The sequence below is a fragment of the Homo sapiens genome, chromosome 12 (genome assembly GCF_000001405.40).
Source record: "Homo sapiens chromosome 12, GRCh38.p14 Primary Assembly".
NCBI classification, from domain to species: domain Eukaryota; kingdom Metazoa; phylum Chordata; class Mammalia; order Primates; family Hominidae; genus Homo; species Homo sapiens.
In genome coordinates, this window is record NC_000012.12 from 21,128,281 (window position 1) to 21,634,434 (window position 506,154).

The 506,154-nt window shown below is 36.6% G+C and overlaps 8 protein-coding genes, 2 long non-coding RNA genes and 2 pseudogenes across 69 annotated transcripts, besides 23 other annotated features; 7 read left to right on the top strand and 5 right to left on the bottom strand.

The window, feature by feature from the left end:
• On the top strand, positions 2,914–111,516 carry SLCO1B1 (solute carrier organic anion transporter family member 1B1). The gene is made up of 15 exons (NM_006446.5): positions 2,914–2,956; positions 13,234–13,378; positions 44,370–44,511; positions 46,297–46,429; positions 48,496–48,617; positions 50,296–50,442; positions 50,642–50,740; positions 68,666–68,908; positions 72,228–72,392; positions 74,211–74,406; positions 77,588–77,753; positions 88,839–89,023; positions 94,020–94,084; positions 96,442–96,559; positions 110,699–111,516. The coding sequence occupies exons 2-15, from the start codon at positions 13,295–13,297 to the stop codon at positions 110,907–110,909; spliced, it is 2,076 nt and encodes a 691-aa protein (NP_006437.3). The 5' UTR covers positions 2,914–2,956; positions 13,234–13,294; the 3' UTR covers positions 110,910–111,516.
• Positions 53,817–54,318: an enhancer, noted in NCBI's record as "H3K27ac hESC enhancer chr12:21335031-21335532 (GRCh37/hg19 assembly coordinates)". NCBI's record gives its function as "activates a minimal SCP1, AML or CMV promoter by ChIP-STARR-seq in primed H9 embryonic stem cells {active_cell/tissue: H9 hESC(primed)}" and the evidence as "EXISTENCE:reporter gene assay evidence [ECO:0000049][PMID:30033119]".
• Positions 86,511–87,108: an enhancer, noted in NCBI's record as "H3K27ac-H3K4me1 hESC enhancer chr12:21367725-21368322 (GRCh37/hg19 assembly coordinates)". NCBI's record gives its function as "activates a minimal SCP1, AML or CMV promoter by ChIP-STARR-seq in primed H9 embryonic stem cells {active_cell/tissue: H9 hESC(primed)}" and the evidence as "EXISTENCE:reporter gene assay evidence [ECO:0000049][PMID:30033119]".
• LOC124903123 (uncharacterized) lies at positions 103,001–103,176 on the top strand (annotated as a pseudogene).
• Positions 105,253–106,452: an enhancer, noted in NCBI's record as "CDK7 strongly-dependent group 2 enhancer chr12:21386467-21387666 (GRCh37/hg19 assembly coordinates)". NCBI's record gives its function as "activates an origin of replication core promoter dependent on BRD2, BRD4, P300/CBP, MED14 and CDK7 cofactors, with strong dependence on CDK7, by STARR-seq in HCT116 cells {active_cell/tissue: HCT116}" and the evidence as "EXISTENCE:reporter gene assay evidence [ECO:0000049][PMID:35650434]".
• On the bottom strand, positions 105,769–122,283 carry LOC124902895 (uncharacterized). Its single transcript, XR_007063239.1, has 2 exons — positions 122,198–122,283; positions 105,769–106,019 (listed from the first exon to the last, which is right to left on the bottom strand). It is a non-coding gene; the product is annotated as an uncharacterized LOC124902895 (long non-coding RNA).
• Positions 121,280–121,780: an enhancer, noted in NCBI's record as "H3K4me1 hESC enhancer chr12:21402494-21402994 (GRCh37/hg19 assembly coordinates)". NCBI's record gives its function as "activates a minimal SCP1, AML or CMV promoter by ChIP-STARR-seq in naive H9 embryonic stem cells {active_cell/tissue: H9 hESC(naive)}" and the evidence as "EXISTENCE:reporter gene assay evidence [ECO:0000049][PMID:30033119]".
• A 14,036-nt stretch (positions 122,284–136,319) lies between the features above and the next one.
• SLCO1A2 (solute carrier organic anion transporter family member 1A2) lies at positions 136,320–291,354 on the bottom strand. 42 transcript variants are annotated; one of them, NM_001386881.1, is made up of 17 exons: positions 291,272–291,354; positions 290,897–291,040; positions 289,602–289,665; positions 206,308–206,424; positions 190,502–190,643; positions 186,269–186,401; positions 178,602–178,708; positions 176,147–176,293; positions 172,891–172,989; positions 172,068–172,289; positions 169,124–169,288; positions 167,317–167,512; positions 165,665–165,830; positions 163,884–164,056; positions 147,080–147,144; positions 146,189–146,306; positions 136,320–141,487 (listed from the first exon to the last, which is right to left on the bottom strand). In NM_001386881.1, exons 4-17 carry the CDS (start codon positions 206,365–206,367, stop codon positions 141,268–141,270), a joined length of 2,013 nt encoding a protein of 670 aa, NP_001373810.1. In that variant the 5' UTR covers positions 206,368–206,424; positions 289,602–289,665; positions 290,897–291,040; positions 291,272–291,354; the 3' UTR covers positions 136,320–141,267. The 42 variants fall into 42 exon arrangements, 39 of the variants coding, with proteins under 39 accessions (NP_001373810.1, NP_001373878.1, XP_024304906.1 ...); NM_001386949.1 differs by lacking the exons at positions 206,308–206,424; positions 289,602–289,665; positions 290,897–291,040; positions 291,272–291,354 and adding exons at positions 191,092–191,299; positions 191,383–191,576; positions 194,998–195,109; positions 196,314–196,479; XM_024449138.2 differs by lacking the exons at positions 289,602–289,665; positions 290,897–291,040; positions 291,272–291,354 and adding exons at positions 246,119–246,245; positions 275,139–275,371 and having other exon boundaries at positions 206,308–206,429.
• Positions 196,173–196,690: an enhancer, noted in NCBI's record as "NANOG hESC enhancer chr12:21477387-21477904 (GRCh37/hg19 assembly coordinates)". NCBI's record gives its function as "activates a minimal SCP1, AML or CMV promoter by ChIP-STARR-seq in naive and primed H9 embryonic stem cells {active_cell/tissue: H9 hESC(naive and primed)}" and the evidence as "EXISTENCE:reporter gene assay evidence [ECO:0000049][PMID:30033119]".
• Positions 210,626–211,132: an enhancer, noted in NCBI's record as "NANOG hESC enhancer chr12:21491840-21492346 (GRCh37/hg19 assembly coordinates)". NCBI's record gives its function as "activates a minimal SCP1, AML or CMV promoter by ChIP-STARR-seq in naive H9 embryonic stem cells {active_cell/tissue: H9 hESC(naive)}" and the evidence as "EXISTENCE:reporter gene assay evidence [ECO:0000049][PMID:30033119]".
• Positions 226,679–251,700, top strand: IAPP (islet amyloid polypeptide). Of its 2 annotated transcripts, none has more exons than NM_001329201.2 (3): positions 226,679–226,733; positions 245,057–245,151; positions 249,957–251,700. In NM_001329201.2, the coding sequence occupies exons 2-3, from the start codon at positions 245,072–245,074 to the stop codon at positions 250,144–250,146; spliced, it is 270 nt and encodes an 89-aa protein (NP_001316130.1). In that variant the 5' UTR covers positions 226,679–226,733; positions 245,057–245,071; the 3' UTR covers positions 250,147–251,700. The 2 variants fall into 2 exon arrangements, with proteins under 2 accessions (NP_001316130.1, NP_000406.1); NM_000415.3 differs by lacking the exon at positions 226,679–226,733 and adding an exon at positions 244,622–244,724.
• Positions 265,783–266,716: an enhancer, noted in NCBI's record as "H3K27ac-H3K4me1 hESC enhancer chr12:21546997-21547930 (GRCh37/hg19 assembly coordinates)". NCBI's record gives its function as "activates a minimal SCP1, AML or CMV promoter by ChIP-STARR-seq in naive H9 embryonic stem cells {active_cell/tissue: H9 hESC(naive)}" and the evidence as "EXISTENCE:reporter gene assay evidence [ECO:0000049][PMID:30033119]".
• Positions 266,717–267,648: an enhancer, noted in NCBI's record as "OCT4-NANOG-H3K27ac-H3K4me1 hESC enhancer chr12:21547931-21548862 (GRCh37/hg19 assembly coordinates)". NCBI's record gives its function as "activates a minimal SCP1, AML or CMV promoter by ChIP-STARR-seq in naive and primed H9 embryonic stem cells {active_cell/tissue: H9 hESC(naive and primed)}" and the evidence as "EXISTENCE:reporter gene assay evidence [ECO:0000049][PMID:30033119]".
• Positions 288,452–288,953: an enhancer, noted in NCBI's record as "NANOG hESC enhancer chr12:21569666-21570167 (GRCh37/hg19 assembly coordinates)". NCBI's record gives its function as "activates a minimal SCP1, AML or CMV promoter by ChIP-STARR-seq in primed H9 embryonic stem cells {active_cell/tissue: H9 hESC(primed)}" and the evidence as "EXISTENCE:reporter gene assay evidence [ECO:0000049][PMID:30033119]".
• Positions 291,177–291,738: an enhancer, noted in NCBI's record as "NANOG-H3K27ac-H3K4me1 hESC enhancer chr12:21572391-21572952 (GRCh37/hg19 assembly coordinates)". NCBI's record gives its function as "activates a minimal SCP1, AML or CMV promoter by ChIP-STARR-seq in naive and primed H9 embryonic stem cells {active_cell/tissue: H9 hESC(naive and primed)}" and the evidence as "EXISTENCE:reporter gene assay evidence [ECO:0000049][PMID:30033119]".
• Positions 309,204–309,283: an enhancer, noted in NCBI's record as "active region_6086". NCBI's record gives its function as "activates an Ori minimal core promoter by ATAC-STARR-seq in GM12878 lymphoblastoid cells {active_cell/tissue: GM12878}" and the evidence as "EXISTENCE:reporter gene assay evidence [ECO:0000049][PMID:35858748]".
• Positions 309,334–309,523: an enhancer, noted in NCBI's record as "active region_6087". NCBI's record gives its function as "activates an Ori minimal core promoter by ATAC-STARR-seq in GM12878 lymphoblastoid cells {active_cell/tissue: GM12878}" and the evidence as "EXISTENCE:reporter gene assay evidence [ECO:0000049][PMID:35858748]".
• Positions 309,375–342,970, top strand: PYROXD1 (pyridine nucleotide-disulphide oxidoreductase domain 1). 6 transcript variants are annotated; one of them, NM_024854.5, is made up of 12 exons: positions 309,375–309,534; positions 312,088–312,168; positions 317,067–317,186; positions 321,283–321,411; positions 323,801–323,874; positions 326,852–327,012; positions 327,715–327,815; positions 332,745–332,874; positions 333,728–333,840; positions 334,460–334,582; positions 339,201–339,338; positions 340,226–342,970. In NM_024854.5, the coding sequence occupies exons 1-12, from the start codon at positions 309,451–309,453 to the stop codon at positions 340,472–340,474; spliced, it is 1,503 nt and encodes a 500-aa protein (NP_079130.2). In that variant the 5' UTR covers positions 309,375–309,450; the 3' UTR covers positions 340,475–342,970. The 6 variants fall into 6 exon arrangements, with proteins under 6 accessions (NP_079130.2, NP_001337842.1, XP_047285510.1 ...); NM_001350912.2 differs by lacking the exon at positions 309,375–309,534 and adding an exon at positions 309,635–310,258; NM_001350913.2 differs by lacking the exon at positions 323,801–323,874.
• Positions 319,276–320,035, bottom strand: ELOCP31 (elongin C pseudogene 31; annotated as a pseudogene).
• Positions 340,630–373,355, bottom strand: RECQL (RecQ like helicase). Of its 8 annotated transcripts, none has more exons than XM_047429300.1 (16): positions 373,201–373,355; positions 372,890–372,935; positions 371,275–371,335; positions 363,239–363,436; positions 361,919–362,098; positions 358,199–358,305; positions 355,096–355,294; positions 349,523–349,689; positions 348,631–348,712; positions 347,396–347,544; positions 347,188–347,305; positions 346,561–346,699; positions 345,271–345,362; positions 343,148–343,367; positions 342,689–342,818; positions 340,630–342,066 (listed from the first exon to the last, which is right to left on the bottom strand). In XM_047429300.1, the coding sequence occupies exons 3-16, from the start codon at positions 371,288–371,290 to the stop codon at positions 341,914–341,916; spliced, it is 1,950 nt and encodes a 649-aa protein (XP_047285256.1). In that variant the 5' UTR covers positions 371,291–371,335; positions 372,890–372,935; positions 373,201–373,355; the 3' UTR covers positions 340,630–341,913. The 8 variants fall into 8 exon arrangements, with proteins under 8 accessions (XP_047285256.1, XP_047285255.1, XP_005253519.1 ...); XM_047429299.1 differs by having other exon boundaries at positions 372,890–373,092; XM_005253462.6 differs by having other exon boundaries at positions 373,183–373,355.
• Positions 372,639–372,708: an enhancer, noted in NCBI's record as "active region_6088". NCBI's record gives its function as "activates an Ori minimal core promoter by ATAC-STARR-seq in GM12878 lymphoblastoid cells {active_cell/tissue: GM12878}" and the evidence as "EXISTENCE:reporter gene assay evidence [ECO:0000049][PMID:35858748]".
• Positions 372,729–372,778: an enhancer, noted in NCBI's record as "active region_6089". NCBI's record gives its function as "activates an Ori minimal core promoter by ATAC-STARR-seq in GM12878 lymphoblastoid cells {active_cell/tissue: GM12878}" and the evidence as "EXISTENCE:reporter gene assay evidence [ECO:0000049][PMID:35858748]".
• Positions 372,819–373,008: an enhancer, noted in NCBI's record as "active region_6090". NCBI's record gives its function as "activates an Ori minimal core promoter by ATAC-STARR-seq in GM12878 lymphoblastoid cells {active_cell/tissue: GM12878}" and the evidence as "EXISTENCE:reporter gene assay evidence [ECO:0000049][PMID:35858748]".
• Positions 373,149–373,208: an enhancer, noted in NCBI's record as "active region_6091". NCBI's record gives its function as "activates an Ori minimal core promoter by ATAC-STARR-seq in GM12878 lymphoblastoid cells {active_cell/tissue: GM12878}" and the evidence as "EXISTENCE:reporter gene assay evidence [ECO:0000049][PMID:35858748]".
• Positions 373,149–373,866: a biological region, named in NCBI's record as "NANOG-H3K27ac-H3K4me1 hESC enhancer GRCh37_chr12:21654373-21655080".
• Positions 373,159–373,866: an enhancer, noted in NCBI's record as "NANOG-H3K27ac-H3K4me1 hESC enhancer chr12:21654373-21655080 (GRCh37/hg19 assembly coordinates)". NCBI's record gives its function as "activates a minimal SCP1, AML or CMV promoter by ChIP-STARR-seq in primed H9 embryonic stem cells {active_cell/tissue: H9 hESC(primed)}" and the evidence as "EXISTENCE:reporter gene assay evidence [ECO:0000049][PMID:30033119]".
• GOLT1B (golgi transport 1B) lies at positions 373,509–390,128 on the top strand. The gene is made up of 5 exons (NM_016072.5): positions 373,509–373,668; positions 378,605–378,696; positions 380,103–380,281; positions 384,015–384,096; positions 387,389–390,128. The coding sequence occupies exons 1-5, from the start codon at positions 373,644–373,646 to the stop codon at positions 387,425–387,427; spliced, it is 417 nt and encodes a 138-aa protein (NP_057156.1). The 5' UTR covers positions 373,509–373,643; the 3' UTR covers positions 387,428–390,128.
• Positions 373,867–374,574: an enhancer, noted in NCBI's record as "NANOG-H3K27ac-H3K4me1 hESC enhancer chr12:21655081-21655788 (GRCh37/hg19 assembly coordinates)". NCBI's record gives its function as "activates a minimal SCP1, AML or CMV promoter by ChIP-STARR-seq in primed H9 embryonic stem cells {active_cell/tissue: H9 hESC(primed)}" and the evidence as "EXISTENCE:reporter gene assay evidence [ECO:0000049][PMID:30033119]".
• Positions 374,808–374,857: an enhancer, noted in NCBI's record as "active region_6092". NCBI's record gives its function as "activates an Ori minimal core promoter by ATAC-STARR-seq in GM12878 lymphoblastoid cells {active_cell/tissue: GM12878}" and the evidence as "EXISTENCE:reporter gene assay evidence [ECO:0000049][PMID:35858748]".
• Positions 382,775–382,972: a silencer, noted in NCBI's record as "fragment chr12:21663989-21664186 (GRCh37/hg19 assembly coordinates)". NCBI's record gives its function as "represses an EF-1alpha promoter that drives an FKBP-Casp9 reporter gene in an ReSE screen in HepG2 liver carcinoma cells {active_cell/tissue: HepG2}" and the evidence as "EXISTENCE:reporter gene assay evidence [ECO:0000049][PMID:32094911]".
• A 7,887-nt stretch (positions 390,129–398,015) lies between the features above and the next one.
• On the top strand, positions 398,016–404,667 carry SPX (spexin hormone). Of its 3 annotated transcripts, NM_030572.4 has the most exons (6): positions 398,016–398,198; positions 398,606–398,686; positions 398,855–398,912; positions 399,447–399,509; positions 400,721–400,804; positions 402,857–404,667. In NM_030572.4, exons 1-6 carry the CDS (start codon positions 398,193–398,195, stop codon positions 402,913–402,915), a joined length of 351 nt encoding a protein of 116 aa, NP_085049.1. In that variant the 5' UTR covers positions 398,016–398,192; the 3' UTR covers positions 402,916–404,667. The 3 variants fall into 3 exon arrangements, 1 of the variants encoding a protein (NP_085049.1); NR_135187.2 differs by lacking the exons at positions 398,016–398,198; positions 398,606–398,686; positions 398,855–398,912 and having other exon boundaries at positions 399,251–399,509; NR_135188.2 differs by lacking the exons at positions 398,016–398,198; positions 398,606–398,686; positions 398,855–398,912; positions 399,447–399,509 and adding an exon at positions 399,672–399,871.
• GYS2 (glycogen synthase 2) lies at positions 404,297–476,567 on the bottom strand. Of its 4 annotated transcripts, XM_024448960.2 has the most exons (17): positions 476,192–476,567; positions 452,062–452,243; positions 447,586–447,777; positions 445,864–446,046; positions 440,585–440,729; positions 434,948–435,065; positions 434,638–434,758; positions 432,106–432,212; positions 431,371–431,430; positions 430,811–430,889; positions 429,920–430,033; positions 418,064–418,190; positions 414,216–414,311; positions 412,130–412,293; positions 410,978–411,058; positions 408,632–408,895; positions 404,297–405,006 (listed from the first exon to the last, which is right to left on the bottom strand). In XM_024448960.2, exons 1-16 carry the CDS (start codon positions 476,310–476,312, stop codon positions 408,674–408,676), a joined length of 2,112 nt encoding a protein of 703 aa, XP_024304728.1. In that variant the 5' UTR covers positions 476,313–476,567; the 3' UTR covers positions 404,297–405,006; positions 408,632–408,673. The 4 variants fall into 4 exon arrangements, with proteins under 4 accessions (XP_024304728.1, NP_068776.2, XP_006719126.1 ...); NM_021957.4 differs by lacking the exon at positions 404,297–405,006 and having other exon boundaries at positions 407,827–408,895; XM_006719063.4 differs by lacking the exons at positions 404,297–405,006; positions 452,062–452,243; positions 476,192–476,567 and adding an exon at positions 451,948–452,036 and having other exon boundaries at positions 407,827–408,895.
• Positions 406,314–409,053, top strand: LOC124902896 (uncharacterized). Its single transcript, XR_007063240.1, has 2 exons — positions 406,314–406,831; positions 408,766–409,053. It is a non-coding gene; the product is annotated as an uncharacterized LOC124902896 (long non-coding RNA).
• Positions 429,644–430,843: an enhancer, noted in NCBI's record as "CDK7 strongly-dependent group 2 enhancer chr12:21710858-21712057 (GRCh37/hg19 assembly coordinates)". NCBI's record gives its function as "activates an origin of replication core promoter dependent on BRD2, BRD4, P300/CBP, MED14 and CDK7 cofactors, with strong dependence on CDK7, by STARR-seq in HCT116 cells {active_cell/tissue: HCT116}" and the evidence as "EXISTENCE:reporter gene assay evidence [ECO:0000049][PMID:35650434]".
• Positions 467,072–467,675: an enhancer, noted in NCBI's record as "OCT4-NANOG hESC enhancer chr12:21748286-21748889 (GRCh37/hg19 assembly coordinates)". NCBI's record gives its function as "activates a minimal SCP1, AML or CMV promoter by ChIP-STARR-seq in naive H9 embryonic stem cells {active_cell/tissue: H9 hESC(naive)}" and the evidence as "EXISTENCE:reporter gene assay evidence [ECO:0000049][PMID:30033119]".

Consider the following 506,154-nt stretch of genomic DNA (forward strand, 5'->3'; position numbering starts at 1 on the left):
GAGGAGAAGGCTAAAAAATAAAAAGAAAATAAAAAGAAAACAGAGAATTAAAAAGATTCTCTTCATGGTCATTACCATCATGAATAATTAAAATAGTAGTAGCATTTTGAGAGAATGGCTTTGGATCGAGAGCTAAAATTGTCATGAAATGAGTGGGAGTGACTGAGCGTTGATAGATGATTTCAACAAGAGGAATAAGTGATAGAGTCTTTCAATATGAGATCCAAAACTATGGATTATGAGTGTAAAGGGTGGGGAAATGTAAAGAAACTAGCAAAGTGAGGCACATTGGAAACCAGCCCATCTGGTTTGCAGCAATATGGGGGATAAGGCAACCCCTATGTATCACTGCTGCAGGAGAGGGAGTGTCTCAGGGAAGACCAATTTTTAAGTTCAAGGCAGAAGTGAAGCAGAATAACTCAGAGAAGAGGTAAAGGTAAGGGGAGTTTCAGTCATGACTAGTGATGGGTTCCAGAAAACTCAAGAGAAGAATTTCAGTCCAGGATTGGGAGAAAGAGAGAAGATGGGGGCAAACATAGGAATGTGCAGAGCCCTGTGGGGATTAGAGAAGAGGTGATGAGTCATCAGGGAATCCCTACCTTCTTATGGTGGTCACTACCATAAGAGCGATAATTGCCATGGTAATATTAGTCTTGATGATGCCAGAGCTTTGATCATTGGTGGGTATAGAAACATGTTTGGAGAATAATATGTAGAATAGGAGTTCTTTCCAGGAGAGTGTAGCTTTCTGGAGCTGTCTCTTAATCAGCACCAACAGAAGTGAAATGTTCGGGTAAGGGCGGATCTGCTTGGAGCCTGACGGTTCCCTCTTGAGGTGTGCCTGTGGTACACACCTGAGAACTCTGGGGCTAAAACCTATTGGACATAGGTTTTACAGATCTACAGGATACAGATCTCAGAGATTTTATTTGTATTCATTTAATATAAATTAACTGCTCTAAAATTTATAATATGCAAATATCATACAATTAATCTAATTAGGTGTTGAATCTATAATGTGCCAGGCATTATGTAAGGCACTTTACATACACTAAATCTTTATTCCAAATATAGACTTCTTACTTTATAGATGAGTGCACTGATGCTCAGAAATGGTAAATAACCTACTGATGTTTATACTGCTGGCAGGTAGCAGAGACATATCGGCATTTAAGTCTTTCAGACTTCAAAGGCCATGATATTTCATCAGAGCTGTGATAGCCGTTCCTGAAAAAAATATCAGCTGATTCTTTAAATCAATTTTTGTCATCTAACTGATGCGTGGCTGTTAGCATAATATTGATCTTGAAAGATGTTTTGCAACATCTTTCCCCTGGTGTACTCTTGTTTTTCCATGATCCCACAAAATGAGCAGTCTAATTATTTACACAATTAGGAAGAGAAAAGGGGCACAGAGAATGCTCTTTGACCTCTGAAAATATTGGAGAATTTTACAACTGGCACCTTTAGCTCAGGATTATAAAGGTTGTTAGTTAGTTTGTACTGTTTTATCTTCATTGTATATAATATATATATTAGTCTCCAAACATGTTGATGTGTTTTCAATGAAATGGATGTCTGAGGAGAAAACCATTAGCCTGAGAAAACCCAAACTGTATTCCCATTGTGAATAAAAGGAAGTCCATAAAAATGATGGAAAATGTTCTGCATTCCTGTTATGATATCAAAATCTGGCAGTACATGAAAATTTTTCAAAGTGCTTATTTAACAGGCATAATCTTTGGTCTCCTGAGCCAGAATCTGCTGGGTATGGGACTGGATTGCTATTTTGACAACTCGCCAGTAGATTCTTACTCAGCAGAGTATTTGGAAGCCTTACTCTAATATTTTGGCCTTGGGTCTACATTTCTCAGTTCTGCACAGTCATTCTTCCCCTCTACACTACTCTTTAGTTTGTCTCATGATTCCAATACTCTCAATAATTAACCAAGAATAGAACTAATCAATCAGATAACTGTGGCACAGACATCAAATACATTTTGCTGCAACCATATCAACAAATGTCCCATGAATGATAAGGGGTAACCATATTCTCATATATGCATCCTCACATTACCACATATATATATGTGCATATGTGTATACAGGTAAAAGTGTGTATATATGTATACATGTATGTTTGTGTGTATATACATACATATATCTTCACACTTTTCTGAAATATATATATTTATGTGAGAGAAGGGTCTGTACTTTATTTCAGAAGAGAGCTTAATGTCCAAGGTATAATTGAGAGTCTAAAATGTTTGAGTTATTGAATTAATTAAACTTCATCTCTACTCAAGAAAACTTTTAACTGAGTTAAGCTCTTCCTTTCTCCACAAGTCAAGTCAATAAAAGGAAACTGTGATATTAATAATTCTTTCCTGTTTTGATGTAAAGAATCTATCGCATAAAGCAGTCTTAATTTTCATCATTCAGAAAAATGGTCTTGCAGTTAATTGGGACTCTCTTATTCCAGGTGGTATCTCCAGTCTCCATACATACCACGTTAGAACCATACTTATGTACCAAGCAAAGAGGGTATATTTTAATTTTTAAATGCCAATGTAACCTGTAGGCATATTTTTTATTTGTCTTAAATTATTTCCTATTTGGAAGTTTTAAATACCTGGAATAATTTATTGTACTCATATTTTTAAAGAAAAAAATCTTATGCCACCAACTTAATTGAATAAACAAGTAAAAGCCATTCCCAAAAGTAAGGTTTACTTGTTAAGATTAACAAAAAATAATGTGAGAATTCTGAGAAATATAATCTTTAAATATTGGCAACTGGAGTGAACTCTTAAAACTAACTAGGTTTTATATGTTTGACTAGAGCAATGACATAATAAGGTGGTTAATCATCACTGGACTTGTTTTCAAAAAGCCAACTACTTTAAGAGGAATAAAGGGTGGACTTGTTGCAGTTGCTGTAGGATTCTAAATCCAGGTAAGAACCATTGAGATTCTCTAATTTTTACATATATTTTATGTAAGAAATTTTCACGGAAGAAGATTTTGATGGTCTTGAAAAATATTACGAATTTTATGCTCTGTGTCTTCCACACGCTTACATTCTGAGCCCTTAAAACATAGTAAATATTCCTTCTGGGAGTAGAAGAGCCTCAGGTTTATATACTGTTAAAAATAAAGTAGAGAAAATAATACCTTTATATATTTAAATATAAAGTTTCAAATCTTGGTCTTATTAATTTCCAAACAAATAAAAATCAAGTCTCAAAAATGAAGCTCTAGTTACCTTCTTAAAATATGCTACAGGATAATTATTTTTGTCAACTACATTGACTGATCACACTAGACTCCTTATTTCTTTGATGTCTTCTTAACTGGATGAAGGCAGCCAAGGGTGGGAGTAGAGGGAAGAGTTAATTGGCAAACATAAAAAACAGGTGTCTCAAAGTCACATAACCACCTCAGTTTCCTTGTTTCAACTCAAGTTTGATACAGGGTGAAGGGAAATATATTTTCTAGATAATTTATCTCCAATTAAATAAGCAAAAAGTCTTCTCAGTACAGTTTTTTTCTTTTTTTATTTCATTATTATTATACTTTAAGTTTTAGGGTACATGTGCACAACATGCAGGTTTGTTACATATGTATACATGTGCCATGTTGGTGTGCTGCACCCATTAACTCATCATTTAACATTGGGCATATCTCCTAATGCTATCCCTCCCCTCTCCCCCACCCCACAACAGTCCCCGGTGTGTGATGTTCCCTTTCCTGTGTCCATGTGTTCTCATTGTTCAGTTCCCACCTATGAGTGAGAACATGCGGTGTTTGGTTTTTTGTCCTTGCGATAGTTTGTTGAGAATGATGGTTTCCAGTTTCATCCATGTCCCTACAAAGGACATAAACTCATCATTTTTATGGCTGCATAGTATTCCATGGTGTATGTGTGCCACATTTTCTTAATCCACTCTATCGTTGTTGGACATTTAGGTTGGTTCCAAGTCTTTGCTACTGTGAATAGTGCCGCTATAAACATACGTGTGCATGTGTCTTTATAGCAGCATGATTTATAATCCCTTGGGTATATATCCACTTATGGGATGGCTGGGTCAAATGGTATTTCCAGTTCTAGATCCCTGAGGAATCGCCACACTGTCTTCCACAATGGTTGAACTAGTTTACAGTCCCACCAACAGTGTAAAAGTGTTCCTATTTCTCCACATCCTCTCCAGCACCTGTTGTTTCCTGACTTTTTAATGATCGCTATTCTAACTGGTGTGAGATAGTATCTCATTGTGGTTTTGATTTGCATTTCTCTGATGGCCAGTGATGATGAGCATTTTTTCACGTGTTTTTTGGCTGCATAAATGTCTTCTGTTGAGAAGTGTCTGTTCATGTCCTTCACCCACTTCTTGATGGGGTCGTTTGTCTTTTGTAAATTTGTTTGAGTTCATTGTAGATTTTGGGTATTAGCCTTTTGTCAGATGAGTAGGTTGCAAAAATTTTCTCCCATTCTGTAGGTTGCCTGTTCACTCTGATGGTAGTTTCTTTTGCTGTGCAGAAGCTCTTTAGTTTAATTATATCTCATTTGTCATTTTTGGCTTTTGTTGCCATTGCTTTTGGTGTTTTAGACATGAAGTCCTTGCCCATGCCTATGTCCTGAATGGTATTGCCTAGGTTTTCTTCTAGGGTTTTTATGGTTTTAGGTCTAACATTTAAGTCTTTAATCCATCTTGAATTAATTTTTGTGTAAGGTGTAAGGAAGGGATCCAGTTTCAGCTTTCTACATATGGCTTGCCAGTTTTCCCAGCATCATTTATTAAATAGGGAATCCTTTCCCCATTGCTTGTTTTTCTCAGGTTTGTCAAAGATCAGATAGTTGTAGATATGCGGCACTATTTCTGAGGGCTCTGTTCTGTTCCATTGGTCTATATCTCTGTTTTGGTACCAGTACCATGCTGTTTTGGTTACTGTAGCCTTGTAGTATAGTTTGAAGTCAGGTAGGGTGATGCCTCCAGCTTTGTTCTTTTCGCTTAGGATTGACTTGGTATGCGGGCTCTTTTTTGGTTCCATATGAACTTTAAAGTAGTTTTTTCCAATTCTGTGAAGAAAGTCATTGGTAGCTTGATGGGGATGGCATTGAATCTATAAATTACCTTGGACAGTATGGCCATTTTCATGATATTGATTCTTCCTGCCCATGAGCATGGAATGTTCTTCTATTTGTTCGTATCCTCTTTTATTTCATTGAGCAGTGGTTTGTAGTTCTCCTTGAAGAGGTCCTTCACATCCCTTGTAAGTTGGATTCCTAGGTATTTTATTCTCTTTGAAGCAATTGTGAATGGGAGTTCACTCATGATTTGGCTCTCTGTTTGTCTGTTATTGGTGTATAAGAATGCTTGTGATTTTTATACATTGATTTTGTATTCTGAGACTTTGCTGAAGTTGCTTATCAACTTGAGGAAATTTTGGGCTGAGATGATGGGGTTTTCTAGATATACAATCATGTGATCTGCAAACAGGGACAATTTGACTTCCTCTTTTCCTAATTGAATACCCTTTATTTTCTTCTCCTGCCTGATTGCCCTGGCCAGAACTTCCAACATTATGTTGAATAGGAGCAGTGAGAGAGGGCATCCCTGTCTTGTGCCCGTTTTCAAAGGGAATGCTTCCAGTTTTTGCCCATTCAGTATCATATTGGCTGCAGGTTTGTCATAGATAGCTCTTATTATTTTGAGATACATCCCATCAATACCTAATTTATTGAGAGTTTTTAGCATGAAGGGTTGTTGAATTTTGTCAAAGGCCTTTTCTGCATCTATTGAGATGATCATGTAGTTTTTGTCTTTGGTTCTGTTTATATGCTGGATTACATTTATTGATTTGCGTATGTTGAACCAGCCTTGCATCCCAGGGATGAATCCCACTTGGTCATGTTGGATAAGCTTTTTGATGTGCTGTTGGATTTGGTTTGCCAGTATTTTATTGAGGATTTTTGCATCAATGTTCATCAAGGATATTGGTCTAAAATTCTCTTTTTTTGTTGTTTCTCTGCCAGGCTTTGGTATCAGGATGATGCTGGCCTCATAAAATGAGTTAGGGAGGATTCCCTCTTTTTCTATTGATTGGAATAGTTTCAGAAGTATTGGTACCAGTTCCTCCTTGTACCTCTGGTAGAATTCGGCTGTGAATCCATCTGGTCCTGGACTTTTTTTTGTTGGTAAGCTATTGAGTATTGCCTCAATTTCAGAGCCTGTTATTGGTCTATTCAGAGATGCAACTTCTTCCTGGTTTAGTCTTGGGAGGATGTATGTGTCAAGGAATTTATCCATTTCTGCTAGATTTTCTAGTTTATTTGCCTAGAGGTGTTTATAGTATTCTCTGATGGTAGTTTGTATTTCTGTGGGATCGGTGGTTATATCCTCTTTATCATTTTTTATTGCATCTATTTGATTCTTCTCTGTTTTCTTCTTTATTAGTCTTGCTAGTGGTCTATCAATTTTGTTGATGCTTTCAAAAAACCAGCTCCTGGATTCATTAATTTTTTGAAGGGTTTTTTGTGTCTCTATTTCCTTCAGTTCTGCTCTGATGGTAGTTATTTCTTGCCTTCTGCTAGCTTTTGAATGTGTTTGCTCTTGCTTTTCTAGTTCTTTTAATTGTGATGTTGGGGTGTCAATTTTGGATCTTTCCTGCTTTCTCTTGTGGGCATTTAGTGCTATAAATTTCCCTCTACACACTGCTTTAAATGTGTCCCAGAGATTCTCGTATGTTGTGTGTTTGTTCTCATTGGTTTCAAAGAACATCTTTATTTATGCCTTCATTTCATTATGTACCCAGTAGTCATTCAGTAGCAGATTGTTCAGTTTCCATGCAGTTGAGCAGTTTTGAGTGAGTTTCTTAATCCTGAGTTCTAGTTTGATTGCGCTGTGGTCTGAGAAACAGTTTGTTATAATTTCTGTTCTTTTCCATTTGCTGAGGAGAGCTTTACTTCCAACTATGTGGTCAATTTCAGAGTAGGTGTGGTGTGGTGCTGAAAAGAATGTATATTCTGTTGATTTGGGGTGGAGAGTTCTGTAGATGTCTATTAGGTCCGCTTGGTGCAGAGCTGAGTTCAATTCCTGGGTATCCTTGTTAACTTTCTGTCTCATTGATCTGTCTAATGTTGACAGTGGGGTGTTAAAGTCTCCCATTATTATTGAGTGGAATTCTAAGTCTCTTTGTAGGTCACTAAGGACTTGCTTTATGAATCTGGGTGCTCCTGTATTGGGTGCATATATATTTAGGATAGTTAGCGCTTCTTGTTGAATTGATCCCTTTACCATTAGGTAATGGCCTTCTTTGTCTCTTTTGATCTTTGTTGGTATAAAGTCTGTTTTATCAGAGACTAGGATTGCAACCCCTGCCTTTTTTTGTTTTCCATTTGCTTGGTAGATCTTCCTCCATCCCTTTATTTTGAGCCTATGTGTGTCTCTGCATGTGAGATGGATTTCCTGACTACAGTGCACTGATTGGTCTTGACTCTTTATCCAATTTGCCAGTCTGTGTCTTTTAATTGCAGCATTTAGCCCATTTACATTTAAAGTTAATATTGTTATGTGTGAATTTGATCCTGTCATTGTGATGTTAGCTGGTTATTTTGCTCATTAGTTGATGCAGTTTCTTCCTAGCCTTGATGGTCTTTACAATTTGGCATGTTTTTGCAGTGGCTGGTACCAGTTGTTCCTTTCCATGTTTAGTGCTTCCTTCAGGAGCTCTTTTAGGGCAGGCCTGGTGGTGACAAAATCAGCATTTGCTTGTCTGTGAAGGATTTTGTTTCTCCTTCACTTATGAAGCTTCGTTTGGCTGGATATGAAATTCTGGGTTGAAAATTCTTTTCTTTAAGAATGTTGAATATTGGTCCCCACTCTCTTCTGGCTTGTAGAGTTTCTGCCGAGAGATCAGCTGTTAGTCTGATGGGCTTCCCTTTGTGGGTAACCCAACCTTTCTCTCTGGCTGCCCTTAATATTTTTTCCTTCATTTCAACTTTGGTGAATCTGACAATTATGTGTCTTGGAGTTGCTCTTCTCGAGGAGTATCTTTGTGGCGTACTCTGTATTTCCTGAATCTGAACGTTGGCCTGCCTTGCTAGATTGGGGAAGTTCTCCTGGATAATATCCTGCAGAGTGTTTTCCAACTTGGTTCCCTTCTCCCCATCACTTTCAGGTACACCAATCAGACGTAGATTTGGTCTTTTCACATAGTCCCATATTTCTTGGAGGCTTTGTTCGTTTCTTTTTATTCTTTTTTCTCTAAACTTCTCTTCTCACTTCATTTCATTCATTTCGTCTTCCATCACTGATAACCTTTCTTCCAGTTGATCCTATCAGCTACTGAGGCTTCTGCATTTGTCATGTGGCTCTCTTGCCTTGGTTTTCAGCTCCATCAAGTCCTTTAAGAACTTCTCTGCATTGGTTATTCTAGTTATCCATTTGTCTGATTTTTTTTCAAAGCTTTTAACTTCTTTGCCATTGGTTTGAATTTCCACCTGTAGCTCAGAGTAGTTTGATCATCTGAAGCCTTCTTCTCTCAACTTGTCAAAGTCATTCTCCATCCAGCTTTGTTCCGTTGCTGGTGAGGAGCTGCATTCCTTTGGAGGAGGAGAGGCGCTCTGATCTTTAGAGTTTCCAGTTTTTCTGCTCTGTTTTTTTCTCATCTTTGTGGTTTCATCTATCTTTGGTCTTTGATGATGGTGACGTACAGATGGGTTTTTGGTGCGGATGTCCTTTCTGTTTGTTAGTTTTCCTTCTAACAGACAGGACCCTCAGCTGCAGGTCTGTTAGAGTTTGCTAGAGGTCCACTGCAGACCCTGTTTGCCTGGGTTTCAGCCTCAGTGGCTGTAGAAGAGCGGATATTGGTGAACCACAAATGCTGCTGCCTGATCGTTCCTCTGGAAGTTTTGTCTCAGAGGAGTACCCGACCGTGTGAGGTGTCAGTCCGCCCCTACTGGGGGGTGCCTCCCAGTTAGGCTACTCGGGGGTCAGGGACCCACTTGAGGAGGCAGTCTGCCTGTTCTCAGATCTCAAGCTGCGTGCTGGGAGAACCACTGCTCTCTTCAAAGCTGTCAGAGAGGGACATTTAAGTCTGCAGAGGTTACTGCTGTCTTTTTGTTTGTCTGTGCCCTGCCCCCAGAGATGGAGCCTACAGAGGCAGGCAGGTGTCCTTGAGCTGTGGTGGGCTCCACCCAGTTCGAGCTTCCCAGCCGCTTTGTTTACCTAATCAAACAACTAACTCAGCAATGGTGGCCGCCCCTCCCCCAGCCTCGCTGCCACCTTGCAGTTTGATCTTGGATGGCTGTGCTTGCAATGAGCGAGACTCTGTGGGCATAGGACCCTCCAAGCCAGGTGCAGGATATAATCTCCTGGTGTGCTGTTTTTTAAGCCGGTTGGAAAAGCACAGTATTAGGGTGGGAGTGACCCAATTTTCCAGGTGCCGTCTGTCACCCCTTTCTCTGACTAGGAAAGGGAATTCCCTGACCCCTTGTGCTTCCCGGGTGAGGCAATGCCTCGCCCTGCTTTGGCTTGCGCACGGTGCGCTTCACCCACTGTCCTGCACCTACTGTCTGGCACTCCCCAGTGAGATGAACCCGGTACCTCAGTTGGAAATGCAGAAATCACCAGTCTTCTGTGTTGCTCATGCTGGGAGCTGTAGACCAGAGCTGTTCCTATTTGGCCATCTTGGCTCCTCCCCTCAGCACAGTTTTTAGCATGAACTAAGGCCTCAATAAATATTAGTTCCCTTCTCCAATTCAGAAAGTTGTCTGCCTTGATAAGACAATTGTTTTTATTGTGAAAGTGAGGTGGAGATGGGGGATTGTCTCTCCTATAAAAGGTCTAAGAAGTTAGCAAATGCTGTTTTTCCTTTTTGCTCCTCAGTTGCATAAGTACATGGTAGAAATTGGGTCACTTTGCCTAAACCGGTTTTCTATAACCTATTAAGTATTAAAAGCTTGACACAGATAAGTAGAGGCTGATAAGATTCTGTCCTGCACCCCACTCCTATCAAATTTGGAAGAACTGACCTCTTCCGGGAAGAATTGCAATGCTAAATCCAAATGCCTATGGTTCTATCTTATAAACAAATGGTGTCCTCAAAATTCATTTATGTAAATCATTTGAAATTTAAGAAAAAAATATGTTCAGAGAAAAATATGTTAAATGTCAAGGTGAATTAGAAAGTGTGGCATTTAGTCAAGCATAAATTAATATTCCAACTTTCTAGTTACTTTGTAGTAACTTATTTAACATTTTGGTGAAATGAGGAACAAAGTGTCCACCTTTTTTTCCTGAATATTTTATCTGAAGATCTAGGAGAGAGATGTGAAATAGTATTTTTCTGGGGAAGTAGGGGAAATACAAAGAAAAGTAATGACTTCAGGTATATTCTCCACTGGTACAGCAGGATGGGAGATATTATCAACAGGTGGTAAGTATAAAAATATTGAAGAGGTACAATTTGGATCAGCATTACAACCAAGAATGGAGAATGACATTCAGGATTGAAAGAAACATACAAGAGGGCAGAAAGCTTTCTTCTTGGGACTGTGGTTTCATGTGTCTGCAGGTGCTATGGGTATATTGAGAATGGTTCTAAAAACAGGGGCTTGGTTTAGGTTGTGAAGACCATCAAATAGAAACTGTGAATTTTATTTTGTGTCGTTAAAGGGATCTTTGAAAGATTCTTAGGATAAATATGATATGCATAGGATAGAAAGAAAGGTGGGAGACAGGACAAACAGAAGTTAATCAATTGAAATAAACCAGGTTTGGAGTGGTGGGACAATAGCCTTCAAGACATCAAGAATATTTGTTAGTAGAAAGAAAATCGAAGCCTAAAACTAAAGGAAGACTATCCACCTTGCAAGTCATACAGAGATATTTGCTATTATATAATTTTTTTAAAAAAAGATTTCCTAATATTTAAATTATGAAGAAAGAGATAGAAACAGATATTCATGGAAAAAATGGGGTGAAATTAATCAAAGGGCAGCTTATTACCTTGAGACTAAACAGCCATTGACTTTTTTCTTACCTCACTGAACCCAGAAACCCGACATATCTAGGTACAGGCATGCATAAAACATGTACACACACAAAATGTAATAATTGGAGTTCACTTAGAGGTACACATGTATGGGTTTCTGTATTCAACCATATGTTGATATATACTCACATATATGTAAGTGATAATATCCTGTTTGTTACTTCCACATTTATGCACTATCCCTTAAATATGTATTATATATATTTATATTATTCAGAATCCATCAGCCCTTGTTGAATAAATTAGTGAATAAAATATAGAGTCGAGTCTCATTATTCACAGATTCTATATAAGAAAATTTGTCTATTCACTAAAATTCCTTTGTAACACCAAAATCAATACTGCTGGACTTTCATGGGCATTCACATGCATGTGCAAAGTGGTGAAAAATTTGAGCTGCCATGTTCCCAACTAAGGTTGAACAAAATGAAGCTCTGTCTTCTTGTTTCTGCTCACATATGATAAAGAAATATCCTTTTCACACTGTATTTATTGCCACATTTTTGGCATTTTTGTGTTTTGTGTTTCTGAGTTGAATGTTTCGAATGGGCCCCAAAGATAGTGCTGAAGTGCTCTCCGGTGCACAAGAGTATCTGAGGGAAAAGATACATATGCTGTATAAGCTTCCTCCAGGCCTGAACTACAGTGTTGTTGACAACTAATTCAATGTTAATGAATCAATAGTATGTATTAAATAAAGTGTCTTTAAACAAAACATACATAAAACACAGTTCTATATTGAACAATTTACCAAAATATTGTGACCAGAGGCAGACAGGCATATAACTAACCCCACATCTCTCCAAGGAACAATGGTTCAATATTTGCTAATTCAGTGTTCCCAGCAACTTTATAAAACATAACTACTGCAACAAGTATCAACTGTACATATAATATATATTAGACATATTGTATAATTACTGCCCTATTAAAAATCATGTATCTATGCTGTGTCTGCTTATATAGATATCTTAGATACATAAATATGTATTGTTTACATACATAGGAGCAAGAATGTATTTCTAAAACTCCATGAAGAACACATTATATTCTATATAAAAGAGTCAGTTGAAGTAAAAAGTTAACTCATTTTACTAGTCTTTAAAGTAGGACTTTAATGACTCTCAAAATAACAATTTCTCTCATACATTGACTCCAAAACTTTAGTTGTTGAATTTATTCTGCAGATATGGCCACATAAAACCAAAATGGCATATGATATATTAAGAACATCTTTAATATGAAATGATTAGATACAACCTAAAAGCTGATGAATATAGAACCAGTTGCATATATTATGGACAACTTAATACCCTGCTACCATAAGAAAAATGAGAAAGACTTATTAAGATTAAGTATATAGAGAAGATAAAAAGGTAGAGAATGATGTTTAAGGTATGCTACCATTTGCATTGAAAAGGAAAATATTATGTACTTAATGAAAAATCCATATTATATTTCTGGATAATGGGACAAGAGTTAGAGGAAGAATCTTTGTTTTATTTTTTTAATTTGCATTTTCAACTATATGCATTTTCTCTTGGAAAAGAAATGAACAAAATCAAAATAAAGTAACATCATGATGGTGGTAAGGTCAAGCAATACCAGAGTTGCTCTGAGAAGTACTTGGAGTACACTTTGCTCTTTTTAACAAATCCAAATTCTGTTTGCTTTTTGAGCCTGATTCCAGTGGTGTCTCCTTTATAAAACTGAGGCCATTCTAATTTAATTCTTTATATTATTTTTGTATCTGTTTTGAATATCTACTCTGTGCAAGGGGCTAATAGGCACATTTTAAAACTAGAAGGATAAAGAAAACATATATTTGCTTTTATAAATTTTACAATATAGGTGTGTAGAAAAGATAATAATTTAAATTTCTATAATTTAAAATGTTCATGTAATCTGGTGTGTGATTCTATATTACTTACTTGTTTCAAATTTCTCTCCACAAATTTATTTTTCTATTAAATTGTAATCTCCTTAGGCTAGAATTTGTGTCTGTCTTTCCTACTTTTGTTTCCAGCATTGACCTAGCAGAGTGGTAACGACATAGTAGACCCTGAGTGAATGTTAGTGAATGGTTGATTGATTGATGATGATCTTGTGGCTTTTCTTATTTCTAAATTATATATTGTAAAAATAAAATAAACTATACTTTTTCTTCCTTAATAGGTGATTGTTTCAAACTGAGCATCAACAACAAAAACATTTGTATGATATCTATATTTCAATCATGGACCAAAATCAACATTTGAATAAAACAGCAGAGGCACAACCTTCAGAGAATAAGAAAACAAGATACTGCAATGGATTGAAGGTAGAATAAGTTTTATGTTTTTGAGCTAAAATAAGTAAATAGGGAACTTTAATGTATAGAAAAGCAAGTTGTTAAAAAGAACATTATGTTTCAAATTATAATTTTCAATTGAAGCATATATTGAAATATTAACATAATGATTCATACCTTGATTTAAACCAGTCTTTTAATCTGATTAAGTATTTCTTTGGCGAAATTTTTGATGCTTAATAGTTTATCAATGTAGAAAATTTAGAAATATTTTGATAGCTTCTCTTTGGTTTTGGATTGATCACGACATATTTAGGAATGTGATTAAAATAAAAAATGCATAATGAATAATATTTTAAAATTCTTAGAATTGACTTATAAACTTAGAATATTAATGTCTTGAGACTCACTTTGTGATACTGACTTATTTAAAAATTCTTTTAAAAAAAAAAACAAAAAACAGGATTTAAAAAAGTTCTGATAAGTAATTTAGGCTCATGGAACGGAGGTCTATGATAGTCAAAAACTTGGCCAAAAGACCTGTTTGACGATTTAGAAAAGCCATTTAATGTTTTCATTTGCCAGCTGGTAAAAGTAATAATTCTGCTTTTTGCTTTTGGCACAAACTGTATTAAATGATACAGTTGAGGTATTAAGTGATGCTGGCATTTTTATAAACAGGAATGAGTACTCCTAAGCACAATGCTAAATGAGAAGCCAAGACTCAGAAAAGTTAAGAAATTTTCCTGAAGTCATCTACATTGTGAATTGAAAACCCTGGAACCCAAGACAAAGCCTTTAAATCCCCATATGGAAGTCTTGAGGAAATCAAGAAATAAGGGTCACCTTTTATCAATGTTTTAACTTTTTTATTTAGTCAAATTTGTAGTCTTATACAGCTGAATAAAGGCCACCAAGATTGGAGTCAATTACAATAATGTTATAAAAGGTTCCTTTTAGCTCCTTCCAGGGAACATAAAATTTGTTTGTTTTCTGAGATTACTGATAAAGCCTTCTCTGATGAAATATTTGAGTAACATTTAGGCCAAGTGGCAGTCATAAGGAAAAAGTATTGGTTAATGCAAGTGAATTATGTTCTATATTCTAAGGATAATATAATGTACTGAATTGTTTTTATTTTTAAATACTGAGTGTTACAGTAATTTCACTGACATGTGCATAGCAAAATGGCAGCAAACTGCCTGAAGCAATAAAATTTCCAGAGTGATCCCTTATAGCATATCTGGAGAAGCTGGGAGTTAGGGAATTAGCAGTGTGTGGAAAGGACATTAACTGCAGCCCAATAAAGAAGACTAGAGCTAGAGGAAGATACTGGGATAAGACTGGCATCCCTAATGCTGGTATTTCAGAAACATCGCTAAATTGGTTAATCATGTCTACAAGTGATATTTAAAATAATATTTTCACTCACTTAAATTGTTAACATTGATATGTTGTTGATAAAGAATATTAAACTCAACAATCATTTTACAATAATTCTGTAAAGACTTGCGTGCCTGTAGTTGAGGTTTGTTGCATTTCTGAGCTTACTTTTTATTCATGAGAAATGAAAACATAATGGGAGAAAATTTTTTAAATAAAGGGTATTTTAATTTTTTATGAAGTTTGGGACTTCAAAGTATTAACAAAAGTTGCTGAAAATATATTGACTTTTACTTTCATTAAATTACATTTTATCATCTAATTTCTTAATTTTCTGTATTTGAAATATTATGATTTAGAGATATCTCTGTAGATAGAAAGATAATGAAAACAATAGTAAAACAAATGTAATTCAGGAGCATAAAAAAAGATGAGAGAAACCTTAATAATAGTAGCTAACATTTATCAAGCATTTACTATATGCCAGACATTGATTTAGTGTTTTACTTTTGCTAACAGATTTTTTCCTTACCATAATTCTATCAACTGGATGGTATTATCTCCCCTTTTCAGATGAAAAAACCTAGATATAGACAGGGCAAATGTCTTCTCCTAGGTCTCAAAGTTGGTAATTGGTACACTGAAGGTCTGAACTCAGGCAATCTGATTCCAAATCCTATGCTCTCAACTGTATTCCATATTGCTAAAATAAATGTGGATTTTTGTAATATTAGTACCCTCAAGATGTTATGGCAAGCAGGCTTTTATAAGTGGTGTCTTTAATAACTTTCCTCATTCCATACTTCTAAAAAATTATCTTAAGGTTAAATTATTGAGTGTCAAGCAACTGTGGATTCTAACACTTGCTAACATGCATGCACACACCCAAATATACATGTTGTTACTGACTTACATATACAGACACAGCAGGTGGCAATATATAAGTGCAAATTGATAATATATCCGTGGAAATACAAACAAAACTTTGAGAAATCAAATACTTGAATTCTTTTCTACCCCTTCTCCTCAATTTTTGTACTGAACTAACTACATTACATAGAACCTGCTAGTATATGTTTCATCATTACACTTGTCATTTCTTCTCTTCAAATTTAAACCCAACAAGATACAGGGGAAGATTTAAATGCAATCCAAAGAAAACAGGAAAACAATTCAAGAGTTTAAAGATGACATAGTCATTTTAAGAAAGAACCAAAATTAACTTCTGAAATTAAATATTTTACTACAGGAATTTCATAATACAATTATAGTAATTAACAACAAAATAGACCAAGCTTAAGAAAGAATCTCAGAGTTTGAAGATTACCCCTTTGAATCAACACAAGCAGACAAAATTAAAGGAAAAATATTAATGAAAAAAACCTCTGAGAAATATGGGATTATGTAAAGAGACCAAGCCTGTGACTCATTGGCATTCCTGAAAGAGGAGAAAGAGTAAGCAACTTGGAAAATGTCTTTGAGGATAAAGTCCATGAAAAATTTCCCAGTCTTGCTAGAGAGGTGGATATGCAAGTTCAAAAAATTCAAAGAATCCCTTCAAGATACTATACAAGATGGTCATCCACAAGACACATAATCATCAGATTCTCCAAGGTAAACAAGAAAGAAAAAAACCTTAAAGGCAGCTAGAGAGAAGGGGCAGGTCACTTACAAAAGGAGCCCCATCAGTCTAACAATAGATCTTTCAGCAGAAAGCTTACAAGCTAGAAGAGATTGGGGACCTATTTTCACCATCCTTAAAGAAAAGAAATTGCAACTAAGAATTTTATATTCTGCCAAACTAAGCTTCATAAGTAAAGAAAAAATATTATTTTCGGTCAAGCAAATGCTAACAGAATTTGTTACCATTAGACCTGCCTTACCAGAGATGCTTAAGGGAGTCCTAAACATGGAAATGAAAGAATGATACCTGTCACCACAAAAATAGACTTAACTACAGAGCCCACAGACATTATAAAGCAATTATGCAATCAAGCCAACATAATAACCAGCTAACAACACTATGACAGAATCAAATCCTCACATATCAGTATTAATCTTGAATGTAAATGGGTTAAATGCCTACACTTAAAAGGCATAGAATAGCAAGTTGGATAAAGAAGCAAGACCCAACCGTTTTGTTGTCTTCATGACTCATGTATCATGACATCCATAAGATAGAAAATGAATAAATTGAAATAATATTTATCTCAGAGTTGTCAGGATATTTATAAGGTGCTTAGCACAGTGTTACATAGAAACTCAATAAATTGGAAAGTTCCAACATAGTAGCATTATAGTTGCTGCACTTTTTTTGAGACAGGGCCTCTGTCACCCAGGCTGGAGTGCAGTGGCATAATCTTGGCTCACTGCAAACTCCACCTCCCAGGCTCAAGTGATTCTCCCACCTCCTGAGTAGCTGGAACTACAGGCACATGCCACTTCACCCAGCATTTTTTTCATTTTTTTTTTTTTTTTTTTTTTTTTTAGTAGAGATGAGGTCTTACCTTGTTGCCAGGCTGGTCTTAAATTCCTAGGCTCAAGCAATCAGCCCGCCTTGGCCTCCTAAAGTGCTGGAATTACAGGTATGAGCCATCACATCTGGAAGCTGTTTCTTTTTAAAGTGACTACATTAATTTACTTGATCACGAGTAATACATAAATGAAAATTTGAGAATACATTCACTCCAATATTTGGAATTATGTGACTTCTAGATTTTTGCAATTTAAGTAGGCATAAAATGGTACTTTGTTTTAGTATTTGTCTGTGCTCCTTGATTCTTATAAATATTATATTTTGTGAAATCCATTGCTGAATGCAAGTGGTGCTGGTTACATTTGCCTATTTCCAAGTTTTAGTACATTTATTTTTGAAATATATTTTATCAGTTTAAGGACTTACTTGTAATATCTTTGTGTGGTCTTGGTATTAGGTTAATGTTGGCCTCAATAAATGAGATAGGAAGTATTTTTTTCTGCTTCTAACCTCTGAAAAAAACTGTAGAGAATTGATATAAATTAATTCTTAGGTATTTGGTAGAATTCAACAGTGAAACCATGTAGGCCTGTTTCTTTCTGTTTTGGAAAGTTATTAAAATCAGTTCAATTTCTTAAACAGAAATAGTCCTTTTAATATTGTCTATTTATTCTTGTACAAAATTGGGTAGATCGTGTCTTTCAATATATTGGTCTATTTTATATAGGTTATCATAGTTGTAGGCAGAGTGTTGCTTATAGTATTTCTTTATTATCCTTTTCATGTATATTGGATCTGTAGTTATGTCCCCGCCTTTATTTCTGTTATTAGTAATTTGTGCCTTCCCTCATCTTCTTAGGTAACCTGGCTGGGTCAATTTTATTAATCTTTCTAAAGAATTAACTTGTGGTTTTGTCAATTTCCTCTATTGATTTCCTGTTTATGATTTAATTGATTTCAGGTCCAATTTTTATTCTATTTTTTCTTGTGCTTACTTAAAATTTAATTTGCTTTTCTTTTTGATTTTCCCAAGGTGGAAACTTAGATATTGATTTTAGCATTTTCTTGTTTTCTAACATATGCATTCAGTGCAATAAATCTCTAAGTCTTGATTTTGCTACCTTTCACAAATTTTGATCACTTGTATGTTTAATTTTATTTTTTTCAAGATGTTTTAAAATTTTTCTTCAGATTTCTTTTGACTCATAAGTTACTTAAAAGTGTGGTAGTTAATCTCCACATATTTTGGTATTTTTCCAGTTATCTTTCTGTTATATTCTAGCTTAATTTCATTGTCATCTAAGAGAAGACATTATTAGTTTAAATGTGTTAAGGTGTGTTTTATGGCTTAGGCTGTGGTATATATTGGTGAATATTCCATGTAAGCTTAAGAAGAATGTGTATTCTGTTGTTGTTGGATGAAATAACATATAGATGTTTATTATATCCAGTTAATTGATGATGTTGTTAAGGTCAATCATGTTCTTCCTGTTTTTACCTGCTGGATCTTTCCATTTCTAGAGAGATGTAGAGTCTCCAAATACCATAGTGTATTCATTTATTTCTCCTTGTATTTCTACTGGCTTTTACTTCAGATAGTTTGCAGCTCTGTTGTTTGGTGCCTCTATGTTAAGAAGTGTTATGTTTTCTTAAGAATTGACCCCTTTAACATTTTGTAATGCCCCGTTTTTACCTCTGTTAATTTCCTTGCTTTAGAGTCTGCTGTGTCCAAAATTAATTTAGATTGTCTTGCTTTGTTTTGGTTATTGTTACCATGGAATGTTTTTCTCCACTTCTTTACTTTTTTAAAAAATTACACTTTAAGTTCTGGGATACATGTGCAGAATGTGCACATTTGTTACATAGGTAAACACATGCCATGGTGGTTTGCTGCACCCATCAACCCGTCATCTACATTAGGAATTTCTCCTAATGCTACTCCCTAGCCCCCCAACCCCCAACAGGTGCTGGTGTGTAATGTTCCCCTCCCTGTGTCCATGTGTTCTCATTGTTCAACTCCCACTTATGAGTGGGAACATGCAGTGTTTGGATTTCTGCTCCTATGTTAGTTTACTGAGAATGATGGTTTCCAGCTTCATCCATGTCCCTGCAAAGGACATAAACTCATTCTTTCTTTTGGCTGCATAGTATTCCATGGTGTATATGTGCCACATTTTATTTATCCATTCAATTATTGATGGGCATTTGGGTTGGTTCCAAGTCTTTGCTATTGTGAATAGTGCTGCAATAAACATACATGTGCATGTGTCTTTATAGTAGAATGATTTATAATCCTATGGATACATTCAACAATGGTTGAATTAATTTACACTCCCACCAACAGGGTAAAAGCATTCCTATTTCTCCACATCCTCTCCAGCATCTGTTGTTTCCTGACTTTTTAATGATCGCTTCCAACTGGCGTGAGATAGTATCTCATTGCAGTTTTGATTTGCATTCTCTAATGACCAGTGATGATGAGCTTTTTTAATATGTTTGTTGGCCACATAAATGTCTTATTTTGAGAAGTGTCTGTTCATATCCTTGGCCCACTTTTTGATGGCATTGTTTGTTTCTTTCTTGTAAATTTGTTTAAGTTCCTTGTAGATTCTGGATATTAGCTCTTTGTCAGATGGATAGATTGTAAAAATTTTCTCCCATTCTGTAGGTTGCCTGTTCACTCTGATGATAGTTTCTTTTGCTATGCAGGAGCTTTTTAGTTTAATTAGATCCCATTTGTCAATCTGGGTTTTTGTTGCCATTGCTTTTTGTGTTTTAGTCATGAAGTATTTGTCCATGCCTATGTCCTGAATGGTATTGCCTAGGTTTTGTTCTAGGGTTTTTATGGTGTTAGGTCTTACATTTAAGTCTTTAATCCATCTTGAGTTAATTTTTGAATAAGGTGTAAGAAAGGGGTCCAGTTTCAATTTTCTGCATATGGCTAGCCAGTTTTCCCAACATCATATATATTAAGAAGGGAATCCTTTTTCCATTGCTTTTTTTGGTCAGACTTGTCAAAGATCGGATGGTTGTAGATATGTGGCATTATTTCTGAGGTCTCTGTTCTGTTCCATTGGTCTATATATCTGTTTTGGTAAAAGTACCATGCTGTGTTGGTTACTGGAGGCTTGTAGTATCATTTAAAGTCAGGAAGCATGATGCCTCCAGCTTTGTTCTTTTTGCTTAGGATTGTCTTGGCTATATGGGCTTTTTTTTTTTTTTTTTTTTGGTTCCATATGAAATTTAAAGTAGTTTTTTCCAATTCTGTGATGAAAGTCAATGGTAGCTTGATGGGGATAGCATTGAATCTATAAATTACTTTGGGCAGTATGGCCATTTTTACAATATTGATTCTTCCTATCCATGAGCATAGAATGTTTTTCCATTTATTTGTGTCCTCTCTTATTTCATTGAGCAGTGGTTTGTAGTTCTCGTTGAAGAGGTCCCTCACACCCCTTGTAAGTTGTATTCCTAGGTATTTTATTCTCATTGTAGCAATTGTGAATGGAAGTTCACTCATGATTTGGCTCTCTGTTTGTCTATTATTGGTGTATAGGAATGCTTGTGATTTTTACACATTGATTTTGTATCCTGAGACTTTGCTGAAGTTGCTTATCAGCTTAAGGAGATTTTGGGCTGAGACAATGGGGTTTTCTAAATATACAATCATATCATCTGCAAACAAAGACAATTTGACTTCCTCTCTTCTTATTTGAGTATCTTTTATTTATTTCTCTTGCCTGATTGCCCTGGCCAGAACTTCCAATACTATGTTGAATAGGAGTGGTGAGAGAGGGCATCCTTGTCTTGTGCCGGTTTTCAAAGGGAATGCTTCCAGCTTTCACCCATTCAGTATGATATTGGCTGTGGGTTTGTTATAGATAGCTCTTATTATTTTGAGATATATTCCATCAATACCTAGTTTATTGAGAGATTTTAGCACAGCTCCAGTGTGCAGCTCCCAAAAAGATCAACGCAGAAGGTGGGTGATTTCTGCATTTCCAACTGAGGTACCCAGCTCATCTCTTTGAGACTGGTTAGACAGTGGGTGCAGCCAACAGGGGGCAAGCCGAAGCAGGGTAGGGTGTCACCTAACCTGGGAAGTGCAAGTTGTCAGGAAACTTCCTCCCCTAGCCAAGGGAAGCCACGAGGGACTGTGCCCTGAGGAAAAGTGCATTCTGGTCCAGATACTATGCTTTTCCCAGTCTTTGCCACTGGCAGACCAGGAGATTCCCTCGGGTGCCTACACCACCAGGGCCCTGGGTTGCAAGCACAAAACTGGGTGGCTGTTTGGGCAGACACTGAGATAGCTGCAGGATTTTCTTTTTAAACCCCAGTGGTGCCTGGGACACCAGCAAGACAGAACCCTTCACTCCCCTGGAAAAGGGGCTGAAGCTAGGGAACCAAGTGGTCTAGCTCAGTGGATCCCACCCCCATAGAGCCCAGCAAGCTGAGATCCACTGGCTTGAAATTCTCCTTGCCAGCCGAGCAGTCTGAAGTCAACCCGGGATGCTCGAGCTTGGTAGGGGGAGGGGTGTCTGCCATTACTGAGGCTTGAGTAGGTGCTTTTCCCTCACAATGCAAACAAAGCCACTAGGAACTGGGTGGAGCCCACCGCAGCTCCACAAAGCCCCTGTAGCCAGACTGCCTCTCTAGATTCCTCCTCTCTGGGCAGGGCATCTCTTAAAGAAAGGCAGCAGCCCCAGTCACGGGCTTATATATAAAATTCCCTCTATCTGGGACAGAGCACCTGGGAGAAGGGGCAGCTGTGGGCGCAGCTTCAGCAGACTTAAACTATCCTGCCTGCTGGCTCTGAAGAGGGCAGTGGATCTCCTAGCACCATTCTCAAGCTCTGCTAAGGGACAGACTGCCTCCTTAAGTGGGTCCCTGACTCCCGTGCCTCCTGACTGGGAGACACCTCACAGCAGGGTTCAACAGACACCTCATGCAGGAGAGTTCTGGCTGGCATCTGGTGGGTGCCCCTCTGGAATGAAGCTTCCAGAGGAAGGAACAGGCCGCAATCTCTGCTGTTCTGCAGCCACTGCTGGTGATACCTAGGCAAACAGGGTCTGGAGTGGACCTCCAGCAAACTCCAGCAGACCTGCAGCTGAGGGGCCTGACTGTTAGAAGAAAAACCTACAAACAGAAAGGAATAGCATCAACATCAACAAAAAGGATGTCCACACAAAAACCCCATCTGAAAGGCACCAACATCAAAGACCAAAGGTAGATAAATCCACGAAGATGAGGAAAAACAAGTGCAAAAAGGCTGAAAATTCCAAAACCCAGAATGCCTCATCTCCTCCAAAGGATCATGTTTACTTTTAATCTATATGTGTTTATATATTTAAAGTGGGTTTCATGTAGACAACATATAGTTGGTTCTTGTTACTTGATCTACTGTGTCAATTTCAATCTTTTAATTAATACATTTAGATCATTTGCGTTAAAAGTGATTACTGATATATAGTCATGTGTCATTTAACAACAGGAATGCATTATGAGAAATGCATTGTTAGATAATTTTGTCATTGTGCAAACATCTTAGCGTGTACATACATAAACCTAGATATTATAGCCTACTACACACCTAAGCTTATGGTATAGGCTATTACTTTGATGCTACCAAAACCTGTACATTATTGTAGTTTACTAAATACTAATTACAACACAGTGATATTGGTGTATCTAAACATATCTGAGCACAGAAAAGATAAAGTAAAAATATGGTATTATAATCTTATGGGACCATCATTGTATATGCTCTCCAACATTGACTTAAATGTCATTATGACATGTGTGACTGTAGTTAGATTAGTATCTACCATAGCGGTTGGGTTGCCTGGGTGTTTGCAAGATAAATTTACAAATAATTCAAGTCCACTTTCACGTGACGTCATACCACTTCATGGGTAGTATGAGTACCTGATAATAGCAAATTATTTATAATACTTTCCTTCCATTTCTTGTATCATTATTGTCATTCATTTCAATTTTGTGTCAGCATACATAATCAAATACATTATAGATATTATTTTAAAAACAGTTATGTCTTAGATTAAGAATAAGAAAAGTAATAATTTATATTTTATGCTCACTTATTTCTCCTCCAATGTTTTCCTTGCTTTAAGTAGATCTGAGTTTCTGATTTATATTATTTTATCTTTCTGTAAAGAACTCCTTTTAACACCTTGCAAGGCTGATCTAAAGGCAAAACATTTCTTTCAGTTTCATTTCTCAGAGGAAGTTTTATTTCTCCTTCATGTTAGATGGATAAATACACAGGGTATGGGGAAGGTATTTTTTCCTCTGTATTCTTTTGGGATTTTTTTCCTTTGTCTGTGATTTTCTATAGTTTTAAAATGACATGACTAGGTGTAACTTTTTGGGCATTTATACAACTTGTTATTCTATGGACTTCCAGGATCTGTGGTTTGTTGTCTGATACTAATTTGGGGAAATTCTCGGTTGTTATTGTTTCAAATATTTCTTTAGTCTCTATTTCTCCTTCTAGTGATTCCATTATGTATATGCTATACCTTTTTTAGTTGGCCCACAGTTTTTTGATACTTTGTTCTGATTTTTTTGTCTTTGTTATTTTTATTTGCTTTTTAGTTTTGCAGATTTTAATTCATATATCCTGAATCTCAGATATCCTGTTTTCAGTCTTGTGCAGTATACTGATGTGTTTACCAAAGGCATTCTTCATTTCTGCTACGATGTTGTGACATTATAATTTTTTTAATGAAATTTTTATCTGTCTGCTTACATTGCTCTGTTCTTGTGTGCTTCTTTATTTTACCACTAGAACACTTAGCATATTAATCACAGTTGTTTTAAATTCTCAGTCCAATAAATCCAACATCCTTTCTGTATCTGAGTTTGGTTCTGATTCTTGCTCTGTCTCTTCAAAATTATATATATTTTTTTTCTTTTAGATGACTGGTAATATATTCTGGATATCCAGACATAATGTATTGAGTTTTGTAAAACCTGCTATACATAGGCCTTCAATAATTGTTGCTAAGGTGTGGGAGAGGAGAGGCTTTTTTTTTTTTTTTTTTGCCTCTGGACTGTAACCTTCACAAGTGTTTTTTTAGTATTTTTTTTCCTTCTTGGTCAGAATGGGTTTGGTAGAGTGAGATGGATTTTGGTATTTTCCTTCTGTCACATGGAAGACTAGAATTGGCTGGAGCTGGGTATTTCCTTTCCCTTCGGTCAGTTAGGCTCTAATAACACACCATCTTATGAGGCTCTGATAAACTAGTTCTGCCTAAGGGCAAGCACTAAAAGTCCTATTAAAAACAGAGGGCTCTAGTCTATTTCAAAAATGAGTCTTGTCTCCTCATGCTACTGAAAGAACAAGATAATTTTTCTCCAACATTTACTATAAGAACCTGGTCAAGCTCCTGGAGGGAAAACTCAAAATGTGGAGGTCACCGACTGGGTTCCCTTGGAGTGTTTAGTGCTCAGACTTAACCACACTGAGTGAGACTCTAGCAGTTTATCAATTATAGTGAAGGTATTTCTACCTTGTCACTGGTTCCTGTGCAGTTTCTGTTCATGAGTCTCTACTGCTATAAGCTGTGACACTTTGTAATCACCTATTTGTCTCTCCAATCTTGAAGGCAGTCGATTGCCATTGGTCCTCACCTCTTTTACAGATCCAGAAAGAGTTGCTGCATTTTAAATTGGTTCAGTGTTTTTCTTGTTGTTACTATAAAATGGCAAGCTCCAAGCTCCTTGAAGGTTTCCAGAGCCTAGAAACCAGAAATACCAGCATATATTTTTTATTGTATTTTCTTATCTCATGTCTTACAGTTCTACATTTTACTTAAGAATTCATTGTGATTGCTTGATTAATATACAAGTTATTTTAAAATAACATTTTCTTCAAATATTTGGAGATTTTTCGTAATAAATTTTTTGCCAGTAATATTTGTCATAATTGCATTGTGGAAGCTATGACAACTAATTTTTGAAATTAGTTGAGACTTCTCTATGTCCTAGTACATCATTGATGTTTGTAAGTCTCCCTGATGTACTTAATAAAAATGCATATTCCATATTCTTTCAATTGTTGGATGTATAATTTTATATGTGTCTGAGAGGTCAGTCTTGTTAATTGTGTTATTCAGATCTTCTATGTCCTTGCTAATATTTTAACTATTTCACTTATCATAATTGAAAGAAAGATGTTGAATTTTTTTCTTACAAAAGCAGTTGTATTGATTTTTGCTTATATATTTTGCATCTACTAAGTGCATTATTATATAACCGTTTTATCTTTTAGGATGATATAATTCAATATATGGAGGACTTCTCTATCCTTAATGATGTTTCTATGTCTATTTGGGCTATTATTTATACACCTATAAAATTTTCTCTAAGTGGTTATATTTTCTTATCATTTTACTATCACGAAGAATTTCTTCGTGATTTAGGAATATCTCTTATAAAAAGCACAGAGGTAAATTTTGAAGAAAAATCCAAACTAAAAATTATCTATCTTTAAACTAGCAATTTTCTACACTTATGTTTATTGTATCTATTGATATAGTTAGACTTGCTTTTACTATCTTACATTATTATGGTGATTTTCCCCTTTTTTAATGCTCCCTTAAAATTCTTTCTTATACTTTTTGAATGTATATGCCTATCTCTCTCATAACAAGACAAACATTCTAGCATGATTCTATGATCTGAATGTTTGTTTCCCCCCAAATTTGTATGTCGAGTCATAATCACCAAGGTGATTCTATTAGAAGGTGGAGACTTTGGAAAGTGATTAGTTCATGAAGGTAGAGTCCTCATGAACAAAATTAGTGTCCTTATGAAAGAGACCCAATAGAGCTTCCTTGCCTCTTCTAACATGTGAGGTTACAGTGAGAAGATGGTTCTCACCAAATACCAAATATGTTGGTGTCTTGATCTCAGACTTCCCAGGCTCCAGAGCTGCAAAAAGTAAATTTCTATTGTTTATAAAGTACACAGTTTTCTTATATGCTATATTTTGCTATATTTTCTTACAGCACCCCAAACAGACTGAGACATATGTTCACATACTCTTTTATATGCCTCTTTACCCTCTATACAATATGATGCTATCTGGATTTTCAATCTAAAATTTTAAATTCTAGACACTATGACTATTTTACCTCCTTTCCTGTTTTTAGTTTTTTTTTAAGACATTGAGAAAATTTATCAAGTATTTTATTCACTTTGCTTTACAAATCTCATGCAACACCTTCAGAATTGGATTCTTCTTTTATTTAAGCAATTCTTCCAAAATTGTTTCCAGTACGTGTTTGGTTGCAGTATTTTTGAGGCCTTATATGCTTGAGCATATATCTCTTTATAGCTGAGAGGCTGTTTATCTCAATGTAAAATTATGGGTTCAATGCTCTTTTACTTCAGTACTTAAAAAATATATTTCTTTGTCTTTTGTGTACCCACTTTTGCTGTTAGAAAGTGATATACTTTCTTTCCTGAAAGGCCTCAATTTTTTTTCTTGTCTTTGATATTCATAAATTTTAATATACTTCTTCCAAATATGTCTGTGTTCTTACTTATCTCTTGTGTTGAGCATTCAATGGGCACTCTCAACCTGCATTTTTTGTTTTTTTTAATCTTAGTAAATTATTTGAAAATTTTCATTTATTATTTCTTTAAATATTTCTCCTCTTCAACTTATTTTTTCTCATTTTAAGGCATTAATAATTAAATTATTCTCAATTTTAGTTAAAAATTATGTATATCTTAACCTTTTACCTATATATGCTTTCAATGTTTTAAATGAAATAACCAATTTTATTTTCCAATTCTTTCTTGTTTTAAGCCCATATATTATTTTATACTATTTTACATCTTGTACTCCATATTTTCTACTTGTTCTTTTTTGTTATCTTATTTTGCTTTTATTTCATTTTGCTAATATTCTTTTCTTATATATTTTGTGTATTTGTAATGCTTAAACTCCTGTTAAGTGTTTTGTAAAACAATTACTCCTTATGGTGTCTTCAAACCAGTTTACTTTTTTCTTTCTCTTTTGAAATGTTTTCTCAAAGACATCACTATTTTGCCCTGAAGTCACATTTACTTAGTTATGATAGTTTCTTTTTTATAGTAATTGCACAGGGGAAGAGCTAAAGGATAGAACTCTGTCATTGTGAACCCTGAAAGCTCAGAAAAAGGGGAGGGAAATGAGCCTCAAGGTGATGACCAGTAACCAATAAATCACGTCACTCTGCCCTTTGACAAACATTTCTTTATCCATGGCTCCCTCAGTCCCCTGAATGCGAAATTGCTTTGAGGAGATTGTTAACTAGTACTGCAGAAATACTGAGGGGATTACCTGTAGAAGGGAATGCTCAAGGCTAGTCAGCCTTTCCTCCTTTGCTCAGCTGCTCTGATTCAGAGCTACTCTGATTTTACTCTGGAGGACACATGCAACCAATGTCTGAACAGTCATACTCAATCCCTGCATTGAGGTAGAAAGCACTGATTCCTAGAGGCTGATCTGAATCATGCAACTGTATTGAAGGCAACAAAAAATAATAAAATAGCCATGTATTTTAATAGGGAAAGTATATAGTAATTGAAAAGAAAAACCAAAATCAATACAAGTAGTATTGTGACCGAGAGACAAAGGTAAATTTGAAGATAGGTTTGTGATTTCATAATGGAGACCTTTGAATGCTAGAAGCTACCCCCTCCCTTTGTAAAGAACAACATTAGGTAAATGATTAAAAAATTATGTCAAAGTCTATGATTTTGAAACTCTACCATATTTGAAAATATTATATTAAAATAATGATACTAAACAAAGAATTTATGACAAATGTTCATCTTTTAAGTAAAAGAACCTTAAAATTTGTAAGCAGCTAAATCTAATGATATAGGCAACTGCTAGGATATCACAAAAGAATGGGATTTTAATAGTGAACTTATACAATTTGCCTGAAATTAATCAAATCAGCACAGAAATGCACAGATGACAAACACTGTAAGATGTAAGAGGAATTAATCATAAGAGGTTTATTTGGCTAAAGTGACAATTGTTAAAGATAGAATTGCCTAACGTTAGTTAATAACAGAAAAAATATCAGAAATTTTAAAAAATGCTGTCTTAATCTATTAAAATTATATAAAGATAAAGCAAAACAATGTAGGTTTATAAACAAGAACCTTTAAAAAAGCATAATACTGATGCTTATTACAAATTTATATCTTGAGCTGGGGTACATCATCCAATTTACGCATGAGAAAAGTGTTTTATAATTTTTCACTCTGTAATTCATATTTTAAGTTCATCTGAAATGTATTTTACAGAGGTAAGAACAAGCAACTTGGTGCTCAACTCTCTTCCTGCTCTTCGCCTAGTGCTAAAATAATTTGTGTAAATGAACTGTGAATGAATTTAAGTTTCAGAAATAAAATTTATATTAATAGAGAGAAAGAAGGATAAATCAATAGTCTTCCAAATATGATACATGTACAATGCAATGATATTCACAAACATCTTCATGAACACACGAACATAATTTCTTTTGAATCTTACCATGACCTTCTAAAATAAGTAAGCTAAATATTCTATATTATACTACTATTTATGAGGAAACTACATTTCTGTGAATTGTGTAACTTTTTCATCTTTATAAGGTTAGCAAGCAAAAACAAACAAATAACAAAATAAACAAAAAAACAAAAACTTGGCCCAGATCTGACTTTAAAGTACCTTCACTTTTATTGTATCACATACGATCTCAGTCCACAGATGGGTTCCTGATTTAGCCAAGAATATAGTAAAGTGAGTGTAAAGTAGAAGAAAAAAGAAGGAAAATATTAGGTATAGAAACCTACATGAAATAAAATGAAATAAAGAGAGCCTACTCTTTCTGAAATGCACCAGTAAAATGTACTCCTATCTTGTGTATTAAGTTTATAATCATACATTCAATTCAAAATTTAACTAAAACTATGGAAACTGAGAGCTAATAATAAAATGATATACACAGCATTCTAACCAGAAAATCTTCTAAGCAATTGTACAATTCAGATAAGAAGAAATAATTACAAATGTTCAGAAATTAAGATTAATTAAGACTGTAAAATTTTTTTTTTTTTTTTTTTGAGACAGGGTCTCACTCTGTCACCCAGGCTGGAGTGCAGTGGCGCGATCTTGGCTCACTGCAAGCTCTGCCTCCCAGGTTCACGCCATTCTCCTGCCTCAGCCTCCCAAGTAGCTGGGACTACAGGCGCCCACCACCACGCCCACTAATTTTTTGTATTTTTAGTAGAGACGGGGTTTCATCATGTTAGCCAGGATGGTCTCGATCTCCTGACCTCGTGATCTGCCCACCTCGGCCTCCCACAGTGCTGGGATTACAGGCGTGAGCCACCGTGCCCGGCCAAGACTGTATAATTTGTTCCTGAAGGGCAGGGAAAATGTAGTGGTAATTTTTCAAGATGAATTGGAAGATAAAGAAAGAGAGGTCACATTATTTGTGTTATTCAACTGAAATAGTTTTGAATTTCAATAAAACAAGCTAAGAAATGCCCTTTGTCATCAAATTGATGTGAAGAGTAAAAAAATTTTAAAAATGAAATTCTCTAAGATAATATGTGAAAATAAGACTATTTAAATTTCAACAAACATTTAACAAGTGTATACCCATCCTATGTTCGTTTTATCCAACTTCTTATCATTCCTAAGTATATTAAGTAAAGTAATAGCTATTAATATGTTGACGTCATTAGCAGAAAAATAACTTTGCAAATGATTAAGTGATGACAGTTGTATATCCATGTTATTAGATGTTTAAAATTCAAAAAATAATTAATTCAATAAATTTTTGAAACAAATCCATAGAATAAAAACATAGTTTTTCAAAATGTATTTTTCAAAGGTAAAAATTTCTCACATTAGGCTAGGTGCGTGGCTCATGCCTGTAATCCCAGCACTTTGGGAGGCCAAGGCGGGCAGATCACGAGCTCAGGAGTTCAAGATGAGCCTGGCCAACATAGTGAAACCCCATCTCTACTAAAAATACAAAAATTAGCCAGGTGTGGTGGTGCCTGCCTTTAGTCCCAGCTACTCAGGAGGCTGAGGTGAGAGAATCGCTTGAACCCAGGAGGCAGAGGTTGCAGTGAGCCAAGACCACGCCATTGCACTCCAGCCTTGGGGGAAGAGTAAGAGTCTGTCTCAAGAAAAAAAAAATTCTCACATTATTGTAAATACTATTACAATAGCTAACATAAATTCAAGATTTATAATTATTTTTTTCTGATGCTCATACAAATACACATTTTACTGGATCTTGGGTGTTGTAGTAAAAAACAATTTACTAAAACAAAAAAAAAGAATGTATACCTTAAATACATAGAATTTTATTTGTCAATCATACCTTAATATGAGAAAATAATGTTCTTCTTTTCCAAAGTAAAAAGAAATTAATAGAGCAAAGCTATATTTTACAACAATGTACATATAATCCATAATTCTGTCTAATACTTGATATTCTACTAACTGAATTGAAGCAGTACTTGCCAACATTTACATATATATGAATAATTGAATTATAAAAGTTATGAGATGCTGATCTGAATTACAAAAGTCCCTCTGTGATAGTAAACACATGCATAAATTAATTCTATAAAGTGTTATTGCATTTTCTCAAAATACATTGAAGTTCTGTAGTCAAAGTAATCAATAGAGAGCCAAAACTGTTTTTGAACAGTTTAGCATATTTTCATTATTAAAAACAAAACTTGCCAATAGATATAAGAAAAAGAGCTGACCAAATTAGAGTTTAAATAGCATAAAATAATAATTTTGAAATTCTAAAATTGTATTTTAGAAAATCATGACACGTAGAAAAATTATTTTAATACAGGTCTCATTTGAATTAGATAAACTTATATTCTATACCTGAATAAAAAGTAATTGAAAATACCTATGACTTTGCAGCAATAAAAAATGGCAAATGATAAAAAATTCAAATTTTTCTTACATAAATATTTGTGAAAAGGGGAAACTGAAGAGAGAAAATATGATAGTTTATTTAAAGTGAAACATTTACATAGTTTGATGTAGATAAAAGTAAATTGAGAAAATTCCTATTTGGCATTATTTGCTGTGAGTTTACCAAGATAATGTTTTTCTCCATTTTAAAAACAATGGTCTATGGTCAAAAAGTAAGTCAAACTATCCCTGTTTGCAGGTGACATGATTCTATATCTAGAAAACCCCAAAAGCTCCTTCAGCTGATAAACAACTTCAGCAAAGTTACAGGACACAAAATCAATGTACAAAAATCAGTAGCATTCCTATACACCAACAACAGCCAAACCGAGAGCCAAATCAGGAAGGCAATCCCATTCACAATTGACACAAAAAGAATAAAATACTTTGAAATATAGCTAACTAGGGAGGTGAAAAATCTCTACAATGAGACTTATGAAACACTGCTCAAAGAAATTAGAGATGAAACAAACAAAGAGAAAAACATGCTTATAGATAGGAAGAATCAATATAATTAAAATGGTCATACTGCCCAAAGCAATTTATAGGTTCAGTGCTATTCCTATTAAACTACCAGCAATATTCTTCACAGAACTAAAAAAAAAAAAAAAAAAAACTATTTTGAAATTCATACAGAACCAAAATGGCCAAATAGCGAAGACAATCTAAGCAAAAAGAATAAAGCTAGAGACATCATGCCGTCTGATTTCAAACTATACTACAGGACTATAGTAACCAAAACAGCATGGTACTAGTAGAAAAACAGACACATAAACCAATGGAACAAAATAGAGAGCCCAGAAATTAGGCCGCATGCCTATGAACATTTGATCTTCAACAAAGCTCACAAAAACAAGCAATGGGGAAAAAAAACCCTGTTCAATAAGTGATTCTGGGATAACTAGCTGGTCATACACAGAAAATTGAAATTGGACCCCTTCCTTACACCATACATAAAAATTCTAAAAATTCAAATTATAAAAAAGGAAAAAAAAAATCAACTCCAGGCAGACTAAAGACTTAAATCTAAAACCTCAAACTACAAAAACCCTGGAAGACAACCTAGGCAATATCATCCTGGACATAGGAATGGCAAAGATTTCATGACAAATGACACCGAAAGCAATCAAAACAAAAGCAAATATTGACAAATGAGATATAATTAAACTTAAGAGCTTCTGCACAGAAAAAGAAACTGTCAACAGCATAAACAGACATCCTACAGAATGGGAGAAAATATTTACAAATATGCATCTAACAAAGGTCTAATATCCAGCATCTATAAGAAACTTAAATTTACAAGAGAAAAACAAACGGCCTCATTAAAATGTAGGCAAAGGGTATGAACAGACACTTTTCAAAAGAAGACATACACATGGCCAACAAGCACTTGAAAAAAAGGCCAATATTACTGATCATTAGAGAAATTCAAATCAAAACCACAATGAGACATTATCTCACGCTAGTCAGATTATTATTATTAAAAAATAAAAAACTAACAGATGCCTGGCAAGGTTGTGGAGAAAAGTGAACACTTATACACTGTTGGTGGGAGTGTAAATTAGTTCAACCATGTGCAAAGCAGTGTGGCAATTCCTCAAAGAGCTAAAACCAGAACTACCATTCAACCCAGCAACCTCATCACTGTGTATATACACCCAGAGGAATATAAATCATTCTACTATAAAGACACAGGCATGTGAATGTTCATTGCAACATTATTCACAATAGCAAAGAAAGACATGGAATTAACCTATATGCCCATCAATGACAGATTGGATAAAGAAAATGTGGTACATACTATGGAATACTATGCAGCCATAAAAGAACAAGATCATGTCTTTTGTGGAAACATGGATGGAGCTGGAAGCTATCATCTTTAGCAAACTAACACAGGAAGAGAAAACCAAATACTTCATGTTCTCACTTATAAGTGGGAGCTAAATGATGAGAACTCATAAAGACAAAAAAGGGAATGACAAACACTGGGGTCTAGCTGAGGTTGGAGGGTGGAGGGTGGGAAGAGAGAGAGAAGCAGAAGAAATAACTATTGAGTACTAGGCTTAATACCTGAGTGATGAAATAATCTGTACCACAAACCCCCGTGACACGTGTTTACCTGTACAATAAACCTTCACATGTACCTCTGAACATAAAAGTTAGAAAGAAAATATTAACAACTTTAAATTTAGTAATCATAAATGTCAAATTAAAAAAAAAAGATTTTAGACTCACACTTATAATCATAGCACTTTGGGATGCCGAGGTGGGCGAATCACTTGAGGTCGGGGGTTTGAGATCAGCCTGGCCAACATGGTGAAACCCTGTCTCTACTGAAAATATAAAAATTAGCCAGGTGTGATGGCATGTGCCCATAGTCCTAGCTATTCAGGAGGCCGAGGCAGGAAAATCTCTGGAACCTGGGAGGCAGAGGTTGCAGTGAGCCGAGATCACAACAGTGCACTTTAGCCTGGGTGACAAAGTGAGACTCTGCCTCAAAAAATACATATAAAATAAAAAAGATTTTAAATAATATTATAAATAAACTAAAATTTCTAGGAACAATTTTTTAAAATCAGAAAAATAAGTCATATGATAATACAGATACTCTTAAGAAATGCATAAAATATATGAATATACATGTGTACTTATTGATGTGCATGAAGATACACTAATATATCCAACAAGAATAAGCACATCCATTATTTTATAATATTAAAGTAAGCAATAAAAGGAACACTTAAAAATATTTTCTTCAATTTAATTGACTATATTTTTTTATTTGGAAAACAATTTTAACACATATTTTAAATAGTTTAAATAGAGAAAAATGTAAATAAAGCTGTATTACAAAGATATTCATTGATAAACACTTCAAAAAATTTTTCAACTTCCTTATTTTTATCACGTATTTTGCTCTAGAAAATTTCCATTCCACATGATACATTTGTTGTATAAGAGATACAAAACAAATTCCTACTAGGGGAAATAAAGCTTCAGTAAGGAGGTGGCATTAAGCTGGGCTTTAAAATTCATGCAGAATTCCCGTTGCTTCAAATGGAGAGAAGCAGCAGTGTACCACAGATAAATGAAGTGAGACGTAATAAGGGTTTGGCTCAAGATAATAAGGAGATGTATAATACTTTTTTATGTATAATACTTTTGTTCCAATTCCCTTTATGCTTTACTTCAGTTTTGTTTCTCTAGTTAAATAACTTTGCATCTCTAAACTTTATTATTCTTATTTGTATAATGAAGAGAGTAACTTATGCCAGGCAAAGATTTTACAGACACTAGAAATAATATATACAAAATAGTTGGAATAGTTCCTGAAAAATAGTAGGTTCCACATGATAACAAGATTTATGCTTGTGCTCTTTCTGTATTATTTGGAAAGAAATATGTGAAGTGCAGGAAAGTGGTGTGAAGTTATTTTTGTGGGATATCTGGTGTAATCTTTCTCTTTTATCTATGTTATCAAATATTTTTCAAAAGCTGTATTTCTCATTAGTGCTTTTTGTGAATAAATTAACTAGGAAAATTAGAAGAATGGCAACAATATACATCATAGAAAGGCATAGATTACAAAGAGAGTATATACACAATACCTGTCCAGAAGATGTGGTATAAGCCAATATTTTAATTATACTTATTTACTTCAGATATTGCAAATTTTTCTTATTTTTATACCTTCTTTCTTTTAATGACATTTCCTATATTTTCATTCACTATGACATTGTTTTCTTTATATCAATACTTATGAAGAGAACTAACTATTCTAACTAGGGAGTAGTTAGACTAGTTATTTTAAAATACTTCATTAAAGGACTACAACGTGTGTACCATCTATGACTTAGTATTGATTGATTGTCATCTTTCATGTTCTTCATAAGTGGGTAATTTTGAACACTGTTATATTATTTCAAAGGGTGTTATTTGTTTGTTCAGATGTTTTACAAAGTAATTAACTTTGTTGGCTTGAAATTGCAAACTCTGTCTTCTTGGTGTCTTAGTCAATTCAGGCTGCTATGACAAAAATACCACAGACTGGGTAGCTTAAACAACAAACATTTATTTCTCACAGTTCAGTAGGCTGGGAGACCAAGATCAGGGTGCCAGTATGGTTAGCTTCTGGTGACAGTTCTCTTCTTGCTTTCCTGACATGGCTAAAAGAGAAAGAGAATGGAAGTGAGTTCTCTTCTTAAAAGGGTACAAATCTCATTCATGAGGGTTCCACAGCCATTATCTAATCACCCCCCAAAAGCTTCACCTCCTGATACCATCACATTGGGTTAGGATTTGACATGCGCATTTGAGAGGGACACAAACATTCATTCTATGACAGATGGTAATCGAAGCAAAGACAATGAATGGGTTTGCCCAGCAAGAGTATGTAGAGTAAAAAGAGAAGACGGTATGAAACAAATCACTGAAAAAAAAAAAATGTAACAGCCAGAATAACATGATCTAAGGATACTTGGGAGGAATTATGCAAAAAATAGGATTTGAGTCATGCAGGCAAACTCTTTAAATTTTTACTGGAAAAGACATGAGAGACAGAGTTATGGAAAAGAAAGCATTTGGTGGAGGCAGATCCATTTTTTCTAATAAAATAAATTAATATGGATGAATTGTACAATCATTCCTTAGTAAATTTCAAAACTGCATCCAGGCAAATCTCTTATGCAACAGGCCTGCCTTAGTTGTGTCTACTGGGTACTTGTTTATTTTTAGGCATGTCAAATTCGACTTGTGAAAAGATGATTATATTGTCTTTAATGCTGTCTTCTTTTTCCCACCAAATGACAGTTATTCAAACCAGAAACTATAAAACAAACATACAGTTATCCGAACTAGAAAACAAAATCAGAATTTACATTTTCTATTTTCCCCACCTCCTGTTGGTTCTCCTCTTAAACTTCTCCTTGTGTGTCTGTAAGCTTGTTATACACTTTTCATCTCTACTCTTTTTTATTTTCTGAAGTCAGCTTTCTAACAGATCTCTTTTTCCTAAGTTCTTCTTCTTCATGGCTGCCAGAATTAACCATCTAAAATTTAATTTTGTTATGTAACATTTTAAAGTGCATATTGACTCCTCAATGTTGAACATATTTCTATCCTTACACTTCACCTACACAAATAATATTTCTGTTTTTCAAATAATCCGTGTTATTTCACTTCTTAGGGGCTTTTCATGTGCTTCCTATTTTGTTTTAAGTATTTTGTGTCTTCAATATCTAAGCTTCTATAATCAACTGAAGACTTAGCCCCAATGTCAACACATCTTTAAGAACTTTAACCTGTAAGGTCAGAATAGTCCCTTTTTCCTATCTGCACATAACATTACAAACTTATGGCAATTATAAAACTCAATACATATTATACTGTCATTATTGGTTTATTGCTGCTGAAGATTATAATTTTCAGTGCATTGATTATGTCTTATTTGTTTTTACTGCCCTTGTTCCTGTTCCTCTGTACCTGCCTCAACTACATAGCTTAGCAGACTAACTGCTATATTACAGTTGCTCAATGAATGTTTCTTGAGTAAATCAGTTGAGTTCCAAAGCTAATCCAAGTTGTGCGTTTGACAAATTAGAAGCTTGGAACTGTCTTCTGACTTTAAGTTTAGAACTATTGCCATAATAAATTAATGACCGATCTGCCATGATTGCAGGCAAGTAGAGACTTTATTTCTTATCTCAATGTCAGTTGTCTCTTTCTGCCAATGCACATTTTATTTGATGATTGTGCACATTTATATCTCTGGTTTTTATTTAAATAAATTTAGAACATATAGCTGGAGACGGTAGCTCAAACTGAGGATGAAAATAGACATTTATCAAGGTTATTATGTAGCTAGCACTGCATGTACACAGAGGTATTTAGGGAGCCACACATATGTCCAAGGCAAGACATATGCTCATAAAACGTCTGAGAAGATTGTATCCTTTTACCTAATGCTAATCCCCAAGCTTAGAACAAGGCAAGTGAAAGGTCAAAGGGATAAAAAAATACAATAAACAAAATAAAAATTTACAAGAAGTTGTTATGGACTAAATATTTGTTCCCCTCTCCCCAAAATTGTGTATTGAATTTCAAAATCCAATGTGATAGTATTTGGGAGTCTTTGGGAGCTAAAGAGATCATGAGAAATTTGCTCTTATAATGTGAGTAGTGCCTTACAAGAAAATGCTGGAGAGCTCACTAGATTTTTTTCCTCCATGTGAGAATACAAAGAGAAGTTAGCTGTTTGCAGCCTAGGAGAGGGCCCTCACCAGAAATTGACCATGCTGGCACCCTTATCTCAGACTTCTCACCCTTCAGAACTGTGAGAAATAAATGTTTGTTGTTTAAGCCATCCGTTCCATCATAATTTGTGATAGCAGTCTGAACTGACTTAGACAAAAGTTCAACAGCAAATTTGAGCAGTTAGAACACAGAATCCGCAAACTTGAAGATAAGACAATTGAAATGATTAGTCTGAGAAGCAGAAAGAAAAAAAAAACGAAGAAAAATTAACAAAACATACGGAACTGTGGGACACTATCAGGTGAACCAGCATAACAATTACAGTAGTTCTAGAAAGAGAAGAGACAGAGAAAAGGGAAGAAATAATATTTGAAAAAAAAGTGGCCGAGAACGTCCCAAATTTGATAAAATATATGATCTCAATATCGTAGAAGCATAAGAAAATCCAAATAAACTCAGAGATCCACTTTGAGGCACATTATGATCAAACTGTCAAAGGCCAAAAAAATAAAAATAAATTCAGAATCTTGACAGCAACAAGAGTAGGAAATAATCATGGGCAAGAGTTCCTTAATAAGATTAACAACTGATTTCTCATCAGAGACCAGAAGACATTGAAATGATATATCCAATAAAGAACTGATATTCAAAAGTATGCAAAGAACATCTAAAACTCAATAATTAGAAAAATAACCCAATGATAAAATGAGGATGATATCTGAACAGATGCCTCACTGAAGAAGATATAGAGACAACAAATGAGCATGTGGAAAAATGCTCCACATCCCGTCATTAGGGAATTGTAAATTAAACAATAAGCTATGTCACTGTATACTTGTTAAAAGGACTAAAATTCCAAACACAAAAATATACCAAATACTGGCAAGAATGTGGAGCGACAAGAACTCTTATTTACTGCCAGTGAGAATGCAAAATAGTGCAGCCACTTTGGAAAATATTCTAATAGTTTCTTACAAATTTAAAGATAGGCTTACCATACAATCAAGCATTTGTAGTCCTTGGTATTTACTGAAATAAGTATCAAGTGGAAAGCATGTCTACACAACAGCCTACAAAGAGGTGTTTATAGCAGCCTTATTGATAATTGCCATAAGTTAGAAGCAACCAAGGTGTCCTTCAATATGAGAATAGGTAAAGCGACCTTGGTACATTCATGCAATAGAATAAGAATATTTTTAGTGATTAACAAGAAATGAGACATAACCAATGAAAAGACATGAAACATTAAAAGTATATTTATAAGTAAAAGAACGCAATATTAAAATGTTACCTACTATATGATTCCAACTATATGACAAATTTTATTTTATAAATGCTTTACCACAAAAGTTAATTCTAAAAATGTTTGCCACCAAAAAACAAACAAAAAACATGGTAGAGATCATCTTTATAGTTTTTTATAATAATCCTCTTGATAAAGATTATATCATAAGAAATCTTGACAGTTTACATTCAAGGATATGACATTTTATTTACAAATTAATGAAATCTAATAAAATGTGACAATGAAAATTTAGCTGAGTATAAAAGAACCTAAATTAGTAGACAGTGAGAGAGGAATGGGGGAGGGGATGTTTACAAGAAGTTCTACATCAGTACAGAACTTCATAAATTAGTGGATAAGAGCATGGTGAAGAGCAATTGTAAATCAAATGAAAATGTTGTGGAACTCTTATTAGTATCTGCAGCCACTCTGGCACTTTAAACATATCCAGTAGGAGAGGTTAATTCTCTCAGCAGGAGACCACTCACATTACTTTTTTCTCCCTATAAAATAATGCATCGTTTTGTCATGCTGGTAAAAAACACATAACATTAAATGTACCTTTTCAACCAATTTTTAAGTGTACAATTAAAAAGTGTAAAGTACACTCACATTGATGAACAACAGATCTCTTGAACTTTTTCATTTTCCATTGCTGAAACTTTGTATCCACTAAACTATCTTCTCCTCAGTTCTAAGTAAGTACCTTTCCACTTTCTGTTTCTAATTTTTTGACTACTTTAAATATTTCTTTCTTTTTTCTTTCTTTTCTTTTTTTTTTTTTTTTAAGATGGAGTCTCGCACTGTCACCCAGGTTGGAGTGCAGTGGTGTGATCTCGTCTCACTGCAACCGCCGCCTCCTGGGTTCAAGCGATTCTCCTGCCTCAGCCTCCCAAGTAGCTGGGATTACAGGTGACTACCACCATGCGCAGGTAATTTTTTTTTTTGTATTTTTAGTAGAGATGGGGTTTCACTATGTTGGCTAGGCTGGTCTCAAACTCCTGACCTCGTGATCCGCCCACCTTGGCCTCCAAAAGTGCTGGGATTACAAGTGTGAGCCACTATGCTTGGACTACTTTAAATATTTCATATGATAGAATCATACAGTATCTCTCCTTTCGTGACTGGCTTATTTAGCTTAGCATAATGTCCTTGAGGTTCATCCATATTGTAGCACATGATGTAATTTACTTATTTTTTAAGTCTGCATAATATTCCATTGTGTATGTATACCACATTTTCTTTATTCATTCATCAGTAGACATTTGGGTTGCTTCTACATCTTGGCCGTTGTTAATAATGCTGCATGAATATGCATGTACAAATATCTCTGCTAGATCCTGTTTTGAATTACTTTGACTATATACCCAGAAGAATAATTAATGGCTTGTATGGTGATTCTATTGTTTAGTATTTGTGGAACCTCCAAACTCTTTTTCATGAAAGCTGAACCATTTTATATTTCCATCAACAAACATGAAGTTCCTAACTTCTCTTACTCGTTATTTTCTATTCTTGAAATAGTGGCTTTTCTGATGGTTGTGGGGTGATATCTCATTGTGGTTTTAATTTGCATTTCCCTGATAAGTAGAAAGTTGAGCATCTTTTAATGTGCTTATTGGCTCTTTGTATATCTTCTTTGCAGAAATGTCTATGTAAGTCCTTGACCCATTTTTAAATTGGGTTGTTCTTTGTTGTTGTTTCCTTGGAAAAGTCCATATATTCTAGATATTAACTCCTCATCACTTATATTATTTGCATTTATTCTGTGCCATTCCATAGGTTATCTTTTCACCTGTTGTTTTCTTTTATGTGCAGATGATTTAAGTTTGATATAGTCTGATTTGTGTATTTTTAATTTTGTTGCCTGTGCTTTTTGTATCACATTTTAAAAATTGCCAAATTGAATGTCCTGAAGCTTTTCTTTTATTTTTTTCTGGAAGTTTAAGGTCTTACATTTAGGTATTTAGTTCATTTTGAGTTAATTTTTGCATATAGTATAGGGTAAGGGCCCAATTTCATTTCATTGCATGTGGGTATCCAGTTTCCCAAACATCATTTGAAGAGGCTGTCCGCTTCCTTGTACTAAATGAATGGTGTTTTGCTGCTTCTTTTAAGAGTCTCTGTTTGTGTGTAACTTTTGACAGTTTGATTATACTGTGTCTTGGTATAGAGTTTTTTAGATTTATCTTATTTGGAATTACTTGAGCTTCTTAAATGTTTAGGTTCCTTTATCTCTTAAGATTTAAAAAAATGGGGTCCATAATTTACAAGTTTTCAGACCTTTCTCATTTACTTCTCTTCTGGTATTCCCATAATGCATATGTTGCCCTGCTGGATGGAGTCCCATAATTTCTTTAGGCTCTTCTTTTCTTTTTGCTCCTGTGACTCTAATTTTAGAAGTTCTGTCTTTGATTTTCCTGATTTTTTCTTCTGCCTAGCCAAGTTACCTGTTGAGTCTTTCTAGTGAATTTTTCAGTTCAGTTACTTTATAATTCAACTCCAGAATTTCTGTTTGGTTCTTCATAGTTTATAATCTGTTAATATTGCTATTTTGTTTATTTGTTATGTTCCTCATTTCATTTAATTGTCTGTTCATATTCTCTTTTAATTCATTGCACTACTTGACTAATTTCAAGTTCTATGTCTGGCAATTCCTATATCTTCATTTGTTTTTGGTCAGTTTCTGGAGATGTAATTTTTTTTTCCTTTTAATGTGTGAGAATCCTTTCTTTCTTTTTATACTTTGTATTATTTTGTTGTTGAGATTTTAACATTTAAAAAATCAGTCAACTCTCCCAGATTTTGTGAGATGATTTTCCATAAGGAGAACTCTCCTCACTAATTCTGAATAGAGATTCTGTGGCCTACTCATGCTTTTTTTCTAGTATGTTTTCCTTTCTTTCTCCTTTAGGCTTGTGTGTGTGATCTGTTTGAAAAGGTTTGTTGGTTTCTATAGAAGACCCTCCCCTGGGGCTTGAGGTACAGTGGCCTTTCTGGGGCTGCATTAAATTGTTGTACTGGTGCTCCACCTCGTGTCTCTGTCTGGAACTGCAGTTTTTGGTGTACCTTTGCTTGCAAAGACCGCATTTTTATTAGTACTTGAATATAGGCAAGTCAGAAGCCTGTCCTTGGGCAACCTCCCTAAAAGTCAAAATATTGAACATAGGAGATTTAAATGTTTCCTTCCAATTGCATTGCACAGGGTGGAGTGAGAAAGACTCTAGTGAGAGAGACTGGAAACAATCATGATTTTTCTTGCCAGGTTGTTTTCACGATAGCCTGGAGGTACAGAAACCTTGTAATTGGTTCTGAAGTTCTCACAGAGGCATTTAGTACATATGTTGTTAATATTGTGTCTTGCTGTTGAGGTTCCAGGGCTGTTCTGCTCTCTTGCTGATGTCACTCTCTTCCACATTTCTTAGTCCTTTTTAATAAAATGATTTTTTAATGATTAGGACCTGAACAATTTTCATCACTATTCTATGGCACAAAGACTGCATACATTTTTACAAGATGTTAGAATTGACTATCTTTGAAGAAAATCTTCATAATTTTTGTCTAACTCTGTTGCCCCTTTCTCCTGTTTTATTATTCCCATCATCAACTTAATACAACTAGTTTTGATACTCTTCTACATTTTATGCTGTTTCTTAGATAACTTTTTACATTTTATTTTAAAACTTTTAGTTATCTCTATAAGTTGTATCATTTAATAAATCTTTTGAATTCCTTTTATCTTCATTGATAGCATATATCATTTGATAGTTTCTTATGCAGAAAGGAACACACCCACATTTTGTCGGCTATCAAAGAGTTTTGTTGGGCCTTTTATCTCTGTCCCCCAAACATGGCCTAGGGCCAGACACAGAGTAGGTTTTGGTTATATAAATGTTCACTCATTATTTCTTAAGCATCTTTGTGACAGACACTGTCCTAATCACTGGGGACGGAGCAATGAACAAAACAGACAAAAACCTATGACTTGATGGGGCTAATATTCTGCTGTGGCAATATAAAATAAACTCATAAAGGAATAAATGTATTGTGAGCAGAAAGGGGTGCAATTTTAAAGAGATTGATCAAGGAAAACCTCACTGTGAAAGTTCCACTGAGCAAAACTCTTAAGGGTGTGAAGGAATGAATGATAGAAATACGACTATGGGGAAGAGCCTTTCATGTCAAGTGAAAAGCAAGAACAAAAAGCCTGGAGCAATATAATGAATCTGGAATGCTCAATATACAGCAACAAGGTCTAATGTAGCTGGAGAGGAATGACCAAGGACAAGAGTAACAAAGTATAAGATTAGAAAGATAAAGAGGAATATTTGTGGGGAGGTGGGTGTAAAAAAGAGGATAGGTTGTTTATGGTCTCATAGGTTATTGGAAAAACTTGATATGACTATAAGTTACATAGGAAAACAGAGGGGCAGCATGATCTATTTCTGATTTGTAAAGGACTTCTTTAGCTACTTTGTTGAGAAGAGACTGTTAGGCAGATGTGCACAGAAGTAGAAACATGGCTCAGGAGGCTCTTGCAATAATTGAAGCTAGGCATGGTGGTGGAAACCACTGGGAAATATAGGAGGTAATTAGAAGAGGTCGTTTAGTCAGTTCAGGCTGACAGAATAGAATAGACTTGGTGACTTAAACAACAAATATTTGTCTCTCACATTTCCGGAGGCTGAGAATTCTGATATCAGGGTTCTGGCATAATTGAGTTCTGATAAGGGCCCTATTCCTGGTTTCCAGAAGGCCATATCCTCATTGTGTCATCACTTGGGGGTAGGGGAGAGAGAGAGAGAAAGAGAGAAATAGAGGGAATCCCTAATTTCTTGTCTTATAAGGGCACTGATCTTATCAAGAGGGCTCCATTCTCATGACCTAATTTCCTCAAAAAGACCCTATCACCAAACATCAACACACTGGAAATTAGAGTTTCAACATATAAATTTGAGGTAGGGGATATAAAGATGTAATACATAACAGGGTAAATATTAATAGTAGAGAGCCCAAAGAAATTTGTTTATGGATATAAATGTGAGCTGTAATAGAAATGATTAATCGATACATTTTATTAACATGAAATTGACAAATAAAACATCTATAACCACTGCATCTTACACTGGATGTCAGTCACTTGTGTTGGTCATAGAATTTTTCTTTGCCTCTGCAAAGTTCTGTTTTTCAGCTGGCTTCCTGGAAATGCTGCCTTTGAGAATGTACTGCCACTCCCCTCCCAGTTAGCCAATGCTATTCATATGGAAATAAAGAATAGCTCACCATCATGGCCATCTGAGAACATGATGTAGCTTTCTATAAATCAGTTAATGAGATTAATTTAAAAATAACAACCTTAACTGTAGTGCTCTAATATTTTGATATTATAACCAAATTAGAAATGATGCTTTATCAGTGTAGTGATAATAACATTTAAATGGCTGAGTAGTAGTACCTGGTAAAAGGGAAAACTAAGTATGGTTTTTAAGATACAAATAATGTTTTTAAGTAAAGAAGAAAGCTATTATAATTCCATGTGCCTATTGACATTATATAGTCCTTCGATTAACCATTTTCCCCCTTTCCTTCTGATTTTTCTTAGATGTTCTTGGCAGCTCTGTCACTCAGCTTTATTGCTAAGACACTAGGTGCAATTATTATGAAAAGTTCCATCATTCATATAGAACGGAGATTTGAGATATCCTCTTCTCTTGTTGGTTTTATTGACGGAAGCTTTGAAATTGGTAACATTTATTTTCTATTTTAATAACCAAACTTGCAAAGTTAAAAAATATATATGCTTTACACCACTGGTTATCAACTGGGGTAAATTTATCTCTCACAGGCAATTTGGCAATAACTAAAAACATTTGTGGTTGTCATAACTGCACAGGGGTTGGGGGCAATGGAAGTGCTACTGGTATCTAAAGGTAGAGGTCAGGGGTACTGCTAAATATTCTATAATGCACAAAGAATGATGTAACTGAAAATGTTGATAGTGAGGATGTTCAGAAACCCTGATTCTACACAAATTCATTTTTTGCAAACTAACGCCATGTCATACTTTACCTCCCCTCTCTCAAGATGAAGAAACTTTGGGAGAGGACTGTTATTCTTAAGGAGAAAGGAATCTTTTCAGAGCAACCTACGTTAGACCTCTATTGTTTCACTGAGCACACAAAAATCTTTCCTTTGAAATACTGAAGATATTTTGTTGTCTTCATTTTATGTTGGATTTCTCCAATAACAGCTCAGGGAAAACATTTTCTGGTTCATATTTGTGTTTTTCCCTATTAGTAATTTTTTTCTAGATAATTTATAAGATGAATATTAAATTTTCTGGGAATTTTTCTCTTTAAATTTTTTTCTTCTAAATTTCCATTGTTTTTCTTTATGTTTCATTAATCTTTGATGCCATCATCCATCTTACCATATTAAGTTCTAATTTGTATATTTAATCTGTATTTTATATTTACAACAGCACTTTATTATTCCCTTATTATTTTTAGGCTGCCAGTTCTGATTTCATGGATGCAATGTGCCCTTGTACCCGTAAAGGTACTAAATTTTTTATAAAGTAAAAAAAAAATTTACTCATTCATTTTGGTGCTTTTATTCCAAATTATTTTTATGCTATTTTTTTTCAGAAGTGCTCAGTTATCCTTAACTGCTATTTGTTTATTGTTATGCCTGAGGCTCCAGATGGATTAGAAGTGGTCATGACTTTTTTTTTTTTTTTTTTTGAGACGGAGTCTCGCTCTGTCGCCCAGGCTGTAGTGCAGTGGTGCGATCTCCCCTCACTGCAAGCTCTGCCTTTCTCCTGCTTCATCCTCCCGAGTAGCTGGGACTACAGGCACCCGCCACTATGCCCGGCTAATTTTTTGTATTTTTAGTAGAGACGGGATTTCACTGTGTTAGCCAAGATGGTCTCGATTTCCTGACCTCGTGATCCACCCACCTCAGCCTCCTAAAGTGCTGGGATTACAGGTGTGAGCCACCATGCCTGGCCTCTGGAAGTTCTTAATTAAGTTCCGCCTTTCTGTGGTTTAATAGCACCTCTGTCCATCTATTTTTATCGTTAGTATGAAACTTCTTGAAGACAGATGCCATGGTTTATTCTTTTTCAAGTAACTTTCTTATTTCTGGCTCTGAGCTTCATGTCAGGTTCATGTTAGAAATTTAAATAATATTAAGAATAAATAAAGAAACGCATGAAGGAGCACCTTACCCTCATCAGGAAGATTCATCTCCATTTTTCTTCATTCCAGTATAATCCAGTCAACTCCAAATTTTTCAATAAAATTTTACTTCACTAATATTGCCAAGTAATTCAAGTGCTTTTTTTTTGTATTTAAAACAACTTTTCAATGAGTGGTCTAATGTAGGTGAATTCACCTTCTCAATTAAATCACATTGTCTTTGAGGGAAGGCACTATGTCTTGGACTCTATTTGCATCCATTCTGGGGTTTTCAATTCTAGACGCAAAATTGAACTAAGCTGTATCAACATAATTTTGTTCCCTTTCTAGGAAATTTGCTTGTGATTGTATTTGTGAGTTACTTTGGATCCAAACTACATAGACCAAAGTTAATTGGAATCGGTTGTTTCATTATGGGAATTGGAGGTGTTTTGACTGCTTTGCCACATTTCTTCATGGGATAGTAAGTGTTAAAAAAAAAAAAAACCTCTGTGCCACTATCAGTACCTTGTAAATTAGGAGTAGAATTTTATTATTATCCCTTTAAATAGGCAGTTACCTTTTGAGAAGATACCCACTAAGTGTGTACAGAAATGAAATAGTGTCTATTTGTCTACATAATCATTTTATTTATCGTAGCTTTCATATACTTTGAAATAACAAAAAGACTAAACTGTAGAGTTTCAAATGAAATAAATAGGCTTTTTATGAATTTTTAGTATAACGTATATACTGTACGTCTTTGCCTATAAGATTTTGATTATTTTTTATAAGACCTCAACACTTACACCTATACCCACTGAAGTATAGTTGTTCCCATCATTTCACTGAAGCTGTTATTCCTAAGGTCACTGTGTAGTTATAATTACAGTCAGATGCTCCTGAGAGAAAAGTTAAAATGGCACATGGGGGAGAAACTTATTTTTCACATTACAGTTAATGTAGCCAGTTCAAGGATGATATGATTCTACCTCTTTCCATCATAGTGCTATGCCTTGCATGGTCTTGGCTTCATGATCCAAATTGTGGCAACGTATTTCCAGGCAACAAGATAGAAGAAGAAAAGAATAAGAAGCAACAAACAGTCCACACAGGCTGAGGCTTAAGAAGCATTTTCAGAAGCAAAATATCTCTACTGACTTTACATTTACCAGATGTTAGTTACATTTCACACATAGATATATAAATGCTGAAAAAAATAGACATTATTCCAAGTTACCAAGTTCCCGGTTAAAAATCCCAAGTATAATTACTGTGGAAGGAAAGAAGAGAGGATATTAGGAGACAATGAGCAGTTTCTGTTAGAGACACCAATTACTTACTCATTGCCAAATCCAGCAATGACATCATTTGCTCACCATATTAAATCCATTCACCCACCATATTTGGCCCTTATAGGAAGTTTCTTCTTAGTGGTACTGCTCTAGCTTGTTTTCATCATACTGCACTCTCTTGATTCATTTTCTATCTTTGTGTCTTCTTCATCATGTCCATTTTTTTTCATCTGCTTTTGGCACCATACCGTCAGAGTCCTCTAATTTCCTTTTTAATCTTTATTTATGATTCTTCATGAGTTGTATGGAAAATAAACCTTAAAGGCAAGTATCACAGCTTCATCTTCCATTCTACCCTAAAATTAAGGACCACAATCTAGATCAGCATTGCTCTAAATATGCCATAATATGTGACACTTTTGCACCTGGTATTTCTACAGCCTTGAATACCTTTGTTTCTTTGTCTACCCTTCTATTCATCTTCCAGATTCGTTTTACCTGTCATTCTCATGTTGATGTCTTCTCTGATCTATTCCCGCAACCTCCAAGCAAAGTTGATCATATCCTTTGTCTTTGTGACAACTCAGGACCTTATATATTAAACTTATAACTTTTATCATCTATGTTTATACTAGTGTGAAATTCCCTAAGTACAAAAACTGTGTGTTTTATTTCTAGCTCTTTGAAGCTTAGCATAATGCCTGGAATACAGTAGGCTGCCTTTAGAGCTCACGTGGTACCTAATTATTTATGGATATTAACATCTCTGTTATTCCTATCAAGTTTTCTCTCATCTAGTTGAAATGGATTAGATTTTATTTTTACTACATTTTGAAGAGTCATACATTAGAGCGTGTGTGTGAATATGTGTCCATGAAAGAAAATCTGACAGACTGATCATCTTTGAAGATAATTCAAAAGGATGAATGGTTACACACAATTAATAATTACTTTTTAAAAAGGTGAAACTAGGATATTTCATATCTTGACCAAGATATAACCACTCCTAGGATAATAGCAAGGTGATAACCCACTTAGCCTGGGGTGTATTGAATTATCTTTCTTGCTGGACACTTCCATTTCACTTTTACCCATCACATCTCTTAAAACACATGCTGGGAAATTGACAGAAAGTACTCTGGTAATTTGGGGAAGATAATGGTGCAAATAAAGGGGAATATTTCTCTGTATTTCTAGGAAAAGTGAAAATATTCAGTAGATAAGCAAAATGTTTAATTCAGTGATGTTCTTACAGTTACAGGTATTCTAAAGAAACTAATATCAATTCATCAGAAAATTCAACATCGACCTTATCCACTTGTTTAATTAATCAAATTTTATCACTCAATAGAGCATCACCTGAGATAGTGGGAAAAGGTAAGAATTAATATTGACAGTAAAAAGTCTTCTAAAATGTATACATTTAATTACATCTCTAAAAATTGTTGTGATATTCATTAGCAAAATTTAATTAAGAATGAATAGGAAAAACATTTGACTCTTACAGACATAATTATAGTGTTAATATACACAGTTCGCCCATTAACAACACAGGTTTAAACTACGCGTTTTCACTTCTATGCAAATTTTGTCCATCTGAACTGGATGATAAACCTGCCGGTAAGAATATCTGACATTTTCTATATTTGGATTGAACAGGGCCAACTGCAGAACTTAAGTGTGCATGAATTTGAGAACACACAGGCAGCCCTGTAACAAATTCCTTAATATACCAAGGGATGACTGTATTATATGTAAAAGCATTTAGAAGTAGATCAGAAAAGAGAATATTTTCAATAGGAAATTGACAAAGAATATATGCATTAAAGTAAAACAGAAGGAAATGGTATAAATATGTAAATAATATAACTTTGCTTTCATTGCAAAAGGCAAACTATTATATCATTTAAAGACTTTTTGCCTATTATAACACAAATTATAAATTATAATTGCAAATTGTACTGCTAAAGATTTTTTTAACCTATTAAATAGAAAAAGACTAAAAATACATAGAGACGAGGTAGAGGCAAAAAAGGATTTCACATTGTATATATTGCTGGAAGTGTATACGTTTGTAAATCTTTCTGGAGATTCATTATCAATATATGTTAAGAACAAAAATATACTTACCTACTTAGTCTGAAATTCTGCTATTATTGATTAATCTTAAGGAAATAACCAGGAAACTGCAAAAGGACTTATTTACAGTTATAGTCATGATAAACCTAATAGAATAAAACAACAAAAAAGAAATTAAAACATAAGATACTGAATAAACACATTTGGAAACTTATTCAGCACATTACTGTCCAGTCATTAAAGTTTTGATATTAAAGAAATCTTAACAACATGGAACAATTGTTATAATATGGTGTTAACTGTGTATACCATTTAACAATATGAACTAGATTTTTAAATATATAATGGATATAATGAATATAATGTATATGTTTTGTGCAAATCTAGAAGATATATAAAAAAGCTTGAGGTGATCTTCTGTGTGTAATGTGATTACAGATAATTTTTACTTGTTTGTGCTTTTCTGTATGATATGGCTTGACTGTGTCCCCACTCAAATATCACCTTGATTGTAATAATCTCCACATGCCAAGAGTGGGGCCAGGTAGAGATAATTGAATTTTGGGGGCGGTTTCCCCCATACTGTTCTCGTGGTAATGAAGAAGTCTCACAAGATCTGATGATTTTATAAATGAGAGTTCCCCTGCAAAAGCTCTCTTGCCTGCCACCATGTAAGACATGGCTTTGCTCTTCCTTCATCTTCCGCCATGATTGTGAGGCCCCCCAGCCATGAGGAACTATGAGTCCATTAGACCCTTTTCCTTTATAAATTACCCAGTCTCAGGTATGTATTTATTAGCAGCATAAGAATGGACTAATACACCATATTGTCAAAGTTTGCAAAGTGAATATAAATTACTTGTACTTGTAAATTAAAAAAAAATAAGTAGAATAATTAAGAGTTTACAAGTAGTTAAATTTGTAATAGAAATGCTAAAATTAATGTTTAAAATGAAACACTCTCTTATCTACATAGGTTGTTTAAAGGAATCTGGGTCATACATGTGGATATATGTGTTCATGGGTAATATGCTTCGTGGAATAGGGGAGACTCCCATAGTACCATTGGGGCTTTCTTACATTGATGATTTCGCTAAAGAAGGACATTCTTCTTTGTATTTAGGTAATGTACACAAAATATTAAATTGTATGATCACTTTCCCTTTGTCTACTTTTGAAATAGTAGAGTTACTAAACTTATTATTTTACCTATTAGAACATATATTTGGGTATATGTATTGTATCATATTTCTTTTAAAAACATGGTGAATAAGAACCATGCATTCTTGGCATCTAGTAAAATTGCTTTATAATATTTTCAGGTATATTGAATGCAATAGCAATGATTGGTCCAATCATTGGCTTTACCCTGGGATCTCTGTTTTCTAAAATGTACGTGGATATTGGATATGTAGATCTAAGTAAGTACAACCAGAACAAGGTACCATGATAACGTCTTTCTAAGCACACATGCGAAAAACATTTTTTCAAATAACTGAATTCACTCTTTCAATAGTCCTTTGCTTAATATAATTAGAAAGTTACAAGTAGGAAATAAATGTATTACTAATCAGAATAAATATAAAATCCAGCTCCTATTTATACTATCTTTATAACTAAGTGTAAAATGAGAGAATGTAAACAAATTTATTTTCATGAGCTTGGTCCAAAATAACCAAATGTAAAATGTCTCCCTCCCAAACTGACTGTCCAGTCAAGTAAATTTTATTTTTCAGTTGATGGTGGCTTGGATGTTGATGTGTACAACTTAAAGTTTGCTTTGCTAAAGTCTTCTTGTGGCTGCTGCATTGATTTATGGCTGGAGTCATTTGAGAGACTTCACTGTGTATTTTATGGTCATTTTCCCTGGTCCTAGCAGAGGGCTTGGCGTATGGCAATGTTCAGTAAGTACTTGTTGAACAAAGGAATAAAGCAGAGGACACATAAATAAAATCTATGATTTTCTTCTTCATTCTCAGAGCATACTTTCCTTCTTATCTCATAGATGAAAGAGATGCCATGTTATAAAAACTGTCTCAACTTCAGGCCCTTTTCCCTAAAAATATTCTTGCACCATATCTATCTTTATCTTCTTTTTCTTTTTTGCAGCTCAGTGGAAAATATATACATCTGTATCCAATGTTGATAGATCTAGCTGGAGCTTAGATTCTCCCTTCCCGCTTCTTTATCTCCATCTTCTCTTTTATTCAGCAAACACACCCAAGTATTTCCCATCTTTATATGTAGATACAGTTTTTTATACCCCCACACAACTTTCCAGCTGAATCCTTTTTTTATTCCTCTTTAGAACCAAGCACCTAGGAAAATATCAGCTAAATTAGCTAAGATATCTCACCTTCTCACCTCCCATCCACTTCTAAATCCAGTATAATCTGCTTCTGTTATTAGTGAAACACAATCAATTTCTACCTACTTTACTATAGATTTGTAAATGGGTATATTTCTATCATTTGCGTTAATTGATATTTCCAGTGCTTCTTCATCCATTTTCCCTCCTTAGATATCTTATTAGTACCTAAAGCACAATATGTCAAAATCTGATCTCATCACCTTACCTCCAACCCCACTGTATTCCCTATATTCCTCCTTTTGATGAATATCCATACCTTATTCAATTATTGACTGAGTTACTGTGCCCTGTAATCTCACATTTCTCTGCATTTACACTTGGTAAAACTTTTCCCTCTTTTTCATTTGCATAGTTCTTGAAGCCTCTTCCAAAATGTGGATCCTCTTAGAGAAGCCTTACTTCACCACTTTCCATTAGTCTCAAATTAATAGCCAAGAGCATGCCTTTATTGTAACCCTTCTCACAATGAGCTATTAATATTTGTGTGCTTACTTGCCATCTCTTTACCACATGACAGAATGGCATGTTCTTAGCAAATAATAATTAGTTAAGTTTGTGAATAAATAAATATGATTTTCCACCTCATTAGGCCTTCAATAGATCATTCCAAAGAGATCAAAGGATTCATTTCCAAGATGGGATAGACATCACAGTGGGCCAGCAACAGCCAAAAACTTGAAAGTGTTTGCTAATCTAAAACTATAAAGAAAATACTTGATAAAATGTTTTACATGTTCAATTTTAGACATATGCCTTAGAGTAGCTACACATTATGTACATTATTTCTACTCATTCAACTCCAGTTTCATCACTGCTTTATCACGAAGAGTACAGAAATACGTGGTAAATGTCCTTAGGTTAATTATTTTATAAGCTCTCTAAATAAGAAATTATTACATTATTTGAGAATTCATCACCATACAATTTCTAACATTGAATGTTCAGATATCATTATATCTTCTCTTATTCAGTGATGAGTATGAGCTTCACTTACAAAGTATACTTTGGCAAACTCCAATGCCTAAAGGAGCTGAAGACATAAAAATAAATGAGTAAAGAGTGCCAGGAACAGGAATTTAGGGTGTGATGGTTAGAATAGGAGAATTCTTTTGGTTGTGAACTGCTCTCCCCATGCATCCAAAAGCACTTGTGTTCCTCAGCTCTGGCCTATTCTTTTAATGCACAAATTTAGGCCCTGCATTGGCAAGGACTTCTGATTGGTTTCCAAGAAAATCCAAACACCAAAATTTTTGTGTAGAATTTTTCAATTTTTAAGACTGTGAGTGAGCCAAGAAAAACTTTTTCTCACGTCCTATCTAGCGCGATTATGACCCTTAGTTACTATGTGTAGAACAGTGAAAGAACAGAAAAAAAAGTCATCAAAATTACATTTGTCACAGGTGATGAATAAATACTTTGCATGTAGATGGAGTCACTGATTTAACCAATCATTTCCTGAAGTCTGAGTTGTTGATTATGACATGGTATGATCATATAAATCAAATTTAAACCCAGATCTGTGCATACTTGAAAATAATTATTTCTAGGTAGTTTGTTATCAAGTCAATGTTATCTTATATTAGTGAGTTTTCTTATAGATTAGAGTAATGGCACCATTTAATCGTGCCACAAACTTCTGTGGTGTGTGTTTCTGTATGCATATGCTTTTTTATTTCTTATTATTTTTCTTTTATTATGGTAAGAACAATTAAAATGACATCTACCTTCTTAACAGGTTTTGAAACATACAGTGGACCCATGAACAATAGGTTTAAATTATGCTCGTCCACTTATGCACAGACTTTTTTCAATAAATATATTGAAAAAATTTGGGGAGATTTGTGAAAATTTGAGAAAATTTATAGATGAATTGCATAGTGTAGAAGTAAAGGAAACCCTAAGAAAAAGGTATATCATGAGTGCATAAAGTATGTTTAGATACTCCACTATTTTATCATTTACTACCATAAAATATACACAAATCTATTATAAGAAATTAAACTTATTAGAGGGTACAAGATGGCCAACTAGACACACTCAGGAAGCACCACTTCCACTGAGGAAGCCCAAAATATTGAATAAACTAACATACTTCGAGCATATCTTTTGAGAGAAAACACTGAAAGTCAATAGAGAGGTGACACAGACACTGAGGCTGAAGAGAGAGAAAGCTGGAAACCCAGTGCAGGGTTGTTGAACACCAGAGATAGTTTCCAGCCCTGAGTGGCTCCTAGCTAAGGGGTGAGTAAAGTGGCAGTGGGACAGCCTACTCTCACTGTTGACATCTGGGATCCTACCTACAAGAGAACCCACGACCCCCAGAGACATTGGAACAGGCAGGGGCATCTGCCCAGAGAGTAGGCAGAAATAGAACTACAGCCAGCCTTGAACCCAGGGGGTTTTGCATGTTGGGTAGCTGCAGCAGAACGCAGCCATAGGCGCCCAACATCCAAGGCTCTCTTTCTTCCACCAAGTAGCTCTCAACTCACCTGACTTCTGAGCGAAGAGACAGCGGGGCCAACTTTCCTGTGAGCTGGGACACATCTGTATTGTAGGCCCTTCTGCCCGCCAGTCCCTCCCAGTACTCCTGCCTGGCCACACCTGCAAGAATATGTGCACAGCACAGCCTCCACTGCTCAGCCTGAGGGTTTTTTCAAGGACCCCCACCTGAGTACTTCCTCAGTATCCTTGGAGCACTTCAGATCCCCCAGTGTAGCTACTGCCTGAACCAGAGGGGCCAGACAGTGGAGACACAGGCTAGTCCCAAAACCCCAGGGCTGCAGTGCATAGCTTGGGAGTGTGAGCTGAGATTGGTGCCCAGCACTCAAGCAGAGGAAGAATTCTGAATCTCAGAACACTGAGAGGGGTGAGATGCACGGGTTCATGGGCCAGTGCAGAATGAGACATGCCTCATTTCATAGGCCCAGTCCAGGAAGGCTGTGTCCTGTCTGCCAGCTGCTGCCTCTGCCTAAGGGAGCTCCATGGCTCAGAACAGTTTCCTAACAAAAGAAATGCAAGTGTGGCACCAGTGACCAGAGCGGGAGATTGGGGGGGTGTCCCCTATGGCCCAGGCACAGGCCTGTTAAGGGGGTCATCTCTCTTGCCCGCTGCCACAAGCACTGTTGTAAACACACTGAAAAACAAAAGAGTTATGTCCCCGAGTAACAGCTTATCTGCCAGCCATTACTCTTAAGCACCATTTACTGGATCACAGCTCAATTTAAAACATCTGCCTATATATTTGAGACTGTACCTCACTCTGTTACCCAGGCTAGAGCGCAGAGAAGCAATCGTAGCTCACTGCAGCCTCAAGCTCCTAGGCTCAAGCCATTCTCCCACCTCAGCCTTCTGAGTAGCTGGGACTACAGGCACACACCACTACACTTGGCTAATATGTGTTATTTTCTGTAAAGACAGGGTTTTCCATGTTGCCCAGGCTGATCTCAAACTTCTGGCCTCAAGTGATCCTCCCACCTTAGCCTGGCAAAGTGCTGGAATTACAGGCTTGAGCCACTGTGCCTGACTTCAAAAATAGTTTGTCAGTATACATTGCATATGAAACTGAGAGCAAGAATCTAGCTATAAATAAAAATATTGTGCAGAGTCTTATCCCAGAAATTAAACCAACTGACCATACTCAACTTATACCACAGTTAAAGGAACACCATTCCTTCAAGATGAAAAAGAATCAACAAGAAATCTGGCAATTCAAAAAGTAAGAATGTACCTTAACCTTCAAATGGGTGCATTTGAGCTCTCCAGCGATGGTTCTTAACCACATTGGAATGACTAAAATGACAGACAGGCAATTCGGAATCTGGATGGCAAGAAAGCTCATTGAGATTCAGGAAAGTGCTGAAACACAATTTAAGGAATTCAATAATTCCAGTAGAATGATCCAAAAGCTGAAAGACATAATAGCCATTAAAAAAACACTACTTCTGGAATTAAAAAAAATACTACATGGATTTGATAATACATCCAGACCTTTAGCAACAGAACATACCAAAGAGAGAAAAGAATCTCAGAGCTTAAAAACCAGTTTTTATAATCCACTCCATCAGACAAAAAGAAAGAAAGAAAAAAAAACATAAAAATGAAGAAAACTTCTAGGAATTTGGTTTCCTTCTGTAAAGAAACCAAGCCTATGATTCATTGGAATTCCTGAGAGAGAAAAAGAGAGAGTAAACAACTTGTAAAACGTATTTGCAGATATAGTCCATGAAAATATCCTCAAACTTGCTAGAGAGATTGATATGCAAATTCCTAAATTACAGAGAACCCCTTTGAGATGCTATAAAGATGACAATCCCCAAGGCATCTACTCATTAGATTCCCCAAAGTCCACATGAAAGAAATAAATATTTTAAGATTTTTTTGGGGGGCAGCTAGAGAGATGGATCAAGTCACTGTCAAGGGGAACCCCATCAATCTTGCAGAACACCTTTGAGCAAAAACCATACAAGCCAGAAGAGATTGGGGACCTATTTTCAGCACCCTTAAAGAAAAGAAATTTCAACCAAAAATTTAATATCCCACCAAATTAATTTTGTAAGTGAAAGAGAACTAAACTCCTTCTCATACAAGCAAACATTGAGGAAATTTCTTATCACTAAACCAGCCTTATAACAGGTCTCTAGAAGAGTGCTAAACATGGAAACAAAAGATTAATACTTGCCACAACAAATACTCACTTAAATAGGTAGCCCAGACACATAAAGCAACTATACAACCAAGTCTATGAAACAACCAGCTAACAACATGATGCCATGATCAAAATCTCACGTATCAATAATAACCCTGAATGTAAACAGGCTAAATGCCCCAAGTAAAAGACACTGAGTGACAAGCTTCATAAGTAGACAAAACTTAGCCTTCTGTTGTCTTTAAAAGACACATCTTACATGTACAATACCCACAGGATCAAAGTAAAGGAACGGAAAGAGATCTATCCATGCAAACAGAAAACAAAACAGGGCAGTAATCACTATTCTTATATCAGATAAAACAGACATTAAACCAAAAACCATCAAGAAGGACAAAGAAGGGTATTACATAAGGATAAAGTGTTCCATTAAACGAGAAGACTTAACTATTCTAAATATATATGCAGTCAAAAGTGGAGGACCCAGATTTACAAAAAAGATTCTTAGAGACCTAAGGAAACTAAAAACAGACAGCCACACCATGATAGTGGAAGACTTCAACAACTCACTGACAGTGTTAGATATCGAAGCAGAAAATTAAAATGTAAATTTTGGACTTAAACTCAACTCTCAACCAACTGGATCCAAAAACATCCTACAGAATACTCCACCCAGCACTATCAGAATATGCTTTCTTCTCATCTGCATATAGATTGTATTCTAAAATCAATCATATGCTCAGTCATAAAGTCTCAATACATTCAAAAAATTAAAAGATTTTGAGTACATTCTTGAACAAAAGTGCAATAAAAATAGAAATCAATACCAAAAAGATTTCTTAAAACCACCCAAAAGTATGGTAATTCAACAACTTTTCCTGAATAATTCTTGGTTTAAGAATGAAAGTAAAACCGTTTTTGACATTAAATAAAATAGAGACACACCTCACTAAAATCTTTGGGATCTATCTAAAGCAGTGTTAAGAGGAAGTTTACAATGCTAAAGGCCTTCATCAAGAAGGCAGAGAGATTTCAAATTAACAATTTAACATTGCACTTACACTAACTAGAAAAAAAAAGGACAACCCCAAAGCAAACTGAAAATAAATAACGAAAATCAGAATGAAATTGTGATGCAAAATGTATACAAAAGATAAATAAAACCAAGAGTTTGTTATTCAAAAGAATACAAAAAGATTAATAGACTGTTAACTAGATTAACAAGGAAAAAAAGGAGACCCAATTAAGCACAATCGGAAATGACAAAGATCACATTACAACTCCCATAGAAATGCATTACAAATGCCCCTCTGCACACAAATTAGAAAATCTAGAGGAAGTAGAGTCATTCTTGGAAACAACCTCCAAAGATTAAACCAGAAAAAAAGTGAAAACCTGAACAGACCGATAACAAGTTATCAAATTGAATTAGTAATAAAAAACCTACTGACCAAAAAAAAAGCCCTGGACCAGATGGATTCTCAGCCAAATTCTACTAATTCTAATTTTATTCTAACATAAAAGTTCGCTTTTTTAAAGTTAAACTTCAAATTTAAGCACAGAAACACATATGTACCTCATATTATCTCATCTACAGTCAAGAGAAGTGAAAACAAATGTGAAGATGTACTATTAAAGCATAACTTTATACAATTGACTGTAATATATACGTTACTGCTGTAATAATTTCATAGCACCTCCTGTAATTGTAGTAATAAGGTTGTGTTGAAAGCACCTGCTTAAAACACCATGTGACACTAATTATCTCCACATGAACAGTTCCTCTCTCCAATAAATTGCGGATTGCAGCAAAATCTGATTGTGATTCTTGTGCGTTTTTATACTGTTTAGTGCAATACTGTCAACTTTGAATAACACCGTTGGAGCCATATGAATTGCCACTAGTGATGCTGAAACTGCTCCTAAGAAACTGAGAAAAGTCACGACATTACAAGAAAAAGTTGTATTGCTTGATATATAATGCAGATTGAGGTCTTCAGCTGCCCATTGTTTCAATACAAATGAATCCAGCATAAAGATCATTGTAAAAAACAAAAAAAGGGAAAAAAAAAGGAAATTCATGATGGCATTGCTGAGTCTATGCCAGCAGGCACAAAATCTTGCACTTTTAGTAATATACCGTCTTATCTCATATTGAAAATGAAATTGTTATATGGCTGCAAACTTTTATAAGAAAGGCATAACCACAGACTTTAATGTGATTTGAGAAAAAGTGAAGTTATTATATGACCATTTAAAGCAAAGGAAGGTGAGGGATCTAAAACTGGAGAAACTAATGCAAGCAAAGGATGGTTTGATAATTTTAGAAAATGATTTGGGTTTAAAAATTTTCAAAATAACAGAAGCAGCAGCTTCTGCCAAATGAGAGAAAGTGAACAAGTTTTCAGATTCCACTAAGAAAATCATTGAGAAAGCATATCTGCATGAGCAGGTTTTTAATGCAGATGAAAGTGTCCTATCCTGGGGAAAAGAAAGCCACGAAGGACGTTTATTAATAAAGAAGAGAAGTGAGCACCAGGATTTAAGGCAGGAAGGGATGAGGTAAGTCTACTATTCTGTACAAATAAGGTCAGGCTTATTATCAAAACTGCTAGTATCTACAAAGTTGATAAGTCCCAAACCTTGAAGGCAAAAGATAAAAATCAACTGCTAGTCTTCCAGTCATACAAAAGGAAGGTCTGAACAATTAGTACTCTTTTTCAGAATTGTTTCCATCAATGCCTTGTTCCTGAAGACAGGAAGTAGCTTGACAGTAAGGGACTGCCTTTACAGTTCTTTTCATATCAGTCGATGCCCCTGGTCACCTAGAAAGCCCATAAGTTCAACATCAAAGGCATTGTAGTGATCTATTTCTTCCACCACAACATCTCTAATTCAGCCTCTAGATCATGGAGTCATAAGAAACTTTAAAGGATCATTACAGATGATACTCTAACGAAAGGATTATCAGTGCTATCAAAGAAAATCCTGATAGGCAGAACATCATAAAAGACTAGAAGAATTACACCATTTAAGATGCTATTGTTATAGGGAAAAAAAAAAGTGAAAGTCATTAAGTGCAAAACAATACATTTCTACCAGAGAAAATTTTGTTCAGATGTTGTGCATAAATTCATAGGATTAACAACATGGCCAATCAAGAAAATTATGAAAGAGATTATGGATATGGAAGAAAAAGTGAGGAGTAAAGAATTTCAAGATATCGGTATTGGAGAAATTCAAGAGCTAATTCATACCTCATCAGGGAAGTTAACAGAAGATGACCTGATGGAGATGAGTGCCTGCGAACTAGTGTCAGATGATGGGGAAGGAGACATAGAAGCAGCAGTGCCAGAAACAAATTGTTATTAGGCAATCTAGCAGAAGGATTCTGATAATTCAAGACTGTTTTTGGCTTCTTTTATAACAGGGACTCTTGTCTAATGTGGGCACTGAAACTAAAGCATGTGTTGGAAGAAGGATTAGTTCCATTTAGAAAAATTTTTAGAGAAATGACAAAACCACAAAGTCAAATAGAAATTATGGCGTATTTATGAAATAGTTACTGAATGTACTTGCCTCTTTTGCCTTCCCTCTACCTCCTCCACCTCTTCCACCTCTTCTACCCTAGTGAAAGCAAGACCAGTGCCTCCCATTCCTTCTCCTCCTCAGCCTACTCAATGTGAAGAGATGAGAAAGATCTTATGATGGTCCACTTCAACTTAATAGTAAATATGTTTTATCTTCCCTGTGATTTTCTTTATAACATTTTTTCTCTAGCTTACTTTATATTAAGAATACTATATATAATACATATAACATACAAAACATGTGTTAATCAACTGTTTATGTTATTGGTAAGGATTCTGATCAACAGTAGCTGGTATGATTTGGATCTGTGTTCCCGCCAAAGTCATGTAGAATTGTAATCCCCAATGACGGAGGTGGGGCCTGGTGGGAGGTGATTGGGTGATAAAGGTAGTTTCTCATGAATAGTTTAACACCATCCCCCTTGATGCTGATCTCATGATACTGAGTGAATTCTCATGAGATTTATTTGCTCAAAAGTGTGTAATACCTCCCCCCTCTCTTCTTCCTGTAGAGACTGCAGAACTGCATAACTGAAACTTTATACCCATTGACTAACAACTCCCTGCTTCCCCTTCCCCTTAATCACTGGCAATAACCATTCTACTCTTTGCTTCTGTGAGTGTTACTGTTTTATGTTCCTCACATGAATGTAATCATGTAGTATATGTCCTTCTGTAACTGGTTCATTTTGCCTAATGTCCTCAAAGTTCATCCAAGTTATCACATATTGCAGAATATCCTTCTTTTTAAAGACTGAATAATATTCCATTGTATGTCTATACAATATTTTCTTTATCCATTTATCCCTCAGCAGACATGAGGTTGTTTTTACAGCTAGCTATTATGAATAGTGCTGCAATGAACGTGCAAATGCAAATGGTCTCTTCAAGATAATGATTTCAATTCTTTTATATATGTACCCAGAAGTGGGATTGCTGGGTCATATGAGAGTTCTGTATTTAATTTTTGAGGAATCTTTATAATACCTTTTATACTGGCTGTACCTTTTTGTATTCTACCAGCAGTGTACCGTGTTCAAATATCTCCACATTCTTGCAAACACTTTCTTTCTTAAATGATAGCCATTCTACAGGTGTAAGGTGTAGGAAAAGAGTGGAGTTGTGCTTTTGATTTGCATTTCCCTGATATGCAATGTTGAAAATCTTTTTATTGACCTGTTGTTCATTTGTGTGTCTTCTTTGGAGAAATTTCTATTCAGGTATGTAGCCTAATTGTTTTTTCAAATTAATTTTTTTTTTTTGAGTCACTCTCACTCTGTCACCCAGGCTGGAGTGCAGTTGTGTGATCTCAGCTCACTGCAATCTCTGCCTGCCAGGTTCCAGTGATTATCCAGCCTCAGCCTCCAGAGTATCTGGGATTACAGGTGCCTCCACCACACCTGGCTAATTTTTGTATTTTTAGTAGAGATGGGATTTCACCATGTTGGCCTGGCTGGTCTCAAACTCCTGACCTCAGGTGATCCAATTTGTCTTGGCCTCCCAAAGTGCTGGGATTACAGGTTATCAGCCACTGACTGACATATATAAAATTGTATTTTTATCATGTACACTCTAATGTTTTGAAATACATATATAAGTGGAATAGTTAAATTTAGCTAATTAACAAATGCATTATCTTACATAGTTACTTTTGTAGTGGAAACACTTAACATCTACTCTCTCAGCATATTTCAAAAATACAACATATTGTGGTTAAGAATAGTCACCCTGCTGCATAATAAATCTCTGCAATTTTTTCCTCCTAATTGTAATTATGTATGCTTTGACCAGTATCTCCTCATGTGGGAGATCAGTCAGAGTGGTGGAAGAAGCTATAGGGAAGGAAGCAGGCCTTTAGAAAGGTCAGAAGGCTCTGCAAAACTTCAGGGGAGACTAAGCTGAAGATAGCTGTTCTCTTACCCTGAGGCAGAGCACAAGAAATAGGTATAAGGAAGTATAGGGGAATTTATCTAAATAGGCTTGTCTACCCATGTTGTCCAGAAACTGACCTTTGACCATCCGTACACGTGACTGTTCCCAGTAAGGGGGAACAATAATGTTAATTACACACAGATTGTGTTGGCTCCAGCCTTTCGGCATTATGTCTGTACTAAATAAAAGTGAGCAGCTCCAGCTTGTTGGGACTGCTACTCACTCTTTGGCAGTCCCCTAGCCACTCTTTCACCACATACCTGTGTCTGAGTACTCCTTTCATCTGTTGGTAGGCCAGGGTCTACCAGGATGGACCAGGCATCCTCAACTCCACTGTTCTCCCAACCACCTGGCTTCTGGTAGCCACCATTCTACTCACTAATAACTAATTAATTTTTATTTCAATAGCTTTTGGGGTAGATGTTGTTTTTCGTTACATGGGTGAATTCTATAATGATAAATTTTGATATTTTACATACCTGAGTAATGTACATTGTACCCAATATGTAGTTTTTTTATCCCTCAGTCCCCTTCCATCTTTCCCCTTCTGAGCCTCCTAAATCCACCACATCAATCTGTATGTCTTTGTATCTTCATGGCTTAGCTCCCAATGATAAGTGAGAACATACAGTATTTGGTTTTCCATTCCTGAGTTACTTCACTTAGAATAATGTCCTCCAGTTCCATCCAAGTTCCTGCAAAATTTTTCATCGTTATTATTTTTTTGCTATTGAGTTGTAGGATTTCCCCGTGTGCTTTAGAAATTAACCCCTTTTCATATATAAATGATTTATAATATTTTATTTTATTCTGCATATTTCTTTTTTACCCCATTTATTGTCTCTGTTCTGTTCCATTGGTCTATATTTCTGTCTTTATGCTGGTACCATATTATATTAATTACTATAGCTTTAAAATACATTTTGTAATTAGGAAATATGAGGCAGCTTTATTCTTTCTCAATGCTTTTTTGGCTATTTGATGTCCTTCTTGGTTCCATATGTATTTTAGAATTGTTTGTTATATTTTTGTAAAAATACTATTGGGCTTTTGATAGGTATTGTATTGAATCTTTACATATATTTGGGTAGTATGGACATTTACTATTAATAAGTCCTTCAATTATTAACACAGAATGTCTTTCTAATTATTTATGGCTTCTTTATTTCCTCAGTGTCTTGAAGTATTTCATGCACAAGTCTTTCACCTTCTTAAATTTATTTTTGTGTTTTATTCTTTATGATTTTAGTGTAAATGGAATTGCTTTCCTAATGTCTTTTCAAATAGTACTTGGTTAATTCATAGAAATATAAGTAATATCTTATAATTATTTTGTATCCTGCAACTTTACAGAATGTGTTTATTCAATTCTAACAGGTGTGTGTGTGTGTGCATGTGTCATCTTTAGGGTTTTCTATATACAAAATCATGCCATCTGCAAGTAGAGGCAATTTTACTTCTTTCTTTCAAGTTTGAATGTCTTTTATTTCTTTTTCTTGGTTAATTGCTCTGGCATAAAATGGCAGGACTGTGTTGAATAGAAGTGATGAGAATGGCCATTCTTCCTTTGTTCCTGAAAGCTTTCTGTTTTTCACTCTTGAATTTAATGCTAGCTGTGAGCTTTTTAAATATGCACTTCATTTTGTTGAGGCAATTTTTATCTATTCCTAGCTTGTTGAAAGTTTTTATCACAAAACATTGTTGGATTTTATCAAATGCTGTTTAACATCTGCATATTTGATCATGTAGATTTTGTCCTTTTTTTGTTAATGTGTTACATTACGCTTGGTGATATTTGTTAAACTTAGCATTTCAGGTATAAATCCCCCTTGAATATAGTGTAGTATCCTTTTTATATGCTATTAAATTTGGTTTACTAGTATTGTTTGAGGATTTTCTCCTCTGTCTTCATCAGATATATTGGTTTGTAGTTTTCTTCCTTTTGGTGTCTTTGTCTGGCTTTGGTATCAGAATAATGCTGGCCTTATAAAATTAGTTTGAAGATGTTCTCTTCTCTTCAATTTTTGGCAAGAGATTGGAATGGATTGCCATTAATATTTTCTTTAGCTATTTAGTAACACGCACCAGTAAAGCCATCTGGTCCTAAGTTTTTTGTTGAGAAGTATTTGATTATTAATTCAATATTTTTACTGGTTGTAAATCTCTTTATATTTTCTATATTTTCTGTGTTTTATGTCTCCAGGAATTTATTTTTTCTTTCTTATCTAATTTTTGATGTATAATTTCTCATAGTAATCTCTTATGATTGTTTTATTTTTCTAGCATCAATTAAATGTCTCTACTTTCAGCTCTTATTTTGTTTGTTTGAGTCTTTTCTCTTTTGCTTAGTCTAGTTTAAAGTTTGTCAATTTTGCCTCTCTTTCAAAAAGATCAACACTTAGTTGTGTTGATATTTTTTCTAATGTTTTTTTTTCCATATTCTTTATTGTATTTATTTCTTCTCTAATCTTTTTTTCTCCTGCTAACTTTGGCCTTAGTTTGTTTTTCTTTTTATAATTTTGTGAGGTGTAAAATAGGTTGTTAGTTTAAGATAATTCTTTACTTTTTACTAGCATAATTATGTGATATTTATCAGTGTGTACTGAGAGCAAACAATGCCAGATGCTACTAGTGACCATAAATTAGAGAAATAACCTATGTTTTTTGGATATGGAAATGAAATTTACCCTACAAATGTAGATATTTTTTACTGAACACTTCCTCTTACTACTGTTCTTGCTGCATCTCACATTTTAGAATGTTTTGTTTTTGATTCTCTTCGTATCTAAATATTTTCTAATTTCCCTTTTGATTTCTTTGACAATTTAATTATTGAAAAGTTTGTTAGTATCCATATTTTTAAAATTTTCTACTTTTCTTTTTGATACTAATTTCCAGTTTTATTCCATTGTAGTTAGAAAAGATAATTGGTATGATTTTAATTTTAAATTTATCAAGACCTGTTGCATGATGTAACATGTGGTCTATCTTAGAAAATATTCCATTTCTATTTGAAAAGAATATACATTCTGTTTTTATTGAGTGAAGTATTCTCTATGTGTCTGTTACGTTCAATTGGTCTATAATGTTGTTGAAGTCCTCTGTTTCCTCATTGATTTTCTCTCTAGTCATTCTATTTATAATTGAAAGTGAGATATTATGAAGTCAGCCTACTATGGAGGGCTAACTGTAATACACTATTTTATATAAGAGACTGGAGCATCCTTGGATTTTGGTATCCATAGGGAGTCCTAGAACCATTGTTCACAGATACCAAGAGATGATTTTATTGTATTTCTCTATATTTCTCTTTTCAGTTCTGTCCATGTTTGCTTTATAGCTTTTGGGTCTTTGAGATTGGGTGAATATATTGGGTTGTATATTCTTGGTGAATTAACTTAAAAAATCATTTTATAATGTCCTTTTTGCAACTTGAGACAGTTTTTTACTTAAACTCTTTTTCTTTCTTTGACAAATAGTTAGGTTGCAAATTTTCCAAACTTGTATGCTCTGCTTCCCCTTTAAATATAACTTTCAACTTTAGGTCATTTCTTTGCTCTCATATCTGAGCATTGCATGTTAGAAGCAGCCAACCTATATCCTTAATGCTTTACTGCTTAGAAATTTCTTCCATCAGATGTTCTAAGTCATTGCTCTTTTTTTTTATTTTGGAGACAGAGTCTCACTCTGTGGCCCAGGCTGGAGTGCAGTGGTGCGATCTCGGCTCACTACAAGCTCCACCTCCCAGGTTCACACTATTCTCCTGTTTCTGCCTCCCAAGTAGCTGGGACTACAGGTGCCCACCACGATGCCTGGCTAATTTTTTTGTATTTTTAGTAGAGATGGGGTTTCACCGTGTTAGCCAGGTTGGTCTCGATCTCCTGACCTTGTGATCCACCCACCTTGGCCTCCCAAAGTGCTGGGATTACAGGCGTGAGCCACCGTGCCCGGCCAAGTCATCACCCTTTATTTCAGACTTCCACAGATCCCCTAGGGTATGAACAAAATGCAGCCAAGTACTTTGCCCGACACCATGCCCGGCTTATTTTGTACTTTATTAGTGGAGACGGGGTTTCTCCATGTTGGTCAGGCTGGTCTCAAACTCCCGACCTCAGATGATCCACCCGTCTCAGCCTCCCAAAGTGCTGGGATGACAGGCGTGAGCCACCGCGCCTGGCCTATTTTATTTTCTATAGCCTCATAACAGAGGTGAGACTAGTGATTTTAGAGCCACACTTCCTGGCTTCTGTTTTTATTATTTTAATTATTTATTATTATTATTATTAATTTTGTTTTTTTGGGGGGGTTGTTTTGTTTTGCTAAGGCATAACAAGAGTGACTTTTGCTCTAGCTCCCAATAACTGTCATTTCTATTTGAGACCTTTTCAGCATGAACTTCATTGTCCATGTCACGATCTGCATTTTGGTCATAATCATTTATCAGTTTCCAAGAAGTTTCAAACTTTCCTTCATTTTCTTATCTTCTTCTGAGTCCTCCAAGCTCTTGTAAGCTCTGCTCATTACCTAGTTCCAAAGTCAAGTCCACATTTTCAGGTATCCTTATAGCAATGTCCCACTTCTTGGTAACAATTTTCTGTGTTAGGCCATTCTGGCATTCTTACACAAGAATGCATGAGACTGGCTAATTTATCAAGTAAAGAGGTTTAATTGGCTTATGATTCTGCAAGCTGTACAGGCATGGCACTGGCATTATCTCAGATTCTGAGGAGACCCCAAGGAGCTTTTACTCCTGGCAGAAGTTAAAGCAGGAGCAGGCACATCACATGTTGAGAGAAAGAGCAAGGGGGAGGCAAGGTGCCACACACTTTTTAAGCAATCAGATCTTCTCCTGAGAACTCATACACTATTGCAAGGACAGCACCAAGCAATGAAGGATCAACCCCCATGACCCAAACACCTCCCACCAGGCCCTACCTCCAACATTGGATATTACATTTCAGCAGGAGATTTGAACAAGACAAATACCCAAACCATATCAGCCTCCAAGTCTTCATGGACTGGTATTGTATAGGAGAAAACTTTCTTCATTCAACCCCAGCAGAGCGTCTGTGGGCCTCTCAAATTTTGATTCTTTTTTAAACTGCTATCTTTTTGTTAGGAACTTTCAGAATCTAGAGTATGTAGGGTCTCATGAGCACTTTTAGACAGTGGACAGAGAAGCCCGTCACTTGGTCAACTCCCAGAAAATTTTGAATATTTCACATGCTATCCAATTTTTTCCTTCCCAAGGAGAATTTGAAAACTGAGGTGTTTTCTTTGTTTTTTGTTTGTTTGTTTGTTTTTCTTTTCTTTTTTACCTCCTCACTCTGCATAGATCTGGGAGCAGGGAGGAGCTGTAGCAAGTGCTCATGTGCTAATTTAAGCCACCATTTTTGTGCTCTTTGTAGCCCATTGGAAGCAAGCATATGCCTAGCCCCAAGATAGGCAAGACAATGACCAGCTGCTGGAGTTGGACACAGAAAAGATGAAATGTTAGGTTTGTGGTCGAAATATTTCCCTCCCCATAGAGAAGCTGGAGTTAAGTTTTTGTTTCTAATTTTTTTTAACTTGGTCATTCTGCCCTAAGCTATGGGCCAGGAGCTATGGGAATGCTTACATACTAGTTCAAGCTGCCTTCTTTATTTTCCGTAGCCTCCAAAGGTCTGGTATATGCTGAGTCCTGTCAACACTTCAAGATAGGTGATATAGAAGACAGTCGCAAGGGTAGTACCTGAAAAGTTACAGTTTTGGATGTGCAGTCTCACTCTGTCTCTCCACAGGGATAAGCTGGAGATGCAGTTTTCTTACATTCAGTCTATGTTGAGCCAGGGAATAGAGCTATTGCAAGTGTTCATAGGCACTTGCAAATTTCTAGTTCCTCTTGAATGCATGGTATTATAATGAGGAGAGGAACAGCAAAGAGGTGTCTCCAATTTTCTTAAAAGTGTCAATGTAGCTAATATTGCACTTCCCTGGGGTACAATGGCCTGTCAACTAGCTTCTGGATTTTCCACTAATGGAATTGATCGCTGTATAATTGTTGAATAAAATATTGTTGAAAGAAAAAAGGGTCCAGTCCTTCCTATTAGGCTATCTTGCTGATAACTCATATTGGCTTTTTTTATTACTTAGATTGTTTATTTTATACCTGTTAAAAGAGTGCATTTACACTTGAGATATAGCATTTACATAATACTCTTATTCATGATTTAAAGAAAAATATGACTGAAATAAAATGGTTAAATTATCCTTAACTTTTAGAGTCTAACTCTTCAGGGTTACTTTTAAACTCATATTTTCACTGTATTTTCTTATCCTCTGTGCTGTCAGGAGAGTTGGAAATGCTTATTTCAGGCATGGTGGGAAGCCCCTTTATTGACTCAGTAGATTTCTTGCAAACTGCTAAAATTTCATTGCTGACCCTTTCTTGATTTTATTAGCTTGTGCCAATAGACATTTTCAGACAACAATGAGACGTCATAGTTCTTCCACAGGTAGTAATTAAACAGTCTGCAAGCTTAAATGTCCAGTGATAGAAACTGTCCAGTCATGTAATCAGAAAAGCCATCAAGTGCACACAAGCTCAGGCAATGACAACAATATCATGACTGATTCCTAGACAGTATCTGTTGCATTATGTCATCAAATGTTAGACTGATCCTAGTCTCAGAGATGACAAAAAATTAAAAGAAAAAAATCGTGTCTTGGAATTGAGGAAATGTAGTTTACTTTCTTCATACCATTATTTCCCTGAACCTATTGTATTTCAAAATGATTTTTGACTGGCTTCTATAATTATTTATTCTAGGCACTATCAGGATAACTCCTACTGATTCTCGATGGGTTGGAGCTTGGTGGCTTAATTTCCTTGTGTCTGGACTATTCTCCATTATTTCTTCCATACCATTCTTTTTCTTGCCCCAAACTCCAAATAAACCACAAAAAGAAAGAAAAGCTTCACTGTCTTTGCATGTGCTGGAAACAAATGATGAAAAGGATCAAACAGCTAATTTGACCAATCAAGGAAAAAATATTACCAAAAATGTGACTGGTAAGTATTTAACATTCATTGTCAATTTGGAGTTGTTAATCTCAATGAAAAGGAAGAATGAGTATTCCAAAATAATAAAGCATACCCAACTCATCTGGAGTTGGCTTTCTTTTGCACTAAATTTAGATAAATTATTTTTCTAAAACTCCTATTAAAGTTAACATATATGTCTTGAGCACATAACAAGTGGAAGAGAATTAGGTTTGTACTTTTTAGCAGGGAGAAACCAACAAAAGTTTACAAACATCCATTTTTTATGAGCCAAATAGTAAATATTAATTTTAGTATTATATGGTCTAAACTGGGAGAGTTCAAAGAATTATAATATTTCATTCCTTCATTTATTCAACAAGTAGTACCAGGAACTGTACTATGCCCTGGTAATAAAACATTACCTCTATTTTTCAAGAACCTAGTGGGTGATGCTGAGAAATATATAGACAATAGCAATATAGTGCCTTAAGTATTATGGTGAAATTAAACTTAACTATTATCAGGTGTAGAGATGGATTAAGGAGAAGGAAGTCGGGAGAAGTTTCTCCCTATGTAATTAGAGTAATATTTATTTTGGTAATTATCTATCTATCTATCTTATCTAAATATTCAAAATAAAGTGGAAGCAAAGGTGGTAGTTAAGATAATTAGACTAAGTAATGTAAATTAGGATGCATCAGCATTTGACAGTGCCTCCTCTTTTGAATATAAACCCTGGGACTAATGGAGAACCATTGAGAGTCAATAAACAAAGAGAATGACTTGGCAGTAGCCAGAGCAAGATATGTGAATCAGTGAGGTGTTGACAGCAGTTTTCAGATTTGGGAGAAATGGTGAAATAGCCAAAGCAATGCAACACTTAAACCCTCAGCATCTTTTTCAAGTTTTCTTTAAAGTAAGATGACAAATTCTCCAGTGTAGCCTAGGTTCTTCCTTTCATCAGGTCTTTTACTTATTACTTTATTGCTATTTTCTCCTTTCTATCACACTAACCCAAGAGCAGTGGTGTTCTGGTACTCTTTATATTGGCTCATAGCAGAGGACTGTTAAGTTTCAGCTACATTGGTAGGTTGAAATTGTTCATGGCAAGAGAATTACCATGATTTATTACCATGGAAATTGGGATATACTACAAGTAGAAGTTTGTTTTCCTAAGAATCAGATGTTAAACATTTATGTTTTTAAAATTTAACATTCACACTAAAAGTACTATACCAATAATTTTCATTTTGTATATGATGTTTCTACTGTACCAAATCAAATCTTTAAAAAATAGTAGATTGTCTAAACCTATAAGGAGCGGGGTTGACTGTGATCCAAACAGAACAGAGAGGATAATGAAGTTGTAAAAATAGGACAATTGTAGACATAATCTCTATTATGAACAGTTTTTGTAGGTGTGACCCTAAGAAAGAGGATCTTAAGTATGTATCTATTAGGAATGGATAAAATAAGAATATATAGTCAGAAAAAATATTGAATTTATTCCATATGCTCTTGAATAGAACTAAAACTGATTAGAATGAAAAGATGATTTCAGTTCATTACAAAAACAGTGTGTAAACAATGAGAACTTTTCAAAAGTGGAGGAAATTGCTTCCTAAGGTACTTAGTTTAATGCCACTTAAGTTGTTTATTGATCCACTTATTAATGATATATAGTAGATCATGACTATACAGAAGTTTACACTGGATGACATTGAATTTCTCATCCTCAAAAATGCAACGCTTGTGTGAATGTATATACTCCATTTCTGTTGAAGAAAGGCCACAACTCACTTATAATACTTACAAATCAGGGATGGTTTTTCATGACTGGGGAGACCTGTGGAGAGAAATGTGGCACTTTTGCCCAAGAATTTTAAATGTTGTTTATTCCCACTATACATTTTCTTATCTCTTCTTTTTTTCTTTTCTGTTTCTTTTCTCTAACTCCTTCTACTCCTTATTTCAAGCAGATGCAACTGTTTCGTAGCTGACATTAAATGGATGTCTTAGTTCTGACCATATCTAATGAAAATCTTTAGAGATTTAAATAGAGAAAAATATTTCAAAGTCCGTATCATCCAACTCTCAGTAACCATATCTTGGCTCTGTCTTGATGAACTCTGATACTTCCTACTGTTTTTCTAAGTAGTTCCTTCTACTTTTAAGTCCTATTACAGCTAGTTGACCTGGTGATCACAGATCCAAATGACATAATTTCTACCATGAACAGAAGTTAGAAGTTTGTTACCACAGCTGTTTGTAGGGATAGGTGGTTGTATTATTACTATTATAATACTACTTGGGACACAATATTATCCCCTGGCTGCTTTCCTTGTATCTTAAGACAGAGGGTTAATAATATTGCCAAATTTACTGAGAAAGTATGTTATGGTAGAAGAGCTGTATACTAGAGAAACAGGAGGTCTGAGTCCTCATACTAAATTAATCTTTAAGAATTTTGAACCTCAATGGTCTTATTTCTGTGAGTTTTGAATTATGCTGTCTTTACATTTCCATTTAATAGTTATATTTTTAATATAATACTTATATCATTAAGTACTAATAAATAAGAAACATCATATGTCTTATTCACTTTTTGTTTGTTTGTTTTTGGGTTTTTTTGTTTGTTTGTTTGTTTGTTTGTTTGAGATGGAGTCTTGTTGCTCTATTGCCTAGGCTGGAGTGCAGTGTCACCATCTCAGCTCACTGCAACCTTCGCCTCCCTAATTCAAGCAATTCTCCTGCCTCAGCCTCCCAAGTAGCTAAGATTACAGGTGTGTGCCATCGTGCTGGCCAATGTTTGTATTTTTAGTAGAGTTGGGGTTTCACCATGTTGGCCAGGCTGGTCTCGAATTCCTGACCCCAGGTGATCCATCTGCCTCGGCCTCCCAAAGTGCTAGGATTACAGGAGTGAGCCACTGTGCCCGGCCTTCACTTTTGTTTTTTGAACAATTAGCATATTGTCTGGTACCCAGTTGAAAACCTAACATTTGCTGAATGAATGAATAAGTGAATTAATATGTTTGCAATAGTATTGTAAAGTACCCAGGATAACCAAATATTAAGTGAAGAAAGCAAGTTACAAAACAGCACTTACGTATGACCCTATTTGAGGGTAAAATAAACTAAACTAATAAATATTAATATTCGTATGGAAAATATTGAAAGAATATATTTAAAAGCTGTGAACAGCCTGTGGTATTGCAGGCTATTCTCACTCTTTGTGTTATGTGTTTATAGAATTTTAAATCTTACATGACTTACGTTCACAAATTTTAGATATAAATGTATATTTAAGTTGCATTCAAATATTTTCTTTATTTTTACAATTTTACAGGTTTTTTCCAGTCTTTTAAAAGCATCCTTACTAATCCCCTGTATGTTATGTTTGTGCTTTTGACGTTGTTACAAGTAAGCAGCTATATTGGTGCTTTTACTTATGTCTTCAAATACGTAGAGCAACAGTATGGTCAGCCTTCATCTAAGGCTAACATCTTATTGGGTAAGACATATTTTTTACTTGTGTGCTTAATAAGTGAAATAATACTAAATACTGTATTCCAAGTGGTATTTTATTGTGAAAGTGATTTTGTATTTTAGTAATACAGGATAAGTATAATTTTCTTGTATTCTTTCTCAAATGTTATTAAACATATAAAACTTGTGATGTCACTATTGCTCTGCATTTGAAGTTGCATCTTATTTTAGATGAGTTCCTGAAAAAAATGTTGCAAATAAATGGACAATTTAGAGGTAGTATCTGTATAATTGGATCTTATAATTTAGTGCTAAGATCTGAGACAAACCCTTTTGTAATTATAATCATTATAATTCTATAATTTATGGACTTTGAAATCAAGACTCAGTTACTTACAAAAATATGACACTAATAGTTCCAAAAAGAGTATCGATTTAAATACATCAAAATATGCATAATTCAAAACAAATATATTTTACAGAGTATTTTTTGCTACAATATCTATTTTCAATGGCACATTTAGATGTGCTTATTAAGGAAAGTTTCCTTGTATTATTCTTCCCACAACTCTAGTATTGTAGACACATTATAGAAATTCAATATAAATATATGATGAATTAAACAACTTATCATGTGGTATGTAACTAGGTCATAAGTAAACAAGAAAATGAATGTACTGAAGCAGGAGACCAAGCTTCCAGATAATCTCTTTGTTGATCTTAAGATAAAAGTTTAAAATCGAAAAATAATGTTTTGACTCCCAGTAACCTAGCCTGAGCTTTTTCCTAGAGAAGACTTCATCTTTGTTAACTCTTATTAGACAAAGATATGGAAAAGTTATAGGAGGGATTAAACATTATTAATCCTGTATGTAGAGCGATTTGTCAGTTCAGGTTCTGTATGTTTTTTAATAAATGACAAAGATATATTAATTTTTATGTTGTTAAGCTCTGGGCAGATTTAGTGTGAGTTACTGAGGGTTAGAACTCTATCTGAGAGAGGCAAAAGGCTTTAGATGAAGTTCCATAGGCAGAAAGATGGTGTTTTGTTGTTGTTTATTTCCAGAAAAACAAAATTGCCTCATAGAAATTATCTGCTCCAACAAATATCCTCAGCCACACTGCCTTTTGCTATTGAGGAAACCAAACTGTCATCATTGGCAGGAACAAATTACACAGATCCCCTACCACCATACTGCTATATCATTCTTCTTTTTAAAAAGTAATAAGATTGGCATTCTACTATAAAGATACATGCACACATATGTTTATTGCAGCACTATTTGCAATAGCAAAGACTTGGAACCAACCCAAATGACCACCAATCATAGACTGGATAAAGAAAATGTGGCACATGTGTACCATGGAATACTATGCAGCCATAAAAAAGAATGAGTTTATGTCCTTTGCAGGGACATGGATGAAGCTGGAAACCATCATTCTCAGCAAACTAACACAGGAACAGAAAACCAAACACTGCATGTTCCCACTCATAAGTGGGAGTTGAACAATGAGAACACATGGACACAGGGAGGGGAACATCACACACCGGGGACTGTTGAGGGGTGGGAAGCAAGGGGAGGAAGAACATTAGGACAAATACCTAATGCATTCAGGGGTTAAAACCTAGATGACAGTTTGATAGGTGCAGCAAACCACCATGGCACATGTATATGTATGTAACAAACATGCACATTCTGCACATGTATCCCAGAACTTAAAGTAAAATTTTAAAAAGAAGCAATAATATTGAATAAATTTGATTGACATACATTGTGTTTCATCTATAAAGACATATCAGAAAACTCATATATGATTACAACTTTTTTTCTTTTTTTTCTAGGAGTCATAACCATACCTATTTTTGCAAGTGGAATGTTTTTAGGAGGATATATCATTAAAAAATTCAAACTGAACACCGTTGGAATTGCCAAATTCTCATGTTTTACTGCTGTGATGTCATTGTCCTTTTACCTATTATATTTTTTCATACTCTGTGAAAACAAATCAGTTGCCGGACTAACCATGACCTATGATGGGTTTGTATATATCACTATATCAATTGCATAATATGTTAACCATCAAATTAAGAGTCTCTGTATAAGTAATATAAGGCAGAAAACAATTTTAACTAAACTTTCTTTAAGTTAAGAGAAATTTCAATTTTAAAATTTTTAAAATATCTGTTTCTTAAGACCTCAAACACATTCTTTTATTCCTCCACTAAAGAGAAGCAACATAGGTTGTAATAATAATAACTATTATTTATGTGGTACTTACAATTAGTAGTGGGTACTTTTATCATTATTTTATGAATGGGAAAAGTAAGGCTTAGAGAAATACATGGATTACACAGCTAGCATTATTAAGATTCTAACTCAAATTTGAGTTTTTTAAGTCCAAAACTCTTAGTCTTAACCACCACTGTAATCTTGGATGGATCATAAGAGTTACATAAATGGCATTAGCCAAAAGTGACTAAACAACTTTTATCTACAGTTCATATCGATGTTCAACAACTATCTTAACAAAAGAACACTTTTAATGTTGTACTGAATTTTCTTTTTTGCAAGCTAATATTGTTTTTTTCTGATATTATCTACATTGGAAGTAGCATTAAGAAATATTCTATATATAATTGCATATTAGACATTGAAGAATCTTTACTTTTCCATGATTACCATGTATAGCAAAGTATTTTTAGTGCAACAGTCTCCACCTCAAATCAAGGGCAAGAATCCTATGCAGTTTTCTGATAATTTCCTGAATATAGCCAACAATTTAAGCTTAGGAAGGTTCACATTCAAGCAACAAGCAGAGATGCTCAGATCACAATTCAGTAACCATGTTCTTTAGTGCTGCTTACTACTGGTGCTGAGCTTTCAAAGTCTGGATCCCATGAGGTGTTGGTTTTAACTTGTCAAATATTCCCACATTTTCTTCTATAAACATTGTGCTATTCTTGGAGGCTTGCCAAGGTTATCTGAAATTGTTTCCCTGCACACTGCTAATTCTGAACTGTTATTGGTATCTCCTATCCACCATCAACTACTGTAGTAAATTAAAATACATTGTCCTAGAATACTGAATTTTAGAGGTAAAAGAACCTTAGAGATGATGCAATCCAACCCTTGTATTATACTTTCCTTTATTATTGAAGAGTCAGAAAAAATGTAACATGTTGAAGTCACACAATGTCTTTAGACTCTAGACTGATCCTATGTCACACCCTTAGTTCAAAAGCCTTCTTGGTTGTAAGGACAGGCCAGTTTCTTGACAACAAGGTTAGTCACTGTACAAAGTATACAAAAGATGGCAGCAGAGTTAAACAGAATTTGTTTCATTTAATAAAATTTTATTAAGCCTTTCCTTAAAGGTAAATATTAAGGATATTTGTAGGATACATCAGTTCCCTCATGGGACTCATAATCTAATGATAAATAATATAATTAATGGATTCAACATTCATAAAATCCTGCGACTGGGATAAGTTTTTTTTTAAGTATGAATTATTGCAGAGGTCTCGGAATGTGTTCTGAATATCTCTAAGGATCCCTGAGACTTTATCAAGGGGTGCACAACTTCAAAACTATTTTTATAATAATACTAAGACATTATTTGCCTTTTTATTCTCATGCTATCCTGACAGTATAGTGATATTTTCTAATGCTCCAAGGTATGTTATTAATTCATTAATCTGACTGCTAAAATATGTGTGCTTATGTACTTTTGTGTATTAAAATTTTCTTAGTATTACTTTCTAATATAGTACATGTCAAGAGGTACAACTTAATTTAACAAAATCCCTTTGGAACAAGCCCTCAATCTTTTATAAGAGTGTGAAGGACTTCTGAGAACCAATTTTTTTTCCAAAAAAAAAAAAAACCCTGTGAGGTTGGCATTATTATCTATGACTTACAAATGGCAAAACTGATTTTAGAAAGAAGTGCCAGAATTAATATAAACACAGATGTGACTGATTGCAATATCTGGACTGGGTCATTGTCTTAGTCCATTCAGGCTGCAAAGTTCTAGGTAGCTTATTAATACACAGAAATTAATTTTTCAAGATTCTAAAGGCTGGAACATGTAAGACCAAGGTGATGGCACTTTTGGTGTCTAGGAAGGGCCCATTTCTTAATTTATAGACGGTACCTTCTCATTGTGTCCAGGCATGGTGGATGGGGCAGGCAAAGGGTCAGTAATTCCATTCATGAGTACTCATCCTCATGACCTTATCACTTTCTAGAGGCCTGACTTCATAAAGTCTTCATATACGAGATTAGTTTTCAATCTATGAATTTGGGGGCCACAAACATTCTGACTATAGTAGTCATAAACCATTCTACTTAACCACTCCAAGTAGTATTTCCTCAAGCAGAATATGCTTTTTAATAAAATTATTGATAATGTAGTTTCTGAAGTATGAATCTTAGTTTTTCATTTAAATTATGTGCTCATTCAAAGATAACACATCAATCCTCAATTATTATCAAATTAAACATTTGAAAGAAAATAATTTTTTAAATGTTTAAGCAGAAATGAATTATACAAAAAATATATTTTATAATTTTAGCTATGTTATAATCATATTTTATAATTTATAACCATTTCATAAAGGAAATCAGTATAAAGTATACTATAGTTTTATTTCAAAAATATACTGAGCTTTTCTAGCCTTTTTCAACTGATTCTATTCTTGATTTTTCATTTTGTAGAGGTTCTGCTTTAAGCATGTCTGTTTTTTTCTTACATATTAAAATAGAGATTTTTAAATTCAACCTAGTTAAATAGCATTCGTAGACTCACAAGACTTTACAGTGAGCTGAAAGGAATGTCAGTCTAATGTCATCACCTTACTGAAGAGAAACTCAGTCTCAGAAAAAAGATGTAACTTATCTAATGTGAAGTTTCTTCATAGAATTATAACAACTTCTTGTCTAAGTCCTACTTAACATCTTTGGTTTATTTTTACATTTTGCTTTTTCTAGGTCACAAGTCATGTATTGGCAAAGATGGAGAGCGTAAAATAAATAAGCATTAAAAAAAACTTTGCCATTTCGTCATCATCAAAGCAAATTTCTTCATATAAAGAAAAATTCTTTATCTACTTTTTTTCCCTCTTTCTCTGCTTTCACTTTACTTCTTCCTTCTCCTCCCCTTCTTTGTCTTTTTCTTCTCTCTCTCTCTTTTTGATATATGTCTATCATATATTTCCAGAAATAATCCAGTGACATCTCATAGAGATGTACCACTTTCTTATTGCAACTCAGACTGCAATTGTGATGAAAGTCAATGGGAACCAGTCTGTGGAAACAATGGAATAACTTACATCTCACCCTGTCTAGCAGGTTGCAAATCTTCAAGTGGCAATAAAAAGCCTATAGTGAGTATTAGTTTTTACTTTCCTCTCCTTATTCAAAAGCACAGATTAGATTGAACAATTTTTTACCAAATATTTCTGTAACTAAGGACTCCATTAAAAAGATAAAAGAGAAAGTTTCCAGTATTATCTGTTATTGTGATGGGTGTGATGTATAAACAAAGTTTTATATAAAAGTCTGCTTAGGGCACAATCAGGTTTTTCTGTTACTTGAATTCTAATTGGAGATCACCCCACTTTTTTCCTTTGAGATTGTAAGACTATGACCTTTTAGAATTTGAATGCATTTAGAATATCTAAGAAGCACCTCATTTGACTAAAGCCTATAATTTTCATTAAGTTGGAATTACTTTATCCCTCAGAATTCAGGAAAATGAGTTAACCCATTGTCAGCACTTCCTATCTTACTAAGACAACAGTCAATATGCAATGTTATATACAGATTCTGATCTGTTTAGCTCTGGGATCACTACCCTTTTTACTTTTTAAGAAATTAATCAAGGCTTCATGCTCACTTGACTGCCCTATTCTTGATTTTCTATTTTGATTTTTCCAAAGCTGGCACTTCTACCCAAGATAATGTAGTATCCTGCTCACCTAATGTCAATATGTCCCATAGAAATGTCATTTATTCCGTCCTGCAAAACCTTTCTTTCCATGTGAACTACAGTTTTTCTCTAATCTCCTGGGTAGCTACCTGTCACTGGGAATGGGTTATGGTGTTTCCCATACCTACAATCCACTCAACATCTCACAAAGTTGTGTAATGTTTTCCTAGGAACTTTTACTATTACCAACATTACTAAAACAGTCAACTATAATTATTGCTCTCTGCCACACCCTTCTGTGTTTGATTTTTAAACATTCTCCATCTACTCTTGCCCATGGATCTACCTACCAATTATAATAAGGAATGGCATGTAGAATTTTAAAGAATAAAGCATCCTGGACTTTTTGAAGAAAGGCCACAACTTTAATAAACTTGCACAAATATGGCCCAAAGACTACTTAAAAGCCCACATCTTAGTCATGGCAACAATGAATCTTTTGTGCAGTTGTTTCCTTTTCCTTTGCTGTTTATTTTTATTTTGCTGTTTTTTAAAAAAATAATTTAACTCTTATTTTAGGTAAAGGGGATACAAATGAATTTGTGTTAGATGGGTATATTGTGATAAGCTAAAGTTTAGGGTACAATCATTCCCATCCCCCAGGTAGTGAGCATAATACCCAATAAGTGGCTTTTTAGTACTTGCTGTTTTTTATCTCTCCACTCTAGTAGTCTGTAATATGTATTTTTCCTGTCCTTATATTCGTGTGGACCCAGTGATTAGCTTCCACTTATAAGTGAGAACATGTGGCATCTGGTTTTCTGTTCCTATGTTAATTCACTTAAGATAATGACCTCCAGCTGCATCCAGGTTGCTGCAAGGGACATTATTTCATCCTTCTTTTGGCCATGTAGTATTCCATTGTCTATATGTACCACATTTCTTTATCTAATTCACTGTTGACGGGCACCCAGGTTGAGACCGTGTCTTTGCTATTGTGAATAGAGCTGTGATGACCATAGAAGTATATAAGTAGATGTGTTTTTGGTAGAAGAATTTATTTTCCTTTGGGTATATACCCGGTAGTGGGATTGCTGAGTTGAATGGTAGTTCTGTTTAAGTTCTTTGGGAAATCTCGAAACTACTTTACACAGTGACTGAACTAATTTACATTCCTACCAACATAGGATAAGCATTCCCTTTCTTCTGCAGCCTTGCCAGCGTCTGTTTTTTTAATGTTTTGAACCAGTCAGCCCTTCTGACTGGTGTGAGATGGTATCTCCTTGGGATTTTGATTTGCATTTTTTTGATGATTAGTGATGTTAAACATTTTTATGTGTTTGTTAGCTGCTTGTATGTCTTCTTTTGAGAAGTGTCTGTTCATGTCCTTTGTCTACTTTTTAATATTGTTTTTGTTTTTTGCTTGTTGAATTGTTCAAGTTTCTTATAGATTCTGGATATTAGTCCTGTGTTAGATGCATGGTTTGCAAAGGTTTTCTCCCATTCCATAGATTGTCTTTTCACTCTGTTGATTATTTTTGTTGTGCAGAAGCTCATTAGTTTAATTATATCCCACTTGTCCATTTTTTTTGTTGCAATTGCTTTTGAGAACTTAGTCACAAATTTTTTGCCAAGGCCAATATCCAGAATCTTTTCTTGGTTTTCTTCAGTGGTTTTTATAGTTTTAGGTTTTACATTTCAGTCTGTAATACATTTTGATTAAATTTTTTATATGAAAAGAAGGGGTCCAGTTTCATTTCTCTGCATAGTTAGCCAGTTATTCCAGCACCATTTACTGAATAATGAGTACTTTCCCCATTGCATTCTTTTTGCTAACTTCATTGAAGATCAGATGGTTTTAGGTGTGTGGCTTTGCTTCTGGGTTCTCTATTCTGTTCCTTTAGTCTAGGTGTCTGTTTTTGAACCAGTACTATGCTGTTTGGTTACTGTGGCCTTGCAGTATAGTTTGATATCAGGTAATGGGATGCCTCTCACTTTGTTCTTTATGCTTAGGATTGCTTTGACTATTCAGTCTCTTTTTTCCTATGGAATTTTACAATAGTTTTATTCTAATTCAGTGAAAAATCATGCCGGTTGTTTGATAAGAATACCATTGAATCTGTAGATTGCTTTGGGCAGTATAGACAGTTTAATGATAATTTTTCTACCAATCCATGAGAGTAGAATGTTTTTCCACTTGTTTGTGTCACCTATAATTTCTTTCATCAGGGTTTGTATTTATCCTAGTAGAGATCTTTCACTTCCTTGGTTTAAATGTATTCCTAGGTATTTAATTTATTGTAGTTATTCTAAATGGAATTGCATTATTGATTTGGGTATCAGTTTAACTGTTATCGGTGTATAGAAATGCTACTAATTTTTTTCCATTGATTTTGTATTCTGAAACTTTATTAGAGTATGTTGTCAGTTCTAGGAGGCTTTTGGCAGAGTATTTAGGGTTTTTTTTTAATTAATTAATTTATTTATTTTTAATTATACTTTAAGTTTTAGGGTACATGTGCACATTGTGCAGGTTAGTTACATATGTATACATGTGCCATGCTGGTGCACTGAACCCACTAACTCGTCATCTAGCATTAGGTATATCTCCCAATGCTATCCCTCCCCCCTCCTCCCACCCCACAACAGTCCCCAGAGTGTGATATTCCCCTTCCTGTGTCCATGTGATCTCATTGTTCAATTCCCACCTATGAGTGAGAATATGCGGTGTTTGGTTTTTTGTTCTTGCAACAGTTTACTGAGAATGATGTTTTCCAGTTTCATCCATGTCCCTACAAAGGACATGAACTCATCATTTTTTATGGCTGCATAGTATTCCATGGTGTATATGTGCCACATTTTCTTAATCCAGTCTATCACTGTTGGACATTTGGGTGGGTTCCAAGTCTTTGCTATTGTGAATAATGCCACAATAAACATACGTGTGCATGTGTCTTTATAGCAGCATGATTTACAGTCATTTGGGTATATACCCAGTAATGGGATGGCTGGGTCAAATGGTATTTCCAGTTCTAGATCTCTGAGGAATCGCCACACTGACTTCCACAATGGTTAAACTAGTTTACAGTCCCACCAACAGTGTAAAAGTGTTCCTATTTCTCCACATCCTCTCCAGCACCTGTTGTTTCCTGACTTTTTAATGATTGCCATTCTAACTGGTGTGAGATGGTATCTCATTGTGGTTTTGATTTGCATTTCTCTGATGGCCAGTGATGATGAGCATTTTTTCATGTGTTTTTTGGCTGCATAAGTGTCTTCTTTTGAGAAGTGTCTGTTCATGTCCTTCGCCCACTTTTTGATGGGGTTTTTTGTTTTTTTCTTGTAAATCTGTTGGAGTTAATTGTAGATTCTGGATATTAGCCCTTTGTCAGATGAGTAGGTTGTGAAAATTTTCTCCCATTTTGTAGGTTGCCTGTTCACTCTGATGGTAGTTTTTTTTGCTGTGCAGAAGCTCTTTAGTTTAATTAGATCCCATTTGTCAATTTTGTCTTTTGTTGCCATTGCTTTTGGTGTTTTAGACATGAATTCCTTGCCCATGCCTATGTCCTGAATGGTAATGCCTAGGTTTTCTTCTAGGGTTTTTATGGTTTTAGGTCTAACGTTTAAGTCTTTAATCCATCTTGAATTGATTTTTGTATAAGGTGTAAGGAAGGGATCCAGTTTCAGCTTTCTACATATGGCTAGCCAGTTTTCCCAGCACCATTTATTAAATAGGGAATCCTTTCCCCATTGCTTGTTTTTCTCAGGTTTGTCAAAGATCAGATAGTTGTAGATATGCGGCATTATTTCTGAGGGCTCTGTTCTGTTCCATTGATCTATATCTCTGTTTTGGTACCAGTACCATGCTGTTTTGGTTACTGTAGCCTTGTAGTATAGTTTGAAGTCAGGTAGTGTGATGATGCCTCCAGCTTTGTTCTTTTGGCTTAGGATTGACTTGGCGATGTGGGCTCTTTTTTGGTTCCATATGAACTTTAAAGTATTTTCCAATTCTGTGAAGAAAGTCATTGGTAGCTTGATGGGGATGACATTGAATCTGTAAATTACCTTGGGCAGTATGGCCATTTTCACGATATTGATTCTTCCTACCCATGAGCATGGAATGTTCTTCCATTTGTTTGTATCCTCTTTTATTTCCTTGAGCAGTGGTTTGTAGTTCTCCTTGAAGAGGTCCTTCACATCGCTTGTAAGTTGGATTCCTAGGTATTTTATTCTCTTTAAAGCAATTGTGAATGGGAGTTCACTCATGATTTGGCTCTCTGTTTGTCTGTTGTTGGTGTATAGGAATGCTTGTGATTTTTGTACATTGATTTTGTATCCTGAGACTTTGCTGAAGTTGCTTATCAGTTTAAGGAGATTTTGGGCTGAGACAATGGGGTTTTCTAGATATACAATCATGTCATCTGCAAACAGGGACAATTTGACTTCCTCTTTTCCTAATTGAATACCATTTATTTCCTTCTCCTGCCTAATTGCCCTGGCCAGAACTTCCAACACTCTGTTGAATAGGAGTGGTGAGAGAGGGCATCCCTGTTTTGTGCCAGTTTTCAAACGGAATGCTTCCAGTTTTTGCCCATTCAGTATGATATTGGCTGTGGGTTTGTCATAGATAGCTCTTATTATTTTGAAATACGTCCCATCAATACCTAATTTATTGAGAGTTTTTAGCATGAAGTGTTGTTGCATTTTGTCAAAGGCTTTTTCTGCATCTATTGAGATAATCATGTGGTTTTTGTCTTTGGCTCTGTTTATATGCTGGATTACATTTATTGATTTGTGTATATTGAACCAGCCTTGCATCCCAGGGATGAAGCCCACTTGATCATGGTGGATAAGCTTTTGGATGTGCTGCTGGATTCATTTTGCCAGTATTTTATTGAGGATTTTTGCATCAATGTTCATCAAGGATATTGGTCTAAGATTCTCTTTTTTTGTTGTGTCTCTGCCTGGCTTTGGTATCAGAATGATGCTGGCCTCATAAAATGAGTTAGGGAGGATTCCCTCTTTTTCTATTGACTGGAATAGTTTCAGAAGGAATGGTACCAGTTCCTCCTTGTACCTCTGGTAGAATTCAGCTGTGAATCCATCTGGTCCTGGACTCTTTTTGGTTGGTAAGCTACTGATTATTGCCACAATTTCAGATCCTGTTATTGGTCTATTCAGAGATTCAACATCTTCCTGATTTAGTCTTCGGAGAGTGTATATGTCAAGGAATTTATCCATTTCTTCTAGATTTTCTAGTTTATTTGCGTAGAGGTGTTTGTAGTATTCTCTGATGGTAGTTTGTATTTCTGTGGGATCGGTGGTGATATCCCCTTTATCGTTTTTTATTGTGTCTATTAGATTCTTCTCTCTTTTTTTCTTTATTAGTCTTGCTAGCGGTCTATCAATTTTGTTGATCCTTTCAAAAAACCAGCTCCTGGATTCACTAATTTTTTGAAGGTTTTTTTTTGTGTCTCTATTTCCTTCAGTTCTGCTCTGATTTTAGTTATTTCTTGCCTTCTGCTAGCTTTTGAATGTGTTTGCTCTTGCTTTTCTAGTTCTTTTAATTGTGATGTTAGGGTGTCAATTTTGGATCTTTCCTGCTTTCTCTTGTGGGCATTTAGTGCTATAAATTTCCCTCTACACACTGCTTTGAATGCGTCCCAGAGATTCTGGTATGTCGTGTCTTTGTTCTCGTTGGTTTCAAAGAACATCTTTATTTCTGCCTTCATTTCGTTATGTACCCAGTAGTCATTCAGGAGCAGGTTGTTCAGTTTCCATGTAGTTGAGCGGTTTTGAGTGAGATTCTTAATCCTGAGTTCTAGTTTGATTGCACTGTGGTCTGAGAGATAGTTTGTTATAATTTCTGTTCTTTTCCATTTGCTGAGGAGAGCTTTACTTCCCAGTATGTGGTCAGTTTTGGAATAGGTGTGGTGTGGTGCTGAAAAAAATGTATATTCTGTTGATTTGGGGTGGAGAGTTCTGTAGATGTCTATTAGGTCCGCTTGGTGCAGAGCTGAGTTCAATTCCTGGGTATCCTTGTTGACTTTCTGTCTCATTGATCTGTCTAATGTTGACAGTGGGGTGTTAAAGTCTCCCATTATTAATGTGTGGGAGTCTAAGTCTCTTTGTAGGTCACTCAGGACTTGCTTTATGAATCTTGGTGCTCCTGTATTGGGTGCATATATATTTAGGATAGTTAGCTCTTCTTGTTGAATTGATCCCTTTACCATTATGTAATGGCCTTCTTTGTCTCTTTTGATCTTTGTTGTTTTAAAGTCTGTTTTATCAGAGACTAGGATTGCAACCCCTAACTTTTTTTGTTTTCCATTTGCTTGGTAGATCTTCCTCCATCCTTTTATTTTGAGCCTATGTGTGTCTCTGCACGTGAGATGGGTCTCCTGAATACAGCACACTGATGGGTCTTGACTCTTTATCCAATTTGCCAGTCTGTGTCTTTTAATTGGAGCATTTAGTCCATTTACATTTAAAGTTAATATTGTTATGTGTGAATTTGATCCTGTCTTTATGATGTTAGCTGGTTATTTTGCTCTTTAGTTGACGCAGTTTCTTCCTAGTCTTGATGGTCTTTACATTTTGCCATGATTTTGCAGTGGCTGGTACCAGTTGTTCCTTTCCATGTTTAGCGCTTCCTTCAGGAGCTCTTGTAGGGCAGGCCTGGTGGTGACAGAATCTCTCAGCATTTGCTTGTCTGTAAAGTATTTTATTTCTCCTTCGCTTATGAAGCTTAGTTTGGCTGGATATGAAATTCTGGGTTGAAAATTCTTGTCTTTAAGAATGTTGAATATTGGCCCCCACTCTCTTCTGGCTTATAGGGTTTCTGCCGAGAGATCCGCTGTTAGTCTGATGGGCTTCCCTTTGAGGGTAACCCGACCTTTCTCTCTGGCTGCCCTTAACATTTTTTCCTTCATTTCAACTTTGGTGAATCTGACAATTATGTGTCTTGGAGTTGCTCTTCTCAAGGAGTATCTTTGTGGCATTCTCTGTATTTCCTGAATCTGAACGTTGGCCTGCCTTGCTAGATTGGGGAAGTTCTCCTGGATAATATCCTGCAGAGTGTTTTCCAACTTGGTTCCATTCTCCCCATCACTTTCAGGTACACCAATCAGACGTAGATTTGGTCTTTTCACATAGTCCCATATTTCTTGGAGGCTTTGCTCGTTTCTTTTTATTCTTTTTTCTCTAAACTTCCCTTCTCACTTCATTTCATTCATTTCATCTTCCATTGCTGATACCCTTTCTTCCAGTTGATCGCATCGGCTCCTGAGGCTTCTGCATTCTCCACGTAGTTCTCGAGCCTTGGTTTTCAGCTCCATCAGCTCCTTTAAGCACTTCTCTGTATTGGTTATTCTAGTTATACATTCTTCTAAATTTTTTTCAAAGTTTTCAACTTCTTTGCCTTTGGTTTGAATGTCCTCCTGTAGCTCAGAGTAATTTGATCGTCTGAAGCCTTCTCTCAGCTCGTCAAAGTCATTCTCCATCCAGCTTTGTTCCATTGCTGGTGAGGAACTGCATTCCTTTGGAGGAGGAGAGGTGCTCTGCTTTCTATAGTTTCCAGTTTTTCTGTTCTGTTTTTTCCCCATCTTTGTGGTTTTATGTACTTTTGGTCTTTGATGATGGTGATGTACAGATGGGTTTTCGGTGTGGATGTCGTTTCTGTTTGTTAGTTTTCCTTCTAACAGACAGGACCCTCAGCTGCAGGTCTGTTGGAATACCCTGCCGTGTGAGGTGTCAGTGTGCCCCTGCTGGGGCGTGCCTCCCAGTTAGGCTGCTCAGGGGTCAGGGGTCAGGGACCCACTTGAGGAGGCAGTGTGCCCGTTCTCAGATCTCCAGCTGCGTGCCGGGAGAACCACTGCTCTCTTCAAAGCTGTCAGACAGGGACATTTAAGTCTGCAGAGGTTACTGCTGTCTTTTTGTTTGTCTGTGCCCTGCCCCCAGAGGTGGAGCCTACAGAGGCAGGCAGGCCTCCTTGAGCTGTGGTGGGCTCCGCCCACTTCGAGCTTCCAGGCCGCTTTGTTTTTCCTAATCAAGCCTGGGCAATGGCGGGCGCCCCTCCCCCAGCCTCGCTGCCGCCTTGCAGTTTGATCTCAGACTGCTGTGCTAGCAATCAGCGAGACTCCATGGGCGTAGGACCCTCCAAGACAGGTGCGGGATGTAATCTCGTGGTGCGCCGTTTTTTAAGCCCCTCGGAAAAGCGCAGTATTCGGGTGGGAGTGACCCGATTTTCCAGGTGCTGTCCGTCACCCCTTTCTTTGACTGGGAAAGGGAACTCCCTGACCCCTTGCGCTTCCCAAGCCAGGCAATGCCTCGCCCTGCTTCGGCTCACGCACGGTGCGCGCACCCACTGACCTGCGCCCACTGTCTGGCACTCCCTAGTGAGATGAACCCGGTACCTCAGATGGAAATGCAGAAATCACCCGTCTTCTGCGTCGCTCACGCTGGGAGCTGTAGACCGGAGCTGTTCCTATTCGGCCATCTTGGCTCCTCCAACCAGGGTTTTTGAGATATAGAATCATATCATAGTGCAGAGAGATAATGTGAGTTCATTTCCTATTTGTCAGTGTTTTATTTCTGTCTCTTTCCTGATTGATCTGTCTAGGATTTCCAGTACTATGTTGAATAGGAGTGGTGAGAGTGGGCATTCATGCTTTGCTCCTGTTCTTAAGAAGAATGCTTCCAGCTTTTGCACATTATATATGAAGTTGGCTGTGGTTTTATCATAGATGGCTCTTATTATTTTGAGCTATGTTCCTTCAATGCCCAGTTTGTTGAAGAACTTTATCATAAAAGGATGGTGGATTTTATTGAAAGCTTTTTCTGCATCTGGTGAAATGCTCATATACTGTTTATCCTAAATTCCATTTATGTAGTGAATCACATTTATTGATTGTGTATACTGGACCATCCTTACATCTCAAAAATAAAGCCTACTTGGTCATGATGAATTCACTTTTTGATGTGCTGCTGGATTCAGTTTGCTAGTGTTTTGTTGAGGAATTTTGCACCTATATGCATCTATATTCATCTATATTCACCAGGGATATTGGCCTGTTGGTTTGTTTTTGATGTTGTTGTTGTTTTTGTGTCTTGCTATATTTTGGTACCAGGATGATTCTGGCTTCAAAAAAATCAGTTAAGAAAGAGTCCTTCTTTCTCAATTTTTCAGAATAATTTAGTACAGTGGGTACTCACTCTTTTTTGTATTTCCAGTAGAATTTGGCTATGAATGCATTTGGTCTAGGGCTTTTATTGATAGGCAGGTTTTTTCAGTACTGATTCAAATTTGGAACTCTATATTAGTGTTCAGGGTTTCAATTACTCTTTGTTCGTCTTGGATGGTTGTTGGATGGTTCATTTTGGATGGTTGGATAAGAATGACCCAGTTAATACATGCTCCCTCTTTGCACACTAGCGAAGGCCTGAAAGTGATAGAATATTAGAACCCTAAAAAGAATTGTGTCTACCACAAGACATAATCTTCATTATACTGGCAATGACTATGCCATTTGGGGACTATTGCAAAGTTTTTATTATTTATTTATTTGTGTATTTATTTATTTATTACTAAATCCTCAATAATGAACCATCACTTCTTAAAATAGTGTTCTTTGTACCAAAGCTTAGTTTTATTGACCAATACACTTGTTCCATAAAAAATTCCTCTATATTATTCCTAGTGAAAAAAAATAGTAAGAACTGTAAGTTTGGCAGAACTGTAGATGTATAGATTTAAATTCTTCTACAATTCTTCCTTCAATAATTGATCTTTAGCATTAATAGATTCAACGTGAGGTTCCCTTAAACTTTAGCCTAGATTTAGAACAGAATTTATTAAAGCCACCTGTCTATATAAACTGTTCAACTGATTAAAAATCTGAAATCACTTGTTTCTACATTTTCCACTTCTGTGCTCTAAACACTAGTGGGGCATTCTGTTGTGTTTAACCTCTCTGGTAATAATATCATCTGTCATTGTATCCTTGGATTTTGTTTATGCCTGCTAAATTAAAATTTTAGCATCTCTACCTGTCTCTATTTTTCCTGGACTCAGTGCCATTTTCATGGGTGACTCCAGTTAAATTTTGATTACTCCCAAACTGCTAAATTATCTGAATTCTTTGGATAATTCCTCCTCAGGGCATGTCTCTGAAACTTAGAGATTGTCCAAAAGAGTATGTGCTCTGCAGAGGGTAAAAGGGAATGGAAAATAATTATTAAAGAGAATCTATAGTGATGAGAAAATTGTATACAGAGTTCTAGGCACTAATTTCTTTGTTTCTTAGTTTTAAAATTAAGAATGAACTAAATGTCAATCATGAATTACATTGTCTTATATAGAAAGAAATCCACAAAACTATTTTACCTTTTATCTCTTAAGCAACTGTATTTTTAGAATCTTCTTAAACTGTAAATATATTAGTTTGAACAAGTGAGACTTCACTAAATATAATGCAATGTATTTGCAGCACTGTTAGGTCTTGCAAATTTCTTATGTCATATTTTATACACAACGCTTAAGGTGTTTTACAACTGCAGTTGTTTGGAAGTAACTGGTCTCCAGAACAGAAATTACTCAGCCCATTTGGGTGAATGCCCAAGAGATGATGCTTGTACAAGGAAATTTTACTTTTTTGTTGCAATACAAGTCTTGAATTTATTTTTCTCTGCACTTGGAGGCACCTCACATGTCATGCTGATTGTTAAGTAAGTATGACTTTTAAAAACATTTTCATATGCATGAGACTATAAACACACCTAATGATATGCATATTTTTACATAATATACTGGGAATTCAAATTCATATTTCATCAAATTTTAATTTTCTGAGAATTCATTTTATTAAAATTACTATGAACTCTCAAGGCTGTAATTAATAATTTTGCCTCTAATTCTTCCATTAAAAGTCCAGATTCCATACGTTTCTTCTCTTACTAAGAATCTGAAGACACAGACTGACAATTCTCTCAGTTGTAAAAGAATCGCCCTAGGATCCTAAAAGAACTTGTTGAATTTTGAGTTGCCTTACATCCTAATGAGAGATGCCTTGCATCTCTCAGGGTAAATCTATTGATTTCACTAAAATAAAGCATTTGAAAACTAGATATAAAATATGCTCCATTTGATAACATTCCAAAACTTTTAATCGACTCACAGCATGACTTTTATAATACCCTTGTAGAAAAATAAAAAAATACACAGGAAGAATTAGTTCCTTTCTTGGCTCATTAGAAAAGATACAATGCTTGGTGAATATTACATGGTAAATGAAACCAATAAGATACTTGTTGTCATACAGCTTTCAAAATTACAGGAAAGACTGGTGTGAGATAAATAATCTTAAAATCAAAGCACATATTTATAAATTGTTCTGAGTCCTCATCAGGAAAAAGATTTCCCTAAAAAGAAAGATTCAAAAGGAAAGTTAATTTAGGATTGAGGTGGGGGGCTGTGAAGAAGAGGATTCAGAGTACATCTCAAAATAAGTAACATTTATTCTAAAGGTCTAAAGAAAAAGCCAAATGAAAGGGTTTCCAGGAGAGGGTCTTGGTGCTGACGCCTTAATACAGGAAAGAGCTGGTGTGTTTGAGAAATGAAAAGAAGCTGGCAGATTGAAACATACTGAATGAGAGGTTGTGACACATGATAAGATTGGAGAGTTAGGAAGGGTGCAGGTAATGCATGCCCTACTGGCCAAGTTGATTCAATCACCTAAAACTTGTAACATGTAAATAATTGCTTTTAGATCTTAAAAATATACATGTGTAAGTATAGTGACCTGGGTTAACATTCAATTGTACTTTTAAAACTTACATTGTTGATCATAAGTTCACTGTCAGCCAACAGCATGACATGGTAGAGATGAAAAAAAAAAGCATTTTTAACATTTGTTAACATTAGTATCAACCTGTAAATTGAATTTACAGTTGTTTAATTTTGACCCTGACTGCAAATCTTATCAAATTATTTATACTAAATATGCCACAGATATAGCTCCATCTTAATATAAAATGTTGTCTACTCAAAAGGAGAAGTCTTTCATATTTGCCAAATTAAATTCATTAACATATTAAAAATAACCTTAAAATTAAATAATAGTCTGCATATCAACAGGTTTTAGCTTTTTATTTTAAACTCATGAGTTTGAAAAAACACTGTTCCATCATCGATGATAACAATATCATATCTGTTTCAGAAATTGATTAAATCAGCATTACAACTTGTCAAAAATATTTAACTCTTGCTAGCCTTTGATTTTATTGAAATAAGCATTTTGTGAATATGACTACAGAATAAAAATATAAATTTCAGTTTGTTAATAGTTTTCTAATGCTTAACACTATGAAGCTATTTTTTAAACTTGATTAAGTAGGCAGAAGGACATCCATTTATTCAATATGTATTCATTTTTTATGTCAGGCATAGTTGTATGCACTGAGGATGCAACTGTGAACAAAAGTGATAGAACTTTATAAGCTTTTAGTATGGGTGGGGAATGAAGGAATGAATGTGTGTAGCAGAAAACACAGTAAACAAATAAGTGAGTAAACATCTAAAATAGAGTAAGTGTGAAGCACTAGAAAGATAAATAAATCACAGTTAAGAAAATAGAAAAAAATGAGAAAATAGGCAAGAGATACTAGTTCAGATATGGTGCTTTGGAAGTCCTTTGAGTAAAGACCTGAATGAAGAGATAGAAAATAAAGGTACAAGCCATGCTAAATGGAGACATAGGAGGAACAATCCAGGCAAGGTAGAAGAAAGGTCAGCGTCCTGGTGTGAAGTATAGTTGACATGTACAAGGTCCAAAAACGTGTGTAAGGAGGAGAGAGGTGACAAGTGCAGCAAGAGAGCTAGCCTAGTTCAGATCCTATGGGTCACAGGAAAGACTTTGAAATATATTCTAAATGTGTTGAAAGCCCAAGGGGATTTAAGCATTAGTATTTGCAAAGATGCCTTACATAACTAGAAGATCACTCTGGCTGTGGGTAGAAAGTGTGTTTTGTGAAAACAATAGTGAAGTCAGGGAAAACAGAAGGCTTGAATTGTTCTTCTCAAGATGGAAGCTTGATTGAGAATGCTGATAATAGGAAAATATGAAGTAAATGAAATGAGTAAATGAAACAAATATGAGTCTCAGTTGTTTTGCTTTATTTTATTATATTTATTTATTTATTTTTGAGAGACAGTCTTGCTCTGTCACCCAGGCTGGAGTGCAGTAGCACAACCTTGGATTGCTGCAACCCTCCGCCTCCCAGGTTCAAACGATGCTCCTGCCTCAACCTCCTAAGTAGCTGGAATTACAGGTGCACGCCACCGTGCCTGACTAATTTTTGTATTTTTAGTAGGACCTGGTTTTACCACGTTGGCCAGGCTGGTCTCAAACTCCTGACCTCAAGTGATCTGCTAGCCTCTGCCTCTCAAAGTGCTGGGATTACAGGCCTGAGCCACAGCACCTGGCCTTTGTTTTATTTTTTAATGCAAAGCCAGTAGGGTTTGCTGAGACATTGAATGTGGCATGTGAGAAAGATAATTTAAGGATAATCCCAAAGTTCTGGCTTGAGTTCTGGAAGGATGGTGGTACTATTGAACAAAATGGGAAAGACTAAGAAAGGGTAGATTGGGAAAGTGAAAAAGCAAGAATTTGTTCTATCTCTATAAAGCTGAGCAGCCTGTTCAATATCTAGCAATGTCATATATGCAATCCAACAGGAGAAACCTTGATGCCAGAGCCATAAATTTTAGAGTCAGCAACGTACAGATGGTATTTATTTTTATTTTTACTTATTTATTTATTTAGAGACAAGGTCTCATTTTGTTGTCCAGGCTGAAGTATAATGGCATGATTATAGCTCACTGTAACCTTGAATGCCTGTATTCAAGCAATCCCCCAAGGCGGTATTAAAATCCATGGAACTAATGAGATCTTCTAGGGACTGAGTACAGATAGAAACAAGATCCTAGGATCAGTTCTCAATCACTCTAATTTAAAGATCACTAATAGGAGAAACCAATAAAGAAAACTGAGGAGGTTTCATGAGAAAAACTAGGAAAGAGCGTTGTCCTCAAACTAATAAAGCATATGTCAAAAAGAGCATAAGTAACTGTGTCAAGGGCTGCTGAGAGTTCACAGGAGTTGAACCTGGGAGGCGGAGGCTGCAGTGAGCCAAGATCGCTCCACTGCACTCCAGCCTGGGAGACAGAGCAAGACTGGTCTAAAAAAAAAAAAAAAGAAAAGAAAACCACAAACCAATATCCCTGATGAACATATGAAAAAATTATCAATAAAACACTAGCAAATCAAATCCGATGGCACATAAGAAAAATTTTATAACATGATCAAGTTGTTTTTATTCTAGGGATGAAGGGTTGGTTCAACATATATAAATCAATAAATGTGATTTGCCACATAGAATAAACTAAAAACCAAAACCATTTGATAAGACAAAATTAAAAACAAAAACCATATGATCATCTCAATAGATGCAGAAAAATTATTTGATAAAATTTAACATCTTTCATGACAAAAATCCTCAACAATCTGGGCATCAAAGGAACATACCTCAAAATAATAAAAGCTATGTATGACAAACCCACTGCCAACTTCATACTGAAAGGAAAAAAGTTGAAAGCATTCTCCTGAGACCTGAAACAAGACAAGTGTGTCTATTTTCACTACTCTTACTGCACATAGTATGGGAAGTCCTAGCTAGAGCAATCAGGCAATAGAAAGAAAGAAAAGGTATCCAAATTAGAAAAGAGGAACTCAAATAAACTCTGTTCACTGATGATATGCAACAATAACAACAAAAATAGACTAATGGGACTTAAACTAAAAATTTCCTGCACAGCAATGGAAATAATCAACAGAGTAAACAGACAACCTACAGGAAGGGAAAAAATATTTACAAACAATACATCTGACAAAGGGCTAATATCCTTAATCTATAAGAAATACAAAAAAACTCATCAAGAAAAAAATTATTAAAAATAGGGTAAATGATACGACCAGCATGTTTCAAAAGACAAACAGTCAACAAACAACAAACATATGACAAAATGCTCAATATCACTAATCATCAGAGAAATGAAAATTAAAGCTACAGTGAGATTCCATTTTATACCAGTCAGAACGGCCATTACTAAAAAGTCAAAAAGCAAGATACTGGTAAGAATGTTGAGGAAAAGGAATGCTTATATACTGTTGAGAATATAAATTAGTACAACCTTTATGAAAAACAATGTGGAGATTTTTCAAGTATCTGAAAATAGAAGTACCATTTGACCCAGCAATCCAACTATTGGATATCTACCAAAAGGAAAGTAAATCATTTTATGAAAAAGACTCATGCTCTTTCACACTTATTATAACACTGACTAGACCACAAAAAATCAGTATCTTCAGAGGCATAATAAAGTCTGTTCTAACCACTTCCTCATAGGATTTTCATAAGTACCATATGAGAAAATATTTTAAGCCATCTTGAAATCATGATGCATTGAATAAATAAGGGAATAATTATTATTATTGCTCAAGTGTTTGCCTTTTAAAACAATTAAAATATAATTTTATATAATGGGGCCATTCAACTGTGAGCTTAATTCTATCATGGAGAAAAACAACACAGGAGAAGGTTTAATGTTGTTTCGTTTTGATATTTTAATGATATTTAATGTTTCTTTGCCTTTGTCTTGTTTCAGAATTGTTCAACCTGAATTGAAATCACTTGCACTGGGTTTCCACTCAATGGTTATACGAGCACTAGGTATGATGAAAAAAAAAAAAAAAAAAAAAAAAAATATATATATATATATATATATATATATATACACACACACATACATATATTAAATTTAAGTTATAAATATTAATGTCAAGGATTAAAGACTGTAATGAATCTTTAATTATGATAGTAAATAAAATTAGTATCCTTTCTATTTCTGTGATAAATAAAAACAATAAGAGACAGAGTAAAATTGAGTGATGGACCTAAAGGAGAATTCGATTGTTAATTATACATAAAGTCAATCTGTTAAGACTAAGGAATTATTGTATTTGTATTACACTCTTTCAAACACAAAGATAGATGGTCCTCCAAATTTTTCTTTTTTTTCAGAAAAATAAGAATATTTCCTCCCAGTAGGCAGAGTGAAGGGCCTAACTTCTAAACTGTGGCATGATTTAGGCAAGGCCTAAAGCTAGCTTGGGAAGCGTGGGAATCTGGTCAGAGAATCTGGCCAGGCTATGGCCAAATTACAATGAAGAAATTGTCTAAGAAGCGTATTTGATGATAAAGTCACAAATCCTCAAAGTTAAAAAAGAAGAAATATAAAGGGAATAGAAGAGAGGAAATGAGATGCTATAGTATTCTGTTGGTTTTCTTCCCTCCGTTCCGTTTTGTGTGTCTCTAATCTCCCAGACTCTGTACATTCTGGCAGGTTTCTACCTTCAGTTTCAATGGAGATACCTCTCTGCTAGAACCTGGGTGACAAAAGCTTAAAGTAACATCTGGGTTGTTAGTACTCCTTCTCATATGTAGAAATGAGACTATGAGAATGGAGTAAAATTTTTTTTAGCAATAGAAAATAGGAAAAAAAATGAGTTTCACCATTCTAATTCTGAGTATCCTATTTCGATGTATCCAATCTGTGGCACGATGGAACCTAAATGCACCTATGGAAAAAATACACATTTAGTACAAAACTTTCAATTCATAAACAATTGTCTTGAATACAATAAACGTGTAAATTGTGGAAGGCCTATATATTTACCTGAAAAAGTCATTTAGAAAATAGGTTATGAGTTTTAAAATTGTAGTGATTAGGACAAAGTTTATTACTTAAAACAATCCATTACGTTTGTTCAAATCAGTGGCATTATGTGGGGAAAATAAACTGTTAGCATATATTTTTCATTTTTCAAAGGGTGGCTGTGATTTTTGAAACCTGAAAATTTCTCACTCATTTCCTCAGTACCGGGTTTTCTCAGATACATTGGCCTCAGTCCCTTGTCATTTTAATATTTCTCACTCTCAAAAAATTGAGACTGAGGAAAACTAAATGGAATTAGTAAAATTGTGATATATCAATCACTATCATTTTATCCATGGCAAAATAAATTCTGAAAATTATTCACCACAATACAAAAAAAAACAAAGTAAAGTTATGAACACTTTAGTTGCACCATCTTAAGGACAGTTCTCTACTGGCGTGTCCCTAAAATTCTTCATCAAATTACCTTTGCCTAGAACCAGGAGTGAATCTCAGAGTTCATTAAAACAGCAGTGGAAGCAGATGGACACTTATTATATAAACAACATATCTGTCTGTGAAAAGCCTTGCATTCTGCTAAATCATGAGCTACAAATAAAAATTAACTAAGAAAAAGACCACTGAAAACTTATCATTGTGATCAGAACACTAACACAAACAAAATTCAGTACCACAAGCCCTAACTTAGCCTAAGCTGCTTCAGGAGGTATTTACAAATGCACAAAATCAATTGTAGAAAATCACTGGACTGTGAGCTCTAATGACATCAATAAGTGGGAAGTAGATGTCTGAGCCCAGAAAAAAGTACAACCTGCCAAAAGCTAAGCACTCTCTGAAGCTCAGCCTATACTTATCTGGGGAGGGAGTTCTGATGAAGCACTCACTTTTAAATTCTCTTAAAATAATGTTAAAAAAAAAAAAAGTCTGCTTTTACAGCAATTGAGCCAAGATCTTTTTCCTTTCCCCATAAAATTGTAATTCTACTCCATTTCAGGTTTCTTTGCCTAAGAAAAATCCCATATTAACCAACATAACTTCCAAGTTTTACTAACAACATTCTCCTTTTTACCATTCAGGCTTAAGTTAATTGTTATCATAAGAAGAACAGAGTATATATGCATGTATGTAGGGAGGGTACGAGTAGGTAAAAGGTGTCAATGACATTACTACATGATTTGGGTCTTTGAGATTTCTAATAATCTTTATTATTGGGTAGATGCAGAACAAAATAATAAACGAATCCTCCAAATTTTTGAACTTTTATTTAATCAAAATATATCAATGTGGAATATCATGCAGTTACATTTAAAATATGTTCCCTAAACTGACATCTTCTCTTCTCCTATTACAGGAGGAATTCTAGCTCCAATATATTTTGGGGCTCTGATTGATACAACGTGTATAAAGTGGTCCACCAACAACTGTGGCACACGTGGGTCATGTAGGACATATAATTCCACATCATTTTCGTAAGTTGTCATAAATATATTTCATTATTTTTTCTTTGACTATATTAATTCCTAAAAAATATCATTTTCATTATATAATAATATTAATAATGATAGCCACCATTTAATGAAAACTGACTTTGCATGCAGTATGGTATCAAGCAATCTCGTATCTCATTTTAGTACTCATAGAAACTATAGGAAATGGATATTTTCTTCTATTCTGTTATATACGAAGAAACTGTGATTCAAGGATAATAACCAACTTGTCAAAAATCAGAGATAATAGAAAATGGCTAGGATTTGTATGTGAATCTTTTTTGTTTCCAAAACTCTCCTCATGTCAGTATATATAAGGATAAATATACACATGTAAATATAGACACAGACATATATATATGCATGTGTGTGTATTCGATTGCCTCTGACTTCTCTAGAAAGAAACAGAATGACTAGCTGGGGCTCTGGTCATATGTCAATTAAGAAAAAACGGGAAAATATGTTTCTATATTACTCTATTCGTGGGGAGAGATATTCCGTAAGTGACATGAAGATAACTGCATGGGCATCTGGAAAAACAAAAAGCTACAATTATACTTTACCTCTTTAAAAAAAAACTAATTTCAAATTCATATATTGACAAATTATACACTTTGAAATGTGAAACTACATGTATTAAAACTCATAGTATAATTTCTTTCAATTATCTACGAAGCAGAAACTAAGTATGACCCAAATGCCCAAAACCATAATAGAAAAAAAGACAAAATATTTATAAAATCTGCATCATTAAACTTTGAAAAGGAAATTTCAAAGTGAAAGTATAAATTAGGAGAATAATTTGCAACTTGTAACACAGACACAGGCAAATATCCCGAATATATACGGAACTCTTAAACATCAGCAAAAAAACCATCCAATGCTGGCAAGGATGCAAAACAACAGGAATTTCCTTTAATTTTTCTTTCATTGCTGGTGGATATGTAAAAAATAGTACAGCCATGGTAGAAGACAGTCTGGAAGTTTCTTACAAAGAAAAACACAGGCTTATGATACTGTTAAGTAATCATGCACCTAGGTATTTACCTAAGTTAGATGAAAACATGACCCCACAAAAACCTGCACTTGCATATGAAAAAATGGAAGCAAACAAGATGTCTTTCAATAGGTGAATGGATAGCCAAACTGGGGTATATTCATACAATAGAAAATTATTCAGCAATAAAAAGAAGTGACCTATCAACTCACAAAAAGACAAGAAAGAAATTAAATGCATGTAGCTAAGTGAAAGAAGGCAGTCTAAAGAAGCTTCTGGGCCTGGTGCAGTGGCCCATGCCTGTAATCTAGGCACTTTGGGAGGCCAAGGTGGGAGGATTCATGAGGCCAGGATTTCAAGACCAGCCTGGACAACATGACAAAACCCTGTCTCTACTAAAAATACAAAAATTAGCCAGTCACGGTGGTGCACATCTGTAATTTCAGCTACTTGGGAGGCTAAAGCACAAGAATCCCTTGAACCCAGGAGGCGGAGGTTGCAGTAAGCCAAGCTCATGGCACTGCTCTCCGGCCTGGCTGACAGAGCGAGACTCTGTCTCAAAAAAAGAAAAAAAAAGAACATTAAAAAAAATTAAAGAAGCTTCTGACTGTATTATTCTAACTGTATGACCTTTTGTAAAAGGGCCAAACTATGAAGACAATGAAACATCAGTGGTTGCTAGGAGCTCAGTGGGGAGAAGATAAGGATGAGTAGGTGGAGCACAGGGCATTTTAAGGGTGGTGAAATGATTTTATATGATATTATCATGTTGGATACATGATGTTATGTATTTGTCAAACCTATGGACCCATACCCATACAACATACAAACCACATAAAAAGCAAACTCTAATCTAAAATATGAATTTAATAATAATGCATTCATATTGGTTCATCAATTGTAACAAAGTTACACACTAATACAAACTGTTAATGATAGGGGAAACTGTATGTGTGGGGCGGGGAGTATATGGGACTTCATACTTTCTGTACAGTTTTTCTGTAAATCTAAAATTTCTGTAAAAAGTATGTTCTATTAAAAAAAATCAAGTATCTCCCAAAGAAAAAATCACGAATGGCTATTAAATATATAAAAAGATGCTCAAATTAATTGATAATGACAGGATTGCAATTAAAACTCACCCAAATTGTCAACCATCAAAAATGTTAAGTAGACATTGTCTTGGCAAAAGTACAGAACTTTGAGCCAGCAGCAAACTTCTAGAAATTTATCCTACAGATAACTATACTCCCAAATAGATAAAATGGCACATATATAAGATTACATACATGTGTATGGCAACATTGTTTATGATGGCAAAATATTGGAAGCAACTTAAATATCTCTTGATAAGGGAGTAATTAGATAAATAGTTCTACCTGCAGGAAAATGAATAGTCTGATGTCTTGAAAAAAGAAGAAAAAATTATTTGTTTACTAATATGGAACCTTCTTCAAGACATATTTTTATATGAAAAAAAAGAACCATGAAGAATGTGTATGGAGCATGCTATCATTTATATGAAAGTGGAGGTTTATTAGTTCAGGATACATCTCTGGAGTAAAGACCTAGGATCAAATTTACCAAACAGACTCTCTTCCATTTAATGTGTAAATTCACTATCTAAAATCCCCAGCAGATAAAATGATCCAACTTTTTCCAGAATTGTACCCCACAGACATTCTCACAAATTTATTTAAATATTAATGACAGAAAATGTCTCACAAAATGGGAGAAAGAAATGAAAAGAAATTACAAATGAAAACTTCATAAATTTATCTTAATGACTTTATTTAAGAATGTGTTCATTTTTTATTGAAATCATCATGTATTTCCAGGACACCTGGCAAGATGCTCCTCAGAATTTCCCCAAAGCAATGACCACAACTTCAAGTATTAATGTAACATTTTGAGATGGCTTTATAATGGTTTGAGTATAAAAAGACCCTAAAACTATTTTTTAAGCCATACTAGTTCCTTTTTGTTCAGTGAAGGTTTAGTTAGAACTAAAATGGAATTTAAAAATATTTTATGTTAATTGATTTATTAATGCATTCTTCTTGTTGAACAACTGGTATAGTATCCAAATTTTTAATATACTGCAAAGACCATTGTGATAACATTATATAGTGTATATGTGTACTATATATATTTAATATGCATATATATGCATATATAAGACAGACATATTATATATATGTTATTCTTGTGTACTTTAATTTATGCTCATCCCAAGACTTTAAGATTTAAAGGGTCGGTCTTTGTACATCCCCACATATTTATCATTTTCTTTTCTCTGATTTCTTCTTGCATGTCAGATTCTATCTAGGGTCATTTTCCTTCTGATTAAAGTCGATTTTTAAAAATGTCTTTCAGTGAGCTCTTTAGTGGCAAATTGCCAATTTAAATTTCTCTGGAAGGAACTTTAGTTCAACTGTATACTTAAAAGAAATGTACAAGGTATAGAATTCTAAATTGACAACTATTTTCTCTTGTCAGATTGAAGATATTACTCTATTGTCTTCTAAGTTCCATTTTACTCTTGATAAGTAAGCTGTTGTCTGTTTTCTTGTTCCTTTAAGGTAACCTCACTCCTCTGTGGATTCTTTAAATATCTTGTCTTAATCCCTGGAATCTGTAATTACACTATGTTCAGGTTGCAGATGGAATAAGTTTGCTAATTAGCTGAACTCAAGATAAGAAAATTATTTGGTTGGGCCCAATATAACCACAAATATCCTAAAAAATAAAAAGAGGAGGTCAGAAGGATGTGATGTGAGAAAGACTCAGTCTATTGTTGCTGGGTTTGAAGATGGAAGAAAGGGGCCAGGAGCCGAGGAATGTAGGTGGCCTCTAGAAGTGAGAAAAAGCGAAGGAACAGCTTATTTCCTGGAGGTCCCAGAAAGGAATACAGCCCTGCTGATACCTTGATTTTAGCCAACTAAGACAAGTATTAGGCTTCTAACTGCCAGGAAATGCTCCGGGCTTAGCTCACACACCCTTTTCTTTCATAAAGTTCACACCATTCCAACCAGCTGGAAATGACCAACCCTCTTTGGGACTTACCACATTGTAGCTAACTCATGGCCCTTATCACTTTCCTTTTGGTCACTTGTGTTCTTTGCTTGATTGTGTAAAGTGGAATTTAAAAAAAAAAAAAGAGCAGTGCATTTACCAATGAATACATAAAAAGTTAAATTGTTACCTTAAGAATTTTTTAAATAAACTCAATTTTAGAGAGTTTTAGGATCACAGTAAAATTGAGGAGAAATTACAGAGATTTCCCACATACCACCTGCCCCACACATGCATAGCCTATCCTACCATCAATGTCTCCCAACAAAGGGTGATACAGTTGTTACAAATGATGAAACAACATTAACACATCTTTATCTCCCAGAGTCCACAGTTTACATTAGGTTTCACTCTTGACATTGTACTTTTATGGGTTTGGACAAATGCATAATGACATATATCCACCATTACAGTATTATACAAAGTAGTTTCTCTACCCTAAAAATCCTCTGCTCTGCCTATTCATTCCTTCCTCCTCTAAAACCCCTGGAGACCACTGTGCTTTTTACTGTTTTCATAGTTTTGCGTTTTCCAGAATCATACAGTATGTAGCATTTTTAGACTAGCTTATTTAACTTAATCACATGCATTTAAATTTCCTCCAGGTGTTTCAATTGCTTGATAGCTCATTTCTTTTTATTGCTGAATAATATTCCATTGTCTAGATGTATAACAGATTATTTATATATTCACCTACTGAGGGCATCTTGATGGCTTCCAAGTTTCATGTTTCTTTGATGATATATATGAAGATGTTTGATTCTGTTATATTAACCCTGGATCCTGTGTCCTGAAACCTTGCAATAATTGCTTATTAGTTCCAAGTGTGTTTTTGTCTGTTATTTTAAACTTTCTACTTAGACAATTATGTCATATTGCAAACAAAGACAATTTCTTTCTTTTCAATCTATATACATTTCATTTTCTTTTCTTTTTAAAAATTACATTAATTACGACTCCCAGTACCATGTTGAAAAACAGTGGTGAGAGGGGACGTTTTTGACTTGTTCCTGACCTTAGTGGGAAGACTTTGAGTTTCTCACTATTAAGTATGAAGTTAGATGTAGGGTTTTGGCAGATATTTTTGATCAAGTTGAGGAGGTTCTCCCCTATTCCAAGTTTAATGGGAGTTTTTATTATAAATGAGTGTTTGATTTTGCAAATTCACTTTTCTAGATCTATTGATGTGATCATGTCATTTTATTATTCTTCTTTAGCCTGTTAATGTAATGAACTGTAAGAATTCATTTTGAATGTTGAACCAGTCTTGGAAACCTGAGGGAAATCCCACTTAGTCATGATGTATACTATATTTATACATTGTTGGATTCAATCTGATATTTTTTGAGAATTTTTGCGTCTATGTTCATGAGAGAAGTTGCTCTGTAGTATTCTTTTTTTTTTTTTTTTTTTTTTTGGAGACATAGTTTTGCTCTTGTTACCCAGGCTGGAGGGCAATGGTGCGATCATGGCTCACCGCAACCTCCGCTTCCCAGGTTCAAGCGATTCTCCTGCCTCAGCCTCCCGAGTAGCTGGGATTACAGGCATGCACCACCATACCCGGCTAATTTTGTACTTTTAGTAGAGACAAGGTTTCTCCACGTTGGTCAGGCTGGTCTCGAACTCCTGACCTCAGGTGATCCGCCCACCTCGGCCTCTCAAAGTGCTGGCATTGCAGGTGTGAGTCACCATGCCCAGCCCTCTGTAGTATTCTTTTCTTGTAATGTCTTTGTCTGATTTTGTTATTAGGATAATGCTAGCCTCACAGAATGAAATAGGAAGTACTTCTGCTGCTGCTATCATCTGAAGAAGATTGTAATGATTTGGTATAATTTCTTACTTAAGTGTTTGATAGAATTCACCAATGAACCTATCTTAATTTGATGCTTTCTTTTTTATTATTATTATTATACTTTAAGTTCTAGGGTACATGTGCACAATGTGCTGGTTTGTTACATAGGTATACATGTGCCATGTTGGTGTACTGCACCCATTAACTACTCATTTACATTAGGTATATCTCTCAGTGCTATCCCTCCCCCCTCCCCCCACCCCACGACAGGCCCCAGTGTGTGATGTTCCCCTTCCTGTGTCCAAGTGTTCTCACTGTTCAATTCCCACCTATGAGTGAAAACATGTGGCATTTGGTTTTTTTGTCCTTGTGATAGTTTGCTGAGAATGATGGTTTCCAGCTTCATCCATGTCCCTACAAAGGACATGAACTCATCCTTTTTTATGGCTGCATAGTATTCCATGGTTTATATGTGCTACATTTTCTTAATCCAGTCTATCACTGATGGACATTTGGGTTGGTTCCAAGTCTTTGCTATTGTGAATAGTGCAGCAATAAACAAACTTGGCTTTTTGGCTAATATCAAGTATAGTATCTGTTCTTTTCAGTTTAGTTTGATGCTTTCTGTTTTAGAAGGTTATTAAATATGGATTCATTTTTAGAGAGTTCTATCCTCCTTCAATGCCTGGGGTTCCATGAGGAAATCAGAGCTTTTTCCCAAAAATGGTACCTCCTATTTTTCCCAAGGACTCCTCGTCTGTTAGAAATGAACTTAGTTCCTTTCATGTGGTCATCAAGAGGGGCAAAAAGACAGACTGAGGAAATAATTCACTCAAGTGAGAAAAATAAATAAATAAAAACTTCTCAAAAAAACAAGATCCAAGAAGAGAAAAAGCACAAAGGTCTTGTATATAGATATATACACACACAGACACACACACATATATATACATATATGTATATATGTGTGTATATATGTATATGCTATATATACATGTATATATGTGTATGTATATATACACACAAACGTATATGTGTGTCTGTAAAGAGAGAGGGAGAGCGAGAGAGAGTATGGGAGAGCACTTGGATATCCATTTTTAATTAAGCTGACTTTTAGCTATAGTGCCCTTTAAAAAAAATCCTTTATATCTCTTATTATCTGACTTTAGCAAGGCCAAACAGCCAGTATTTCTGGCTTTTGAACTTCTTTAGAAATAGTAATCTCCTAGGTGAAATAAATAAGCCTTAACTGAGGTTGTAACTTAACCATGAGTGTATGAGGTATTTTCAAATAGGTGGTAAGCAGTTTTTACAAGATCTAGAATCTTCAAAGGTAACTCACAGAAACGAAAATTCAAGAAGGGAAGCCAGAAGTTGGTCATGGAGGAGCAGAGAATCAACAAATGGAAAAAGCCACAAGAATATCAAATCAGAAAGCATTCATTCCCTGGGCCAAGAATTGAGTCCCAGGCCACCATTGTGAAAAGACAAACTCTTAGCTTCTGAGCTATAGCATTGGATAGTCTTCATTACCTTTCCCAGAAGGATTCCAGTGCAACCGATTTCAAGCTTGCAAAGGCTTTTAACTGCTCGAGATAATTTTTAGAGCTAACTATGACATTAACTACAAAATTCCTGTCCTCTAGATGGCAGAGACCAAGAGTAAGTACTGCCACATAGTTACAAGATCAAGCTCCCACGGACATAAAACAAGATGAGAGGGAAACCTCATCCAGTATAGGTTTCAGGAACACACAGCAAAGTTTGTAACCGACCAGCCCAAGAGGCTGGCTTAAAAAGTAGGCTTATAGGAATCCTAAGCCTACTTTCTACATTCTTTCCTATGACACCCCTCTCCATTACAGAACAACACTAAAAGACAAATTCTTAGCACAAAGTACACCAGATTTGCTAAAGCCTAAGACTAGTCTCAAAAATTCATTTTTCTATTAATCAGACCACACACACACAGAGAGAGAGAGAGAGAGACAGAAAGACAGAGAGACAGAGAGACAGAGAAAGACAGAGACAGAGACAGAGAGACAGAGACCAGAAGCTTGGCTGGTAACAAATTCTTACCCCTTTTGCCAGCATACCACGTTTCTGGGTTCCCTTTCTCTGCAGCTTCCAGAAGAATGAAGTGGCTTTTGATGACCCTGCTCATTGCACCATAGCTTTGGGGGCCAAGCCACTTTACAAAAGAAAATTATCCTTTTCTGTTTTATAAAACTATAGGCAAAAGCTTCTCATTTTTGCAAGATGCTGCCCAATGGGCTGCATGAGGAACCAAATTAACATTTTCCACCCCAGCCTAGCAAAATACACATAACAAAACAGACATTTGTCACCTCATTCAGCACCCAATATTGACCTGGCGAGGCTCAAACTTTCTTTCATTGGTCCCTATCATCTCTGATCCACTCAAGATGTGGAGGGCTAAACTCCAACTGAGAATTCAGGTCTCTGGGCAAGATGAAGAAGTGGACAGTCACCCCGACTCAGGCCTTTTTGAGCTTCCTTCAGGACTCACTGAATGTGACCAGACAAATAATGAGGGTTTTCTGAGTTAGGTGTCCTAGACTTCCATCAGTAGTTCCTTTAGAGGTCTCCTCCACATATACAAATACACACAACAAAGACAAGACAGACAGAAGGCCTTCCAAACCACGACTTCTAACCAAGAATTCCGAGTCTTCCTCCCAAACGAACCTTCTATTCTCCACCTGAGAATTCTCCCTAAAATCTTCTTGATTGAAGAGAAATCTCCTGAACCAAGACTTCCTACTAATTAGAGCTAACCAACACCTCCAAAGGAGCTGAACTGAGACCTCAAAAAAAAAACAAACAAACAAAAAAAAAAAAACAAGAGCCCCAAAGGAGCCAAACCAAGGCCCCTAAAGAAGCCAAATCATGATCCCCAAAGGAGCCAAACCAACTGGGAGAAGAAAGGAGGAGTTGGCAGTGCCTAGAATACTCACCAAATTAGTTTGGAGACAGACATCATTTCCAGGAACTATTTCTCCATTGCAATTAAATCCATGCACATTGGGTCAGCAGCACCCTGCCAGTAGAGACAGTGCCAGAGTCAGCCCACAGTCCAAGAGAACTAGGCAGCCACTTGGGCTGGCCTCTGGATCCATCACCAGAGCAGGGCTACTGAACCATGGGCAGGTAGGCACAAAGGCAATCCCAGATGAGACCCCTAGTGTGTAACCACCTAACGGGTTCACCTTGCCCACTGCCTAGACAGAGCTTATTTATCAAGAAAGATCTTACTTATCAAAACAGAGAAATTGCAATAAAGAGTAATTCATGCAGAGCCAGCTGTGCAGTACACCAGAGTTTTGTTATTATTCAAATCAGTCTCTCTGAGAATTTGAGGACTGGAGTTTTTAAAGATAATTTGGTGGGTAGGGGGGCCAGTGAGTCAAGAGTTCTGATTGGTCAGGTGAGAGATGAAATCATAGGGAGTTGATACTGTCCTCTCGTGCTGAGTCACTTCCTGGGAGGGGGCCACAGGATGAGATAGGCCAGTTTATCAATCTGGGTGGTGTGAGCTCATCTGTGAAGTTCAGGATCTGCAAAATATATCAAGTATTGATCTTAGGTTTTACAATAGTGCTGTTATCCTCAGGAGCAATTTGGTTAGAGTCAGAATCTTGTAGCCTCCAGATGCATTACTCCTAAATCATAATTTCTAATCTTTTGGCTAATTCGTTAGTCCTACAAAGGTAGTCTGTTTCCCAGGCAAGAAGCTGGTTTGTTTTGGGAAAGGACTGTTACTGTCTTGGTTTTAAACTCGAAGCTATAAACTAAATTTCTCCCAGAATTAGTTCGGCTTACACCCAGAAATCAACAAGAACAGCTTGGAGGATAGAAGCAAGATGGAGTTGGTTAGGTCAGCTCTCTTTCAGTCTCGGTTATAGTTTTGCAGTGAAAATTTCATAAGCATTTAGTGCAATAAACTTTCCACTTTATGCTGTTGAAGCTATATCCTAGAGGTTTTAAAATACTTTGTCTCGATTTTCATTTGTTTAAAACAAAAAAATTGTGTTCTGCTCTAATTTTGTTATTTACCCAAAAGTAATTCAGGACCAAGTTATACAGATTTCTTGTAATTGTGTAGTTTCAAGAGTTGCTCTTGATACTGATTTCTATTTTTATTCTGCTGTGGTTCATGAAGATGTTTGTTATAACTCTGATTTTTTAAAAAATTTATTGTGACTTATGACTTAGAATGTGGTTAGTTTTAGAGAATGTTTTATGAACAGATAAAAAATGCATTTTCTCTGATTTTTGGGTGAAGTATTCTCTAGATATCTATTAGATCCACTTGGTAAAGAGTCTACTTCAAGTCGAATTTTTTTTTTTTTTTTTTAGCTTTTGGCCTTGATGATGTGCCTGCCTAGTGCTGTCAGTCTGGTGTCGAAGCTTATTACTCATTGTATTACTTTCTATCTCTTTGCTTAGGTCTGGTAGTATTTATTTTATAAATATGATTGCTTCAGTATTGAGTGTGTATATATTTAGATTAGTTAAATCTTGTTGAATTAAATGCTTTATCATTATGTAATGCACTTACTTGGTTTTTTTTAAACTGTTGTTTGTTTAAGGTCTGTTTTATTTGATACAAAGAGAGGAATTTCAGCTTATTTTTGCTTTCCATTTGAAAGATAGATCTTTCTTCATTCTTTTACTTTAAGTCTATGGGTGTCCTTACATACGAGATGGATTCCTTAAGGGCAGCAGAAGGTTGCCTTTTTTTTTTTAATCCACTTTGCTACTCTATGTCTTTTATATGAAGCATTTAGGCAATTTACATTCAAAGTTAATATTGATATGTGAGATTTTGTACCTCTCATACTGTTGTTAGCTAGTTGCTTTATAGTTGCAATTGTGTAGTTACTTAATAGGATCTGTAGGCTTTGTAATTATGGGTGCTTTTATAGTAGCAAGTATTGGTCTGTTTTTTCCTGTTTTGAACTCCTTTGAGCATTTTTTCTAAAACTGATCTGGTGGTGACATATTTCCTTAGTGTTTACTGGTCTGGGAAATATTTTATTTCTACTTTATTCACAAATCTTCATTTGGGAAGTTATGAAGTTCTTGGCTGTCATTATTATTTTTCTTTTGTAAGTCTAACAATAGGCCCCCAGTCTCTTCTAGCTTGTAATGTATCTGCTGGGAAGTTCACCTTTAGTCTAATGGTATTTCCTTCATAAATAATTTGGCCCTTTTCTCTAGCTGCCGTTAGGATTTGTTTTTTCATGTTGAACTTAGGCAATCTGATGACTATATTCATATAGTATCTGAATGGTTGTTTTGTATAGTATCTCATACTATAGTATGTTTTGTATAGTATCTCATACACTGTTGCACCCACAACAGTGTACAGTGGAGAGAGTGGGAAATTACCCTCTATCCAGATTCATTCCTGAGTGTTGGTACTGCCTCCTTCAGTAATTGGTGCTGTGCCCATGTTCTCTTTGTCCCAGGGGAAGCTATAGTGGGCTACAGTCCCCACTCTTTTAGGGGAAGAACACATTGAGGGTTAGATCTCCAGAGGTCCTGCTGTCTCCCCAAAGTCCACTGACCCCTGTGCCTACCAAAGTCAGAGCAGTTTGTTGGACATGTTTGCCAGGAATTGGGTGGCATGGTGACTCAAAGATGGAGAATCCTCAGGCAGGGCGGTGGCATACCATAGATGCACCAACAGTATGGCACATCTTTCCTTTAGATAGAAAGGTGGTGCAGCTGTACCTGTGCAGGCTGGCCACCTAGTTGTCTATCCCTGGGGAGTTCCCAAATTGCCACCAATAGCATTACCCTGCATCAAGAGGGCAGAGGAAATTCCTAACAATTTGGTGGTCAGCAGATTATCAGAGATGTGAGGGGAGCAGAGAAGCACTTTCAGCTAAATTTTCACAGGGTTCTCTGGGGGTTGATTATTACCAGGCTTTTACCGCTTTTCTTTACTACACCACAGCTGCTTCTTATGGGCACTATAACAGTTCCTGGCTCTCTTTCTCAGTTTTTTATTTGGTACTTCTTTATTCACCAGTAACTTTGATCTTCTTTCTGAGGAGAACTGTAATTTGATGTCCCTGGTCAGCCATCTTGAAAAGAACTTGACTTATTTTTTTATCAGTGGCAGCATGATATATCTTCCTCCATCTAATTACTTTTAATCTATACATCTATAAGTAGATCTCTTAGAGACTACATATAGTTTGTTTCTTCTTTTTAATCCTTTAACAAACTCAGTCTTTTAATTGGTGGATTTAGATCATTGACATTAAAAGTGACTACTGATGTTGTGAGACCAATGTTGATTATAATTTTACTATTGTCTATTTGTTATACTTGTTCTTTGATCCTATTTTTGTCTTCTATTCTTTTTTCTTCTGTTGTGTTCTTAACTAAATAGTCTATATGACTCTGATTTTATATGACTATATAATCATAACTTTTTATGTTACCTTTCTTTATGTATATCAAGTTTCTGACCTATATGAGTCTCTCTAAAAAGCTTCTCTTAACATTTCTTACAAGGAAGATGTACTGGAAAAACATTTCTTCAATTGTTGTTTGTCTGAGAATGTGTTTATTTCTACTTTACTTTTAAAAGAATTTCACAGAGTACAGAATTTTAAGTTGGTGATTTTTTTCTCTTAAGACTTTAAATATTTCACTCCACTCTCTTCTTGCTTGCATGGTTTCTGAAGAGAAGTCTATTTTCTCCCCTATAGATAAAATTTGTTTTTCCTTCTGGTTAGTTTCAGGATAAAGTTTTCTTTATCTTTGACTTTCTGTAATTTGAAAATAACACACCTACACGTAGTTTTTCTGGTCAATAATAACTTATTTGTATATTTAAAAATAACTTAGGAAGTGTAGTTGAATTGTTTGTAACTCAAAGGACAAATCCTTAGCATTTTCTGAGTTTCCTGAATCTGTGATATAGTGTCTGACATTAATTTAAGAGAAATTCTTAGTAATTTTTTTTTTTTTGAGATGGAGTCTCACTCTGTTGCCCAGGCTGGAGTGCAATGGCATGATCTTGGCTCACTGCAACCCCCGCCTCCCGAGTTCAAGTGATTCTCCTGCCTCAGCCTCCTGAGTAGCTGGGATAACAGGCACCCGCCACCACGCCCAGCTAGTTTTTGTATTTTTGGTATAGACGGGGTTTCACCATGTTGGTCAGGCTGGTCTCTAACTCCTGACCTCGTGATCTGCCTGCCTCAGTCTCCCAAAGTGCTGGGATTACAGGCATGATCCACTGCACCTGGCCAGTAATTATTTTTTAAAAATGTTTCTTTTGCTCCTTTTCTCTTTGTTTTCCTTCTAACCTTTCCATTACACCCACTTATATAATTGTCTCAAAATTTTTATATGATTTCAATTGATTTACTTTTTAGTCTTGTTTCTCTTTGCTTTTCAGTTTTGGAGGTTTTCATTGATATATCCTCAAATTAGAGAGTCTTCATCAGTTGTGTTCTATCTACTAATAAGCCCATCAAAGGCATTCTTTATTTCTGCTACAGAATTTTTTATTTTTAGCATTTTCTTGGGTTCTTAAAATTTTTATTTTTATACTTACATTGTCCATCTGTTATTGAATGCTGTCTACCTTATTGATTAGAACACTTAACATATTAATCATAGTTGTTTTAAATTCCATTTTGAAAATTTCCACGTCCCGGACATATCTAGGTCTGGTTTAAAGCTTACTTATTCCTTTCAATCTATGTTTTTTTTTTCACTTTTGGTATGACTGGCAATTTTTTTCATTACAGTTAAGCATAATGCATTAGGTAAAAGGAACTGCTTTGATAAGCCTTTATTAATATGGTGTAAGGTGCTGGAGAAGGGGTAGCATTCTACAGGCCTACATTTAGGTTTTATTATTTTAGTTATAATCCAGTAACCTCTGGATTATAAATTTCAAACATACTTCTCAGTTTCTCCTCCCAGCTGTAGGTGGGGCAGGATGGCTTAACAGGGCTTGAGTTGTATATTTTTCTCGTTTTATGAAGAAGGCCAGAGGCAACTAGAGTATAGTTTCTATGGCTTCATAACCCTATTACAATAATAAAATATCTATCGTTATGCCCCAATAAAAAGAATTATTAGAATTATTGTCTTAATATTTTATTTATAATTTTTTTTCTTTAGGATCTGGATACTGGAGAAAATGTTTTAAGTTATTACACACAATTTAAACTGATTTATTGTTTTATTTTCTCTATTTCTACAGAAGGGTCTACTTGGGCTTGTCTTCAATGTTAAGAGTCTCATCACTTGTTTTATATATTATATTAATTTATGCCATGAAGAAAAAATATCAAGAGAAAGATATCAATGCATCAGAAAATGGAAGTGTCATGGATGAAGCAAACTTAGAATCCTTAAATAAAAATAAACATTTTGTCCCTTCTGCTGGGGCAGATAGTGAAACACATTGTTAAGGGGAGAAAAAAAGCCACTTCTGCTTCTGTGTTTCCAAACAGCATTGCATTGATTCAGTAAGATGTTATTTTTGAGGAGTTCCTGGTCCTTTCACTAAGAATTTCCACATCTTTTATGGTGGAAGTATAAATAAGCCTATGAACTTATAATAAAACAAACTGTAGGTAGAAAAAATGAGAGTACTCATTGTTACATTATAGCTACATATTTGTGGTTAAGGTTAGACTATATGATCCATACAAATTAAAGTGAGAGACATGGTTACTGTGTAATAAAAGAAAAAATACTTGTTCAGGTAATTCTAATTCTTAATAAAACAAATGAGTATCATACAGGTAGAGGTTAAAAAGGAGGAGCTAGATTCATATCCTAAGTAAAGAGAAATGCCTAGTGTCTATTTTATTAAACAAACAAACACAGAGTTTGAACTATAATACTAAGGCCTGAAGTCTAGCTTGGATATATGCTACAATAATATCTGTTACTCACATAAAATTATATATTTCACAGACTTTATCAATGTATAATTAACAATTATCTTGTTTAAGTAAATTTAGAATACATTTAAGTATTGTGGAAGAAATAAAGACATTCCAATATTTGCAAGCTGTGATTGTCAAACAACATATTACATTATGTGTTAAGTTTCCAGTGGGCCCACGGTAATGTATTAGGAAAAATTGACTTTGACTAATGTAGCCACTCTCATACTTATCTTAGCTAGATTTCCTAGATCATTTGCCGCACCTTCTACGTCAGCACTTGCTTCTTCACTTTGTACTTAGATAATGAAACCAGCTTCTTTTTTTAAACCCCGTGAAACAAATTCTACAGCTTTTTTTCTTTTGCAGCTTTCCCACGTCTCTTAGTCATCATAGAATGACAGAGAGTTATGTCCTTGCTCTAGATTAGATTTGGCCTAAGGGAACATTGTGGCTGCTTTGTTCTTCAATCCAGGCTACTGAAGTTTTCTCCATGTTAGCCATAAGTCTGTTTCACTTTGTTATTATTTGTGTGTTCACTGAAGTAGGACTCTTAATTATCTTCAAGTACTTTATTTTTGCATTCACAACTTGGCTAACTGCTGAATGCAAGATGCTTAGTTTTGACTTACCTTGGCTCTTGATATGCCTTCCTCACTAAACTTAATCATTTCTAAAATTTGACTTAAAATGAGAGATATGTGACTCTTTCTTTCACTCAAACACCTAGAGGTCATTGTAAGGTTATTATTTGGCTTAATTTCTATGTTGTTCTGTCTCAGGACATAGGAAGGCCCAAGGGGATGGAGAGAGATGTAGCAATAGCTGGTTGGTGGAGCATTCAGAACACACACAACTTTATTGATTAAGTTCCACGTATTATATGGGTATGGATAGTGGCAAGTCAAATCAATTACAATAGTAACATCAAAGATCACTAACCACAGGTCACTATCACAGATACAATAACAATGAATAAGTCTGAAATATTGTGAGAATTAGTAAAATGTGACACAGAGACATAAAGTGAGCACATATTTTTGAAAAAATGATGTCAATAGACTTGTTTGATGCAGGATTGCCACAAACTTCCAATTTGAAAACAAAAAACAAACAAAAAAAACACCAAAATATGTGAAGTGCAATAAAGTGAAGTTCAATAAAATGAAGTATGCCAGGAATAAAAACTAGCAGGATCACAGGATCAACCTCTACTTAAAAGTATTAGAAATATGGAGGTAAATAGAAGAAATAGCTAAAAAGAGTTGTAAATGCTTGCCTCTGGAAAGCAGTAATAATAAGCAGAGAAAAACTCATTTTCAATATGAGATTTTTGATATAATCTTATTTTTACAACTTTGTGCATAAATGGCTTTGGTAAAAATTAAAAATCAATCATCAGACTGGTATGTCTCTTATTAATCAACAATAAACAATAATATTGATACCCAGGTACTACACTGAGAGCCTTGGGTGAGCCTCCAAGTCTTGCTGGCTTCAGATACCAGAAAGATCACAGGGGTTAATGCACTAAGCAGACTCTTGAGGTCCCTGATTCCAGGACTTGACTCTGGGATAGCATTTCTGAACCTGCCCTCGGCCAGAGGGGAGCCCATTGTTCTGAAGTTTGAATCCCACCTCAGGCAGAATTCAATAGAAGCTGATTAAAGTGCCCTTGGGCCTTAAGGAAACATTGGCAGTAGTCTAGCAGTACTCCCTGTGGGCCTGAAGTGTTGTGGCTATGGGTTGAGGCTCCTTTGTATTTGGAAATGCGAGGGAAGAGTGGGAAAGACGGTCTTGTGGTTTGCGTGCCACCTCAGCCACAATATGATAGAACACCAGGTAGACTTTACGAGTTTTGGCTCTAGTCTCTGACTCCTGGATGGCATCTCTGGACCCACATGGGACCTGGGGGACCTCGCCACCCTGAAAGGAAGGACACAGGCCTTGCTGGCTTTTCTGCCTGCTGATTGTAGAGCCCCATGGCCTTGAGCAAACATTGGCAGTAGTCAGGGAGTAATTACAGCAGACCTTGGGCAAGACTCATAAATGTGCTGGCTTCAGGTGTAACCCAATGTAGTCATAGTTCTGGATGCCACAGAGGTGCTTACGCCACTCCAAACCTAGATTTAGTTGGCTCAGAATAGAGAGAGAGACTGTATGTTTGGGAGAAATTAAGCAAGAGAACAAGAATCTCTGCCTGGAAATCCATAGAATTCTCCTGGATGTTGTTCAAGACCATCAAGACGGTACCTCTACGAGTCTGCAAAAACCTCAGCATTACTGGGCTTGGGATGCTCCCTAAAGCAGACACAGCTTATTTCACAATAATCAAGTTATTTCAAATGCCTGGAAACCCTTCCCAAGAAGGATGGCTGCAAATAAGCCCAAACAGCCAAGGCTACAATAAGTGTTTTGCTCTTCAATGCCCAGACAGACAAATATCTACTAGCATCAACACCATCCTGGAAAACATGACCTCACCAAATGAACTAAATAAGGCACCAGGAACCATTCCTGGAGAAACAGAGATATGTGACCTTTCAGAGAGAGAATTCAAAATAGCTATTTTGAGGAAACTCATAGAAATTCAAGATAACACAAAGAAGGAATTCAGAATTTTATCAGATAAATTTAACAAGGACATTGAAATAATTGAAAAGAATGAAGCAGAAATTCTGTAGCTGAGAAATACAATTGGTATACTGAAGAATGAATAAGAATCCTTTAATAGCAGAATTTATCAAGCAAAACAAAGAATTAATGAACTTGAAGACAGGTTTTTTGAAAATACACAGTCAGAGGAGATGAAAAAAAGAATATAAAACAATAAAACAAGCCTACAGAAAGTGGAAAATAGACCCAAAAGAGCATATCTGTTATGGGCCCTAAAGAGGAGGTAGAGAAAGAGATGGGGTAGAAAGTGTATTCAAAGGGATAATACCAGAGAACTTCTCAAACTTAGAGAGAGATATATCCAAGTACAAGAAGGTTATAGAACACCAAGCAGATTTAATCCAAAGAAGACTACCTCAAAGCATTTAATAATCAAACTCTCAAAGGTCAAAATTTAAAAAATGATCCAAAAAGCAGCAAGATAATAGAAACAATTAAGATAGAGTGGTGCTCCAAAATTCTGGCAACAGAATTTTTACTGGAAACCTTACAGGCACGAATGGCATGACATATTTAAAGTGCTGAAGTAAAAAAACAAAACAAAACAAAACAAACAAACAAACAAAAACGCTTTTACCCTAGAATAGTACATCCAAGAAAAATATCCTTCAAACATGAAGAAGAAATGGAGACTCAGTGAGACAAACAAAAGCTAAGGAATTTCATCAATACCAGACCCATCCTACAAGACATGCTAAAGGAAGTGCTTCAAATGGAAAGAAAAGAACATTATTGAACAATAAATAATCACCTAAAGGTACAAGACTCACTGGTAATAGTAAGCATGCAGCATAACACAATGTCATAACCCCTTAACTGTGGTATGTGAACTATTATTCTAAGTAGAAACACTAAATGATGAACCAATCAAAAATAATAACTTCAACAACTTTTCAAGACATGGTACAGTAAGCTATAAATGGAAACAACAAAAAGTGAAAAAGCATGGAGATAAAGTTAAGGCATAGATTATTTATTACTTTGATTTTTGCTTGTTTGTTCATGTAAGTAGTGTTAAATTATTAGGTTAAAAATAATGAGCTATAAGATAGTATTTGCAAGCCTCATGGTAACCTCAAACCAAAAAGCATACAATAGATACACAAAAAATAAAAAGCAAAAAATAAGTTACATCACCAGAGAAAATCACCTTCACTTGAGAAGACCGGAAGAAAGAAAGAAGGATGAAAAGACCACAGAACAACCAGAAAACAAATAACAAAATGGTGGGAGTATGTCTCTACTAATCAATAATAGCACTAAATGTAAATGGATTAAATTGTCTTTTTTATTCAGTTATCTCACTGCTATAAAAAAGAACCAAAGATGGGGTAATTTATAAAGAAAAGAGGTTTAATTGGTTCATGGTTTCACGGGCTGTATAGGATGATCTATTGTCTTTAAGAAACACACTTCACTTATAAAGACACACATAGACTAAAAATAAAGGGATGGGAAAACATATTCCATGCAAAGGGAAACTAAAAAAGAGCAGGAGTCACTATAATTATATCAGACAAAATAGATTGTAAGACAAACACTGTAAGAAGACAAAAACAAGGTCATTGCATAATGACAAAGCGGCCAACTCAGCAAGAAGATATAAGAATTTTGAAAACATACGCACCCAACACTGGAGCACTCCAATATATAAAGGAACTATTATTAGAGCTAAAGAGAGATATAGGCCCTAATACAATAATAGTTCGAGACTTCAACACCTCACTTTCATTATGGACAAATCTTCCAGACAAAAAATCAACATCAGACTTAATCTCTACTATAGTCCAAATGAATCTAATAGATATTCACAGAAAATTTCATCCCAGAGCTGCAGGATACATTATTTTTCTCAACACATGAATTATTCTCAAGGGTAGACCATATGTTAAGTCATAAAACAAATCTTAAAACATTGAAAGAACATGAAATAATGTCAAGCATCTTCTCTGGACAAAATAAAATAACTAGAAATCAATAACAATGGAAATTTTGGAAACAATACAAATTACATGGAAATTAAACAATATGCTCCTGTATGACCAGTGGGCTTTGAAGGAATTAAAAATAATCTTGAAAAAACTCTTAAACAAATGGTAATGGAAACACAGCATACCAAAATCTATGGGATAGAGGAAAAGCAGTACTAACAGGGAAGTTTATAGTTATAAGTGCCTACGCCACAGGAGAAAAAACTTCAAAGAAACTATCTAACAATGCATCTTAAACAACTAGAAAAACAAGAGTAAACTACACCCAAAATTAGAAGAAAAAAGATAATAAAGGTCAGAGCAGAAATTAATAAAATTGAAATTATAAAAAACTATACAAAAGATAAAAAGTTAATTTTTTGAAAAGTTAAAATTGACAGATGTTCAGACAGACTAAGAGTAAAAAAGAATATCTAAATAAATATAATCAGAAATGAAAAAATATATTAAAACTGATACTGCAGGAATTCCAAGGATCATTATTTGCTACTATGAGCAACTATATGCCAATAAATTGGAAAATTTAGAAGAAATGGACAAATTCCTAGATACATACAAACTACCAAGACTGAACCAAGAAGAAATCCAAAAACTGAACAGGGCAAAAACAAGTAACAAGATCAAAGCCATAACAAAAAGGCTCCCAGTAAAGAAAAGTGCAGGATCCAATGGTTTAACGGCTGAATTCTACCAAATGTTTAAAGAAGAATTAATAGCAATCGTATTCAAATTATTTCATGTAATAGAAGAGAAGAAAATACTTCCAAGCTCACTCTACAAAGCTAGTATTACTGATGTCAAAAATGAGACAAAGACATATCAAAAACAAAAACTGCAGGCCAATATCTCTGATAAATATCAATGCAAAAATTCTCAATTAAATACTAGAACACCAAATTCAACAATAGATTTGAAATAGCCATTTATTATGACCAAGTAGAATGTATCCCTGGGATGTAAGGATGTTTAAACATACACAAATCAATCAATGTATTACATCATATCAACAGAATAAAGGATAAAAAGCATATGATTATTTCACTTGATAATTAAAAAGCATTTGGTAATATTAAACATTTCTTTTATGATTAAAAGCTCTGAAAAAAAGCTTGTTATAGAAGGAACATACTTCAACATAATAAAAGGCATATACAACAGACCCACAGCTAGTATCATACTGAATGGGGAAAACCTGAAAGTCTCTTTTCCTGAGATCTGGAACACAACAAGAACACCCACTTTCCCTTACTGTTGTTCAACATAATAATGGAAGTCCTAGCTAGAGCAATTAAACAAAAGAAAGATATAAAGAACATCCAAATTGGAAAGAAAAAAAGTCAAATTTTACTTGTTTGCAGATAACAAAATCCTATATTTTAAAAAACTTAAAGACTCCACAAGAAAATTGTTAAAAGTGATAAACAAATTCAGTAAAGTTATAGGATAACAAATCAACATATAAAAAATCACTAACATTTCCATATGTCAACAGTAAACAATGTGAAAAAAATTTAAAAAGTAATACCACTTAAAATAGCCACACATATATATAAATAAAATACTAGGAATAACTTAACCATAACAGTAAAAGATCTGTGTACCGAAAAATATAAAATACTGATGAAAGAAATTGAAGTGGATACCAAATAAAGATATTCCATGTTAATGGATTAAAAGAATCAATATTGTTAAATATTTATGCTGCTCAAAGCAATATACACATCCAATGCAATCTCTGTCAAAATCTCAACAATGTTCTTCACAGACATAGAAAAAACAACCCTATAATTTATCTGAAACCACAAAAGACTCAGAAGAGCCAAAGCCATCCTGAGCAAAAAGAACAAACTGGAGAAATCACATTACTTGACTTCAAATTATATTATAGAATGTAGCAGGCAAAACAGCAGGGCACTGGCATAACAATAGGCACATACACAAATGGAATATAAAACAGAATTCAAAAACAAATCTGCACACCTACAGTGAATTGATTTTGACAAAGATGCCAAGAACATACACTGCGGAAAAGACAGTCTCTTCAGGAATTAGGAAAACTAGATATCTATATGCAGAAGAATGAAACTAGATCCCTATTTCTCACAATATCAACTAACTAAAATCAAATCAAAATGAATTAAAGACTTAAATCTATGACATCAAACTATGAAACTTTTTATTTCATGACATGTCATGCAACTTTTTGTAGTTTCATAGTTTGAGGTTCGTAATTTCATAGTTTTGTAGATTCGTAGATTTAAAGTTTCCAGAACATTTGTCTGGGCAAAAATTTCTTGAGAAACACCACACAAGCACAGGTAACCAAAGTAATAGGGGACAAATGAGATCACATCAAGTTAAAAAGCTTCTGCACAGCAAAGGATATAATCAACAAAGCAAAAAGACAATCCACAGAATGGCAGAAAAATATTTGCAAACTACCCACTGACAAAAGATTAATAATCAGAATATATAAAGAGCTCAAACAACTGTAAGAAAAAGTGTAATAATCCAATCCAAAAATGGGCAAAATTTCTGAATAGACATTTCTCAAAAGAAGACATGAAAATGGAAAAGAGACATATGAAAAGGTGTTCAACATCATTGATCATCAGAGAAATGCAAATCAGAATTACAATATTATCTCACCCCAGTTAAAATGGCTTAAATCCAAAAGACAGGCAATAGCAAATGCAGGTGACGATGTGGAGTAAAGGGAACACTTGTACACTATTGGTGAGAAAGTAAATTAGTACCATCACTATGGAGAACAGTTTAGAGGTTCCTCAAAAAATTAAAAATTGAGCTACCATATGATCCAGCAATCTCACTGCTAGGTGTATACCCAAAAGAGTGGAAATCAGTACATCTAAGAGATATCTCCACTTTTATGTTTGTTGTGGCACTGTTTACAATAGCTAAGATTTGAAAGCAAACTAAGTATCCATCAACAGATAATGAATAAAGAAAATGTGGTACATGTACACAATGGATTACTATTTAGCCATAAACAAATGAGATTCAGTAATATGCAACAACATGGATGGAACTGGAGATTATTGTGTTATGTGAAATAGGCCAAGCATAGAAAGAGATATATCACATGTTCTTATTTATTTGTGGTATCTAAAAATCAAAACAGTCGGACACAGACAGTAGACGAATGTTTACCAGAGGCTGGGAAAGGTAGTGGGAGTAGGGGGTGGATGGGGATGGTTAATGAATACAAACAAAAACAGAAAGAATAAATAAGAACTAATATTTTATAGCACAACAGGATGATTATAGTCAATAATAACTTAATTTTACATTTTAAAACAATCGAAAGAGTGTAATTGGATTATTTATAAACCAAAGGACAAACGTTTGAGGGAATAAATAAAACATTCTCCATGATGTGCTTATTTTACATTGCATGCCTGTATCAAAATATTTCATATACCCCATTAATATATATGTCTACTATGTAACCACGAATAAAATAAAATAATTAAAAACAACACAATCTCATTGATTAAAAGTGTCTAAATAATCCTAAGAAGGAAATAATCTCAAATTTTGCCTGGTCCTGAGAATATTTACATGAGACTCAACTCCTTGGAAAGAATGTCCAAAATTCCTATTGAAAAAAATTGACAATAATGACTCTGTGAGTGGAAGTGAGAGAGCCACAAGCACAAAACAGACTGATGGAATAGAACTTGCATCTTCCCATTCCCATTACAGTTGAAATTATTCATTGAAATAACATACTTCAAGTATTAGTGTAATTGCTTTTCTATGAATAAATATCTGACACTACGTAATTTATGAAGAAAAGAGGTTTAATCGGCTCATGGTTCTGCAGACTTTACAGAAAGCATGATAGTGGCGTCTGCTCCTAATGAGGCCTCAGGAAGCTTACAATCATGGTGGAAGGTGACAGAAGAAGCCTGCATGTCACACGGTGAGAGCAGGTGCAAAAGGGAGAGAAGAGGGGAAATCCCATTCTTTTAAGCAACCAGATCTGATGTAAACTAACTGTGTGAGAATTCACTGATTACTAAGTGATGGTGCTAATCTATTTATGACGGATCAAATTCCATGATCTAATCACCTCCAACCAGTCCCTACCTGCAACATTGAAAATCACATTGTTACAGTCTCGCCAATGCACCACAATGTAGCAGTCTCTTGTTGCCTAAGGTAGTACCCAGGAGTTCTTTGTCTCACGACCAGGAAAGTTAAGGAGTGCAGACACCAAGGGTGATGTTGGAGTGCAAGCTTAATAAGCTAAAGCAGAAGGCCCTCCACTGTGGAGAGGGGGCCTGGAAGAGTGTTGCCATTTTTACAGTTGAATGCAAAGGCTTTTATTAAAAAAACAAATGAGGGGTGGGCATCTTATTTGCATAAGGCATAACTTGATGGTAGCTCCACTCCATCCTTTTAGCGTGTATGTGGGCCCTTAGCTTGAGTTGCTCCATCCCAAATCTTGGGATCTTGCTGTTCACAGAGATGTGGGTATCATGTAAGCTTATGACTAACAAAATGTTAATCTTAAATAGTCCTAAAGAGGGCAGTGTTTTAAAACTTTTAAAAATTTACATTTCAATGATCTGGGTCAGCTGTGAAATGACTTAGAGTTTTTGTCCATCTTTTGCAAACAGTAAGACAAGCATTCCCTATCTATACTGCCTATTGATAGGTTTTTATTAGATCTAACTGAAAATCATCTCAAGAAACAGCAGGTCCTGATGGCTTATTGTCATTAGTGAGAACAACAGAGTATCAATTTAAATTACATCTGTTGTATTAAGAATATATCCTTTAGTAATTAAATGAAATAGCACATTTAGCTTCACAGGGTGCTTTAGTGATGAATTCATCCTGTGAGAGTTCTATCAAAATACAGAGCTGCTCAATATCACATGTAAAGCAGGAGTCACATTACAATGATAAACATCTTACATGATAACGATGCATGGGTGTGTGCATGTGAGTGGGCATTTGAGTATTAGCATGAGGAGAATAGTGTGAGTGTACATCCATGTGAATGTAGAAGTGAGTGTGTGATTGTTATTGTATATGTATGTTACTATATCACACACATCCATCATTTCCACTGAATTGTTGAAGATTTTAAGCCAACTTTTAGGAAAATACTATCCCTACCTGCAAGTCCCCCAGTTCTCCTGCATGCTAACCTTTTCCCTGGGTAAAAATAGAAGTTGATAACAAATGTGAGCTTGCCTCTTGTGTGTGTAGTTTGCAGACAGGGTACAACCACCACTGAAAATCAATTACAATGACAAATACATGTCAGGCACTTATCAGAGAACACAACCAGGAATGAACTGCAACCTCTCCCTTCCCAAAATCTCCCTTAGATAAGTTAACTTCCCCTTCCTGATGATTTCCTCTTGACAATCTCCTTATGAAAGAATCTTCTTCCTTAAATAGCAGACATGGCTTCACTGTCCTCAGTGCCCTCTACCGGGCTAACAAATTGTTACTGTCCTTTGCAAAAGCACAGCTAAAAGAGTTTCCTTTTTTTTTTTTTTGGTCTTCTAAAAAATAACTATATGTTTAACTTTTATTATATTAAGGTTAACTTAATTTTTTGCCCCTTTTAGTCTTTTTTTTTTTTTTTTTTTTTTTTGAGACGGAGTCTCGCTCTGTCGCCCAGGCTGGAGTGCAGTGGTGGGATCTCGGCTCACTGCAAGCTCTGCCTCCTGGGTTCACACCATTCTCCTGCCTCAGCCTCCCAAGTAGCTGGGACTACAGGCGCCCACCACCATGCCCGGCTAACTTTTTGTATTTTGTTTAGTAGAAACGGGGTTTCACCGTGTTAGCCAGGATAGTCTCGATCTCCTGACCTCGCGATCTGCCCGTCTCGGCCTCCCAAAGTGCTGGGATTACAGGCGTGAGCCACTGCGCCCAGCCACCCCTTTTAATCTTATAAGTGTTCTTGAATACTTTTGAGAACCTTAATAAATGGTAACTCTCCTACAATCTTTAAAGGGAAACTACGTGTAAATAAAATTGAGGTTTACAGTGCTAGTTCATTGTGTTGAAGATTTTCATAACATATGAGATGAATATTATTATCCTCACTTAGCAAACAAGGAAACTGAGGCTAAGAAAGGTTAAATGACTTACTTCTTCTAGTCACTCAGTTGAGAGGAAGCATCATTTATCTCTTTACGCTGAAGAACATGACTAGAATAGCATCTCCTGGGAGGTGCTTAGTAACTGTTGAATGATGCCAGCTACTTAGCTCTGAAAAAAATACAGTCATCAAACAGTTCAAGGGGAAAAACACCTTTTCATCAGTTACTTCAATATTTCAGTAAAAATGGAATTTTAAATCTTGGTCATCTCCCCTACCCCAAACCATCTCCTCCACTACTGCACTATAATTTCATTTCACTTGGTAGGTGTTATACCAGGGATGGTAGCGACCTTCATTGACCACAGAAAAACAAAATTGTGGAAATAGCTTTCTAAATGCAAGAGTGAGTGAATTTCTAAGCAAGGATATAAATGTGTTCCTGGCCGGGCGCGGTGGCTCATACCTGTAATCCCAGCACTTTCGGAGGCCGAGGTGGGCAGATCACCTGAGGTCAGGAGTTTGAGACCAGCCTGGTTAACATGGTGAAACCCCCTTTCTACTAAAAATACAAAAAAAATGACCGGGTGTGGTGGCTCGTGCCTGTAATCCCAGCTACTCGGGAGGCTGCGGCAGGAGAATTGCTTGAACCCGGAAGGCGGAGGTTGTAGTGAGCCAAGATGGCGCCATTGCACTCCAGCTTGGGCAACAAGAGCGAAATTCAGTCTCAAAATAAATAAATAAATGTGTTCCTTACCTTTAAGATGGCAGTAATACACTAGACACTAGAATACAGAAAACGTTTGTGACTCCTCTGGATATATTGTGTAATTTATGAATCATATTAGTAAGCTTTTACATTAACATTGATAACAGAAATAAGGTGGCAAAAAGAGGTCTGCTGAGATCTACCCTGAGAACAAATATCTGGTCTTTTCATATGAGCTATTGGGACTGAAGAGACCATACAAAATCAGTGTTTTTAATGGACATAAGAAAGTCTGTTCTAAACTTACAGATAAGATTTTCATAAGGAAATGTGAAAATATTCATTCAACTGTCTTGAAATCATAATGCGTTCAATAAAGAAAGAAGTAATAATTGTTATTATTATCATTCTAGTGTTTGCCTTTTAAAACAACTGATAATATAACTTTATGTAATGTGGGCCATTCACTTGAAGGATTGTATTCTATCATGAAGATTAAGGATACTGAGAAATGTTTTGATGCTTAGTTTAATATTTTAATGATGTTTAATGTTTCTTTGACTTTGTATTATTTCAGGATTGTTCAACCTTAATTGAAATCACTTGCAGTGGGTTTCCATTCAATGGTAATACGATCACTAGGTATGATGAATACATAGAATATAAATTTAAGATATAAATATTCATATCAAAGAATAAAGACCAAATGTAATTAATTTTCAATTATGGGAAAGTTAAAAAAGGAATAAGTAAGGTCCATTATTTTTTGCAATCAATGAAAATAAGAAGAGACAGAGGAAAAGTGTTACCTAAAAGAGCATTTTAATTGTTATTTCTAGTTCAAATCTATCTGTTAAGAATAAGGAATTATCATATTTTTATTACAGTCTCACTAACCGAGTCTCTCTCTCTCCTATTCTATGTTAAGAATAAGGAATTATCGTATTTTGGTTACAGTCTAAACCACCGAAAGACAGGTGGTTCTCAAAGTTTCCTTCTTTCAGAAAGTTAAGAATATTTACCCCAGGTAGGCAGAGTGGAGGACCTTCCTTCTAAACTGAAACATTATTTAGGGAAGGCCTAAAGCAGCTTGGGAGGCCTGGGAATCTGGCCAGGCTAAGGTTGTGCAAAACGACAGGAGCTAACATTAACTGTGCCACTTCCCACTGCCTGGTCCTGTAAGGCTGGGCAGCTAAGCTTTAGCAGCAGTTAATGCAAAAAGGAATGAGAACTCAGACTCTAGAACTGGGGATTTTTGATTAAGAGAGGGTTCTGAATAAAGGAAAGCTAAGGAATCGTGTTTCGCTTGGCAAAGAGTAAGAATGTAGACTCCAGAGGCTAAAGGCTTGTTTATAAATATTTAAAGGTGATGAGAAAAATATTTAGGATATTACTATTTTTCTTGTTGCCATTTACCATTTTTAGCACACTGGTGCCTGTTATTGTTAAGTAATATCTAGTCTAATCTTTGTGATTGCACCTTTGTAAGAACGGTAAATGTTATGTGCTTATTCCTGGGAAGTAGAAAAAGGGCATCATTCATCTAGGGATTGGTGCAGAGGACTGATCCTGGCAACCTTTGATAGCAGAAGGAAAAGAAAATGGGAGGGGTTGATTTCTGGAACCTTTGCAAGTAAAGGAAAAAAGTATAACTCTGTGATGGCCAAATTACAAAGGATAAGTTGTCCGAGAAGTATATTTGATGAGAAGGTCACAAATCCTCAAAGGTTAGAAACAAAAAAAAGAAAGAAAGAAACATAAAGGGAATAGGAGGGAGGAGATGGAGATGCTGCAGTGTTCCATTGGTTCTCTTCCTTGTATTCTCTTTTCTGTGTCTCTAATCTAATCTAATCCAGCTTCTGTGTATCCTGGCAGTTCTCTACCTCCATATTCAATGGAAATACCTCACTCCTAGCAGCTGGGCCACAGAAGCTGAATATAGAATCTGGGTAGTTAGCACTCTTTCTGATATGTGGAAATAATAGTAGGAGCAATATTTTTAGCAATATAAAATAGAAAAAAATGAATTTTACCATTCTAATTATGAGCATCCTATTTTGATGTGCTCAGTATATGGCAGAACGGACTCTAAATGCTTCTACGGGAAAAATACACAGAGCACCAAACTTCCAATTCACAAATAATTGTCTTGAATACAATATATGTGTAAATTGTGGAAGGCCTATAGTGTATTAAACTGAAAAAGTTATTTATAAAATGGGTTATGAGAAGTTTTTAAATTGAAGTAATAAATTGTTGGCATATATTTTTCAGTTTTTAAGGATGGCTGTGATTTTTTGATAACTGCAAATTTCTCACCCATTTTCTTAGTACCAGTTTTCTTTATATTCACTGGCCTCAATTCATTGTCATTCTAAGATTTCTCACTCTCAGAAAATTAAAACCATTAAAAGTAAATGGAATTAGTAAAATTGTGATATAAGCAGAGCGATACTCCATCTCAAAAAAAATTGTGATATATGGATCACTATGATTTTTAGGTGACAAAATAAAAGTATTCATCACAACACAAAAAAAAACCAAAATAGTCATGAATACTTCAGTGACACCATCTGAAGGACAGCTCTCCACTGTCATGTCCCTAAAATTTTGGTTAAGATTACCTATGCTAGGCTGGGTGCCGTGACTCACGCCTGTAATCCCAGCACTTTGAGGGGCCAAAGTGGGTGAATCGCCTGAAGTTAGGAGTTCAAGACCCTTCCTATCCATGAGCATGGAAATGTTCTTGCATTTGTTTGTGTTCTCTTTTATTTCGTCGAGCAGTGGTTTGTAGTTCTCCTTGAAGAGGTCCTTCGCATCCCTTGTAAGTTGGATTCCTAGGTATTTTATTCTCTTTGTAGCAATTGTGAATGGGAGTTCACTCATGATTTGGCTCTCTGTTTGTCTGTTATTTGTGTATAGGAATGCTTGTGATTTTTGCATATTGATTTTGTATCCTGAGACTTTGCTAAAGTTGCTTATCAGCTTAAGGAGATTTTGAGCTGAGACAATGGGGTTTTCTAAATGTACAATCATGTCATCTGCAAACAGAGACAATTTGACTTCCTGTTTTCCTAATTTAATACTTTTATTTCTTTCTCTTGCCTGATTGCCCTGGCCAGAACTTCCAACACTATGCTGAATAGGAGTGGTAAGAGGGGGCATCCCTGTCTTGTGCCAGTTTTCAAAGGGAATGCTTCCAGTTTTTGCCCATTCAGTATGATATTGGCTGTGGGTTTGTCATAAATAGCTCTTATTATTTTGAGATATGTTCCATCATTACCTAGTTTATTGAGAATTTTTAGCATGAAAGGCTGTTGAATTTTGTCAAAGGCCTTTTCTGCATCTGTTGAGATAATCATGTGGTTTTTGTTGTTGGATCTGTTTATGTGATGGATTTCATTTATTGATTTGCATATGTTGAACCAGCCTTGCATCCCAGGGATGAAGCTGACTTGGTCGTGGTAGATAAGCTTTTTGATGTGCTTCGGGATTTCGTTTGCCAGTATTTTATTGAGGATTTTCGCATCGATGTTCATCAGGGATATTGGCCTAAAATTCTCTTTTTTTGTTGTGTCTCTGCCAGGCTTTGGTATTAGGATAATGCTGGCCTCATAAAATAAGTTAGGGAAGAATCTCTCTTTTTCTATTGATCGGAATAGTTTCAGAAGGAATGGTACCAGCTCCTCTTTGTACCTCTGGTAGAATTAGGCTGTGAATCTGTCTGGTCTGGACTTTTTTTGGTTGGTAGGCTATTAATTATTGCCTCAATTTCAGAGCCTGTTATTGGTCTATTCAGATATCCAACTTCTTCCTGCTTTAGTCTTGAGACAGTGTATGTGTCCAGGAATTTATATATCTCTTCTAGATTTCCTAGTTTATTTGTGTAGAGGTGTTTATATTCTCTGATGGTGGTTTGTATTTCTGTGCAATCGGTGGTGATATCCCCTTTATCATTTTTTATTACATCTATTTGATTCTTCTTCTCTACTAGTTGGAAGAGTTTAAATACCTTGAATAATCTGTTGTATTTGTATTTCTAAAGAAAAAAGAATCTTATGCTTAATTTAATAACAATAACAATTTAATAAACAATATAATACAAGTCATTCCCAGAAACAAAATTTATTTTTAACATTAACATAAAATGATATGTTAATTCTGAGAAATTAGTAATATAACCTTTAAAATATAGGAGCCTAGAGTGAATTCCTAGAATTAGCTAAATATTCTGTTTTCTGTTTACCTAGTACAACGACCTAATTGGGTAATCATCATTGGACTCAAAAAAAAAATGCTAACTCTTTAAAAAGAGACTTTAACAACAGAAAATGGATAGACTTGCTGCAGTTGCTGTAGGTTCTAAATCCAGGTAGGAACTATGGAGATTGTCTAATGTCAGCATGTCTACATCCAGGTAAGAACCACTGAGATTCTGTAGTATCAATATTTCTTTTATATACAAAATATTTACAAATTTCAGGGAGAAATGTTTTGATGGTCATGATAAATATATATTTTATGTTCTGTGTTTTCTATACACTTGTGTTCTGAGTCCTTAATATTTTATCCTAAGATCTAGAAGAGAGGTGTGGAATAGTTATCTAGAAGACTAGGGGAAATATAGGGAAGAGTTATCAGTTATCACTATACACATATATTCTCCAGTGGTACAGCAGGGTGGGAGAAATTATTTAAAGTGGGGGTATCTGAGAAAATATCAAAATGATATTATTTGGAATAAACCAACTCTTATGACCTAGAGATGAGAGAGAACATTCCAGCTTGAGAAAAATCATAGAGCAGGGCAGAGAGCTTTTTTCTTGGAACACTGGTTCCATAAGTCTGCAGGTACTTATGGGTGAATTGAGAAATTGACTAAAAATAAGGGCTGGGTTTGGCTTGTGAAGACCCTCAAACAGGAAGTTTTTTTTAAGGCTGAATAATATTTTATCGTGTGTGTGTGTGTGTGTGTGTGTGTGTGTGTGTGTGTATGTTGTCTCTATATATATATACACACACCATGTATATTAAAATATATATATACATACATATATATATATAATGTTTTCTTTATTCATTCATCACTAGCCATTTGGGTTTCTTCTACATCTTGCCTATTGTAAATAGTGCTGCAATGAACATGAATGTGCAAATAAATATCTCTTCAAGATCTCATTTTGAATTATTTTGAATATACACTCAGAAGAAGGATTAATGGTGCATATAATAATTCTATTTTTTACATTTTGTTGTTTTGGGATTTTTAAGTTTTATGTAGCCCCATTTGTGTATTTTTTATTTCACTGCCTGTGTTTTTGGTATCATATTTTAAAAGTTATTGCCAAATTCAATGCCCTAAAACTTTCTCCTTCATTTTATTCTGAAGTTTAAGGTCTTACATTTAGGAATTTAATACATTTTGAGTTAATTTTTGCATATAGGATAAGGTAAGGGCCCAACTTCATTGCTTTGCATGTGGGTATTCCATTTTCCTAACACCATTTGTTGAAGAGACTCTCCTTTCCCTATTGTGTAATCTTGGCACCCTTGTTGAAAATCGTTTGTATATTCAAAAGATTGTATCTGAGCTCTCTATTCTGTTTCATTGGTTTATATAAATATATATTCATGCCAGTACAACACCATCTTAATTACAGTTACTTTGCAGTATGTTTTGAAATCAGGGATGTGAAGCATCCAATTGTGTTCTTCAAGATTTTTTTTTTTTTTTTTTAGCCATTCAGGATGTATTAGGATTTTATATAAATTTTAAATGGGGTTTTCCTATCTTTATATAAAATGTCATTGAAATTTTCATAGAAATTGTGTTAAATCTACACATGACTTTGGATAGCATGGATTTTTTTTAACAATATTAAGTCTTTCAATCCATGAACACAGAATGTTTTCCCACTTACTAATGTTTTATTTCTTTTATTAGTGTTTTAAATTTTTAATTTTTATGGATACATAGTAGGTATATATATTTATGCAGTACATGACATATTTTGATACGTTCGTTATTCTTCCTGATGTTCTCACTCCTCCCACCCACAACCCTCCGACAGGCCCCAGTGTGTGTTGTTTCTCCCCATGTGTCCATGTGCTCTCATCATTTAGCTCCCACTTATAAGTGAGGACACGTGGTATTGGTTTTCTGTTCCTGCATTAGTTTGCTGAGAATAATGGGTTGCAACTCCATCCATGTCCCTGCAAAGGATATGATATCATTCCTTTTCCTGGCTGCATAGTATTCCACAGTGTATATGTACCACATTTACTTTATCCAGTCTATCACTGATGGGCATTTAGGTTGATCCCATGTCTTTGCTATTACGAATAGTGCTGCAGTAAACATACACATCTATGTATTTTACAATAGAATGATTTATATTTCTTTGGGTATTTTCCCAATAATGGGATTGCTGGGTCAAATGGTATTTCTGCCTCTAAGTCTTTGAGGAATCACCACAGTGGAACTAATTTACACTTCTGCCAACAGTGTAAAAGTCTCCCTTGTTCTGTACAACCTCACCAGCATTTGTTAGTTTTTGACTTTTTGATAATAGTTATTCTGATGGATGTGAGATGGTATCTCATTGTGGTTTTCATTTGCATTTCTCTAATGATCAGTGATGTTGGGCTTTTTTCGTATCCTTTGTTGGTTGCATGTATATATGCTTTTAAGGAGTGTCTGCTCATGTCTTTTGCTCACTTTTTAATGGTTTCTTTTTTCTTGTAAATTTAAGTTCCTTATAGATGTGGGATATTAGAACATTGTCAGATGGATAGATTGCAAATATTTTCTCCCATTCTGCAGGTTGTGTGTTTACTCTGTTGATAGTTTCTTTTGCTGTGCAGAAGCTCTTTAGTTTAATTAGATCCCATTTGTCAATTTTTGCTTCTGTTGCAATCACTTTTGGCATCTTCATTACGAAATCTTCCCCTGTGCCTATGTCTTGAATGGTATTGCCCAGGTTTTTGTTGAGGGTTTCTATGGTTTTGGGTTTTATATTTAAATATTTAATCCATCTTGACTTAATTTTTGTATAAGGTGTAAGAAAAGATCCAGGTTCAATTTTCTGCATATGGCTAGCCAGTTCTCCCAGCACCATTTATTAAATAGGAAAGCCTTTCCCCATTGCTTATTTTTGTCAGGTTTGTCAAAGATCAGATGGGTGTAGGTGTGCAGTCTTATTTCTTGGTTCTCTATTCTGTTCTGCTGTTCTATGTGCCTATTTTTGTACCAGTATTATTCTATTTTGGTTACTATAGCCTCGTAGTATAATTTGAAGTTGGGAAATGTGATGCCTCTAGCTTTGTTCTTTTTGCTTAGGATGGCCTTGGCTATTTTGGCTCCTTTTGGTTCCATATGAATTTTCCAATTTTTTTTTCTAATTCTGTAAAGAGTGTCAATGGCAGTTTAATGTGAATAGCATTGAATCTATAAATTGCTTTGGGCAGTATGGCCATTTTAACAATATTGATTCTTTCTATCTATGAGCATGGAATGCTTTTCATTAGTTTGTGTCCTCTCTGATTTCTTTGAGCAGTGGTTTGTAGTTCTCCTTGAAGACGTCCTTCACTTCCCTTGTTAGCTGTATTCTTAGGTATTTTATTGTTTTTGTGGCAATTGTGAATGGGAGTTCATTCGTGATTTGACTCTCAGCTTGCCTGTCATTCGTATGTAGGAATGCTAGTGATTTTTGCACATTGATTTTGTATCCTGAGCCTTTGCTGAAGTTGCTTATCAGTTTAAGAAGCTTTTTGGCCTAGACAATGGGGTTTTCTAGATAAAGAACCATGTCACCTGCAAGCGAAGATTATTTGACGTCCTCTCTTCCTATTTGAATACCCTTTATTTCTTTCTCTTGCTTGATTGCCCTGGCCAGAACTTCTAATACTATGTTCAATAGGAGTGGTGAGAGAGGGCATCCTTGTCTTGTGCTGGCTTTCAAGGAGAATGCTTCCAGCTTTTCCCCATTCAATATGATATTGGCTGTATGTTTGTCATAGATGGCTCTTATTATTTTGAGGTATGTTCCTTCAACACCTAGTTTATTGAGAGTTCTTAACATGAAGAGATGTTGAATTTTATCAAAGACCTTTTCTGCATCTATTGAGATAATCATGTGGTTTTTGTCTTTAGTTCTGTTTATATGATGAATCACCTTTGTTGATTTGCATATGTTGAACCAACCTTGCATCCCATGGATGAAGCCAGCTTGATTGTGGTAGATACACTTTTTGATGTGCTGCTGGATTCCGTTTGCAAGTATTTTGTTGAAGATTTTTGCATCCAGAATTCCTATGGTTTTCTACATAAAAGATAATATCATCTGTGAACAGAGATAATTTTACATCTTACTTTCCAACTTAGATGCCCTTTATTTCTTTTTGTTATTTAATTGCTCTGGCTAAAACTTTCAGCACTATGTTGAATAAATGTAGTAAAAGCAGGCATCCTTGCCATGTTCCCAACCTTAGAGAAAAGGATTTCAATATTTCACCATTGAGTATGATGATTGCTATGGGCTTTTCATATATGGCTTTTATTATGTTGAGGTAGTTTCCGTTTTCTCTAGTGTGTTGAATGTCTTTATCGTGAAAGTGTGTTGAATGTTGTCAAATATTTTCTTCTGCATCAATTAAGATGTTCATGTGGTCTTTTTTCCTTCATTCTGTTAATGTGGTGTGGTTTTTTTCCATCAGTTTTCATATGTTGAACTATCTTTGCATTCCAGGAATAACTTCCACTTGGTTATGGTTTCTAATCATTTTAATATTAAATGCTGATAAATTTTGTTCGCTAGTATTTAGTTGAAGATTTTTGCCTCAATGTTCATAAAGGCCGTTGGTCTTTAGTTTTCTTTGCTTGTAGTGTTTTTGTCTGGATTTGGTAGCAGGGTGAGGTTGGTCTCATAGAATGAGTTAGAAAGTATTCTCTCCTTCAAACTTTTTTGAAAAGTTTTGGAAGAATTAATGTTAGTTCTTTAAATGTTTGTTTGGTAAAATTCACCAGTGATGCCATCAGGTCCAGGGTTTTTCTTTATTTAAAAATTTTTGATTACTGATTTAATCTCCTTACTATTTATAGGTTGATTCACATTTTCTATTTCCTCGTAAGTTGGTCCTGATAAGTTTTGTTTTTCTAGGAATTTGTTCATTTCATCTAGAATATCCAATTTGTTGTTGTGCAACTGTTCATAGTACTCTCTTATAATCTTTTTTATTTCTGTGGAATTAGGATTAATAGTAATGTCTCCACCTTCATTTCTGATTTTAGCAATCTGAGTCTGCTCTCTGTTTTTCCTTGTCCATCTAGCTAAAGCATTATTTTTGTTGATATTCTCAAAGAATCAACTTTTGCTGTCATTGATTTTCTCTATTGTGTTTCCATTCTGTATTTCATTTATTGCTGCTCTTATTTTTATTATTTTCTTTTCTTCTAACTATGGGTTTAGTTTCTTTCCTTTTCTTATTTCTTAATTTGAAAAGTTAGATTGTTAATTTAAAATGTTTTCATGTAAGAATTTATAGCTATAAATTTTCCCCTTATCACTGCTTTCACAGCATTGCAAACATTTTTATATATTCTGTTTTTGTTTTCATTTTTCTCTAAGTATTTTCTAATTTTTGTTAAAAAATTTTAGCTTGTCTATTTGTTGTTTAAGAGTATGTTGCTTAATTTCTACAAATTTATACATTTTCCAACCTTTCCTCTGTTGTTGATTTCTAACTTCATCTTGTTTTCATTGGAGAAGATACTTCATATGATGTCAATCATTTTAAATCTGTGGAGACTTAATTTGTGGTATAACATATGTTCTGTCCTGAAAGATGTCTCATGTGCACTTAAGAAGAATATGTATGCTGTTATTAGATATATGTTAGATATAGTTGGTTTATTACATTGTTTAAGTTCTCTATTTTCTTACATAACTTTTGTCTGGTCATTCTATTTATTATTGAGAGTAGGGTATTGAAGTCTCCAACTATTATTGTAGAATAGTCTATTTCTCCATTCAATTCTATCCAAAGTTTTTGTTTCATATATATTGATGATCTGCTATTAGGTGGGTAACAGTTTAAAATTGTTATATCATCTTGCTGTATTGAGCCTTTTATTAATATGAAATGTCTTCATCTTTTTTAACCTTTTTAAAATTAAAAGTCTATTTGTTCTCATATTAGTATAGCCATTCCTGCTCTCTTTTGGTTATTGTTTACCTATCACTCACTTTCAGTCTATTTGTGTCTTTGCATCTTATGTGAGTTTTTTGTAGACAACACGGAGTTGGTTCATTTTTTTTAATCCATTCTGCCAATCTCTGTCTTTTGATTGGGGAGTTTAATCTATTTAAATTTAAAGTAATTACTGATAAGGAAAGACTTATTTCTGTCATCTTCTTACTTGTTTTATATTGTTTTCTATGTTGCTTTTTTTGTCCCTCCTTTTCTGAATTACTGTCTTCTTTTGTGTTTAATTTTTTTAGTAATTAAATATTTATATTTCTTTCTCATTTCTTTTTGTGTATACTGTATAGCTTTTTTGGTGTGGTTACTATGGGGATTACATTTAAAAATCTTAGAATTATAACAGTTTAATTTGAATTTATACCAGTTTAACTTCAATAACATACACAACTCTGCTCTTTTACATCTCCATCCCCAACTCTTTGGTTGTTGACCACAAAATTACATCCTTATTAGGCATTGTGTACACTGTGTGCCCAAAACATAAACTGATAATTTTTTTTTAAGACAAGGTCTGGCTCTATCACCCAGGCTGAAGTGCAGTGGCACAATCTCAGTTCACTGAAACCTCTGCCTCCTGGACTCAAGCCATGCTCCCACCTCAGCCTTCTGAGTAGCTGAGACCACAGGTGTGCACTGACATGCCCAGCTAATTTCTGTATTTTTTTGTAGAGACGGGGTTTTGCCATGTTTCCCAGGCTGGTCTCAAACTCATGAGCTCAAGTGATCTGCCCGCCTCAGCCTCCCAAAGTGCTGGGATTACAGGTGTTAGCCACCCCATCTAGCCAATAATTATTTTGAATACATTAATCTTTTAAATTTCATATAAAACAAAATGTGGAGTTACAAACGAAAGTGTCAATATAATTTTTGTATAATATTAGTCTCTTAAAAAATGTAGAAAGTTAAAAATAGAGTTATAAACCATTGTTATAATAATGCTAGCTTTTATGATTGCCCATATATTTACCTTTATTGAGATCTTTATTTCTTCATACAGCTTCAATTTACTGTCCAGTGTCTTTTTATTTCACCATGCAAGACTCCTGTGAACATTTCTTTCAGGGAAGGTCTAGTGTTAATGAACTTGCTCAGCTTTTGTTTATATAGGAATGTCTTAATTTCTCCTTCACTTTTGAAGGATGATTTTGCCAGATGTAGAATTATCAGTTCACAGATTGATTTTTTTCGATCTCTCAGCATTTTGAATGTACTGGCCCACTGCCTTCTTGCCTCCAAAGTTTCTGGTGAGAATTCTCCTGTTACTCTCATTGAGAATCCCTGATATGTGATGAGTCACTTCTCTCTTGCTGCTCTTAAAATGTTCTCTTTGTCTTTGTCTTTCAAAAGACAAAGTATGGATCTCTTTTAGCTCATCTTACTTGGAGTTTGTTGAGCTTGGATGTTTATATTCATATTATTAATCAAATACAGGGAGTTTTCAGCTACTGTTTCTTCGAATATTCTCTCTTCGTCTTCCTCTCATTCTTCTCCTTCTTGGACTTCCACAATGTGCATGTTGGTCTGATGAATGGTGTCCCACAAGTCCATTAGGATCTCTCTACTTTTTCTCAATCTTCTACTCTTCTGTTCCTCAGACTCAATAATTTCCATTGTCCTGTCTTTAAGTGTACTGATTCTTCTACCTACTTGAACCTGCCTTTGAATCCCTCTAGTATATTTTTCATTCCAGATGTTGTATTTTCAGCTTCAGAAATGTTTCTTTTCAAGTGTTCTATTTCTTTGTTGATATTTCCATTTTGTTTGCACATGATTTTTTTGACTTCCTCCACATCTTTCCTTAGCATATTTAAGAGAGTTGTTTTAAAGTCTTTGTCTAGTAGATCTACCATCAGGTCTTTTCTAGGAACAACTCCTGTTGATTTATTTTCTTCCTTTGAATAGGCCATGCTTTTCTGTTTCTTTATATGCCTTGTGACTTTTTGTTGGAAGCTGGACATTTGAATCTAAAAATATTGTAACTATAAATCAGTTATTTCCCCTTCCATAGGGTTTGCTGTTGTTGTTTTTAATACTTACATGCTGCCTCTGTGCCAGGGATCAGCATAAAGTGTAAACTTGATATCTCTGGTCTTTTCTGAGCTTGTGTCTTTTCCTGGCCATGTGCAGTACCTTTCTAATTTTCCCTATATATAGAGTTGCTATTAAATATCTTAGTCTTTAATGTCTGGCTCCCAAAGGGAGAAAAATTTAAAAAATGGAAGGGGGAACAGTAGTGCTGGCTCTTTAAATCCTCTGGAAATCACTTCAATTGATGAGGGAGGGGATTGCAACAACGAGGGGAGGTGCAAAAACAATGGCTGCCCATTTATGTGTTTGCATCTTTGTGGTTAGAAGCAGCAACCAGCATTCTGAGAACAGCTACCTGAAATTTGAAGAACAGGATGATTTTGCCCACCCTGGCCCCCACACACTGCATGCAAGCTGCTCCTGGAACAAGTGCTCAGCTGCCTGCCATGGAACTGACAGTGGGGGATGGGTAGTTGCTACTCTACTAATGGCTGAAATTGACCAAAATTAACCTCAATTTATGTCTAAGCCTTCCCTTGGAAGTTGTAAGCCTTCAGTAGGCTCCAGAGTTTCAAAATAGTTACATAAGACATAATCTGCCAATGAATTTGTTGTCTAAGTAGGAAGACAGATTTCTGGTGCTCCCTACTCTGCTATCCTCCCAGAATCCTCTAGGACAAATTATTTTTACATAGATAATTGTTTTTGGAAGCTTCATCTGAGTTACAATAAAAAAGAGAAACAAAACCTTGCATTTTTATAATCTTCAAAGTAGTTTATATCTTATTTTATTTTCTCCTCTCCTTTCTTTCTTCCTATATTCTCTCACTCCTCCCTTCTGTTCTTCCTTCAAAACTAATTTAGTGCTTTTCCAGTTTGGGGGCATTTTACATTTGGTGAATTAACCATTTAATTCCTCCAATTCTTTCTTCTTGTCAACCTTTGACCATTTTCCTGTTAACCCTTGCATTGGAAGAAACTGGATGATGAGATTAATTGCTGACTGAGGTTATTATCACTGGATTCATGTTTCCCATGTTCTCTCCAGCCTTTCTCCCCTTTGAAGGAGGGGAGACAACTTAGATAACTGAAAGTGGAGTATATTTTTGTGACCTCTAGGGAAGAGGAGAAAGGAAGGGACATGGAAGAGAGAAGATATGATTAAGCCAATGTAAACATTGTTAAAAAATTTATTTGCAATTTTTTTTGTTCATTTGTTAAGTAACATCATTCCTTAAATATAAAAGCAATCTTACAGGATTATGCAATAGTGTCTCACACAGAAATGACTCCAAAGCTCTCCTGGAAAGGTTGCCCCTTCTGGATTTCATGACCTTTCTTAAGGGTAAGAAGACACTGCCAAAGAGGCCTCTGACCACAGGATCATTTGATCATTACTAACTGTGCAGGAATATTTACAACAGTAAGACTGTGAAGTTGTGGCGTCTAGAGGGGAAGGGGCAGAAGTGTGCAGAGGTGTGGGGAATGGTGACAATGGAGGCACTGCCCATCTTCCCATGACTCTCTGAAACAGGCATGATGCAGATTGGTTTAGGGGCATGAAGGTGGGTCTGAGCAGGAGGACATGAGGAGAGGAGGGATGGCAGAATTTTATCTGGAGCCTTTCACATGGAAGGAAGTTTTGTGTGGTAGCTCTGGTGTATTAAAATAAAACATCAATTGTATGAGTGTAATAGACATTCTAGTTCTTCAGCAGCTGGGGATCTGTCACCTTATTTCCTAATGAATTCATGTGTTTTTCCGTAAGTTGTTTTCACCTGCTACCATTACAGACTGGTCCAGACCTGCTTATCCTTTTGTTTCCCACAGCCTATTTCAGTGCAAGGCCTTATTTCCATGAGACTCTGGGAGAACAGCATGCATTCTGGGCAGGGTGGGACACAGTGAAGGGATGGAAGGTGGTCTGGCTGGGAAGTCAAGAGATGGATTCCAGGTTTGAGGATAGATTGCAGCTGGATGCATTGATGGCATAAGGCCAGAAAGTAGAAGGTGCTCACTGTGTTTGGGTCACAGGGGATGCCTTCTGAAGGAGCCCTCTGCACAGGACTGTGTTAACAAATCATCTGCCCTTGATGCTCAAGTTTGTTCCTCCAACCTAGAAACTTTTAAACACTGGTGTAGTTTCTCCATGTTGGGAAGGCTTAGGGGTTGGGAACTTGGCACAGGACCCAGTTACTCATCCTCTTTTATGCCTCTTGGGATTCTACAGAAAAGCATTTTCTGCTCTCTTCTCTTGGCTAAGGGCTCAGGAGAATTTCCTCAAGGTGTCTTGAAACCTGCACTCTCCAGTTCCTTGGCAAGCAAACAACAGCTTACCCTACTGCCTACTTGCCTCTTTTTCCTTTTCCCCTTGGTAATAAATTTGAGGGATCTAAGAATGCCAGAACAGGAATTCTCCAGGCCCAGTAAATAAGAACCATTCTGTCAATTTCTATATTTTCTTATATAGAAATCATACTCTTTTAACATCTACAACCTCTTCTACCAGGAGCTGTCTCTGATAATCACCTTGGTTCAAGGAGCATGAGTGATTTTTAGATGGTGAACGTTCAGTCAATGTATGATTTATGCCAGGAGAAGTGGGATAGTACCCTTTTTGGAAGGGCTACAAAGCCAAATTATTTACATTCTGAAAATGGGGATGCATGAGAGGACCCACAAAGAGGACGTTCACCTATGAATCAGCCAGTATCTGATCTAACAGCTCTGGTTACATAACATTCTGGTTACATAACATTTCAAGCTTTTGGTTACAAAACATTTCGAGCTTTTCTTTAATTACTTAGTCTTTGTCTTGTCTTTCTTATTGTTAGTACAGACATAAGAGAATTTCCACGGAAAATCCCACTTCAGACTCTACTCCTTGTTGAACTGATTTGTTATTCTTAATATATTTATTCAGCTGCAATCCCTAGTGTCCTTCCAGAGACTGATTAAAAGGCTTTTCTAATATACCAGAAAGACTAAGGGTCTTTACCACTTCGTGTGCTATTACTCAAATTTCTTAAAATCATCTGAGGAAAAGTTAATGATTTTAGGAGGAGTAGTATTTTTTCAATGTAGATAAATAATATTTATTTCATAATAATAAATGATTCTGATGGCACTATTTCCACCCACAGAAGTCATTCTGGTTCTGTCTCCATGTCTATATACACAATGATCGCCCTTCTGGGAGGAGGAAAAGTTCCTTATGGAGAGCTCAACCCCAGCCCTTGAACCTTAAGGGTGTGTATATTCTGAGGTCTTCGAGCATCTCCCCAATAATGTGGAGATCTAGCAGAAACCCATTTACCTGCTGTAATGCTATCTGGCTCCACAAAGCAACATTTCATTGCTTTGCAATAAAAAATTAATTAAAATAAAACCATAGGTGGATTCACAAAGAAACTGTGTAAGCATCTGTAAATATAGGTTAATTTTTGAATTATAAGTAATATATTAAACCACTATTTCTAGTTTCATTAACTTTATGTATTAAGTAAGATCCCCACAATATTAAGTAAGAAAATTACTGACTCTCGACTTCTCACTACCTGTTCTCTTGTTTCTCTTCTCCATGTCTGTCCGCTATGCCATTATCTCTACCCTCATGAGAGTAGTACAAGTGCTCAGAATAAGAACTAAACTCCCAGGCTTCATGTATACCAACAAAAGAGGTCATGAGGGATCCCAAAGCACTCCAACACCCACTTTCTCTGACCTGCTTTCTCCCACCAAGAAGTGTCAAAGGAGAACCCTATGTTTTCAGAGTAAAATGCCATCTCCTCCATGAGGGGATAAAAGTGATGCCAAGGTACTAAGTCCATAGCCATGTCTCTCTGGGCCTATGATGCTCCATTGAGGGAGTTCAAGTGGGTGAATTGTCCACAAAGCAAGACTCAGCTTTCTCAGATCACCTCAAATCTATCAATAGGGATGATGAATGGGCCTCAGGAGCTTGAGTAAGTTTTTGCTTATTCAGTTTTGCTCCACGACAAGAGGTCATCAGGGAGCCCAGTCACCACCTCGCCTAATTTTGACACTCACTGTTTCACCAACACTATCTGCCTTGAATCCGTAAGAACTAACCTCATTATGTCCTCTGCCCCCATTTATGTCAGTCACCTAAATAGCCACAGAATTCCAAACTATCTCTCATTCCCCTTCTTCTAATTTCCATAAGTCTAACTTCCATATATATCCTATTTGCTTCTTTTTAGCTCAGATTCCAGTTCAGAAATGAGCATTCTCTTCACCATCGCACACTCAGCAAAATCTGATTCCCCTGAAACCTTCTCATGCAGTGGCTGTTTACTTTTTCTTGCTGCTCTGTGAATATAGGTAAGTCTCTTCTCCTTGTTTTAGTTTCCAGGCCATTCTCCTCACTTCCTCCCACCACAAAGGAAGTGGCTCCAAATTTCATGTCATCAGATCTTAATACGATATCTCACTGCTGCAGTCATACCTACATCAAAGTTAAACTCCCCCTTTCCAATGATTTTAGTTCCTCTCTCTTGTTTCAAAGCCAGTCTTGGTTTGAACCTTGGTTATTTTTTATATGCCCAGAGTTGAAGTCTCAAACTTCATGAAACTGAAACTTAACTTTTCATCCTTCCCCCTAAACCTGTTCTATACAGCCTTTCTCTTCTCATTTGCTTTCTTTTTTCATATGATGCATCTGATCATTTAGGAAATCATATTAACCTGTAAAGCATCTGTACAAAGTCCTTCAGTTAACTGGCCTGCTTTCTGTCCAGCTACCAACTCACACTTTGAACTGGCAACTCAGTTTCACACTTCCATTCCAGGCTCCTTCTAGGTATATTCTGTATTTCAGCTTCCTCCACTCTGTTGTATCCCTGCAGACACTCTCACTCCATTTATAGTACACATAAATAACCATAGTGTATTGACACCCACTTCTCCCACCCTTCCTTACTCCATTCTCTTCATCCATTAGGGATTTATGTCATTCTTATATATTGACTGTCATTTCAACAGGAAGGAGAGTAAGGAGTAGACAAACAGGTATTTGTCTGTTCATTCTATTCTCTTTTACCAGAAGCCCTATATTAATCAATAAGTCCTCTTCTATGTCTAAAATCCTTCAATTTTTAATTTTATCCATAATTTACAAAATAATAATATAAGTAGATTTAGCTTTTAATATGTACCTTAGCCTTTACTAACCTCTGTTTCATAACAGAAGCTATTGTCTAAGATTATTTTGGGAAAATTAGTGTTTGTGTTCTACCTTAGGACACAATGGGTGATATAAACATCGGTCTAAAGAGTCCTGAATCTTAGAAAGTGGTTCTTTGACAATATCTGACATTACAAACAGCCTTTAAGAACTGGAGTTTTTATAATATTGTCCTTTCATCCTTTGATTCAGACACTTGTTTGTAAGAAAAACTTTAGTCACTGGATTTGAATTACTGAAAAAAAATCCAACAATCTTTGCCTCATGATGTTTAATAACCTGCTTAAGTTTGTCAGTATTCTGTACAAATTGAGCAAATGTATGAGTAATAAAGAAAAGAAAAAATTGAAAGTAGGAGGGTATATTTATGAGTAATCTATTATATAGGAGTCATGCCTAGAATGAATAAGAAGAGTTAAAGAACGATTCCTAAATAGAATAAGAAGATGTAGGCTTCTCTCACATGGAAGCGATAAACTTGAATAAAATATTTAAATCTTCACATAACAGAATGAGAATTTAGGCATCTGAATAATTCCAATATCAAAGAACAAATTTAGTGGAATTAAATAGGTTTTCATAACAGAAAATTTTTAGAAGTATTAGTAGAAGGAGATGTAGGAAGTACACCCTTACTTCGATGAATTAAGGGAAATTGCTGTTTCAACATAAAAATAAAGCTGGCTCTAAGAATCTTCTTTAGGGGGCTGTTATTGATGTCCCTCCTAGGAAAACTCAAGTGTCACTGATACCTTAGAAATATCATTAGTGAACATTTTATTATTTTGAGTTAAGAGGTTTTTTAGGTTCTTAAAGACAAGAAAAAGTTATCTATTATATCTCTACTGATTTTTAAAACAATTAAGTTGTACAGCATGTTCTCTAATTCTGAAAAAAGTAATATAATAGGACAATTACAATTTAGTTTTCAATTCATCATCTTTCAAAACCGTGGACTTTTGGTATATATCTTTGCACTCATTTTCCTTCCCTTTGACTTTTGTCTCTATAAGCTCTGTTCCTGAAGAGGCATTTTCACCAGGTAGATGACACTTCCTCAAAAGAATTAAGATGATTAAGGCTGGAACAAAGCTTGATCCTCTTAGTGCTGCCGGCAATCCGAGGTAGATGTATCTATTTTTTTAAAAGTTAAAACATATTAAATATTACATAGTGTGGTTAGTGCAAACTAAATTTGTATATCTTTGTATTTTATTCTGATAAAAACAGCAGCTGATGGTTTTGCATGCTGATCTTATATAAGCAACTTTGCTAAACTCTCTTATTAATTTCAGTATTTGTTAAAATATTTTATGTTTTTTTAATTTTCCCACTGAGAAAATCCAAATTTATTTTCATCTTTTCTAATGTTTTATTATTGTTGTTATAACTAACTAGTTTTTCATTGAGTAGGATCTTCACCTCAAAATGAATACTGGTAGTGATAGCAGTTTTATTCTAGTATTTAGTAAGAATGCTTCCAAAGAATCATCATGAATTATAATATATACTCTTGTGAGAGTTTCTTTAGATGACCTTGATCAGATTAAGGAAGTTATTTTCTATTGTGAGCTTGCTCAAAGTTTTAATCATGAATGTGCATAATATAACCAAATAACTTTTCTGCTTGTAGTCGGAAGAATATGCAAAGTTTTCTACCTTTATTGTGTTAATAGCATCTATTACACCAATAGATTTTCTGATATTGACCTATCCTTGCATGCTTAAAATAAACTGTAATTTTTATACATTACTAGATTCAATTTATCAATTTTTATGTAGAATTTTTGCATGTATAAGATTAGCCTACAAATTTTTTTCTTGTACTGAACTTGTCCAGTGTGATTATTAAGATAGTACTAGCTTTGTGAAATGAATTACAAAATTTTCCCTTTTTCTGTTTCTGAGAATAACTTGCATAATTTACAAATGAATCATTGGTTCATTGTAGGTTTTTTCAGACTTTCCTGAAAAATATCTGAACTTGGTACCTTGGGAGATGAGCACTTTTGAAAGTTTTACATTTTTAAGTAACTATAAAAATATTCATGTTTCTATAGATTTATAATAAAATCTGGTAATATATAATTAATTGTCTAGAAAAATATCTATTTAATATGTTTCTAAATTGTTATATCTAAAATCCCTATGTAAGTGTTATAATATCTGTACTTATATTAGCTTTTTCATCCTTAATGATGTTTTATTTGTGCCTCCTCTCTTTATTTGCCTTTCCACAGTATTGTTATTAGTAATATCTTTGCACCTTTACAAAAACATAGCTCTTTACTTTCTTATTCCCTCTATGGTATATAGTCTATTTATTAATTTCTTCATCTATTTTTATCTTTCTACTTCTAAAATTTTCTTTTATTATGAAACAGTACTAGGATTCAGAAAAAAATGGACACCAGTGATTGGATTTAAGCCTATGGTAATCCAGTATAACCACATTTAACTTAACTACTCTACTTGTAAATGCTCTATTTGCAAATAAGGTCACATTGTGAAGTTCTGAGTGAATATCACATTTTGAGGAACACTAAATCCTGTAAAAGGTGTTTTACCTCATTAATTGGATTAAAGCATTGAATCTGAATTTAGTCGCTTGACTTAGAAGTACCTTATTCTTCCTTGGAAGCTGATATCAGAAACCACTGCTCATTTTGAGACATAGAGCCTGTGAATTCAGCTTTGTTTACTCCTTTATGTTTCTGTTTAATTTCTGAAAAACCAGATGTTTAGGATGATATTTATATTGTCTTTTAATCAAGAAAAGTCCCTTTTGAATTTTAAAAATATATTGTTTCAATTATTCTTATTTGAGATAGGAAATATATCAATATGTAAATTTTTGAGTCATTTATCAGGTCGTTCTATGTCATTTGTACATATTTCATTGTTCTTTTTCTAAATTCTGAGTTCATTAATTTTCAGCCTTTTATGTGTAAATGTATATATGTATATATTTTTATACATATTATGTTTTAAATGTATAAATATATACATCTTTATATACATATGTGTATATAAACATATATACCTATGTGTATATAAACATATATACCTATGTGTATATACATGTGAATATATGTTGCATATGTATATTTACATATGTAATATAGCTATACATATGTAAATATACATTTATATACATATGTAAATAAATATGTATATATGTACTTATATGTATATATTATATACATATTTATATACATATATTTGTACATATGCAAATATATACATATGTGTATATATATTTATACATTTAAAGCTCTAAAAATCCCTTTGATTACTGGTTGGCTTAGCTTCATCCCACAAGTTTTCTTATTCAGTGCTTTCATTGACATACAGTTCTAATTATTTATGTTTACTATAATTTATTCTTTTAACCATGAGTAATTTAAGACTGCATTCTTTTCCACTTTTCAAACATTTGGGGTTTGGGAATTTTTTATTATAGACTTTCATCTCCATTGCATTGTGAACAGAAAACAGGATTTATGTGGTATCAATACTTTTTTTTAACTTTTTAGTGGCATAGGTGCTCGTATTTTGGTTAACAATTATCCATGTATTCATGTAGAAATAGATATAGATGTATTATAGATTCATACAGATTATATATGTTTATACAGAATATACATTTATCTGTATATTCAATTACTCTTGTACAATTTGAAGTTGAAATATTCTATATTATCACTCATTTTTGTCTGTATTTAATATTCATTTGTGGGACAAGTATATTGAAATTTTCCATTCTGTAGATTTATTCTTATAATTTTATAAATTTTTGTTTTGTATATTTGAGGTTATGTTGATAGATTTACATAGCTTCATAATTTTTCTATATTTTTATAGTGTTTTCCTTTTATTATTAAGTAATATCTCTGGTTAACCCTATTAATTTTTTCCCTTTAACTTACTTATATTTTGTTGAAATCATTAATATAACTACAGAAGTTGATTTAGTATGTGTCTGGTAGATCTTTTCAAAACCTTATCTTCAATCATTTTATATTTTTGATCTATCTATCTCTTACAAACAACATTTAGTTCAAATTTTGAAAAGTCCAATATAAAAATTACTATCTTTTAACCAGCAAGTTTAACCAATTTGCAAAACCACTTAGGCTTATTTTTTAACTTATTTGTGTGGGGTTTTTTCTTATGAATTACCACTACTGCATTTTCTCCCCTTCTATTGGTTGGAATAAATCTAATTAATCATTTTCACATTTTTAGGAAAATGTAAAGGTAATCAGAAGTTTGTTCTCAAGAACTGTAAAAGAGTCTAAGATTTTACTTCATTTGTAAGCTAACAGGCTAGCCTGCCACAGTTTCAAGGATGCTAACAGAAGATACAAGACTCATAGGTCAGGGACAAAGGACTTTTTTTACTCACAACACAGCAGTCAGCACAAGCTTCATGTTCAAGTTGATTTTCCTTACCCTCCAAGTCCCAAAGTGGTGAGACAGAGGGAGAACCCAGGTAAACATTGTACACACAGTGAATTTGGGCTGCAGTTAGAAAGTCCTGAGTTTAGGAAATCCCAATCTTTCTTTTAAATGGGCTTCAAAAAAATCTGCCCAAACTTTGCCCCAAAGGGAGACATTTTCTTATCATCATGGACAACAAGCTACCTGCCCTCTGTCCTTGAGAGAGACACTATTTATATCTTCCAAGGTCATTTACTGTTCCAACATCCTTGAAAATATAGTCCAGAAAAAATGCTCTCAGTGTCCCTGCTAACAAGAAAAGCAGAAATGTAGGGATCCATGGAGAATTGTCTACCAACAATATTTACCCTTATTTCTAGAATATCTTGGCTTCTGGTAGATTTTTCTCATGGATACACCATTTCATTGACCAGTCTAATTGGTCTGACTAACAGAGAATGGAGCCAAGTCCGTTTAATGTGTCTTAAGCACCATTTAATTCAGGAGACTATCAACAAGAATCCAAGTAGCAGGATGAGGCCAACCCTCAATAGTGACCCTTGGGGTTCCTCAACTGTGGTAGAAATCCACCGCATACATAGCATGTAGCTGAGCTTCCCTCAGCATCACTCCTGGGGAGCTCTGGGGGAAAGGGGAATAGATGCAGAGATGAATCTCCTGCGTCTGCTCTCCCCATACTTCTTGATATGTGTCCTTTTGCTGATCAAGACCAATATCTTAGAATGCTTTAAACAATGGTAAATTGTTTTATATTGAATGAAGTAGCTTTATTATTGCCCCATCAAGAGAAGTTAATTCAAATTTAAACAAAACTCAAATTTCCGAATGAAAAAGAACATGAAAATAGAAATAACAAAGAGTTTTATTCAAAATTAGATTTGTATTTACCAAAGAGAAGGCATTAGGAGACATGAAGAAGATTGTTTCAGCAAAATGTAAAGAGGGAGAAAATATATGATTTTGGAGACCAGAGACTGGTGGTGAGAGGAAGTGAGGCTTCAGACTCGTGAGATGATGAAATCATGCAGGATAAAATGAGAGCCTTTAGAGAGCAATATAAATTGGATAGGTATCAGTGTACAACCATTACCTTCAATATTGTGTTGACTGCTAAGAATTTAACGAACAACACTTTGAAAGCCAAGGTTAGGGAAGCCATGTATGCTTATATTTACCAAGCACTTGAGAAATAATGGGAAAATACAATTCTAGTATGCAAATAAGGAATGGAGATATAACATCAGTATCTCTGCTGGAAATAACCACAAAAGTATTCTTTTCACTTGACAAAGAAAAAGTTACGTGTGAATGGTGCTGCGTTATGCACAGTCTATGCTTATAAAACAATTTTAAACAAATTATTATCTTTACCTGAAGGTGGTGGAATCATATATCCTGCATGCCCCTGACTCACCACATTTCAAAGTTCCCCAGTGTAAACATGTGGAATCCATTAAAGCGCCAAAATATATAGGTGCAGGAATGCCAGCTACAATTGACAGGGAAAGAAAAATCTATCAACAAGAATTAAGATACTTGATTTATTTGGAAATATTTCAATTTTCTTTATTTGTACGGCAAAGTTTATCAAAACATAAATCTAATGGTCTAAATTTTATTTTTAGAAATGATGAGTTACTTTTACTGTAAAGTTTCTAAATTATTAAAAGATAAGTAATCTTATGGTCAAATGCAACATAATTATTAGTAGAGTAAAACATTGAATTAAAGATTCTGAACTTTATATATTTTCTTAAATGTTTTGGGCCAGTTATATGTACATTTTATTTGGGCAGAGCATTTTCTTTCATTTTATTTTCAAATCTTCAAACAAAGAATAGTGTAATTAAGGTCAGACAGGGCCTTTTCAAGTAAAAGAGATTCTCTATCTCTTTGTGTGCTGCATTCTCATATTTATAACGTGCTTTTTACATACAGAAGGGACATTTGCTAGACTGCTTTTCTGAAATAATATTACCTTGTTTATCTAGTATTTAATATTGTTCTGCACATGGACACAGGAAGGGGAACATCACACACCAGGGCCTGTTGTGGGGTGGGGGAAGGGGGGAGGGATAGCATTAGGAGATTCACCTAATGTTAAATGATGAGTTAATGGGTGCAGCACACCAACATGGCACATGTATACATATGTAACAAACCTGCACGTTGTGCACATGTACCCTAAAACTTAAAGTGTAATAAAAAATAATAATAATAATATTGTTCTGATAGGATGTGGGAAAAAATAACTATTTTTACCAAATACTCTTGTGCAAAATGTATGTAATCCCACACCAAGGGACTTCTCTTCAGATTTCATACACCTGAAAAGTAAATAAGTTTGTAAATAAAAGAAAAATAAAGATTTAAAACTATCATATTGTCTTGAAAAGGCCAGTTGTAAGCTAGTCACACATAATGAACATTCAAAATTTTACTTTCATGCTCACTTATTGGTTATTCAGGGCTTTATTATCCAGCTGGCAGCCTACACAGGAGCCCATTTCTGGTCACTGGCACTTTACTCATCACTTTTTCTTATTAATACCTATTTTATTGGTCAGGCGCAGTGGCTCACCCCTGTAATCCCAGCACACTGGGAGGCCAAGGCAGACGGATCACCTGAGGTCAGGAGCTCGAGACCAGCCTGGTCAACATGGTGAAACCCTGTCTCTACTAAAAATACAAAAAATTAGCTGGGTGTGGTGGTGGGTGCCTGTAATCCCAGCTACCTGGGAGGCTGAGGCAGGAGAATCACTTGAACCTGGGAGGCAGAGGTTGCAATGAGCTGAAATTGCGCCACTGCACTCCAGCCTGGGTGATAGAGCTACACTCCATCTCAAAAAAAAAAAATTGTTTTTAATAACACAGAAACTAGATACACTAAAAATCTGCAGTAAGAATAACAATAAATAAATTTTATATAGTTCTTACTAAGATTAGAAAAGAACAAGAATACTCACTATCACAACTACAGTTAAATAAATCTTGGAGGTTTTAATTTATGCTATAAGAGAATTTTAGAAGTCTCAGATGTGTAAGGTTTGGAAGTGAAAAGACAAAACTTGTCATATTTGCACATTGAAAAACCTACATAGAAAACCTAACAAAATCAACAAATTATGAGAACAAATAAGAAAGGATGCTGTATAAAAAGTAAATTTTTAAAAACAGCAGCATTCCTCTAAACCAGCAATAACCAACTAGAAAATATAAGAGAACAGTACCACACATATACATATATACCTATCTCTACTTATGCGTAGAGATGATAGAGATAAATATGGACACACACACACACACACACACACACACACACACACAGACCTATCTGTCCAAAATAGTGCAATAATTTATAAGGGAGGGGTAGAGCAAGGAGCTAAATAGAAGTCTCCACCAATCATCCCTCCTGAAGGAACACCAAATTTAACAACTATCTACATACAAAAAAAAACCAAAAAAAACCTTTGTAAGAATGAAAAATCAGGTGAGCACTCACAATACCTGGTTTTAACTTCATATCACAGAAAGAGGCACTGAAGAGAGCAGGAAAAATGGTCTTGAATTGCCAACACCAGCCCTCCCATCCCCCAGCAGTGGCCACATGGCATGGAGAAGGAATCTGAGCACTTGGGAGAGGGAGAATGCAGTGATTCTGAGACTTTATTAAATCCTGTGCTGCCCTGTCACAGTGGAAAGCAAAACCAAGCTAAACTCAGCTGATTCTTACCCATGGAGGGAGCATTTAGACTAGCTATCACCAGAAAGTAATCACCCAGCCCCACAGTTAGAACTTGAGTTCCAGCAAGCCTCGCCACCATGGGCAAACGTGCTCTCCCTAAATAAACTTGAAAGGCAGTCTAGGTTGCAAGGACTACAACTCCTAGGCAAGTTCTAGTGCTGAGCTGGGCTCAGAGCCAATGGACTTGGGAGTCACTTCCCTACTGAGACACCAGCCAGGGAAGCTAAGGAAGTGCTTGTGCCACCCTTCACCCAAGCCCAGGCAGCACAGCTTGTGGCTCCAAAAGAGATTCCTTCCTTCTACTTGAGGAGAGGGGAGAAATGAGTAAAGAGGACTTTGTCTTGCATCTGTGATACCAGCTCAGCCACAGTAGGATAGGGCACTGGTAAGGGTCATGAGGTGCCCATTCCAGGCCCTAGCTCCTGGCTGGCATTTCTAGACATACCCTGGATCAGAAGGGAACCTGCTGTCTTGAAGAGAAGGACTCAGTACTGGCAGGATACATCACATGCTGGCTAAAGAGCCCTTGGGGCCTGAATAACCAACAGCTATACGCAGGTAGTATGTTATGGGCCCCAGGTGAGACTCAGGTGTGCTGTATTGAGATGAGACTCAGCACATTCAGAGCTGTGGCAGCTGTGGTGAGAGACTCTCTGTTTGAGAAAAGCACAGGCACAGGAAGCAAAGGGAATTCTGTCTTGCATCTTAGGTAACAGCTCAGCCACAATGGGGTAGAGCAGCGGTTCCCAAACATTTTGCACCAGGGACTGGTTTCATGGAACACAATTTTTCCACTGACCAGGCAGGAGTTGGGGATGATTTTGGATGAAAATATTCCACCTCAGATCATCAGGCATTAGTTAGATTCCCATAAGGAGTGAGCAGCCTAGATCCCTCACATGTGCAGTTCACAATAGGGTTCACGCTCCTATGAGAATCTAATGCTACAGCTGATCTGACAGGAGGCAGAACTCAGGGGGTAATGCTCGCTGCTCCCTCCTGCTGTGAGGCCAGATTCCTACCAGGCCAGGGTCTGGTAATATTCTGTGGCCCAGTGTGGGTAGGGACCCCAGGGGTAGAGCACCAAGCATGTTTTTGCAGTTCCAGATTCTGGGCCTTGGGTCTTGGATGGCATTTCTGAACCTGCCCTCCTGGGCCAGAGGAGAGCTAACTGCCCTGAAGGGTGAGTCCTGGCGTAGCAGCATTCACACAGGCTGGCTAAAGAACTCTTGTGCCTTAAGTAAACGTCAGTGGTGGCCTGGCAGTATTCCCTGTGGGCCTGTGGTGGTGGTGGTGGCCATGGGGTGGGGCTCCTCTGACTTTGGAAAGGGGAGAGAAGAGTAAAAAGGTGTTTCTCATAGTCTGAGTGCCACCTCAGCCACACTAGCATAGAGCATAAGGTAGATTTGTATGATTTTTTACCCATCCCAGGCTCCTGGATGGCATCTCTGGACCTTCCTGGGGACTGGGAAAACTCACAGCTCTGAAGGGAAAGACAAAAACATGGCTGGATTACCACTGGATGATTGTAGAGTTGGGTCTTGAACAAACATAGGTGGCAGCCAGGTAGAGGTAACAGTGGGCCTTGGGTGAGACTAGTGCTGTGCTGGATTCCAATCTAACCCAGCACAGTCCCAGTGGTGGTGGCCACAGGGGTGCATCACCCTACCCCCACTTCTGGGCAACTTAGCACAGAGAGACTCCACTTGTTTGGAAGAAATTAAGGCAAAAGAACAAGAATCTCTGCCTGGTAATCCAGAGAATTCTTTTGGATCTTATCCAAGACCTCCAAAGTGGTAACTCTGTGAGTCTACATGAACCACAGCATTATTGGGCTTGCGGGCCCAAGTCCTTTTGAATACCTGGAAAGCCTGCTCAAGAAGGATGGCACAAACAAACCCAGACTGTGAAGACTACAATAAATGCCTAACTCTTCAATGCCCAGACATCAACAAACATTGACAAGCATAAAGAACATACAGGAAAACATGACCTCACCAAAGGAACTAAACAAGGCAGCAGGGACCAATCCTGGAGAAAGAGAGATATGTGACTTTTCAGATGGAGAATTCAAAATGGCTATTTTGAGGAAACTCAAAGAAATTCAAGATAATACAGAGAAAAAATGCAGAACACTATTAGATGAATTTTACAAAGAGGTTGACATAAATAAAAAGAATCAAGCAGAAATTCTACAGTTAAAAAAATGCAATGACATACTAAAGAATGCCTCAGAATCTCTTAATAGCAGAATTTATCAAGCAGAAGAGAGATTTAGTGAGCTTGAAGATAGGCTGTTTGAAAATACACAGTAAGGGATACAAAAGAAAAAAAGAATAAAAAAAAGTGAAGTGCACCTACACGATCTACAAAATAGTCTCTAAAGGGCAAATCTAAGAGCTATTTGCCTTAAAGAAAAGGTAGAGAAAGAGATAAGAGTAGAAAGATTATTCAAAGGGATAATAGCAGAGAACTTCCCAAACCTAGAGAAAGGTATTGATTCCAAGTGCAAGAAGGTTATAGAATACCAAGCAGATTTAACCCAAAGATTACCTCAAGGAATTCAATAAACCCCGCAAGGTCATGTATAAATAAACAATTCTAAAAGCAGCAAGAGAAACGAAGTGACTAACATACAATGGAGCGCCAATACAACTGGCAGCAGACTTTTCGGTGGAAACCTTACAGGCCAAGAGAGAGTGGCATGACATACTTAAAGTGCTGAAGGAAAAAAACTTTTACCTTTATATCTGGTGAAAATATCCTCCAAACATAAAGAAGAAATAAAGATTTTCCCAGACAAGCAAACACTGAGGGATTTCATCAATACCAGCCCATGCTATAAGAAATGCTAAAGGGAGTACTTCAATCAGAAAGGAAAGGATGTTGATGAGCAATGAGAATTCATCTGAAGGTACAAAGATCACTGGAAATAGTAAGTAAGCAAAAAAATGCAGAATATTATAACACTGTAACTGTGATGTATAAACTACTCTTAACTAGGAAGACTAAAAGATGAACCAATCAAAAATATTAACAACTTTTCAAGACACAGACAGTAAAATAAAATGGAAATAGAAATAACAAAATGTTAAAAATTAGGAGGACAAAGTTAAAATGTAGAGTTTTTTTTTTAGTTTTCTTTTTGCTTATTAGTTTCTTTATGCAAGCAATTTTAACATATTATCACCTAAAAAAATGGGCTATAAGATAGCATTTGCAAGCCTCATGGTAACCTCAAATCAAAAAACATACAATGGATACACAAAAAATAAAAAAGCAAGAAATTAAAGCATACCACTAGAGATAATCACCTTCACTGAAAGGAAGAAAAAAAGGAAGAGAAAACCAGAAAACAAATAACAAAATGGCAGCAGTAAGACCTTTCTTACGAATAAGATTATTTAATGTAAATAGACTAAGCTCTCCAATACAATGACATAAAGTAGCTGAATGGATTTAAAAAAATACCCAATAATCTGTTGTCTACTAGAAACATATGTCACTCATAAAGACAGACACAGAAAATAAAGGGATGAAAAAGATATTCCATGCCAATAGAAACCAAAAAAGAGCAGGAGTAGCATTACTTATATCAGACAAAATAGATTTTAAGAAAAAAACTGTAAGAAGAGACGAAGAAGATCATTATATAAGGATAAAAGGATTAATTAAGCAAGAGGACATAAAAGTTATAAATATGTATTCACCCAACATTGAAGCACCCAGATATATAAAGCAAATATTATTATAGCTAAAGAGAGAGATAGAGCCTAATACAATAATAGCTGAAGAATTCACACCTCACTTTCAGCATTGGACAGATCTTCCAGACCAAAAAAAAAAATAAATAAATAAACAAAGAAACATTGGATTTCATCCAAATTATAAACCAAATGAACCTAATAAATACTTACAGAACATTTTATCCAATGGCTACAGAATACAAATATGAATCCAGCACATGGATCATTCTCAAGGATAGACCATATGTTAGCTCACAAACCAAGTCTTAAAACATCCAAAAAAAATTGAAATAATATCAAGTATCTTCTCTGACCATAAGGAAATAAAACTACAAATCAATAACAAGAGGAAATTTGAAAACTATACAAACACGTGGAAATTGAGCAATATGCTCCTGAATGACCAGTGGGTCAATGAGAAAATTAAGAAGAAAATTTAAAAATTTCTTAAAACAAATAATAACAGAAACACAACATACCAAAACTCATGGGATACAGTGAAAGCAGTACTAAGAAGGAAGTTTATAACTATAAATGCCTACATCAAAAAAGAAGAAAAACTTCAAATAAACAACCCAATGGGCCAGGCGTGGTGGCTCACACCTGTAATCCCAGCACTTTGGGAGGCTGAGGTGGGTGGATCACAAGGTCAGGAGATCAAGACCATCTTGGCCAACATGGTGAAATCCCGTCTCTACTAAAAATACAAAAATTAGCTGGGTGTGGTGGTGTGAGACTGTAGTCCCAACTTCTCAGGAGGCTGAGGCAGAAGAATTGCTTAAAACCAGGAGGCAGAGGTTGCAGTGAGCCAAGATCGCGCCACTGCACTCTAACTTGAGCGACAGAGTGAGACTCCGTCTCAAAAAAAAAAGAAAAGAAAAAAAACCAATAATGCATATTAAAGAATTAGAAAAGCAAGAGCAAACCAAACACAAAATTAGTAGAAGAAAAGAAATAATAAAGATCGGAGTAGAAATAAATGAAATTGAAATGAAGAAAACAATACAAAAGATCAACAAAACAAAAGAAATAGTTATTTGAAAAGAAAAACAAAACTGATGACCCTTTAGCCAAAATAACTAGGAAAAAAGAGAGAAGACTCAAATAAATAAAATCATATATGAAAAAGAAAACATTACAACTGATACCACAGACATCCAAAGGATTTTAAGACATTATTGTTAAACTATGTTAAACTCAAGGCTATTATGAACAACTATATGCCAATAACTTGGAAAACCTAGAAGAAATGGATGAAATCCTAGACACATACAACCCATCAAGATTAAACTATGAAGAAATCCAAAACCTGAACAGATCAATAAAAAGTAATGAGATTGAAGCTGTAATAAAGTCTCCAGCAAAGAAATGACCCAATGGCTTCACTGCCTAATTCTACCAAACATTTAAAAAGGAAATAATATCAATATACTCAAACTATTCTGAAAAACAGAAGAGGAGAGAAGCCTTCCAAACTCATTCTATGAGGCCAGTATTATCCTGATACCAAAACCAGAAAAAGACACATAAGAAAAAAAAAAAAAAGGAAAACTAAAGGCTAATATCACTGATGAATACTGATGCAAAAATCCTCAACAAAATACTATTAAACCAAATTCAACAACACATTAAGAAGATCATTCATCATGACCAAATGGGATTTATCCCAGAGATGCAAGAATAGTTCAACATATGCAAATCAATCTATATGATACATCATACCAAAAGAACAAACGAATAAAACCATATGATCATTTCAATTAATGTGGAAAAAACATTTGATAAGATTCAGCATCGCTTTATGGTAAAAAAAAAAACTCTCAAAAAACTGGGTATAAAAGGAACATGGCTCAACATAATAAAGGCCATATATGAGAGACCTATAGTAAGTATCATACTGAGTGGGGAAAAACTGAAAGCCCTTATTCTGTAATCTGGGACATAACAAGGATGCCCACTTTCACCATTGTTATTCAAGATACTGCTAGAAGTCTGAGCTAGAGCAATCAGACAAGAAATATAAACAAAGAGCATCCAAACTTGAAATTAAGAAGTCAAATTATCATTGTTCATAGATGATATGATCTTCTATTTTGAAAAGCCTAAAGACTCCACCAAAAAGCCATTCAAAATGATAAACAAATTCAGTAAAGTTGCAGGATACAAAATCAACATAAAAAATCAGTAGTGTTTGTATATGCCAACAGCAAACAGTCTAAAAAAAAGTAATTCTATTTACAATAGCTACAAATGCAATAAAATCACTAAGAATTACCCTAAAGAAGTGAAAGATCTCTACAATAAAAACTGTAAAACATTGGTGCAAGAAATTGAAGAGGATACAAATAAATGAAAATATATTATATGCTCATAAATTGAAAGAAACAATATTGCTAAAACCAAACAAAGGAATCTGCAATCTACAGATTTGATGCTATTTCTATCAATAAACCAATGACATTCCCCACAGAAATAGAAAAGGTAATCCTAATATGGAACCACAAAAGATCCAGGATAGCCAAAGTTATCCAAAGCAAAAAGAACAAAACTGGAGGAATCACATTACTTGACTTCAATTTATATCACAGACCTATAGTAACCAAAACAGCATGGTACTGGCATAAAAACAGACACATAGACCAATGGAGCAGAATAGAGAACTCTGAAAAAAAATCCATTCATCTATGGTGAACTCATTTTTGACAAAGATGCCAAGAATGTACATTGGGGAAAAGACAGTCTCTTCAATAAATGGTGCAGGGAAAATGGAATTTCCATAAGCAGAAGAGTGAAACTAGACCCATATTTCTTGCCATATTCAAAAATCAATCAAAATCGATGAAAGACTTAAATCTAAGACCTCCAACTAACAAACTACTGCAAGAAAACATTCAGGAAACTCTCCAGGACATTGGACTGAACAAAGATTTCTTGAGTAATACACCACAGGCACAGATAACTAATGAAAAAAAAATGGATAAATGGGATCACATCAAGTTAAGAAGCTTCTGCACAGCAAAGGAAACAACAAGATGAAGAGACAACTCACAGAATGAGAGAAATTATTTGCAAGCTACCCATCTGACAAGGGATTAATAACCAGAATATGTAAGGAGCTCAAACAACTCTATAGAAAAAAAATCTAATAATCCAATTAACAAATGAGCAAAATTTGAGACATTTCTCAGAAGAATAAATACAAATGGCAATTTTATGAAAAGGTGCTCAGCATCAATGATCAAGAGAGGAATGCAAATCAAAACTGCAATGAGATATCATCTCACCCCAGCTAAAATGACTTTTATACAAAAACAGGCAATAACAAATACTGGTGAGTATGTAGAGTAAAGGGAACCCTCCTACACTGTTGGTGGGAATGTAAATAAGTACAACTACTATGCAGAACAGTTTGGAGGTTCCTCAAAAAACTCAAAATAGAGCTACCATATGATCCAGCAATCCCACTTCTAGGTATTAATATATACCCAAAAGAAAGGAAGTCAGTGTATCGAAGAGATATCTGCACTCCCATGTTTATTGCAGCACTATTCACAATAGTCAAGATTTGGAAGCAACCTAAGTGTCCAGCAATAGATGAATGGATAAAGAAAATGTGGTACATATACAGGATGGAGTAATATTCAGCCATAAAAAAAAGAATGAGGGGGAGGAGCCAAGATGGCCAAATAGGAACAGCTCCGGTCCACAGCTCCCAGTGTGAGCGATGCAGAAGACGGGTGATTTCTGCATTTCCATCTGAGGTACCGGGTTTATCTCACTAGGGAGTGCCAGACAGTGGGCGCAGGCCAATACTGATGGGAGACTTTAACACCCCACTGTCAACATTAGACAGATCAATGAGACAGAAAGTTAACAAGGATACCCAGGAATTGAACTCAGCTCTGCACCAAGCGAACCTAATAGACATCTACAGAATTCTCCACCCCAAATCAACAGAATATACATTTTTTTCAGCACCACACCACACCTATTCCAAAATTGACCACATACTGGGAAGTAAAACTCTCCTCAGCAAATGTAAAAGAACAGAAATTATAACAAACTATCTCTCAGACCACAGTGCAATCAAACTAGAACTCAGGATTAAGAATCTCACTCAAAACCGCTCAACTACATGGAAACTGAACAACCTGCTCCTGAATGACTACTGGGTACATAACGAAATGAAGGCAGAAATAAAGATGTTCTTTGAAACCAACGAGAACAAAGACACAACATACCAGAATCTCTGGGACGCATTCAAAGCAGTGTGTAGAGGGAAATTTATAGCACTAAATGCCCACAAGAGAAAGCAGGAAAGATCCAAAATTGACACCCTAACATCACAATTAAAAGAACTAGAAAAGCAAGAGCAAACACATTCAAAAGCTAGCAGAAGGCAAGAAATAACTAAAATCAGAGCAGAACTGAAGGAAATAGAGACATAAAAAACCCTTCAAAAAATTAATGAATCCAGGAGCTGGTTTTTTGAAAGGATCAACAAAATTGATAGACCACTAGCAAGACTAATAAAGAAAAAAAGAGAGAAGAATCAAATAGACACAATAAAAAATGATAAAGGGGATATCACCACCGATCCCACAGAAATACAAACTACCATCAGAGAATACTACAAACACCTCTACACAAATAAAACTAGAAAATCTAGAAGAAATGGATACATTCCTTGACACATACACTCTCCCAAGACTAAACAAGGAAGAAGTTGAATCTCTGAATAGACCAATAACAGGAGCTGAAATTGTGGCAATAATCAATAGTTTACCAACAAAAAAGAGTCCAGGACCAGATGGATTCACAGCCGAATTCTACCAGAGGTACAAGGAGGAACTGGTACCATTCCTTCTGAAACTATTCCAATCAATAGAAAAAGAGGGAATCCTCCCTAACTCATTTTATGAGGCCAGCATCATTCTGATACCAAAGCCGGGCAGAGACACAACCAAAAAAGAGAATTTTAGACCAATATCCTTGATGAACATTGATGCAAAAATCCTCAATAAAATACTGGCAAACCGAATCCAGCAGCACATCAAAAAGCTTATCCACCATGATCAAGTGGGCTTCATCCCTGGGATGCAAGGCTGGTTCAATATACGCAAATCAATAAATGTAATCCAGCATATAAACAGAGCCAAAGACAAAAACCACATGATTATCTCAATAGATGCAGAAAAAGCCTTTGACAAAATGCACCAATCCTTCATGCTAAAAACTCTCAATAAATTAGGTATTGATGGGACGTATTTCAAAATAATAAGAGCTGTCTATGACAGACCCACAGCCAATATCATACTGAATGGGCAAAAACTGGAAGCATTCCCTTTGAAAACTGGCACAAGACAGGGATGCCCTCTCTCACCACTCCTATTCAATATAGTGTCGGAAGTTCTGGCCAGGGCAATCAGGCAGGAGAAGGAAATAAAAGGTATTCAATTAGGAAAAGAGGAAGTCAAATTGTCCCTGTTTGCAGATGACATGATTGTTTATCTAGAAAACCCCATTGTCTCAGCCCAAAATCTCCTTAAGCTGATAAGCAACTTCAGCAAAGTCTCAGGATACAAAATCAATGTACAAAAATCACAAGCATTCTTATACACCAACAACAGACAAACAGAGAGCCAAATCATGAGTGAACTCCCATTCACAATTGCTTCAAAGAGAATAAAATACCTAGGAATCCAACTTACAAGGGATGTGAAGGACCTCTTTGAGGAGAACTACAAACCACTGCTCAAGGAAATAAAAGAGGATACAAACAAATGGAAGAACATTCCATGCTCATGGGTAGGAAGAATCAATATCGTGAAAATGGCCATACTGCCCAAGGTAATTTACAGATTCAATGCCATCCCCATCAAGCTACCAATGACTTTCTTCACAGAATTGGAAAAAACTACTTTAAAGTTCATATGGAACCAAAAAAGAGCCCGCATCGCCAAGTCAATCCTAAGCCAAAAGAACAAAGCTGGAGGCATCACACTACCTGACTTCAAACTATACTACAAGGCTACAGTAACCAAAACAGCACGGTACTGGTACCAAAACAGAGATATAGATCAATGGAACAGAACAGAGCCCTCAGAAATAACGCCGCATACCTACAACTATCTGATCTTTGACAAACCTGAGAAAAACAAGCAATGGGGAAAGGATTCCCTATTTAATAAATGGTGCTGGGAAAACTGGCTAGCCATATGTAGAAAGCTGAAACTGGATCCCTTCCTTACACCTTATACAAAAATCAATTCAAGATGGATTAAAGATTTAAACATTAGACTTAAAACCATAAAAACCCTAGAAGAAAACCTAGGCATTACCATTCAGGACATAGGTGTGGGCAAGGACTTCATGTCCAAAACACCAAAAGCAATGGCAACAAAAGCCAAAATTGACAAATGGGATCTAATTAAACTAAAGAGCTTCTGCACAGCAAAAGAAACTACCATCAGAGTGAACAGGCAACCTACAAAATGGGAGAAAATTTTCACAACCTACTCATCTGACAAAGGGCTAATATCCAGAATCTACAATGAACTCAAACAAATTTACAAGAAAAAAACAAACAACCCCATCAAAAAGTGGGCAAAGGACATGAACAGACACTTCTCAAAAGAAGACATTTATGCAGCCAAAAAACACATGAAAAATTGCTCATCATCACTGGCCATCAGAGAAATGCAAATCAAAACCACTATGAGATATCATCTCACACCAGTTAGAATGGCAATCATTAAAAAGTCAGGAAACAACAGGTGCTGGAGAGGATGTGGAGAAATAGGAACACTTTTACACTGTTGGTGGGACTGTAAACTAGTTCAACCATTGTGGAAGTCAGTGTGGCGATTCCTCAGGGATCTAGAACTAGAAATACCATTTGACCCAGCCATCCCATTACTGGGTATATACCCAAACGACTATAAATCATGCTGCTATAAAGACACATGCACACGTATGTTTATTGCGGCTCTATTCACAATAGCAAAGACTTGGAACCAACCCAAATGTTCAACAATGATAGACTGGATTAAGAAAATGTGGCACATATACACCATGGAATACTATGCAGCCATAAAAAATGATGAGTTCATGTCCTTTGTAGGGACATGGATGAAACTGGAAACCATCATTCTCAGTAAACTATCGCAAGAACAAAAAACCAAACACCGCATATTCTCACTCATAGGTGGGAATTGAACAATGAGATCACATGGACACAGGAAGGGGAATATCACACTCTGGGGACTGTGGTGGGGTGGGGGGAGGGGGGAGGGATAGCATTGGGAGATATACCTAATGCTAGATGACGAGTTAGTGGGTGCAGCGCACCAGCATGGCACATGTATACATATGTAACTAACCTGCACAATGTGCACATGTACCCTAAAACTTAAAGTATAATAAAAAAAAAAAAAAAAAAAGAATGAGACCCTTTCATTTGCAACAACATGAATGGAACTGGAGGTCATAACGTTAAGTAAAGTAGGGCAGGCACCAAAAGACAAACTTTGCATGTCCTCACTTACTTGTGGGAGCTAAAAATGAGAACAGGCTGGGCACGATAGCTCATGCCTGTAATCCCAGCACTTTGGGAGGCCAAAGCAGATGGATCATCTGAGATCAGGACTTCAAGACCAGCCGGGCCAACATAATAAAACACTGTTTCTACTAAAAATACAAAAATTAGTGGGTGTGGTGGTGCATGCCTGTAGTCCCCGCTACTCAGGAGGCTGAAGCAGGAGGATCGCTTGAGCCAGGGAGGCGGAGGTTGCAGTGAGCCAAGATTGTGCCACTGCACTCCAGCCTGGACAACAGAATGAGACTCCATCTGAGAAAAAAAAGAAAAAATGAAAGCAATTGAACTCATGGAGATAGAGAGCAGAAGGGTTGTTACCAGAGGCTGGAAAGGGTAGCCTGGGTGTGGTGGGGAAGTAGAGATAGTTAATAGGTACGAAAAAATGGAAAGAATGAATTAAACCTACTATTTGATAGTGTATTAGAGTGACTATAGTGGAAAATAATTTACTCGTACATTTTAAAATAACTAAAAGAGTATAAATGAATTGCTTGTAACACAAAGGATAAATGCTTGAGGGAATGGATACCCCATCTACCCTAATATGGTTATTACACACTGCATGCCTGTATCAGAATATCTCACATAACCCATAAATATATACACCTACTATATACCCATAAAAATTTAAAATTAAAAAAACTATATTTATATATGATTAATTTTTTAAATCTAATTTTTACTTCTGATTTATTTTATGTATAATTTTAATTATATGCTATGTAATTATAATCTAGATATAAAATTTATATTTGTATATGGGGAAATGATACACATATATACATATACATACAAAATACCATGTACAATCACATTGATAATCACAATTATTTACAAGCAATACAAATATAAATTTAAATATATTTAAAATCAATACAAATATAAATCAGTTTAAAATCATATACATATTCATATCTCTATATATTTGCAATCACAAATATTTACATGTAGATGGATATATATGTATATTGTACATTTGTGATGGTAATGGTACCATTCTGTGTGTGTGTGTGTGTGTGTGTGTGTGTGTGTGTGTGTGTATGGCATCACTAGAAATATATTTGGTCTTTGTCCCTAGCTTCTGACACGTGTCCTTGGAGTTCTTAGAATTCCCTTGGAACATCCTGAGTGATAGGAATGTATTTTGTCATTCTTAAGGAGATTGTTTTGATCACACCTGAGTCTATAGTAATGAGACGACAGGGTGGCCTCCCAGACTGATGTTGGGACTGGTCACCAGAAAGACCAAGTTATTAGAAGATTGGAATTCTCAGCCCCACACTCAGACCTCCAGGAGAATGGAGTGGGATGTGTGTGCTGAAGATCAAGCTCCCTAAAAGCTCTTGAACTAGGAGATTTGATGAGCTTCTGAGTTGGTAAACATATCCACATGCCAGGAGAGTGGCACACCCCAACTCCACCCTGGTTTCCATTTGTGTCTTTTATAATAACCTTCATAATAAACCAGTAAATGTAAGAAAAGTGTTTCTTCCCTGAGTTCTGTGAACCATTCTAGAAAATGGAGGCATCAACCTTAATGCATCGTTTGTCAGTCAGAAGCCCAGGGTAAAAAAAAAAAAAAGCAGCCCAGGGTGTCTGGACTTGTGATTTTGTGATTGACATCTAAAGTGGGGGCAGTCTTGTAGGACTGAACCGTTTAACTTTTGCCATCTGATGCAAAGTCTATGCAGATAGCACTAGAATTGCATGGAACAGTAGAACACCCAGTTGGTGTTGCAGAATTGAACAGTGTAGGAAAATAATACACACATCTGGCTATCAGAAGTGTTCTGTTTGAATAGAGAAACCGTTTGTTTTTCTCAGTGTGTGTGTGTGTATGTATGCGTGTGTGTATGTATCTGTGTGGCTGTATGTACATATGTGTGTGTGCATATAGAGACATATATATGTATATATGTGCATATATAATTTATATATTTATATATAGTACTTAAGAAGCAATCTAATGGCACATCACCTTTATGAAAAATTTTTAAGAACTTTAAGGATACAAAGGAATATTTAAGCAAATGACAGGATATTACATGTTCAAAAATATTTGATGTCAGATTTTCTCCAAGTAATCTATGGAATCTACACAAACTCAGTCAAAATTCTTATGAAGATATAAAGATCCACAGACAGCAAAATAAGTTTGAGAAAGAAAGAATAAAGGAAAAGTGAAGATGGCAGGTGGGTGAGGCAAAGTTACCATATGAGATATTAACATTTGCAAGGCCAAAGTAATTAAATCAAGGTGACGCTGGTATGGGAACAGGCAAATAAATCTGTGGAGCAGAATAAGGATGAAAAATAGACTCACTAATTATAAAAACTTGAGATGGTGGCACCACAAATCAAAGGAAAAAGGACGTATTATATACACTATGATTTTGGAAAACAACTTTATTATTCGGAGAAAAATAACACTGGATATCTATGTCCCTTAAACCACATATAAAAATAGATTTGAGATGGCTTAAAAAACTATGCAAAAGGTAAAGCGGGAAAGCCAGGGGGGAATAAAATTTAAGGGAATATTTTTATAAGTTAGAAATGTGGAAGCAATTTTAAAAATGTGACTTCTCTTCCAAATACACAAACACTAAGGTAAGAAACTTGTTAGATTTTAGTACAACAAAATTTAGGATTTCATTTCATAAATGGCACTGTAAAAGTTAAAAGAAAGAAGACAGACTAAGTGAAGATAATTGTATCATATAAACAGTATTACATTAATATCTGTAATTTACATAGTAATCATCAAATTCATCAAGAAAAACATAGGATGCAGGAAATATAATGAGTAAAGTGGGTAAAATAAATTGAATAAGCATCATGAATAACTTTTAGCTACAAAGTTATTTGAAGAGATGCTTAAGCTCAGTGTATCAGGACATCACATATTGACACATCAATGAGCTATCATTAGTATTTTACACCCATTGGATTAGTCAACATCACAAAGTTAGATAATTCTAACTCTCATGCAGTGATGATATAAAAATTACTCTAAATAGGACTGGTGAATTTATCTATGCATCTACCTTATGAATCGGAACAAGACTTAACACCACACCACCATTGTTGTGAATATAAAAACAGATGCACACAAAAAATTCTAATATTTTACAAAGGAAATACATATTTAAGACATCTATCTGTCATACTTAAGTGAGCAGCTATGGTGACTGGAAGTAGGGAATTGAATAGAAATAAATAAATAAATGAAGTAAAATAAGAGAGAATCCTTGCACTGGCCTATGATGATAATGTGTTATGACTTGAGCATTGTGATTAACTGAACTCTACTTTAGAGCTCCAAAAGAAGAAGAAAAAGAGAGAAAAAATGCAAATTATGTTCAGGATTGTTTACTAGGCACAAAGACTGGTGTAGTTGAAAGAAGATTTATTTAATATACCTAAATTTGAAAACTGGCTCTGCAATTTCCTAGTTTTAGAAAGTCTTTCAGCATTGATGTCTCACAGTAGCCTTGTAAGAGAGCCAAGTATTTATTATTATGCCCATTATTATTAAAGAAAAATGGAGCTCAGAAAGATCAAGTGACCTTAGCGAGATGGGGGCTTCTGACAGCTTTGCACTGCTGTCCTATAGGTTGAACCCTAGGAAATGGCTGCTAGGCACCCACTCTTTACCTATCAAAATGGCCATTTTATACGGCCTACCCTAAGATATAAATGTGTCTCTTTTGTCACAAAATGAGAGGTCCACTCATTTAACTCTAAGAAATAAGGAAGAAAAGTAGCGAGGAATAGGAGTGAAATGCCAGCAGATGAACATGTGCATTGCTAACTTTAAAATTTTGTGAAATCCAACAATGCTTAATACAAAACCCTTAATAAATGGTACGTTAGAGCACTGAGTTCTTAGATACTGAGTCCTGAGTGACTTTCTTAGAACAAGCTACCTTAATAAATGACCCCAAAAAAATATAAATAAAGAAAATAATTTTGTACCTCAAGAGAACCATATATCCAGGTATGGCAGCCAAAGAATAAATGAAACTGCTCATCGCTGACAAGATTAGGAAGTACTGGAGCATCAAGGAACAGTCAGGTCCTTTGTCGCACAGCCCAAGAACTGCAGATGAATTTCCTGATGTTTGAATACAGCTGCAATTTTGGAACACCTGCCAAAAAATAACATATTATACTAAGAAGTAAAAATCTTGAACACAAATTTTAAACATTTTCTACACAGCCAGTTGGATCAAGATGGAGACTGCTTGTTCCCTTTACTCCATCTCCATTATGATGTCTCTCAAGATTACACCATATAACAAAACTGGAAGGGTGATTTCAGAAAAACGGTATATTTTTCTAAATATGAATAGTAAATTTGTAATAACTAATAAGTTACCCTAAAGACACACTTTTTTATTATTTTATTTATTTATTTATTTTTTTGAAACAGAGACTCACCCTGTCGCCCAGGCTGGAGTGCAGTGGTGCGATCTCGGCTCACTACAACCTCTGCCTCCCAGGTTCAAGTGATTCTCCTGCCCTAGCCTCTGGGGTAGCTGGGACTACAGGCGCCTGCCACCATTCCCAGCTACATTTTGTATTTTTAGCAGAGATGGATTTCACCATGTTGGCCAACTGGTCTCGAACTCCTGACCTCAGATGATCCACCGGTCTCTGCCTTCCAAAGTGCTGGGATTCCTAGGTGTGAGACACCGCGCCCAGCTAATACACTTTTTAAAACAGTGTTTTGATACAACACTACATTGGACAAACAAAATCTGTTTCAGAGTGCTCAACTGAAATATTTAGATGCTTACAAATAAAGCTTTGCTTCAAAGGAATAGTTTATTTCAGCAGGGCGCAGTGGCTTACGCCTGTAATCCCAGCACTTTGGGGGGCCAAGGCAGGCGGATCACAAGGTCAGGAGTTCGAGACCAGCCTGACCAACATGGTGAAATCCCGTCTCTACTAAAAATACAAAAATTACCCGGGCATGGTGGCATGTGCCTGTCATCCTAGCTACTCAGGAGGCTGAGGCAGGAGAATCGTTTATACCTGGGAGGTGGAGGTTGCAGTGAGCCGAGATCATGCCACTGCACTCCAGCTTAGGCGACAGAGTGAGACTCCATCTCAAAAAAAAGAAAAGAAAAGAAATAGTTTCTTTCAAAAAAAGAATTGTCAACCTTTTTTGAATTGTTACATGTTTCCAGGTCTTAATAAGAATCAAAATTTATAGTTTACTTTGATCACCAACCAACGTTATATTAATATTACAATTGATGTTATATTATATTGTGATATCTTAGAGGCAAGAGAACATTCCTAATTCTAAATTCTCAAAGAACTGTCAGAATGTGAAAAACACAGAAAGCACATCCATACATATACACAGAAAAATATATATATATGTGTGTATATATATATGTATATATATATAGCAAAGCAATTAGCTGGACAATTGAAATCAAAACCACCAACTTTATTTCAATGATAAAATTTTTTTAGTCCAGAGTATTTACAACCCAAATTATTTGAGTAATAATATAAACTTCTTGGAAATTTCAGATCACTGGTCAGATGCTATGGAGGTTTCACATAAGATCTGGGAAATAAAAGGTAATCAAGTGACCATCATAGAGTTATTTTTCCACATACAAAAAAAGTAATATGGTTTTGAGGAAACACTAATTTTACTTTTATTAAATATAGGCCCAGTTCATAGTTGGGAAGTACCAATGCAACTCAAAAAAGTTCTGTCAAATAGGATGTCTTACCATGTTTATTCCCGTTCCAATGGATGTCTCACAACCAGCAAGACAAGCTGACAGATATGACAAGCCATTGTTTCCACACACAGGATCCCATATTTTAGATGGACAGTTGCAATCCACATTGCAATCAGCAAAGATGTCATTTTCCACATATAAATCTTGTGGAATTCTGAAGTGATTTAAAATAATGCCATAGATATTAAAAGAGGATTCAATCCTTTTTTTCTTCTTTTCATCTCAATCCCCAGTTAGATTTCCTCTCCTCCCATGAATAGAAAGAGAAATTTTCCAGTCATCAATGTGTGACCTGTTTACTATAGCTTTGGTATAAAAGAGACCTGCTTTGATGACCACATAGCCACTCCTTCAATGATTTATCTCAGAAGAATATATAGGCAATAAACAAGCATTAATTGAGCACCTACCATGTGGAGTCATGTTTTCACATACTATTAGATCTCGAAAGATGAAGATGAACTAATCTCTGTGATTCATCCATTAGGTAGCAAATAGCAAGACAGGACTAGCATGAAGATAAAAATCTGAAAGTTCCATTTGTAATATAGATAATACATTTAGCTCCAGAAACATAGGTATTTGAATTAAAGAAGTGCATTCTACTAATATAAAAAGTGACCAGTGCTTGTAATATGATTGAAAGAGCACTTGCATAGCAGTTTAGAGACTGCATTCAGACTAGATCACAGTGCGACTTTCTACACATTCTGTCTGGGAATCAGCATCATTGGAGATGGAGGCAATCTTTAAAATTTATTCCAATTTTAAAATCCATTTCTATATTGATGTAGTTGAAGAGATTTGAAATGAACTGCTTTTATCATTAAATTTCTCTGAATCTCAATTTAATCTGTAAAGTGGAGATAATAATGCTTATCTTAGATGAAGCTCATGAGTCTCAAATCAAATAGCATATGTAAAATTATATTACTATTTTACATTTGAAATTATTTCAATCTAATAAACCTTGATAATTTTGAAAAAACATTTTAGGATGTTCTTTATTTCATTTTAACTGATAGCTTGATTGTCAAAATACGCCCTACAGGTGAATTCTTTTAATGTACATCACTATGGAAAACATTTCAGTAAAACCCAGATAACCTTTAAAATACAAAATATGAAATGATTCAATATTTTAGACATAGCAATATAAATGAAATATATGAATTATGTATTAATTAATTTATCATGTATTATGATTTAGTTATGCCAAACTTAAGCCCATTGGGGAAACATATAAAGGCCATTTTGACTGTATAATCAACTCTTAGTTTTACTCAGTTATGGGAGTATAAGATATATGGATAACATATTTTAATACAACCTGAAACTGTAGGTAGTTTCTTTCATAGGATAATGTCTACTCGGATATCACAAAGACAATCATGCACACACACCCACATGCACATACAATCATAAATTCACTCACCCTGTGATATGTTCCCAACCTCATTAATAAGCCTAGAGCTTGGATAGATTGGCTTGATTGACAGATGGAGGAAAGATACAGGAAAAGCATGGATTACTATCATTAACTCCAATAAGAAAATGATCTGATCGTGCATTGCCATTGTAAAAAATATCATATTAACCATTTGTTGAAAGATTCTCACATTCATTAGAAAACAACATACCCTTCATAAGAGGTATTTATTCCAACAACTGAAGAATTTTCACAAGTCATGAGAAAAGATAAAAAATAGAGAAGATACTCAAGTAAGGATAACCAACATCCTATGTGGGCAGCTTGTTTGACAGTAATCTTGAACTTCTTCATAATTAAACCACCAATTATATATCCAATACATATTGGAGGTAAGTTATAAATACCTATAAATGCAAATAAAATATTATTTACAAAATGACTTACCAAAGGAACAAATATGTTATCACTTTTATGTAATATGCCTTATATAAGTAACTATTTAGGTCCAACTCATAGTGAAGAAGAATGATTTAATTTTATCCCCACTTAGTTACACATTACCCACAGGGAGATTTTGAAATGCCCCCATAATGGGGAAGTATATTTTGGGAGACTCTTGTTATTATATTATCATTCATTTAACTCATTGCAGTAGCTTGTGAATTTCTTATAGGCAGAGATCATGATAAAAATCTCTTTTCTTAGGATCCAGGTAGAAGTGGCAAGTCAAAATTGGCCAGTAATTTATTCATTTATTACCCTCTATTCTGTGTAGTGAGAATATATATATACAATTTTTCAGTTACCTATCCTCACTTTGGTTGTGAAGAATTAGACTCCTCTCAAAGTGCTTTTTCTTTTCTTTTTTTAGAGACAGAATCTTGCTTTATTGCCCAGGCTGGAGTGCAGTGATATGATCATAGCTGACTGGAGCCTCAGCTTCCTGGGCTTAAGAGATGCTCCCACCTCAGCCCTCTAAGTAGCTGGGACTACAGGTGCACAACACCACACCTGGCTAATTTAAAAACAAAAATTGCAGAGACAAAGTCTTGCTATGTTGTCCAGGCTGGTCTTGAACTCCTGGCCTCAAGTGATCCTCACTCCTCAGCATCCCAAAGTGCTGGAATTAAAGGCATGAGCCACCACACCCAGTTCAAGGTACTTTAGAGAGTCACTTTGCTGAGCCTGTTGCTGTCAAGTGTATTTACATTTCATGTCTTGCTGCTACTGGCTCTTCCTCTCTGAACCCTTCCCAATAAGTGAAAAAAAAGAATAGAAAAAGGAGAAGATAGCCCTAGGTTCCATCTATACAATGTGAGCATCTGGCTCCCCGAATCATATTATTGAGAGAGCTTGTTAAAAATCCATTCCAGAGCCCCACGCCCTAGAGTCTGATTCAGTGTGTCTGAGGGGGAACCCCAGGTATTTGAAGCTTTCACAAGCACTTTAGGTAGTGTGGATACAAGTAGCCTGGGATATTGACTTTTAAAAACAGTGGAAAGATCCCAGGAAAAACCCAAGTTAGGCTAAAACCACTGAGGTTAGTGTGGTTGCAGGAAAAGCCGAATGTGTGTGGCTGCAGAGACACCTAAAACCACTAGGGGGACCAAAAAATTAAATTAGGAGGAACATAGAATCCTTGAACTGGAACCAAAAAGAGTAAAATTTGGTAGTAAAATGCACAATCCTATCTGAAAATATGTAATTTTTGCACTCCCAAATATTTGCATTCATATTATGAATTCACATTCTGACTTCAGAGAGAAGAAAATCAAGGTATTTCTGACCTCTTCCCTTCCCTACCCTTTCTTTCTTTCCTTCTTTCCTTCCTTCTTTCCTTCCTTCTTTCTTTCTTTCTTTCTCTTTCTTTCTTTCTTTCTTGAGATTAGAAGGAAGAAATCCACCAGAGTCAAAAAATATCCTAAAACACTTCAACTTAGGAGTTTGCTACACCCGCCATCACACTGTTCGTGGGGGGGAAAGTGTGCTAGTAAGGCAGAGAAAAACAAACATACCCATTAGAAAGATTGCATCTGAAGATGATATTCCATATTGCTGTTCTAGGTATTTAGGCATGAAGGAGATCATGTTAACGAATGCATTGAACTGTATCACACTTACAAGTATGAAAAGCATATAAATTGGATTGCAGGAAAGACTTTTCATGAAAGGTAGAAAATCTGAAATGAAAGAATGACAACTGTGTCAAACGAACTTGGCTTTGCATTTTGTGACTGGCTTTTCCTGAAACATCCACCTCCTCAACAAATTATGTTTTTTACTATTTTGTAATATGTATTGTTTGCTAATTCTTTTTTCCCCTTGAAAGCTGAAGTCATAGCAATGTTTTGGTGGCTTCTGGAAGTCAGTGATGTAGCTGACTGGGTAGGGATCAGAACACAACAGTTTTGCCCTCAATAAGTCACTGTTGAGTCTTAAAGATCAGTAAGCAAAACTACAAAGTGACCAAAATATTGTCTACGTCCACAGCATTTTATTACTAACCTTTTGTTCTTCTATTAATATATTCTTTTTTCTACAGCTCATTAGAATGAAAGATGCTTGTTCTGTTCTGTAAAGTCTGGAGGAAAATCGAGTTGATAAAGAAGATTTCACACAAATATTTATTTTATCACTCCCTGAACATTTGAAATAAAGATGTGTGGGAATTAATGAGATATGAATGTTCTCAAGTATCCGGAATTTTTTTTTGCTTCTTCAGAACAACAGTTTCAGTGGTTCTGCCATTGGTTCTCAGCAAGATCTACCTGGAGATATTTTTTAAAATACCAACATCCAGGTCCCATCCTCAGAGATGCTGATTCATTTGGTACATTCTAAGGACTATGTAAATGATTTAATCAAAAATGATTCCTGTTAGAAAAAGCACAGAGCCAAATGTGTGGCCTGCCTCTAGTAATGTTTGGCCTGCTTCTAGTAATGTGTGGCCTGCCTCTAGTAATGTGTGGCCTGCTTCTAGTAAATGTTCTTGGTCACACTGCTACCATTCAGGCTCAAGTTCTCACTTTTAATTTCCTTTCACTTTTCCTGTCCACATGTTCTCTGTCTTGACTTTCTTATGCACAATCTTGGTTTGCTTAATAAACTGCTCACAATTCATTCTGGAACAAAATTTCAATAAATAAACAATTTAGAAGAGGAGGACACACAGATTAATGCAAGTAAATGAGTTATAATTGTAAAATTTATATTTATGAATAGGGTACCTGACAGGAGAGAGAGTTATCTGAAGATTTTTAAGTCACCCATGTTTGTTGACATCCCTGTCCTAATAGATGAGTTTCAGTAGCACAAGTTTCTTTTCTATGTCTTGCAACAAGCTAAGCTCTTTCCTAATTTTGAAAATGGAACTGATCTTGCAGACTGCAAGAGGTCTATCAGTCCATAACAATCCTTTAAGAAGAGTTTTTAATATCATCAGAATGATTCTGAGAATTTGCAAGATTCTGAGTTGGCTCCTAATGACCAAAGATGTATTAAATTATGCTCAATTATGATTTAAGAGAATTTACAATTGTTAAGAAAAATTCTATGCAAATTGACATTGTAACTTATGGGTGATGATAGAAACAACAATGACAACATAAAAGTACTAACACTAGTATCAGTATTAATAATAATGTGTGCTAGAATGTCTTTTACCTTCACACAACAATTCTATAGTAAGTACTATTATTATCCCCATTTGACAGAAAACTGAGACCCTCACCATCCGTCAAATAAACATTTTTAAGTTCCAATAGCCAGGCTGCACATCCACACTAATTAAATCTGACCTTTTGGGAATACTACAGAACTTTCAGGCATCAATCATTTTTAAAATTTCCTAGGTGATTCCAATGTGCAGCCAAGTTTGAGCATCAGTGCTCTTGAGTACTAAATACTTAGGCTATCTTAGTTTAGTTTCCCACAGAAAAACCTTCTGTAAATTATACTTTGAGCTTTTATTGAGGTTCTGTACCAAAAAAAATGTTACATGCAATTTACCCTTTCATTTGCTGGAAAACCACTATGTGGCTCAATATTACCTGTATCATGTATCTTATGATCATTTTTAAATTTTTTTACAATTTCTTCCTTGGAGAACTGCTTCTGTTTAAAAATTATTATTCTTCCCTCTACCAAGTATAGAGAGGTGGGTCACCGATCATGTTTTTTTTTTTCTTTCTGATTTAACTTCCAGGAAGCTCTTCGTTAAACTAACACACTGGTTACAAAACTATACTACCTATTAAGATTAGAGTATACTTTTTCCTACTTTTGTTCTTAGTTTAAATTTGCTTGTTCATTTTGTTTCAATTCAACCTATGTTCTCTGTAAAATCGGTTTTTTGAGCAAATGGGACCATATATATACGTGTGTATATATATATATATATATACACACACACGTATATATATACACACACACATATACACACACATATATGTGTATATATATACGTGTATATATATATACGTGTGTGTATATATATATACGTGTATATATATATATACGTGTGTGTATATATATACATGACCCTCTCTCTCCTCTCTCTCATATATATATGTGTGTGTGTACATATATATGTGTATATATGTGTGTAGATATATGTGTGTGTACATATATATGTGTATATATGTGTGTATATATATATGTGTGTGTACATATATATGTGTGTGTATATATATATGAAAGAGAGAGAGAGAGGAGAGTGCCAAGACTGACATAAAAGTTTACACAAATGCTGATCTGAAATATTTCAGCTTCCAAATTATAATATTTATTTTCAAGTAGTACCATAGGAAGAATCGGACTAGTTAGGTATTCTTGACTGGTGACTGTTGATGACAAATTGTCTCAACACAGCATAGCATATCATAGTGTTAGACTAAAATACAGACATATCTATATGAAATAAAAGGTCAATTTCATAGTATTTAGAATATGTATATTTGCCTTTAGTGATTCCATATTTTTCCTTCTTGACCTCTTCTTTTTGTTTGTCTTCATTTTCATTTTTAATGATGTCAGCATTAGTCTCTAGTCCTTCCTTTGGAAGTGTGTTGGGCAAAAAGAAAAAAGGAATGGCAGTGAGCACGTTAACTCCTGCACAAATCAGAAAGCCAAACCACCATGCACCGACCCAACGAGTGTCAGTGGGAGTTATGATCAGATCATCTGTAAAAAAATACACACACTGTTATTAGCTTAAGTCAGTATTTTCTGTATGAACTATAGAAAATTATTAAAATTAGAATTATCGGGTCCCAACCAACTATAAAATTGGCTTATAATTCAGACACTGATAAAATTTTTCTAATAATATGTGGTGTTGTAATATTGTCTAGTAATAAATTAGGCTGGTTATCTGTCTATCATGTAAGGGATTTAAAAGCAGGTATTAACTAAACAGCTACAAGTTCTATTTCATCATCAACAAATGATTGCTTAAAGTTCTATTTCATCATCAACAAATGATTGCTTAATTGAAATAAATTCAAACCTACATGCTTAAATTTTGTAAAACCAAGAAATATAGTTGAAGTGCACTAGAAATAGCATGTGATTCTGTGTCAGATTAGCATTTTATTTTGCACTACTGCTTTCTGGTTTGGAATATTTTAAAAGTTATTTAAATTCCTCCACTAGAGTTTCTCACTTTTAAAGTAGAGATCATTTATCAAATTGAAGGTCAAGTAAGGCCATGATTATATATGATAACATACCTGAGATGCTTTGTATAGTCTAGACACTGTACAAATAGATTTTATTGAATTACCTGTGTTCACAAATCCAGTGTCAACATAAACATTTGCACAGAATGATGCCAACAAAAGTCCAATCAAAGGACCAATAATAGCTCCTGTTTCTACAAGCCCTAAAAATAAATAAAAGTATAAGGTTATAGTACAGTTATATGCCCACATAAAGAGTTCTAGGTCTATGAAAAGCCTGAAGATTGAATATTTTTGCCTTGGATACTTTTGACTAGATACACAATTTATATGAAGTTAAGCTTGATGTACATATAAATGATGGTTGTTTCTGTAAATGTTGAAAAAGAAGCCTCATAATTTAAAGCCACTTTCCCTGGCCTCCAAATTCCCTTTCATGCTGGGTCACAGGTAGAGATTTGCTGTAACAGCACAGGCAGTCCCAGCTGGGATCATGCCATTGACTAGGTCGTGATATAACCAAGGTCCTGTTAATTCATCCCACAGGCATGTTTTGGGAGGAATTCTAAAGCAATACCATCTTATAGTGGATTTCTCATGGCACATTCCTCAAAAAAGTTTCACTCTCAGATCTGCAACTTGAAACTTCCTTCTGGCTATGTCCTCATTATTATTATATGATACAAGTCTTTGATTTTATCATGTTCTCCTTCCTTTACTTCCACAGTTTTATTTTCCATGTCCATCAGTCCTATCTGTCTTCACTTGAATTCTTATCCATTAAAATTTCATCATCAGCTGTCTCATCACTTGTCTACAATTCAGAACCTATGCTGAACCCTCCCTGATCTCTGAAAATCCAGACACGAGCTTCTTCAACTTTCTTCCTGTTCACTTCAAAATTTGGCTTTGCCTATTATCTCTGCCTTCTCCATGGTTCTTGGAGAACCCGCCCTATACACACCTAACTTCTTGGTTCCAACCCCTTCTATCTTCTCTAAGGTTTTGCTCTACCAAATACTCCCTCTCTTGTGCGCGTTCAATTTCCCCGTAGCCAATGATTCTACAAAATCTCAAATCCACCCTGCTTTCTCTCCTTTCACTATACTCTCTGCCTCTACTTCCTCACCTCTCACTCACTTTACTCAAATCCTTTTACATTCTCCTCCAAATACTCTCAGGTAGCCCCAGTGATCTCTTTGTCACTAATTTAGTGTCTTTTTTTGGTCTTCATCTTCCTAGCTTTCTAGGTTATTTGACATTGCTGGCCAACTCCTCTTTTTACATTTCTTCCTGAGAGTTTCATTAAACTATACATGTATTGTTTCATTGTGTTCTTATGACTATTCCTTCTTTGATTTTCCTTTCTCCTATTCTATTTACTAAGTAAAAGTCTTTCCCAGTATTTTATCCTAATATCTCTCAGTATATATATGTTCTTCCACAGCAACCTTATTTCTCCCTCTTGATTTCATTTATTACCTCTCCATTTTTTTTTTTTTGAGATGGAGTTTCACTCTTATTGCTCAGGCTGGAGTGCTCACTGCAACCTCCACCTCCCGGGTTCAAGTGATCCACCTCCCGGGTTCAAGTGATTCTCCTGTCTCAGCCTACTGAGTAGCTGGGATTATAGGCACATGCCACCACACCTGGCCAATTTTTGTACTTTTAGTAGAGATGGGGTTTTATCATATTGGACAGGCTGGTCTCGAACTCCTGAACTCAGATGATCTGCCTGCCTCAGCCTCCTGAGTAGCTGGGATTACAGGCGCATACCACCACACTCGGCTAATTTTTGTGTTTTTAGTAGAGACGGGGTTTCATCATATTGATCAGGCTGGTCTCGAACTCCTGACTGCAGATGATTTGTCCGCCTCAGCCTCCCAAAGTGCTGGGATTACAGGCATGAGCCACCACACCTGGTCAATTTTCCAACTTTTAACCTAGCTTTTATATTCTCTTCTAAACTCCAGAGCCATATGGAACTGTTTTCTTGGTGTAGAGCTATTTGATTTATAGTTATTTGGTTATGGATACACACATGAACACACACTATATATGTATATACATATATATACACACTACATATATATAGTACTAATAATTATGTAGTTCTTTATTTACTAACCTTGTATGGACCACATCATCCTCATTTTAATATGTATAGAGATTATCACAGCTACATTTACATATAATACACCATAGTATTTGTTGAATAAAGAAACAGATGTCATAGCAAGGTGTTTGTTAATTTATTGTAGGAGAGTGTTTGCATTCTTTTAATATAAGTTTGTGAAGGAAGTTAAAAGGACTGAATAGAAAATCACTGAAAAAGATTATTGCAAAATTAATGAGTTGCCAAAATGTGTGAAAAGTCACTTGGGTTAATGATCCCTCAATATTTTCATCCATCTGGATTATGTGTAATCATTTCCATCTTCTCTCACCCTCTTTGACTTTTTTAGTTTTTAAAAGATATGCCTACATACATTAATGGCAAAATGTCCCTATACTAAACGTTATGAGTTTATGACCAACTATTGATAGAATAACAAAAAATATAAGCAAGTCGTGCATAATAAATTAAGAATATTTCAGAGATTGGAAGGCAGCACAAGAAGGTGGGTCTTAAGTTGGCTATTGTTCCAGGTGACCTACATGGATTTTAAAATGGTAATTTCAAGAAACATAAACAAAAAGATGAAGACGTATTTGTGAAAAATATGAAGAAGCCTGACTATATGGAGAGATCATTAAGAAGAGAAACTGTATAGAAACTAAGTAAGTGAATGTCATGCAGAGCCATGAGTAATAAGTGGACAGATCAGATTTAATAAATGAGGAGCTTATATGTGTCATAAATATAGTAGAGAAGACATGATTAAAACAATGCTTGAGAAAAATTATATTGCAAGAATGTTTCTTAAAAACTGAGAAAATAAAATTCTGAAGAGAAAATAATAAAGAGAAACTACAGACAAAGTAATGAGAACCTCAACAAAAACAGAGGTAGTGAAAATAGCGAGAAAGGTTTTGAATGCACAGAACATTTTAGAGAAAACATTTGCAAATCTCTTAACAGATTGGATGTAGTGTAGTGCCAAGCAGATGAAAGGGTCACCTCCAGGGGCACTAGACTTGTGGTATTTCCAATAGTAGAAAGTAGATTTATTAACCAAGTAGCTCATTGTCATTTAGCATATCTCATCTCCATTCAACAAACTTTTATGGAAGGCCAACTGTGCCAAGATACTCTACTCATCATTGTGGAAATCACTAAGACTACAAAAATATAACTAATTTCTAACCTCAAGGAACATATTGCCCTGAAAAGAAGCTAAGGTAGATTTCCATACTTACCAATATATAAAGGAGAATTTTCAAATTTGGCAAAATCTTCTATATAGGAAATACCCAAAGGCAGGATGGGAGTTTCACCCATTCCACGTACAATATTGCCTACTAGGACGTACACCCACATTAATGATTTAACTTCCTTTGTACACTCTGCATTAAAAAAAAAAGACATGACATTAGTGCTTTGACGATAAAGTGTCAGTAATATTAATTCTATGTTTTCTGTAGGCATTTCACAGTTATATGACCATGGCCCCTTGTCAATGATTTATATTACTATTCCAGCAGTGACTTCTCAGGGCACCCCTAGTGCATTTTCTGACAGTGGACTTGAGTATGGACAAGTGTAAGTGATATGCTGGAGCCAGTCCCTACTGAGTTGGGAGAGATGAGTATACACACCTCCTCCCAACTCAGTGTTCAGTGACACCTCATTGGTAGTTTCATAGCAGTGTTACACCACAGAAATTGGCAAACATTAAAAATCAAAGAGATTCAGTTTCTCCACAACTCCTGGACTCATTCAGCTGCTACAAGTGCTTCCCCATTCCTACCCAACTTTGGGGAGACAAAAATATATTTCTCTAGAATTGGTACTATATTTATAAGATTTAAACAAAAGTTCGCTAAAGTGTGAATTCTCTACAGCTCTAATTATTTCATAGAAACTAAAAATATTTAATTGGGTAATCATCATAGGTTCTCTATAGAGCATGTTGTATACTGTAACCACCAAATAACTTTCAATACAGAAATCCACTCCAATCCTTGGAGCCGCAGCTGCTTAGTAGAGTAACAAAGACTAGACCAAAGGGAATAGAAACTGAGAAAGATAGGGAGATCTCTGAAGGATTCTGTAAATCTCTTTGCCATCTATGTTCTAAGCCAAAATAGCTGGTAAGCTGTGAGGAAGCTCTGTGGAGTCCCGTTTTCAGGGATCTGAAGGACAATGCACTCTCACCTCCTATAAATTTGCCAGGTGAGACTGTGAGGTCCTGACCACAGCTGGGTCCAGGAATTTCTTGTGAGTGCTATCTCTCCATTATTTCCAGTCGGAAAATAATAGTCTCTATTTCTAGGTATTCAGATTTGTTTGTGTGATGCACAAAGTGATTTGTGTCTAGAGATCACAGGCAAACTCTAGGCCTATTCTAGGGCAAAATTGAAAGCATCAATCCACCTTCCTGGAGATGTGCCAGAATGGGAAGGTTTTGCTATATCCACAATGAAGCCGACTAGCACCTGGGTCAGTCTTTGGCAATAGCCCGCTCAGGAAGAGAACACAGGCCACTATTAATGTCATTGTTTTCCTTTGTTTCCCCCATGGGGGTTCTTTGGCTTCTTCTGAGACAGACATTTTTCAAATTTTTGAAACTGTTTTGGTTTCCTGACTCAATGATGGTCATGAAATTCCCACCCTTGTGGACTACTGCAATTTCCACAAACATGAATCCAGAATAAAAATGTCCCCATAAAAATGTTGAGTCATCAGAGTCATCTCCAGACCAAGTATAACCAGAAGATTATACAAGTCTCTTAGCAGAAGGGACAGAAGGGGCAGAAGCCAGTACATTGGTGCCTAGGGCTACCAGAAGCTGAAAGAAGCACTGCTATTGTGTAGAATTTTAAAGCACTATCTCCAGTAGAGGGGGAAAAAAAAAGAGCAGAAAGACAAGTTCCTAAGTCAATAGAAAGGGAATAGAGTAATTCAGAACTATAGCGTACTTGCCTGTTTTCCCCGCTATTAAAGATCAGTGATAGAACACAAATCTCTTGAACTTTGTTTCTGTCTCTAGTTCCTATTTACATAATCATATACACCAAATCATCAGCATAAATCCATCCTTATAAGATGTTTTCCTCTGTGGGATGAACTTAACAGTGGTCCTTGGATAGATGTCTTTGACTCTTTTTTTTTTTGAGACAGAGTCTCACTCTGTTGCCCAGGCTGGAGTGCAATGGCGCAATCTTGGATCACTGCAACCTCTGCCACCTGGGTTTAAGCGATCCTCCAGCCTCGGCCTCCTGAGTAGCTGGGATTACAGGTGCCCGCTACCATGCTTGGCTAATTTTTGTATTTTTTAATAGAGGTGGGGTTTCACCATGTTGGCCAGGCTGGTCTCGAACTCCTGACCTCAGGTGATCCATCCGTCTCAGCCTCCCAAAGTGCTGGGATTACAGGCGTGAGCCACTGCACCCGGCCCTTTGACTCATTTTTAGATAACATGTTAATAAATAAACAAGGAACTCTCAATAAATACATTCAAATATAAGAAAAATAACATTCTTTATTATTAGCTATTCTTATTGCCCATTGTAACTCCTTTGGAAGTTCCTGGAGAGAGAACATATCTTTGTTTATTTATCTAACTCAATCAATATCTCATTCAAGCCCCTCAGCAGAAAGTGTTTAGTTATAAGTTCGCTGAACAAAAATCAATACAATGAAGTAGACAACCTGATGGATCCTGCGTTGGTCTTAAAATCTGGGTTCCATTTTCCATACACAAGAAACTGTTTGAGGACAAGTTGCCTGAAACTGAAACTGTAGATTCATATTCATATCTGTATAAACACAGGGAAAATGAGTTTATTTTAAGAAAGTAATGAGGACAATGTGGGCAATGTGCAGATTGTTACCTTCTGCTTCCCATACAACACAATATCCAAATCCAGTAAAAATGGCTTTTCATCCTTGGCATCCAAGTTATCATAAGTTAATATCATCAAAAAACTTGCCACTTTCTGTAAATGAACAATCTTTTTATACTTAGCTTTCAATAATCTGCCTGTGGATGATCTACCTTTAGATTATCAAATATCAACTTTCTTTGATTTTTAGGTTATCATTTCCTGGATATAATTATTATGAGATAAGGAACACAAACTTTAAAAAATGTGACATTCAATAATGCATAATTAAGAAGATAAATGCTTTGGAAGGAATAACAACAAAACAAGCCTTCAACTTGGCATTCTCTAAAGTTTGCTCAAAAGAAGCGAAACCTCCAGTTTCTGAGAAACCGTACAATAACTCCTCCATGCGTTTCATAAACCCCTAAAAAAACCAAAATATTTGTCCATCATAATGAGAGGCCTTAAGAGAATCTCAATCACCATGACACATAATGTAATGACTTTTTCTCTTCTCATAAGAACAAATGGATTAATAAACTATGACCATTTAATTTAAGCAAATTACCACAAGATCCACATGCTTTTCCTCAGAAAGTAAATTACATGCCGTAAGATGGGAAAAAAAGTATGTTCAAAGTATGTTCAGTGAAGTCTCTGTTTGTTAGAAATAATGCTGGATTGTTTTCTGTATTTCTATTAAATAAGGTAGTCAGAAGAAAACTTGCCCTTCTGAGTTCTACAAAAGCTAGAGTGTTATGCTTGGATGCCACTGATAGTCTTAATTTCTGTGCTATAGGATATAATAAAAAGGCTCAAAATACCTTCCCCTTAGAACAATTGCTCATTGATGCCCAAAGAGTTTGGCTGTGAACTATAGACAAAGGCTTCTGTCTCCATACTCACAATCCTATGAGACATGACAACCTCAAGGAAATAACACCTTTGGCAGGTGGTAGAAAGAAATGTATACAGTGGCTGAATATTACTTGACATTGTTTTGGATAGGCTAGGAAATAAAAGAAAAGGAAAGACTCTGCTTAGAAACTCTGATCCCTTCAAAAATACTTTAAAAGAGAAAATATGTTTTGTTAATTTATCCACTAAAAATCCAGTAACTCAAAGTCTATTCATTCCCAAAGCATCAGCAAAATGACGGTAAATAGATTTTCAAACAGAATGGGGAAAGGCATGATTCCACAAGGATAAAAAAAATAGGGAATTTTACAATAAAAGAGAGCTCAACAAGATTTTCAAAATGGAAAAGCAGGTAACTGAGTGGTCACTGAAATAAAAGATATGAGAAGTGCAACTCTAAGTGCCTGCAAGGAAGCAATGCTGCAAAGCCCAGGAACATTCAGGCAAGATACTTAAATGCAAAAGTGAGTATGATCCAAAACAATAAGAGTGCAAACATTTTGGTTTAAAGTTTGTTTAAGAAACATTCAACTCCCAGAGACATCCCCTGCCACTCCAGCTGAAAATGTTCATTGACTCCAGAGTCTGGAGAGGCACACTGAGCATAGAAAGGCAATACAAAAAAAATGGGGGTATTAAGTTAAAAAAATCTACATATCTACATATTAAACAGTGAGATTCCAACTTCCATTTGGCTGGTAGCTAAGCTTCTACCTCCCAAGGAACAGATTGAAGAATTCCTGTCTAGGATAACAGGTTATCTGCAATTCTGAGCCATGTGCGAAACAGCCAGTCCCTGCGTAATGACTCTACAAAGAAGTCCTCCTTTAACCAAGTCCTACACATATTTACAGAACTTCCAGCTGGCTTCTTGTTGTTGTTATTCCTCCCTCTTAAATGTGAATAGATAACAAACAACCACCAGATATATGAGAGAAGTCTGTAACAGTAAAGACAGTTACAAACAAATAAAAAAACGGTACACTTGGAGGAGCCAGAGACCAAGAAGAAAGATGAACAAAATTTAGATGGGAAGAGATAATGCATTCTTGAAAGAATAGTATGTTCCTTAAAAAGGGACATTCAAAGAATAAGAGCCCTTGAAAATTAAAAATGTGGTAGCATAAGCTAGAAAGCCATTCAAAGGCATGGAAAATAAAGTTAAATCTCCCAGAAAGTAACAAGAAGACAAGAGGACAAAAAAGTAGGGATAAAAGATGAGAAAAACATAAGGTTAATACAGGATGTCCAATATTCAAGTAATAGAGATCTAGAAAGAGAAAACAGTGTTATGAAAGAAGGTATAGGGGAGATATTATCAAAGAAATAACAAAAGTAACTTTTCCAAATGTCCAGATTGAAGGCTCCTGGCACAATGGAGGAGACAGATTTATACCAAGACAATTATCATGAATTTTGGACTTGGAGCTTAAAAGAAAATTCCAATAGTTTCCACTGAAAGAAAACTGATCACAGAGATTAGAACGGCATAGGATTCTGAATAATAACACTTGATTACAAGTGTTAGATAGAGCTAGAAAACATTGGGGGAAATGTCTTCAAAATCCCTAGGGAAAATATTTCCAATCTAGAATTTTATCCAAGCCAAAGTAACAATCAAATATGGGAGTAAAATAGGAGTATTTTCAGATATACAAAGTCTTACATTTTATATTTCTCTTGTATACTTTCTTGGAAAGCTACTAGATTATTTCCTTCACAAAAACAAGTGAAGAGGAAAGAGGAAAGCAGGAGACATGACATCCCAGAAAATGAATAACTGAATGTATGAAACAGGTAAAAAGCAAATTCTCAAGGATAATAATGAGAGAAAATTCCAAGGAAATAGCAATGCAGCAGGCCTAGAGAATTCCAAGTTCAGATTGCAGATGGAGAATTGAAAGTGATATGTGAGGAATCTCCAAGACAAAAATAATACACTGTGATATGGATAAGAATATTGAGGAGACATTTGCCCTACCAGTGGAGAATTTGGTGATGAATTCGTGAACAATACAAAGAAAGCTAACCATATGATATAACGAGGTAATTATTAAATCTAGGGAAAATAAAAAGTTATATAAGTAAAGAATGATAAGCGCATGGTTCAGTGGTAAAAAAGATTTACATAATTATACAAATGTAAATAGTAAAAATGATTTTATAGTAGGAATTCAATACATATTGTGTAACACTAATGTATAGACATATCTCAGAGACATTGCACGTTTGGTTCCAGATTGCCACAATAAAGTGAATAACACAATAAAGCAACTCACATGAATTTTTTTAATTTTCTAATGCATATAAAAGTTATGTTTGCACTATATTGTAGCCTATTAAGTGTGCAATAGCATTATGTCTGAAACACAATGTACACACAGTAATTGAAAATGTTTTATTGCTAAAAGATGCTAACAATCATCTGAGCCTTCAGCGAGTCATCATCTTCTGCTGGTAGAGGCTTTAGCCTCCACGCTGATGGCTGCTGGCTGATCAGGGTAGCGGCTGCTGAAGGTTGTGGGGGCTGTGGAAATTTCTTAAAATAAGACAGTGATGAAGTTTCCTGTGGCAATTGACTCTTCCTTTCACAAAAGTTTTTTCTGTAGCACATAATGCTGTTGTGTTGTTGTTGTTTGTTTTTGAGACGGAGTCTCGCTATGTCGCCCAGGCTGGAGTGCAAGTGGCACGATCTCGGCGCACTGCAAGCTCTGCCTCCCGGGTTCACGCCATTCTCCTGCCTCAGCCTCCTGAGTAGCTGGGACTACAGGTGCCAACCACCACGCCTGGCTCATTTTTTTGTGTTTTTAGTAGAGACGGGGTTTCACCGTGTTAGCCAGGATGGTCTTGATCTCCTGACCTCGTGATCCGCCCGCCTTGGCCTTTCAAAGTGCTAGGATTATAGGCGTGAGCCACCGCGCCCAGCCGCACATAATGCTGTTTGATAGCATTTTACCCACAGTAGAACTTCTTCCAAAATTGGAGTCAATCCTTGCAAGCCCTACTGCTGCCTTATCACCTAACTTTGTGTAATGTTCTAAAACATTAGTTGTCATTTCAACAGTTTTCACAGGCTCTTCATCAGTAGTAGATTCCATCACAGGAAGCCACATTATTTGCTTGTCCATAAACAGAAAGTCTTCATTTATTCAAGTTTTATTATGAGATTGCAGCAATTAAGTCACATCTTCAGGTTCCATCTTAAATTCTAGTTCTCTTTCTCTTTCCACATCTGCAGTGACTTCCTCCACTAAAGTCTTGTGACTTTGTTCACTGAAATCTTGAACCCCTCAGGGTTATCTAAGAGGATTTGAGTCAACTTTTCAAAATTCCTGTTAATGTTGAGATTTTGCCCTCCTCTCCTTTTCCTAGTGGAATGTAGAATAGTGAATTCTTTCGAGAAGGTTTTCAATTTATGTTACTTAGATCCATCAGAAGAATCACTATTTATAACAGCAATATCCTTACAAACTGTGTGTCTTACATAATAAGACTTGAAAGTCCAAGTTACTCCTGATTTGTGGCCACACAATGGATGTTGTGTTAGCAGGCATGAAAACAACATTCATCTCCATGTACATCTCCATCAGAGCTCCTGGGCAACTAGATGCATTGTCAATTAGCAGTAATATTTTGAAAAGACTTCTCCTCCCTATCTCTGAAAGTCCGAGATGGCATCTTCTTTCAAAAGAAGGCTGTTTCCACTTCGGGAGGCCGAGGCAGACAGATCACCTGAGGTCTGAAGTTTGAGACCAGCCTGACCAACATGGTGAAACTCCGTCACTACAAAAAATACAAAAATTAACTGGGCGTGGTGGTAGGTGCCTGTGATCCCAGCTACTTGGGAGGCTGAGGCAGGAGAATTGCTTCAACCCAGGAGTCAAAGGTTGCAGTGAGCTGAGATCACGCCACTGCACTCGAGCCTGAGCAACAGCATGAGACTCCATCTCAAAAAGAAGAAAGAAGAAGGAGAGGGAGAATGAGAAGGAGAAGAAGAAGGAGGAGGAGGAGGAAGAGGAGGAGGAGGAGAAGAAGAGGAGGAGGGAGGAGGAGAAGAAGAAGAGGAAGAAGAAGAGGAGGAGAAGAAGAAGAGGAAGAAGAAGAGGAGGAGGAGGAAGGAGAAGAAGAAGAAGGCTGTTTCATCCACATTGAAAATCTGTTATTTAGTGTAGCCACCTTCATCAATTAACTTAGCTAGATCTTCTGGATAACTTGCTGCAGCTTCTCCATCAGCACTTGCTGCTTCACCTTGCACTTTTATGTTATAAAGACAGCTTCTTTCCTTAAACCTCATGAACCCACCTCTCTTGGCTTAAAAATTTCCTTCTGCAGCTTCCTAATCTCTCTTAACTTTCGTAGAATAGAAGAGAGAGTCTTGCTCTTCTGGCTCAAGGGAATGTTGTGGCTGGCTTAATCTTCTGTTCAGACTACTCAAACTTTCTCCATCTCAGCAATAACACTGTTTCACTTTCTAATCATTTGTGTCTTCCTTGAAATAGCACTTTTTCCTTGTGTTCACAGCTTGGCTATTTGGTGCAAGTGGCTTAGCTTTGGGCCTATTCTGAATTTCAACTTGCCCTCCTCGCTGAGCTTAATGATTTCTAGCTTTTGATTTAAAGTGAGAAATGTGCAACTCTTTCTTTCACTTCAACACCTGAAGGCCACAATAGGGTTATTATAATAATTGGCCTAATTTCAATATTTTTGTATCTAGGGGAATAAGGGGGCCCAAGGAAAGGGCAAAAAATGGGGCAATGGCTGGTCAGTGGAGCAGTCAGAACACACACAACATTTGTTGATTACATTCACCATCTTAAGACCAGCACGGTGGCTCACACCTGTAATCCCAACATTTTGAGAGTCTGAGGCAGGCGCATTGCTTGAACCCAGGAGTTCAGGACCAGCCAGGGCAATATGGTGAAATCCTGTCTCTACCAAAAAAATATATATATATACAAAAATTAGCCAGGCATAGTGGCACATGCCTGTAGTTTCAGCCACTGGAGAGGCTGAAGTGAGAGGATCACCTGAGCCTGTGGAGGTCAAAGCTACAGTGAGTGAGATCGCACCACTACACCCCACCTTGGGCGTCACTGTATCTCTAAAAAGAAATACATAAATAAATAAATCACCATCTTAAATGGGCATAAGTTAGTGGCACATCAAAACAATTACATTAGTAATATCAATGATCACTAATCACAGATCGCCATAACAGATACAAAAATAATGCAAAAGTTTGAAATATTGCAATAATTATCAAATATGACCCAGACACAAAGTGAGCACATGCTGTTGGAAAAATGATTCTAATCTTCAACGTAGGGTTGCAATAAACCTTCAATTTGTGAGAAATGTAATATCTGCAAAGTGCAATAAAGTGAAATGCAGTAAAGCAGGGTATGCCAGGATTCAAAACTAATAGAATAACATTTAGTTAGAAATACAGAGGCAAGGCTTGGCCAGGTGGCTCATGCCTGTAATCCCGCACTTTGAGAGGCCGAGGTGGGCGGATTGCTTGAACCCAGGGGTTCCAGACCAGCCTGGCCAACTTGGGGAAACCCCATCTCTACTAAAAATACAAAAATTAACTGAGTGTAGTGGCATGCACCTATAATCCCAGCTACTCGGGAGGCTGAGGCAGGAGAATCACTTGACCCAGGAGGCAGAGGTTTCAGTGAACCGGGAGATGGCGCCACTGCACTCCAGCCTGGGCGACAGAGTGAGTGAGACTGTCTCAACAAAAATAAAAACAGAGGCCGAGGCGGGCGGGTCACGAGGTTAGGAGATCGAGACCATCCTGGCTAACACAGTGAAACCCCGTCTCTACTAAAAATGCAAAAAATTAGCCAGGCATGGTACCTGTAGTCCCAGCTACTCAGGAGGCTTGAGACAGGAGAGTTGCTTGAACCTGGGAGGTGGAGGTTGCAGTGACCCGAGATCACACCACTGCACTCCAGCCTAGGTGACAGAGCAAGACTGTCTCAAAAAAATAATAATAAATAATAAAAAAAAAAAACAGAAAAAAAAGAAAGAAATTGGTGGCAAATACAAGAAAGAGCTAAAAGTTATAAGCACTTGCCTCTGGAAAGCAGTAATAAGTGACAAGGGAGACCTTTTTGTCAATGTAAGCTTTTTTGTAATAGTTTTTATTTTTATGACTTTGTACATAGTTACTTTGGTAAAAATTAAAAGAAAAATCAGCCTTCAGACTGCTCTGTCTCTTGGTGATCTGCAATTAAGCAGAATCTCATTATTAATTAGAAGTATTTACATGGTCCTGAGAAGGGAATAATCCCAAGTTTCGGCTGGTCCTGAGAATCTTTTCACCAGACTCAACTCCACAAGAAAAGGTCCCAAATCCCCATTGTGTAAATTGACAAAACTGACTGCTTAAGTGGAAGTGAGGCAGCCAAGAGCACCAAATAGACAGATGGAACAGAATGTGCATCTTCCCCTTCCCATTACAGTGCCCTATGCTGTTGGAAAGCATTGCTCCTAGAGAGGAAAGTGCAACTTCATTTCCTGCAAGTGAAATTTGACCACCCAAAATTATCAGACTGGAGTACTTACTGGTTCATGAGGAAATGAGGTAGTGATTTTAAGAAACAGCCTAAGCCCATAACCACACATCCAATGCCAATCATTATAGGTCTATGCAGTTTGGTTCCAAAATAACTCACAAATATAATCAACAAAAGATTTCCTAGGAAAAAATTGAGAATAATCATTTTAAAAAGTATGAACAAAGTCTTAATTAAGAGCCTCACCCAATCATTTACATTCTAGCATTTACTGCATAACAACTATCTTAAATACTTGGATTTGTGCTAGGGTTGCATTAAATAATAAATGAATATAACACAATCCCTGCCCCGAAGAAGGGTTCTGTTTTGCAATGTAGACAGATACAGAAACAGATATCTCTGAAACACCAACATTTACAGAGGGGAGAAGAAGAGAAGCCGGTGAAAGGGACTAAAGAATGGTTCTGGGAAATTTGGAAGGCTCTATTTGTGACTATCTAGACTTGGGAAATGAGGTTCAAAAGAAGGTGTCAGCCTGCATGTGACCTCTGGCCTCTCTCTCAATGCCTACTCCACAGAACATTATCATGTTTTCCTATGCCCAGAAAGAGAAGCAAAAGTCAAATTTAGGTAGCTGAATGTTTTGTAACTCATTGTTTAAAAATATCTTCATTTTGGTCAACATGACCAAGACAGGGATCTATTTTTTTTCTACTTCTTTCCCTAGATCAGACAATGCAGTGAAGTAAAAATTAGTAGACCCCCACTTCTACTCAGTCTTCAGTGAGTCTGGATTTGAGGAATAAAAATGGCAATGAAAAATGTATCCGCATGTCTTAGGACGAAGCTTTAGAATAAAGAAACTAATGGGGGAAGGCCCATCTGATGGACAGATCCTTGAAGAGTGTGGAATAAAGATTTGAAAAAAACAAATATACGAATAAGTTTTTTGCAAACCATACATTTTTAATTCAGTAAATAATATCTACCTTGCCCCCACTATATATAAAGAATGCCTCTGCAATGACTCAAGATTATAAAAATTTCAAAATTTTTTTTCCTCAAGGAGTTAATAATTTTCTAAGTGGTGTATATTTTGAAAAGTTTTCTTTCCACCTGTATTTTTCTCTAGTCTGCCTTGTGTGTAGAAGATATGTCCATTTGTCCATTATTTTATATGGAGAGCGCCCCACCGCAATAACTATATCAGCCACATTGACCTCTCTAGTTTTCTAAAATCTCATCACCAAGCCCATCCGTGTTACAGGTAGTGTCTCCAGAGGCCATTGTTTGAAATCCATATCTGTTTTTTGAAAGGAGAAGAAAGGAAGAACTTTCCTTCTTCACGTAAGAGTGAGTTCATGTTTTAAACTGCCTTGCTCTGTCAGGAAATAATTGCAATGAGAAAGCATGGGAAAAGGTAAGTAATTTTTTTCAAAGGTATGGAGAATGTTGCCTGTAAAACTGACTGGGGAAATATAAGCTAAGTGATATGTTTATTGCCTTTTGTAAATTTCACACTATTTCTAATCATCATTCTCCTCAAGCTACCTATCACCACCCACTAGTGGTAGAAATTGTTAATATATTCTACTTTATCAAGAAATTTGGGGCAATCAAACATGAAGGCATTTGAGTTTTCCACCTGATGGCCTTACCACGTTCCTTCAGTTTGAGAAGTTGTGGTGCCCATCTGACCACCCAACACTAAACACATCACCAGGGCACTGCCATTTTCTTCAGCCACTTACTCTAGTAATTAAAATCTCTCATATGTATTTTAAGCCTCTCTCTCTCAACTAGACTTTAGCCTACACATATTCTCTAGTTTCTCTCCAAACTTCCCAGAACATTCATCCATATTCATAGATTCCGCTTTTCCCCCCTCCCTAATCCCCTATCGTCGCTCCTACCTTCACTGCTTCCTAGCGTCTAAATTTGTTAGTGCCCTGGCAAAGATCATCAGTTATCTCCATATTATGAAACCCAGGGAATAGTTCTTCATCCTTGTCTAACTGGATATTTCTAATGCTTTTCACACTGCTGATACTTTTTTTTTTTTTCAAATTTCTACTCCTTTGTTTTTCATAATACCATTTTCTCCTAGTTCCCCCTCTTGTTTCTCTGACCATTCCTTCTCTTAACATAGACTCCTTTTCTTCTACCTGTGCCTTAAATGTTTGTGCAGCTCAAGATCTATTCTTTGTCCATTGTAATTATCACCCTATATCCTCTCCCTGAATAACCTCATAAATTCTCTCTCTAGTTTTAGCAAACGCCTACTTACTTGCTAATCAATAGCTCCAGCCCAGATAGTTCCCCAGTGCTTCAGACTCACATGACTGCAATGTGAACATATAACTTTGTCACCAATTGTCACCAATAGAAGTTACAGATATGTTCAGATGACAATATGGCTGTTGCAAACAATTCAAAACATTGACACAATAATTACTTTAAAATTAGTAACTTTTTAATTTAATGGGTTGATTAAAAGTACAAATATTACTATATAAAAATTTGTTTTAATATTTTGATAATTCTACTTCAATATAATTGGCTTCCTTTGCACCCATATAGTTTTTTTTATGCAATTAAAATTATTACTCCGGGATCATATGGTGTTAGAATGCTAAAAGGGTCCTGGGCACAGAAAGGTTAATAATCCCTTCCAATCCTCAGTGACACTCCCTCACCTAGAAAATTAAAAAGTAAATGCCATAGCAGGCACACAAAGCTCTCATTAACCCATTTCTCACCCCTGCCCATTTCTGCAGGCTCACATTCCTAATCCTTTCCAACTTTATCTTGGCTAGCCAATATTATCAAGCTGAATGTTGCTTCTCACATAGGCTATTGCACTGCATCCTTCTTAGGCTTTTTCTACTGGAATTTTCTTCACACTTGCTTAACCTCATTTCTTCTCCTAGAAAATTTTAGCTATCCTCCGAGAGTCTGGCTTCCCTAAATGAGTCTGTGTTTCTTCTGTCCCTGTAAGACCTTGTATATATCTATGCTACCAAACTTACTTCATTCAATTAATACTATTATTATCTGCATCTCTACCTTCCGTTAGATTATGAGCTGAGTCAATTCGTGGGCTATACATGGAGTTAGTTCTAACTCTCTCACTGGGATCAGCACACAGGTGATACAGGCTAAGATCTAAAGGAGTTGAACACTAGTAGACAAGATCAAGAATCACTTGTTTCAGTTTTGCTTCTCCTCAATCCTGATTTTTTAAATACATTTATATTAAAGGAAATTATCACCTTGAAGAAAGTGGAAGCTATTATAAAACTAGAAAGGAGTGACACTTATATTTCTATATAACTTTTTTCATGGAAGAAATCTTCCTTTCCCCCATTCTCCCTCTCTATGGTCACATATTCCCAGTCATCCACAAAAATCAGAATCTATGAGTAGACTTTATTTTTCTCTAGAGGCTGCCTCTGAAATGAATTCAGAGAGCTATAAAAGCAGTCTTTTCTTCTCTCTGTACTTAGAAAAAAAAATTGTCAACCTCCCAGACCAAATAGCAGAAAAATATTTGCATTTTCATTTGTAAGGCAATTTCCTTGATCTCCAACAATATCTTCTACATCTTCTAGGTCTTCTACCTTTTCTTTTTTTTTTTTGAGATGGAGTCTCACTCTCACCCAGGCTGGAGTGCAGTGGCAATCTCAGCTCACTGCAAGCTCCGCCTCTCGGGTTCACACCATTCTCCTGCTTCAGCCTCCCAAGTAGCTGGGACTACAGGCGCCCGCCACCATACCCGGCCAATTTGTTTGTATTTCTAGCAGAGACGGGGTTTCACCATGTTAGCCAGGATGGTCTCGATCTCCTGACCTCGTGATCCACCCATCTCCGCCTCCCAAAGTGCTGGGAGTACAGGCATGAGCCACCTCGCCCGGCGGTCTTCTACCTTTGTATCTTCTAAATACAAAGATGGAACCCTTAGTATCCCTTAGGGTTATCAAATGATATTTAAATATAAATACTGTAAATACTCTGCTACTCATGCTACATAACTAAGAAACTATTAGAATAAAAAGAACAATGGTAGGATATGTGGCAATATTTAGGTGTTAATATGAGGTAATATTTAAATGAATTATTTCCAAGCATATTCTAAGCTTAGCTAATCAGTTAGTTTTAGAAAACTTATAACTCGGTCAGATTAAATGACCTAAAACAGCAAATAAGGAGAATAAAATTCAGACTAGCTCCACAGATAAGACAAAATACAAAAAGAAGAAATGCAAAAATAATTCATTACCAATCTCAAAGCTTCCATTAATGAATCCAACTAGAGATGTTGGGATGTTGAATTGTCTCTCTATTTGTGTGAGCATGGAATTCATATAAGATCCAGACAGTGTTTTGGATACAAATGCACATGTTATTGCCAACAGAAACATCTAGGAAAAAAATATAAGAAAACGTAGAAAAAATTATTTTTAAATTGTATACTTGCCGTCTGTTGACAAAATGCCTTCCACCATAAGACTGATTGTCTCCAACTTAAGTAACCTTTGAATTTGCAAGAAACTGTAAAGTGTAGTCTGCTCCTTTTGTCTGTCATACTGTGATTTCTCTCTGAAAACTCAAAGTGAGACTAATTTTGTAGGCAGTTGCAGCCTCAATATTGTATAACATACTGGTACATACATAGAAACAAACAGTCATTCTAAGTAATACATAGCTGATAACTTAAACATGTCTTCAGAGCTACAATGATATCTAAAGTACAAAAGAATTCATACATGTACTGTAATGAAAAGAAAGAATGCAGAATTATACAAAGACATTATTTCGGTAGCAAATATACTTAAGTTCTCTCTGCAGGACAATAGGTCCCCAGATTACCTTGGCCGACTCCACTCTTTCCTGTTCTTGCTTGCAATTCTTGGTCAGAAACATTCTGCATTCTCAGCAATGAGGGAAATATCCAGAACAATCTGAGTTATGTCCTCATTCTTCCCATAGTAGGATGCTCTGCAACCCTTGAGCTCAGCAATCCCAGTTGTGTCTAAGGCATATAAGCCCAGGACAGAGTATTTTCAGGGTTTCTCAGCTGCAGTGTAAATGGAGGACCACACAAAAATGAGACTCCATTTATTTTGGGAAGCTTTCCTGAACCTTGGAGAATCAGCTCACCTGGACCATTGGCTTCTGTTTATCCTTACTGCTTGCCTAATATATATACTATAAATTTCCATAGGTTTTATCAATCATACTTCCTATTATTGGTATAGTTCCAGGAAACAGTGAGGTTGATGCAATCCATAACAACATCAGGGATGAGTTCACAGATAGAACCACTGTGATCACCAGGAGCTACTATGGTTTTACTGAAAATATGAAAAGTTAAAATTCATATTTTAAAATTAAATTTAAAAAGATAGCTTTTAGTAAGAGGTTTTAAAACAGGAGCACTGTATACTGGTAATAGTATAGTTAGGTAGATTAATTACTGCTTCAAAATGAACAAATTATAGATAGATTTACATCAACTTGAATGGTGGTCTTCAGTCACATGCCATAGAGATTTTTGCTTGGTCCTATTGAAGACAGTTTCTGATGACACTTGCAACCTGGGAGACCATTTGACCTACTATTTACCTAGCACACTCAAATTCTTAAAATTCTCACACCTTCCACCTTCCACACCTCCAGTCTTGAGCCAATCACACAACTTATTTTCTACCTCACATATTCCTTTCAAGTTAACTCACAACCTTTTCTGTTTCTCAGTCTCCAACCCAGCCACATTCTCTCTCTTCATGATCAGCAAATGATATCAGCAACTTCACCTGCAAACTTACCTCTATCCCTACCTTCTCTAATTTGCCTATGTCTTTAGAAAGATTGGTGTCCCTTTCCTGTACATAAAATCCCTCCAATCTTGCTCTTGAATCCATTCTTCCCATTTTCGAGATTCTAATTCATCCGTTATTGCTCTTTTCTCTCTCTCTCTTTTTTGTTTTGTTTTGTGTTGTTTTGTTTTGTTTGAGACAGAGTCTTACTCTGTCACCCAGGCTGGAGTGCAGTGGCATAATCTTGGCTCACTGCAACCTCCACCTCCTGGGTTCAAGCAATTTTCCCACCTCAGGCTCCCAAGTAGCTGGGGCTACAAGTGTGTACCACCATGACCGGTTAGCTTTTGTATTTTTAGTACAGACGGGGTTTCACCATGTTGGCCAGGCTGGTCTCGAACTCCTGACCTCAGGTGATCCGCCCACCTTGGCCTCCCAAAGTACTGGAATTAAAAGCATGAGCCACCATGCCCAGGCTTTTCTCTCTATTTTCAACCTCACACCCTTTATTGCTTGTTTCCCCACTAGCTTATTAATATATCCAAGGCATTTCTTGCCTTTTGAGAAAAAAACAAAATGAAACAAAACAAAACACCTTCCCTCAGCCTTGATGGTTAGCTACTCTAGCTACCACAAAGCTGTTTAGAAGAATGGTCTAGACTCTAGACTGTTTAACCTTCCATCCACCCTATAGTCTGCTACAGGCTGGTGTTTCTTGAAACTACCTCCATAAAAGGTCATAAACAACTTCCTGATTCCCAAATATCCCAAATCCACAAGCTATGTCTGAATTACCATCTTACTTCGTGACTCTCAGTCATTTGATACTATTGATCTCTCTTTTCTTCCTGAAATTCCCTCCCCCATGCATACCTATATCTCTGACTAACTGCTCGATTCTTTCTCTCTTCTTTGGTCAACCCTTTCAGGCCTCTGTCTTGTACTCCCTACCCTTTTGCTATGCATGCTGTCTTTAGGAAGTTCATGCTCATCCATGCTTTTAACTACCACACGTATGATGAAACCTCTCATATGTATGAACAGTTTAGCTCAGACAATTGAAATCCTGTTTACTCTCCTCTAGCCTTGTCTACCTCCAACCTCTCTTTCACACGCCACCTCCACTAATTTGGATCATAATTTTTTGTCAAATAAATTAATAAAATACATAGTTAGCAAATTTTACTTCTTAAAACTTTTCAGTAATTCCCATAAACAAAAATCTCTGATTTTTAAGATGGTAAACAAAGCCTCATCTGTATTTCAGTATCATCTCCTGTTGCTTGTCCTTAGACACAGTGTTCTACATGTAGCTGTGTTAATTAACCCTGCCATTTTATAGGTCAGTGCTTTTGTATAATATTCCTCCAGTTTTAATGCCTTTCTTCCCTTTGTTCACCTGGTCAATATATAATTCATTCTCAAGACTCAGGTATTTTATTACTTCCATTGTGAGGCCTCTTTTGCCTCTGTGCTCCCCAGGTAAGCCCTAACCATTCATTCATTCTTTATCTTCCCACCCTACTGTGTGCCTAACTTGATTACAACCTCTATTACAGTGTACTTTATTTATGGATTTAGATGTCTATAAGTTCCTCTCTCATTATTCTGAGAGCAAGTCAGATACAGGAGCCATATGTTATTTACCCCTGTGGCCCTGGTGCCTACTAAGTGCCTGACAAATAGCAGGCACCCAATACAAGTTTATTGAATTAATGACAGAATAAGTATCAAAAACATCTTGAAGAAATCAGAGCTGAAAGTAAAATAAAATCAAATAAGATTAAATATACTGTTTTCATCCATCTGGGCTGCTACAACAAAATACCCTAAGCCGAGTGGCTTATAAACAACAGAAATGTAATTCTCATAGTTCCAAAGACTGGAAAGTCCAAGAGCAAGGCACTAACAAATTTGGGTTGGCTGATGCCTGTGAACCCAAAAGTATCTGAGACAGTTCTCAATCAATTTAGAAAGTTTATTTTGCCAGGGTTAAGGATGTGGCCATAACACAGCCTCAGGAGGTCCTGACAACATGTGCCCAAGATGGTCAGGGCACAGCTTGCTTTTATACATTTTAGAGAGACATAATACGTCAGTCAGTACATGTAAGATTTACATTGGTTTAATCTGGAAGGGCAGGACAACCCGAAGCAGGGGGTTCCCAGTCATAGGTAGTTTTAAAGTTTTAAAATGTGCTGATTGGCAATTGGTTGGAAGAGTTATTATCAATAGAAAATAATATCTGGGTTATAATAAGGGCTTGTGGGGACCAAGGTTCTATCATGCGGATAAAGCCTCTAGGTAGCAGGCTTCAGAAACAACAGATGTAAATGTTTCTTGTCAGACTTAAAGTCTGTGTTGATGTTAGTTCTGGTTGGTTTTTTCCTGAATTCCAAAAGGGAAGAGGGTACAATGAGGCATGTCTGGCCCACCCCTCCTTCCCATCATGGCCTAAACTTGCTTTTCAGGTTAATTTTGGAATGCCTTTGGCTGAGAGGAAGGGTCCATTCAGATGGTTGGGGTCCTCAGAATTTTATTTTTGCTTTACATTCTCCCTCTTCCACCTAAGATTTGCCAGAGGCAACAGCAATGTCTACCAAATTTTTATTTTGTCTCATACCATTGTGGGGGTGGCATGGCTGCCTGCTTGAGATCCACCCTGTCCCTCAGTGGGACCCCCTATGGCCAAGGTACTTAGAGTCAAAAGACTTATAGCAAATTAAATGTTCTAGGCCAGATAGGAATGGACATGGACAAGTATTCATTACCCCTTAAATTTTTTTCAGTAAAAAGTCAACAAACAGAAAGCCAAAGGCCAGGTTACAAAACTGACTTATCTTTAACTTCTATGCATTGAGCTACTATAATCTTGGTTTTAGTTATGGACTTATAGCAATTAGCTACACAAAACATAAGCATTGCTCTGAAAAATAATTTTTTAATATATACTGACCAGGCACCGTGGCTCACATCTATATTCCCAGGATTTTGGAAGGCCAAGGTGTGTTCATGGCTTGAGCCCAGGAGTTTGAGACCAGCCTGGGCAATATGGCAAAACCCTGTCTCTAAAAAAATACAAAAAGACAAAAAGCTAGCCAGGTATGGTGGTGCATGCCTGTAGTGCCAGCTACCTGGGAGGCTGAGGTGTGAAGATCACCTGAGCCCAGAAGGTCAAGGCTGCAGTAAGCCTTGATGGCACCACTACACTCCAGCCTGGGTGACAGAGTAAGACCCTGAGTGAGTCTCAAAAAAAGAAATAAATAAATGAAAATAAACTTTAAAAATACATATCTATCTATCTGCACAGCTCATAACTGGGAGTCTTATATCCAGAAGGCTTTGTCACAAGGTATCTTTATCCTCTCAGTAGTTATTTTCTTTTAATTCTACAAATAGCATGACATTCTTCATGGTTGGGCTGGATGAAAAGATGCCTCATAATAGCTCAGAGGGCAAAAAACTTTGTTTTACCAGCTGTTTAGGCATCGTGTACCCATCCTTGGTTTGGATGATCTGAACTAATTCACTTCCTCAAACCTAGCCCTTACAATCTCACACACCCACCTCTTCCACAACAGTCCTTAGGCCTAGAGGGAGGGTGCTTGTATAGTCTTAACAGAAGGGCATTTGCAGTGAAAAACAGATCGGGCTCAGTGGGATGACAAATGAGAGAGATTTGCATCTCTAGTCTTGAGAATACCATCATTCCAGTTTCCTTGGAAGTAAACCAAGGAGAGATAAATAACATTAATATTTTGACAATCAAAAGAGTATTTGTGTGTCAGAATGGAAAATGGAAGCTATCTCATTAGGGATTCAACTAAAAATGTAAAGAAAAACTATAATCCGCTATCTCTTTAGAGGATTATTATAGCCAAGAAATAATTCATGATTCAATCTGCATTCAAAAACAAAAGTCAGGGCTGAAATCCAGTAACAAGTGTTAAATTTTTCCTTTGAAACAATTTTTCTCTCTCTCTAGCCCTCCTTTTCTATTAAAGAGAAATTATAGTAAGACCAGTTTGTGTGTAAAAATAAGTTTTAGGCTTATTATACTTGGCCTGATTATTTGCATAAAGTGCAGCAAGAAATTGACTGACCATATAGGCTCTTTTTAAGTTGGCTTTGCTGGAAATTTACCTGCAAATATGTTATTCTAGTCAAAGACTTGGTAAAATAATCAGTGTCTCCAATTGTCCTGTTATAAAACAAAAGACTCTTACTAAACTTATGCAAATAACTATATTGTCATAAAACCAGAATACTCACGGTTTCCAAATTTGGGAGAACTTGGAGAGAAAGGTAAATTTGCTCATAAAAACATACTTCACCCAATTGCTCTAAAGAATAAATAATTTAAAAGAAAAAGATTCTCTTGACTCTTTAACCAGAGCATCAGCCTTCCAAACAACATGTCCTTTGTTCACCTTGAATTGCCATTCACATGCTAAGCAGTTCTTGTTATATGAGAGCTGTTTACCAGGCACTGTAGAATCTAGCAGCTCCTTACAGAGTCAGAGTCAGCCCTAGGGGAAAAAGAATGCTCTCTGCTCATAAGTATCTCCTCTGCATCCTCAGGTAGCAAGATCCTATGCAAACAATTTTTACTTTATTATGGAACTCTTTGGGGTACCATTATTTCCTTTAGCAAAGGGGTAGCTTCAGTTAACATTCCATAACAAGGCAGTAAATGTCCCTCAACTGGAAATTCTCTAGTCTAGTATTTGTCATTGGGAAGTGCTCCCAGTCTTTTACCATAAGCCCTAATAAATGCTCCACAAATGGATATGAAGTGGAGAATTTGTCCCTACTAGCCCTTCAGCTTCTACCCTACATTGTGTAGGCTCAGGCAATCTTACTAGTTTCCATTTAGTGTGTCCAATTAACATTCCTCAAAGGGCACATTTACATGACTTCAGTTTCATAGTACTTGATAGGAGAAACATCCCCCAATCAGATACAATACCAATTTTCACAAGATATTTAGGTGAAGAAGTTAAAATTACCTTACATAAAGGCTGTTTAGACATCTCAAATTTCATAATCCTATCAACCTGTACATTTTTATGTTCTGGTTTGAGGAACTTTTCTTTTCTACCCCCAGACCATTTTACTTTTTCTGGTGAAAAATGATTTGAGTTCCCAGCAAGGGATTGAGCCAAGGGACTTGGGCTCTTTTTTCAATCTTCATCTTAATTTGCCTCAGATTTGCCCCAGGCAATTTCAGCTCCCTCATTATAACCTTTGCCTTTTGCTGTTTCTTCAATTTCCCCAATCTGGGGCAAATGCAGAAAACTGATATGGGGCCCTTTAATGTTGGAGGATCAGTAGGGGTTCCCTTTGGTCCACTCAACCCTTGATAGTGTTGTAAAGACCTTTGTTTCAACCCCATCAATTTTCATTTTATTTATTTCATTTCTTATAAAACGTCCAAATATTTTAATCACCCTCTGGGGTGAGTCCTCTGACTCCCTTTTGCCTTTCTCATTATTCTTTGTTAATTACCCCAGTGTTTTATTAAGCATCTGTAAGACCCATGAGGACAGCAAATTTGATCAGTCTGTGATTCTGTGGTAGTAATGTCACCTGGAGTGCCCATGTAGCACTTAACCTCCAAATTTACCATGTGATATGGTTTGGCTGTGTCCCCACCAAAATCTCATCTTGAATAGTAGCTCCCATAATCCCCACATGCTGTGAGAGGGACCCACTGGGAAGTAATTGGATCATAGGGGTGGGTTTTCCCATGCTGTTCTGTGATAGTGAATAAGTCTCACAAGATCTGATGGTTTTATAAAGGGCAGTTCCCTGGCACATGCTCTCTTGCCACCATGTAAGACATGCCTTTGCTCCTCCTGCATCTTCCATCATGACTGTGAGGCTTCCCCAGCCATGTGGAACTGTGAGTTCATTAAACCTCTTTTTCTTTATAAATTACCCAGTCTCAGGTATTTTTTCACAGCAGTATGAAATGGACTAATGCAGTAAATTGGTACAGAGAGTGGAGTGCTGCTGTAAAGATACCCAAAAATGTGGAAATGACTTTGGAACTGGGTAACAGGCAGAGGTTAGAACAGTGTGGAGGGCTCAGAAGAAAATAGGAAAATGTAGGAAAGTTTGGAGCTTCCTACAGGCTTGAAGGGCTCGGAAGACAGGAAGATGTGGGAAAGTTTGAAACTTCCTAGAGACTTGTTGAATGGCTTTGACCAAAATGCTGATAATGATATGGACAATAAAGTCCAGACTGAGGTGTTCTCAGATGGAGATGAGGAACTTATTGGGAACTGGAGCAAAGGTGATTCTTGCTATGCTTTAGTAAAAAGACTGGCAGCATTTTGCCCCTGCACTAGAGATCAGTGGAACTTTGAACTTAAGAGACATAATTTAAGGTATCTGGTGGAAGAAATTTCAAACTAAAGCTTTCAAGAAGTGACTTGGGTGCTCTTAAGAGCATTCAGTTTTATTAATTCACAAAGATATGGTTTGAAATTGGAACTTATGTTTAAAAGGGAAGCAAAGCATGAAAGTTAGGAAAATTTGGAGACTGATGATGTGATAAAAAAGGAAAAACCCATTTTCTGAGGAGAAATTCAAGATGGCTGCAGAAACTTGCGTAAGTAATGAGAAGCCAAATGTTAATCACCCAGACAATGGGGAAAATGTCTCCCGGACATGTCAGAAGTCTCCACAGTAGCCCCTCCCATCACAGGCCCAGAGGCCTAGGAGGAAAAAAAATGGTTTTCTTGTCCAGTCTTTGGACTTGGTGCTCTGGGTCCCAGCCATGGGACCCAGAAGGAGCCAATGTACACTCAGGCCACTGCTTCAGAGGGTGCAAGTCTCAAGCTTTGGTTGGGCCTGCAGGTGCATAAAAGTAAAGAATTGAGGTTTGGGAACCTCTGCCTAGATTTCAGAGGATGTATGGAAACACCTGGATGTCCAGGCAGAGGTATGCTGCAGAGGCAGGACCCTCATGGAGAACCTCTGCTAGGGCAGTGTGGAAGGGAAATGTAGGGTTGAAGCCCCCACACAGAGTCTCCACTGGGGAACTGCCTGGTGGAGCTGTGAGAAGAGGGCCACCATCCTCCAGATCCCAGAATGGTAGATCCATCAACAACTTGAACCATGCACTTGGAAAAGCCACAGAACACTCAACACCATCCCATGAAAGCAGCCAGGAGAGGGGCACTGTACCCTGCAAAGTCCCAGGGGTGGATCTTCCCAAGTCCATGGGAACCCACCTCTTGCATCAGTGTGACCTGGATGTGAGACACGCAGTCAAAGGAGATCATTTTGGAGCTTTAAGGTTTGACTGCTCACTGGATTTCAAACTTGCATGGGGCCTCCATCTTCTTCATTTTGGTTAATTTTTCACATTTGGAATGGGTTTATTTACTCAATGCCTGTATCCCCATTGTATCTAGGAAGTAACTAACTTGCTTTTGATTTTTTTTGATGGCTCCTAAGTTAGGACTTTTGGGTTAATACTGAAATGAGTTAAGACTTTGGGGGACTGTTGCGAAGGCATGATTGGTTTTGAAATGTGCGGACATGAGATTTGGCAGCAGCCATGGGCAGAATTATATGGTTGGGCTGTGTCCCCACCAAAATCTCATCTTTAATTGTAGCTCCCATAATCCCCATGTGTCATGGGAGGGAACTTGTGGGAGGTAATTGAAACATGGGGGTGAGTTTTTCTGTGTTTTTCTCATGATAGTGAATAAGTCTCACAAGCTCTAATGGTTTTATAAAAGGCAGTTCCCCTGCACATGCTCTCTTGCCTGCCACCGTGTAAGATATGCCTTTGCTCCTCCTTTACCTTCCGTCGTAATTGTGAGGCCTCCCCAACCATGTGGAACTGTGAGTCCATTAAACCCCTTTTTCTTTATAAATTACCCAGTCTCAGGGATATCTTCCTTTGAAATAGATACAAAACAGTTTGAAAGGTGGAGGAATCTATGGGAAAGAGAAGAGAAATGGGGAAAGGACTCAGTCTTTTTTTTAAATACCAAATGACTCTGGCCTGAACCAGAAATGCAGTTACAAATGAGAATAACTTAAATTATCTGATAATTATAGTATTTACAACAGAAGGGGAGGGAGTCACCTAGTGCCCCTCTTCCAGGCTGGACAGACATCAATCCTACTGCTAGGCTGGATAGATGCCTATTCACCTTACTACTTGTAGGGGTCTCAGGCCTCTAGGCAGTTATGGATTCTCCTGGCGTGAGCAGGTAGAGGTGGTGGGATTGCCTGTTTTATGCAGTGTCCTAACCTTGGCCCACCACCCTGCCCTACAATACCATGAGGTCTCTGGAGCTCTTTCTGACTTGGAGGCCTTCCCTCTTTCTGTGCTGAACTACCATTGGCCTTTGGAGTATTCTGTACAGTCCAACTGCACTTAGGGCAGGAGGGATTTCCCCCACCCAGTTTCCCCTGAACTAGTCCCAAGACCAAAAAAGAATTACTTCAGAGGCCAGTGCCACTCCAGGACAGTGAGCAAAGGGGAGGGGAGAGGTTACAGGGCACTGAACTGGATACTAGTCATATTCAATGGGAGAATATCCCAGTTATAAAGACAGTTTCACATGGCTTGCATATGAAGCATATCAACTACATTATCTGGGGTGCTCCACTTGGCATTTTATAGGGATGGTTGGGAAGTCCCATTTCCAGAGTAAACAGACCTTACAGTAGCAATTATCCAGTCAGTTAGGCAGGTTGTTCTCTTATGAATAACCTCGTATACATTTGGATCACATATACTCATCAGCAATTTAATAGTGATTTGTGAATCCTGCATCAACCCAAACAAGCTCTTTCATTTTGTAGCCTTCAAAATAAAGGATTCTTTCCTTAAAGTAGTTAAGGTTTCTCAAGAAGCTGATTATATTGATCTACAAAATGGAACAATTACTTTGCATTATACCCTCTGGTTTTAATAGTTACTTGGTTTTGCCCTTCCCACATATTGACTATCTTCTTGGTAACCACAGCTCTCAGAGGTAACTTTTGTTGCTCTGGTTTAATTTTTCTTTCTGTGGGTAGCTTGGAGTCTAGTGGCTTGAGCTGGGACAGACCCACCTCTGGGCCTGATCCAGCCTTAAGGATCAACCCAGCATTCTTGTACATTCATTTAGCAATTACAGATAACAATAACCAAGGGATTGAATATTTTTGCTTTTTTTTTTTTTATTAGTTTGCATCTCCTTATGCATTTAGAGAGCTAACTCCTCGGGAGCATAATCCATCTCTAAATTCTAATGAATTTTATCTTTTGTAATTGAATGTAGCTCAGCTGCATCTCCCTACCATAGGTAACCACATGGCCACCCTGGAGTCAAGGTTTCTCCTCACTCATCTTTTAATTTCTCTCTTTATCCATTTAGTTTTATCTATATAATATTTTTATCTTTACTTAAAATAACTCTTAGAAAAAAAAATTCTTTAGCAAAAGCTACATCATTGTATTTTTATAAATTTTACCAAAAACACTATTTACTCTCCTACTATTTTAACTCTTAGTAACCCAGATTCCCATTGAAAAAAATAGGAGTTATTTAATTTAACATAACATGACTTTAAGATGTTAAACTACTGGAGGTAATTTTGAGATTAAATTTACCAGATTAGTCTTACCCAAAACTACTAAGGTCATATGAATTAAAAGGCATCTTTGGTAGCTTCCTTCAGTCTGAAAAGCACTTATTTTTCTTTTAGCCAAGTGATTAGAGGTCTTTAATATAATTTGGTAGTGAAATATTACTTCTACATGACACATATAAACATATAGCTATAACAGACATACAGACAAAAGCAGATCCAAAATATTTTTCATTTGCCTATTTTCAAAAATTCTGTTTCTTAGTTTCAACTATTAACTTAAAAAGGCCAGACACCATGGCTCATGCCTGTAATCCTAGCACTTTGGGAGACTAAGGCAGACAGATCATTTTAGTCTAGGTGTTCGAGACCAGCCTGGGCAACATGTGACACTCCATCTCTATAAATAATACAAAATAAATAAATAAATAAATAAAAAAGCTTGGCTTTGTGGTGCACACTTGTAGTTCCAGCTACTCAGAAGGCTGAGGGGAGGATTTCTTGAGCCTGGGAGGTTGAGGGTGCAGTGAACTGAGATTGTGCCACTGCACTCCAGCCTGGGTGACAGAGTGAGGCCCTGCCTCAAAAAAAATAAAATAAAAGTAAAAAGTTACAGGAGCCAAACAAAGTTGAAGGAGAGAGTTACCATTCCAGGCCTTCTCAAAAGAGAAAAAAACTGAAGCAGTAGGGCACAGGTTCTGAGATATCAATCTAAATAATTTTAAAAAGAAAAAGATTATAGAATTCAAAAATTTTAAAGTCCTTGCATTAAGAGTAACTCAACATTTTTAATAAATCTTGTTCTAACCAGTTCTTTAGTGTTGCATGAGTGTACTTTTAATATCAAAGTTCAATTTTTAGAAAAACTATTATAATTTCCTTTAATTGTAGCCAACTGAATCACATAACATTTTAACAAATTCCTGTTTTACTAACCTTATTACAACTTACACAGACCATTTACAACATGCTTGGACTTTCTGGTTTGACATAAATATTTCTCTTTCTTGAACGAGTCATTTTATCTTAGGACAAAAATTCATCATGCAAGATTCTTTCTCATATAAAATTACTTTTCTTTTAAGCTTTCTTACCAAAAATACCTCTTTATAACTTTCTTTACATCTCTTATTTCCTGGTCCTTTTTACCTCATTTTATATATAATCCTTAAATAACCTCTGAATTAGACAAAAATAATTTACCTTTGAATAAGAACACTTTAGACCTTAAGAAGAATCTGCCCATGACTCTTGAAACTCCACAGAGAAAGAAAGGGTGAGTGATGCCTTTGTTCTGAGTGTTTTAAGGGGTTCAAGTCATTTGATGGCTTCTCTAGATTTTTTTTGGTACCAGACAGTGAAGGGGGAAGGAGAAATAGTGTGGAAGAAAAGAAAATGAAAGAACAATTGTGTTTTTAAGACAGGAAGCTGCAACAGAAACCAAGCGCATAATTTGTTTGTTTTCTTTTTTTCAGTTATGAGGAATTTTAGCAGCTTCAGAGGTCTGGCTGCTCATAATTTGGAATTCTCATTTGAATTTGGCCAAGTTGGGTACAGTTGGTCAAATCTGATGGGAGAAACACCAGAACAACAAAAAACCCCAACAATATGATTACTGAGCACTCTAATGCTAAGGAGAAATTAAGACTAGCCGGCTGTCAATTCTAATTTTTAGTCATTAAGGAGAATCGCTGAGATAAAAAAAAAAACCCAACTCAGCTACTTATCTAGGAATGAGACCCTGGCTCAAGACTGCTGTTTACCATCTTACAGGCAGGAAAAAAAAAGCTCAAACTTGCCTTCCCTGTTGGAAATTAGCTGAAACTCCAGAAAGGAGTTGCCCACGCTCCATTGTCATGGAAGCAGGAAAACTTGCCTTCTTTGTTGGACACAAGTAAAACTAAAAAATAGGAGTTGTAGAGAAAAATAAATTTTAGATCTTAACCAAATTTAGGGGATTGGGGATTCTCTGGAGTGGGTGGGGGCTCCCAGGCCTCAGCAAATTGTCCTATCAGTTTGAGCCATAAGGATAGCTCAGGCTGGTACCAAGTACCCACAGGAGATTCATCAAAGGTCAGGGGCACCTCCACTCAGAATCCTTTCATGGCTGCTAATTTGTGAACCCAAAAGTATCTGAGACAGGTCTCAATCAATTTAGAAAGTTTATTTTGCCAAAGTTAAGGCATGCCTACAGTATAGCCTCAGAGAAGTCCTAAAAACATGTGTTCAAGGTGGAGTACAGCTTGCTCTTATATATTTTAGGAAGACATAATGCATCAATCAATACATGTAAGATTTACATTGGTTCAATTGGGAAGGTCAAGATAACTCAAAGCAGGAACTTGCAGGTCACAGGTAGATTTTAAAATGTTCTGATTGGCAATTGGTTGGAAGAGTTATTATCAATAATAAAAAATTATTTCCTGTTTACAATCAGGGCTTGTGGAGACCAAGGTTTTATCATGCAGATAAAGCCTCTAGATACGCAGGCTTCATAGAGAATGGATATAAATGTTTCTTATCAGACTTAAGGTCTGTGTTGATGTTAATGATGGTTGGTTATTCCTGAATTCCAAAAGAGAGGAGGGTATAAAGAGGCATGTCCAACACCTCCTTCCCATAACAGCCTAAACTTGTTTTTTAGACTAACTTTGGAAGGCTCTTGACCAAGAGGAGGTCCATTCAGTGCTGGGAGCAGGGGGTGGGAGGGTTGAATTTTATTTGTGGCTTAGAGGCTGTATATACTGATTCATAAACTACCATCTTTCTCACTGTGTCTTCACATGGCAGAAAATGCAGTGAATCTCTCTTAGTCCTCTATTATAAAGCCACTGAACCCATTCATAAAGGCTTTACCTTTGTGACCTAATCACCTCTCGAAGGCCCCACTTCCTACTGCCATCACCTTAGAAATTAGGATTTCAACATGGGAATTTGGATGGGACACATTCACACCACACAATACATCTAAGCCAAAATTTATCAATTATTTTTGTGAGACCTAAATAGAAATTTATGTGAAAAGGACCTAGAAATTTGAATAGCATTCTTAATATGAATCAAAACTGATTGACTACAGCATAGTATGGCCATATCTCTAGCTATTTTTTATATTGAATACCATTTGTGGATATTCTCTCTTCCCACTATAAACCTTCTCAGAGTGTATTCTTAAGAGCAAACTATTTTCACCTAGTTTTATAAATCAGATTTTATATTTAAAAGCAAGTCCTACTAAATCAAGTACAAATCAAATTTGGAAAAATAATTTATTCTACTTTACATGTTAAGAAAAGAAATTAGATGGATCATGACCTCATTGCTTTTCCCCTAAAACACATGGGTTGCCTAACTAGTTTGGTTTTATTCGCAGAGTGAAAGAAATCAGTGGCTATTCTGACTCATGTCTAGTGCTAAATAATCTCTGTATTTATAAAGCTGGTCCTACTAGCTTCTAGCAATAATGCCCTTTCAACTTATTTCAACAACAAAGTTTAAAGCAAATTTGTTAAAAATAGTTCTTTCATGCTTCCTAATGAATTTTGCTTAATGAGTATATTTCTAAGTTCAGAGAAACAGAGAAACCTAACTTGCTATTAAGCAATTGCCTCTCACTTTTACCTGATAAACTTGTGCTTACAGCATTTTGTCTTAACATCCACATTAATATCTAACCTTGCTAAACTCCAAAGCAATCAAAAATTAAAGACCTCTTGTTTATAAATACCACTTGACTTTTCTCCACAAATGCTTTTAATATTAATAGCTAATATTTATTGAAAGTTTACAATATTCCAGTCATTGTTTCAAACATAAAAGAATCCTATAAGGTGGGAATGTTGCTATTACCCTTTTCAGATGAGAAAACTGAAGCACAAAAAGTTTTTCTTAATTAACATACCATTTCAGGCAAGTCTATTTTTTTTAGATTTATATCATAATTCTCCAATTTTGTATACATGTTTAAATTTCCCCAACACACATATAAATGGAAAACAAACTTCTGATAGGGAGAAAATGAGTGACAGTGTCTTAGTTTTGAAACCACTTGCAGGCACTAGCTATAGAATCAGGACAAATGTCCAGATCCCTTGGTTTATCATAAATTCAAATTTGTTTGAATATAAATGACTTTGAAGCTAGAAAACAGAATTTTCTCTGAAATAGAAAAAAAAATCAGAACAGCTGACAAAATGGCCATTTTTCTTACAGGAAATTATTGTTATGTTGCCAAAGCTTAAAGAAAACATTTGTTTTGCTGGGTAATTGCATACAAATCAACAAAGCATTTCTGTGCAATGAGCCATTTTCGGAGAGTGACTCCCACATTTCTCTGGGTTAGAAACCCTGCAAGAGTGAGCATGGCCTTTGATCCAGAAAAATAAATCCTGCCACAGTATGTGTGCCTGGAAATTTTTAGGATCCTGTCTTCCATTTAAGTCTCTCAAAGCCATTTAGGACTAACTTGCCTGAATCAATAATCCTGTGTAGACACACCCTCAGTTATAAAACCAACTTCTTTAAAGCAAGAAATTATCAATAGAACAGGCAATATGGCATTAATATTAGATCACTTCATGCAGATAGGAGCAATTTTACCAGGACTGTCGTATTTTAAAAACTAGTGTACATGCACATATATCCACATACAAAAATTCCATACCTTCAACTTGGAAAGACATCTTATTCTATGGGTTTCAATTCTTTTCTCAGTTTCTCCCATGTTGCTCTTCAGGGTGTTCCAAGCTATTTATGTTTTAAATCTTGATATGTCTTACTTCTACCCTTTCAAGCAAACAAAAAAATATGTTAAATTAACTACAAAATTGTAAAGCATCATTCTTTTGAAGTAAGTGCTGAAAATGAACAACATAATTGAAATCCATTGCATTACAAAAATACCTGGAACGCTTTAATACAGATTAGAAAATCATGGTGTTAGAGAAGATTTAGTTGTTGGTTTTCTATTTCAAAAGGTACATCAAATAACTTTAGTGACTCTTTAGTGAGATTAAAGATATTAGAATTGTTTGTTATGATCTTGCAAAATAATGGTCACATGGTTAAAAGAAAGCTTTTCACTTCTCTAGCCAAAACAAATAGTACCAAAAGACTTCCATGAAAATAGCTACTTTTAATAACACACATACTTTGAGTTGTGTTTGTACTAAAAACCTGCTTCACTAACCCTACCAAGGCTCAAAAATCTTTTTTTGGCCAGGCTCTCTTTTCAAGTTATTTGCATTCCAAGGCTTCCCTAGAGTCTCAGGAAGGGAAACACTTTCTGGGGCACTGCTGATACATGGAAACCTGGGGAGACACGGAATTTTAATCATGAAAACAACCTAGTAAAAATAACAAACAATTCTATGATCTGGAAAATAATCCCACGATTGCAAACTAAGATGTAAGACTTAGGAGATTAAACATATAAATGGGTATCTATATGTAGCTATACGTAATAGGTATAGATATATGTGGAAATATATGTACAGATGTATAACATACAGGCACACATTTTTATATGTAAAACAAAAAGTTGAATTAAACTCAAATAAATTCTACTAATCCCATCAAAGATTTTGTTTGTTTTACATCTTGAAACTAAGGCAATAATTTGTATCAAAACCAAAGTGTTTCACTTTGGCAATATTTATTCTAGTTTCTAGAATGATTTCTTAACAGTATCCCCAGCATTAATTAATTAAGTCCTTTAAACAATATCCATTTAACAAGTGATCCTGAATGGCACTAATTTTTTAAAAAACCAACTGCTTTACCTCTACAAATGTGCTGAATCCCAAACACACACACATCAAGGCATAGTCGCTGCACTATTATGTTTGAGTTTTGTTATTTTAACACATTCTCTCACAGATACAACAAATACTTATTGAACATCTACTCTGTGCCAGTCATGGTGCTACGCACCAGCATTCAGCAGTGAGCAAGAAAGCCAAGTACGTGCCTACAGAGAGTATAAACTAGCGAGAGAAGTATGTTTCTGTGGAAGATACTTGGACCCAGATTCCAAGGAACTTAAACTTTCATTGGGAAAGATAAAACTTTTAAATAAAACACATTGGAATAGAACCAGACAGTGTAGAAGGAAATGCAATTTGCTTGGTATGTAAGTGGTGAAAAAATTCACAGGTTATTGTTCTGAACTGCCCTCATTTCTTTCTTCTCGTGCATTTAGAACCCAATCTCTCTCCCCTTTTCTCTTCTCTCTCTCCTAACCATTATCTTAGCCCAATATAGTCACCGTATCAAACACTAAGGGAGAGAACTTATTCTTCTCCCACGTCAAAATTGCCTTCACTCTTCTTTGTGGCTAAAAACATTACTATATTAAATGTCTATTTTTTCATATATAGCCAGAGGGCATAAAAGCTGGAGGTAGTGCCACAGAAAATCACCATATAGGGGAATTCTATATAGTTCCCTCCATGAATTGTGACACTAAGTAACCATCTAGAGCAGGTTTTTTCACTATGTCTGGAAGATTTGCTTCAAAATGTTTTAACATATTGAAAAAAGGGGTTAAAAAACTATTATCTTAACTGAAGTAAGAGGTAATATTTAAGGCTAAGCACTTGAAAAGAATTACATGGGATTAAATTAACCCTAAACTTTCCCTAGTTTTCCAACTTATATGATGAAAATATTTTATATTTTCAGATACATTTCAAACATCTTCATGGAGGAAAATAAACAAATTAACAAAATCTATTCCATTTATTCAATAAAAATCCATAAAATCCAACGGTTAATATCATAGTCATTGTTGTCCATCTTGGCCCCAAATCAGGAAATTCCGTGTGCCGTCTTTTCATCTTCTCGAGGCTGTGCTAGTGCCAGCCATGTGAACAGTCCTCTTTTGTTAGCACAGTGTTGTTTACACAGTGACTTCTGCTCCCAGGACCACACAGTGTCACCAACAAATCCCTGTCAATCATCACTTCTAATGAAAAAGACATGCTGAAGTTTTATTAAGTGGAGAATCATGTTATTTCCCTAACTCTTTCTCAGCATTCAAATGGGAACAGGTAATGCTTCAGTATGCTTTCTCACACAAACGTTGGATTTCTTCCATGCCTGCTGGTCATAGCTCTGTGTTGTGTTGTTTTTCTGTTTGATTGGGATTTTAAAAAACACACAAATAAGAGGAACTCTACTCTCTTACATTTTTAAGTGCACAGTACAGAATTGTTAACTATATACACATTGTTATGTAGTAGATCTCTGGAACTTGTTCATCTTGCATGACTGTAATTCTATATCCATTGAACAGCAACACTGGGGCTTTTGACACCTGTTGGCTTCCAGCCCCTAATGATGTGTCTCAATCACAAGATAATACAAAGTTTTATAAAACAATAATACAAAGTTTTATGAAACAAATATAAAACAAATCTTGTTTGTGCTCTTGCAGTATTAAACAAATTAATATAGTTTGTGATTGTTAGAAATCAACTGGGAAAAAATGCTTGTGTTTAATTTTACATTATTCTCTACTCTCAAATTAATGAAATAAAGGCCTTACTTTACAGCAAAGCTAGTAGTACATACATGAAGAAGACTTAGGAGATCATCCTTTCCCTAGGGAAAAAAAAAATTTACACTAGCAAAAATCTTATGAAAATCACTTATTTCCAGGATCTTGAAATGGCTCCTAGCTCTGTGAGACAAGAACAGCCTCTTGGGTGGTATCCAGCTGAAACAATTTCAACCAATACTAATCCAAGCAAGTATGTGCCAATGAATTACATGTAGAATCAACAATGGCTTTTTGTATTTTGTCTACCAAATTATTTTACTTCTATTGGTTCATTTTCACCAGAAACTAAAGAATAAAATAATAAATTCTGCAATTCAGTCTTATAAATATAAGTATTATTTTACTTTCTAGATTCAGAGGAGGTACTAAGAATGTATTGCTTGGAAAAACTATGGCAGAAACTTAACTGAGCCATAAAATGTTATCCATACATGTGATTTCACCATGCAAAGCAAAGACTGGAACTCACAAAAACACAAGTAAACACTTTCATCAACAATCCATCAGTAAAAATACCTACCCTATCACTTTAGATAATGTACTAACTCTAGATAATAGACCAAGCAACAGAAAAGTAAAGTTGAAACCTGAATTCTGTGTTTAGGGGAATTGGTTGTAAATATCATCAATGTCACACACCATACCAAGTAATTCTAGAGAATGAGTAGATAATCATGTGGCTAACCAGCATTTTCCACACTTGATAACAGGATGAACTCCTTTACCTAAGTCTAGTTCTGACTCCTCTATGTGCTCTAGGCCTCAGTCTTGGTGTCCAACCCTCTACTGCCTAATTGTAGTGAGAATCTTGCTAAGTCTGTTTGGAGAGAATCCCTCACTCTTGATATCTGATCATCTTGATAGTTGATCAAATTCTACATCCCCCGGAACCCCCCAGGCGATATCTGATCATCCTGGCCTTCAGTCAGTAAAAATCCTGTCACATTGGTTTAGCCACAATCCCTCCTTACTCCCGATGTTTCCTCTTAGTAATTTTCCATCCCCTGGCCCCCACCCTGCTGCTTGGCTAAAAATCTCCATCTGTCCAAGCTATATTCGGAATTGAGCCCAGTACTACACTGAGGTCTCTTTTCTCCTATCGCAGTAGTCCCTTAATGAAATCTTTTACCACTTTACTGTCCAGCTCTGATTTTAGTTTGGCAGCAATATCAACTATGTCATTTCTTCAGATTATTATCCCAATTCTTATTTTCCTTTTATCTGCGTAGACTAGGTAAGTACAAACATATGTATTTCCATTACGTGCCAATATATGGCATGTAAACACTGAGCTGCTCCTTTTTCTCATAGAGACAAGACTTTATCTGTTTATAAGGCTCAAAAAAAAACCTGAAAATTCAATAAAATGATTTGAGTTTTTTCCAACACATTTATTTATGTATTTTTCACATAAATTTATGTAGGGAGGCAGCTAGACATAGTCAAAATAGCAGACCTTGTAATCCACTTAGCCTAGCATTAATAGCAGATTAATTGTGAGCTGTTTAAACTCTTTGAGCCTATTCCTCATCTCTGATATTGAAATATTTATGACTACTTTGCAAGATTGTCATGAAGATTGAGTTATAAAATTTACATAAGACTCCTTGCAGGGCTGCTGAAATAAAATAGTCACTCTGTCAATGACAGTGATTACTACTCATTTATTCTACAAATATTTATTAAGAATCCACTACATTCCAAGCACAGTAGTAGGTACTGGGGATACAAAGATGAATAAAATGTGCCTGCTCTCAAGTGACCTTATAAACAATTGGGAGAGATAGATAGTTAAGTGATGATGATAGCTAGTTAGTGCCATAATGCAGACAATTTGAGCTAAGTAATAGAAAGAGGTGATTAATGAAAACTATTCATTTGGGTATTCATTTGAACGATCACTTGATTGCAGCATAGTAGTTCAAATACTTGGGCTTTGAAATTAGGTACAACTGGTTTGAAAGCCTGTTTTTAAACTAGCCGTGTGTTTTTGTACAAGTTACTTAATATTTCTACAAAATGAAGACAGTCTCTATCTTTGTCAAGGTCCTGATAGGAAAATAGAACTCATAATAGATAATTTAATAGAGGGATATTATATGGAAAACTAGTTATAATGATATAAGAAGAGCTAAAAAAAATTGTGGGATTGTGGGCAACTCAGAGATTTACAGCAGTGGAAAGTCACTCCCACTCCAAAGGCTATATCAGAAAAGGGAAGGGCTGACATGCAGGAAGCTGTGAGAGGCAGAAATACCTTGCTTTCCCCTTCTCCACAACCCCAGTCTCACACCAGTACTTCCCACTGACATACATAAAAGGAAGTCAGGTGGCATTGGAGTGGAAAACTTAGTTTGCAGGAGTTATTCTCTTGGGATACAGAGAGGATCAGAGGATAGGAGAGAATGGGTGTGAGGCCAGATAAACAAATGACCAACACAACCATAATCATTGCAATAGAGTTAGATGAAAGATGTATGGTATATAAACATATAATATAAAATTAGCATGCAATCAACATTGAATGAAGGGTCGCTATTCATATTTAACAACATAATTTCAGTCCTCAATGCTCTTCTGATTCTCAGTAAGAAAAAAATTCAGGAGATTTACAATGTGCATAATTGGTCAGCTCCCCACTTTACATATGCAGGCATTGCAATTTCTATGTCATACCAAATAAAACAAAATGTTGTTGTCAAATCAACTGATTTTTAACCAACCTGCATACATTAACTAATCACTGTTGCATCATGTAAACACAGTCATAGTCACCAAGTCTTCACATAGCAAAATATATACAGTTTGCTTATTTAGGTTATGTGTGTGGGGAAAATGTCCAAGGACTGACTTGATGATACATACACCGTATTTGTTACCATTGCTTTGTTACCAATGCTTCAGCAGCCAGATTACAAACAGTACATAATTTTGTAAGGCATATAAAAATGAATAGTAAAATGTTTCCACGTTGGAAGAAGAAAAAGAGAAAAGGAAAAGATTAATATTGTTTCTCATTTTTAGTATTTGCCTCCGCATATATTTAGCTCCATTAGCACAGCACGCCTTTCCTCTCCATACCCCAGTCACTCATGTGGGTAACACTGACGTAATCCAGTGACCACATGGAAAGTCCTTCTATTTGGAGTTTCACTATGAGGAAATCCACTTGCCATTGGATCCTCTAATTTAAGCCACATTTCCTACTATGAGCTTGCCTAGTGGTAAAATTGACACTTTGGACTCCACGTGCAATACTTGTCTGTCTCGGGTTTAAAATGATTTACAATTAAGATGGAGAAAGAAAGGTGGTATTTACTAAGCACTTTCAAAGACCCCAACATATAAGAAAAGGATGAAGAGGCAGCTAAAGGGCTAGCACCAAGTTGGAAAGACACAAGCTTTAATATAACATACAATGTGATGTTGCTTTTTGTAAAACTATATACAATTAGAGATAATAATAAAAATATAAACAATATATACTGCTTTCCATATTCCAAGCACTGTTCTAGGGGCATTGCAGATATCAACCCATTTAATTCTCCTAAAATCTTATGACATAAGTATTATTCCCAACTTTAAAGATGTAAAAATTAAAGCACAGAGAGGTCAAGTAACTTGTACAAAGTCACACACCTTATAAGTGGCAGAGCCAGGATTCAGACTCAGGAAGTCTGGCCCTAGAGAATCGTAACTACCCTAAGCTACCTCTCCACAGGTGTGTGTGGGTGTGGGTATGCCTATTGATGTATTCATTTAGATAAAACACTGGAGGACCTAAACCAGAATTTTAAAAGTGGTTATTTCTGTATAATCTATAGTTATCCAGAAAGTGGATAATCCTGTGGTTGATTTTATTTTTCCTTTAGGAATTTCTATGCTGTTTTCCACAAGGATCATTATGTTTTCACCAATTAAAAAGTCATTAAAAATCATTGGAATTGATTCTTTAAAAATGTAATAAGAATATAGAACACTTTGATCCATGTTAATGCTGTGTTCTTGACTACTTCAGGTTTTGGTATGTTTTCTTGTTTCTCTAATTATTGTATTTTGTGTTGTCCAAGAACCTCTGTCAGTCTCCAATTTTTCTGCCTTTTTTTATTACTTAGAGTGTAATTTAGAAAACTGGCCTGAGGCAGCCATAATGTTCCTGACTGGAGTCACGAAATATTAGTTAGAGCTAGGACGCATCCAGCGTTGATTCCCAGAACTTCTCAAACTGGCTGCATGTAGTTCAAGGTCAGGATAGTATCCATTCAGATTTCTACTTTGGGACGAGCCAATAATCATTTAAATCATATAAAGGAAACAGTTTGGAGCTCTATGTATGTATAAAATGGTTCAAGGTCGGGATAGTGTCCATTCAGATTTCTACTTTGGGACGAGTAAATAAAATGATGATTTAAATCATGTAAAGGGAACAGTTTGGAGCTCTGTGTATGTATAAATGAGGCATGGGATGAGGATTAATCGATGAGCATGTGCATATGACTCACCTATCCTTCCCTTTGCCACTCAGCTGAATACCGTTTGTCAGCATGGTGGTTTGGATCATTAGACAATTTTAAATGATCTATATTTGTGGTTATATGCTGTTTTATTTCTACCTCTAATGGACCATGGCTAAAGGCAGGAAGCATAAAGAGCACTGGTCTCAAAATATAACCTAATGAGGAGCATAAAATGATAATGTTATACATTTCTCTCAAGATTGCCTTCATCTGATCAGTAAATTTCATTCACCTATTCAAAATATTTACCTACTACCTCATGTTATTTTTCCACTGCTTCAAGACCTATTTTTGAAAAAAGAGTAATAGGATGGAGAATTTTACATAAGCAGGCTTTTCATATTTAGAGAAATATGCTTATACAAAACCTACTCTTATTTCTTCCATTTTAAACTCCAACATTATTAAACAAGTGTATTAATATATTACACTTTTAAAATATTTTAAGTATAAAAATTCCAAACATAAAAAATCAGCTTCCTCTTATTTTAACAAATTAAAACATATAGTAAACTCCAATCTACAAATATGACATAATGTCATCTATAAATTTATTTCTTAACAGGCCACGCTTTTTCTCTCAACATTAATTTAACATAAGGGGTGTATGTCACAAATTAAATAGCACGATATATAAGACAAAGAATATTGTCTTCATGTTTAATATTACCAAATGTAATAAATAAGTAAATTTTATAATTATCTACAAGCATATCGATCTAAAATTAAACATTTTAGATAGAATCATCTATTCATAAAAAATAAAACCTTTTTTGAGAATTAATTAATATTTGTAACTAACATCTTTGGTGATTACTGAATATATGGGATGAAAGAGGAGGAGGAAGTATCAAAGATGATTCCTAGGTTTCTAGCTTGATAGTACCAGTACTTGCGATAAAAAATTAGGACAGAGAGCAGCTCTAGGGGGAAAAGTACACTCAATTTCAACATGAACATACGCTCATACTTACGCTGACATGACCTGTGCGTCACATCCAGGTGGGTATGTCCTGTGGGCAGTAGGACATGAGTCTGAAGCTCAGGCAAAAGGCTAGAGTTACACATTTTGGAATCTTCAGTTTAGCAGAGGACTGTGGCACCAGATGTGGAAAGGCAGGGAGAGAGACTTACTTAATTGACCTGTTGCTTTGGGACTCTGTAGATACAAACTTGTCATGCCATTAGGTTCATATTTTCTTGGGCCATGGAGACATGGTTGCCCATTTTCTCTGACATCTCCTTAGAACATTTTCAGAACTAAATATTCCCAGTCCTATGATCATTTCTACTTGTGCTGAGAACTAATTACAAATGAGACTTAATATCTCTTCACATATAGCACTCATGGCAAGGTCTTGTACGCAGTAGGTGATCAATAAATGTTTGTTCTTATTGCTTATATTCATCTGGCTCTTCATGTACAAAATTGGCCCCTTTTTTCTTGCAGGACCTTCTTTCTTGCTTCTCAAGTGTAACTTCTTACAGCTTTCTAAGACAACTTCAAGGTTAAATGCAAGTGGGCTGTTCTTAGTAGGTAGTTGTCTTCCATTCATCAAGATTGAATGTTTGCCTTATCACCACAAATTGCTTATTGCAGGATTTGTGAACATCTATTTCTTATCTTAGATATCCCTTGAGTACCTCATTTTGCTACTTTTCAGCATGACATCAGCTAACCAAAGAACATTCTGATTAAGGGATAACTAATCCTCATCCTCCTTTCCAGAAAAAAAAATATGTATGTTTATAAAACACAGGAGAAGACTCTCCCCTAGCTTACCTCATGCAAAGGGAAAATGTTAATAATGGACATTTGCATTGGAATGGAAATAGGGCAGAGCAGAACAAAATTTTGCAATACCTTTCAAATCACACCCACTAGATGGACACTTACTGTGTCTACCCTCAAGACCAGTTGTTATGCAGAAAGTATGAAGAATGCCTATTAATGGCTGAAGAAAAGCAAAGGAATCATATGGGTCCAACATATTCCTTTTGCCTGATAAATAGTGTCCTTTAAATATGATAAAATTACTGATGAGCGGTAAAAACTTGAACTTTCATAAGTGAATTCATGAATCTTCAAAAATTAGATAAATCTTGTTTACTGAGTGACCATTTGCATGTAGCATTGATGTTACAGGTACATTAAGCAACTTTATGAGCTATCAGTTGTATCTATTAAAAAACTATATTTCCTGCCTTTCGGGAACTTCTACAATGACAGAATCATAAAATTTTAGCATAATAAGAAGCTGAGAGACAATATAATCCAAGGAAGAGCCCTCTCTCCTTAATCCATCATACCAGAAACCTATGTTTCTGATACTCGGCTTCATGGAGGCCTAAGTTACAGTAGTTCACCTGACTCACTTTCCATAGTGTTCCATACCTTGGTTCTATTCTAGTTGCCAGAAAGCTAATCCAATTAATAAATTCATAACAATAAATTACCCCTTCTTACTTTTGAATTTGATATGCCCCTCCCAGTTAGATATATATTTTAATAGGGGCCTTTTGTTAGTTTTTTAATTAAGGAGACTGGCTCACATGTTAGAAATTTTAGCACACTTGAAGCCAAAGAGGCACATATATGTAGTCTGGGAGACGTTTTAGGACTCTTCATATAATGCTGTGAATTTCTTATCTGAATGAATGCAGCAGAAAATTATATGCATAAGAGAAAGACAAGATAAAGGAAACATATGAATTAAAGTCCTGCTCTATTCAATGTTAACAATGCATTTGATTCATCAAGTTACAGACAAATGAGATTTTAAAAAAAGAAAAGGTAACAGTTTGGGATTTTAGATTTAGAATGGGTTTTTTTCTTTACATTGAACTCAAATGTTAGTAAATCCTAGCCCTATTTCTTAAATAACTAATTGCAATATTGCTTCTACCTTTTCTTGATAAAATCACTGTTAATAATAAAGGTTCTTTCCCCAAAATCTCCTATTCCATATTTATATAAACCCAAGGAGTTTATTCATATAAACTCCATAAGAAAGGGTGGGTAAATGTTACTTTTCGTTATCATAAAAATACTAAAAGCCATAATAACACAATAAAAGAAGCTGGTTAATTTTTAATCTTCAAGCATTGGAGGGCTTTGTTTTGATTTTGATCTCTTTTTGTTTCCTGCTTGGTTTTGCTAAGTAAAATTGCAGATTTTTTTTACACTTCTGACGTTTATGGTGCAAATTCAGTTCATTCTTCTGTAAATCTCAGAAAATAAGGGCTAAATACATGTGAAAGTAGCATGTTCAGATGGAATCTGCTTTCTCCTTGCAGTAGAAACAGTAAATCATTATAAATCTGTGACTCAATTCTTATGATGTAAGCAAAGTAGTCTTGAACTAAGAATGGTCCAGGCTATTCTAAAATGTTAGAACCAGAGAAAGAGTGATGGGTTCGTTGGCATGCAGGGTTACATCTTTTGTTTTTCCTTTGGGCAAAGACAGTAACTCTGCTCATTCATCTTAGATAAATAACTAATCCTAAAAAATCAAATCATTATCAGTTCTAGGAATAGGATTACAGTATCTTGTTGAAAATTATAATTGATTTTAAATTGGTTTTTATTACATCATCATAGAAGCCAAGTTGAAACGGCTGAATGAAAGCTATGAAACAAAAATGTATTTTTTCCATTTTAAGTCTTGAAAAACAATCACAAATTATGCTTTCTTAAGTAAGTAAATTGATAACAGAATTAAACCCGAGGTCAGTAACAGCATCAATTCACCAAGTGACAAACTTGCCAAATTCACCAAATTTGCAAATTTACTAAAATTTAGTATAAGAAATATTATTTTTAAATATACACATTCTCATTAAATACATTTTAAATAATGTTCAGTTTGCCAGAAGCTGGATCCTAGGCTTATTGCTTTTTTGTGAATATTGTTAACAAATATATAGAATATATAACATGTATATATCTTAATATAGTCGAGTATAAATATGTTAATAAAGAGCATGTTCCAATAAAGCAGTTCTACAAACATAATCAAGAAGAATAAATTAATGAATATATTCTTATATGTGAAAAATATACTCTAAACACTACAATTAGGAAGAATGCATTTATGAAGAATATATTCATGCTGAATATGTTCTTCAGTAGATTATTAAATATATTCAAGAAAAAAACCATACTCATTTAATATAGTAAATAACGTATGTTTAAGAGAAGCCATATACAAAATCACTCAATATGATTATGCAGATTAATCCGTAAAACAATATTCTTGGTAAACTAGTAAATTTACTTAATTCACTATTCCAGAGGTGGCTTTCAGTGTCTTGATCTTCGAAGAACTCACCCACTTCTGCAGAACTGTCGGTGAGAGAGCTGTGCTGAAGAGCAAACACGGATATATTTTTACTGAGCACGGGATACAGATCCATGATGGATTTTTGTGTTCAGAAAAATGTCCATTGGTAGCGTGTACAGTTCAAATCAAGCCATAATTGTGAACTATGTGACTTTATTTTTAGAAGATATGTTAGCAAAAAAAAAAAACATATGTGGAACAATGACTAGGAAAATGACTTTTGTTCTTGCTTCAGCAAAAGCCCCTGGCATAGCCACCTTCCCAGCAATGATAAGTACCAAGTTACAGATTCCCAAGTAATTTTCCTTTGATTGGAGTTTGACATGTTGTGTGACCCAACCTCCAACATCATCAGATACTACATATCTTGAATTTGCAGACATAACTGAGACTGTCTGCTCTACTCCCCCATAAAAGTAACACTCACACTTCCCATGTACTTCATTTGGAAACAAGATGAATTACAAGCCATACATACACCATTGGTGCCATTAATAGTAGGCTCATTTGTATTTAACAGTAATTTCCAATGAAAATCCACCTACATAAAGAAGAACATTTCCTTCACTCCTTGTGAAAGCTCTTAGTAACATGACTGAGTCTATGTTCGGATTTGTTTCAAACATCCAAAAAAAAAAAAAGCCACTATTTATAGCCCATCTGTCAAGACTGCATTGTTTTGTAAGATGAAGTGTGTTTTAACATATAGAGGAGTCATTCTTTTGATAAGTTGAATTAAAAAGAAACTTATTGTTTAAAGTGAAACAACTTTAAAGAAAACTTGCTGAGAAAAAATTAGAAAAAAAATTAAATTTCTACTTCCTTCCATACCCCAAAGGAAATTCCAAAAAAGTTCTGGACAAAAATGTTGTAACTATTTATAGGCTATGATGGAGGCCTATTTATAAGCCTTTCTAAACACAAAACCAGAGGCAGAATGCCTATATCAAAAAGTTAAAATTTAGAGAAACAACAACCAAGAAAATAAAGTCTATTAATAGTAAATTAAGAATCTGGGGGCCAGGTGCGGTGGCTTATGCCTGTAATCCCAGCACTTTGGGACGCCAAAGGGGGTGGATCACCTGAGGTCAGGAGTTCAAGACCAGCCTAGCCAACATGGTGAAACCCCCTCTCTACTAAAAATACAAAAATTAGCCAGGCATGGTGGCGCACGTCTGTAATCCCAGCTACTCAGAGGCTGAGACAGGAGAATTTCTTGAACCCAGGAGGCGGAGGTTGCAGTGAGCGGATATCGTGCCACTGCACTGCAGCCTGGGTGAAAGAGCAATTCCAACTCTGGAAAGAAGGAAAGAAGAAAGAAAGAAAGGAAGGAAGGAAGGAAGGAAGGAAGGAAGAAGGAAAAAAGGAAGGAAGAGGGAAGCTGGGGAAAACTGAATCATATAGAACAAATTTAATAGCATTATATAAATAGCACTTATATGTCAAAAAGTAAAAGATACCACCAATGGAAATATGGACAAAAAATAGAAACAGATTTACAAAGAATAAATAGCAAACCAATTAATGTATTTTAAAATAATAAACTTCAAAGAACTTTTAATAGAAATGCCTGTAATTGCCATCTTTAATTCTTCATCTCATTACTCAACCCCTGTGACTTCCAGCCAAACCATTGTGCTATGCTTTCTTCATCAGGAAGTCCAATGAACTTTAGTGTTGCTAAATTCAACATCCACCTTTTAGTCTTTCTCTTTTTCCATATTTTAGCAATAGTGGACAATAAGGACCATTCCCTTTTTTAAAACATTTTTGTGAGTACATAGTAGGTATATGTTTATGGGGTACATGAGAAGGGGTACAGGCATGTAACCTAAAATAAGCACATCATGAAGAATGGGGTATCCATCCCCTCAAGCATTTAACCATTGAGTTGCAAACCATCCAGTTACACTCTTTAAGTTATTTTAAAATGTATGGTTAAGTCATTTTTGACTATAGTCACCCTGTTGTACTATCAAATAGTGGATCTTATTCATTCTGTCTATTTTTGTAACCATTAACCATCCTCACCTCTCCCTCACAGCCCCCCATGACACTTAACAGCCTCTGGTAACCATCCTTCTACTATCTATGTCCATGAGTTCTACTGTTTCGATTTTTAGATCCCACAAATAAGTGGAAGAATATGTGATGTTTGCCATTCTGTGACAGGCTTATTTCACTTAACATAATAATCTTCAGTTCCATTCATGTTGCAAATGACTGGATCTCATTCTTTTTTTACTCCCTTTTTTAAAAAGGGTTCTCTTCCCTTGGCTTCTATAACACCACATTCTGTATCATCCTCACCCTCATTTTCCATTGCACTTTGAGCCATTTATCAACCACAAGGAATCAAAGCCAGAAGACATCTTTATCATTTAAATTTAATATCTATTCAATTCAGCCATTTGTTATTAATAGTCATACTATCTTCCATGGAGCACAGGGGATTTTTAGGGCAGTGCAGCTACTCTGAATAATACAATAGCGGGCACATGTCATTATACATTTGTCCAAACCCACAGACTATACAACACCAAAATGAACAACTTATGTAAACTACGGCCTTCGGGTGGTAATGATGGGTCAGTGTGGGTTCACCAGTCACAACAAATGTACTACTCTGGTAGAGTATGTTAATGGAGGAGTATATACAGCTGTGGGGGTAGGAGGCATATGGGAAATCTGTGTACTCCAGTCTATTTGATGTAAACCTAAAATTCCTGTAAAAATTAAGATCTATTTTTTAAAAGGGGAGGAGAGAAGATCTGTCCCTTTCCAGATGGTGAGGCAATAATATTTGTATTACAAGAGTCACCTCTGGCCTTGTTTTCAGCCATGTGGAGGAAGTCAGTCTGAGATAATTAGCTTGAGATATAAAGAGAAGGATAGAAAAAAGATGAATAAGAGAAGAGAACAGGAAAGTTGGGGAGGGGGAAAGATAGAGACTCTTAAGAGCATTGGAGTCCTGGGTTTCTATTCTGCTGAGAGGCCCAGATGAAACTTCTACTTTTCATGTTTTGGTTATAAGAATCAACAAATTCTCCATTTTCCTCAAGCTGGCTTGAGTTAAATTTCTATCACTTGCAACCAAGGAGTTCTGAATAACATACACTGCAAGCCGTTGTGGGCCACACTGTTGCCTTCCATCTGGGCTCCCCATACGTATCCTTGCTCTCTTGTACTCAATTCTCAAACTTCAATCAGAATTATCTTCTTAAAATGAAACATCTAACCCTCAAAATGAAGTCCTCAATCTTAACATACCTTCCAAGGCCTTATGGGATCTGACCCCTAACTACCTCTCAAACTTCATTTTGAATCATTCTGTTATACTCCACGCACTAACCAAACTGTTTTCTTCTGTTTCTCCAGCATCGGCCAGTCCAGAAAGATTTTACTTCTGTGCCTCCCTGCATTGCCCTCCTTTCCCACCTTGGCTAACTTCAATTCATCTGTAAGTGCCACTTTAGGAGGCTTAATCTAACACCCTGAACCTGGAACATAACCTTAAATGCTCCTTATCATCACCCCTTTAATTGCTACTTGTTTAAAGTTGTTAGACTTTAAGTTCCATCAAAGTAGAAACTTGATCTGCCTTGCTCACCTCTCAATCACTTCCCCTTCCCAACATTCAGTGACTGGAACAGAGGAGATGCATATTAGTATTTGCTGAATTAAAAATAAATTTTGAAATACAAATTAGTTGCCGTTTTCCAATTATCAAATTGTCAAAGTGTTCTTTATTATGATAGGTAACATTGGTAGAGATCTTTCATTCACTGATGATGAAAGTATAAATATTTCAATGGCAATTAAGTAGTAAGCATAAAATCTTTAAAAATGTATATAGTCTTAAGACTTATGTATATAGTCTTAAGACTATAAAGTCTTAAGTTATTCTTTTTAGAATAACAAGAAAAAAATTGACAAGAGATTGTACAAAGGAATATTCACCACAGCTTTGTTTTAGTAAAGTACAAAAAAAAAGAGAGAAAAAATTAAATGTCCAATATTATGGAATTATTTTATACAAATACAATAAGAATAAAATATGGTTATTTAAAGTTACAAGGTAAAACATTATTAATATGGAAAAGTATTCATAGCATGTTCTTTAAAAAAAGGCACACACAAAAATGATCTGAATGGCACATTACTTTAAATTGACATGCAAATAAATACAAATTAAAAAGTAATGTTTCAGGCCGGGCACAGTGGCTCACGCCTGTAATCCCAGCACTTTGGGAGGCCGAGGCGGGTGGATCATGAGGTCAGAAGATCGAGACCATCCTGGCCAACATGGTGAAACCCCGTCTCTACTAAAATACAAAAAAAATTAGCCGGGCGTGGTGGCACGCACCTGTAGTCCCAGCTACTCAGAAGGCCGAGGCAGGGGAATCACTTGAACCCAGGAGGCAGGGGTTGTAGTGAGCCGAGATGGTGCCACTGTACTCCAGCCTGGTGACAGAGCAAGACTCTGTCTCAAAAAAAAAAAAAAAAAAAAAAAAAAAAAGTCATGTTTCTCTGGGAGGTGAAATTAGATTGATTTTTATTTTAATAGTTTTCTTACATATATTTCTGGGTTTTTTTAATAAGCATATACTGCGTAACTTAAAATCTCTTGTTACTTAGTGTTATAAATGAGGAACTAGAGATTCAGATATATTAATTTGCTCACAGCAACAACACAGCCTGTATTCCAACCCAGTTTGTCAGTCTCTAAAGCCCTGGCTCTTAACCATCACACTGTAATAACATGGTGCCTAAATGTGTACAAGGCACTATGGGGAGGCACTGAGTAAATAAGAAGTTAGCAGCTTGGAAGCCAATAGATAAGAAATATAGACAAATACGTGACATGGCAAAATGTGTTTTGTAACCTGAGAGGTACAAGCATGGAGGTCACAAAGTTCAATGTTTGCTTGGAATAAAAAACAAGTCAGTTGTCCTGTTTTACTAGTGCAGTTTCTCCAAGTGTGGTCTATAGTCCACCTGCAACATATTCCTAAACAGACCTGTTAAAGAAAAATCTCCATGCAGCTCAAGAAAGTTCAAATTACCTCCAGGAGCATCATACATTTGGTGCCTTGCATTTTTTTTAGATGCCTTATAATACTTATAAATACTACTAGTAAAATTTTAGGACAGGCGCAGTGGCTTGTGCCTGTAATCCCAACACTTTGGGAGGCCAAGGCGGGTGGATCACCTGAGGTCAGGAGTTCGAGACAAGCCTGGCCAAAATGGTGAAACTCCATCTCTACTAAAAAATACAAAAAATTAGCCGGGCATGGTGGTGGGCGCCTGTAATCCCAGTGACTCAGGAGGCTGAGGCAGGAGAATCTCTTGAACCCAGGAGGCAGAGGTTGCAGTGAGCCGAGATCACGCCATTGCACTCCAGCCTGGGCAACAAGAGCAAAATTCCGTCTCAAAAAAAAAAAAATCATAAAAATAAAAATGAAAGTTTAGGAATAGACCATTATTGAAGGGAATATACAGTGTGCCAAGACCAGGCTTTGTTACGTTTCTAAATATCTGAGGTCAGATAAATACTACACAAGCTCACCAACATCCCCTAATCCTTTGGGTCCCAGTTTAGATTGACTTTGAAATTGCCCTTAGGAGGACTTTTCCTGAATTTCAAAGAAGGTTAACAGTGTGTGGCATAAACGAAATCTCGGAATAAAATCTGAAGGACAGATTGAAAGGAATTCAAGATGCCTCCAGGGTCTCATACTCTCATGGAAAATATCAAACACCCAATTGCATCACCCCCATACTCACTCAAAAGGTCTACTATTTTATTTCATAGGTTGAAAGGTTAGAATTGGATCTCACCAAGCATTTCACTACAGACCAACATCCCCTAAACTGAACTGATCTCTGGAAATGCGAAGAGAGGAAAAACTAGGACAGGTGGACGGCAGCAGTTAGACAAAATTCTATGAGGTTTGAGCCATTAAAAGCCCTATAGGGCTTTAGTCTTACAACTCCAATGTCATAGTGTCTGTAAAATCTCAATTAATCTCATTCTATTTTTGCAGTAACTGGCTTATTACCATAGTTCCTCCCTTCACCTGATTTCAATAAGATCATCTGATCGAGGAATCCTCTAATTGAACATTTATTTGAATCTTCCTATTAATAGTGCTACTACAGCTATGTGTGGTTGTGTCTGAAAATACCAGCCATGAATCAAGAGTCCGTCAAGGCTGCCTACATATGAACACACTCTTTATTAATTAATACCTGTCATCTGTTGTTTATAGACAAAACTTTGTTGCTCTGGGCCTCTGAAACTCAAAATATTTGTTCAGAATACACAAGTGTTGGCTCTTCCATCCACAGCCAAAAGCATAATGCGAGAAATATCTTCAATCCATTTATGCTGAAACATTAAACTAAAAAATGTTTTTTCCTTGTTGCTTTACATGTTTGTTTAGTTCATTGTTTGGTTGATTGTTCTTGTAGGAACTGGGGGAAGTACATAAGGTGTATGCAAAAATATCTCAGTAAGCTTGGCCAGTTTGTCCCACTCAATTTACATTTAAAGTGAAACCACTGATCTTCAAAGACACTTTTGGCACAAGTTATTAAACTTTCGAACAGTGGTTATAAAATAGTTAGATTTCAACTTTAATTATATGCTACCTCTCTGAGCAGTGCTACAACAAAATAACAGAATATTCCCCCTTAAATAATTATAAGGTCTGTTTAAACATTCAAATTCGAATCAGAATTCCTTTGACTATACACATTACTGCTTAAAACCCCTATTATAATTTTAATCAAACACAGTATTCATTACCAAGAATTTATAACTAAGAGAAATAAATATTTGGAGCCTGTTAATTTTATCATATCTACTTAAGTTGGAAGTTACTTAGCAGGAGATCAAATTGCAATACAATTCAAACATAAACAACAGAAAGTAATAGTATTTTTAAAATGTTCCTAAATATGGAGCAAAACAAAATATATAAAAACAGAGTTTCAAAGAGCTAAAGATCTTCTGAACCAACATGAACAGTAATATTGCATAGAGGGAAAAAATGCTTAATCCTAAGACTTCTACTATATGGAAGGTTCGTAGCCTCTTTCTTTATTTTTGGGATGGTGCTCAGAAAAAAAAAAAAGAAAGAAAGAAAAGAAAAGAAACAAAAAGGCAAAGCTCAGTGGCTTTGGTAGGAGATAGCAGATTGCTGTGATGCACCTGATTATATCCCGTTTGTTCTCCCTTTTGGTTTAGCTCACATGTGAAAATCTCCTGTGGACAACTTGGTTTTTTTCCCAGAAGCTTGGTCCAATCCCTGTTTCCAATGCTGTCAGCATGAAAGGGACCAGGCAGCAGGGCCAAGCAGTTGCAGATCTGTGTGGATACTGCTTCAGGTGATGAAAGGGACATTGCTGACAAGTCAGTAGAGAGGAGAAAGCCAGGCTAATGGCTATTCTCAAGTGGTCATTCACAGCTATTTGCCAGTGAAAATTGAAACTTAAATTTCCCTAATTTACCTTCCCTAGAACTTCAATATTTCTTACAGTAAGTAATTTTTTAACTTCTTTATAACTCTCCCAGCAGTGTGGCAGCTTTGGTGTGTGACAAATGGAGGTTAGATTCTCCTGCTTACCACTTTCGAACATGAATTTGAAAAAGTTACTTAACCTCTCTAAACACTCAAATGCTCACTGTAAAAGGTAACATTAGGGTTGTTTGAAGATTATGGGAGACATTGCATAAGAATGTTCTAACACAATTCATGACATAAAACAGATTCTGAATAAACTGATATTTCCAAAGTCCACGTCCCTCCTCCCTAAAACACTAATGTCTCCACTACACTCATGATCCCAGTACCTCTCAGTCCTCTGCGGACACTGTGCCGACAATTATATTTTTCCTCTTCTTTCCTGGTGGCTACTGAAAAATCAACAAGCATTCAATGAACATGTGTTTAGTAAAAGCCAGGTATTTTTTTACATGTTACCTTAACCTACCCCTATCCTCTCCTGAAGGTATTGGTATTTCTCCTTTCTGCTGTGATGAAACTTCTTAAATTAGGTGACAATAAGTAAAGCCAGATAAAGATAGTTGTCAGAGGAAATGTGAATATCTAGATATTGCATTCAATATTTAGATTGTGTGTGCATGTGAGCATTTTCCAGAAAAAAAAATCAATTTTTTCCGTCATAGTCTCAAAAGATCCCTGACTCTCAATATGTTATGATACATTGAATCTATATTAGTAGTTGTTCAGGACTGTCCTGCTATTCCATTGTATCTGTTTCTGTCCTTACCTGAAAGCAGTGTAGCTATGGTCGTAGGGAAACTTTTACTTTTAAATTCAAATTTCTGTTTTTTAGCCTTCATCCTATGTTATTTATCTTTATCATGTAACACTCATAACAACCTTTCTTTCTTTGAATTTTTTCTTCATTTGATTGCTGACACTACTCATATCTCCCAATAAGTCATCTTTGAGCACTTCCATATCTTTCTTTGGCTCCTACTTCTCAGTATGACTCATGAATTCTGATGTTTCCTGGGATACTCTTTGTCTTAATTTACTGTTGTTGCACATGCACTCCTTGGATTATATACTCTATGGGCAAAGCTTTGCACATCTCCAGGTCAGACCTATCCTAATATCTACATCTACATTTCCAGGTAACTAGAAAGTAAATGGCACATATGTTCAAAAATACACTAAATCACTACTATAAAAAAATCAACTTAACACAAAGATACAAAGATACTACTTTTCTTTATCATATGATCCATGTATATTATTTTATTATAATTTCCCGTGTTGGCAATTTTAAGAAGACCAGAGCCACTAAATCATTTCTAGAGGAGTATGGATTATTACGACCTTTATAGAGTAGAATTTGTCTATATAGCTCAGAAGTCTTTAAAATGTGCATACACATCACTATTTCCTGAAGTATGGCTTTATCCTGAAGAGTCCTCCCACTAAAAGACAACTAGAACTTAGATAAGTTAAGACAAACATATTTTTATGGCTAAGCTCACAGAAAGGAAAAGAAATCTCGAAGTGTGAGGGGGTAGGCAATGAGCTAAAATCTGAGCAGAGAGCCATGAGTAATCAATAAGTGACAGGAAGTTGTTCTGGGAGAAAATACTGATACAAGGCCTAGGATCTGGGAGACCTAAACTTTGAGTCTGTCTCAAGGTTAGGGAGCTGATGTGAGTTTCCTATATTACCCTTAATCCCCCATGGAGCTAAAGTGATCCTAGATGTTAGGGAATTCTGTATAGTGGCAATGCAACCAAATCTTTTCTCAGGGAATATTTCCAACATAAACACTTAGGATTCTTACAGATTAAGTTAAAAAACAGATGATCTTATAAACAAAAATCAAACTACTGTAACTGAGAGTTCTCAGAAACAAAATACAGATTAAGTTTAAAAGAAAATTTGTATGCTGAAATTATCAGATACACAGTATAAACCAACCATATATAAAATGGTTAAAAGATTTTAAAACTGATTATTTCTAATTAACCAAAAAAGGCTACTTAAAATGGCCAAGAAGTATTTAGAACTAAACTAACTTAATCTTTGATATTAAAATAGTATTGAATGAGTAACAGCATATCAGATACAGATGAAAGGGATGATTTGTGAACTTGAAAATAGATTTTAAGAAATTATACAGGATTATCACAAAAGGCATCAAATAAAGACCCTGTATAATGTAGTGATAGAGAAAAAAATTCAAGAATCAGAATAAATTTGAATCACAGCTCTATAAGTAACTAGCGCTGTGACTTTGAGTATGTTACTACCGTCTCTGTACCTCAGTTTCACCATATATTTTTAAATGATGGTTTATGTAAGAATTAAATTTAAAATATTTATATATAATTCTTGAATAAAGTCTGGTAATATTAAGCACTATGGAATAATTATCATTATTAATATGACAGAAGTAAGCCCAAACATACCTATGATATTAAGAAATATGCAGGCTTAATTTACCTCCTAAAAGAAAGAACTTTTCAGATTAACTCCCAAAACATATCTCTATTATATGCTGTGTATGACAGGGACACACTAAATACAAATTTATACCTAAAGATAACAATAGAAGAACGGGCACAGTGGGATACAAAAGAAAAAAAGGGAGAGAGAAAAAGGAAGGAGAGAGGTAAGAAAAAAATGAGTCATGATCATAATATTTGAAAAGGTAACATTCAGAGCTTTTGAAAAAGCATTAAATGTGACATAGAAAAGTAGTTTAAATATACTAAAGGGAACAATTCACAGTAAAGATATGAGTGTTATACATTTCTATGCACCCAATGAGTAAAACAACTTCATGAAGCAGAAAACACAGGAGATGCAAAGACAAACAGGCAGAAACATTTAAATAATAGTAGCTTAATTCTCATGCAGTCCAAGTTCTAGTAAGGTAAAAAGTATAAAGAAGGATTTGTAAGACTTAAATTACATTTTTAATAAAGTAGATTGTATGGAGATCTATAGAGTAGTGAGAACTTTTGTATCTTAAACAGAAAATATGCCTTTTCCAGTGCTCGTGGAAACTTTACTGAAATAGATTATATACTAGATTACAAATATAAATATAATAAAGTCTCAAATAGCAATAATACAGAAAATATTGACCACAAAATAGTAAAAGAAATAATTTCACTGAGAAAGATTTACGAACAAAATCTACTGAGCTAAAGAAAGGATAAAAACAAACAAACACTATAGAATGTCCAGAAAACCTTTATGGGTTGAACTGTGTCCCTGCAAAATGCATCTGTTGAAGTCCAAATAGTACCTCAGAATGAAACCACATTTGTAAACAGAGTTATTTCCAAAGTAATTGTTAAGATGAAGTCATACTGAGATACTTTGAGACCCTAGTATAATATAACTGGTGGACGTATAAAAAGGGGAAGTTTGGTCACAGAGACACACACACAGGGATAATGCCTCATGGGAATGAAGACAAAAATCAGGTGATGCTGCTTCTCCAAACCAACAAGATTGCCAGCAAACTACCAGAAGCTAGAAAGAGGCATGGAACAGCCCTCAGATAGAACCAACCCTGCTGACACCTAATCTTAGACTTCTTGCCTCCAGAACTGTGAAACTATAAATTTCTGTTGTTTAAGCCACATGGTGTTGCAGCACTTTTTGTCCCAACTGGTTGGAAATGTCATTGTTATTTTCCCATTTGTTGACCAAATCTCCAACTGGACTATATGTAAGGATTTAGCGTCCAATAGATGCTCTAAGTATTATTGAATGAATAATTCAAGCATTATGGGAGAGTTAAATTATTCTTAAGGTTTCTTCTAACTCAGCGATTATTTTTCATTTGTTTCTGTGTTTATTTTTTTTGTTTTTATCTGGAGGAATCATCAAGCCTTTCTAAAGCTCCTAATCTGTATGTCTGAAACAAGATCTCAGGAGTCCTTAAAAAATGCATTTTCTTTTAAAATATGAAAACAGTATTAGAAAACACATGTTCTTGCTTAAGAAAATTTATTGAGAAGTTTTTAAAATATAAACATGCAAACCATTAAATACCGAATTCTCCATAAAAGCACACAAAGAAAATTAAGCTCTAAGTGAGAGGGCACTGCTCACTCTTACTCAGACTTTGGTGGGTGGGTGGCGTGAGGTGGGGCAGGGTGGAGTGAGTTGGTCTCCTGTCTCTTTTCAAAACTTTACTCACATGTTTTGAATCTGGTAAAAGGAGATATGAAAAGAGTGTTGGAATAGGCATTTTTCACTTAATAAACTTAAAAATGTCTGTGCTACATTTTAAAGGATGGTAGAAAGAATAATTTTTTAAAAGACAACTCTAGATTGTTCTCTGGCAAAGTGAATCTGTGATACAAAGAGATGAAAGTATGCTGGAAAAAATCATTAAGCTTGCTAATTTGCAGCTTTTTACATAGAAAATAGTGTTCTTTAAGCATTCTTAGTGGAATGAAATAGAAAAAGTATTGTTTGATACCAACCAGCACAGATTTTAAAACACATATTTTTCCTCTCCAAAAAATGTTTCGAGCAATACTACTTTTAAACTATGTGGCAATCCACTAACGAGATGGTTTTAAAACTATGTAGCAACATTAAAAATGCCTAGAGAAATGTCATCCATGGCTTAGTACTAACACAAAAAGTATTATAATATTTTTGTTTTATTTTATTGTATGCAAATATTGTGTATAGTTCTATCATCATATATAGATAATTTTGTGTCTTATATTTTATCACTAGTTAATACTTTTCAATTTTTAGTTCCTTTTTAATTTTTTATAATTAAAAATTAACTTTGAAACATGAAAAGAAGTCTACAAACAATAAATGAACAATATTGAAAAAATTAAAAGAAAAATAAAAAGCGGTTTGTTGGAGATACTTTTAAAATATAAAGATGCAAACCATTAAATACTGAATTCTAATACATAAGTCTAAATACCTACCAAAGCCACAAAGAGATTCCTGAAGGAATAAACATGTAATCTATACTTCATTTAACCATGGCAATATTAAAATGAAAACAAATAAATAAAAAGAACACATGAGAGAGGAAACAATAACAGGCTGAAGATATTCACATATATTTGGAAGGTGGCAAAAGACTGAGGAGAGATAATGACTTATCTTCAGAATCCTATGCTTAGCTAAGACAGCAATGTTAACAGGAAGCAAGCTGCTACTCCAGTGTCCCTGCAAGTCTAGGGATTTTTAGACCCCAGAAAACTCAGAAGCAAGGCCATGGGATAAGACTAAAAACTAGAAGATTTTTATATACTTTAAGACTATGGACTTTAAGAAAGACCATCCCCGCATACTTCCTTCCAAGCATCCAGGTAACAACCTTCTCTAACCCTAACAACAGTTTAATTTCTGGATAAATTAAACTTGATAGACTCTAGGTCTGTGGAAACCAATCACCATAAAGGGAAGAAGAAAAACACTAGTTTAAAAACAGGGAAAATCAACTAAATTATAAACCCTCTTCCTCAACTTGACTATTCACTCCTTGTGTAAAACATTAGTGAAAAAAAAAACACAAACCTGAAATCGCCTGGCTAAAAGAACCACAAATACTGATATTTGGGAGTCTCCCAGATAAATGGCCTTCTTCCTACCCAATAACCTTGCAATGAAATCCACCATTTGGCAAGCCATGTCCATGCATGTAACACCCAATCAACATTGTAGTGTCTCACTAATAAATGTCAATGGACTTCTAATTAGCCAGGCATGGTGGTGGGCACCTGTGGTCCCAGCTACTCGGGAGGCTGAGGCAGGAGAATGGCATGAACCCAGGAGGCAGAGCTTGCAGTGAGCCGAGATCGTGCCACTGCACTCCAGCCTGGGCGACAGAGCGAGACTCCGTCTTAAAAAAAAAAAAAAAATCAATGGACTTCTTACCTCTCCTTACATACTTAAACAAGAGAAAAGAAGAAGCATGTGTCAACACAAAGACTTGTACATGAATATTTGTTGCAGCTTTATTTGTAATAGCCTCAAACTAGAAACAACCCGAAGTCCATTAACAAAATGGCTAAACATTTTGTAATATATTCACACAATGAAACACTACTCCACAATTTAAAATATGCACATGGATACGGAATGCAGATAAATTTCAAAATCATTATGCTATGTAAAAAAAAAAAGTCAGGCAAAAAGGAATACATGCTATACTATCTCATCTGTATAGAATTCTGGAAAATGCAAACAAATCCATAGGAACAAAACACACAGCAGCAGTTACCTGAGGAGTGGGTTGGGGAGTAGAAGGAAATGAGGAAGTGTAACGAGATAAACTAAAAAAGGTTACAAGACAACATTTTAGAAGGATGGAAATGTCTGTTACATTGATTGTGGTGATGGTTTCAGGAGTGTGTGCATTGGCCAAAACCAGTCAAATTATACATTTTAAATATGTGCAGTTTATTGAATTTTGATAATCCCTAAATGAAGGTGTAAAACGACACCAATATAAAAATAAATAAATGGGCCAATAAGGATCATCAGATATTTAAAGAAAGCTCCAATAAGAAATATAAACATCAGAGGGTGGCACCAAGATGGCCGAATAGGAACAGCTCCAGTCTGCAGCTCCCAGTGTGAAGGACGCAGAAGACTGGTGATTTCTGCATTTCCAACTGAGGTACCAGGTTCATCTCACTGGGGCTTGCCAGACAAGTGGGTGCAGCCCACAGAGCTGGGCAGGGCATTGCCTCACCCAGGAAGCACAAGGGGTGGGGGAATTCCCTTTCCTAGCAAAGGGAAGCCATGACAGACAGCACCTGGAAAATCGGGACACTCCCACCCTAATACTGCTCTTTTCCAACAGCCTTAGCAAATGGCACACCAGGAGATTATATCCCGCGGCTGGCTTGGAGGCTCCCACACCCACGGAGGCTCGCTCACTGCTAGCACAGCAGTCTGAGATGGAACTGCAAGGCAGCAGCAAGGCTGGGGGAGGGGCGTCCGCCATTGCTGAGGCTTGAGAAGGTAAACAAAGCAGCTAGGAACTCGAACTCGGTGGAGCCCACCGCAGCTCAAGGAGGCCTGCCTGCCTCTGTAGACTCCACCTCTAGGGGCAGGGCATAGCTGAATAAAAGGCAGCAGAAACTTCTGCAGACTTAAACATCCCTGTCTGACAGCTTTGAAGAGAGTTGTGGTTCTCCCAGCACGGAGTTTGAGATCTGAGAAAGGAAAGACTGCCTCCTCAAGTGGGTCCCTGACCCCTGAGTAGCCTAACTGGGAGGCACCTCCCAGTAGGGGCCGACAGACACCTCATACGGGGGATGCCCCTCTAAGACAAAGCTTCCAGAGGAAGGATCAGACAGCAACATCTGCTGTTCTGCAATATTAGCTGTTCTTCAGCCTCCGCTGGTGATACCCAGGCAAACAGGGTCTGGAGTGGACCTCCAGCAAACTCCAACAGACCTGCAGTTGAGGGTCCTGACTGTTAGAAGGAAAACTAACAAACAGAAAGGACATCCACACCAAAACCCCATCTGTAGGTCACCATGATCAGAGACGAAATGTAGATAAAACCACAAAGATGGGGAGAAACCAGAGCAGAAAAGCTGAAAATTCTAAAAATTAGCGCACCTCTTCTCCTCCAAAGGAACAGAGCTCCTTGCCAGTAATGGAACAAAGCTGGACAGAGAATGACTTTGACGAGTTGACAGAAGAAGGCTTCAGAAGATTGGTAATAACAAACTTCTCCGAGCTAAAGGAGGATGTTTGAACCTATCACAAAGAAGCTAAAAACCTTGAAAAAAGAGTAGACGAATGGCAGTGTAGAGAAAAGACAGTGTAGAGAAGTCCTTAAATGACCTGATGGAGCTGAAAATCATGGCACAAGGACTACGTGACGCATGTACAAGCTTCAGTAGCCGATTTGATCAAATAGAAGAAAGGGTATCAGTGATTGAAGATCAAATGAATGAAATGCAGGGAGAAGAGAAGTTTAGAGAAAAAAGAGTAAAAAGAAATGAACAAAGCCTCCAAGAAATATGGGACTATGTGAAAAGACCAAATCTACGTCTGATTGGTGTACCTGAAAATGACGGGGAGAATGGAACCAAGTTGGAAAACACTCTTCAGGATATCATGCCGGAGAACTTCCCCAACCTAGCGGGGAAGGCCAACATTCAAATTCAGAAAATACAGAGAATGCCACAAAGATACTCCTCGAGAAGAGAAACTCCAAGACACATAATTGTCAGATTCACCAAAGTTGAAATGAAGGAAAAAATGTTAAGGGCAGCCAGAGAGAAAGGTCAGGTTACCCACAAAGGGAAGCCCATTAGACTAACAGTGAGCGGGTCTCTCGGCAGAAACTCTACAAGCCAGTAGAGAGTGGGGGCCAATATTCAACATTCTTAAAGAAAAGAATTTTCAACCCAGAATTTCATACCCAGTCAAACTAAGCTTCATACGTGATGGAGAAATAAAATGCTTTACAGACAAACAAATGCTGAGAGATTTTGTCACCACCATGCCTGACTTACAAGAGCTCCTTAAGGAAGCACTAAACATGGAAAGGAACAACCGGTACGAGCCACTGCAAAAACATGCCAAATTGTAAAGACCATTGGTACTAGGAGGAAACTGCATCAACTAATGAGCAAAATAACCAGCTAACATCATAATGACAGGATAAAATTCACACATAACAATATTAACCTTAAATGTAAATGGGCTAAATGCTCCAATTAGAAGACACAGACTGGCAAATTGGATAAAGAGTCAAGACGCATCAGTGTGTGGTATTCAGGAGACCCATCTCACACGCAGAGACACGCATAGGCTCAAAATAAAGGGATGGAGGAAGATCTACCAAGCAAATGGAAAACAAAAAAAGGCAGGGTTGCAATCCTAGTCTCTGATAAAACAGACTTTAAACCAATAAAGATCAAAAGAGACAAGGCCATTACATAATGGTAACAGGATCAATTCAACAAGAAGAGCTAACTATCCTAAATATATATGCATCCAATACAGGAGCACCCAGATTCATAAAGCAAGTCATTAGAGACCTACAAAGAGACTTAGACTCCCACACAATAATAATGGGAGACATTAACACCCCACTGTGAACATTAGACAGATCAACAAGACAGAAAGTTAACAAGGATATCCAGGAATTAAACTCAGCTCTGCACCAAGCGGACCTAATAGACATCTACAGAACTCTCCACCCCAAAACAACAGAATATACATTCTTCTCAGCAACACATCACACTTATTCCAAAATGGACCACATAGTTGGAAGTAAAGCACTCCTCAGCAAATGTAAAAGAACAGAAATTATAACAAACTGTCTCTCAGACCACAGTGCAATCAAACTAGAACTCAGGATTAAGAAACTCACTCAAAACCGCTCAACTACATGGAAACTGAACAACCTGCTCCTGAATGACTACTGGGTACATAACGAAATGAAGGCAGAAATAAAGATGTTCTTTGAAACGAATGAGAACAAAGACACAACATACCAGAATCTCTGGGACACATTTAAAGCTGTATGTAGAGGGAAATTTATAGCACTAAATGCCCACAAGACAAAGCAGGAGAGATCTTAAATTGACACCCTAACATCACAATTAAAAGAACTACAGAAGCAAGAGCAAACACATTCAAAAGCTAGCAGAAGGCAAGAAATAACTAAGATCAGAGCAGAACTGAAGTAGATAGAGACACAAAAAAACCCTTCAAAAAATAAATTAAGCCAGGAGCTGGTTTTTGGAAAAGATGAACAAAATTGATAGACTGCTAGCAAGACTAATAAAGAAGAAAAGAGAGAAGTGTCAAACAGAAGCAATAAAAAATGATAAAGGGGATATCACCATCGATCCTACAGAAATACAAACTACTATCAGAGAATACTATAAACACCTCTGTGCAAATCAGCTAGAAAATCTAGAAGAAATGGATAAATTCCTGGACTTATACACCCTCCTAAGACTAAACCAGGAAGAAGCTGAATCCCTGAATAGACCAATAACAGGTTCTGAAATTGAGGCAATAATTAATAGCCTACCAACCAAAAAAAGTCCAGGACCAGATGGATTCACAGCCGAATTCTACCAGAGGTAAAAAGAGGAGCTGGTACCATTCCTTCTGAAACTATTCCAATCAATAGAAAAAGAGGGAATCCTCCCTCAGTCATTTTATGAGGCCAGCATCATCCTGATACCAAAGCCTGGCAGAAACACAACAAAAAAAGAGAATTTTAGACCAATATCCCTGATGAACATCGATGCAAAAATCCTCAATAAAATACTGGCAAACCGAATCCAGCAACACATCAAAAAGCTTATCCACCATGATCAAGTTGGCTTCATCCCTGGGATGCAAGGCTGGTTCAACATATGCAAATCAATAAACATAATCCATCATATAAACAGAACCAAAGACAAAAACCACATGATTATCTCAATAGATGAAGAAAAGGCCTTTGACAAAATTTAACAGCTCTTCATGCTGAAAACTCTCAATAAACTAGGTATTGATGGGATGTATCTCAAAATAATATGATCTATTTATGACAAACCCACAGGCAATATCATACTGAATGGGCAAAAACTGGAAGCATTCCCTTTGAAAATGGGCACAAGATAGGGATGCCCTCTCTCACCACTCCTATTCAACATAGTGTTGGAAGTTCTGGCCAGGGCAATCAGGGAAGAGAAAGAAATAAAGGGTATTCAATTAGGAAAAGAGGAAGTCAAATTGTCCCTGTTGCAGAGGACATGATTGTATATTTAGAAAACCCCAACATCTCAGCCCAAAATCTCCTTAAGCTGATAAGCAACTTCAGCAAAATCTCAGGATACAAACTCAGTGTGCAAAATTCACAAGCATTCCTATACACCAATAACAGACAAACGGAGAGACAAATCATGAGTGAACTCCATTCACAGTTGCTTCAAAGAGAATAAAATACCTAGGAATCCAACTTACAAGGGATGTGAAGTACCTCTTCAAGGAGAACTACAAACCACTGCTCAGCAAAATAAAACAGGACACAAACAAATGGAAGAACATTTCATGCTCGTGGATAGGAAGAATCAATGTTGTGAAAATGGCCATACTGCCTGAGGTAATTTATAGATTCAATGCCATCCCCATCAAGCTACCAATGACTTTCTTCACAGAATTGGAAAAAACTACTTTAAAGTTCATATGGAACCAAAAAAGAGCTCTCATTGCCAATACGATCCTAAGCCAAAAGAACAAAGCTGGAGGCATCACACTACCTGACTTCAAACTATACTACAAGGCTACAGTAACCAAAACAGCATGGTACTGGTACCAAAACAGAGATATAGACCAATGGAACAGAATAGAGCCCTCAGAAATAATACCACACATCTACAACCATCTGATCTTTGACAAACCTGACAAAAACAAGAAATGGGGAAAGGATTCCCTATTTAATAAACGGTGCTGGGAAAACTGGCTAGCCATATGTAGAAAGCTGAAACTGGATCCCTTCCTTACACCTTATACAAAAATCAGTTCAAGTGGGATTAAAGACTTAAATGTTATACCTAAAACCATAAAAACCCTAGAAGAAAACCTAGGCCATACCATTCAGGACATAGGCATTGGCAAGGACTTTATGACTAAAACACCAAAAGCAATGGCAACAAAAGCCAAAATTGACAAATGGGAACTAATTGAACTAAAGAGCTTCTGCACATCAAAAGAAACTACCATCAGAGTGAACAGGCAACCTACAGAATGGGAGAAAATTTTTACAATCTACCCATCTGACAAAGGGCTAATATCCAGAATCTACAAAGAACTTAAACAAATTTACAAGAAAAAAAACAAACAACCCCATTAAAAAGTGGGTGAAGGATATGAACAGACACTTCTCAAAAGAAGACATTTATGCAGCCAACAGACACATGAAAAAATGCTCATCATCACTGGCCATCAGAGAAATGCACATCAAAACCACAATGAGATACCATCTCATGCCAGTTAGACTGGCAATCATTAAAAAGTCAGGAAACAACAGGTGCTGGAGAGGATGTGGAGAAATAGGAACACTTTTACACTGTTGGTGGGACTGTAAAGTAGTTCAACCATTGTGGAAGACAGTGGGGCAATTCCTCAAGTATCTTGAACTAGAAATACCATTTGACCCAGCCATCCCATTACTGGGCATATACCCAAAGGAGTATAAATCATGCTGCTATAAAGACACATGCATACGTATGTTTATTGCAGCACTATTCACAACAGCAAAGACTTGGAACCAACCCAAATGTCCATCAGTGATAGACTGGATTAAGAAAATGTGGCACATATACACCATGGAACATTATGCAGCCATAAAAAAGGATGAGTTCATATCCTTTATAGAGACATGGAGGAAGCTGGAAACCATCATTCTGAGCAAAGTATCACAAGGACAAAAAACCAAACACCACATGTTCTCACTCATAGGTGAGAATTGAACAATGAGAACACAGGGACACAGGGTGGGGAACATCACACACACGGGCCTGCCGGGGGGTGGGCGGGGGAGGGATAGCATTAGGAGATATACCTAATGTAAATGACGAGTTGACGGGTGCAGCACACCAACATGGCGCACGTATTCCTATGTAACAAACCTGCACATTGTGCACATGTACCCTAGAACCTTAAGTAAAATAATAAAATAAAAATAAAAAAGAAATATAAACATTAAAAGATATTTTTTAACAAAAGGGATCTGAAGGAAATGAAGACCACAACAGAAGGAGAATTTTGAAAAGAAACCAGAAAAGAGAAAGCTGTAAATAGCATCCTCAGAGATAACGATGGATATTACATCAATGAAACAAAAGCAGGATGCTATAAAAGAAGATTCAGAAAGCAAGATCTCTTGAAAATTAAAAATATGATTGTAGAAGTTGTTTTTTTATGGAAAAGTTGGTAGATTAGGAAACTTCATAGAAGTTAAATAATTAAAGAGATTAAAAATAGTGAAAATATATATAAACACAAGATTAATAAAAGCGTTTTGGGAGAGGAAAGCAGAGAAAATGGAGAGGAGACAAATATCAAGAAAAAATTCAAAAGTACTTTTCAGAACTAAATAACACAAATTTATATATTAAAAGATACACTGAGTTTCCAGCTCAGTCAATAGAAAAAGATCCACACCAAAGCATATCAGCCTGAATTTAAATATATCAGGAATACAGAAAAGATCCTAAGGACTTCTACAGAGAGGTTTTAAACAATGAAATATAAAAAATCAAAAACTGCTTTTCTTTTAGCCACATTAGTGGTTAGAATACAATGAAATAATGCCTTTATAATTCTGAATAAAAATAATGTGTTTAGAACTATGCTCAGAAACAAAAGGTCTCAGTCTTTCATGTGTCCATTCTCAGGAAGCTACTGCAGTATATGTTCCATCAAAATAAGGACATAAATCAAGAAAACTAGAACAGTATTTTTAAAATGGAAGAATGATGGGAGTATTTCTCAATATGAAAGCAAAAGGATAAAAACAACTACGTAGCAATCCTAGAAAGCAGTCAGTTTGGAGAAAAGCAGAAGGTCAGAGGCTATAGGAGAAAGATTTCCATGAGAATGGGCAGTGAGAGGGGAAGTTGGAAATAAGAAGGAAATATTATCATATGAAGAGTGGTCATATCATATTTTATCATTCTCTGAGACAATTTGCAAGCCTAAAACTGAACAATCGAAAAAGAGGCAAATGTTAATTAGAAGAAAAACAAAAGGTTAAATAAAAAAGGAAAATACTCACAGCATATTACTCAGTTCAATAGTAATCAGCATTTAGGTTGTTATAAAATCACGCCATTCATCAGAAATTAATAAAGCTATCAAAGTACCGAGACTACAAGACATAGAAGGCAACTGGAAGGGATTCCTGTTGATCCAACATGGGATAATTTTAATATGAAAAAGACAAAGGAAATCAAAATACATATAAAGTATATTTCAAAAAAATGAAAAAGAAAAATCATATATCTTGCCTTTCATTTAAAACTACCTCAAGGTAATCAAATAGTTAACAAGAGATGTTCTCTTTCATTGAAGAATTTCAACTAATAAATGACAAATGAATGACAGAATTAGACTAGCACTATTTTTCAACCCCTAATAAAAAGGATTTCAGGCAATTATCAGCAAAGATTGCTAAAACCAGTAAATGAAAGGCTGATAGAGAACTCAGAATGAACAACTTGCCTGCTATCTGAACCCACTGATCATTTTTAACCTCATAAAAGATATTATGTACCCCTTGATATAATGCAATAGGAAATAAACAGCATCACGTGAGACATATTCTTACCAAAATAATGGAAGCCGAATCATATCAAGCCTCTAGACCAAACTACAAGTATAGAGGAAATGCAAATGAGAAAGGAACGTGTTAAATGATACCACACGTATGCCATCAGCAAAATCCAGGATGTGGGAAATTCTACACAACAAATGCCCCCATTTTTTAAATATCAGTAATGTGAAAAATAACGGACAGAAAATTGTAAATTAAAGAGTCACACAGAGCAACCAAATGCAATCTTGTTTAGATCCTGAATCCAACAAACCAGTTAAATTTTTTTTTTTGTAGACAACTGGAAAACGTGAATGCTGAATGAATATTTATATTAAGGAATTCCCATAAATTGTATGTTTAGATGGGATAATGGTTTCAGAGCTATGTTCTATAAAATGTCCTTATCTTTTATAGCACTAAAAAATGTACAGTTAAAATTATGTGATCTCTAGGATTTGTTTTAAATAATACAGTGGGAGGTGGGAGGAAAGTAGGTAGGAATATAGAGTGAGCAAGATAGATCATTTGTTGATAATTGTTCTAATTTTATATACATTTGAAAGTTCCCAAAAGAAACACTTTAAAATGTAAATAGAAAAAAGATGTACACCTAATATTGATATAATTCAAAAAATTTATTAAACTATTTTACGATAGTGATAGAGAAGAAAAGTGAGGAGAGCTGAATCTTCTTCTTCTAATATGGGATATCAACATATAAAATGTAAATTTAATAAATCAAGAGTGTCCAGAGAAGTAAATATTTTTGAAATGTAGAAACAGCTAAAATAAAGAAATGTAGAAACACCTAAAATAGTTAAAACTGTGTGGAGAGCAAAATTTATGGGTGGGCAGAATTAAGGCAAGGAACTACTGTGTTTATTATTAGTCTTCTAATACCATTTGAACACATACAAATTTGATAAAATGTAAAAATTATTTTTAAAATGATATATAAAACATCTTTTACTTTTAAAATGTGATAGGAAGAAGATTAATACATATTATGAATTATATCCTGACACTCATGTTTATCTTCAATCTCTTCTCATTTCTTCCCTTTATTCATGTCATTGTCAAAGCATGTTATGATTATGAATATGACTTGGAGTCATTTACTTCTCTAACTCCTCAGCAACCACCCTGGTCTAAGGCCTCATGATCTCACTGACATCGTCTGCTAATAGATTTCCTGTTTTTACTCTTGCCACCCTCTAATTCATTCCACAAATATCCTGGGACAGGCAGATGAGAATTTGTCTTTCACTCTGCACTTAATAGCTCTTTCACCTTAAGCAAGTCACTTATGTTCTTTGAATCTCAGTTTCACTATCTATAAATTAGAGCAGATGATAACCACCGTAGAGGTGTGAAGATGAAGTGAGATATCACATATTATTCCACATCCAGACTGATGTTTTAAAGTTGCGGGACAGTTTTTCTCCAACTGTAGTGTGTATGCAATTGCTAAGGAAAGATCATTTTTGAAATGCAGATTTTGATAGAGTGGATCCAAGGTGGGGCCTGAGATTCTGCATTTCTAATAAGCTCCCAGGTGATGCAAAAGCTGCCAGCACCTCATTCACACTTTGACTTAGCAAGGCTAGAGGGGATACCAAGATAAGTGACAGTGATGCTTGTCCTTTAGAAAGGAGATTATGCCCTTGTAAAGATAATCTAAATATCCACATACCTTCACTTTCATTAGTGCTACAGGGAGCATGTAAACTCTGAAGCTATTTGAGATTGGGATAGATGTTGATTTTACTAAACATTATACGAGACAGACCAGCATAAGGTCACATCTGGCTATAACAAAATCATTCAAGGTGTTGTAACAAGATATACAACTTAGAGAAAGCAATTAGCAATTTAGAATATGAAAATATAGATCATTTTTAACAAAAAAACAAATATCCTGGATCAGACAGATAAGAATTTGTCTTTCATTCTGCTCCTGAGTAGCTCTGTAACCTTAAGCAAGTCACTTATATTCTTTGAATCTCATTTTCATTATCTATAAATTAGGGCAAATAATAACCACCGAAGAGGTGCAAAGATGAAGTGGGATATCGCATATCAATTTTATGACTGTGCCTGACATATGATAGTCCTTATAAAATACCAGGTCTTCCTTTTCTTTTTTTTTTATTATACTTTAAGTTTTAGGGTACATGTGCATAACGTGCAGGTTTGTTACATATATATACATGTGCCATGTTGGTGTGCTGCACCCATCAACTCGTCATTTAACATTAGGTATATCTCCTAATGCTATCCCTCCCCCCTCCCCCGACCCCACAACAGGCCCTGGTGTGTGATGTTCCCCTTCCTGTGTCCATGTGTTCTCATTGTTCAATTCCCACCTATGAGTGAGAACGTGCAGTGTTTCGATAGAAGATTTTCCTTATAACATTAGGGTAAGAGAGGATCCATTTTGAATGTTATGTTTGGCACCCTTAACATCTTAGAGAAACAAAAAAGGTTATGAAAATAGAATAAATAACAATGTAGGTAATAAGCAAGTATTTTTGTCTAAATGAACACTAGACCATGAGTCATAAAGCTAAGCTTTGGTCCAGGATTCAGCATTAACTAGATGTTTGATGTTGAACTTTATTTAATGTCACTGGCCCTGGTATGCTTTCTACATCACTGTATTTAACGCAGAACAGGTGAGACCCAAACTGGGGCTTAGCCCTCAAGGGTTCTTGGCTTTGTTCATGAAAGAGTTCAGGGGCAAGTTGGAGGTAGAAGAAAACAGCTTTATTGAAGAGGCGGTGTTACAGCTCTGGCATTTATAACTCTGTGACTGCTCCTGCAGGGCAGGGCTAACCCATATGCAGAGAGTAGCAGCTTACGGCGGTTTTGCAGTCATATTTATACCCACTTTTAACTACATGCAGATTAAGGGATGGTTTATGCGGAAATTTCAAGGGAAGTGGTAGTAATTTTTGGGTCATCTGGTCATTGCCCTGGAAAGAGGCAGTAACTCCTGGGTGTTGTTATAGCAATGGTAAACTGACATGGCACACTAGGGGGCGTGTCTTATGGAAAGCTGCTTTCCATTGGCCCTGTTTTAGCTAGTTCTCAATTTGGTCTGGTGTTCAAGCCCTGCCTCTGGAGTCTAGTCCTGCCTCCTACCTCATATTCACCTTGTTAAGTACATTATCTTCTTACGGAAATGCATTATCCTTCCATTTCTTTTGATTTTTTTTCTTTTGGAATATCAGTAAATTTCACAGAAATATTAAAATTGTAGAATCATTGAATAATTAGAACAAGGATTCTAAACAAGTTTCTTTCCTCCTGAAATCTCTACCAAACACCTTCAAACAATGTTACAAAGCTTTTAAGAAGTATATGAAATCAATGAACTAATGTTTCTAGTTAGAGAACTTCAATTTTTTTAAGATTACACAGGCATGCACATTTTCACTGACAATTGAAATTTATTTGCTTTACATGACACTAAGTTGTTCTATTAATAACTAAGATACCAAATATAATTTAGAAATACAAAAAAAGAGGATGGGTGCGGTGGCTGACGCCTGTAATCCCAGCACTTTGGGAGGCAGAAGTGGGCGGATCACCTGAGGTTGGGAGTTCGAGACCAGCCTGACCAACATAGAGAATCCCCGTCTCCACTAAAAATACAAAATTAGCCATACATGGTGATGCATGCCTGTAATCCCAGCTACTCTGTAGGCTGAGGCAGGAGAATCACTTGAACCCGGGAGGCACAGGTTACAGTGAGCCGAGATCGCACCCTTGTACTCCAGCCTGGGCAACAAAGAGTGAAACTTCATCTCAAAAAAAAAGAAAAAAAAAGAAAGAGAGAAAGAAATACAAGAAAAAGAAAAAGCAATTTGGAGAAAATTTTAAAAAGCAAATCATTTTAAAAGACAAACTACAAAGTACTGTGTGAGCTAAGCCATTCATAATGTTCTCATGGAGCTAATGGGAAACAAATCTGTTCTTTCAAAATAATTGTAAAATTTCTGTGTAAGAATGAATGGAAAAGGTCATCCAAAAACTACTTGACTACATATACCTATGGATCTCTATCTAAGTGCTGAAAAATGAATTTTTTTATTCATTTGGTTATGTAGCATTTGTTCATTCTAATTTTGTTTTGTTCCCTGTCATATCTCTGGTACCTAGAATAATCCCTACCACAGAGTAGGTCTTCCATTACTCTTATGCTTTTAAATCTCCCCTCACCTCATTGTAAATGACTTTTGATTTCTCTTTTATGCCCTTTTTATACACCTTTCCCTTATATCTCCATTTATTCCTGAAGCTTCATGGGATTCAGCCATTGAGGTCACTTGGGTTTAGATATACCAAAAGTCTGTGATTTCTCTGTTTGCATATATGCACATTTGTTGTTATCCTTACCCTTTTCTATCAGTTCCTTACCATAACATACACTTAATTCTTGGAAATTCACTCATGTCTTACAAAGATGGCAAATTCAAACTTCTGCTGTGTATGACACACCATTAACTGCACAAGGACACTGTGTATTTGCTACGTTAATATTTACTGATGAGTTAATGTAATAATGACCCATCCGCTTCTGCTGCCTGTGAGGTACTTTCTATCTATAGGGATGGAAATTAATGACAGAGGCTCTCTGAGCTGCCTGATGTCAGAGCTGAGAAAGGTGTGAGGGGTATATAAGAGCTGGATTACTAGTTAGCAAATGAGGGGGTAAATATTCCAGTGGATACAAGCTTGGACTCTTTTCTTGAAGCTTTCTTTCTATCAGAAGCATTTGCTGATATTGCTGACATTGAAACATTAAAAGGTAAAGAATTTCCTATTTCTGGGAAAGTTTTATTTATTTAGAGAAATGCACACTTGGTGTTAAATTCATGGTTTATTTCAAAGAAAGGCTAAAGGGAGAATGTATTACAATATAAATGTTCAGATTGCTTAGAGAAGGAAATTGGGAAAGTAAAAATCTCGAAATTACTTGAAAAGTGGACAATATTAAGGGACTGTATCAATAAAAATTTTGATCCTTGTAAATTACGTTTTAAAAAGATGTTTCTTTTAAAAACTAAGCTCTAATTTAAAATTACATCAATTAGAACTGTAAGAAATCTCTTGATTTCAGTGCTGGATTATTCTTTGCAGAAAATTTGAGAAGCAATGGGCATCCTGAAGCTGCAAGTATTTCTCATTGTGCTCTCTGTTGCATTGAACCATCTGAAAGCTACACCCATTGAAAGGTTGGTAACTTTAAAATCCTGTTTCTTTGTAACTTTTGTAAAGTGTGAGAAAATTAGAATTAAATACTGTCAAATAACTACAGCCTTAGATTTCTGACTATATCATACTTAAGAACAGTACCTTCAGCTATTCCATTGTTCCTTGAATTCTGTGTTCTTTAAAGAATAACACCAGTGGCAAATAAATATCTTTGATGGAACTTCTGACAGACAGGAATGGATAATTCCAGTTTTGTCAAGAAATATACTCTTGGAACTTAGAGGGGCAAAGCCAGAACATGAAGCGGGAAAAAAATCAAAAGGTAGTAATTTCTTCTATATTAACCTGATACTGAAACAAACCAGAGAAACTTAACTAAAGCATATATTTTTATACCAAGTGGATTCTTTTTGTATATATTACTTAGATTTTTGTTTTCCTCAGATGTCTCTGGAAATGTTAAAAACTTTTACATCTTGTGGAAATGGAAATGTATAGAAATAATCAGGAGCAAATTAATGTTTTTAAGAAATGAAATCTAAAAGAAGTAGTTAAAAAGCCATTTGCTGTTGGGGGATTTATTCTATATTGCTAGCTAGCTATTCTGTGAGTGAAACAGATTTATAAAAAGTTATTCTTCTTATTACTTCTAAGCTGCTATAAACTTAATACTTTTTAAAATTACTTTCAGTAGGTAGCATGTATGTCAGGATTTCCTGGGAAGTCTTATTACGAAAGGTTTCATGTCATTTAAATGGTAATTAAGGACATCTAACAACTATGTCACGTAAAACTCTTAGAGTAGTTAAAATTTTCAAACTGAGATTTTAAAACTGTAATTTATTTAAAGGGTTATTAAGTTCAAATATGTGCATAAGTCATAAATAACATAGTGAGGATTTGTTTGTGCCTAAATTAGTTTTGCTCCATATAGTCTTATGGGACTGAACTTACACACTCTTTAACACCAAGGAGAATTAAGTTTACCTTTGTAAAGAGTGTGCATGTCATATTATAATTCTTCTCATTAGAATGATCGTCATCTTGTCTTTGTTTTCCTTCGAGGTAGTTTTTCTTGGAAGCCCATAGCAATATGCAAAGATTTCTACAGCACCTACGTATAATAAATAGCAAGAATCATTATCAGAGGCTTTTTGTCATTTCAAGGCTTATTTAGTTTACAGGGTGTTCTTCTCAGAACTGACTGTAATTTTCTATTTGCTTTTTCATAAAAATAACTTTTAAAATGACATGAAGTTTCTGATAAGCAGAATATCTGAATGATGACAGGAAAATCAGTAGTATTTCCTAGTATATCTGTTTATATCTTGATACTTTCTTTCAATAGATATAGAAATTTACTAAGCACTTTTACCCTCTCTTTTTTTTATTTTATTTTGAGACAGGGTCTCTCTCTCTCTCTCTCTCTGTCTCTGTCACCCAGGCTGCTGGAGCACAGTGGTACAATCATGGCTCACTGTAGCCTTGACATTCTAGGCTCAGGTGATCCTCCCACCTCAGCCTCCCAAGTAGCTGGGACCACAGGCACCTGCCACCATACCCAGCTAATTGTTTTATCTTTATTTTATAGGGAAAGGGTCTCCCTATGATGCCCAGGCTGGTGTCAAACTCCTGGGCTCAAGCCTTCCTCCTGCCTCAGTCTTCCAAAATTCTGGGATTATAAGAGTGAGCCACTGAACCCAGACCATTATGTTTTTATAGATGTTTGTTTATTATGAGAGAAACTTCACTTAGAAATAGAGCAATATGTAATATAATATTACTTGTTATAAAATTATTTTGATGTTAGTCTCACAATCTTTAACTTTGAATTATTAGAAATCTTGTAAAACATTCTTCAAATTGCTTTTTAATATGTTGCCTGAAATGAGTATGTTTGAACATTTGTTAAAGGGAGTATGATTTGTCATGCTGAGATGTTAAATCATGTACTATTCTACATATCTCACAGAAAGCTAGGAAAATCTATGGGGAAAATGTGTCAAATTTTAAACTCTTTTTAAAAAATAAAACTAACATTATTCAATGTCATTTTCCTCACAAAATTTAATCATCTCATTTGAGATTTTTTCAATTTGTAAATGTATGAAATAGGATAAAAGGATCACATACTTTCCCACCAACTTTTTTACACTCCCTTGTAAATATCTGCCTGGCAGGTAATCAAAGGATAGTTAAAAATATAATTACATAGATGCCAAGATGCAATCACTAGGATCTCCCTGCAGGAGCTCACATACTTCCACAGATGAATGTTAAGGCTGAGAGCAGGGACTCACTTTAAAGTCATTTTGAAAACTCTGGAGAGACAATTTAAAAGAGAGGCAATTTAAGAGTTATACTTTGGCTTATTGTCATCTCTGTTTAAACTCTCTTAAAGTCAAGAATTTCCATGTGTGTATGTGCCTGTAAGTGGTCTACAGCTTTAATGTTTGTTACTAGCTCGTATGTTACCTGTCCAGGTAGTCAATGAGAAAAAAATGCCTGAAACCAGGGAGGTAATGCCTTTTATTAACCATTTCAGACAACTTTTTCCATCCTAAAGATTGCTTTAGATAGAATCTTATATATACTGAATAGTATATTTAGATGAAAAGTCTTTTTTAGAAAAGCAATTTCACAAATATGATAAAAACATAAATGCTTTTACTATTTCTTCTAAGTGGAATGATGGCCCATCTAGCTAACTCAAATAAGGTAACATTTTATTTAGAACAATTTTAAATTATATTATTGACCTTCCAACCAATTATCAAAATACCACTCAGCATTTAGCATATAAAGTATTTCACACTGTGCTTCAGTCATATGCTAAACATATCTTGGAACAGATATTACCTTTGAATCTTCTCAATTTGACCCATAATTTTCCTTTATTACTTTTTTTGAGATGTTTGGACCAAATTCCAATTTTTACTGTTTTTCAAGAAAAGTAAGTATTTTAGAATTCAATGCAAATGTATGAAATTACTAGTTCAATCCTTAAAGCATAAATCACTCTTTTGAAATGTACATTGGTCATATTTATGGTACCTTCAAAAATAAATAATTGAACAGATAGTGTGAATGAGATTGATATAGGTTAAATAATTAGATCCCAAAGTGGTTTTCTTTGCCCAGATAATTTGTTCAAACATTTGTCAGCATACACTTACATTCAACAAGTATCCAGTTCACCTAATGCTGTAAGAAGTTTTCTGTACTTAGGAAGAAATATGGGAGTAAAATTTAAAAAAAAAACAGTTTCACATGAGATTATTAAATATTTACTCTTAGGCTATCTCTACTTAGAGATAGAGATAATGAAATACTCCCCACACAAGGTAAACACAATGAGATAAATCCATTGCATTTGAGTCCCAGATTATGCATATCCACTGGCTCCTGGACATTGAGTTTTTAGCCCTATAACTATTTCATTTTCCATTTACCCTAAGTTTCACCAATATTTTGATTTCTATGGAGCTGAAAACTAAAACATTTCTCTAACTTTCCTAATAATCAGCAAAGAGGAAGCAATGTTATTATTCTGCATCCATTTCCGATATCGTTTTAAAAGCACATTGAAACAAAAGGCTGTCAAAAAAATAGAGTTGGTATACAAATAAATGTCTTAAATAAAAACATAAGTTAAAATTAAATGAATTATTTAATGTGTGGTTATGATTTCTGAGTTTATAAGTATTATTATGCACTTCTTCCAGGTGGCTAGAAAAATGTGATGAATATTAATACCATTGACATAAAAAGTCTTTTGGTTTTAACATTTAACCTAGTCTTATCATTAAAATTCTTGAAAGCATAAGATCCAAGCAGGAAAATGTATTTATGCTAAAAGTAATAAAACTCTCACACTGCAATAGAGTACCTGAACAGGTGATAGATTTGATTCTTTTGGAGACTTTATGATATTCTCTTTTTTTGACATACTTTTTATGACATTATTTTTTACTTTATTATATTTCATTTTATTGTTTTAAGAACAAAGCATGATATCTACCCTTTTAACAAATTTTTAAGCATGCAATACATTATTCTGGATTATGTGCAAAATGTTGGGCAGCAGATCTCTAGAGCTTAGTCATCTTGCTTGACTGAAGCTGTACACCCAATGGTTAGTAACTCCCTATTTCCCCCTCTCCCTTGCCCCTGATAACCACCATTCCACTCTTTAACTCATGAATTTGACTATTTTAAATACTTCATATACATGGAACCAAGTGGTATTTATCTTTCTATGACTAGCTTCTTTCACTCAACCTAATGTCCTCAAGGTTCATCCGTGTGTTGCATATTGCAGAATTCCCTTATGACATTTCTTGCATAACACTCCTGATTCAATTATCTCAAGGAACTTAAAGACTAAGTAATGCTGCTTTATTCTTATTGGAAAGATGTAGAAATAATTATTTTTAAATTTCTTCATATTTCAGATTACATATAAATTTTACCTTCTAAATTCTTTTTATATATTAAAAATAAATTCTTCAAGATTTTTAAAAATGTAAGACAAAGACACTGTTATTTTGATTATATGTAATATATTCTGAATTTCCAAAGGAAGACTTTTAACTGAGAAATGCAACATTGACTGTAATGAAAGATGTTGTATGATTTTCAATTGTTATTTCAAGGTGTCAAAAAAAAATCTCAGCCATCTAGGTGTTTGCAAACCAAAACACTGAGTTACTTATGTGAAAATTGTTTCTTTGGTTTTCATCAATACAAGATATTTGATGTCACATGGCTGGATCCAGCTAAAATTCTAAGGCTCTAACTTTTCACATTTGTTCCATGTTACCAGTCATCAGGTGGAAAAGCGGAAATGCAACACTGCCACATGTGCAACGCAGCGCCTGGCAAATTTTTTAGTTCATTCCAGCAACAACTTTGGTGCCATTCTCTCATCTACCAACGTGGGATCCAATACATATGGCAAGAGGAATGCAGTAGAGGTTTTAAAGAGAGAGCCACTGAATTACTTGCCCCTTTAGAGGACAATGTAACTCTATAGTTATTGTTTTATGTTCTAGTGATTTCCTGTATAATTTAACAGTGCCCTTTTCATCTCCAGTGTGAATATATGGTCTGTGTGTCTGATGTTTGTTGCTAGGACATATACCTTCTCAAAAGATTGTTTTATATGTAGTACTAACTAAGGTCCCATAATAAAAAGATAGTATCTTTTAAAATGAAATGTTTTTGCTATAGATTTGTATTTTAAAACATAAGAACGTCATTTTGGGACCTATATCTCAGTGGCACAGGTTTAAGAACGAAGGAGAAAAAGGTAGTTTGAACCTTGGTAAATTGTAAACAGCTAATAATGAAGTTATTCTTGACATGAGAAAATCAGTAATTGGACCAGGCGCGGTGGCTCTTGCCTGTAATCCCAGCACTTTGGGAGGCCGAGGCAGGCAGATCACAAGGTCAGGAGTTCGAGACCAGCCTGACCAACATGGTGAAACCCTGTCTCTACTAAAAATACAAAAATTAGCCGGGGGTGGTGACATGTGCCTGTAATCCCAGCTACTCAGGAGGCTAAGGCAGGAGAATCGCTTAAACCCAGGAGGCGGAGGTTGCAGTGAGCCGAGATTGCACCACTGCACTCCAGCCTGGGTGGCAGAGTGAGACTCGTCTCAAAAAAAAGAAAGAAAATTAGTAATTGTAAGTACCCCTGATAAGCAAATTAGTAATTGTCAATACCCCTGTTAAGCAATTCCTTTTTGCAGTATATTTCTGAAATGACAGAATGCTGTTTTAAAAACAAAGAAATAAAATCCTGCTCCTGACTCGGTCAAAATATTTTTTAAAGTCTATTGTTTGTTGTGCTTGCTGGTACTAAGAGGCTATTTAAAAGTATAAAACTGCTTTGTATCCATGAGGGTTTCATTGTGTGTTAGCAGCAGTGAGCTTCTATTAAATGTATATGTCATTTATTTTGTTTAAGTGGCTTTCAGCAAACCTCAGTCATATTCTTATGCAGGGTATTGCGAAACAACTTGTGTTCTATTAATCGTGTCTTCAATTAAAAGACCACAGACTTCTGGAAACTCTTTGCTGTATAAGAATTATTTCTTTTGTTTAACAAATTAGACATTTCTGGCAGAGGTTATGTATATGATACACTTTTTTTGATAGCAGCTGCAATGTTGGACAGAAGATGAAATGCTTTGCTTTGAGTCAGATTCTTATGAATATCTGCTTTTCCCTGACTTTGAGTTAGGTAGCTTTGGAAGTAGCATTAATTCAGATAAACTGCCATCATGCTGCGTTATGCCATTTCTAAAGACACTCAACTTGTACTTTTAAAAAAATAGAAAAAATAAGCATTTCAATCTAAGTGGAAATTTGACTCATTGACTTACATTTCTAAGTTAAAATTTCCCTTTATGAAGTGTGCCTTAGGTTACCAAATTGTAGAGGCTTTCGTTGGTGGTGGTAAGTGGTAGCGGTAGTGAGTGTATAGAGGCAGGGAAATATATTTATAATAAATTCTATGTCATGAATTACATATTGAAATAAATAGGTGAATATACAAATTTATATTTGTGATGCTCAATTGTTGGTCCTTCTTTCAAAGTGGCCTCAAACCCAATATTTCAAATTGAATAAGGTACAATTAAATTATAATCTCTCAAACTTATTTGAAAAATTTCCCACAATAGTCTACAGTTTTATTGCATATCACACCTATATATGATATAAATAGGTATAACAAAATATGTAATTTATAATATGTCAAGTTATAATATCAACATTATATTTAGGTTTATAAATATTACATATATGGATTTGTTATTTAACATTATAATTTATTTCAATTCCCCCATCTCTCTTTCTAGTGTTAACAAAATTTTAATGAGTGCATATCATGTTCAAGGACATTGCCTATGGTAGCATACAATTCCCAGGAATTAAACAAGAAGAATTATGAATAGTAACCCAACAACCTCTGGTGCTAGAGATTAAAACATAGTTAGAGTGACTCTATAACACAAAGGTTATTATATGGATACAGCAGATATTAATCGAAGATTTTATTCTGAAGTTTATTCATTCAATTTCTTACGAAAGTGAAACATTTAAACAAATTCAGCATTATTTCCTTAGTTAGGTTGGTATTTGCAGCTCAGTAAGGAATCAAATACATAAAGACTGAGAATACATTACTGCCAGGGAGCTTACTGAGTGTATTCTCTGGTTTCTCACAACTACTTTGGGAAAAAAATAATGAGAATAACTAAATTATTGTAATTGGAGGTACCAACAGTAAAATTTTGGTGACTACGTTTATCTTAACCTTTCTCATTGTGTCTAGGTACATGAAATCATAGGTACCCTTGAGTAACCTGAGTGAGTTAGGCTTCCAAGTGCTAGAATGGGTAGCTAGGCAACCATGAGCAGGGAAGAGAGGGCCCCCCAACCCAACCCACACCCCCATGCCCCCACTGCCCCAGCCCCCGACCAAGAATTATCAGGCGACTATCAGCTGATGGTCAGGTGATTGTTAAATTGTCTCTCTAAAATAATAACTGGTCGTAGCCAGCACCAGAGAAAGGTAGACTCCCAATAGGTAGAAAACACCTAAAACTGATGATCGGCAGCTTCCAGATAAGATCTCAGAAGTTGGGTGAGTGGGCTTAAGTATGTACACTATGAGAAAAAATGACAGAGTTTAACTGGTATATGATCCCAAAAATAAATGCAACAAAAACAAAAATAAATAAATGGGATGTAATTAAACTAAAAAGCTTCTGCACAGCAGGAGAAATAATAAACAGAGTAAACAGACAACCCACAGAATCGGAGAAAATATTTGCAAACTACCCATCCGATAAAGAACTAGTATCCAGAATCTAAAAGGAACTCGAACAAATCAGCAAGAAAAAAATAAATAATCCCATTGAAAAGTGGGCAAAGGACATGAATAGACATTTACTTAAAAAAAGATATACAAATGGCCAACAAACATGAAAAAAATGCGCAACATCACTAATCATCAGGGAAATGCAAATCAAAACCACAGTGAGATACCACCTTACTCCTGCAAGAATGTCCATTATTAAAAAGTCAAAAAACAGGCTGGGCGTGGTGGCTCACAGCTGTAATCCCGGCACTTTGGGAGGCTGAGGCAGGCAGATCATGAGGTCAGGAGATGGAGACCATTCCGGCCAACATGGTGAAATCCCATCTCTACTAAAATACAAAAAATTAGCCGGGCATGGTGGCATGTGCCTGTAGTCCCAGCTACTTGGGAGGCTGAGGAAAGAGAATCACTTGAACCCGGGAGGCAGAGGTTGCAGTGAGCCAAGATCATGCCACTGCACTCCAGCCTGGCTACAGAGCGAGACTCCGTCTCAAAAAGAAAAAAAAGAAAAAAGTAGAAAAACAATAGATATTCGTGTAAATGTGGGGAAAAAGAAATGCTTACACAATGCTAGTGAGAATGTAAATTAGTACAACCTCTCTGGAAAAGAATATGGAGATTCCTTAAAGAGATAAAAGTACATCTACAATTTGATACAGTAATCCCAGTATTGAGTATCTAACCAAAGGAAGAGCAGTGATTATATGAAAAACACACTTGCACACATATGTTTATAGCAGTACAATTCACAGTTGCAAAGGTGTGAAGCCAACCTAAGTGCCCATCAACTAATGAGTGGATAAAGAAAATATGGTATTTACCCACTATGGGATACTACTCAGCCATTAAAAGGAATGAAATAATGTCTTTTGCAGCAACTTGGATGGAGCTGGAGACCATTATTCTAAGCGAAGTAACAACAAGAGTGGAAAACCAAAAACTGTATGTTCTCACTTACAAGGGGGAGCTAAGCTATCAGTTATGCAAAGGCACACAGAGTGATATAATGGACTTTAGAGATTCAGAAGCGGGAGGGTGAGAGGGGGCCAGGAATAAAGAACCATCAGTCAGATATAATGTACGCTTCTTGGGTGACAGGTACACTAAAATGTTAAAATTCACCACTATATAATTCATCGGTGTAACCAAAAACCACTTGTACCCCAAAAGCTATTGAAATAAAGAAATGATAATAAATTTTTAAGAAAGAAAATGGCTGATGCGGTGGTTCACACCTGTAATCCCAGCACTTTGGGAGGCCGAGGTGGGCGGATCACAAGGTCAGGAGTTCAAGACAAGCCTGGACAACATGGTGAAACCCCGTCTCTACAAAAATACAAAAATTAGCCGGGAATGATGGTGGAAGTCTCTAATCCCAGATACTTGGGAGGCTGAGACGGGAGAGTCGCTTGAACCTGGGAGGCAGAGGTTGCAGTGAGCCAAGATCATGCCACTACACTCCAGCCTGGGCGACAGAAGAAACTCCGTCTCAAAAAAAAAAAAAAAAGAAAGAAAAGAAACGAAAAAAGAAAGAAAGAAAATGAGCTGACTTATCTAAGATCACATAGTCAGGATGGATTCAGGATTGAAACTCAGGTATATTGACTCTGAAGTGCAGACAATTTCTCTACATCATGTCCAAATAAAAATATTTTTCTTTTACTCCCACTTTGCACTGTGTTTTATTAAATGTCAGACCATGCCAAATCAGTCTGTCTTGAAACTGGACACACAGGTCAGGCAAAAGAAGAATGGGACTAAAATAGTTATTCACTTTGTCTGATATTGAGAATAACAATCTTTACCCTACCCATTATGAGATACTTTTGCTTTGTTTTATTTTGTTTTTTAAGGTTTTAACTGGAAGAAAGTTAAAAAAAATTCAATACACTTACTAAATATTTCCAACACTGAAAGATTGCTGGTAGCACATCTTTTTTTTCTTCCAAAATCCAAATGGGATTGTCCTATTTTCTTTGTTCCGTATACAACTAAGAACATTTTCTTCTATGGTTCAATAAAACCTTTGCCGACTAAGTAGACCCACATCCTATAGCTGGTCCCTTAACGTCCTCCCCATGGAATTTTGGTCTATATTTTCATCTGCCTCATTACTGCTTCCCTTGTGCATTAACCATCCCATACCCCACACTCACCTGCCTCCACGTTCTTGCTTTATACAACTTGCTGCCTTGAAATATCCTTTCCTCACCTCTGGGATCTACACTGTACCCTGGTTCTGCTCAAAGACCACACTGTCCATGGAGCCTATCATGATTCTTTCCGTCATACATAGATAAGAGTCTCACACAGATAAGAGTCTATGTAAATACAGGTCCTGAATTTACATAGACATTCCCTCAGTCACTGAACATGTTTAGTGAGCTTATTTTTATATTTGATATGATATTAGTGGTTGGGATTTTGAGACCACCTAGAAGAAGTTCACGGGTTCTACCTTATTTTTTGGTTATGTATGCTCAAGTGTTATTTCCCCATCCAGCCTGTAAACTAACTGAGGTGAAGGATGTATGAGTCATCTCTGTAATCCCCACAACATTTAAGCCCATTATGTGCCTATAACAGATGCACAATACATATTGGTTGAATACATTTACTCTAGGAATAATGAAAAAACAAATTATTTTAATATAAATTTATAATACAGTGTGATTAAGTTGATAGAGTGTGGCATCTTATACTCCCTTTGTAAAACGGATAGTAATATCTATCTTGAATAGTTTTCTTGAAGATTAGAAATAAAATATGCAAAGTATCTGGTATATTTTTAATGTCCAATCAGTGATAACTGAATTAACAATGATAACTACACAAACCAAAGAACAGTATGGTATTACAGTGGGTACTTTCTAAATTCATTTTATTAAGAATTTTAAAAGAGACAGAGAAGAAAAAAAAGTCAGTCACAAAAGCGGGTACAAAACAATGCAGAGAAAGCTTCAAAGATGAACAAAAAGGAAAATAGAATAATGAAATTAATCTACCCAAATCCTAAATGAGATTTGCATAAGTAGATACCTTCCCTGCTCCAATAACAAAATGACACAAAGAAACTTGTACCGCACAACCACATCTAGAATTACGAAATGCTTAAAGAACCATAAAGATACTGGCTCTGAAAATCCACCACTTCTCTGTGGGAACATTCCTTATGGTATTTAGAACAAAGGTTATCATCAGTAGGAAGTGGCACACAAACCCTTAAAAGGATATCACAGACAATATAGAAACAGCATATCTGGTAAGTTTATCAGGGTTGTAAGTAGATTAGAATAGCAGGAAGAAAATCTAAAATACTAAAAAGATATAATTTAAGTAGTTAGAAATCTTACCACATAGATAACAAACTGCATTAATAAACTTTTTAAAACTTGAAATCATGGAAAGGCATTATAAAAAGAAAAATTAAATATATCAAAAAAATATGTCCACTTAGTTTTTTTTTCTTTTTTTTTTTTTTGAGTCGGAGTCTCGTTCTGTCACTCAGGCTGGAGAGCGGTGGCGCGATCTCGGCTCACTTCAAGCTCCGCCTTCCAGGTTCACGCCATTCTCCAGCCTCGGCTTCCCGAGTAGCTGGGACTACAGGCTCCCGCCACCATGCCGAGCTAATTTTTTGTATTTTTAGTAGAGACGGGGTTTCACCTTGTTAGCCAGGATGGTCTCGATCTCCTGACCTCGTCATCCGTCCGTCTCGGCCTCCCAAAGTGCTGGGATTACAGGCGTGAACCACTTCGCCCGGCCAGATTTTTTTTAAAAACTCTTTTTTACCTTCATGGACATAATGCCCTGATTATCATATAAATATATAAATATGAAACCTCTGCAATTGAAATGCTGAAAATTTAGTATAAGTTTACGTGAAAGCTAGGAGGCTGTGGTCCCACATACAGCTATAACTGTTATAAAACTCTCTTCTGGTTTCTGATCACTCACTTCTTTGTATTGACTCCATGCCTCCACTTTGTAAATACAAATAACCTGATCAAGCAACAGATCTTGAGCAGAAACTCTGTCCAGAATTTACTCCATAACCTTCTATAATTTGAAATTCATTCTTGTGCATAAGTGCTTTTCAGTTGAAGAATCTCTCATTAAAAGACAAATCCTTCTTGAAATAAAAACTCTCATCAATATCAACTAACAGTTGAAGTTAGCTAACAGCTGGTTAAGAGCAAAGCTCTAAGAGAACAGGATAGGCACCTTAAGCAAGAACATTGGTAGAGGACTGGTAGGGGTAAACTGTGAGGAAAGCAAAACGGAAAAAGAGCAAAAGAGAAGGGCATGAAGGAGTCCTATTACCGTACAATGTCTCTGGTTGGGCTTTGAGACCCATATACATTTGCAATCACTTTTCTTCACACAGCTGGGTGTGATAAGGATTTAAAGCATCTATTCCACTCTGGTTTTGAAATCCTAATATGTTAACCTGGAGGATGGGTAGAGGAGGCTGGCATGACAAGACAGGGAAAGGAGCAAGACAACAGAAACAGATTTGTTTTTCTGAAGCTTCATCAGCCTTCTGAAAACAGTATTTGATCCTTACGAGGTGCTTAGAAACCATATTTTTCCAGAACCCCTCCTGCAGAAAAGCCACTGGAAAATAAAAGAGGATATGAACCAGAACCAAGCCCTTGGAGTACCCAGATATTCAAACTCAGTTTTCAGAGCTTTATTTGATTTCAAGTTTATGATTATTATCTGGCTATGCCAAGAGATATTGTCTAAGTGTTTTCAACTTTCATATTGAAGTAAAATTTAAAATGTAAAGAATGTCCTGCTGTGATGCCAAAGAGCAAAAAGTCAATAGGATACTGAAAGATACTATAGTAGGGTCATTGGTGCAATGGGAAAGACAGGATTTTTGGAATCAGGCAGACCTTTGTTAGGATACTTTTTTAAAACTTTGAATACATTTCTTGGCTTATTTTTGCTTCAGTTTTCTTATTTATATATTAAAAAAACAATATCTGCCTTGCAAAGATATGAGGATGAAATAATGTATAAAAAGCCCTTAGCATATAACAATCCCTAGTGATATGGTTTGGCTGTGTCCCCACCAAAATCTCATCTTGAATTGTCACTCCCATAACCCCCACATATTGCGGGAGGGGCCAGGTGGGAGGTAATTGAATCATGGAGGTGGGTTATTCCCACACTGTTCTCATGATAGTGAATAAGTCTCACGAGATCTGATGGTTTTATAAAGGGCAATTACCCTGCACTTCTCTCTTGCCTTTTGCCATGTAAGACGTGTGTTTGCTTCTCCTTCACCTTCTGCCATGATTGTGTGGCCCCCCCAGCCATGTGGAACTGTGAGTCCATTAAATCTCTTTTTCTTTATAAATTACCCAGTCTCAGGTATTTCTTCACAGCAGTATGAAAATGGACTAAAGCAGTAAATTGGTACCGGGATTAGTGGGGCACTGCTGTAAATATACCTAAAAATGTGGAAGCAACTTTGGAACTGGGTAACAAGCAGAGGTTGGAATAGTTTGATGGGTTGAAGAGAAGACAGGAAAATGTGAGAATGTTTGGAACTTCCTAGAGACTTGCAGGGCTTTGGAGACAGGAAAATGTTGGAAAGTTTGGAACTTCCTAGAGACTTGTTGAATGGCTTTGATCAAAACACCGATAGTGATATGGACAATGAAGTCCAGGCTGAGGTGGTCTCAGATGGAGATGAGGAACTTCTTGGGAACTAGAGCAAAGGTGACTCTTGCTATGCTTTAGCAAAGAGACTGCTGGCTTTTTGCCCCGGCCCTAGAGAATTTTGAACTTGAGAGAGATGATTTAGGGTTTCTGGTGGAAAAAATTTCTAAGCAGCAAAGCATTCAAGAGATGACAGAGCATAAAAGTTTGGAAAACTTGCAGCCTGACATTGCAGTAGAAAAGAAAAACCCATTTTCTGGGGACAAATTCAAGCCAGCTGCAGAAATTTGCGTAAGTAACAAGAAGCCAAATGCTAATCACCAAGATGATGGAGAAAATGTCTCCAGGACATGTCAGAGACCTTCACAGCAGCCCCTCCCATCCCAGGCCCTGAGGCCTAGGGAGGAAAAATGATTTCCTGGGCCAGGTCCAGGGCCCTCCTGCTGTGTACACCCTTGGAACTTGATGCCCTACATCCCAGGCACTCCAATCATGGCTAAAAGGGGCCAAGGTACAGCTCAAGCTTGGCTTCAGAGGATGCAAACTCCAAGCCTTGGCAGCTTCCGTATGGTATTGACCCTACGGGGCACAGAAGTCAAGAATTGAGGTTTGGGAACCTCCACCTAGATTTCAGAAGATGTGTGGAAACACCTGGATGTCCAGGCAGAGGTTTGTTGTAAGGGCAGGGCCCTCATGGACCCCTGCTAGCGCAGTGCAGAAGGGACATGCGGGGTTGGAGCGCCCCCACAGAGTCCCCAATGGAATACTGCCTAGTGGAGCTGTGAGAAGAGGGCCACTGTCCTCCAGACCCCAGAATGGTAGATCCACCGACAGCTTGCACCGTGCACCTGGAAAAGCCACAGACACGCAACACCAGCCCATAAAATCAGCCAGAAAGAGCACTGTATCCTACAAAACCACAGAGGTGAAGATGCCCAAGGCCATGGAAGCCCACCTCTTGCATCAGCACGACCTGTATGTGAGACATGGAGTCAAAGGAGATCATTTTGGAATGTTAAGGTTTAATGACTGCCCATTGGATTTTAGACTTATGTTGGGCCTGTAGCCCCTTTGTTTTGGCCAATTTCTCCCATTTGGAATGGGTATATTTACCCAATGTCTGTACCCCTATTGTATCTAGGAAGTAACTTGCTTTTGATTTTGCAGGCTCATAGACAAAAGGGATTTGCCTTATCTCTGATAAGACTTTGGACTTGGACTTTTGAGTTAATGCTGAAATGAGTTAAGACTTTGGGGGACTGTTGGAAGGGCACATTGTGTTTTGAAATGTGAGGACATAAGATTTGGGAGGGACCAGGGGCAGAATGATATGATTTGGCTGTGTCTCCACCCAAATCTCATTTTGAATTGTAGCTCCCATAATCCCCATGTGTCATGGAAGGGACCCAGTGGGAGGTAATTGAATCATGGGGGCGGTTTTTCCCATGCCGTTCTTGTGATAGTGACATTTCACAAGATCTGATGATTGTATAAAGGGCAGTTCCTTTGTACTTTTCTCTTGCCTGCCACCATGTAAGATGTCCTTTGCTCCTCCTTCTTCTGCCATGATTGTGAGGCCTCCCCAGCCATGTGGAACTATGAGTCCCTTAAATCTCTCTTTATTTATAAATTGCCCAGTCTTGGGTATTTCTTTATAGCAGTATGAAAATGGACTAATACATCTAGCAATACAACACTAATTTTTAACTGTAATCATTACTAAAATTCTAGGGTACTGTGGCATTGACCAAAGCATGAAATATTAAAAAATATTATGCCACTTCACTACTTTCATATATGGCCCTTTCTTGATTCTAAGACTTCTGAAAAAAAAATAAGAAAATATGTAAGCCCACAGGTTAAGATATTTAGGAGATTCTAATAGCTGCAACTGGTAAAATGCTGCAAATGTAGGATTTGTCTTCCAGAGTATATGCAAACATAGACCTAGACCCTTTTGTACCTCATCATTGTAAATACCATAATACAGCAATCCAATGGATGCTTAAATGTGACTATTTTTAAGACACAATGTACTGAGCCTCTTCAATAGCTTTAAAATCTCACACATCTGTGGTACATGTTGCCCTGTCAATATTTGCGAGCTTAGGAGCTGAATAACCTAAAATGGGTAATGTACTACCTTACAACCAAATATGAGTTAGGGTCACTGTGACCAGTAATCTGAGGTAAACTGTTTTTTCATCTATAATAAAGGAAGGCAACAAGATATCAATTTACTTGTCAAAAATAGTTATAATTATTACAGGTACATTGTACTATATGTTTGTATCTGGAAATTAGCCTCTGCAAAGCTTATGTTATTACTGCCTACACGTTTTTCTTTCTCACTTTTCTTAGAAATATATATTTAAAACTTAACTTAGTCTGTAGAAATACCCACAAATATGGTCAAAATGTTATGCAGATAAGACATATTAACAAGCTAAGATCCAGATGCAGATAAGACTTATTAAGTCTTATCCAATGCAGATAAGACTTATTCACAAGCTAAGATCTTAAGTTAACAAATGATCAATGTCCCAACTGGAAACCAGAAACTCAAAATACAGTCTAACCTCTGCACTCTTATGTATCCATATGAAGAACTTATTTTTTCATGTAAATGGAACAAAATATAGCAAAATCAAAGATTTTTTGACATGACATTATAGTTCATATTGAATTTAGATATTAGACAGACCAACCAATGGGTCCCATCTAGGATGGATTTTAACACCAAGATTTACAGCATAAAGAGTAGGCACACACATACAAATCACAAATGGCATAAGTGCCACTAAGAAATGAAGAAAAAGACTCATGCACCCACAGAGATACAAGAAAGAAAATGAGTAGGAAAAATAAACTATCTGGTTTCTTCTTCAAAATAAAATGCTTCCTATGGGTTTTTATTATATAATTCTATTATATTACTAATTATATTATATAATTATAGTATATTACTAATATACTTTTATGTTAAAATTAAATTGCTTTTAATGGCAAAAAGACACAATTACTTTTGCACTAGCCTAATATTTACATACTGCTTCTTCATTTTAAAATGCAAATAAATGTATACTGTTACGCTAGATCACCATGTTATATTCTTATAAAAATAGATGGAATTATACAGTTACTATCAAAAATGTGTAACTTGTAAGACAAAAATGTTGGTGAACTATGTTCACATTACCAACTATTTACTGCTAGAGTTTTATAGAAAATTTTAAATAACAGAAAGATATTTGTAGTGTCAGGAGGCATCTGACCATATGGCCAAACTTAAATAAACTTACATAGATATGAGTTTCTAAATTACTGTTGCATACTTTATTTTACTCAACGAACATTGTCATATGGACCTTAAACAGTGTCTAATGTCCACAAAAAGGAAAAGAAGGTAAACTTTTGAAAGATAGCCTTTTAAAAATCTGAAATACAAATATATTTATAGTTAAAATGATGATAAGGTTTGTAAAATGTGGTTGTGGAAGAATAAAGATACTATTTTCTTGTCCTTCAACTTCTCAATTCCCCCAACACATTTCCTAGTCTACATTTTCCTATTTTTTTTCCTGTCTTGCAAACATTTACATCATATACTGTACTTGGATGACATTTTGGAACACCCAAGCTGCTACTGCAACAATGGAATTGATACTAACTTTTAAACCCAAATAACAGAAATATTTCTGATGCTTTGGTGATTGCCAAGGGGCCATCTTGGTAGATCTCTTAGGCTTCCTAGAATTGACTCAAATAGGAGATATCTAAATCTTCTTTTGCTGAATCCTAAAAAGATTAGATATCCACATAGCATATAAAAAAATGAGATAAATTATGTAAAGTCCCTCTTAGAGAGCCTGAAATGTTATAAATTTCAATAATTGGTAGCTCCTGCTGCTAGACAAATTCACTGAAAAGTTGTCAGCCTTCAGCTCTGTCTTGTCTTTGTTCTGCCTCTGAGTAGCTGTATTAAGTAACCCCTAAGCCACATTCTATTTTCTGTCCTCATTTCAAAGGTGGGACATGTCTTTGAACACTTACTTGTTTTCTGTCTTACAAGAAACAACTATTTTGAGAGATTTAAAATGTGTAAATTTCTGAAATTTTCCATGTAAATGTAACAACATATCACAGCAAAATCAAAGATTTTTCTGACATTATAGTTCATACTGAATTTAGATATTAGACAGCCCTACCAATGAGTCCCATTTAGCATGGATTTTAACACCAAGATTTACAGCATTACTATAAGTGATGAATTCTCCTTTAAAAATACCCATTTATAGAGGAGCCCAAATTTGATTCAAATGCTTTGACTGTCCTTATCAATTTCAGTCTCGTGGAGCTGATGACATGCCTCTGAAACAAAATCTATTGTATGATTCATGAAGTTGTCTGTTAGTTAAATGGCAAAATATATATATAAGCTGAAAAACTAGTAACAGCATGCTGAAGTGAAAGAAGAGTTGCAGGAAGGAAAAATTATAATCCTGGTGTCTTTCTGAGCATAATGTATTATTGAAAAATACTCAAAAGTTGCGATAATGTACTGTTGTACTCCCAAGGAATATTTACATTTGAAAAGGATAGTAAGTGCAGGTACCTTGAACAAATGGGATTTATGTGGTGACATCAGAAAAGAAGCTAGTTCTTCCTCCACTGCCTATCAAATTCATTTTATAGGTCCATTTTTTTTAAATTCCACTGACACTGTAATCTCAAACAGGCTGCACTACTTTCCGTTGACATTCAAAAGAAAAAAAAAAAAGCAAAACACCCTCTGGTCACTTTTAGTTCCCCCAAAAGGTGCAGTTCTGGATTAATATGTCTAGTTCACTTTGCACTTTACGTAAACCAAATCTCCTTCCCTCCCACTACATCAGGTCCAAAGCCTACATTTGAGAAAGAAGGTCTAGGTTATTTCTCTATTTTTCATCCTAGTTTCTCTCCTTCTGCCTTCCTTTTTCTCCCACAATTGAACAAAGCTGCTCTATCTCCTCTAGAGTTGAAATTTAAAGGGGAAGAGTTAATGAAGGAAGAAATGTCTTCCTTGATTCCTTTGCCCAGAGCAGTATTTAAAACTGACTCTTTCTCTTAAGGCCACTTTCTTGGATTCTTTGGAGATTCCACCCCTCATTCATGGTCTGACATCTGCAGTATCTTTGGTGGGGTAAATGCATCGCCTCTGACTAATCACATACAATTTCTCCCTGCAACTTTAGATATTCAACATACACTTTTAGCCTCTTTCTACTAAACTCTCATCACCACTCCATATGATCCAATCATTCTAGATGTAAGAGCCCCAAAGTAGCTCTGGGTAACCCATCGCTGGCTGGGGTGAAGCTCCTTTTCAAATGTAGCCCTCTCTTCAATTCACCTCCTGGCAGGTGGATCCAGCCACAGCCTTTTTGCCTTTTAGGCTTCTTAAATTTCCTAAGTATGAATTGGACACCAGTCCCCTGTGTCTCCCAAACTGCAGAGGACAAATATAAAGCACTCTGAGCAAACTTAAAGTCATGCTCACTAGGCTTTAAATCAGAAGAAAGAATAGCTTACCTCCCCCTAACAGAAGTGAAAGTGGGACACACAGCACAACTCTCTCTACAGAAACGACTTTTATTTTTATCTCTACCCTTTGATCTCTAGTGCACCTCTCTACCTCTACAACCTGTTACACATGCTGGCAATGAGAGTTTTCATAAAACCTCTTCTTGTACATTTCTTTTACAAGTTCCCTAGGTGGTCTAAAATAGGTTCTCCAAACCAAGGTATATGAATATTTAGAATGCATAAAATTTTCCAATGGGTACATGAACATGAATAGTTTTAAGAGAAGTCACTTTCAATTCTTCATTTTCCATGTAGACCCTTTTGAAAAGCCAACCTCTCTGAAAATGTATCTTAAGTTTAGTCATCATGCTAGTCCTTCTTTCCCAACCCTTGACCCCTGCATAATTTCCTTTCCAAATGTTACAAAAGGAAGGACTTATCTCTCACCTATTCTAAATCTTACTGTGGCACATTTCATCCTCCTCTCCTATTATCAATAATTCATGCCTCCTGGAGCAGAATCACATGAGACCATATTTCTCTAAGTCTCTTGTTTAGCACTGGCCAAATACCTTAGGTTTTGTAGTTAATTTTCTAACAGAAGATTTCATTGTACATTTAAAATCAGAATATATATATATGTATATGCAGATAAAGATCAAGATCACATAATAAGAACAGAACCGATAATAAACCTTCTATCAATCTAGCAATAAGTAGAACACAGCCATGGTTCACACTGCACAGTGATTTTCATTGCATCCCCAAAAGCAATCTAGGTAACAATGCACTAAACCTTAGAAAACCAGTTTCCTTTATTTAAGATTAATTACTCCTGTTCAGAGAATGATATACACTGATTCTATTAGATGCATAATAAGAAACAACCATTTTCAATTGTGAAAGAAATTCTAATCAATATAGATATAAAATTCTCAAAAATATTTATTTCTGTTGCTCTGTCAAGATTTTTGAAGCTGCTTAGAGACCAGCCGGATTAAAAATTTTTAATTTGGCAAAGATAAATAAATCTTTGCTCAGCTTATCAAAGAAAATTCTGCAATAGACAATGCCCAATTTAATTTTTTTAGGCTGATATAATCTACTTGTAGCTTCAAAAACCAGGTGACTGTAAGAGATAAACAGATACGGTTACTAATCCTTTTTTCAATCTAGATAAAATTGTAAGGTATATATCTCAGAAATTGGCAAAATGAAAGATTCTAATAACTAACATATTCTTCTGTAAAAATTTTGATTGTTTTCAACAAACTTGAAAGAAAACCAACTTATCAATTGACAGTAATTTTTGATATTGCAACACAATTTGAATTTTGACATGTAACTACAGAGGGTTCAAATAACCAAGCGACATTACTGTAGTAAAATGCCTTCCTTCAACAACATCTTCATGTAAACATATTTCCTAGTGCTTACCTCTATAAAACAATAACAGAACTGATAATAAACCTTGTATCAATCTAGCAATAAGCAGAGCACAGCCATGGTTCAATATTGCACAGTGACCTTCATAGAGACAAGATAAAACTAGGGTTTCTGTAAGTGAAAACTGCCTTTCCAGATCAGGTGCTAATAGATTTCAAGAAAGAAACACGGGCCCATGAACAAGACAGTGCTTCAAAAGACACTGTCTATGTATGTCTTTCTTCCCATTCTGGTCAGCTTGCCTTAGTGGCTCAGCAACAATATGAAATGTTGGGTCAGTGCAGTGGGCTGTGATCCCAGCACTTTGGTAGGCCAAGGTGGGCAGATTATTTAAGTCCAGGAGTTTGAGACCAGCCTTGGCAACATGATGAAACCACATCTTTACACACACACACACACACACACACATTAGCCAGAAGTGGTAGTGCATGCCTGTAGTCCCAGCTACTGGGGAGGCTGAGATGGGAGGATCTCTTTAGCTCAGGAGGTAGAGGCTGCAAGTGAGCTGTGATCGTACCACCACACTCCAGCCTGGGTGACAGAGAGAGACACTGTCTCAAAAATAACACACGCACACACACACACACACACACACACAACAAAAAACAAAAAAAAAAGAAAAAGAAAAGTGCAGGGAGACATACTGCAGTTAGAGCAAGCTATTCCTGAACAAGGTGATACGGCCACCTCCACAAAATCTACTGTGCACAGAGAAGAAAAAGTGCTTAGAATGCTGGTCCTGGGGAATAGTAAATTATCCCATCGAGAGGCTTGTATAACAGTTTTTTTCTTCAGATATTTAGATATTTCTCAACACCTGGGAGTGGGTGGTACACTCAAGCCAATAATATCAATTGCTAAAAAGATTAATTCACATAAAATAACAGATCCTTCCACTACTATTTCACTAACAATTGCTTACCATCTTGTCAGGAAGATGATGATAGTAACATAGCAGGCACTTCACAAAGCACCGTAAGTGTGCTGTGAAATAACCAAGGTAGTCCCATTAAAATCAGGAACAAGGGGAGAGGAGCCAAGATGGCCAAATAGGAACAGCTCCGGTGCACAGCTCCCAGCGTGAGCGACGCAGAAGACGGGTGATTTCTGCATTTCCATCTGAGGTACCGGGTTCATCTCACTAGGGAGTGCCAGACAATGGGCGCAGGTCAGTGGGTGCGCGCACCGTGCGCAAGCCAAAGCAGGGTGAGGCATTGCCTCACTTGGGAAGCTCAAGGGGTCAGGGAGTTCCCTTTCTGAGTCAAAGAAAGGGGTGACGGACGCACCTGGAAAATCGGGTCACTCCCACCCGAATACTGCGCTCTTCCAACAGGCTTAAAAAACGGCGCGCCACAAGATTATATCCCGCACCTGGCTCGGAGGGTCCTACGCCCATGGAGTCTCGCTGATTGCTAGCACAGCAGTCTGAGATCAAACTGCAAGGCAGCAGCGAGACTGGGGGAGGGGCGCCCGCCATTGCCCAGGCTTGATTAGGTAAACAAAGCAGCTGTGAAGCTCGAACTGGGTGGAGCCCACCACAGCTCAAGAAGGCCTGCCTGCCTCTGTAGGCTCCACCTCTGGGGGCAGGGCACAGACAAACAAAAAGACAGCAGTAACCTCTGCAGACTTAAATGTCCCTGTCTGACAGCTTTGAAGAGAGCAGTGGGTCTCCCAGCACGCAGCTGGACATCTGAGAACGGGCAGACTGCCTCCTCAAGTGGGTCCCTGACCCCTGACCCCCGAGCAGCCTAACTGGGAGGCACCCCCCAGCAGGGGCACACTGACACCTCAAACGGCAGGGTACTCCAACAGACCTGCAGCTGAGGGTCCTCTCTGTTGGAAGGAAAACTAACAAACAGAAAGGACATCCACACCAAAAACCCATCTGTACATCACCATCATCAAAGACCAAAAGTAGATAAAACCACAAAGATGGGGAAAAAACAGAACAGAAAAACTGGAAACTCTAAAAAGCAGAGCGCCTCTCCTCCTCCAAAGGAACGCAGTTCCTCACCAGCAACGGAACAAAGCTGGATGGAGAATGACTTTGACGAGCTGAGAGAAGAAGGCTTCAGACGATCAAATTACTCTGAGCTACGGGAGGACATTCAAACCAAAGGCAAAGAAGTTGAAAACTCTGAAAAAATTTAGAAGAATGTATAACTAGAATAACCAATACAGAGAAGTGCTTAAAGGAGCTGATGGAGCTGAAAACCAAGGCTCGAGAACTACGTGAAGAATGCAGAAGCCTCAGGAGCCGATGCGATCAACTGGAAGAAACGGTATCAGCGATGGAAGATGAAATGAATGAAATGAAGTGAGAAGGGAAGTTTAGAGAAAAAAGAATAAAAAGAAATGAGCAAAGCCTCCAAGAAATATGGGACTATGTGAAAAGACCAAATCTACGTCTGATTGGTGTACCTGAAAGTGATGGGGAGAATGGAACCAAGTTGGAAAACACTCTGCAGGATATTATCCAGGACAACTTCCCCAGTCTAGCAAGGCAGGCCAACGTTCAGATTCAGGAAATACAGAGAACGCCACAAAGATACTCCTCGAGAAGAGCAACTCCAAGACACATAATTGTCAGATTCACCAAAGGTGAAATGAAGGAAAAAATGTTAAGGGCAGCCAGAGAGAAAGGTCGGGTTACCCTCAAAGGGAAGCCCATCAGACTAAAAGTGGATCTCTCAGCAGAAACCCTACAAGCCAGAAGAGAGTGGGGGCTAATATTCAAATTTCTTAAAGAAAAGAATTTTCAACCCAGAATTTCATATCCAGCCAAACTAAGCTTCATAAGTGAAGGAGAAATAAAATACTTTACAGACAAACAAATGCTGAGAGATTTTGTCACCACCAGGCCTGCCTTACAAGAGCTCCTGAAGGAAGCACTAAACATGGAAAGGAACGACTGGTACCAGCTGCTGCAAAATCATGGCAAAATGTAAAGACCATCGAGACTAGGAAGAAACTGCATCAACTAACGAGCAAAATAACCAGCTAACATCATAATGACAGGATCAAATTCACACATAACAATATTAACTTTAAATGTAAATGGACTAAATGCTCCAATTAAAAGACACAGACTGGCAAATTGGATAAAGAGTCAAGACCCATCAGTGTGCAGTATTCGGGAGACCCATCTCACGTGCAGAGACACACATAGGCTCAAAATAAAAGGATGGAGGAAGATCTACCAAGCAAATGGAAAACAAAAAAAGGCAGGGGTTGCAATCCTAGTCTCTGATAAAACAGACTTTAAACCAACAAAGATCAAAAGAGACAAAGAAGGCCATTACATAATGGTAAAGGGATCAATTCAACAAGAAGAGCTAACTATCCTAAATATATGTGCACCCAATACAGGAGCACCAAGATTCATAAAGCAAGTCCTGAGTGACCTACAAAGAGATTTAGACTCCCACACATTAATAATGGGAGACTTTAACACCCCACTGTCAACATTAGACAGATCAACGAGACAGAAAGTCAACAAGGATACCCAGGAACTGAACTCAGCTCTGCACCAAGCGGACCTAATAGACATCTACAGAACCCTCCACCCCAAATCAACAGAATATACATTTTTTTCAGCACCACACCACACCTATTCCTAAATTGACCACATACTGGGAAGTAAAGCTCTCCTCAGCAAATGGAAAAGAACAGAAATTATAACAAACTATCTCTCAGACCACAGTGCAATCAAACTAGAACTCAGGATTAAGAATCTCACTCAAAACCGCTCAACTACATGGAAACTGAACAACCTGCTCCTGAATGACTACTGGGTACATAACGAAATGAAGGCAGAAATAAAGATGTTCTTTGAAACCAACGAGAACAAAGACACAACATACCAGAATCTCTGGGACGCATTCAAAGCAGTGTGTAGAGGGAAATTTATAGCACTAAATGCCCACAAGAGAAAGCAGGAAAGATCCAAAATTGACACCCTAACATCACAATTAAAAGAACTAGAAAAGCAAGAGCAAACACATTCAAAAGCTAGCAGAAGGCAAGAAATAACTAAAATCAGAGCAGAACTGAAGGAAATAGAGACACAAAAAACCCTTCAAAAAATTAATGAATCCAGGAGCTGGTTTTTTGAAAGGATCAACAAAATTGATAGACCACTAGCAAGACTAATAAAGAAAAAAAGAGAGAAGAATCAAATAGATGCAATAAAAAATGATAAAGGGGATGTCACCACCGATCCCACAGAAACACAAACTACCATCAGAGAATACTACAAACACCTCTACGCAAATAAACTAGAAAATCTAGAAGAAATGGATAAATTCCTGGACACATACACTCTCCCAAGACTAAACAAGGAAGAAGTTGAATCTCTGAATAGACCAATAACAGGAGCTGAAATTGTGGCAATAATCAATAGCTTACCAACAAAAAAAGAGTCCAGGACCAGATGGATTCACAGCTGAATTCTACCAGAGGTACAAGGAGGAACTGGTACCATTCCTTCTGAAACTATTCCAATCAATAGAAAAAGACGGAATCCTCCCTAACTCATTTTATGAGGCCAGCATCATTCTGATACCAAAGCCAGGCAGAGACACAACAAAAAAAGAGATTCTTAGACCAATATCCTTGATGAACATTGATGCAAAAATCCTCAATAAAATACTGGCAAAACGAATCCAGCAGCACATCAAAAAGCTTATCCACCATGATCAAGTGGGCTTCATCCCTGGGATGCAAGGCTGGTTCAATATACGCAAATCAATAAATGTAATCCACATATAAACAGAGCCAAAGACAAAAACCACATGATTATCTCAATAGATGCAGAAAAGGCCTTTGACAAAATTCAACAACCCTTCATGCTAAAAACTCTCAATAAATTAGGTATTGATGGGATGTATTTCAAAATAATAAGAGCTATCTATGACAAACCCACAGCCAATGTCATACTGAATGGACAAAAACTGGAAGCATTCCCTTTGAAAACTGGCACAAGACAGGGATGCCCTCTCTCACCACTCCTATTCAACAGAGTGTTGGAAGTTCTGGCCAGGGCAATTAGGCAGGAGAAGGAAATAAAGGGTATTCAATTAGGAAAAGAGGAAGTCAAATTGTCCCTGTTTGCAGATGACATGATTGTATATCTAGAAAACCCCATCATCTCAGCCCAAAATCTCCTTAAGCTGATAAGCAACTTCAGCAAAGTCTCAGGATACAAAATCAATGTACAAAAATCACAAGCATTCTTATACACCAACAACAGACAAACAGAGAGCCAAATCATGAGTGAACTCCCATTCACAATTGCTTCAAAGAGAATAAAATACCTAGGAATCCAACTTACAAGGGATGTGAAGGACCTCTTCAAGGAGAACTACAAACCACTGCTCAAGGAAATAAAAGAGGATACAAACAAATGGAAGAACATTCCATGCTCATGGGTAGGAAGAATCAATATCGTGAAAATGGCCATACTGCCCAAGGTAATTTACAGATTCAATGCCATCCCCATCAAGCTACCAATGACTTTCTTCACAGAATTGGAAAAAACTACTTTAAAGTTCATATGGAACCAAAAAAGAGCCCGCATCGCCAAGTCAATCCTAAGCCAAAAGAACAAAGCTGGAGGCATCACACTACCTGACTTCAAACTATACTACAAGGCTACAGTAACCAAAACAGCATGGTACTGGTACCAAAACAGAGATATAGATCAATGGAACAAAACAGAGCCCTCAGAAATAACGCCACATATCTACAACTATCTGATCTTTGACAAACCTGAGGAAAACAAGCAATGGGGAAAGGATTCCCTATTTAATAAATGGTGCTGGGAAAACTGGCTAGCCATATGTAGAAAGCTGAAACTGGATCCCTTCCTTACACCTTATACAAAAATCAATTCAAGATGGATTAAAGACTTAAACGTTAGACCTAAAACCATAAAAACCCTAGAAGAAAAGCTAGGCATTACCATTCAGGACATAGGCATTGGCAAGGACTTCATGTCTAAAACACCAAAAGCAATGGCAACAAAAGACAAAATTGACAAATGGGATCTAATTAAACTAAAGAGCTTCTGCACAGCGAAAGAAACTACCATCAGAGTGAACAGGCAACCTACAAAATGGGAGGAAATTTTCGCAACCTACTCATCTGACAAAGGGCTAATATCCAGAATCTACAATGGGCTCAAACAAATTTACAAGAAAAAAACAAACAACCCCATCAAAAAGTGGGCGAAGGACATGAACAGACACTTCTCAAAAGAAGACATTTATGCAGCTAAAAAACACGTGAAAAAATGCTCATCATCACTGGCCATCAGAGAAATGCAAATCAAAACCACAATGAGATACCATCTCACACCAGTTAGAATGGCAATCATTAAAAAGTCAGGAAGCAACAGATGCTGGAGAGGATGTGGAGAAATAGGAACACTTTTACACTGTTGGTGGGACTGTAAACTAGTTCAACCATTGTGGAAGTCAGTGTGGCGATTCCTCAGGGATCTAGAACTAGAAATACCATTTGACCCAGCCATCCCATTACTGGGTATATACCCAAACGACTATAAATCATGCTGCTATAAAGACACATGCACATGTATGTTTATTGCGGCTCTATTCACAATAGCAAAGACTTGGAACCAACCCAAATGTCCAACAATGATAGACTGGATTAAGAAAATGTGGCACATATACACCATGGAATACTATGCAGCCATAAAAAATGATGAGTTCATGTCCTTTGTAGGGACATGGATGAAATTGGAAATCATCATTCTCAGTAAACTATCGCAAGAACAAAAAACCAAACACCGTATATTCTCACTCATAGGTGGGAATTGAACAATGAGATCACATGGACACAGGAAGGGGAATATCACACTCTGGGGACTGTTGTGGGGTGGGGGGAGGGGGGAGGGATAGCATCGGGAGATATACCTAATGCTAGATGACAAGTTAGTGGGTGCAGCTCACCAGCATGGCACATGTATACATATGTAACTAACCTGCACAATGTGCACATGTACCCTAAAACTTAAAGTATAATAATAAAAAAAAAGACAAAAAAAAAATCAGGAACAAATAAAGGTTCCCAGCTAATATCATTATTATTCATCACTGTTGTGGTATTTCTTGCATTAGCTAATACAAGAAAATGAGAAAATGAAAATAATACATAAATACAGTAAATTAAAAACAAAATATATTTAATTATAGACAATTACTAATACTTGTAAATCACAAAAAAGTTCCTATATTGTAATTAATAAAAGAATTTGATACAGCAACATGATACAAAATATATAAAACCAAAGGCTTTTCTTTATGCTGGCAGTATAATACAAAAATTAAAATAAAAATAAAATATCATTCACAATAACAATCGAACAATAAAGTACCCCAGAAAACTTTAACAAAAATGTGCAACTGTATGAAGAAGAATACAAAATTTTATATTGAAGGTCATCTTGCATGAATTAAGAAAAATTATCATGCTTACTGGACCAAAAAACCTCCATAATATTATTAAAACCTTTATCTTTCCTAAATAAGTATAAATATGTAATGCAATTTTAATCATAATTTTATTGAGATACTAATTTTTATTTGGATTTTCCTTTATAATTTTAAATGATTTTTAATTTTAATCATTTTATATTTTGTTTATTTCTACTTTTTTGTTTGACTTAAAATTTTATATGGAAGAATAAATATGTAAGATTTACCTAAAAATATTGAAAAAGATGATCGGTACCTGACATAGGATACTAAAGCCTTCTGTGATATTAATTGGATTACAATAACATGTTATGACCACAAAAAATGTACTAGTTACTGTACAAAACTGAGTTTATAACTGTATCCAATATAAATATAAATGAAAATGTATTATATGATAAACACTTCAGCAGAAATATACATATACATAATAAATATATAATAGCTCAGCAGAGAAAGTATAGCTTCTTTAGTAAATGATTTTATAATTATAATTAGATCTTCATTCAGCAAGAAAATAGTAATATTCCTGCATAATCCATGTTTAAAGATGAAAAAGAGCAATGGATTAGGGATTTTAATGTTAAAATAAAATGTAAAAATTATGTGAAAAATAAGAGTAATGTTAGGTTAAAGAAAAACTTTTTTAAAAAAGACAAAAAAAAAAAACCAAGAAACTATAATGGAAAAAAATTGTGGAGTCTACTTCTTTAATAGTACAGATTTATACAAAGGCAAAAAGTACCATAAATAAGTTTTTAAAAAATAGAGAACATGTTTGAAACGTATATGAGAGGTGAGCTTTATAACCCTAATGTAAAATAGAGAACTTCTGCAAATTGAAAAGAAAAAGCAAACATGGGTAAATTGTATGAACTGGGGTTTATAAGAGAGGAAAATGCAAATAGACAAAAATTATTATAATCTTTTTATAAAAGATGCTAAATCTCACTGGTATTTAAGGAAATGCGATTGAAAAGTAGCACAATACCCTTATTTTTGCATACAGTTAATTAAAAATTTTTTGAAAGATTTATCACATACAATGGAATGGGGTGGAGAAGTGATGGGATTGCATATTGCAGTACACAATGTTTCTGGCATTCCACTTTTGGAAATCCATTCTGCAGAAATAGATATTCTTATCTAAGGATTTAGGGACTAACCATGATTTAGATATACATGCTGACCTAGAGGGATGTCCATAGTTCATAGTTAAATGATTACAGCAACAAGTCCACATATGTAGGTAATGATGATCCTGTATTTGTGACTAAGGGTTGTGGGGGAGCATATGTGTATAATTACATAAATCATGTATGTTTTACATGAGCATAGAAAGAAATGTAAAAAGATACGCCCAAAATTGACTTTTTTATATACTCTTCTGTTACTTAGCTTTGAAAAAATAATGTTCTCATTTTTGAATTTTAAAAGAAAACTCCAGTAGAATGTGTATATGTGAGTGTTAAGTGTGTAGATATGTATGTTATAGACAACTAATGTTCTGAGATTTCCAGAGAGAGAGAGACATGTGAAGAACACGGGGCTTGATCAGAATTTGAACGATGGTTGTGGAAGAACTGGATAAACAAAAAGGGACTTTCCAGGCCAATGACAAGGCAGGAGGAAAACAACATTATCCGGAATCATTTAAATGTACTTCTAACGCTCCAAGCCACTTGTAACTACATATTTGAAAACTCAAAATGTAAATCTGTATCTGTGCATGCATAAACAAACAATATTATTACTACCGCACAAAACAAATCCTGCATTAAATACAATTGTCATTGCTGTCAGGAATGTATAAACAAGATAATTAGAAAACCCAAAGAATCTTATACTTATAACTAAGCATTAAATCTCCTTATATTTTTCCAAGTACAAATGACTAAATTGCAACCCACAACAACCCAAATAAATGAAGGACTTTTACCTTAGCATTCACCAACATCACCATTCATTTTTGCTTCCATACTGTAAGACCAACAGATTTTTTAAAAAATTACATATTGAGTAGCCAGTATGAATAAGGCACCTCAAACGTGTAAGCTGCAGCTTCTTGTTCATCAGAGAAGCAGAGTTGTAAATAAAAGAATCTTTGTTTATGTAAGTTTTAAACCTTTGGTTAAGTTTCTTTGGCTCTGATGGTTGCATAAAGCAGGTTATAATCTTGGGAACAGGTTCTAAGATTACTGTACTCACTTGGAACCAGAGGCTCCTCCTTGCTTTTTTTTTTTTTTTTTTTTTTTGGTGGTTGTTTTTTCAAACAGTTAACTCTTACGTGGCTTTGGCTCCAATACCCTGTTGAAAAACCTCAGTTAATGGCACTAAACTTTGCTGAGCCTCAATTTTCTCAGATTTTTTCTTTCGTGATTAAGGCACCTTTAACAAGTGTCTTGTAAATCAAATATAATATGTTAATGTACTCATTGAGTAAACTGACACACATATATTTGAGCATGAGTTCAACTTTCAGTGTAGCTGGATATCTAAGAAAAAATGACACCAAAACGGGAATAAGCTTGAAAACAGAGTTGATGCGGACAAGGATATTCATTTCTATGGGATGCCACTGACATTTTTGAACAGTAGACTGAGATGCGAAAACCAGTGTCTACAGATTATTGTATCAGTAACTTTCTAGCTGGATGGGATGAGTAAAAGATTAGGGGCTATGTAAAGTAATTAGGTGGTCATATCCAGGTGTAATTTGTAATGGAGTGGATAAGATAGTTGGATTTATTTATTTTATTTTATTTTATTTTCTATTCCAGGATACATGTGCAGGGCATGCAGGTTTGTTACATAGGTAAAAATGTGCCATGATGATTTGCTGCACCTATCAACCCGTCACCTAGGTATTAAGCCCCACGTGCATTAGCTATTTATCCTGATGCTCTCCCTCCCTGCTCCCTGACAGGCTCAAGTTTGTGTTGGTCCCCTCCCTGTGTCCATGTATTCTCATTGTTCAGCTCCCACTATTAGTGAGAAACATGTGGTGTTTAGTTTTCTGTTCCTGCATTAGTTTGCTGAGGATAATGGCTTCCAGCTCCATCCATGTCCCTGCAAAGGACATGATCTCATTCCTTTTCATGGCTGTGTAGTATTACATGGTGTATATATACCACATTTTCTTTATCCAGTCTATCACTGATGGGCATTTGGGTTGATTCCATGTCTTTGCTATTGTGAATAGTGCTGCAATGAACACACACATGCATATATCTTTATAACAGAATGATTTATGTTTGTTTGGATATATACCCACTAAAGGGATTGCTGGCTCAAATAGTATTTCTGGTTCTAGATCTTTGAGGAATTATCACCGTGTCTTCTACAATAATTGAACCAATTTACATTCCCACCAACAGTGTAAAAGCATTCCTATTTGTCCACAACCTCTCCAGCATCTGTTGTTTCTTGACTTTTTAATAATCACCATTATGACTGGCATGAGATGATATCTCAATGTGGTTTTGATTTGCATTTCTCTAATGATCAGCGATGTTGAACTTTTTAAAATGTTTGTTGGCCGCATAAACATCTTCTTTCGAGAAGTGTCTGTTCATGTCCTTGGGTCACTTTTTAATGGCTTTTTTTTTTTTGTAAATTTAAGTTCCTTGTAGAGTCTGGATATTAGACCTTTGTAAGATGCATAGATTGCAAAAATTTTCTCCCATTCTGTAGGTTGTCTGTTCACTCGGATGATAGTTTCTTTTGCTGTGCAGAAGCTCTTTAGTTTAATTAGATCTCATTTGTCAATTTTTGCTTTTGTTGCAATTTCTTATGACATTTTAATCATGAAATCTTTACCCTTGCCTATCTCCTGAATAATATTGCCTAGATTTTCCCCTAGGGTTTTTATAGTTTTGGGTTTTACATTTGAGTCTTAAACTATCATTAACATTTTTCACAGAATTTGAAAAAAAACTACTTCAAAATTCATATGGAACCAAAAAGACAAGTATAGACACATATAGCCAAGATAATCCTAAGCAAAAAGAACAAAGCTTCAGGCATCATGATACCCAAACTTCAAACTATGCTACAAGGCTACAGTAACCAAAACAGCATGGTACTGGTACAAAAACAGACACATCGACCAAGGAACAGAAAAGAGATCTCAGAAACAAGACCGCACATCTACAACCATCTGACCTTTGACAAACCTGAAATGATTTCCTATTTAATAAATGGTGCTGGGAGAACTGGCTAGCCATATGCAGAAAATTGAAACTGGACCCCTTCCTTACACCTTATACAAAAATTAACTCCAGATGGACTAAAGACTTAAGTGGATTGATATTTTAAAGGGAGAAACAAGATGCAATGCTATGGAATGTTTAAAAGCACTAGCTGAACCCAGCACTAGCATGAGTAGCTGTTACCTTGGACAAGTTAATTAACCTCATTTTTAAACATATACCACAGGATAATCATAGCACCTACCTCAAAGAGTTGCTGATGTTGTTATTTCATTCAAGAAATATTTATTGAGCACCTACTCCATGCCAAATATTTCTAGGTCCTAGAGATATTGTTATAAGCAAAAGAGTCTAAATTACTACTCATGGATTTTGTCTGGTTGAAGGAAGAAAGAAAATAAGTCAACAATTAAGATTAAGAGGGAATCCTTTTCTTTTGCTAGGTTGAATGAGTAGATATATTTAAAATGTGTGTGTGTCTGTGTGTCTGTGTGTCTGTGTGTGTGTGTATGCGTGCATGCACGCGCAACACTTGGTAACCAAGTCAGAACATTTTTTTCTAAAATCCCTTTTAGAATTTCTCAGATGTTACTTGTACTGCTTCTCAGTTGCTGATGATGAGACTTCTTTCACTATTTCCAACTATTTAAGTAGTTTGAAGGACAGACAGAAAAACATCTGCCAGTAGTGAAGCTCTATGGACAAAACCTGGGAATGGCTTCAAAAGTAAGGGGAGGAGCCCTGATCACTCCTGCCACCTCATCTGGAGTGGAAATGGAAATTTCAATCTTTCATTTCTCTTGAGAAGCTTCAAGCGGCAGGATTGTTTTCTATTCTCTGGTAAAAATTAGAGTTAACAGTTGTTGAATATTTATGATGTGCCACAGGTCATTCTAGGAACACAGGGCTGTTAACTAATGTAATCCTCTCAACAAATGTTTAAGATAAGTACTATTGTTATCCCACTTTTACAGATAGGACACAGGTACAGATAGGCTTTATCATCCCCAAGATTTCACAGCTGGTAAGCAGAAGAATGGGGATTCAGTCAGCTTCAGACCACTACACTATACTGCCTCTCAGTAGTTGATATTAGGTTAGCAAATAGATGTGAAAGAGACTTAAAATAATTTTGGAGACAGATGCATGTTCTTTCTCTTTCTTTTGTTGAAATATGTATAAACTGTTAGAATGTTCAAAGCAGTGAAGAACCAAACCACAGAAAACATATGGTAGTTTATATATCCCATCTTTTCTCAAAAGAAAACATAGACACATTGCGTATGTTCAAAAGCACCCTGGCCCCATGCCTGGCTCCCACCCATACCTACCTCCTTGTTTCACTTTTTCATCTTCTGTCAAGATCATCCAAGGCTTTTACGAAACAATTTAACAAAATAATTTCAGGAAGGCAAAAGTGCTCTGAAGAAAATCAAACAGAATGATGGGCTTGGGAGTGGACTGGAAAGATCCTTGATGAAATAATGCTTGAAATGAAATTCAAAGCATAAGAAGGAAAAAATACGTGAATATCTAGAGACAGAGCCCTTCAAGCGTGGGGATCAGCAAATGCAAAAGCCTTAGGATGGAAGGAAACAAGCTTGGCATATTTGATAAGAAGGTTGGTGTAGTTGGAGAAAGAGAGTTATCCTCACCGAGGGGAAAGAGGAACAAGATGCAGTTGGAGCGTTGAGCAGAGGCCAGGTCATGTACTGCACTATGCCCAGCAAGGAGTTAGGATTATATTCTATTGGAAATGGGAATCCATAGGAGGGTGTGAAGCAGAAAAATTACTTGATCAAATTTGTGTTTTCAAAAGGCCTATTTGGGCCAGGTGCAGTGGCATATGCCTATAATCCAAGCACTTTGGGAGGCCAAGGCAGACGAATCACTTGAGCTCAGGAGTTCAAGACTAGCCTGAGCAACATGGCGAAATCCTGTGTCTACAAAAAACACAAAAATTAGCCAGGCATGGTAGTGAGTGCCTGTAGTCCCAGCTACTCCCTACTCAGGAGGCTGAGCTGGAGGATCACTTGAGCCTGGGAAGTCAAGACTGCAGTGAGCCAAGATTGTGCTACTGTACCCCAACCTGGGTGACAGAGACCCTGTCTAATGAAAATAAAAATAAATGAAAAAAAAAAAAAAAAGCCTTTGGCTGCTCTGTGGAGACAGGACTGGCCAGGGGAAGGAAGAGTAGAGCCAAATCGCTACTGCAAAAGCCCAGGCAAGATATGGTCAATGGGTATAAGTTTGGTGCAACTGACAGTAAAAATCTGCACACATTCAGAACATATTTGGGAGAGAGCCTGAAAGGTTTACTGACTGAGCTTTTCTGGAAGTCTTTCTATAGGGGGAATGTTTAGAAAATTCTGTGGCAACTCCTCAGATAAGGAGTTGTTAAGGCACCAAACTATTTTCCCTAGTACCTTAGTTACTCTGGTAAATTTTTACACAAAATAATGTTCCTGTGACTTAGATGGGCCTGTCCAAAATACACAAAAATGCCTGTTTTATATGACAAACGAATTTATTAACCATGCATAAAGTGTTTCTAAAACACTGATAATGTCCCTTAGTCATAAAAACACATTCTTTCCTTGCTTCTTTGTGTCTATCAACCTCCCTCTTTTTTTTAATCAGAAACAATACTCTTCTTTGAATAAATATCTACCCAAGGTCATCATTCCTCCCTCAGCAACAGTGAAACATAGAGTCCTTTAAGTTGTCACTGTTGACCCTCACTCTACTCCCAATATTCAATGCGATTTCTTAACTTTCAGTACTACTTTACCACACATAATGTTGTACTTAAAGACCTGTGCTCATACTCCTCTTCAATTTGCCAGTGAGTCTACCAGAAATCCGCAACTGCCCAACGAAAAGTGTCCCAGTCCCCTTCTCTGTTGATGAAACTCAGTATCATGTTGAAGATACTAGTCCTGTAAGCTGGCAAGTAAAAGTTCTAGGCAAGCATATACATCAGGGAAGCAGCTATGAAGATGTTTGGCTGCCTCAGCGCATGCGTGTGTGTGTGTGTGTGTGTGTGTGTGTGTGTGTGTACGTGCTCCCGCACACACGCACTTATAGATAAGACAGAGAATAGTCACGGCAAAAAGTGAGCTTGTTGTCCATCCTAACAAATAGGATGGAGAAACTTATGTCCAAAGACCACCAAACATCCCCAACGCTCTTCTAAAACAACTTCCAAATAACTGGTAGAATAAAACTTTTTAAAGGCTGGTAGAATAAAACTTTCAAATTGTGCCAAACTTATAAAAAGGCGGCAGAGGTAGACAGAGTTTGTGGATCACCCTCAGAAAGGTATCCTGGGTTCTAAAAGCAACCAAGTTTTAGTTCCCAAAGAAAACTGAGAATCTTCTTTTCAAATTCTGTTACTGTTTGCTTCTCATCTCAAATTCGTAACTCTGGAGATAGTGTCACTTGATGATAATTCTGTTGGAGGGACTCCTGTAGGGTGGATCCTGAGGTTTTGCTTCTTTTCATATTGGAAGATGAAGCAACTGTTGTGGTATAACTCATTAAACTCTAAGACATGGGATAAAGACCATCTCATCATATTGGCAACATGTCGTATTCATATTCCGCCTCTATAAGATACAAAGACCAACTATTGGATAGATAGTATAAAACTAGGGTCAGCCTGTGGGTAGAATCTGGCCTGCCACCTGATTTTGTAATTAGAGTTTTTACTGGAACACAGCCACGTTCAATCATTCAAATTTTATCTATGGCTCCTTTCACAAATACAAGGTAGATTTGGATATTTGAAACAGTGATATTACATCTAACAAAGCCTAAAATATTTGTAATATAATAATATTATATTTAGACCTTTATGGAAAAATTTGCTGATCTCTGGTGCAAAACAATGCTTCTGGTAGCAGTAGTGGCCAGTTTGTGGTAGTGACTGCAGAAGCTCTAGTCAAAATTGGGACCTATGGCTAAATGGATAAATCCCAATGCAAAGTATTAAGATGAATTCACATGTCTATGGTGACACATCTACCATTCTTGTCTTTGAAAACAACCTCTGAGATCACAGTCGTATATTTGAGCTGTATGGTACACAGTCTTCCTTCAGAGTCTGCACATCCTGCTATATCACTCTAAACATCAAACACATTATGTGTGTTCTCTTCACCCCATTACACAAGTTCTTTCATCTCAATGAGCATTAATTTGTCAGGTGTGGTGTCCCATACATTTTTTCCTGTGCTCTATTTTTTTGTGCTCTATTTTTAAAATGTGGAAAGTAAGCTCTCCAGGAAATCCTTCATTTGGAGAATATTTTATTTAATGGCTCTCAGGAGCATAACATTGAATTAATCATAATCCTTGGATCACCCCCTTGTTCTTTTTCAGGCATGGTATACTTTTATTTATGAAATCTAAAACTTTGTCAATAAACCAAATCTAAGAGTCTGGCTTCCCCCACTAACCCACCACCTATCTCCTCCAGTCTGAGGAAATCTCTAGATCAATCTTGAGTCCATCACTAGTCTTCCGCTTATCATTCCCTTACTTTCAATTTTATATAGTTTTGCAATTGCATTTATGCATATTCCTAAAGAGAGAGAGAGAGAGACAGAATGCATGTGTGCCTGTGTGTATGTGTGTTTAATTGCTTTAAACTTTATATATAGAGAGATCGAGGCTATATATAACTTGAGGGAACATTTTTCTCACTCATTGCTATCATTCATCCACATTGTAACTATCCATTCATCCACATTATTATATAATTCTCATTAATTTATTGATATAGCTGTAGAATAGTATACTGGGCAAATGCACCACAATGTAGTCATCTAATTTTCCCTTTAATGAGCTTTTGGATTGTTCTTTGGGTTTTGCTATTTAGAACAGCTCCTACTATGTAAGTGCAAAAGTTTCTTCTGGGAATAGACTTGCCTGTGAAATGGTGCATCAAATGGTGTGTTAATGCTCAACTCTAAGAGGCAAATCCAAACTGTATTCTAGTAGTGATACCAATTTATGCTCTCAGCAGTAATGTGTCGGTGTTATTTAAATATACTGATATTTTCAAGGTTTTTATTTTTGTCAAATGGTTAGGTATAAAATTACATCTCATTATTTCAATGTGTATTTCTCTGATCATTAAAGAGAGTAAACATTTTCTTCATATGTTTATTGGCTATTTGCATTTCTTCTCTCTGATGTGCCTGTTCATTTATCTTGTCTGTTATTCTATTGGGTTATTTGTCCTCTTTTTATTAACGAGTAAAGATTCTTTGTGTATTATTAATTGTAACCTGTTAGTTTTGTGCATTGTAAATACTTGCTCCCACTGTGTTATTTGTAATTTCATTCTTTATGTTGGCTTTTGATAAACAAAAATTCTTGCTTTTTCAGTAGCCATCTTGGGCCTGAGGAAGAAAAAAAAATCCTTGCTTTTAGTACAGTCAAAATTTTAAATTTTTTCTCTTGTAGCCAATGTTTATTTGTTACTGGTTTAAGAAATCTTACCCTGCCTAAAGTTGTTAAAAAACAGAACTCTAAATTTTTAAAAGATGTTTGGAAATTTTTTTTGATATGTAAATCTTTAATCTACCTGGAGTTTATTTTTTGTATATGATATGAAATAGAAATTCAATATTATCTTTTTCCATATAGATATGCTTCTTCCAGCTCCAATCTCTTTTCCTCCTTGATCTCTCATGCGACTGTGATCATATACCAAAATCCCAAACATATTTCGACCTGTTTCTGGGCTCATTCTATTACACTGTGTCAATTTATCTATCCTCACACTGTGTTAATTGTTATGGCTTTATCATAAGCATTAGAATCCAGTAGATATAATCCCAATCCACCCCTCACAGACTTCCCTTTAGAAGTGTTCTGTTTGTGACCTTTTACTTGACTGTGTAAAGTGGGAATAATCTTATCAAATTTTATGACCGTTACTTACATTGAAGCTACAGATCAATTTGGGAAGAAATGTCATCAGTATAATTTTTTTTTTTTTGAGACAAGGTTTCACTCCATTGCCCAGGCTAGAGTGCAGTGGCACAATCAGCTCACTGCAGCTTTGAGAACCTCCTGGGCTCAGGTGATCCTCTCACCTCAGCCACCCAAGTAGCTGGGACTACAGGCACACTCCACCACGCCCAGCTAATTTTTTGCATTTTTTTGTAGAGACGGGGTTTTGCCATATTGCCTGAGCTCAAGAGATCAGCCCACCTTAGCCTCCCAAAGTGCTGGGACTGTAGGTGTGAGCCACTGTGCCTGGCCATCAGTATGATACTAAGTTTCATCCATGAACATGATATATCTATTTAGGATTTAGTATTTTCTTAATATGTTTTAAAAAGTATTATAATGTTACCTATAGAGATATCAAATATGTTTTGTAATATCTATGAAGACTGGGCGCGGTGGCTTATGCCTGTAATCCCAGCACTTTGGGAGGCCAAGGCGGGCGGATCACCTGAGGTCAGGAGTTTGAGACCAGCCTAACCAACATGGAGAAACCCCATCCCTACTAAAAATACAAAAATTAGCTGGGCATGGTGGCGGGCGCCTGTAGTCCCTGCTACTTGGGAGGCTGAGGTGGGAGAATCGCTTGAACCTGGGAGGCAGAGGTTGCAGTGAGCCGAGATTGCACCACTACACTCCAGCCTGGTGATAGAGTGAGACTCCATCTCAAGAAAAAAAAAGGTATATCTATGAAGTATCATTTCATAGAGACTTCTCAGGTCAAGATCCTTTTCCTTCTAAGTTACTTTGAATGTTTATCATGATTAGTTATTAAATTGTATCAAATGTTTATGAAATGATATTTGTAGTCTATTAATGTGATTAATTGCACTTATGAATTTGTCTATTTTGTTAGGTTTTTAAAAGACCAAATATTTGCCTTTCTTCACCTTTGAAAGGTAAGAGTAAATTTGTCCAAGACTGATTCCCTGCAAGGTACCTCCCACAATGCTCCACTGGAAACTAGCTACTGTTTAGTACTTAAGGCAATCAATCTTGTAGAGTGTTAAAGTGAAGGCCTCAGGTTCTAGAAGGTTTGAATCTTAGCCCCTCACCATGACAAAGGAAGTACTGGTGTTCCCTCATTAATAAATGCCATGATCAAGGAATAAGGATATAGATAAAAATGCTGCCAGGTCACGGTGCTATGACCTGTACACTTAGACTCCATCACTTCAATAAATCAGGAAAGGGACTTGTGCTTCCTTGGCAGTCCAAAGCCAGAAGTCCTCTCCCCAAATCTGGTACCCAGTTCTGCCAGATATGTGTAGAATGCCTAGACGATAGGGGACCTGCTCATCTGTTAGAATTTCTATCCACCAAAGTATACTCCAATAAATGATGTTCCAGAAATATTTGTGTGCCTCTTAATTTTATTTTTGTATTATTTTTTTTGATTTTGGTATATATGTGCACATATTCCTTTCTTCCTATATTATTTGTGCTATCGTTTTGTGTTTATGACTTCTTAAGATAGATACCTAGTTAACTGATTGTAATACTTTCTTCTTTTCTTTTTCTTTTTCTTTTTTTTTTTTTTTTTTTGAGAAGGACCCTCCCTCTATCTCCCAGGCTGGAAAGCAGTGGCACATTCTCTGTTCACTGCAACCTCCACCTCCTCCTGGGTTCAAGTAATTCTCCTGCCTCAGCCTCCTGAGTAGGTGGGACTACAGGCGCGCGCCACCATGCCTGGCTAATTTTTGTATTTTTAGTAGAGACAGGGTTTCTCCATGTTGGCCAGGCTGGTCTCCAACTCCTGGCCTCAAGCAATCCACCTGCCTCGGCCTCCCAAAGCGTGGCAGTCCAATTCTCCCTGACAATCCCACAGACAGGTCTGCATGACAGTCACACAGACAGGCCTGCATAGCACTCCAGTTACATAGACAAATTTCCACAGAGCTGCCTTAACATTGAGCAAATAGTTAAACCTAGGGAAATCAGTGCCCAGACATCAAAGCTAGAAATGAAAACATGGTCATCAGGAGCCTCGCATAGCCTTCTCCCTTGCTGGAGCAAGTCAAAATAATAGAGACAGCCTTACATTCCTAGCGCCAGGACCCATCTCGGGTCGACAATATTTGAGATGAGTCACGGTAACAGAGGCGGCTGTTTGAATAGATTTACTGGAGAGTCTAAGACAGCTCTCCAGATCAAGCTGTAAAGAAGATAAGCTAGAAATAATCACTCCGGTACCACAGCAGACAGGCCTTGAAAGTACTGGAGCCCTCACAGCTTCACTGGACTTAGCAAGCTTTTTGTTTGTTTGTTTGTTTCCCTCTGACCTTCTAGTTGAAACAAAATTAGTTACCTATAGATTTAGGCGAATGCTGTACTGCACATAGGCACATATCCCCAACCTATATAAGCACTAAGAAAACTAACACTTTGAGTTGGTCTGGCGGAACTATCTCCAACCTTCCCCCTGTATCCAGCAATAGCAATAAATTCCCTTATTTCCTAGTTTGTCTGCTTTTCGTTATTGGGCCAGGAGAGAATGCAGCCAGACCCAGCTCTGTTCTGGGAACAAAAGTGCTGGAATTAAAGGATTGAGCCACTGCGTCCAGCCTCTTTTTTTTTTTTTAATTTCTTCTTTTCCAATGTAAGCTCTTAAAGTTATAAGTTTCTCTCGAAGTACATGTTGCTAAGTAGTGTTTTCTTATAATTTAGTTCTAGATAATTTTTAATTTTCATATCATGTTTTCCTTAACCTGTGAGTTATTTACTAATTTTTTTTAATTTCCAAATATGTGGAATTTCGTATTTATGTTTTGCCATTAACCAACTTAATCGCATTGTGTTCAAAGACTGGGATCTGAATGATGCTTGATTTTTTTTAATTTATCAAACTTATTTTATTGCCTGGATTCTGATCAGCTTTTGTAAATGTCTCACACTTTCTTCAGAGAAATGTGCCATCTCTAAATGTTAGGTGCAGAAAAATGCTATACCTGTCTATCACATCAAGTTCATTGCATGTATTGTTTAGATATTTTAGTGTTTAGATATTTTCAATATTTCCAAACTTTTACATATTTAACTTACCAATAATGAAAGGATGTACTGAAATTTTAGTATAATCCTGGATTTATAAACATTTCTCTCATATTATTAATTTGCATTCAAGTATTTTAAGGCTTAAAATTCCTACACCTCCATAGTGCATTGAATCCTTATTATTATTTGATGATATATTGTATTCCTAATCATTATTTTGTACCTTAAAGTCTATTTTATTGGATATGAATAACTACACTAATTTTCACTTGGCTAACATTTGCCTGATGTATCTTTTCTTCATATTTTTACTTTTGATCTTTAAATGTTCTTATCTTTTTGGTACACATTTGGATTATTTACTTATCAAACCGTATCTTTTAACTGGTGAGTTCAGTCTAATCTTATTTTCTTTAATTATTGATATACTTAGACCTGCTGTTATTATCTTAATTCATTATTTCAGTTTGTCCCACTTTTTGTTTTATATTCTTTCTTACTTTATTTTAAAATTTACATCTCTATTTCCCCTTAATGAGACCAGAACTATCCTCTTGATTCCTACCATACTACCATTATCTAGACTTTCAACTTTGCATCTGGGTTTTTGTGAATATATTTGGGGAGAAGGGCAGTTAGCAATTTTTAAAGCAGCAACAAATGTTTATTCTTTTAATCGTCTTTACCTCATATATTTCATATATTTCCTGGATTTTTCTTCCTTTTTATTTAAGTATTTTATCTAAAACTGTTTTTAGTAGGAGCTTTTGTGTGGCAAACCTGAGATCTTGTCTGCCTGAGAATATTATTTTTATATTATACTCTCATTTCTGAAGAACAATTTGGCTCACATTAAATTTAAGATGTTTTTCTGTGATGGTTTTAAAATATTGCTTCATTTATTGTGGACCCCAGTGTTGCAATTGAGGAACCTGAGATTGATATTTTCTTATCCTTTTGCATGTCAATTTTTTTATTCTCTTGGGAAGTTTTTATATTTTTTCTTTGTCTTTGTTAGTCTTGAATTTCACTATAGTATATGTGTATGTGCTTTTCATATTTCTCTTTTTTAACATTCTGTAAGCTCTTTCAATACAAAGACTTGTAAAATATTTTAATTCTAGAAAGTTAGCACTTTTCCATTACCCTCCTCATCTCTTGGCTCCTCTTTTATATTTTCCTACTTTTTGTCCTTGGCTTCTTCCATCTGGAGGATTTTCTCCATCTGATATTCTCTTTCAATACCTCATTCTCAAGCTTCATCCATTCTGCTACTGATCCCATCTGCTGTGTTCATTATGCAATTACTTTTTATACATAGTATCCTCTGTTCTTTTGGTGTTTTATTGTTCTTATCTCATATTGTTAGTAACTATACTTTTTCTTTTTTATTATGTTTATTACTTTAATTTTTTATAACTTCTAACATTCTGATTCTGTTTGTATCTGTAACCTAATCTGTTATTTTTTAATTCAAATGGCTGTGCTCTCAAATGTCTTATTATTTGAGTCTGGGAGCTCATTTTACCTTGGAAATATTGGCTAATCTGTCAGGCAATGCTGGGAAGGAAGACCAGACTTCATTTTCTGTCAGTCACAATTAAATCAGGAAAGGGAAATAATGAATGAAGATTCACTATAGAATCTCGGGCACACACACACACACACACACACACACACAAAAGACAATAAATCACTCGCTCTCCCAAATAACTCCACAGATCAAGTTTATATTTCAATTATTTGTTCCCAAGTATAAACATTATATCATTAGGAGGATTTTTTTTTTAACATTGTAATTCCCCAAACTTGAGAACCGAGCTAGCTTCGTGGGTATGTGTGACCTGCTCATGCTCACTGAGGGTGTCATGCTTGGTTTAATTGTCTGCAGGCTGGTCTTGTTTAACTTTTTTTTTTTAAGAGACAGGGTCTCATGACATCGGACAGGCTAAAGGGCACTGACTATTCACAGGAGCAATTCCACTACTGATTAACACAGGAGTTTTGAACAAAGGGCCCCACATTTTTATTTGGCTGAGCATCCTCATCACAAATGAAGGAGTCAACCAAGAAAAAAAATACATCATTGAATTCAGGAAACAAAGGATCTTACTCAAATGAATAGAATTTCTGGAATGAGAATGAAAAGAAATTACTGTGCAGCAAAAATGGGGAGCAACAGTTTAATTGGATCAGGAGGATAAATGTCTCTCAAAAGGAAATTTCCAAGGAAAAATCAAACCTAGTATTTGTTGAATGTATTAAGCTGGAATGTTAAGTATTTGAACTCAGTGATTGAGAATGTTGAGTCTTTGAACCTACTGATCTAGAACGTAAGCTCCATGAATGCAGTAAGTAGCACACAGTGGTACTCAATGTATTCTTTTTCAATATTCCTGATATGACTTCACTTTTTCTAGAAGATTTGGGAAGAAACTAGTGAAAGAAACAAAGAAAACTAAGCAAAGAAAAAAAGCAAGGCAATTTTAATTACAAGAAAAACAAAAAGTTGTACAAGAAATGTAATTATACCACAATATATGAATCAGCTAAGAATAATATTTACATAGTCATAATTATATAAACATTGAATACTGATTTAATCAAAATTATAAGGGACTATATTAAGATGTTTTCAAAAGGAGTAATGAATAGATGGGGAAGTATGTTATTTAAGAAAGCTATTTTTTTAAGTTACATCTTTCATAGTAGATTTTTTAAATTACATATTTCATACTAGATAAAAAGCAGAAGGCCGTTACTTAGATTTTCTTTTAAAAAGAGGCAATACCAGAAGAAATGAAAAATATTGAAAATAATTGCCTTAAAAGAGGGGAATTTGGAAATGGGAAAAAGTGACAAAGGGGATTATTATTTTTGTTGTAAATCTTATAAAATTATTTGCAGGCAATTTATACATGAATAATTTATTAAAAGTCAATTTAAAATAAAACATAAAAAATTAAACCTATATGGAACTAATAGACTCGATGACAAAAATTATGTAGAAGATGGGATTTGGTGGATGTCAAAAAGTTAAATCACGAAGTTTCCTAAACTGTTTGGGAGAATGGTCAAAACACTGACAAACTTTAGATCCCATTAGAAAAATATAATGTACATATATATTAAAATGTAAGGAGAGTCAAATAGAATTGTAGAAATGGAACACTGACCTTTGCTTCCAGTATTAGTTCAGAGGGGAGTTCTGCAAGACTTTCCCACTAAAGAACACAGCTTCTGTAAAGAAAACACACTTTTACAACACACCATGGGTCTCTATTGAGGTAGGGGAGGTCTAAAAATATCCTAAAACTTTATATCCTCATCCCCACACCTGACCTGCACCTGGGTTGCTCTGAAGGATGAAGACAAAAGAGCAATACTAGGATTTGGATACTACACCTTAGGCCAGAGGCAACAAAGGGAAGCTAAACATGAGACTTGCGCACTGAGCCAAAATCTAGAGAAAAGATTCCATGTTAGTGGTGCCCCTGGATATCAATAGAAGCAGAAGAAAATTCTTCCTGTCTGCAGAAAAATGTTCCTCAATTTACATATATGATTAAGATCAAATAATCAGCTCCAACACAATGGAAAGACAAATCTTTTGAGAGAAGTAAATAACAAACAGAATCAGATTACTGAGAACTGCAGGTGTTAGAAACCTCAGGCACAGAGTATTGAACAGTCATTGTATTAGTTCATTTTCACACTGCTGATAATGACATACCTGAGACTGGGTAGGTTATAAAGAAAAAGAGGTTTAGTGAATTCACAGTTACATGTGGCTAGGGAGGCCTCATAATCATGATGGAAGGCAAAAGGCATGTCTTAGATTGCGGCAGACAAGAGAGAATGAGAGCCAAGTGAAAGGGAAAACCCCTTATAAAACCATCAGATCTCATGAGACTTATTCACTACCACGAGAACAGTATGATGGAAACTGCCCCGTGATTCAATTATCTCCCACCGGGTCCCTCCAACAACGTGTGGGAATTATGGGAGCTACAACTCAAGATGAGATTTGGATGCAGACACAGCCAAACCATATCAGTCATGTATACAAACTTAAAGAAGTAAGGGGGTTTCTACTATTAGTAGTGATGGTCTAGAACAGGGGATTAGCAAACTACCACCTGTAGGCAAAATTTGGCTTATGATCTATTTTTGTATGGCCTGTGAACTAAGAATAGTTTTTATATTTTTAAATTATTGAAAAAAATTAAGAATAATATTTAGTAGCACACAAAAATTGTATAAAATACAATGTGTTCCAGCTCTGGGAAGATGAAATAGATATACTTTTCCCTATTTCTCCCACTATGTGAGGCTAATAATTCAGGATATTACATATAAAATTAAACATAGGAAGACTCTGGTTACTATTTAACCCAGAAATACCAATAGGCACAGACAAATAAAGCCTCTTTGGTTTCTTCAGCCAAAGGACCAGGAAAGAGCAGCTTACTTGGACAGGAAATTTTTTGGTTAATAATCTCGAGCTCCCCCAAGATGGCCGAATAGGAACAGCTCCGGTCTACAGCTCCCAGCGTGAGCGACGCAGAAGACGGGTGATTTCTGCATTTCCATCTGAGGTACCGGGTTCATCTCACTAGGGAGTGTCAGATAGTGGGCGCAGGTCAGTGGGTGCGTGCACCGTGCGCGAGCCGAAGCAGGGCGAGGCATTGCCTCACTTGGGAAGCACAAGGGGTCAGCGAGTTCCCTTTCTGAGTCAAAGAAAGGGGTGACGGACGGCACCTGGAAAATCGGGTCACTCCCACCCGAATACCCTGCTTTTCTGACGGGCTTAAAAAATGGTGCAGCACGAGACTATATCCCGCACCTGGCTCTGAGGGTCCTACGCCCACGGAGTCTCGCTGATTGCTAGTACAGCAGTCTGAGATCAATCTGCAAGGCGGCAATGAGGCTGGGGGAGGGGCGCCCGCCATTGCCCAGGCTTGATTAGGTAAACAAAGCAGCTGGGAAGCTCGAATTGGGTGGAGCCCACCACAGCTCAAGGAGGCCTGCCTGCCTCTGTAGGCTCCACCTCTGGGGGCAGGGCACAGACAAACAAAAAGACAGCAGTAACCTCTGCAGACTTAAATGTCCCTGTCTGACAGCTTTGAAGAGAGCAGTGGTTCTCCCAGCACGCAGCTGGAGATCTGAGAACGGGCAGACTGCCTCCTCAAGTGGGTCCCTGACCCCTGACCCCCGGGCAGCCTAACTGGGCTGCAGCCCCCCAGCAGGGGCACACTGACACCTCACATGGCAGGGTACTCCAACAGACCTGCAGCTGAGGGTCCTGTCTGTTAGAAGGAAAACTAACAAACAGAAAGGACATCCACACCAAAAACCCATCTGTACATCACCATCATCAAAGACCAAAAGTAGATAAAACCACAAAGATGGGGAAAAAACAGAACAGAAAAACTGGAAACTCTAAAAAGCAGAGCGCCTCTCCTCCTCCAAAGGAACGCAGTTCCTCACCAGCAATGCAACAAAGCTGGACGGAGAATGACTTTGACGAGCTGAGAGAAGAAGGCTTCAGACGATCAAATTACTCTGAGCTACGGGAGGACATTCAAACCAAAGGCAAAGAAGTTGAAAACTTTGAAAAAAATTTAGAAGAATGTATAACTAGAATAACCAATACAGAGAAGTGCTTAAAGGAGCTGATGGAGCTGAAAACCAAGGCTTGAGAACTACGTGAAGAATGCAGAAGCCTCAGGAGCCGATGCGATCAACTGGAAGAAACGGTATCAGCGATGGAAGATGAAATGAATGAAACGAAGTGAGAAGGGAAGTTTAGAGAAAAAAGAATAAAAAGAAATGAGCAAAGCCTCCAAGAAATATGGGACTATGTGAAAAGACCAAATCTACGTCTCATTGGTGTACCTGAAAGTAATGGGGAGAATGGAACCAAGTTGGAAAACACTCTGCAGGATATTATCCAGGAGAACTTCCCCAATCTAGCAAGGCAGGCCAACGTTCAGATTCAGGAAATACAGAGAATGCCACAAAGATACTCCTCGAGAAGAGCAACTCCAAGACACATAATTGTCAGATTCACCAAAGTTGAAATGAAGGAAAAAATGCTAAGGGCAGCCAGAGAGAAAGGTCAGGTTACCCTCAAAGGGAAGCCCATCAGACTAACAGCTGATCTCTCAGCAGAAACCCTACAAGCCAGAAGAGAGTGGGGGCCAATATTCAACATTCTTAAAGAAAAGAATTTTCAACCCAGAATTTCATATCCAGCCAAACTAAGCTTCATAAGTGAAGGAGAAATAAAATCCTTTACAGACAAGCAAATGCTGAGAGATTTTGTCACCACCAGGCCAGCCTTACAAGAGCTCCTGAAGGAAGCACTAAACATGGAAAGGAACAACCGGTACCAGCTGCTGCAAAATCATGGCAAAATGTAAAGACCATCGAGACTAGGAAGAAACTGCATCAACTAACGAGCAAAATAACCAGCTAACATCATAATGACAGGATCAAATTCACACATAACAATATTAACTTTAAATGTAAATGGACTAAATGCTCCAATTAAAAGACACAGACTGGCAAATTGGATAAAGAGTCAAGACCCATCAGTGTGCTGTATTCAGGAAACCCATCTCACGTGCAGAGACACACATAGGCTCAAAATAAAAGGATGAAGGAAGATCTACCAAGCAAATGGAAAACAAAAAAAGGCAGGGGTTGCAATCCTAGTCTCTGATAAAACAGACTTTAAACCAACAAAGATCAAAAGAGACAAAGAAGGCCATTACATAATGGTAAAGGGATCAATTCAACAAGAAGAGCTAACTATCCTAAATATATATGCACCCAATACAGGAGCACCCAGATTCATAAAGCAAGTCCTGAGTGACCTACAAAGAGACTTAGACTCCCACACATTAATAAGGGAGACTTTAACACCCCACTGTCAACATTAGACAGATCAACGAGACAGAAAGTCAACAATACCCAGGAATTGAACTCAGCTCTGCACCAAGCGGACCTAATAGACATCTACAGAACCCTCCACCCCAAATCAACAGAATATACATTTTTTTCAGCACCACACCACACCTATTCCAAAATTGACCACATACTGGGAAGTAAAGCTCTCCTCAACAAATGTAAAAGAACAGAAATTATAACAAACTATCTCTCAGACCACAGTGCAATCAAACTAGAACTCAGGATTAAGAATCTCACTCAAAACTGCTCAACTACATGGAAACTGAACAACCTGCTCCTGAATGACTACTGGGTACATAACGAAATGAAGGCAGAAATAAAGATGTTCTTTGAAACCAACGAGAACAAAGACACAACATACCAGAATCTCTGGGACACATTCAAAGCAGTGTGTAGAGGGAAATTTATAGCACTAAATGCTCACAAAAGAAAGCAGGAAAGATCCAAAATTGACACGCTAACATCACCATTAAAAGAACTAGAAAAGCAAGAGCAAACACATTCAAAAGCTAGCAGAAGGCAAGAAATAACTAAAATCAGAGCAGAACTGAAGGAAATAGAGACACAAAAAACCCTTCAAAAAATTAATGAATCCAGGAGCTGGATTTTTGAAAGCATCAACAAAATTGATAGACCGCTAGCAAGACTAATAAAGAAAAAAAGAGAGAAGAATCAAATAGACGCAATAAAAAATGATAAAGGGGATATCATCACCGATCCCACAGAAATACAAACTACCATCAGAGAATACTACAAACATCTCTACGCAAATAAACTAGAAAATCTAGAAGAAATGGATAAATTCCTGGACACATACACTCTCCCAAGACTAAACAAGGAAGAAGTTGAATCTCTGAATAGACCAATAACAGGAGCTGAAATTGTGGCAATAATCAATAGCTTACCAACAAAAAAGAGTCCAGGACCAGATGGATTCACAGCCGAATTCTACCAGAGGTACAAGGAGGAACTGGTACCATTCCTTCTGAAACTATTCCAATCAATAGAAAAAGACGGAATCCTCCCTAACTCATTTTATGAGGCCAGCATCATTCTGATACCAAAGCCAGGCAGAGACACAACAAAAAAAGAGAATTTTAGACCAATATCCTTGATGAACATTGATGCAAAAATCCTCAATAAAATACTGGCAAACCGAATCCAGCAGCACATCAAAAAGCTTATCCACCATGATCAAGTGGGCTTCATCCCTGGGATGCAAGGCTGGTTCAATATACGCAAATCGATAAATGTAATCCAGCATATAAACAGAGCCAAAGACAAAAACCACATGATTATCTCAATAGATGCAGAAAAGGCCTTTGACAAAATTCAACAACCCTTCATGCTAAAAACTCTCAATAAATTAGGTATTGATGGGACGTATTTCAAAATAATAAGAGCTATCTATGACAAACCCACAGCCAGTGTCATACTGAATGGACAAAAACTGGAAGCATTCCCTTTGAAAACTGGCACAAGACAGGGATGCCCTCTCTCACCACTCCTATTCAACAGAGTGTTGGAAGTTCTGGCCAGGGCAATTAGGCAGGAGAAGGAAATAAAGGGTATTCAATTAGGAAAAGAGGAAGTCAAATTGTCCCTGTTTGCAGATGACATGATTGTATATCTAGAAAACCCCATCATCTCAGCCCAAAATCTCCTTAAGCTGATAAGCAACTTCAGCAAAGTCTCAGGATACAAAATAAATGTGCAAAAATCACAAGCATTCTTATACACCAACAACAGACAAACAGAGAGCCAAATCATGAGTGAACTCCCATTCACAATTGCTTCAAAGAGAATAAAATACCTAGGAATCCAACTTACAAGGGATGTGAAGGACCTCTTCAAGGAGAACTACAAACCACTGCTCAAGGAAATAAAAGAGGATGCAAACAAATGGAAGAACATTCCATGCTCATGGGTAGGAAGAATCAATATCGTGAAAATGACCATACTGCCCAAGGTAATTTACAGATTCAATGCCATCCCCATCAAGCTACCAATGACTTTCTTCACAGAATTGGAAAAAACTACTTTAAAGTTCATATGGAACCAAAAAAGAGCCCGCATCGCCAAGTCAATCCTAAGCCAAAAGAACAAAGCTGGAGGCATCACACTACCTGACTTCAAACTATACTACAAGGCTACAGTAACCAAAACAGCATGGTACTGGTACCAAAACAGAGATATAGATCAATGGAACAGAACAGAGCCCTCAGAAATAATGCCTCATATCTACAACTATCTGATCTTTGACAAACCTGAGAAAAACAAGCAATGGGGAAAGGATTCCCTATTTAATAAATGGTGCTGGGAAAACTGGCTAGCCATATGTAGAAAGCTGAAACTGGATCCCTTCCTTATACCTTATAAAAAATCAATTCAAGATGGATTAAAGACTTAAACATTAGACCTAAAGCCATAAAAACCCTAGAAGAAAACCTAGGCATTACCATTCAGGACATAGGCATGGGCAAGGACTTCATGTCTAAAACACCAAAAGCAATGGCAACAAAAGACAAAATTGACAAATGGGATCTAATTAAACTAAAGAGCTTCTGCACAGCAAAAGAAACTACCATCAGAGTGAACAGGCAACCTACAAAATGGGAGGAAATTTTCGCAACCTACTCATCTGACAAAGGGCTAATATCCAGAATCTACAATGAACTCAAACAAATTTACAAGAAAAAAACAAACAACCCCATCAAAAAGTGGGCAAAGGACATGAACAGACACTTCTCAAAAGAAGACATTTATGCAGCTAAAAAACACTTGAAAAAATGCTCATCATCACTGGCCATCAGAGAAATGCAAATCAAAACCACAATGAGATACCATCTCACACCAGTTAGAATGGCAATCATTAAAAAGTCAGGAAACAACAGGTGCTGGAGAGGATGTGGAGAAATAGGAACACTTTTACACTGTTGGTGGGACTGTAAACTAGTTCAACCATTGTGGAAGTCAGTGTGGTGATTTCTTGGGGATCTAGAACTGGAAATACCATTTGACCCAGCCATCCCATTACTGGGTATATACCCAAAGGACTATAAATCATGCTGCTATAAAGACACATGCACACGTATGTTTATTGCGGCATTATTCACAATAGCAAAGACTTGGAACCAACCCAAATGTCCAACAATGATAGACTGGATTAAGAAAATGTGGCACATATACACCATGGAATACTATGCAGCCATAAAAAATGATGAGTTCATGTCCTTTGTAGGGACATGGATGAAATTGGAAATCATCATTCTCAGTAAACTATTGCAAGAACAAAAAACCAAACACCGCATATTCTCACTCATAGGTGAGAATTGAACAATGAGATCACATGGAAACAGGAAGGGGAATATTACACTCTGGGGATTGTTGTGGGGTGGGGGGAGGGGGGAGGGATAGCATTGGGAGATATACCTAATGCTAGATGACGAGTTAGTGGGTCCAGCGCACCAGCATGGCACATGTATACATATTTAACTAACCTGCACAATGTGCACATGTACCCTAAAACTTAAAGTTTAATAAAAAAAAAAAAAAAACTCTCTACTCCTCCTGAAGGGTCTTTTGGTGGACCCTTCTCTTCCACAAAATCTTCGAACACTGGAATACTTCAGGGGTCACTTCTTGGTCCTTTTCTCTACTCCATCTATATTTATTTCTTCAGTGATCTCATCCAGTCTAATGACATTTGAATATGTCCTATAGGGTGACCATTCCCAAATCAATAAATCCAGTCCAGACATTATTACGGAACTTCAATCACATGCTTACTCAATAGCTCCACGAGATCTCTAATGAATATATCAAACTCAATATACATAAAACAAGGCTGTTTTCCCCCTTCTTCCCTCTCCCCACTGACCCTTTCCCCCAAAAAGAAGACCCTGTTCCCTGTTCAACTTGCAGTTTTCCTTATCTCACTAGATGGCATATTATCTCTCTGCCTTCTTAACCAGAAACATTGGGACAATACTTACTTTTCTTTATCTCTCAGCATTTTTTCTCCCAGAATGCAATGCTTCATTTGACCAGAGGACATTTTTCTGCCCTAGTACAAATAACTGCAAAACAATCTATTTATATGCCTTGTGGAGGCAAAGCCTGACAGAAATGGATTTAAGAGAGAAGGATACTAGAAGTTGTTTTGCAAAGAGGAAAAAATGCTCTTTTCAAGGGCACAAATGAATACAATGGGTTTATGTCCAGGACAATTCTGGTTTATGTCTCCTCTCTTGGCATAATACTTAATAGCATCCCTAGATAGTTTTAGAACTATCTAGTACGGATGATAAAAATTGTATTGTCAACCTCCTCAAATCTTGTTGATTGATTTTTTCTTCAAAACAGATTCAGAATCTAAGTGCTTGTCACTTGGCCAAGCCACCATCTCGTCTCACCTGCTGCATCTTGTCTCTCTTTTTTTTGTTGTTTTACACTCTTCTGAGCATGTCACTCTTCCACTCAAAGTCCTACAGTGACTCCTTGTTTCACCCAATAAGTGCCAAAATTCTTACATGGCCTAGAAATGTCTATTTAATCTGTCCACTCCTTCCCTGATCTCTGACGTCGTATCATACTTCTTTCCCCGTCATACATTCTGGTCCAACAAGATTGGCCTCCTCCATGTGAGAAATGCTATCATTTTTTTAACTATTTGCCCACCACCCCACTCCTACTCACCATCTATAAAGCTCTTCCCCCAGACTCCACATGGCTTTCTCACCTCCATCATGTCATAGCTCAAATATCATCTTTTCATTAAAATCTACCTATTGACCTTACTTAAAATTTTCAACTCTGCACATATTGATCCCACTTTCCTTTTTAAAATTGTTTTCCATACTCTTAGCACTTTTTGACATACAACCCTGTGTATTCATTAATTTTTTTTAATCGACTGCCTTTCCCTTGTACAGCAGAAATTTCTTTGTTTTATTCACTGATATATCCTAGGTGCACGTAGCAGGTACTCAATAAATATATGCTGAATGAATTAATGAGTGAAAAGGTAACAATTTTAAAACTTTCAAATAACATTAGAATAGCCTTACTGATTTGCATTTGCACTGCCCAAATATAATTCTCTTAATTCATTTTATTAGTTTTATATTACAAAATTAAAACATGCTTATTGAGCATATTTGATTAATTTTCATTAATACAAACTTCTAAGAAACTGAGAAATATATTCAGACTTAGACATTTACCATATTAAATCATTAAATAGAAATCCATGGTGGTTGGGAATAAAACAAAGCTATTGCCTTGGAAAAAGTTACGTTCATGTAACTATCTGATATCTCAATCACATACATAGATATAAATGCAGATGTAGACATAGATGTATATATGCCTATAAATACACACAGGTAGTTAAATATAAGTTAATTTGCACAGTGGCCTGCTTCCTGCTCTCTGCTAAGCAACCTCAATAGAGAAAAGGTGGCAAATTGGAATCTACATCTGATGAAATATATCATGCCTAAATTTAAAAAAAAATTAATTTGGACCAAGTTTGTAGGAACAATTAACATGAATTGACACTAATGTGGTCAAGTAATGGTACAAGGAAATCAAACTGTCGTCAAGGTTCCCAAGTTATAAATCACATCATGCCAACAGCAAAAGTTTGCAGATAAATCACACTGAGAAATGTCAGAATAAATAATTGAACTCTTTTGAACCAAAAGTAATTTATTTGACTTTGCAAATGATACAGAATGTAGCCTTCAGTTTTTCATATTTTCAAATAGTACATTGAAGAGAAAGCAGAGATGAGCAATAGAAATAAATATGGCTTGATCAAGTGTAGGTGTCCTTAGGCAATTAAATAAAAGCAGACTCAGTATTATGTTCAGTGATCACAACAGACAAGGAAGAGTGGATTAAACACATAGCAATTTGTCTCAGGGAACAAGAGTCCTGGAGGTAGACAATCCAGATTTGTAAAAGTGGTTCAGTGAAGCCTTTAGAGAAGGATCGCTCTATCTCTTTTCTTGACATCATTAGCATATGTGCCTTTATCTTCATGCTTGCCATCTCCTGGTTGTAAGATGACTGCTCTACCTTAACCTCACATCCACATTCCAGACAGGAAGAAGGAGGAAGAGAAGAGGTAGAACTAAAAGCCTCAAAAGAGCAAAAGCTTTCCCCAAATCCCTGGCTGACCATCCGTTATTCATTGGCTAGAACTGTGTACCATGGCTACCTTAGCTAAAAGAGTCTAGAAAAACAAGTGTTTTTGGATGGCACATTGTCAATTCAAACAAAATTGGGGTTCCTTTAGTAAGAAAGCAGGGAATAATGAATATTTGATAGGCAAGTAGGAGTAAATGTACTGATAAAGGACATATAGAAAGAGAAGAAAATTTGGTAAAGAAGATGGCTTTGAGAAACAACTACATTTAGGGGCAGGTAAAAAAAAAAAGAATAATCACAGGAAAGAGAAAAAAAGTAACCAAAGAAGTAAAACAAAAATAGGAATATTGTCAAAAAGTAATTCATGTTTTTGCAATATAATTAGATCTGTAAAATGTTTTGACTTATTTCTCAATTACCTTTGAATATAAGGAAGGTAATTACATTATGAATCCATAAGTCATGACCATCTGACAATTGACATTAACATTCCTCTTCAACAGGTTACATTAATAAATACAGAAAAGCATAGTGTCCGTTCCTGAGGCAGACGGCTGGGGCAAAAGAAAGTTCTTTACAGACATCTGATGCTGTAACTATTAGTCAACTGACAAAAATTTAGATAATTTCAAATCACAACACAGCCAGCTGATGTGTCCATTTAAATAAATATTTCTTCTTATTGAGAAAAAAAAAGCTTTTTCCTTTGTGAATGCAATTTCACGGCCAAAAGAATAACTATTTTTGTTGTTATATCAAATATGTTTTCTTAACTGCTCTTTTGCTAAATGTAATCTACGCACTAAATGGCCTGACTTGAATCAAGCCAGAAATTTTTTAGACTTGTATCTCCAAAGTTTGAAGATGAAATGAGAATGTTTCTTTTCCTTTGTAGCTTGCTGCTTTTGGTCAAGCATTCTCAATGTCCACCATTGTTAGCATAAATAAACTGAGTAAAGATATTTTGACAGCTAAAACTTTAAAATCTCATGTAAACTTGAATATATTTTCAAAATTAAAAGGGAAAATTTACTTAAATGTTCATATACATATGTTTGGGGTTAGTTTAAACTTAAAAAAATTAATGTGTACTGCAATAATATTTGAAACAACAAATGTGTTTCATTTTTCTTTCTAAAAGAAGTAAAATTAAGAGATAAAAAATCTTTAATTTCGGTACTGTCCGTCAACTGAAATAAATTAGCCACATTCGATACCATAATTTAACATTTTACTCATTACGAATAAATTATGCTGTACTTTCTTTGCATCTTAATTTATTTTTTAGAAATCACAAGTTATTTTAATCAACAAAAATAGGAGTAGAAAGTGTTGCTTCTTCCTTTTTCTTTAGTATAATAACTAGCCTGAAAACAGTTTTTTTTTTTTTTAATTTTTTTTGAGACAGGGTCTCACTCTGTCACCTAAGCTGGAGTGAAATGGTACAATCATAGCTCACTGCAGCCTTGCCCTCCTGGGCTAAGGTGATCCTCCCATCTCAGCTTCTGGAGTAGCTGAGACCACAGGCATGCACCACCATGCCTGGCTAATTTTGTGTTTTTTATAGAGACGAACTTTTGCCATATTGCCGAGTTTGGTCTCAAACTCCTGGACTCAAGCGATCCACCAGTCTCAGCCTCCCTCCCAAAGTGTTGAAATTACAGGTGTGAACCACCATATCTGGCCTGATTTTATTTAATTATGAAAAAAAAATCTGAATTTCCCTGATCTTCAATGTAACTGATGTTAAAATGTTACCTGATGTATTAAATAGAAAATAATTAAGCCTCAGATCATTAAATAATAATTCTTTCAACTGCTGTCACAATTATTTTATATATGGAAATCATAGCAATTAATGAATGAATGCCATGAAACATAAGTACTAATGTTTTATTCAAAAACAGCATGAAAGTTATAAATCTATTTCTTTATAAAGGATACAGAAAAGTACATGCAAATTATACTATTTCGTACTATGAAGGACATCTTTTAGAAGTTTTCATCATGATTCAAAAGTTATAGAAACGAGGTGCGGATAATAAAAAAGGTTTTATATTTGGCTTTGGAATTTGTGTACTTACAACTTAATAAGAGTATTTCCTGTTGATATGGTTTGAAACTTAAATTGAAATATGAAGCTCCATGGTACCGCTTGTGAAGAGCTTAGAAATTTTATAAACCGAGTAAACAGCATTGGAAACCCAGCAGGAAAGCCTCTTATTGTAATAAAGAGCCTGATTCCATTGTTGATGTTTGACTGCTGGAAGCTTTCAGGCCTCACGACTCCCCTGTCCCTTGCTGCCCCACATCTGGGCAGTCTGAGAAGGTTTCAGTATGCCCCTCCCTTGGTGCCCACGTGATTTTCAAGCCATACAAGGACTGGCCTGTATGTGCCAGAACTCTCACCCCAGCTCGATCACCTAATCTCATTAAAAACAGGGCCTGTCACCCTTCTCTGCTCTCCAAGCTATTTTTGGATCAGCTTATAATCCTGTCCTATTCTCCCCAGAAAGCCTCATTATGTAAGTAATAAGCCTTTTCATTCCCTCATGGGGTGAGTGTGTGTGTGTGTGTGTGTGTGTGTGTGTATGTGTGTGTGATCATTAATCTTCACATCCAAATCAAATTTTGGATGGGGGTTCCTTCCTGATACTGTGAGTTCCTTCCTGATACTGTGGGGTGACTGTAACATTTATCTACCTAGAACAACAGAACAACCTGGTCTCAAAATATCATATCAAACTATTGAGAAAGGAACAGCAGTATCTCATAAGGCAAATTCATGTTTCACAATTGTAGATTCAGCCATACTATGAAGCCTCGGTCTTTATAAGATTGTGCTTACTATGTTAATTATAAAGACTTAAGAAACATTTATTGAATAAATATTACTTAAATTGCTGTGCTAAGTGCTGGGATTAGGGCCACAAGCAAGAAAATCAAAGGTGAATAAAATACATTCCCTTTCTCAAAGAAGCCTAATAAGGACACACCAACTTTAACACAAGAAACACTGCTCAATGCAGTAAAGTACTACAGATTTGGCCATTTCTCCCTGAGAATGGTGGGTGGCATCTGAGCTTACCATTCTTAGACCCATAGATTTCTATAGGCAGAGCAAGAAAGCCTGTAATGAAGGAAACCAAAATTCTTTTTTTTTTTTTTTTTTTGAGACAAGGTTTTACCCTTTCTCTCAGGCTGGAGAGCAGTGGTGCGATCAAGGCTCACTGCAGCCTCAACCTCCCCAGTCCCAGGTGATCCTTCTACCTCAGCCTCTGGAGTAGCTAGGACCACAGGTACTTGCCACCATGCCCAGCTAATTTTTGTATTTTTTGTAGAGATGAGGTTTGGTCATGTGGCCCAGGCTGGTCTTGAACTTCTGGGCTCAGGCGATCTGTCCACCTCAGCCTCTCAAAGTCCCGGGATTACAGGCGTGAGCAACCAAGCCCTGCCTGAGACAAGAATTTTTGATGCATTCAGGGAACTGGGAATGTTCCAGAAGCAGAAGTGGTAGAAAGGCAGAGGAACCACATCTCCCTTTTATAAGATAACTCTTACGGCAGCATGGAGGATAAGTTTAAAGACAGTGAATGGAGGAACAAAGACCAATCAGGAACTCATTTTAATAGTCTAAGTGGGCGAAGAAGACCAAAAATAGCGCAGTAACAGTCAAAACTGAAATGAAGGAACTGGGAAACACTTTAGAATTGGTAGGACTTGAGAAACTACACTTTGAAGTTGAGGGAATATGGTGTAAGAAATGCATTCAGTTTTCTAAATGGTATAAGTTTAATATTTATAAAACAAACATGGTATATCATGGGGTTAAATGTGATTTTTCTGGTTAATTCAGCTCCAAAAGCTTAAGAACAGTATAATAGGCGTCAAGTTGACCAATGCCTTCAACGCAAGGTACTAGACCACACAGGCAACGCGTGCTAAAAGACTATAAAATTGGTTTTGCCAGCATTAGTGCATCACATTCACTCCCTGCTCCAACATGCTCACGAAGCATATGGGGAAGAGGAAGGGAAAGTGTTTCACCCCACCACCACCAATGCCCTGTCCGCAGCACAAGTGAGGAGGACGTTAAGGGAACCATTTAGAGAGCTTTACAGGTAGCCCCTGGAGTCCGAATGATGCAGAAACTGATACTTCATTCCACTGAAGACACAGAGGTGTGACTAGGTAGACATTCGGACAGCAGAAAAGAGAGATGCTCTGTTGGCTTGATGTGCACTTTCAGAGTCTAGTGGGGACAAAGGATGAGTGAGTTTCCCAGAAGCCCATTGTGGACCCTGTTTCATCTTAAAAGGGACTGAATCTGGAGAAGGAAAGGCCCAGAACCTGTAGGTGAGAGATCCCCAGTGATGTGGAGATTCTGATGTACCCATAAAAGCACCCCAGCAGAGAATCAACATTTGGAATCAGCCACACCATGAAAACAGCGATGCTAGATTATAACTAATGTTTGTGCCGGCAAATGTTGAACAACTGGCTGTCTGAAAAAACTGCATGTATAAATATATGTGTGTGTGTGTATGTATATATACATAGGTTTATTATAAATTTTATTGAAAGGTGTATAGCAAATATTTTACAAATAATAATATGCAATACTCTTTATTGTAAATTCCATATAGCCAGCTGATTCTACAGAATCCTTTCATTGATTTTTGCTTGTATTACCCAAACTATGACAGCAATTGATGAGTGTAGTTTGAATGTTGATTGACTTTTCTATTTACATTAACTAGTAAGATGGAAGTGAAACAAAGGAACAATAGGTTGCAATTTCACTTGTTTGTCTGATATTAGTGAGTTCTTTGCTAAATTGAATAGCAGCTCTCTGAAAAAAGAATTTCTTCAGTTTTTTTGTGCTATTCACAGTGTACTACAATCTACCACAACAGACATGACACTCTTTTAATTTCATTATTAACATTCTCTCCATCAGTTTTTTTAAATGAGTCTCCATCTATTTTGTGTTTCTTTAACTTTTAAGTTCAGGGGTACATGTACAGGATGTGAAGGTTTGTTACATAGGTAAACATGTGTCATGGGGGGTTTGTTGTACTGATTATTTCATCACCCAGGTATTAAGCCCAGTATCCATTAATTACTTTTCCTGATCCTCTCCCTCCTCCTACCTCCACCCTCAGACAGGCCCAGTGTGTGATGTTTCCCTCTGTGTGTCCATGCTGTTCTCATCATTTAGCTCCCACTTATAAGTGAGAACATACGGTATTTGGTTTTCTGTTCCTGTGTTAGTTTGCTAAGGATAATGGCCTCCAGCTCCATCCATGTCAGTGTAAAGGGCATAATTTGATTCCTTTTTATGGCTGCATAGTATTCCATGGTGTATATGTACCACATTGTCTTTATCCAGTCTATCATTGATGGGCATTTGGGTTGATCCCATGTCTTTGCTATTGTCCACCACCTTTTTAACTCTAAAAAATCAACAATAAAATAAATCAAACTCTGGTTTGTATAATCTGCCATTTTCCATGGTGTAAATACTCCTATTACGGCCAATTTCAAGATCAACATGACGTCGCTGAATGAGGCAGTAGGAAGAAATGTATAGTAGCCCACCATTATATTTTTACCTGTAGATACAATAGATGTAAATAACCTCAAGAGTAGAGATAATAGCAAAAGAGTTAGGAAATAAGAAGTTTTGAATATTTATTACCTTTGTCTTAATATAACTTATTTGATTATGTTTATACAATTTAGTGTTTAACAATAGCTGTGTTAACAATCAGCTCACACAAATCCTAAAATTTTAACAATCAGCTCTCACAGATTCACAGTTGTACCACACCACTGATTCATAGATATAGGAAGACAGCCTGCGGTATGGCAAGAATGACACCACGGCCATGATGACTGATGTTGGATTCCTGCATACTAAGGTGTTCTGCAGCAAGGTCCTTAAACAATGCCCATAGCATAGATAACCCTTCAAAAGAAACAAAGCTTGTAACTTAGATAATTCTCTCATTAAGATTCTTATCTAGACTCCCCAGTGTTCATGAGTTTTGCAAGAAAGTCTGAGACATGATCAGCTGTACATCTTTTATCCTAAAAGCTTACATAATTTCTGGAGGGCAGGTGTGGGGATGCACTGTAACAGAATCATCATTTCTGTGTGTAAGTCCCTATTAAATACCTCTTTCTGAGAAACTGGATTTGTCAGTTTTTCTTTGGCCTCTCAGCTCTCTCAGCCTTTGGGGGTAGGTTTGCATATATATGCTCATACAGGAACAACAGTGAGGCTCTTTCCTCTCCTTACTCCTTACCCACCCTCCAATCTTAAAGCCCCTGAAAACATCAGCTCTTAGTTAGGAGAAGAGCTGGAGCAAAAAAGCAACAAGAAATCAATTTGCGTTGCCTGTAGTTAGGTGAGGCTTTAATTGGATGCGTGTCTGGAGTTTTGATAATAGGTAGTACCAGACTTTTTATTACCTGAGAATGATCAGATAAGCTAAATTAATAAGAATTTAGAGGAGAAAAATACATTCACAGGAAAAGCGTTGAGAAATAAAAATGTTTGCTTTAATTTCTTCCCTATAAAGTCCAGCTTGTTCAGTAAATCAGTTATATGAACTAACAAAACAAAGAAGAGGTTTCGAGTGCAAGATGAATCCAGGCTGTACTTACAGCGAATTGGCAAAAACCAAGATAAAAATGAGAAGATATCCAAGATGTTTCAGAAATTTCAGGCTTGAAGATTCAGAGTAGATTGCATGAGAGATAGACATTTGGGAGTTAAAAGCATAATAGGCTTGTTAAGGTTATGATCATAGATAAAATCCTTTAGACAGAGAAACATAGTCTATTCAACAGGGCACAGGCAGGCAACTTAACCATTAATCCTACTAAGAGGCACGCACTATGCTAGGAAGTTTAAATATGTTGCCTCACACATGCATCAAAACAACTCTACAAAGTAGATCTTATACCCGTCTTGCCAATGAGGAAACTAGGGTTCAGATGAGGTAAATAACTCACTGAATGGTCACACAACAAAGAAATGCTGGTGCCACATTTGAACCTAGGTCATCTGACTCAAAAGCTATTAATCACCAACTATGAAATGTCATTATTCATTCCCAATTTTTGCAGTTGAAAATTAACCTCAATACTCCTATTCTAGGCATTTCTGATATCAACTTGAAGAAGAATGGAAGACTAGATTTTGATGGTAGTTTGAAAGTTGGGGATGGCCTTCAAGAGATTAGGTGGGTATGGGAATCAGATGTAACAACATTATGGAGAGAAATAGAAGAAGATAGCTTTATCTCCTTCAGTTTTTCCACATGAATCTTGAACTCCCCAACCACTTTTCTTTCTTTCTTCCCTTTTACCATCTCCTGTATTTCCCATGCTCATTCCTGCTGCTAAGCCTTTGGTTCTTGGGATATTTCCCACATGACTTGCCACATCTTCTTCTGAACCTATCCAAATGCTATGGGCCTTTGAGATTCAATATAAATTCCACTTCTTCTCTGAACCTTTCTTTGCCAAGTCCTGCTTTTCTTTTCCACCCATAAACATACACCATAATATTTAGCAATACACTGGTATTTCTTTGACTCCTCAGAAACAGTCACCAGGTCACTCCTAAGCTTGCTGACCAGAGCTAAAGGGGAGCTGAAGTTCTGTCTTTTCTGCTTCTCTGCTGCTTCCTGGCATTGGGCCTCCCTTATTTCTAGGTGCCCAGTTTTCTTTGCAGTTGCCCTTTCTCCTAACCTGTACCTATTGCTGCCCTCCCTGTGGATAACATGTTTCAAGTTACCTACATCTTACTTTTAACCCACTTTACATCCAGTATATGTATCTAATTTAATCAACATTAAGGTGAGATGCACTGAAAGTTCTTTAACCCTTAGACATTTCTAAAAGTTGGATATTCATGCCAGTGTGGCAGGCAGCTAGGTCTTATCCCTACATCACCTTTGACAAAAAAGCCAGCCTTCACAAGGGGAAGAAAAAAGGAGAGTGTGGAGTCATTACCCCTTTACATTTGAGGAGCCTCCTACTACTTTGCTTCCCCTCCCACAGACGATGATCTCCTTCCGTTTCCCCTGGGAGCTTAAATTCCACTCCATTCTTCCTTCCGACTTCCATAAAGAGGAAACCCCTGTCACAATATACAAGAGGATCCTGACCCTGGACAATGAATCTAAAAATCTTTAGAAGGACTTCAGGGGAGTTTCATGCTCCACCAACTTCCTATTTCGTTGAGCACATTTTTGTTGAATACATACTCCCTACTAAACATTGGAGATACAAAGGGAGACAAAAATAATCCCTGAGATTATGTAAGCAGTTTATGGTGGTGGTGGGGTCAGGCAGTAAGAATTTACAATAAAGTGGGATAAGTCTAAATTTAGAGGATGACAAAGTGCTATAAGAACACACGGAGAGGACACCTAGCTGTCTTGAGGATGTTAGATAAAGTATCTTAAAGGGGAAGCAATGGCTTGATGAAACCAAAGGTTGATGAGTTAGCCAGGGAAAAGTAGTTGGGAAAAAGATATGTGCAAATGCTCAGAAAGAAAATGGCATATCCTGGGATCTGGAAGTGTAGTGTGGCCTGAATGGAACACAGTGTGAGTGAGATAATGTGAAAATAAGCTGAAGCAAGATGAGATCTAAATGGGCTTAAGGAATGTATTTCCTCCTCCTAGAAATGAATGCTTTGTTTGGTTGCTATACTAGTAACAGGAATTAGACACGTTTATTAAACCGCTTACCATTTAACTTGGTAAATCAAAGAACAATGATTTTTACAGGTATCAGTAAATGCCTGTAATTAGATACGTGGTAGGCTTTCCTGTTAATATATAATGGTTATTCTCAGTGTTTAAAGAATTAAAGGGACTCGGGTAATTACCAGTTTTAGAGTGAACCATTTGAGAGATAATACCTTACCATTACAAAACAACTCCTAGGGAAAGTTATATGAGACAGCAAAGGTAATAGTAAATAGTAAAATAATATGAATAGTGAATAATATAGTAAAAACAGTTAAAAATGATTTAGCAATTTCTTAAAAACAATTGACCACGAAAAAAATTCACAGTAAAACCGAGACTGGGAATATTTCATTCAACCCTCACACATGCTGCTATTGACTGGAAATTTAAGAAATGTTCATTTGTTTTGACAAAATGGAAAGCAACTGTACATTCTTCCTGGAAACTTTAGCTGAGGTCAAAGTTGTAAATGAAAAGGATGATTTTTTAGAGAACAATTCAGTAGTATTGTTTTGCCTTGTCATGAAGAATTTTTGTGCTTCCACAAACAAAAATCTTGGATTGTTAGGTGAACGGTGGCAATCAAGTGGTTTTCAGAAGACTCAAGTTTCTTCATCTACAAAAATGACAGGAGTGGGGTCAGGATGTTCCCGAAGGCTCCTTCTACTCATAAGAGCATAAAATCTGTGCCTCTAATTTCTCGCAGAAACAAATAATGAGAACTTCACACCAATTCATTTATTATATGAATGTTTTGTCCCGTGAGAACACTGGTCTATCTTTAGATATGTAATTTATCAAACTTCTTTGGGCAACCCATCTTCTTTACTTTTTTATTTTTAATTTTTTGGTTTTCTCTTTGTCAAATTTTCATGGAATAACTACATTCAGGTGTAGTAATAGTAACGCAAAGCTCTGAACACCACGAGACAATTCGTTGCTTCCGAAACGCAGCCGGCAGCAGGTACTCGAGATGAGTAGTGTGAGCTCCCGAGCACCCGTAGGTCGGATTATCTGGTAAGGCACCGGAAGTGACCGCCTCGCGGCTGCTTCCTCTCCTGGAGTCCAGAGTCCCGTTGCTCCGCCGCGATATTCAGTAAACCACTGGGAGTCCGGCAGCATGGAGGCAGCGCGCCCTCCCCCGACGGCAGGGAAGTTCGTGGTGGTCGGCGGCGGCATCGCGGGCGTCACTTGTGCGGAGCAGGTAGGGCGGTGCTCAGGCGGTTCCGCCTCTTTCCCCGACCCCAAAGGGGATAGCACTGGAGGCCTTCCTCCCACCCCCTCCCTTTTTCTTCTTCCGGGTTCCTTTTTTGCTGCGCCCTTTTCCGCACTTATTGCTCCCAGATTTTAGAAACTGCTTGGTGGTCCTCAGATGACCTCACTAGCTTTCTCTTAGGCGCAGGGAGGAGTGGGAGGCAAATTATAGCCGAGAAACCAAAGCTGGCTGATCCGTGCTCAGATCCTTGTAATGTCAGAGCAGACATGAGGACTTTGTATTTAGACAAAAAATTCAGCCCCCTTTCTTTTTATTTTTTTTTCTTTTTCTTTGAGACGGAGTCTCACTCTGTCGCCCAGACTGGAGGGCAGTGGTGCGATCTTGGCTTAATGCAAGCTTTGCCTCCCGGGTTCAAGCGATTCTTCTGTTGCGTCAGCCTGTAGCTGGGATTACAGGCGCCAGCCACCACGCCCCGCTAATGTTTGTATTTTTAGTAGAGACGGGCTTTCACCATGTTGGCCAGGCTGGTCTCGAACTCCTGGGCTCAAGCAGTCTGCCCGCTTCCGCCTACCGAAGTGCTGGCATTACAGGCCTGAGCCACAGCACCCGGCCCTCAGCCCCCTTTGTTAATTATCGTAGGTGATTGAGTTTAGTTTCCAGATAGTTGCCAAGTCTTTAGTGCATCTTAACTAATTAATAAAGAATCCCATATGTAAGTTTTCTATACTTCGAACTCCCAAGATAGAAGAAACTTTATTTCTAGTAAAGTTTTGTAAAATAATCAGCGAAGGATTAAATGCATGTAGGGCTTGCTTTCTTGATTATACTGAATAGCCAGACCATATATATTCAGATACATGTGTGTATTCCAAAAAGTTCTACATTATTTTGTTGATATAAAGTAAACATGAGCAATCACTGAAGTCATAAGAAATAGTGGAAGAAACTCAAGTGTTTCCATCGTTGGATGCGTATTTTCCGTTTATTCACTAAGTAAACATATATGATGCAGGCACCGTATTAAGGGCTGAGTGTTCAACTATGAACAGCATGGTATATACCATGCTGGGGACTCACAGCCTGCTGGAAGAGACAATATTACAATATTGTATGTCTATGCAAGAGATATCAACGGTTATCTTAGAGGTGCCTGTGGAGTATGTAGGGAGTGAATTAGGGAAGAGGAAATTTTTTTAATCAAAGAAGGTATTTTTAAAATCTCATTATGAAAGAATGAGTGAAAGTTTACCAAGTATTCAAGAAAAGAATGTCATCTCCAGTGGAAAAGCATGGATCATCAGGGAGCAGTAAAGCTTAAAGCATAGATCATAAGGAGTCTTAGCATGCTGAGAACTTAACAAGAATTTACAAGTAGTCAAATGTTTTTGAGCAGTGGAGTAACTTGATCATATGAAAAGGCTTGAAAGATGATTAGTTACAATGTATTTGTGGCAGAGGCAGCTGGTTTATACGTGAAACTGGAGAGCCAATTCGAAGGTGATTTCAGTAGTATAAAGAAGTTTTGAGGACCTCATCTAGCAATGGAAACAGCAGAGATATAAATTACAGAATATACAGAGGAAAGAAAGATGGAGAGAGTAATGATATTGTCAAATATAGAAAGTTCAAATAAAATGAGACTGAGAAGAATCGCATGGGTGTTGGGCACGATAGCTCACACTTGTAATCTTAGAACTTTGGGAGGCCAAGGTGGGAGGATTGCATGAGTCCAGGAGTTTGAAGCCAGACTGGGCAACATGGCAAGATCCCATCTCCATTAAAAAAAAAATAAATAATCCCTTGGATTTTAAGGATTCATAGATCCCTCAAACATGCTGTTTTAGTGATGGAGTAGGAATAGAAGCCAGATTATTGAGGGTGGTGGTGTCGAGGAACCAGACTTTGAGATAAGAAAATGCTTTCAGGTACAGAGTGAAGAAGACCGAGGTTGTAGCTAAAGGAAAATAATGAAACATTAACAAGTTATACCTCTAAATTTTGTGGAAGCAATTATTAAAATGGCTTTATCGTCCCACAATATGTACTGACTGGAAGAGGCAGAATAGGAGTGCCAGAGCACCTGGGGAAAGTTAGACCAATATTCTAAGTGTTTAATATTGAGGGTTTGCTTTAATTTCATCCCATTGAAGACAAATGAAATATTATTTTAAGATAAATAGAAGTTGGTTTAACTGGTAATTAGGAAGATAGTTTATTCTCATCCTCTGCATTATAACTCTAAATTGGTATAAAAAATAGTTGAAGTAAATAAAGGATATTTCTTTATATCACTTTTCTTGTTCAGGAGTTCTTTGTTAGTGTTTACTGTAAATATTATTTTCTCAGTATCAGAGTTTAATATTATTCACCATTGCCCCATCAAGACCAAGGATAATGGAGACCTTTAGATGAGGAACAGTGGGTTTTTAATTTTCTAGATTAATTACATTATTAAAATTGCATTATTCTCAACCCCAAACCATATATACCAGTACTTAAAGTAATTTGTCCTAATTTTTTTTCTCTCTTTTTAAAAATAAGTTGGCTACTCACTTTCCATCGGAAGATATTCTCTTGGTAACAGCTTCTCCTGTTATTAAAGCAGTTACAAATTTCAAGCAGGTAAGAACCTTTGTATAACTTGTTAATATTAATTTGAAAAAATTGCAATAACTTGCATAGCAGTTAGGGTAATTGTGTATTTTTTTCTTTCTTAAAAATTGACAAGTACAGTTATATGCTGTACAACATGATGTTTTGATACATGTATACATTGTGGAATGGCTAAGTCAAGCTATTTAAAATCTTTCCAATTTGGATGCCTTTTATTTCTTTCTGTCACCTAATTTAATTGCTCTAGCTAGGACTTTAGTACTGTGTTGAATAGAAGTTGTGAGAGTGGGCATCCTTGTGTTGTTCTTGATCTTGGAAAAGCTTTCAGCTTTTCTCCATTCAATATATTATTAGCTATAGGCTTGTATATGACCATTTTTTTGTTGTGGTACTTTCCTTCCATACCTAATTGTTGGGTTTTTATTATGAAAAGACGTTTAATTTTGTTGAATATTTTTTCTATATCTGTAGAGATGGTCATGATTTTTGTCCTTTGTTCTGTTAATGTGGTATATCACATTTACCGATTTGCATATTTTAAGCCATCTTTGCATCCCTGAATAAATCCCACTTGATTATGGTGAATTGATTGCTTTTTTTTGAGATGGAGTCTCACCCTGTTGCCCAGACTGGAGTGCAGTGGCACGATCTTGGCTCACTGCAAGCTCCGCCTCCTGGGTTCACGCCATTCTCCTGCCTCAGCCTCCCAAGTAGCTAGGACTACAGGCGCCCGCAACCATGCCCAGCTAATTTTTTGTATTTTTTAGTAGAGACGGGGTTTCACCATATTGGCCAGGCTGGTCTGGAACTCCTGACCTCGTGATCCATCCACCTCGGCCTCCCAAATTGCTGGGATTACAGGTGTGAGCCACCGCGCCCAGCCTGGAAAGTTTTCTGTTGTTATTTCTTTAAATACATGTTCTACTCCTTTGTCTTTCTTGTCTCCTTCTATAACGCCTATAATTCAAAGATTTGCTCATTTGATGCCATCCTTTAATTCCCTACTTCTATGTTCTTTTTCATTCTTTTTTCTTCTTCTTCCCTTCTGACTGTATATTTTCAAATAATCTGTCTTCAGATTCACAGATGTTTTCTTCTGTGTGATCAGTTCTCTTGTTGACATAGTCTGTTGCATTTTTTTTTGTTTCATTCATTGCATCTTTCATCGTCAGAATTTCTGCTTTAGTTTTTAAATAACTTTTTAAATTTTTTGTTTTGGTTGCTTATTGTTTTTCTGATTTAATTGAATTGTTTGTAACTTCTTGAAGTTCCTTCAGCTTCTTTAAACAATTATTTTGAATTCTTAGGCAGTTCTGACATTTGTGTTCTTTTGGTGGCATATCTTCTTGGTTTATCATGTTTCTTACTGCCTTATGTTGATGTTTGCACATTTGATGACACACTTGCTGTTTTCAGAAGTATGGGCTAGTTTTGCTGTGGAAAGACCTTCCCCTATGGGGAGGGCTGCTTGCTAGATGGGATGTAGCAGTTCTGGCACCAGTGAGGGTGCCCACTTTGTAGTCTGTGCAGCTCCGTCAGCTGAGTTAATTGTTGTTGAAGATTGCAGGGATCCTCAGCATCCAACTCTGGATGTCTGCAGTGGTAGTGAGGGTTGTTGGGGTTTTCAATGTCAATGGCTGCTAATAGCCTCCCAATCTTTTCTTCTCCCACAAAGGAAGTTGTGGCTTAGGGGATCCCTGTTGGCACTGAGTCTGCCTTCTGGGTTCAGTGGCAGCAGCGCTGGTGTCTGATAAGTGGTGCCTATGGAGCAGATAGAGCTGAGGCCCAAAACACAGGCATACACGGAGGAATTAAAGTTCTGGGATCTGGGACTGTAATGATATTGGTGCCTAGGGTGCAGGTACCCGTACTGCTATATTGGTAATAGAATATGAGGTGAGGATGCTTGTGAGGCAGCCAGGGAAACCAAGAATGGGAACACATGTGTGCTCAGAGTTACAGCAGCTTCAGTGTCAGGGCAGGGCCTAGCTTTCAATGGCAGCTGAGCCAGTGCCTAGATTGCAGACATGTGCAGTGAGGATTGGTTGCAGGCCCCAAAGTGCAAACTAGCTTACTATGGTGATGGCTCTGGTGTCTGAGATGTAGGTGGGCCCAGTATGGGCCGTAGAACCTGGGTCTGAGGTGTAGGCATTCTCAGAGTGACCATGGCCCTGGGGTTGGAACACTCACAGGGTTGAGGACAAAGTGACTCCTTTGCCAAAGCATCTTGACATTGGCCACTTCTTTGTGGAGACAAGATATGCCGCCATGTCTCCCACTCTAGGGTTCCCTGGCAGGAATGGTTGTTGGTCCCCTCACAGTAGCAAGGGATGCCAGTTTCCTCTGCAGTGCAGGCCACCATTTACCACAGTGGTCCCCACCATGTGGCTGATACTGATAGCCTCTGCCTTTCTTTGCTCCTAGCTATCTCCTAGTTTCTCAGGTATGCCAGGGTCATTATTGATTCTTTTATGTGGTTATTCTCCATTTTCATGCTCCACTGTGTTGCTGCAGATTGTTTAATGGGCCGTTGAGCCCTCTTTGGGCTATTTTGGCTTGTGAAGATTTGTCTATATTTGTTTTTTTTAATGGGGGAATGAAGGCTGGTATCTCCTACTTAGCCATCTTGATGACAATACCTCCATGTATTCTGGAGTGTTTTAATTGTTTAAAATTACAAATATTCTTTTGAGAGTTATTTTAAAAAAGCTCGAGTTGAGAATTATTCAGATAGAATACCAGAAGCTCCCAGAATGATACTAAATTTTTAATCTTCTATTCTTTTTCTCCATTTTCCTTCCACTTAGAATTACTTTTGAGAAAGTTTCCAATAAAAAATTTTCAGGAAAGATGCTCTGCAAATCTAAAATGGGTACAAATATACATGATATTTATTATCAATATGGGTAGGGGTGTGTGTGTGTGTTTACACATCAGAAAAGTGCTTCCAAGCCAAGTTTATACTTATAGATAATTAGTGTCTCAGAATACTTTGTATTCCATTAATTTATATTCACATTATAGTAGGAGTCTAAGAACAGTTGGGTAATAGTATCATAGAAAAGTCATCTCCAAACTTTTTTTTTCCTGTAGCTCAACTGTTAAAAAGTTTTGCCCTGACATCCCAATATATGTATACTAATAAGTTATGTGTATGAGCTACAGAACTACAATTATAAATGTTATAAAGCCTATGCAAAATAAAATTTCTAAAATGTCGAAAAACGTACATTCTGATCTTTCTTCCCACCCTTCAGTGAAGACTACTACCATAGCCCTTCATTTAATACGATGTCTCTGGTAATATCCTGATAATGGAATATAATTTTCTCATGTTGTAAACCCATAAGACCAAGGGTAGTTTAGTGGCATATACCATGTTGTCCCTTTATAACCTAAATAGAGATACATATGATAGCTTAGTACTTAGGTATAGCCAAAGAGTTATGGAGTTTGGGAGAAATAGAGGAAAAATTATAGCTATTAATCTTTAAAAGGTAAAAGTACATATTTAATGACAAGCTAAGACTGTATACATAAGAGAAGGATGTATAGCTGGGTCTCATAAGTATCTTTCCAGAAGACCTAATTCAGTATAATAATCCAAGAGTTGTGAGACTTGAATTCAGTTTTTGCCGGTTTTGTAAGTTATATACAACAGAAGGAAAAAGCTTGGTTTCTAGGCCTCTTATTTACTGGTCGGGTAGCCTTGGAAGATCTCTGTAAGCTGCTTCACCTGTAGTATTAGGTTAATACTTTCCTTGCTTACTTCACAGGGTTGTGAACTTAAATGTGCCAATAACAAATATACAAATATCAGCTATTCTGTGTACAGCAGTAGGAAATGGCATTATCTTTATGATTTATTGAGTACCTATATTATATATTAACCAATGTGCTAGGCACATAAGATAAGGAGATTAAAAGTATAGAACATAACACCAAAAAGTCACTAGTGCTTATCCTGAGGGATTAAGGATGAGATATGAAGAGTGATAGAGACTTTAACATTTACTCTGTATTATGTATTGTTTGTTTAGTGTTACAAAGAGCATGATTCATGACTTGTATAATTTTTAAAGGAGAAAAAAGATTACTGCTAATAATTCACATTTATTAAGTGCTTACCATGCATCAAGTGGCCTTCTAAAGGTTTCAGATCTATTCTATGATCCTTAAATAACCCTAGAAGTAGGTTCTTACATAATTTGTAAGACTGTAAAGGGGTCATGAGACCAAAAGGTTTGAGAACTGTCAGGGCCATGCAGTAAGATTTCCATGCAGTTTTTAAGGAGCAGCTGAGGTTGAATATCAATCTGTAAGGCTGTGTGGTCTTTCTGCAGCAAACTGGGCTTAGGACTAGAGCAAGCAGATAGTTTATAGGGTTGAGGGTTTTCAGGTTAACAGTTTAGGATAAGAGAGCAAGGAAGTAAAGGATTTAGGGAAAAGGTGAAATGATTCACAATTGAACTTTAGCTGGACAGAAAGGAAAGTGAGTCTAGAATACTGATGGTTTTATAGAACAGGAAAGAAGAGTGCAAAGACTAGATGACCATAAGGTCTGCTAGTAAATAGAGAAAGCTTGAAGGATAAGGAAATAAATAAGCTGTTTGGCTAAACTGTAGAAATGTAAGTGGTGTTACCCCTCATTTTACAGGTCAGCTCTCATTTTATTAGCCAGGAAACTATGGCTTGTAGCACCTGACTTGCCCAGGAGCGGCCAAGCAAATATTTAAGTCTCTAAATGCTGAGTCTAGTCCTCTTTCCACTCTATATAGTGCAGTTGGCTAACTTGTTTGTTTTATAAACACAAAATAGTGTGTAAAAGCAAAGTATTTTTATTATTTAAGATTCTTGAAAGAAAATACTTTAAAAATATACATTTTTAATCTCTTGGATCTATACAGATTTCTAAAATATTGGAAGAATTCGATGTTGAAGAACAATCAAGTACCATGTTAGGAAAACGCTTTCCCAACATTAAGGTTATAGAATCTGGCGTAAAGCAACTGAAGAGTGAAGAACACGTAAGATAATTGTTTTCTTAATAACATTTTCCATTGTTGAATCTTGATGAAGTTTTGCCTGCCTCTTTTCACTCCAGCTCTACTACCACCACCATTTAAGTTTTTAACATGTAAAGTTTAGTGACATTGATTTCCAGTATTATTAGAAAAAATACAGTTTTTGTAAGTTTATTGGAATTATATAATTAGATTTGGGATTTTAGTCTTCACATTTCAAATTACATTAATGTTTATAAAGTGTCCACTGTGTTCTGGATACTGCATTAGGTGCTGGGATGCAGTAGGGTTAATACGAGGTGTTGGCTCCTAGGAACTGTCAGTGTCAAAGGGAATATGAACATGCATACTATAATTATATTGACATATAAAAAACACAGTCACTGAAATACTATCAAAGCTCTGATATCAGGGCTTAAGGAAGACTTTACAGAGAGAGTAAAATGAGGGGGGTATTAACAGATGAGTGAAATTAAGAGTTCCCCAGGTGGAAAGAGGCATTCCAGGAAGGGGAGATTGAATGTTCAAAGACCCAAAGAAAGGAAAAGAAATATGAAGAATAGAGATGTCAAAGGGATTAGGGTGTGGTTAAGTAAAGGAGATTGGCAATCAAGGCTAGAAGATAAGTAAGTGAGAACCTGAAGGGTTTTTAATGTCACACTATAAGAAGTTGAGTTTGGGCCGGTGCGTTGGCTCACGCCTGTAATCCCAGCACTTTGGGAGGCTGAGGCAGGCGGATCATGAGGTCAGGAGATTGAGACCATCCTGGCTAACATGGTGAAACCCTGTCTCTACTAAAAATACAAAAAATTAGCCGGGTGTGGTGGCGTGCACCTGTTAGTCCCAGCTACTCGGGAGACTTGAGGCAGGAGAATGGCGTGAACCCGGGAGGCGGAGCTTGCAGTGAGCCCAGATCGCACCACTGCACTCCAGCCTGGGCGACAGAGCGAGACTCCTTCTCAAAAAAAAGAGAGAAGTTGAGTTTGTTTTATATTTGGGAGAAATTGTAAGGTGATTTTAAGAGCTGGGGCATCAATGATAAAATAGATTTTTTTTTTTTTTTAAGGAAGATACATCTGATAGGAGTGTTGAGCATGAACAAGTGGCTAGTAGCCAACCAAACTAGAAGGTGGTTATGATAGTCAAAAATTATGTGAAGAGTCAGGAAATTATGTACAGGCTCATGCCTATAATCCCCAGCACTTTGTGAGGCCAAGGCAGACGGATGGCTTTAGCCTAGAAGTTCGACTCTAGCCTGGGCAACATAGCAAAACCCCATATCTACAAAAAATATACAAAAAGTTAATCAGGCATGGTGGCGTGCACTTGTAGTCCCAGCTACTTTGGTGACTGAGGTGGGAAGATCACCTGAGCCTGGGAGTTCAAGGCTGCAGTTAGCTGTGATTGCGCCACTGCACTCCAGCCTGGGCAACAGAGTGAGACCCTGTCTCAAAAAGGATAATAATAATTTTTAAAAAATTGATTTGAAAAATGATGTAAGGTCTGAACTGAGACAGGGACAATGTAGTTGTAAAAAATATCCCAGATTTGAGTGAGATTTCTGCTATAAATTTGGCAGGACTCAATAACCCTTTACATGAGAATGAAGAAGGCAGTCTCAGGAAAGGATGTTGTTAGATGATTTACAGTATCCTCAGATGAGCTTCAGGTAAGATGAGAAGTAGATTTGTAGTTGTTTCTATAAGCAGTTCTAATTTATGAGTTCTAGCTCATAAATTAGAGATGTGTTTTATCTCCTTTAGGGATAAAACACATATATACCACATTTGAAACACAAGTAATTTGAGAGAAAAAAGTACTGAATTTTATCAGGAAAAAATAAAAAATCTGAATCCCCAAACCAGATAAGTTTCTAATACTTATAGTGGTATTACATATTCCAAGTAATATATTTGTCAATTTATTTGTAAATTGAGGTGGGCTCTCAAAATATGCTAAATGGATTGTCAGGGAATTTATGTGTTAGGGCATTTGAATGAATCAGAGTGCTTCCCGTTACCATTTGAAAAATATCCCACATGCAGTGCATGTCTGCCTTCTCTTATCCATTGTCCTTTACATTTTTGTTTTTTTAACAGTTTATTATAATTTCTTTTATTTAACAATCTAGGAAGTTGGCAGCCATCAGCAGTTCTAGTGCTATTTCAGGTGCAGTTGGGAATTCGGGAACTCAGTGGAGCTGTTAGTGTAGCGAACTTTGTATGTAAAATACATGCATACTGCCAGGCGCGGTGGCTCACACCTGTAATCCCAGCACTTTGGGAGGCCTTGGCGGGTGGATCACGAGGTCAGGAGGTCGAGACCGTCCTGGCTAACACGGTGAAATCCCGTCTCTACTAAAAATACAAAAAAAAATTAGCCAGGCGTGGGGGCGGGCGCCTGTAGTCCCAGCTACTTGGGAGGCTGAGGCAGGAGAATGACATGAACCCGGGAGATTGCAGTGAGCTGAGATCACGCCGCTGCACTCCAGCCTGGGCGACAGAGCGAGACTCCATCTAAAAAAAAAAAAAACACATGCGTACTTTTGATAGCACGTGTGAAGGTATCTCTCTAAAATTGACCTCATTGGTTTCATTCTCAGCAAACTGAGCTGGGCCACTCAACATGGCTTTTATCATGTCTGATGTTAATGCATGTTCTCTTTTTACAGTAAATTCATGGCCATCAGATGATATCAATTTCACATACCTGGCATCAGGGCCTTCACAGCCACCATAGGTTTTCTCTTCCCCATCCATTTTGTTCTTATGAAATGCTACTGTGCTTCCCCAGGAACTTCAGTAGTTTCCTAGTGAGGCGAGGACGCAGAGTGTGTGGCTCACTTCCGTCTGGAGAAGTGTCCTTTACATTTTTTAGTGAATTAGAGATAGTATGTTTTACTTTCACGTCTCTTGCCAAAAATTTAGCAGTAGCTAATGGAAAGAGTTTTTGTGTTTGTTTGTGCTATTTGTTTTTACAGCAGCTAAATGCAAATTATTTTTAAAGTTTTGTCAGTGCCTATAATTAACTTTTGTTCTTGTCAGTTGAAATTCTAACCAGATTATTTAAAAGAAGACTTGTATAAAATTTCTACATGGATTATGCTATGCTGGATTACTGGTTTTATGTATTTGTTATGGAACTGAAGAATTAATTTGAGTTATAAATGTCTCATTGGATGTTAAGTGCTATGATACAGTTTAACAAGGTTTGTAAGTCAAACACTTGGCACAAACATTAACCCCTAAATCATTCGAACAAAGTTGAGCATCTCTCATAGTAGCATGCATTTATGTTTAAATGTTTTCTAAAGGCTACTATTTATATGTGGTTTTTCATTCAGTATTAAAGAACAAAAGCAATATATCTCTGATATGTAGTTTTAGACCCATTTATGTTATTAATTAATATAAATTTAAAGCCAATACATGCTAGGATTAAAGATTATCATATTTTTTACTTATACTAAAATATACCCCAAAAGCATTTGGTTTGCTCGTAAAGTCATTATTTGTACTTAAGAATATAAGTACTATTTTTTTTAAGCACTTCTAGTCTTTTTAGATTAAGAAGACATACCATAACCTCTTGTTCCACTCACTGCTTTTCTGTACTCATAATAGATATGAAGGTAGGATATGGTTAGAATTACTAGGTCTTCTTACAGTAACTTCCCTTGAGATCAGAAATCTTCATCAAGGCCTGTCACAGGTATAATGAGAATGCTTAAATTTAAAAATTTCTTGAAGTTTTGTTTTTAACGTGGGGTCAACATACCTTTTCAACCAACATGGGATTCCCTGAAGTTTAATACAAAACTTTGTGTGAATGTACCTTTTTATGCCAGGGGAGAAAGACTAGTTTTCAGGAGATCTCAAAATGGTTCATGAGCTTAAAATGATTTAAGAATAACTGGATTAGTACATGTATTCTCATGCTTAGTTTTGTAATTGCTATAACAAAGAACTGAGTGCCACCAAGAGGCAACCTTAATATATTATGTTTTGCTTTTGCCTTATTGAATTTTTAGTTTAAAGTGAAGTTGTATCCATGTTGATTATGTGTCTCCCTTTTCTTTCATTGTTTGATGTATTTACAGTGCATTGTAACAGAAGATGGCAATCAGCACGTATATAAGAAACTCTGTCTGTGTGCTGGAGCTAAACCAAAGTTGATATGTGAAGGAAATCCTTATGTATTAGGAATCCGTGATACAGACAGTGCTCAGGTAACATTTTAAGGTTGGATCGTGAGAAGGAAAATAAAAGAATTTTCTACATTTGAATTAAAGTGTTCCACTTACAATTCCTAAACTGTAAGGGCAGAAGGGAAATTTTTGTTTCATGACCAGTAAACCACAGAGTGGTTATGTTTTATTCCTGCCAATTTTCTTTCTTTTTTTTTTTTTTTTTGAAACGGAGTCTCGCTCTGTTGCCCAGGCTGGAGTGCAGTGGCGCAGTCTCGGCTCACTGCAAGCTCCGCCTCCCAGTTTCACGCCATTCTCCTGCCTCAGCCTCCCGAGAAGCTGGGACTACAGGTGCCTGCCACCACGCCTGGCTGATTTTTTTTTTTTTTTTTTGTATTTTTAGTAGAGACAGGGTTTCACCATGTTAGCCAGGATGGTCTCGATCTCCTGACCTCGTGACCGCCCACCTAGGCCTCCCAGAGTGCTGGGATTACAGGCGTGAGCCACCGTGCCCAGCCTATTCCTGCCAATTTTATATTTTTAGTTGACACTATGTTTTTAAGTTCATGCTGATGTGTTATCAGCGTGAGATAACCCAGATATAATGACTGTGCTGAATATTAACAACTTATATTACACACACATTCATTACTCTACTTGGGGAATATGTGATTTGCAACCTAAATAATATAACAATTTTTTCCAAAAAGGTGAAGCGTATTCAAAATGTACTGATCTTATTCTCCAGCAAAAAAAATTCAAAAGATCTTTGTGGTACAAAATCATGATAGAATCATAGAACAGAAAAGGTCACTTGGCTTATTGTTCTGCCCTAGATAAACTATCCCAATAAGGTGAAACATCTGTTTTTGGAGCATTATACAAATTCCTTTTGGTAATTTAATTTAATTCAGGGCTTATTAACCCTTATTGCCAAGAAGCTCTTCCTGGTTTCACAATACTATGTCTAACCTCAAGTTCGTTGTTCTGTCTCATGACATGATGATTTTGCATTAATATAATTTATATTCTGAAAATTTAATAATGTTTTCTTTCAGCCTATTCTCTTAATAATTAGGAATTGAGAGAAAATTAAAGGAACTTGATTATCTTCTTATAAACAATTTAAGTTCATATTATCAGAGATTGAGCTCATAACTGTTTTAGCTCGGTCCTCTACATACATGAACTCATTGAATCCTCATGATAATCCTGTGTGACGATTATTACTCCCAATTTACAAATAGGAAACTGAGGTCAAGAGATTAAGTATGTATCTATACTAATTTAGCTGTTAAGTCTATCAGATACACAATTTAAACTTGTGCTTTTCACCTCTAGGTCCAGTGCTCTTGCAGATGTTTCTTAAATTGCAATATCCTCAATGAAGGACAAACTGAAATAAACTTCAGTTGTTTTTTTCTTGGAGAATTTTAAAGATGTCAGCTTCAGTGAATATTATAAGTTTGGAGATAAATTTAATATAAATTTAGTAGGAGGGCCAGATGTCATTCTGAAGCAGTGGGACTATTCTATACTTCTGAAAGTGCCCAAAGAATTACCACTGGCTTCTCTCTCTCTTTTTTTTTTAATATATCTATATTTATTATACTTTAAGTTCTAGGGTACATGTGCACCAAGTGCAGGTTTGTTACATATGTATACATGTGCCATGTTGGTGTGCTGCACCCTTTAACTGTCATTTACATTTACCACTGGCTTCTCTAAGCTCATTGTGATCTTTTTTTTCTGGGGGGTGGAGGCATCAATGTATCTGTCTTAGAATGTTAATAACATTTTTTTTTTTAGTAGAAGTTTGACATTATTGGGTGCGTGCTACTCCTACCAGCTTTGTCTGTGTCATCTCACATAATCCTTACAGAAACATTAGGATATATAGTCCCTTATTTCCATTTATAGTTGAAGGACCTGAGATGCAGATAGGGTAAGCAACTTGCCCAAAGTCATTCAGTTAGTAATTGCTAGAGCCAGTGCTTCCAGAGTCTGTGCTCTTAACCACTATGCTGCTGAGCTTCTCATTCCTAGAAGTTTTAAGTGTTGAGTAACTCTAGGGAAACTGAGAGTCTAGGTGAAAAGAAAGAATAATTGATTTGGTCAAATAATTGGGAATGTGGTAAGTTAATAGTGCCTCCTGCCGAAATTCTGAAGTACTGTAAATGTAATGACCTAAAAGGAAAGGAAAATCAGGAGAGGCATTGCTATAAAGGCAGCTTGGGATAAAGCATAAAGGGGGACTTTTGTTATATTAATTGAGAGGATGTACCCTGATACAGTGGGAAAGTGAGATTCATTTTTTTCCTTTACAAATTCAATAAAATATTTACATTTTTAGAATATTATCGAAGCCTCATATTTCAGATTATTGCCCACTATTACAAAATACTACCTCATTATTTTCTTTTTAACATAGGAATTTCAGAAACAGCTTACTAAAGCTAAAAGAATAATGATCATAGGGAACGGTGGTATTGCACTTGAGTTAGTGTAAGTATATATTTTTAAATATGATAACATTTAAATTGTTTAAAAATAATTTGTTTTTAAATTAAACAATTGCTTTGTGATTCTTGTGATTTGTTGGCAGACTGGAAAATGTTTTTTATTCTGAAAATCAAAGATAAATATAATTTTCATATGTTTTCAAGGGGAAAAATCCACCATATTTTTTTAGCTCTTGTGGAATCCGTAATTGTAGAAATTTTATTATAAAATATATATGTTTTGGGAATGCTTTAGGTCTCAAGGTGATTGGCCAAATTTGGCCCATAAATGTGTTTTATAAGTATATTTTATGTTTAAAAATAATTCAAATATTTACACCTTTTGAGATTTCTAGTGATAGCCCTCACCACTTTTTATTGCTTATATGATAAATCCTGCTACACTCATTTATGTTACCTGTCTGGCCAGTGTCACCCAAAATGTTTGTGACTCCTGTTTTAGGATATGTGGTTCTTGCAGCTCTTTTTTTGGTAGCTTGGGAAATGTGAACACATTAATTAATTTTCATCTTAAGACGATATTACAAGTTCAAAAACCATTGAGAAATATCCTGCTGTGTCCTGCAGAAGATTGATTCACTTCATGATTTTATCCTCTAGCAGATGATTGACATGAAATAGTCTGGATCTTTTTCAGGCCATAAAGTTGAGTCAAACCACAAAGAGGACAAATTTGAATCAAAATAAGGACTCTGCCAAAGCCATATCTTTGCTCACTTGCATTCAATCCAACTCTCAGACTAGGTTTTTGCCCCTCTTTTAGCGGATGATCTCACCCAGTGGAAGCCTGTAAGAGTTCTTAAATTGCCTGAGTACTATGGGTAACAGTCATTATTGTTATTATGAAGTTTGTGGCATTATATGGAGAAATACAGAGAAAGGGTCAAAACCAAAATGTGGGCCAAGAGGGAAGAGGTATAGATTTATTGTAAATGGGGCTTCAAATCCTTGTGTATAGTATATACATGCCAGATTTTCTCTATCAGCTCTCACCAAAGTATCACTTACTATTATTATAATTGTTATTTACATTTAAAAATTTTATGTTCAAAAATGTTCAGAGTCTTACATTTAATCCTATTCATCATTTTCTTTAAGTTGGAGATTGAAGACTGTATAATTGGATAAAACTCATAGTTTTGTATTTAGTAAGCTCTTCTTTGGTAATTAAAAATGGACCCACATAATGTTATTCTCTGACTTGAGGTCTGCTGCGTGATTAGGTCTTTGTCTCTCGTGAAACTTGGCATACCCATACCCTTTCTACACTGTGTTTCAGTGAAACTAATACTAATGTTCTTCATTATACATTTATTTCAGTTATTATCTGTTTTCTCCTTTCTAAGTGTAAGTTAATCCTTTCCTTTTCAAACAGATACTGTTTTTCATAACTTCACAAAACCGTAATATCTCATTGTCTGCTTCTGTAGAGTCATTTTCAAAATGAAAGCAGTATTTCCCCTCTGTGTGATGATAATCGTCAAACTGTGCATCTTGCTGAGAACATAGTTCAAGTCAGGAAAAGAGGATTAGAAGGTGTCCTAGGAGGTAGAGCAAGTACTGAAGTTTCTTGTGGTTACTTGTAATAACTTTGTCTGCTAGTCAGTCATCAGTATGCTGAAGTGCACTGATAGGTGTTATAGTGTAATATTACTTTAAATTTAAAAATGGTAATATAGAGAAATTCCCAGTTTTTCAAAAAGAAAGCATTACATGATAACTGTATGCCTGTATGTAAATTGAAATACAAACTTTATTACCAAATTTGTGTGTATTCCACTTTCCGCTGGTCAGTAATGCTATATGACCAGAGTAACATAAAATAGAATGTTCACCCAATAATCTTCTATGTTTACTGACATAGAAGAGCTGGAAAAACGAAGACTTATTAGGTAAAGCAAGGAGTTCCTTATCACCATATGTTGAAAAGTATGAATATCAAGTGACCTGGATTCAGATGTACTAAACCTTTTTTCGTAATCTGTTTATTGATTAGTCTTGAAAAGTCGTGTAACCTATGTTATATCAGTCTGTGAAATAAAGATGACAATACTTTGTACCGTAAAGAAATGTGAAAAATTAATACCTTAACTTTTTACAGTATTTTATTAGTATCGCAAGTTTAGATAAAATCCTATTATAGTTAGGATGGCCATATATCTTGTTTGTCTGGGATTGTCTCCATTTCCACCAGTTGTACCAAAAATGATTATTAGTAGCAGATAGTATCCCAGGTTAGGTGATAAATTATGTGATCACCTTAATTATAATGGACTTCAGGGACTTTGTGAAAGGAATATTGTTAGGAAAACCACTTCTTAGCATCTAAACCTAGAATAAAATATCACATGCCCATTACCTTACATTAGTGGTAAATAGTAATAGAAGGTGGCTTATATATACCATTTTCATTCTTTCCTTCCTCTAAGATCCTTGATCCTTGATCTTGATCCTTAAGATTTTTAGCTTATAACTCTGATTCTTTCCATTTTCTATCCCTTTCCGTAATGTGCTTTGAAGATATAAAAAGTTGTTACCAAATAAGTGACTGATTCTCAATATTATAGCTATGTGCCATCCATCCATTACTTGATTACACTATAACCAGATTTTTTAAAAAGCACTGCTTACCCCTGGGGGCCATTCATATAATAAGTGTATTGTAGAAATTGAACATTTTCTAATGATGTACACTGTAATGAAATTTTACTTGATATTCAGTACATGTATTTGTCACTTAAAGGTTCTTTCTGTAAACTGCTTCAGATTCTTTTACTATTCAATTTTTAATTCTTAACATCTGTAAAGAACGTTAATATTCCTCTTTATAATCAATCTTTCCCAGTTAGCCTTAAAAATGTATTCCCTACTTTTGCTTCAGGAGATCATTATTTGCAAATGCAAAGATTTTTTACTTAGACTTTTGAAATCACTCTTAGTAACTTTAACATTGTTTTTAGGTATGAAATTGAAGGCTGTGAAGTGATTTGGGCCATTAAAGATAAAGCTATAGGGAATACTTTCTTCGATGCAGGAGCAGCTGAATTCTTGACTTCAAAGCTCATTGCTGAAAAATCAGAGGCTAAAATTGCACATAAAAGAACCAGATATACAACTGAAGGTAAGTGTAGCACCTAGCTCATTAATTCTCATACAAAACTTTTTTAAAACCATATAGAAAAGGGCTACAAGAAAATTTAATAAAATAAATTTTGGAAATAGTAATATGGATATTTATATATCTTTACATGAAGTTTTCAGATTTTCTATTTTATATATATGTATGTATTTTATATATATATATATAATTAAAACAAGAAATTTAAAATAAATTGAATAACTCAGCCCATCTGCATCTTTGCAAACAGATACTACATTTTGGCAATACCTGAAGAAGTTTTGTAAAAAATGCAGTGAGTTGAAAAACTAATACAAACTTCATATTTTTTTAAGTTTGATAGCTTTGAAAAACTTTTAGATTATAAAATTAAACAAGAGTTTTGTACATTTTGGAGGTGCTAAAAATATATAAAATTATAAAAATTTGAAGGCTAATTTTCTTACCCTTCCAGTTAACCGTGTAACATCCAAAACGTAAGTTGAGTGTGTTTATACTCAACACACAACTGAAAGATTATCTGTTTTGTAACTCTACATCAGAAAAATATTAATGACTAAAATGATTAATATAGATAACATAGGTTAGTCATGCTGTAATGTATGTATATATATGAATCATTACATTGCCTAAATAAAAAACTTCAGAACACTAACATATTTCTCTATCTGGTAATTTTTATATTATTTAATTTCATCTCTTTAGGAAGGAAAAAGGAAGCTAGAAGCAAATCTAAAGCAGATAATGTAGGAAGTGCATTGGGACCAGATTGGCATGAAGGCTTGAATCTTAAAGGAACAAAAGAGGTATCTTTTCATATACTAATTGGTCATGTCTAAATGTAATTTTAAATTCTTGAACCATTTATTAAAGACTGGTAATAAATATATAGTCAACGAACTGTTAGGTCACTTTACTTAAAATCCATAGTGTTAGGAAAAGACCTCCAATGCAGTTGGTCCATTTGGCCACCAAAGAAAACTGAATGTCAAAGCATCGAAGACTGGATCTCAGCCTACGTTTTAACTCTTGAGGTGTGATACTGTAATATATATACAGTCATACCTTGGAGTATTGCAGGTTCAGTCCCAGACCATCACAGGAAATGATATACCACAATAAAGTGAGCCACACGAATTTTTCAGTTTCCCAGTGCCTGCAAAAGTTATGTTTATAACATACTGCAGTCTATTAAATGTGCATTAGCATTGTGTCTAAAAATACAATGCACATAACGTTAATTTAAAGATACTTTATTGCTTAATATGCTAACAATCATCTGAGCCTTCAGCAAATCATAATCTTTTTTTGGTGGAAAGTTTTGCCTCGGTATTGGTGGCTGATGACTCATCAGGGTGGTGCTTGCTGAAGGTTTGGGTGGCTGTGGCAATTTCTTAAAATAACAAGTTTGCCCCATCAATTGACTCTTCCTCTCGTGAAAGACTTCTCTGTAGCGTGCGAAGCTGTTTTATAGCATTTTGCCCAGAGTAGAAGTTCTTTCAAAAGTCAATTCTCTCAAACTCTGCTACTGCTTTACCAAGTATATGTAATATTTTAAATCCTTCATCATTTCAGCAATACTCACAGCATCCTCACCAGAAGTAAACTCCATCTCAGATAACTACGTTCTTTGCTCATCCATGAGAAACAACAACTCATCTTTTCAAATTTTATCATGAGATTGCAGCAATGTAGTCTCATCTTCAGGATTCATTTCTAATTACAGTTCTTTTGTTATTTCCACCATATCTGCCTTTCTCCATTGAAATCTTGAATCCCTCAAAGTCATCCATGAAGGTTGGAGTAAACTTCTTTCAAGCTTTTGTTAATGTTGATATTTTGACTTACTCCCTTGAATCATGAATGTTCTTAATAACATCTAGAATGGTGAATTCTTTCCAGAAGGTTTTCAATGTACTTTTCCCAGATCCATCAGATGCATCACTATCTGTGGCAGCTATAGCCTTATGAAATGCATTTCTTTAATAAGACTTGAAAGTAAGAATTACTCCTGGATCCATGGGCTGCAGAATGGATATTGTATTAGCAGGCATGAAAACAACATTCATCTCCTTGTGCATCTCTGTCTGAGTTCTTGGGTGACCAAATGCCTTGTCAATGAGTGTAGTATTTTGAAATGAATCTTTTTTTTTTTTTTTCTGAGCAGTAGGTCTCAATGGTGGGCTTCAAATATTCAGTAAACTATGTAAACAGATGTGCTGTGTATTACTCCATTCTCACAGTATATAAAGAAATACCTGAGAGTAGGTAATATTTATAAAGAAAAGAGGTTTAATTGGCTCATGGTCCCACGGGCTGTACAGGAAGCATGACTGGGGAGGCCTCAGGAAACTTTCAATCACGGGGGAAGGGGAATTATGCACTTCTTACATGGCCAGAGCAAGAGGAAGAGAGAGAAGGGGGCTGGTGCCACACACCTTTAAACAACCAGATCTCATGAGAACTCTAACATGAAAACAGCACTAAGGATGGTGCTAAACTATTAGAAACTGTCCCCATGATCCAGTCACCTCCCACCAGGCCGTACCTCCAACATTGGGGATTACAATTTGATATGAGATTTGGGTGGAGAACCAGGCCCAAACCATATAATGCTGTCATCCAGGCTTTGTTGTTCCATTTACAGAGGACAGGCAGGGTAGATGTAGTATAGTTCTTAAGGGCCCTAGAACTTTCACAGTGGTAAATAGGCATTGGCTTCAACTTCAAGTCACCAGTTACATTATCCCCTAACAGGAGAGTCTGCCTGTCCTTTGAAGCCAGGCATTGACTTCTCCTCTATAGTTGTGAAGGTCCTAGATAGCATCTTTTTCCACTGGAAGGCTGTTTCATGTACACTGAAAATCTACTGTTTAGTGTAGCCACATTCATCAGTTATCAATTGTATATTTTTGTTGTAGAGATGGCTTCTTTACTTAAACATCATGAACCAACCTCTACTAGCTTCAGCCTTTTCTTCTGCAGCTTCCTCACTTCTCTCAGCCTTTACAGAATTGAAAACAGTTAGGGGCTTACTCTGGGTTAGGCTTTGGCCTAAGGGAATGTTGTGGCTGATTTGATCTTCTCTCCACACCACTAAAACTTTCTCCATGTCAGCAAGAAGACTGTTTCGCTTTCTCATCATTCATGTGTTCATTGGAATACCACTTTAGATTTACTTCAAGAATGTTTCCTTTGCATTCACAATTTGGCCATCTGTTCAGGGCAAGAGGCCTGGCTTTCCATGTGCCTTCCTCAATAACCCTAATAATCATTGCTACCTTTTGATTTAAAGTGAGAGATGTGTGATCCTTACTTTCACTTGAACACTTAGAGGCCACTACAGAGTAACTGATTGCCCTGGTTTCAATATTCTTGTGTCTCCGGGAATAAGGAGGCCCAAGGAGAGGGAGAGACATAGGACAACAGCTGGTTGATGGAGCAGTCAGAACACAGAACATTTATCGATTAAGTTCACTGTGTTAGATGGGTGTGGTTCATGACACCCCAAGACAATTACAGTAGTACATCAAAGATTACTAATCACAGATCACCATAAAAGATCTAATAATGATGAAAACTGAAATATTGCAAGAATTACCAAAATGTGACAGAGACACAAAGTGAGCACATGCTATTGGAAAAATGGCACTGATAAGACTTGCTTGATGTGGGTTTGTCACAAACCTTCAATTTGTAAAAAACACACTATCTGCAAAACAGTAGTGAAGCACAATAAAATGTTGTGTCTGCAGTTTTCTGGCACACAACTCCTAAAATTTTTGGCATCTCCAAAGTGATGTGTCCTTTTGTATGCTAACGAGTTGACTGGTTAGCCCCTAGGTGGCTTCAGAATGGGGACTGGTCACAGGAAAGACCAAGACATGATTAGAGTTTAGACTTTCCAACCTACAGGAAGGGAAAGAGGTTGAAGGTTAAGCCAATCACTAGCAGCCAGTAATTTAATCAGTCACCTACATAACACAGTTTCCATGAAAACCCAAAAGGACTGGGTTTGGAGAGCTTCTGGATAGCTGAACATGTGGAAGTTGCTAGAGGGTGGTCTATCTGGAGAGGGCATAGAAGCTTCATGCCCCTTCTTATATGCTTTGCCTTATGTATTTCTTCATCTGTTTCTTCGTGACATCCTTGATAATAAACCAGTAAATGTAAGTAAAGTGTTTCCCCAAATTCTGTGAGATATTCTAATAAATTAATTGAACCTAAGAAAGGGGCTCGTGGGAGCCCCTTGATTTATGGTTGGTTAGTCAGACCAACTGGTAAAACACCCGGGGCATGCAATTGGTATTGGAAGTGGAAGACAGTCTTGTGAGATTGATCCCTCAACATGTGGGACCTGATGCTATCTCCAGGTAGATAATAACATCAGAACTGAATTGAATTAGAGGACAGCCAGATGGTGTCCTGTGCAGAATTAATTGCTTGCTTAGTGTGTAGAAAACACCCCACACACATTTGGTCACAGAAGTATTCTGTGTTGTGAGACTATAGTAGGAGAAACTGAGTTTGTTTTTTCCTATATCCTCAGATCAGGGATAGAGCTTTCTATACCCAGACTACAGTGAATACTCCTGTCCTATTTTAAATTAATCTTTTCTCAAAGGTCACTTCAGATGCATGCAGTAAACTTACAAAAGTTATTAGATGGATTGGAAATACACACTTAATACCCTAATTGGATAAGGAGATGATTTGCTTTTCCTCATTTTGTTAGATATTTTGATTTTTTAATAGTTGTTAAAGGGCTGTGAAATCTAAATGCTGTAAGAAGCATGCATGCAGTCCTTCGTTACTTTGTGTGATTTCTTTAGAGCATTGGTTTTTGGCTTTCAGTAGGTAGGAGGGGAGCTGGCTGCACGGTGTATCTAATTTTTGTGATGGAAATTACACAAAGTCCCTTCTTCTTGCACCTTCAGATCCTAATATTATATTTTTAACCTGAGAACTTCAACAGTTTAATTCAATAAGCATTTATTGAGTATTTACTACCTACGTGGGACTTTATTAATGTTCAGGGATACGACAGTAAGTCAGAACTGACCTGAAGAAAATTTTATAGTCCATAACTGTTGTCATTTTTTAAATTTTTATTTATTTATTTATTTATTTATTTTATTTATTTATTTTTTTTGAGACAGAGTCTCGCTCTGTCACCCAAGCTGGAGTGCTGTGGTATGATCTTGGCTCGCTGCAACCTCTGCCTCCCGGGTTCAAGCGAGTCTCCTGCCTCAGCCTCCCGAGTAGCTGGGACTACAGGCGCACACCACCAGGCCTGGCTAATTTTTTAATTTTAGTAGAGACAGGGTTTCACCATATAGGCCAGGCTAGTCTTGAACTCCTGACCTCAGGTGATCCACCTGCGCCTCGGCCTCCCAGAGTGCTGGGATTACAGGCGTGAGCCACTGTGCCCAACAACTACTGTAATTTTTAAAAAATGCATTTGTAATTATCAATGAGGCCTAGGCTAAAAAGCATTCCCTCGATGCTATCTGCTAATGCAGCTACCAGATCTCTTAAGTTACTGAATGAATTTTTGTTCACTCCTTTCATGTGCATAGAGAGACTTATTTTAGGGCACCCAATGTGGTTTCATTTATATTATAAGAATTATGTTTTCTATACATTTCTACAAGTATACGTTTTTTCTTCATCATTAGTAACCCGGGTTATTCTTTCTGTAAGTATTATGCTAACCAGTATTTTCTTAATTTTAGTTTTCTCATAAGATTCACCTTGAAACTATGTGTGAAGTAAAGAAAATCTACCTTCAGGATGAGTTTAGAATTTTGAAGAAAAAGTCCTTCACTTTTCCAAGAGACCATAAGTCAGTTACAGCTGATACAGGCAAGTAATGAAATAAGAAAAAATATATATAACCACTTAATTAAAAGGAAAACAATTTAATCCTGCTGTGTTCTATTAAAAATAACTTCGTATTTCCATATAAAATTTAAACATGAAAAGTAAAAATAAAACCATAATTTAATAACATTAACTCACTTCATTTCACTGTCTGTTGTTTTCTAGTAAATTAAATCGTATAGGGCATTACATCTTACATAGAGCTGAGTGTTTTGACCAACAATCAGAATATATTATAAATCAAAATAAGACAAAAACCTAGAGCTCTTAAAGGTGACATGATTTCACCCAAATCAGATTGAAAATGTATATTTTTGGGACTAAGATGCAGCTCTCCTAACTCCAGTTCCACAACTCCTCTGAGAATTGCCATGATTTGAAGAAATACACTCAGTTAACTAGCATATGAAATATTCTACTGTTCTGAATTCTTTGAATTTTTCCATAGGAAAGGGGAATTTGAATATGAGTAGTGAGGGAAGACACCTAGTTGAACTAAACACTTAAGTGGAGTGTAAAGTATTACAAAAGATTTTTAGAGAAATAATTTAGAAATAATTTAAATGTACTTTGTCAAAATTTATGTGTCCAAATTTGAAGGAAAAACATTTAAAATGCCATGGTTTTAAAATTATACCCAAACGAGATGATGCTAATTGCATTAAAATTGCTTTAGCAAATATGCCTCATAATAATTGCTAAGGAGTGTGTTACAAAGTTATCTCTTGCCTTTCTTTTTCTTTCTTTGTTTCTAGTCATTGTAGTCACATACACTGCTGTGGTGATGGTTCCATTTACAAATAAAGTCTGTTTTTTTGGTTTTTTTTTCTTAAAGAGATGTGGCCTGTCTATGTGGAATTGACCAATGAAAAGATATATGGCTGCGATTTCATTGTCAGTGCTACAGGAGTTACACCAAATGTAGAACCTTTTCTCCATGGTAACAGTGTAAGGTGAAATTTTTTTGTCCAGCTGTGAATATATTTGAAGTATTTTTGTGAAGATCTCTAATTCTCAAACATGAATAATTATTATTTTAGTGTACAACTGTAACTTAACATGGTTGGAAACAGTTTGGTTAAAACATTGTCTTGATTTACAGTATTTTTTACTGCTTAAAATCCTTACATAGTTATATCCTTGCATAAGCGTCATCAGTAATGGTTTATAATGTACAATTTATTTATCTAAATGTTGGTAAGAGACTGACACCTCCCGTGACTTCTCAAAAATGATTCTTTTAGAGAAACCATCTTGTATTTTTTGCTTTTCAGCACTTGAAGCTTACAAAAAAAAAAAAAGAATATTCTTGTAGTTATGGATAAGGTAGTCACATGGTTATTGGATACTTTTCATGTTGAAATTCTGACAGTTTTATGGATCAGTCTTAGTTGGAATTTGATCCATGGAAATTCAGCTCAGGTGTCTAAACTTTGCTGATATTTTTCATTTTCTCATTAAAGATGAGCATGCAAAGTGTAACAATTTAATTTGTTCTTTTACTTTAAAATGGAAAAAGTCGTTTCATTTTTCTTAACACTTAACGCTTATGAGGAATGTTGTTTAGTTTGATCTAGGAGAAGATGGTGGCCTGAAAGTGGATGATCATATGCACACATCCCTTCCTGATATCTATGCTGCCGGTGACATCTGTACTACATCCTGGCAGCTGAGCCCAGTCTGGCAGCAGGTAAGCTAGCATATATAATTATATGTTTTCATCAGAGATTCTGTCTGAAAATAAAGCGGTTGTTACCAACAAATCCAACTTCTGGTTTTCCAACTTTTCTGCTTAAGTAGGAAGCTAGCACAGTTGTTATATATATTTAAAAAAAAAACTAGAATATTTCCCTGTTTGGTAAGTTATCATTATAATGGTAGACTGAGACATCTTTTACTTTAAAAGAAATTATGGGCTATTACTTTGTTTTTCATTCTTACCTGCTTATCAGCACTGTCCAGGAGAACTTTCTGTGATGATGGAAATGTTTAATTCCTCACCATCTAGTCAGGTAGCCAGCAGTATGTCACATGAGCACTTGAAATGTGGTTAATGTGACTGAGGAACTGAATTATTTTTACTTACTTCTCATTAACTTTAAATATATGTGGCTACGATGTTGGACAGCACAACTTTAGATTAAAAAAACTACTAAGATTGTAAATTATATAGAAAAGCATTCTATTCCTTTATGATCCTATTCTGTCCCTGTGGTAATCATTACTAAAAAATGTTCTGGGCGCAGTGGCTCACGCCTGTAATCCCAGCACTTTGGGAGGGTGAGAGGCAGGTGTATCATCTGAAGTTAGGAGTTTGAGACCAGCCTGAACAACATGATGAAACCCCGTCTTTACTAAAAATACAAAAAATTAGCTGAGCATGATGGTGTGCGTCTGTAATCCCAGCTATTCAGGAGGCTGAGGCACAAGAATCCCTTGAACCTGGGAGGCGGAGGTTGCAGTGAGCTGAGATCGCACCACTGCACCCCAGCCTGGGCAACAAGAGCAAAACTCTGTCTCAAAAAAAAAAAAAAAAATTCCTGTAGTAAACACCTTTCCTGAGCCTTAACAAGTCCCAACTGGATCTAGACTTTTTCCTACCCTCACAGCTTTACCTACCTCCTCCTAACGGTGGAACAAAAATACTAGAGGAAGATAAAGACAGTGACCAGAGGTGTGCAGAGGGGTAGAGACCTAGGTAGATGTTTGAAATAAAGGAACCAGGCAACATTTATCTTTGTTAAAGACCAGCTCCACAGTTAGGGACATTATTCATTCAGATTATGCAGTGTGAAGTAGGAGAAGAGCTAAAAGTATTTCAAGAGGCAGCACCATCATTTTGTGTTCTTACAGACAGTAGAGACATCAGTAAGAATGGTTCCAGCCTTTTTGTTTCTAACCTGCCTCATTCTATGTCATTTCTGTGGCAAGACTATCACAAATTCTTAGAGTTGGAGTTTATGGGTTTTTTTTTTTTTAACATTTTTAATTCTCTAGGGTAAATTATATCTTAATGTGTTATAATCTGAAAGAGGGGAAAAAATCCGAAAATAAACAGATGGCCTTGTTTTGAGTGCACCTTATAGGCCCCATTTCTTGGCTTACACAAGCAATAAGGATACTAATTTATGCAGTTCAAGATGCAAATTTTCCGGCCACTTGTATTAGCTGTTCTCTAGTTGTTACTGTGCTCAGTTTATTCTGACCCCCAGCCATAAACTGCCTTTCACTTCATCAAATCTATAATACCTTGTTTACAGAGGAGATTGAAAAAAAAAAATCTATCACTTCTGCTAGAAATGCTTAAAACTCATGTCTATGATTATGATATTATTTCTGCAAACAAAAGACAGCATTAAGTACATATGCACATACAGGGAGGTAGAAGGAAACCAAGTGCTTATTATACGCTAACCTGTTTAATTCTCTCAATAGTTACAGAGTAGGTAGTGTTATGTTTACGTTTCAGGTAAATGAACCGAGGCCCAGAAAAGTTAAATATATATGTAGATCTGTTGATATTAAAATCCACTGTGACTCCCAAGGTCAGTGTTTTTTTTTTTTATTATTATATTTAAGTTTTAGGATACATGTACACAACGTGCAAGTTTGTTACATATGTATACATGTGCCATGTTGGTGTGCTGCACCCCCACCCCACAAGAGTCCCCGGTGTGTGATGTTCCCCTTCCTGTGTCCATGTGTTCTCATTGTTCAGTTCCCACCTATGAGTGAGAACATGTGGTGTTTGGTTTTTTGTCCTTGCAATAGTTTGCTGAGAATAATGGTTTCCAGCTTCATCCATGTCCCTACAAAGGACATGAACTCATCATTTTTTATGGCTGCATAGTATTCCATGGTGTATATGTGCCACATTTTCTTAATCCAGTCTATCATTGTTGGACATTTGGGTTGGTTCCAAGTCTTTGCTATTGTGAATAGTGCCGCTATAAACATACGTGTGCATGTGTCTTTATAGCAGCATGATTTATAATCCTTTGGGTATATACGCAGTACTGGGATGGCTGAGTCAAATGGTATTTCTAGTTCTAGATCCCTGAGGAATCGCCACACCAACTTCCACAATGGTTGAACTAGTTTACAGTCCCACCAACAGTGTAAAAGTGTTCCTATTTCTCCACATCCTCTCCAGCACATGTTGTTTCCTGACTTTTTAATGATTGCCATTCTAACTGGTGTGAGATGGTATCTCACTGTGGTTTTGATTTGCATTTCTCTGATGGCCAGTGATGATGAGCATTTTTTCATTTGTCTTTTGGCTGCATAAATATCTTCTTTTGAGAAGTGTCTGTTCATATCCTTCGCCGACTTTTTGATGGGGTTGTTTTTTTTTTGTAAATTTGTTTGAGTTCATTGTAGATTCTGGATATTAGCCATTTGTCGGACGAGTAGGTTGCAAAAATTTTCTCCCATTCTGTAGGTTGCCTGTTCACTCTGATGGTGGTTTCTTTTACTGTGCAGAAGCTCTTTAGTGTAATTAGATCCCATTTGTTAATTTTGACTTTTGTTGCCATTGCTTTTGGTGTTTTAGACATGAAGTCCTTGCCCATGCCTATGTCCTGAATGGTATTGCCTAGGTTTTCTTCTAGGGTTTTTATGGTTTTAGGTCTAACATGTAAGTCTTTAATCCATCTTGAATTAATTTTTGTATAAGGTGTAAGGAAGGGATCCCGTTTCAGCTTTCTACATATGGCTAGCCAGTTTTCCCAGCACCATTTATTAAATAGGGAATCCCTTCCCCATTTCTTCTTTTTGTCAGGTTTGTGAAAGATCAGATAGTTGTAGATATGAGGCATTATTTCTGAGGGTTCTGTTCTGCTCGATTGGTCTATATCTCTGTTTTGGTACCAGTACCATGCTGTTTTGGTTACTGTAGCCTTGTAGTACAGTTTGAAGTCAGGTAGCGTGATGCCTCCAGCTTTGTTCTTTTGGCTTAGGATTGACTTGGCGATGCGGGCTCTTTTTTGGTTCCATATGAACTTTAAAGTAGTTTTTTCCAATTCTGTGAAGAAAGTCATTGGTAGCTTGATGGGGATGGCATTGAATCTATAAATTACCTTGGGCAGTATGGCCATTTTCACGATATTGATTCTTCCTACCCATGAGCATGGAATGTTCTTCCATTTGTTTGTATCCTCTTTTATTTCATTGAGCAGTGGTTTGTAGTTCTCCTTGAAGAGGTCCTTCACATCCCTTGTAAGTTGGATTCCTAGGTATTTTATTCTCTTTGAAGCAATTGTGAATGGGAATTCACTCATGATTTGGCTCTGTTTGTCTGTTGTTGGTGTATAAGAATGCTTGTGATTTTTGCACATTGATTTTGTATCCTGAGACTTTGCTGAAGTTGCTTATCAGCTTAAGATTTTGGGCTGAGCTGATGGGGTTTTCTAGATATACAATCATGTCATCTGCAAACAGGGACAATTTGACTTCCTCTTTTCCTAATTGAATGCCCTTTATTCCCTTCTCCTGCCTGATTGCCCTGGCCAGAACTTCCAACACTATGTTGAATAGGAGTGGTGAGAGAGGGCATCCCTGTCTTATGCCAGTTTTCAAAGGGAATGCTTCCAGTTTTTGTTCATTCAGTATGATATTGGCTGTGGGTTTGTCATAGATCTTATTATTTTGAGATACGTCCCATCAATACCTTATTGAGAGTTTTTAGCATGAAGGGTTGTTGAATTTTGTCAAAGGCCGTGTTCTTTTATACCAGGGAGTCTCAAAACTTCATAGAAATAAAATAAAAATACAATAGATGAATTAATACGGTCATGCAAAACAATTTAAATGACTTCCCAGAATCAGTTGCTGAGATATTTATGTTGTCTTGGTGAGGCACCAAGAGTCTGTCTAACCACTGAGGTTAACAGCACAGCAGACCTTAAGTAGTGCATAAAAATGAAGGTTGCTGGAAAATAGAACAAATTCTTCAGTGATAATTTGACATCTCTGTTAATGGTGATGACAAATTTTTGAAGAAGGGACTGGTTAATTAAAACATTTTTCTCACCTGGTATAGCTTAATATAGTTTCATAATATTTAATAGAAATGCTACTAAAACAGGTGTGATTGGTATCATCTTTTAATTTTAGAGGCAGTAATTTAGATAGAATTAACAAATACCAAAAATCAGTCTGATTAGTTATCCATTGGTGACTGCTTCTGTGGCAAAGATGACAGAAAGACTGTCAAACATTGAACTCCTTTAAGTGAATTTACAAGGTTAACATTTTTCAGATAATGATCATGAAAAATGACATTGTGTAACATTTTTTCATCATTTCAGATGAGGCTGTGGACCCAGGCTAGACAGATGGGATGGTATGCAGCAAAGTGCATGGCTGCAGCGAGTTCAGGAGACTCTATTGACATGGATTTCAGCTTTGAACTGTTTGCTCATGTGACAAAATTTTTTAACTATAAGGTAAGATAGTTAAGCATATTAATGCCTTCTCTGCTTGTTAGTCTTATGACTATGATAAATCATGTGATTTTCTTGCTTGAATAAAAACGTACATAGTTTTAATCATCTACAAAAAAATGACATTTTTCATTTCTTACAAACCAATACCTGGTATTATTGCTAGTCTTAATCCCTAATCATCTGATAATTATCCACCTTACCACTATTCTATTTTAGTTAAGAGGGAAAAAAATTTCTCTCTAGATCTGTTACTTGTTGGTGCATTTTTAACTTTTACTTGTGATTCATCCTTTCTTTGTGAGGGGAACTAACTGCTGTTGTACTCAAAAATAAACCAAGAGCTTTCCTGTATCTATTATCTTATTCAGTCCTCTTCACATTGACAAAGGTTGTTTTGGGTTTTTTTTTTTCCCTAATTTACAGAGAAGGAGAAACATATTCAAAAGCCTCAGGGAAATTAAGAAACTTTTCCATGAAAGCTCTAATTCAGTTCCTTGCCAAATCTTTAAACCACGACTCCACATGGTTTAATGTATCCACATCCTACATATTTATATATTTACTGTATAGTTTTAATGTTCATATAGATTGGTAGAATCACCTACCTATATTCACTAGATATTTTTAGTGTTAAAATATTAAACATTAACATTTGACTATATTCACCAGAATTTTTTAATGTCAGTGTAGAGTGTGTGATAGTGTCATCTGTAGAATTAACGCATGCTGTTGAAACATTTTCTTTGGGACTCTCCCCAATAACATTTTTAGTTATGAAATTTTGTGGCATAAGTTTTCTGCGGCTATTCAAACTTGACACAAAATAACTACCCATTACATTTTCTTTATGATACTCATGACAATAACCTTTTTATCTCTAAATATAGGTTGTACTGCTGGGAAAATACAATGCACAGGGCTTAGGTTCAGATCATGAATTAATGCTGAGATGTACCAAAGGACGAGAATACATCAAAGTCGTCATGCAAAATGGACGAATGATGGGAGCTGTCTTAATTGGTGAAACCGATTTAGAAGAAACATTTGAAAACCTAATCTTAAACCAAATGAATCTTTCATCATATGGAGAAGATCTGCTAGATCCAAATATTGATATAGAAGATTATTTTGACTAAAAATGGAATTTCTTCAGGAATCATATAAAGTTCCAAATGACACCAGAAAAATCACAAGTCAATAAAATGAATGACTGTATTGAGTTAATGATGACCACACTGAAAATTACAGAAGTGATAATGATATTAGTGGAAAAATATAAAAACATAAATTCTAAGTTTGAAATCAGTTCAAAGTTTATTTATAGATATATCTTTCCAATACAACACTGACCGCTTAGATAAAAATCTTAAGTTATTTATTTCTGTGTTTTAAACATAAATATGTTTACTTGTGATTTAGCTTTGGAGCAAATTTAGGTAAGTTATCTACTTAGCCAAATGTACTCTAGTAGACTAGAACCATTCTTTGTGAAATGTCAAAATATGGCTATGGTTTCAGGAACTTTAAAATCGGTTGTATTTTACTTTAAATAGAGATGTAGCAATATCTCGTTTGCTAATATTTATATTGATGACTTACTCCTTTTTTGTTGAATTGTACTTCTGGTTTTATAACCTGAAATCATCTACAAGCTTGTCCAACTCTAGCCCACGGGTCTAATGCAGCCCAGAACAGCTTTGAATGCAGCCCAACACAAATCTGTAAACTTTCTTAAAACATGAGATTTTTCTTGCAATTTTTTTTTTTTTAAGCTCATCAGCTATCGTCAGTGTTAGCATATTTTATGTGCGGCCCAAGACAATTCTTCTTCCAATGTGGCTCAGGGAAGCCAAAAGATTGGACATCCCTGATCTACATATTTAACTTAAAGTATCACTCAGTGAACCTCTGTCAGTATAATATTGCTTTCAAAAAGATGGTTATGTCAAAAGAAAAAATATAGCTAAGTATATAAAGGCATAAAAAACTTAAGACAATTACATGAACTTATTCTCAAATATTTTACATTTTTTGTAAACTTTCTTAAAACATGAGATTTTTCTTGCAATTTTTTTTTTAAGCTCATCAGCTATCATCAGTGTTAGCATATTTTATGTGCGGCCCAAGACAATTCTTCTTCCAATGTGGCTCAGGGAAGCCAAAAGATTGGACATCCTTGATCTACATATTTAACTTAAAGTATCACTCAGTGAGCCTCTGTCAGTATAATATTGCTTTCAAAAAGATAGTTATGTCAAAAGAAAAAATATAGCTAAGTATATAAAGGCATAAAAAACTTAAGACGATTGTATGAACTTATTCTCAAATATTTTACATTTAAAGGGTTTTACATAAAAATTTTTCCCTTGTTTTATACTGGAAAATTATATAATTCATGATCTCTAATTTTCAAACATTCTCAAAAGTTTAGATCTTCAGAGATAAGCTCTGAAAATATAGATCCATACATATAAAATATCTATGAAATTCTTTTAAAAACTATTGTCTAACTACAAAAATAATGGCATATACATGCATAAACCATCTTTAATTAGAAAATTTAGTAACATTCATATCAGGCATCATCGATTTTTCTTTTCTTAGCTCCTGTATTCTTAGAACCAGATTGCTGAAGCATGTTTGCAGCCTTCTTCTGGAAGTTGCCTGAATTTTTTTCCTCCATCTTTTTATCACCTTGTTCAGAATGACAAGTTTGAGACGATTCAGCCTACAAAAAAAAAAAAAAAACAAAGCAAGCACCTTGGTAAAAATCCAGCTATTCAGTTTTCTCATGAGATTAAATATTTCAAAATATTCTTTCTGTATCAGTTGGCTTTTTAAGTATACAGGGGTCTAGTTTTTTATCTACAAATTTCTATTCAAATATGAGCTCTATTTTGAATAAAAGGGGCTACGTTGTGAGAGAAGTTCTAAAGACCTCAAATGTCCTTAGACACAATGGCACTTGACTTGACATGCTTTTGCAGACTTGATAGTATTTGGTTTAAAACAGTGGTTTCTAACCACTGGAACAGCAGAAACAGACTTCTCAACTATTAGTAATCACAACCAAATAAGAGCAGAGTGCATAACAAAATTAGATATTCAAACGGAGTCCTCCCATTCCAAGAAACTGGAAACCCCTAGTTTATGTTAAAAGGCCAGTCTAAATTCTTTCACTTACATCTTTACAGAAAACTATATTTTCTCTCTTCCATACCCAGAAATCTAATCAGAAAACTGACTTTTCTCATGTTCAACTGGACCTAGGGGAATATGACAGAAAAGCATCCCATAGGCTTTAATATACTTTTTAAAATATATAAAACTGAAAATTAATAGCCATTTACCCTGAAAGAGTTCTGCGTGGACTTTGTCACTTGCATAGTAATAGCATGTGCCTCATTGTTCAGAAGATTAGCTTTAGGTCCTATTTTCAAATACGAAATGGTAGCATAAGCTGTAAAACTGTAGTCTTCTCTGCAGAAAATAAAGGCCAACAATAAGAAAGCTTTTGAAGGAATCACGGAAAACAAATTTATAAAAGAAATAACTATATGCGCAGTAATTCTTAACACATTGACTTGAAATAATAAAATTTACAAGAATGCAAATAAAGCCTTTAAAGAAAATATTTTCGTTACTTTTTTTTATTTATAGTGATTAAAGTTTGAGTGTTTTAGGTAAATTACTTTCTATAGCATTTAAAAGTTCACACAAAATAACTGCAAAACCGTTTATTCTGTTGCAATTTTTAAAAAAAAACCATAAAGACAACCTGAAAGAATAATGAATGAGTTTGTACATACTTAAGATACTGCTGTATTAGAAAGTGTGCAATAATCTTCTCCAGATCTTCACGAGGAAGTGTGGGAGCCACAACACCTGCTACTCTCAGTTTTGCTGCACCCTTTCCCATCCAAGAATCAATCAGTTTCAATGGAGTGAGTTTTTCATTCAGTTCCTCTGCCTGCTTCAGGATCTTGATTAGATCTCTGCAGTACTCTGTTATGTTCTTTCTTTCAAATGCTGTAATAAAACAAATATGGTAGCAGGTAATTAGGATTTAGAAATGAGGGCAAAGATAGGCTATCTTAAGTAGTTAAACTGGTTTAAAGCTGGTTATCAATGTGAGCCACCCTAAACATTGATTTTTAAATGTATTCTGAATTAAGACTAGGCTATTCCTCAAGTCTCTGTCACTAGACCAAGTTATGGTCTCTGTAAGCATTGTGGGGTTTACAGTGATATATATAAAAAAAAATTGGTTATCAGAAGCCCTGCCATATACTCTAGAAATCAGAAAGTGTCTGCCAGACATGATTACTAAGTTACTAAGAGGTGTGTTTTATAGGAGACCCTGTCTGTTCTAGTATAGGCTCCTGAGTGAACTCTGATTTAGCAACAAGAATGTCCTCAACTGATAACCCAATTATTAAGAGACCAGTACTCTGATTTATATATAACACTCTTGTTATTTTATAAGATAGTCTAATAAACTCATAAATTTCTCTGTCTGCAAAGTTAAAAATACAGTGGCTTCCACCTAACAAGGCATCAGAACTCAGTAAGGTCTTACCATGAGGTACTGGCTAGTCCAGATCTTGAAATACAACACACGGATGAAAAAAAGTTAAAATATAGTGCCAAAATGCTGCAGGCAAATCCGAAAATTGGGACTCAGCCCAGGAGGGTTCCCAGTTTCATGCAAGAAACAATCTGAGAGCAAGCCAACAGAGTAAAGTGAAAGCAAAGCAAGTTTATTAGCAATAGAGTATAGGAAAATGGCGGCTCCATAGACAGAGCAGGGCTACCCCAAAGGCAGAGTGGCACTGTACATTGCTCACTAGCGGTATTTATAGCTGCTCCTTAGTTATATGCTAAATAAGGGGAAGATTATTCATGAATCTTCTAGAAAAGGTTAGGGAGTTCCTAGAACCATGTAATTTTCGGGCATTGTCACGGCATTTGTAAACTGTCATGGTGCTAGTGGGAGTGTCTTACATCATGCAAATACATTATATTTTCTAGTTCTAACTTGTTTGGGCCAGTTTCTTTGCTATATCTTGTTTTGACCAGATCCTGTTTTGATCAGCAGGGTTGTGACCAATGCTCAGAAAACAAATCCTGCTGATCTACATTTAAAAGAATTTTAAGTAAATCTCCGATGACTAGCCATTAACTGGATCAAAAGTGATTCTCTATAGTCTCTATTTTGCACTAAATTTTCTTTTCAATTAGTGACTATAAAGTATTAGAGATTATCACATGGTTTCCCTTTTCTTATAGAATAGCATTTCTATTCAGAAAAATTCAAATATTTTCCTTCATTTATTAAAAATTTCACATCCTCAGTATAGCAATATAAAATGTGTGCATACACATAAGACTTTTCCTTTTATTCACCTTTGTTTCAAAACTTCATGTTGATAGTTTTAATTCTGGAAAATCTGATTCACACTTTAATCTTTTAAATCCATTTGGAAGTCTAATACTTCTCTCATGTCCCAGCTGTATATACAGTTTTGTGCCACATAATATTTTGGTCGGTGATGGACCACGTATATGCCAGTGGTCCCAAGAGATTATATAATACCATATATTTTTTTTTGAGACGGAGTCTCGCTGTCACCCAGGTTATAATACCATATTTTTACTGTACTTACTCTATGTTTAGATACACAAATACTTAACCATGTGTTACAGCTGCCTGCAGTATGCAGTACAGTAACACGCTGTACAGATTGGTAGCCTAGGATCAATAGGCTATAACATATCACCTAGGAGACTATACCATCTAGGTTTATGTAAGTACACTTTGATGTTTGCACAATGACAAAATCACCTAGTGATGCATTTCTCAGAACGTATCTCTGTCACTAGGCATTATGACTGTATTAGCCTATAAAGGTTTACAAAACAACAAACTCACCACTGTCTTTACAGCAGTTATCGCACATTTTGTTACATGCTTCTGAGTTCCATACTTCATCAAAATGTTGAGCCATCAACACACGACGACATCTGCAAACACATTTAAAGATACAAATTATTAAAGGATATAATAAAGTTTTAAGAATCTCTATTTCAGCTTACATAGTTATATACTGTATTAGCTTCCTATAACTGCCATAATATTACCATAAACTTAGTGGCTTTAAACACATTTATTCTTACATTTCTGTGGTTTAGATTTAGAAGTGTACTATGGGTTTCACTGGATCAAAATCAGAGTGTCAGGTTCTTCTCACATCACACAATCTAAAATAATCTCCCTATTTTAAGGTCAGCTAATGAACAGTCTTAATTCCATGTGCAATGCTACTTTCCTTTTGCCATGTGAGGTAACATACAGGTTAGGAATTAGGACGTGAACATCTTTGGGGGGCCATTGTGCCCCCGACATAGGACTTTTTTCCCCACATATTCTTGATAAACACTGTTTAAAAAATTGTCTGAGTTCCATTTTTAAATTCAATGTTTTGCAACTATTAGGAGAATATTCTTGACAGTAAAATAGTTTCTTATATTTTAATAAAGTAGCAATATTTGAGTTGAAACCTTAAAATATGCTTCATGAGACTCTACTGGCCTTTGGAAGACATTTTCATTTTCTCATTTCTTTTAACTAGATTATTGTAGTATCTATTGGAAAGAAAGAACATTTCTATCACTGTCTGGCTGCTATTTACCACCTCGACATTTCTGAGCACTTCTTATGTGATAGGCAATAAAAGCACAAAGATAACTATGACAGAAAGCTTTCAGGAAGCTATCTAGTCTAAAGCCACCCTAAGTAGATTTAAACTTACTTCTTAAGGAGAAACTTGGTATTTCATTGACACATGAGCTGGCAAGGTGGCACGTTACTGAGCTTGACTCTCAAAATGCCTATCTTAACCATAGACCTTTTCAAAATTATTAAATCATGTAACTGTACAGCAGTGCCAGAGAAAAAAAGCCTTCAAGTTGCTATCAATGTGTCTCAAAAACCTTCAATTAAAAAAGTAGTTTTGGAGGATTATCTCAAAGATAGGGCATCTTTTCTTGAACTAAGGCAGATCATACAGGTTGATGTGCTGGTTCCTACCCTCCAACATCTGCTTTTATGGATCTGCACTTTGGTGTTCCACCAATGTATTTAGTAAGAACTTAAAAACGATGTCATATACTTTCATATTTGCTTTAATTGATAAAAGTTATAAAAAGGTATGTGGCTTACTTGCTTATGTTTTGACAGTATGATACCATCTCATAAAGCTTCTGCTGTCCCACATTTTCCATCACCACCATTGAACTTATTCTGAATATATCTCCAAAGCCGTAGTACAAAATACAGTCTGCTTTCATGTCATCTCGACCTGTGGTGTGAGAAACCTTGAGATTGCAGAATTACATTTACAAATTCAAAATATGCAAAAATGACATATGGTAAAATTAGCAGGCAATGTTTTATACTACATCTAGAAATTTTAGAGATGTGGAAGTTAATTTGTAATGGGTACCCTCAAATTAAAAAAAACTCTAAAGAGACATCAATAATCAGCTCTACTAAGTTAAAAAATGTGTCTATAATCCAGTTAAGTTATAGATTTGAAATCACTAATTAAAAATTCAGGAGGCAAAGATGAACATCAAATTATCTTAACACACATAAAAAGAAACAATTCAGATAACAGAACATAAGTAAAAATTTCTCCATATGCAAGTAAGTGTCAAACTGCTAAAAATACATTGTTCTAAAAATACTATCCAATAAAGATAAAACATACAGACTTATTAAGCATTTATCATGTATTTTTTGGAAAAGCTTTCTAAAAATTTACTTCTGGATTTGAGTCCTACATACCTGCACGTCCACTCTCTTGGTAATAATTTTCCATGGATTTACTCATTGAATGATGGATAACAAACCTCACATCTGGCTTATCAATTCCCATACCAAATGCAACAGTTGCCACTACTACCTGAAATATTTTAACATTTTATCAGTTAATTAAATCAAGTTTAAATATTTTAAAGGTAAATTAGGCTTCTATGGAAGATATAGACCTAACCTGAATTTCATTGGCTGACCATTTTCTATGAACTGTGGTCTTATCTTCTGGCTCCAAATTGGCATGGTAAGCACCTGCATGAATTCCCAGATTCTGCAAACTAACCGTAACTTGTTCAGAGTCTTTCTGAGAAAAACAATATATGATTCCTGCAGTAAAATATGTGCATTTGTTAGATAGATATGGCATATTCCTGGAAGATGGTTTTCAACACACACATTCAGGACATTGATTAATACAATGCACAGAAGGAAAAAAAGAATTATGAAAAATTTCAAGGCCTTGTGCATATATTGACATTTTGGTATAATTCCAGATTTGAGCACCAGCTTCCTTTAAAGCAGAAATGAGCCTGAGCCATCAGTTTTTGTTCCTGTTATCTCTTTTCTCTCTTTAACTTTATCTCCCACTAAACAGTATTTCTCAAACTGATGTCTGTAAGATGCTAACAAATGTGCTATGAATGCAGTGTTCTCCAGATTAATTTTGGGTTAATTTAGATTAATTTGCATGCAAATTAATTTGGAGAACATTGCATTCAACAAAGTTAAATGGGTGTCTCTCTTTATTTTCAGGGATGGTCAGAGCTTCTAGTTTGCTGATACACCCTGTGAACATCCAGGCAGAATAAATACCTGCAACCTTTCTCAAATTCATTTGACCCTAGAACTCCTTTTACCCAGGACTACCTCCTGAAAATCTATAGAACAGTTTAAAATGCTACTTTCACACAAATTCTTTGCTTCAGTAACATTTGCTTAGTCATTAAACCCAGAAAACCATGTATATATACTCACAACTCGATCTGTGCTTAATCTATTCAGTATGTACTACTGGATTTATTTATTGCTTTAACGTGTCCTTTACTGTAAGGGAGTATATTTTCTATCCCTTTAGAATATCAGTTGCTTAATCCACTATTTTGTACACAGTGGATACATACTAAATATGTGCTGTTGATAATTAACATTAAGTCATCAGGTCTATTCTAAAGCAAGTGTAAATAAGCAAAAATAAATCAGGCAATTTGACGACTCATAATCTATGGCATAAGCAAATGTCACACCCAATTTCTAAGATCAAGTGAATTAATTTTATCACGTATTTTCAAGTATCTTCTGCTATACATTAATTTTTTTTGGTGTTATTCAGTTATCAGTATAATTATCAATATGATATGAAGTCACTTTTTGAAAGTTATCTCTGTCTCCAAAGTTGGTTTGTTTTTACATTACCTGATTGCCCTTTGTATCTCCCATTAATGAGCTTTACAATATCCTCAATAAAATCTTCAGTGTTTGAGGGCTTCTGCCGAACCTAAAAAAAACTTAACTTATTAAAAAGTAAATGAATGAGTACCATCCAAGTGGCTGTCTATGTACAACTTTCAGGATGCAGTTCTTTCATGACCATAGTGTTTTTTTTCCTATTACTCTTTCACTTACTCACAGGATTCAACCCATCTGACTCATCTGTTCCTCCTCCCAGACTCTTCTTGATCTTTATTTTTTTAATTTACCAGAGAAGAGCAAGCACATGAGCAGTGAATAACTTGCAAGGATGCAGACTTTTTTATTTTGCGATGCTACTTTTATAAAAACAAACCGTAACATAAATAACTCTTTAATGAAAACTCAGAAAAATATTAAATCTATTCTTAAAAGGGTTTAGAAAGAAAGAAAAGACAGCTGTTAGGTTATTTGATTTTCAAGTTTATCAAATAAAATTCAAATAGAATTGGCAAATCTTTAATGGCATATGAATACTTCTATCACTTAGTAATTAATTTGAACAGAGATGTTATTAGGGTCCTTAGTATCACTCCATCCTTTCTCTCCATCTTTATACAAAAAAGAACATACAGAAATTTAACAAAGATATATGACTTACTCATATGTTTTATAAAAAGTATCACCTAGCAGGTGTCTTCCATTTAATCTAACAAAGGTTTATGTAGCAAAAGATACATGAATGAAGCCCTAATCACAGAATCTACTTATAATTACCTCCTAATGTTAAAAATTTTTGTAAGTACTTAACTGCTCATGTAAATAAACATAATAAAAAGGCAGATCCCCTCTGCGTAATTCTTCACAAAAGTAAGGAATTGACATAAAAATTACATACCTCATAATATAGATTTGGCCTATTAAAAGAAGCTGTAAAAGTAAAACACTTTTCAATGCACAAAATTTTCTGAGCATCCGTCAAAACGTGATTTGTTGCAGTTGCAGTCAGCCCAATTAGTGATGCGTTAGGGAACTGCCGCTTTAAGATACCAAGTGCCTTATAATCTGAAAAAACAAACAAAGTGGCCCTTTTTCTATCCTTTAAGAGTTAGAGTAAATTATATCTTTTAACATTATGCAGATAATCGATGACTACTATGATTTTGTTTCCACAGCCATCTATAGCAGTAAATTTGCAGTTCTGTGTTAGCCTCTTTGATGGGCAGGCTTTATTACGTTTATTTCAGACATTACTCTTGGTCACGGTGGACTCAAGAGACAGTGGGTATAGCCACAGTGTTTTAATTTATTACAACTAACAAAAGATAAAACAGGCCATCAGACAAACCCCTGCTACCACCTAGTGTCATCAGACCAAAAAAATCTTGGTAAGGGCGGCACTGCTTTGTATATAACCTATTTCTCGGAAACCATTCTAGGCTCAAACTTGTTATAAGCATCTACATCACTAGATAAATTGTCACTTAAACTATTTGGAGGAAACTGAAAAAAATGTGGTAGAAATTGCTTACATGCTAAGTAGAGGACTACTATGAAAACAAAGAGGACAGAGCAGCTGCTTGGGAAGTGAAGATTTCAAGGAGATAATACTTGAGTTGTGTCTTAAGAGAATGAGCAGAAGTTCACTAGGAAGAGACGAACATCACGCAGAGGAAACAGCATATACACTGCAAATACACTGACATGAAATTAGTATGTTCAGATAACAGCAAGCAGTTCACTGGGGCTAAGTCACAGAGTCTTGTGGTGGATGGATTTACTGTCCAATCCATTAAGCTGTGAATTACATCTCCCAGAATCTCTTTCCTGTTCCAAGTTAGAGCTGACCCAAAAGAGGGACTTGTGCAAGATTTGGTGGCAGAAGTGAACCAGCTAACATCACTCCTTCAAGGTCTTTACACGCAGAGAGGATGATGGACAGATGCAGAAGTGCTCAGCCAGTTCTAGGTCATCCTAGTTCTTTTCCATTCCTCATTCAGCTGTTCCTCCCAACTGCAGGTCCTGCCAATCAACAGCAGACCCACAGAGGCGATAGCTACTCACAGGAAGTAGCTTACCAGAGACCTTTCCACGAGCTTCCCTTTAGGGGTCCCCTTTGCCACTGTACATGCCAGCTGCAGATTTCCCTACAAGCTCCGCCTCGTCCTCCTGCACCAGTGCTTAGGTATCAATCCATTACTTTTCTCTAATCCTCCAACTCCCCTCTTCAGACCTGCACTTCCCCAGTTCCTCCCACAATTGTTCAAGATCTACTTCCTACAGTAAAACCGTTATCCCATAACATTCATCGTGACTCTGCTTCTCTGCCTGAACCCTGACTGACACTGTTATGTACAAGGCAGGTTTAAGAAAAGCTATGAACAATTCAACCAGTTGATTCTAAGCTGAGACTTTATCCTACAGGAAATGAGGAATCATCATGTAATTTTTTTTTTTTTTTTTTTTGAGATGGAGTCTCACTCTGTCACCCAGGTTGGAGTGCAGTGACACGATCTTGGCTCACTGCAAGCTCCACCTCCCGGGTTCACGCCATTCTCCCGCCTTAGCCTTTCGAGTAGCTGGGATTACAGGCATACACCGCCACACCTGGCTAATTTTTATATTTTTAGTAGAGACGGGGTTTCACCACGTTGGCCAGGCTGGTCTTGAATTCCTGACCTCAGGTGATCCGCCCGCCTCGGCCTCCCAAAGTGCTGGGATTACAGGCGTGAGCCACCGCACCGAGCCCATCATGTAATTTTTAAAGACCTATGCTTCATAAATCATCTTTTGGTGACAGTGCAAAATACAGACTGGAATAGACAAAACACTGAAGGAAAACCAGTTAAAAGATGGCAGTAACAGACCAGAAAACAAATAATACAGAATATAAAATGAGACATGACATTCAGGATAAATCAAAAAGAGTAAAGAGACATACATGAACCTACAGGTCCTAGTGACTACTGGGATATGGAGGTGGCAGGGAAGAGGGAGACAGTGCTGGATTTACCCATTCATCAATAGATAAATGTTGAACACCTTTTTAATTGTGTGCCAAGCATTTCCCTAGGCACTGAAGATAAAGTGATGAACAAGACAAAAATGCTATGCAAATGTGTCTATAATTCAAGCAAAGAAACAAGACAATACAAAGAGTAAACCAATAAATATGCCATTAGAGAGTGGTAAGTGCTCATAATGATAAGCCCAGTATGCTGGGGCTTAAGAAGAGAGGAAGAGTAGGAAATCAGGTAGACAGATGGGGGCAGATCACATATTACCCTATGGGCCCCAGTTAAGAACGCTGGGTTTTATTCTAAGTACACAGTAGCTACTGGGTAGTTTAGGTAGGGAAGTAACATGATTTGATGTGTATTTAGAAAATATCACTGGTTGCTCTGTGGAGAATGAACAAAAAGTGTAAGAACGGAATCAAAGACTACTTAGGAAGCTGCTGCAGTAGACCAGTGGAAGGGAGCTCAACTGTATGTAAGACGTAGGTGCACAGAGAGTAGACAAACTTGAGATTCATTCTAGAGGCAGAGCTGACAACACTTAGTGGTGGACTGGATCTGCAAAGGGAGGGTAAATCAAGGACGGTGTGTCATCCATTTTTTTTTTGTCATCTCTAACCCCACCCTTCTATACTGTGCTTTGGGATGCTGCACCAAGGACTCTGCACACTACGCATCAGCTTTGCCTGCTGGCCCTGGATGGAAGACACCATGGCTGCTTCCTCCCTAACTGCTTCCTGTGGGCTTGCTTGTGTTCCTGTGACTGTCACCCCTGCAAGGCTTCTCATCCCTGCAGCAGCACTTCTTTCCTTAAGAGCAACTAAATACAGTTGGCACTTTTCTCAGCCTTTGGAGAACCAGCTTTATCACAGACGTACCCCACCTCTGCCTCTACCAAGAGACTCCAGCACCAGGGAGCTCAGTTCCACAAGCCCTCTTCATTAAGTTTCTAAGTCTTATTTGTTCCAATCTTTTCTTCCTGTTCTCCCAGCCCTACAGGTGGTTGTTGCTTCTTCCAGTTTTTAACTCCATGATATCTTCGTTTTCTTTTTACTTTTTCAGTTATCTATTTAGCTACTTTTTACCTAGTTCACAATTCTTTCTAAAAAATTCTCTCTGTTCAAATAACTGTCTCCTGACTGGAACCTAAATGATAAAGATAACTGCTAAAATTTTGGCTTCAGCAAACATGTGAGTGAGTGGATGATTTTTTAAGACAGAGAAGACTGAAGGGGAAATTGCTTGGGAGTAGAGAGGAGAACGGAGAAAGGAAAGGCGAAGAAAACAAAAAGTTTTTGGTTAGAATGTCGAGTAGAGTTATGGGGAAAATATTCCCAGTTGAGAAGAAAAAGAGCAGTTCTTTTGGGGGAATTTAGTTTTGGTCATGCTAATTTAGATACACATTTCTGATAAACAATTAGGAGTATAAATTTAAAGTTTAGCAGTTAGCTAATTAGATATGGGAATAATGTTTTACACTTTGGCAGCAGATCCACAGAGACAACATAAGTCATGGTAATACTTAAGCAAGGGTGATAATCATAAGGGATCAAACCATTTAGGTTGAAAATAGGGCAAGAGTCACAAATCAGGTAACTTCAGTGGCCACCAGGTAACAACTATGTGGCGCTATCTGGTTAAGAAAAGAGGGGCCCTTAATAGAAAGGCGTATACATCCCGTTTAAGGCATTTAAATCTATTTAAAATATATAAATAAATAAAAACAATGCCCATAATAATTCTGTAGGTAGAGAATGCAGTCTTCGGGCTACAAGCTCACTATCCCTGGAGAAACGTAAGAAAGGGTAAAGACTGAGGTCAGAACCCTAGGGAACACTAATATTTAAAAAGAAGACAGGAAGAGCGAAGGAGGTGAGAATGGAAGGGAAGACACTGAACAGCACTGCTGTACAGTAACCAAGGGAGTAGAATGTGGCAAGGTGAGAGGTGAATATATAAAATGTTACTGAAGTGAAGTGGGAAGAGGAATGAAGATGAGACCACTTGATGAAGTGGTCTCATCTGGGGGTGGGTCACCGATGACCTGTTTCAGTAGTATGGTGGTGGCAGAAGCATGATTCAATGAGTTCAGAATGGGTTAAAGGTGAAAAATGGAGATGGTAAGCTGAGAAGTCTGATGGTGACAGAAAGAACAGAAAGAGGACAGTAACATTAAAAGGTCAGAAGGGTGTTTTAGTTTCTGTTTTTAGGGAGAGGACAAAAGAGCCTGAAGGTGAAGGAGTGAGGAATTTGGCAGTGCAAGATCTTAAGAAGGCAGGAAAGGATGAAACGGGAGTGGTCATGGTTAGCCTTATAAAGCAGTGGTCTTTTCTGCCTTAACAAAAGAAAAAAAAAAAAGATTACTAATGTTTGAAAGTAGAAAGAGGAGCTGTTCATACCTGATGGCATCTATTTTCTGTGAAGCAGAAAGCATCTGCTAAGTACAAGTTAGGGCCTGAATAGAAAGTTAATGATAGGAGACATTTGTTGGAAGAAATGTATAAAGGAGTTGAAATAGGGACAAGTATAAGGACGGCTGAGGATAATGAAAAGCTGAATGGAGTTATGCAATTTTTGTTTTTTTGACAATGTTTAGTAGCCAAGCAGCAGGAATGGGGAAAGCCAAAGTCTAGATGAATCCAGCATCTCAGGCACAACGCCTGAAGCAGACTGGCAGAATGGCCAGGCAGTCCAGGGCAAATATAACAGAAGTAAGGGGCAACAGCACAGTGTCTGGACGGGAAACAGAGTGATTGCTATGTAGGGACAGGAGCCTGGATAAATAAGCAGGGATTAAAAGAGGGATCCAGCAAATCCTAATGTGTGAAAAGCTTCAGAAGGAAAACAGGTTGAAGCCAGGGAGTCGGATTTTTGAATTTAAGATTTTTTTGCATATAACAATTCTGAGTAACTTACTTTAGGCTATGACTGTAGGATTAGGTGGTGGGGTGAAGAAAAAGGTCACTAAAAATATCTCATCAAAGTTTCATGCTGAGGAGTTGTATGTGGGTGCTGAAAAGACCCTCAGAATGATGACTAAAGATGACAACTTTGAAACAGATGCAAATTCTTCAACAAATGTGAAGGAATACCTAGATGTCATAAATGCCACAAAGATGTCCACTATTGGCTAGTAAACATATGTGTCCATATTTGTCCATAATTGACAAGGGCAATTAAACTACAGACTACAGTGGGGAATGAAACTAAACATTCTGCCTCTCAGTCCTCCTCATAATGAGGCAAGATAAAATAAGTAATACAGGTTGATCATCCCAAATCCAAAAAAATCCAAAATTTAAAACCCTTTTGGTTCCGAACATTCTGGATAACGGATATTCAATGTGTAACTACTTGAGGATGATTTTAATAGAAGCAGAGATTTCCATCATGCCAAGCTGAGTAAGGACACGGTCTATGACATCAAAAAGTTTTCTAGATAAAACATACATACCAGGTCTGAAATCATGTCCCCACTGACTACAGCAGTGAACTTCATCCACAGCAATTCGAGTAAATCTCCTTGCTTCATAGGCTTTCTCTAGTCTTGACATAAACATTTTGCTTTTTGCAATTTTCTCTGGAGTCACATAAATCAGCTTTAACTCGGAGTTTTTATTTACCATTTCAGCATGAACCCATTTAACATGCTCCTATTAAAAGAAAAAAATAGACACAATGATAGTAAAACTAAGCTAGCAGACTGAAATACTAGGTGGTAAATGAAAACGTTCATTTCTCCAAAGCAATAATAGCCTTTGGCTCTTCTAGGAGCAGATGTTTAGTTCATTAAAACTGAAACCATGTCTCAGTACGAAACATCATGGCAGCTGTGTAAATAGCATTCTAGTTATTTACTAACGTCTACATTGTTGATGACTAAAAAAAACTCACTTGACAAAAAAGAACACAAACAGATACTCCAATGAAGAGCATTTATTCTATGAAGGCATAATCCTAAATTGTTCATAATATATTCTAAAATGTGAGCTAGATGCAATTGTTATGGTTATAAAGGTGGGTTTTATTAATTTTAACATTATATTTATAATCCCTTTATGTATGTGAACAAAATTTATTATTTATTAACTTCTCAAATGATACCATCAAATCTTTTAATCTCTTTATTTAAATATAAAGACCATGGGGTTTCACAAAGTATCACTCATTAAATTAAGATAATAATAATAAATCTTAAAAGGTAACAGTTATTAGATTCTTAGTACTCATACAATTCTATACAATACTTAGCATATTAGATGTCATTTTTTTTCCTTCTAATCTAAAGAGGACCAAAAAAGTATAAAAACATGCCAGTGAATGAGATAGAAAGAGACAGTCAAACTACTTTCATCATCCCAGCAAAGAAGCAGTTTGTTAACTCCTAGATATATTCTAGGATACAGATGTTCTTTTTTTCTCTCTCCAACTTTCAAGAGTAGGGATATATCATGAACTTGTAATTATCTGCAACTTTCTAAATTACTTTCTATTACTATTATGTTCTTTTTCAATTTTAAGAAAGTACATTATTAGAAGGCAGTTTTCTCCACAGATTGATTTTGTTGGAGGAAGGAGCAGTTATAATAGAATGACATGGAGTTTAAATAAAACAAAAATATATGGGTAAACTAAAGGAACCAGGGCTTCTTAGAGGTATGGCTGACTCTAGGTCTGGGCAGGAAATGCATAAAATGAACATGGATTATCTTACTGCAAAAGAAAGCAAGGAACAGAAGCAATGGGGTTAAGAGAAAGGATTCAGGAACCAACTTAAAGAGGCTCTCACTGCCCAAGGACAGGACTATTTCAGCATTACATATATACATATTGATATATATATATATATGATTCCAAAGGTGAATCATATTATACGTCAAAGCTTGTAAGTTTATAGTGATACTTGGGGAAAGAAAACCTTAAAAATCTTGTTGACCACCTTTGGAGAATGCTAGAAAACCAACTCTTTCTGAAAACTCATAAAGAAAGGGAAAAAAAAATCAAGCATTTTCATCATGCAGAGTTAATGAGGAAAAAGTTTATTTTTGTAGAAAAAGTATAACTAATACATGAAGAAAGAGTGACAGAATTAGATATCACCATTTTGCACCTCCCTAATGAAATCATGGCTCTCACGGTGCCACTCAGTGGCTGCTAAAACCATTAGATGAAAAACTGATAACCAGAGATCAGGCAGACATCACTTGAACCCACTGACGCTTAGCATCACAAAAAGATAACCAGGTACTATGTACCACTTGAGTGATACCACAGTAAGTATACTCTTGCAAAAAAAAAAAAAAAAGTTAAAGAAAAATTCCAAATACAATCAGGCTTTTAGATCTAACTAAAAGGATCCAGTTACCTATGTAACAAACCTGCACATCCTGCATATGGACCCCAGAACTGAAAAAAAAAAAAAGAAAAAGAAAGAAAAGAAAAGAAAGAGAGAAAGAAAGAACACCACAAGGACGCAATCAGGAAAATGTAGAAAGATACAGGACAGTTAACCCAGTTTCTTCAACAAAGAATTTGCATGGGAAATATAAAAGATATAAAGAGAACCTATGGGTATATCAACCAAATACAATACAATGCATGAATATTATCTGGGCTATATTTTTTTTTAAAAAAAACATAAAAATGAGATAGAAATCTGAATTTTTTTTATAATTCTAAAGAATTGATTAAACTTCTTAGATGTGATGATGGCACAGCACTTTTCTTTAAAGTTAGAGATACGTACTGAAGAATTTACAATTAAAATATGATGTCTGGAATTTGTTCTGAATAAATAAACTAAGAGGAAAGGGGTAGGGAAAACTGGAGGTATACAGATTAAAAAAAAAGATTAGCCGTATGTTGATAACTGTTGAAGGGGGAAATGGCTACATGGCAGTTTTTATGCTATTCTCTCTCCTTTTGAAGATTTCAGTAATATGCTTTTTAAAAAAGAATAGCTGGGAAATGCTTTATTCTACAGATGAGGGTAAGACAGTCCATTCCTAAATACAAGAAATTCCACAGGTATAGGGTAACTTCTTAATAATTCATATTTCATATTTAATTACACTGCATAATTAGCAATTCTCCCTTACTATTTTAGAATGGATAATACAAAACAGGTCAGCAAATGTTTCCTGTAAAGTATCAGACAAAAATATTAGGTTTTATGGGCTATAAGGTCTCTATCACAACTACTCCACTGTGCCATTATACTGTAAAAGCAGCCATAGACAACATGTCAACAAATGAGCATGGTGGTGTTTCAATAAAACTTTATTTATGGATACTGAAACTTGAATTGCAAATAATTTTCCCATTTCACAAAATATTCTTTTTAGATTTTTTTTAGCCATTTAAAAATATAAAAACCATTCTTAACTCATGGGACATACAAAAATAGACAGTGGGCCAGAACTGGCCAAGAGCAGTAGTTTGTAACTCCTGATATAAATAGTTAACAGTTTATAATTTTATAAGCAACTCAACTGCAGGTAAAGCTCCTATTTCAGTGAATAGTTTACATTAAAAAAAAAAAAGCCACTGAAACATACCTTAGAACTAGAAGCATTTAACATGGTTGCTGAAATTCCTAATTGTTTTAAAACCATTAATTGGTCTTCCATAAGAGAGATCAATGGGCAAATGACGAGTGTAAAACCTAAAAGAGAAAAAAAAAAAAATCTACCTTAAACTTTACACCACCCTCAGAATCAGATGCAAACCATTCACGTTTTTTTTTTTTTTTTTTTTTTTTTTTTTTAGAGATGGAGTCTCACTCTCTTGCCCAGGCTAGAGTGCAGTGGTGCGATGTTGGCTCATTGCAACCTCTGCCTCCCGGGTTCAAGCAATTCTCCTGCCTCAGCCTCCCGAGTAGCTGGGACTACAGGCACCTGCTGCCATGCCTGGCTAATTTCTTTTGTATTTTAGTAGGGACAGGGTTTCACTGTGTTGCCCAGGCTGGTCTCAAACTCCTGAGCTCAGGCAATCTGCCCACCTTGGCCTCCCAAAGTGCTAGGATTACAGGCATGAGCTACCACGCCCGGCCCATTCACCTTCTTAACTTGTGGGCACTGGCCATCAATTCAGATTAATTTTTAATGCAGCTTTAGTAAAGCTTACTTCTTACTCTCATTAATTAGATATGAATAAATGACCAAACAAGGTAAGTAGAAGCCAAATAAACATACAACTAAACAGAACTCTATCCTTATAAAAATAAAGACAGATTTTTATCATTTCAAATGTTTAATTTGCTATCGTTTTAAATAATCACTATTGGTAATTTCAGTAAGACAACATATATCAGTTCAAACACTAAACAGTTTCATCAGGGAAAAATCACTATAAAGCTTTCCAAAAAAACCAGATTTTTAATTATACAGTAGTGTGTATAATTAAACATGATAGTTGCATAAGCATTCTTTTACTTTTTGTACGAGATTCATTTATGCTGAGTAGAAATCAGTGAACAGTTTACTGTCTGAATGAAGTTATAGTAATATGCCCCCTTCCTTATAATTGAAACTGTTTAAAGTACAAAAGCTATTCTACAGTTAAAATTATATATGGCTTTACGTTTCTGTAGTTTGTTTCTTAAAACAACCTTTGGCAAAGAGCAGACATGTTTAAAAAACATAATCAAATTAAGACCTTATTAGGGATTTTTCCCAGTCAATTATTCTCTCTCCTATTATTTTCACTTTTCCTTACTAGCACCTACTCATTACATTTAAACATGGTCAAGTCCCTCTCATCTTGGAAAACACCCACTATGGTCTGAAAGTTGGTATCCCCACAGAAGTGATTAAGTAATGAGGGCTCTGCTTTCATAAGTGGGATTAATGCCATTTTACAAAAAGTTGAAGGGAGTGCCCTTTCTTTGCCGCCATGTGAGGGTGTAGCAAGAAGGTGCCATCTATGAGAAACACCCCCTCTCTAGACACCGAAATCTATTAGCATCTTGATCTTGGACTTCCCAGCCTCCAGAACTGCAAGCAGTAAACTTCTGTTGTTTGTTAATTAACTGATATAAAGTATTCTGTTACAGCAGCTGGAATAGACTAAGATAACATCTCATTTATGGCCCACTCTCTTCTTCCCTTCATAGTCATTCTTTTCCAAAGAGAATCCCATACTCACCAGTTCCACTTCCTCAATTCCTACCTGCTTCAAACCATTGCTATTTGGTCTCCACCCAACCATTTCAATAAAATTGCTCTAGCTAAGGTCATAGATGAGTCCTTTGTCATTAAACTCATTGAAACTTACATCCTTACGTATTTGACATTTTGCTAACAGACATCACTATTAACTACTCCCTCATTCAAACACACCCTTCCCTAGCCTTCTAATAACATCATACAATCCTGGTTATCCTATATGTTGCTACTCTTTCTCAGCCTTGTCTGCAAGCCCTTTTTCTCTGTTTATCCCTAAACTCTTGGTGTTCTGGTTTCTGTTCTAGGCCTTCTTTTCTTCTTATGCTGCTCTGAAATTCATTCCAATGGCTTCAGTGGCCATCTCCACACTAACAACCCCCAACTCAGACCTCTAACACCAGGCTTTAGACACAAACATCCTCCTACTCATAGGACAATTCCACCTGGATGTCTTAAAGGCATCGTAAATTCAACATGTCCCAAATAAATTCATCATCTTTCCCCTCTCCATTCCCAAGAGTTCTTTCGCCAATGTACCCCATTTCAGTGAAGAACCTCACCACTTGTCCAAGCCTAAAATTTGAGTATCATTCTTGACTCTTCTTTCTCCTTTCCCCCCAAGCAATAAATACCAAGTCCCATTGAATCTATCTTCCAGATGTATCTGGAATTCATCTAACTGCTAGAATTATCCTTCTAAACCATGAAATAATGAGTCTCTTACCTGTGTAAAACTCTTCAATGGCTTCTTGCTAAAATAAGGAAAAGTTTTAAAAATAAGACTCTTTCCACATGTCTTACCACTGACTGCCACATAGAAATTCCTCCAGGTTACTGAATACATCATAATGTGAATGTTCTCTCTTGCTTTTGGATCTCAAGTATTGCTTTTCTGAATGAACACTCTTCCTTCCCTGTCCCTTCTGCCTACTCACCCTTTAAACTTTAGCTTAAATGCCACTTCCTCAGAACAGCTTTCCCTGACAGCCCCTAGACCAGATCTTTGTACAGACTTAATTCCCTATTAAAACCTTTATCCCAAAATTCTTATTGCAATTGCTTGCAATTACCTGTATTCTCTAAACCAGGGATCAACAAAGTAAGGGCTGGTTGCCTATTTTTGTAAGTTATTTTAATGGAACACAGCTACACCCATGTGTTTACACATTATCTGTGGCTGCTTTTGTGCTACAATGGCAGGGTTGAAGAGCTGCCAAGGAGACCATATGGACCACAAGCCTATATTATTTACTATCTACCCTTTCAAGAAAAAGCTTGCTGATCCCTTGCTACTACCCAATCAGTAATATCAGTAGCACTAGCGAACTTGTTAGAAATGCAGGATCTTTGGTCTCACATAAAATCAGAATCTGCACATAATCAAATTCTCAGGTGATTCTTATGTACACTAAAGTCTGAGAAAGTGCTACTCTACACTATGAGTTCTGTGAAAACTAAGACCACGCCCATTTTGCTCACTACTGTGTCTCCCAGTGCCTAGCACCATGGCAGACACTCAGTAAAGATCTGGGACTAGAATTCAGGTCTACTGATTCTTCTTCCAGAGCTGCTTCTCCTACAACATTTTTGGGTTTTTTTGCCCCTTGTATCTTCTGTTCAAGTGTTCTATAGCACTGTAGGGTGAATATGGTTAACAATAATTTAGATAGGGTTTCGAAAAGCTAGAAGAGAGGATTTTGAATGTTCAGTACAATATGTTTTTAAATTTATGTTTCAGGAACCAGATAAAAGGATTAATCTCAGAAGTTTTTAAAACTCCTCCTTTAGGGAGAGAGGAGGGCAAGGGCTGAAAAACTACCTAGCAGGTACTATGTTTACTACTTGGACGATGGATCATTAGAAGTCCAAATCTCAGCATCACACAATATACCCATGTAACAAACCTGCACATATACCCCTGAATCTAAAATAAAAAATAAATAAAATTCCTCCTTTAAGTGAAACTTTAAATTTCTATTAATATAGAAGAAATCAAACAAAAATGCACTTGATTTTTATATATGTATGATTATAAATTATTTTTTAAAAGAATTAAAAAGGTATGATGACAAAGCACTTCTTCAACTCAAAATTAATTTTTTTAGTACATACCATCTGAACATAATGCTGGTAACTGGTAACATAAGCTCTTTCCACCTCCTGTAGGCATAACAAGAAATACCTCCTTTCCAGCCATTGTTACGTTAATAGTTTCAAGCTGAAGTGGTCTGAACTTTTCCAGTTTAAAGACATTTTGCAGAATATCTTTAACTTTACCAGACCATGGAAAATCTAGGAAAAGAAAGTTAAGAATCAGACAAACATGTAAGACTATTATAGAAGTTTGATAAGAATGAGACAAACATATATAAGACTTCTAATACTTATAGACCATTAAACTTTTATGATAATAGTTTTGAGATTAACTCACTAGCTAAGCAAAGCAAAAACAAGTTAAATGATGTATTATAAGACATAGTAGGCATGGTGGCTCATGCCTATAATCTCAACAGTTTTGGGAGGCCTAAGCAGGAGGATTACTTGAGCTCAGGAGTTCGAGACCAGCCTGAGCTCAAGCGATGGCAAGACTCTATCCCTATAAAAAAATTTTTTTTAAAGTAGCCAGGTGTGGTTCTGTGCACCTGTAGTCCCAGCTACTAAGGAGGCTGAGGAGGGAGGATTGCTTGAGGCTGGGAGTTTGAGGCTGCAGTGAGTTGTGGTTGTGCCACTGCACTCCAGCCTGGGCAACAAAGCAAGACCCTATCTCAAAAACAAAAAAAAAGTAACAAATGTAAACATTTGCCAGTTGAGAATTAACCCACACAAGAAAGGAAGGTGTTTGATCAGGTATTTAAAAAATTGTCTGAATGTTGATCAGGGAATTCACAGCATCATAAAGTACTCAAATATCATGAACAAAGTTAACAATTATCTGGAATTTTTGGTGTAAATATCTTGTTCAGACGTGAATCATTGAAAAGCAACATCCACAAAAAGCACAATCCCTTCTAGAGTTATTCTAATTATTCTATTATTCTATTTATAATTGATAAACTTGATGTTTGATAAGGTCTTGAATCATGAAAGGTTTGTTCACTAGGGCAGGAAAATGATCTAACCTTTGGCAAGGAGTTTGAATTTTTTTTCTTAACTGTTTGTTAATGTAGGTAAAGGAAGTATCTCATTTTCTAAACATGATCAATGTTGCTGTAACAATAACTGGAAAAAAATGTCTGAATAATAAAAGTTTAATTTGAAGACTACAGAACACAGGGAAAGAATGATCCACCTGCAAGTTTCCCATTCCACTGGAGAAATGGCCAGTTTCACCTCTAAGCCTACTGGAAAGCACTGTCCCATCAAGAATTCATTCTAGTTTTTTAAAATATGAGAAGAAATAAAACTAGCAAAAAAAAAAAAAAAAAAGTTAACCTTCTTTATTCCAAGCGGCAGGTGAAGAATCATATTCATTGCTTGCCCCGGCATCAGAATCCTCTAAACACTGCTTTATTTTCTTTGTCAGGACTTTTTTTTTCTGAATAAGCTCTTGTTGCCTTTCCGTAAGTTCTTGAATTTGAATTTCTACTGCATGTAGCTCACTGGTTATAGAATCCAGTTCCTCAGTTAGAGCTATGGGAGGCAGCGCGGATACAATGATTAGACAGAGTAAATTACAACTTTAGGTTTCCAGATTGATTTCTGGGTGTTGCCCGCCATATCAATTACAGACAAACTTGAAGTAGTATAGCAGAATGGTTATGAGCATGTTTTTGAGTCATATAGACCTAAGTTAAATCTCAGGTCCTCCTTTTACCTGCTGAGTGACCTCAGACAAGATACTCACCTGCATCCCCATTTCCCTTCCTGTAAAATGGGGACAATATCTAACTTTCATAGTATTTTTATGAAGAGCTAGTGAGATAATATATTAGGAGTTCTAGACGCAGTACCTGGTACACAAATATTTAATACATGATAATTATTTTTATTATGTTGTAGAGAAGTGGTCTAACAATCTCCTAAATCATTTAAGTAAAGTATCAGACTTTGAAGCAAAAGGAAGCTAATTCCCTAATTACTTTGCTATTACTTTATGAAGGTATTCCTATTTGGGCTCACTTGGTGGTAAAAGGAGTTGGTAATTATAAACAAGAGGATGTAACAAGTAAGAGAAATCAAGTGTACTATTGGAATTGGCATTTTATCTCCTTTGTAACTAATCTATAAAGAAACCCCAGTGTATGATTCTAATCAATCTAAGTATTAAAGTCAAAAAGTGAGATGCTTTTTGATACCACATCGATGGAAGCTAGAAAAATCTTAAAGATGTTCTTGGTGCATTCTCATATACCTGCCTGCATTAATCAGTATACAGGTTTAATGTGCTTCTTCATGAGATATAATTTATGGCTGTGATTTAAAATAGGATGTTGGGGTACCTTTTTATTGTACCAACTGCCATCATCCCTTGTATCAACCCTTCCCTACATGACTTTGGGTTAGGTTTGGCCACAAGTGAACTCTGCATGAGATTTACAAGGCAGAAATAAAGCAGCAGCCAGTTTTACATTGGGATGGTTGGCCTATGGCCAGGTGCTTCTGGAGCTCACTCATGATATTAGGAAACTGCTGCCTCACTTTGTGGACGTGGGGCAGAAGCCAGTTCCCCCAGCTCCTGCTAAATCTTGGTGGAACAACTTGGCCCACAGATTCTTTGGCTTCTTGGTCATGTTGCTGGCCAACCTTCTGTGACAAGTGCACCAGCTTTTCAGCAGGGCACCAGCATCCTAACTTTGTCCTCATGAATTTCAACTTATCCTTGCAGCTTCCAGCTCATCCATACCCTCCCATACTTCACACCCATCTTCCTTTCTCACTGCTGGTACTGCTGACTTCAGGACCAGAAGCTGACTCAGGGATAGCTGCTTAACCAGCTCCCATGATCACATAAGTTTTAATCCCCATAATAAAACTTACAGCACTCATAATGGTTCAGCTTACCTGACTGAACCCTAACCAATACAGAATTTTGATCCGGAAGAACAGAAACTTAACAGGTTCTCTGAATTGTTTCTGGGCCACATAGAACTGGCTTTCTGATCTGATTAGATTTCAAGGCATTAATAACCCTGTTTCCACTGATAAAGGGAACATAACTATTCTATGTCATCATGCAGTGAAAAAAGTTATTTAAATCATCATCCATAGACACCAGTAGAAAAATAACTAGAGAAGGCAAGGCTGTGGGTGACAAAGTGTTTGCTGTTACAAATGTTTTGGTGAGAATAATGGGGTTGACTGGTTGCTTCTAAGTGTGCAAAGAACTCAGGGGAAAAATGTAGGATCTGCATTAAGGGACCTCAAAGTTTCTATGATTGTCCTTAAAAAAAAACCTTATCCTCTATAGGTACAGGGCCAATATTTTGGAAAAATAGCTGTAAGTCTAAATCCTGCAGATGGCTGAATTTCAATACAAACTGAATTCCCAACCTTGCAGGGACTTTTATGATAAAGTCAGCACACTGACTGGGAAGGAGACTGAAATTTGGAGGGGAACATAAGGGCAGATTCCAACGAAGCAGGTTACCTTAAACCACTAAATTATGCCAAGTCTCTTCTACCCTGCCTCCCCTTTCTGAAACAATGTCCTCCTAACTGAAGTCCCCACAATGGTCCTTGTTGCCTTGTATGGGACTGCTAAGCCTCCTAAGAATCAGCCTCTACCATCTTTCAGTGCTTTAAGATCCAGAAGTCCTAGAGGATAAAACACAAAGATGTAACCTGTCAAAAGACATGATATGCACCAAAAGAGCTGCATGTGCCAAAATATATCAATAGAAACTGTGTTCATCCATTTTGCATTGATATAAAGGCGTATCCGAGGCTGGGTAATTTATAAAAGAAAAGAAGTTTATTTTGCTTATGGTTCTGTAGGCTATACAAGGAGCATAGCGCTGGCATCTGCTTCTTGTGAGGACCCCAGGAAGCTTCCAATCATGACAGAAGGCAAAGGGGGGCAGGTGTGTCACACAGTGGGAGATAGAGTAAGAAAGAGAAGAGGCAGTGCCAGGCTCCTTGAAACAACCAGCTCTCATGTGAACTAACAGAGCAAGAACTCAGTCATTACCATAGGGAGGGCACCAAACCATTCATGAGGGATCCTGCTCCATGACCCAAACACCTCCCACTAGGCCCACCTCCAACACTGGAGGTCACATTTCAACATGAGATTAGGAGGAGACACATATCCAAACTACATCAGAAACCTAGAGAATGTATATGGGAATAGATCATAAAGGTACTGAAACAGGGTTTATGGAATACAATGTCGAATTAAGCTAAGTTTATTGATACGGGCTCACTAAGAAATTCTGGATTTAATGTCCTAGATAGTGGCCAGGAGTGGCTCTAGTAATTTGCTTGGCTCATTGCCTGAAACCTGGCCTCAAAGATGAATGTCAGAAAATTGGGATGGAATAAAACAGGTATAGAGTCCAGTGAGGCTGGAGCTCTGGAATTTCCTGGGTATGCTCTAAAGGAAGGTATTCAGAGGCTTAGAGAGAGAGCAGTGCCAGAGTGGAAGATCAAATAGATTGATAATCCACTCCCTTGCTGTCCCCCAGGAGAATCCAGAGGACACTTCTTTCACCAAGACTGTGAAAAATACAGTCATGAGCAGAGCGCCAGCATCAGCGGAGCTCTTCAGGGATGCTGGGGCTCCCCTGGCTGTTCTCTGTAAGCTAGGAATGACAGTGGGAAATATCATCTTCCAAGTAGACCACCTGATTCAACGACAATGATGGATTCCAAGGTATGGGGGCTAACCATTGGCAATTGAATTTATGACGAAAAATAAAGTAGATGTGGTTGCCATGAAGGGCAACAGAGCTGAGGCAGCAATCAGAATGGTCTGACCGACAAGATCTTGGATTGACTAGTTGACTGTGAAGTCCCTGAAACGGAAATAGATTACTTGATTTGTAACACGCAGAATAGAAAGCTCTGATTCTGGTAAACAGAACCAGAAACACAACAGAGAGACCATCCTTCGACGAATTTCCAGAATTGAACCACCTTATAGAACCAGAGGCCCTTGAATAAGGCAGAGGTTGGAGCCTGTTGGGGAAGGACTCAACCACACAGCTAAAAATGTATGTAATGAATCTTCCTACTACTCTTCACCAGGAAGTTTATTAGGGTAACTGTGCATTAGAAAAAAAGAGAAATCGGCCAGGCACGGTGGCTCACGCCTGTAATCCCAGCACTTTGGGAGGCCGAGGCGGGTGGATCACGAGATCAGGAGATCGAGACCATCCTGGCTAACATGGTGAAACCCCGTCTCTACTAAAAATACAAAAAATTAGCCAGGCGTGGTGGCGGGCGCCTGTAGTCCTAGCTACTTGGGAGGCTGAGGCAGGAGAATGGTGTGAACCCGGGAGCGGAGCTTGGAGTGAGCTGAGATCACACCACTGTACTCCAGCCTGGGTGACAGAGTGAGACTCCGTCCAAAAAAAAAAGAAAGAAAAAGAGAAATCACTTCTCAGAAACTACTGGACATTAGCTCTGAACTGATGCTAATTCTTAGAAAACCAAAATGCCATGGTGATCCACCAGTCAGAGTATAGACTCGACTTAAGTGAGGTGATCAATGCAGCTTTGGTTTCCAGAGATTTAAAAGGTAGAAATGAAGCAGTAGACATATTTTCTGTATTTAAGAAAGTCAGTGTAAGGGCAGGGTTGGTGATCTCATTGGCATGGGGCAGCAGCAGGTTCAAGTCCAGCGGCTGCTAGTGATATACAGTGGGCCTTCTAATCTGCTGTGTGGTTATTTCCTCAGTTTCAGAATGTATACTGAGAACAGATATATTCAGCAAGTGGCAGAATCCACCCATTGGTCTCCTGGCAAAGTAACTAAGGATTATTATTATAGGAAAGATCAAACGGAAGCCAGCAAAACTGCCTTTACCAACCAATACAGCAAACTAAAAATATTACTGCATTCCTGGAGGGATTGCAGAGATTACTGCCTACATCAACGGCATGAAAGATATGAGGGTAATGATGACTTCCATGTCGCATTCAACTCACCTATGTGGTGTATGCAGAAGACAATGGATTCTGGAGATTGAGAATGGATTATGCCAAAATTAATAAGGCTGTGGCTCCAACAGCAGCCATGGTTCCAGCTGTAATTTCATTAATAAGACAGAACACATGCCCTGGCATCTGGCTTCAGCTATTGATCTGCTGAATGTTTTATTCTCCATACCCATGTACCTGTTATTATAGCATAGGGGAATAGTATAGCACAGTAAAAGCAGTTTGCTGAGCCAGCAATGTATCTTTATTCTCCCACCTCAGAGCTATATCTACTCTCTAGCCCTAATCTAGGCTGCAGGGATCCTGATTCCCTTTTCATTCCACCAGACATTACACTAGCTCTCTGCATTGATGATATCATGCTTGTCTGACCTGCTGAGCAAGAAGCAGCAGTAGCAGCTACTATAGACAAACTGCTAAGAGAGACACTTGCCAGAGGATAGAAGATAAATCCCATAAAAATTCAGAGGCCTGACACCTTGGTGAGAGTCAAAGGGTATGGGGCATGTTGAGATACCTCTTCTAAAGTGAAGGATAAGTTTCTATATCTGGCCCCTCCTATTACTAAGAGAGCAGCACAGAGCCTAATGGACTACTTGGATTTGGGAGGCAACATACACCTAATTTACCAAGTAACCCCAAAACTTGCCGGTTTTGAGTAGGACCTCGAACAAGAGGTAACGCCATGATACAATCTTCTCTTACCATTGAGCCATATGACCCAACAGATTTGATGGTGCTGTAAGTTTGTGATGAATGCAGATGTTATATGACACCTTTGGCCTATAGATGAGTCACAACAAAGATGATAAGGATTTTAGAGCAAAGCTCTTTGCCATTATCTACAGAGAACTATTACCCTTTCAGAAACAACTTCTGGGTTGCTCCTGGGTCTTACAAGAGACTAAGTTACTATGTGACCTGTGCTGCCTATCATCAACCAGGTGTCATCCGACCCATCAATTCATCAGGCAGGCCTCCATCATCACAATGGAAGTGGTATGTGCCAAAGTGAGCAGGTTCTAAGTGAAGGCGTGAACAAGAAGTCTGAATGCTCATGCACCATGCTCCCCTTTGCCTCCTCCTCCTCAACCTGTAGCTATAACCTCATGGTGGGATTCAGTGTTACTAAGGGAAAAAAAAATGCAGACCTAATTTACAAAAGATTCTGCATGATATATTGTCACTACCTGAAAGTGAACAACTAAAGCACTCTAGCATCTCTCCAGAGTGATCCTGAAAAACATTGGAGATGGAAAATTCTCCCAGTCAGCAGTAAGCAGTCCACATAGTTATTCATTTTGCCAGAGGAATACATCCACACTATTATAAGCAATGGTTAATGATTGGCAGGATGGTTAGCAACTTGGAAGGTAGCAAATAGGAAAACTGGTGGCAATGAGGTCTGAGGAAGAGATATATGTATAGACCTCTCTGAATGGTCAGAGTGTGAAGGTATTTGTGTCCAATGTGAATGCTCATTAAAAACAACTTCGACAAAGTATAATCATAATTAATCAGGTAGACAAGATGACCTGGACATTGACCACACTTGTCCTTGCACAACGAAGTCAAGAACAAAGTGCCTTCTGCAACATGGACTGCCACTCACGAAGACCCATCTGGCTACATCCAGAGCTAAGTGCTCAACCTGCAAACAGCTCATACCAACCTTGAGTTCCAATGGAGGCACCATTCTCTGTGGGGACAGACAGATGCTTGATGGCAAAGTGACCGCATTGGAACCGTCTATAATGAAAGAGGCAGCACTTTGTTCTCACTGATACAGATGCTTACTCCGGATATGAATTTACCATACCTGCCTGCAGTGCTCTATCATGTCCACCATCCAGGAATTCACGGAATTCCTACTGATTGTCATCGTATTCCCCACCAAATTACTTCTGACCAAAGAACTCATTTACAGCAAACAAAGCACAACAGAAGGCTAATGTTCAAGATATTAACTGGTCTAACTATGTTCACCAACAACCTGCAGCAGCTAGCCTGAGAAAATAATGGAGTGGCATTTTGCAGACTCAATTATGCTGCCAGCTGGGTATCAGCACTTTAAGGGCTGGACTAGTAGCCTCCAGGATATGGCATGCTATACATCAGTGAATAGTGCTGTTTCTCCCATTGCCACGATTCACGGGAATCAGCGGTGGAAATGGGAGTGGCTCTTCTATTACCCTTAGTGATCCGCTAGTGAAATTTTTGCTTCCCATCCTTGAAACATCGGACTCTTGCTGGCCTAGAGGTCTTGGTTACCAAGAAAGAAATGCTTGTACCAGGGGAAAAAGCAATAGTTCCATTAAACTGGAAGTTGACTGCCACTTGGCCACTTTGGGTTCCTCATGCCAACAAATGAACAGGCAAAGAAGGCGATTACTATACTTGCTGGGGTAAGTGATCCTGACTATTAAGGGGAAATCAGATAGCTACTACACTATAGGGATAAGGAAGAGTATGTCTGGAAAGCAGAAGATCCTCTAGTGCACCTCTCAGTATTCCCTTACCTTGTGATTAAAGTTAATTGAAAACTATAATAACCAAATATAGGAAACTACTAAGGCAAGTAGTCCCCACCAAGCAAAGACCCATTACCAACTGAGAACCAAGGAATACAGAATGGGTAGTTGAAGAAGGCAGTTATAAAGTACAAACTATGATCACATGACCAATTGAAAAACAAGAACTGTAATAGCTATAAGTCTTTCTTGCTTTTTAAAATTTGTATATAAACCAAGTTTGGGTTTTTCCTTTTATTTGGTCCCTCTCCGATACATTACAGTATTACCAAGGAGGACATGATTCAGCAAGAAGAGAAATGAGCATCACCCAAAGACGAATAAAGATAATTTGTACCTGCTCTTTTGGGGAAGGGGTCAGTGTATACTCAGCAGTAAGAGAAATAGGCAAAAGCATGATTCCGCTATTGCCTTTATTTGGACACAAATAAGGTAAAAATTAGACACAAAAGGACAAATGTTATATGATTCCATTTATATGAGGTACCTAAAATAGTCAAGAAACAGAAAGTAGAATAGTGGCTATCAGGGATTAGGAGAAGAGAAGTAATGGAAAGTTACGGATTAATGAGTATAGAATTTTAGTCTGGATAGATGAAAAAGCTCTGGAGATGGATAGTGGTGACGACTGCACAACAGTCTAAATGCATTTAATGCCAATGAATTATTCACTTAATAATGGTTAGCATGGCAAAGTTTGTAATGTGTATTTTACTTCAATAAAAAAGCTGAAAAAAATCATTTCTATAATCAGAATTTTTAAAACAAACTTTTTCAAATATCATACAAACAGAAATAGAACAGAAGGAAGAAGAAAATGTAATCATTGCTACTAACCTGAAACGGACGCCATTCTTTTTCTTTCCAAATTTGTTTCTAAAATAATCCAAATTTCTTTCTAAAAATAAAAGCACAACAGTGACAACAAGTTTTTAAAAATAGTACTATTAATGATGTTCACTCAACAGTAATCTGTCATTCCTAAGCACGGAAAATGTTAGAAAGTAAATTATATATTGCAGTGACCTTTCAAATAAGAACCACATGGTTCTTTTGACACTAATTTTTTATGGAAAACTCTATATTTCAGCTTAATAACCCACAACACTCAGAACGACTAACTCTCTAGATTTCAGAGAAGTGTCCAAAGTCACATAAACGTATACATGACAAATACAGTAGCAATGACACTCAGCAAACATCCACAAGATACAAAGTGATGTAACAAAAAACAGCAAACATTCAACAGGTCTAGCACCAATTGCTATGTGACTAAATTACTATGTTAGGCAAAGTTGCATATGCTGTTCCTCCAAGCCTCTTTCCCTACCTGTAAAACTGGGAGGATGGCAATCTTATAAATAAGTTGGATAGATTCAAATGTACCAGATTAAGCAAAATACATCAACATAAATAATAAAATTAATCATCTAACATTTTATTGAGCCCTTGCGTTAAAGAATTACAATATAAGCCCAATCTTAAAAGAGAAACTGGTATTCTACAGAAAAGCTAGATTTTCTAAGTTAGAGGTGGGGGGAGGGGAAAATGGTTTGTAATGATTTCTAAGTATCTATGAATGACTAAAACCTAAGCATGCATATGGACAAGTGGAAAATGGGGCTGGAGAGTAGAAACTTTAAATTCCCCATAATCCTAAAAACACCTCTTCTATCTCTCTAATATGGACATTTTCTAAAACTAAGATGCTCTCCAAAAGTCACTTCTGCAACACCTATCCTTAGACTGCTGACCTTACGCCCTTTCTACACAGAATTCTGAAGCCACCACTAGGCCGGAAAGATAGGCTGACTCTTTTTTGCCTTGCTAAAGAATGTGGAATAACCACACCATTAAAAGAAGGCTAAATAGGAGAGTAAACCAAGGATTTCTAATTCTTGATCTATACAAACATCTCTTCACGTAATGAAAATGTAACATTCCTTCCATAGACTGTAAGGTCCTTTAGCAGGGCTGGGGTTCAATCTCTTCACCTTTGTATCCGCACAGCCCAGGAAAATGCCTTGATGTAGTGAGGGCTCAGGTTTGCTAAGGTAGCAGGGGCTGTTTCTACCCTTATGAAAAGACACAGTCTATATCCAATTCTCCCCCACGATTTTAAATGACTCCTTTGATTATGCGGTTAAAAGACTGCTCCTTCCCAAAATGATGTGATTTAACAGCAAAAGATATCTCAACATAAAATGTATCCAGAAATTGAACTACAGCAGGTCTGTCACTCAGCAGTATAAGCTAGGCATCCACAGGAAGAATGTTACAGGGTGACAGCCAGTCATCAATGTTGGAGGAAACGCCACTGAGATACCATAGGCTAAATCCTCTCTCTCCCCGCCACCTGCATTTAGAGGCAATAGTAATTTAATATTAATAACGCCCGCCCTTCCGCTACTGTGAAGCAGGGGGTGGAAGAAGCATCCCCAGTAGTATTTACCAACAAATGGCAGCTGCTAATAAACAGGCTTTGGTGGCCAATCCTCCTGCATGGAAAAGAATGGGGAGATCAGAAGACCGGTCAGCAGGCGAACGTGCCCCTAAAGGCCCGAGTTCTCAGAGCAGGGCAGTGATTAACTTTCCGGTTTCTCCTCCGCCAATGTGTGGGCGAAAGGAAGTGATCCGCTACAGACCGGCCTCGCCCTGCAGCAGGAAAGGGAAGGATGAAACAAAAAGCGCACACCCTTGACCCTTCAAAGCTGTAACAGTAGTTATCCCAGAGCCTCTCCCCACCGAGAAGCCCGGTCTAACTCTCCGGTGTTTGACTGTCCGGTGTCCGACTGTCCTGTGTCCGACTCTCCGATCTCCGACTCTCGGATCTCCGACACCAAAGCACCCAGGCCTCGAGCAGATCTTTCCGCTACTCGGGAGTAAAATCTTCCCGCCAGCCAGCTGAGAGCATCCACCCTTCCGGGTCGGTCCGTTCAGCCAATCACAGATAACTCCCTTCTCTAATTGGTCAAGGGGTGTGGTCACCATGCGCGTCACCGAACAACATTACGAGTTATTGGTTGAGATTGGAAGCAGGTTTCGCCAATAGGAAGCGCTCTTAAAGCGGCAGTGAGGGTGGCTGCGTGTTTCCGGAAGACGTGGCGGCTCTCGCCTGGGCTGTTTCCCGGCTTCATTTCTCCCGACTCAGCTTCCCACCCTGGGCTTTCCGAGGTGCTGTCGCCGCTGTCCCCACCACTGCAGCCATGATCTCCTTAACGGACACGCAGAGTAAGCACCTGCTCCGGGGCCCCCGCCTCGAGCCGCGCACACCCATCGCCCGGCTGGGTCTCGCCCCTCCGCCGGGGTCAATGAATGAAGCTCTGGGTTGGGGGCGGTGGCCTGCGAGACAGAGCTAGGGCTGCTGGGACCCTAAGGGGCTGCCTTCGGGATGCCGGGGCTAGACTTGGACTGGCGGACCTGACCTGGGAGAAGAGTCTGTGGGGCAGGGTGGGACGCCCTATGTTGGGAGGGGAGCTTTAGCCCAGAGTCTGTCTCATTCCAGGGTCGCGCTGATCTCCTCATCCCCAGTGAGATGGGCGCTTTGTTCTAGGGGCTTGCCACAAGAGAAAGTTTGCGTGGTGCCCGCGGCCCACTCTCGGGATCGTTTATGCGCATGACACACTTCGGGTCCTCTACAAGTCCCTGGCTGGCTGGTTATTTGGGAGGCGGTATTTTAAATGTCACCTACAGTAGGCTCTTTTTGAAAATGTCCTTACGCTTAAATGTGGCATTTTGAATATTCGCTTTTTGCCAGTACTGTAAGCAACCTTTTAGAAGTCTCTTGAAACATTCTCACTTTTCTACCTGCTAAAGTTTCAAGCAGTAGAGAAAAGCCACTTTGTGTGCCATTAAAGGATATATTTCGTTAGTATTGTATATTGTGCTTTGTGGCTTGTTTTATTATTTTAGCATCGCTCTCTGCCTGCCACAGAGTTCTCCAGGCCTATTTCATCTCTAAAGCTAGCATTGATATCGGTTTCCTTTTCTTTCATTATAATATTTCCACTTTCCTACTGCTTTTTGTTAATATTAATAATTTTTGTATTTATGTCTGCCCAAGCTCTGTACCTCATATTTTGATGTTCATAAGAGTCTCTTTTTGTCTCACTTTGCTTTATCTGCCACGCCTTTCATTTCACTCCAGTTAACTCAGATTTTCAATATTTTAAGACTTAAACAGTGAATTGAAGTGAAAAATAGAAGTTTATTTAAAATGCCCTATTTTAAAGTGGAGTCTTCTTGTGGAGATTCAAGTCATGGCAGACCAACTTCACAGAGCTTCTAAGGCCTCCTACACACACTGCCACCCCCCAATCAGGCTGTCTTCCCTCCTGAGGCTGGACTGGGGCTGCCTCTTGGGGCCACCTGCCCCAAGGTTGCCGCCCACTTTGGTCCATTGGCCTGGCCTGTTCTGATCAAAGAAAATAAAAGTGTAGTCTTGAGGGGATAGGAATCTAGTGTAATAATAATTACTGGCAATTATATAAAGGTATTTTCTTTCAGTTAACCATGTGCTTTCATGTGAATCATTATGCATAATTCTTATAAGAGCCCTGTAAGGCTCACAGAAGCATGCCCCTTTCATAAGTTAAATGAGGCACAAAAGAAATTGAGTGCATGGTCAAAGAAAAAGTGACAGAAACAAAACTTGATCCCAGGTGTGCTGGCTCAGAAACCTTTTGCACTGTACCCCACTATCACCTAAGAAGACTTGATATAAACTTTATTTGAGATCTGAGAATAATCTGTGCATAGAAATTATATTTTTGAAGACTTAATATAGTGATGAGTGCCTGCTTTATAAAAACAAGAGAGTGGGTTTGGACTATGGGCATTCTCCCTGAGAAGCATTCTCCTCACTTCATTAAATTTTGTGAGGGCAATGAAATTTTACTCTTTGCTGTTCACTTGTCACATGTTTTAGGTGAAACAGTGGATTGAAACATAAAACGATTAGTGAACCAAATGCATTTTGGATTTCAAATTGTGTTTGTGTGTGAGTGTGTTTAACTGCAGGGATTGGCCATCATTCAAGTGATTTGTCAGGATTATTCTGGGATTTTGGTTTTTAGAGAGTGGCCAAGCACTGCTCAGAGTAGAATAAATGGAAATTCATGATTATTTTAAGGCATTCTAGGACTTTCCTCACCGCCCCAAAAAAGACAAGACTTATTCAGAGGGGCGGAGGAGGGGCATGCTGCCTCTAAATCTTCATTTCATCACATTGTCTAAAAGCCTAGTGTGATAATTGCATTCTCCAGTACAGTTAATGTTCAATTGAATTCTTGCTTGACTTCTGTTTTTCAAAGGGTATGGTAAGAGAGACAATGCTGCTTTTAAAAAATTGTGAATAAGATATCAAAATGCTAACAGTGTTTGCCATTAGATTATGCGTGTCTTTCCTTATACAATTTCCACAGTATGCTCCTTATGTTAGACAGATTCGTTTTATTAAATTGTTTTTATATTTTTTTTAACTTGTGGACAGTTTTTTAAACATGTGGGAGGAGTGAAGGAAGATAAGTTTGTTTTACTGGATATGATTCCGATGGGAAGAAGGCAGCTCTATGCAAGGCTTTTGATAGCCAGAGGGCTTATGAATGCATACGGATAGGGAAAAGGGGGATCCTGGAGGTGAGAAAAAGGCACAATGAGGCCAATTTGAGACTTTTGACCAGTGTGGATCAGGAGCTACTTGGCAATGTCATTGCCAGTACCAGTTGTGGCAAAGATGTTTTGGGCAATGTCTCCCGCTGGACTGTACTGGATAAAGTAGTGGAATATTTTGGTTCCCATGTTGTAGTTGTAGGACCATTGTCTGTGGAGTGAGAAGACTGGTTGAATGCTGACTTCACAGACTGTTGTACCTGCCTCCATACCACCAGCACCCACACACACATTTTTGCTGCTTCTATGATCAAGAACAAGTTACTGAATTACCTCTAGGTCCATGGTTGCACATATGAACCATAGGACCAGTGCTACCTTTTACCTCACAATTTTGTTAAAGAAATTATAAAATTTTTGTATAAACACTTCATAACACGGTAAACCATACTCAGAGATTGGCCTTTTTGACCGCAGTTAATTTTTAATAGTTCTACTTGGCTATGTTAGATAACAAGCTAATATTAAACTTGAATCCCCTAAAAGATGCGTCCCCCAGAAGTTCAGAATACTCCAGTGTCCTTGAGTTTCATGTAACCAAACACCTTTAACCTAAAAAATAAAAATTCTGTGGGAAGAGGTATGGCATTAATGGTTAAGCACATGAGCTTTGGATTCAAAAGACCTTGGTTCGAATGCTTATCTAGAAGTGTGGCTTTAGGCAACTTAAGTCAACTCTCTAAACTTCAATTTCCTCCATCTTTAAAAAGATGTAATTATACCTGCATTCCAGTAGTATTGGAAGTATTAAGTTATATATAAGGTATGTGAAGCACTTCATAAGGCCTAATTCGTGGTAAATTCTCAGTACATAGTAGGTGTCTTTCCATATACCTTCCTTTCTAAAAACATCTCAGAATTTTTATGTAATCATCAAGGTTATTTGTGAAATGATAGAAATTAGTCATCTTCAACTAACAAAGCTGCCGATGTTTAATCCTAACTACTAAATAGTTATTTAATAGAATTTTACTTGCTCTTTTGTCCATATTTTCCTCTATGAAATTATGTCCACTATCCAAATAGTTAATTTGGTAAATTCTCTTAAGGCCTTTGATCATGAAAGTATCAGCCTCAAATTTTCATAGGAATGTGTGTTGAATTCACTTAACTGGTGTATTTATAGACCAGGTACCTGAATTATTTTAGACTAACTTTGGGAACAAAAGGTGTCTGCAATGGAAGACACTAGTTATCAGGAAATTGAGCAGGTGGGGAATGTAGAAAAAGCTAAAGTTGATAAAAGTTTTCAAGTTATCAGAACATTTTATATGACTTAAGAGTTTTTTAAGTAGCTGTGACCTAGATTTTAGCTTTCTGGAGCTGAGGCAAAAAAGTTAAGCAATAGATCAGAAATCAGTGATAGGGTATTTTAAATTGTGCTTCTAAAAATACGGTGGCTTCTACTCTGACTCATCTGTATGCAGATTGTGCTTCTAACTAAACTACGGATTAATGGCTATTTTCTAGAATCAAAACTAAAATGATCAAGGAGGTAACTTAGTGAATTGTGCTTTATAACATTAATAGAAGAGTACATCTGTCACCTTAGAAGTTAAGACTTTTCATACTAAAAAAATAAGACCTAGAGAATGCACAGTCAATAAAAGTATTAATTTTATATACAAGATAAACATAGACTTTAAAGCTTACACCTCGTCTACCACTGTATATTCAGTACCTGGAACAGTTCCTTGCATCTGGCAGTTGATCAACAATTCTTTGTTTTTTAATGAAACTAATGAAACATGAAAAACCTAGAATATTAATATTAGGTAAAACAGTATTCTTTGAAACTTCGGAGAGGTGATTTTAGGACTCTAGACCAAATATTTAAGTAGATTTATAGTTTAGGTAAATTTGTAGATAAGTCCATAATAAGTAATCAAGAAATTAAAAGTGATGCCTGACCTTCTGAAAATTTGGTTTTGAGAATACTGGTACCATGATTTTCGAAATATTTCTTGTTGCCATTGTGACAAGCAGTATATAATTGGATAAAGGATATTGATTGTGCGGACCTACCATAACATTTCTAATGCAGTAAAGAAGGAATCAATTTTAAGAGGAAGAAAGAACTACAGATATTGTGCATTTAAATAATAATTATAGAATGTGAAAGGAGATAAGTAATTAAGGAAACCTATACATTTATGTCTGATGCGAGAGAGCTTTTCAGGAGGAAAAAAACAAATTACATATTAAAACCAAAGGTTTAGAATCCCGATTTATCTTTTTTATTATAGCTATGTCTGAGAAATGCTATCTCCCATATAAGGCTTAGAAATTTTCATTCATGTTTTAAATTTTGAAATAATTTGCTGATAATTAATTTGTTATAAGAGCTAAATAAATGTCATTATGAAGTTAACCTGCAATGTTGGGTACCTGTTTTCTTATACCTATGAAAGGAAAACTGGAAAATTTTCTTAGTTTACAGGGATGTTAATGTGACTTTAATTTTTCTCTACCCTTAACCATATACCTTATATTGCAGAAATTGGAATGGGATTAACAGGATTTGGAGTGTTTTTCCTGTTCTTTGGAATGATTCTCTTTTTTGACAAAGCACTACTGGCTATTGGAAATGTGAGTTTTTAAATATATATTTTAACTAAATTTATAAGGAAATTTTAACTACGAATGAATTATTATCTGCTATTAAATTTGGGGAAAATAATTCACTATTACTCATAAGTAATTCCTGTTACATTCTCTATTTCCATCAGGAATGAAACCTGTCAGCTTTCTGTTTAAATAAAAGGTAAACACTTAATGAGGTTTTCTAATTCCATAACTACTCTGTTAAGTGTTTGTCATGAGATTTACAATAGATTAAATGAAGGCTGCCTCTAAATAGGAGTTCAAAATAGATGACTTGATAGTTTCATGTCTTGATAAATCACTAAAGTATTTTTACTTTAAACATCCAAGACTTCACATTTGATTCAGCTGCATAAGATAGATTTTTTTAACCTTTTTAAAAATATATATTTCTATGTTAATGGTTGACTTGCTTAGAAAGGGATCTATGTTGTTTATTTGGAATGTGTACTATGCTATTCATGTGTGGAGGTTATGATCCAGAAATAAATAATAACCCTTCTAAGGTAGTGAAGACACTGTATGTGTGTGTGTGTGTATATATATATATACACACACACATATATATTTGGGCTTTTAACTGGAAATGGGAAAAGATAAAGAATAGCAAAATTGTTCAAAATTGATGTCTTAATAAATGATAATAGCATTAGTATCCTAGAATATGAAGCTTAACCATTAGGCTTAATATGTATTTGTGCGAAATATTTTTCACTAAAGAATGTTAATGGGGAGGGCAAGTATTTGGAAAGAAAACCTGGGGAAAGCAAGCTCTTAATCCATCACCATTTCTTGTCCACAGAATACATTCAAAATATTTGAAAACACATGGTTGTATTTTTATTTCTGCTGCCACCAGATATTCTAGAATTTATAAAACTAGAATCTTCTTGGCTTCACGTTGTTTCTTCTGCTATCAACTTAGCCATGTCAATATTTCTCCCATCCATAGAAACTCCTGTAGCCTATGATGAATATTTCAGAACCAAGAGGAATACCCTTGGGTGACATATTTATGGGCAGCTTTCCTCTTTATGCCTTGCCAACTCATCTGCTTGACTAAGCCTTCCTCATCCAGCTAAAACTAGGAAAACTACTGCAGACACAGATGCCCCTTGGTAACGTCTAATCTTTCTTTGTTTCTCTTTTTCTCCATTTAATCAAGATAGAAGAGGAATGAGACAAGTGGAACAAAGCTACAACTTTAAAATGCATAACCCACTCCTTGGTTCTGCTGCTTGGTTGTACATTACAGTTCTGTCTGGCCAGTTGCCCACATTAAAAGCCAAACAAATGTGCTTCTTTTTTTATATTTAGCTTTGACTTTACGTTTAAAATTTATGCATTGTGTTTAATTACCTTTTCCGTGTTGTATTTTCTTTCTCTTTTAGGTTTTATTTGTAGCCGGCTTGGCTTTTGTAATTGGTTTAGAAAGAACATTCAGATTCTTCTTCCAAAAACATAAAATGAAAGCTACAGGTTTTTTTCTGGGTGGTGTATTTGTAGTCCTTATTGGTTGGCCTTTGATAGGCATGATCTTCGAAATTTATGGATTTTTTCTCTTGTTCAGGTAAGGCATATTATTGTCTCTTTCAGTAAATCAGTGTGTCAGATAGTTAGTACAAAAACTCAGATATTTGCATCAGTTGGAGTAAGATGATGATCATTTCCTTAAATGGAATTTTATTTAGGTTGAATCTTATAGATTTAGATGAAGCAACTATAAAAATGTTTTATCACATGTGAATGATTGCCTAATGGTATAAATTATCTTGTTTTGTCAGCACAATAAAGTTTATTTTATTGGCATTTTAAGGCACCATCTTTATGTTGGATATTTGTATCAACTAAATAGTGGTAGGTAGGTCGGTCGATCGATCAATCGGTAGGTAGGTAGGTAGATAGATAGATAGATAGATAGATAGATAGATCCAGCATTTTGGTGTGTAGAATCTTATACTTCATAGCTACTGCTACTTGATGGAAATTTATTTAGCACATATACGTATTAGAAGATTGTTTACCAAATACACTACTATGGGAGATTTTGAGCAGGTAATATTTTGTAAATGCCAGTTAGCAGATAAACAATAGTATGTGTATATATCTATATGAAAATACCTTTGGCCAGGTGCGGTGGCTCACACCTGTAATCCCAGCACTTTGGGAGGCCGAGGTGGGCGGATCACCTGAGGTCAGGAGGTCAAGACCAGCCTGGCCAGCATGATGAAACCCCGTCTCTACTAAAAATTCAAAAATTAGCTGGCCATGCTGGCAGGCGCCTGTAATCCTAGCTACTCGGGAGGCTGAGGCAGGCGAATTGTTTGAACCTGGGAGGCGGAAGTTGCAGTGAGCCGATCACACCATTGCACTCCAGCCTAGGCAATAGAGCGAGACTCTGTCTCAAAAAAAAAAAAAAAAAAAAAAAAAAAACAGAAAAGAAAATAACTTTAAGTAGGGTTGAGCTTAATTATTTATTCCAGAAATGCATATCCTTTGTCTTCTGTCTGCCAGGCACTGTATTACCCACAGGAGACATAAAAATAAATTAAGTACCAAATCTGCTTTAGAAAATCTCTCATTTCTATTATGGAAAGTAGACTCTAAAAATACCAATAGGATATAGTCATAATGCCATTATAAATGTGTATGCAGAATATTGTGGAAGCATGATTAAAAAATTAGTAAATTCAAGGAGAGGTGAGAAATGTTAACTGATAAACTGGGCTTTGAAGAATGGGTAAGAATTTATCCTATAAACGAGAAAGGGAACGACAGTTAACAGAAGGAACAGACAGGGCCATAAAAACACACAGCTTGTTCTGAAAAGAATGAATACTCTTATAGAACAGGAGCATGTGATCAGTTGAAGGAAATGGTTGGTAATGAAACTGAAAATGAAGCCTGGAGCCAGGTTACAAACTTTCTTTGATGACTTGTTGAGAAAAGTATACCTTATCCTGTAACCAAATTTGGGCTGGGGGAGCAGTGTTTGGAGAAGGTCGGGGGAGTGGGGCACAGAGGTTTTTAAGCCAGAGGTGGTACAACAGGGTAGATGTTTTAGGAAGGTTGTTCTGATATCAGGATAAAGTAGGTATTAAAGAGAAAAACTGAAGTCAGGGGAGCCAGTCAAGAGGCGGTTAATACAGTACAGAATATACAGTGATAAGACTGGAATCTTGGAGTACTTTTGACATTTTAGGGTAGGTGGAGAAAAAGAAGAAAACACTAGAAGAGACTAGGAAAAGAGGTGGGAGAAGAACTAGGAGTAAAGATCATAGTGGCTAAGAGAGAAAAGAGTGAAGAAGAGTTTGTTTTGGCAGATGTATCTTGCAGCAGAAAACTTAAGCACCTTAAGAAGTAAGAAAATCATTGGCTTTCCCAGTTATGTGGGGGTTTTAGTAATGAAGGTTAAAAGCCAAAGCTGATCTTTGAGATGAATAAAAAATGGGAAGTCTTAGTATCATCGACAAGCTTGGAGTAATACACAGGTTTCGTGGTTTAGAGAGCTTTGTGGTATAAATACTAGTTTTTGTTGTTGGGTTTTGTTGTGTTCTGAGATATTCTGAGCTGGAGATTTAGTGCCAAGGGTCTTTGATGTTGTTTTTCTAGATATTTATAACCCTAAATAATGGCATTTGAAATCACACATTTTTATGTTTTAAAACAATACTTAAAACAAAATAAATGATCTTTTGAATTCATTACTACTAGAAAATGATTGTGATTTTCTTTGAAACACGCACATACACCATCAACATAAATACTTGTCTAATTTAAAAATTCTGCTTTCTGTTTAATTCTTTATTTTGACTTCTGCAGATCCATAACAGAATCTTATTGCTTAACTTCTGAATTGTATTCATTGTAGTATTTTCATCCCTATCTAACTCTGTGAAGAAAACAGCTTTTTTTCTGTACTCGTCTTACCACAATCAACACAGAAGACTGCTGTGACCAAATGGGTGGGGGGTTTTCCCGATATCGCAATCAGTTAGTTGTCTGCAACAGACAACAGCTGGGTGTCCTCCCAATATAGTTCTGATACTGTCTACATGGAGATAGCTCCAGATCACACAGGTTGAGGGCTCAGTCCCACAACTGTCCTCCACTCCCAATGATGCCAGCCACAAGCCCCAGGTTGTTTTACCCATGCTTCTGACTGATCAGCTCTAAGTTGGGGTTCCCACGATCCCCTGTTTGGATCAGACTAATTTACTAGAGAGGCTCACAGAGCTCAAGGAAACACTGATGTTTACTAGTTTATTATAAAGGATATTACAAAGGATACAAATAAAGAGATGCATAGGGCAAGGAAAGGGGGGAGGGTCGCAGATCCCCCCCCACCCTCCCCAACCCACCATCCTCCAAGAACATCCTTGTGTTCAGCTATCCGGAAGCTCCCTGAACACTGTCCTTTTGGGTTTTTATGGAGGCTTCATTACTAGGCATGATTGATTAAATTATTGGCCATGAGTGACCAGCTTCACAGCCCCCCTCCCCTTCGTGGAGGTTAGGAGGTAGGGCTCAGATTTCCAGCCCTCTAATCTTGCCTTGGTCTTTCTGGTGACCAGCCCCCATCCTGAAGCTGCCTAGGGGCTGCCAACCATTGATGATAACTCATTAGTATACAAAAAGACATCACCTTGTAGAGACTCTTAAGTATTTTAGGAGTTGTAAGCCAGAAAATGAGGTCAAAGACCAAATATATATTTCACAGTATCACTACATATTTTAAGACCCAGGAAAAGTTTAGTTTCTTTGCATTTTTAAAATAAACTATTTCATTCTCTTCCTATACTGAGGTAGCTTAACTGATCTACTGTCAATTTTAAACTGGTTAGAAGCTGTTTAACTTCTGTAGACTTGTATTTCTACCAAGAAAGAATGAGACATACTGTGAGGATCAGTATCTGGCAGGTAGTCTCTTAGTGTTAACTAAATGTTTTGACCCTTAGTACTTACTTAGTAAATGATAGCTATTATTATTTTCATGGTTCTACACATATGGTCTCAACAGCCCCTTTCTTTTTATCAGTTTCACCCCACACAACTCATAGTTGGAGAAATCTTCAGCAGTTGAGCTAACTCATAATCTGAGTTATATATAGCTAGGCCTCATGTACTTGTCACATTTTTACCAACAATCACAAAATTTTTAATTAAGTTTGTAGTTATTTCTAAGTTTGAAGACCCTCAATTATTCAGAATTTTAACAGGATACTTTCTTTTTCCTTGGTTAGCAATTATTTTGAAAATAGAAAATGTGTAAATATTAAGAACCTTTTTTTTCCCTCTCCCAGGGGCTTCTTTCCTGTCGTTGTTGGCTTTATTAGAAGAGTGCCAGTCCTTGGATCCCTCCTAAATTTACCTGGAATTAGATCAGTAAGTAATCATGTATATTTTAGGCCAACAAAATACGTATTTTGATGCTTTTTACTTCTAGAAATTTGAGTAATTGATACTTGGTTAATTGCTGAGTTTTGTATTATGATATAGTTACTTCACATAGATCATGAGTACCATGAAGACCAAAAAATAATTATTGCTAAACCTATAAAATGTGAAATTTTGTTTTACCGTATCCATTTCTGGATCCATATTCTCTATTTTTTAATGTTACTCAGATTTGATATGCTATGCTACCTTTCTCTTTGAGAGTTCAGGGCATTTTTTATTTAACTTTTATATAATCTCTAATTTTAGAAGCAATAATGTAAAAAGGAAACCATTATTTCCTACAAATATTTTGTTTCTCAGACTGTATCACCAATAGACTAGATTCAGACAATTAAATAAGGCCGGGTGTGGTGGCTCACACCCTGCACTTTGGGAGGCTGAGGTGGGTGAATTGCTTGAGCCTAGGAGTTCGAGACCAGCCTGGGCAACATGGTGAAACCCCATCTCTACCCCCGCAAATACAAAAATTAGCTGGGTGTGATGGTATGCCTATAGTCCCAGCTACTCGAGAGACTGAGGTGAGAGGATTGGCTTGGGCCTAGGGGGTCAAGGCTGCAGTGAGCCATGATTGTGCCACTGCACTTTAGCCTGGGTGGGTGACACAGTAAGACCCTGTCTCAAAAAAAAAAAAAAAAAAAAAAGAGTTGAATAAAGCACTATTATACTGGGATTCAGATGGTAAGAGTCTATTCCCAGCTCTGTTTACAGTTTGAACAAGCTTGTCAAATTTGTTTTCCAGTGTGTGCCTTGGTTTCCACCTTGATAAAATAAAGGGAATCAAATCAGACAAGAGTTAAAGAGAATGTTTTCAAAGTTAACAAATAGAGTTTCTTCCTTTTATTCAATATTCATTCAACAAATGTTTCGTACTAAACTGCTACCTTGAAGGTTGTAACATCTTTTGGTGGAGTCTTAGAAGGCCATTCAGAATTCAGCTTATTTTTTGCCACCTTGGGAAAAGCTTTCCTGACTCCCTGTGGCTGACTCGGGGTGTGCTTCTATAACATTCCTGTGCACAACTCTATCATAGCATTTACCTCTGTTTTTTTCTTTGTTTTTGTTTTTTCTTAGAGAGAGTCTCAAACTCTTGGGCTCAAGCAATGCCCCCACCTCAGCCTCCCAAAGTGCTGGGATTACAGGTGTGAGCCACCACACCCAGCCTTACCTCTCATTTAATTGTCAAAAAAAAAAGGCTTCAGGCCATGCATGGTGGTTCACTCCTGTAATTCCAGCACTTTGGGAGGCCAAGGTGGAAGGATTGCTTGAACCAGGAGATCAAGGCTGTGTTAAGCGATGCTCACACCGCCACACTATAGCCTGGGCAATAGGGCAAAACCTTGTCTCAAACAAAAAAGAAAAAAGAGAAAGGAAAGGAGAAAGGGAGGCACTTCCATGTAAAACTACAGTCCTTGAGGGCAGAGACAGGTTGTATTTTAGTCATTGTTCTATCCCCAGTGACCCAGCATAATATCTGCCGTATAATGGAAACTCAAAATATTTTCTGCTAAGCAAGTGAGTGAAGGATGGCATTTTGTTGACCTCAGGGAACTTGCTCAATTTCAAGACAAGACCAGATGACTGTCTCTTAGCCTACCTCCTCAGTTTCAAAACTAAACAAAATCCTTAATTTCTAAAAGAATCTAGGTGATCTAGAATTCAGCTGAGTTGGCTACAATCCTTTTGGCTCTAGGTCAGACCCATATCAGAAGTATTCATATCCTTCTTTGGATTGGTTTCATAGATCCAACTCTGTCCTAAATAACTAGGATAAACTAGCTTTATAGGAAAACTTAAAAGACTACAAGTTCCAGTTAGGTTCAGGGAAGTTAATCAACTTTCTAAAGTTGTTCACAGATTTTTATAGATGTTTCTAGAGAGAAAGTTCATAGCATTTTATTGAATGCTCAAAGAGCTAAAGAATGGCTTACCTATGGAAGAATAAGTACCACTATAAGCCTAATCCCATTTCCATCCCCAGGGTAATTTTAGGGTCAGAACCTTACAGCCAAGACAATCTAAATATTTCAAGTTACCTTTGGAGAGAGAATATTGTGCTTTCTCTCCACTTAAATTTACCTTAAAATTCTAATAAATCCATGAATTCTTTGAGAGCAACTTTTAGTTTCAGTGGCCAGCCACCTGTTTGTGATAATATAACAAAATGTTGGAATGTAGGCTTATAGGGGTATACTCTGATTTCATTTGCATTAATCTGCAAATTCATACAGTGGTCAGTGTTATTTATACCTAGAATGGCTTTTGAATGTACTGAAACTTCTAGTTACAGAGTTGTAATCATTATTTGTGCCCTTAATTTAAGGATTCTCAAGAATTTGCATAAATGGACACCCAATACAATAGAATATGTTTCTTATCGTTATTCATCATGATAAGTGCTTATGTAAACATGTGAATCGTGAAACAAAATAAATGATCAGATGATTACTAGAATTTGATAGTATAACCACCTGGGTTATATAACTTTTAATGTCTCTACCAATTATATACAATATCAGTCTTTACATCACCATCTGGAATGTTAAAAAAAAAAAAAAAGCCCAACTGCTTTATGTTTGGGGTGGAGTAACCAAAGTAAATAACCACTTACAGTAATGTGTGTTAAAATTTATATTCAATAATTATAAATTTATGCTTACATCATTAAATCTATCTTTAATGTCATTACCACTTTCAATCCAAAGTCCAGAATACACATTTAAAGTATTTTTAGTCAATAACTGTTGTTAACTATTGAACTTAATGGAGTTAAATCTGTTTGTCCAAAGACTACATAGGCCCAGAAGAGATCCACAGTAATGGTCAGTTGAAATATCTTATTGGGTTCATTAATGCATGAATGGCTGACATTTCAGTTTTTTTTATGTTTTTATTTTTTATTTTTTGTTAAGCTAGCAGTGTTATCTTCATCTTATACAATTTCTTTATTCATTGTGTTGCATTTTTCATGTTGCACCCTTAAATTCATATGTATAACATGTCATGCAAAAAACAACTTTTAGAAAAAAAAATTTTATACACGTTTATGTATCAGAAGATGATGGTGAGTAGTACTGGATTAGTCATTGTCAGTCATACCTTAAATTTCCACAACTCTTCTTGTAAGGCTGGGTTTTTAAAATCAACATTTTAAATATTGATATAATGTTTTATAATGTTCCGGGCTTTCTTTAATTCTCTGTTTTTCTTCTCCTTACAGTTTGTAGATAAAGTTGGAGAAAGCAACAATATGGTATAACAACAAGTGAATTTGAAGACTCATTTAAAATATTGTGTTATTTATAAAGTCATTTGAAGAATATTCAGCACAAAATTAAATTACATGAAATAGCTTGTAATGTTCTTTACAGGAGTTTAAAACGTATAGCCTACAAAGTACCAGCAGCAAATTAGCAAAGAAGCAGTGAAAACAGGCTTCTACTCAAGTGAACTAAGAAGAAGTCAGCAAGCAAACTGAGAGAGGTGAAATCCATGTTAATGATGCTTAAGAAACTCTTGAAGGCTATTTGTGTTGTTTTTCCACAATGTGCGAAACTCAGCCATCCTTAGAGAACTGTGGTGCCTGTTTCTTTTCTTTTTATTTTGAAGGCTCAGGAGCATCCATAGGCATTTGCTTTTTAGAAATGTCCACTGCAATGGCAAAAATATTTCCAGTTGCACTGTATCTCTGGAAGTGATGCATGAATTCGATTGGATTGTGTCATTTTAAAGTATTAAAACCAAGGAAACCCCAATTTTGATGTATGGATTACTTTTTTTTGTAAACATGGTTAAAATAAAACTTTTGTGGTTCTTCTGAATCTTAATATTTCAAAGCCAGGTGAAAATCTGAACTAGATATTCTTTGTTGGAATATGCAAAGGTCATTCTTTACTAACTTTTAGTTACTAAATTATAGCTAAGTTTTGTCAGCAGCATACTCCGGAAAGTCTCATACTTCTTGGGAGTCTGCCCTCCTAAGTATCTGTCTATATCATTCATTACGTGTAAGTATTTAACAAAAAAGCATTCTTGACCATGAATGAAGTAGTTTGTTTCATAGCTTGTCTCATTGAATAGTATTATTGAAGATACTAAATGATGCAAACCAAATGGATTTTTTCCATGTCATGATGTAATTTTTCTTTCTTCTTTCTTTTTTTTAAATTTTAGCAGTGGCTTATTATTTGTTTTTCATAAATTAAAATAACTTTTGATAATGTTTACTTTAAGACATGTAACATGTTAAAAGGTTAAACTTATGGCTATTTTTAAAGGGCTATTCATTTAATCTGAGTTTTCCCTTATTTTCAGCTTTTTCCTAGCATATAATAGTCATTAAGCATGACATATCCTTCATATGATCACTCATCTTGAGTTAATTAGAAAATACCTGAGTTCACGTGCTAAAGTCATTTCACTGTAATAAACTGACTGTGGTTTCTTAAGAACATGACACTAAAAAAAAAGTGTTTTTTTTCCACCGTTGCTGATTATTAGACAGTAGGAAATAGCTGTTTTCTTTAGTTTTACAAGATGTGACAGCTTTAGTGGTAGATGTAGGGAAACATTTCAACAGCCATAGTACTATTTGTTTTACCACTGATTGCACTGTTTTGTTTTTTTAACAGTTGCAAAGCTTTTTAATGCATAAAAGTATAATTGAAATCTGTGGTATTTATTTACAAACATGTCTACAAAAATAGATTACAGCTTATTTTATTTTTAGTTAAATCTCTTAATACACAGAGAACTCCCAATCTTGCTCATCTAAATAAGGAAAGACTTGGTGTATAGTGTGATGGTTTAGTCTTAAGGATTAAGACATTTTTGGTACTTGCATTTGACTTACGATGTATCTGTGAAAATGGGATGATATTGACAAATGGAGACTCCTACCTCAATAGTTAATGGAATAATAAGAGGCTACTGTTGTGTCTAATGTTCTTCAAAAAAGTAATATCCTCACTTGGAGAGTGTCAAATACATACTTTGAGGATTGACTTTATATAAGGTGCCCTGTAGAACTCTGTTACACATATTTTTGACCCATATTATTTACAATGTCTTGATAATTCTACCTTTTTAGAGCAAGAATAGTATCTGCTAATGTAAGGGACATCTGTATTTAACTCCTTTGTAGACATGAATTTCTATCAAAATGTTCTTTGCACTGTAACAGAGATTCCTTTTTTCAATAATCTTAATTCAAAAGCATTATTAGACTTGAAAGGGTTTGATAATCTCCCAGTCCTTAGTAAAGATTGAGAGAGGCTGGAGCAGTTTTCAGTTTTAAATGAGTCTGCAGTTAATATCAAATGTGAGTTTGGGACTGCCTGGCAACATTTATATTTCTTATTCAGAACCCTTGATGAGACTATTTTTAAACATACTAGTCTGCTGATAGAAAGCACTATACATCCTATTGTTTCTTTCTTTCCAAAATCAGCCTTCTGTCTGTAACAAAAATGTACTTTATAGAGATGGAGGAAAAGGTCTAATACTACATAGCCTTAAGTGTTTCTGTCATTGTTCAAGTGTATTTTCTGTAACAGAAACATATTTGGAATGTTTTTCTTTTCCCCTTATAAATTGTAATTCCTGAAATACTGCTGCTTTAAAAAGTCCCACTGTCAGATTATATTATCTAACAATTGAATATTGTAAATATACTTGTCTTACCTCTCAATAAAAGGGTACTTTTCTATTAATTGGTGGTCAAGTATATCTGTGTTATGAAGTTCTAAAAGCTAATTTAGCATTGCAAAATAACCTCATTTTTAAAAAATTAGCCTTATATGCAGTGTTCTATTTATCAAATGATCTTCACATCTTTCATTTCCAAATTGTTGAAATGTACTAATGAATACAAATAGACTTCAAGTAAGCAAAAATGTTCTTAATTTTGAAAACTGTAAAATAAAGTCACTTACCTTGGGCAATATGCTATTTTTTAAAAATCAGACTCCCAGTTTGTATATTATGTTATTCAATAGACATTTTCTGAGTACCCCTTGAATACTAAAAGTCCTGTGTTGAATGTGGGAGACCCAGGAGAACAAGATATGTGCCATCTGCTCATTAAGTGCTTAGAATGTTAACATTGCTTTTAAATTCTTAGCCGTATTTCCACATAACTTGTCCTGACTTACACTGCAAACAAATGGTGGTAGAAGAATTTGCAGTCGAAACACCCCAACCTCTTATTTTTCTCCCAGTCAAGAGTTACTAGAACTATTCAACCTTCAGCTGTGTTGAATAGTTTTAGTAACTCTTGACTGGGAGAAAAGCTGTGTGATTGGTTCGCATTTTCAAAAGATGTCTGGAGGAAAAAAAATAATACCAGCTTTAACTCTGGGAGGTTTGTTTTGAGATGTAATTTCTTTTGCAAGTCTGTATATGTATTCAACTTAATGTAGCGTATGTTTTTGGTTTCTTTGTGGCAGGGGGAAGAGAATTGTTTTTAATGTAGGCCTAGGGATTTAGAACTGTCACTGCTATTTGTGTTGTCTGGAAGCCTGCCACCAAATCTGTATTGCCACAGGCAGTTGGGGTAGTTTTCTGAAAGCTGCTATGATTGCTACCATTAATTGCAAAGTTTAAAAAGCGGTGAGGGAATTTAGAAATTAGAGGAGAAATGCTTATATATTTTTTCTCAGGATGGAAAGGATCTTAAGTTTTTCTCACCTAAATAAGACCACAACACCTACATTGTTTTAACTGTAAATTTTATTAAGGCCGAAAAAAAACACTGGCCAAGTCTACCACTTAACATACCCAGTAAGTATTTGTTGAATTCACTAATTAAGCTGCAAATCCAGACTATTGTTGGGTAAACGGGAAGTCTTGAATCTGTTATTAAATATCCAGCATATTTCTCTAATCTTGACCTGAGCCAAAAGGCCCCAACCTCAGTTCTTCTGTTACCTGTATCCATGTAGGAGATTGGACACTAGCAGCATGCCCAAAATTCTTCATTGACTAACATGCGTTTCCATGACCTTAGCTTTACTCAATTCTCAAGGCCTGATTAAAATGTCACTGCTGTCATATCTTTCCTTACCAGCTAGGCCCAAACAGTTGCTCCTTCCCTGTCCTCTCATACAACTTTCCACTTGCTTTGTATTGATTTGGTTATGGAAAAGATTCTTGAGGTTCGAAATCTCCTCTTTGATTTGTATCTCCAGTTCCTGGCATTTAGTGGGTGCCCAGTAAGTGGTTTAATGAGTGAAAGTTCATTCTTCCAGCTCTTCTGGTGCTGGCCCCACTGATCACTTCTTTTTTTTGTTTGTTCGTTTTTGTTTTTTGAGACTTGCTCTTGTCACCCAGGCTGGAGTGCAGTGGCATGATCTTGGCTCACTGCAGCCTTCACCTTCTGGGTTCAAGTGATTCTCCCGCCTCAGCCTCCTGAGTAGCTGGGATTACAGGCACCCGCCACCACACCTGGCTAATTTTTGTATTTCTAGTAGAGATGGGGTTTTGCCATGTTAGCCAGGCTGGTCCCGAACTCCTGACCTCGTGATCTGCCCACCTCGGCCTCCCAAAGTGCTGGGATTACAGGCTTGAGCCACCATGCCCGGCCTGATCACTTCTAATATATTGAAATCAGCCTCTATCAGCCGTAAAGTTAAATCTAATGATCTGGCCCCCGCTGAAGTCCACCTTTCTACTTCACATTCCTTAGGACTTTACTGTACCCAGTAGCTTGTCAACGGAGAGAGGGATCATAGATAAAAGAAAGACCATGCCTCCAGATTGGCTGCCCTTCTTCACAAAAAAGGGAGGCCGCTGGGGAAACCAGAAGCTACTCCTAAAGTTTTGAGGCTGGTGTGAATCACTGATACTCAGTTTTCCTTTCTTTCCAATAGGAAATGACGAGTTTCTTGGGTTTTGTTGGTCACTGGAGCTGGTATTACAAAGTAAAATTATCCCAAAGAGAAAATGAAATTTATTCCTTAAGTGACAAAAGCCAGAAATAATACCCTATGACAAGAGGGATCACTTGCACGATGGTCTTTTACATATATGAATTAATACTGATAATAATGGGTAATTGAATCCCTGAAGAAGACTCGTCTGATGTGATGTGATCCCATGAGGTGACTATGAGTTCTGTGGCGGTATAAAGACCAGTCTTGGTGCTAAAACACTAACTCTACCATTTAGTGTCATGTCAAGTCAAACTCTATGAGTATGCTCTTAAGTGAAATTCAGGATCTACTGCATGAATTTGGTGTGAAAAATGAATGTAACAATGGGTGTCAAAGGGCTTTCTCAAATTTAAAGTGTTGTGAAAATAACATGTGTTATTGTCCTGAGAGTATTTCTGGCCCAGTGATATAGATTAGAAGTAGGACAACTAACTATCCCATCTTCCTATTGATCACACCTGGCAACAGCTGGTATTCAACCTAATTCACATTGTAGGATTATGGGATCATTCTTCACATTTCTGAGCTACCAGTGTTTATATGGCTCAACATTTCCAAAATGTTGAGTATTAGTGTTTTGTTGTTTGCATCTTGATCCAAGACCTTTTTGCTATATTTGTCCTCTGTCTTTGTGCTGCTCCTACGTAGCATACACCATTAGCAGCCATGTCTTATGAATTATCCTGTAGTAATGGTGGGTGTATATTAATTCATATGCACTATTCTGTCATTTTGGAAATGAATGGTAAAACATTTTAATCCAGAAGTTAGTATGAAATTGGTGAACTTGAGTCTTCCCTGCTTCACTTTTATCTACCCCAACTCCCCCTAAACAGTACTTATCTTAACTCTCCTCAGAAAACCAATATCTTCATATTTTCTCCTCCTCCCTATCTGCAGTTCTGGAGAAAGGATCTGAAACAGTCTGTAAACAAAGAATTGCAATATTATCTGCTTCAGGGTGTGAGCTCATCGGGAATTAACGTGTTAAGTAAAAGGAAACCCAGGTTAAGACATTGGCCAATTAATGGGAAGTTTTATTTTGGATAGCAGGCCTTCTTAATGCCCCTAAAGCCCCTCCTAAAACTGGTAACCCTTTGGGGAAATGACTTCTTTCATCTGATGATGAGACAGCTGGCCTAAGGGGCTGAATACAAGCCCCACAGAAGATTGAACCCATATCTTTATTCATGTTATCCAACCCAAATTCTCTCTATGCTGTCATCAAAAAGTAATTTAGGCATTTTGTACCATAATAGCCATATTGTCCAGATAACCTTATCCAAGATAGCAGCTGTTTTCCTTGTGAACACAATAATCACTGACCTTGAAAGAATGTCATTTAAACAGTGACAGGTGATCACTGGTTAAATAGGTTCTGGGCACTCTACAGTCGACTACAAGAATCCAGGTAACAGTGATGAATTCAAAACAGTCTTCATTGAATGTGCCTTTAAAAAAGGCTTAAAAGACCATTTGTTCAACATCTACTGCTTGCTCATACTGTCAGGAGAATAAAATTCAAGGGCTTTACCTATCTTGGATTTTTGTTGTTGTGTGTTTTGTTTTGTTTTATACCAAATATTGTAACTTAACCCATGTCTTGTTTTGGACCTGTAAAAACCCTAAAAGCTTTGTGATTTAACAAAAACATTCTATTGGGGTTCAGTGCCCTTTGGAAATCCTTTTAGAAGTAACACATTCTAGCATGTTACTCTTGATAAGACTGCAATATTGATAATATGTCAAAACCATTCCCTTCTTTTGTGCACATTAAACTGAAAATGGCAGCTTTGACGTAAGACATCTGCTTGTGAATTCATTAGCTAAACTATTATCAGCAAAGCACATTTATTTATTCTTAAAATTGTAAGTTCAAAGCACATTTTATTGGTGATTCATTTTCCTGCTCCTCTTCCCAAAACCTTTGTGTTTTGGGAACAAAAAGGCATTTGACTTATTTTTCAGGTAACCTAGTAATCAGGTTTCATGTGTGACTATTTAAAATATAAACACAGCATATTTCACTTCTTTTATCGCTCTTTTTTGAAGGAAATTGCTACAATCCTTAGAAATGAAAATCCTAAAATCTCACATTTGAAGCATTATTAAAATAGCATCCAGATAACCTTTTAGTCAGTTTTTATCTTTCTCCTCTCCTACGACAGTAGAAATAGAACATTACACTAATGCCTCTAGTTTTTTCCTGCTTTGCTGTTTTCCTTGAAGACAGTAAATAGTTCTCAAGTTTCTACTCACATACTACTTTCTATATTCCATTCTCATTTACTAACCAAACCTCAGTTTTCCTGTCTGCATATCAGTGTCAAGTCTAAATATCAGTGCCCAAACTCCAATCTCTTTTCCAAGTATTTGCAGGTAGATAGCATGAGCCTTTTAAACTTCAATCCCAAATGAAACTTACTGGTTCTCTCCTCAGAGTCCCTGCTATTTCTGTCTAGCCATTCTTCCAGCCACACAAACTCTGAGGTTTAGTTTTCGTCACTTCTTATACCCCTAAATCTTTGTTACTCAAAATGTCCAAGGGTCAATAGCATCTATCACCATCACCTGGGAGTCTATTAGAAATGCAGAATTTCAGGCCCCACTCCAGGTATACTGAATCAGAATCTGCATTTTAACAAATTCTCAGGTGATTCCCATGCACATTAATACCTGAAAACCACTGCCCTAACTGAGAAGGAACTGCTATGACCTAAATGTTTGTGTCCTACCAAAATTCATATGCTAAAATCCTAAACCTCAATATGATGGTAGGGCCTTTGGGACATGACTAGGTCATAAGGGTGGAGCCCTCATAAATGGGATTAATGTCCTTATAAAAGCATTCCAAAGAGTTTGTTTTCCCCTCCCACCCATGTAAGAACACAGCAGAGAAGACAACAGTCTGCAACCCAGAAAAGGGCCCTCACCAGAACCCAACCATGCTGACTGGACTTTGATCTTGGACTTCCCAGCTTTCAGAGTTGAGTAAGGAATTTCCATTGAGTAAGCTACCCAGTTTGTTGTATTTTGCTATAGCAGCTTGAATGGACTAAGAGAGGGACCATCTCTTTCTTTCATGGTAACTTAGTATGTGGTGGATACTCAGGTCCTTGTTCAATATCTGCCTATGTATATAGATCTTTTAACTGAATATTGATATACTTGGAATCCTATCCCTCTTGCCTTCTAAGAATTTCCTTTTGCTGTTATATTCCCTTTCTTCTACATCATGAATTTCTCCTTCCCTACTGATCATCCCCATCAATATACATGTCTTACAAATTGTTTCTTAGTTGTCACATCAACAGAAACCAATAAACATGGCTGATTTGGGCAAAACAAAGATTTTATTAAAAGGACACTGCAGCTGGCATCACCACTGCTACAGCACTGGATGCTGGAACTTGCCACTAGCACCGTAGCTAAGACTACTCCAGAAACTCAATCTTACTACAACCCCTGCTTCACCCGAGCACTTCTTCCATCCTGGCATGAGATTCCCCATCTAAGCATGCTCATCTGATTGGTGAAGCCCGTGTCATATGCCCACATTCTCCCTGATAGGGAGGCTAGAAAACTGACTATCTGGCATTTTCAGTTTGTACAATAGAAGAAACACTCTGCCTCCCAAAAAGATTCATAATTTCATAATTCATAATTCAGGGAATTTTAGGAATTTCCTAGAAATGAAAGGTTTCCCAAAAAGTATAACAAATCTTCTATCTTATCTTTTAAAAAAAAAAAAAAGATTTCACAGGCCAAGCATGCCTATAATCCCAGAGGTTTGGGAGGCTGACATGGGAGGACCAGTTGAGGACAGGAGTTTCAGCCCAGCCTGAACAACATAGTGAGACCCTGTCTTTAAAATAACAATAACAATAATAATAACAGTAAAAAAAATTCTCATTTTTTCCTTTCCCTTCTTTTGTGACATCTGTAAAAGAGATTGTTTATTCTTGGCTTTAATTTATCATATCATATTCACTATTCAACCAACTCCAATCTTGCTTCTATCCTCAAAACCATCATATTCCAAATCCAGTGGATGTTTCTTGGAGCTAATGTTGCTTGACCTCCCAATACTACTGGATCTTCACTTGGCTTCCATGATATCAGGGTCCCCTGGAATTTCTCCTTTCTTTCTGACTCTACCTCAACCTCCTTTTCTGGCTCTTCCTCTGCTCATTCTCTATGCGTTTGTTTTCATAGCTCTGTCCCTGCCACTCTTCTTTAGCCCTATTCACTCCCTAAGTGTTGTGTTTAATCTCATCCCTTTACTGGTTGTAAAATTCTTAGAATTCTTAAAATTCTTAAAGCTAATCATTTCTGCCCCCCACCAAAAAGAAAATCTGTAGGCTGGTGACCTCTTGGCTGACCTCTATCAAGTTTTGCATTTCTAACCTTCTATTTTGTACTTGTACTTGGATATTTTTAATATACATTTTAATTTTAATATGCCTATATGGCAAGTGTTAATTTCCCTCTCATAACTTGCTTCTTAAGAAGTTTCTCTAATTTCAGTAAATTACTTCATAATTTACCCACAGTTTTATCCATAAACCTAAGAATCATCCTTGATTTATTTTTCTCACACTTTCATATCCCTTTTATATACAAGTTCTATATTTTCTACCTCCACAACATGTATTCCAAATTCATTTACAGCTCTTCTTTCCCTGTGTGTACCATCCCAGTGTAAGCCATCATCATCTATTGCTTATAATCGTATTTCCACATCAACTGGCCCATTTCTTCTTCTCCAATCTCATTTCAAAGCACCTCCCCCGTTCACCCACACAACGCTGCCTCCATTGGCCTCTTTCCTAGTCCCCAAGCAAGTCATGCTCTTTGCTGTCCACAGATTTTGCTTTTCTTTCTTCTATTGAGAATGCCTGGAATACTAATTCCTGCCCAGCTTCTCCCATTACTTCACCTTATCCTTCAAGACTACCCTCTGTTTTTAACCTTCCCTAAAGTAGCCCACCACTTATCCTATCACATCACCTTGCTTACTTTTACTTAACAATTTAAAACATTCTGTAGTTACAGTAGTCCCTGCTTATCCACGGTTTCACTTTCCATGGTTTCAGTTACCCATGGTCAACTACAGTCTGAAAATATTAAATGGGAAATTCCAGAATTAATAAGTTTAAATTGTGAGCTTTAAATCTGAGTAGGGTGTTGAAATCTCTCACTGTCCAGCTCCAGCCCACCCAAGACATGAACCATCTTTTTGTCCAGCATGTCCATATGTAAACACCACTCTCCCATTAATCAGTTAGTAACCATCTTGGTGAACAGATAAAAAAAAATAGTATAATAAGGCATATACGTATCAGTGGTTTCAGGCATCCACTGTGGGTCTTGAAACATGCTCCTCCACCCCACACACACCTACGATTAAGGGGTAACTACTGTGTCTTATTTATCTATTCATCAGTTTACTGTGTACCTTAACTAGTAGGTAACTTAGATCAAAGCAGAGACCATGTCTTTTCAGTGCATGGCTGTGTCCCTTGAAATACAAGGATTGTGTGTCTCATAGGCACTCAATAAATATTTGCTAAACAACAGAATGAATTGATAATTAAGTGAATGACTGATGTCAAATTCCATTGAGATTCCCAAACCTTTTCATACATCTTTAGCCATCAGTGATAGACTGATGGCTAGTTACCCAAGAAAAGTTTTCTGATTTATTCTTTTACTTTTGATTCTGCCTTGGACTATTGATTGTTTTCATTAATAATAATAATAACATGTTACTTTGGGCAGCTAGTAGGAAAAGCAAGGCCAATGATGCTGACACATTCTGAAGGCCTCCTGGGTGATGCAATCAGTATTTAAACAAATAATTTCTGCCCATCAATCATTCCTCTACTTCCTGCAATGAAGCTCCCTGGAGGAGTCATCAGATTCTCAATCTTGCTTGAAGACTGACAAGATGTCCCTGTGGACTCCCAAACTCTACTCCAGATGGGGAGGTGCCCTTAACACCAAGATTTTAAAAGCTCCAATTTCAGAGCAAGAGTCGAAAACTCACAGATAAAGTTATAGTTATTTCAGGGTTCTGAAAAGACGCAGAACATGAAGGTAAGTAAAGGCTTTATTAACTTGAGACTTCTTAGCTATTTTTTAAAACGTTTTATAGCATTTTACCTATTTCATGTTTAATAAGGATTTTAGAGTTTAAAGGATATTTGAACGATACGCCTTTAGAATAACAGAATCATTTGATTTTACTAAGAAAAAAATTCACGTATTTACTTATTCTTCATTTGGGTGAAGTAATACAAATAATATGTTTCTAAATACGTTTTTTCAAGTGGACTCTTTGTGAATTAACTAGAAGGTAGAAGGGAAACACCTCCAGAAAACTGAGTATTAAAACAGAATATTGCGAGAAGTAAGGGGGTTTATAATTGTCCAGGCGTCAAGGAAGGAAGCAGAAGATCCTATTGGCACAGAAATGACCCTTTCTGGTTGATCGCTTCATATAGGGACTCAGAAGTCTGGCAGCAACAACCTTGGCTCTTTTCCTGGTGTTTGTTTTCCTGGGAAACTCCAGCTGCGCTCCGCAGGTAATCAAATGCAAAATAAAAAATTTTAAAACAATGCGCACTGTGTGTCCACTCTGCTCTTTCTTTCTTCCTTCTTGTTTTATTCTCTTCTTTTTCCTTTATTTTGCTGTAATAGAGGACTGAGCTGCAATGTTTTATTAACTGCTCTTCCCTTCCCCCGGGCTATAGAGACTGTTGGAGAGAAGGAACTGGACTCCTCAAGCTATGCTCTACCTGAAAGGGGCACGTAAGTTCCAAATATTTCGCTCTTCCTACAATAATGGAAGACCCCTAGGAGTCAGGAACAGATAGATGGAGAGTTATGGAGAGAGAATAATGTCGAGTTTATTCCCTTAAATCATCGAGGCCATCAAAGAGACCGGTAGGTGAGGGAGGGGTGGGAGAGGGGAAGAGTCCCTGATTATTGGAAATCCTCCATCCTTATTAGAAATTCTCCATCCAAAACTGGAGGGTTGCTTCTCTTGGTCCAAATGGGGACTCGGGTTGCCTGGGAAATATCTCAGTAACCCGACCTCCGCTCCAAAGCGCCCTTGCGGCGTCCGGTCAGGCGCGGGGCTTTCCTCCAGAGCTCCAGGGCCCCTGGCTCAGCCCGGGGTTGCGCTGGGAGCGCTGGAAACTCGGCAGCCCCGCGCGACCCTATCCTGGAGCAACCTGCCCCCTCCCCACGCCCGGGGACTGCGCTGTGCCGGGAGGAGCTGAGGTTTAAGCCCGGGTTGTCCCGGGCCAGGCTGTCGCTGAGCCCCAGGTCTCGTTTTTGCAGAGGGTCGCCGCTTCATCTCCGACCAGAGCCGGAGAAAGGACCTCTCCGACCGGCCACTGCCGGGTGAGTGACCAAGGGTGCAAGGGCGCTAGTCCTGCGCTTTTGGAATAGGATGGGGCGGGCAGGGCTTGCTCCGCGCTGGTGCCGAAAGAAAGCGTCTCCTCACCGGAAAGACGCGGCTCTGAGGCGCCCTCAGATACAGTCCGCCCGAGGGCAGCCCGGGTTGGCAGCAGCAGCAGCTGGATGCCGAGCGCCGGAGCTGGGAGCTCGCGCGTCCAGCCCCGCGCCAATGGTGGCAAGGGCGGCCCAGGCTGGCGCTGCGGCTCCCCAAGCCTTATTGGCTTGCGGCTGTTCAGCCAGCCCTCTGGCTGCCAGGGTGTGCAGAGGTCCCCAGGGAGTTAGGACCTGAGGTGCAGCTCAGAGGGGTAAGGCGAGATAGGAAGAACTATGCAAATGCTTCTAGAAATGTATCTGCGCGTTTGTGCAGGAACTTTACTCAGCCTCCTCTTAAACGCTGTTATTATTAAAATAAGAACTTACCTAGGAACTTCAAATGTATGCTTTTGTTTGACTAGAAAGAACTATCAAAGGTTCAAAATCAAAAGAGTAACATGCGGGCAGTTAAGGATGGGACCGGGGACTGTTCTTTTTCATGATAAACCTTTCCATCGTATTGTATTAACAAATAACAATACAATTTGATGAAATTGTAAAGATTGAAATGCTAAAATTAAAAAGTATACTTACTTGGAAAAATACCAAACACTGTTGAACACATAGTAGGTGCTTAAATTTTTGTTTAGGCTCTTCAAACATGCTGTGTAATTGAGCTTATTTATTTTATGAGGTTAAGATTTGTTTCTCAACTTCAGTTGCCCCAAATTAGAAATCATGTTTTGTGCTGAATCAGAACAATTTGTCTTTTTTCAACTTAGATTTGAAATAACTTTGAGTTCTTAGCAGATACTCCTTCAGTCAAATAATTACCTTATATTTGGCCGCAAAGGTTAAATTATTATCTAAAATTCTCTTTGGCATATAGTTTAACATTCTCTTCCATACCCTGTTTGTAAACTTGACATAACCAATTGTAAGTCATTTCCAAGGCAATTGTGACATGTTAAAAAATTAGTCTTCTGTGTAAGTAGTCCTTTGTTGAGGGGTCAAAATCTATTTCATAGAGGTTTTTCTAGTATTGCTGCATGTTAGAATAGGACTTATCTACATCAATATATAAATGCTAAGAGAATCTGTATACATTTTTGTTTCTGCAGAAAGACGAAGCCCAAATCCCCAACTACTAACTATTCCGGAGGCAGCAACCATCTTACTGGCGTCCCTTCAGAAATCACCAGAAGGTACTAGCATAGTGGCCTCTTTCACCTGCATAACAGAACAGCTTTGCTTACTTTCGGGATTCTGTGTTGAGTGCAACACCCCTCCCCCAGAATTTCTTGGCCTTAGGCCCAGAAATTCTAATTCTGTACTGCTTGAGTGAGGCCCAAGAATCTCTGTCCTTAAGAAGTTCTTCCACATTATTCTGATGATTGGTCAGGTTTGAAAACAGGAACTTCAGAGCCCGTTAATAAAGGTTGAAATCATGAGAATGGAGATACCTTCTAGGGCTTAGATATAGTGGGAAAAGGGAAGACAATAAAACACCCAAAAATCAAGGGAAATGGGGGGAAATAGTACCAGTGAAGGGACATTAAAAGGAGCAAGCAGAAAGGTAAGAGGAAAATCAGAATAAGAGAGTATCCCAGAATTCATTCAGTAGCTGATGCTACTGATCCCGCTCCTCTTGAAACTTTCCAGGGATGGAAACTATCAGAATGGTTACTATAGCAGAATGGTTAGTAAGAATACAGAACTCAGGGGACATTAAACAGTGTGTCACAGGACTTCCCCCCACCTCCTGCCCAGTGACACAGCTTGCTGCTGCTATTCCATATCTGAAACTTTGTTTACAGAATGTGATACAAGAAAGTAAACTGCAAAGTTAAGAGAAAGCAGGTCTCAGGCTCTGGAGAGCTGGCATGACTCTCAGAACTCTTGCAGTGAAAAGGTGTGAAATAGTTGAATAACGGGTAGAGGATGCTGTATCCAAGGTGTTCTTTTTAAAACCCAAGACATGGAACCCAGCGATTTTTGGAGTCAGTACGAAAAGAGCTCTGATGGAGATTGGTTGATAGTGACGTTTTAGATTTGATTGTTGGGAAAATGTGCAGAGCCAGAAAGGAAAGTGACTTATAATGGACAAGAGAGAGCTAATTTTAAAGAGGAGAGGTATCTTCATTAGCAATTTGAGGAAAGGATGTGATTATAGGTCCCCATCTCAAGTCTTTTTTGGAAAATAAATATGTATTTTTTTAATTATTGAAGTTTTCTAAGTGGATTGTCTCTGAAGATGAAATGACTAATTTTATTAGTCTAAATTGATAGAAAAGTTTTTGATTCCCATATGATAAATTAATCACTAGTCTTCTTTAGTATTTTTATTCTATACTACCTCATTATTATTTAGAAGGCTCTTATTTAGTGAATTATGGTTTCAGTGGAATTTATACAGGGACGCCGTTCTGGTTTTGTTTTGTTTTGTTTTGTTTTCTTCCTTCCCTTTAAAGAGAAGCCCATTTTCTGCAATGGTTTAAAGTGTGCTAGAAATTCAGGTTAAGATGTAACCCAAACATTCAAATTATATTGCAACTAACTGAAAGAATGTGCTTTTATCTAGAGGTGATCTTAGAAGAAATTAGTAGATGCACTTTGCCCCTGGCCACTGCTTCTCCCTACCGTATTGTAACTTTTAGTCATTCTATCCTATTTTTAGAGTCCCAGGAACCTGCTATTGTCTAACTCTTTAAGTATCCCCACCTCAGAAGTGATACCTCATGCTCTAAAGTTTCGCGATCCCAGCCAGCAAACGAGTGCCTCTTCTTTTTGTCTCATTTCCTCCCCAGAACTCTAGCTCCCCTAATAAAAGAACATTTGCAAATGTGTTCCCATGTCATCTTTCCCGAGCAAGATCCATTTTAACAGGAAATATAAAGAGACAGTCCTTTGATGCAAGTGAATTATTTTAATGGTGGGTATTTTAGATATAAGTCAATCTGTGAGAGCAAGACACATGACTTTTGAGATTTTTACCAGACATACCATACTGTAGTTTCAGTCATTATAGAGGTTCAGATGTAAAATATGAATTCCCCAATGTGTCCCAAGCTGAGAAAAAAAGATTTTAAACTGAGCAAATCAAAGCCCATATTGTTTAAATTTTCAGTAGCAGAGTCCATAAGTTAACATAGCTTAGAAGGCTAAATGTTTATTTCCTGAGATTCTCTTTGTCTTACCTTTTCCTCTATTAAAACGCAGAGTGTATATTTATTTTAAAGAATTTTTTTTTCTTACAGATGAAGAAAAAAACTTTGATCAAACCAGATTCCTGGAAGACAGTCTGCTTAACTGGTGAAAATATACTGGATTATGTTTAATTATGGTTCTATTCTCTTTGAAAACATGAACCATGTGAATAAAACCTTTGGACCCTTTTATTCCATTTGTAATCTTAAGAACACACACAGATAGTTTTATTCTTTCAGAAACAAAATATATATAGGATGCTTAGCTGAGAACATCATCTTCTTTCATTGCTTCAGGTCCTGTTTAGATGACCAAAAATGTTTTCAGATCACCTTGTGTCTTACTCTTGAGTTTCTTAGAATATTTATAATTATAAGGCTGAAGACTAAAGTGTTCTTTCCTTTTAACTATAGCCAGTACCTGTCTTGATCTTAGTTGTGTTTTTTTTTCATTTTGTTACCCACTTGCATTTTGTTTTCACTCAGCAGAAATTCTCCTTCTCTGTTTTCCTTTTATCCCATCCCCAAGAATGTGGAAGGAAGGTGAGAAACATGGCAGGATGGGAAATAGGAGAGTATGACTCTCTATAGCTCATCCAGGAGTAATCAATTAAGAAGATAAATTGGATGACTGTGGAGAAGCTCTGTGATAGGAACACTTCAGTGTGGTTGCTGAGAGGAGACAGTCATTGAGGTAGAAGGTTTGCCAAAGATCCAGAGCTCAGAGCTCCCTTTGTGCTCTTTGGGAATTACCTTGCATTCAGTTTAGAAACATGGATCTAAAAGTTACTGGGAAATAAGCAGATGGAGACACACTCTGTTGTTTACGTATTGGAAGAAGGGAACAAGCCAGTTTTGTTAGAGGTAACTCATTTTCCATGACCAAACAGACTCAACAGATTCAAGTACTCTGCTTACTCTAATTGACTAGACTCTAGGTTTTATTTGACATCATAGCATTACATAAATCACTCTGATAACATAAGTGCACAGTAATATGCCTGATCTCTTCCTTTTTAAAAGCCAACTTGAGTTCAGTACCATCTGAATACACACACATGCACATATACCCACACACGCATACACACATACTCCTGTGGCAAACATAATAATGTATTTATTTAGAATTATAATATGACCATCATGTTAATTATTTTTTACCTAATCAGAGTTGTTATTGACAAATGTCATAAGTGGAAAGTATTAATTCTTATTGTCATCAGTATTTAGCCATTATTTAGTAGCTCAAGAATATCTTTATGTGAATGTCTCTGTAACTTGGAATTGCAATTTCACTGTGTTAAGTAATCAGAACTCTGCTTATAAGATTTATCTGTATCTTGTTTCATAATTTAATAATGAAACTAAATTCAAGTTAATGTAATGTTGATCTCCGTCGAAAAATAACTTGTGAGCATTAAAATATCTGTATGGCATTATAATAGGCACCTGTCATTAATTATGATTTGATTTGAAAGTAGACTTACTAGGTAGTGCTTACATCTGATTTATTGAAAATTTTTTCCAAAAGCATTGTCTTTTATTTATACAGTCCTAACCACTTCACCATTAGGAGGGGTGGGACATTAAAAATTATTTACCCATCAGACATAAAATTGTACAAATTGACTATTCAAAATAGTATGTGTATTCAAAGAACACTTTTAACATCTATCTTATGAAATAATTCTTCCTACAACTAACCAGAACAATCTCAAAAATGTCATACTAACCATTGTTTTAAAAGCTGTCTCAATGATCAATAGCTGTTAAAATATAGCTCCAAGTATTCTAAGTACTCAAATTCCTTGAATGTTCTTATGTACAAATATGCTGATTAATTAAAAGGTCCCTCTTCCCAATTTTCTATAACTTTCCAACTCTCTTATGGTGTCTATATTCTGTTTATTTCTAGATTTTTAAAAAACCAAAATGAACAAGTGATCATAGATCAGAAAACCTTCACATTATATGGCTTGTGTTTTAAAATTGGGAATTTTCTGGCTTCAACACACAGATACATGCACTAGAATACCTTGATCTGCAGGGAGCGCTTTCAGCCACTTTCTGCACAGTTCTCATTGCCCTTCTCTTTTTTGCCTCTATAGCCTACCTCGGCTATCTGGCCTCCATCCTGGGCTCTTAATTATTCTTTGTTTTCCAGTAGTTGCCTTCGCTCCCTCAATACCATCATTGTGTTCCTAAGAGAGGAGAGAAGAAGGCGAAGTGACCCTGGCTTGTTCAGATTAGCCTCCAGCTTGCATTTCTTCTTTACCTGGTTATGATAAATGAAAATGTGTATCTTACAATCTTGAATTACATTATTTTATCTTGACCACAAAGAAAGGGAAGTTGGGAATGTAACTTCATTCTGTTCGGTCGCTTCATACTGGGCTATAAATTCCTTTAGAAAGAGCTCATTTTTAATTTGATTTGATCCTCACAACAACTGTGTGAAATGGGCCATTTTATTGCCCTTAGTACTCATAGAAATTTGGGTTCATTCAGTGAAGACTCTTCGGACCTCCCTAAGTAGACTTAACTAGTCCCCCTCCTGAGTCTTCCTTGTACCCTGGAAAACTATTAGTATAACACCTTGTAACATTTATGTTCTCATCTGCATATATAAAACCAGTTCTGTTCACTCTAACTCTTACTATGGAAGAGACAGTAGTATCTTGATCAGTTCAGGCTGCTAAAACAAAATACCACAAACTGTGTGGCTTATAAACAACAGAAATTTATTTCTCACAATTCTGGAGCCTGAGAAGTTCAAGATCAAGGTGTCAACAGAATCAGTGTCTGGTAGAAGGCCCATTTCTCATAGATGGCGCTTTCTTGCTGTGTCCTCACGTGGTGGAAAGGGCAAGGCAGCTCTCTGGGGCCTCTTTTATAAGGGCAGTAATCCTATTCATGAGGGCTCTGTCCACATGATCTAATCACTTCCCAAAGGCTCTGCCTCCTTTGTGGATACCATCACATTGGGGATTAGGATTTCAATACAGACGGGCCCAACTTATGATGGTTCGATTTATGATTTTTCAACTTTATGATGGGATGAAAGCAACACACAGTACACTCCTTGACTTACCATGGATTTATATTCTGATAGGCCCATTATAAATTAAAAATATCAGTGGGCTGGCCAGGCATGGTGGCTCATGCCTGTAATCCCAGCACTTTGGGAGGCCAAGGTGGGCACATCACTTGAGGCCAGAAGTTCAAAGACCAGCCTGACCAATATGCCAACACCCTGTCTCTACTAAAAAGAAAATACAAAAATTAGCCAGCTGTGGTGGCACATGCCTGTGGTCTGAGATACTTGGGAGGCTGCAGCACAAGAATTGCTTGAGCCTGGGAAGTGGAGGTTGCAGTGAGCCAAGATGACACCACTGCACTCCAGCCTGGGTGACAGAGCAAGACTCTTGTCAAAAAGAAAAAGAAAAAGAAGGAAAGAAATAAAGAGAGAAAGGAAAAAGAAAGAAAAGAAAAAGGAAAGAAGGAAAGAAAGAAAAAAGAGAGAAGGTAAGAAAGAAAAAAAGAGAGAAAGAAAGAAAAAGGAAGAAAGAAAAAATATCAGTGGGTTTATCCAAACATAATCCCATTGTAAGTTGAGGAGCACCTATATATGAATTTGGGGGGCACACAAACATTCAAACCATAGCAGGTGGTACAATCCATAAAACGGGTCTTTCTCTCAGCTGATCAGGCACCACACACGTTTTCTATAGTTCCTGTCCTTCAATTTATGAATACATACATTCTTTAAAAGCAAAATTTTTTGAACCTCTATGTCTCCCAATAAGACCATTTATCTATGCAACTATTATGTACAAGGCACTGTACTAGACACAGAGCCTTCTACTAAAAATCATATTTGCTTCTCCTCACCAGCTTTTGTCGGTCTTGGGGAAAAGGATGAAGAAATGACTACAGTGGAGAGATGGAGTCACCTGGCAGCAGCTGTCTGAATAGGGGACTGAGTACAGGATAGAAGGTGATTCCTACACATACTGCCAAAGCCAGGTATTTGTAAGTCAGCTAAATTCCATGTGCCCTATCATTTGTACACACTTATTATCATCAAATTATTATTTCATTGAACAAAAAGCACTTACATCTTCAGGTATTTTACTGTGTAGGCATGTTTTCAATAACAGTCAAGCAACCAGTTACCAATCGAGTATCATTTGAATAGACACGTTAAGCTAGTTTACTGGGGATACATTTTCATGGTTATTGTAACAGTGAACCCTAGTTTATCACAGTATCTTTCTGGTACTTCAGGGAATGAGCCTATAATATAAGTCCTTCTCATATTTTTTCTACTCTCCAGTACAGAGCATTTCAAACTGCTCTGCAGATGCTCGGTTAATTGGCATCCACAGGGCATTTGTCAAAGGCTAGATTTTAGGTCAATTATTTCTCTTCTTTCTGGACATCTAAGTAAAGTAAATTTCCAGCTATCTTCCATTTTTGTCTGATTTGCTGCTTGTATCCAACAGTTTTCTACTTTTTTCTAGCTACTGCAGCAATAGGAGGGCTGGATTACAGTTTTCCAGTGGTCTTGAACCATCTGACACCTTGTCGTTGCTGCTATTCCATTTTTGTGATCAATAATCCAGCACTGAGAAGACCAAAACTTTTTTAGAACCTCTTCAGAACAAGGCCAATTGATATGTCAATAAAGGAACTCACTGTGAGTTAAGTGGAACTCACAATGAATAACTACTTAGTTAGCAAAAAAGCAATCCAAGAGTGTGATTTTTGTTTTTGTTTTGTTGCCAATTTAGACTTAATTACACTTAAAACATAAATCGGCTAAATTAATAATCATTCATCTATGACTCTATGCACATCACAGAATATGTTGAGACATTGTCATTATTACAACTGAATAGATGTTCTATTTTTTCTATTTTTTAAAAAGATAGCTTCTCTAGGAATTATTCATAACAGCTGCTTCCCACATGTTATTCGAATGTCTAAACAATTTTTAAAGAAGGCATTATCAGTGAAAGTTGTTATTCAATATTAATGTGTTTATTTACTTGGATTTAACAACTTATCATCTATGAAGAAACAAGGCATTACCAGTGAAAGTTAAGTTATTAAATATTAATGTGTTTATTTACTTGGATTTTACAAGTTATCATCTATGAAGATTGACCAAATTTTAAAAAGGCTTTCTATTTAAACAATAGAAAAATGTTACAGTAAGATGGTGGTACCATGTACATGGTAATATCTTGCATTAATTACAACATCAATTCTAGATTTCAAAAGTGACATAAATGTCCATTAATATGCATCAAAATATGGACTTAGGATAGCTATTCACTCATGGATTTTTGTCTCTGCAAAACTACATCTAAATCATGGTTCTGATGCATGTGAAAAATGAAAATAATCAGTAAAAACCTAGCTATTTAAAAAATGTAGGTAGTGCACATTCATGGGTAAGATCAAGGTTTTCGGGGGGGAAATGGGAAATTTGTGTGGTGGGGTAGAGAAGCTGCATAAATAGTAAGCAAAGGATTATGATGATCATTTAAAAATAAACAGAGTAAGAGAAAATCCTTACCACTTAAATTCACCATTTTAAAAACACTTTTCCGTCTTCTGCCTTTAATGAGTGCTCCTCCTCATGCCTAACTTTATGGGGGAAACAAGAGTTGGGGAAAATAACTTGGATCTTATCCTAAATTACAAAATTGTCATTCACTCAATTTCTTCCACTTTTTAGGCAGAGAATAAACTCCATTGTAATACTTAGAAGGAGAAAATGAAATTTGTGGCATTTTTATTTTAAATAATTAGTCTTACTTTGCTTTTTTAAATTAGCTCTTCATGCAGCACATGTAGAATTCAGTTCTTATATTCACCATGCAGCTTTTTCTTCCCATGAGGAACGTGGCTCAGTGAAAATGGTGACTTGATATTTAACCGATCCCTTTCAGCCTCCTCTTCCTCATCGTATCTCTCATCCTCCACTTCATCTTCCACATCACTGCTCTGAGGACTGGAGGCCTGAGACCCTGAAGGAGAAGGTGGTACTGAGGAAGGCCTGGGATATTTAAATCCTTCTGTCTGCCAAAGACAAAAATAAGACATAAACATCACAACAGTTTCTTGGCTTTCAACGATGTAAATACTATGCATGCACTATCAATTTTTTAAGTAGTTATCTATCTTTTGTAGTCTGGGTGCTATTAAACTTTGATTCATTTTGATTTTGATACCACCAATCTCAAGAGGGATTCATTCAATATATAGCTATTCTTTATTAAGTACTGAAATGTGCTAAGTGTTATATACATATTATTATCATCTTATCTTTTAACAACACTCTGATAAATATGTTTTTTTCAGTACAGAAGAAAATGGAGGGTTAGAGGGGTCAAGTAACTTGCCCAACATCACTCAGCACATAAATGGTAGAGCAAAGATTTGTACCAGGTCTGTGATGACTCCAGAAACTTTAATGTCAACTGCCACCTTACACTGCTGATACTGTTAGTCTCTAAGTCTCAAATTTGTTCAGCAAAGCTTTTGGATGTGGATAGCCTGGAAATGCCATGGATGGCCACCACTAGAAGGCATCCTGGAAGTCAGGTCACTTAATTGACTCTACAATTCCACTAGTTGCTGTTATTTCAGTTAATGAGAAAATATCACTAGACTTTAATTAATTTGCCCTTCTACTTGAGATACTGAGATAACTTATTTGATAAACACACACTGCAATGCCACTAAAGAAACCAGATGAAAAAACATGATTGGAGTGCATATAATTGAATGGGGAGACAGATGTGTAAAAGTGTTATAGCGCTCGTCACTCTGTATTTCAATTACTTTATACATTATATCATGTCATACATGTACAGTCATTTTAAGGTTCAGATACTTTACCTGTCAGCAATACAACAAAAGAACTGAGTTCTGCACTTGAGACCTAGCTTGAAGTAGGTGCTCAATGCTTATTAGACGTAATAACTGGATAAATAAGTAGATAAGCAGATAAATGGATGAATATTGCTGAATTATCATTAAGTGGAATGACCACCTCTGAATAAGCTAAGCAATCAACTCTGAATGCTAGAATCATAAACATGAAAGTCAGAATTTGTAGCCTGAGGGTTTAAGAAAACCTTATCACCTTTTTTACGGGCAAATTTTACTTCAGGTTAACTTTCTAGATCTGTTCCTCTGGAAACCTGATATAGGTGGAATATAAGTCATGTTATTAGGGATGGTTGTTTATGGTAACAGTGACCCCTGATTGAGAAATTATATCTGAACTGAAAAATCTATAAATACTTGATAAGGCGCCAGAGTTTTTGGGAATCTCTGAATGACTCTTATAAGATGACTCATAATTGGGCATATTCCTTGCAGGGAGCATGAAAGCTGGTTTGCGGAGATTTACATGAGATAGAGGCTCCTGTGGGGCATGCAGCTACTAAGCTAAGGTGATCTCATTTGCAATGGTATGGGTCTTATCTTCTTGCACCTAAGCTGTCACCTAGTGTGTAGGCGGCCAAAGATGTTTAGCTCTTGGATTGCTGTGTAGACTACTGCAAGGACTGATCCCACTAAAGAGAAATGCCTGACGCTCCCCTGCTTCAAGTGGCACCTCATGTCTTCTCCCTGCTAAGTGAATCTGATGACAAATGTGGCCTATAGCAGTCTTATGAACATAAACGTCTAGTTGGATTTTAGAAGAAGACACCCTGGTGGGCACTGATGAATGGACCATAAATGCTCATCTAGTTCAATTCCTCCTGGGGTGCTGAACTTACTCTATTTTACTCTTGCCAAGCGGTCACCCTATATTTAAACACTTCCTTGGAGAGCAAATTCACTTTCAATTAAAGCAGTCCAGTTTGTTTTTGAACAACTCCCCAAAGAATAAATGTCCATCAGAACCATTTCAAGCATTAAGGCAGAGAAAGTTTTAATTCAGAGATGCTTCTCCAATGAGATGAATTAACTGTCTTGAGAGCTTTAGGACAGTCTGATTTGTGAGTTCCTCTCTCTCTCCTTTGGTTTGATTCAACATTATGAAAAAGTATCATAGCTTGTGTGCATAGCTACTTCCAAATTTAAATGTATTATTTAAACTTATAAAAAGAAATATAGCTTTCAAAAAAAAATACATTGAATATTTACCGTTGGTGGTGATGTTAGTTCCACATGGAATTTATCTGGAAAAGCTCTGCTTAATGTCAGGTGTCTGGCATGCTGGTAATACTATTGATAGAAAGCCAAATCACAGGTTAATAAAAACCCTTAGATATCTCAATAATCAAGTTATTAAATAAGGCCTTATTCTCCTAGTTCTGAAACATATGTATTTTTTAAAGTGACAGAATCTATGCAGTCTAAGTTTGAGACTCAGGAAAGAAATTACAGTTTATAGTTTTACTATTTTTCAACCCATAGGCAGAGTAATACTATAAAATGCTGGGGAAGAATGCCCATACTGGTCATATTGAGCTCTGAATTGAGCATTAAGGTGACTGAAAACACTGGTTTCATTCCACAGAGAAGCAGTGTGGCATGGAGAAAAGATAGGGCCTGAATATTCAGATAAATTGGGTGTAAATCCTGCTTCAGACCTTAGGCAAGAAACATCACTTCTAAAAGCCTAGTGTATCTATCTTCATTGCAAGATGGAGATAGTAAAATTAATCATCCAGGTTGTAATGAGCACTGGCATTTGTGTGTGCAGATACTCAGCAAATGGCAGCATCTCTCATTCAGCCAAGAGTGTTCAGCACTGTGCAAACAGACACATTATGTGAAGGCAAAGTCAATTCATTTATTATTAAATCACCACTGCTAAGCTGTGTGAGCATCCAGGTGTTTATAAACCTATTGCATGATTGAAAGGAGGTATTTCCTGTAGTCATCATTTTGAAAAACCATATTATACCCATTACTCACTACAGTTGAGAAATATGACTACACTATTTCTCTAGAGAGAAACAAAGTAGGGACTTTTCTCTTGATGTTTTCTTCAACTTCATAAAATGTTTCCTTATACCAGTAACACATCAAGTGAGGCACTGACAATGGAATAGCTAGTAAGATCAGTGCTAGATCCTGATGGACTTGCTATTATGAATAGACTCAAACGAAACATGAAGAAATACATATAGGACTTTGTAAACTTATTAAATTTTAAAAAGTACATGGAGACACTGAGATTTTAACAATTATAATATTGGATTAACTTTAGAGATTATGACTAGAATCAATATGTTTATAGTCCAGTGGAATTTTTTAAGTGGTCTGCTGTGTTTATCTAAACTTGCTTACTCTGCCTAAGTATCTCCAATCCAGAAGATCTGAGAGCCTCTCAGTTCTGTTCCTCTGGATAATCCTTTGGCGGCGTGACTGTTTGCAAAATCCATAGAGAAACTTAGTCAGCTGATTGCAAGAATCATCTGGAGAACGGAACCGCCTGTCAACGATGTAAATACCTGAAGAACACAAAAGCCAAAGCACAAGTAAAAGTAGGACTAACCTTAAACATTTGTTCTCCTGTGATTTACTAACTCTTTGGTTCCATCAAAAACCTATGCATTATCTACCCCCTGACTCAGGAATTACCCCCACTTTATTCTTTTCTGAGGCCCTAATTCCCTTCTAATGGTTTACAACCATCACTGACACACAGCCAACGAAGTGGATCTTGCTGAAAAAAACTCTGGCAGTCTAGGGATACGCTGGATCAGTGATCCTCCATGGGGTTGCTCACTAACCAGAATTTCCAGGGCGGGGCCTGGATATCTGTGCCTTTTATGTTCCCCAGTGTTCCCACTGTTCAGCCGAGGCTGAAAACCCCAGATCTAGCCTGAGGAAAGAGCCACAGTACACCCATAAAAGACTGAGGGAAGGCCAGGGCTTGGTAGCTCACACCTGTAATCCCAGCAGTTTGGGAGGCAGAGGTGGGTGGATTCCTTGAGCCCAGGAGTTCAAGACCAACCTGGGCAACCTGGGGAAATCCCATCTCTACATACAAAATTTAGCCAGGTGTGGTGGTGTGCGCCTGTAGCCCCAGCTACTCGGGAGGTTGGGGCAGGAGAATCACCTGAGCCAGAAATGTGGAGACTGCAGTGAGCCAGGATCAGGCCACTGCACTCCAGCCTGGGCAACAGAGTGAGACCATGTTTCCAAAAAAAAAAAAAAAAAAAAAAACAAAAAACCCAGGGAAATGGCAATGTATTGGCAGACAATATATCCCATTTTAACTTTTCTTGCTGCTAGGGAATATGAACAGACAGATAATGGTATGCAAATTATTCTGCCATCTTAAACAATTTAGGTGAACTTTGCTAAGTTGTCACGGGCCTTTAAAATAATAACAGTAATGATAACAATAATAATAATATATGTACTATCTAATGACCAATATATGCACTCTAAGACCATGGTTATTGTCATATCATTTCTAGGCAGCAGAAGGGATCAAAATTCAGGGAGGAAAAAGGTAAAGGACAAAGTTTGTCCAAGTTTTGCACTCTTTTTGCAGTTTGTCTCATGGGCAATATATTAATATTAATAGCATTCTTATGTTATCTGTGGGCCACATATTTAAAGCTACTTTTTTTTCTCCACTTTTAGTTTAGGTTCAGGGGGTACATGTGCACATTTGTTAGATGGGTACATTTCATACTGCTGAGGCTTGGTGTACAAATGATCCCATCGCCCAGGTGATTAACATAGTGCCTGGTAGGTAGTCTTTCAACCCACGCCCCTTCCCCCACTCCCCACTCAAGCAGTCCCCAGATGTCTATTGTTCCCATCTTTGTGTCTATGTGTATTCAATGTTTAGCTCCCACTTATAAGTGGGAACATGCAGTATTTGGTTATCTGTTCCCGCATTAATTCACTTAAGATAATGACCTCCAGCTGCGTCCATGTTGCTGCAAAGGACAGAATTCTATTTATAAATCTACTTTTTTTTTTTATGAGACAGCCTGAGGCTCTGTCACCCAGGCAGGTGTGCAGTGGCACGATCTCAGCTCACTGCCTCCTCCGCCTCCCAGGTTCAAGTGATTATAGTGCCTCAGCCTCTGGAGTAGCTGGAATTACAGGCGTGCACCACCATACTTGGCTAATTTTTTTGTATTTTTAGTAGAGATGGGATTTTGCCGTGTTGGCCATGCTGGTCTCGAACCCCTGACCTCAAGTGATCCACCCACCTCGGCCTCCCAAAGTGCTGGGATTACAGGCATGAGCCACTGTGCCCAGCCTAAATTGACTTTTAATTAAACAAGAAATATAAAAACATTAGTTTAATTATCAGGATAGCTTTAGAGTTAGGCTCTGTAAAGACCCTGTGCTTTGTTTGGTTAGAGGTCATGTCTCCCCAGCATGGGTTAATGATGAAAACCCTCACCGTAAGCAGTAGGATCAGCCACGTGCTCCTGCATGAAACAGCCAAACCCGGAGAGATTCGTGGTCACACTGGGGATACCCATCACAGTGCATTCAGCTGCCAGGGGAAATAGACCAAAGCTTGGCTTCAGACCAGCGCCTATATCCTTGTATGCACTCAGAGGAGGAAAAGGCCCTAGTCCTCCTAAGAATAGCAATGTTCACTATGTGTCAGTCACAACACTAAACTCTTTACATGTCTCACTAACTTATTTAATCTCTCAACAACCCTGTGAAGTGGGGCCATCATTATCCCCATCTTACAGCTGAAGAAATGAGGCACAGAGAAATTAATAACTTTCCCACCTTCACAAAGCCAGGGTTCGTGGTATAGCTGGGATTTGAAGTCAGGCACCCGGCTGCAGAACCCTTGTGCGGAACTGCCGGGCTCCACTGCAGCTTCAATCCCAGCTGGTTTTGTTTCTTGCTTCTTTCTAGCCTGTGTTTCTAAGTACTTGGCAAGTTTATGAGGTAGGTTAAATATGTTTTGGATGCGACCAGCTTCTTCCCCCATTTAAATCTCCCTTGGCACATATTCCTTCCACTCTCTCAGGAGCTCAATAAATGGATGATCTCTTGCAGTCCTCCCTCACCTTTTAATCAAAATCTGTTTTCCAGGAAATAACTGATATGTCTTAAAAATTTTACTAGTCTCAAGGATGTCTACATTTTTAGGAATTTATATTTGATAATGGAATTACCCTTGGTTGGTGAGTGGAGTTGGATGAAAAAAAGATCTTCCCATTACCCATGAAGTAATACAATCTAGACAGCAACCTTATCTCTTGCTCTGCAAATGTTTCCTCTTGGTTTAGCTGTATAGCTGTGGAGTTGTGGTTCTCTAATTTTAGTGGTGGGTGGTGCAGAGGAGGAAAGTGGGATGGGGACTATCAGCCCTTTTGAGAGTCTGATGAACATTTTGGAACTCCTCTCCAGAAATATTCTTCTTTTTTTAATTTTTACACACTTTTATTTCCTCAGACTTCCTCCTGGACTCAGCTCCACCTTCTATGGGAGTTGGGAGTTGGAGAGTATCTCTTATTTTCTTTTTTAAAAAATTTTACTTTAAGTCTGGGACACATGTGCTGAACGTGCAGGTTCGTTACATAGGTATACATGTGCTATGGTGGTTTGCTGCACCTATCAACCCATCGTCTAGGTTTTAAGCCCTGCATGCATTAGGTATTTGTCCTAATGCTCTCCCTCACCTCGCCCCACAACCCGACAGGCCCCGATGTGTGATGTTCCCCTCCCTGTGTCCATGTGTTCTCATTGTTCAACTCCCACTTATGAGTGAGAACATGCGGTGTTTGGTTTTCTGTTCCTGTGTTAGTTTGCTGAGGATGATGAAGAGAAATATTCTTATACACATATGTATACAAAATTTTGTCTACAATGCCGTGAAAGTTCACAGATCCTTCATGTTTATTAAATGGCCATCAATTCACTATGTAGTAATATTCCAGGCACCCATGAAGTTTAGTATATGTTCATTGAATTAATTTAATGAAATAAATGCTTATATTTATTTGGCTCTCTGAAAACACATTTGGATGAATGCTTTCTAGAGTGAGTTAAGTCTAGTAACACGTAAAAAGATTATTCTAAAAACATTAGCAAGTTATCTAATATGCTAATGTTAAATGTATACCACCAGAAGTCGCATTCTTCCTGTAACTATAGGTTAGGGGAAGAGTGACCAGCTCCCTTTGGTTAATGTAAAACACAGCATGACTCATTCACTATGGACTATTCCACAAACTCCCTTATTTGTCTATTTATAATATCCTTTGTAACATCTTCTTTGGCCTTTATCTTAAAACAGTAGATATATCTCCTCTATCATTTTGGGTTGTTAAGTTTAACTTTGCCCTATAAAATGACACTTTGGTGGACAGTCAGCTGTTAGTTCTATAACATTTTCTTGACCCGACAGAAAGGACTTCCCACATTGCCTCAGTCACTCATGCATTTGGTTGTATACTCTTCTATCCATGATACTTCCAATAGTAAATTGTTTTACTAGAAATAATAAGAACAAGGTCAAAAACAAAGTGTTAAGTTCATCAGTGAAACGTGTGCTTTATGTATCTCAAAAGATAGTGCATTGCAAGCAATTTGAGATATTTATGTGGACATTTCCTAAGTAAGAAGACACCACCTTCACAAAAGTAGGCCACTTTTAGATCTGCAAGAGAGATACCCGGAAGAGTTAGATACAAATATTTCCTATGTCATGTTTCAAGACAATCCTTTGTCTATTTTCCCCAAGAAATTTTAAAGTTTTTATAGCTGCTGGCAAATTATGCTTGGTGAAGCTAGAACAATAGAATAGGACCTTATGACCAAACATGCCCAGCCCTCATGTTGTTCCTGCTGTAAATAATACAGGATCCTATTTTTGTAGACTTTTAAATTCTGTATTTTAATTCTAGGATAAAGATGCAAATAATAGAAAAAATTCTTCCTCTTCATAATTCAGCCTATTATTCCCTCTCACCTTGGCCTCTGCTGCTCCTTACTTGAGCTTTATATCAATGATAACATTGAGATACAAAAGGCAACATTTACTATCTCAATTATAAATAAAAATGTTTTCTGAACTTTTTAAAAGTCACAAGTGAAGAGGCCGGGTGTGATGGCTCACGTCTATAATCCCACCACTTTGGGGAGCCAAGGCAGGTGGATCAGTTGAGGCCAACAGTTTGAGACCAGCCTGGCCAACATGATGAAACCTGTCTCTACTAAAAACACAAAAATTAGCCAGGCGTGGTGGTGTGTGCCTGTAATCCCAGCTACTCAAGAGGCTGAGGCACGAGAATCTCTTGAACCCAGGAGGCGAAGGTTGCAGTGAGCCAAGATCATGCCACTGCACTCCAGCCTGGGTGACAGAGTGAGACTCCGTCTCAAAGAAATAATAATAAAATCACAAGTGAAACTTTATTTACATTGGGCAGAAAAATATCTGATTATTAATAAGAGATGGAAAAGTTATTGTTGTATTCTTTGCATTGGCATGTATTTAAAGTATTTGTTTCCCTTTTAATTAGACATTTCAGTACAAGTACAAATTGGTCGCTCTTGATGCTAATGGCAACCATGCCAGTTCGGTCCAGAAAAGAAAAATACATAGTAAACCTGAGAAACTACCATCTGTTAAAAAATAAAATAAAATAAAATAACAAAGGAGGGTGAAGAAGGAGGAGTTTCTGAATGGAATGATGTCATTGTTGACAATACCACTGAATTGCTAATCTCTCTTAGTACCTTTTATTTTGAGGCACAAGAATGTGAAGAAGACTTTTCACTGTACACCTTTTTATATTTATTTCCCTAACCATATGACTGTGTTACCCATTACATATTAAATATGTTCATTAAATTTTAAAAAGAATTATTCTAAAATAATTTTTAAAGAACAACATTGCTAGACTATTATTTATTATATTAATCCTACTTACAGTCAATTTCTCCTTCACACTAATAAATGGGGCAGATAGAGATAGCTAAATAAGATACAACCTTTATATCACATTCCTTTTTCTTTGGAATTCAATGAGGCAATACCTCACATACCTCCTAAAATATGCCCAAACCGTGGTATACTTATATAATCTTCATCCTTATTCTTAAGTAATTATCTACAAATCATAAATTAATCCCTGTGATAAATCCAACCAAAATTTTTTAAAACTGAAGAATTGAAATCTTATTAGAAATTTAATATCAACTTTGAATATTATATATATGCACATAAAATAATATACTAACAAAATTCAAAACATTCCACACTCTATACATGACACATACCTGGAGTATAACCCCAGGGTTCATAGTATGATGGAAATACTCCAAGATGACAACCTCTAACAAACTCTTCATAGTCCATGGGTAGTAAGGGACTGGTGGAGGATAGAAACTCTGGGTGCAAAATCACCTAAAAAAGGAAAATTCTAATTTAAAAAAAAAGAAAAAGGAGCAAGTAAAGTGAAAAATCTCCTACAATTTGGTTATTTCAGTACTCTACTATAGAATCCTTATGTTCTAGATTCAGAAAGAAAAAAAGAGATAAGACAAAAGAAAAAGAAAAAAGCCGTGGTGGTTTGTTCTCCTCTCTCCATTCTGTAGAAGTGTCTATGCTGCATATTTAACTTTCCCTCAGGTTCCAAGGCTTAGGTTGAAGGATAAGGAGTTAGAGTGCTCATTTTTGCTCTCACACTAAACTATATCCTCCAGTCCAGCTTTGACATGCAATAAACCTTATATTTGGTTATCTAATTGCTCTTGTCTTTTTATCTATTTGTTCCCAACTTGAGCAGGGAAGAGGGGGCTGTGTAACAGACCACTCTTACATGCCTTAAGCATGAGTTATTCAACTGAAATGGAACTAAGGGACAGGGAAGATGTTCTAGGAATGCCATCTAGATTAAATCATGCTAGAGGACTTCGTGCAAACCTCCCTCCTCTCTCAGCTAGAGACCATCACCTCCTAACATACTTGCCTGCTTCTTTCTGTCCCACTGGGGTCTCTATTCAACACAACTAGATTGATCCTTTAAAAATGTCAGTCATTCCCTTGCTCAAAGTTGTTCAGTGGCTTCCCATTTTACTCAGAGTAAAAGCCAAAGTGTTTACCATGGCTTCTAAGCAGTGGTATGCTGGTAAATATTTAAGAACTGAGACACTGAAGTATAAATATATATTAATACTTAAATTTGTTGTAATTTTTAATGAGATAAATGATGTATATACAGTTACCAAATGACAAAAGATGTTATAACATGTAGATGTTTATAACAACTTTATTCCTAATTGCCAAAACTTGGAAGCAACACAGATGTCCTTCAGTAGGTGAATGAATACATAAATTGTGGTACATCCAGACAATGGAATATTATTTAGTGCTAAAAAGAAATGAGCTATCAAGCCATGAAAATAAATAGAGGAAACATAAATGCATACTACTAAGTGAAAGAAGCTCATCTGAAAATACTACATGATGTATGATTTCAACTGTGTGACAATCTTGAAAAAGTTAAACTATGGAACCAGTGAAAAGATCTGTGGTTTCCAGGCGTCAGGGGTGAGGGAGGGATGAGTGGGCAGAGTATAGACAATTTTTAGGGCAGTGAAACTATTCTGTATCATACTATGATGATGAATACATTTGTCAAAACCCATAGAATGTATAACACCAAGAGTGAATCCTAATGTAAACTATGGATCTTGGGTGGTAATTATGTGCCAATGTAGGTTCATCTACTGGAACAAATATACCACTTTGGGGGATGCTGATAATGGGGGAGTCTATGCATGGGAAGGGCCAGAGAGCAAATGGACACTGTACTTTCTGTTCAATTTTTCTGTGAACCTAAAACTGTTCTAAAAAGCAAACTCTATTAAAAGTGGATATATACAATACTCCTTATTGTGAATTCTATATAGTCAATTAATTCTCACAATTTGCTATTTTTATTTTTCCAAAATTTTGTATTCATAACCAATTTATGGTTTCAATTGATGGCTGAATATAGCTCTGACATAAATGTTGGTTGATTTCCTTTGTTAATGAGTAGAAGGAGCGGAAATAACAGAGACATTTGTTGGAACTTCATGAGTTCATCAGTAATGCAAGTGACTTCTTTGCTGGGTCAGATATTAGTTTTTGAACATGGAGAAAATTTTTTTTTTGCCACTCACAATGTACAGGTTACAGATCCAGAAATCAATACGCAGTAAATGAAGCCATGATTCGTAGTGTTTGCCTATTTTCATTCTATAAATACTCCCACTACCACCAAGGCCATTTTTAAGCTACCAATATGATGTTGCCGAATTCAGAGACAGGGAAAGCAGTAGCACATCATTATAAAGCATTTGCACCACGAAGATCTGACAGACATAGAGTCTCAACTGCATAGGTCATAGTAATATGAAGTAAATAATTAGGATGTGATGAATTTTGAGAACTACCTTTCATTTAATATAGTTGACTTATTTTAAAATTTATATAATTTAATTTTAGCAATAGCTGTATTTAAAACTGGTTCACAAAGCTTCTGAACATTTAACTACTGGCTCTTGTGCACTTGTATGAGCCAGTTCTGGGCCCACACTGGAAACGCAGAAACAAGAGCATCGATATTCTGTACTTTCTGTTCAATTTTGCTGTGAACCTAAAACTGTTCTAAAAATAAAGTCTATTAAAAATGTATATATACAGTACTCCATATTGTCAATTCTATATAGTCAATTAATTTGCACAATGTGCTATTTTTCCCAGCGCTTTTTTTTGGTGGGGGGCACGTATTTTGCCCAACATGCTATTTTCTCCTTCTATTTCCTACTATTTTCTCTTAATTCAGTGACATCGCATTGGTAGCTTGACAATGGCCTTGGTGGCAGTGAGAGTTTTCATAGAATGAAAATAGGCATATACTACAAATCATGGCTTGATTTACTGTGTATTGATTTCTGGACTCAAGAAAGTAATGGAAAAATATTAATAGTTCAGGTTTAGCCTTAAAATGTGTTGTACCTGTAGCCATTACAATGTGAGTGGCACAAAATATTACTAATGACAAGAGCATGGCTATAATTGGAAAGTTGTGACTAGAATAGCTATTTAACTTGCTAACTCTGTGAATGAATTATCCTATTTCTCCCACTTACTACAGTTATCACTGAGCTATTATTAGATTATCTCTCAGCCTCACCCATACCTAAGGGGTTATTGAAAATAAGTGACATCTGATATAAAAGTACTGGGAATCCCACATTTACAGAAAGTTCCAAGTACAATATGAAGAGAATTCATATATTTTCAGAACCATTCATAAACTGTACTGTGGGAAATACACAAACAAGAGCATTCTTACATAATCTTACACAAACATAAAAGTCAGGAAATTAACATTGATGCATCACTACCGTATAATTCTTAAACCCCATTTAAGTGTTTCTGATGATTCAAATAGTGATTTTTAAACCAAAGGATCCAGTTCAGAATTACATATTACATTTAGTTGTCACATCGCTTTAGAGTCCTTCAATTTGGAAGAGTTCATGGGCTTTTTTGGCTTTTCTGACTTTGGTATTTTTGAAGACTATATTTATTTTGATGTATGTCCCTCAATGCGGGTTTGTCTTACGCTTCTTCATAATTAGATTTAGTTCACACATCTTTGGCAGATATATCACAGAAGTGGTGCTGTGTTCTTTTCATTGCATTTTAATCAGGTGGTAAAGGTTTTCTATTTTTTTCATTAATGATGATGTTTATTTTGATCTCTTGATTAAGGCCAAGACTTTTTGGCTTCTCCACTATAAAGTTATTCTTTTTACTCTTTGTTATTAACAAGTATTGAGGCAGTTATTTCGAAGCTGTGTAAATCTCTCATTCCTAATTAAACTTTTAATTAATATTTGTATTGGACTTCTGATTCCTTATGTCATTCAATGCATCCTAATTCCTTACTATCTTTATTTATTTTGACACTCAAATTGTCCATGATTTGGCCAGTGGGAGCTCCTTCAAGTTTGTTTCTGTATATATTTAACAAAACTTCATTGTTCCTTGAGCATTTCTTTGATTTTTGACACAAGAAGTTCCAGGCTCAACTTGTACTTTACCTGTCACAGTTCTAAAATCAGCCAATTCTAAAGGCAGCCCTGGTTCCCTTTAGTAGCAAATGGCATTTAGCAATCAAGACGTGGCTACTAGGTGTGCTCATTGTCATTGGCCTATTACTTCCCCCAAGTGCTCTGAGTAGACAGAAAGAACACACACACACACACACACACACACACACACACACACCCCTGGTTTTTACTACCTTTAATTTGCTACATATTGGGTCAATCTTCTTCTGTGTAACTAATCTTTCTCCATACACTCCCTCACATGCACGGATGCCCTCCTCTCTCCATTCTGGCTCTGACACTGCTTTAGGCTGCTCCTCTTTGTGTAGACATTTCTCAAACTGCTTGGACTCTGATGCCTTTCTCTGGACTTCCACAGCACCCTCCCTGTTCTAGTGCAGATACCTACCTTATGTTGCCCACCAAATGGCTTTAGAACTGAATTGTTCTGGAAGGAAAAGGAAAGACAAAGAAAAAGGAGACAGGCCGGGTACCGTGGCTCACTGCTGTAATCCCAGCACTTTGGGAGGCTGAGGCAGGTAGATCACCTGAGGTCAGGAGTTCGAGACCAGCCTGGCCAACATGATGAAACCCCATCTCCACTAAAAATACAAAAATCAGCTGGGTGTGGTGGCATGCACCTGTAGTCCCAGCTACTCAGGAGGTTGGAGCAGGAGAATCGCCTTGAACCTGGGAGGCAGAGGTTGCAGTGAACGGAGATCGTGCCACTGCACTCCAGCCTGGGCGACAGAGCGAGACTCCATTTCAAAAACAGAGAAAGAGAGAAAGAAGACAAACTATTTTTACACAAGCACTCTACACTTTTCTTTTTTTTTTAATTTTTTTTTATTATACTTTAAGTTTTAGGGTACATGTGCACATTGTGCAGGTTAGTTACATACGTATACATGTGCCATGCTGGTGTGCTGCACCCACTAACTCGTTATCTAGCATTAGGTATATCTCCCAATGCTATCCCTCCCCCCTCCCCCCACCCCACAACAGTCCCCAGAGTGTGATGTTCCCCTTCCTGTGTCCATATGATCTCATTGTTCAATTCCCACCTATGAGTGAGAATAGACACTTTTCATGTTTATTCACGAAATAATAAGTATGCATTCTTCAGAAGAGATTACTTTGAAGAAAAACCCTAACTTGGGTATGTAACAATTATCATTATATTGTATAACATTTTATATACTATAAATATACATATTACCTCATTTAATCTTAGTGACCTTGTGCAATTGGTAAAGAAGATAAGACATAAAGAGGGCTGTTGAATTATCAATTTTAAATTGATTTTATCACTTTATAATCTTATCATATGCCAAGGATTAAAGTAAAAAAAAAAGTCTGAAGTCTTTGTTTTATTGGAGAGATTTACCCCTTGGATCCTCAAGGACATTACAAACATTAATTATATCTCAGCAGATCCATAAGTAAGAGATAAGTTAAACTTAAGAATAAAATGATATGCAAACCCCAGTACTTAAGAATTCAATCACAGAAATTAAAAAATGGCAAAGTAAAAGTGAATACAATATTTTCATTCATAGAACATGATTTGAGTTCCTATTATGTGCAAAGTAGCTCACTACAAAAAAAGACAAAAGACACAGATACTGTATCTGGGCAATCATCAAACTGGCAACCCGTTGTACTCTCTTGGCAAAGAACAAGAAAGGGGGATTTGAAAAGCATTGTGTCTACTTTAGCGTTTCCAAGCTTAGGAAAAGTTGCCCTCTCCAAAGCCCATTTTGGAACATGAAAACACCATGGTTCATTTGTTTTGCTCCCAGCCAAACAGAATGACAGCATAACTAAAATAAGAAAACAGCTGCTCTGGCTCTAAACCAGCCAATTGCAGAAGCCCAGGGATGAGGAAGGGATATTAGAGGTCAGCTGAAGGTTATAAAGAGGATTAAATGAGATCCTGTACAAAAATCGCCCAGGAAAGCTCCTGGCTCACAGCAGACCCTACCTAGATCAGTAGGAAAAACAAAACAAGAAACAGAGACAAAGGCTTGTCTGACTCTTTATTTATTCCAGGACAGAAGTAAGGTCTCAGGAAGTTAGTTTATTTTTACACCGTGGCAGCCCAGAGCTGAGACATGAAATCTTCAGCCTGGGCTTTCCTCACCACACTACGTAGCTAAGGCAAAATGATAAATAAATTCAAATTCAAAATGATCTGCAATGTTTGCTGAATCAAATATGACATTCATATCAAAAACTTATCAATGCACTCTGAGAGTTTAGAACCATTCTACACAGTTCTTTAAGCAGGTGATTAAATAGGCACTTAAATCAGCACAGGCCTAAGTTATTGCCAAATTTTTGAAGAATTGTTAATAAAATATAATACCTAATTCTGCATTGATGGGAGTTTCTCTCAGTGCTTTGAGTATGTAGCAAATGTCAGGAAGGTGCTGTACATTTATTTTGTGTGTGTGTCTGTGGCTGCCTTATGATAATAAATGAGCATCTCAAAATATTCATTTTAACTGTGTAGACATAAATTATGAGACAAACTTTCATCTCCACTCACCCTATGAAAGTCATGTGCTTTGATATCTCTGTGCCTTCTCCTCTACTTTTTTTCTCTGCCTGGTGAGTCCCCTTTCCTGTTATTTGCATGACAAATTCCAGATCATTAATCAAGATCTAGCTAACACGTCATCTCTTTTATAAAACGTCTTACCAAATCCTGCAGGAGAAGATAAATCCGCTTTCTTCACCTCTCACCAAACCCTATTCACATCTCTCCTAAAAATAATGAGTTCCCATCATGTGTCAGATTCTGGGCTAAGAACTAAAAGAAGCTAATACTTATTATGTATTTACTATGTGCCAAGCTGTTAAATGCAGCACCTATTTATGAATTCTTTTTGAGATGGGGTCCCACTCTGTCGCTCAGGCTAGAGTGCAGTGGCACATTCATAGGTCATTGCATCCTCAAACTCCTGGCCTCAAGTGATCCCCCCGCCTCAGTCTTCTGAGTAACTGGGATTACAGACAGGAGCCACTGCGCTTGGCCTATGTCTAATTTAATCCTTACAGTTCTATGAGTGTGGGGTTATTTTATGACCATTCACAGATGAGAAGACTGAAGTGCAGAGAGATTAAGTGAATTTACAAAATTGATAAGTGTCAGGGATTTAAATACAGTCTTCATGGACTTAGTCTGCTGCCTTCTTTATAGATCTGCCAACCCTGGAAATATAGCTCAGCTTTACTTCTAGAGATCTTAGCCCCAGGAATCTTGACTGACAGCACCAATTGCCTTCCCTCTGGATCTATTGCAGCAGCTGCTCCTAACTTACAGGACTGGCAGAAACTGGTACCAGTGTGAAGTCATTTCTGCCCAACAGGTGCCTTTAATGGGCAATTTTTGTTTGGGGAATCCCTATCCCTATTAATAGGAATCCATATTCAATTGCTCATAGAATCAGACACCTATCTGTCTGCCAATCTGAAACTATTCTGGTAAGTGGGAGGTACATATAAAGGTAAAACAGAATGGAAAGGTTGCTGAATACAGGAAAAAGTGGTATGTAGTAACATTAACACTAATATATTTAAAATAAGTTAACAGTAAACCAATTTATACACACATATAACACACACACACACACACATAAAATAGGCTTCTTTTGTATTAAGAAATGAAGCACTGTAAAATAGTTCTGAATTTGTGTTAGCTGTAGATTACACTATCGAAAACTATTTTTCCTATTTGTCTGTGTACATGTATATGTATGTATTCCTTTTTCTCTTCCATTAACTGAAAAGCCATGTTGAGTGGTCTTCGACCACTGCTTTTCCCCTGTGTGAGGCACAAGTGCTGCTGCTGTGTGTATATTTTTTGTATATTAGCCAATTTTTATTAATTCTTGTTTTTTTATTAAATACATTGACTTTCCTTTCTAGGAAGGAAAGAAGAATGGAAGGAAGGAAGGAAGCGAGGAAGGAAGGAAGAAGGAAGGAAGGAAGGAGGGAAGGAAAAAAGGAAGTGAGGAAGGAAGGAAGTGAGCAAGGAAGGAAGGAAGTGAGGAAGGGAAGGAGAGAGGCAGGGAAGGAGGGAGGGAGGGAGGAAGGACAGACTGAGGCATTTTTAAATCTGGGCTGCAGTCTGTGGTTCTTCCTACATCATCCTTCCTTCCTGCTCTCTCCTCATGGGTATATTGACCTGCATGACCTGCATCTCCCTGCCTGTACTTGCTTTCGACCCCTTCATCCTTCACAGGGCTTTCTCTAATTAGTCCTTCGCATATCTAATCTCACCTTGGTGTCTGCTTCTCAGAGAACCTAAACAGAGACAATACATATGAGAATGATTGCTGCCTCAAATAACTGAGTTATTCTAGAAAAATGGACACATAACATTTTTAAAACACAATTTATTGTAATCACTCCTATAACTATAGCAGATATAAAGTGTCTCGAGAATACAGATAAGGAAACAACCGTTCCTGTCTGGAGTAGAGGAATGTGTGTTAGGGAAAGGTGCAAGGAAATAACGACTTTTAGGTTGGAACCCAGAAGAATTGTTAGAATAACAGATAAGAGTATTTCAGAAGAGATGATAACATCAGGAAGGACACAGAGGTATGTAAGTGTTACGTATGTTTAGGAAATAAGGTACTTTTCCATTCCTGGAAAATTGTTTCACTGATGCAAAACACTTTTAAAACACGGATCAGCAAGGCATTCTTCATTTAGAACGTCCAATTTCAATGAACCTTCCAGCCTCAGTCTTCCCAAGGCCAAGGGAAGCATGAACTATTGCCAGCTGCATGACCCATCCCTCCTTTTCCCACTTTCCCTCATCCCTCCCTTCTGTCTGCATGTATTGTACGTAACATGTGCCAGGCAGCAGACAGATCCTCAGAAAAAGACCTATAGATTTAGATAAAAGTGTGACACAAAATGTTCTGAGAAAAACAGAAGTCTACAGGGAAATAAACTTTCCCTGCCTCTACTATTTCCTTTCCAGGAGACAGAGACAGAAAGACCAGCTTAGGTTAAACTATATGAGAATGAGGCCTAGTTAGTACTGACATACTCTGCAATGAAGTATAAGTCTCTGTGGATATAATAATACTAAAAAATCTAAGGGATAGATTTTTCTATCTCTTAGAAATTATTTCTGTCCCTTAGTATTATTTTCACTTTGATGGATACATTCCTGCATTCCCAGGGATGTAGCTCACTTATTATAGGAGGTGTGCTAGGTGTAGATATTTCAGAAATACAGAAACACAAATGAGAAAATAAAAACCACTTATAATGAAAGGGGCCCCATAGTCCTATAGAAATAATACTTACTGGTTTTTAAATAAACATAGAAATTGACACTTCTGATCTTAAAACTTGAAATTTACATTTGTCTCATCTGAGTTCCTCCCTTAGGAAACTGATCTTCAGGTAAGGGACTGAAGCTCACCAGATCATCACATCCAGACAATGAGATGCCAGAACCCTCATTCCTCATGATTGCTTCTTTATCCTTTCCTAATTCCTGTTTTACATTCCTTCCCTGTTTATATAAATCCCCCAATTTTAGTCAGATGGGGAGATGAGTATGAGGCTGATCTCTCATTCTCCTAGGCTGCAGCACCTGAAAAAGCCTTCTTCCCTGGCAATACTCATTTTCTCAGTAACTGGCTTTCTGCCCCACCAGCAAGGGGACCCAGATCAAAAACATGGCATCTCAGTAACAATTCTATGGCCTAGGGCCATCTATGTGCATGTGGATATGTTTGATATAAATGTTCCACAGCATGGAACATTTTATAAACTGCTTGTGTTACTTAATGCTGTATCATGAGGTCTTCCTACAATTAAGAAAGTTTCTCCTACCTCAATTTCTGAAATATTTTTCTTTTTATTTTCTGCTCTTTCTTTCCCTGACTTTTCTTCCTCTAATTTTCTCTTAAATCTTGAAGTTTCCTTGGATTGACATTTTTCTCTACTCATTCAACCTAGTCTTTTTAATTTTTGTTTTTGTGTTTTTTGTGAGGCGGAGTCTCACTCTGTCACCCATGCTGGAGGGCAGTGGCACAATCGCAGCCTCTACCTCCAGGGCCCAAGCAATCCTCCCACTTATGCCTCCCTAGTAGCTGGTACTACAGGCGTGTACCACCACACCTGGCTAATTTCTTTGTATTTTTTGTAGAGACAGGGTTTCACCATGTTGCCCAGGCTGGTCTTGAACTCCTGGCCTCAAGCGATCCACCTACCGCAACCTCCCAAAGGGCTGGAATTATAGGTGTGAAGCACCGCACCCAGCCCTCAACCTGGTTTTGAGTGTGTCAGGGTCATCATTCATTGATGTCCACTGCTGCCCATGCACCAATGTCTCTCCTTCAAGGTTGCCCTCATAAGCTCCAGGCCTATGTTTTCTCAGTGCCCATTAAACATCTCAAGTTCTATATCTCACATGTAACTCAAACTCAATTAATCAGAAACCGAACTCAGTTCATGACATGATCCTCAAACCAGTTTGTGCGAAAGACTTGTTTTGATTTTTAGGAAGCATTGGTTAAATACTAAAGCCAAGAGGCTATTATTCTTGAATTTTCCCTCTTTCTTACTCCCAGTATCCATCAGTCACTAAGGATGACCTTTTCTACATGCAACCGTCTCTCCCATGGTTTTGTAAAAACATCAAAGGGAAAGAGGGTGAAGGCCAAATTTATTTGTTTGATTTTTTTAACATGGAGAAATTTAAGGAATATTTATAGATAGCAAGAGAAGAAGCTAGTGATAAGAATGAAATGTACAATACAACAGAAGGAAAAAAGATAAGGCAAGTTTCCTAAGAATGTGGGGATTGAAATCTTAGAATAGTTGTAAGAACCTGAAGGAAAAAATGTAAGGATAGGTCAAAATCTACATTTGGGGCCAGCATGGGGGGGACACTGAAGGAGTTCATAATTTATTTAATTATCAATTAGGTCATCTGCTAAAAATGAAAGAAAGAAGTGAAAATGGGTTCATTTGAAAAGATTCATTGTGGCTATTTGATCTTGAACATTAGTGGATGGAGCTTAGTAGAGGTAAGCAATTATCTGTTTGCATGTTCATCTTTGTCTTCAATATCCAAAACCATGCCTGGAATACAGCAGGCCCTCAGTAAACATCATATAGTTTAAGGTCCACAGTGGAAGAAACCAGCTCTTATTCATATAAATGCCCTCAGCAAGTAACATTGTGCCTAGTCATTGTGGAAACTCAAGTCAAAAGAATGAATTGCTCTATAGAAAATTTTATAAAAACATTATCAGCCACATTCTCTGAAACTGGAAGTTCCTCATATTATCCCCTTAAGTTGAACTTTATTAGAAAGAAACAAACACTATCCATGTTAATATCAACGATTCTTTCATTCAAATAATTCTTAGAATAATTGGTATCATTAAAAAGTAAGTAATTTCTGGCCGGGCGCGGTGGCTCACGCCTGTAATCCCAGCACTTTGGGAGGCCGAGGCAGGTGGATCACGAGGTCAGGAGATCGAGACCATCCTGGCTTACATGGTGAAACCCCGTCTCTACTAAAAATACAAAAAATTAGCCGGGCATGGTTGCGGGCGCCTGTAGTCCCAGCTACTCGGGAGGCTGAGGCAGGAGAATGGTGTGGACCCGGGAGGCGGAGCTTGCAGTGAGCCGAGATAGCGCCACTGCACTCCAGCCTGGGCGACAGAGCGAGACTCCGTCTCAAAAAAAGAAAAAAAAGAAATAAAAAAGTAAGTAATTTCCTTATGCTTATTAGCAGTATTGTACAGTGGAAATAAATGCTAGAATTGTAGCTCAAAGCTATGAATATGCTTCAATTTTCAAGAATTATACCAAAATATTCATTATACTTTAGTTATCCAAGACAAGAAACTGAACCCATTTTCCTTTAAAATACTTAAAATATTTCTTGTAGATGTAAAAACAACTAAGGAAAGCTAATAAATTCTCAGAAAATATATTTTAAGTAAGTTTAAAGTTCGCCACATGAACAATTTGTTCTACCTTGACTCTATCTGTGCGGTTGTTGAAAAGTCCAATCCGTCTAATGGTGCTGAGGATGGGGTCGGTGGAGTCATCAATCATGTTGTGCGTGGTCACTGGGGGCAATGACTGTCGCTGAAGTATGAGAGGGAAGGAAATATCAATTGCGGAAAGAATTAATAAGGGTGACTAATTTCAACAATAGGTCATTGACATTTCATCCAACCTTCACACCTTCAGTCTTTTGAGATGGCACTAATGATGATGACTAAGTCTTGTGTGTGTGTCAAAGGAAGATATGGGTTGAAGAATCTCCTTTGCATGCTATGAATACATGAAGCTTTTGTTTTCCGCCTGCAGCTACTATATGAGAGACCTGGACTTCTTGATTGCTTCCGGGACTTATTTGGAATATAAAGGTGTCCTGAAGTCTTGACTTAAGATGAACTTTACTGATTTCTTTTAGCAAGGCTGTCCTCCAGTATCTGATTCTTCCCTATTATAACAAGCATTCTGATGCAAGCCTGACACATTTGTTTTATCTCCTTTGTAATAATTCCACTCGACTAAGAAATATTCTTTTCTCTAATGTGACTCAAATTCTATGTTTTGGAAGTATTTAGGACTTTTTTGTAGTTACTAAACTATACATAATTTTTATATTGAATATATTAATTCAAAAATAATTTTGTAAGCAAGTGGAAGGACAAGTTTCATGAGATGTTTTAAAGGAGCTCTTAAAACCACTAATGAAAAAATGTCCAAAGTAATCATTTAAGTGACTATGTAAGAATGTCTTTTCTAGCCTCAGGTCTGAAAATGTTCCAAATTAGCACATTCCAATAAATTAAAATACTGATTAGATAGAATTTAATAACTATGGGACATAGTGGGTGCTTTTTTCCTTATTACCTGAGTTGAAAAGATGGCTCTTTTCATAATTGTTAGATCATCTCGATCTAAAATATCGTTCAGGTCAGGAATTTCTCCTCTGCAGGGAAAAAATGTTAATAACAAAAATAAAAACAGCTGGCACTAATTCAGTGATTCCTAAGCATCAGATTATATATTATATATTTCATGTATTTTAATAAATAATGTTGATTATTCTATTAAGTAAATGTGTTCACATAGACTTAATATTTAAGTACATATTTAATACACATTGTCAATATATATTTTGAATTAAAATCTCATGAAGTCTCTCTCAGCTTCAGACTGACATATCAACCCTTAATGAGTTCATCATTGAATTAGAACTTGCCTGCATATAAATGTATTCTTATTTGTACAGCTATTTACAAGTTTTGTCAAATGAAGGGTAAAATACTGTTCACATGACATAACACATTTTCAAAGGTTATTAATTCCTTGATATTTGGAACAAAATTAATAAGTTATGATGTCTAAATTGTTAAATTTGAATAGTGAAACCTTAAGTGATTGAAGTAGAAAGCATTTCAAGCACCTACCTTAATAATGCATCATAGAGTTTTTTTCCAAACTTTTCCTTCACAGAATGTGCAACATCCCTGTTTGAAACAGAAAGATTTATCATTTAAACAGTATGACAATGTTTAATCTTTATTTGTCACGATAATGCTATTGTTTTGTTGACATTCTTTGAAATTACATTCTTTGAAATTACAGGTATCTTTTTTATAGTCTCTTCTATTATTTTACTACTTGCCAATTCAGCTTAAGTTGACATCTCCAGAGCTGAGGCAACAGAACACCATGGCCAGCACAAAGAGCTTAAAATTTTTTTGCTTCATGATGATTGGAACAGGATAGAGAGCAGAGAGGGGGAGTAGATGAAGGTATAGGTGTAACAAGACGGGAATTCGTTGATCATTGTTGAATCTGAACTATGAGTATACAGGGAGTCATATTACTAAGCTTTTTACTTGACATGTTCTTAGAATTTCACAATAGAAAGTTAAAAAATGTTTGACTCATCTTTAAAGATTTCTACAGGGCCTTGTTCCTTCAATGGTAGCTCATTCCAAAATTTGTATAACACCTATAATGTTATAACCATTACGATAACCTAAAATAGTAGCACGATGAAAAGAGAGTCAAGTATTATTTGTCTGTAATAATCTTAAGGAAAAAACAAAGTTCAAGGCGATACATGAGATGTCATTCACTTAAAAGAAATCTTTTCACATTTATTGCTAGAGAACATTCACAGGTTGTGAGATTACCACAGCTGTTTTCGCACTGCTTGTCCTTTCAGGGTTTCCACGTTGAAATTATTTGTCTTGGCAGGCATAATGAAAAACACCATCACTGTGATGTCACTTTTATGCATCTGATGAGGAATTAGAAAACACAGAGTCAACTATCAAAGATTTTTAAAAAGTATGATAGATGGAACTTAAACATTGAAAAGTAGAGTTTTAAAATATCAGTAGATAAAAGGTATAGTTATTTATGTTTCACAGAGAGATTATATTCACCTTCCTGAGACTTTTTCAGAAATTTTAATTAAAATCAAAATAAATTTTAAATTTTCAGTCTGTACTTGCCAATAAACAAATTGACTTTCAATCAGTATTTGTCAGTTAACAATTTGAAAATTCAAACAAAATATTTTCGTGCCTTTGACCATCTAGAATAGATAACAATTGCTATTGATGACACTGTGCTTTTCTGTGGTTAAAAAAATAGCATGAATGAGAGCTAATATTACAAGACCAAAATTAGTTCTTTAAAATTTCAGATTGGAAGTTTAATGAAGATTTAAGCTTTGGTAAAAGCTAAAATAATATTTCAATTTTTTTGCTTATTCATGTTGATTGATGACAGATAGATTATTTTTACTTTTCCGCTAAATGTCTTGATTCTCATGATGTTGTATTTTGGTTTTTAGCCCTAAAGCAAAGAAACAAGCACATGACGAGCACTTTTGGGATAGCAGACACTGTGCTGGGTGCTTTAAATATACTACTAATAATCATGTACAATAGGCATTTCTCTCCTCATTTTATTAATGTCAAAAGAAAGGAATGAGAGGTTAAATATTTTCTCTGAGTCCTATAACAGGTTAGTGCCAAAGCTGACATTTAAACTGCTGGCTTAGCATCTCTCAAAAGGAAATGACTTGTTAAGAAGCTGTAAGAATGAAAGCATAAACTCACTTAAAATCATGAACCTCTATGAAGGTTTATGTGTTCTGGAAATGACTGACTAGCTCCAGAGTGTGGGGCACTTTACCGTCTAGTATGCAGCCTCGGCCCTCTAGGGCCTGACATTTTATTAGGGAAAGCTACTGAAGGCATACAATAGGAAACTCACCCTAGGAACAGCCAAGGTGCTATCAAAAAATAAATGTACTATGTGGAAAGAGAATTCCTTCTTTTAACTTCTCCAAGTATTGCAGTTATCTTTTATGTCTAGTATAATAGTAATCAGTCTTTTCTTCATATCTATAAATAAAGTGAATATTTAATAACTATATAAATGCATTTATTAATAATGTCCCTAAAGATTGTATATGTGATATAGTTGTGAGTCCATTATAAAGCTTGTTGAATGAATATATACTAGGAAATATTAAGTAAGGTTATTTAAGAATAATCTTTTTAGTCTTCAGTTCTGTTTTGCATAGTTGGATTTTATTAATAAATCGCTTGTTTATTAACGTGGCTTTAGTAAATTTTTTTAGCATATTTGGCATAATGTCTGCTCTAAAGCAAAAAATTTATGTCCAAGAAATAAAAATTTAACTGGAGGGTAGTACAGAACTCAGGAAAGTTTAGATTTTCTCATTATCTCATTAAGATTGAAATTCTACACTCTTCTCCTGTGAATATTTTCCTATTACTTATTCTACATTTTTATGTGATGGGATTGGAATATAAACCAATAGCTGCCATCAATAGCTATGACATGGTATCTTTTTTTATAGTTGCTTTTATTTATGCATATTGTGTTGCTCGGTTAGTTGAGAACCCACTTTGTATCCCACCTTCCTGAGTAAAAAAAATGATTTCACATGGTTGGGAGTAAGAACCTTCTTTTTCCTCCTTCATGCTTTCATGTGGTGTGACATCCACTAGTTCAAGAGTTTAAAACTCTTAGTCGCAGGGAGGTGGTGTGGCTGGGGAGGTGAGTGAACCGAGTGTGTATGTGTCTGCCCTGTTCTATAGAGAGTTCGTGCTGTCGGGTTTGGCTGCCAGCTATGTGGCACGTGCTACTCTGAAGGCCTGCTTCAGTCGGGAGAGGAGAGTGATGGTCAGAGCTTCCTATGATTAAATGGCTAAGAGTCATAACAAGGTTCAGTATTAGGATGCGTATTGTCATGTGCATAAGCCACATCTTCCATTATAGTCTTCACTGATTTTCTGAAAATTGATATTTTGCTCTGCATTTACTGGATTTCTCTATATTTACTTTTCAATTGATTACAAACTCATGTGAGGGAAAAGGGATGTTATAATGACTTATTAAAACATAGAAGGGGAGAATGGGATAAGCTTAATGAGACATATAATGGGATAAGCTTAAGATTCTCCAAAAAAAAAAAAAAAAAAAAAAAGATGACATTATAGACAAACACACAAGTCAACAGTGTGGTAACTCCAATATGTAAATTGAAAGGCTGAAGCCATTTTTAGAATACGATTATCGTTTATTCTCTTGAAAACTATTTAAGAAGCCAAAAAATTCTTCACTTCCCACAGAAGAAAGTTCTCCCTACAAGAGTGTTATACCATGTCCTAGAGCTTTCTTACCCTCAGCAGGAAATTTAGCCTGGATAAGGATTCTAGGAAGATGTCAGCTCCTTTGTTTGAAAACTCATACCTCCCAGCAATGAAAAGGAACAAAGTCTTTTCAAGATCAAAGTCGAGATGACTAAAACAAAACAAAACCAAACAGTTTCAAATGAAATACAGCAACAGTAACAAAATGTACACATGAATTCTGTTAATGTACAAAGGGGGCTGGGAAAGATAAACATTTATTATTACAATTCTGTTTTCTCTCTACCAAAGATCACTCATATCTGATACTTCTTTTTCTTTTTAATAAAGAAAATCATACCCATAGAAATGACCTCGAACAAAATCTTGGATTCTGGCCTTGTACATGGCATGTAGATTTTGAAACTCATGCACTGCTGAAAATTTCTTAACATTCAAGCCGTTTGGAGTAACTACATCTAGAAAGGCAAAACAAAATTATTATGAAAATTCTCTTTTCAAAGAGGGTACCATTGTAGAAAAAAGTATCTTTAAAACTATAAAGTTAGATGTTTATTGACATTCTACTTTCTGACTACCATAAAATTTAAAATTTATAAAACTTCCAGTTCATAAAAAATTCATAAAAATTCGCAACAAATTTGGTCTACTGATTGAAATAGGAAATCAGAAATGCCTGACCAAAATAACAATGAAGCACTGGTACAATGAAACAAGTTAATCAATAACAATAATAATGGTTATTATAGTACTCATTTATTGATTATTTAATGTGTACCAGGTGTTGCTCTAAAGGCTTAGAGTGTAACTCAATCTCTTCAACAAACCAAGGGAGTGAGTGCTCTTATCTGCATTTTCAGAGGTGGAAACTCAGGCACAGAGTTGTTTAAAGACGCCGTCCAAGAACACACAGCTGGTAAGTCGAAGCAGAATCCATGCAGTCTGACCCCACATACTGTTTCCTTAACCCTGCACTAAACTACCTCCTGCCATCTTGTTTTCCACAAGTGTATGGGACACCTTTTGTGCATTTGGAAAATTGGAAAAGGAAACCTCTTACTTCTAATTTCTATTCTTATTTCCATCTCTTATTTCTAACACAACTGATTCATTCTTCCCAGGAGATTTTGTTGCTCAGGCAGGAAGACATTCTTGGTTTTCAAAACATTGGTCTGTGACAAGAAAGAGAGGGACCACTCTGAGCATATGACGGAAACTACCTACTGAGTTGAATACATGGGTTATCAGATTTAGCAGCATAAAGCAAAAACAAGAAAAAAGAAGCTATGTTAAAAAAAAATGTGGCATAGGGCTATGAAGATTTTTGTAATTTTAAGAATCTTTTCCAGCCTGGCCAACATGGTGAAACCCCATCTCTACTAAAAATACAAAAATTAGTCAGGCATGGTGGTGTGCGCCTGTAGTCCCAGCTACTGGGGAGGCTGAGCCAGGAGAATTGCTTCAACCCAGGAGGTGGAGGTTGCAGTGAGCTGAAATCACGCCACTGCACTTCAGCCTGGGTGACAGAGTGAGACTCCATCTCAAAAGAAAAAAAAAAAGAATCTTTTACAGTTAACTGGCTATTTTCTTGACATGGTTCCACAAAATCAATCCAGGCTTTTTGGTCATTTTTTGTGGAAAATAAAAACTTACTGATTTTTATGAGTTTTTATTAAGTAATCTGACCTTTGTTACACTCTTTTACATACATGGCCACAGTAGAATCAATTTTAAGTAGCCAAGGTTTCCAGTGAAAGCTTTCATGTGAATAATTCCTAAATGAACTATATAATGTGATTCGTACAGTATGACAATTACATCTTAAAATGTATTTATCTTTCTACAGCAATTATGTAGGGCTCACTTTGTGCCAGGCCCTATTATATTTGATATATAATAATTTTTAAAAATCCCTATGAGGTAAATTGTTTTCACTGTCCCCATTTTACAAATAACGAAACTGGCCTGCAGAATATTAAGTCATTTGCCCAATGTCAAGTAAGCACAAAGTAACAGAGGCTGGATTTAGAACCAAAGCAGCCTGGCTCAGGAGTTTCCACCCTTTTGATGCAGTGGTGTCATACAACTGTACCATACAAAAGCTATAGAAGGCAAGAATGTATGTGGATACCAGCTTATTATGGATTGTAATCCTCAGCAGTTTTCCAAATTGTTTCACAAACAATTATAAAAAAAAGATCTGTGTCCTGAAATTGTCTGTTCATTAGCCTAAAGTGTTAGGCCAGTGAGGTCTTCTAATATCCATATTTATAACAGAATAATCTCACATGCACAGGCCTATGTGCAGTCATATGCTGGTAAAATTTAACAAAGAGTACTCCAGGAAAAAGAGAGAAAAAGAGAGAGAGAGATAGATAATTTTAGTGTTTGCCTTTCTCCAAGGTGTAAATATTCCCATCATGACTGATTTCAAGCTACCAATGTAAATGCAGAGTTGGGAAGAAAAGTGCAGTAACACCATTATACTATTTCCATCCATGAAATATATATATATATATATATATATATATATATATATATATATATGGATGTTACTGCACCATTATATAGGTTATAGGTTTTAGGTTATTTGTATGTAATGGTGCGCAGTAACATATAATGGTATTACTGCACTACTATATACAAATAACCTAAAATCATAGTAAAATGTAGTAAAATAACCAGGAAATGATGTTAAATTAGTTAAATTAATTTGATTAATTTAATTTAATTAGTTTATATAAATACATGTATTATTACATAATAAATTAGTGTATATAAGTTATATGCTCATATCATTTAAATTTTTAAAAAATCAAAATATTGACCTTGAAAAATCTCCTTTTCACTTCCGTTCCATAATTTTTTCCTTTCCCTGGAAGCAACATTGGTCACTAATTTCTTGCTATTGTTCCCAAGTAGAAGACAATGTTACCCACCTTTCTGATGTTAACAACGCCAACACAAAAGAAAAACGTTGACTAAAGGATGGTATTAGCTAGAGTTCATAGTAAGGTATTAGCATGGGCTCCAAAATCAATAATTGCAACACTATTAATGACTATATTAAAGGGAAAATGACAAATTTTTTTAAAGCAACATAAGATATTTAAGGCATATGTTGTATTCAGTTTTGTATCTGTAATTGGTAAATTTATCATACTGCCTTCTCTCCAATATTTTTAAGAAAATATCACCTTTTCAACATCTTAAACTATTTTGAGTCAAATTTATGGCAAAAGCATAATGATATAGTAATAAATATAAGCTTTTGCCAATTATTATTATATAGTGACATTTTGAAAAATATCTGGTCCCATGCATGTTTTTCACCCAGCCAATTTTCCTCTTGCTCTGTAGTTGCACCCTCAGCGTTAAAAGTAATGGCTGTAGTTAAACTTTTAATCGGGGAAGACTTCAAGAAAAATCAAGGAATACAAAGTCATAGTTACACTATGTGATCTTTTTTTTTTTTTCAGAATGCTCTTGGGAAGGTTTATATGTTTAATGATCTACTAAAAGTCCATTGACCTTCTTGAGCCACAAAATGTTCAGAGATTTCACAATTTCCATCAGAGCCACCACATGATTCTACTGCAAGTCTGAAGAAGCCCAGATTGCAGTGTTTATGGTTTCTGGTAGAACTTCCAGAGAAAGCTAGCTTGTGGGCACTCAGTAATAGATGAGAACTTGGGGAAAATCTAGACAGTGATCCACACAAAATAATAATCGATATTTTCTAAATCTTTACAATGTACCAGGCACTGAGCTGAGTTTTTTCCATATGTTAACGTTTGAATCATTGCAATGATTCTAGATAAGAGAAAGGATTATCCACATTATGCAGATAAGACACAGAGAGCTTAAGTAACTTTTATAATGTCACACAGCTAGTAACGTATACTCAACATAAAATCATTTTTGGTACTGAATACAGGCAGTTTGGCAAAAAGCTCATGCTTTGACCACTACTCTGTAGCTATATTCTTAAGAAAACAAAAATTTAAGAAAATAGTATATAGAGAAAGCAGGACCTAGAATAGAATCTTGGAGAATGTCCACTTTGAAAAGTAAAAGAAAGTAGAAAAATGATTAGAGGCACCAGAAAAGATTATACTGGAAAGAAAGTAGAATGTGCAGTGTCATGAAAAATAATGGAAACAGATGTTCACCGCCTTTAAATGCTAGAGAATATAAAGAAAAATAAAAAACATTAGATGACCCTGAATTCGATGATTTTTGGAAACACAATTTTAGGCCAGAGTTGGAGGTCGGAAGCCAGAGTCCCAGGGGCTAATGAGTAAGTGAACCTAGCAATTATGGTTTACTCTTATAAGATATTTGGCAGCAGGAGAAAGGAGGAGATGGTATGATATTTGGCAGGGTAGAAACCTCAAGAGAAATTTTCATTTTAGAATAGGCAAAAACAAAGAAAGTATTTTTGTGAGCTCAGAGAAAGATAACTGTAGACAGGAAAAAGGAAGATCCAAGAGAGAAATGAGCATATTGATGGAATAAACTCCCAAAAGAAGAATGAGAGTAAGAATCCAAGCGAATTCAAGAGAATCCTTGGAAAGAAAAAAGGCTACTATAGGTTCTTAATGCTGCCACTATTCAAATTAGTTGGGTTCTTGTTCTATCTTGTTTTTTTTTTTTTTTTTAACCTAGCACCTTGAAATACCTCTTCTACACATTCTGCTATCTGAAAGAAGGACAACTAGAGACAAGACCACAGAAATTAAGCAAGGAGGATATATTAATTAGGATGATTTCGTTGCAAGTAATATAAACCTACTAATGCTGGCTTAAGTATAATAACAAGGAATTTATTAATAGGATGCCGGAGTGTCTCATGGCAAATATTTAGCTGAGCCTTAGGAATGATTTTTAAAAGTGGTCAAAACTGGCTGGCCGCGGTAGCTCACACATGTAATCCCAGCACTTTGGGAGGCCAAGGCGGGTGGATCACGAGGTCAGGAGTTCAAGACCAGCCTGGCCAAGATAGTGAAACCCCGTCTCTACTAAAAATACAAAAATTAGCTGGGCGTGGTGGCAGGTGCCTGTAATCCCAGCTACTCGAGAGGCTGAGGCAGAGAATTGCTTGAACCCGGGAGGCAGAAGCTGCAGTGAGCTGAGATCACGCCACTGCACTCCAGCCTGGGCAATGGAGCAAGACTCCATCTCAAAAAAAAAAAAGAAAAAGGGGTCGAAATCACTGTGGAGAGCCTCTAGTTCTCTCTCTCAGTCTGTTTTTGCTTCTTATAACAATTCAGTGTAGTTTAATCTTCTTTGCATCCAGTGCAACAAAGTAGAAAAATGAACACTACCAATAGCTTTGAGTTATTGGTAGTGTTTCATTGTATGACAGTGCATTGAGAGACTCGTTTGAATGGGAGCATTCTGATTGGCCCAGCTTATGTCAGATGTCTTCCTTTGGGCCAATCAGCCGTGGCCGGGTGACAGGGCCATGTCTTATGAGCATGAGTTCTTCACATTGCAAGCTCTGGTTGGGTCTGTAGATAGTTCCTGGAAAAATTTCCAAGGAATCTGGGGATAAGTAATATAAAACGTTTCTACCAACACAGCACCAATGAGGCAATATTACAAGATGTAGGACTGGGATAGTCTCACACAAATTTCTGTTTTCTTGGCTTTCATTTTCTCAAAAGACAAGAGTCAACCGAACTTCCTTACACATACCGACTCATTATGACAACCCAGGTCATACCAAGGTTATTTCAAGCATAGCTCATTTATTCAACAAGCACAGATTGAACACTTAGCCATGTTCCAGATATAGCTTTGAGTTGGCTTCCCTGCAAACCTACTGAAATTGAGAATTAAAATACATAAAAAGAGCTGCGTGGTAACTGAATGCAATTTTTCCTCAAACTACTACTTCACGATGGAAAACAAAATCCTCATAGTGTAACATCATTCGGAACTGAAAGATAGGTGATCCAGGGATAATAATTACCAGGCTTTCTCTTCAGCATATGTTCAGCTTCTATTGCTGTTATTTCAGAAACCGTGGTGAACACGTGAGCGCAATGAACGGAAGCTCGCTCCATGCAGTACCGGTGGTAAATCTGCCTTTCCCCAGCCTCTTTGTCAATGTTAAACTGTTAGAAACAAAAATAAAACACACATTTGCTAACAATGGCCCTTCTACACAAGCTAAACAAAATCACACATTTCACCAAGTGGCTTACCTCAAGGCTGTGTAAAAATTTATGACCACAAAAAAGTAATAAAAACTTGAATTAAACCCATTACTACAATATACATAAGGAATTACACTTTAAAAGACATTGTTTACTCCATTTCTCCCTCTAAACTGCAGTTTAACTCCCTAAGTAAATGATGTTTCTACCTTACTGTAATCACATAGAATTCTTGAATTTTTGACATTTTAATTACACTTTTACTTATTCTACATCTTGGAATACTGAGCTAATGCCTTTCTCCAAAGTCTTTTATATATTTTCCCATAAACAATGAAACAAAGTTGACATTAAAGTTGACATCGAAAATAAGAATAATTATTATAATGCTTAATTCACTGAAAGGGAACCTGAAAAAGAGAAAGACAAACGCTTTTCCTTGGTTATAGAACTTCCCCTTTATAATTGCAAAGAGTGTATAGTTAGTCTAGTTAGATATTGTGCTAGATTATGCAATTATCTATGCTTCTGGGTAGCTTAACTTAAAAAAAGTCAAATTCCCAACAATCACTTAAATAACTGGCAACAGTGTGGGCTTTTGCCATTTCACTTAGTTACTGAATGTAGTGTCTCACGCAGCTCCATATGAAACTAGCAGTGTCTAAGAAAAAAAGAATATGTAAAGTTTCTGACATTATGTAAGTAGGGTGCTTTTCATAGTGAAGATTTTTAGTAGCTCTTCAGCACTAGTGTCAGGCACTCCACTACGCACAATAACATATTTAATTCTTATAAACTACTGAGACACATATTTTGCCTTCATTTTATGGAGAAGGAAATTGAACCTTTTAGAGGTCAAGAAACTTGTCGAAGGTCACATTGCTATTAAGAATCTTGGTAGAACCCTAATTTGATCCTTAATCAGCCTGACTGATTAATGAATACAGTCTTGTATTCATCTGTTTTTATATCATTGAGACTTCAACTCTATCAAGAAGTTAGTCCCAATAATTATGGCATCATATAGAGAAAAATACTAAAAAGAGACCCATTAGAGGAATCTCATGATTAGAACAAGAAAACTCCTAGAGCATTCTTTCATGACTGTAATATTTGGAATCATCTCTCTGAAAATGTTTGAATCAGGTTGTATATGACATGCTTGGATCAGCAGAAGTTTTCTTAAAAGCTCTATGTGGCCAGCCTAATTAATGAAACCAAATCTCTCATTTAATCAACTTTTTTGAGCAATTTATGTGTATCTATTAACTTTAAGAAACTTATAAATTAATGGAAAATGGATTAAAAACAGGTAGAAATGAAATGAGTATGTGTCTGAATAAGTTATAGGATCAAAGCAGCACTGATTCACTCTGGCTGAAGGTAGGCAAAATTATCTCATACTACGCAGTAAGCGTAGTCAGTATCAACTCTACAAATGTAAGACTTTCAAGTGCAAAGACGAAGACTTATTCATCTTTCTATCTCCAAATTGGTTGGATGAATAAAATGGCATTTGGACCAGGATATGAAAGTTTAATTCTGGGAAAGTTATTTTTAGCTGAAATGCTAGCTGCCCTAAAGAACAAGTATAGAAAATGCTATGGCATGTGCAGAAAATAGCAGGACATCTGATGTGACTGTAGCACTGGATGTAGAATGTAAGAGACAGAGGCTGGTCGGATACAATAGGGCCAGATCACTGAAATCCCTGAAGATGAGCCTAGGAATTTTGCCTTTGTCCTGTAAACAAGAAAAGCCACTCTGAAAGTGTTTATTTAGAGGTGTGGTAAAGACAGAGCCAGTGTTTAAGAAAAATAACTCTGGAAAGAAGTAAAGAATGTTTTCTATCCCATTGAGTATTTTGTGAATTTCAAATGAGACAACAAATGTCAAATGTTTAGAAAAGTGCCTGGTATATGGAAAGTGCTCAATAAATTTAGCCATTGTTATTATTAATTATTATTATTGTTGTAGAGAATCACATGTCACAGATAAGACAGCATTTAACATTTGGACATTTAGAGATGGGAAGATAGATTTTCTAAATGAGCAGGCTGAGTATGCACAAATACAGAGGCAGGATAGCAAGAGCCTGGAGACCCCGTGAGAGGCCTTGGGGAAGTCGGGTGGGTGTGCATGCTTCTGCCTTTCCCTCCTCCCATGGGGCACACTTATCTTTTAGGTCTGTAGTACGCGTGGCCACTCCTGTGGCTTTACAGAAACCTTATCCGTTTACACATGTTGTCCATTCTTCCACATATTTATGATTATATCTTAAAATCTCTGTACAATAATTCCAACACAGGACATATCTGGACCTGGTCTTTCTGACAATGGGTTTTTACTTTCTTGCATTTTAATATATCTCATAGTTTTTTATTGAATTCTGGATAATGTGTATAGAAAAACAAAAAATGGGTAAAGTACATATTAATCAATAAAACACAGTCCAGTGACACATGTGGATAACCCTGTAATTGAAGTTGACTAGCTCAAAGCTTGATCAGAAGAAAGAGTTTAAATCCACCAAATAATTGTCCATGGCTTCCTTCCCCATTTTCCAATCCCAAACGGCACTGTCCTCAGATTTCCATCTAGGAAATTCTGCTACAATTAAGAAAAAAAAGGCCGGGAGTGGTGGCTCACGCCTGTAATCCCAGCACTTTGGGAGGCTGAGGCGGGCGGATGACGAGCTCAGGAGATCGAGGCGATCCTGGCCAATATGGTGAAAACTCGTCTCTACTAAAAATACAAAAAATTAGCTGGCTGTGGTTGTGCGTGCCTGTAGTCCCACCTACTCAGGAGGCTGAGGCAGGGGAATCGCTTGAACCCGGGAGGTGGAGGTTGCAGTGAGCCGAGATCACGCTACGGCACTCTAGCCTGGCGACAGAGCAAGACTCCGCGTCAAAAACAAAAACAAACAAACAACATAAAATGGGAGGGGGGGTGGGGCGGGGGGCAAAACAAGAAAACTAAAGGCTTTAGAGGAAAAAAAAGAATTTATTATGTAGTCATTAGAGTCGAGAGGATAATTGATCAATGATTGGACTTTAAAAAATGAATTTGGAGACATATTCTCAGAAATTTCATACGCTGGCTGAAAATGGTTAAAATCTTATTTTAAATAATGAATTTTACTAAAAACTTAAACCAGCGTTAGAGTTTTTGTAATTGGCTACTAACAAAAATTGTTTTCAGTTAGCAGTAATTTGAGTAAAATCGTTCTAATCTTTCTGATTTTACAAAAGTTTAATTATCTTATTCTTGTTCTCATATTTGCCCTATTTTCATTTGTCTGAGTCAGAATTTACTGAAGCTGATCCTGGTTCCTGCATCAAAGATTAAACTATGACTTCTTCCTTATACTGAAATTTTAAAAACCTTTCATGTATATAATTTGGTATTCTTATGTGTCACCCAAATTCTAAATTTAGTGTGAGCATGGGGGCTTCTGCTGTGTAAAATGACTATGAATTTAACCCAAAAGCTAGTTCTTGACTGCTTGTTGTCTACTAGTCATTTTGCTAGATAGAACATTTTACTAGAAAGATGGGCAGGGATCTGACTAAACTTAAGTATCTCAACCAGTGAAGGGCTTTAAACTAGAGAGATGTGTGATTATATCTAAAGACAGTATGAAAAATACTGCCCTTTCATCAAAAGGGTAAAATTGTAATATATAACTATATACTATAATGCATTTCTTCCTTAAAACCAAAGAAAAATATCCTATGTATATTATTAGTAGCTTTTAAAATTAATTATTACTATACAAGATTCAAGAATTCTGAAGTGAAATATTCAATCTGCCACTCTAATATTTTCTCCTTCACTGAAGTCAAAGTGCACTCCTCTCCAGGAAGCATGGTTGTTGAGCTTACCAGCTTATCACAGATCACTGGTTTGCCCTTATTAGTCCACCATTACTATATACCGCTAAGAACCTCCCAGATCCCCAGGCTTTCTGAATTCCTTGGTGATTTTATTTTAAATGTACAGCTTGTGTTTCTAGTTTGACCTTTAAATTAGGCTGACCTTTTTATAGGGAAGGGCTCATCAGGACCACTCATTGCTTTACAGATGTTAAAGTTTTTCAGAAAGAACGTTCTTGCGCTCTAAGTGTCTTTGAGACAGTAGTATAACTTTTCAGTGGCATTATTTGAGTATTATTTGTGTATTACACACACATACACATTCTATTTTATAGAATCCTAGAACTCTTTAAGCTGGGAAATTTTTAAAAATCAACTTTCTAACTTCCTAATTTTCCTGATAGCAAAACTGAACCCTAGAGTACTAAATAGATTTGATTGTTAATATAGACACCAAATCTGCAAAACCTCTGAATTTATACTACTCAAACATTTTGTTAATATTATTAACATGATGATATAAAATATATACTTTCATTAATCTAAATTGACATGAAAAATAGAAGAAATAAATCAAAACTGAATGACTTTGGCAGGTCATAGACTCAGGTAACCTGCTAAGATGAGCAAAAATAACTTCTTGTTCACCAAGGACCCATATCCCTGTTTGCAATAACTTCTGTTTTACTTGATCCCACAAAAATGCCCCCTGTGCATTGCAAAGTTACAGGGAAAACTGAACCTATCAACCTATAATGTGGCTTTTAATCAATTGTTTACTTGGAGGATAGAAGAAATAGAGGAAGTAAGTCTCATAGTGCAAGTTTGTATGTCTCAAATCTCAATTATCTACCTGCCACTCAGAGCTGCATGTGGATCCAGGGTGTTCACAGCGCTTCCATAGCCTTAGGCTAGAACAAGGGCCCAACCTTGCACCTACACCATGTCTTTACTCCTACCATATCCCTCTGGAACTATTGTTCCAAAGTGGGACAGAAATCAGGCCTCTCACCTCTATACTCTAGTGTACTCTGAACAAAGTTGAACTATATGAGCTGTCTTTCAACCCAAGGGAAGCTTTGTCATGAATATTGATTAGCTAAAAGGGCATTTCTGCCATCTGGTTGGCAGATGAAATGTACAGATCAATACTTATCTTTCAGCTTCAGCAATCTGAAAGAAGGGTGAGTAAGAGGGAGGGAGGAAGGAATATTTACCTTATCAAGATGGTTGTAGAAATCAATATTTGCTGCACAGAGATACCTCCCAAGTAGTGTAGCGTGGGTTGTAAATATTGTGGCAATAGGAAGTTTCCTGGCTCGAGAAAGGATCAGTCCAATTCCAGCCTGCCATTCATGGAATTGGGCAACGACATATTTACCATCTGCATGATCTGTCACCTACATTAGGAAAAAAAAAGCATTCAGAAAAGTTGTTGATGAAGCTTGATTGTGCTCATGGTCCACATCATAAGTGGAGTTATGGTGTCTATAAATTATTTTGCAACTTAAAGGAGTCGAAACATAAAGCATGAATATTTAGCAAGGATAATACAGGATTCAGTGGCATGTTCATTAACCCCATATATTTTTAGGTCTTAATCCTCCCTTTCAGTGATGGAGCAGATTTTTTATATCCACAGAAGAATAAATACTAATATTAATAACAGGTAATGAATATTAATAAATAAATGGAATAAATGCAAAGTAGGCACTCAAAAAATATTTATTTAAGAATAAATAAATTCTTAAAGATATCACTGAACAGCTGAATCAATTGGGACCACTTACTTATAAGCTTATTTTTAAAAAACTACTTAAATTTTTTTTAATTGACTAGACTTGTGTTTATTTATAGTATATATTTTGATATTTACTAAAGAAATGGCCAGGAAGAGACTTGAAAATGCCTTGTATATTTGTAGTGTCCCAATTATGGAGAAGCAAATGTTGCCTAAAACTATTTAACAATCATAATGAAAAAAAAATGCATATGAAGAAAAAGTGACTTTTACAATATCATTTTTTTCTAATAGATAATTACTTGGATTTTCAATGACTTGAAAACTCTAAAAGCATACAATGATTTTCATGTATATATTTGCATATTTGATTTTGAGAAACAAAGATAAAATGCCGTTACATCATTTTATAATAAATAATAAATGATTCCATGTTTTAAATTTATCTTATTTGGGTTTTCTTTTTCTTGAAGCCAACAAAATTTAACTGATATATTATTAAGAATATGGAATTAGAGAGAAAGAGGCTAATAAAAAACATGCCTAGAATCAAATAGCAGCTTTGTAACACACTGAAGATCGGGGTCTAATTCCACCCCAGGGTCTAGTTCCAAATCAGGTGGGCATCCGTATCTTTGCCTTACAAAGAGACAACTTATTTTGTTTGCCCTTACAAAATATTAACATTCACACTGACTCCACAATGAGAGTTCATTTCCTTAATAGAGACAATAGCAAAACACTGTCATTGAAGAAGGCTGAGCAGAGAATTGGGAAATTTGGAGAGTAAACTTAAAACAGTGGTTATCACATGTAGTGTACATCAGGATCACCTGGAAAGCTTATTAAACAAATAGCTTATTAAGCTATTTGCTACTCTTAAGATTCTATACTTCATGTTTTTCTTATATATATATATTAAGTATCATCTATATATGGGGCAATATAATTGGGTGTTTGATACACATCATGCCATTTAAATTTGACATGAGGTAAATAGTAATAAGTATCATTATTACGCTATTCCATTTAATTTGCAGAATGCTCAACATTTCCTCAGATTTCTTTCAATTGTATTAGGACAAGCCATAATGGCATCATCTCAAAATCTGCCTCATTTAAAGATCATGGGATCATTCTTGGGCACTGAAAGCAGTTGTGCTGCTCCTCCGTTGTATCACTATATAATAAACCATACCTCTTTTAAGAACCAGGCAGTTAAAGATCCAAATATCAGCATATCATTGGCTTCTCGGTCATGATAAGGAATGCCGACACTGCATGCTTCCCAGAGGTCACCCTTCCACCTGTCCAGATTCCAAGCTGAATAGCCTATGTCAAAAAGTACCACATAAGGACTTCCTTCTATCAGCCATCTTCCAAAATGCACCTGTCATATAAAGAACACAGCCATGTAGTGATATTAAGTCATGCAAGACAGGACAATGTATTTGCACTCTGAGGATATAAACTTTATGTAGTACTCAATAGCAAATTAAACAAGCTACTTAGAAAAGAATATTGATAACATATAGCCTCTGCTGTTTGAGCCTCAAGCTGGAATGGGCATAAATCCATTCATCTAGAACCTCCAAATTCTTGCTCTTCATTAAATTTAAAAACAATGTATCTAAATCATGTAATCTCTGTTCATCTGTCTCTAGTTACTCTCTTGTGACCATGAACTCACAGTGATTAATATTATAGTGTCTGCTTTTATGACAGAGCCATGAAATGCTTTGTATCTCTGAAAACCTGGGTAGTTGGATATAATGGCTCCAGTGTCGCTTATTTTCTTTTATGGAACAGGACTAACAATATTTCCTGCTAGAAGAAAAAGCTATTTCTGTAGTCCAATATGTATGATTTATCTTACTATTCCTATCAAAAGAAGTGATGCAAAATGTTTCCCAGTATGGTTGCTGCCAGAGGTTTAACTAAACACATTGCCCTAGATACATTATCTCTTTAATCTAGTAACTCAAAGTATAATTCTATTACATTCTTCAAATTGACGTTGATTCCTAAATGTTTTATCTTCTGCAAGTTTTAATGAATTAGCTCTCTCATTTTTTTCCAGTTGTATGTATATCATCACTTGCATATCCAAGTTTTAACTTCCTTTTTTGTCTCCATATTTCTATAGTAATTTACTTGTTCTTTTGTCTTAATTTTCATTTTATGTTTATTCTCCTTTTACATGATATACAACCTCATAAACCACTTCAAACCCTTTCTGGAACTCAGCAGAGGCTACGAGTCTTTCTCAATGTGGATCCAGGCTTCTCTAGAAAATAAAATATATTAATATTGCTTACATATTGACACTTATGACTCCACCTATGGCTGAATTTTGCAGGACTTCAAAGCCCAATTTGATCATTTCCTACCAGGGGACCCAGGCATGTGTGGGGATGCTTCTCACCCATCTGTTCCTTGGTCAACCTTGAAAGACCCTCATTATGTTTCAGTTGTTTCCATTATAATTTAGTGTTTATCATGCCACTGTTTCCTTTTAAGATGAAATTTTCCTGAGCCCCAAACCACTTTTCAATAGTTTTTCTCCTTGGGAAATTCATTGCTTCATGTATTTATACACTGTGAATAACATGTAATATTACTATATAATATTTACTGACTGCCTAATATGTGCCACATGATACATAAGCTAAGATCATAAAGAAGAGCTGAACCTATTACACAAATAGAGAATGTAAGCCAATTGGCATTGACCTCCAGTCAGTTCTTGGCTGCAACGTGAAAATATCCCTACACTAGAAAGCCATGAAGTCTTGAGACCAGTCAGTTCCATTGTGTTTCTCATCTAACTCTTCCTTCACCAGAACTTCAAATGCAAGCCCTTTCTAACATTTCATTTATTTGCATCCTGATAGTACAATAGGCATTGTTCTATCACATTTCTAACATTCTCTATGCTGCCTTCACTAAGAAATGTTTTCCGGTACTCTTTGGGATCTCAATTTCCCTTGTAAATTATGCATTCCACTCTTTAAACCTTGCATGCACCTCCTAGACACCACTACCCACACAGCATCTCAAGTGAAGACTTTGCATTTTTTCACCCCCAGAAACTATATTCCTGGGATGAGTAGGAAGGAAAGTTACTGATTTTTAAAATTCTACTGAAGCTTTTAAAGCCTTATTCTTTATTTACATATAAAACACCTTTGAAATGTTTGCTATCCAAAAATATTACCTTTCCTTGCTCAGCAAAGATAAGGTTACTTTTTGACCTTATCCTAAGCAACTTCAAAGTCCAGATTTTTTATCCTGCACACTTAACCTCATGGTTACTTGACCTTATGGACTTAAAAGACTTTCATGTCCACCTGATTTCAGCTACTCAGGATCATGACTGCATTCTTTCCTTGTCAAATCCCAAATGATTTCTTCTCTAAAATATTCCACTTCGGCATTCTGTTACCCAGTTACAACTCTTGTACTTCCATTTCTGTCACTGTGTTTCTGCCAGTGTATATATTCTTTCTTTCTCCCCTTTAAGACCTCCAGTTCCTATAACCCTCCATTTTGTCCTACATTATCATCTTCTTTCTGGCTTTGCTTACTTTCTTTCCTGTCTATTCCTTATTTAATTCCTTCCTTTTCTATCTATTCCAATGCAATGGCCCATGAATTAAACTATTAATTCAATCACTTTTACAATTACCTTCAATTCTTGGGCCACCTTGACCCATTGCATGAATGGTCAAATTAAACAACACTGGATCTTCATCTATTCAACTTCCTGCACCATCACTCAGACTGCAGACTGCTCCTGGACAAAGTCACAGCCGTGTGTATTTGTGCCACTATAAAGTCATGACTACATCTCAAACATGTCCAAAAATTCCTTGAACACTTTTTCAGAACTTCTTTCTTGAACTTCCCTAGTTTCTACACTTGCCTTTTAATTGTCATAAAATGACCTTTAATACCTGCTTCAGTGAGATCATCAAAAACATTGGGTAAGATTGTCCTGAATTCTTCATTAACTTGTATCTAGTATTTGCATTTATCTTTTTTTCCTTTTTTGAGTGAGACAAGCGAAAAATGATTCTTTCAGTATTGCTTTGGATCTTGTCCCCTTCCCCATTCTCAGCGACTTTATTCTCTTCAATCCTCCATTTATTCTGAGCTTTTAGCTTTTCCCTGTCTGCTAGGTATTTCCTTTTTGCAAATAAACATGCTCAGGTCTTACCCATATTTAATAACACACCAATTCTCAAAACCATGTCATTCTGCAACTACATTATTATATTTTATATTCATAGAAAAATCTCATAATCACAACTTCTGTGTCTTTTTTCTTACCACGTATTTATTCCTTAACCCACTGAAATGAGATTTAACCTTCCTTTCTCCTCTGAAACTGTACTTATCCATGTTACCAATGGCCCAAATATTACCAAACCCAACAGACCCTGGATCAGTCCTTTGCTGACTTAATCCCTTCTTCATACTTAAAATTCTCTCCTCCCTTGACTTGACATCACGATTCCTGTTGGAGCTGTAACAAATTACCAATAGCCTAGTGGCTTAAAACAAATTTATTATCTTACAGATATTGAAGTCAGTAGTCCAAAATAGACTAAAATCAGTGTGTTGACAGAGCCACATTCCATGTGTAGTTTCCAGGGAAGAATTTATTTTCTTACTTCTTCTTTTTTTTTTTTTTTTTTTTTGAGATGAAGTTTCACTTTTGTTGCCCAAGCAGGCGAGCAATGGCACGATCTCAGCTCATTGCAACCTCTGCCTCCTGGGTTCAAGTGATTCTCCTGCCTCAGCCTCCTGAGTAGCTGGGACTACAGGTGCCTGCCTGCAAAACCACACCTGGCTAATTTTTGTATATCTAGTAGAGACAGGGGTTTCACCACGTTGACCAGGCTGGTCTTGAACTTCTGACCTCAGGTGATCCATCCATCTTGGCCTCCCAAAGTGCTGGGATTATAGGCATGAGCCACCATGCCTGGCCGCTTTTTCTTACTTCTATAGGCCACCTATATTCCTTGTGGCCTCTTCCTCCATCTGCAAAGTAGCTCCCTTCAACCTCTGCTTTCATTGGCACATCTCCTGCCTGATTCTAATTCTATGGCCTCCCTCTTAGGAGGACCCACCTAGATAACTCAGGATTATCTCCCCTTCTCAAAATCTTTAACTTAATCACATCTGCCATATTCCATTTGCTATAAAAGGTAGCATATTCACAGCTTCTGAGGATTAAGACTTGAACATCCTTGGTTGTACATCATTAGCTTTGCTTCTACATTTGCAATCTCTAGCTTCTTTTAATGTAGATGCCCTAACATGCTGACATTCCACAAGGTTTGGTTGAAAACCTTTACTCCAAGTCTAAACATTTCCACTGAATAATTTTTAACAACACTCATGACTTCAGTTTATGTACAAATGACTTCCTCAAAAACATGTTTACTCTGTATCTTCTGCTGAACTCCAAACCAATTATCCTTCCTCCTCGGTTTTCACAAGGTGTCTCAAATTCAATCCATTTAAAAGCAAGTTCATCATCTTTCTCACAAACCTGAAAGTTTTCCTTAAGTAAGTGAATGGTCTTCTCTTGTGAGTTCATGTTAGTTACAGTCTTTTTTCCCATAAGTTTACTGAGAATTGCCAAGTGAAGTGTCAGTTCCTTTACCTGGCAGCCATGCTTATTCATTGCGTCCACTGCTCTTCTGACAGCATCATTTACAGGTTCACACTGTTCCACCTGAGTCTTCATATTATGCTCAAAATATGGACCTATCAGAAAATAGTTCTCTCCCCATTCATCTGCTGTTGTTTTGGCCTTTGTCTGAATCACAGTATAGATGCCTCCAACTGTTAAAAGGAAAAAAGTTTCTATTATCATTCAGGTTAGCAATTTGTTTAAAGTAATAAGGGATGGAAATGAGTTCAGATTTTTAAATTAGCATTTAGGATCCACTAAGCCCAAGGATTTATTTACCTTTCAAAAATAATAGTATTTGACATATTGTTAAGGGACACCAACGAATGGTTACTGCTTTGTTCAATTCTGTGCATGTTTTAAAGTCCCTTCTAGGTGCATGTGAAATAGCAGCAGGCTGATGCCGCAAAGAGGTCAAATACCTCAAAAAGAAAGAGTCTGAAAAGACAATTGGAGTAACTACTTGCCTAAAGCTCCAGTCACTTTGTAGTGTCAAAGTTAGGACAAATACCCATTGTCATCATACATGCCCTCAGCAGCAGAAATCACTTTCACCTCTCTTCCTCCTTCTCCTACAGTGGTCCAGAAGGGGCTCAGGTATGTTCAAATAACAGCTGCTGTGGTTTTCAATTATGAAGAAATCTCCTAAGCTACATAGTCATTTATCTTTTAAAGCACCAAGCAAAGTACCTTTTGATAAGGAGAACGTGCTTATAGATGTTCATAGAAGATGCTTGGTCCAACCCCGATGTCAAATCCAATAACACAAATACGTATTTCATTCTCACATGGTATTTCTCTCTTCCTAGTAAGGGAGGAGACCACCCTTCATATTGTTTTATGCCCAATTTCTGCCTCCAAAGAAAGAAGAAGTAAAAACTAAAAGGCAGAAATGAAATCCACAGGCAAACAGCCTGAGACCACATCCTGGGCCTGGTTAAAGATAGACCCCTGACCTGGCCAGTTATGTTATCTATAGATTCCAGACACTGTATGGAAAAGCAGTGTGAAAATCCCTGTCCTGTTCTGTTCCATTCTGATGACCAGTGCATGCAGCCCCCAGTCATGTACCCCCTTAGAGTTGTAAGCCCTTAAAAGGGACAGGAATTGCTCACTCTGAGAGCTTGGTTGTTGGAGATGTGAGTCTTGCCCAAGCTCCCAGCCGAATAAAGCCCTTCCTTCTTTAACTCGGTGTCTGAGGGGTTTTGTATGCAGCTTGTCCTGCTACACTAGAATCGTTCCTTAATTCTCTCCTCTAATATTGCTGCTACCTCTATTAAAACACAAAGCCACAATATATGGATACATTTGGAAAATATGCACACTTTGGATCCAGCAAGTCCACATCTAGAAAACCATCCTGGGGGAAAATTAAGGAGAGTATGAAAAGGATGTTTACTAAAGCATTATGATGGCAAAAAATTAGAAACAACTTACACTGAACTAGTCAACTTACTTAACAGACAGAAGGCTCAATTAGCTCATGTGTCAAATGGGGGTAAAATAATATTTAGTTTGGAGGGAAAGACAGGCTCTAAAAGAGGATTAAAAATTAGATGTGGCCTAGGCAAAGAATTTATGACCAAGTCCTCAAAACTAAACACAACAAAAACAAAAACAGACAAATGGGACTTAATTAAACTAAAATGCTTCTGCACCGCAAAAGACCGAATCAACAGAGTAAACGGATAACCTACAGAATGAGAAAAAAAAATTGCAAACTATGAATGCAACAAAAGGCTAATATACAGAATCTACAAGGAACTCAACAACAAAAAAACCAACCTCATTAGAAAGTGACTGTGATGGTTAATACTGAGTGTCAACTTGATTGGACTGAAGGATGCAAAGTAATGATCTTGGGTGTGTCTGTGAGGGTGTTACCAAAGGAGATTAATATTTCAGTCAGTGGGCTGGGGAAGGCAGACCCACCCTTAATCTGGGTGGGCACCATCTAATCAGTTGCCAGCACAGCCAGGATATAAAGCAGGCAGAAAAATGTGAAAAGGCTAGATTGGCTTGGCATCCCAGCCTACATTTTTCTCCCATGCTGGATTCTTCCTGCCCTGGAACATTGAACTCCAGGTTCTTCAGCTTTGGGACTCCGACTAGCTTCCTTGTTCCTCAGCTGGCAGATGGCCTGTTTTGGGACCTTGTGAACATGTGAGTCAATACTACATAATAAACTCTCATATAGATATAGATATAGAGATAGATATAGAGATAGATATAGATATAGATATAGATATAGATATAGATATAGATATATATCTCCTATTAATTCTGTTTCTCTGTAGAACCCTAATACAGATTTTGGTACCAGGAGTGGTTCTAGAGGAACAGAATATTAAGGATGGAGTTCTTTCATTGGTTTTGGGGTTTCTGGAGTTGGCTGCTTAATATGATTAGACCCAAATATGCTAAGGACTCTTCTTCTAATGGTATGGAGAACACTGATAATCCTTGGCATCAATTGTTTAGAGAGTTATGCAAAATAAATGCATTTGACACTCTTGATTCAACGCTTGTGAGAGGCAAGGAATTTAGCTACTGTATACATAATACTTTTGACTATATGTGGAGAATCAAGGAACATAGTGAAGTTGGTTGGTTGCTTGTAAGTTCGCTGGACAAAGTGATGAAAGAAAATGATGAACTCAGGAGTATATCAACTCTCCAGCTTTGTGCCATAATCTTATTTGGAGAGAACTTGCTCACCTTTCACTTCCACAAGATATCACAGTGGTCCATTACATTGATGACATGCTGACTGGAACTAGTGAGCAAGAAGTAGCAAACACACTGGATTTATTGATGAGACATTTGTGGGACAGAGGATGGGAAATAAATCTGATTAAATTCAGGGACCTTCTACCTCAGTAAAATTTATAGGGGTCCAATGGTTTGGGGCTCTTTGAGATATTCCTTCTAAAGTGAAGGATAATTTGCTGCATTTGGCCACTCTTACAACCAAGAAATAGGCACAACGCCTAGTGGGCCTATTTGGATTTTGGAGGCAACATATTCCTGATTTGGGTGTGTTACTCTGGCCCATTTATCGAGTGATCCAAAAGGCTGCCAGTTTTGAGTGGAGTCCAGAACAGAAGGCTCTGCCACAGGTCCAGGCTGCTGTGCAAGCTGCTATGCCACTTGGGCCATATGACCTAGCAGATCCAATGATGCTTGAGGTGTCAGTGCCAGATAGGGATGCTGTTTGGAGCATTTGGCAGGCTGAATCACAGCGGAGGCCTCTAGGATTTTGGAGCAAGGCCCTGCCATCTTCTGCAGATAACTACTCTCTTTTAGGGAGAAAGCTCTTGGCCTGTTACTGGGCTTTGGTGGAAACGAAATATTTGACTATGAGTCATCAAGTCACCATGTGACCTGAACTGCCTATCATGAACTGGGTGCTTTCTGATCCATCTAGCCATAAAGTGGGCTGTGCACAGCAGCATTGCATCAGCAAATGGAAGTGGTATATATGCGATTGGGCTTGAGCAGATCCTGAAGGCACTAGTAAGTTACATGAGAAAGGGGCTCAAATGCCCATGGTCTCCACTCCTGACACACTGCTTTCTCTCCCTGAGACTGCACCGATGGTCTCATGGGGAGTTCCCTATGATCAGCTGACAGAGGAAGAGAAGACTAGGTCCTGGTTCACAGATAGTTCTGCACGATATGCAGGCACCACCCAAAAGTGGACAGCCGCAGCACTACAGCCCCTTTCTAGGACATCCCTGAAGGACAACGGTGAAGGGAAATCTTCCTAGTTGGCAGAACTTTGAGCAGTGTGCCTGGTTGTGCACTTTGCACAGAAGGAGAAATGGCCAGATTTGCGATTATATACTTATTCATGGGCTGTAGCCAAAGGTTTGGCTAGATGGTCAGGGACTTGGAAAAAGCATGACTGGAAAATTGATGACAAAGAAATTTGGGGAAGAGGTATGTGGATGGACCTCTATGATTAGTCAAAAACTACAAAGATATTTTCATCCCATGTGAGTGCTCACCAATGGGTGACCTCAGCAGAAGAGGATTTTAATAATCAAGTGGATAGGATGATCAATTCTGTGGACACCACTCAGCCTTTTCCCAGGCCACTCATGTCATCGTCCAATGGACCCATGAACAAAGTGGCCACAGTTGCAGGGATGGAAGTTATGCTTGGGCTCAGCAACATGGACTTCCACTCACCAAAGCTGACCTGGCCACAGCCACTGCTTGCCAGCATCAGAGACCAACACTAAGCCCTTGATATGGCACCATTCCTCGGGGTGATCAGCCAGCTACCTGGTGGCAGGTTGATTATATTGGACCTCTTCCATCATGGAAAGGGCAGAGGCTTGTCCTCACTGGAATAGACACTTACTCTGGATATGGGTTTCCCAATCCTGAACTCAATGCTTATGCCAAGACTACCATCCATGGAATCACAGAATGCCGTATCCACTGTCATGGTATTCCACACAGCATTGCTTCTGACCAAGCCACTCACTTTATGGCTAAAGAAGTGTGACAGTGGGCTCATGCTCATGGAATTTACTGGTCTTACCATGATCCCTATCATCCTGAAGCAGCTTTTGAATGGCCTTTTGAAGTCACGATTACAATGCCAACTAGGTGACAATACTTTGCAGGCCTGGGGCAAAGTTCTCCAGAAGGCTGTGTATGCTCTGAATCAGTGTCCAATATATGGTACTGTTTCTCCCATAGACAGGATTCACGGGTCCAGGAATCAAAGGGTGGAAGTGGAAGTGGAAGTGGCACCACTCACCATCACCCCTAGTGTTCCACTAGCAAAATTTTTGCTTCCTGTTCCCATGGCATTATGTTCTGCTGGCTTAGAGGTCTTAGTTCCAGAGGGAGGAACACTGCCGCCAGGTGACACAATAATGATTCCATTAAACTGCAAATTAAGATTGCCACCTGGACACTTTGGGCTCCTCCCACCTTTAAGTCAACAGGCTAAGAAGAGAGTTACAGTGTTGGCTGCGGTGATTAACCCAGACTATCAAGATGAAATCAGTCTACAACTCCACAATGGAGGTAAGGAAGCGTATGCATGGAATATAGGAGATCCATTAGGGTGTCTCTTAGTTTTACCATGTCCTGGAATTAAGGTCAGTGGGAAACTACTACAGGCCATTCCAGGCAGGACTACAAATAAAGGTTTGGGTCACTCCACCAGGAAAAAAAAAAAAAAAAAAGACAAGACCTGCTGAGGTGCTTGCTGAGGGCAAAGGGAATACAGAATATGTAGCAGAAGAAGGTAGTCATCAATACCAGCTACGATCACGTGACCAATTGCAGATACAAGGACTGTAATTGTCATGAGTATTTCCTCCTTCTTTTGTTAAAAACACCTTCGTGTCTGTATACACTTGTACTAAGAAAATATATACATTTTACTTCCTTTTTCCTTTATCATGTGACATAAGATTTATTGACTTCATATCAGCATTTAAGTATTGTTAAGTTTATGTAATAGCATTTGCAATGGGGATTGGTGCATTTTCAATTGCACGAAGGATAGTTTTAGTATGTTAGGCATAATTATGACTTATTGTTGTCTTTATTTGAAGATAATGTATGACCTCAGGGGATGTGTATAGGCTCAAGTTGACAAGCGATGGACTTGTGATGGTTAATACTGAGTGTCAACTTGATTGGATTGAAGTGTGCAAAGTATTGATCCTGAGTGTGTCTGTGAGGGTATTGCCAAAGGAGATTAACATTTTAGTCAGTGGGCTGGGAAAGGCAGACCCACCCTTAATCTGGGTGGGCACCATCTAATCAGTTGCCAGTGTGGCCAGGATATAAAGCAGGCAGAAAAAAAACATGTGAAAATCCTGGACTGGCTTAGCCTCCAAGCCTACATCTTTCTCCCATGCTGGATGCTTCCTGCCCTCAAACATTGGACTCCAAGTCCTTCAGCTTTGGGACTTGGACTGGCTTCCTTGCTCCTCTGCTTGCAGATGGCCTATTGTGGGACCTTGTGATTGTGTAAGTTAACACTACTTAATAAACTCCCTTTTATATCTAAATCTATATCTATCTATCTATCTATCTATCTATCTATCTATCTATCTATCTCCTATTAGTTCTGTCTCTCTAGGGAACCCTGACAAATACAGTGAGCTCAGGTCCTGAGCAGACATTTTCCAAAAGAAGACATACAAGTGGCCAATAAACGTCAAAAAAAAGTTCAACATCACTAATAATCAGAGAATGCAAATTAAAACCACCATATGATACCTCCTTATGCCAGTCAGAATGGCTATCATTATAAAGTTCAAAAACAGCAGATGTTGGTGAGGATGTGGAGACAAGAAAATGCTTATACACTGTTGGTAAGAATGTAAATTAGTACAAACTTTATGGAAGACAGCATGAAGATTTCTTAAAGAACTAGAAACAGAACTACCATTCAATCCTGCAATCCCACTACTGGGTATGGACCCAAAGTGAAAGAGATCATATTAAAAAAGATATCTGCATTAGTATGTTCAAAGTAGCACTGTTCCCAATAGCAAAGATATGGAATCAACCTAAATGTCTACCAATGGACGATTGGATAAAGAAAATGTGGTGTATATATATTTATATACATATATATTACTCAGCCATAAAAAAGAATGAAATCATGTCTTCTCTAGAAACATGGTTAGAACTGGAGGACATTATCCTCAGTGAAATAACTCAGAAACAGAAAGTCAAACACAGTATGTTCTCATTTAGTGAGAGCCAAGTGGGAGCTAAACGATGAGTAAGCATAGACATATAGAATGAAATAATAGACACTTGAGACTAGAGAAAGGTGGGAGGATAGGAGTATGGTGAGGACTGAAAAACTACGGATTGGATACAACATTCACTTTTCAGGTGATGGTCCACTAAAAGCTCAGACTTCACCACTATGCAACATACATATGTAAGGAACCCGAGCTTGTACCCTGATACAGCTTGACTGTGTCCCCACCCAAATCTCATCTTGAATTGTAGTTCCCATAATCCTCACGTGTTGTGGGAGGGATTTGGAGGGAGGTAATTGAATCATAGAGGAGGTTACTCTCATGCTCTTCTCGTGATAGTGAGTTCTTACAAGATCTGATGGTTTTATAAGCGGCTTTTCCCCCTTTTGCTTGGCACTTCTACTTGCTGCTGCCATGTGAAGAAGGACATGTTTGTTTCTTCTTCTGCCATGATTGTAAGTTTCCCGAGGCCTCCCCAGCCCTGTGGAACTGTGAGACAATTAAACGTTTTTTCCTTATAAATTACCCAGTCTCAGGTATGTCTTTATAAGCAGCATGATAACGAACTAGTACATACCTTCTAAATATATATAAATAAATTTTAAAAATATAAAATAAATTAGATCTGATTGAAAAGGCAAAAATTGAGCAAGCAAAATATCACTTAATGGGGTAATTAAAAGGGTGAAGAAATTGGGCAAATGGATGTCATGAGGAGGAATTTTTAGGCAGAGGTAATGGTCAGAGCCCAGGCCCTAAGCTGGAGTAGAGTGTGCAAGGAAAGAGTAATAGGATTGAAAAGGATAACCAGGTAGGAGGACATAGGGAGGGGTAAGGGGAGGAAGACCTCCAGTAAACTTAGGCAGGATATTTCCCGTGACAGCACTAAATAATAATCACATGTGAGAATACACAAATAATCTGTCGATTACTTGAGCAATACTTTGTTCATGAGCTAGAGCAAGGGGATGACTCAAGAAATCCTTTGTGAAATCCTGGAGGTAATAAGATCCTGGCATCAATCTTCAACTCAATTGCAAAAAGCAATTTTATTACTTATATATTACTTCTCATTTTTCACTGCTGTCTTTCAAAACATATTCCATTTCATCAGACTACAGGTTTTAATAGCTACTATATTTCTTAAATGTATTATTCCAGTAACTTATACTTTACATAGTAAATCTTATCAATAGTCACAATCAATGGTCACAAAGTAGAACTTCATCTGGAGACATTACTTTTAGCCTGAGCCATGCAAAATATACTTTTTGGAAAATTGCCCTTTGAAAGGCGAGACACAAAAGGCAAATGTTGATGCTATTATATGGTACCAATAGGATTCATTAATTTATAAAGGAGAAGAGCTAATGTAACTCCAAAATGCAAGCAATTTTCATATGAGTCTACACAAGCTAATTGTCCTTAAGAATTTCATCTTTAAGGAAAAGTTTTTTACTGTATCAAAAAGAAGTTTAAACTGTCATTGAGCAGAGTCTGATAATAAGGACACTGTCAAATCACAGTTCAGATGTTATGTGATGAGGACAGAATAGAACACATGAGGAGGAAGCAGAAACTTCTAGACTGGACAAGAACAGACATGATTAACTTAACCATCCAACAATAAATCTAAGTTAACATAAATTGATGTCATCTACTACATCTAAGTATTTCCTCAAATTCTGGACAATTTTAGAAACCATCAAAATTATTTGTTGAGGAAAAATAAACTTAGCCAATTTGCAAGGGCAACTAAAATGAAGAACTTTTCTTTAAAGTGTGGGAGTCACATCTTAGCAACATATTTAAATATATCTAAGCTTTCTTCAAAACCACTATCCACAAAAATGCAAAATTTCCAAAGAATTTCTCCTCTTCTGTAGACTTATTTTCTTCATCTTCATCTTTTCCAGGAGAATATACCATAAGTTTCTGATGGTACACATTTATTAGATGTTTTATTTACATTTTTTATCCTTGAAAACTCCTTTTATTTGCAACTATGCATCTTACTCAGAGATCTTAAAACATCCTTGTTTGTTAGATTACGTATTTCAAATTCATATACACTTTGGTAGATGCAAACATTTTTATTTGCTGAAGAACATAAGGGGGAAATAGAGATTCTTTATTTGAAGAAACAAATGATTTGATTTGGGAAATGAAATGAAAAGAAAAACATAGTTAACTAATTCGCTACTTCTTTTACTCATCTGAGGCCTTCAGATAGTCCCCCATATAGCCTTAGAGTGTTTAAAATATGATTATGCTCTTTCAGTCTATTAGAAATAAAAACATAAAGCTTAAAAAATTTCAAGGGAAGGGGCTTGAAGATTACTGACTAAGGGCAGCTGACACTCACCTCCTCCACAAAGAACCAAAATAGTAAGTAGAAAATCCCACATAAGAGAGAATTCTGGAATTCAACAGAGAAGTGACAGGAAGCATCTAAGGCAATGAAGGGGAGGGAAGCAAGGAAGCCTACCCAGTAGGGATCCTCTGTGAGGCCAGAGAGGCTCCCCAGTGCATCGAAAGTTAAGTGACTGACTCCCAGTGGTCCACATCTGCATTATGGACTCCAGGAATCCTAGCCACAGGAGAGTCCCTTGACCATGCAGGCCTTGAGACTATCATAAGGAACTGCCCAGCAATCGCACAAAGGCATTGCTCCAGAGAAGGAGCTCTCACTGGGTCCCACCCCTGCCATCCCCATTACTGAGCAGCAAGGTGCCATTTTGAGAGCCCAACACCCACCAGATGACATCGTTCCTCAGACCCCAACATCATCTGCATCTCTACATCCCTGAAGCTCTGCTGACATCCCCCACCCACAGCTGAGTGCTACTGCTGGCTGCTGTCACCAGGGATAAAGTGTGTCATTAGAAGTGGACTCCCCCACCCCCAGTAGCAGGGCTGCTACACATTTATAAGCTCCCTAAGAAAATGCTACCCCACTTGCAGCCACCATCTGGGGCTGAAACACATGCCCACCAGCAACCCATTTATAGCTGCTGCCACTGAAAGCAACACACCCCGCACCCCTTCAAGAGCAGGGCAACAATGCAGTAGCTGCTAATTCACTCAGGCATTCTGCTGGGGGCCTGAGGATCACTCCACTCCAGCCTATGATAGCCGGTGTCCACACACACCACTGAGTGGCCTGAGGTCAGGAACACCCAGCCTGGCTTTGCCTTCCTCAATGCCTAAGCAAGTTGTCTGGGAACCCAGAGACAGCCTTGTGCCATCCACCATGACTGGTACCTAAGCAACCCTCCCAGAAGCCTGATGATGGGCCTACCCAATCTGCCACTGCCATCACAACTGGCACCTCCTGCATGTGCCACCTGTGGGTCTGAAGACTGGCTCATTCAGCCCTTGCAGCCACCACCAACACCAGTGCAGACTGCTTGGGAGCCAGAGGGTTGTCCTGCAGTTGCTACAGCCATCACCCACACCACACCCACTGTCCAGAAGCCTGAGGACCCACACACCAGCCCAGTCTACTATGGCCACTACTGACACCCAAGCAAACTGCCTGAAGGCCAAAGAATCAACCCAACTAGACTCATTACCATCAGTGCCAATGTACACAGCCATGGGGCCCAAGGACAGGAATGCTAGGCCCACCACCACCACTGGGGCCAAGGACTGGCCCACTTGATATTCTTGTCTCCAGCACAACCTCATCACCACCTTCACTAACAAATGCACCCTAAGCCACTGAAAAAATCACAGACACTGATGATACTGTTGGCAGCTGAAAAAAAATAATATGAAGACTATGCTGCTGTATGCACCTAGAAATCAAAATCAAAGTGCCCTACTCAATCAACACCAAGATACATCTTCAGAAAAAAGTCTTCCCCTACAAAAACAAATTTACAAAACTGGAAGCAGCAATCATTACACCAGATGCAGAGATATCAATGCAAGAACAAAATAAACATAAAAAGGTGAAGAAATATGACACTTCCAAAGGAATTTAATAATTCTTCAGCAACATAAGCCAGTGGAAAAAAAAGACATTTATAAAATTCTGGAAAAAAGAATCCAAAATGTTGATATTAAGGAAGCTCAGTGAGACACAAGAGAACTCAGATAAACAATAAAAAGAAATCAGAAAAACAATTCAGGATATGAATGAGAAATTTACCCAAGAGATAGATACAACAAGAATGAACCAAACAGAAATTCTGTAACTGAAGAGTTTATTGAAAGAAATACAAAATACATTCAAAAACTTCAACAATAGATCAGATCAAGCAGAAGAAAAATTTCAGAACTTGAAGACAGGTCTTTTAAAATTAGCTGGTCAAATGATAGAAAGGAAAAAAAAAGAATGAACAAAGTGTATGTGACATATGAGGCACTATAAAGTGAACAAATATTCAAATTTGCAGTTTCCCAGAAGGTAAAGAGAACATGAAAGGTGTAGGAAACCTACGTAACAACACAATAGCTGAAAACTTGTCAAGTCTAGCAAGAAATGTAGACATCCAGACAAATGAAAATCAGAAATTCCCAAATAATATAATGCAAAAAGCTCTTCTCCACAGCACATTATAGTCAAACTGTCAAAAGCCAAAGAGTAAGAACTCTAAAACAGCAAGCAAAATGTCTAGTCACTTATAAGGGAACTTCCACAAGATTAACAGATTAACAGCAGATTTCTCAGCAGAAACCTCACAGGCCAGGAGAAGATGGGATGATATATTCAAAATAGTGAAAGAAAAAAATGACACCAAGGATGTTATACCCAGCAACATTGTTCTTCAAAAATGAAGGATAAATAAAATCTTTTCTGGGCAAGAAAAATTTGAAGGAATTCACTATCACTAGACTGGCTTTACAAGAAATATTTAAGGGAGTCCTACACATGAAAGTGACAGGACACTGCCATTATGAAGACACACAAAGGTATACAACTAACTGGTAGAGCAAAACACAAATAAAGAAGAGAAAGAACTCAAACGTTACCACTACAGAAAATCACCAAACCACAATCATAAATAATAAGAAAGAAAGAAAGAAAGAAAGAGAGAGAGAGAGAGAATGAAAGAAAGAAAAGGAAGGAAGGAAGAAAAAAACACAAAACAAACAAACTAAAAAAAAAACAAAACAACCAGGAATCAATTAACAAAATGGCAGGAATAAGCTCTCACATGTCAATAATAGCCTTGCATGTAAATGGATTAAATTGTTACTTGAAAGATATAGACTGGCTAAATAGATTTAAAACAAAAATATGACCCAGTTGTAAGCTGCCTATAAGAAACTTATCTCACTTGTAAAGATAAATATAGACTGAAAGTAAAAAGATGAAAGATCTTCCATACAAAGAGAAACCAAAAATGAGCAAAAGTAGTTATACCTATAACAGATAAAATTGACTTTAAATAAAAAACACTAAGAGACAAAAGTCATTACATAATGATAAAAGGAACAATTCAGCAAGAGTATATAACAATTCTAAACATTCACACTCAACACCAGAGCATCCAGATATGTAAAGCAAATGTTATTAGATATAAAGGGTGAAATAGAATCCAATACAATAATAGTTGGGGATTTCAACATTCTAATCTCAGCATCAGATAGATCATCTAGACAGAAAATTAACAAAGAAACATTGGATTTAAACTTGACTTTAGACCAAATGGATCTAACATTTACACAATATTTCATCCAACAGCTACAGAATATATTTATCTCATCAGCACATGACGCATTCCCCAGGATACACCATATGTTAGAACACAAAAGAAGTCTCAACTAATTTGAAATATTTGAAATCATATTAAGCATCTTCTCAGACCACAATGGAATAAAACTAGAAATCAATAACAAGAAAAACTTTAAAACCTATACAAATACATGGAAATTAAACAACATGCTCCTGAATGAACGTTATGTCAAGAAGAAAATTAAGAAGGAAATCAAAAATTTTTTGAAACAAATGAAAATTGAAATACAACATAGGAAAAGCCATGGGATACAGCAAAAGCAGTGCTAAGAGAGAAGCTTATCAATAAACACTTAAATTAAAAACATAGAAAGATTTCAAATATATAATCTAATCATGTACCTCAACAAGCTAGAAAAGCAAGAACAAAACCCAAAACTAGCAGAAGGAAAGAAAAAATGAAGAACAGAAGAACTTAATGAAATAGAGAAAAACAACAACAAGGGATTAGCAAAATGAAAAGTTGTTATTTAAAAAAGATAAAATGGATATAGCTCTAGCTAGACTAACCAAGAAAAAGAGAAGAGACTGAAATAAAGAAAATCAGAAATAAAAAAGAAAATATATTACAACCGATACCACAGAAATAGAAAAGATTATCAGAGACTATTATGAACAACCATACACTAAAAAACTGAAAAATCTAGAGGAAATTAATAAATTTCTGGACACATACCACCTACCAAGATTGAATTAAGAAAGAATAGAAAACCTGAACAGACCAGTAATGAATAATGAAATTGAATCAGTAGTAAAAAGTCTCCCAAAAAAGAAAATTTCAAGACCAGATGGCTTTACTGTCAAATTTTACCAAACTTTCAAAGAAAACTAACAAGTCTCCTTAAATTCTTTTAAAAATTAAACAGGAAGGAATTCTCCCTAACTCATTCTCTGAGGCCAGTATTATCCTGATTCCATAACCAGACAAGGATGCAAGTAAAAATAAAACTGCAGGTCAATATCCCTGATGGAACATAGGTGTGAAAATCCTCAACAAAATACTAGCAAACTGAATCCAACAGTACATCCAAAAGATAATACACCATGATCAAGTGGGATTTATACTAGGGTTGCAAGAACAGTTCAAATCAATAAATGTGATACATCACATCAACAAAAAGAACAAAAACCATATGATCATCTCAATAGATACAGAAAAAGTATTTGATAAAATTTAACATTCCTTCATGATAAAAACTATCTGCAGCCAATCATAGAAGGAACATATCTCAATATAATAAAAGTCATATATGACAAACCCACAGCTAACATCATACTGAATTGGGAAAAGCTGGAAGCCTTTCCTCTAAGAACTGAAACAAAATAAGGATGCCCACTTCCATCACTCCTATTCAATATAATACTGGAAGTCCTAGCCACAGCTTTCAGGTCAGAGAAAGAAAGAAAGAAAAGGCATGCAAATAGGAAAAGATGAAGTCAAACTGTCCATCTTTCCAGATGACATGATTTTATACCTAGAAAAACCAAGACTCCACCAAAGCACTCTTAGCGCTGAAAAATAAATTCAGTAAAGTTACAGGAGACAAAATCAGCATATGAAACAAGCAATGTTTCTACACACCAATAATAAACTAGCTGAGAAGGAAATTAAGAAGGCAATCCCATTTACAATAGCTAAAAAATAAAATATTTAGGGATAAATTTAACCAAGGAACCGAAAAACCTCTATTCGGAAAACTACAAAACACTGATAAAAGAATTGAAAAGGACAGAAACAAATGGAGAGATATCCTATGTTCATGGATCAGAAAAATTAATATTGTTAAAATGGCCATACTACCCAAAGCAATCTACAGATTCTATATGACCGCTATCAAAATAGCAATGTCATTTTTCACAGAAATGGAAAAACCAATCTAAAATTTGTATGAAATTAAAAAATAGCTCCAGTAGCCAAAGTCATCCTGTGAAAAAAGAACAATGCTAGAGGTATCATACTACCTGATTTCAAAGTATATTACAAAAGTATAGGAACCTAAACAGCATGATACTGACATTAGAACAGACACTTAGACCAATGGAAGAGAATAGAGAACCTAGAAATGCATCCACATATTTATAGCCAACAGATTTTCAACAAAGGTGACAAGAATATACATTGAGGAAAGGACACAGTGTTCAAGAAATGGTGCTGAAAAAATTGGATATCCATTGGATATCCATGTGCAAAAGAATAAAACTGGACTGCTGATATGGTTTGGATGTTTGTTCCCTCCAAATCTCATGTTGAAATATAATCCCCAACTTCTCAGGATCTTGGCGGATGGGAGGTAGGCCTAGATTGCAGCTCCAACTCAGATGGACAGAGCAGCATGTGGAGGCTCGCATTGTGAATTTTAGCTGCAGATAGACTGCAAGAACAAACCAGCAATCCTGAGAGGACCCACAGACCCTCTGAAGGAAGTAGATTGCTCCTGCAGGACCCAGGAGACACCCCAAATACTGTGAGTGCCCCAACTGCGGAAGTGGGAAAGGGAGATCCTCCTCTCCTAAACACACACTCCCACTGGAGAAACTGAAGGTCTGTTTGTGGGAGAAGTTTCTGACCTTACCTGGAGTTGAGTTAACTTAGAGAGCTGAGCAAAATACAGGTGTAGAGGAAGCAGTGAGAAAGGCCCTGGGAGCTCACTGGGTCCCTGAGCAGGCCATTCCTGCCTGGCATAGCCAGGCATTTACATTACTAACATTGAATGTAAATGGCCTAAATGCTCCACTTAAAAGGGTGAAAAAGGTATTTCATGCAAATGGCCACCAAAAGTGAGTAGGCAAAACAAACTTTAAAGCAACAGCAGTTAAAAGAGACAAAGAGGGACATTATATAATGGTAAAAGGCCTTGTCCAACAGGAAAATATCACAATCTTAAACATATATGCACCTAACACTGGAGCTCCCAAATTTATAGAACAATTACTAATAGACCTAAGAAATGAGATAGACAGCAACACAATAATAGTGGGGGACTTCAATACTTCATTGACAGCACTAGACAGTTCATCAAGACAGAAAGTCAACAAAAAAATAATGGATTTAAATTATACCTTAGAACAAATGGACTTAACAGTTATATACAGAACATTTCATCCAATAACCACAGAACACACATTCTATTCAACAGCGCGTGGAAATTTCTCCAAGGTAGACCATATGATAGGCCATGAAATGAGCCTCAATAAATTTACTAACAGACCAATAACAAGCAGTGAGATTTAATTGGTAATTAAAAAATTACCAACCAAAAAAAAGTTCAGGACCAGATGGATTCACAACAGAATTCTACTAGACATTCAAAGAGGAATTGGTCCCCATCTTTTTGACACTATTCTACAAGACAGATAAAGAAGGAACCTGCCCTAATTCATTCTATGAAGCCAGCATCACACCAAAACCAGGGAAGGACATAACCAAAAAAGAAAACTACAGACTGATAGCCTTGATGAACATAGATGCTAAAATCCTTAACAAAATACTAGATAACCAAATTCAACAACATAACAAAAAGATAATCCACCATGATCAAGCAGGTTCCATGCCAGGGATGCAGGGTTGGTTTGACATCTGCAAGTCAATAAGTGTGATACACCACATAAACAGATTTAAAAACAAAAATTACATGATCATCTCAATAGATGCAGAAAAAGCATTCAACAAAATCCAGCATACATTTATGATTAAAATGCTCAGCAAAATCAGCATACAAGAGACATACCTCAGTGTAATAAAAGCCATCTGTGACAAACCCACAGCCAACATAATATTGAATGGGGAAAAGTTGAAAGCATTCCCTCTGAGAACTGGAACAAGACAAGGATGCCCACTCTCACCACTCCTCTTCAACATAGTACTGGAAGTCCTAGCCAGGGCAATCAGACAAAACAAAGAAATAAAGGGCATTCAAATCAGTAAAGAGGAAGTCAAACTGTCACTGTTTGCTGATGATATGATCATTTACCTTTAAAACCCTAAAGACTCCTCCAGAAAGCTCCTAGAACTGATAAAATAATTCAGCAAAGTTTCCAGATACAAGATGAATGCACACAAATCAGTAACTCTTCTATACACCAACAGCAACCAAATGGAGAATCAAATCAAGAACTCAACCCCTTGTACAATAGATGCAAAAATGGCCTAATACAACCCCTATTTATTGCCATATAAAACGTACTCTCAAGATGGATTAAAGACTTAAATATAAAACTTAAAACTATAAAACTACTAAAAGAAAACATAAGGGAGACACTTCAAGACATGGCTTTGGGCAAAGATTTTATGGCCAAGACCTCAAAAGCACAGGCAACAAAAGCAAAAATAGACAAATGGGACTATATTAAGCTAAAATACATCTGCACAGTAAAGGAAACAATCAACACAGTGAAGAGACAAGCTGTTGAATGCGAGAAAATATTTGCATACATTTGACAAGGAATTAATCTCCAGAATATATAAGAAACTCAAACAACTCAACAGTGGAAAAACAAATAATCTCATTAAAAAATTGGCAAAGGATATTTTTCAAAAGAAGACATACAAATGCACAATGGGTATGGGGAAATTGCTCAACATTACTAATCATCAGAGAAATGCAAATCAAAACCACAATGAGATATCATCTTATGCCAGTTAGAATCATCATGATTTAAATAAATTAATAAATAAATAACACATGCTGGCAAGGATGTGAAGGAAAAGGCACTCGTAGGCACTATTGGTAAGCATGCAAATTAGTATAGCCACTATGGAAAACAATATGTAGATTTACCAAAAAGCTAAAAATTGAACTATCATAAGATCCAGCAATCTTATTACTGGGTATTTATCCAAAGGAAAAGAATTCAGAATAATAAACAGATACTGGTACCACACTGTTTATTGCAGCACGATTCACATTAGCAAAGATATGGAATCAACCTAAGTGTCCATCAATGGATGAATGAAGAAAATGTGGTGTATACACACAATTGAATATTATTCAACCATACAAATATAAAATCATTTCATTTGCAGCAACATGGATGAAACTGGAAGTCATTATGTTAAACGAAATAAGCCAGGCATAGAAAGACAAATTTTGCATGTTCTCACTGATATGTGGGAGCTAAAAAAGTTAATATCATGTAGGTAGAGAGTAGAATGACAGAAACCAGAGGTAGAGAAAGGTGTGTACGTTATGGGAGGAAGGGAGACGAAGAGAAGTTGGTTAATGGAAACAGGCAGTTAGATAGAAGGAATATGTTCTGATGTTCAATAGCAAAGTAGGGTGATTATAGTTAAAAACAATATATTGTATATTTCAAAATAGTAGAAGAAAGGTCTTGAAATGTTCCTAACACATAGAAACGATAAATACTTGAGGTGATGAATACCCCAAATACCTGACTTGATCATTATACATTATATGCATGTAACAAAATGTCACATGTACCTGATACATATAAACACGTCATATATCAATAAAAGAAAGTCGATCTCATATTGGTTGAGGCCTGATTGTAAGTAAATCTTTGTCCCTCCAGACATTTCCCTGTACTGTCTTGCTGTGAGGAGCTTCTTTTACTGCTATTTCTTATATTCCAACACCATTTTAGCCCTTTTTTGTCCTCCCCATATTTTTACCTCGGTTTTTACTGTTTATATAGCACACTTTGTGCTATAGTTTACCTCAGTTTTTACTATTTATAAAGCACATTTTGCCCCAAACTTCTCTCTTAACAAGCTAGAATATAAGTGAATGCAAGAGCATAGAGACAGGGTCATTCCTATTTTCATATTTGAGGTATAAACCAAGGAGATTTACATACACATATATATTTTTAAATCTGCAAATAAATGGTTTTATTCTGACATTAAAAAAGAAAATACTTAATATCATTAATGAATGATCGTTTTACCACAGCGTAGGTCATTGAATTTGAACTTAACCTTCACTTTCAAACAAGTACTTTGTATTTTATTGATCTCTATTTTCCTGGAACAACATGGGGGCTATGTTTAGCGTGAGGACAAAGTATCACAACTTTCACCTGAAAGAAAAGATGAGCTACCATGGTACATATAACAATGAGGTGGTTAAAACTCTAAGTCGTCATCTGGCAACACTGCCAATTTACTAAAAATCACTATTTCAAAGAAGTATAGAATAGATATCAGCCAAAATAAGGATCTCTTTCTCTGCCTCTCTCTCGCTCTCTCTCTCTCTCTCCCCCATCTCTCTCTGTCTCTCTCTCTATATATATGTATACACACATATATACATATTATACACATATGGAGAAATTTCACTATTTTGTATATGCTTAAAAATTACAGACTTTGGAAGTCATATGACTATTTCAGTGTGTGTGGCTACTAATCTCACCCTCCTGTTCCAAAACACAGTTGCAGAAGCAGAGGAAGTCATTATACACTTAGAACATCATTTTATAAGGCAGCAGGTCTGGTAGGAAGGAGATTAGGTGCTACTTGTGACAAAGGTCAGCAAATATTTGTGTTCCCAGCACTTTTCTAGATCCTCAGTTAAAATCAAAGCAGCTGCAGTCTTGGCAGTGGGAGGTGATACTCACACTTTGAACAAGACCACCTGCACTACCTACAATGGCAGCTCCAAATATTTTATATGAAAGGGGCCTAGACATAGCATGCTGAATGAAAAGGAAGTGAGTAGACTAGTGCTTTCCTTGAAGCTGTGCAACCAAGCATAGTTTTTACATAGATCGTGTGTTTCACATGGTGTGATAACAGCTTGAGATGCCATTGACATGGCCCACCGGCTTATCCACATCAGTAATTAGGGCAAAGAAATCCTAATTACTATGCATCCCGTGATTGAAGTAACATTGATGTATACATATTTTTTCCTATTATTTCTCTTTTTGTGTTTAAAAATGCAATTATGGACTCATTCAAAGTGAAAGCTGGTATGACAATACATGAGCTAACTTCCTCATTTTATGAATAAATTTTATAAAGAAATAAGCTAATACCTACAGAGTGTTTATTAAATGCTAGGCACAGTTCTGAGTGATTTACAACTGGTATTTCTTTTAATTTTCACAACATTATTACAGGTAGATTTTATATATGGAGAAACTGAGGCACAGAGATGCTATGTAATAAATCTCAACATTACCCAGGTGATGGTGGAGTTGGAATTCCAAATCATGCAGTCTGACTTTAGCTGTAGACAGCAAGATAGTAAGTAAAGGAATGGAGCAACAAATTGATGGATCTTTTTGCTTTTGCTTGTTTGTTTGAAACAGGGTCTCACTCTGTCACCCCGGCTGGAGTGCAATGGTGCAATCTTGCTCACTGAAGCCTCACTAGAACGCCTGGATTCAATTGATCCTCCTGCTTTAGCCTCTCAGGTAGCTAGGACTACAGGTGTGAGCCTCCATGGCCAGCTAGAGAAATTTTTTAAATTTCTGTAGAAACAGGGTCTCCCTATGTTCCCCAGGCTGGTATCCAACTCTTGGTCTCAAACAATTCTCCCACCTCAGCCTTGAAAAGTGTTGAGATTACAGGTGTGAATCACCATGCTGGGCCTTGATGGATCTTTAAAAGTGGTGGGGGGTAGGAGAAAAAGAGGAAGAACAAAAACAGTATCACGAAAGATAAACATCGTTAGGTCTCGGGAAGGATGGGATCCTTTTCATTTTGCTCTAGAGAAAAGCCATTTGGAAAACTTCTGTGTTAACAAAAAACAGCCGAGTAGCCTAGTATTAAACTTTAGAGCAGTTGTTCTTTACGGCAATTACAGGGGCCTTCAGGAAGCTGATGGAAGTGTGAAGTCCTCTTCTCAGAGAAAAGTACTTCTATATACGTGCACCTAATTTTTAGATATAATTTCTGAAGGTTTAGAAACTCCTTGAGTTCACTTATATCAAAGTCCTCACCTTTAGAACTCCTGTCCTAGAAGAGTGGACTCATTATTATAATTTCTTCCATAACCACTTTGACTCTAGTTTTCTGAATTCTTCCCTGTGCCACTTGTACCATGTAATTCAGAGGTGTAGTGTCAAGACTGAGGAGGAAGCAGGTAAATTATGTCCAGCAATACGTTGGCTTAGGCAAAAACAAATTGTTTCTAGTCCATTTTAAGAGGGAAGCATTTATTTAGGGACTACATCGCTCAAGTCTTTACAATTCTTAAATTAACTTTCATTATGTGTGACAACATTTATTAAACTTTTTTAATGATCCTAAATATCCTTAACATGTTAATTTCTCCAGAGTTTGTAATGTTCTGAGCAAGTGTGTGCAGAAGAAATGATTGTAGTAAGACCTGGGCAAAGGAGAGAGTAAACATTTTTCCCCCACATTTGGGCAAAACTTTCCATCCTGGGTCACACCACAGTCTAATTTCCCTCCTCTCCTCTCCCTCAACTGGTAACAGTGCTTCTTCCAAAACATACCTGACTACTTAGTACTTCCCACTACTGTGGATAGAATTTCAGTGACTCCTCATTCATTGTTCATACCCTGGAGACAAAACTCCTTAAGGCTATTAACTCCCCCTGAGCTTCACAATCTAGTCCCTGCAGGTCTCTCCCATCTTCTCTCATACTCCTCTCCTTTTCCCTCTCTGAGCCCCGCTCAGATCTTCGAACAGAGAACACTTCTGCATCTTGGCATATATAGTTCTCTCACATAGAACGCTTTCTCCCCTTTAGCTATTTATCCTTCAAGTGTCAGCTCAAACATCTCATCATTAGAGAGGTTTTTCCCAAACCTCTAGGTAACTAGGTTAGAAACCACTCCCCATTCCACGGTACACTGTATAGTCTTAGGACACCTGGTTCCCTTAGTCTCACACTCATCACATTTGACTGTATTGTATGTTCAATGTCTACCTTCTACAAATTTGTCAATTCTTGAAGATTAAGAATCAGTTCTGTATTCTTAACTCTATCTCCCTCGCCTCTCAGTGCCTGATACCTAATAGACACTTGATGAATCCTTACTGAATAATAAAATGGATTAATGAATAAAAGCAATAAATTTCAAGGTTAATATTAATAAATTAAAAAGGTTATTTTGAAGTCTGAGAATTAGTACCCAAAACTAACTGTGACTCTCTCATCTGTTATGTTTTTCACGTTTCCATTGTTCATGGGCAAAATTCTGGCAGCAAGGGATTCTTCTCCTAAGAAACCTTTTGTTTTCTTGGATGTGAATACATTTCCTTGTTTGCCAGAAAACATGGTAAGATAACTGGAGAGTATAACATTCATTTTATTCATGAAGAAACTGTTATTCAGTTTAAGGGGTTCTTTTTCAGAAAGTTTCAGAAATCCAAGACCTTTGACTGCAAGTACTGTGTTCTTTCATCTATAGGACATTTCCTTTGAAAACTGAGGTTTTAATATTTAATTCTTACATAATAGTAAAAAAGTGAATTGGCCTTGGAAAAGACCTAAATCCTGGTCCTAACTCTGCCATTTGCTTGATCATTAAATACCTCTACGAATCAATTTGCTCTATGAACTGGAGGAGTGGGATTCATGATCTCTAAGATACCTCATATCACTACTATGAAATGCAGGGAAGTAAAAATTCAAATCATTAAATTTAAAGAAACTATAGTGGCAATGTATTATTAGGAATAAACACAATAATTATCCATCTATATGAAAATCTCAAACCATACCAGGCTATGATAATATTAAAATAAAGATACATTGAAGATGATATCAACTTGTGTAAATCACATTGTGGGGACCTCTCCACAAAAACACTTCCCTTCCCCTTGAAAGGGAAATGATAGAAAATAAGTATTAAAGGCAGCTTAGGGGTTGAAAAACAAATTTTTTCAAAAAAAAATCCATTGAGCATTTTCTATGTACCAGGCACTGTTCTAGACCCTGAGATCAACACACATGCTACTGATTATAAGATCCATAAAATAACTTAGTTTCACTGGCGTGTTCCCAGTGCCCAGGTAACAGTGCTCCATTAATGTTTGTTAAATGATGAGAAAAGAGGAAAGCAGAAGGGGCTCTGCTCAGGTGCAGGAACTTGTGCAGAGATCTTCTGGACTGATTCCCAGTGCTAACAAGTCCCTTCCAGTTTTATCCACCAATAAGCTATGTCCTTGAGCTCCTGCCCACTCTCTAGAGAAAACTTTTATTTCAAGGCATACTCCGGGATTCACATGTGATAGAGATGGTTCTGTTCCCAGGAACTTTGGGCATATTTAAAAACTGGACTGGAAAAATTTGTGACTAGAAAAAGGACATTAAAAACACATGCTCATTTCAGGATAAAGATCTCTGAGGAAAAGAATACAAAATAATTTAAAAAGAAACAACAGAAACAGGTACACATAAAATACTTCACTTCTCTGTAATAAGGTTTCTGTCCTCCTAGATTCTTTCTCACTAAACTACAGAGAATAAGACCGTGCTTTGTTCTCTTATATGCATTCTGTCCACTTCTACATAGGCAAAATTGACTTTTAATTTTGATTTTATGAATGCATACACACGAGAACTTTGAACAGTTAGTATAAGGTGAATTCTGATTTTTCAGAATGCATGCCATATATAATGCATTTAATTTTGAGATTATGCTGGCTCTGATTAGCCAAAAGAAGGAAGTAATATATCACATTCTGGTTATTATTTCAGATCCTTTAGATTACTGTAATAGACATGAAATAGTAAACACAAAATGAAAAATAAATGTGTTATATATCACAACACATGACATAATTTCAGATCGTTTAAATCACACAAGTCATCACTGCCATTTACCCAGCAATCAGTTGGCTTGATTCTTCAAGATCTTGAGGAACTCAGCCTTCAAAACCATGACTTTTTCTTTGCTAATGTTCCTTCAATAGTCTTGACACTTTTAAACTAGAGAGTATAAACCCACAAGGAATTGTTTTATAATTTTACAGATGTCTTTATTTTCAAAATCATTTACATTGTGGTTCTCTACCTTGCCTTCTCTTACCCAGCACAGATGAGGTTATACCTCACTCGCAAATTGTTTTATCAATTTGATTTTCTTTATTTTATAATTCCTACATAAGCATAGCATTGAAGAAAAAAATTACTTTCATTCTGAAAGGAGCACAGTATTTTGCCTTTTGAGAAGCTCCTGAATTAAAACATTAATTCCAAGCTAATTGTGAATATGAAACATTCTTAAGCATTTCATATAATTACTAACAGAATGTAGAGTTGAGGTTTCCAACTGGTTCTAATCACATATACATCTTCCTAAAATAAAATGTTTAATTATACTATTTTGCTGAGAAAAATTTTAAAACAAAAAATGTAAATATTAACTTTTTATTTCTATGTTGTCATAATATGGATTTTAAATTTTAATTTAAATGCACATTCCATGGCAATGGCTAATATTTTCAACTTTCTCCCTCTTCAACACATACACAAGTCTGTATTCATAGCCTGTTGTAATAGACAAGGTTAAATGTAGCCTAAATATATATTCCGTTTAAATGCTTTCCTCACTCACTAGCAATTGGTTATCACTAGAGAGTTATCTGTGAAATCTTACTCTACATTCCTCAGTCACCTAGTGAAGGTGTACTGATCCACCTTCAGGAGCAGTACAAACCTTTATTGGTCACTTCCCAAGCAACTTCAAAGAGCAGTAACTCCTCCACAGGAAGTTCTTCGACTTCCCACTGGGGAAGCCCACCCAGGGATGTTACAGAGAGGGATCGGCCTCGAAGCATTCTTCTTACAGTCCTCCGAGACTCCTTTGAATTCCTGTTTCAATTAGTTGTAATCCCAGGAGAAGAGAACTTACAGGCACAAAAGTTAGAGTTGGTAGAGTTACCAGGCTTTGGTAGCTTCTCTTGGGAATAAACTAGTAGCATGAAATCTTATGTGCTTCCCACAGAATTCCTGGTGGAAGGAGGAATTCTTCCTCCTCTTTCTCGTCTTTCTGGGCAGGTATTGTGAGGACGGTATCTGCCCTGTCAGTATCTACCCAAACAATCCAGAGCTGTCAACAGAAAAACCCTCTGATTCAGGACATAGGTAAGCACTTCCTGGGATAGGCAGGGCATGACCCAAGTTCAGCCTTTTAGCCCTTGTCCTTTTGACCAGACTCCTAGATTCATACAGTTACCAATGCTTATTTCATCATTTCCAAAGTGATACAATATTGGCAACTCCCCTCATTAAGTTTGCAGGCCTCCTTAGATTACATGTAGACTGATTGGGACATATTTTTATGCTTTAAATCCCTTTGGATTTCCTAAATATTCTTCTTTCTTTTGATTCCTATTTCTAGAGCTTTTAAAAAATATTCCTAGTTATTTTATTCTACACTTACAAATTGAATTTTGGTGATAGCCAGAGATCTTGAGCCCCCTTTTCTCAATTACTTTTCTTAAAACTTTCCCTATAAAAAAGCATAAATTTGAGTATGTCTTTGGGTGTAACATGAAAAAAAACATAATTTTGACTGGTCAATAATCATCAGTCAATAATTTTAATGAGGTAGTAAAAATAAATCTTTGTCATGTTTGTACATTTCCTTCAAATATTATCAAATTGATAAAGAATAATTCAGTCAATGTAAATGTTCAAACATGGGAAGAAAAATCATCAGGATCAGACTGCAGATAAATGGCATATGTTTGCTTTTCCCTTGTGTTTCTATGTTTGTAAATATATATGTTCCAATTTATTTACACACCCATACACATATATCCTATATTGTACCTACAGAGAGTTGGTGCATTCACAAGCAAGCTTAATTTTGAGCCATCTTTACAGATGTAGCTAAAATCAATATTTTTACATTATTATTCTCTAAAGCAGCAGAACTGAAGCTCATACAAAATATCCTTTAAGTTAGAATTACAATCAGAATTGTAATTTGTTACTTGATAATACTATTTTAGCACCTTTTATTAGGTTTTAAATTATTTTCTATATACTTGGTCTTATAGACTTACACTTATTTTAATGACTCAAGATGGGCAGAACCACATTTCATTATATTACATTAATAAATCTATGTAAGCCAAATAGATTAAATATGTCAGCTTGATGTGGTAGTACACACCTGTTGTTCCAGCTACTCAGGAGGCTGAGGGGGATGAATCACTTGAGCCCAGGAGTTTAAGGCCAACCTGAACAACCACTCTCTTAAAAAATAAAATAAAATAAAAAATTAATTAAAACAAAAATAAATAAATGTCATCTATGATTTTGTGACACAGTTGATTCTTATCTTTGTCCAGAAAAGTACATTTAAGTACATAGTTTGTTATCCATTTGTTTGCGTTGTGAGAAAAAGATTATATGGCTAATAAAAAAAATCAAGTACTAAAATAGAAAACATATGATCCCAAATGATCAAAATGATTGTCTCCTTTATAAAATGGTTTGCTTATGTTCACATAACCTCTGAGAGTCCTGCAAGTGCACATTCCAGTAAAACCAAATCTAAGGACATGTTGACAGGAGTGAGAATGGGATGACAGTGATAGAGTTTCACGTTTGCAGTTTTCTGTTCCAGGAGCCTTGAGATTGGTTCATCCAGTGTCACACAGGCTACAGGAGCACAATGATCCATATTCTCCAGCTTACATGATAAGGCTGAATTATTTATTTGCAATCTGTTCCAGGTATCAACTGCTTAGTTGTGAGTTAGGCACTTGTGGCATCACTTATCTGCTGTGTAAACTTGAGCCAATTTCTTACCTAAGTTTTTGTTTTCTTGATAAAATGGGGATGAGATAATCTATATAAGTCACTTAACATTGTGCCTGGTACTATGCCAACCACTTTAGTAATCTTAGCCTTTTTTATAACACATATGATGGTTTAGTAAAAGCTTTCCCTAATGGCAGAGGTTACCATTGAAAAGGAAAGGGGTAAAAAGAAGGCTTTACTTTTCTTTCATTTTTTTGAAGTTGTACCACCTGTATATATTACCTGATCAAATGCCTAGAGAAAACATTTTTTTCAGAAAAATGACCTTAAGATCAATGAGTATATTTTATAACATCCTAAATGAAAATAAGTAGGATGTAAAATAAAATAAGTAGTATGATTGATTTAATTTTGTGAAAATGTACTCTATACCTCTGTTCATGAAGTATATGTAATAGAAGGCTGGAATAGACATAAACAAAAGACGGGAGGCTACATGTAAAAACTCTTACAATAGTTGTCTTAAACTGGTTGTAATTATGATTGATATTTGTGTGGTATTTTTATTTGTGTTCTACACATTTTCTGCAATAAACGTATACATATATATATATATATATATATATATATATATATATACCGTATATAGGATGAGTAACACAGTTTTCAAAAGTTTAATCATATAAATGAATTAAATACACATGATTGTTTCACACACTCACACTCATTATTCTGATTTTTCGAAATTTCTAGTCTTTAGTTCCCATTTGGCGTTTTTGTGTCAAGTACCAGCACTCTCAGCCACACGTCATCTCCTAATGATCCCTCATAGTAGACTTATTCTCTTGATCCTGTTATTCTCAACATGAGAACATCCTTTGCCAATGCTTTGCTTGTTTATGGTAAATATCATTTTCAAAGTTGTTCATTGGGTTAAGAGAGGTAAAATAAATGGAACCATATGAAGTATATCCATGAGATGGATATATCTTCATCTATCCATAGTATCTGGATGAATTCCCTTTGTTCAGGTATTTGTGCAGAGAAAGGCAGTCATTTGTGCAAAAAGATTTGAAGAGGAATCAGGGAAATTTCTCTTCCTCCCATATCCCTGAACATTCTCCTATAATGTTTGTGCTAAAAGCACAAATTGATGAGATGAGAGCAGAAAGAGAACAGTCATCCAGACAGAAAGGGAGATGGGTTTTCTCCAAGTTGGGAGAAGCACTCACAAAAGTCCCTGATACCAAATTTTATACTTATGCTAACATTTTATCACCCAATGAAAAGAAGTGAGAGGGCAAGTAGGAACAAATGAAGACTTGTATTTGGTTCCCTTGGTAAGTATTCCAGCAGAGGTCACTAAATACATTTAGAAAACCACACATTTGCTTTGACTTTTTGGAATCTTCTTAGAAGTCTTCCAAAAAGCCTTTAGACTTCCAAGGCTTGACTTGCCTGCAGCTGCATATCCAGAATAACTTAGTTAACATATTTATGGATCACCTACTATGTGCTACTATTCTCATCACTGAGAATATTTTCGATAAACGGTAGATAAGTCTTTGCCTCCATGTGGACACATAGACATTAATCTTGTAAACAAATTATGTTATTTCAGGTTCTGCTAAATTTCTGGAGAAGAAAAACTGCAAACAATAGTGAGTGCTATTGGATAGAAATGAGTGCTTTAGGTGGGGAGGTCAAGAAAGACCCTTGTGAGGAAGTGATATTTGAATTAGGATATAAATGATGAGAAAGTGGCCACATTTGAAGATCTGAGAGAAGTGATTGCAAAGCCTTTAACTCTTACAGAAACAGAAAGAAGACCAATGTGGCTGAAGCCAAAAGCATAATGAATGAGGGGAAGCCTGGAGGGGATGAGGTCAGAGGAAAGTAGGAAATGGATCATAGAGAAGCTGGTCAAGAGCTTGGATTTTATTTTGGTTGTAGTAGGAAGTCATTGGGAGGTTTTAAGCAGGGAACTTTTTGCTACAAAAAATGGAATGTTGAGAAGTATAAGGCAGGAGGCTTGGAGACTGAGGTTATGAAGCCTGCATATCACTCGTATATTCTAGAATGTAAAACTTTATTCATTTGGTAGATAATCCCTGCGTTCTTCTGAATGTCATAAAAGCAGAAATGAAAGTTAGTTATTTAGCATTTAGTCTTTGCCTTTTAAGGTTAGAGAGAGTACCTTTGTTTTCCCACATAGTGTCTCTATATAATTTTATGTTGTTATCTGTACATTGCTTGTATGTACTTTATTATGTGTGTAGTGATGTTGTTACTACAGAAACTGGAGAATTAAAAGCCATATGTCAGGTACTATGATCATGATTCTTGCTCTCATGAAGTTTACACTCTAGCACAGAAAGTATGTATTAAACAAGTAACTAAAGGACTTTGAGGGTGGTGAATGGAATACAGAATCTGTGAGAGCATGTAACAATAGAATTAACTCGATATGGAGTACTAAGAATGATGTCCCTGAGAAAATAATATTTAAATTGAGATCGAAAATGGGAAAAGCTAAGGAAGAGGTGTTTCTAGCAGACGAGCTAGTGCATGCAAAGACCAATAGAAATAAAGAATGTGGTAAATTCAAAAAACTGAAAGATCAATATATTTAGATTCAGCAAACTTGAGGTAGAAAGTGATATAGGAATGAACCTGGAGAAGTGGGAAGGGGCTAAGAATTTTGAATTTATCTTAATAATAAGGAAAAGCATGATAGGATTTGCATTATTTTATTTATTTATAGTTTTAACTTTTAAATGGAAGTGGAACACATAAATAGCATAGTGTAGAAATTATAGCCCAGTGAGTTAATACGAAGCAAACACTTTTGTGTAACTATTCAATAAAAAATTGGAACAAACAATACCAGAGTGAATTTTTTTCAGAGAACTGATTCCATGGTATGACATATTTCAAATAGTGGATCATTCTACAGATTTGCATTTTCCAAAGATCATTCTCACTGCATAACTGAGAATGAGTTAAAGGAGGGATGAAACTTAAGGTGATGTGTTTGTAGCATTATGGAGATGTATTATGTGAACATTTAACTCCTGAATATTTAATTATATCAGCTAGACAAACAGAAGATAGAAAAAAACAAGAAATAACACTTTACATAGCCTGGAATAATTTACTCAGTGAAGAGACAGGATGACCCAGACTGAGGAGCCGCTGGGAGACTGTGTTTTTTACAGTCAGTCTTTTCAGAATCTGAGTGTCTCACTGGCTGAATGTGGTGAAGGGTTGGCACACACATTTTGACCAGAATCCCTACCTTATATGCTGGCTTTAGAACCCAGCATCAGTTAAAATGACTCCAGTGTGTCTAGACTAGAGAAGGTGGCTGGTTGCACTAGAGTGATGGCAGTGAGATTAGAGAAGTGAGTAGTGAGGTATGTTTGAGGTAACAGTTTGTGGAGTTGATTGGTTGTGGGGAAGGGTCAATGCCTAGGTTTCTAGTTTGGACAACCAAGTGGATGGTCATGCAGTGTACCACAATAAGAAATATTGAGTGTGGGAGGGAAATAGATTTGCTTGAGACATTAGAGAATGACTTCTCTTTCCGATGTGGTGAGTTTGAGACACCAGCCAGATGCTCAGTAAGAAGTTAAATATTATGCCTACTAAGAACCTGAGATGAGAGATCTGGGGCACAGTTGGTAACTGAAGCCATGGGAGTGGTAGGTTCTGAGGAAGAGGAGGTGCAGGGTGGATAGGGTAAACTACATGAAGCAGAGCTCCAGAAGGGTCAACTTTTAAGGCAGAGGCCGCAATATGGTGCGATGAGTTTAGATTGGTACATGCAGTGTTGCCACAAAAGAGTCAAACATCTTTCAAAAGAGATTTCACATAAACCTTTGGATTTCTCTTCAAAAATCAGATCTGGCCACTCTGGATTCTATTTGCATGGCTTCATGAAATAATCAGCTGGAGCTGGGTAAATCTCTCCTGAAATCATCACAGTCATCTCAGTCTCCATGGGCCTACATTAACTGTCAGGTTTCTAGAAACACTTAAGCTCCTGAGTTAATTTTTTTTTCCACGTGCATTTGGAGTTGCTGATCAGGAAGCAGCCAAAGGCAAAGCAAGAAATTATCCTTAAATTAAACTTACAATCTAAGCTGACAATGCCCATCCATCACACTGAAGATCGTGAGAGAGATTTTTGACCTTGACTGTTGAGATTACCTTAGTATAGACTGAATTTTACCCGTATACTCAGAACTTGTTTTTGGAATAGAGCTTTTGGTTTGTGATCCCTCTTCTCTAATTTTATTTTAAACTCTTTTGCTACACAAGATGAAGGGATTAGGAAAGGTAGCTATCGCTTCTCGGCCTTTTGGCTAAAATCAAATGTAGGAAAGGTAGCTATAGCCCCTATGGATAAAGAAGTAAACAAATAAGATTTTGGGTAAGAGAGAAAGCAGAGGGATAATATCTCTCTGGGAAGAGATCAAGTCATCCAGTGACGTTTAATCAAATGTGTTGCTTTCGTCCTTATCTCGTTCTGTGACATCCATGTACGGTCCTCTATTCTCCCAAGGAATTTTTAATAAAATCAATATAAGAAATATTTTTAAATAAAAGTTTACAAAAACAGAGCCTGGAGAGAAAATGTGCAATGATAAGAGCTTACGTGCCAAGAGTGGAAGCCAAGGCTCGATGACACTTTGAGTTTACCAGGAAAGAGGGAGCAGAGTAAAATTGTTAAAAACTAGGGCTTTGGGCCGGGCGCGGTGGCTCACGCCTGTAATCCCAGCACTTTGGGAGGCCGAGGCGGGTGGATCATGAGGTCAGGAGATCGAGACCATCCTGGCTAAGAAGGTGAAACCCCGTCTCTACTAAAAATACAAAAAAATTAGCCGGGCGCGGTGGCGGGCGCCTGTAGTCTCAGCTACTCGGGAGGCTGAGGCAGGAGAATGGCGTGAACCCGGGAAGCGGAGCTTGCAGTGAGCCGAGATTGCGCCACTGCAGTCCGCAGTCCGGCCTGGGCGACAGAGCGAGACTCCGTCTCAAAAAAAAAAAAAAAAAAAACTAGGGCTTTGGAGTCAAGCCAGTCTCATTTAGAAGTGGACTACTTAGTAGACTGTGAAATGGGGGTGATGATATTCACTTCACGAGGTTGTTGTGGGGATTAAATGAGCATGTATGAATGCTCTTTGCACAGTGTCTGCCAAAGCCTGCATCGGCTCAGAGATCAGGGATTCCAAGCCAGATGCATGGAGTCAACCTGATGGCCAGCCAGCTCAAGCTGCTCATCTGCCTCCTGCAGGAGACCATCAGTTGGCTGCCATCTAGGCTCTCTTTTCTCCACGCTCTGCTCAGGTGAGAGATGCTGATATGAAGGCTAGGAATACTGAACAACAGGCTTACTTTTCTGACATTCTCCACCAAATTTAAGATATGAAATATTGTCAAATATTATTTACATGGTGATTTTGTATGAAGCAGAAGCATATATGCTATGCAGAGGCTTATAAAATATACAGTGGTATATACATATGAGTAAATGCCAAGTATTACAAAGATAAACAAGTCAAGTAATATAAGTGGCAATGTTAAACTTTTTTTTCCAAAATGGTGTCATGAAAATAGTTGACAAAGCCGGGCGCAGTGGCTCACGCTTGTAATCCCAACACTTTGGGAGGCCAAGGCAGGTGGACCACTTGAGGCCAGGAGTTCGAGACCACCCTGACCAAAATGGAGAAACCCCATCTCTACTAAAAATACAAAATTAGCCAAGTATGGTGGTGCATGCCTGTAATCCCAGCTACTCGAGAGACTGAGGCGGGAGAATGGCTTGAACTCAGGAGGCGGAGGTTGCAGTGAGCCAAGATCACGCCATTGCACTCTAGCCTGGGCAACAAGAGTGAAACCCTGTCTCAAAAAAGAAAGAGAGAGAGAGAGAGAAAGAAAGAGAGAGAAAGAAAGAAAGAAAAAGAGAAAGAAAGAAAGAAAGAGAAAGAAAGAGTCGATGAAAATTTTTTTTAATATAAAGAGGAAAATTCGAATGTTAGTACAGGTGTGGCACTAAATTAGTTTCTGTCAGGTGGAATGCCTTTTGGTAGTTACCTTTTTTACCTTCTGTGTTAATGCTCAATGTAGTTAGGCAAACCTGAGAATCAGTCCTACCCCACCTTGATGAAACCCACAACACATGAGATCCCAAGTAACTCCTTTACCATCAAAACAAGTCAAATATCTCCTTGAGAACACATTTTTTTTTAAATTTAGCTGTTTCTGTCAACCTAATCTCTATTTGCATATGGAGAAGGCATAAAAGCACATTCTCACTAAACGCAAATTCTGGATGTGGTAGTGTCAGACCAAGAGGAGAAGTCCTAACAGTCATAACATTACCCAGCCCTATTATTATCACGATTTTGAGGGAAAATTAGATATTAAGATTTAATGCTAAGTTATACTCACATTTAATGTTTTTATAAGATTATATCTTCCACAAGATCAGTACTGGGTTCTCAGTCACTATACTTTATGTGATTGGCTGTTCCATATGCACTTTGACTAGAAAACAAATGGTTCCTGTAACACTTAAATAGTTTCCAAGGAATATTGTGGAATCACTTTCCTGATAAGAGATAATAAAACCCTTTGATGTTGATTTAGGGTGGAAAGTTGATAAAAAGTAGAGGGATATTAGAAACTGTCAAGAGATTTTTTTTCTAAGTTTATATGCTAGCCCACAGATGCCAAATATGTTCTATTTGTTTTAAGAAGTCTTTCTAACACAGTATGAGGAAAACAGGTGGGGGTGTAAATACATGCTTCAACATAGGATATCTTAAGAAATAAGAGCATTGGTTTAATTTGGGGAGTTGCCTGTTTTTAGATGTGTGATCTCCAGCAAGTTTCTTTAAATGAAATCAGCTTTTCGCTAAATGTATGCATAGCTGCCTAGTTAAAACCACAATTGAATTAATAAATCAATGATGAATTAATGAATTAGAGATGAAAGTAATGCCGCTATTTATCCTACCCACAAGGCATATTAACATTTTTATGGCAAAAAAAGGTTTTATTTATTTTTTAAGACATAATATTTAGAACCTTTGGTTTTGCTAATAAACTCAAATGTATTCTATGAATGAAGGTAAACCTTAAGAATGCTTACTTTTTGGATTATGAACTAAGCTGGTTTCCCATTCATCCTGGAAACATGGTCACCTGGCTGGAGAACAAAAATACCACAGATTTCTGGAGATCAGGTATAGGCATGCAACTAATTTTCACCAAAGCAATTGGTGAATTGATTCATGACCTTACATTGCTTTCCCCCAAAACCTCATGATTTATAAAAAAAGATTTCTTCCTGAAAATATATTTTATAACATCCTAATTAGCTAAAAAGTAATTGATAAGAAAGGGAAGGTTATTCCTGAGGCTTGACCCAGTCAAAAATGATTGAGCTGCAATACAAGCAGATACCGCTTGGGTAATCAACACTCCAGATGTAAAGCATGCAATCTCTTCCAAAACAACCATGGAAGAGTTAAAAGTACGAGCAATATATTAGTGTTATCTATTTGGCAATTAGCCTAGCAGTTCTCATCTTCAGGGGAAAGATTGGCAAATACATGTAGACAGTAGCTATGTCATTAAAAACTGATTTTATGAGTCTTTAAGCCCTAGGACAAATTAACTTCTGGATTGAAGTCAAAAATACTGTTTGTTCTGAAAGCATTTATTGCATCAACTTTGCTACTGGTTAAAATTAGGCATTGTTGAGAAATAGGACATATAGTTTTCACAATATTACTTGTGGAAAAATAGGAAAAGACTTCGAAAGTAGTCTTTAAGGTTTATTTTGTCTTCAACCATATAAATCTTAATTATGAGTTTTAAAAAAGCCAAATACTTCTATAAGAGAAAAAAGTCTACACATTTGAAACTGGGTGAATTCTACAAATGATGAAGAATGGCTTTTTAAGTTTTTACGAATTACTAGTTCAATACCTGCCACAGTTCATTACGCCACAGGTGCTTTGGGGAGGTGCTAGAACATACATATGAAATTAGGAATTTTATATTGATTGTGTAAAATATTAGACATCACCTCAACCAAAATGCACCTTAAAATAAGTATTTTTGTCTCCTTTGGGGAGGAGTAGTGCAGTTTGCAGAATAACAGGAAGAGGAAGTTGTTATCTGTTCTAGATATCTGTTTCATTCTCTTTGGATTTTTTTTCTGAGGGCTTCAGAAGATTGTAATGACTAGAATTTTACTCTTCTTATGATGGTAATTATTTACCAAATGATATTTTTGAAAAATTTCCTCATGGAAAATTGGCCTCCTTATATCTGACCAGAAACTAATCATCTTCTGGTGCAATTAATTCATTCTCTAGAGTCAATGTAGCAGACAGAAATTGGACTCATTAAAACAAAATTCTATGAGGAATACTGCTCATCCAGTTTATTGGTGAAAACTCCAGACAGCAGAGGTTTGAGTGTAATTCAGGAGACTTTCGCCCAGTTAACATATTTAATGCATAATAATCTTTGGAGAATTTTGCTAATTCAGAATTTTATGAAGACTACAGGATTAGTTACATAAGAGTGAATTCACATTGAATAACATGAACAAGTTTTAAAAAGTTAATTTAGGCATAATCTATGCAGCAAAACACAAAAGATAGTTCCATTATTCATTCCTAGTTTCTTCCTTGCAAGGAATTGCTGAAAGCCCTGACCTAGAAACAACTGAGAGATCTTTCTTCACACCATTTCTGGACCTCTCTCTTTTTGGAGTTGCCTGGATTTTATTGATGCTTTTCCTAATGTTTCCTGGCAATCTGTCTGTCTCATGCCACACTGTCCTGGGAATTGTTATTTTTGTGTCAGAGTCCTTTATTAGTACTTCCAGTTTTTTCATTCTGCATCTGGAAATGTTCACAGTTTATGCTCTGAGTTGTACTGATTTTCTCTTAAATATATCTCAAAGGAGTGCATTTTCCCCCACTACCTGTTCTGCCACCGTGATCCAGCCACCTTTATCTATAACCTATCATCTGTAACCTTATTTATAAGGCAGCCTTAGCCTTCTGACTCATTCTAACTAGACTTCCCCCTTTTTCTTAGCTCTCCCTGCCACAAACACACACAGTCATTTCCCACATGGTAGCCAATGTAATCATTTCATAGGAAACTATGACCATATTTCTACTGTACTTAAAACATCTCATCTAATTCCATCACTCTTGGATAAGTCCAACACCACCAGAACAACCACCACCACCCTTTCCACCCTACCCAAAGAAAAACCCAAAACATCAATTCTGCTTGGCAATTCAAGCAATTTTATACTGGAAAGAATGGATATCTTTATGACATTGTCCTCCCACCCAGGAATATGAAATATCTATTTATTATTGCCTTAGTTAGTTTTTATTATTTTCTTCTTATAAGATTTCACTTTTATTATTTAATTTGTTCATAGATATTTTAGAGCTTTTTTCATTAGTGCAATATGTGAAGTGAGATTTTTCTTTTTTTTCAAGAAACAGGGTCTTGCTCTGTTGCCCAGGCTGGAGTGCAGTGGCACATTCATAATTTACTACAGCATTGGACTCCTGGGCTCAAGCAATCCATCAGCCTCAGCCTCTGTCTGAGTAGCTAGGACTACAGGCTCACAACATCATGCCCAGCTAATTTGTTTTTGTTTTTGTTTTCTGATGGAGACAGGGTCTCACCATGCTGCCCAGGCTGGTCTGAAATTCCTAGCCTCAAGTGATCCTCCTGCCTCAGCCTTCCAAAGTGCTGGGGTAACAGGTGTGAGTCACCACCCCAGACCCAAAATGAGATTTTTTATATTTCAATTTTTAATTTCTCTTTGTAAAAGGAAAGTTGTTGATATATACATAGTTATCTTGTATCTGCCATCTTATTGTATTGTCTTGTTAGCACTGATAGATTTTTAATAATGTTTCCTGGAATTTTTTTTTTTTTTTTTTTGAGATGAAGCCTCACTCTGTTGCCCAGTCTGGAGTGCAGTGGCATGATCTCGGCTCATTGCAACCGCTGCCCCCCGGGTTCAAGCGATTCTCCTACCTAGGTCTCTCTAGTAACAGGGATTACAGGCGCCTGCCACCGTGCCCAGCTAATTTTTGTATTTTTAGTAGAGACAGGGTTTCACCACCTTGGCCAGGCTGGTCTTGAAGTCCTGACCTCCTGATCCACCCACCTCGGCCTCCCAAAGGGCTGGGATTACAGGCATGAGCCACTGCGCCCAGCCAGATTTTTTTTTAGGTAGGCAATCATCTAAAAGTAGTAATTCTTTCTCAATGTTTATAACATGTTTCATTTTTGTTTGATTGCAATAACTAGAATATACCAAACATTGCCAAATAATAATGATAAGCACTCATAAAAGTTTCCTGGCTTTAATGAGACTGTTTTTAGTATTAATATTTTAGTATAATGTGTGCTATTGACCCCTAAAACAACTGTTGTCGTGTTTAGTAATTTTTCTTATTTTTCTCCTATTTTTACTTTTTCAATTGTATTCATTTTTTCTATTTGCTAACCTCAGATGTAGAGTTTAATTTTCAAAAATTTCTTGGCTCCTTCCTTCCTTCTTTCCTTCCTTCCTTCCCTCCCTCCCTCCCTCTCTTCCTCCCTTCCTTCCTCCCATCCTCCCTTTCTGCCTCTCTTTCTCTCTTTCTTTCTCTCTTTCTTTCGTTCTCTTTCTCTCTTTCTTTCTCTCTTTCTTTCGTTCTCTTTCTCTCTTTCTTTCTTCTTTTCTGTCTTCCTTTTTTACATCAATCTCCTACATGAACCCTTAGGCAGAGGGAAACTATGTGTCTTGATCACTTGATATTCCTGCACCTAACGAATTGCCTGACAAATTACAGGCACTCCACAAATACATGGTGAAAGAATGGATAAGCGTGTCTCAGTAACTTCCTAAAGGGGTTGCTGCTCGTTCCTTATTGTCCAAGAAACAGTTTCTAATCTCATTTTAATGTATGTGCTCTGTGGTATCCAGGCTGCTATTTGGTGCTCAGCAGTCCTTGACAGGATTGGGGTTGGCGTTGTTTTTTTTTTTTTTTTTTTTTTCAGATGGAGTTTGGCTCTTGTTGCCCAGGCTGGCGTGCTGTGGGTGGCACGGTCTTGGCTCACTGCAACCTCCACCTCCTGGTTTCAAGCGATTCTTCTGCCTCAGCCTCCGGAGTAGCTGGGACTACAGGCGTGCACCACCACGCTCAGCTAATTTTGTGTTTTTAGTAGAGACAGGGTTTCACCATGTTGGTCAGGCTGGTCTCGAACTCCTGAACTCAGGTATTCTACCTGCCTCGACCTCCCAAAATGCTGGGATTACAGACGTGAGCCACCATGCCCGGCCCATTCTTTTGTTTTTTATTACTTTTTGAAGGGAGAGTAATTTACTCATTCAGATCTGACCCGAAAAAAAGATTTTCCTATTGGGCAAGAACATAATCTCTTCCTGCAGATTGTTACTAGTTTAGAGTGTAATCATTTCTTGTCCTTAAACGAATAATTTTAAATGGATTTCAGCCATGTTTGAGTACAATGGATATAATTCCTGACAGTCCTCCTTGACTCCTCCTTCTTCTCCATCTACACTCTTCATATTCCAATCTAACAGCATCCAACATTACTAGAGCACTCACGTGTGCCAGGCAATGTACCAGGTGCTGTAAGTCTATTAAGTATTTAGTCCTCACAACAATCCTGGGAGGAAAGTACCACTATTATGTCCATTTTACAGATGATAAAACCAAGGCAAAGGTTAATGGACAGGTTCAAAGTCACACAGCTAACAAGGGTCAGGGCCATGACTTATATCAGAGGGTCTGGCTCTAGAAGCTGCACTCCTAACTGCTGTGGCCTAACCACAATGTTTACACTTAGGTCTTATTAATTTAGCTCCATAAATATCTCCAGAATTTTCCTGTTTCTCTACTTCTCTGCTACCACCACCCTAGTCTACATTACAATCACCTCTTGCCTGAGCTGGATAATGGTTTCCATGGATCCACTCTTGCCACTTGACAAATAAAGTGCTTTTTGAAAAATGCAAATCTGATCAAGTCATACTCAAACTCAGAATACCCAATTGCCTCCAAATTTTCTTAGGCTGGCTTACAAGATATTGCAGAATACAGTACCTGTTTATGTCTGCAGCTTCTTCTTCACTCTCCTTTTTTCTCCTCTGAGCCCCAACCACACTGTCTTTCTTTCAGTTTCTTGATTAGACCATAGACCTTTCCACCACAGAGCCTTTGCACATGCTGTGCATTCTGCTTTGAAAGCTCCTCCACTTTTTCACCTTCAGATCAAATGTAATGCTCCCAGTGGGAAGCCTTCCATGATTCCCCAAAATAGGGCAAGTTCATCTATTAAAGGTTCTTGTTAGCACCCTGCATTTTTCCCTCCTAAACTTAACACAGTTTGTAATCATGTATACCCTGCTGTGTGATAATTTCACCAGTGTCTTTTTCCCCACTGCTCTTCACGTCTCCTTGCCTTCCACTCTTTCACTGACACCTATCACATGTCCCAACACTCAATCAGAATTAATTACTAGATTCATGAATGAAAAAAATCTGTTTCTGGAAGTATAGGCAGAATTCTCCATACTTACGTACTTAAAAGCAGTATCAGGCAAATTTAAATGATTAAGCATGAGTAAAATGTTGAAATGTCACAGTTTAAAAAATAATGGAGTTTTCTTATAAGAGAAAAGAGAGAATATTTGGAAAGAATTAAGGAGGGAAAAGAGAAGAAGGAAAAGGACAATGCAGAGACACATTCAGTGCTTTGCATCCACCCCCTAGCATGTAAGACGGCTGAAAACATTTTGTCAGGACAATCTCTTCCTTCCAAGAGAAATCCCTTCCTTCTGGAGCTGATGCATTTCTATCTTGAGTCAAGCATCTCCATAGATAACAGTATCATTAGCAGTTAATTTTCAAGTTAAGGAATTGAGGAAGAGGAGAGACAAGATTAAGTGTTATAATGAAATCTATTTTTCAATTAATGTGTCTTGTTTAAGAGTTTACTAGGTCTAGGCCGGGTGCGGTGGCTCACGCCTGTAATCCCAGCACTTTGGAAGGCGGGCAGATCACGAGGTCAGGAGATAGAGACCATCCTGGCTAACACGGTGAAACCTCGTCTCTACTAAAACTACAAAAAATTAGCCAGGCGTGGTGGCAGGCGCCTGTAGTCCCAGCTACTCGGGAGGCTGAGGCAGGAGAATGGCGTGAACCACGGAGGCGGAGCTTGCAGTGAGCCGAGATCGCGCCACTGCACTCCAGCCTGGGCGACAGAGCGAGACTCCGTCTCAGAAAAAAAAAAGAGTTTATAGGTCGACCATTTTTCGGAAAGTTAATAATTCCGAAAAATCATGATTTTCAAGCAGTCTAATGTTGTTAGCATTCACTGCAGCTTTTGAGGTGCCAAAACAACTTTCGTTGCAGCACCACAACTTTGCCTCTGAAATAGACTCTGCGGAAGTAGGTCCTTGCCACCTGACCCAGCCTTATCATCTAACCCTCAGAACCAAAATGTTATGCTCCAGTGGCATCACAGCCCCCACACCATGCTGTGATTTGCTTCTCTTCCAGTGCTGATATTGTCCCCCACTCCTCTCTCATCCTCAATGACTCAATCAGGTGTCATCATGCCAAGGATTCTTAAGCTCCCACCCTCCTAGGTCGTGTTAGATATTTCTCCTTAATTCTCCTTGAATGCCCTATATATATTTATGACTACATTTGTCATACTTCATTTCATAGTAATTTTCTGTGTTTGCATCTGTTTCTCCTCTTTACACAGCCTGACTAAAGTGGAATTGTGTTGTTTTCATCTTTGAGCTCCAGACCCTAGCACACTGTTTGGCCATCAACACTCAATAAAAGTCTGCAGGTTTTGCTTGCTGCCGCTTTTGTGTAGTTTTATTTACTTAGAGTCCACCTTTTTTAGACATTATTTGAAACTATTTACAGCTATCCACAGGTTAGTGAGATGATAGCACAATTCTGAAGTAAGGTTAAAAAAAAAAAGGGATAAAACTTAACCAAGCATGAGGTTGAAGCTGAATATGAATTTAGCTAAAATTCCTTAAAAATCAGCCTCAAAATTTGCTCCTAATTTTCTATTAGTCCACATGAAACAAGATATTATTTATTTTATTCCAGTCTCAATGTTCACCAATAAAATCAGTTTCTTAGTAGATACTGCTTTTATCTGCTTAGTAGATACTGCTTTTTTAAACAGAATTTTGGGTGTCCAAATGCATTTTTATTACTAAAATTCAGATGATCTTACTATTTGTTACTCAGTTTGAGGCACCTGAGGAAAGTGTTTAAAAGTCATTTAATTTTATTTATTTTTTGAGACAGGGTCTTGTTCTGTTGCCCAGGCTTGAGTGCAGTGGTTCAACTGCAGCCTTGACCTCCCAGACTCAAGTGATTCTCCCGCCTCCACCTCCCAGGTAGCTGGGAATACAGGCACGTGCCACCATACCTAGCTAATTTTTGTATTTTTTGTAGAGACAGGGTTTCACCATGTTGCCGAGGATGGTCTTGAACTCCTGAGCTCAAGCAATTCACCTGCCTTGGCCTCCCAAAGTGCTGGGATTACAGGTGTGTGCACCACGCCTGGCCTAAAAGCCATTTAATTTTAAGGTGATATATAAATACACTATTTTTTAAATTATACTTTAAGTTCTAGGGTACATGTGCACAATGTGCAGGTTTGTTAAATATGTATACATGTGCTATGTTGGTTTGCTGCACCCGTTAACTCATCATTTACATTAGGTATTTCTCCTAATGCTATACCTCCCCCATCCCTCAACCCCATGACAGGCCCCAGCGTGTGATGTTCCCCACCCTGTGTCCAAGTGTTGTCATTGTTCAATTCCCACCTATAAGTGAGAATATGTGGTGTTTGGTTTTCCGTCCTTGCAATATTTTGCTCCGAATGATGGTTTCCAGCTTATCCATGTCGCTACAAAGGACATGAACTCATCCTTTTTTATGGCTGCAGAGTAGTCCATAATGTATATGTGCCACATTTTCTTAATCCAGTCTATCACTGATGGACATTTGGGTTAGTTCTAAGTCTTTGCTATTGTGAGCAGTGCCGCAATAAACATACATATGCATGTGTCTTTATAGTAGCATGATTTATAATCCTTTGGGTATATACCCAGTAAAGGGATCGCTGGATCAAATGGTATTTCTAGTTCTAGATCCTTGAGGAATTGCCACACTGTCTTCCACAATGGTTGAACTAGTTTGCACTCCCAACAACAGTGTAAGAGTGTTCCTATTTCTCCACATCCTCTCCAGCACCTGTTGTTTCCTGACTTTTTAATGATTGCCATTCTAACTGGTGTGAGATGATATCTCATTGTGGTTTTGCATTTCTCTGATGACCAGTGATGATGATCATTTTTTCATGCGTCTGTTGGCTGCATAATTGTCTTCTTTTGAGAAGTGTCTGTTCATACCCTTTGCCCACTTTTGACAGAGTTGTTTTTTTGTTTTTTGTTTGTTTGTTTGTTTTTTTGTAAATTTGTTTAAGTTCTTTGTAGATTCTGGATATTAGCCCTTTGTCAGATGGGTAGATTGCAAAAATTTTCTCCCATTCTGTAGGTTGCCTGTTCACTCTTATGGTAGTTTCTTTTGCTGGGCAGAAGTTCTTTAGTTTAATTAGATCCCATTTGTCTATTTTGGCTTTTGTTGCCATTGCTTTTGGTGTTTTACTCATGAAGTCCTTGCCCATGCCTATGTCCTGAATGGTATTGCCTAGGTTTTCTTCTAGGGTTTTTATGGTTTTAGGTCTAACATGTAAGTCTTTAATCCATCTTGAATTAATTTTTGTCTAAGATGTAAGGAAGGGATCCCGTTTCAGCTTTCTGCATATGGCTAGCCAGTTTTCCCAGCACCATTTTTTTTTTTTTTTTTTTTTTTTTTTTGAGACGGAGTCTCGCTCTGTCACCCAGGCTGGAGTGCAGTGGCGGGATCTCGGCTCACTGCAAGCTCCGCCTCCCGGGTTCACGCCATTCTCCTGCCTCAGCCTCCCAAGTAGCTGGGACTACAGGCGCCCGCCACTACGCCCGGCTAATTTTTTGTATTTTTAGTAGAGACGGGGTTTCACCGTTTTAGCCGGGATGGTCTCGATCTCCTGACCTCGTGATCCGCCCGCCTCGGCCTCCCAAAGTGCTGGGATTACAGGCGTGAGCCACCGCGCCCGGCCCCCAGCACCATTTATTAAATAGGGAATCCTTTCCCCGTTTCTTGTTTTTGTCAGGTTTGTCAAAGATCAGATAGTTGTAGATGTGTGGTGTTATTTCTGAGGCCTCTGTTTTGTTCCATTGGTCTATATCTCTGTTCTGGTACCAGTCCCATGCTGTTTGGTTACTGCAGACTTGTAGTATAGTTTGAAGGCAGGTAGCGTGATGCCTCCAGCTTTGTTCTTTTTGCTTAGGATTGTCTTGGCAATGCAGGCCCTTTTTTGGTTCCGTATGAACTTTAAAGCAGTTTTTTCCAATTCTGTGCAGAAAATCATTGGTAGCTTGATGGGGATGGCATTGAATCTATAAATTACCTTGGGCAGTATGGCCATTTTCATGATATTGATTCTTCCTACCCATGAGCATGGAATGTTCTTCCATTGTTTGTGTCCTCTTTTATTTCATTGAGCAGTGGTTTGTAGTTCTCCTTGAAGAGGTCCTTCACATCCTTGTAAGTTGGATTCCTAGGTATTTTATTCTCTTTGTAGCAATTGTGAATGGGAGTTCACTCATGATTTGGCTCTCTGTTTGTCTGTTATTGGTGTATAAGAATGCTTGTGATTTTTGCACATTGATTTTGTATCCTGAGACTTTGCTGAAGTTGCTTATCAGCTTAAGGAGATTTGGGGCTGAGACAATGGAGTTTTCTAAATATACAATCCTGTCATCTGCAAACAGGAACAATTTGACTTCCTCTTTTCCTGATTGAATACACTTTATTTCTTTCTCTTCCCTGATTGCCCCGGCCAGAACTTCCAACACTATGTTGAATAGTGGTGAGAGAGGGCATCCCTGTCTTGTGCCAGTTTTCAAAGGAATGCTTCCAGTTTTTGCCCATTCAGTATGATACTGGCTGTGGGTTTGTCACAAATAGCTCTTATTATTTTGAGATACATTCTGTCACTACCTGGTTTATTGAGTTTTTAGTATGAAGGGCTGTTGAATTTTGGTGAAGGCCTTTTCTGCATCTATTCAATCATGTGGTTTTTGTCTTTGGTTCTGTTTATGTGATGGACTACGTTTATTGATTTGTGTATGTTGAACTAGCCTCGCATCCCAGGGATGAAGCCAACTTGATCTTGATGGATAAGCTTTTTGATATGCTGCTGGATTCAGTTTGCCAGTATTTTATTGAGGATTTTTGCATCGATGTTCATCAGGGATGTTGGTCTAAAACACTCTCTCTCTTTTTTTTGTTGTGTCGCTGCCAGGCTTTGGTATCAGGATGATGCTGGCCTCATAAAATGAATTAGAGAGGATTCCCTCTTTTTCTATTGATTGGAATAGTTTCAGAAGGAATGGTACCAGCTCCTCCTTGTACCTCTGGCAGAATTCGGCTGTGAATCCGTCTGGTCCTGGACTTTTTTTGGTTGGTAGGCTGTTAATTATTGCCTCAATTTCAGAGCCTGTTATTGTTCTATTCAGCGATTCAACTTCTTCCTGGTTTAGTCTTGGGAGGCTGTATGTGTCCAGGAATTTATTCATTTCTTCTGGATTTTCGAGTTTATATGCATAGAGGTGTTTATAGTATTCTCTGATGGTAGTGTGTATTTCTGTGGGATCGGTGGTGATATCCCCTGTATCATTTTTTATTGCGTCTATTTGAGTCTTCTCTCTTTTCTTCTTTATTAGTCTTGCTAGCAGTCTATCAATTTTGTTCATTTTTTCAAAAAACCAGCTCCTGGATTCATTGATTTTTTCAAGGGTTTTTATGTCTCTGTATCTTTCAGTTCTGCTCTGATCTTAGTTATTTCTTGCCTTCTGCTAGCTTTTGAATGTGTTTGCTCTTGCTTCTCTAGTTCTTTCAATTGTGATGTTAGGGTGTCAATTTTAGATCTTTCCTGCTTTCTCTTGTGGGCATTTAGTGCTATAAATTTCCCTCTACACACTGCTTTAAATGTGTCCCAGAGATTCTGGTACGTTGTGTCTTTGTTCTCATTGGTTTCAAAGAACATCTTTATTTCTGCCTTCATTTCATTATTTACCCAGTAGTCATTCAGGAGCAGGTTGTTCAGTTTCCATGTAGTTGTGTGGTTTTGAGTGAGTTTCTTAATCCTGAGTTCTAATTTGGTTGCACTGTGGTCTGAGAGACAGTTTGTTACAATTTCTGTTCATTTACATTTGCTGAGGAGAGCTTTACTTCCAAATATGTGGTCAATTTTGGAATAAGTGTGATGTGGTGCTAAGAAGAATGTATATTCTGTTGATTTGGGGTGGAGAGTTCTGTAGATGTCTATTAGGTCTGCTTGGTGCAGAGCTGAGTTCAAGTCCTGGATATCTTTGTTAACCTTCTGTCTCGTTGATCTGTCTAATATTGACAGTGGGATGTTAAGGTCTCCCATTATTATTGTGTGGGAATCTAAGTCTCTTTTTAGGTCTCTAAGGACTTGCTTTATGAATCTGGATGCTCCTGTATTGGGTGCATACATATTTAGGATAGTTAGTCTTCTTGTTGAATTGATCCCTTTACCATTATGTAATGGCCTTCTTTGTCTCTTTTGATCTTTATTGGTTTAAAGTCTGTTTTATCAGAGACTAGGATTGCAACCTCTGCTTTTTTTTGCTTTCCATTTGCTTGGTACATCTTCCTCCATCCCTTTATTTTGAGCCTATGTGTGTCTCTGCGTGTGAGATGGGTCTCCTGAATACCACACACTGATGCGTCTTGACTCTTTATCCAATTTGCCAGTCTGTGTCTTCTAATTGGAGCATTTAGCCCATTTACATTTAAGGTTAATATTGTTATGTGTGAATTTGATCTTGTCATTATGATGTTAGCTGGTTATTTTGCCCATTAGTTGATGCAGTTTCTTCCTAGCATTGATGGTCTTTACAATTTGGCATGTTTTTGCAGTGGCTGGTATTGGTTGTTCCTTTCCATGTTTAATGATTCCTTCAGGAGCTGTTGTAAGGCAGGCCTGGTGGTGACAAAATCTCTCAGCATTTGTTTGCCTGTAAAGTATTTTATTTCTCCTTCACTTATGAAGCTTAGTTTGGCTGGATATGAAATTCTGGATTGAAAATTCTTTTCTTTAAGAATGTTGAATATGGGCCCCCGCTCTCTTCTGGCTTGTAGAGTTTCTGCCGAGAGATCCGCTGTTAGTCTGATGGGTTTCCCTTTGTGGGTAACCCGAACTTTCTCTCTGGTTACCCTTAACATTTTTTCCTTCATTTCAACTTTGGTGAATCTGATAATTATGTGTCTTGGGGATGCTCCTCTCGAGGAGTATCTTTGTGGTGCTCTCTGTATTTCCTGAATTTGAATGTCGGCCTGCCTTGCTATGTTGGGAAGTTCTCCTGGATAATATCCTAAAGAGTGTTTTCCAGCTTGGTTCCACTCTCCCCGTCACTTTCAGGTACACCAATCAAACATAGATTTGGTCTTGTCACATAGTCCCACATTTCTTGGAGGCTTTGTTTGTTTCTTTTTACTCTTTTTTCTCTAAACTGCTCTTCTCACTTCATTTCATTAATTTGATCTTCAATCACTGATACCCTTTCTTCCACTTGATCAAATCTGTTACCAAAGCTTGTGCATGCGTCACGTAGTTCTCTTGCCATGGTTTTCAGCTCCATCAAGTCATTTAAGGGCTTCTCTACACTGTTCATTCCAGGTAGCCTTTCGTCTAATCTTTTTTCAAGGTTTTTAGCTTCCTTGTGATGGGTTCAAACATTCTCCTTTAGCTCAGAGAAGTTTGTTATTACTGACTTTCTGAAGCCTACTTCTGTCAACTCATCAATGTCATTCTCTGTCCAGCTTTGTTCCTTTGCTGGCGAGGAGCTGTGAGCCTTTGGAGGAGAAGGGGTGCTCTGGTTTTTAGAATTTTCAGCTTTTCTGCTCTGGTTTCTCCCCATCTTTGTGGTTTTATCTACCTTTGGTCTTTGATGATGGTGACCTACAGATGGGGTTTTGGTGTGGATGTCCTTTTTGTTGATGCTATTCCTTTCTGTTTGTTAGTTTTCCTTCTAACAGTCAGGTCCCTCAGTTGCAGGTCTGTTGGAGTTTGCTGGAGATCCACTCCAGACCCTGTTTGTCTGGGTATCACCAGGGGGGGCTGTAGAACAGCAAATACTGCAGAACAGCAAATATTACTGACTGATCCTTCCTCTGAAAACTTCATCTCAGAGGGGCATCTAGCTGTATGAGGTGTCAGTTGGCCCCTACTGGGAGGTGTCTCCCAGTTATGCTACACAGGGGTCAGGGACTCACTTGAGGAGGCAGTCTGTCCGTTCTCAGAGCTCAAACACCATACTGGGAGAACCACTGCTCTCTTCAGAGCTGTCAGACAGGGATGTTTAAGTCTGCAGAAGTTTCTGCTGCCTTTTGTTCAGCTATGCCCTGACCCCAGTGGTGGAGTCTACAGAGGCAGGCAAGCCTCCTTGAGCTGCGGTGGGCTTCACCCAGTTCGAGCTTCCTGGCTGCTTTGTTTACCTACCCAAGCCTCAGCAATGGCGGATGCCCCTCCCCCAGGAGGCTTGCTGCCTCGCCGTTGGATCTTGAACTAACAGTGAGCAAGGCTCTGTGAGCATGGGACCCGCTGAGCCAGGCATGGGATATAATCTCCTGGTGTGCCATTTGCTAAGACCATTGGAAAAGCACAGTGTTTAGGGGGCTGTGTCCCAATTTTCCTGGTACAGTCTATCACGGCTTACCTAGGCTAGGGAAGGGAAATCCCCTGACCCCTTGCACTTCCCGGGTGAGGTGACACCCCGCCCTGCTTTGGCTCGCCCTTCTTTGGCCGCACTCACTGTCCAACCAGTCCCAGTGAGATGAACCAGGTACCTCAATTGGAAATGCAGAAATCACCCGTCTTCTGTGTAGATCCCCCTGGGAGCTGCAGACCGGAGCTGTTCCTATTTGGCCATCTTGGAACCAGAAATACACAATTGAGCTTACAACATACTCAAAATTAACATACAGTAAAAAAGTCTTCTTATATGTCTATATGGATATTACCTAAATATAATACTTAGGTTTAATATTGACTTTTTAATATCAAAATATGTTCTGTTAATATACAATTTATTAAAAGTCTGCTTGCGTCAAGCACGGTGCTAGCAACCTTCTCTCCCATCCCCACCACATACTAATATTAGGGATAGAAACAAAGTGTAATAAATTTTTAAATTTTAAGTAAGCAGCTGGCAATATCTCCTTGCAAAGCCCTTGGCTAATCTATATGTGTTATTTTTGTCACTGTTAAAAATATCCTGGGCACTGTTCTAAGAATTACGTAGCTGATTAGAAATGACCATTAAGTTTTCAGCATGACTTGAAAGCACCAGCTGCCTAGTGTCAGGTGAGAGTCACAATTTCCAGGTGGCCATGGAGTTTCTCACTGCTACAAGGGTATGCCCAGCAACCATCAATGTTTTGAGATGCGAGCAGCCAAATACAATGTCAATAGAACAAACAAGACATAGCTTGGGAAATGAATTTTCATCACCTTCTGATTGTTTATTTTTTCTTTCAGGAGAAAAAATTTCTGTATTATGCAACCCTTCTACACCTTAGGCTTTTCTACATTTATTAGAATGTTGCTTTTACCCCAAACTATATTCATCTCAGAATAATCTTATCACCTTTATGTTTGTTCTTCTCTGATCCCTAGTAATAAAATTTATTGGCTATTTAAAAATAGATTTAATTAAATCTATCTTCTAGGGATGCAAGATTTTGTTTTTCCTCCATATTACTCAGCTAAATTTATTGGTTTTGACATTGTGAAATCTGTCTTTTATTCTACGGGCATAGATAAATTAATATAGATCATTTAAAGAGAATGATGGCCCTTCCATCACTAACTTCTATGGGTTTCAAGTATATAGTTTAGAAATCAAGAAACCTATGTCTCAATGCTAGACTCAAATTATCCTGAAACACAATATCTAGTCAGAAAGAGCCTGTTCCAAGGGCTTTTAATGGGAAACAGAATTATTTACTACAACTAACACTTATTATGTGTTACACAATGAAAATGTCTTATATAGTGTAACATTTAATAGAATCTCAAACTTTCCAAAGGGAAAATTACTTGATCTTGAAGAAGCTTTGTGAACTCTAACTTGTACAAACAACAGTAAATAGATCTTATAATCTAATGACCTGATCAGCATGGGTTTCTTTACTTTGTGATCTAGTCAGGAACTTTGGGGGAAAAAAATCATCACCAGAACATTAAGAGTGCTTGTAAAGGACATTTCATAAAAGAATAAAGTTGTGGTTGTTATTTTTCCACAGTGTAGAAAGATGAAAAAAACAAAGAAACAAGGTGACAAAATTAATCTACCAGAATTTCTGAAGATTTCAAGGTCCTTGCTACAATTTTTGACTTTGAATGGAATTTCTGACATTTATTTTTATAAAAAGTTTAATGAACAATTTGTTCAGCGGATCCAAAAGCCATAAATTATAAAAAGTATATCCTAAAATGTTCTCTTGCATCTGCTTAGGTTTTACCATGCTTCCTCCCACCAACCACCACCCCCTTAACTCTAAAAAAGTCCCCAGACTTTTTTGCTGTCTTATCGTTTCTTGTTGTTTATACAATAAAATATAAAGTATATAATTTTTCTCCCTCCATTTTTCTGCATGCTGCTCTTTTCATGGGCCAATACATCTTTCTGTAATGATATGTGGAGAGCATGCTCATTCTTTTATACAATGGAGTAGCATGCTATTAAATGAATAAGTATACTTTTTAACAGTCTTCTGTGGATAGACATTTCCATTGTTTACTGTCTTTTGCTGTTGTAAGCAATGTGGTCTGACTAAAGTAGAACATACATCAAGTTGTTCTTGTGCTAGTGGTAGGATTAATTCTCAAAAATGGAATTTCTGAGTCAAAAGGCACGTACCTTTTCATTTTGATAGACGTGGCAAAATTCCCATCCATGAGGGTTAGACCAATTTATGCTCTTTCCAGAAATATATGAGTTCTATTACCCCACAATGGAGTGCATTATCAAACATATATATATTTTTCCTATTCTCTTTGGTGAAAAATGGTATATCAGTATATCCTTTTAATTTTCACTTCTTATAAATGGAGTTAAGGATTTTTCACATTTAAGAATCTTTTATATATTTAATAACAATTTGCTTCATATTCAATGAATGTCTATTTATCTCTCTGATTTTTTTTTTTTTCTGTGACATTTAAAAAATCAAGGCTGGGGCCAGGTGCGGTGGCTGATGCCTATAATCCCAGCACTTTGGGAGGCCGAGGTGGGCAGATCACTTGAGGCCAGGAGTTTGAGACCCACCTGGCCAACATGGTGAAACCCCATGTCTACTAAAAATACAGATATTAGCTGGGTGTGTTGGTACAGCTTGTAAGCCCAGCTACTCGGGAGGCTGAGACAGGAGAATTGCTTGAACCTGGGAGACAGAGGTTGCAGTGAGCTGAGATCATGACATTCATGGCACTCTAACCTGGGTGACAGAGTGAGACTCTGTCTCAAATAAATAAATAAATCAAGGCCAGTCACAGTGGCTCATGCCTATAATCCCAGCACTTTGGGAGACTGAGGAGGGAGGATGGCTTGAACCCAGGAGTTTGAGAGCAGCCTGGGCAACATAACAAGACCTTATCTCTACAAAAGTAAAATTAGCTGGGCATAGTGGCACACACCTGTGGTCCCAGCAACTTGGGAGGGTAAAGTGGGAGAATAACTTGAGCCCTGAAGTTGAGGCTTCAGTGCGTTATGAATCGAGCCACTGCACTCCAGCCTGGGTGACAGAGTGAAACTCTCTTCAGATTAAATAATAATAATGATAAATTTAAGAATTTAAGAATTCTTTATACAACAGGGAGGCTCACCTTAGCCTGAAATATAAGTTGATGTTTTTTCTCCAAGTTGTTGTCATCCGTTGACTTTGCTTGTGTTATGTTTTCAGGTAAGAAGTTCTCTTTTTCAGTGGTTAAATTGAACCAATCCTTTCTTTAATGGCTCTAGATATGGAGAAAAAAGCTCCTCATAACATCGAGGTAATGACAAAAATGTACATATTTTCTTTTAGAATTTATACAGGTTTTTTTCTGCATGTAAATCCTTGATCTATTTAGATTTGTCCTGGTTTAGGGTATGGATGTGTATATTACATTTTTTTCTAGTCATGAATTTGGGTTATTTATAATCATTTTCACTTAAATCCTGTCTTCTAAATTGTCTCCATGAAATATCTGTCAGTTCACAAAGACTGACTTTTCAGAAAACTTAGGCACTTTGAATTTTACTACCATATTGTTTTTATGATGATAACGTATGTGTGTAGGGCTTGACAACTTATAAAGACATTTTCTACATATTATCTCATTTATATCCTTACTTATTACATTTTAAAGTAAAGAATCTGACACTCTGATCACTTGGATTTGGAGAAAAAGAGCTATGACATTAGAAATGTAACATTTGAACACAAGTATAGCACTCTGCCTCCTATACTAGACGTATAAATGCCATGTTGGTACACATGTGTAGTAGGTCATTCTTGCATTGCTGTAAAGAAATACCTTTATATACATTATAAAGGTAATGTATAAAGAAAAGAGGTTTAATTGGCTCACAGTTCTGCAGGCTTTACAGGAAGCATGGTGTTGGCATCTGCTCAGCTTCTGGGGAGGCCTCAGGAAGCTTATAATCGTGTTGGAAGGCAATGAGGAAGGAGGCATGTCACATGGCCAGAGAAGGAGCAAGACAGAGACTGGCAGGGGGAAGTGCCACACACTTTCAAATCGCCAGATCTCATATGAACTCAGAGTGAAAGCTCACTTATCACCAAGGGGATGGCCCAAGCTATTCATAAGGGATCTGACCCTGTGATCCAATCACCTCCCAGCAGGCCCCACCTCTAACATTAGAGATTATATTTCAGCATTAGATTTGGGTGGAGATGAATATCCAAATTATAGTGACATTAATATGTTTTGTTGCTGTGAAGACCTGGACTATGTCTGCTGTCTTCCCACCATAACAACTAGAAGAGTTACTTATACCAAACAGATATTCAATAAGCATTTGTTTACTGGCTAATTTAATGTGTTATGGCTTCCTCTAATAATTGTCTGCTTAATTTTACTCATAGAGACCTCTTTGTTCCAAAATGGGATAAGAATTCCTGCTTTCTATTCATCTCTCAGTTTTCTAATGCAATGACTAGTATTTCTATGTGGGAGCTCCAATAATAACAGGAATCAGGTTGAGCCAGATACTAGAATGGAAAAGATAGAGATTTTCCCTTGAAAGGTCCACATTACACCTAAAAACACTTCACTGTGTCAGAACTCAGATACAACTGGAGGCGTTTATTATATAGCTGTTGGAAGACACTGATGCCAGGGAGTAAAACAGGTCGTAGAAAAGACTACTGATTTGGTGTCAGGATTTGAGAATTCCAGTTCCAGCTCAGCCATGAGAGATGACATCTATCTATCTATCTATCTATCTATCTATCTATCTATCTATCTGTCTTTAAAAATCACCCACTTCTATTTCCCCTTCAATGTCTGGAAATGCCTTTACTTTCTTGTGGGTTTCATCCCTTCCACCACTCTCAATTCATGGGCATTGGCTCCAGAAAAAACAAGTCATCTATCAATGAGAGCAATGCATTGCTCAGGCCATTGACATAGGTTCAATGATGTACATCTTATTCAGTCAGAGCCAGTAAGATGCAGTGAGATATTTTCTGGAGTTTCTAGGAAAGCAGAGGACAGTATTCTATTAGATCTGAACAAGAGAAGATACAATTCTGGAATTGCTATAGACAAGTTGCTACTATATAGAACCTGAGAATTAAATAAATGTACAGAGGAAAAAAGTTAGAGTTGGAGAAAAACTGCATACTTCTGATGACATCGATTGTTTTATCCTTGAATACGGTGTTGGTTAATGTCAGTTCCATTCCTAAGCTTTTCAGCTAGTTGCACCACTAAATTCCACCTTTCTTTGTTTTAGCCACTTTGCAGGAATACTCAGCAATAGATCCACAAAAGTACTTGGGTATCAATTTCTCTTCTGTAAAATAACTTGGACAAAAGTCACTTCCGCTTCTAAAATCATATGAGATCAAAGTACCTTCATGGATAAACTATCAGTGTCTGTCTCATTCAGTACATCGTTTTTGCATTTTGGATATTGACCCATGGAATATCTGGATCCATGTATTGACTAGCCAGGTGTTACTAGGCGTCTGCTCTATTCCTAAGGAATGTTATTAATTCCATTTTTCACGTTTCCCCAGACGGTAAGAAAATACAAGTGTTCCAACTGAATGTGTGAGGATTCAAGTCTTTTTTTTCTTGATTTTATAGCATCTTATTTTGTTATTTATCGTTCAAGTACATGCCCTCAATTAGATAAAAAGTTATCTAACAGGTACTGTGCCATATAGTTGGGAGTATATCATTTAGAATTAATTGGTTAGCTGAGACAGATACCTAAAATAACAGTGATAGCAGTTTATTTCCTCCTAATATAAAAAGCAATTAGGAGGCAGGCAGTCAATAGCTGGTACAGGCAGCTGCATGCAAACTGAAAGCCCAGCCTTCTTCCAGCTCTTGGCTCTGCCATCCCAAGGTTCTGCATTTCTGTCCATGGTCCAAGATAGCTGATACATTTGAGACTGTGGTCTTCCCATTATTTTGGCATTAAAATGTCTTTTCTTTTGTATGATAGTAGAAAATGGTAGTTTTTTCTCCATGTGCTTATTTGGCAAAATGAAAAGTTGGCAAAGTTGTGTTTGTGCTTCTTAACCTACACACGTCTATTCCCCCTTTTAAACAGTTTAAATAATTCTAAACTGATCCATGAAATTCAAGGTTGGAAACTATTGGCTTATTGCAAATTCAACATTCACGTAGAAACTGAAACAATGAAATAGAAGCATATATTAAATTAACCCTCCTCCTTACATCTAGACAGTAACTTTGGAAATATGATATAAAAAAGGAATTTAATAACTGTATCCATCTCCCATTCTGTAATATAGAAATAATAGCACCCTCATAATATGCTGGAGCATTAAAAAATTTCAATATTATTCTAAGAAGATACAAAAATTTGACAGTAAGTTTTTCTGCATTATAGTACACTGTGCTTAAGAGAAAGGATTTTTTTCCCCCCAAGACGGGGTCTCGCTCTGTTGCCAGGCTGGAGTGCAATGGTGCAATCTCAGCTCACTGCAACCTTTGTCTCCTGGGTTCGAGAGATTCTCCTTAGCCTCCCGAGTAGCTGGGACTACAGGGGCATGCCCCCACGCCCAGCTCATTTTTGTAATTCTATTAGAGATGGGGTTTCACATGTTGGCCAGGATGGTCTCGATCTCTTGACCTCTTGATCCACCCACCTCTGCCTCCCAAAGTGCTGGGATTACAGGCATGAGCCACTGCGCCCAGCAAAGAGAAAGGATTTTAAAGCTAATTGCCTAGGTTGAATCCTGATTCTGTTATTTGGTGGCTATTACCTGTGTGCCTCTTTATGTCTCAGTTTCCTCATCTGTAAAATGAGGATACATACTTTAGAGCAGTGGTTCTCAATCAAGGGTGATTCTCCTCACCCCTTCCCAGGGGATATTTGGCAAGGTCTGCAGACAT

Excerpts from the sequence above, each read along its gene's own strand:
- SLCO1B1 (NM_006446.5), top strand. The coding sequence starts at position 13,295 with ATGGACCAAAATCAACATTTGAATAAAACAGCAGAGGCACAACCTTCA. Across the intron at positions 50,741-68,665 it reads TATTGGATATGTAGATCTAA|GCACTATCAGGATAACTCCT; the intron begins GTAAGTACAACC and ends TATTTATTCTAG. Across the intron at positions 72,393-74,210 it reads TAAGGCTAACATCTTATTGG|GAGTCATAACCATACCTATT; the intron begins GTAAGACATATT and ends TTTTTTTTCTAG.
- SLCO1A2 (NM_001386881.1), bottom strand. The coding sequence starts at position 206,367 with ATGGGAGAAACTGAGAAAAGAATTGAAACCCATAGAATAAGATGTCTT. Across the intron at positions 172,290-172,890 it reads CACTGGATTTGTGAACACAG|ATGATCTGATCATAACTCCC; the intron begins GTAATTCAATAA and ends ATTTTTTTACAG. Across the intron at positions 165,831-167,316 it reads ATAAATACCTCTTATGAAGG|AATTCCACAAGATTTATATG; the intron begins GTATGTTGTTTT and ends AAATCACTTCAG.
- IAPP (NM_001329201.2), top strand. The coding sequence starts at position 245,072 with ATGGGCATCCTGAAGCTGCAAGTATTTCTCATTGTGCTCTCTGTTGCA. Across the intron at positions 245,152-249,956 it reads AAAGCTACACCCATTGAAAG|TCATCAGGTGGAAAAGCGGA; the intron begins GTTGGTAACTTT and ends CCATGTTACCAG.
- PYROXD1 (NM_024854.5), top strand. The coding sequence starts at position 309,451 with ATGGAGGCAGCGCGCCCTCCCCCGACGGCAGGGAAGTTCGTGGTGGTC. Across the intron at positions 309,535-312,087 it reads GCGTCACTTGTGCGGAGCAG|TTGGCTACTCACTTTCCATC; the intron begins GTAGGGCGGTGC and ends TTTAAAAATAAG. Across the intron at positions 332,875-333,727 it reads GTCAGTTACAGCTGATACAG|AGATGTGGCCTGTCTATGTG; the intron begins GCAAGTAATGAA and ends TTTTTCTTAAAG.
- RECQL (XM_047429300.1), bottom strand. Across the intron at positions 355,295-358,198 it reads TAAATGCTTCTAGTTCTAAG|GAGCATGTTAAATGGGTTCA; the intron begins GTATGTTTCAGT and ends TTCTTTTAATAG. Across the intron at positions 347,306-347,395 it reads GGTCAGCCAATGAAATTCAG|GTAGTAGTGGCAACTGTTGC; the intron begins GTTAGGTCTATA and ends AAAATATTTCAG.
- GOLT1B (NM_016072.5), top strand. The coding sequence starts at position 373,644 with ATGATCTCCTTAACGGACACGCAGA. Across the intron at positions 378,697-380,102 it reads CACTACTGGCTATTGGAAAT|GTTTTATTTGTAGCCGGCTT; the intron begins GTGAGTTTTTAA and ends TTTCTCTTTTAG. Across the intron at positions 380,282-384,014 it reads GGATTTTTTCTCTTGTTCAG|GGGCTTCTTTCCTGTCGTTG; the intron begins GTAAGGCATATT and ends TCCCTCTCCCAG.
- SPX (NM_030572.4), top strand. Across the intron at positions 398,687-398,854 it reads ACTCCAGCTGCGCTCCGCAG|AGACTGTTGGAGAGAAGGAA; the intron begins GTAATCAAATGC and ends CCCGGGCTATAG. Across the intron at positions 399,510-400,720 it reads CTCCGACCGGCCACTGCCGG|AAAGACGAAGCCCAAATCCC; the intron begins GTGAGTGACCAA and ends TTGTTTCTGCAG.
- GYS2 (XM_024448960.2), bottom strand. The coding sequence starts at position 476,312 with ATGCTTCGAGGCCGATCCCTCTCTGTAACATCCCTGGGTGGGCTTCCC. Across the intron at positions 434,759-434,947 it reads GTTCGAGGTCATTTCTATGG|TCATCTCGACTTTGATCTTG; the intron begins GTATGATTTTCT and ends GTTTTGTTTTAG. Across the intron at positions 418,191-429,919 it reads ACCGCACAGATAGAGTCAAG|GTGATTTTGCACCCAGAGTT; the intron begins GTAGAACAAATT and ends TTCCTTTTTTAG.